The sequence below is a fragment of the Crotalus tigris genome, unplaced genomic scaffold (assembly GCF_016545835.1).
Source record: "Crotalus tigris isolate CLP2741 ecotype Arizona unplaced genomic scaffold, ASM1654583v1 scf7180000018525.42219311030:4301911, whole genome shotgun sequence".
In the NCBI taxonomy this organism is placed as follows: Eukaryota; Metazoa; Chordata; class Lepidosauria; order Squamata; family Viperidae; genus Crotalus; species Crotalus tigris.
In genome coordinates this window covers 3708430-4283955 of record NW_024097057.1, presented here as the reverse complement: position 1 = coordinate 4283955, position 575526 = coordinate 3708430, and the positions used below count along the sequence as shown (strand labels likewise).

General features: G+C 42.5%; 13 protein-coding genes, 2 long non-coding RNA genes and 1 pseudogene across 38 annotated transcripts in view; 5 read left to right on the top strand and 11 right to left on the bottom strand.

Annotated features, from left to right (window-relative positions):
- LOC120312722 overlaps window positions 1-6645 on the bottom strand; it is a 15906-nt gene extending 9261 nt beyond the window's left edge. Inside the window, exons 1-3 of one of the 3 annotated variants that reach the window (XR_005557945.1) lie at window positions 6584-6645; window positions 3782-3992; window positions 2961-3174 (exon numbers count right to left, since the gene is read on the bottom strand). This is a non-coding gene — a long non-coding RNA (uncharacterized LOC120312722). Of the gene's footprint in view, window positions 1-2960; window positions 3175-3781; window positions 4676-6041; window positions 6188-6583 lie in introns of those variants that run through there. The other 2 variants (XR_005557944.1, XR_005557943.1) reach the window with 2 other exon arrangements.
- A 4293-nt stretch (window positions 6646-10938) lies between these two features.
- On the bottom strand, window positions 10939-38897 carry LOC120312721 (Y+L amino acid transporter 2-like). 4 transcript variants are annotated; one of them, XM_039353848.1, is made up of 12 exons: window positions 38679-38897; window positions 37928-38054; window positions 31645-31713; window positions 29225-29795; window positions 26827-26952; window positions 23439-23583; window positions 21979-22102; window positions 17524-17627; window positions 16272-16368; window positions 15514-15663; window positions 14713-14896; window positions 10939-13621 (listed from the first exon to the last, which is right to left on the bottom strand). In XM_039353848.1, the coding sequence occupies exons 4-12, from the start codon at window positions 29751-29753 to the stop codon at window positions 13530-13532; spliced, it is 1551 nt and encodes a 516-aa protein (XP_039209782.1). In that variant the 5' UTR covers window positions 29754-29795; window positions 31645-31713; window positions 37928-38054; window positions 38679-38897; the 3' UTR covers window positions 10939-13529. The 4 variants fall into 4 exon arrangements, with proteins under 4 accessions (XP_039209782.1, XP_039209783.1, XP_039209784.1 ...); XM_039353849.1 differs by lacking the exon at window positions 31645-31713; XM_039353850.1 differs by lacking the exon at window positions 37928-38054.
- Window positions 38898-42619: 3722 nt separating this feature from the next.
- Window positions 42620-76248, bottom strand: LOC120312719 (receptor-interacting serine/threonine-protein kinase 2-like). Of its 4 annotated transcripts, XR_005557942.1 has the most exons (14): window positions 75114-75503; window positions 57888-58062; window positions 56226-56379; window positions 55365-55520; window positions 53733-53881; window positions 51987-52036; window positions 51235-51396; window positions 50812-50897; window positions 50325-50393; window positions 49262-49409; window positions 46364-46558; window positions 44399-45267; window positions 43239-43409; window positions 42620-43146 (listed from the first exon to the last, which is right to left on the bottom strand). XR_005557942.1 is itself a non-coding variant. In XM_039353844.1 (13 exons), the coding sequence occupies exons 3-13, from the start codon at window positions 58037-58039 to the stop codon at window positions 44969-44971; spliced, it is 1620 nt and encodes a 539-aa protein (XP_039209778.1). In that variant the 5' UTR covers window positions 58040-58062; window positions 75114-75215; window positions 75525-76248; the 3' UTR covers window positions 44115-44968. The 4 variants fall into 4 exon arrangements, 3 of the variants coding, with proteins under 3 accessions (XP_039209778.1, XP_039209776.1, XP_039209777.1); XM_039353844.1 differs by lacking the exons at window positions 42620-43146; window positions 43239-43409 and adding an exon at window positions 75525-76248 and having other exon boundaries at window positions 44115-45267; window positions 75114-75215; XM_039353842.1 differs by lacking the exons at window positions 42620-43146; window positions 43239-43409 and having other exon boundaries at window positions 44115-45267.
- A 750-nt stretch (window positions 76249-76998) lies between these two features.
- LOC120312720 (cytochrome P450 2J6-like) lies at window positions 76999-84539 on the bottom strand. The gene is made up of 9 exons (XM_039353845.1): window positions 83789-84539; window positions 82343-82505; window positions 81728-81880; window positions 81270-81430; window positions 80409-80582; window positions 79723-79861; window positions 79381-79568; window positions 78856-78997; window positions 76999-77286 (listed from the first exon to the last, which is right to left on the bottom strand). The coding sequence occupies exons 1-9, from the start codon at window positions 83945-83947 to the stop codon at window positions 77108-77110; spliced, it is 1458 nt and encodes a 485-aa protein (XP_039209779.1). The 5' UTR covers window positions 83948-84539; the 3' UTR covers window positions 76999-77107.
- Window positions 84540-85821: 1282 nt separating this feature from the next.
- LOC120312718 lies at window positions 85822-101854 on the bottom strand (annotated as a pseudogene).
- Window positions 101855-108295: 6441 nt separating this feature from the next.
- On the bottom strand, window positions 108296-134555 carry SLC12A3 (solute carrier family 12 member 3). 3 transcript variants are annotated; one of them, XM_039353838.1, is made up of 27 exons: window positions 133966-134555; window positions 133460-133871; window positions 132740-132886; window positions 131847-131922; window positions 131590-131685; window positions 130167-130306; window positions 129921-130031; window positions 128820-128931; window positions 128392-128522; window positions 127961-128045; window positions 127023-127177; window positions 126299-126406; window positions 125152-125275; window positions 124520-124621; window positions 123066-123221; window positions 122881-122980; window positions 122329-122440; window positions 119740-119880; window positions 118817-118923; window positions 117828-117910; window positions 116560-116628; window positions 115958-116059; window positions 115132-115243; window positions 114842-114928; window positions 113357-113492; window positions 112116-112183; window positions 108300-110083 (listed from the first exon to the last, which is right to left on the bottom strand). In XM_039353838.1, the coding sequence occupies exons 2-27, from the start codon at window positions 133778-133780 to the stop codon at window positions 109945-109947; spliced, it is 3120 nt and encodes a 1039-aa protein (XP_039209772.1). In that variant the 5' UTR covers window positions 133781-133871; window positions 133966-134555; the 3' UTR covers window positions 108300-109944. The 3 variants fall into 3 exon arrangements, with proteins under 3 accessions (XP_039209775.1, XP_039209772.1, XP_039209773.1); XM_039353839.1 differs by lacking the exon at window positions 124520-124621 and having other exon boundaries at window positions 133460-134555; XM_039353841.1 differs by lacking the exons at window positions 112116-112183; window positions 113357-113492 and having other exon boundaries at window positions 108296-110083; window positions 133460-134555.
- A 4545-nt stretch (window positions 134556-139100) lies between these two features.
- NUP93 (nucleoporin 93) lies at window positions 139101-221421 on the bottom strand. 4 transcript variants are annotated; one of them, XM_039353835.1, is made up of 24 exons: window positions 220989-221421; window positions 220730-220866; window positions 208305-208511; window positions 206609-206726; window positions 162564-162626; window positions 160588-160716; window positions 158846-158887; window positions 156087-156161; window positions 155088-155177; window positions 154736-154875; window positions 153929-154061; window positions 150969-151126; window positions 149910-150075; window positions 148575-148668; window positions 147231-147422; window positions 145425-145551; window positions 144768-144840; window positions 144552-144596; window positions 143895-144011; window positions 142761-142879; window positions 142027-142144; window positions 140472-140555; window positions 139548-139676; window positions 139101-139342 (listed from the first exon to the last, which is right to left on the bottom strand). In XM_039353835.1, the coding sequence occupies exons 3-24, from the start codon at window positions 208481-208483 to the stop codon at window positions 139232-139234; spliced, it is 2502 nt and encodes an 833-aa protein (XP_039209769.1). In that variant the 5' UTR covers window positions 208484-208511; window positions 220730-220866; window positions 220989-221421; the 3' UTR covers window positions 139101-139231. The 4 variants fall into 4 exon arrangements, with proteins under 4 accessions (XP_039209769.1, XP_039209768.1, XP_039209770.1 ...); XM_039353834.1 differs by lacking the exons at window positions 220730-220866; window positions 220989-221421 and adding an exon at window positions 220509-220612; XM_039353836.1 differs by lacking the exons at window positions 158846-158887; window positions 220730-220866; window positions 220989-221421 and adding an exon at window positions 220509-220612.
- Window positions 221422-221690: 269 nt separating this feature from the next.
- POLR2C (RNA polymerase II subunit C) lies at window positions 221691-228827 on the top strand. 2 transcript variants are annotated; one of them, XM_039353832.1, is made up of 9 exons: window positions 221691-221866; window positions 223361-223410; window positions 223513-223581; window positions 224154-224206; window positions 225151-225279; window positions 225929-225980; window positions 226761-226929; window positions 227063-227137; window positions 228044-228827. In XM_039353832.1, exons 1-9 carry the CDS (start codon window positions 221781-221783, stop codon window positions 228186-228188), a joined length of 828 nt encoding a protein of 275 aa, XP_039209766.1. In that variant the 5' UTR covers window positions 221691-221780; the 3' UTR covers window positions 228189-228827. The 2 variants fall into 2 exon arrangements, with proteins under 2 accessions (XP_039209766.1, XP_039209767.1); XM_039353833.1 differs by lacking the exon at window positions 221691-221866 and adding an exon at window positions 221875-222062.
- A 6140-nt stretch (window positions 228828-234967) lies between these two features.
- On the bottom strand, window positions 234968-237662 carry LOC120312714. The gene is made up of 3 exons (XR_005557941.1): window positions 237432-237662; window positions 236044-236109; window positions 234968-235042 (listed from the first exon to the last, which is right to left on the bottom strand). It is a non-coding gene; the product is annotated as an uncharacterized LOC120312714 (long non-coding RNA).
- Window positions 237663-243914: 6252 nt separating this feature from the next.
- On the bottom strand, window positions 243915-247386 carry LOC120312713 (metallothionein-1-like). The gene is made up of 3 exons (XM_039353830.1): window positions 247208-247386; window positions 246364-246429; window positions 243915-244363 (listed from the first exon to the last, which is right to left on the bottom strand). Exons 1-3 carry the CDS (start codon window positions 247236-247238, stop codon window positions 244269-244271), a joined length of 192 nt encoding a protein of 63 aa, XP_039209764.1. The 5' UTR covers window positions 247239-247386; the 3' UTR covers window positions 243915-244268.
- Window positions 247387-260134: 12748 nt separating this feature from the next.
- On the top strand, window positions 260135-279705 carry BBS2 (Bardet-Biedl syndrome 2). 3 transcript variants are annotated; one of them, XM_039353825.1, is made up of 17 exons: window positions 260135-260386; window positions 262086-262313; window positions 263154-263279; window positions 263907-263969; window positions 265409-265486; window positions 268390-268494; window positions 269382-269468; window positions 269893-270028; window positions 271752-271891; window positions 272310-272454; window positions 273847-274018; window positions 275256-275385; window positions 276229-276360; window positions 276877-277014; window positions 278337-278449; window positions 278610-278758; window positions 279257-279705. In XM_039353825.1, exons 1-17 carry the CDS (start codon window positions 260270-260272, stop codon window positions 279361-279363), a joined length of 2166 nt encoding a protein of 721 aa, XP_039209759.1. In that variant the 5' UTR covers window positions 260135-260269; the 3' UTR covers window positions 279364-279705. The 3 variants fall into 3 exon arrangements, with proteins under 3 accessions (XP_039209759.1, XP_039209758.1, XP_039209760.1); XM_039353824.1 differs by having other exon boundaries at window positions 260137-260386; window positions 272307-272454; XM_039353826.1 differs by having other exon boundaries at window positions 260358-260494; window positions 272307-272454.
- Window positions 279706-279873: 168 nt separating this feature from the next.
- OGFOD1 (2-oxoglutarate and iron dependent oxygenase domain containing 1) lies at window positions 279874-292104 on the bottom strand. 2 transcript variants are annotated; one of them, XM_039353827.1, is made up of 13 exons: window positions 291709-292104; window positions 291238-291383; window positions 290562-290608; window positions 290289-290389; window positions 288953-289069; window positions 287864-287955; window positions 287382-287510; window positions 286617-286730; window positions 285855-285934; window positions 284541-284815; window positions 282836-282952; window positions 282194-282252; window positions 279874-280716 (listed from the first exon to the last, which is right to left on the bottom strand). In XM_039353827.1, the coding sequence occupies exons 1-13, from the start codon at window positions 291893-291895 to the stop codon at window positions 280564-280566; spliced, it is 1617 nt and encodes a 538-aa protein (XP_039209761.1). In that variant the 5' UTR covers window positions 291896-292104; the 3' UTR covers window positions 279874-280563. The 2 variants fall into 2 exon arrangements, with proteins under 2 accessions (XP_039209761.1, XP_039209762.1); XM_039353828.1 differs by lacking the exon at window positions 287382-287510.
- A 204-nt stretch (window positions 292105-292308) lies between these two features.
- NUDT21 (nudix hydrolase 21) lies at window positions 292309-300086 on the top strand. The gene is made up of 7 exons (XM_039353829.1): window positions 292309-292571; window positions 294798-294998; window positions 295969-296032; window positions 297356-297445; window positions 297670-297745; window positions 298605-298719; window positions 299782-300086. The coding sequence occupies exons 1-7, from the start codon at window positions 292456-292458 to the stop codon at window positions 299801-299803; spliced, it is 684 nt and encodes a 227-aa protein (XP_039209763.1). The 5' UTR covers window positions 292309-292455; the 3' UTR covers window positions 299804-300086.
- A 3149-nt stretch (window positions 300087-303235) lies between these two features.
- Window positions 303236-328290, top strand: AMFR (autocrine motility factor receptor). Of its 2 annotated transcripts, XM_039353821.1 has the most exons (14): window positions 303237-303689; window positions 307531-307623; window positions 308051-308215; window positions 308725-308877; window positions 312775-312815; window positions 313496-313628; window positions 315083-315216; window positions 316377-316487; window positions 319786-319976; window positions 320399-320502; window positions 321207-321341; window positions 324454-324537; window positions 325524-325702; window positions 326797-328290. In XM_039353821.1, the coding sequence occupies exons 1-14, from the start codon at window positions 303426-303428 to the stop codon at window positions 326939-326941; spliced, it is 1932 nt and encodes a 643-aa protein (XP_039209755.1). In that variant the 5' UTR covers window positions 303237-303425; the 3' UTR covers window positions 326942-328290. The 2 variants fall into 2 exon arrangements, with proteins under 2 accessions (XP_039209757.1, XP_039209755.1); XM_039353823.1 differs by lacking the exons at window positions 312775-312815; window positions 313496-313628 and having other exon boundaries at window positions 303236-303689.
- Window positions 328291-331410: 3120 nt separating this feature from the next.
- GNAO1 (G protein subunit alpha o1) lies at window positions 331411-432063 on the bottom strand. 3 transcript variants are annotated; one of them, XR_005557939.1, is made up of 9 exons: window positions 431088-432059; window positions 430246-430288; window positions 376461-376602; window positions 356249-356409; window positions 351836-351964; window positions 351130-351259; window positions 346461-346614; window positions 338028-338181; window positions 334669-334805 (listed from the first exon to the last, which is right to left on the bottom strand). XR_005557939.1 is itself a non-coding variant. In XM_039353819.1 (8 exons), exons 1-8 carry the CDS (start codon window positions 431203-431205, stop codon window positions 334618-334620), a joined length of 1065 nt encoding a protein of 354 aa, XP_039209753.1. In that variant the 5' UTR covers window positions 431206-432051; the 3' UTR covers window positions 331411-334617. The 3 variants fall into 3 exon arrangements, 2 of the variants coding, with proteins under 2 accessions (XP_039209753.1, XP_039209754.1); XM_039353819.1 differs by lacking the exon at window positions 346461-346614 and having other exon boundaries at window positions 331411-334805; window positions 431088-432051; XM_039353820.1 differs by lacking the exons at window positions 334669-334805; window positions 338028-338181 and adding an exon at window positions 340434-345303 and having other exon boundaries at window positions 431088-432063.
- Window positions 432064-541837: 109774 nt separating this feature from the next.
- On the top strand, window positions 541838-574635 carry CBFB (core-binding factor subunit beta). Of its 4 annotated transcripts, none has more exons than XM_039353816.1 (6): window positions 541838-542185; window positions 546354-546440; window positions 550394-550510; window positions 563683-563799; window positions 566320-566412; window positions 571886-574635. In XM_039353816.1, the coding sequence occupies exons 1-6, from the start codon at window positions 542108-542110 to the stop codon at window positions 571952-571954; spliced, it is 561 nt and encodes a 186-aa protein (XP_039209750.1). In that variant the 5' UTR covers window positions 541838-542107; the 3' UTR covers window positions 571955-574635. The 4 variants fall into 4 exon arrangements, with proteins under 4 accessions (XP_039209750.1, XP_039209752.1, XP_039209749.1 ...); XM_039353818.1 differs by having other exon boundaries at window positions 541839-542185; window positions 566320-566443; XM_039353815.1 differs by having other exon boundaries at window positions 541841-542185; window positions 566317-566412.
- Window positions 574636-575526: the final 891 nt, after the last annotated feature.

Here is a 575526-nt window from a genome sequence, read left to right as displayed (position 1 = left end):
GAAGCCCCCTTGAGGTGCCCCTCCCTCCCTCCCTCGTTCCCCCAACACACTCTTGTCTGACTGCTCCCCCCAGTGGCCCCGGTGGCTGCTACTTCTGCTGCCAGTCCCCCTCCTTCCGATTCTGGGGTCAGAGCTGCAAGGCCCCAAAACATGCAGAGCAGCCACAGCACTTTAAAAAATCTTGCATCACAACTGCCCTCCCCAGCCCCTGGGATTGCTCATTGCACGCTGCCCCCGCAGCACCATGGCTCCTGCCTGCCACCCAGCTGGCTGTGGGCTATTTGTCCTGTACAGACAAAGACCCAGGACAAACGGTATCTGGGTGAATTGGCCGGGCCGAAGGGCGACAGGCAGAGGGCCAAGGGCCCACTGGCCGTGGAGAATGGCTGCGGGAGGGCAGCGGAGGAGGAAAGCTGGCTGTAAATGGGCACGGGTGAGTTGATGGGCTGCATTTCTTGGGCAAAAGGCTGCACTGCTGCTGAGGCCATCCTGACTCAGAGGTGATGCCAAGGCACTCCTGACAGGGGTCTTCCAGCCCCTGAGTTACTATTCTGTGAAACTCACACTGAATGAGTAGGCAGCCAGACGCTCCCAGGCTCGTCCAGCCTCTGAGCACACACTCTGTGAGACCCACCCTGGGAGGGCGACCCTTTCAGTACCTGAGTGAGCAGCCAGGGCGAGTCACACTGGAGGAGTCAACAGCGCTCAACTACAAGCCTCCTCCGGTGCCCTAGCTGAGTCTCAAACTGGAAGGGAATCCTTTTGAATCGCTTCCCTGAGAAATAATGTCAGCTGCAGCCAGATCTCTTGCAACCAAAAGTAAACCTGGTGACACACTTTAATACGAGGTATTGCCATCTCTACAAATTAATAACTAGTTTTTTGCTAGAGTGAAACATTATGTCCTTGAACTGGGAAAATAAATCTGTGTGACCCTTTTAAATTCTAGATGTGGCCATTGAAACCCTGAGTAGATTTCTTGCCTGGCTTAATTTAGGCACGATGGTCGTTCTTAGAACCAGAAAGCATCTCAATGGCCCTTTTTAACGCTTGGTGTGCCGGTGATTGATAATAGATTTTATAGTTTTCTGCCTGGCATAAATTTAGCCACAGCCATGGTTCTTAGAACCAGACAGAAAACCTCAACCGCTCTTGTTAATGTCTGGTGTGGCCAGTGATTGATAAAAGATTTCTATTTGGAATAATTTTATCCACGGCTGTTGTTTAAAATGTGTAAGTTATGTTTTGATTGATAAATATTAAACATGACACACAGTATGGCGGTCACCTCAAGAATTTTGATTTCTTTTGTCACACACATTTGTCTTTTTGTTCCTGAAATTTCGGTTTGACATTTATTTTTTGTAATACAACTGAGTTTTACTCCTGATTTACTGTTGTTAAGTAGTTGTGATGCTTATGGTAGACAAGTTTTATCTTTTACCTTTTTTTATGTATTCTTTCTTATCACCATCTCTTCACCAAGAGATACCTGTTGTGATATTTATGTATTTGAACACTGAAGTTGTGTTTTCTTTCTTCCGAGAAAAATCTTTTGATGACAACTATGGTTCCTTTTACACCTCACCTTTTGTCAAAAATGTCATTTTAAATTAGTGAACTATTTAACACATGGTATTTTATCATTGCTTTTGTAATTTTTGTGTGACTTTTTATCCTTAAAATATTGGATTATGCTTTTATGTATTTTATCTGTAAGACTGTATTATGTTTTGAATTGTTGTACAAACTGTTGCAACTGGGTAACGCTTGGAAGATATGATGCAGAACAATAAAGAATTTTTCGAGTCTTCCTTCACTATATTTGGGATCCTGTGCCGAAATCACCAAGGATCATCTTTTGTAAGGATTTGGGGGTTCTACCAAAATAAACTTCCAATGAAGTTTTTTGTGCTTTATATAACAAATGTTTTAGATTTCTCTCTCTCTCTCTCTCTCCCCCTCATCTATTATCTATCTCACCTATTAATCATCTATATCAGACATGTCAAGCACAATGCCCGGGGGCCGGATGCGGCCCGCAAAGTGGTTTCATGTGGCCCACGAAGCCATCCTGGAAACAGTGAGGGAGCCCGCTGTCTTGGCCCCAGCCGGCTGGGAGCGAATGTACAATTTTGTGGTGGCCATCTTGGTACTTGCCCCAGTGGACCATGCCTTGGCACTTGCCCCCGTCCCACCCCCTTCTGCCAGAGACCCTCAGATCTGTCCCATTCCTGCCCAGACCCCCACAGGCACCCTTGACGCGACTGGTGTAGAATTGGGCACGCCCACCCAGTAGGCCACACCCACTCTGGCCACACACCCCCAGCCCCCCCCCCAGCAACTGCAATGCTGATGCGGCCCTCAGTGAAATTGAGTTTGACACCCAATCTATATTGAATCTGTCCAGTAACCTTTTCTGCTGTACCTTGGGGAAAAAATGCCATGGACTTACCTGGCTACAGGAGGGCAGCATTCCCTGTTTTGCCCTCCTCAGTGCCCTATTAGAAATGAAATTTTAGCTTCTGCAATTATCTTTTGTATTCACAGCAGCCTCTTCTGTGGCTGCTTTGAGCTTCCATCAAAGGAAGGAAATGAAAGAATAAAAATAAGCCACTTCAGGGCTTCTTTGCTAAACGTTACAGCACACACTGGCCACAAGAGGGCAGACTTTGCTGCTTTGACTAAACTCAGTTTTATAGTTGTTTGCTTATTATGTATATTCCTTTATCAAAGGTGTACTCTGAGTGCCCCTAGGAGTCAGCAACCTGCAGCTCTGGAGCCGCATATGGCTCTTTGAGCCTTCCCCTGCGGCTCCCAGCCTCCTCTGCCATTTGCAGACAGAGAGAGAGGCACTTGTGCTTCCCCCCTCCTCTCTCTCTCTCTCTCTCTCTCTCTCTCTCTCTCTCTCTCTGTGTGTGTGTGTGTGTGTGTGTGTGTAAAAAAGAGAGTGGACTCACAGTGTTCTCCGACGAGCTAAAAAGCTTACTGGATGGCACTCCTCCTTTTGCTGCGTCTCTGCAGGAAGCAGGAAGGGCAGGAGAGAGCTAGCTAGCCCAGCTATGCTGACTCAGGAATTCTGGGAGTAGAAGTCCATGAGTCATAAAAGATGTTTTCGGTTGTAAATGGGTCCAAGTGGCTCTTCGAGTGTTTTGGGTTACCTACTCCTAGGGCCTAAGAAAAAAGCACTGAGTTGTAGGAATCATAACAAATCACCAGAATTCTTGATCGGTTTACGATGGAAGGTGTCCATGAGAAGGCAAACTTTCCTGCTTTTACCAGCTGGTCTTGGGGTGAAGAGAATCAAATCCTGCCACAAGACCTCCCAGTTGCTATTGGCACAGCCTCCTCAAAACAACACAACTCCATATTTTGAGCTGGAGCACAGGCTTGAACCAGAGGAGCCGGTCAAATTTCCCCCGAACCCTGAATTAACCACAAAACAACGGCTAAAAGGAGAATAATTTCTCCTTTCTGTTATGTTTTTCCTTCTAAACAGTGGAAGAAAATACAGTGAGCAATTGCTTTGGGAGATCAACAATAACAACAATAGAGTTGGAAGGTCTTGTAGTCCAGCAGGAAAGCCTATAGTACCATTTCAGACAAATGGTTGTCAAGTCTCTTCTTAAAAACCTCAGGCCCTACTCTTTCCTTGCCCAAAAGAGGGCAAAAAAGTCAGGCTTTCCCAAGATATGAAAGACTATGTTGTTATTTTAGGGGCAAAGTCATCAGAACGCAGCCTTAGGCAGGAATAGCAGCCACACAAGGAAATCAACCTTACCTGCCAACTTCCAGTCACACATGCGCAGTAGTCCTCCACTGTCTTACACACCGACCTCCCCGGGATGGCCAACTTCCTGTCCGTTTCTGTGGCCGTCCTTCCACTTCCATTCAGAACGACCTTCTCGGCATGGCCGACTTCCTGTCCCTAAGCAGGCGGCTGGATGCCGGTACGAGAGACTAGGAGGCTGGGTCTCTTTGTGCCCTTTCCACTTCAGAGGGAGAAAAACAAGAGGCCAAATTGGGAACATAGAGATACAGTTCATATGTTGGAAACATAAATTTCAGGGATTCTTTCTCAGGCTTAGTTGCCCCATCTGCATTTGTAAAATGGCCCCTGGGCCCCGTTTTACAGCCGGAGAGGGCAAGACAGGTTCAGGGAACAGAACAGTCGGGATTTTGAGGTTATTCTTTTGCATCTGTATTATTAGAAGCCTTGATATTAATAATTATAGAGCAGGGCTTTTCAACCAGTGGTATGTGTACCACTTGTGGTACTTTGCCACATGGCCTGTAGACCGTGATTGCAAGTCAAGTGTAGTAGGGGAGGGGAATGAGCCTATCGTGGCTTATTAATATTAATAAGGTTTTAATAATAAAGAATAATCATCATCTTAAAACGCCATTAAAGAGGTTTATTTATTTTTGTGGCTGCAGTATCTGATTTGACAGAGTTTTCTGTCCCTTGGCTATAGGATGGAGGCCATTAAAAAAAGCCTACCATGGACTCCAAGCTAAAGCTATGAGACGGGAAAGTGTGCCCTCTTCTGGTCAAAAACGGGTATTGTGGCCACCAAAAGAAATAAACCTTTTTAATGGCATTTTAAATTCTCTATCTTTATTAACAGTATTAACACCTTATTAATAGGGCCAGGGGAGGCCCGTTTGCTGCAACGCAGGCGCGGAAGAAGAAATCTGCTTCAAAAGCCTTAAATCTAGTTAAGGAGGACTATGATGCCCTATTAATATTAATAAGGTTTTAATAATAAAGAATAACCTTAAAATGCCATTGAAAAGTTTTTTTTTTAATTTTTATTTTTAACCAACAAAACAGAACAAAGCAAAACAGAACACACATACACATACAATATATACTCTTTTTTTACAGCAATTACGTAACAGTAATCTAATATTTACATTTCCCCCTTATTCTTCTTTAGAATATTTGTCCTTATAGCCCCATTATTTCTTATTTACATTTTTCTTCCTACATGTTCTACTTCTTACTAAGAATAATTCATATTATTATACATTATTATAGACATATTTTCACTTTTGACCTTTCCATATTTATTCTCCTCTATTGAAAAGTTTTTTAATGGCTCCTCTACCTGCTTCAACCACAGGATGGCACTGTTTTTTGACCCTTAATAGCATTCAATAACTTCAATAGATAAATAATAATAATCTTAAAATCATATTAAAAGGATTTATTTCCTTTTGTGACTGCTATTCCTTCTTTAACCGTAGGACTCAATTCTTCCCAGAGGGCTTGACCGCTTTAGTCTCAATAAATAACTTCCCCTCTCCCAGGAAACAGGCGATGGGAGCATAAGGGGGCCTCCTGTGGACTTTCCTCACTGTTTTTAAATATCCCTAGGCTACACCCAACCTAAGCAAAGCAGTTACCAACAGAATAAGAGACGTGGAGTTCCAGCTAGAACTTAACAGAATCTCTCTCTGCAGCAAGAAAATGGATTAAATGGGGTATGTGGGGACCAGCAAGGTATCTGAAAGACCTGAGCTTTCCTAAGAGAGGAACCCTACCTCCTGCTATTTCCCACCAAAACTGCAATATTTAGAGGAGCGGGGGTAATCGCAACCTCCCACCGTGTTTCCCACTGCCTCTTGCGCTTTTTACTGGGCTCCCAACCTTCCTCCAGTTCCATCCCCGTCTTTTTAAAAGGAAAAGCCTTAATCTCACTGAAGCTGGCAAAAAGGGGGGGGGGGGGAATCCTCAAGAACAACTTATCTGTTTTCCCCCAGTTCCTTCTTAACAGCCACAGAAAGGGGGGGGGGGTCACCCATTTGGCAGAGGGAGCGTGACCTCCTTTCTCCACTGCCTTTTCCAAAAAGGCTGAAGCTTTCAGCCGGCAGGCCTTTAGAGGATTGGTGTCCCCACCCTTCCTCCTGGCCCACATGGCTGCTACATCAGTCAATGCAGCTGTGACTGGGGGAGGTTAGCAAAATTGCAAGCCAGACTCTGCAAAGACCCGGGTCTCCTACTGCCCCCAGAGAGACCTGCTTTTCCTTTCTCGTACCTCTGGGCGATGGGTGGGTTGTTTACGGCAACCTGGAGAGGAAAGGAAGGAATCTCCTGCCCTTCCTAACCCTGACTTGCTTTGGACGAAGGTCTACAAAGTTAGATGGACGGCGAACAAAATAATAAAAGCCATTAGTTGCAACTTCTCACGTCTCATCCCTTTTAGCCATCCTTTAAATGATAAACCTATAAGGGAACGATAGGTTATATACATTTTCAAAATAAACTACATTTATTTTTATATTGATCGTTTCTTAATAAAAATGCACACAATTTCAAATAGAGATTTGATATTGCACCTATATTAATACATAGGTATCTCTAAGAAATATAGTTTAGAAACATCAAACCTAAATACAAACCTACATAAGTACGATCTCCTTAAAGAAATAGCAGGGCAGGACATCTTAGGGGAGAGGACCAAACGAGTGGCCGGAGTGGAGGCGGGGGAGGTGGAAGGTGGTGATCCCCCGCTAACTAGGTAACAGAGAAAACCGGTATCTTTCGGGAATCTGGAAATGCGGGGATGACTCGGCTCACCTGAGCCAGTAGCAGGCTTCCTTTTTTCCTTCCTGCGTGCGCTCCGTCAACGTAGTGCAGAATAGAGGACGGGAAAAAGCAGGGAACCGTGCTGCGAACGGACAGGAAGTTGGGGACGGCCTCGGCGAATGGACAGGAAGTCGGACGTACTGGGAACGTCGTCGTCGGTGGTCATGCTACGGGACGGAAAACTGTGCCCTCCTGTGGTCGAAAACGGGTATTGCGGTCGCCGAAAAAAATAAACCTTTTAAATGAGATTTTAAGGCTATTTATCCCCCCCGTTTTTATTATTAACCCCTTATTAATATTAATAGGGCGGCGGGAGGCCCTTTTGCCATTTTAACGGTTTATTTCTTTTGGTGGCTACTATACCCGGCATGGCCACGGGAGGGCACTGTTTTCCCTCCCTTAGCGATAGCGGCATTGAGGCCGTGGAAAAGGCCTACGATGGCCTCGATGGTAATGCTATGGGACGGGTATTGCGGCCGCCAAGAGAAAGAAGCCTTTTTAATGGGGTTTTAAAGGCTTACCTCGTTGATCCGACGTGGAGTCGGCCGTGCCCAGAAAGTCCGCGCAAAAGGAAGTTGAAGGATGACTAAGAAGGACGGACCGGAAGTCGGCCATATTGGGAAGGTCGCAATTCAAAGACCCTGGAGGACGGCGAAATTGAGCGGACAGGACGTCGGCCATGCTGAGGAGGTCTACCCGAAAGGAAATAGGGGGAAAGATTAAGAATGAAGGAACGGAAGTCGGCCATGATGGAAAGGTCCTTTTACCGCAGCACCTGGGGGACGGCCGATACCGACGGACAGGAAATCCACCCTGCAGAGAGGGCCTCTCGGACATTACTCGTGAAGAACCAGCCGGCGGACATGCGCAGAAGACCGAGGGAAGCGGCCCGTCCCTTTCGGAGGAGCATAGAGTGGCGACCCTTTGGCTGGCGCTCTGCGCTTTGGGGCTTATCTTCTCGGTGTCCCGATCCTGGGCAAGTGGCCTACGACGGCCTCCCTGGTAATGCTATGGGACGGGAAACACTGCCCTCCTGTGGTCAAAAACGGGTACTGCTGCCGCCCAAAGAAATAAATACTTTTTAATAGCATTTGAAGCTTATTCTTCTCTATTTTTATTCTTAACGCCTTATGATTAATATTAACGTGGCGACGGGGGGGGGGCCCGGTCGGTGCCACACGGGCGCAGAAGAAATCCTGGTTCCAATCTTAAACCGAGTTAAGGCCTATTGTGGCTTATTCATATGAATAAGCTTTTAATAATGAAGAATAATCATCTTAAAACGCTATTAAAGAGGTTTATTTATTTTTGTGGCTGCAGTATCTGATTTGACCAGTTTTTCGTCCCTTAGCAGGGCTGGCTCAGGAATTCTGGGAGTTGAAGTCCACCAGTCATCAAAGAGCCAAGGTTGCCTTACCCCTGCCTTAGCTATAGGATGGAGGCCATTAAAAAGGCCTAGGATGGACTCCCAGCCAAAGCTATGGGACAGAAAACTGTGCCCTCCTGTGGTCAAAAATGGGTATTGCGGCCACCCAAAGAAATAAACCTTTTTAATGGCATTTTAAAATGACGGTATCTTTATTAACGGTATTAACACCTTATTAATAGGGCCAGGGGAGGCCCGTTTACTGCAACGCAGGCGCGGAAGAAGAAATTGCTTCAAAAGCCTTAAATCTAGTTAAGAAAGCCTAGGATGGCCTAATATTAACAAGGGAGTTGAAGTCCACGAGTCATACAAAGAACATATGGACTGCTATCCAATTTGGAATTTATTTTATTCTTGGTTAGAGCAAAGAATGAAGGATTAGGAATTGAACATCTATGAGCTTAGCAAACTCCAGGCAACCTGTGGACTGGAAAAATTAACACATGTTGATGGAAAAAATTAATAAAAAAGATTGATACAGGAAGTCCACGAGTCATAAAAGAGCCAAGGTTGCCTACCCCTGCCCTAACCGTAACCCTAAAACCCTAACTCTAACCCTAAAGCCCTAACCCTTTGACCTGACCCCTTGATTTTTGACCTGACCCCTCAACCTTTGACCTTCTTGCCCCAAAAGAGGGAGAAAGACAAATGCAACACAGCTACTGAAGTTGCCCCTGTGCTCGGAAAAACAGTGCTGACTCGATAGGACCCAAAATGCTATCGGAACCACCCTGGGCTTCATCTGCCTCCCGCTTGCCGCAAAGCTACCCGCTTACCTGTCTCGCACCTCCTTTCCGTTTTGGATTCTGTTGCTAAGATGGCCCTGCAAGTCCTTTCTGACTAACACCACCACCACCCCGGCCACAAAGGAAAGCATTAGGCCCGTAGGAAAGGGCCTTGTCTGCACAGCTAACTGGACTGTGCGACGGGACCCTGGAAGAACAAGGTAATCTTGCATCTCTTTGACTGAGCTTCGACCTGAAACCTATCCTGATGCTTAATTTGAACTGATTTCAATGGCATAAGGTTACTCCCGTTTCCCCTTGATGATTTAAAAAACAAAAGTACCGCTGTTGCAAGCAGGCGCCGTTACAGTTACGCTTTTGTGTGTTTTATTTTAAAAGGGTGGACAGCAATTAACACTAACCATTTTCAAAATCTGGTTTACGGTTATGTTTATTCCTAGAGTTTAGTACGCTAAGGTTTAAGATGTAAACTATGTTTATAGTTATTTCTAACTTTACATTGGGTATGTTTGTTTCTAAGTTATTTTATATCTCGGCAGCTTTTGTTTCTTCTACCATTAAAGTGCTTCATAAAACGCTAACACTGTAATCTACAAACCACGTTAATGCAATTGAAATCGCTCTTAAAATTACACAAGAGGATTGCTCAGAAATCAAAAGCTCGGCCAAAGAGATGCATTCTTACCTTGTCTCTGAATGTTCCAGCTAGAACTTAACAGAATCTCTCTCTGCAGCAAGAAAATGGATTAAATGGGGTGTGTGGGGACCAGCAAGGTATCTGAAAGACCTGAGCTTTCCTAAGAGTAGAATAGACATTTTAATATCCTCTCCTTGGCACTCCTGCAGGGCAGGAATGATAAAACCCCAAGACTGAGTGAAGGTGTACTTGTGGCAGTGGGGAAGTTGAAGATCTCTCTCACACATGTGTCCTGTTAGTCCAAAGCCAAACATTAAAATCAAAAGCTGTTCTTTGGATCTGAAAAATATTTCCTTTAATTGTATGCATTGTACTGTGAGGAATTTGTGGGAATGAAGGGGGCAGGAGGCGGGGCTTAGAGTCTAATGTTTCTGCTCAGTTCTTGCCCTTTATGTCAAACGCCCAGAAATGTGAGAAGGGGCTTCAGAAAAGGCCGTCAGTCTGTGGGTTCTAGGACTGACTCACTCAGAGCCTAGATCCCAATAATGCTCAGTGCCGTGTTTCTTAAAATGCTCCCGTGCCATGTTTTCAGCAGCACACTGCTTGAACTTCATCTCGCCACAGCTCTGCTCCTTTGCCGTGCCCTAGAAGGACACAGAGAGAGGCAGGAGAGATTCTGAGCCAGCCTACGTATCGAGGGTTGCATTGCATGGATTGGAAGCTTGCGTAATGCAGACAATTCCTCTTTCCTTGCCCGTGGCTTACTGGTGAAGCCCTGCGGGTTGAAGTAACTCTTTAGAGTGAGTCCTGACATCTCCCACTTTTTGAATTAAAGAGGAGGGGTGCTCTGAAGGGACCATTGTACAGAGTACCCACAGTTCAGTTCCTGAAGGTGTTTCTCTGTCCTGTCACTAAGGGGGCATAATCAAAACCAGGACTTTCTTAGTGATGCTGGGAATCACCAAATGCCTCAGTTAGACCATAAATATTACTCACCTCCCAAACCAGGGAACATTTGTTGGTTTTTTTTCACAGATTCCTCATCATCTGCAAGAAAAATAAACTGCTTAGGGTGTAAGAATGGGGAAACAACTGAAGATGGATTTGTCTGTTCAAAAGTACACTCAAGATCGGTCAGATCGGAAACATCCTTTATTCAAACAGAAGGTGAGAATTCTGCCCTTCCTTTAGAAAAGGCAGGATATAGACCTCTGCAAGCTCAGTAGCTCATGAAAAGAAGCGAACCTCAGTAGCTCATGAAAAGAAGCGAACCTGGAGGTTTGTTTGGAATGGTATAGGCTTTCCTGCTTGAGCAATAGGTTGGACTAGAAGACCTCCAAGGTCCCTTCCAACTCTATTAATCTGTTCTGTGAGATACTCTACTACTCTCTTTCAGTTTCAGTTTGCCTTGGGTAACTTGGATACATCTATGCAATTTTCTTACAGGACTGCTTAAATTAGCTTCCAAATAAGGTCAGAATCTCACACAGAAAATCGTTAGTATTAATGAAACACAAGTTGTCCCTTCACAAACTGATTCATATTCTCGTTCTTTTATTTCCACATGGTGGAACTTTAATTTTTCCCTTTCAAAGTTCTTGTACACACAGGAACTACAGAAGTTGCGGTTGTGACAACTAATTGACCTGGTCAAGAGGTAAACAGTTCAGTTCTCCTATAAAATAAAATGCATTTTAACAGCAGAATGGAGTATAAAAATAATTCAGGGTAGAGTTTAAAATTTAATGCCACGTTGTTAAACTAAATAAAACATGCTTTAAGGATTTATTGGCAACAATTCTATTGCACTATGAAACCAAAACCTAATTAAAAAGCACCAAGATAAATGGATGTAGTACATTTTCAAGACATTTTTGATCTAATGCGGTCGATTCAAATCATTTGATTTCCATAAAGACTGAGAAACAAAGCTTCACAATGTTGCTTTCTGGGTTCTTCACCAATACAATAAATACCACACCTCTTTCTAAACAGGTGGTTGGAGTGGATTATAACTGGATTCAAATCCGAAAGCAAATCCAGTTCTTGATTGAATAAAAAAGGAATAATTACATGAATCGATCTATGTATTTCTTTTAACTCACTACCTTTCATTTATAATATTATGGAGTTAAGAACACAGTACCAATGATTTTGACAATTAAGCTCTGGAAACTTACACATGCACATAAAGTAGGTATTTAAATGTGAGCAAAACTCACAACTGATAAAGGAGCCTCTCCTAAACTGAATCCATCGTGTGAGTACTTAACGTTTTTAATTCTTTTAGCACCCATCAGTTTACCAGATTGCATACGAAAGAGAAGCAAAGGAACATTGCTACCATTTTGCCTCTTTGCCAGGTCTGTGCCTCTGGAAACAACAAAAAGCCACAGAAAGACGCAACATGATATACTTCTGAAGAGAGAGTCTGTTTGGGAGGTAAACGTAAGATGCATGTTCTGAATTGATGGTGCTTTTCCTAACAGGGCACAAGCAGCCTTTTCTAATACAAATTCATTTATCAATATTGGTTTGCAGATAATAAGGTGGAAATGTGATCCCAGAGTGAGAAGATGTAAATGGACAATCAAGATATTGATAAGTGGACTGTTGGACTACATTAGGCCTGAATTGCTGTCCTTAATCTTTGCCTTGTTTATACTAAAAATAAGTATAACGAAGTGAGAAACTGCATTTGCCACAGAAAACAGCTTAACCATTTTCTCCCTATATCACTTTACAGGAACTATTTTTTCCTATTTGCATTAAAGAAAGTGCCTTTAAAAAATGTGCATTTTTAACCCTATGAACTCAGTCATACAAGAAGACCTAAAACAGGGGGTCTCCAAACCTGGCCCTTTTATGACTTGTGGACTTCGACTCCCTCTCAGCCTGGCTGAGGATTTCTGGGAGTTGGAAGTCCACAAGTCATAAAAGGGCCAAGTTTGAAGACCCCTGACCTAAAAGAAAGTTTTGATAGCTCCCCAGGCTGAGTCCAACTATTGTGCTACCAAATGGTTCTGTATAAAATCTTTAAAATATCAGAGAGCTGAAGCAGCATGAATTTCACTTGTCCAATGCCCAAAGTTGAGAGAGAAAGCCAAATGAACAATTGCAGTGCTTATTATGCTCAACTGGTTAAAAATGTTGGCTTTGAAGTCCTAGATTTAATACCTACTGTGTTGATTCCAATTTGAACTACTCAAAATACATTTCCATCTAAACCTCTACTTTGATCACAGCGATTGAAGTGAGGAAGAGATGACCACCAGCTTCTGAATACTTGAGGATATATGCATGAACGAAGGGTAGAGTTAAATTATTTCTAAAGATCAGAAGGCAAATAACCTGTCAATATTTAATGATTTAACAGCTATGTAAAGATGTAATGTAAGGTGGTTGATGCAATAAAAGGATGATGCAATGATAGGAATGACTCAGCAGAATCTGTGTCTGTGTCCCTTTAAGAGTAAGCAGGGACTATATCCCTTTAAGAGCCTGAGTATAAAAGGGATTTTTTTTGCTGGAGTTTCTCTTCTCATCCATTTGACTGCTGTAATTGCTGTATATTGGAGTTTGCTGAATTATCACTACGTGTATGTATCTTATTTCTAGTGTGTATTTGTAGATAGTGTAATATAAACCACCATTTATACAAACAACTGTTTACTGTATTTACTCCTGGGTTACCTCAGTGCAATAAAACCGCATGCTCTGACTTCTTCCTAGCATATTCAATCACTTGGATGAAATAGCTGGTCACAATCAGTAGTGCAGGATTAAACAACTGATTGCTTGGTAGAGCCAATGGAGCGTTCTAATTGTAGTAAGTTGGACAAGATATTTTTTGTCACACTAACTGTCTAATGTCCATGCAGTCTCATCTTCGGGCACTTCGTTTAAAGACTTGATTTTGCTGCTTAAAAACGTCGAATTAAAAACCATGGTGAATTTATGCCTGAGAATCCTGGTGAGTTTTCTCATTTTTACAAAACTGAACAAGCAAAAGGCAACCAAATTATGTCAACCGGATAGAATCTCCAAATCCAGAAAGAAAATTTGGACTTCGCTGAAATATCCAGACTCTCATCCGGGCAGCTGGTTGACCGAATCCTTTCCCCGTCTTTAATTAGATTTGCTTTCTCCTTTTTCTTCAACAGCATCCATTTCTGTCAGAACACAGTAGCAAAGTAACTGAGTGGATCGGGTGACAGCACCTGAAGGAGGAGGAGGAAATTTGAGAGTGAATCATCTAATTATGAAAGATTACTTCAAAATCTAGTGGCTTGCTAAACCAAGATTGACTTTGGGACCTCTTAGAACAGAGGATGGTTCTGTTTGTATGGATCTTCTTCAAGTCCAATCATCCAATTTAATCTTTCCATAAGATGTGGATGCCGTATTTTTTTTCCTTTAGTGACAATGTCTGCTTATCTGTTGAGCAGATATTACAACAGCCAAACATTTAACTGCTTGCAAAAAGGACAGAATTTCTCTATATTCTACCACCAACACAAGTTCCCCTGAGATGAACATTATTGCTTCCTCTGCTGACAAACACTAAATTTAACAGCGGATGTGATCTTTCCATCTGCACAAAAATCTATGGACCCAACCATACTGTTTCTTGCTTTCTTCGCTTTGTCAAAATGCTGGGACATCTGCTGAAAGTCAAGGTCTAAACCTCCAACTTAACATCTCCAGGACAATTTAAATGCAGAGCATCTCATTTTAGTCAGATGAAGATTTGGGAAACGGCCAGTTACTCTGGAAGGAGAGGTCAAGCCGGGAACTAGCTTGGAATTGTTACACAGCTGCAGGTGTAATAAGCTTGACCTCCCCCAAGTTCCATGAAGGGATCTGGTCATTCCCAGCGGTAGGTAAGAAGTCTGGGGAGATTCTTGTAATAGAGGTAGAAAGCAATAAAGTTGATTACAGAGCTGTTTCTGATTGGCTCTGACTGTTTGCACCTGACATAAATGGCAAATTTAAGCTGAAGACCTTTACTAATAAGTGTAAATTTTCTTAAACCCAACTCATAACTACTCTTCTCCAAAGTTTTTCTATTGTTATAGTTGCGTAGAAGATAGGAAGAAGCTAAAACATCCTTATTCACATTTACTACTAAAACAAAAATAAACAGCCGTAAGGCATGGAATGGTATGGAAAGGATGGCCCATGGAAAATCCCATCATTCAGTGCAGTTCACTAAGACCTTAATAAAAGCTAATCAGCCGGGGGTTGGAATAGAAGACCTCCAAGGTCCCTTCCAGCCAATTATTCTAACCTCTATGGAAATGATCCTTACCTAAGATTTTGCTGACCAATGGTGGCCTTTTGGAAACAGGCAAGTAGACCCCCATGAAGTAGACTGGAATCCCAGAGAGTGCAATTCCAATGCCAATAAGAGAATTAACGGTGTCACTATAGAGTGGCACAACCACTAAAAAAATCGAGCACATACAGAAAACGATTGGGAAAAACAGGCTCAGCTGGAAAACAGAAAACACAGCACTGAATAAGGAGGAAGAAGTGTAAGAAGCCATTTTCCAAATTACAATTTTTCCCATAGTCATTAGAGGAAGTCCTCAACTTACTTTGAGTGCTTTGAAAGTCATTGAATTCAGTACTCAACACATTGTAATAGTAATAGCAATAGCATTTAGACTTATATATCACTTCATAGTGCTACACAGCCCTCTCGAAGCGGTTTACAGTATTTCGCCCCCAACAATTTGGCTCCTTGTTTGACTGACCTCGGAAGGATGGAAGGCTGAGTCAACTGTGAGCCAATGAGAATCGAACTGCCAAACTGCTGGCAGCCGGCAGTCAGCAGAAATAGCCTGCATTCTGCAATCTAACCACTGCGCCACCATGGATCATAATGTGCAAATTTTGTCCTGGTACTCCTTTGTTTGGTATTCAATGCACAAACTAGAACTTGTCAGACTCACTGCCCTTTCCAGTTTGGTTGGTACTAATCGTTTTTGTTTCTCCCAGAACCAATTAATGACGAGTAACGTGGTACCCCTCTAGTCCTAATCTCTTTGCAGAAAAATCAGTGATTGCTTTTATATAAATGATGGGTTTAATCTTGTGTCATTCCTACCTTGAGTGGTCGATACCGATCCGGTTGCTTCCAGCGGAGGTAGAGCTGTCCAGCAATGGACAACCCGACAAAGAACCAATAGCTGAAACTGAAGTAGTTAATAAGCAGAAAGACATCTTCTACAGTCAAATAGATGAGGGTCATAGTACACTGTTAGAGAAGATAAGAGAAAGGCATGAAAAATTCCAAGCACAACGTTTTCTGAATTCTACACAGCAGCAGCACTTTGGCTGACTTACTCTTTTGGCAGTCAGGTCACTTTGGGGCTAAAAACATTTCATGCAGGTGGTCCTCGACTTACAACCATAATGGTTGTAAGAGGCATTATGACTGCAGAGAAAACAAGCTTTGGCAGTTTTCTGGCATCAAACCCTGTCACTTAAAAGTCTTCTACAGTGTGAAATGAGTATAAGGGACTGAATTATTATTTCTTTTAATGACCCTGTAATCCAGGGGTCTTCAAACATGGCCGCTTTAAGACTTGTGGACTTCAATTCCCAGAATTCTGGGAATTGAAGTCCACAAGTCTTAAAGGGGCCAAGTTTGGAGACCCCTGCTGTAATCCCTTGCATTGGGGTGGAGTCGGGGTGACTGAAGAGAGCGTGAGAGTTTACTGGCCGGATGCCCTTCCTGAGGCCTACGTGGAGTTTGCATTGCGCCCAGAGAGAGAAAGATCTGCCGCTGCCTAGGATCGAACCCACAGCCTCCTGATTGTGAAGCGAGAGCTCCACCTGAATAATCGCGGTAAATTAGCTTACATTGAAAAGAAGAGCTGGGACGGGTGTAAACCTTCCAATATGGATCATGGATAGGAGGTCAGGCAGATGACCTTCCCGGGATCCTACAAAGAAGAGCCTGAATAAAAGAGACAGCATGCTTAATATCCTAGGCAGTATAAAACTAAGAACAGTCTGCAAATTCTCTCCCCATGCTTTCTATTAAACAAAGTGAAAGTTATCTGTCCCAACAGTCAGAAAATTCCATTTAGAGCATTGTTTCTCAACCTTAAAGATGTGTGGATCAACTCCCAGAATTCCTCGGCTAGCCTTATTTAAAATAATACATTTATGCTGGGTGGTGGCGAGGAGGGGAGGGAACCGAAACCGAGAGAAACGACATTGAGAATAGGGAATAGATACAAAGCACAGGTTGTGCCCCCAAACAGCTTTGTGGTTCTCAGCACAAGAGTCCTTTTATAGAGAGAAACAATAGACAACCACAAATGGCGACTCCAGCAGGCCTTAGGGATGGGGGATAGTTTCAATTATCTCCTTCTGCAATGGGATTAAGCAGGAGATAATTAAAGTCATTTGTTTGTCTCTTCACTTGTTTTATCACTAATTCTTATGGTTTTGATCCTGGATACATACAACTGATATAGCAGATGTTTAAAATCATCATTAATGAGAATGGGATATAAACTTAAGCGGATAAACAAATGGGAAATGATATGACGCATTTCTCATTTCAGATAAACAGAAACTGTGCTTGGAAAGTTTTAAAAATCAAATCGGAAACTAAATTACATGTAGTCCTCAACTTACATCCACAAGGCAGCCCAAAATTTCTCTTGCTAAGCAAACAGCGATTAAATGAATTTTGCCCCATTTTACAACTTGTCTTGCCACAGTTGCTAAGTGAATCACTGCAGTTGATAAGTTAGTCACATGGTTGTTAAATGAATCTCACTTCCCCATTGACTTTGCTTATCAGCAGCTCGCAAAAGGGGATCATGTGACCCCGGGATGCGGCAACCATCATAAATACAAGCAGTTGCCAATGGTCTGAATTTTGATCACGTGACCCTGGGGAATGCTGTAAAGGTCGTAAGTGTAAAAAATGGGCGTAAGTCATTTTTTCAATGCAGTTGTAACTTTAAATGGTCACTAAATGAACTGTTATAAGTTGAGGACTACTTGTATATCTTCAATAAGCTTAGACATAGGACGTCCTTGTGGTTAGGGGTACACAGCTTTAAGTATGCGAAGGCAAAATTAATTGTTCTTTTACCTGGATGAGGCTAAAATAGAGGCATTCAATCCTCCAAAACAGGACAAGGCAACCGCTATTGGAATGGTCCAGCTGAAAATCCCAAATACTTGGTCAGCAAAGGTCTAACAAGAGAGAAGAGAAAAGGGAGGAAAAATTAGAATGCATTTAACATGCACTGGAACAGAGATTTCAAAATGTTAAAAGGTTCAGGAAGTTTGCAGCCGGTCTCTGTCTGTCTGTGTCTGGCACTGAAGTTCAGCTGCAGTCCAACAATTTCAGAAACAAATTTCAGTCTGAATTTATTGTTGGGAACACCCGACGCATAGAAATCATTGCACACATTCTGTGCAGATTAGATTGCTATACTAGTCACCTTCTCTTTTCTCGTAAGCAATATTCCAAATTACCCATTTGCCCCTGAATAACGTTAAATTGAATAATATGTGAGAATAATTTTCTGATACCTTGCTTAGAGAGAGAGAAAACAGTTAATCTTTTTCCAAGAGATACACTCGGTATAAAACTCCCTTTTTATATATATTGTCCCTAATTACTTTAAAAATATGAATCCGGGTATGTTTATGCTTTCCTAATCCACTTTTTTATTTTGTTCTACTCTCTTAACCCTACATAAGATATATCTTGAACGTTTTTCCCATCATGATCAGCTGAAAAGTAAACTATTCAGTTTCTCACAAATGCATGTATTTACCACAGTAGCAGTATTTGGTATCAGTCTCTGCAGATCTGGTTTTTTTCATCTCACCCCTAGACCTAACGGACTTTAAATCCCAATTTAATGCAAATATAGTCATTCTGTGACTGCCATCCAACGTATACACCTTATCCATAACCCAATGACTAGCAAACTACCACAAGCAACTTTCTCACCATCAGTAATACTCAATAACTTTTTTTCCTGCAATTTCCAGAACACCCCAGCTGTCAAGCTCAGCGTCTTTAACCACTGAGCCATTGGGTTCTCACCCCCCCACATCTCAAAGTATGAATGGACAAATATGTACATACTGGAACTCACGAAACAAGAGGTATTTGGTGAGTTACTGAAACACATGGTTCTTGCTAAATTAAATGGAGAGAATCACAGAAAATACTGTCCTAGAATAGCAATGTACACAGAGAAAACTGCAGCCAGGACAGCTGGTTGCTTAGTAACTGCTTGAAGTTATGATGGATCTCCTCAAAAGGAACTTATAAGCTGGTTTCAAAATTCCCAATATCACCCTCCAACTATCTGGCGACCGTTTGCAGCTGGTTGCAGCACTTTGTGGTTATTTGGCCACAATTTAGGGTGTTTTGCCAGAAACACGGCCTTCGAGTTTCCGTCAAAAATCCAGCCCGTAGCAAACCATGGGCTCATTTAACAACTAGGGGGTTTACTTTAACTGCAGCGTTGACTTAATGACTGCTGGAAAAAAAAAAACATCGTACATTCGGGTCTAATCACGTGGGGACCCGTTTTAAAATTGTCACGGCTTACAACTGTAATTGCTAGGCTTCAATTCTGGTCACGTCATTATATTCGCTGAGCAAAGTTCAGAATTAGGAGTGGCAACAGGGTGGAGATAAATGCTGTTATCCTCAGTGATCTAAACATGTCTGAGCTCATGATAAGCACCTGAGCATCCCTTCCACAGATGTTCCACCCACTCAGTCTTTATTTATTTTTCCTGCAGACAGATGAATCCCTGATAACCGATGAAGAATTCCTAGGTGCAGTAAATAAGAAGTTGGTGCTGATCACAGGCCTGTCCGTTGGCAGTATGACAGATGGGTCTCCCTATCTGTAGGATCTGTACTCAACGATTCACATGTTTACGTTCACGGTGGTGACTGGAACCTAAGCCGTACGATGAACAGTTATGGGAACTGGGAGTATCTAAGCTAATGAAGAGAAAGACTAGGAGTCACATGATAGCACTCTTCCAGTACTTGAGACACTGTCAGAGAAAACATAAAGCAGTCCCTGCAGATTTTATTCTGCTAGTCATTGCTGATTATAGGGGGTGATGCTCATCTCCGTTTCAAGGCCATTGAGCCAAACACTGTCCAAAGACATTTCCATGGTCAAGTGACCAGCATGACATCATGGAGTGCTGTTATCTGATCACCGAAGTGGTATCTATGTATCTTCCTGCATCTGCATGCTTTTGAATTACTAGTTTGGCAGGAGCTGGGGTGATGATGGGAGCTCATCCCCTCACATGGCGCTCAGGTCTCAAACCGGACTGCCGGCTTTTCAGCCAATAAGCCCAGCATCTTAACCACAGAACCACCATGCTGTCCTATCATAGAAAAGAGGTGGTAGATTTAATTTCCAAAGCACCTGAGGACAGGGTAAGTATAATGGATAGAAAAACATCAAAGAGAGATTCAACCTGAAAATAAGGAGGACAGTGAGAATAATTAATCAGTGGAATAGCTTGCCTCCTGGAGTTGTGGGTGCTCCATTGCTGAGGGTTTTAAGAAAAGTTTGGACAGCCATTTAACTGGGGTGGTATAAGGCTCCTGCTTTGAGCAGGGGGTTGGATTAGAAGACCTTCAAGGTCCCTTCTAGTCCTATGATTCTACATCAGGGGTTCTCAACCTTGGCAACTTTAAGACTTGTGGACTTCAACTCCCAGAATTCTGGGAACTGAAGTCCACAAGTCTTAAAGTTGCCAAGGTTGAGAACCCCTGTTCTACATGCTACTTCCAACTTGGCTAACAGAAATGCAGAAATACTCCTCAAGAATTTCCTGCGAGTGACAACAATGTCTTGCCTCCAGAAGTTGTGGGTGCTCCATCACTGAATTTTTAAAGAGGAGACAGGACAGCCATTTATCTGGACTGTTAGAGGGTCTTCTGCTTGAGCAGGGGATTGGACTACAAGACCTCCAAAGTCTCTTCCTAACTCTGTTATTCTGTATTTATCATACTAAAAAAAATAGCTGCTCTTGCCTGCATTCACTCTGAGGCCGGGTGGCTTTTAACCTCTATCTTTTTTAGGAAACTTTTGCTCATCCAATGCATTTGAGCCGCCAAGTTTATTTATTTTATTCTGCCTGAGATGCATTTCATATCGAAATACAAATTCTAATTTCTGAGGGTTACCAAAGTATCTCTGCTCTTATTCAGAAGAAAAATGGGGACTCTTGAAACAGAAACGAATACTCTTAATACATTAATACCTCAACTAGAATTTAAAGGTGCAACTTAAAGGAAGTCACAACATTAAGGAACAGATTAAATAGAACCGTTATTGCAGAACCATAAATGTATTAATATATCACAACTACAGGCTTGCTCAATGAAGCAAACTTACATGATTAAGCACAGCAATTACTTGTTTATCAGATTGTAACTGATACACTGAAACTGTTTGCCTTATTTGATTCTGCTCTAGGCCTGGGCAAGGTTTCACAGCCAAATAAACACAACATAAGCAAGTGGAATCTTGCTCAAAATTCATCTCATTTCCGTTGGTTCCTTTTGTAATTTAACAGGGCAGGAAAAATCTTTATTTACATGCTTTTGAACAGAGATACAAGCCAGCCTCTAAGGGTTTTATCCTTAAAACGGAAGAAATTCAGAGGTTAAAACAAGACCAAGAAAATAAGTCCATTGGTAGAATGTATGGATGTGCAAAAAAACAACAACATGGAATCAAAATAGAAAATGACACATACTTTCTTCTAAAGATCCTCACTAAACTTCACTTAAACTGTCTCTGCTTTTTACAAATATGTGCCACTGAATGGAGAAGTACACTTGTTTTATAGGTAATCCTTGATTTACAACAGATATTCGCCACTATTGCAAATGTTCATTTTTTGCTCTGTACAAGGTCTCATCAGCAACAAACCCAGAGATACCATCTTCAACCTGCTAAAAGCAGAGGTACTCCTCATTTCACTGCAGTTTTAGTAAAATGTTTAGGTCCGTGGGTCTCTAAGCTACGCTGAGGTGTTATGAAACTAGGCCCAATTTGCCAGCCGGTGGAATCCCCCACAGGGAGGGACAGAATGCAAAACAACATTAATTGCATTTCCCTCCTTTTAAAATCAAAAGGGTTTTGCCTTAAAATCACAGCTGAGGGTAACTGATGATTTAATCCAATAAATCTTCACTTAGTTTTAGCACACATTTCAACTCAGCCTCCTGATTAAACGTCAAAATCAGAGGAAATGCAATTTCCCCAATTAGTCACCAGGTATATCCAGCTCCAGCAATGTTTCTAAACCCAAATGACTGCCAAATCACTCAGGGATAAAGCCATAACTCGGCCTTTTTTCTTTCAAGCGGAAAAGTTAAACAGTTATCAAGCTATTAACAACCGGAAAAAAAAAATAGAAATGAGGTCATTGCAATGACAGGAGAGCCACAACAGCCCAATATAATTTTGTTTTTCCAGGCAGATGCACAGACTCAAAAGCCAAATCCTAACAAAGCAAATAATAAGGACAGACTTACCACCGCGACCGCATCGCTAGAAAGTATAGCATTAATATCCAGCACTGTATAGTAAGCTATATTGGTCAAGATGTAGATAATGGTCACAATTGGCATAGAAATAGCAATAGCTAGAGGCAGATTCCTGGACAAATAAAACAAAAAGAAAGAAAATACTTCAGTATTAATCACTAGGCACCCTTTTTTCCTCCAACCAACAAGTGCTTGAAGCCTGGAATATCGTCTGCTCATATTTACAGTGATTATAGAACCATGTGAAAGTTTAAGAAATGCATTAAAGCACATTAGGTTTTTCAAAAAGTGCTTTATTTACATTATTCTGGGACCCATCTGTTCCGGAGGCTGTCAATGTGTACTGATTATAGCACACACCAGAGGCTCACATGATGGGAGGATCACATCAGAAACTCACATTCTGTATTCCTTCCCAGTCACTGTATATGAAAAGTCAACATATCGAAAAAGGAGAATATTTCACAGGGTTGAAATGTGGGGTCCTTGGTGTTTTCTGAGCTTAGTCATCTTCTTGCAGATGTTTCATTACCCAAGTAGTTAACATCATCAGTGCTGAGGAGGAGGAGGAGGAGGAGGAAGAGGACAACAACTATGGGTCCTTGGGGCTCTCATCTCTTCTTCCTGTTCCATAAAATTTCTTTCAGACCACAGCTCTTGGTATTGCCAGTCCAAATGCATGGCATAACTATTTTATCCTTCTTTGCTTAATGTTATTGGATTAAAAAAATGGAGAAGCAGGTAGTAATATACAAGAAAGTGATAATTTGGGAATAATATTTGCATAATCTAATACCATAGGTAAGACTGATTAACTAGGAATCTGTCTGTTTGGAATATTTTGTCAGGCATGAAAGAGGGGGTCCACACCTGAGGTGTAGTTAAACTGATTTATTGCTACTCATGCCTATGCACAGGAATATTCTGAATAAGAGTTAGCACCCACTCGGAATTAGATAAAGGTCAATGGAATTCAAGAGAAGTTGGATTTAATTCACTTGTGACTATGAAGGGATTCTAGGCTGATCCCTCTTTTAACTCTGTCCCCAGATTCTGCCACTCCTTCTCCTAAATATCTACAGTATAACATACACAGTACTTAGCACTCTATCCCACCTTGCAATTTTTAAATCAAACTGTACAAAACATTTACAGTTCAACCCTACTGTATTATAGAAATTTAAGCCATAAAAAGCGGGTATGCTCAACTATTATCAATTCAGCGAGCAATGTTCTGTCTTGCCTAACTTTGCTTTAATGAATCTCTTCAACTTCATAATTCTGTCCTTCTCCCCTTATATTTGCAGGATTCAGAGACACTGATCTTGATGCAAACTGTTTCCTTCATTTCTGGGATCAAACTCCTTGTCAGCTGAAAATTTGGCGAGGGTCTTTCAACTTTGTGAGTGTTTTATTTGTTAAAAATAAAAGTTCCAAGAAGCTCTTACCTTTCCGGATTTTTTATTTCTTCAGTTACAAAATTCAGTGTGTCCCAACCTGAGTATGAGAACAAGGCAGAATAAAGTGCAAGAGAAATCCCTCCGAGGTTCCAAGATGATCCCTCAAAAGAGTCCTGAAAATGTTCTGAGTATCCTGGATATAAAAGAAAAACAGAGAAATAAATGCAACCTTGGAACATACAAAACAAAGTGGTTGGCTTAAGCCAGGGGTAGGCAACCTTGGCTCTTTTATGACTCGTGGACTTCAAGTCCCAGAATTCCTGAGCCAGCCATGCTGAGGGTAAAGAGAGAGGCTTCCAAGCTGAGCCATGCTGGCTCGGGAATTCTGGGAGCTGAAGTCCACGAGTCATAAAAGACCCAAGGTTGCCTACCCCTGGCTTAGGACAACATAACAAGAAAAATGCCAACTCTACACAACCTGATAGCTATAATAGGACATAAGACAATACCTAATATGATCTCACAAGATTGCTGAATCTGTTGGGCAATACATTTAGAACAAGGCTCTCCAACCTTGGCAACTTTAAGACTTGTGGACTTCAACTTCCTATTTTCGTGTCCCAGTGTGTGACTGAAATTTCCAAACCAAACAGGAATAAAGAAGTGGTTTTTTTAAACTGAGTATGGTGATAAGCCTACAACAACAGCTCAGATACTGTAGCTCATAAGAAAAACAGTTTAGTAAGGCCAGGTGGCCGAAACTGAACAATAGACAAATAACAAAGGAAAAACACAAGTATGACTAAAGGAAAGGGATTCGCAGATCTTGGCTTCAAAATACAAGCAACCTTGTCAGCAATAAGCATACAAGGGTCACCAAAACAGCTTTTTAAGTCATTCCCATCATTGGTTTATAGGCCAAAGTTTGTTCAAACAGTAATATAATTTAAGTACCCTACACATTTCTGGATCAAACTAAATGTGGTATTAACTGGATGAGTTAATAACTGGCTCTCACCCATGCTGAACACCCACTGCAGAGAACTTTAAACAAGATATAATCTATATATTAAAACAAATCCGTAAATGATTCTACGAGATTTGAAAAGCCATGTAGAAGTCACGGCTTTATTATAAAGTTCCCAAAGTTGAAGGAAACTGATTGGTCGATCCAGATACAATGTGAAGCCTTCATTTAGACCCTGAGAAATGTAATAATCACTCACAGTTGCTTCATAGTGAGATAGGAAGGAAGGAAGGAAGGAAGGAAGGAAGGAAGGAAGGAAGGAAGGAAGGAAGGAGATAGAGACTGGCTTACAGACCTCTAATAAAATGCAGTATAAAACGTTAAAATAAAGGTCTTAAATTTAAAAAATTCAATTAAAATTAAACTAAGCAGGATCGATTCTATCTCTACTCCATCAGCCACTTCCAATGTGCCACATTCTCATTGGGAACTCAGGCTAGTTGGTGCAGCCATGTCTTCAAGGCCTTTTGGGAGCAGATCTGATCTTGAGGGGTGGGGGTGGGCAAGGGGTTCCAGAGGGCAGGAGCCACAGCAGAAAAGTCTCTTCTCCTTGTCCTCCCTAATCAAAATTCCTTGGCTGACAGGGTCCACCAAAGGCTCTTCTGCCGCGTAGGTGGGGTGGGCTAATCCCACTGGGGTGGGCTGACTTCTCAGAGAGCCTTTCGCCCTGAAAATTTCAGCTCAGATTACCATCTTCACAAGGATTTGTTTAAATATGTGCATCAAGAAGTTAGTGACCACATATAACTTGTTCCCAGATTCAAGTCAGGTTGTACACATATTCCAAAGGACTGGTCATTTGTATCTCCTGCAGGAAAACAAAGTTGTGCAGGTTCCTCTTTAAGGGATGACTGGTTGCTTAGCAACCATCCAAAGTTGTGATGGACCTCCCCAAAACAGCCCGGATTCAAAATTCTGTCAGCTATCCCTCTGGTCACAGGATCACATTTGGGGTGCTTAGCAAAGGACCGGCTTTACAGCTGTTTGCAGCATCCTTGGCTAGGATTAATGATGGGCGGGGCTTTTGTTTTTGTTTTTTTGCTGGAGACCAGCATTTACTTCCGGTTCCTGGCCCCCCAAAAAAGCCCATTATGGACTAGGGGTTTGCTTAACGAGCGCAGCATAAGTTTTATGATCCCCAGAAAAAAAATGTCATAAAATTGGATCTGTAACATGGGTGCATTAACTTACACAACCAACATGACATACAGCAGCGAGAACTAAAGGTAACCAACTTATTGTAGAATATTGTAAAGCTTTTGTGGATTAAGTTCCTTTTATCAGATGTAGGAAGCATTTTCTCAAAAGAACAGTACACACACCATTACAAAAATATTTAAAAGGGGTGGGGTAAAAGGAATATGATTTATGGAAGAGCTTGGCAGTGCCAAGTACAAATAAATAATGAATGTTTCTTAAAATATTTGTTGGGTATAGCATAAATCTATGCATTGCTAAACGGATTAATGCTGTAGCTCAGCCACAGTCTTTCTCTCTGTTAAATCCAGTGAAAATATTGCTAAACCTTTAATTCCAGCTCAGCTTATATCACAATTTCTCATTTACGCCTACCCAGAGATTCATTAAGATGAAAGACCTATTTTTCATAAAGAAAAATTGTTCACATTAAGGAACTCTTTTAACACAGGGGTCCCCAACCTCTGAGCCGCAAACTTATCATAGCTGGGCCGCGTATCGGACCAGTGCACACGCTCATATGCATGCAGCTCAACTCATGTGAGCATCGGCTGGCATGAGTGCGTACTCAGCTCAAATTGTGTAAGTTGAGCAGCACACGTGTGCACGCCAGCCTAATGCTCACGCCGCCCAGTTCCCCTCTCCTCAGCTTAGCTACTGAGGGGACCAACCAGTGTCATACCTTCTGATGAAAAATAACCCAAATAGGTGGTTCCTCAATGTATGGTTTTGCGGCTCAATTTTTATCTTTATTGTTTTGTGCTTCGTGCAGTGTTGACTCCTGGTGTTTGCCTAGACTAGTCCCTGCAGTTTTCTTGGCAAAGATTTTCAGAATAGTTTGCCATTGTCTACTTCTTAGGGCCGAGAGAGGAAGGACTAGCCCAGGGGTAGGCAACCTTGGCTCTTTTATGACTCGTGGACTTCAACGCCCAGAATTCCTGAGCCAGCATGGCTCAGCTTGGAAACTTCTCCCTTTCTCCTCAGCATGGCTGGCTCAGGAATTCTGGGAGTTGAAGTCCACAAGTCATAAAACAGCCAAGATTGCCTACCCCTGGACTAGCCCAAGGTCACCCAGCTGGCTTTGCACCTAAGGCAGAACTAGAATTCCCATTCTCCCAGTTTCTAACCTGGTGTCTTTGACCACGACACCCAACTAAATCTCAGTGCAAAACGATCGATACAAACCTCTGTATATTCAGCTATAAATCTTACCCTGGCATAGTTTAACAATTCCTGTCACGATGATGACAATTAGAGCAATGACTTTGGCATAGGTGAATGCATCCTGCACCCTTGTTCCCCACTTAACATAGGAACAATTTATAAATGTTAGAAGACCTACAAGACAAAAAAAAAAAAAAAGGGGGGGGGAAACAAGGAAGGCATTAGAAAGCGATGGTGATGCTGGTTGTTTTAAAGCAAGCCCTGGCGTGAAATTCTCTTCCATGCCAGGGTTAACAGTCACAATGCCATATTAGCAAACAGGTTTAGCAGGCTGTGTTAAGGTGGTTTAAAAAAAGGCACTTGCCAATTTGCTCTTTGACACTTCCAGGGGCAAAACAGGAAGGATCTCATAAGGCAAGTGTACCGAAAATTTGAAAATATTGTTCGTTTTCAGACTCTCGTTTGGGATCCACGCCTTTTAAATGAATACAAACGTTTCTTTTTAATGGACACATTTTTGTTGAAATAGGAATCTGTCATTTGGCAACAAAAACACTTGGAGGGTTTTGATTTTAAAGAAAAATTATGGTATCTGAAGGACAGGAAAAAAATAGAATTAGTTCCAACCTATTTCTGCATCGTTTTAGCAGGAACTATCCCTTTCTGATGATATGTTTCCTCAGCTGTAGGACTGTTTTTGAAAGTACAGATACAATTAGATGCATGGTTCACATCCAAAAATATACAGTAGCAATATATTTTTTTAAAAGTTGGTTTCCCCGTTAATGAAATCTCAAGGCCTTCAACGATGCCAGAGCTTCTGATGTCCTACCTTCACTTGAAAAGTTGGGATATATTCAGAGATGTCTCTGCTTTGAAAAGAGCCCGTACTGAACTGCAGAGCACAGTCAAACAACAGCACGGGGGATGTTTTATATGACATTTTATATTGTGTCATAAAGTACTGTGTGGTAATGTTTATGTCATAAAATGTTTTATTAAAACTTGCCAAATGTCAATCCCTATGGACCGGTAAGGACACTGACACCCACGGAATTATGGGACTTGGATTTTGAAACAATATATTGTTTCAAAAACTGTTGTCCTATGATGCACGGTTTTGCTCAGTTAATGGTTATGCGAATCAGACTTAGTACTTTATTGTCAGACTTGAGGAATCAAGACATGTTAAGTTCCAGTTAAGAAGATCTATTTCTCAATCGTTTGTACAAAAATCTAGTCAACTAATGGTCAGCACTAAATTGGCACTAGGTAAGACTTAATAGAATTTGGGGGGAGGGGGGCTGGACTTGGATCAACTGTGGGAACGTAACGACTCCAGACCGATTCCTCTCTTGACTCCGCACCCAGGTTCTGCCCCTTCTTCTCCTACATGTATAGATGGACTTCGACTCCCAGAATTCCCTAGCCCACATGCTTTTCAGTTTGCTTTTCAGCAGTTGGGACTCTTATCCGTTTCAAAGAGCATCCCAACTTCGTAAACTTTTTAAAAGCTACTTAACTACTATCCTTCCATAATGCAGAAGTTGTTTCTCTTCACTCATGGCAGCTCAACCCACCAAACTCAACTCTGTATCTTGTCAGAACCCAAGTAACTTATGAAATTGCTCAGTAAACACTAATGTGATGAAATCCTTTCTCCTCAATAGACTCACAGAGTATATGTCTGGTTGCCATTACGGAAGTTTACATTTATTGCAGCTGTAACCCAAGCTTCTGAGATCACTTATTACCCTGGAAGAAAAGATCTTTACACACCCAAGGAGTATCCACCCGTGATGATTAACATTCTGGCATATACTGTACCCATCTATGAGCAGTGGAACTCTTGACTCAACATAGTATTAAACAAGCTTTGCCTTCTCTCTAGAATGTCTCAATATTTTTTTAAGCTTCCAATTAGTAAGTCTCTTTTTATTTGGTCCCAATTGAGAAGCACCAGCTGAATTAATCCATTTCCATATGATTCTCATGAAGCTGAATTGTGGTTTAATAGAAACAACAGCTATTATCATGCAATCATGGAAACAATAAATCAAAACAATGTAAAAACACGTTCTTGGCTTAGGGGAGAGAGATGAAAATAGGGCAGAGCTGGACTAGAAAAAAAAAATATTTGTTAACAGATGCCTACAAGATTTGAAGCACTTCGGATTCCTGAGGAAATCCATAGACCAGTCTTTCTCAACCTTAACAACTTTAAGATGTGTGGATTTCACCTTCCAGAATTCCCCAGCCAACATGCTAGCCGGGGAATTCTGGGAGTTGAAGTCCACGAGTCATAAAAGAGCCAAGGTTGCCTACCCCTGCTCTAGGGCAAGGCAGACCAACAACACAGGAGATCCACTTCTGATTCTACTCCCCCCCCCCGCCCCAGCTCTGATGGAAGCAAATTCAGACCTGAGGACCTGTGTAGAATACTCACATACACAAGCAGCGGCAATGAGACGACAAGCAATGTACGGAGGCTGGCAAGAAGGGAAGACTGGCTGCACAATATAGTTGGCAAAGGTTATCGTGATGATAGCCTGGCTGGTTGGTTCAATGATCAACAGCGACGTCCACAGACGTATAAAAGCAATGAAGCTTCCAAAGGCCTCTAAGATATATGCATAACTGGCTCCTGACTTGGTGATCGTGGTGCCCAGTTCAGCATAGCAGAGGGCTCCGATCACGGAAAACATCCCCCCCAGGGCCCAGATGACGAGGGATAATCCATAGGACAAACTGTAGTTAAGTACTCCTTTGGGAGAAACAAATATCCCGGACCCAATCATATTTCCTACTATAAGGCAGATGCCGTTAAGGAGAGAGATTTCTTTTCTCAGCTGCATAGTTCTTTGGTCTTCACCATTCTTTTCAGCATTGCTGCTCGGATCCATTTTATCAGCTGTCCTGATTGGCTGGTACTCATTCAGGGAATTAAGAGGTGGAAAGTTCTCCCTCTTCTCCATGATGACATCCACAAGGTGTCTACTGCTAATGCCGATGCCAAACTAAAAGAAAAAGTAGGATTAAAATCTGATATTTTAAACATATGGGATCAGGCCAAGAAACTAGAGCCACTCGTGAATAGCTTGAGTCAGCAACTTTATTGACTTCTTCCTATATTACAAGAATCTCCCCAGACAGCTTTCCTTCTCCGGGAGCAAGCAGATAAAGCTTCATGAGGGAAGGATGAGAAACAATAGTTGGAAACTGATCAAAGAGAGAAGCAACCTGGAATTAAGGAGAAACTTCCTGACAGTGAGGCAATCAACCAGCTTACCCCAGAAATCGTGGACACTCCATCACTGGAGATTTTTAAGAAGAGACTGGACAGTCACCCGTCTGAGATGGTATAGTTCTCCTGCTTGAGCAGGGGGCTGGACTAGAACACCTCCAAGGTCCCTTCAAGCTCTATTCTATTCTATTCTATTCTATTCTATTCTATTCTATTCTGTTCTGTTCTGTTCTGTTCTGTTCTGTTCTGTTCTGTTCTATTCTATTCTATTCGACTCGACTCGACTCGACTCGACTCCCACCAAAGGTGATCTTGGACCAGTCACTTTCTCTCAGCCATAGGAGGGGGGCAATGGTCAACCAGTTCTGAAAAACCTTGTCAAGAAAACTGCAGGGATTTTTCCATGCAGTCTCTGAGAATTGGACATGATTGAACTGAATAAATTGTTTTAGTAGACTAACTTCTATGTTAAGCAAAAGTTGGCTTCAAGGTAAGACCTGGCCAGGACCACAGCTGATAGTTAGTTAGTTAGTTAGTTAGTTAGTTAGTTAGTTAGTTAGTTAGTTAGTAGGAAAGCTGCTATTTGGAATTCAATTCCTGTACTAGTTTCATTCAGAGATGTTTTGTTAAAGAATCCCAAGAATTCTAAAGCAGGGATTTGGAAAACTCACTGCTAATCAGAACAGACACTAATGGGGCATAAAGAACTTAGGAACACTATTTCACACAGTAGCATCTCAAGGAGCCATGAATTACATAACTCTTTCTGACATAGTCATCTCAGGGGGGAAAAATGTCATTGCCAATACATCCCGGTTAGAAAAAACATTTACTTAATCGTAGTAGCATGCATGCACAGAACAACAGGAGAGGAATTTAATTTATCTAGTCATATCTGCACAGTTGTTATATTCTGGAGTAGCAAAAGGCAGCAAAAAGAAGCACAACAAATCACCTATTTAATTACGTATATATCACAGATTTTAAAAAGGTTCCTTTGCAGTTTGACAGCACCGACTGCCGCTTACAGCTCTTCTGCAGTCTCTATTCATTTCAGACAACATTAAATAAATTTAAAACTATTTGCAGGGTCCAGCAATCACATGACTGCAATTTATGATGCTTTTTTTAGTTCTGGAAAACTTCCAGTTTCTGATAGAAACACCCATTAACGGTTCACTCGACAATATTGTCATTTACTTAAGAATCGCCGCGAAAAATGTTGTAAAATTGGGTCAATCACAAGACAACCTGTTTAACAAACAGCACAACCTAAATTTTAATTCTAGGCTCAATGATGGTCATAAGTTGAGAACTACCTATAAATAAACAGGCAGCAAGCCCCTCTCATGCACTGATGACGTTCCCTAGATGGGTCATAAAATATCTGCAAACAAACAACCAAAGCTCAGACAGCATCAAGGACTCTACAGGTCATGAATAGCCACCTGGGTTTTTTTTGCTGCGTTCCAGAGAACCAAGACACTGCTGACTACAAATACAATAAGTTCTACAGATTAATAAGCTGTCCTGGGGTGGTGGTCGTGAATATTTCTATTTATTGCAACAAAACAAGTTCATTAGAGCAAGTGGTCTACCTAGGTCTCAACAGGTAACCGTACCTGGCTGAGTTGAGTTGGGTTGCAAAGCTAATCAGGGCCAGGTTGGAACAGGCGCAGGTAAGCTCAGAGCTAAAGAGTAAACAAGGAAACCAAAGTTAAAAACAATAGGTCATCCCTCCCATACGGCTAAGGAAATTGCAGAGATCCAGGCGTGCAGTCACAAGCTGACTCCAAGATGTGTTTTTTGCTTTACCTTTAGCCCAGTTGGCACTCCAAACTTTTTTCCTATTTACATTTTAAGTAACCGAAACAGATGTATATGACTTACATATAATGTGTTAATTATATCAGTAAAAATGCTTATTTTATTAAGGACACAGTTAATGTATATATAACACAATGAAATCAAACAAGAAACTGCAGCCTTCTTCACTGTCAATCTTACTAAGAGCATAAACTTGTCAACATCTTCACCACCTCAATAGCAGGCACTACTGATTCCGTTTCCTAGCCTGGTTTTAGCTGACCAGAAAAATTCTCCTCCTGTAGATTGTTGCCATTTTCCATTAAAAAACTTAAAAAGCTAACGAAATCCTAAGCTGCATTAACAAAGGGATAGAATCGAGATCACGTAAAGTGTTAGTACTGCTTTATAAGCCCTTGGTAAGACCAACTTGGAATACGGCATCTGGTTTTGATCACCAGAATTCTAAAAAAAAGATGTTGAGACTCTGGAAAGAATGCAGAGAAGAGCAACTAAGATGATTAGGGAGCTGGAGAATAAAAGATGTGAAGAACGGTTGCAAGGATTGGGTTTGTCTAGTCCTAGTGAAAAGGACTCGGGGTGACACGATAGCAATGTTCCAATATTTGGGGGCTGCCTCAACCTAATTCTGCAAAGCACCAGAAGGCAAGACAAGAAGCAGTGGATGGAAACTCACTAAGGAAAGAAGCAACCTAGAACTAAGGAGAAATTTCCTGACCGTGAGAACAATTAACCAGTGGAATAGCTTGCCTTCAGAAGTTGTGAATGCTCCAACACCAGAGGTTTTTAAGAAAGGACTGGACAGCCACTTGTCTGGAATGGCATAGGGTCTCCTGTTTGAGCAGGGGGTTGGACTAGAAGACCTCTAAGATCCCTTCCAACTCTGTTATTAAATAGCAAAAACGTCTTCACTAGGAACAACCTGATTTAATTAAGCAGTAATAACAGTGGTTAAACCCCCTGCTAAATATAAATAAATAACTCCCTCACTCCATATTAAGTAATAGCCGGTTATAAGTTCATCTGTTTCTTGTTACAGTTTGTTTTATTTCTGGTTTCCTTCTTTTTTTTCAGACTTTAGCCATGAGATATTTTAATGGAGGAGTAGGAGTATACCTATATTAACCTGCAAATCTGAGTTTCAGAAACTAGGAGAAGAAAGGCAAATGTCTATTAAAATCTGTATTTCATTTGTGAATCAAATAATCATACTGGTTATTAGGTTGCTGAACAGAAATATAGAAGAAGAAAGAAGTATTTTCAAATAGCACTCCCTGCTTTTTTTATCCTGAATGATTACTCAGCAAATCTAAAAATTTATGTTGGTCATGTTTTTCCAAGGATTTTCATTGTTTTATAGCCAAATATTTTGTTGTTTACAAAAATTCAATCCTAAGCCAAAATTTTTCAGTGCTCAAACCATGTGTTTCTTTACAAGAATATGCTAAGGCACATTTCTCAGAACACTTGGGACTTGGTTCCCGGAAGTACCAACCTAATTCAGAAGGATCTTCATATACATCAATTATTTAAAACCAGCCTCTTTCTTGGGAATTCTTTCACTGAGTGCACTTTGCAATGAAACCGATTAGATGATTTTGAACAAGCAGTTCACTCTCGCCTTAGCCTATGCGGTGTCATTATATAAGTAAAACTATAAGAAAAACACAATATTCCATTTATAGCATCTTGAATTTCTTGGAAATGGGTCAGACCTCAACTTGACGTTTTTTTTTAAAAAAAGAAAGAAATCGTGAATTTAGCTACACAACATTTCAACTTGAAGCAATACATCAGATAAATCACAAACTATACTCTGACTTTTATGTATTACATAAATACTGTATCTTGTAAAAAAAATAGGTTACAGTTTAATGTGTGCAAATGCAGTCAAGTATAATTTAGCCCTAAAGCATGATTTGACAAAAACACAGAGGAGATTCTGTTAGGTTCAAAGATGCCAACAGATAGAGTAACTCGTATTCAGCAAATGCTGTAGTTGGATACATAAAGAGAAATCTATGATTTTAATGCCAGCAAATTCTGCAGCGTTTATTGTATAGTCAAGTCTATCACTGCCTGTTCTGATCTGGGCATGTTTTGGTATGAAAGATTGGTATCCAAACGTGGCAACTTCAAGACTTGTGGAAATCAACTCCCAGAATTCCTCAGCCAGCCATGCTCCCATTCGGGCAGCTGAATTTCACCAGTCTTAAAGTTGCCAAGTCTGGACATCCTAGTGTAAAACTTCCACTGGGCAAAGAGCTTAGGAAGGATGACAATGTTGTAATCCAACAGATCTGGAGATCACCAGGCTGGGGGAAATTATGCATCAAAGGGCCAACACAAGTTGCAACAACAGAAGTATTCCCATTAGTAAAGGAACTGGGTAGCTATTGGTTGGGATCCAACTGTTGTCTGGCCCTTTTCTTAAACAGTAGGAAATAATCAACTCTCAGTTAATCTCCAGGAAAGCAATTGCTTGGCAAAATATCATGCTAAGCTGGGATTTGCTTAATCATGATTTCCGAATATTGCTGGCTAAGTCCACTTCATGAATCGTAACTGCTGAGGTGCAAACCACACCGACACCGCTTAAAATTGAGGTCACGTGACTATGGGATGCTACAAACAGCCACGAATGTGAGCTGGACACAACCAGAAGGAAGGGCGTCTGTGAGAACTTCAAAACTGGTCATAAGTAGTTCTGGGAGGCCCGTTGTAACTCTGAATGGTCATTAAATGACTGGTTGTTATGCAAGGGCTACTAGCAGTATCTCAGGTGGCTAATTAAAGTGAGATGCTTCCAGAGGCAAACCAGTTCTTGGACTAGGGGAAAATAGGGGGGGGGGGAAATCTGGTTTTAAGCCATGCTGAAGCCTGTTGCTAGTTCATTGCTTATCTTTCCTTTATTACAGCCAAGGATGGTACTGTCTTTAATTTTAAGTGCATTCTATAAAGTTAGTTCTCCAGTTTCCCTGAAATGTTGCAAATAAGAATTTGGAAACAACTCAAGGAGCTTTTTCTGGGCCTAGCTTAACAAAAATTGTTTTTGACTGCTTGTTTAAAAAAAAACAGCTTTGTTAACAATAACAAACAGCAGTTCCAGACAAATAAGTTAATACCACATTGTTGTTGTTGTTTTAAAAAAAACAGTCATGCAAAAGGAAATGCTGGAGGGTAAGAAAGTGCTTTCTTTTTTAAGGAAGTGTTTGCTTTTTAAGGAACAAGAAGGCAGCCTGGTTTTACACCCTCACCTTCTATCGATCAATATAACTTTTCTCCAGAATTACAAGAATTCTCATATTCCTTTTGATTGAAAAAGAAAAATAGGCCACAAGAGAGTTAAGAGAGAGCAGGAACTAAAATCTGAAAGTAATGATCCTAGGAGAGCTTTAGAGAAACAGGCCCACTTGATACTGAATATACTAAGAGTGGGTTGTGACATTATACACACCTTCCTCTTCCATGAACTCAACACACTTCCCAACTGATCGAAATCATGTGCTTCCTTAGTAGAATTGGTAAACCTGTTCTAGAATCTGGTTACAAAGAGACTGTAGGTAAGCATTAGGCAAGCACTTGTAACATGGTTACAAAGACATTGTAGGTAAGATGACAGACAACAGAGACCAATTTTAATCTTGGCGGCTTTAAGGTATGAGGACTTCAACTCCCAGAATCCCCCTGACAAACTCATGCAGCTGAAAAAGCACCTATTGGCACTCAGCACTGCAACACTTGACTTAAAAAGGGGTAGATTTGGAATCATCAGTGTTTCTCAAACTTGGCAATATTTAATGATGTGTGAAATTCAACTCCCAGAATTCTCTTAATACTGTTTTTTTTTTGAGTGGAATGCAAAAAAAATTCATTTTAATACTAAAATGAATATATTCCTATATACATTAAAATAAACACATGTTGCTGATTAGTGTACATTTAAAGCGACAGTAAGGTTTTTATTCTGTTCTAATTATTGCAAAGGGTAGCTTTATTCAGAATAGCTTACATCTTGTGAGGATACCTCCAACACCATGAAACATCAACATCTGCCTATCCCAGGCCCTTGGGAAGAACTTGTGAGGTGGATAAAAATGTTACATCCAGTCTGAACATCTGGCTGACTATGCTATGAACCCTTAATAAGGGAATTATTAACAATGCTTAATAGGATATTTATTAATTGAAAGCCACCCAGAATCACCCAGAGTGAGTGGGCAGCCATATAAATTTTTCATAAATAAAATTAATTGTTTCAATAGGTTATGTGAGCCCAACCAGATGGGTTTTATTTTAACAACTTTGGTTAAGCAAACCGTGACACAGACTGGTGTTTCTTAACCTTGATTACTTTAAGATGCGTAGACTTCAACGCCCAGAACTCCCATTGGTGGAAAAGGAATTCTGGGAGTTGAAGTCCTCACATCTTAAAAGCTGCCAAGGTGTATAGAACACCAAAACACCCATCTAGACATCTTGCAAATGAAGGGTGCCAGGATCTTTAAATAGCTGAGAGAAAAAAAAAATCTCTTGTCCGTCATTCAGTACAGCAAGCATGATACATTCAATCAAGAGAGATTTAAATGTTGTTTTACTAAAAGGCAACTTTTTACTGGCTTTGAGTCATCGCTGATTCCTGGCAACTGTCTGCTCTTGGCAAGACTTCAGAAGAGCTTTGCCACTGCCATCTTCCTAGGGCTGAGAGAATGACTAGCCCAAGATCACCCAGTTGGCTTTGTGCCTAAAGCAGGACCAGAAAATAGAATAATAGGGTTGGAAGGGGAGATCTTCTAGTCCAGTGGTTCTCAACCTTTTTAATGCCACGACCCCCCAACCGGTCGTAAGTCGAGGACTACTCAACCGGTCGTAAGTCGAGGACTACTAAACTGGTGCAGCACCGTTTGCAGAATGGGACTTTTGGTGGGCTCAGCAGGGCAGAGACAGCCTGGACAATTCCTATTGGCTTTTGAAAGCCAATAGAATTAGACTCTATTCAAGAGAGTCTATTCTATTGGCTTTCAAAAGCCAATAGAATAAAAGGGAGTAGCACAGCTAAGGAAAAGGGGGAAAAAATGGCGGACTGCGTTGTTTGGCGACCCCCGTGAAATGGTCGTTCGACCCCAAATGGGGTCCCGACCCACAGGTTGAGAACCACTGTTCTAGTCCAACCCCTTACTTAAGCAGGAAATCCTATATTATTCGAGACAAATGGCTGTTTAGTCTCTTCTCTTGAGTGGGCGATGGAGCACCCACAACTTCTGAAGGCAAGCTGTTCCCCCGATTGTCTGTCAGGAAATGTCTCCTTAGTTCTAGGATGGTTCTCTCATTAATGAACTTCCACCCGTTGCTTCTTGTCCTGTCTTCAGGTGCCTTGGAGCAAGGGTCCCCAACCCCCGGTCTGTGCGGCATGCCAGCAACCGGTCCGCACAAACAAGCAAAGCCCCATCTGTGAGATGCAGGCAGCACACAAAACCACGCACACTCCGGTCCATGTAAAAACCTCTCTCCATGGGACGAGTCCATGGTGCCCAAAAGGTTGGGGACCTTTGCCTTGGAGAAAAGGCTAATCCCTTCCACTCTGTGGGGCAGTCCCTCAAATACTGCAAGACTAGGACTCACAACATCCTGGTTTCTACCTTAGCCACTAGACTAGACCAACCTGTTCCTAAGACAGTCGATTTCCACCACCATCCCATACAAAAGACTTTTCCCATATCCCTATCCATTAAAGGTATATAATGCAAGTCCTTAGTTGCAAACAAAGCCGCTAAAAATCCAAGGCTCCCAATTCTAGAACTGTCTTTCTCCTCTTACAGAGCAAAAAATGAAGCCCTTTTATTTATTACTAATATTTCCTACTGACTTCCTACTAAAAGGTTACCAAGGCAATGCACAACTTTAAAAAAAAACAAACACAGACATAAGCCAGCCATAAAACCACCTTTAAAAAGTTAAGAGTCATAGTAATCAAACACAGAGATGATTTCAAAGGGCAGGCTGGGGAAAAAAAAAAAATCCTCAAGCTTTTTTCCCCTCACAAACAACCCGGAACGCCGGTCGGTAAACAAGGATGACCTCTTCAAAGTTCTCAGCCTTCCTCCAAGTCCGGGAATCTTTGGTCTGGGCCGGCAGAGGAGGATGGGCGTTGTGGTGCAAAGACGTACGGCATCAGAACAGGAAAAGAAGGGGAAAATCTGCCCCCCTATAAAAAAAAAAATCAGGGTTTGCTCCCCCTTTGCAAGCCGAGGCTCTGGATTGTAACTGCAGGAACCCCCAATCAGGCACGGCTCGCCTGCTCCCCAATTCTTGATTTCCCAACTCACAGCGATTTGGGGGTGCCAGACCAAGGCGGGGGGGCGCCGCCTTTTAGACCGAAGACCCCAAAGGGCAGAAGCTGAAAGCCACTCCAGGCCCGGCGAGCCCCGGAGGCCCCGCCTTGCACGGAGACAACAGCCAGCCGTCCCGCCCACCGCCCGCTGCTTGCCGCGGGGACCCCCAAAACAGCCGCCGGGCCCCCTCTGTCCTGCCCAAGGCTGCCCTCCGCTCCCCGGGGCCACAGACTGAGCGCTGGCCCGCTTGGAACGAGGAAGGCGAGCCGGGAGGGAAGAGAGATCATTTGCTGTTGTTGGTCTCATTGCAAAGCACAGGTCCAGCCTGAACCCAGCCAGGCTGCGGCAGAAACCACCATTCAGGGCTTAAGGGAGCAGCCAGGTGGATTGCCCAAAGCAGCCCAAGGTGCATTAGCCCGGAATCCAGGCTCCCCGCTCCGCCAGCCAGCCAGCCAGCCACCCATCCGCCCAGCCCTGCACCTGGCCGGGGCTCTCACCTCCCCGCTCCCGAGGGACGCGGCTGCTGCTGCTGCTGCTGCTGCTGCTCCGGCTACAGCAGCTGCGTCTGCGCCTTCCTTCCTTCCGCCAGCCAGCCGCCCTCCAGGACGGCCGGCCGGCCAACCACCTCCGACCTGCCGCCACCGACGCCGGGCGGCAAAGTGGCGTCGGCGCCCCTGCCCGCCTGGCTTATTTTTCCCGCAGCCGGACAGCCGACAGCCCCGCCCCGGGGCGTGGACCCGCCGCCCCGCCCCGCCCCTTCTTGCGGCGGGGAAGCGCTTTGTCTCCGCCGGCCTCGCCGGGGTCTGGCCGCGGGTTAGCGAGCCGGCCATGACGGTGGGCTGAGCCCGCAAAGGGCTTTGAATGGTCCACCGTGCTTTTCAGGTGGCGCGGCGGGCGGAGGTGGCGGGTGGGCAGCCTGGATTCCGGGCGAGAAGAGAGAAGAGAAGAGAAGAGAAGAGAAGAGGGGATGGGGTGGGATGTGGTGGGATGGGATGGAAAGGAAAGGAATAACAAAGAATAGAATAGAATAGAATAGAATAGAATAGAATAGAATAGAATAGAATAGAATATGGAATGAAATATGGAATAGGATAGGGATAGGATAGGATAGGAATTGGAAGGGACCTTGGAGATCATCTAGTCCAACCACCCCACCCAAGCAGGAGACCCTACACCATTTCTGACAGACAGCAGTCCAGTCTCTTCTTGAAAACCTCCAGTGATGAAGCTCCCGCAACTTCTGAAGGCAACTTTCTCATTTCTAGATTGAATCTCTCCTTGATGAGTTTCCATCCATTATTGTCTGGCCTTCAGGTGCTTTGGAGAATAGGTGGACCCCCTCCTCTCTGACAGCCCCTCAAATACTGGAACCCTGCTATACTCCTCTTCATTAGACTAACCATGCCCAGTTCCTGCAACGGTTCTTCATATGTTTTAACCTCCAGTCCCCTCATCATCTTTGTTGCTCTTCTCTGCACTTTTTCTAGACTCTCAACCTCTTGTTTATAGTGCAGAGATTTGCTTAACCATGACAACATAGGTCATAAAATCAGACACAACTCACTTAAGAACTGACTTGCTAGCAATGCAAATTTTCGACCCAGTTCTGGATCTTGCTGTCTCATCTCATGATTGTTTTATGAATAGGCTGGAAATAATTTTGATTTCACAGACCTCTGAGATGGTCTCTGGACACTCCCAGAAATTCTTGGACCATATTTTAAGAAACAGTGGCTTAATGTATTCCATGCACCCAATCATTACAGTTTATTAACTATGGTGCCTAAATACATCTGATTGGTTTCTTCAGTACAGAATGAACAAACGTTATGGCTTAGCAAAAAGTGTGAATCCAAGCAGAATGCATGTGCAAATATTTATATGTGCTTGGAGACAGCAGAGATGAATTTAAAAAAAAAAAAACACCTTGTCCATCCAACAAAATCTGAATCTCAGAAAAGATCTTTCTAAATTAAAAAAAAACATTGAGAGAATGTTCCCGTAATAAAGGTCCAAATCTGCCCTGAATGTTTAATGAACTGGCCTTAATTATCTTGTGAAATGGATGGATGGAATTTGCACATGGTATGTTGAATTGCCTAAGGCAGGGATGTCAAACTCACAATGTCACGTGACGTGTTGTGACTTTTTTTCCATTGACGGCAATGGGGTGGGCGCGGTTTCGCCATGACTTGCAGTTTGACACTCCTGGCCCAAGGGAAACCAGCATCTAATAGCAACCAGCTATTGGCTTTATATATCACCCCAAACTAAGAAAGTTCAGATCACGGCAGTGACAGAGAAATAAAAAAAAAACTAGAATGGATTGAATACTTTTTTTCCACAAAACAAAATAACAGAATTACAGAATTGAATGGGACCTTGGAGGTCTTCTAGTCCAACCCCCTGCTCAAGCAGGAGACTCTATATCAATGATGGTGAGCCTTTTAGAGACCGAATATCCAAACTGCAACCCAAAACCCATTTATGTATCATTGGATGCCAGGTGGGCATGGCCATACGCGTGCCATAGGTTTGCCACCATGGACTTAGGGTTAGGGCTACATCACCATGAACTCATACAGCAAAATGGACATCGCCAACAAACTCGGAGTGCTTGGGTACGGTTAGGAGGGCACTGACTTTTCTAGGCTACCCTATCTATGTTTCCTGGTAAAATACATGGGAAAATCCCATTGGAGGAAAATTCCACTTAGGGCAGTGATGGCGAACCTTTTAGAGACTGAGTGCCCGAACTGCAACCCAAAACCCACTTATGTATTGTGAGGTGCTGAGTGGTCGTGGCCCATTGGGTTGGTGTGGCCCATTGGGTGGGTGTGGCTGCGGTGGTAATGGGACTAAATAGTGCAATCAATCAATTCCAACTTTGCGAGATCTTTTTTTCCCCCAAATTGATTGATTGATTGAACCCTTTTTTTTTTTTTTTTGCACACAGTGGCGGAGGCCTAAAGCGAAAAGGTTTTATAAAACCCAGCTGAAGGCCTAGGACTAGGGCGACGGCGCGGGTGCCCATAGAGAGAGCTCTGCGTGCCATCTGTGGCACACGTGCCATAGATTCGCCACCACGGCCCTATACCATTTCAGACAAATGGTTGTCCAGTCTCTTCTTAAAACCTCCAGTGATGGAGCACCTATAATTGTATTTGAAGAGATCAAAAGAACTTCAAATGAGGTCTTCTAACAAACATTCTTATCTTTCTCAAGATATATATGCAAACTGGCAAGGCAATTCTTTGCAAAAAGAAAAAAGAAAAAGAAAAAGAGGCCTTTTCACCTAAGTAAGAAATATATTTTTTTTGTTTTTGGAAAAAACAACTGTATCCTGATATGAACTTTGCATTATGATGCACCAACTTCAGTGGAGGGGAAAGGAAATGGAGAAATGGAAAAATACGTTTACTTTGGACTGAAGTGGAGATAACATTATTTATGTCTTTTTAAAAGTGTACCCCTGACCTTTTAAAATCATTTTTCTTATGCCATCCCACAGAACACAAATTACCACAGAGTAGCTTTGATTAAGCTCCTGAGAAAACCATACCCATCAAAAGTCTTATGGATTTCAGATATGGGAAGATTCTATATTTTAGGTTTCATAAAGATCCAATTCTTCTGAAATTCTTCTCAGGCTCGCTCTCAAAATCCAACAATGAACATGACTGATAAGATGCATTTCTCACTCTCCAAGCTCAAGATGTTCTGGGAATCACTGCTACAATATTTGACTTGCTCTGAAGCTGGAACTCACAAAACGCATAGATTTCATTAACACATTGCAAAGAAAATACACACTATCACCTTTGTCTTAGATAAAAGAGACCAGACACTCAACCCATCTACAATGGTGAATTCCAAATCTCACAATTCATGCTTGCAAATGTGGGGAACCAATGCAATTTAGGGATGAGAAAACTAAGGTCTTACACATTGGCAAGAAAAACCAAATGCACAGATATAGAATAGGCCAGTGATGGCGAACCTTTAAAAGACTGAGTGCCCAAACTGCAACCCAAAACCCACTTATGTATCGTCGAGTGCCGGGTGGGCGTGGCCCATTCGCTGGGTGTGGCCAATTGGGTGGGCATGGCCCATTGGGTGGGCGTGGCTGCAGTGATAACGGTGAGACTAGGAAAAGTTCAATCAATCAATTCCAACTTTGCAAGATCTTTTTTTTCCTGCAAGAAGTTGAAATTGACTGATTGAACCTTTTTTTTTTTTTTTTGCACATGGTGGCAGAGGCCTAAAGCGAAAAGGTTTTATAAAACCCAGCTGAAGGCCTAGGACTGGTGCGACGGTGCGCGTGCCCACAGAGAGGGCTCTGAGTGCCACTTTTGGCACCCATGCCATAGGTTTGCCACCACTGGAATAGGTGGTACCTGGCTGAATAGCCGTGTGAGGAATAAAAATTCAACTCCAAGGGTGTTGGAAAACAGAACATGTTTTATTAAAACTTCTACAAAAGCTGGTGGAACTCTTGGTAATGACAAATCCCAGAATCCACACCTGAATCAATTTTTGCATAGGTTTTTATACCCTGTCCCGTGCCCTGGAAGAATGCATTTTTCCCTTCCCCCATAGCTGTGGCAAGCCGAAAAAACAGAAGAAAGATGGCTGTAACCAAAAGTAGTTTTGTAGGCTTGACAGTAACAACATGTCCTTTGGTGAGTTGGCCACAGCAAGGTATCTCACAGCAAGTTGACCATGGCAAGTTGGCTGTGGCAAGTTGTCCAGTTCCAGTTTGAGAAAACCCAGCCAACGTGATTTGAGAATGAAGACAAGCTAGCTGCTAGGCTAAGTTCTTCATTCTTTATGCTTTCTTATAGTCAGCTGGAAAGAAGTTGGAGTTCTCTGCATATCATGTGGGTAATCACAAGCCAGGTTGAAAGGATCTGGGATGGCCAGATATACCAAGGGCGATTCCCCTTGGAAATGATCGCAGCATTCCTAAATCAAACCAGAGAATATCCGTGTTAAAAAATCTTTCCTTATATATTACTCCTTCCCTCCCTTGTGCAGCTGCTCAAAACACTACTGACCAGCTGGGGTATGGGTGGGTGTCAAAATCCGCTAGATGATGGGTTTGGTGTTGCAACTGAAGACCCATCTTTTTGCATATTGAAATCTTTGCTTGCAGCAGCTTAGGAAATTCCATCTTGACAGGAACAAGGAGATTTAAGGGAATTGGACACGACCCTTCCAGTGCTTACCTGCTCTTGCATGAAAACAAAAATTACACATCAGCACTCTGCTCACAATATTAATTCGGTAATATCTTTGCTGGCCTCCTCAGCCTGATCTCCTGTTAAGTATTTTTGCAGAGTTCAGTTCTACCTACAGGCAGAAAGGTGGGAATTGGAAATTCCACATCTGGAGGGCCCCAGTTGTGGCACAGCTGTTTTAGAAACACTATTTAACCAACTTGGATGCTCTGCTTATGCAAACATGGTTTCTCCTGTGCCAGCAATGTGTTTTTGTTTTCCCCTGCCAGCTATTTTTTTACTTCCAGACATCTGCCGATTTTATTCTGGAATTCAGTTAGTGAGGGAAAAAAAAATATTGCTGGGGTTTGATATTTTCATTGTTAATGATGTGAATAATGAGCAGGGTGGTGGCCTAGTGGTGAAAACGCTTGCCTCCCACTCAGGGGGTTGAGAGTTGGATCCTAGGTGGTGGCAGATGTTTCTCTCCTAGATGTTTCAGATCCAGTTGGCGTTTAATCTCATTTCAATCAGTGAGTTTCATTTTCAGCATGATTAACTTTCCTGGGGGGTTATAAAAGAATCTCAATGCAGTTAACCTAGTCTGGATCCACTTATTGGATCTGGTTCACAGAATGCATTATATTTGATATTATCATTTAATCAATAAACCATAAATTAAATTAAAACACAACATATTAGGACACGATGCAGTTGGTTTGGATTGTTTATGACGTCGGATTTTTGGCAAGCACAGTCTAAATCTAAAGCTAAATAGACATACTTTATTGTAGCTTATTCAGAAAGGATATGGTTAAGAAAGTTGGCTGAATAAAATGCATGAACGCAGCATAGAGTTTATTTTTTTAACTGTATGATTTTGCAAACGTAAAACAGATACTGTATTTACATCTGCATGTTTACATTTTCTGAAAGTGAACCCACAAATCTTCAATTAATTCCGATATAACTTTGCAGGAGATCTCCCAACACCAAACCTGCTTCATTACACAGTTGTGAGATGACCAACATAGTTTTCCATTATTCTCTGATCCTTTGCAGAGGAGTCATCCCAGCTGAGTATTGAGCATCCACGTTCCTCATTTGGGAAGAATCTGAACACTTGAATCTCTCTCGCTTCACACCACCTTGATTTCAGGTGCAGAGAACCAAAGGTGTAATGGGCTCCCGAAGGTGAACTGCCTTACTTCTTGCTTGACGCCATTAGCAACATTGCTTTTACTCCCTGTGGTTTACTGGGAAAGCCCTGTCCTTCAACAACTTTTTATTTCCCACAGCTCCACAATCCGCTTTCGCACAACGTGAAAATAAAAAGCTTGTGCTCTGCTGCCGTTAAGGAAAAAAACAGGAAAGTTGAGAGCCTCCTCAGGCCAATATCTTGCCCAAAATAGCAAATCGTGTTGCTTTTCCTCAGCGGGCAGCCCATTCTTTTCATCCAATCCAGGCATTTATGGACGTATTTAAAGAGGATGAACATCTCTGAAAAGTAACTCCAGGCATCCCTCGGACTGATAAGGCCACAGTGTAAACCGAACGGAGATTCAGGTTTAATTCACAAGGTTTACTTGGAGCCTTCTCAGCAAAAGGCAGCCTTTACTGCTGGATAATATAGTCACGACAGTCTCGGCAGCATTTTCCCCCAAACTCAGACAAGTGTCAATCAAAGCACGGGTCCGTCCCGTCAAAGTCGGGTATGAGGCGATCATTTCATAATCTGCCCTGGGTAAGAGCTGCTGGGCACGTAGGACATCCAGGAGGTGGTTCAAACGCCCTTCGGTCATTGAGCTCAAGATGGCTTCTCGCCCCAAAGTGAGAATGGAGCAGTTTTTTTCTTTGCTGGGAGGACCTGAAATACAGCGGAGCAAAGATTGTGAGAATGCAAGCATCGGACGTTTCCTGATTCCTTCATAAACCATTTGCAAGTGGAATTTGCAACTGGGAAGGACCATCTCTTCCCAGACAGTCCATCACTCAAAGACCCTTCTAAAATAAAGAGATGACGATAATGATATTTTAATCACACCTTTTTGTAACTATAAAGCAAGCATATCTAATATTCTTGCCTCCTACAGTATTTTGTATGAACACAACTCTTTCATATGGGATTCACACTTTATTCTAAGCCATGCTGTAATCAAAGGTTTGCTGAATAAAATGAGGACTCAGATCGTTGGGGACAATAGGCTGACTCTGTAAACTGCTTAGAGAGGGCTGTGAAGCACTGTAAAGGAGTATATACTTATAAGTGCTATTGCCCTTCCTTCCTTCCTTTCCTTCCTTCCTTTCATCCATCCATCCATCCATCCATCATGCACAGTAGTTAGAATGCAGTATTGCAGGCTGACTCTACCCATTGCCAGGAGTTCGATCCTGACCGGCTCACGGTTGACTCAGGCTTCTATCATTCCAAGGTCAGTAAAATGAGGACCCAGATTGTTGAGGACAATATGCTGATTCTGTAAACCGCTTAGAGAGGGCCATAAAGCACTGTGAAGCGGTATATAAGTCTAAGGGCTATTGCTATTGCACATATTAAGCTATAAATGTATGATTTATAAATCAAATGGAGTTGTGCAATATTGTCAAGAGTGCCTCTCTGTTTTCATCTTGCCATTGGAATAAGGGGGGGGGGGAGAATTGTTGCTTTTGAATGAGTTAGTTTAATGTCAACTTCCAACTCAAGTATCCAAATAAAAGTCCAAGATTATTTTCATTTCTGAAAAGCTTACTGCTTGTTGAATACCTCGCCTTTTGCAGGCCATGCATTCAATAAACAATAAGCTTTTCAGAAATGAAAATAATCCTGTTATTAAAACAACTGTTATGATTTAGCACACTGGAAAGCAAGCACAATATTACACTGCCAGTAATCCTCTTAATGAATGCATTAAAATGGAATGCATTGTTGCTACCCACAATCCTGGCTTAATTTTAATTCTCACCTATCAATGTGCCATTGGGCCAACTGTCTGGACAGTTCTTGGGATAGTCTGGTTCTCCCATTTTTTGTGGAAATAGAGGCTGATGACCTTTGGATTCATTGCTGCAGGGCCTAGTTTTATTGTTGCTCATCTTTGAATGGGGTGGAAGGACGATGGATGGAGGACTTGATCCACTGCTGGCACCCATAGATGGATCTGCAAGAAGGAAGTGTTGAGAGGGACACATGGATCATTTTATTAGCCATGTAAATGGCAGAACCTCCATTCTCTTTGGTTCACACCAAATAAGGAACACACTGCATAGTGTTTGTTTGTTTCTTAGATTTACAACTGATCAAAGATTCTTCGGGGCTTCCACTATGTAACAGACAAATTTAAACACTCATGGTATAACTAAAAGATCATAACATCACAATTACGACAACTGAGAAAACAAAAATCAAGAACGAAGGAATAGTGATAAAATGCAGGTGGTCCTCAACTTACGAACACAATGGAGCCCAATGTTTCTGTTGCTAAATGAGACATTTGTGACTTTGTCCCCATTTTACAATCTTGTCGCCGTTGTTAAGTGAATGAGTGCAGTTGTTAAAGTTGTCAAGTGAATTTGGCTTCCCCCTTGACTTTGTTTCTCAGAAGGTGGCAAAGGGGGATCATGTGACCCCGGGGCACTGTGACCATCATAAATACGAGTCCGTTGGCAAGCATCCGAATTTTGATCACATGATCATGGGGATGCCGCAATGGTTGTCAATGTAAAAATAGTCACAAGTCACTTTTTTCAGTGACTTGGTTTACCTGATGCTACTTCCAATCTTTGAATGTGTTGCTTACAAATGAAGATTATGGACAGATGATTATAATGAAATATGGTCATTTTTTACTGACATGGTTGTGTAAAACTGTATATGTATGTCAATGAAGGCTCAATCATCCAAGCCAAAAGTAGATTAAAATGTTAAATCATGACAACTGACCAATATTTGATAATCTGAGATGTTTTGTTCCTCATCTAAGTAACTTATGATGATGATGATGATAATGATCATCATCATCATCATCATCATCATCGCACAGTCAGCCAGATGTTCAGACTGGATTTGGCATTTTGTCTACCTATCGAGTCCTTACCTAGGACCTGGGATAGGCAGATGTGGATGTTTGATGGTATTACAGGTATTGTCGCAGGATGGAAGCAGTTCCTAGTAAGGCCGCCTTTTGCAATTGACTGATAGCGAATTTGTCAATGCCAATGGTGTTCAAGTGGTGCTCCAGTTGTTTTGGGATTGTACCCAAGGAGCCTATGACTATTGGTACTACCCTTGCTTGCTTTTGCCACAGTCTTTCTATTTCTATTTGTAGGTCTTTGTATTTTGTTATCTTCTCCAGTTCTTTCTCGTCTATTCTGCTGTCTCCAGGCACTGCCACGTCCACTATCCAGACTTTTTTTGTCTTTCTTATTGACAATTGTTAAGTCCGGGGTGTTATGTGGCAGGTGCTTGTTTGTTTGAATTCTGAAGTCCCAGAGCAGTTTAATTTTATCTTTTTCTATGACTTTCTCTCTGTTTCAGAAAACCCCACATACATACACAACGTAATTTTCATTTCTATTTCTCTTCTGTAAGTAACCTTGATGTTTCATATTAAGTTCTTCTTTGGACTTTTTTTTAATCAGATTTTCTAATGTGCTGGAAGAAGCAGTCCGATTCATACACGCAATGTGCTGTTTTATACCTACACATCAAAAAATGGTGTGTTCCTGATCTAAACTTAAAAACAGAGGGGAAGAGAAATCTGAGGGGAAGCAACTCCAAGATGACCTTCAAACTCCAGCTTTGTTTGTTCAGACTTGTTTTACATTCTGCTGACATGCCACAATCTTGCTAGAAAAATAACTTAAAGGACACGCAGACCAGGTTTGAGCTATCCACAGACCTTTCAGCTGCTCAGCCCAGAGACTCTGGTTGAACTCACTTGAGTTCAACAGTCAGCAACAGAGCCAACGAAAGAAAAAACATTAAGTATCTGAACACCCAAAGGAAGGATGTTGTAGATTATGATCATTCCTTGGCTAAAGGGAAACAATATATTTTGGGGGGATCTTGATTTCTGGGTATGAGACTCCATGTCTCTATGGAGTATCTCTATGGAGATTCTCAATCATCCAGGTCATGGTTGTCCCAAAGCTGTTTTTTTTTTCAAAAAGACAACAGGACTTTCTTAGTATTTTCTTTGAAACACACACACACACACACACACACACACACACACCAAGAAAGTCCAGTTGTCTTTTTGGGAAAAACACCTTTGGGACACTGGCTGCATGTCTTACAAATTCAAAATGGGTCTGTTTATAGATTTACCAGCAGGATTAGGGCGTAGAATAGAGATCTTCTGTTGGGCTTCTGCCAACGACATTTTGAAGGCAATTCTTTGATGACCAAGTCAAACCAGGATGGACATGGCCTAATCTTTGTGGTTGGATGCCATGTTCTTTAAAACTGGTTAGCCAAACCCCCTAACAACAGGGCTGGCTTTCCTTCCCATTCCGTTCATTTTTATGTTTTTAGATAATCTTCTATTTTAATTTCTGTTTCACACTTACACTTGGTTCACTGTTAACCCTATTTTCAGGGCCATTGCTAGTAACTCAATAAATATTTCTTTTCTATTTTCCATTAACTGTGAAAGTTAATCATGACATTCCGTCTGGTTGTATTTCACCACCAGGAGAATTCACACAAATATACACCCGCCGTGCTCTCTTCATATAATTGTCAATGTCTTGCTGAATTAGGACTGTACATTTCTTTGACATTTTTCCCTAATCTTTCTGCACCTTCATTTAGAATCAACATCTTCCACTTAAACTGATTTAAGACCTAACAGACCGATTACCTCTTTTGAAGGCTGCCTGTTGAGGAGTCTTACTGACAAGGATTGTCTGGTTCACTTTATTCCCTGGACTTCCTGTTTCACATGATAAACTCTGTGGTTTTAACACAATTTCCTTGTTGGGTACATTGTTATTCTGAGGACAGACGATCTAAACGAAGCAATGAGAAATGACATCATTTGCAATAACAATATTAACCAAACCTTTCACTTTCTACAGCTGCACATTTTTAGAAAGTTGAATAAATTCTAATGAAAACAAAATAAACAAAACAAATAAACATTAACCAGTGGAACAGCTTGCCTCCAGAAATTGTGGGTGCTCCATCACTGGAGAGTTTTAAGAAGAGATTGGACAGTCACTAGTCTAAGATGGTATAGGTTCTCCTGCTTGAGCAGGGGGCTGGACTAGAAGACCTCCAAGGTCCCTTCCAGATTCTATTCTATTCTATTCTATTCTATTCTATTCTATTCTATTCTATTCTATTCTATTCTATTCTATTGCATTGCATTGCATTGCATTGCATTGCATTGCATTGCATTGCAGGTGCCATCTTGATTTTTGACTCCTTAAGATGCCCCTCCTACAGGAAGTCTTCAAATTATGATCGGTTGTTTATCAACCTTGAAAGGTTATGACAAATATGAAAAAACAGACTTATGACCCAAATTCAAAATTCTGGTATTCAGGACCCTCTTGGGATTACATAATGGCATTTTGGGTGTTTGGCAACTGGCCCACATTTACGACTGTTGGGGGGTGTTTTCCTGTGGTCAGCTGACCACAATTTATGAAATTTCTTTTACTGGAAACCAGTGTTTACTTCTAGTTTCCACTAAAAAATTTCCCCAATGAGTCTGCTTAATGACCACAGTGCTCGCTTAATGACAGCTGCAAAAAAAATATATCATACGATCAGGCATGATCATGTGGCTTTATGACCTTCCTGACTTACAATCGAAATTGTGCGCTCAAGTTCTGGTTGCGTGTAAAGGGCTATCTGTAATCAAATATGAAGGACAATGGCTAACTTTAATACCAGTTTCCTAAGCCGTCTCTACTCACCTCTAAATTGCGCCTCCCTGTTTCAAGGTGGTGAGAAACTGGACCTTTGGCAGCATTAATTGCACATTCCTGAAAGACAAAGGGATGGCTGTGAAATCATGTTCCTTAGAAAAACATTTGCTCTGCCATTTCATCCCTTGCTTCCTTGCAAACAGGAGTTATTAAAATACTGCTTATATTTCTATTCTATTCCATTCCCTATTCCCTCTTCTATTCTCTATTCTTTTCTATTCTTCTCCATTCTTCTATTCTATTCTATTCTATTCTATTCTATTCTATTCATTTCTCTTGCTGAAAGAAAGAGGGAAAATGCCAATATTACTACAGCACGGTTGTTGCATGGTGTATTTCAAGCACAAAAGGAGACCATGATTATCCTAACCATAATTAGAGGATTTTGTAACCAAGCCTTTGTAAAATGGTGTTTTCTGAAAAGAAATGATCCACAGCTGAAGAACAGGGGGTCCCAAGCTCTCTTTTGATTCACCTTGGCATGAATCAGGTTGTAAACTGCATCAGAAATCCTCTCCTTCGGAAAGGTATCAAGGATATCCTTTAGAAATGCCGCACATTCTGTCAACAGAAAAATGCAGGAATTGTATTTCATTTGCTCCCATTTACAAAGCTTCCATCCCTCAGTCCTTTCCATGCAATCTTTGCTTGAGTGTGGCTTTTTCCAAGGTGATTCCATGCACATTGTGAAGTCCACAAGTCATAAAAGGACCAAGTTTGAAGACCCTTGCTCTAGAGCAGTGTTTCTCAACCTGGGTCACTTTAAGATGGATGGGCTTTAATTCCTAGAATTCCTCAGCCAGCCATCACTGTTTTTTTTAGCAGCAGGAAATCCCCACTTCTAATCAGGTAAAAAAAAAAAAGCCAACTCTTTTGCAGCAGTGGGGAAGACTATTACCTGCAGTGCTAGGTCTACAGTGGGGTTCTTGATGCCAGCAGAGAAGCATGAGCCGGACCAGCCTGTTCCGATGAGACAAGCCATTTGGGATGAATGCCGGTTCAATCCCTGGTCGCAGACCGTTGCAGACCCCAGTCACAGCTTGAAGCAAAGTCTTTTTTCCTATAGTAAGAAAAAAACAACAACACTGTACACAAGCTGCAGGAACTCTGCTACTAACAGCCTACACCAGGGATGTCCAACCTTGGCAACTTTTAAGACCTGCAGCCAGCCAGCCAGCACGGGGAATTCTGGGAGTTGAAATCCACAGGTCTTAAAAGTTGCCATAGTTAGATACCCCTGGCCTATACATTTATACTGGAGCACTGATATATAAACTACATGAAAAAAGCTTTAAAAAAAAACACAAGAGGGCAGCATTAAACCAAAAATCAGAATTTTTTTTTTAAAAAAAACAGTTCTTCACAGAACTTGTACAAAGTTGCAGCCACAGATAATATTTTTGCAATTTCCATATTAATAATTTGGCTGATTTCTGGTAGACAGACAAAACACAGAAATGCACAACTGAAGCAATTTAGGAGTAACTTGAAATGGTTACTAAGCCATTGATTATGAGTCAAGGAGTACCTGGACAGTATTTCCCATCATGCAACATCAAGACAAGGTGAGATTCCAGTCCAATTACATACAGGAAAGGAGCCAGTCCAAGGAAGATTATCTTAGATAGAGCGTTTTATTAGATAGCTTACCTGTCAGTGGCTTTTGTCGACTTAGGAGTTCCCAACACATCATCCCAAAACTAGGCAATGAAAAGGAAAACCAGGTGTTATTTGCTAACACCTCTCATCTAAACAGTTTCCCCAGCCCAACACACCTATTCTATTGGAAGTCCAAATTCAAATGACTCCTCAGCACCTCTTGACCTCAGAGAGCACCAAAGACCCCTCACTTCAACCCCAAATATTCTCCTTTATTGATAAATGTGGGTTCATTCTTTTGTCTGATGGTTTTATTCTCCCTCTTATCAAGATCATGTGAAGTATCAGTACCGCTTTATAATGCCTTAGTAAGGCCACACTTAGAATACAGAATTCAGTTTTCATCACTATATTATAAAAAAAAGATGCAGAGAATCTGGAAAGGGCACAGAGAAGAGCAACAAAGATGATTAGGGGGCTGGAGGCTAAAACATATAAGGAACAGTTGCAGGAACGGGCATGTCTAGTCTAGTGAAAAGAAGGACTAGGGGTGACGTGATAGCAGTCTTCCAGTATCTGAGGGGCTGCCACAAAAAAGAGGGGGTCAACCTGTTCTCCAAAGCACCAGAAGGCAGGGCAAGAAACAATGGATGGAAACTAATCAAGGAGAGAACCAACCTAGAACTAGGGAGAAATTTCCTAACGGTGAGAACAATCAACCAGTGGAATGGCTTGCCTTCAGAAGCTGTGGTGCTCTATCACTGGAGGCTTTTAAGAAGAGACTGGGCAGCCACTTGTCTTGAATGCTATAGAGTCTCCTGCTTGAGCAGGGTGTGGGATTAGAAGACCTCTAAGGTCTCTTCCAACTATGTCATTCTGCTATTATTTTCTGGATGGAAATTCCTCCCGTGCATCCTGAGTAAATAATAACTGCAGTGAGTGTTGATTACTGGGGTTTTTTTGGGTCTTGCACTTGATTCTACAATACTGGGATTGTTTCTTATATGTTTGACTGATCATAGTAATCATGCGGTTTCTGCACCTTTATCTGTATTCTTCAGATAGATAACATGATTTGCCTGTTATTTATGACTCGTGGACTTCAACTCCCTGAGTCAGCTATGCTGACTCAAGAATTCTGGGAGTTGAAGTCCACGAGTCATAAAAGAGCCAAGGTTGCCTGTCCCTGTACTAGGGGTTCACTCTTTGTTTTACAAAAATGAATTGGAAACTTGAGTTGGAAAAACTTAAGCTACAGTTTCCAAATGTTATAGACATTGACAATTCTTGGATTTAACAAGCTCTTATTTTGATTCAGAACTGAGGGTCCAATGCATTAAAAAAATCTGAAATAGGATCCCATCAAAGATTAAATTCCTGGCCTATCTGTTGCTTCTGATGAAGCCATCGATAGGATACAATAATAACTCTCCTACTTGCAGTTATTCCACAACTCATAATACCCTTCTTCTATATTCCTATCCTGCTAACACACTCCCAGTTTTCCTCACAGTTGGAACCCAGCAGTCAGTAACAGAATCATGATGAGGAAGAATCAGCTCCAAAAATACTGATTACTCCATTGCTAGAGGTTAGTGGGGAAATTTATGACTTCCTTTTCCCTCCAGTTTTGAAATCTAATACAAGCCTACTATGAAAAGTAAAGAAGCAACTTGGTTGGGCTCCTGGCCAGACGATCCAGAAGGCTCCAGGTTAGCTAACCCTGCCATACCATTGAACCATGGCCTCACCTTGACAAACAGTGCCCTGAGATCCTGTTTTAAAAGAAAGACTCACCTGTAAACATCTCCTTCAGGTGAGAATGGGCCTCCTTGCAGCATTTCAGGAGACAGGCAGAGCAAATCCCAGCAACTACTGTTGCTACAGTTTTCCAAAGCTGCCCTCAGCTGCTGTTTTCTCCAGGTGGGTTGGCCAAAATCAGAGATCTGCAAAATGGAAAGACAGCTTCTGAAACCAGGGCGGGCCAATCACTACAGGTAAATCCTCAAACTGCAGTCAGTCGTTGAGCAATTTGTCAGCTGCCAATCTTCGCTTTCTTTGAAGCTCGCTAGCAACTGCCATAATTGAGGGGGAGGGGGCGTTTGGGAGGGACAGAGCGCTGGAGGTATGAAAGAAGGCTGTGGGAATTTGAAGGAGGATGGAGACCGATAGGAACCAGAGGTGCCTAAACAAGCCATCGTCTTGCCTTTAAGGATGTCGGCCCTGGGAAAGGAATTTACACCAGCATCTGAGGCCCTGGGTTCCCAAAACATCAGAAGAGAGCCTGATTGGACTACTCTCCCAAGGGGGAGGGTTTTGGACATTGGGGATTGCTTTCAATATGCGATATTTGCAGGGTTTTCATTCAGAGCTTGCCTCGCTCACGCTGCACTCCGCACCTCTAGTAAAAGTACCTTTTCTCTAAGACCTAGGGCAGAATTCCCCAACCTTTCTGAGAGGGGAGGATTTTATGGGAGGGACAGGTCCACATATATATACCCGCACCCTGCGTGCTCAAGAGCACCTGTTGCTCACACCAGTGGGGCCAAGAGCACTCGCGACACTCGTGCAAGTGCGGCCCTGAGTGCCTGCAATGCTAGCGTGAGTGGGGCCATGAGGACCCACATTGCTCACATGAGAAGGGCTGAGAGCACTCGCAACGCTCACCTGAGTGGGGCCCTTGGCACCTGCGATGCACGCCCAAGTGGGGCCAACAGCATTTGTGATGCTTGCATGAGGCCCCGAGCGCCCATGACGCTCGCACGAGGCCCCGAGTGCTTGCAACGCTCACGCAAGTAGGACTCCGAGCACCTGCAATGCTTGCATGAGTGGGGCTGTGTGTGTGTGCACACCAGCCAGCCACTCACGCAACCCGGTTGCAAATAGGCCATGGCTCGTAGTGGGTCATAACCCACAGGTTGGGGACCCCTGACCTATGTAGTCAAGGGTCGTTCTTTCTTAGGGAGCAAGCTGTGGTCAGTCTGACACAACTGCCTTAAGTGGTAACAGCACTGGAAAAAAAACCACTTACGGCCAATCCTAACATTTATGATGGTTACAGCATCCCCACAGTCACATGATCTACGTTTGGGCGCTTGGCAACCGGCATGCATTTACAATGGCTGGTGTATCCTGGAGTCATGTGACCCCCATTGGTCACCTTCTCACAAAAAAAGTCAATGGGGAAGCTGGATTTGTTTAATGACCGAATGATTCACTTAATAACTGCGCTGATTTGCTTAACGACTCTGACACAAAAGGTAATAAAATCAGGCAAAACTCACTGGCTTAGCAATGGAGATTTTTGCTCTCAATTATGGTAGTTGAGGATTAGCTGGACTTCAGGAAAAGCTCTACGCCATTAAAGTGTTGTTCTGACAGCCAGTCAAAAGGAAGGGAGGGGGAAAAAGACATATTTGAAAAGCCTACCTTAGCTCGATATTCTAGATCTAACAACACATTGGAAGGTTTGAGATTGTGGTGAAGGACAGGAGGCTCCAAACTGTGAAGATAACTTAGACCGTTGGCAACATCTGACAGGATCCTTATGGCCAAAGGAACAGGCAGCTCTGGATAGAGTTCACGCTGAAGGAAAAAAAGTATGTATTTAATACACTGTTTTTCAAAGCATTAATATGTACCCCATATTTCTATATTAAAGGTATTAGAGATTTGCAGGCAGATCCTGAGCTCGTCTTGCTACTAATGAACATGGATAAATTAACCCGGAATGGTTTGCTTCGTGTGAGATGCTGGTTTGGTATGGCCTTTGCGAGCTAAGATGATAACCCAACTTTTGTTTTTGATTTAAGAATGGTAGCTTATTTGAAGGAACAAGCTGAAGTCCCCTTCTGGTGTGCCAAGAAACTGAATCTCTGCCTGTCCTATTTCAAGAGCTTCTCTTCTGGGCAATAGTGCCTTGTCTGGCCCTCATTTTCTTCATGCCATTGCTTCATTGTCAGGCTCCCCAAACCAAGATAGACATACAATGTTTCTTCCAAGTAATTTCTTTATTATTCCACTCCTTTAGACAGAATCTTGCCAAAATGAAGCATGCTGCTAACTACAACAAGCCTAGACTCTGGGAACTGTTACGGAGGAACGGTCTTCACCCTCTTTTTCTCACACAAACTATCTTCACCCTCTTTTTCTCACACAAACTATCTGAGCTAAGCTGCCTCCTACTTCTCTAAAAGGCAGCCCCTCCCTCCCGGGAATGCAGCTGCTTACTCCATTCCATCTACAGGAGAGACAGCCCAGGGAATTTTTATCCTGCCTTCTCTGACTTACATCATGAATGAGCAAACAGAGAGATCCATTGTGCATCCATGTTGTTGCAACCCCAAGGAAACCTTGGAACTGGCAAATACCCAAAAGAGGCAAGAGATGGTTGCATTGTAAATGTTGAATGTTTGTTGCTTCTTGAAGCAGGGCCTTGAAATCTCTGCAAGGGTAAAAAGAAGATCTGCATGTCACACTGTTTCAATAGAACAAGACAACATCATTTCTTACAGCAAAATGATTCATCAGTGTGCTTCCATTCCCCCCCCCCACCTTTTGATTATAAAGCTGTCGTGACAGGAGGGATGCTGTGACAGCTTCAACTTTGGGGATGAGTTCTAATTCTGCACAAGACCTTAAGAATAAATGCATACAAAGAGAGAATTGAGAAGACAGCAACAGATTAGCAAATGCTGCCTCCGTAAAGAAGCTGACGAAACAGTGGATCGCCTGTTTAACTGTTGCAAGAAGATCGCACAGACTGACTATAAACAACACCATGATTAGGTGGCAACAATCTTACACTGCAAGGAATGCCATTTGCCTGCAAGCAAGAACTGAGGGGACTAGAAATTAGTTACAGTAATAGAAAACAAAGAAGCTAAAGTGCTTAACACCCCAAACTTAACAACTGTCAATAAGAAAGAGAAGTCTAGATAATGGATGTGGCAGCAGAATAGAAGAAAGGAATTGGAGAAGATAACAAAATACAAAGACCTGCAAACAAAACTAGAACAACTGTGCCAAAAGAAAGCAAAGATAGTTCCAACAGTCATAAGTCCCTTGGGTGCAATCCCAAAATAACTGAAGCAATACCTGAACATCATTGGCATTTACAAATTCACCATTAGTCAACTTCAAAAGGCAGCTTTGCTCAGAACAGCTAACATCCTGCCATGATAACTCTTAACACTTAAAACTTCAACATCTGCCTATGTCAGGTCCTTGGGAAGGACTCGATAGGTCAGTGGTGGCGAACCTGTGGCACGGGTGCCAGAGGCGGCACTCAGAGCCCTCTCTGTGGGCACGCGCGCCATTGCTCCAGTCCTAGGCTTTCAGCTGGGTTTTTTTAAACCTTTTCGCTTTAGGCCTCCGCCGCCATGTGCAAAAAAAAAAAGGTTCAATCAATCAGTCAATTGTCAATGCTGCAAATACTGTATATTCTTGCTTTGACAATATGCAAAACTGTGAATATACAGTATTTGCAGCATTGACATCAATTTCAACTTCTTGCGGGAAAAAAAAAGATCTTGCAAAGTTGGAATTGATTGACTGAACTTTTTAGTCCCACCCAGTCTGCCGTTACCACCGCACCCACGCCCACCCAATGGGCCACACCCACCCAATTGGCCACACCCACCCAATGGGCTACACCCACCCGGCACTCAACGATGCATAAGTGTGTTTTGGGTTGCAGTTTGGGCACTCGGTCTCTAAAAGGTTCGCCATCACTGTGATAGGTGGATAAAAATGCCAAATTCAGTCTGAACATCTGGCTGGCTGTGCAATGAACCCAATGGTGGGATTCAAATAGGTTCTCTGTGTGGATGCCACTTCCAGAAGTCCATTCTGGGTTTGGGCAACAAAAACTTAGCTACCAGTTCTGCCAAAGTGGTGCGAACTGGCTGAATTCCACCACTGAATGAACCATAATAAAAGAAATAAGCTAACCTTTCTCCTGCTCTCTGGTTACTCAACAGCTTCACAGAGACATCTGTGCGCCAAGCCATGTGGAAAGCCTTCAGCGAGATGCCAAAGCCCGTCTGACTCAGGGAAATGTTCTCGAGATCTTTCTGGGAAATGATGGGCACCAGCTTGGCCATTTTAGGATGTTTATCCAGGGCAACTGAAAAAGAAGTGAAGCTGTTACAGAAAAGATAACAGAAGAGAACTGAACTGCCGATGAATGTATAGCCTTTATTGTGGACATCCCACCAGCAAAACCGACAGTTTTTCAATTAAATGATAAACCCCAAATATAAAATGTTAATGTAGTAAATGAAGTACAAAGTATATGGCAAGAATAGGAGGATAAGACGTTGGCACAGATAACAAAACAGGAACTGAAAATACTTATGCGGCATTAACTCAAGACACAGCAACAAAAACCACAAACAGGCACAAGATCTAAGCGTGACTGGCTGTTCAGATGGGAAATCTTCCTAATTTGCCACATCAAAAAAGGGCAGTAAAAGATATATTTTTAAACTCAAAACAATCAGAATTGTGATGTCTAATGATCATGTTGTATTACAGGACAATGAAAATAGAGAATCTTGATTTTCAAAATCGGAGTGCAGTCACAGAAGGTTGAAAAGTTCATTGAAAAAGCATCAAAACAGAACTAAAGGACCATTGAACTCCTTCCTTCCTTCCTTCCTTCCTTCCTTCCTTCCTTCCTTCCTTCCTTCCTTCCTTCCTTCCTTCCTTCCTTCCTGATTTTCTGATTTAGTTCTTTCAGAATTTGGCTTTTTCTTCTGGAGCTGTGGAGAAAGCTTTTTTTTTTTCCTTCAAGGAAGAAGCGTGCATCCTGTTTACTGAAAATCACCTCTCTAAGCAGTTTACAGAGTCAGCCTTTTGCCCCCCAACAATCTGGGTCCTCATTTTACCAACCTTGGAAGGATGGAAGGCTGAGTCAACCTTGAGCCAGTCAGGATCAAACTGCTGGCAGTCAGCAGAGTTAGCTTGCAATACTGCATTCTAACCACAGAGCAGGATGGATGGATGGATGGAAGGAAGGAAGGAAAAGAAGGAGGGAGGGGAGGGGAGGGGAGGGGAGGGAAGGAAGAAAGAAAGGAAGGAAGGAAGGGAGGGAGGCAGGAAGGGCAATAGCCATGACCTGGAGGACTGAGAATCTCCATAGACATTTTGCAGAACGTATTTCATTCTGGAATAGTTTCCAGCATGTTCCCAATTTTTCCTCATCCCTGAGCCATTGCAAAGGTCTTAGCAATAGTTGCAGCGATCCTGTGATTCTTTCAGGACCTAACACCCAGCAGGACATACACAACCAACAGAAATCATTTTCATCACTGTCTAGTTAGGTATATCAGTATGCTATGTCAAAGCATTCTGTCATGGAGAAGAAGGGGTTGATCTATTCTCCAAAGCACTTGAGGGCATGTCAAGAACTAATAGGTGGAAGCTTATCAAAGAGAGAGCCAACTTATCATTATGGAGAAATTTCCTGTCAGTGAGAACAATTAATCAGTGGACTGATTTGCTTTCAGAAGTTGTGGCTGCTCCATCACTGGAAGTTTTTAGGAAGAAATTGGACACCCATTTGTTCAGAATGTTATAGAGCAGAGGTCCCAAACCTTTTGGGCACCAGGGACCGGTTCCGTGGTGAGAAGTTTTTCTGGGACCGGAGGGGGTGTGGTTTTGTATGCTCCCTGCATCCCATGTATTTTACCAGGAAACATAGATAGGGCAGCCTAGTAAAGTCAGTGCCGTCCTAATCATACCCAAGCACTCCGAGTTCATTGGCGATGTCCATTTTGCTCTAGGAGTTCATGGTGACGTAACCCTAACCATAAGTGGAATTTTCCTCCAATGGGATTTTCCCATGTATTTTACCAGGAAACATACATAGGGCAGCCTAGAAAAGTCAGTGCCCTCCTAACCATACCCAAGCACTCCGAGTTTGTTGGCGATGTCCATTTTGCTCTAGGAGTTCAAGGTGACGTAACCCTAACCCTAAGTGGAATTTTCCTCCAATGGGATTTTCCCATGTATTTTACCAGGAAACATAGATAGGGCAGCCTAGAAAAGTCAGTGCCCTCCTAACCATACCCAAGCACTCCGAGTTTGTTGGCGATGTCCATTTTGCTCTAGGAGTTCAAGGTGATGTAACCCTAACCCTAAGTGGAATTTTCCTCCAATGGGATTTTCCCATGTATTTTACCAGGAAACATAGAAAGGGCAGCCTAGAAAAGTCAGTGCCCTCCTAACCAGACCCAAGCACTCCGAGTTTGTTGGCGATGTCCATTTTGCTCTAGGAGTTCACGGTGACGTAACCCTAACCCTAAGTGGAATTTTCCTCCAATGGGATTTTCCCATGTATTTTACCAGGAAACATAGATAGGGCAGCATAGAAAAGTCAGTGCCCTCCTAACCATACCCAAGCACTCCGAGTTTGTTGGCGATGTCCATTTTGCTCTAGGATTTCAAGGTGACGTAACCCTAACCCTAAATGGAACTTTCCTCCAATGGGATTTTCCCATGTATTTTACCAGGAAACATAGATAGGGCAGCCTAGAAAAGTCAGTGCCCTCCTAACCATACCCAAGCACTCCTAGTTTGTTGGCGATGTCCATTTTGCTCTAGGAGTTCACGGTGATGTAACCCTAACCCTAAGTCGAATTTTCCTCCAATGTGATTTTCCCATGTATTTTACCAGGAAACATAGATAAGGCAGCCTAGAAAAGTCAGTGCCTTCCTAACCATATCCAAGCACTCCCAATTTGTTGGCGAGGTCCATTTTGCTCTATGTGTTCATGGTGACCTAACCCTAACCCTAAGTGGAATTTTCCTCCAATGGGATTTTCCCATGTATTTTACCAGGAAACATACATAGGGAATCCTAGAAAAGTCAGTGCCCTCCTAACCCTACCCAAGCACTCCGAGTTCATTGGCGATGTCCATTTTGCTCTAGGAGTTCATGGTGACGTAACCCTAATCCTAAGTGGAATTTTCCTCCAATGGGATTTTCCCATGTATTTTACCAGGAAACATACATAGGGCAGCCTAGAAAAGTCAGTGCCCTCCTAACCACACCCCAAGCACTCCGAGTTTGTTGGCGATGTCCATTTTGCTCTAGGAGTTCATGGTGACCTAACCCTAACCCTAAGTGGAATTTTCCTCCAATGGGATTTTCCCATGTATTTTACCAGGAAACATAGATAGGGCAGCCTAGAAAAGTCAGTGCCCTCCTAACCATACCCAAGCACTCCGAGTTTGTTGGCGATGTCCATTTTGCTCTAGGAGTTCATGGTGACGTAACCCTAACCCTAAGTGGAATTTTCCTCCAATGGGATTTTCCCATGTATTTTACCAGGAAACATAGAAAGGGCAGCCTAGAAAAGTCAGTGCCCTCCTAACCATACCCAAGCACTCCGAGTTTGTTGGCGATGTCCATTTTGCTCTATGAGTTCATGGTGACCTAACCCTAACCCTAAGTGGAATTTTCCTCCAATGGGATTTTCCCATGTATTTTACCAGGAAACATAGATAGGGCAGCCTAGAAAAGTCAGTGCCCTCCTAACCATACCCAAGCACTCCGAGTTTGTTGGCGATGTCCATTTTGCTCTAGAGTTCATGGTGACCTAACCCTAACCCTAAGTGGAATTTTCCTCCAATGGGATTTTCCCATGTATTTTACCAGGAAACATAGATAGGGCAGCCTAGAAAAGTCAGTGCCCTCCTAACCATACCCAAGCACTCCGAGTTTGTTGGCGATGTCCATTTTGCTCTAGGAGTTCATGGTGACCTAACCCTAACCCTAAGTGGAATTTTCCTCCAATGGGATTTCCCATGTATTTTACCAGGAAACATAGATAGGGCAGCCTAGAAAAGTCAGTGCCCTCCTAACCATACCCAAGCACCGAGTTTGTTGGCGATGTCCATTTTGCTCTAGAGTTCATGGTGACCTAACCCTAACCCTAAGTGGAATTTTCCTCCAATGGGATTTTCCCATGTATTTTACCAGGAAACATAGATAGGGCAGCCTAGAAAAGTCAGTGCCCTCCTAACCATACCCAAGCACTCCGAGTTTGGCGATGTCCATTTTGCTCTATGAGTTCATGGTGACCTAACCCTAACCCTAAGTGGAATTTTCCTCCAATGGGATTTTCCCATGTATTTTACTAGAAAACATAGATAACAGAGCCTAGAAAAGTTACTGCCCTCCTAACCATACCCAAGCATTCTCAGATTGTTGGCAATGGCCATTTTGCTCTACGGGTTCATGGTGACCTAACCGTAACCCTAAGTGGAATTTTCCTCCAATGGATGTTTCCACATGTATTTTACCATGAAACATAGAAAGGGCAGCCTAGAATAAGTAACAGAATGAGTCCCTCCTAACCATACCCAAGCACTCCGAGTTCGTTGGCGATGTCCATTTTGCTCTAGGAGTTCATGGTGACGTAACCCTAACCCTAAGTGGAATTTTCCTCCAATGGGATTTTCCCATGTATTTTACCAAGAAACATAGATAGGGCAGCCTAGAAAGGGCAGCCTAGAAAAGTCAGTGCCCTCCTAACCATACCCAAGCACTCCGAGTTCGTTGGCGATGTCCATTTTGCTCTAGGAGTTCATGGTGACGTAACCCTAACCCTAAGTGGAATTTTCCTCCAATGGGATTTTCCCATGTATTTTACCAAGAAACATAGATAGGGCAGCCCAAGAAACATAGATAAGCGTCAGTTCCCTCCTAACCATACCCAAGCACTCTGAGTTCGTTGGCGATGTCCATTTTGCTCTAGGAGTTCATGGTGACGTAACCCTAACCCTAAGTGGAATTTTCCTCCAATGGGATTTTCCCATGTATTTTACCAAGAAACATAGATAGGGCAGCCTAGAAATGTCAGTTCCCTCCTAACCATACCCAAGCACTCTGAGTTCGTTGGCAATGTCCATTTTGCTCTAGGAGTTCATGGTGACGTAACTCTAACCCTAAGTGGAATTTTCCTCCAATGGGATTTTTCCATGTATTTTACCAGGAAACATAGATAGGGCAGCCTAGAAATGTCAGTGCTCTCCTAACCATACCCAAGCACTCTGAGTTCGTTGACGATGTCCATTTTGCTCTAGGAGTTCATGGTGACGTAACCCTAACCCTAAGTGGAATTTTCCTCCAATGGGATTTTCCCATGTATTTTACCAGGAAACATACATAGGGCAGCCTAGAAAAGTCAGTGCCCTCCTAACCATACCCAAGCACTCCGAGTTTGTTGGCGATGTCCATTTTGCTCTAGGAGTTCATGGTGACGTAACCCTAATCCTAAGTGGAATTTTCCTCCAATTTTTCCTCATCCCTGAGCCAAAGGACAGCTAGTTTTAATCTAGGAATGTACGTATCTAATGATTGGCTTAGCCTGTTGCATGAATCCAGCCTGACTGGTTAGTTTATGAGGTGCTGTAGAATGCCATTCCCCAAAATGGGTCAACTGAGTAACCAAATTAAGCCTGTTTACATAACACCACCATTAATAAGCACCTCAGATGAAGTCAGGATGGGAAGCTAGACGTTGTCTGCACCTAGAACACAGAATAACAGGGTTGGGAGGGACCTTGACGGTCTTCTCATCAATCCCCTGCTCTAGCAGGAGACTTTATACTCCATGTACCACCAATTTCCTTTGGCTGTTAGTAATTCAGGTTCTTGCAATAAATCCATTTACTCATTTGAACAGTTTGGACCTTCTGATTTGCCTTTGAACTTGAGAGGCAAGCCATTCCACTAATTCAGGTGCAGGCAACCTTGGCTCTTTGGGGCAGGCAACCTTGGCTCTTTTATGGTGGACTTCAACTCCCAGAATTATGGCTCAGCTTGGAAACCTCTCCCTTTCCCCTCAGCATGGCTGGCTCAGGAATTCTGGGAGTTGAAGTCCAGAGCCAAGGTTGCCTACCCCTGCACTAATGAATTGTTCTCAACTGTCAGGAAATTTCTCCTTAATTCAAGGTGGGACTTCATCCCTCTAAGATTTGATTTGATTTGATTTGCACGGATGCTTTATGGCGACTTCCTGAACTGAGAGGGATTTAAATCAATGGTCAACCTCCTTTCTTCCAACTACCGGTACATAATTTTGTGATTCTGTGATTTGAAACGACAATCTGAGTTTATACATTTATACATAACCAAAGAGTTTTGTGAAGGATCACAAAAGACACCAAAGAGCCAGTCCCACCGAATCCATGAAACAATTGCTCCTTTGTCTATTACATTTTGGAGTTGAACTTGATACCATGAATTGTTTCCTTGTTTATCTAGATAATGCGGGGAATTCAAAGCTCTTTTTATTCAGTTTAAGAAGGGAGGGGAATTAGCAAAGTAAATCAAAGTTAAGTATCTTAGGGTTTGTTTGTTTGTTTTTTAACTGTTTACTTTGGACTGGAGAACTGAAGGCTAGCATGGTTTACTGTTACCTTTTATCTCCTATCAGGAACCTAACCATGGTCTCTAGACCACAAAGCAATGCAAACAGAGTCAGTCTGTTTCACCCTTCCTGTTCAGAAATTATTTGCTTCAATGTTTGTTTTCTTCACCTCCACTTTCATTTTTCCTTTCCTGTCTCATTAATTAAGAACTGACTCTGCAGGCAAGAAGCTGGACTACAGTGGTACCTCAGTACTTATCGTTAATTGGTTCTGGGAAAGAAAGAAAGAAAGAAAGAAAGAAAGAAAGAAAGAAAGAAAGAAAGAAAGAAAGAAAGATAGATATATCTAGGTCCCAGCACAAACCTTGAAAATGTTGTTCCAACCACAAACACTGTTCTCCCAAGGTCAACGTAACATAACAATTAAAGCATGGAGTCAGGACAAAAAAGGTCCAGATTCAAACCCCACTCAGCCAAGATATCTCTGGGCCACTCCTGGCCGGCTTTGCAAACTTCACATAGCTAACTTTTAAGCAGAGTTTGTGAAAGAAGCCACAATGGGCACAACAGACCTAAAAATGAGGGGGAAACCTACACACGCAAAAAGAAAATCATAGAATCATAGAATTGGACGGGACCTTAGAGGTCCAAGCCCCTCCCCTAGATAGGAATCTTCATGCCATTTCAGATAAATGGCTGTCCATCTTTCTTGAAAACCTCCAGCTATGGAGCAATTTCAGAAACAGGGGAAATCCCTAGAAGATGTGGAAATTTCAAGAAAAAAATGTTGTCATCCCCACATCTCTTGCAACATCTAGCAGCAGAGTGAGCTGCAGAAATACTTGAAGGCACGGGGCGGGGGGCATACTGCAAGCCACAAGGAGCCCATCTCTTATTTACTTCATTTAGCCAGCATCCTCAGCAATAAACACCGAACCATTGAAGCAATGAAAAGTGTGCAGAGAAGAGCAACAAAGATGATAAAGGGACTGAAGGCTAAACTAGACAATGAACGGTTGAGGGAACTAGGTATATCCAGCCTATTGAAAAGAAGGACCAGGGGAGACACAATAACTTCCAGAACTTGAGGGGCTGTCACAGAGAACAGAGGGTTGACTTATTCTCCAAAGCACCAGAGGGCAAAACAAGAATGGATGGAAGCTTGTCAAAGAGAGATCCAAGCTAGAAGAAGGAGAATTTTTCTGACACTGAGAACAACTAACCAATGGAACAGCTTGCCTCCTGGAGTTGCAAGTTGCCTCCATCACTGAAGATGTTCAAAAATAGACAGGACAACCATTTTACTGGGATGGTGTAAGACTCCTGACTTGAGCAGGGGGCTGGACTAGAAGACCTCCAAGGTTCCTTCCAGCCCTAGGATTCTATCTTTTATGAAGCCTACATTGTGATAGATAGCACAATGCCTGCTTCATCCCTGGATCTTTGTTCCCCTAGCCATCTATGTTCTCAGCAAATCAGATTGGCAAAGGCTGTGTAGATGCACACTAAACATCTCATCTGCAGGTTCTTTCTGTCTCCAAAGGTGTCTATATAACACAATAATAATAATTAAAAAATGAAGATGGTGGCTGCAACCGTTCATATTTTTTTTATGTGCATTGCACTTGGGACACACAAATAATGAGTGGACCTTCCATTGCAACATCATGGCCAATGTCTTGAACTTGTTTTACCCTACTCTTCAGTCCTCTATTGCTGTCCTTGTGTTAAACGGGAGATTTTAAATTCCTGAAGGCAGAGTTACTCAGCAGTTCGACGATGGCTGACTAGCAATCATTAACATATTTTTTCAGGATCATCATCACTGAGGACATGACAAAACCACAACATTACAATGCATTAACAGTCACCCAACAAGCAATAGGAAGCTCAACCAATAAGTGAAACGAAAAGCAAAATCAAAATCAAAACCAACTAAAACCAAATCCTTTTCCTACCTCAAACAGGAACCAGGACCTTTTTTGCAGAACCTCTAAAACCAGGAAATCCTTCAACGTGTGACCTCAAAACCCACCATTCCTGACCAAAGGTGGTTTAAGATATCCAAACCATTGTCTAACTTTTCCAAACCATGAATTGGCAGTTTTTCTCAATAGGAAAGGAAATGTGTTTGTTGACTATTGTAAAAGGCAGTCGTGATTTTTCTTTTGTGCAAAAAACAGCTTTACACTACTAATCTCTAGATTCTAGAAAATTCTTCTCCGACACCACAGTGTCAACATGCCTACTTGTAAGTAAGACCACCCCATTCTATAGGACTTATTTTTAGTTGGTTTTCCAAACTTGTAAATGGCCATGAAATGGTTTCTTAAACCAATTTGGGATGAACCATTTGCGTTACTGTTATTTTGCAGAAATTGAAAAGATTACATTCCATTTCAATCTAACTGTAAACAAGAATTAGAAAAAAAAATCATTTAGGTAGGCAGTGTTTCCCAAACTTGACAATTTTAAGGCATGAGGACTTCAACTCCCAGAATTCTGGGAGCTGAACTCCACATGCCTTAAAATTGTCAAGTTTGGGAAACACTGAGGTAGGGGAATAAAAGGCAAACTTTAAAAGACCCCTTTTAATCAGCTGATTTATTTTTCCTGAACATAAGAAAAGGAATCCACAAAAAGTCACTCAGCAATACATGTCAAGGTAATAACCATAGAAGTGATTGGACCATGATTCAATCACTTTGAAACGAAGTAGCCCAGACATCTTGACAAGAAAGAAATAAAAATAAAAATTCCCCTAATACAGCAAGAATAAAGTTCCACATGTCATCCTTCACTGATCAAGCCAAGAAGTTATCCAGTTGCACGTCATTCTTTTGGCCGGTCATTTAAGTCCTAAAAGCGTTGCTTTGCCTTATCTCGAGTTTGCAAAATATTTACTTTTCTAAGCAGTAAAACACTCAAACGTATATTTTGCCATTTGCAATAGTGGGATGACTGCATAAGGCAGACCAAGCCACTTCTTGAATTGGGGAATGCGGAAGAAAGTCCCTCCCTGCAGGAAAAAATCTGGACTTACCTCCAAGAATCCAAACACAGGAATGAGCTTAACCAAAGCTTGCGGACAGAATTTCTAACAGCCGGACCAACAAAGCAGCCTCAAAATCAGATGGTAATGAGTCAACTGCTGTTGTAAAACTCCTCCTCCTTGTTCAGCTGACTGAGGCCAAAATTCCCCCAGGCCGTTCAAGATCTCATTGTAACTCTTTCATGCCTAATAATAATTTGCAGCTGATTTTCCACCAAGCTTGAAAAAGTCTTCAAAACACCAATGAAAAAAAAAAATATCCAGCAACATCACTACTTAGCTCAATTACTAGTTTCAGTAATTCCTGAAAATTTGGAGGCAGCTTAACATCTATAATTGTTCAAAAATTGGATAAAATCTAATCTAATCTAATCTAATCTAATCAGAATAGAGCTAGAAGGGACCTTGGAGGTCTTTTAGTCGAGAGTCACCCAATGTTTCTCTGTTTGCAGACCAGTGAGGGGAAGGGATGGTTCATGCAAGTGGCTGGCAATGTTGTGCATGCTCAGCTCCATTTGCCTAAGCAGTGTATACGTGCACATGCAGCTCAGGCAAATGGAGCATGCATACGCTTGCCTGTTGCTCGTGCAACTGAGGATGCATGCAAAGATGGCACACACTTGCCAACCGTTTCCACGTCCCAGTTGCAAATCTCTCAGAGCCCACTAGTGGGCTACAGCCCACAGATTGGGGGTCCCTGTTCTAGCCCCTACTCAAGCAGGAGATCCTAAACCATTCCAGACAAATGATTATCCACTCTCTTCTTTGAAAAAATCTGGTGATGGAACACCCACAACCTCTGGAGCAGGCTGTTCCACTGGTTAATTGTTCTCACTGTTAGGAAGTTCCTCCTTAATTCCTGGTTGTTTCTCTCCTTGATTAGTTTCCATCCATTGTTTCTTGTCTTGCCTTCTGATGCTTTGGAGAATAGGCTGACCCCCCCTTCTTTGTGGCAGCCCCTCAAATATTGGAACACTGCTATCATGTCCCCCCTAGTCCTTCTTTTCACTAGACTAGACATACCCAATTCCTACAACTGTTCTTACTGCAGCCAATTTTGTACTGCAGTACTGGAATACTGCAGCCAATTTTGGTCACAAAAAAAGATGTTGAGACTTGGAAAAAGTTCAGAGAAGAGCAACTAAGATGATCCAAGGCCTGGAGACTAAAACATATGAAGAACGGCTGCAGGACTCGGGTTTGGCTAGTCCAAAGAAAAGAAGAAATAGGGGAGACATAATAGCAGTATTCCCGTATTTGAGGGGTGGCTACAAAGAAGAGGGGAGTCACAGTATTCTCCAAAGCACAAATCAACAATTCAACTTTACTATTTACTAATAAAATAAAATAGTTAAAACGTTATTTTGATTTTTGTCATTCATATTTCATTTTGCCCCACCTTTGGCATCCTTTCTTTAATGATTCTATTCCACTATTTTTTCAATATTAGTGTAACTCTTGTCCAGCAATGAGTTGTCCCATGCTGAGTTGACCATGGCAAATTGGCCACAGTGAGTTGGCCACGGCGAGTTGTCGTAGACCTGTTTTGGAAATGCTCTTCGAAACACTCAAGAGGGATGGGCAAGCCCAGCCTTTATATGCTTTTAGAGACCCCCTTGAAGTCCATGTGAAAATGGGAATCCGAGGAAAGATTAATATTGTGTTTGGGACAGGTTAGGGACAGCCACACTGTGGGTGAATTTCTAGTTGCATTTCTTGCAACCTCATTAGTGAGTGGGAAACCCAACCACTGTTTATTTCCCTTGGATACACACGGTATGTGCATATCTGGGTGGTAAGTTTAGCCAGCTTTAAAGTGCTTAACTGGCATTTTGCCTGCCACTTAAAACTAACTTGTAGAGATGTCCTATGCTAGTGACTCAGGATATTTTGGAAGGTAAACTCTAGCATTGTTTTGGAAATATGCTAATTCATTGTCCAAATATAGCCCAGTTAGAGGAAGTGTGCTGGGTGAAGCAAGAGGGAATCCCCTGATGCTTCTCAACAACTCCTTGTGCTTCTCAACAACTCCTCCTCCATTCTACTGACCTAATACACTATTTTTGGACGTGGGTTGAGATCTCCCTCAGAAGCATGCTAGATGCATGTTAAAAGATAGAACACAGACTGTAGAATAATAGGGTTGGAAGGAACCTTGAAGGTCTTCCAGTCCCATCTCCTACTCAAGCAGCAGACCCTATACCATTCCAGAGAAACGGCTGTCCAATCTCCTCTTGAAAACCTCCAGTGGTGAAGCACCCATAACTTCCAGAGGCAAGCCGTTCCATTGATTAATAGTTCTTATTGACAGGAAATTTTTCCTTAGCTCTAGGCTGGGTCTCTGTTTAATGAGCTTCCATCCATTACTTCTTGTCCTACTCTCAGGTACTTTCGAGAATAAATTCACCAAGAAGATAATCTGGGTTGCTGGTCATTAACACTAGGCAGAGGTTGCGATGAACATTGAGGGGGCACTCCTTCCTACACTATGTCACTCACTGTCCCCTGGCCATGCCTGAAACAGGCAGAATTCCTATCAATTTCACTCTAACACAGGGGTCCTCAACCGTGGCAACTTTAAGACTTGTGGACTTCAACTCCCAGAATTCCTCAGCCAATTCTGGGAGTTGAAGTCCACAAGTCTTAAAGTTGCCAAGGCTGAGGACCCCTGCTCTAACATCTTCCAAACTGGTAACTCTCAAGCAGTTGGTAGGAATGGTGGAAAGCGGGCATAGTAGAAGTCTTTGGTGAAAGTGGCATAAAATGGCACCTGTGTTGAAGGTGGTGCGGCATGGTGCCAGAAACCATGATTTGCAAATGGCAGTATCTGGGATCACATCTGCACTGAGCGCAACGAAGCGTACCAAACGTAGGTCAACTAACATCACAAAAATGCTCGTGCACACTCAGTTAATGCTGCCTTATCCCAATCCTTCAAAAGTGAGGTATTGTGTGTGTGTGTGTGTGTGAGAGAGAGAGAGAGAGAGAGAGCAATGCACTTTAAGTAATAGCAATAACTGAGTCAGAGTATCAGATGGAAAAACCCTGCAAATAAAGGGCATGCTGGTTATCCACATACCACAACCATTACAGTACTTGGAAAGCAAGGCCTAGAATAGCGACTCGATGAACAACTGGGCCGCCAGTCTAGTTAATCAGGTTGGATATGTTTGTCTGGCAGCCTCCGACAAAGAGAGCAAACTACACAGCTTTGTTTCTTATTGCTTTGTGCCACACTCTGAGGAGACCAGCACCCTAACCCTTAAGTCAATGAGGAAAACTGTTTCCACTTGGGGAAAAAAATTCAGTGGTTAAGACAGGGGTCTTCAAACTTGGCCCTTTGATGACTTGTGGACTTCAACTCCCAGAATTCCTGAGCCACCTGTGCTGTGCTGGCTCAGGAATTCTGGGAGTTGAAGTCCCCAAGTCATCAAAGGGCCAAGTTTGAAGACCCCTGGATTATGGCATCAGGCTGGAAACTGGGAGACTGGGATCCCAAAGATGCTTTTTTTCATGAGGCAACTGGACTTTCTTGTTTTTCTCTGAAGACATTTCGCTTCTCATCCAAGAAGCTTCTTCAGAACTTCTTCTCGGACCAGAAGCAAAACATCTTCAGAGAAAAACAAGGAAGTCCAGTTGCCTCGTGAAAAAAGCATCTTTGGGATAACTATGACCTGGATGACTCAGAATCTCCATAGACACTGGGAGACTGGGATATCTCCCAGTTTCACCTTAGGCATGCAACAACTAGGTGACGTTGGGCCAGCTTCTCTCAGAAGATGGCAAGGACCAAACAGCTCCCCAAAACATTGGCAAGAATTACAGACTCCTGTAGCTGGTTGAACAACACCACCAGCATGCAGTTTCTACAGATGGCTGGCTTAGCACACTGTAGAAACTTGGCAACTGGGATGTCTAAATTATTTATGGCTTTGTGGTGTGTGTGTGAACCGCAAGTTACTTGTTAGAATTTGCAAAGCCAGCCTATGAATGAACTCTCAGAAGAGAATATCCCCAATTCAAAACATACCTTTATTTTAATATTAGAAGGGGAAAGTTTATACCATTCTTTCTGGGGTGCAATTTCCTCTTTTCAACCACAAGAGGAAAAGCAACAATAATCGTAATAATCGGGGAATGTCCATGAGGAGGATTTAAAAGTCCAAGCAACATCTGTGGCTATGTGCTGTCTCCTTTTCTTTCATTGCATCATCCATACAGTGCAGGCAAAAGAAGAAGAGCTTGGATCAAACCGTCACTGTCCTCTCTTTTGACTTTTTTTGTTTTGAACTGCCCCACCTCACCATATTTTCCTTCTCTATTCCTCTACCTCCTTTCTGTTACTTCTCCTCTTCAGCTCCACCAGCATCTTGTGACTGACCAAGCATGGTCAGGAGGAAGGTTTATCTGGGTTTTCCCCAATGTTATTATTCTGATTTCCCTTCTCTTCTTCTGTCCCGTCGCCCAGTTTCTTTCATTTTTTGGAAACACTGCTAGTGTAAGAGTACTGGAAAATCCCACGCTGGCTGAAAAAAGCTTTGGACGAGGACAATGGGCTTGTTCTTCCTATGTGGATTGTAAAAACAAATCCTTCTGGGTTTGTTGAACACAAATTGCAGTCCATGGCTTCTGACTTTCATTTTTGTACAGAACAGGGAAAGGCAAACCTCGATGTGAGTCACACCTGGCATTGCTATGGGAAAGTGTTACCAGTGGAAAAACGCAGGATGCAACATTTCACAGCTAGAGTAAAAATTGGTTCTCACACTAATTAAGTCTAATTATTCAGTCATGGGCTGAATAATCCACAGATGCAAATTGTCTCTCCTTTGCAGAGGTTTAGAACATCTCTTTTCCCCAAAAATGCCATAGTTATTTGGCTTCAGGGGCCTTCTTTGAACACTCTCCTGAGAGTTAGTTTTGATTTACAACCTGAACAAAACCTGCACATTGGGTCCATAAATCATAACAGTCTTAAAAATGGGTTGGTGACATGACCCATTGTATGTTGTTTTTTGCAGTGGTTGTTAAGTGAACACCACAGCTATGCAGTACACTACAAATATCCATAAATGCAGCTGTGTTGTTAAGCATCTGAAGTGTTGTCATAAGATTATGTTGGGGATTGCCAGAACTGCAGATAGCAACAGCACTTAGACTTAGGCATCGCTTCACAGTGCTTCTCAGCCCTCTCTAAGCGGTTTACAGAGTCAGCATAATTACCCCCCAACAATCTGGGTCCTCATTTGACCCACCTTGGAAGGACGGAAGGCTGAGTCAACCGGTCAGGATCGAACTGCTGACAGTGAGCAGTGAGTTAGCCTTCAATACTGCATTCTAACCGCTGCATATTATGGAAGGAAGGAAGGAAGGAAAGAAGGAAGGAAGGAAGGAAGGAAGGAAGGAAGGAAGGAAGGAAGGAAGGAAGGAAGGAAGGAAGGAAGGAAGGAAATAGCAATAGCACCTAGACTTATACACCACTTCACAGTACTTTACAGCCCTTTCCAAGCAGTTTACAGAGTCGGCATAATTGCCCCCAACAATCTGGGTCCTCATTTGACCAACCTCAGGATGGAAGGCTGAGTCAACCCTGAGCTAGTCAGGGTCGAACTGCCAAACTGCTGGCAGCCGGCAGTCAGCAGAAGTAGTCTGCAGTGCTGTGTTCTAACCTCTACACTACCAGAATTCTTGGTAGATGGCAGTAGATACTTTATACTGATCTTCACCAGTGAGTCATTGGGAGTAAATGCATTGCTTCTCAAGTCTTACAAAGGATCTTGCTCAAGATTCTTAGAAGGATCAGGATGAACTGTGTATCAAATGGGAAAGTGCAGGAATATTTACTATATTTACCCTTTTACTTTCTGTTGTTTAGAAAATAGTCTCTGCCTAATTTGTTAGCTTCTTCTTTTGTGCAATGTTTAGATTATGATTTGAAACGTTGGGAAGGAGTCTTGAAAATGCCTATTTTTTTTTAAAAAAAGAAGTCAATAAATCAATTGTTTACTGAGTCCTTGGTCCCCCCCAAAACGCGTGTGGCCTCTGTTTATAAGAGAAGGACTAGGATGACGATATAGCAATCTTCCAATATTTGAGGGGGTCATCACAGAGATGAGGAGGTCAACCTGTCTATGGAGATTCTCAGTCATCGGGTCATGGTTGTCCCAAAGGAGCTTTTTTAGGGTCAACCTATTCTTCAAAGCACCTGAAGGTAGGACAAAAAGTAGAGAGATATCCAACCTAGAACTAAGGAGAACTTTCCTTTCAATGAGAACAATCAGTGGAATGGCTTGCCTCTGGAAGTTGCGGGTCTACATCACTGGAGTTTTTAATAAGGGATTGGACAGCCATTTGTCCAGAATGATGTAGGGCAGTGGTTCTCAACCTTTTTAATGCCGCGACCCCCAACCGGTCGTAAGTTGAGGACTACTCAACCGGTCGTAAGTCGAGGACTACTCAACTGGTGCAGCACCGTTTGCAGAATGGGACTTTTGGTGGGCTCAGCAGGGCAGAGACAGCCTGGAAAATTCCTATTGGCTTTTGAAAGCCAATAGAATTAGACTTTATTCAAGAGAGTCTATTCTATTGGCTTTCAAAAGCCAATAGAATAAAAGGGAGTAGCACAGCTAAGGAAAAGGGGAAAAAAATGACGGACTGTGTTGTTTGGCGACCCCCATGAAATGGTCGTTCAACCCCAAATGGGGTCCCGACCCACAGGTTGAGAACCACTGATGTAGGATCTCCTGCTTGGGCTGTGGGTTGGACTACTAGAATACCTCAACAGTCCCTTCCAACTCTGTTACTCTGTATTTTATATTTTAACATATTTTTTAAAAAAAAAAAAGAGAGAGAGAATGCTGGAATATTGAGTGCTGTGTACAGCACAGCATGAAAACGAAAATATTACTGTTATACCTGCAGTGGTGATGAGCAGGACCTATAAAAATAGCACAAGATAAAATACATTATATGGCATACATTTAAAACAGTTCATCTTACCATCCTGCACGTCATAGTCTTGTTTTTTTGTTTTTTGTTTTTGGAATGGAGGGGATTTCAAATTCAGAATAAAATGGATCTGGTCCAAAGCAACTGACTTCTATTTATATTTTTAAAATGACCTCAGCTGATATGGGGAATTGGGACAGGGACTTTCCCGGCAATGCTAAATGCTTTGCCAAAATAGTTTACCATTTAATTCACTGCAGCTCTTAGCCAACTGTTTTTCAATAGACGAACTTCTCGAAGACCATTCTTAGCTAATTTTAGAATACAATGAAAACCTTTGAAAGGGGGAAAAAAGAGAGAAGCAGGAAAGGGTGTATACCATATTATAACAGAAAACATAGAAGGAAGACCTCTTAATACTCTAGTTCGTGCAGACAAACCACACCTTTCTTTAGCCATCTAAAATATCAAATTTTTCCAGTAATTTTTGGAAGGTGAGTGTTTTATTTGGAAACTTGGAAGGAGAACCAAATTCACTTTAAAGAGCTAATGAATTGTTCAGAAATAGTTTGATGTGATTGGGAACGAGGATTCCCCTGGATCGAATGACAGGCATTCTCATATCTCCACGAGATTCTAAATATTTTTCTCCAAATTCTGGATGAAACAAAAATTGGATCTCACGTAGAAAAGTTAACAAAAACACACACACCCTTTTTGTTGTTGCTGGAGCAGCAAAAATGTCGGCAGATTCACCCTGTGGAGCTTAATGGAAGAATGGTTAAAGAGCCTTACGTGATCCAACTCCTTCAGTGGGTCCCTCTTAATGAACTGAAGCAGATTCCCAAGCAGGGGCAGCCTCCGTGGTCCAGGGGGAAAACCTGCGGGACGTTGGTTCTTCCAGAAATAGAGGAAGAGGATGAAAAGAACAATCAGCCAGCCGAAAACAACCATGTTGAAACAAGAAAGTCTCATTCTGGCTTTCTTTTTTCTGGCTGTTGTACTCGGCAAACCAGCCACAGGTTAAATATTTAAATCAGGAGGAAGGGCACAAGGTGTTCAGATGCCAGCTGTATTTCATAAGCTGCACTTTGGCAAGCAGAAAAGTAATATCAGGAACATCAGGAACATTCCTGTGATCCCGGCAGCTGCGTCCAGGGAATCAGAGGAGGAGGAGGAGGGGGTCTGATGAGTTACAAAACTTACAAAGTGAGGAAGAACCTGGCCCCTCCACTCGTGATCAAGCTGTAAGCCAGCTGTGCTGGGAGGATGAGTCAAGACTCGGAGGAAGCACACCTGGAAGATCTCAGAGACACAGGTCACACGAGTAAATCAGAGGGAGGCAATGGGAGAAGGAAGAAGCAGTGAGAAGCCCTGCCTTGGGGGCTGCTTAACAAAAAGGGAATGTGTGGGCAGGGCTGATTGCTGGAGGTAACCATTTGCAAAGAACTTCAGTGTCAAGGGATCATGGTCTGTTTGTTTTGCCTGTGAATTATTTCTTGTTTTGACTCATGCTCTGTTTTGCTTTTGAACAAACTATCCGTTGGAAAAATGTTCTGCTGCTTTTGTTTTGTGGGGAAATGATCAGAACTGTATATCAAATAAAAAGGGTTGGTTTGTCCAGCCTACTGTTAAAAGAGGGGTTGCCTTGTGAAGTAACAAGGATGTAAGTAGGCTGGGACAGAACAAACATCAGGAAAAAATGTCAAAATACAGCACTACATACTTGTCTAAATGTCAGAAAACATTTCACCTCTGAATCTGGAGAACACTGTCCCACAAATCACCAAGCAAAAGGCAACACCGTATATTCAAAGTTGTAGTAGCTAGTATCAAATGCAATTAAGTTTTTGAGTTTGGCTAATCTAGAGAAAAGAAGGACTAGGGGTGACATGATAGCAGTATTCCAATATTTGAGGGGCTGCCCCAAAGAGGAGGAGGACAATTTGTTTTCCAAAGCACCAGAGGGCAGGACAAAAAGAATGGGTGGAAACTAATCAAGGAGAGAAGCAACCTGAATTAAGGAGAAACTTCCTAACAGTGAGAACAATTCTGGAACAGCTTCCCTTCAGAAACCTTCATCACTGGAGATTTTTTAAGAAGAGACTGGATAGGTTCTGGAATTCCTCTCCCTTTGACTGAAAGAAAGGTGGAGTTCTCTTAGATTCTGCTTCCATAATAATGGAGACCTTTTGGCCACATATAATGCAAGAAGGTACATGTTCAGTTTTAAAAATTTAGAAGCTGAAAAACAGTTGGAACAAAATCAACCATCGTCATCTCTGTCTGGACCTCTAACCACTGAAAGACAGATTGTAAACCCAACATTTAGGTGTGTAGAGACTCTGCCTATGGAAAAGGGACTCTGCTCATTGAACACAATTGAACACAATAAGATCTGTAGATTCTTGGACACCATCAGATCTCCTCGGATACAAGGTAAAGGATTTTAGTGCTGGCCTTGAGCAGGACCTAAGAGACACGAACCTCTGACATAGCCTAGGAAAGTAGAATGTGTGAGAACACCCAGGATCTGCCTTGCCTGTCCTTCAAAAGGGATAGGGAAGCATTTGGAGGGGCTGTAAATTCTCCAAAATTAAGTAACTTTCCTGCAATGTGATGGTTTCTGTCTTTTGACCTGGCCTTGCCTGTTGCGTTGAGGAGAAGGGGCCAAGGCAGATGGCATAAGAGAGCACTTTATTTATGTTTTAAAACATGATCTTGAGGTGAATTTGAAATTATCTTGAATCAGTTGCTTTGCAGTTCCTCGCTTTGATCTACACACTTGGCTAGCGACATTTCAGCAACACCTTAAACCGAGATGAGAATTGTGTAACCTCAAAGTGTGGTGTAAAATCTGGAGCTTGTGATTTATCTGGCCACAATAACTGGAAGTTCCTGAGAATGCTGGTGAAGAAGAGGAAGAGCTCCATCCGAGCCAGGTTTTCCCCTAAGCAGACTCTCGGTCCTGAAAGCAAAAGAGAAAGAGAGCAGCCATTCGGACAATGAACTTATCCAACCCCTCGATCCAGTTGTTTCTCCCTCAAAATGATCCCAAATCTCATGAGACTTCCAACGTTGATGAGATTACTTGTCTTCTTTCCTTCTCAATTTTTTTTTTTTTTACCATGTATGCTTCTGTACGGCACACCTTATGTTAATGAGAAGGATATTTCCAAGCCGATCTTCAACTTGACTCAACTTTTCTTGACAGGATCCACATTAAAGCTTAGGTTTGTTGTTTATTGTTCTTTCTGGGATGAAATGATCAAAGACTTCCTTGCTCAAAATAGTGAAAATTTTCCATGTCTGCAAGTCTTTCAATCGGATCCCTCTCTTTGCAGAAGAGGTAGTCCTCACTTGGGAACTACCATGTTTCTTCTTATTTTTTTTTTTGCCTCCAAAAGAGCCACCAGGTCTTATTTTGGGGGTAGGCTTTGGCACTGACAGTCCCACCCAGCCGGTCCACTTCTTCTGAGGCTGAAGTTTTGCAGCTGCATTCGGGCCTTCATTTTGCAGTCAGGCTTTTCCATAGCTTGGTGCTCAGCTGCTGAGGTCTTGCAGAACCGAGACACTGATTGAATCCATAGCTCAGTTCTTGGCTGAAGAGGCCTTCTGGAAAGCCCCGTAACTGAGAAATGCAGGCCTGGCTGCAAAAGAGGCCTCAGAGGAAGAAGTGGGCCGGCAAGGAGAGGCTTGGCTGCAAGGCGAGTGGGTGCAGGGTGGTGGGGCAGCTCTACACCCCCATCCCCACCCTAGCTTGATTTTAGGTATGTGCCTCGCCCCCAAACTAGGACTTGTTTTTGAGGTAGGGCTAATATTAGGCCCACCCCCCAAAATCAAACTAGGGCTTGTTGTTGGTGTAGTAGGTCTTACTTTCGGGGAAACATGGTAGCAACTCAGTCGTGTGTTTATGATCTCATTTCAGTTTTCCCTTTCTTTACAGATTTGAGAAAGTCATTAATGCAAGGACTGCCAACAAATTCAGTGTTGTAATTCTGAACGGTTGCTAAATGAGGACCATCTCTAAAAACTATTAGAGAAAACCTCCTCTGAGCATCTTATCTGGGAGAATCTGAGAGAGGTACTAAAAGGATTGTCTGAAGGTGGTTCAGGAATTCATCATGTCCTTTGCTTCATCTTGCCCAACCATCTCCAAAGAGAGTTTCACACAGAAAGCCTCCCACAAGGCTTTCACACACACAAGAGATGATGCCCCAAGAGTGAATTCTATGATCACAAGGAAATGTTTTTCAGCTGTTCTGCAATGACTGCATTCAATATGGTTATGCATCTTTCTTTTTAGCTTCATTTCCCTATGGGACACTAAAGTATAATCATAGCTCAGGAACTGACTTCCATAAATCTCTAAAGAAAGGTTTGGTAGCTTGAACTTTATTGCATGGTGTAAGAATTGTCACTAAGAGTGTGCATAACATACACAGAGAAGGAGACAATCAGAAAGACACACACACACAGAGAGAGAGAGAGAGAGAGAGAGAGAGAGAGAGAGAGAGAGAGAGAGTTAGTTATTCACCTGCTGAAAATGCCAAAAAGGCTTCCGGCTTCACAAACTCTCCCTCTTCATTCAGGAAGTTGGAGGGGTTGAACTCATTGGGGAACTTCCACTGAGATTCATCATGATGGGCAGACTGGATGTTGACAATAACCATGGTGTCCTGCACAAGCCAAGATAGGTAAGTCATGTTGATGAAAGTCATCATTGTCAGACATGGCTCTGGATGAGCTTTCAGATAGACCTCATTGAGATGTGGTTGAAGAACAGCAGATGAAGGTGAAAAGCAATAAGGGTGAACAAGTAGCGCTGAACTCAGAAGTAGCAAAAAGAGGAACATGGAACCAAGTTGAAGAAAGAAAGGAAGAAAGAAAGAAAGAAAGAAAGAAAGAAAGAAAGAAAGGAAGGAAGGAAGGAAAGAAGGAAGGAAGGAAAAAGAAAGAAACCAAACATCTTATTTTCTCAGGTCAGGAAGACACAGGTGATCACACGCAGATTCATCAACACTCCATTTCAGAAGAAACAATGAAACATTTCTGCTTTTACCTTTGGAATTTTATATCCAAAAATCTGTACATTTTCAATGGCGGCGTGAGGTAGTCCAAGAGGAGCAACGTTTGAAATGCGTTGGATTTCATGAATGACAGCATTTGTGTAGGGCAGCTTTTTTCGGTCTTCAACCTTCAAGGTTGCCTTGTTTCCCACAACTGTGTCTATTTCCTTCCAGCATTTCTCTGAGGAACAAATAGCTTAGTTACCTTCTGGAAAACATTTCACTGACTTTGAGTAGACAAGTCTGGTACAGTTCCCAACCAGGTGCCCACCAAAAGTGATGCGACTGAACGTATTACCATTACTAGTCAAAAACACTTTTTCACAATTCTGTACCTTGAACTTCTGGAAAGGCCACCAAATAGAGCAATCCCCACTGTAATGTTCCTGCTGTTGTCTCTGTTCCAGCCACAAATAAGTCAGACAGTATGGTTTGTAGTTGTCCTTCTTCAAAGCTTGAAACTTTTCTCTCTGGCTTTTATTAGTTAAGACAAAAAATGTTGCTAAAATCAAATGGAGAAAGTATCTTTTCCCAGTCATCTATCCTTTTTAATACAGTTGATAACATCCATCTAAAAATATTCTGAGAAATATGACTAAAGCATGAAGTTGGGAAAGGAAGAACAAGCAACTTCTTCCAGTGACAACCCATCATAATAGGAAAGTTGAGGGAGAGGGTGAGGCAAGGGGGGGTGTCTTTCTTCTCAGTCCTGCTTTTGCTACAACCTGACGGAAAGATCAAATCTACCTTCTGCATTTCTTCTAAATACGCATCGGTGAAACCCCAAGATTCTCCTAGAATTAAGGTCACCTTGGTTGGTTGGGGCTGCACAACATGCAAAGCATAGGGACATAGCTACATTCTCACAACGTGTCCCCCAGGGAGAAAGAGGACTAGGCCCAACATCTAGAAAAGTCCCTGTATCGATGTTTTTGTTATATTCTCGGGACCCATAATGTCAGGAAAACAATTCCAAGATGAAAGCATGGAAATTCAACCATCAGAGATTGAGGAAATTTACCTTCTGTATTTCTTCTAAATACGCATCAGTGAAATCTCGAGGTTCTCCTGGAGTCAAGGTCGCCCTGTGTTCTTCCACCTCTTTTTTTATAAAAACTTCTACTTCCTTTGCAGTTATTAGTATTGTCTGGTGAGGCAGGGGGAGATGTCTCACCAAAGGCACCTCATTGTAAAGCTGCCAGCAAATGAAAGAAAAAGTGAACTGAAGGAGTATATATTGAGCAGGAAAAACATCTTCTTTGTTGTTATTCTCAGTTTGATAGGCTGTGAAATATCCCAGTAGGCTAAATTTCAGTACAGAAAATGTCCTAATTAAATGGATAACTGCCGGGGGTCAACCAAATCACTCAGAAAGAGGTTTTACCCAGTTGTCCTTGCACTGATGATATGATTTTCTAATTCCTAGGAAAGCAAGAATTTGGAATAGATTATTTATAGCTTGGGGTTGAATTGTGGGTTCCTTGGTGCTGTTGTGGTCCGTCAGCTGTCAGCAGAGCTAGCAGCAGAGTCGGATGACGAGGAGGATGGGAGGGGGAGCCTGGGTCAACTTCGGAACTTTTGGAAGGCTCTGATGCCCACAGTAAAAAAATGACAATAAAGGTTATCTATCCATCTGTCTGTCTGTCTATCTATCTGTCTGTCTGTCTGTCCGTCCGTCCGTCCGTCCGTCCGTCCGTCCGTCCATCCATCCATCCATCCATCCATCCATCCATCCATCCATCCATCTATCTATCTATCTATCTATCTATCTATCTATCTATCTATCTATCTATCTATCTATCTATCTATCTAAAGCCTATGAGATATGGACATGTACATTCCCATTAATTATGAATTCATTTTGCATTCTTGTTAAGCATACCAAGGCCCAGGGGCTCACAGTCATTTTGGAACTGTGATGTATCATATGCAGGAGATTTCTGAGGAAGCTGTTGTCATATTCAAAACGTTTCCCAAATAATATAGTAGAAATTATGTTGGTGACCGCAGTGTCCATAAATTCATAAGGATCAAAAGGCACCCCTGTGAAATAAAATAAAATAAAATGAAATAGACCTTTAGGAATTCTTCCTCCTCATGGTTCTTTAGGGGAGTCACAATTTGTGGTCCCTTAAACAACTTTACTGGTTGCAGAGGCATCATCAGAAGAATACAAGGTAGATCAATTGTAGATTCCAGATTTCTGATCAGCTCACAATGAACTTCATGACAAAAGAATCAGGAAGTCAAATGGGAGCTGCTATTTTCAATCTTTTTCTAACAAAAACTTTCTGGGATGACAATTCCCCAAACCTCCCATCCTTTCTCGGGAAAGCTTACTTATGTTCTCTTTGAACGCTTGAATCAAACATGTGGCCTCTTCCAGGATCTTTGCTTCCATTGATTTTTTGCCCACTCCAAAGTTTCTGAGAAGCATCCCGGAAAACCTTTTTTGTTCCTTCCATACTTCACCATATCTTAAGGTCAATAAACCTGAGAAAGCATCCAACAGTAATTCGTTTGTATTTATCAGTAGTTACTAATTGATTTAGTTGTTTTTAAAGTAAAGATACATTTTCAGAAGTGATCACATAAGTAAACGAAGAAAGAATTCCTGAAGTTATCCAATCAATCTTCAATTAATAAAAGATAACCATGCCCAGAAAACTACATTGAGTAACTGTTTTATGGTATAAGAAAGAAGTCTGATTTCTTTCAGCTAAATAACAAAATCTTTACTGTATTGTTATTCATAAAGGTTACAATAGAAAAAAAGGACTAATTCTAACATTTCAAGACATTCTTCTTTCTTTTACTGAAAATGTTTGGTCTGTACTCCAGATTGCAAAGGAAAAGGGACATTTACCCATACCAGAATGGGTAACTTGGATTCTAATAGGCTTTTGGAAGAAGAATAAAATAGAAATAATAGAATCGGAAATCATATTCAATTACCTTTTTTGTTAGTGATGAAGTCTATTATTGGAATATCTGCCCTTCCAGCAAATTCTATGCCTTTCATCACAAGGATCTCCTTTGCTGGAGAAAACCCATGAGTGAAGACCACAGGTGTTCTTCCAAAATAAAGACTGAAGACAGGACCATATTTTTTTCCTAGCTGAAATGAAGTAGCCAGGAGTGTTAGCATAAAAGTATTAGGAAATTAGTTGGGACCAATTACTGCAATGTTGCAACGTTCAAACTCTATCCCCCAAAGTATTTGGTCAACGGTCCTCCTGATTTATGCAAAGGTATAACTGTAAACATTCTATCTGCAAAAGTTTAAGTACGTATAAGTTTTACTAGAATAGGTGCGATGTCTCATGGTTGCCACTTACAACTTCTTGCTGATTTCTCCCATTTACTTTGCTTCTGAGAAGCTGGCAGTGAAGGTCATAAATGGGAAACACATGGCTGCAGGACACAGTGACTGTCATAAGGGCTGGCTGGGGAACGCCCAAATGGTAATCTCATTGTCAGCCTCCAGTTTGAGTGTCCAAATAAAGTCCAGGATTTCTTTCATTTCTGAAGATCTTACTCTTTTATTGAATACAAGACATGGTACAGGCAAAGGAAAACTAACTCTAAAATCCCAAGACAATTAACCAAAGCATATAACAATGACATTGCCAGCTCAACCTCCCAGATGTCCACCTAGTTCTCGTTCTTTTGAGAACCTTCTGCTATCTGCTTCACACCGGTTAGAATGTCCTTGAAAAGTTTCCATACATCTTTGTATCAATAAACGTTTGCAGAATTAGAGAGGTTTCATTTCTCTAACTAACCCATTTGAACTCTCATCTCCCACCCCCCCTTACTCTAAAGACAAGATAAAAACAATAAGCCATGTAGGTGTCAAGTTTTCATTCTTGACACACGATGCAACTTCAAGGTCCGGTTCATTCAGCAAAGTTGTCATATCTTTGGACGGTCACCAAACAAACCTTCATGAACCAAAAACTATCTGAAATAGATTTTTCATCTACCAGTGCTTCCTTCTTTTGTTTTATAGTTTTTCAAAATATAAATGGAACTCAGCTGAATCAAAAACTCCTCATTCATAACTTAAACATCCTTTAGCCCACTAGAGCACCAAATTTCTCCAGTAGTTTCTGGAAGATAGGTATTTCATTTGGAAATATTTGAAGGGAACCAAATTCACCTCAAAGAGCTAATGAAATCTTTCAAAAGATATTGGATTCAATTAGGATTCCTCTGCCTCAAATGGTAGGTATTTTCACATCTCCAAAACACCGTCCAAATTTTGTGGCCAGCAAAAATTGGATCTCATGTGGAAAAGTTAATAGAGACAGCCATCCCTGTTCAGTTACTTCTGCAGCAGCAAAATGTCAGCAGATTCACCCTGTGGAATTTAATACGAGAGCAGAAAAGGAGATTTACCTGATCCAACTCCTTCAGTGGGTCCCTCTTACTGAACTGAAGCAGATTCCCAAGCAGGGGAAGCTTCCATGATCCAGGGGGAAAACCTGCGGGACGTTGGTTGTTCCAAAAACAGAGGAACAGGAGGGAAAGAAAAATCAGCCAGACGAGAATAATCATGTTGAATCAGGAAAGTCTCACTCTGGCTTTCTTTTTTCAGGCTATTGTACTTGGCAAGCCAGCCACGAGTTAAATATTTGAAATCAGGATGAAGGTGTTGAAATGCCAGATTTTATAAGCTGCACTTTGTCAAGCAGAAAATTAATATCAGGAACATCAGGAAGGAAAAAAAAATATCATAACGCAGCACTACATACTTGTCTAAATGTCAGAAAGTATTCCACCTCTGAATCTGGAGAACACTGTCCCACAATTCACTGAGCAAAAGACCACACTCTATATTCAAATGTGTAGTAGCTAGTGTCAGTGCTGCTAATATTGGATATTATTGCTTTGACAAGATATGCAGAACTGTCTGGTATTTTTAGAGTTAATTTAGATGAGGCTGGGAGGGGAGGAGTGGAAGTGAATCTTTGCCCTTCAGGCTAATTGAAAAATGTGATTTATGATCACAAAATGGGGGAGGGCAATAGCCTGGAATGTTATGTGCAAGGAAAGAAAATTCAGATCTTGTCATTCCTCCATGCCCTGCGGATACTCTGTCACACAAAGAATAAAGACTTTTTAGGATAAACAATGCCTGGAATTCTTTGAAGTGTTTCATTAGTCGGAACCTTGACAGTTAGTATCAAATGAAATTAAGTTTTTGGGTTTGGCTAATCTAGAGAAAAGAAGGACTAGGAATGACATGATAGCAGTATTCCAATATTTGAGGGGCTGCCCCAAAGAGGAGGGGGTCAATTTGTTTTCCAAAGCACCAGAGGGCAGGACAAAAAGAATGGGTGGAAACTAATCAAGGAGAGAAGCAACCTGAATTAAGGAGAAACTTCCTAACAGTGAGAACAATTCTGGAACAGCTTCCCTTCAGAAATCTTCATCACTGGAGATTTTTAAGAAGAGACTGGATAGGTTCTGGAATTCCTCTCCCTTTGACTGAAAGAAAGGTGGAGTTCTCTTAGATTCTGCTTCCATAATAATGGAGACCTTTTGGCCACATATAATGCAAGAAGGTACATGTTCAGTTTTAAAAATTTAGAAGCTGAGAAACAGTTGGAACAAAATCAACCATCGTCATCTCTGTCTGGACCTCTAACCACTGAAAGACAGACTGTAAACCCAACATTTAGGTGTGTAGAGATTCTGCTGGCCTTGAGCAGGACCTAAAAGACACGAACCTCTGACATAGCCTAGGAAAGTAGAATGTGTGAGAACACCCAGGATCTGCCTTGCCTGTCCTTCAAAAGGGATAGGGAAGCATTTGGAGGGGCTGTAAATTCTCCAGAATTAAGTAACTTTCCTGCAATGTTATGGTTTCTGTCTTTTGACCTGGCCTTCCCTGTTGGGTTGAGGAGAAGGGGCCAAGGCAGATGGCATAAGAGAGCACTTTATTTATGTTTTAAAACATGATCTTGAGGTGAATTTGAAGTAGAGACAGTCTATAGATGTTGAGAGAATGAGGTTGTCTTGAATCAGTTGCGTTGCAAATCCTCGCTTTGATCTACACACTTGGCTGGTGACATTTCAGCAATACCTTAAATCGAGATGAGAATTGTGTAACCTCAAAGTGTGGTGTAAACTCTGGAGCTTGTGATTTATTTGGCCATGATAATTGGAAGTTCCTGAGAATGCTGGTGAAGAAGAGGAAAAGCTCCATCCAAGCCAGGTTTTCCCCTAAGCAGACTCTCGGTCCTGAAAGCAGATGTCAGCAGATTCTCCCTGTGGAGTTTAATATGACAGCAGAAAAGGAGCTTTACCTGATCAAGGCCCTTCAGAAGGTCCCTCTTACTGAACTGAAGCAGATTCCCAAGCAGGGGCAGCCTCTGTGGTCCAGGGGGAAAAACTGCGGGACATTGGTTCTTCCAGAAACAGAGGAACAGAAGGGAAAGAACGATCAGCCAGCCGAGAATACCATGTCGGTAGCAGAAAAAATCTCATTCTGTTTCCTACCCTCCTGCTAATTCCCCGGCAAATTAGCTAAATATTAAATCTTTGAAGTTAGGATAAAAGGCACATGGTGTTCAGAAATCAGATTTCATAGGCTGCATTTTGGCAAGCAGAAAATTAACATCAAGAACCTCAGGGGAAAAAAGGTCAAAATATAGCATTACATCTAAAATGCCAGAAAAATTTCATCCATAAATCTGGAGAAGATGGCTCTGCAATTAACCAACAAAATGCCCCATTATTGAAAGAAAAATAAACCAAGGTGTCAGGGCCCACTTCAATACCTCATCCTAAGAAAGTAGAACTTGTGGAAGCAGTTTCTTCTAAAAGGATCTTTTATTAGGAGAAGTTGATAGCAGGTATAATAGACAGGATCTGAGGGTTTCCAGCTCAGATGATAGGTTAAAGTGTCCCAATCAAAACCCCACCCCATAATTCATCCGGTCAGTTCAGACAGGCCAATCCCCAGGTATTAAGTCTGTTGTGGGGAAAAAGGAAATAACATCAGGCCGTCTCCGGGCTGCAGTGATGTTTTGTCGGCTTTTCGCACCTTCCCTTGTGAATGCGGAGATAAATGAGTTGCTGGAGGTTGCATTCCTTTTGTCTCCCCTGCTTTACTAGCTGACAACATGGGGAGAGAAAGTTCGCAGAAGAAATATGCAGAAAGAGCAAAGTGTTGCATTGTAGCAATAGAGGAAGTCAAGGCAATAACCTGCAAGCATTCCCCCCTCCCCTCCAGAAGTATGGCAGAACCCAGGAAGAGAGTCAGCTGGGGTCAGGATGAAAGAAGAAAGGGACTGGATTAGGAATAAAGAAGGGGACCATTAAGATATGGGTTCTGACATCCTGCCTTCCTTAAAAAGAGAGAGAGATCCACCTGTGGAGAGATAGAGAGAAATGCATACAGGTTAATCGGAATCCATTCGTTTTGGGAAGCTGGGAGATGTTTCCATGCTACTAGGTATTGAGTTGAGCCATGGTATTTCCTGGAATCGAGGATTTATTTGATTTGAAAGACAGTGTGTAAATCTAACTCTTAGGTGTGTGGAGATACAGCATCCAGCAAAAGGACTGGATTCATTCTTCTCTAGTCCAAGGTAGAAGAATTTGACTCTGGCGTTGAGAAGGAGATAAAAGTCGTGAACCTGAGAAAGCAGAAAGTTTAGGAACAATACTTTGTTGTCCCTCAAAAGAGGCCATGAAGAGTTTGGAGAGACTTTCAAGAGCCTGTAAATACATCTTCCAAAATAAAGTAGCATTCCTGAAATCCCAGTGGGGTCTGCTTCTTGGCCTGGGCTTGCTTGTGTGGTTGACTGGCAAAGACCAAGGCAGATGGGTCCCCAGAAGCCACCTCACCTGAATACCTCCCCTACCCTGCACAGGCACCTCACCTGCGTACCTCCCCCACCCTGTACAGGCCCCAGATTCTCTTGCACGGAGGAGCCTTCTGATAAACAAGCTATGGACTCTGCTCTTTTCCATTCTTCATTCCGGTAAACTTGACGATAGAGAGAAGAGACCTGGAAAATGAAATTCATCTCCATCATAAACAAGACTGATCCTCCACTGGAAAATATGGCATAAGATAGCACTTTCTTTATGTTTCAAAAAATGATTTGGTGGTGAATTTGAAGTAGAGAAGGCTGGCTGTTGGAGAGAATGGGATGGCCTTGAATCGGTTGCCTTGCAGATCCTCACTTCAATCTAGGCATTTGGCTGGCGAAATTTCAGCAACACCTTAAAGCGAGATGGGGATTGTGTAATCCCAAAGTGTGGTGTAAAATCTGGAGCTTGAGATTTATTTGGCCATGATAACTGCAAGTTCCTGAGAATGCTGGTGAAAAAGAGGAAGAGCTCTATCCGAGCCAGGTTTTCTCCTAAGCAGACTCTCGACCCTGGAAAGGCAAAGTGGAGGAGAAAGAGAGAAGCCAGTCAGACAGATGAAGGCCGGCAACCAACTGCAACTGCCGGACCTGTTTGTTTCTCTACAATATGACCCCAAATCTCATGAGATTTCCAATGTTGGTAACAGTTTTTTGCATTCTTTCTTTCTCTAAATGGTCTTCTAGGCCTCTATGCAGCATGCCTCATGTTGCTTAGACTTAAAAAAGAGGTTGAGACTTTGGAAACAGTGTGGAATAGAGCTAGAAACATGATTAGGGCCTGGAGGCTAAAACATGTGAAGAAAGCATAGCAGGAATTGGGAATGTCTAGTCTAGAGAAAAGAAGCACTAGGGTGGACATGATAGCAGTGTCCCAAAATTTGAGGAGGTGCCACAAAGAAGGGGGGGTCAGCCTCTTCTCCAAAGCACCTGAAGGGCAGGACAAGAAGCAATGGATGGAAACTAATCAAGGAGAGAAGCAACCTAGAACTAAGGAAAATTATCCTGACAGTGAGAACAATTAACCAGTGGAACAGGTTGGCTTCAGAAGGTGTGGATGCTCCAAAACTGGAAGTTTTTAAGAAGAGATTGGACAACCACTTGTTTGGAATGTTACAGGATCTCCTTCTTGAGCACACCTTTTCTGGTCCAGGACCAGGTGTTGATTACACGATTAAAGGATCAACATGATTACCTGAGTTTGTTTTTACCCCCATTTTCCTGTAGGGTGCTGAACTATAAGCTGAGCCCAAGAGCTGACATCCACAAGTCTCTAAAGAAAGGTTTCCACTAAAAGGTTTTTTGTGTGTGTGTGTGTGTGTGTGTGTGTGTGTGTTTGTATTTGTGTTTGTGTGTGTGTGTGTGTGTGTGAGAGAGAGAGAGAGAGAGAGAGGGAGAGAGACAGAGACATAGAGAAGAATAATTGACCTGCTGAAAATGCCATGAAGGCTTCCAGCTTCACAAACTCTCCCTCTTCATTCAGGAAGTTGGAAGGGTTGAACTCATTGGGGAACTTCCAATGCAATTCATCATGATGGGCAGACTGGATATTGACAAAAACCATGGTGTCCTGCACAAGCCAAGACAAGCACACAACAAAGATATTGAACTATAAGCCCACGATGCTCCCATAAAATGAGCTTCAAAAGGAAGAACCCTCCCCCCAATGATCTCAATCTCTTGCTTTCTCTTGCTCTTACACACAAACACAAATGCCTCAGATGAGGAAGACACAGATGGACACTTACCGATTCACCAACACATCACTACACATAAAACAATTAAAGGTTTCTGGTTTGTTTGTTGTTTACCTTGGGAATTTTATATCCAAAAAGCTGCACATCTTTAATGGGGGCGTGAGGTAGTGCAAGAGGAACAACATTTGAAATGCGTTGGATTTCATGAATGACGGCATTTGTGTAGGGCAACTTTCCTCTGTCTTCGTACTTCAAGATTGCCTTGTTCCCCACAACCGTATCTATTTCCTTCCAGCATTTCTCTGAGGAACAAATAGCTTAGTTACCTTCTGGAAATCATTTCACTGACTTTAAGTAGACAAATGGTTTGTTTTCCAAGCAGGTGCCCACCAGAAGAGACGAGAGTGAAGCCATGATAATTCAAGACCCTTCCTCATTTTACATAATAAGTGAAGTTGTTACTACCTGTATTTCCACAAAAATAAAACAGGTCTTATATTAATTTTTGCTCCAAAAGACACTTTAGGGCTTATTTTCCAGTTAAGTCTTATTTTCAGGGAAATACAGTACTGAATACGTCCGTCTGTCTTGCTGGGCCTTATTTTTTGGGTAGGGCTTGTATTACAAGCATCCTGAAAAATCATGCTAGGGCTTAATTCCAGTTGGGTCTTATTTGGGGGGAAACAGGATATTATAGATGAAGAACGCTATTTTACAATTCTTTACCTTAGCTCAGTTACCTTCTGGAAAACATTTCATTGACTTTAAGTAGACATTAATTTGATATTCACCAGAAGTAATAAGAGTGCAGCTGTCTGAGTTCCCAGCTATGATAATGACCCCCAATTTAGGACCCTTCCTCATTTTACATAAGTGAAGTTGTTATTATTACAGGTCAAGACCCTATTTCAAACATGCTTTACCTTGGACCTCTGGAAAGGCCATCAAATAGAGCAATGTCCACTGCAGTGTTGTTGCCATTGTCTCTGTTCCAGCCAGAAACAGGTTAGATAGTAAGAGTAGCAGTTGCTTTTCCTCAAAACTTGAACCTTTCCTCTCAGGCTGGGGTTGAATTAAAAGAAAGAATATTGTTAAACTCAAATGGGAAAAGGATCCTCTCCCAGTCATGTATTCTCATCCATTCAGTTGACAACTCCAATTTAAAAGCAGGAATTCATTCCGAAAAATATGACTAAAAATAGACAGGAAGCAGTGAAAAGGGAAACAAGCAACTTCTGGTGACAACTCATCATAACAGAGTTTGGGGAGAGGATGAGGCTCCCTAGAGCAGTGGTTCTCAACTTTTTAATGCCGCTACCCCCAACCGGTCGTAAGTTGAGGACTACTCAACCGGTCGTAAGTCGAGGACTACTCAATTGGTGCAGCACAGTTTGCAGAATGGGACTTTTGGCGGGCTCAGCAGGGCAGAGACAGCCTGGACAATTCCTATTGGCTTTTGAAAGCCAATAGAATTAGACTCTATTCCAGAGAGTCTATTCTATTGGCTTTCAAAAGCCAATAGAATAAAAGGGAGCAGCACAGCTAAGGAAAAGGGGAAAAAATGGCGGACTGCATTGTTTGGCGACCCCCGTGAAATGGTCGTTCGACCCCAAATGGGGTCCCGATCCACAGGTTGAGAACCGCTGCCCTAGAGGGTCCCCTGAGCTGGCAAAAGATTCTTTTTGTCCGAGTCCTGATGGAAAGATCTACCCTAGCAGGTTGGGTCTGCACAAAGTGCAAAGCACAAGGACACTGCTGCACTCAGATAACGTGTCAACCAGGCAGAGAGATTTGGTACAATATCTAGAAAAGTCCATATATCAATATTTTTGTGATATTTTCAGGGTGATTTTTTGTGATATTTTCAGGGTGCGGTGGTGCAGTAGTTAGAACCCAGCACTGCAGGCTAACTCACTGCTCACTGCCAGGAGTTCGATCTTGACAGGACTCAAGATTGACTCAGCCTTCTATCCTTCTGAGGTTGGTAAAATGAGGACCCAGATTTTTGGGAGGAATAGGCTGACTCTGTAAATCGCTTAGAGAAGGCTGGAAAGCACTGTAAAGCAGTATATAGGTCTAAGTGCTATTGCTATGTGTAATTTCAAAAAAATAGATCCAAGAAGAGAGGAAAAGAAATCACTGTAAATTCAACAGGAAAAGATTGAGGAAATGTACCTTCTGTATTTCTTTTAAATACGCATCGGTGAAATCCAGAGGTTCTCCTGGAGTCATTGTTGCCTTGTGCTCGTCTATCTGTTTTTGAAAGAAAGCTTCTGTTTTCTTCGTAAGTGTGAATATTTCCTGATGGGGAAGGGGAAGATTTCTCACTAAGGGCACCTCGTTGTAAAGAGAAAAAAAGCCAACATCGATTAATTTGATCATGATCAATATATCCTTTTTTGTAGGATAAATTGGGCAGGAAAAGGAATCCCTTGTATTGTCTCTTATTCACAATCTGATAGGGAGTCAAATGCCCCAATAAGGTAACATTTCAAGAAATGCCCCAATATGATAAAAAAAAAAAATCCTGATTAAATTTTGATAACTGCAGTTTTTGACCATGTATAGAAGCTTTGAGATATTATTCTAATTGCAAGGAAAACCAGAGAGTGTCCAAACATGAAAACTCAGATTCCCACTACCTAATTGTGCCCTTATTTTGAATATTATGTTGGATTCTTGTTAAACGATACCAAGGCCCAGGGTCCTGCTAGCATTCGGGAATTTTGATGTATCATATCCAGCATAGTTTTGAGGAAGCTGTTATCATATTCAAAATGTTTTCCAAATAATATGGTAGACATTATGTTGGCAACTGCATTTCCAAAAATCCATTCGGATCAAAAGGCACGTCTGTCGAAGAAAAGAAATGAGATCCCTATCAATTCATCTGCCTTCATGTTCCTTTAGAGGAAAAGTCACAATGTCAGTGTAATAAATTCATTCCTATAACTATAAGGAAACTCTGTCTGATTGTCTGTCTCTCTGCCCACCTCCCTCTCTCTCCCTCTCCCTCTCCCCCCCTCTCTCTTTCTCTTTCCATCCATCCATCCATCCATCTAGCCTATCATCACCATCATTTAATTTATAAAGCTGTCCATCTTATAAGCCAATGACTCTGGACAGCGTACAACAATTTTGGACACTGTACAGCAAAAGCTACCCCATAAGCAGCTTTACTGGTTGCAGAGGCCTCATCAGAAGAACACAAAATCATGTCTCCACAAGAGATTTCAGTTCTCTGATCAGCTCACCATGAATTTTGGATTAAAAGAACCATGAAGGTCAAATGGCATCTGTTATTTTCAATCTTTTTCTAAGAAATAAAAATCTTACTGCAATCTAAAACAATGTACAACTCAAAGTGTTAGCCCTGCAAAGTAATGTAGATCATTAGCAGAACCGGGTATATGAACCCTGTCTAAGATACAGTTGAAAAGACTTCTTGGGGATTGTCAATGCAGAGAATATGTATGTGACATCATTTATGTATGTTTTAGGACAGCTACAAAAATTAGGGGACAGGCTCCAAACACAGAAGGAAGGGATGAATGAACAGTCACTAGAAGAGGTTTTTCCTAAGGAAAATGTTGGTGGTCTTCCGTGATTCAGAACCAGAGCAATCCTTGAGAATCCCGCTTTCCATCATGAAGTGCAAAATATTCCTAGTGTTCTTATCTCCATTACAAGCATATCTTCATAAACTTTGCCTCTAGGGGATGTTTGCCTTTTAATCCAAAACCTTTGGAGACCATCACATTGTAGAAGACTACCAGGACATCCCAGGGACAACATGAAACGTGATGGGAGGTAGACCTAGTTTGTGATGGCCAAGAATCTTTCAAGAAAATTTCAAGAGGTTGGCGATTAGTTATGTTTCCTAGGCTAGCCATTTTATATAGATGAATCTTCCCCCCTTCCCCACAATTCTTTATGAATATCCAATACCCAGAATTCTACTTTATAGCCGCCTACCAAGAATAGAATAACAGAATTACAGAATTGGAAGGAACCTTGGAGATCTTCTAATTCAACCCCCTGCTCAGGCGGGAAACCCTATATCACTTCAGACAAATGTTTCTCCAATCTCTTCTTAAAAATGTTCAGTGTTAGAACATTCACAACTTCTGGAGGCAGGTTGTTCCACTGATTGTTCTAACTGTAAGGAAATTTCTCCTTAGTTCTAGGTTGCTTCTCTTCTTGAGTAGTTTCCATCCGTTGCTTCTTGTGCTTTGGAGAATAGCTTGACTCCCTCTTCTTTGTGGCAGACTGTCAAATATTGGAACACTGCTATCATGTCACCCCAATAGTCCTTCTTTTCATTAAATGAAACATACCCAATTCCAGCATCCATTCTTTATATGTTTTAGCCTCCAGTCTAGCAATGATCTATGTTGTTCTTCTCTGCACTCTTTCTAGGGCCTAAGCATATTTTTTACATTGTGGTGACCAAAACATTGTAGGACTCCTGCTTTACATACATTACAAGCACAGAGACAAAATGAACAATATGTTTTAGGTTGGTCAATGGGACTTAGAATTTATGCAACCGGAATCCTAAGCTCTTCCCGCTCTGCTACAATACACACACTGAATGGTCAACCTTGAGGCCAATTCAATTGAGTTTTAGGAAACCAGAACCAACACTGGAATGACAATTCCCCAACCATCCCATCCTGTCCCAGGAGAACTTACTGATGTTTTCGGTGAATGCTTGAATCAAACAAGTTGCCTCCTCCAAGATCTTTGCTTCCATTGATTTTTTGCCCATTCCAAAGTTTCTGAGAAGCATCCCGGAAAACTTTCTTTGTTCCTTCCAAAATTCACCATATGTTATTGTCAGTAAACCTGGAAAAAAAAATCCCATCTTGGAGTTATCTGCCCTTATCTTGCTTATCAATAACTATCTGTTTATTAAAAGAAAGGTCTATTTTTAAAAACCGCAGTATAAGTAAATGAACAGAGATTTATGGAAATTACACAATTCATGCTCAACTAATAAAATATAACCATGCCAAGGAATAAAATTCATTGAATAGAGTTTTTTTTTGTAGTATAAGAAATAAATAGGATTTTTTTTTCAGCTAAATACCAAAATTTCTACTAGATTGTTATTCATAAATGTTGCAAAAGAAAAAAGAAGAAGGGAGCTAATTCTAACATTTAAAGAGACTTTCTTTTCTTACACGAAAATTTGAGTCTGAACTCTAGAATTCAAGGGAAAAGGATGATTGACAGTTAATGGATAACGAAATGAGAAACTGGGAGCCCTACCAAGAACAAACAGGCATTTGAAAAAGAAAAAAAATGAAATTATAGATAATTACCTTTATTCTTGGTGAGGGAATCCATTAGAGGAAATGCTGGCCTCCCAGCAAATTCTATGCCTTTTACCATGAGGGCTTCTTTTGCTAAAAGAAACCCATGAATGAAGACTGCAGGAGTTCCTCCAAGATAAAGGCTGAAGACAGGACCATATTTTTTTGTTAGCTGAAAGCAAGTAACAAAGCTCGTTAGCATAGCGGCATCAGAAGATCAGTTGGGACCAAACACTGCAATGTTGCAACAGAGTACTTCATCAAGGATGACATTGAGAAATTTACTTCAAGCTCCATGAAACTCCATTCCCCAAAGTTTTTTGGGCAATTCTCATAGTGTCATGGCTTGGAGAAGGAGGAAGAGTTGGAACGAGGGGGATGGTGCGGGAATCCATTGGGATCAAACACGGCAATGTTGCAACAGACTACTTCATCAAGGATGACACTGAGAAATTTACTTGAAGTTCCATCAAACTCCATTCCCCAGAGGTCAATGCTCCTTCCAATTCAGGCATACGCCTACATGTAAACATTCTTTATTGAAAAAATTAATGCAACCATTGAACAAGGAAGGGATTTTTATCCTGCCTGGCAGAAGGGCAGAAGGTTTTATTTGGCCAAGCACTTTTCTTAGAAGAAAATAAACATTGCAGTTGACACATCAAGAAAGGGACTCAGACTATTGATAGCTCTGCTCCGTCTAGAACTATAAGGATTATTCATTAAACTTGCACAAAAATTTTCCCCACACAGTGGCTTATGTGCCTGCAGAAAGGGAAGAGTTAGGAGATGACTGGTGAACCAGGATGCATTTTAGATGCAGAAAACATGTTATTTCCAGAGCTGCCAGGAGCAGGATTACTGAAAGACTCTTGAGCGAATTAATAGAAGATCATAGAAAAATGAAGACAGAGGAGAATATGGAAAGCAACATTTGCTGCAGATGGACTTAAGGGCATTATCTGAAGATGGGAACATTCTCCTAACATGAGAAATTTCCAGTCAGACATAACTAATACTCTTGTTTAATTCTAACTGCTACATATATAAGGAAGTTTAACAAAGTATTTTGATTTTAGAAAAGTCTTACTTTACAGACTTAGGGAGTTTAAATAGTAATTGTTGTTTTATTTCATTGATTTGCACTGCCCAGTGTCTCTTTCAGTGTCTCTATGTTCTTTTGGTGAAAAGATTGGGTATAATTTGATTAATTAATTAATCTGACTTACTTAATTAAAACTTTACTTTACAGCATTTGCCAAACAAGTAATGCTTGAAAACAATACATCAGGTTTTTTTGCTTTTCTTGCATGCTCATGGTTGAAGGTATTTATTCTGACACAAACTTAAAGTGATCTCTTTTAAATCCTGTCAGATAGTTAACTCAAAAGAAACGATCTTATAATAAACAAAATATATTTTAATGAGAAAGATTACTTGCATTCACGTTGTGATTGTTGTTGCTGGAAATACATCTTTGTTCATCTTTTAGATCCTTTCTTTAGGTAAGAAAGTGTTATTGCTCTTCACACCATCTTTATGTTTATAGGGAGACCTTCCATGGCCCATGCTTCTTACAGACAAAGAGATTCCCATGTGGCTTGTGTCCAGGAAGTCTCCCAAAGACCTTTGGAACTCCTCCCACTGACCCATCCACATACCTAGCATTTAACCCAATAACTGCCAGACCTTCCAACATAGAGCTGGGCCATAGAGCTATATGGGCCATAGAGCTATATGGGCCAGAACACTCCCCGCTTGGAAATTTATATTTCCACTACTAAAATAGTAAAAACGTAGCATCAAGGCATGCAATACTCATTGTGGTTAACTTGTGACTAAATAGGTAAAAACTTGGTATCAAACATGCATAACTATAAGGTAAACATAAAACATGCACAATTATGAAAAAGGCAAGTGTTACATCAAACAATGCATAAGACAATACATAATTTGAGGTTTAATCTTCTAGTTCAGTCTTCATCAGCGATGGACCAAATCGGTGATCAGCCTGGTACAAGTGTCTTTGAGTCACGACCTGACTCACGTGGCTTCATGATCTGGATCTCAGCTGGGTAAATTAGTTCATCAAGTGGGTGGGCCCAGTGCGCAGGAACCGTGGGCCAATAGTTTTGGTATACAGTCTTGTCTCCCAATGAGACAAGGTCTTCTTCCTGTGAAGGAAACTGGAACCAAATCTGGAACAGAAAAAACTGGAACCCAAGCTTCTCGGGAATGAGGGGAACTGGATTCACAGGATACTCAGGAACTGAAAAACCTGGAAAGACATAAACAGCTGGATCTGGAAACTCAGGAACAGCTGGGGCTGAAGAATCAAGGTCAGGAACATCAGGAAACTCAGGAACAGCTGGAGCTGGAAACTCAGGATCAGGAACATCTGGAAACTCAGGAACAGCCGGAGCTGAAGAATCAGGAACAACAGCTGGGACTGAAGGGTCAGGAACAGCAGCTGGAAGTGAAGAATCAGGAACAACAGCTTGGGCAGAAGACTCAGGATACTCAAGAACCGAAGGGTCTGGAGCCACTGGTGGAGTACTGAAGAGGGCTGCTACTGTTATCGTCAGGGTGAGGACTTCATGTGTGGGTGTCGCTGTATTTAATGACATGGAGTCCATGAAAGGCAGTAAGTCTTTGAAGGCTTCTACAAGGCTAATTCTTGGGATGCTGAGACAAGTGATCAAGAGGATCAAAACTATGCCTAACTTCAGTTGTCTCCGCTTAGACAGGGTTTTGAAGCGGATTGGTTGACGTTTACCGGGTGTCTGAGATTGAAGGTTGGCACTTTGATCTGAAGCTGGAAGTGCATAATGTTTTGGTCTATGTGGCATCTGTCTATTTGGACAGGCCAAGAGCTGAAGACTTTCTAGCCAGATCAGTTCTGTTATCTGTGTGGCAAGGTTGGGCCACTTTACTTGGTTGACAAAGTTCTTATTTGTTGGCACATGTTGCCATTGTTCAGGGCTTAAGGATGTTTCAATCCTTTTCTCTCTGTTGCTTACATGGACGTAGAAGTGTCCACTTTGTTTGCAGATGTAGCTTGACATCACCTTGCTGTCTGCGTAGAAGGTGGTGGACTGTAGTTCAAGGCACAATGTCTTTGCTGTCAAGTTGGTCAGCTTTACAGCCAAAGTGGTGCCATATAGCTGTAACCTTGGTACGGTGTGGCCTTGTTGCATTGTTAGTCTTGCTTTTCCAAAGAAGACACCAAGACTGCAGCACTCCCCGCTGTAGACTCTGATGCATCTTATGGTTGCAAACAAGATAACGTAAGTGTGGCTCTCCCCGCTGTAGAGTGAGACGTATCTTAAGGCTGCAGACACCTTCATAGGCACATCTAAGGAAGCGCACAACTCTTTCTTCTGCACTGGGGCAGGTGAGCTGGAGACATACATGTGCTGCACTTGCGTGCTTTGGAGACATTTTGGGAGTATGCTCCATGACTCCCAGTCTTGGGGGCGTTGTTTGTCTTGTTTGTCCTTTATGGACAAAGCAAAATTGTTGTAATTCTTGCTTATCTGGAACACGGTTGCTTCCAAAACAGGTTTGGTTGTTACAAGCGGGCGATGCTCTAGGTGTGGTTGGAGCACTGTTGCTACCAAAACAGGTTTGGTTGTCACAAGCATGCAGTGTTGTTCTAGGTGCGGTTGGAACACTGTTGCTACCAAAACAGGTTTGGTTGTCACAAGCATGCAGTGTTGTTCTAGGCGCGGTGGAAACACTGTTGCTACCAAAACAGGTTTGGTTGTCACAAGCGTGCAGTGTTGTTCTAGGCGCGGTTGGAACACTGTTGCTACCAAAACAGGTTTGGTTGTCACAAGCATGCAGTGTTGTAGGTGTGGTTTTATGGGGTTCAATGGGGTAACAACGGTGGAAAGATCTTGTGGCACTCCCCGCTGTGCAGTCATTCCCATTGCTGGTAATCCCATCAGGTTCGATGTGGCAGCAACGGCGGGAGGATCTCGTGACCTAGGTGTCGTGACATCAACTCTGCGGTTGACCAGCAAATCAGGTCGTTGAGATTCCTCTGTTCGTCTACTCGGTCTTGGGGGACTTGTGGCTGGCTGTGGTGCTCTCATCTGTGCATTCTGGAATGCGCTTTGGTTGTCCACATAGGCCTGTACACGGCTGTGAGAACTTTCCCTTCCTAGACTTTCCAAATTGGGCGTTGACATGGCATCTTCTAACTCTCTCTGCAGGATCGCTTCTATTGCGGCTGCCTCTTTTGCTCTCTGTTGTCGCTGGAAAATCTCAAAGTTGGCCTGAGCTTTGGCCAAGTCTTCTCTATGTAGCTTGTCGTCTACTGCTGCTTCTGCAGCAACGTTAGCCATTGCGGTATTGATCCGTGCTTCCCTGAGACGGGCGGCAATACTCTCTGCTCCTGAGGCTCGAGATGCATGGCTCTGGCGAGAAGATGCCTTTGAATGGTGGGAGGGTCCTGTGATATGCGAGTGTTGGGACACGCTGGAGTGTGCCTTGGACATGTGGCAAAAAGATGAGGCCTTTCCAGACACATGGGATGGATCTGCGTGCGACCATTGTGATGGTGCATGTGAATAGCGGGAAACTTCGGACTCGGCTCTGTCGACCGGTCTGCCTTTCTGGTGAGGTTCGGGCTGTGGGGAACCATGTGAGCTCACTAGAAACTTCTTACGTTCCTTGTTTAGTACCTTGAGGTTGTGCATCTTGCTATCGATTCTTGAGTCTCTTAATTGTTCCTGAATATCCTTTAGTTGCCGTTCAGAGTCCATCCATTGCACATAGGCGTCTTCCTTATCTCCTTCTACTGCGTGTGCGCGTTCTGGGGAGAGTTCCTCCTTCTGTTCATGGTAGAATTTGTACAATCTCTCCCAGCCTCTTTCATGGCGCTTGTAGATTGACTCCCATCTTTCCATCAGATGTGAGTGCATGGCTGCAGTGGGCTGGTTGGTGTATCTCAACTAGGCTGATAGGTTGAACCCCTTCTGCTAGATGCTCAGCTATGGCTAGGATAGGTTCAGTGTCCTTCTCAGCTATTTTGAAGAGAATTTGAAGAACTTCTCTCTTTGACCACTAGGGGTCGCTACTTGGAGATCAGCTTCTGAGGTGCTGTCTGTGGGTGGAGATGCCACTGGGTGCGTTCTCCTGTGTTTGTGGGTACTTCAGTGCAGTTCACCCCTTCACCACTAGGGGTCACTTGCTGTGGGTCAGCTACCAGGGTGCTCTGGCTTCGAGGTTCACCCTTTGTCCATTAGAGGGGCTTCTCTGGGTGCGGTTAAAGGCTTCCGTGTAGAGCTTCCTTTAACCACTAGGGGGCATCTGGAGAAAGGCTATCCAAATTCTTCCTATTGCCACGTTACTGCTATTGAGCCACTGAGAGAATGTAGAGGTACAAACTCCCACCTGGCATGTTGCAGGCTGGAACTCCAGGTCATCAGCTGTGATAATAGGCGAAGGCAATTGGCTCTTGCTTCCTTTCTCTCAAGCTGGAACAGCTTAGCCTTCAGCTTGAGTGAGTGAGTGAGTACTTTTGGTAAGTTCACTCTGTGCCCTCTAGGGGGTGTTAAAAAGGCTAGCCAAATTCTTCCTATTACCACGTTACTGCTAGTGAGCCACTGAGAGAATGTAGAGGTACAAACTCCCACCTGGCGAGTTGCAGGCTGGAACTCTGGGTCATCAGCTGTGATAATAAGCAAAGAGACTTGGCTTTGATTTCTTCTGCCTAAGTTCCCTCAAGCTGGAACAGCTTAGTGCTCAGCTTGGGTGAGTGAGTGAATGCTTCTGGTAAGATCACTCTGTGCCCTCTGGGGGTGTTGGTAGCTTGGGATAACTTTAAGTAGCTTGCACTTTAACTAACAGATTTGCTCTGTTGTGTGCTGAATTAATTGTGGCTGTTATGACTCAGCTAGAAAAAAAATTGCATGACCACCAGGGGGTGCTTCTGCGATGATTCCTCCTTATAACATTGGCTGAAATTCCGAGCATACTTAGGGCTGTCACTATGGCAACAGATGAGTTCATTGAAAGGCAATAAACTTTGCTTTTGTCTGAACTTTAGAGGCAGTCATTAACAGTTCTTTGTTTCAGGCTGTGTGATTCACTGGCAAAGAGGGGAGGGGGAAAAGCCCAAGCTCCTTTTGGTGTTAAAATTCAAACTTTTCATGCAAGGAACAAAAGTGTAGATTTTTTGTTTTTCTTTCTCCCCGCTATAAACATTAATTTGAGAACAGGTCCAAGGTACTTTTTACTTTGAGGATTAGCTAGCAAGCGAATTAGCATAACAAAACCTCTGAATCACTCCTTGAAAGCTGTTTTTTACACAGACACGCTGGCTTTGCTTTGCAGGCTTTTAAAGGCATCAAGAGAATCTTTACTTCCTTGAAGGTTAATGTAGAGAAAGGGCTAACCAATTTGATTCTCTTTCTTCAAACTGTTGCAGCTTTGAGAGGAGGATTAATCTTTGCCAATTTACTATTTGCTTTCAAAAGATGGCACAAATTATGAAAACACTTTCTTACTATACTGACACAAACTTAAAGTGATCTCTTTTAAATCCTGTCAGATAGTTAACTCAAAAGAAACGATCTTATAATAAACAAAATATATTTTAATGAGAAAGATTACTTGCATTCACGTTGTGATTGTTGTTGCTGGAAATACCTCTTTGTTCATCTTTTAGATCCTTTCTTTAGGTAAGAAAGTGTTATTGCTCTTCACACCATCTTTATGTTTATAGGGAGACCTTCCATGGCCCATGCTTCTTATAGACAAAGAGATTCCCATGTGGCTTGTGTCCAGGAAGTCTCCCAAAGACCTTTGGAACTCCTCCCACTGACCCATCCACATACCTAGCATTTAACCCAATAACTGCCAGACCTTCCAACATAGAGCTGGGCCATAGAGCTATATGGGCCATAGAGCTATATGGGCCAGAACAGTATTAAAAAGAGGGAGAATGGGGGGGGGGAAGGGAACCAGAGATAGATGCCTTAGCTGAGTGCTTTTTAATGAGTCTTGCACCGTTAAAAGCAGAACTGGACTTTGGATCATTCAGCACAATTAGGAATTAGGATTCTTCAGCATTAAATGGAAGGGATTTTCAAATCTCCATAAGATTCTAAATATTTTTCTCTAAATTCTGGAGGAAACAAAAATTGTGTGTCATGTATGTGTGTCATGTGTGTATCATGTATGCGTTTCACTTTGAGAGCGGGCAACTAAAGTTCATTTTTGATGTGTGCCATTGTGCCCACAGTAAAAAAAAAATGACAGTAAAGGTTATCTTATCTTATGTTGACAAGTTAACAGAAACACACAAACCCTTTTGGCTCTTTTTGCAGGAGCAAAAATGTTGGCAGATTCACTCGCTGAAGTTTAATATGAAAATGGATAAAAAAAACCTTACCTGATCAAGGCCCTTCAGAGGGTCCCTCTTAATGAAGTGAAGCAGATTCCCAAGCAGGGGCAGCCTCCATGGCCCAGGGGGAAAGCCTGTGGGACGTTTCCCTTTCCAAAACCAGAAGAATAGGAGGCAAAGAACAAGCAGCCAACTTAAAACAGCCATGCTAATAGCAGGAGCACCTCCTTCTGCGTTTCTCTCCTGCCGAATCCCTGGGAAATGAGCCAAAGATTAACTCTTTGAAGTCAAGATAAAAGGTGCATGGTGTTCAGAAGTCAGATTTCACAAGCTGCATGTTGGCAAGGAGAAAATTAACCACAAGAACCTCAGGGGAAAAAAATGTCAAAATACAGCATTACCTAAAATGTCAGAAAATATTTCATTCATGAATCTGGAGAAGATGGCCCTGCAGTTAGCCAATGAAACGCAACATTATATTTAAAAAAAGGGGGGGGGATAGGGATAGGGATAAGGCAGAGCAGAACAAAATAGAATAGAATGGAACGGAACAGAACAGAACAGAATAGAATATCTTTATTGGCTGAGTGTGATTAGACACACAAAGAATTTGTCTCCAGTATATAAGCTCTCAGTATAATATAATCAGGAAACATACAAATAAGATAATACAATCATAAGATATTAATAGAAGGTTATATAAAAGATGAGGATAATAATAATAATAATACAGCCATACTGGAATTGGTAAATGTCCTAAATGCTGTGGCAGTTAAGAGTTATCGTTAGAATTATAATATTCTAATTATAATATTATTCCTCCAGTGCTATTGAATACTAAATGTTCTGATGCTACCGAAGATGACATCAGATTTAGCCACATTGCAAATTTTTCCTAGTAGGGTTTTTTTGTGACGCAAAAACAAATTCTCGGGTTATTCTATCATTATTATGCTGTTATCCCTGCACTTCTATATTCTACTTTTCATTTTTATTTCTTGTTGTTTAACTTATATATGTACATACTTGTGAATATTGCATACCTGTGTGGCTGCGCACAAATATGCTTTTTAGGTTGTATATTTTTCTTGGCCCTATGGCTACAATACATTCTTTTGATTTGAACTGAAAGCAGTGCACTGTCTTCCGCTATCCATGCATACATGCCAATGCAGGAATGTCGAGAAAAATTCCTTCAAATAAGAGTGCACAGAAATATCAGAGAAGGAAAACCACCTAACCCTATTTTGGCAACATGGAAATTCCAGGTTCTTTTGACCTAGGATTCCTATGATTTAAAAAAAAAACCAGGATATTTTGCATACAGGAAAAATATAAGAGATCAGGAGTTGATGTCCATAATTCTCTAAAGAAAGGTTGGGAACTTTGGAGCTTTTAATGGTGCAAGAATTGCCACTAAATGCGTATGCATGGGTGTGTGAGTGTGTGCGTGTATGTGTGTGTGTGAGTGAGTGAGTGAGTGAGTGAGAGAGACAGACAGACAGAGTGCTATACCTCCGTCTGAGCCTGAATTGGAGGAGGAAATGGAGCCTTAACACAGTGGTTCTCAACCTTTTTAATCATGCAACCCCCAACCGGTCGTAAGTCGAGGACTACTCAACCGGTCGTAAGTCGGGGACTACTCAACTGGTGCAGCACCGTTTGCAGAATGGGACTTTTGGCGGGCTCAGCAGGGCAGAGACAGCCTGGACAATTCCTATTGGCTTTTGAAAGCCAATAGAATTAGACTCTATTCAAGAGCGTCTATTCTATTGGCTTTCAAAAGCCAATAGAATAAAAGGGAGGAGCACAGCTAAGGAAAAGGGGGGGAAAATGGCGGACTGCGTTGTTTGGCGACCCCCGAGAAATGGTCGTTCGACCCCAAATGGGGTCCCGACCCACAGGTTGAGAACCACTGCCTTAACAGATCCCGAGGCAGAGGTGTCTGTGGCTTCAGAGGACTGTGGGGAGGAGCAGGCTGAGGCAGGCCAGGGCCCTTCGGGTTTGGAACAGGGGAGACATTCAGGTGAGGAGCAAGGCCCACCGCCACCTGATCCTAGAGCTAGGAGAGTGGAAAGAACAATGCAGGCAAGCTCACTTGCTCGGGAGAAGAGTGTCCCGCCCCACCCCACAAGGCACATCTGGGGATTGAGATATAAGGAGCCGCTGTGGGGTGGGGACTTTGTCGGGAACAAACGTGGGATCTTGGATTATTGAAACACCCTTGAATGGATTCACAAGTTCATGTAAGAAGGTGGAGGAGATCGTGGAAAGAGACACGCCTATTCGTTGCAGTGGGCCTAAAAGCATCAGCTGAACATTTTGCTACCATGCAAGATTTCCAGCCAAGCATAATTAATACCCTTGTTTAATTATGCTCTTGTTTAATTAAACTTACCCAATTAGGTAAGTTTAAGTAACATTCTGATTTCTCCATAAGATTGAAAATGTTTTTCTCGCAATCCTGTACCAAGCAAAAAATATGCATTATGTAGAAGACACACCCATCTCCCTTCAGTTCTTTCTGTGGCAGCAAAAACACCGGCAGATTCACTCTCTGGAGTTTAATGCAAGGGCAGAGAAGGAGCTATACCTGATCCAAGTCATTCAAAGGGTTCCCAATATGAAATTCTAGCAGATTCCCAAGTATGGACAGCCTCCACGTCCAAGAGGAAACCTTTGGGTGATTGGCTCTTTTGGAAACAAAGGAATAAATGAAAAAAAAAAATGTTCAGTCAGCCAAAAGCAGTTATTTTCGTAACAGGAAAGTCTCGTGTTTCTCTGCTGCTGTGATTCTAGCAAATCAGCCAAAGATTAAATCTTTAAAGTTAGGATAAAGCATACCCAAGCGCTCAGAAACCAGATTTCATAAGATGCAGTTTGACAAGTAGAAGTTAGAACAATTAATCAGTGGAACAACCTGTCTCCAGAAGCAGTGAATGTGCCAACACTGGAAGTTTTTAAGAAGAAACTGGACAGCCATTTGTCTGAAATGGTATAGGGTTTCCTTCCTGAGCAGGGGGTTGCACTCGATGACCTCCAAGGTCCCTTCCAACTTTATCATCATCATCATCATCATTATTATTATAGATCAACATCAGGATCCTCATAGAAAAACGAGCACTAAGTACTCACCTCAACTGTCAGAAATCATTTCATCCGTGAATCTGGAGAAGCCAGCTGCACAATTCACCGAACGAAAAATTGGCGTTATTAAAAGAAAAAAATCCAAACAAACAAAGAAAATCCTGACCCCGATCATGACCCCAGTGGGATTGCCCCTCCCCCCCAAAAAACCCCACACACAAGGTGGGGAAACTGGACAAGTGAAGAGGTTTTCTCATCCCATTTGTAGACAAAATTTGCAAGATTTTTTTTTTTGTCTTAGCTTAAAATTTTGCACATTTTGCTTACAAATGGGATGAGAAAGCTTATTCATGGATCCAGCTTCTCCACCTCATGTGGGCTTTTGGGGAGGAAAAGCTAGAAAAAGAAGCTTAGCTAATTCTGGCAGCTTAAGTTATATTTGTGAGGTTTCATAGGAAGGCTTGGTATCTACAATGTCAGGATCCAAAGTTTTACATTATTGTTGTGTTTTCTTAAAAGTAAACCTGCCCCCAAAAGTAAGCCCCGGCTGATTTTTTGGGGGTGGGCCTAATATAAGCCCTCCCCTGAAAGCAAGCCCCACTTAACGGCCTGCCCAGGCGGCCTGCCTGTGATGAGGCGAAGCCAATGGGGGAGGAGGGATCTGACCCATGGTACTGGTATACCGGTTCCTTACCGCCGCCCGGCTTGTTCCAAGGCCTTATGGCACAGGCATTGGGCAGGGGGTGGCAAATGGCTGTTTTTGGCACGAGGCAGGTGTTTGCCCAATGCCAATGCCGCTGCCATGAGGCCTGGCGAATCCTCTCCCCTTCTGAGCTACGTGCCATTATACCGGTTCCCTACTGCTGCCTGGCTTGTTCCGCGGCCTCATGGCAGCAGCATTGGGTGGGAGGCGGCAAACCGCCGGTTTCGGTTTACAACATATGGCCCCCAACTATCTGGGTCCTCATTTGACCGACCTCAGAAGGATGGAAGGCTTAGTCAACCTTGAGCTGGTCAGGATTGAACTCCTGGCAATGGGCAGAATTAGCCTGCAATACTGCATTCTAACCACTGCACATCATGGATGAATGGATGGATAGATGGACGGATGGGCAATAGCAATAGCACTTATATAACGGTTCACAGTGCTTTACAGCCCTGTCTAAGCGGTTTACAGAGTCAGCCTAACAATCTGAGTCCTATCATTTGACCGACCTCGGAAGAATGGAAGGCTTAGTCAACCTTGAGCTAGTCAGGATCGAACTCCTGGCAGTGGGCAGAGTCAGCCTGCAATACTGCATTCCAACCACTGCACCACCATAGAAGGAAGGAAGGAAGGAAGGAAGGAAGGAAGGAAGGAAGGAAGGAAGGAAGGAAGGAAGGAAGGAAGGAAGGAAGGAGGAATAGCAATAGCACTTAGACTTATATACCGCTTCATAGTGCTTCACAGCCCTCTCTAAGCGGTTTACAGAGTCAGCCTGTTGCCCCCAACAATCTGGGTCCTCATTTGACCGATCTTGGAAGGATGGGAGGCTGAGTCAATCTTGAGCCGGTGAGAATCGAACTGCCAAATTGCTGGCAGCCAGCAGTCAGCAGAAGCAGACTGCAGTACTGCACTTTAACCCCTGTGCCAACAGGGCTCTTAACATAGACCCAGCTGGCAACAGAGTCATTTGAATGTGATATGAAAAGACCATACTGTTGTGTCCTGGGCCTGATGAGGCAGCTTAGCAGGCCCAGAAATGTTGCAAATGGTCCTGGGCAACCCAAAAGCTGCCCGGGACCAGACTGGTTGGTGCCGGCCTTACGCACAGGCGCAAGGCGTGAACAAAGGAGATTTATGATAGGCTGCTTGGGAAACTATAAAAGACCTGCGAGCCTGTTGGGTTACTGAATGGTAACGTGGAATGAATAAAGAAGAACTTGGTTACAACGTGATTGTGTGTCGCTTCAATGCCGCGAACCCCAAGACGTAAAACATACTATTAGAACTGACAATATGAACATGGTTTTCCAGCAACCTCCTCTTAATTCTTTGTTTACAGCATAAATAACCTTTCAGTTTTTGCTACTGGGTATACTTCATGCTAATCCATCGAACAGAAAGTAGAAATGTTTAAAGTTTAATTCCACTTCAAGAACTATGCCCAACAGACCTTTTTTTCCAAGAGGGCGGTGCCCTTGTCCTCATTTGTACAAACAACAAGCCAGAAACACACAGGAACAACAATTTTCCTTTTCTAACTTGTGCCATTTGTGAGCATTCACACCCCTCCTCAGGGCAAAGACAACGTGCCAACTCTAACAACTATTCCCTTATGCCCTTTTCTCCTCCTTTTTCTAAAGGATTTGGGGAGTTTTAAGATGATCTAGAAAGATTTCTGATTGTATCCTAGGAAATTCCAAACGTTTCTTGGGAAAGCAGCAGAGCTGACTCTTGGAATTCATAAACTCTCCTAACATTCATCAACTCTCCACGCAATGCAAATAAATTCTGAAAATTTTTTTGGAAGCAGCTCAATGCCCTCAGAGGTTAGGATTGCTACGAATCAAATGTACATCTCTGCCTAGCTGGAATTTCCACATCTGCATAACATTCTCAACATTTCTCCTAAATCGGCTGCAGAATACATTTTCAATTACATGCAGAAACATTTAGCAGGCCCAGCATCGGTCAGCCAGCCTCCCTAAAAAAAATGCAATCAAACTTCTTTCTTTTCAGCAAATGCACTCTGTGGAGTTTAATGTCAGAGCAACTTAAGGAGCCTTATCTGATCCAAGCCCTTCAGAGGGTCCCTTATATTGAACATAAGCAGATTCCCAAGCAGAGGCAGCCTCCATGGCCCAGTGGGAAAGCCTGTGGGACGTCTGCTCTTCCAGAACCAGAAGAATAGGAGGAAAAGAACAAGCAGCCAGCTGAAAAGAGTCATGGTGGAAGCAAGAAAGTCTCCCTCTGTGTGTCTCTGCAGCTGTATTTCTATGCTGGCAAAAAGCCAAAACAGAAGTTTATTCCCTCAATGCTGGGATAAGATTGATAAATTGCACATTAGAAGCTTGAGCAGGCACCATGCCTTTGCTGTTTTTAATGTTTTGAGCTGTTTAGTTCTGTGGTTGCAATATGATTTTGTATGTTTTAACTTTGATTGGGAGACCTCCCAGAGCTGGTTAGACGATGGGCAGCTATATAAATGTTTTAAAATAAATAAACAAAATATAAACTCAGGATGAAAAGTCAGCTTTGTACAGAAGCCAGGTTCCACATGTTGGAATTTAACCATCAAGAAACTTAACACCAACTGGTCACTTGCCGCTAAAAGCAACGTTTTTTTTGCCAACCTTTTCTTCCACCAACTGATAAGCTAACACAGTGATGGTGAGCCTTTTAGAGACCGAGTGCCCAAACTGCAGCCCAAACCCCACTTATTGTCGGGTGCTGGGTGGGCGTGGCCCACTGGGTGGGTGTGGCCATTGGGTGGGCATGGCCATGGTGGGCGTGGCCACCTCGATGTTGCACGTAGGGAAGAGAGGCCTGTGGGGGCCGGGCAGGGTTGGGGGAGATCCAGGGGTCTCTGGCGGATGGGACGATGGGCAGGAGGAGAAGGGTGCTCTGTGAGGGTTGGGTGGGGGCGGCAAGAGAACCTTTTGCACGGAGTCAATCACTGTACACACACCCACACATGTCAGTTGTGTAACGAAACATAATGGTCCCCGCCTTCAGTAAGCACTCAGCGCGCAATAACATGACTAATCACAAGCTGAGCAGTGCCACAAGCCAAGCAGCGCCATCACAACCAGTGCGGACGACGTACCCATGCATCGGACGTGACACACAAGCAGCCTGCATGCTCCATTTTAATAAAAGATGTGTGTCCTCCAAGATAAGAAAGCCTGGAACTGCACCCCAAGATATTTAGACCTGGTCTGTTGGGGTTCCATTAATTTGCTATGTATATTGTCTACTGCATATAGCAAGGCTGGAAATGCACCATCTGCTAACATTGGAGAGACACCTGAATTGCTGAATTCCTGGTCAAAATATATTAAACTTCTAGGACCTGCTGTCCCCTGCTGACTTATTCAGGAACTGCAACTAATGCAAAATAATAATAATAATAATAATAATAATAATAATAATAATAATAATAATAATATAAGCTACATTCAGTTGGGTTCTAGGACAGAGGCAATGCTTAATGTGTGAAAGAGATTGCTCCATCTACCAGAAATGTCGGAACTTGCTCGGTCCAATATGATGCAGTGGCTGGGTTCACACACTGCACTAGAAGTCTTCTGGTGTATTAGCGTAATGTAGAGGGGTGCTAACAGTGAGGACAATTAACCAGTGGAACAGCTTGTCTTCAGAAATTGTGGGCACTCCGTCACTGGAAGTTTTTAAGAAGAGACTAGACAGTCACCTGTCTGAAATGGTATAGGTTCTCCTGCTCGAGCAGGGCGCTGGACTAGATGACCTCCAAGATCCCTTCCAGCTCTATTCTGTTCTATTCTATTCTAATTGTGGAGGTTCAGAAACCCTGATTTGACCTCCTTTGATTTCTAAAAATTGGTATCAATAGTCATTTTTAAGCACCACGAACTTAAAAAGTCAGATCAAAAACTAACTGCTGTATGCATATAATAGGCTAACTTTGGTGAATTTCAATTTTTATTATTTCTTGGGTGGCTTACCAGGTGGGTTGAGCCCAGTTCATTCAATTAGTTTATGATTCAGTGTAGTACAAGAATCCAGGAAGTGGGTTAATGCAGAATTCAAGATGAATGTGCAGTGCTTGTGAACAGATATCAATGGGGTCTGAAATTCTTCACTAATATATTTAGTTTCCAGCTACTGTATGTTCAATTTCAATTAAGTGTCAATGCAAATGAAATTCACTCAAATGTAGCCATTGTCCTAGGTTGCTTGGGGACACTAGCAAATATACCATTCAGAATTGATGACATGGCACATTGTGTGAGCCCCCACCAATTGCGGCTTATTTTTCCAACCATGATTAAACAAATTATGATTCAGCACAAGGAACAAACCCAATATTACAACATTAACAGTTCTGAAGAAGAGGATTCTTACAATCCAACAAAATTTGTTTTCCAGTCTTTTATTCTTGGCCTTCATCCCTGCAATGGAGCCTCTTGATAGCTCATCAGCAAAACAGGATCAGTTCAGAATTTCCTTCTTCCGGCTGACAATAAAAAGGTCCTACTGACAGTAAAAAGTCAAGACATTTTCCTGGTTGCCTCTGATCAGGATCACGGGAGACCTCAGATCTTGCGAGAGAGTCTCCAGCCAAGCCATGTACAGGCTACTGGGACATCCCTTCCGGCCAACTGGCATAGTTCTGAAAAGGTGACAAGGAACAGGAGAAAAAGAAAACAAGTTTGTATTTGTCTACAACAACCTTGGCTGTTCTTTGGAAGGACAGATCCAGAAGCTGAAGCTTAAATGCTTTGGCCACCAAATGAGAAGAGAGAAGTCCTTGGAAAAGTCTCTGATGTTGGGAAAGATGGAAGGCAAAAGGAGAAGGGGCGGCAGAGGAGGAGATGGTTAGATAGTGTCACAGACACAATGAACGTGACTTTGGGTATTTAGAAACTATGTATATTGGTGCAGTCTTCCCTTGGTATTTTAGCAGCCATTTATTTTATTTATTTATTTATGAGACTTATATACCGCTTTAAGTGCAAGCACTCTCTAAGCGGTGTACACCAGTAAGCAATGTATATATATATTTACATTGCCCCCAACAATCTGGGTCCTCGTTTTACCTACCTCGGTAAAGATGGAAGGCTGAGTCAACCTTGAGCCAGTGAGATTTGAACCGCTGACCTGCTGAACACAGTCAGCTAAAGTGGCCTGCAGTACTGCACTCTAACTGCTACGCCATCTCTCTCTACTCACTCATCTTCAGCTTGTAATTAACTATAATTCTCAGATCCTACTCACATGTATTGCTTTTAGGCCTGATCTCCACATTGCATAGGTTTCTTCAAATTTCGTTTTCCCCAATGAAGGATTTTGCATATCCGGGCATTAATTGTCATTGCGTTTGCTTTCTGTGGCCACTTCTCTAATCTCTTATGATTCTTTTGAATGTTTATTCCATTTTCTTTGGAATTAATTATTCCAAGCAGTGCTGCTGTGACATCTGCAGAGCTTAAAAAATGGGATGTATGGGGCAGGGCAAGAGAGAGCCATAACGCCAGAGACTAAAGAAGAGAAAGCTAAGCCAACACATGTCAATGAAGGTCCTCAGTCATCCAGGTAGACTCATCTGGAAGTTGAATCATGGTGACTGGATTTATTGTTTGTAGGTTTGCGATGTTTCACTGCCCATCCAAGCAGCTTCTTCAGTCTGAACAAGTTGGTTGGAGGAATAGGCAAAGAGTCATTGGAATTTGCCAATTCCTAAAAATCTTAGGGGTATTTCTGCACCATAGAACACAGAACATGGAATAATAGAGTTGGAAAGGACCTTGGAGGTGTTCTAGTCCAACCCCCTGCTCAAGGCAGGAGACCCTATACCATTTTAGATAAATGATTGTCCAATCTCTTTTTGAAAGCCTCCAGTGATGGAGCACCCACAACGTCTGGAGGCAAGTCGTTCCATTGGTTGATTGCTCTCACCATTAGGAAATTTCTCCTTAGTTCTAGGTTGTTTCTCTCCTTGGTTAGTTTCCATCCATTGTTTCTCATCTTGCCTTTTGGTGCTTTGGAAAATAGTTTGGCCCCCTCATCTGTGTAGAAGCCCCTCAAATATTGGAACACTGCTATCGTGTCACCCCTACTCCTTCTTTTCATTAGACTAGACTATTATGACTCATAGACTTCAATTCCCAGAATTCCTGAGCCAGCCATGCTGAGGGGAAAGAGAGAGGTTTCCAAGCTGAGCCATGCTGGCTCAGGAATTCTGGGAGTTGAAGTCCACGAGTCATAAAAGAGCCAAGGTTGCCTACTCCTGGACTAGACATACCCAACTCCTGTCATCGTTCTTCGTATGTTTTAGATTCCAGTTTCCAAATCATCTTTGTTACTCTTCCCTGCACCCTTTCCAGAGTCTCAGGGTTTCTTCTCCAAAGTGCACGGCAATATGTCAGTGAAGATTCTCAGTCATCCTGGTAGAATTGTCTGGAAATTGAGTCATGGCGAATGGAATGGTTAACTTGTTCAGACTGAAGAAGCTGCTTGAATGGGCAGCGAAATATCTCAAACTCACTCTCACACACACACACACACACACACACACACACACACACACCCCAGTTGCATGACTCAACTTCCAGACTAAGCCAGCACACTCTTCCAACAGCTTTTTCTACAAAGATACCACCCCTAGCAACTCCTAATGATTGTTTATGACTGCTCTTACTTACATGAAAATAAGGGCAGCATCCCGAGAGTAATCCAGCAAAATTTCATTCATTCTCACTTGTCGAAGTGACTAAAATAGAAAGTAGAAAAAGTTCAGCACAAGTAGATATAAAGGGTCAGAGGCAAGCAATGAGAACAGCTCTGACAATGGATCAAGTAAATTTCTTTATTGTTGACTACCAGTTTAGAAGAATCTTTGTCAGATTGTCTTTCTTCTCTTGGGAAACAGCAGATATAGACTTAACGGTTTCATCTCAAAGTTTCCTCCTTTGAATGGACTCTAAGTTGGAATATCTTTCAAGCCACCTTATTGGGACATTATCTCCTTCAGTTGGTGGTTCCACCAGATAAATAAATATAAAGAAACCCAAAGGGTTTTTTTGGGAAACCCAGATAACAAGCCACTCCCTGCTATAGCCCCCAGCAAATGGCCCTGGAAAAAGTATGCTGCTAATGAGATGGGAGGTTCTCTATAAAATCTAAGAAGAACATGGCAAGATCAGACCAAAATTCAAATCTTGCATTCTGTGCACAGAGCAGCCAATTAGGTGCCTCCATAAAAATCACAAGAAGATTGAAACACAGCGGTTCCATCTTGAATTCCAACAATGCCAGGCCTGATTGACCAGGATCACAAGGACAAAGGCTTGTAGTATGCCCGGGCAGAGGTTCAGAGCCCACAGTGGTCCCAAGAGTTTGGGTCCATATGAATTAAGTCGCAGGGTTTGTATTCTGACCTCATGATGCCCATGCCCATCCCTTTTCCCAACCCCTCTGCTTCCACCAATAACCAGGAATACATTGGTGACTCTGATCCATTTCAAAAATCAAAGTCAATTCATAGTTTCAGCTTGATGCATCAAATCCAGCCCCTTTGATTCTTCAGTCTGATCCCAACAGACTTGAGAAAAGGGGGTCAATTTCAATCATTTGATCTGGATTTTCAGTTCCGTTTGGAAAGCTGATTCAGTTCAAATCTGGGGTAGAATGGCTGTTGAATTTCCAGAGCAACACTGGAATAGCACTCTTATTCTTCCCATAAGGGAGTAGGCTTGAAAACAACTTCAAGCAGAATGTAAAAGGAACTCTAAATTTCCCCGAGAAGTTAGCCAGGTTGACCCAAGGTGTCAGATTCAAAGACCTGGAGTTATAAACAGATGAAAGAGGGATGCCCTCCGTCTCCCTGCTTCCCCCTCTTCTTCTCCTGATGTCTGAAATCCACCCCAGGCTAGGTCATCCTAACCTTAGCTTTGTTTTTTGCAACCTCTTCATCGGAAATTTTCCATGGGCAGCCACGTCGCAGCTCGTTCACCACAGCGTCATCTTTGAAATCATCGTTCAGTCTGAACGGAGCAATTAAGTCATCAAATCTCTTCACGCTAGGAATAAAACCACCATGAATTTCCGTTAAGGAACCAAATTCTTCCGTGCCCTGGTCTTAGCCGAAAGGGGACACCTGCTTAGAGAAAGGAGCCTGGCCAATTTTAAGAACTAACCCTTAGCTACTGTATTGTGAGGCGTGAAAGACCAGATCCACACACGAAGCTTCAATGAAACGGATTCACTGCTAAAAGCCCACGCACAGGAATCTTCTCAAATAAAGGTCAATGTACCTGCTTAGATTTAGATAAGGGTTAATGGCACTCAAAGGGTGTTTCTCTTGTAGCTACGTAGGGATTCTAGGCTGATCCTCCTTTTTTCTCTACCCCCAAGTTCTGCCATCCTTTCTCCTACAGTCATACAGAAACACCAAAAACTATCAGGGGTTTGGTTTCTTCACTGGTTAATTTTCTGAATCTTTGCAACCAAGTCTAATAGCCCTAAGGCGGACCCTCTGGATAGCAAATGCTGGGGAGCACACCCTTTTCACAAATGGCCCCATAGATGTTAGCCTCACTTTGATTCACCCGCTGAAGAACCATGGGAAAGTTGGGAAGAATAAGAATTTTTTGCTGGTCTTTGGACTAATATGAGACGTGGACTAATATGAGAATGATTGAGGGGCTCCAGTGTTGACAATATTTTTTCATACTTCAGATCAAATTTATCTCCTCCTCCTCTATCTCCTACAATAGTACAGGTAGTCCTCTACTTACAGCCATACATTTAGCGATCATTCAAAATTTACAGCTACACTGAGAAAAGTGACTTACAACTGCTCCTCACACTTACAACAATCATAGCATGATCAGAATTCAGGCATTTGGCAACTGGCATTTTCTGACAGGACAATTAACCAGTGGAACCACCTGCCTCCAGAAGCTGTGATTGCTCCAACACTGGAAGTCTTTAAGAAGAGACTGGACAGCCATTTGTCTGAAATGATATAGGGTTTCCTGCCTGCGCAGGGGGTTGGACTAGATGACCTCCAAGGTCCCTTCCAACTGTATTATTATTATTATTATTATTATTATTATTATTATTATTATTATTATTATCATCATCATCAGTAGTAGTAGTAGTAGTAGTAGTAGATTTTACAACAGTTGCAGCATGCTGGGTTCATGTGAACCCCAACTGCAACCAATTTGCTTCAGACAAGCAAAATGTTAAAAGCTGGATTCATTTAATGACCAGATGATTCACTTAACAACTGTGTAATTTATATAAATGCATTTTTAGCCAGTATAATAAATGTTATATTTGGATGCTGTGGTATTGGTCAATAAATTAATGCATCATTAATCATTTTAATTGCAATAATAATAAGAGTGTAATATTGCTTTACTGTTCAGGTTGGGGCTTCTGATTAAGATCTGGAAGGACGTGAACCTCATTAAATCCAAGCCGAAACTTGCTTAATAAAGAGACAATCCTAAGAAAGAAAAAGAAGATTAAGAAGTGGAAAAAAGGAATTCCAATAGTCTTTGTCATATATTTTACTGTTTTGACGCTCCATTTCTCTATATAAATGGTGTATTATTATTATCATTATCATTATTATTATTATTATTATTGTTGTTGTTGTTGTTATTATTTTGGAACACAGCAGCCCTGAATCCTGCAGGTGGAACTTACGCCTTCCGCTCCTCGTCCATTCGGTTGATCTGCCCACTGACAAACACTCGGATCTTGCATGTCCCCCACCTCTTTTTGCGACCAAGGAGATAAGGGATGAGAAGAGTCAGCCCTGGGGGTGGAAAAACCACAGAGGAATCTGAAGAACCCACACCTCCTTCTTCTCACAATTGCATTTATAGCCTAGTCAGAACATAGGACACGGGATAAAAGCTGTGGTGGCGCAGAGGTTAGAACGCAGAACTGCAGGCTACGTCTGCTGATTGCCGGCTGCCAGCAGTTTGGCAGTTCGAGTCTCACCAGCTCCAGGTTGACTCAGCTTTCCATCCTTCCGAGGCTGGTAAAATGAGGAACCAGATTGTTGGGGGGGGGGGCAATAGGCTGACTCTATAAACCACTCAGAAAGGGCTGTAAAGTACTGTGGAGCGGTATATAAGTCTAAGTGCTATTGCTATTGCTAATGTAGATGGAAGGGACGTCAGAGGTCTTCTAGTCCAACCATTCCTTCCAAAAATTCAAGCCAACATAAGATGATGAGTTCTTGGAACCTCACATTAGCTTCAGTAAGGGGGCTGAATGATGGTTCTGAGACCACTTCCTGGAATAAAACAATGCCACTGCTAGCATTTTGGGAAGAGGAAATCAGAATTTAGGCTGTTGAAAATCAGTCGCCCGGATGATCCAAAACACTGGCTGGGTCCTTCTACTAAATTCCAACTTTTTGGAATCCCTGCTAAGACCTCCAGAGCTGAGAGAGACTCCATTTAGCAGCACCAAGCCTTGCTCCCTTCTCGAGCCCTGCGCGGGAAGGAGGAGCCAGCCTTACCTCCATCGTCAAACAGCCAGTAGATGTCAATAGTTTTCTTGCCTTGATCCATCTGGAAAATGGTACTCGCCTGTTGTTCTGCCACCAAGGCATCAGGATCCACTAGGAAGGGGGAAAGAAGGGGAAGGGGAAGGGGGAAGGGAATTAGGAGAGGAGGGGAGGAAGGGAGGGGGGAGGAGAGGAGAGGAGTAAGGACCTGCCTCAGCTATTCCCCCAGGAAAGCACAACTCAGGAAACAAGCTGTTTCAAAGAGGATTTTTTACTGAGAGGAAGTGATTGCAGAGTCAGAAGGCAGAATCTAAAGCTCCCACCTAAAAGCACCGAGCTAAAAGTCCCGTTTTGTCAGCCCCACCCCAGTGCCCTAGTCCATCAGGACCCAACCACCAGCGCGAAGATGTTATGAGAACTTTGAATCAAAAAGGTGATAAGCGACCGTTTTCCCAGGCATCGGTCAGCAGGAGTGAGCACAGATGGCCCTGGGGGCATTTCCCTTGTTCTAATTTCCCCCTTCCTAATTCCTGTGTGAATATATCAAAGCGAAAGCAGAAACCCAGAAAATGGATTTGATCAGTAACCCGGTCAAGAAGCTTCTTAGAACTGACATGTGTCCATTACGGCAGGTACTTCACTGTTCTTCTGAGGAATATCTGCTGGATCAAAAACTGGATTAACTGGGGACAGAAAGGAGACAATAAGCAAGATAAATCCGTGACATTCTGAACAATGAACAGTTGTCTGCATTTACGAGGTACATCAAGTCATAATGAGGGTTACTTTATCTAGGCATAAGGTACTGAGTGAATCTAGCCATTGTATTTATGTAAATTTGTGGCTCGGTGGGATGTGTAAACCCAGTCTACTGCAATTTTATCACTAAGTTAAACTAAGTGTCGTTTAGTTTACTGCAGTGTGGTGGAATGGAGTCTGGATTTCCAGGAGGGAGTGGCTATATTCCAGAGAGCAAAGAGGCAGCGGAGCTTGGAATGTCTGGTAGACAGGAAGAGGTTAAAACAGCTCCTCCCTATCCAGTCCAAAGTCTCCTCGGTGACATAGGCAACATAGACATTTAATAGACTGAGAGGAAGGCAGGCAGGCAGGCAGGCAGGCAGACATATAAAAATATCTATAGTGATGCAAGTAATTACTTCAATCTGGCAAGATTTTGTCTGTAGGTGACGAACAATAAAGGAAATCACTCTTAAGTAATTCTAAGTGTTGTTCCTAGGGCTCAACATGCAGTGTGCTAATCCAGCTACAAGCACCACTACACAGAGTTGACGAATGCATTTAGCAAACCTCAGCTTGTTTATCTGTGGTTTCCAAACAATCGCAGTGGCAGATTTACACAAAACATACGAACCACATGATGGCTTAATGTCAGGTTTCCCCCAAGGGCCGGGTGGTCAAGAACGCTTCCTTTCGTGCCCAGCAGGATTTCTGCCCCATACGACTTTTTACATTCAAAAGTAAAAAAGTAAAAACTGGCTATAAAGCAAAGCATCGTCTTCCTGCATTATCTTTATTTTCCAAATAGGACATTTACAAAAAAAGTCAGGATGGAGTCTGGGGCTTTGCAATTGACATTCTGCCTTAAAAAAAAACCAACCAACCAAACAAACAAACAAACAAACATGTGCGACACCGTTGCCTTTGCTCAAATTAGTATGCAAGGTACTCCGCTGGTTTGAAAAGAGAGTCATTTGACACAAGTCCTTTGAAAGCAATTTCTCTTATTAAAGCAGGATAAAAATGAAAACAAATAGAGTCGTAAAAGGGCCTCTTTCTAAGATATTTCCCTCCCCCTGCAACTGAATCAGCTCAAGCCTGTTTCCCTGCACAATCCCTGAAGAAGTGTGCTAGTGAAACTCACTGTGAGCCTGCATGATCCGAGAAATATTGAGTCCCTCCTTCACACGCATTACGCACACTCCGTATTTGAAGTCAAAAGCATTGCTGGAATGGGAACAAAAATGCATGCTCAATGTCAGCACGAGGGAGACTTTCAGAGGTTTACCCACCTAGGACAGCATGGAATGAGTGAGTATGTCTGTCCCTACATCTTTTCCTCTAAGGAAGGCACTCTTAAGCGCATCCTACTCCTTTTTTACTACAAGGGTGTGATTTTTTTTTTTTAAATACAGGTAGACCTCAACTTACAACAGTTCATTCAGTGACCGTTCAAAGTTACAACGGCACTGAAAAATGCGACTTATGACTGTACTGTGTTTCACACGTACAACTATTGCGGTGTCCCCATGGTCACTTGATCAAAATTCAGACGCTTGGCCACTGATTCATATTTACGACGGGTGCAGTGACCCCAGGGAGATGAGATTGACTTTGCTTGTCGGAAAGTTACAAAAGGTGATCCTATGACCCAGGGACACTGCAACCGTCATAAATATGAGTCGGTTTGCCAAGTGTCTGAATTTTGATCACGTGACCATGGTCATAAAAGTCACTTTTTTGGGAGTGCTGTAGTAACTTTGAATTTGTCACTAAGTTGTAAGTAGAGGACCACCTGCATTACTTCACCAAGTCATCAAGATAGGGAGAATGCAACTGAAGATAGCTGCAACTGATTAATAACATTTTCCTGAAGACCACTTTGCATTTCAAGATCTCTGAAGAAGACTGGATATGGGAACTATAGCTTAAAACAGAAGTCCCCAGCCTTTTGGGCACCAGGGACCGGTTCCGTGGAGAGAGGTTTTTCCGTGGACTGGAGGGTGCGTGGTTTTGTGTGCTGCCTGCATCCTGCGGATGGGATGCTTCGCTTGTAGGCAATGCCTAGTGCCGGACCACGGACCGGGGGTTGGGGACCCCTGGCTTAAAAGACAACAAGCCAGTGGTACTCACTGCAGGATTCCGATATATTCTTCCACTGTCTGGGGATGTGCTGCCTGCCAGTTCTTCTTATATCCAAGCACAAGAATGTTGGGTTTCATTCTGCCAAGACCTGAAGCCTTTGTCAAAGAAATAAGTGGATTTTTAGGGTAAAAATATTTTCCGCACTCATTGTTACCAACCCTTTCTGCTCACTTTACTCTCTATTCATAGGCTAGGAGAAAATTACGGTTTTCATTGGACCTCAATTGAAAAGGAGGAGGAGGAGGAGGAGGAAAACTGTGGGGTCCTTGGTGTTCTCTGAGTTTGCTTGTTTTCTTGCAGACGTTTCATTACCCTAACTAGGTAACATCATTAGTGCTAGTAAGGAGTGGGGTATGCAGAGAGAAGGAGGAGGAGGAGGAGGAGGAGGAGGAGGAGGAGGAGGAGGAGGAGGAGGAGGAGGAGGAGAACTATGGGGTCCTTGGTGATGTCTGCAAGAAAACAAGCAAGCTCAGAGAGCACCAAGGACCCCATAGTTCTCCTCCTTCTCCTCCTCCTCCTGGCAAACCCCACTCCTTACTAGCACTGATGATGTTACTAGGTAGGGTAATGAAATGTCTGCAAGAAAACGAGCAAGCTCAGAGAGCACCAAGGACCCCTCATTTCAACGCTGAGCTGCAAATATTCTCTTTCATTGGTATAATAACTTTAAACGAAGAACAAATAATAATAAGGTAGCTTAGCCGGTAGTGCAAAGCACGCAAGGAAGACCCAAGAATTAGTATAGATCAGGGGTGTCAAACTGACGGCCCACAGGCCGGATGCATCATGCCGAAACTGCGCCCACAATGTTTTTATCAAAAGCACATAAGAGTTTCCTCACGCAAAGAATCATTGCAGATCAGGGGGCCCTGGGTGTGATCAGCATCTCAAGACCCCAAGCTTGATTTTACCTGCATAAGGACTTGTGCTCCAGTTCTCAGGTCCTCTGCTGAGATGCCTGTGTAGAAAGCCTTGATTTTTCTCTTGATCAGCCACTTGATATGGCCTTTGGAAGCAAGTCCCACTTCAGCATTTGCCGGTCTGCAGGGCCCCTATCAGAAAGAAGCACAGGAAGGAGTCACAACTACAGGAAGGCTGGAAGAAATGTGGAATTCTCAGTGATCTCTCAGCTTGGTGGTTTTCTTGCAGACATTTCATTACCCAGCTAGGTAATATCATCAGTGCTACTATTGGTGGGGTTTTCAGAAAGGAGGAGGAGGAGGAGGAGGAGGAGGAGGAGGAGGAGGAGGAGGAGGAGGAGGAGGAGGAGAAGAAGAAGAAGAAGAAGAAGAAGAAGAAGAAGAAGAAGAAGAAGAAGAAGAAGAAGAAGAAGAAGAAGAAGAAGAAGAAGGAAGAAGAAGAAGAAGAAGAAGAAGAAGAAGAAGAAGAAGAAGAAGAAGAAGAAGAAGAAGAAGAAGAAGAAGAAGAAGAAGAAGAAGAAGAAGAAGAAGAAGAAGAAGAAAATAATAAAAGGACTGTGAGTCCTTGGTGCTCTACAAGCTTGGTGGTTTTCTTGCAGACATTTCATTACCCAGCTAGGTAACATCATCAGTGCTCTATATATTATTTTCTATTGAAATGTGATTTATACAGGACCCCCTGCAATTGCAGGGTCAAAAAGCCAAGATAGTGACTGCAAACACACAACTGACCCCTATTATTTATGTATATAGGTAGAGTTCGACTATTAATTTCATGGTTTCAAAACCCAGTTTAGTTGTCAGAAAACAGCCAAGGCTTGTTAGGGGCTACTACTAAGCTCAGCATTTAATGTAAAGCTGATGTGGTTTGAATTTGGTTTAGTGTTTTGCTTCAACCCAGTAATTCTAGTCTGTAAACCGCCAATTCAATCAGTAAGTTGTGACATAGGCAATAACTAATTAAACAAACCATGGCTTGATACAATCTACGAACCCTGAGCACTGAGGCCAAGAGCAAGAATCCATGTCTCATGGGCTTTGTTCATACAACATGCTTAAAAAGATAGTACAGCATGCTAAGCTTGTTTAATAGTTACCCATGATAGGTTTAGTGGTGGCTTAGTAGGTGTCTGCTTTTTTATTGCACAAGAAAGAGGGCCATATAATTCTGAAATTAAGCAAATTGGAGAAATATATTTTTCTTCTACAAAAAGGCAGCTTTTAATTTCTATCGCCCTAGAAAAGGAAGAGTTCCACGCTTAGATTATTTTTCCTGTGAAACTAAGATTTATAAGCCCCTCTTAGCTACTTGATTTTTTTTTTAAAAAAAGCCCTTTGTTGGCCTAATTATGTAAAGGAATCGAACGTTTACCTACTGAAATTGTCCTTTCCAAGAAGGAAAGAAAAGAGAGATTGATTAATGGTGGAACATCTCCAGAGCAGAATGTCCTATCAAAATTGTGTTTTCTCTTCTTCTATTTTTATCCTGGCAATTAAACGGCAGGTGAAATCCAATCTAGCAGTCATTCATTCATTTATTCTTGCTTAATTAGCTGGGGATTGTTCCAGAAGAACAAATGTTGAAAGCCAAGTGCCAGGCGTTATCCACACTTCACAGCAATCCCTGTGTGTTCCTCTTAACCTCTGCAGTAAACCTGGAAGCCAAAGGGAAGCACTTAGGGCTATATATTTGATGATATGGTAGAAGGACAGCTGTGTTAATCTATTGTTGCGCCAGATCTGAAGTTCTCATAGCACTTTCCCAGACAAACTTGGTTAAAAGGCAGACATTTTCACAGCCGGGCTCCTCTCGATTTTTGACATCTGAAGGTATAAATGCTGGAGGGGATGATTTAGTGTTGGCTAGCAAGCTGCCGTTTGGATAGCAAAAGATCTCACTTGGAGGTAAGCCACCGAAGCTGCTGACTCCTGCCAGCCTTTAGAAGCTGTTTTTTTGTTATTTAAAACCTGCTGGGCTGAAGGCTGCAGTTCCATTTCAGGTCCTTAGCAGAGGGAGCGTTGTGTCCCAGCTAAGGCTGAGGTTTCCTTTCCTCGTGAGTCAACATAGAGTTGGAGGAAAGCAAGGGCCATAACCCTTCCATCATGGGAGTCACTAGTTTGAGGCTTTGGCGGTGTTGGGGTCCCTCTAGTCTGGACTTCTCCAGATGAATTGGGAATCCAGCTAAAAAAAGGAGATGCTGTAGTGCTCTGTTTCTCTTACGATCTAGTGCAATCATCTTTAAGAATGGAGATCATTAAAATAGATGGACAGATGGACAGACAGACCTGCTGATTAACTGTCAGATTGGGTAATGAAACATATGCAAGAAAGCACCAAGGACTCCTCATTTTAATTCTGAGCTACAAATAATCTCCTTTATGAGAGAGAGAGAAAGAGAGAGAGAGAGAGAGAGAGAGAGAGAGAGAGAGAGAGAGAGAGAGAGAGAGAGAGAGAGAGAGAGAGAGAGAGAAGCAGACAGACAGACAGACAGACATAGGTGGGTAGACAATGGAAATTAGGTAGTTAAAGATAGCAGATGGCTGCAAATTCTTAGTTACATGGTAGGAACAAATACTCACGATCAACACATTCCCGCAGATCATCAAACTCAATTTTTTTGTAAAAGTGCCTACAAAATCGACTAGTGCTGGGCGGAAATTAGGAGGACCAGTCAGGACGAGGCATTGAGGCCTGAAGATAGAACAAGGAGACATCACTACTTCACTATTTGCCTGGAACCAGCCCACTCCTAAGACTTCTGTTGGATTCCAGAAAGGGCAAAAGAAGGACAATCACAACAAGCGGCTATCAAAGGTGCACAAATGCCCAGGTTTTCATGGCTAAAGCGCAGGGCAGAGATCCATCAAACCCCCCTTTGCTCTTCCTTTGTCCTCCTTTGCGTAGTTGCATCCGAACTTATCTGTTACGATGGATTGAACCATAGGCAAATCATACACACAAAATGGACGGGGGGAAATGGCGTTTGGAATTTCTGCCAAGCACGAAGATTCTTGGAGGAGAAATCTGATTTTGGTAAACTTTTGCTGATCAGGGGAGATACACCTACATGGCACCTGGACATTGCTCGGATAGAGTGTCCAACTGAAACCCAGTGGCTTACAAAATCTTACCTGTAATTTTTAATATGGTCATCCACCTCATTGAGACTCACAGAATAATTTAGGGCCATGTTGTAGGAACCAGCTTGAACAGAGGACCCCCAGTTTACTCCTGGAAAAAAAGTTACCTCAGTTCAATTCATTGTTTTATTGAGCAGTATTTTAATTTGTAAAAAAAAGAAATATGAGCTACGTACCAGGCTTCTTGTAGAGAACGTATCCGAGCAAGAACACCACAATCCCAATAGCAATGAGAGCAGCCCACCAAGTTAGCAGGAACATGATAACGACAGAAAAAATGGCCCCAAACAGGGCTGCCCACTTGCTATAATACCTGAAGGAGGGTCTCCAACCTGAAAGGGGAAAAAAATAACTAGATATGAGACCATTCATAATGCACTTTTGAACAACTCTTCAAATACTGTAAATAGCAATAGCACTTAGACCAGTGGTTCTCAACCTTTCTAATGCCGTGACCCCATAATACAGTTCCCCATGTTGTGGTGACCCCCAACCACTTATACATCACCGGGTGCCAGGGGCATGGCCAAAGAAAAGGGGGAAAAATGGCAGACAGCCTTGTTTGGCGACCCCCGTGAAATGGTCGTTCGACCCCAAATGGGGTCCCGACCCACAGGTTGAGAACCACTGACTTAGACTTATATACCACTTCATAGTGCTTTAAACCCCTCTTTAAGCGGTTTACAGAGTCAGCATATCATCCCCAACAATCGGGGTCCTCATTTTACCAACCTCAGAAGGATGGAAGGCTGAGTCAACTTTGAGCCGGTCAACATCAAACCCCTGGCAGTCAGCAGAATTAGCCTGCAATATTGCATTCTAACCATTGCATAGGATGGATGGATGGATGGATGGATGGGAAGGAAGGAAGGAAGGAAGGAAGGAAGGAAGGAAGGAAGGAAGGAAGGAAGGAAGGAAGGAAGGGCAATAGCAATAGCACTTAGATTTACATACCGCTTTTCAGCCCTCTCTAAGCAGTTTACAGAATCAGCATAATTGCCCCCAACAATCTGGGTCTTCATTTTACCTACCATGGAAGGATGGAAGACTGAGTCAACTTTGATCCAGTCAGGATTGAACTCCAGGCAGTGGGAAGAATTAGCCTGCAATACTGCATTCTAACCACTGTGCAGGATGGATGGATGGATGGATGGATGGACAGACAATAGCAACAGCACGTAGACTTACATACCACTTTATAGCCCTCTCTAAGCAGTTTACAGAGTCAGCCTATGGCTCTCAACAATCTGGGTCCTCATTTTACCGACCTCAGAAGGATGGAAGGCTGAGTCAACCTTGAGCCAGTCAGGATCCAACTCCAGGCAGTGGGCAAAGTCAACCTGCAATACTGCAATCTAACCACTGCGCCATCGCAACTCAATACAAACTCCTGTTGCAGGGGGATGATTGGTCAGCATGTGTCATGGTATGAGGGAAGGACTTCAGATGGTGGGGAAAGAATGATCAGATAAGAGAGGGCAGAGACCTCAGCATCACAACAGGCAGAGAGAAAAAAACTCAGGAAGGATCATCCCTGACTTTATGTTTCATGGAAGGAAACTTCTGAAATTCTCAAACCCAATTTGAGTGAGTTATCTTTGCTGCTAAGCCATGTGACAAAAGCCCTTACCTGGTGAGTTGGTAATGGAGGCATGGAAACAGCTGAAATTGATGAGCGCATAGGAGCACAGAAAGAAGTTGGAGATGATGGGAGCGATGGCATTCAGTTCCGCTACAGAGATGGTGGAAAGACTGTACATAAAGATCTAATCAACTAATGTGTCAATACTAAATTGGTGATATATAAGAATTAATGGAATTCAAGAGGGGCTGGACTTGGAGCATGTGTAGACACATAACGATTCTAGACTGAGTCCTCCCTTGACTCTGCCTACAGGCTCTGCCTGCTCTTTTCCTATATCAATGTTCTCGAACCGAATCAATAAACAACCATCTATAAGCTTCTGCATTATTAGTGAAATGATGCAATTCATGGGTTCAGTTTTAGAACAAAATAAAGAACTCTTTGCCCACTGTATTTTCAGATACGTTAGCTTTAGTGAAGCTATAATTCTTGGAACTCCATCCTTTTTTTCCCCCCTCAATAAATCTTGCTAAAGAGTACTATGAGAACTGTGCTTGAGGATGAAACATTTTATTTCAGGCAACTGTCAAAGGAACCAATATCTCTTCTTTGATTAGCAAAATCCCCCCAGAGCAAGACCAGATTCTTTGTATGAAGAAAATCTTTGCAAATTTTACCAATCAGAATGAAGCCCACTGCGATGAGGTACGTCAGCATGTAACCCCTGATGGGTTCGTTATTTCTTCCATAGCCCTTTCCAAAAAAGCCAATGGCCGGGTAGAGTTCATCCTTACAAAGACACTGTCGAGAGAACAGAGCAACAGTTCACGCCAACTTCTCAAGTGCACATGGATTCCCACAACAATTAAGACTTTTTTTGGAAGCCCTGAATCCACCCTTTCTTGCTGGCTGTCAACTGTTCAGGACTGCAACAATAAGCTTCCTAAAGGAGACACACATTCTAGAAATATTTATTTACAAAACCCCTGAGCAGAGCAATCTATTCCTAGAATAGAATAGAACAGAATAGAATAGAATAGAATAGAATAGAATAGAATAGAACAGACCCTTGGAGGTTTTCTATTCCAGCCCCCTGGAGAACCTATACCATCTCAGACAAGTGACTGTCTAATCTCTTAAAAATCTCCAGTGATGGAGCACCCACGATTTCTGGAGACAAGCAGTTCCACTGATTAATTAATCTAATGTGACGCTACATGTACATTGAACTGAAACTATTCTTTCCCTGTTGTTTTTTTCCTTGATGGCCCTGTATCAATTTTGTCGTATTCCTATGTCAAAATTCCAGGCACCAGATTTCTTGCTCTTCTGAGAAGGCACATCAGAAAACTACATCAACTACGATGATCATGGCTGATCTCAGAAGCTAAGTAAAGTCAACTGGAGTTAGTATTTGGATGGGTGAGTCTCAGAAGTCTAATGCTGCTGGGAAAAAGAATCCCGTCAAATCACTTCTGTACTGTTGCCAAGATCCTTCTTAGATGCAGTTATTGTAGTGGCTCTTCTACACACCAAGAGGTGAATCTGACTTGGAACCATTTTCACTTTTACTCTGGAAAACTTGGCTGCAGTGACCAGAAAGTTGTGTCCATCTTCTTCAAGTTCATGTCTCCCAAAAGATGGAACTGTACCTCCTATCATTATAGTCACCAAGACAAAGGTGGATAATTGAGGATGATAGAAACTTAGTGGCCTCATTCAACTCTTCCAGCTTTAGGATTCTCTGGCAAAATGGCAACCTGACACTGGACAAAGATGGGAGAGTTTTATTGTCTTCTTTGACAGATCAATAATGCATCTCACCTGGAAGACTTTGGGGGCTGAGACGAGGCATGCCAAAGCCGAAGAGAGGGTGGCCCCAAAAATTCCAGCTGTGATGAGAGGGGCGAAGCCAGAAACCATGCTCATGGTCTACAGGACAAGCAAAGGGTAGACAATTAGATCTGAAATATGGATTGTGCATGCAAATATAGAAGCTTCTTTCCCCCTATCATTGGAGAAGACAGAAACTAGTGCTTCAATAACCTTGCACGTCCCTACTGACTAAGGTGGTTTATTTTGTCTTCCTTCCATCAGCAAGTACACTATCTGTCAACTCTACAATGTGCGTGGCTACAGCCATTTTTCTTCTCATTCTAGGTTGCCACATAGAATGGGGGGGGGTTGCCCAGGTGCTTCACTAGTCAAAATAATGTTCTGTCCCATGGGAACCAAGATCATCTACTGCTCCCACAACGTTGTATAAAAAAGCCCGCCAAATGAACATATTGGGGAACATAGTTGCTTGCATAGTTTTGTGGGTGGGACATTATTTTTTGTAACTGGGTAATTGTTACTTGTATATTCAAACTGGGTTTCACTTTTGATCGTGCCGATACTTTGCACCTAATAAACATGTTCTTTGAGGAATTTCCAAGCCTCGGAATTCTGCTTTATTTGCCTCTGTCTGTTGGAACCATGACACTACCTTTGTGTATAATTATACAGGTAGTCCTTGACTTACACTCTACAATTTACAGTTCTATACCTGATAATAATTGATGAGTCCATGTTGACAGCTATGGGTCTGTGTACACTCTGTGAAGTTCCATCCATAGCCACAAGCAATGCCTTCACAACCCATGGAACCAGAGAGGACAGTATCATTAATGCTTCCAGAGGCATCACGGACAACACACGAACCTAGGAAGAGCCATCAAGGTTAATCTCCTATTTCTTTTCCATTCTGTGTTTCCAATGGAGGCCCTAACTCTTTTAGGAAGATCTCTGCAGCTTTGTGTATTGTGCTTTCGCATCAGCCAGCACTGAAAATCCAAAGAGGCAGAAGACACTGGAAGAAATATTTCTGGGATTTCCCATCATCTTCTCTGATTGCTCTCTGACCTTAGGCTGTGAAGCATTATTGGCTTTTTCAAAGACGTTTGTAGAACCAAAACCTCGGGAGATCATAACACGTGGGAGGGGAAGAGATGGGAATTAGAATTTTCACATCACCAATAATTAGACAACATTGAATGCAAGACACAGTTGTGCGTGGTGCAACAACTGGATTGAAATGTAAAAGTCCACACTTGTTCCATCGTTTTGAGAGTCTAGAACAGGGGTCCCCAACTCTGGCCACTTTATGACTTGTGGACTTCAACCATGCTGGCTGAGGAATTCTGGGAGTTGAAGTCCACAAGTCATAAAGTGATCAAGGTTGGGGACCTCTGGTCTAGAATTCAATCTGAAAACATCTCTCTGTATGTAAACACTTCTAGATTTTGCTCATGTTTCCTCTTAGGAGCATAACCAAAGGGAGACCCCCTTATAGCCTTACTCCCACCCTCTGTCTCTGGCCCCATCTTGCCTGCTGGTGAGCTTAAAAAAAATTACAAAATAATTTATGTGCTAAGTGGTGATGCTGAGTTCATGCCACACAAATTGTGTCCTAATGTGTGTAACTGTACCTATCTGTAAACATACCAATTGTAGCCGAAAGAACCAGATATGACACTGTTGTCCAAAAAATAGCCACGAGGGTTCCTTTAGGAATTGCCACAGCAGGATCCTGGCCAAGGGAAACAAATGACAATTTGACAACTCAGACTGATGGTTGGTCTGATATTAATTCTGGGGTTAATCCTAATTAATCCATAGATTGCAAATCCTTGGCAGGATGCAGTCAGGTATAGTCATTAAGCAAATTAGCCTTAATTCTCCTAAAATGAGACATCCCTAATTAATTAATGGGCTCCATTCATTCCTAGGAGACCCCCACCAGTTAGGGTGGCAGGGGATACTTGACATTTTCTAAGGGTTTTCATGCAAACATTGAGGTGCACAGATGACACCAGTTACTCCAAGAGGGCCAGCTACCCCTTCTCCTCCCTGTGGGCCCAGCCAACCCAACCTACCTTCAAGTCACCTGAAATGTTGGCTCCTGCCAAGATGCCAGTGGCTGATGGGAAGAAGATGGAAAACAAACCAAAAAAGTTGCCATCAGGCCCTCGCCAATTGGGAACAAAGTTCTGAGCAAAAATGTTGGCTGAAGGAGAAAAAAAAAATGGAGTGTCCAGGTTTATGAACTGATGCTTGAACTTAGGGTAGTGCAGGGAAGGAGAGGGGACAACCAAATCCATGCAATCAAAGTCTTGCTTCTTGAACACAAAAAATGAAGGGGCACAGCTTCCACCATTTATTTGGGACTGCCCTGTGTTGTGCCTGCTTGTACTCCTTTTAAAGGGGTGTTTCTCAGCCCTGGCTAGCACTGGAACGCTGGGAGGTGAGGTCCACGTGTCTTAAAGTTGCTATGGTTGAGAAGTAAATGTGGACTTCAACTCACCTTGGTAGCTGAAAAATCCTTTGGCCTGCTTCTCCTCACTAGGTGGAATAACTGTCCCCACCAGGTAGTTAATGAACGAAATCATGATCACCACGAAAAAGAGAACTTGAGCCTTGCAAAACCAAGCAAACAATAGTTTGAAGAGTTTAGAAGATCAATCTTCCCAGATCTGGTCTCCTTTATATAGCCAAGTCCATCATGACCAGTTTAGATGGGCAGCTGCCTTCCCCCAACTCAGTACTCCCTCTAGGTATTTGGACTACAAACCCCATCATGCCTAGCCTAAGTGACCATGTAGATATGTTTGATGAAAGCACTCATTCTCCCCATCCACTTGAGGATTCTTCAAAAATGTTGGCCATTCCCTTCCAATGTGACAACTTTTTTTTCCCCATCTTGATCTCTATTAATTTCTAAACATCCATCCTCCTCAGCCAGCATGACAAAAGGACTTTCTTATCTTGGGTTTATTTAACTCAGGATTCCACAAAATGGAAAAGAGCTGGTGGGGAGAGGGAACAGGTGCTCTAGTTTTGGACATGGGAATTTTGTTCTAAAATTAGAATGGGTGAAAGTCTCCATCAATTGCTCTTCTGTTACTAATCTTCTCCAATTTGTGAACATCTAGATCAGGGGTTCTCAACCTTGGCAACTTTAAAACTTGTGGACGTCAACTCCCAGAATTCCTCAGCCAACTTTGCTGAGGAATTCTGGGAGTTGAAGTCCACAAGTCTTAACATTGCCAAAGTTGAGAACCCCGATCTAGATGTTTGCCAGTTTTATCCAATACAACTGAAGAGCATGAAAACTGAGTCTGCAAATATTGCCCTCCACCAATTTTTAAAAAGCTTTCTGCAAGATCTCAGTTCAGACTTCTACTCAGAGTAAGCTCCTTCTCCCCAATTTGTAGCTGCAGTAGAAAAGAGAGACAGCAGGAGGTTCTAAAAGAGGTTGAACATCCATACATCCCATCCCATTTTAGTGGAGTTGACCTTCCTCATCACTCAGTCATGATGGCCAAGAGTTATGAGATGTGTAAACCATGGAAAGACACAATAATTCCTCTTCCATCTTCCCCATTTCCCACAATAACACACTTACCTTGGCTTCCCACTCCATCCCCGCCAAGGATACTCCAAGCAGTACTGTCACAGTGACAACCCCAATGATGCGGATGTCATTGGTAGGGTCTACCATGCTTGAGTGATATTCCTTTGGAGAGAAAAATCCCACCCTCAGTCACCTGCCAATCTCCTGGATCAATGGAAACATGCTCCAATCAAACAAAGCAAGCATCTCTCCATACCGCCCTTCCCACCAGTTCCTCTCACTGTGGTCACATCATACCTGCAAAAGATCTCGCACTGTTTCTGCAAAGCCCACGGTATGCATGGCCACGGCCACGGCATTGGCAAAAGCGAAGATGAGACCGATGGAGCCACCCAACTCTGGCCCAAGGCTTCTCGAAATGAGGAAATAAGTCCCCCCTAAGAAAGGGGAACAGTGCAATCAGCACAGTCACTTTTCAAATTTATTTATTTGGTGTATGGCATCTGCAGAGGTCATGCAATCACCAGTATGCAAGATCAAAGTTCTTGCCCTCTGGAACATCGTATCCCCTAATGTTTCGCAAGGGCCTTAAGATGTGGCTCTGCCAGATGGCTTGGAGACTCAACGGGGGTAGCTTCACATGAGGATGGTTGAGTAATTAAAATTTAATCTCACCTCCCCACCCCTTACCCTGATGTGTCTGGCTCCCTCCTTTCCCCATCTGTTGTCATTAGTTCCCTCAATGGAAGAGTGGATGCTAAAAGGTGACGGAGTTAGCAGAGAGGACAAAGCTGACTGTTTTAAATAACAGAACAGCAGAGTTGGAAGGAAGCCTGGGGGGTCTTCTAGTCCAACCCCCTGCTCAAGCAGGAGACCCTATACCAATCTGGACAAATGGCTGTCCAATCTTTTCTTGAAAACCTCCAGGGATGGAGCACCCACAACTTCTGGAGGCAAGCCGTTTCACTGATTTATTGTTCTATCCAGAAATCTCTCCTTATTTCTAGGCTGGATCTCTCTTTGATAAGCTTAGAATCAACTCAAGAACAGAACAGCAGAGTTGGAGGAACCATGGAGGTCTTCAACCCCCTGTCCAAGTAAGACCAGGGACCGGTTCCGTGGAGAAAGGGTTTTCCGTGGACCGGAGGGTGCGTGGTTTTACGTGCTACCTGCAACCCACAGATGGAGGCTTTGCTTGTCTGCACGGCTTGGTTGCTGGCATGCTGTGGACCGGTTCTGGTCCACGGACCGGGGCTTGGGACCTGTGCCCTATTCCATTCTGAATGTTCCATCACTGGAAGTTTTTAAGAAAAGCCTATCTAGCGTTGTTTCTACTTGGAAACCACTACTGGGTTATTATTTTTTTGCTCAAACCTGAACAAATGAAATTGTGATTTATGTTTTGATAATTAGAATGATTTTTTTATTATAGATATGGCTTAAAATGTTGTGAAATGTAAGGTAAAAAGTTGAGGTTGTAATTTTTTGGGGGGGAGGAGTATTTTACTGCCCTGAAGTCAGAAGTTACTACTCCCCCCCCCTTTCCCTCAGTTCTCTAACTTTTGTTTCTTTTTATCTTACAATGAAATACAAATTTAATTTAATAGATTTAATACAAATCTATCTTAAAAAAGAGGGGTGGTTCAAATATCTGGGAGTATATATTCTATGCACACCCGGATGGTTCCGCTTGCTCTTTGGCTGATGAGTAAATTGCTACCTGATTTGACTTTGCCGTTGGTGGAGATGGCAGAAATGGATAATCCTGTGATGGTGGTCACGGTCACAGACATCAGAATGATCACCCAAGTCAGTGCTGCAAAATGAAAAGAAGTTATTCCGGTTATCAACTGAGGTGCCCCAGCTTCCTCTTAGCAGGAGTTCTCCAAACTTAGCAAATTGAAGACACGTGGACTTTGTCTCCCAGAATCCCCCAGCCAGCCATGCCCAGCAGGAAATGAATTTGACAGGACTTACCGATGCCTGCTTGCGCAGTGATCCAAGGGAGCCGGAGATACAGGATCACTCCCCAGATGTTAAGCATGCAACGAATCTAAAAGGCAGAAGCAGCAACCGGTAATTGGGAAGGACCACGGAAGGAAGGCAGTTTGCTTGTGCCTCTCTGCGGATCTATTTTGTGGTTTTTCCTTTCTTTTTAGAAACTGATTGCGGTACAAATATTCTTTTTTTTTTAATAATTTTTTTTTTCCATTTATCCAACATATCCAACAAAATTCACTTTACAAAATAAAATAAATTCATAACCATAACCATAACCATAGGTGCCGCTTGCTCATTCCCCCCAAGCTGCATCCACCCTTTCTAATACCTTCCCTACTTCCCTCCTCTTTCTCTCCTCCCCTCACTACTCTCTTCCCCTCCCCTTCTCCTCTTACCATCCTACTTCCTCCCTTCACCTTCCTCCCCTCTCATCCCTCTCAAATACAGCGTAGGGGAAATGCCCAAGCAGCACCTCTCTCATAAATTACCATATCTATATTATCCTATTCTACCTATTTACCCACAAATATTCTTAACATTTATACAAATGAATGCGATATTTCTCCACTGTGCTGTTGTGCGTCTTTGGTTGTTTGGGTACTTGAGTTCCATTCTGCAGCAGGAGGTTTACGGCTTTAAGAAATGCTAATGTTGTGGCTTTGTAGATTTAAGCCTAACCTGTACCCCTGCTTTAGGCCTGTTAAAATTACATAATGAGAATTAGCAAGATTGCTGATCAGTACATGAACGTGTTGGTTGTCCTTTAGAGGAGACCAAGCTGGTCCAGGGTGGTGGAAACAATAGCCCAGATTTTGAGATGGTTGGAAAGCATCCTGTGAGTTTTAGCTAAGTCTGTGAAAGCTACTCACCATCACCCCTTTGACCCACCCAAATCGGACGGGCTCTCCTTGATTCTTCTCTTTCTCCTTAGCAGCCTCTTCTTCCACTGCTTCTTCTGAGAAGCTGTTGCTTCTGTGGGCTTCGTATCTCTGTGGGTACCGGTGGCTATTTTCTTGCTGGGAAAACATACGGACAGAGAGAATGGTTTCTAAGGGGGAAGGATATTAGGTTGATAGAACTTTGGAGAATGTGAGGGTGCCAAGCATCAGGAACAATAGGATAATTCTCTCGATGTTTCTGCCTTGGAAGGCTTCACTCTGAAACAGAAAGAGCACAACAGCAGGCTCAGGAGGAGACTGAAGATTAGTAGCATCGATTTTAGGAAGAGCTTCCACGGGGAAGAGACAACAGCAGCAGTCATGATCGTAAAGGATATCAAAGAAGTGGAAGGGAGAGAAGGGAAGGTAGAAGAAGGGGAAGGAAGGACGAAGAAGGGGAGGAAAGGAGAAGATAAAGAAGGGGAATAAAAGGATGAAGGAAAGGAGAGGATGAAGAAAGAAAAGGATGACGAATGGAAGGGAAAAGAAGGGGAAGGAAGGATGAAGAAGGGGAGGAAAGGAGAAGATAAAGAAGGGGAATAAAAGGATGAAGGAAAGGATGAAGAATGGAAGGGAAGAGAAGGGAAAGAGGGGAGGGGAGGGGAGGGAAGGGGAAGGGAGGATAAAGGCTCTGGATTAGTTGGAATATACCTTAAGAAAGGAGTGCAGATCTGCAAGTGTTGGTCTTGGATTCTTAATTTCACTAGATATCTTGGTGTTGGCATAGTTTTCATAATTGGGCACAACATCAACAGTGTTGTAGCCAAAGGTCTGCATGTAGAAGGTGCTGTTATGGGTACAGTGGCTGCTTTGGGAGATGTCGTAGGGAGCAGCACCCGTTGGACTGTAGTGGTTGGTGCCAGTGCCTTCAGGGCCGATCAAGGTGCTAATGGTGAAGCGGCCATTCAGACAGCCTTGGTCTTCTCGTTCGGTCCCTGGCAGCTCCACCATCTCATGCCTTCCCCTCTTCATCTCAACTCACCCTGAAATCACAGATCCCAGGGGAGTGTGTGCCGATTGGGGTCTGTAACGCCGTGGGTCAGACATGTGGGCTTTTTATAACCTATGAAACCAGAAAAAGCTGGCATAAAAGACTGGTTTGAGGGACTCCTGAGCTTGTGGCTGAAAATAGCAGCCTGGAGGAATATCACACTCACCAATTCCAGTTCTAGATCAGGGCGGTGATAACGGATTTGGTATTAAGTCCTAAGGAAAAAAAGCCAATGAAAACCCCACCTAAATCGAAGGCTGAAACAAGGCTTCCGCTGCGATTCATTTTGTTTGGGGACATTAAGCTTCCCTTATTTTCTAATTAGGTCAGACAATATCTGGACAGGAACTGGGGCACCGCTTCGTGGATTATTTTATGAGAACTAGTCTAATGTGCCTCTGACCTTCTCTAAACTCTATTTGTTCCCAGGCGAGCCCCAAATTTCCATTGCTAAGCAGGACAGTTGATAAGTGAGTTTTGCCCCATTGTAGGACCTGTCTGGCCACAGTTGTTAAGTGAATCACTGCAGCTGGTAAGTTAGTAACAGGGTTGTTAAAGGAATCCAGCTTCCCCACGGAGTTAGCTTGTCAGAGGGTTGCAAAAGATGATCCCTTGACCTGGGGACACCTCAACTCTTATAAGTACATGCCAGTTGCCAAGCTTCTTAATTTTGATCACGTGACCCATGGGGATGCTGCAGTGATCCTGAGAAAAATGGTCATTAGCAGGGCTTTTTTTTGTCATAGAATGCCCAGAACAGAGTTCTGGCACCTTTTTGGGATGGAACCTTGTAGGGTAGGCAAGGCAGGTTGTATGACGTGTGTGAGTTCCGGCACTTTTTTTTTTTTTTTTTTACTAAAAAAGCACTGGTTATAAGTGACTTTTTTCAGTGGCATTGTAGCTTTGAACTGCCACTAAATGAACGGTTGCAAGTCAAGAACGACATGTAGTAAAGGAAGTCACTGAAAGTCTATGGAAGTTCTCAGTCCTCCAGGTCAGGATTGTCCCAAAGGTGTTTTTTCAGCTTTTCATTTGAAGCTGAAGAAGCTTCTTGGATGACGTAGTAATTTTCAAAGTTTAGAGATGCTAGAGATTCTTGGTTTTGTGTGCTGCCTGCATCTCACAGACGGGGCTTTGCTTGTTTGTGTCTGGACTGGTTGCTGGCATGCCGCCGCCCGGTACTGGTTCACGGAGCAGGGGTTGGGGACCCCTGTCCTAGGCAACCTCACAAAATTCCGGGGAGGATAACACTGAGAGCCCCACTGGACCCTGGAAGGATGGCTATAAATGTCATCGTACAAATATTGGCTCAAAGTTGAAAAAACCTGCTGGAATAACTACTTCCAATATTCAAAATGCTGCATTGGGCTGATTGCTGCCGGGGTAGCTAGTGATTTGCCAAGTCACTTAGCGACATTCAAGCTTAGACAGATAATGAGCTGGAAAAAGCATTTGGAATCCAGCACTGACAATCTTTTTTTCACCAGCTAATGCAAAGCCGTGCCAGTTTTCTGTGGGACTGTAAAGAGTGACTGGGCGAGCGCAGAGTAATTTAAGATTTATTTTTAGCCGCTGCATTGTAGTGAGTTTGGGTTTTTGATTGGAATCCTTGGCTCCAAATACTGCTACTGATGGCACAGTTCTCTTCAACTCTTCAAATCGGGGGGGAAAACAACCCAGAACTTCCTCCTAAAAATTAAGTACTTCAAATTCTAACAATTCTGAAGGTTGTCCAGTTGATTAAAGCTATTCTAGATGTGCAAATTACAGCCAGTTTTTCCTCTCTCTCCAGAGCGTATTGTTGGCAGCCAAGAAAAGCCAATGGACCATTAAACGAATTAGCCCAGATGTCTACGGAGATTTTCAGTCATCCCATCACGGTTATCCCAAAGGTATTTTCTTAAAAGGCAACTGGACTTTGTTTTTCCTTGACAATGTTTTGCTTCTCATCCAAGCTGGATGAGAAAACAAGGAAGAAACAAAGTGGTTACTTTTTGAAAAAGTACCTTTGGGACACAATTAGTGCAAAATTTTCACTCAAGACTCAAATGTCCAAATTATCCTACTTTGGACATACTATGCAAAGACCCAACTTTTAAAGAGAAGACTCTAATGCTGGGAAAGGTGGAAGGAAAGAGAAGAAGACAACCAGCAGCAAAGTAGATGGACTGTGACAGAGGTGTTGAAGACACTATTGGAACATCTGAAGGACCAGGTTAGAGACAGACCATCATAAAGACAATCTACCTATGTGGCTGTTAAGAATTGACAATTACTTGATGGCATGCAGTCAATCACTCTCCTCTCTCTGAGGAGTAGCGCTGAGTTCCTGACCTCCTACCCCATTCCCAGTTTTCCCTCCTGTGCTTCCCATATGAGTCCCAACTCAAACCATCTTCAAGGGGAGCTACTTTGCCCATCCAAATCCGGTACCACTATCCCGTTCCAAGCTCCATTCTTGCAGGCAGCTGGAGAGTTGCAGAGAAGGAGGAAAGAGAGGAGGAAAGAATTCAAAATGGAATTCTGAGAATTGTGGTACATGTGTGTGTGGATTTGGTTTGGCAACCAAAGGCTGAATGTAATCCACAGTTTGCTCACCCTACATTATTCACCAGTTATTACAAAAAATCAAGGAACTCATCAATGAAAACCAAAGATATATAATGGCCCTCAACATGAACCCTACATTTGGCTGAGATAATAATTTTCAGTTAAAATATTTATTCAAACATAGAATGTTTTTTTAGATCACACATACATGGCAGAATATAAATATCCTTCTAGTTTTGTAGCTTTATTTTTTATGCAATTATAACATCACATATCCCATTTCCATTTTTCCTGCTAGTTTCCAAGCCATCGTCATATACTTCAAAACAACATGACCTACCACAAAAATTGAGTTTTTTAGAAAAACAACAACCGTGTAGCTTTTTGTCCAAACTCCATCACCAAATGGCCCAGATTCCATAAACCAATCATGCATTGTGAAGATCAGATCTTCAACAACCCTTTAACATAATTTTATCTGGATTGGGATTCTCATTTTTATTGTTTTAGAGATATTTACTTGTTTAGGATTTTAATATTTTAATGCTGTAAGCTGCCCAGAGTTTGTTTCATTACGAGATGGGCGACAAATAAATTTAATAAACAAACAAATATAATCAATGGAATCCCTCCATTTCTTTTTCACCAGTTCCCCACCCCAATTGTTTACGACGTAGAAAACAATCATTTCTGTGGACTTTATTCTAAATTAGAGATCCTCTGATTTGGGAGGTATTCTTCTGAATGAAGGGCGAAGCCATGGAGCTTTCTTGATGCCGGATGTTGTCCATCCATTCTGCAAAATGTGGACCGATCTAAAGCAGTCGACGTCTTCAGATTCAGAAGAGGAGGGAAGGAAAAGCCGTTCCATTTCCAGGACTTAGAGGTGACTTTGGAGCGAATCGGCCGCCTCTGGGTGTCGGGTTGTGCAAGTGGTATGATGCGACCCTGGTGTAGTGAAATAGCCGGATAGTAAGACGCACTTTTTGTCGGCCTGATTCACAACACCAGCTGCAGCAACAATACCGGAATGTCACCCTGGACCATCTAGCTTCTCCTCCGCTTTGAAGAACAGCTTCTTGAGGTTGTTTCGGAATAAATCACATTAAAAAGAAATACACCCTCAGCCCAATCAAGCATTTCCCTGGGATGGTTTTGTTTGTCGGCTGCACAAGCTCCCTACGCAAAGCTCGATTCCTCTCTGGGTCTTGGGCAAGACACAGCTACTCGTGGGGTTGGACTAGAGCAGCGGTGGAATAGAAGCGGCAGTGTGGAAGGGTTGGGAAATGGTTTCATGCATGCAACCTAATCCCGACCTGCACATATGCAGTTTTGTCTGCTCGCCCATCGCTTGTGCGATCCAGTTTCCAACGGGCCGTGGACTGGAACCGGACCATAGACTGGGGATTGGGTACCTCTGGATTAGAGAACCTCCAGCCTATGATTCTTGGGGGAACAGCAGAAAGGAATAGATAAACTGATACCTATCAGATCCTAAAGGCAGCAACCAACAAGTTCATTTCATTTGCAGATTGCTTACTTTGAACCAATTATTAATAAAATCCAATAGAAATACTCAAACTCTCAACATTTAAATTGCCAGATACTCAAAGAGACAATCTTGAACATTGTGTTTCCTTCCTTTTCTTAATGCAACAGAAATCCTTCAACATCCCTCCCCAACAAAGATCTCCAAATTACAGGGGTAGGCAACCTTGGCTCTTTTATGACTCATGGACTTCAACTCCCAGAATTCCTGAGCCAGCCATGCTGAGGGGAAAGGGAGAGGTTTCCAAGCTGAGCCATGCTGGCTCAGGAATTCTGGGAGTTGAAGTCCATGCGTCATGAAAGAGCCAAGGTTGCCTACCCCTGGGATAGACCATAGATGGAAGTACTCTTTAAGTTGGGGCTCCACACAGTTGGGGGGCAGCAGGCTAAAATAAGTGAGCGGGGGGGAGGGTATCGATGGGAGGGCTCCAAAAAGTCAGTTCATGGCTGTGCAATGTGTTCTTTCTTGCATTAACTTATGAATTACTTATTCCTGCAGATGAAAGTTTGCTCAATTCACAAAATTACAAGTTAACCTAGATATAATTCATCATACGAGCTACATCCTGTAGGGCTTACATCTTGGAATTAATAATGGCAATTAAAGGAAAGTAATACCTAGCATTACTTATATTTTTTTAAACACAGGTAGTCCATAATTGAGCCCCAAATTTCTGTTCTTAAGGGAGATATTCGTTCAGTGAATATCAGTACTCCCCCAAAACAGGTTGAAAGTTCTGTCTTCTTCAGACTGCCGGCCTTATCCAGGTACCCTAGGACTTTGAACCCTCCAGAGGAAAGATAAACGACCAAAACTTTTAAGAGACTGGTTGCCCTCAATATGCTAAGGCAATAGCTGAATTCCAAACCACACATTAATTCATAAATTACCCATTTCCACGTAGTCCAGAGAGTTGGGACAACCCAGCTATTTTGTGCACTACATTGGGCTGAATTTGACAACCAAGAGTCAACTCTCAATGACCTGTGAAAGGGGGAGGGACAAAATAGTCACGGGGGAGGGGGGGCTATTAATCTTCCAGGGAATAAAATAAGGACATAGTACCTGCTTCCTGTGGTCGTAACTTAAAGGATCTTTCTCGTTCTCCTTCAAAAGAAGAAAGAGTTTGGAAAGTAAAACAAACAAATGAGAGAATATAAGAAAACCGTGGAAAGTAAAATAAGGTATCGATAAAACAAATGTATAAATCCAAAGAAATTATTTATTGGGGTGGAGGGAAATGCGGACAAAAAAAGAAAACGAAAATTAAACAGGAGGCCCGTCACCATCACCCTTTCAACGTGCACACAAAAGAACCAACTTCCCTGCCTAGCTAGTTCATGAGAACCTCCATCTGGACTAGCCGAGCGTTGGTGTCCCCTGACGTTCTGTAGGGGATCATCCCGGCGAAGGTGATGAGTGCCCGAGCTTGAGATCGGAGTTGCTAAGGGGTATCAAAAGAAGAAGAAGAAAAATTAGCTGGATCTGGAGAGAGAAAGATAGCTTGGGATAGGCTCATTAGCTCAATTGCTTAATTTCAAAAGTCAGCTTTGTACAGCAGTGAAAAGTAGACCTTTATTATCACTACTGTGAATATAAGCTGAGCTGAAAGGATGACCTTGTCTATTATGGAAAAAAAAAAAACTTACTGAATCTCGGTCCTCTATGACCCGGGTGGGCCTAGCAGGCGTGGCTGGGCTGGCACATTTCAACCTCTTATACTGGGTAAACAAGATATTCATTGTGGCAAGCAGCACCTCTGACAAATTGTGCCTGATCTAAGAAAAGTAAGAGGGGAAGAAAAGACAAGTAGAATGAAAACAACAAAAAAAGGAGAGCTGAAGGTCATATTGGTTGATCCTAGAGATTACTGAGTGGACCTCATATTGTTCTCCAGGTTTTCTTTGGTGGCAGCTACTCCAGGAATGGGGGGGGGGATTCATATCTGGGAAGTTCTACTGAACATTGAGATCATGCCAATTCTGGCCTCCTACTTCCATTCGCCCCTTAACAGTGTCGCAATTTTCTGGGCCAATTTTAGTCTGTTAACGGGCTTTAAGAATTGGAATAGAAGCAGTATACATACATTCGCTTTTCCCCAAAAAAGTGAAAGAGAATAAAAGATGAAAAATTCAAACAAATTGTCCTCCAATGAGATCTCCAGCTTACCAGTAGGGCAGGGGTCTTCAAACTTAGCTCTTTTATGACTGGTGGACTTCAACTCCCAGAATTCCTGAGCCAGCCATGCTGAGGGGAAAGGGAGAGGCTTCCAAGCTAAGTCGTGCTGGTTCAGGAATTCTGGGAGTTGAAGTCCACGAGTCATAAAAGAGCCAAGGTTGCCTACCCCGGGCCTAGAATATTTTTGGAATTGCAATGGGACATAGCTGGTATGATCAGAACAACTTATCTGAAGTCTGGTGTGTTTCAGATTCAAAGTCTTTTGGAGGGGGGCAGGCTGTGAAGTACCAAAACCAGGCAGTAGCAGCGGTCATAGTTCCCACAGCACAAGAACTCTGATGTTATGCCTGATTTAGACAGAGAAAGGAAAGGGACAGAAAGAGCTCCTTGCTTACTTCATCGCTGAAATGCCTGAAGGCTGCGACTCGCTCTTCCACGTACTCTTGACTCAGTGGAACTAATTTTAGCTGTTCAATGATCTGCAGTGAAAGATGCATAGATAAGGTACAATCAATACAAGTGGAGAGAACGAGACATTGCTGGTATATCTGCTTCTCCATTCGCCTCCCTTTACTTATTTAACTTCTGCGCTGCCCATCTTGCCTATGGAGTTATCTTTAGGCGGCTTACAACCAATAAAAGCAGCAAGATAAAACATTTTAGAGACCGAGTAATATTCTATTCAGTAACTACGGATCCAGCTTAAGTTTAAAACAAAGACCGTTACCCCGGGAAGTTTCTTAAGATCCACCTGCTGTTTCTCCAGTTTACTGTTGCTGGGACTGGTCTTGCAGGAGGACGTGACTTGAGCGTGTCAGTTTCAACTGCAACCAGAATCAGCAGGAATTGGACATTGGAAAATTTGCTGTAAACAGGTCTCTCCAGACTGCAGACTGTTGCTCTCTGAGAGGTTGACTACCTCTTGGCCAGATCAGGAACGGGGCAATATGCAATCCTCTTCCCTGTGGCCTCTGTACCCCCAAATCATGCCAACGGGAACGTAATATAGCATTTGTTAGAGAGGGGGAAAGCCCCCGCATTGCAAACCTAACTACTCTGTGTGCTGAGTAGGAAATATATATATATATATATACACATACATACGTACGTACGTATGTACGTACGTACGTATGTATGTAGGTCTTTGGTTATTCGGGTTTTCTCCCGCGTAAAATTGGAAGTGTCTTGGCGACGTTTCGACGAAGTCCCATTTGTCATCTTCAGGCTGGTGTTTTCAGCTTCGTGCTCCTCGAAGCACAAAGCTGAAAACACCAGCCTGAAGATGACGCCAAGACACTTCGAATTTTATGCGGGAGAAAACCCGAACAACCAATACAATAATAATATTGGTTGTTATAATATAATAACATGGCATAATATTATGAATACTTCCAAGTCAGGCTTAAAGAGATGGAGTCTTGTATCTTAAAATTTTGCCATGGTCTTCTTGTTTGTTTGCTTGTTTTGATTTTTTTTATTTTTTGATTGCTGAATCCTATGCAATTTTTCCCCATTATTTTTCCTGAGCTTTCCATTCACCTGATTCCCCCTGTCCAATCTGTAGCTCAGTTTAAAAACTGAGAAATAACTAGGCAAAAAATCAGGACAACCCTGTCAATTATAGACTCTGATTAAAGCTAAAAAAAAATATTGCAATGCCATCCTACACAAATCAAGAATCTTAATCTTTACGGCTAACGTAAAAACAAATTACACCAAGGAATAGTCATGATTCTACCAACAGCCACCACCACCGGTGCCCAGTGTCCCTTAAGGCCATTTTATTGTTATTCAGCCAGTTTTCATGGGCTGCTTTAGTTGCCATCGAGACAAGAACAGTTAACCAGTGGCCACTTGTTCCAGTGTAAAATTCAACCCTTCCTATTTGGAGGCAGACTCAAAACCAGCTAAAGTTGAACAGTTTCAGAGACAAAGGTGAGGGAAGCTTACATCAAAGGCCCTGTCGATATGGCCAGCGTGATACTCATCAAAAAAGGTGATCAGGTCTAACAGGAGATAAAAGGTTGAGTCCATTGGCTTCTTGGAACTTATTCCTTGTGCTTTATACCTGCAACAAATTGAAAGAGGATGCGCCATTAAAGCTTTGGGAAGGCTTCGCAGCTTGCTATTTATTTAGTTGTATCCCGTCTTTTATTATTTTTACAAACAACCCAAAGGTGGAGGACATATTCAACACATCTTCCCCTTTCTATTTTCCCCAAAACAACAGCAACAACCCTATTGGTGGTTGGGCTGAGAAAAAGGGACTGGCCTAAAGTCACCCAGCTGGCTTTCATGGCTAAGGCAGGACTAGAACTCAAGATCTCCCGCTTTCTAAACTGGTGCCTGAACTGCTAGACCAAAGTGGCTCTCATGTTCTCTCAGCAATTCAGCAGTTAAGAAAAGAGGCAGGTTTCAGGCACAAATAGTCCTCAGCTTACGACCACAATTGGCATAAGAGTTTCTGTCACTAAGCAAGGCGATTGTTATGTGAGTTGTGCCCTAAAATGCAGCAGCAGCAGCAGCATACATGCTATTCTAGCTCAGTGCACGACCTCTGAATGCATAATCCAAGGCTTCTCCCCAAGCTTCGATGGAGAAGGTCAAAGTAACCTGGCTGTGCTGGCCTGGGCAGGATTTCCCAAGCCCCACCCCTCCCCCCCTGCCCCAGGCCAGTCTCTCACCTCTCCGCAACGGCATGTGCCATGTTCTTCAGCCTTTCCTTGTTAGATTGGGGAGCGCTGACCTGAGACACCACAGGGCTTAGCAACTTGTTCATCAGCTCAAGGACTTTGTCAGGGTTCTGAGGAAAGCAGAAACAGAGAAAGGAAGCATTGCAGGACTTAGTTAAAAAGGCCTTCCGGAAAGCCGGAAGCAGAGCAGCAATCACCGGGGGAGGAAGGGGGAGAAGGGAGGGCTAGGGGGCAGATCCTAGGGCAGGGGTAGGCAACCTTGGCTCTTTCATGACTCGTGGACTTCAACTCCCAGAATTCCCGAGCCAGCAGGGCTCAGCTTGGAAACCTCTCCCTTTCCCCTCAGCATGGCTGGCTCAGGAATTCTGGGAGTTGAAGTCCACGAGTCATAAAAGAGCCAAGGTGGCCCACCCCTGACCTAGGGACTCCCTGGATCAATTAAGGTGGGAGGCAGGGAGCAAAGTTGGTGAAAAAGCTAAGAAAGGCCTTGTACTTTATATCTGCAACAAATTAAAAGCAGATGTGCCATTAAACCTTCCAGAAGGCTTCACAACTGGATGTTTGCTTACAGGTACTCTTCGACTTACACCAGTTCGATTAGTAACCCTTTGAAGTTACAACGGCACCGTTTTTCATACTTACAACCATTGTGGCATCTCCAGGGTCACATGATCAAAATTCAGACGCTTGGCAAGTGACTTGTACTTATGACGGTTGCAGTGACCAGAGTCACGTGATCCCCTTTGGCAACCTTCTGACAACCAAAGTCAATGGGGGAAGCCGGTTTCACTTAACAACCGAGTTACTCACTTCACAACTTTGGCAAGAAAGTTTGGAAAGTGGGGGCAAAATTCACTTGACAAATGTTTCACTTAGCCACAGAAATTTTGAGCTCAATTGTGGTCGTAATTTGAGGACTGCCTGTATTTGAATCCCGCCTTTTGGGTAAAATGAGGACCCAGATCGTTGGAGCCAAAATGCTGACGCTGTAAACCACTTAGAGAGGGCTGTGAAGCACTGTGAGGCGGTGTGTAAGTCCGAGTGCTGTTGCTAAGTGCTATTTCCTTTTATTATTTCTACAAGTCACGCAAGGCATATCCAACACATCTTTCATCCTCCACTTACCTTGGCAAGGTCATACAGTTTGGCAGCTTCTTCAAACAATCCTTTGTTTTCTGCCACTGAAGCCACTTTATTAATAATTGGCTTGGTGTCTCTGGTAAACTTGTCAATAACTCCAGGCTGGTAAAAGATGACAAATTAAAAAAAAAAGGTGAGATAAAATAAATAAAAATAAAAAGACTTGAGGAAAACTGAATAGTGTCATCCCCAGCCCAAGAGTGACATAGAACAATCCAGCCAGTTCTTTATTAACTCACAGCGTATAGACCAGGGGTAGGCAACCTTGGCTCTTTTATGACTCGTGGACTTCAACTCCCAGAATTCCTGAGCCAGTATGGCTCAGTTCGGAAACCTCTCCCTTTCCCCTCAGCATGGCTGGCTCAGGAATTCTGGGAGTTGAAGTCCACAAGTCATAAAAGGGCCAAGTTTGAAGAGCCCTGTACTAAGGGAAATTCTAGCAGGACCCTACAAGCACCTGTAACTTAAATAAGAAAGCGGATGGGTTTCCCTTCAGATTAATTACAGGTAGTGCTCAACTTACAACCACTTGTTTAGTGACCATTCAAAGTTTCAGCGGCACAGAAAAAAGCGATTTATTATTCAGTTTCATTTGGCTATTCAAAACAAGAAGAGAAGAGAGAGCTGTATACTCAAGGTTACCTTCCTACTGCCATCGTTATCCAGTTTTCCAAGAATCATGTCAAACTATCCGTGCAAGAGAAAACAAGAACAAGAGTTAGGAAAGATATGCTGGTACTCCCATTATGAATGATCAAGATTTTAATGGATACAGGTCATCCTCAACTTGCTGACCAATTGCTGAGCAACTGTTTGAAGTTAAGACAGATCTCCCCCCCCCAAATTACGGCTGCTTACCTCTCGGCTCTCAATCACCAGCTCGCTCACACAACGCAGGAACATGTTTTCGCCCTGGCTGTCCTTCTCATTCCTAAAACAGGGATCACAAAAGTGGTCAAAAATACATTTACGGTTAGAGAAAATGACTAAAAAACATATAGATTTTAAGCCAGAATTATTTTTGTTAGGAATAATAGGAGCAAATTATGAGAAAGACTGTACATACTTAATTTTACATTGTATTAACTGCAGCTAGAATTCTATTTGCCCAATACTGGAAAAATGAAAATCTACCAATGGAGGAAGAATTAATTAAGAAAATCTACTTAGATTGTGCAGAAATGGACACATTGACATTGAAGATAAAAGAGAAAGAAGACTCAGTGTATTTTAGAACATGGGATAATTTTTACCAATGGCTAGGAAAGCGAGTTAGAGAGAAAGGACTGTGATATGTGACATTGAATATATATTAGTAAGAAGACAACTACTGAGCGATTAACATATCATTTATGTTAATTAACTATTATTCATTGTTTTTTAAATACATGAACCCAGACCACATTAAAAATGTTACTGTATTTTAAAAAATCCTAGCTCTAACCCCAACCCTAACCCTATTCCTAATCCTATAAAAATGAATAATCATTTGGCTTAAGTAGGGCAGGAACTAACCTGAGAAAATAGAAGTACTGCAAGGCTTCACGGGGGTCTGTGGACTCAAACTTGCGGGTATATAGCATCAGGAGTCGGACAAGATTCAGGCGCCGGGTGGCCGGAGGGTCACCAGCCTCATGGCTCACTGCAATGGAATGAGGCAAAGATTGTGCAACAGCACCATTTTGTCCAAAAAAGTAACCAAGGGTGTCCAGAAGGATAAAATCCACATTTAAGAGCAATCCTCTTCCAGTTCCCAGAGATTCAGAATTCAAAGACTGATATCACCATCATAAGCTACTTGAAAATCTTCCCAAAGATCTTAACACAACAACTTCCAATGAGAAAGGCTACTGGGAAGACAGTAAGATAAGAAATTCTGATGTTGTTGTGTGGATTTCTATCACCATGTTCTACACAACTGAGATCTCTCTCTCTCTCTCTCTCTCTCTCTCTCTCTCTCTCTCTCTCTCTCTCTCTCTCTCTATGTCCTTCTAGCTGAACTGCCAATCAAACCATGGTAACATGGATCACTTCCTTCCAGTTTATATTCCAGAAGGATGAAGAAAGAGGGATTTAGGAGTTACAGTTTGGAAAAACAGTTCTAAGACATCCGAGGGTCCTAGGCAAGCAGTGACTGACTGTGGAATTAAGTGAAGCTCTTTGGAAGCCGTTTTAAGTTAGCTAATAAATGTCAATTTGTTTCTTGTTTAAATGTTAATTAGGCGAGTGTCCTGTATTGTATCTTCTCCATGTTTCACCTAATTCTGGAAGTCACAAAGAGGAGAAAAAGATGTAATAGTGTTAGCAAGAAAAGCAGCTCCTGTAGGCATCTCCCAGACTTATTAGGATATTTGACGAGTTTTGTATCTTCTCCCGCCCAGGACAGCAGGACAATAAGCTTATTCTCCTGATGTTCATTTATTTTTCTCGGCTGTTGATCTGGCTGTCTGCCACCATGTGGTGACAGTCACCGGAACTGGTGACTTTGATAACTTGCAACAGCTGTTAATGGGATTAGCCAAGGAAACTGAAAACAAAACTTTCATTGACAGGCAATATACTGTGGTTACCAAGAGGCCACTGTATCGTAATTCTTAGGGCTGCTTTCAGCAAGCCCAAGAAAAGAACAAAATACTGATTTATGAATTGTTCCCTACTTTGAAAACCCAGGGTCGTGCTTCTTAAAAAAACAAACAAACCAAAAACAGAAAAGAAATGCTAATAAGAGCGGGATACCATTGGAAGAGATGTATCATCCCAAATTGTCCGACAATTATTTTATCTTTCCAAGAGGTACGGTAAGCCTAATCTTATTAAATTATCAAAATGAGGCAGGTTGAGCTTTGTTGTATTTAGGAAAAAATGAAAAAAAAAACTATGTAGTGAAAACTCAACACGGGGCCAAATGTTGACAGTGCAGTCCTGGGGAATTCTGGGTATGCAGTATGTCACCCATCAATTGCTCACCAGTGCAATATAAGATAATGAATTGGCCATTCCACACCCTTTGTGCAATTGTTGTGAGGTCATAACAACTCTCTTTAGGCCCCGGGTTGACAACTTGAAGATGAGTGGACTTCAGCTCCCACGATTCCTCAGCCAGAATCCCCCACCCATTCCCCTTGCTGGCTGGGAAATTTTGGGAGTTAAAGTTTACGTATCTTCCGGTTGCCAACACTGAGAAATGCTGGTCTAATTATTTAAAAGTGTCTCTCTGTTTCATGCTTCTCTTCATAGGACACTCTATGGTTCAAAATGGCTTCTCCCTCTATTCTCGGAAGGCTTCCAACGGCGCCATGGCCACAGTCCAACAAAACTTACGGAGTTGTGCAGTCTGCCCAGAAGATTTCAGCAGCAGCTTCAGTTCAAAGAGAACCAAGGCCACGTGCACCGCATGGCAACGCAAGCGTTCGGTGCGGAAAAGGAAAGCGATGGCAGCTTCAAATTGGGCGGTGAGGAACAAGACTTGGAAGTAGAGGAATGGCTGCTGGTTCATGGCAAAGTGCGACTCGCCTGAAGAAAAGCACAAGGGAAGAAGGTCTTACAGCTGATCCTCAAAAATGCAGATGTCAGTTGTCCCCCCCCCCCAAAAAAAGATCAGAAAGCAGAAATAATGATTTATTTTACTGGTACAGGAAGTCCTCGACTTACGACCACAATTGAGCCCCGCATTTCCATCACCAAGCAAGACAATTGTGAGGCGAGTTTTGCCTCATTTTACAACCTTCCTTGCCACTATTGTTTTAAGTCAGGAGTAGTCAACCTTGGCTCTTTTATGACTCGTGGACTTCAATTCCCAGAATTCCTGAGCCAGCTTAGCTTACCCCTGTTTTAAGTGAATCACTGCATTTGTTAAGTTGGTACTGATGGTTGTTAAAGTGAATCTGGCTTCCCCTGCTGACTTTGTTTGTCAGGTCGTAAAAGGGGATCGCAAGACCCCCGGGACACTGCAAGCGTCGTAAGTATGAGTCAGTTGCCAAGCGGCCGAATGTTGGATCACGTGACTGTGCGGATGCTGCAATGGTCGTAAGTCACTTTTTTTCTTATCGTTGTAACTTCAAATGGTCGCTAAATGAACTGTTGTAAGATGAGGACTGTCTGTATCCTGTTTTTCTACCCTGGGCATCACTCGGGCCGACGAACAGGAAAAGGAAAGGAAAAACTGCAGAATTGAAGAACTTTAAAGTTCAGGATAAAATTAACAGTGACCCCAAGTCCCAAACTCAACCATTTACATTTGAATGGAAGAGACATGGAATGGAAGAGAATGGAAGTGTTTTTTTTTTAAATTTGATTTAAAACTTTCACCATTTCCAGAAAGCCTGACAGGGCATCCTAAAAGACAGACTTAGCAGGAAAGCTGCAGAACAGGTGGCAAGGCAGATGGAATCATAAACATTTTTTAAATATCACTGCTAAGATAAGATAGTGGTATCAGTCTAGCTTTTTAAGAAAAGTCATAAATTGCTAGTTTCGGAGTCTTTACTATCTACTGAAGCCGAGATGCTCAGACAAGAATGCTTACTTGGATACGCCGTGTCGGTTTATTGGACAAACTCATTTTTAAAAGTCCCAGAACCAGATCTACTCAAGATCTTGGGATCACCTTTCTGCGTAGTAGTTTATTTTCAGAAATCTCCAGGTATTCTCCTTAGCTGAACTTACCATAATCTTCAAGCAGCTGTTTCTGGAATTGGGACAAAGTCAGCCTGTCTTGTGGCGCGCTAGAACCGTTCTCGTCAAAGCATACTTGATTCAGCTAGAAAAAGATGGGAAAAGTAGCTTGTGCATCACTCTTTCTTTTCCCAATGGATGCATGCAATAGGTTTTCCAAAAGCGGAATAGATCTATGAGAAGCTACAAAGAACCAACACTGGATGGAAGGAAGCAATGGAAGGGCTGGCACCTGGGTCTGGCGAAAACTGGGAAGTGTGGAAATCGTTGAATAAACTGTGCACGGGTTCAAGATCCAGAGACCCACTCTGAACAAATGGGGGCGATCTGGTGGCTTCTGCCCTTTGCAATTGTGGCGACATGCAGAAAACAACATATATGTATACCCTTTTGCGTCCTGATCCATGTACACTCATGGCAGTGTGTCAGAACACTATTTAATGTCGCTCGTTTCAGGCAGGATCCCTTTAACTTTTTTTAATCTTGTATTTTATATTTTAAAGCTTACATCGTGTTGTATGCCTTATTTTAATTGTGATGCTTCTCATGTGAATAAACAAACAAACTTTCCAAAAGCCAAGAATCATAGAAATATAAGCCTGGAAGGGACCTTGGAGGTCTTCTAGTCCAACTCACCTGCCCAAGGCAGAAGTCCTTATATTATCATGGATAAATAGTTTTCCAATCTTTTTTTTTTTTTAAAAAAAAACCTCCAGCAATGGAGCACTCACAACTCTGAGAGGCAAGCTGTTCCAGTGATTAATTGTTCTTACTGTGAGGAAGTTGATCTTTAGTTCTGACCCACTTCCACCCATTGTTTTTTGTCCTACCTCAGATGTTTTGGAGAATAGGTTGACTACCTTTTCTGTCTGGCAGTGCCCCAAGTTTTGGAAGACCACTGTTATCCCTAATCCTTTGATAAGCTAGATATGCCTAGTTCCATCAACCATTCATCATACACTTTTACCTCTGGACCTCTTATCAACTTCGTTGCTCTTCTCTGCACACTTTCAAGGGTCTCAAAATAATAATAATAATAATAATTATTATTATTATTATTGGTATCATGGTGCCAGAAATGGACACAGTATCCCCAGTGTGTCTTTACATATCATGGTCCTTGAGCTGGGATGAGGACGGGAGCTCACCCCTTTGTGTGGTGCTCAGGACTTGAACCTAAGTTGCCGCTTTCCAGTCGACAAGCCCAGCATCTTTAACCACTGAGCACCTGTGCCGCCCCTTAAGTTTATATGAAGAGGAAGAAAAAAATGAATACGGTCAAAAAGGTGGCAGCCACAACAATCCTTTTGAAGGGAAGCCGATTACCTTCAGCCAAAGATAATCTTCGGTTTTGTCCGCAACTTCGCCGTGGTTATCAGCAATATCACACCGGCCTATGATACAATACACAGCTCTTTTGTAAGGATCAGTGTTGTTTCTCAAAGCCCGTCTGTAGTGGAGGCGAACTTTGTTCTCAGTAGCAGGAGAAAGCCTACAATTTTAAAAGAGGAAGTTGAACCTTGAGCCAAAGTTGGGGGTTTGTTTTTTTCTCAAACCGCCTACCCATGCTGCAAAAAGTCGTCTTTTGAGCCGAGCAGCTTCCCTGTAACAGAAATACTTTTTTTTTGATGCTTTTTTGCTGATTGAACTCTGTTTCTCGTGGAGTTCACCGTACTTTATATTTCAGAAACCGTCCTAATAATATAACATCAGCAATCCAAATTCAGACTTGTCAGATGGATTGAAACAACAGATCCAAATTATTTCTTCCCACTAACATAATGTAGCTTCACACTCAGAAAGAGTGATTAATTTTAAAAATAGATATGTTCCACTTGAAGCAAAAACAAAAAACAAAATTAAGTGCATTTTTCAAACGGCTGCACCTTCTGCGAGGCCCAACTGCTTCAGAATCATTAATTTAAGGCAGTGTTTCTCAACCTTGGCCACTTGAAGACATTGTGGACTTCGATTCCCAGAATTCCCCAGCTAGGGAATTCTAGGAGCTGAAGTCCACATGTCTTCAAGGGGCCAAGATTGAGAAACACCGATTTAAGGCAGGGGTCTTCAAACTTGGCCCTTTTATGACTTGTGGACTTCAACTCCCAGAATTCCTCAGCCACTGAGGAATTCTGGGAGTTGAAGTCTACAAGTCATAAAAGAACCAAGTTTGAAGACCCCTGATTTAAGGTATCAAACATCTTGTGCGCAACTTAAAAACTTGAAGCCGTCTTTTCTTCAAGTTGATTTTGGAGATGAGCAGAAATGCCCAGCATTTGAAGTTCCAATCAGAATCATGACTTTCAGTGGAATTATTTCTTCTGCCTCCCGTCACCCCCAGACAGTCATATTTTTTCCTGGCTTCTTCCAGCAATATCCGAGTACCTTTTGTCTTTGCTGTGCATGTACTCCTGGAACCACGTTTTGAAATCTCCCAGCTGGTGCTGAGCCAGGTTAACCACTTGCATGGCGGCCATCAAATCCCCACATCGCATGCAATAGTAAATGATTGCCCAAACTGGGTGACCTTCCACTTCCCCGTCCTAAAACAACAGAAGTAGAAAAACATCCGGACATTTGACTTCTCCTAGGTAGCCCTTGACTTAACAATTGAGCCCCAAATTTAGGTTGCTAAGAGAGACAGCTGTTAAATGAGTTGCATGCTCCATTTTACAACCTTTCTTGCCCTCAGTTGTTAAATTAGTAACATGGTTGTTAAGTGAAGCTGGCTTCCCCATTGACTTTGCTTGTCAGAAGGGATCACACGATCCTGGGAGACTGCAACCGTCGTAAATAGGAGTCAGTTGCCAAGCATCCGAATTTTGACTGTGGGACCACGGGGAGGCTGCAACGGTTGTTAAGTGTCACCAGTCCCTTTTTTTCAGTGTCGTAATTTCAAACGGACACTAAAGGAATAGTTGTAAGTTGAAGACTGCCTGTATTGTAATGAAGACTTTGAATTTAGATGATGGGAAACATATGTCTAAACTGTAAGTGGCAAATACCATCGCCTGAAGCTTTCTCTGTATAAAAATAAGTCTGGCAGACCTTAAAAAACAAAAACACACGCTTAGTGAAATTCAAACCCTTGTTTGTCTTTTGAAAAAGGTGCTTTTCTATGTGTACATATTTTTAGACATTATATCTGCATATTCATGAATGCAAATTTCATCTATCAGTAGCCTCCAAAGATGCAGGGAGCCATTTTAGCAGATTTCCGCTTACACTGATGTCTTTGTGCTTCAGACAGTTGGGGAATTCTTCAAAATGGTGCAGAAGATGATACGGTCAGAGGGGAATTGGTGAGCGCTGTTTCTCCCGTCTTTCATTTGTGGAAAGCTTAGCTACAGAATATGCCTTTATGTGAATGAAAAGGCACCACCAGAGACCATCCATTATGTTTTCTTGATGCTGTTTTCCAACAACGAACCATCGAGCCGAGAAGAATCTTAGAGGTTATATCGCAGCAATTTCTACTCAATACAGCATCTTCCCTGCAAGTGTTTACATTCTGCCAGTGAAGAAAAACTCACCACCTTGCCAAGCCATTTACAGAATCCCACCGTCAAACTGATCTCAGTTTTAGGAAAGTTTGTCCAATGCTTAATCAACATCTGGTTCCTGGCAGTTTCTGCTCATTTGTTCTAGGATTTTCTCTGAATGTACCGAGGGGAGGGGGGGGGGAGAAATCCTGGTATCTTTTCAGGATAACATTTCATTGTATATGGGACCTATCAAATGCTCATTTTTCCCCTTGTCAGGTTAAATATACCAGGCTGCTTTTCTTTATGTCTCATAGGTGTTTAAAATATGGCATTTAGACCTGGAAATGCTATTCCCCAAGCAGCTTGTGGTGATCAAGACTTAGGAACTTTTGGGGGCCTTCTGCCCATAAATAAAATTGATGGGCTGATACTTATTCATTTAATTAAACAGTTTATAGAGCTGCCCATCTTGCAATAGTCTAAGCAGCGAACAAGGATTAAAACTAAAGCACACACAATATCGATAACAACCAAAAACAACACAGTGATGCGTTAAAAAACACACGCAAGATCTAAAACCAATCCATTTCTACGTTTTCGAATGATCTTGGAGAAAGAGCTTAAGATTGTAATTAATGTTTTCAGTGGTCTTTTTAAAAGAACTTTGGCCTTTGGCAATCTTTTTTTATTATTTTTTTTATAATCACAAATGCTTAATATTTTATCAGCAACATATTGTCTGGGTTTCCAACATTTAACTTACTAATTACATGTTAAATTCCTTTCTCTCTGCCTCGTTTTTCTAGCTATTGATAAAAGGTATCCCATGTTCTAAAATATACCGAATCTTCTTTCTCTTTCATTTTCAATGTCAATCTATCCATTTCTGCACAATCTAATTTTTTTTTACCTCTGTTGGTAAATCTTCATTTTTCCAATGTTGAGTGAATACAATTCTCGCTGCAGTTAATACATGTAAAATTAGATATATACACTCTTTCTCATAGTTTCCTACAATTATGCCTAACAAAAATAATTCTGACTTAAAATCCATGTGTTTTTTTAGTAATTTTCACTAACCATATGTATATTCTTGACCAGAATCTTTTGGCTTTGGGGCATGTCCACCAAAGAGGGTAATAGGTGCCTGGTTTTTGTCTACATTTCCAACAGTTGCTAACATGTTTTTAAACATTTTTGCTAACCTCACTGGTGTTTAAATGCCATCTGTAAAACATGTTTATAAATTTTCTTTGTACGCCACCGCTTTTATTATTTTAGAATTTCCCAAAGGCTTTGCCGGTTTTCTACTTCTATGTTATGCCCAAAACTCTTTGCCCATGTTATCACTGTTTATTTAACTTGTTCCTCTTCCATCTTTAAACTTAACATATATTCATAAAGTGTCTTAAGCAATCTTGATAAAGCTGATACGACATGCACCGTTTGCGCATACTATAAACTCTGTGTCAGTGCGCTTCTCTTGGTAAGGGCTTCAGGTATGGGTGTGTCAAGTGAGGGTCTTGTGATGAGTCATCAGATAGGCTTCTGATGGGTCTTGTGGTGGGAGGTTACTCAGGTCAGGTCACCCACACCTGAAGCCTTTATAAACAGAAGAACATGGACACTGACATCCCCTCAACTCCGCTGAAGATGTTGCCTAGCTTGGTAATGAAAGGTTCGGAAACCAACCCAGAAGCTTGGAGAACGAATCTTCACACTCATCCTACACCTGAGTACGGATATTCGCCACTATTGCAAAACTATAAACTCTCCACCCCGACAACTGCCATTTCTGCCTAGCTAAATGAATGAAGTAAACCAAGGTTGCTAGGACTGTGGTGCCCCAGATGCTCCTACCTGCAGCCCCGGAACAGACACTGGGAGTTTGATGTTCAAGAAACTGCGGACTAGCTGATAGGTTCCAGGTACTCCACCCAGCTGGGCTTGGTGCAAATTTCCAAAGACCGTCATCAAGGTGTAGTTCTTGTAGCTGCAAGGAATCAACCATGGCTGGTCAGTCCGGGTGGCTGAGCACCCGTTTACTGATTTCACACAAAGAATGTTCCAAGAGGGCTCAGACATAACAACAACAACAACAACAACAACAACAACAATTCTACAAGGGTTATTTCCTTTCCTTTCCTTTCCACAGTACGGGTGGTCTTTGACTTACAACCGCGATGGGAGCCAGAATTTCCATTGCTAAGCAAGGCGGCAGTTAGGTGAGCTGTGCCCAATTCTGTGACCTTTCTGCCACCGTTGGTAAGCGAATTGCTGCAGCTGTTAAGTGAATCGTGCAGTCATTAAGCAAATTTGGCTCCCCCCCCACATTGACCGCTTGCTGGAAGACAGCTGGGAAGGTCCCAAATGGGGATCACGCGACCCCAGGATGCTGCAACTATCATGAGTACACGCTGGTTGCCAAGCGCCCAAATTTTGACCACGTGATTGTGGGAATGTTGCAGAGGGAATCAATCATTCCAAGGCCCGAATCAGAGAAGAAGTCAGAAAGGATGGCAGATCTTCAAAAAGAACGGGTATCGCGCCTCCTGCCTTGAGCTGGGGATTGGACCAAAGATCTCCAAGGTTCCTACGATTCTATGCCACGGCAGAGAAATGGCAGCTTCCTGGGAGCTCCCCCCCCCTCTATCTAAGGACTTGTACCTTTGCTCAAGATATTGTAAGGCCTGCCTTACAAACTCCATCTGCACCTCCATGCTTGTCCGTATTTTCAACGTGTCGCTTGCAGGAACCAGTAGAACATCAGTCATTTGCTTCACCATGGCCCACAAGTCAGCAATGTTCTGCAACAAGTGTGAAGATGGCGTCAGAGCTAGCAACAAAAAACCTGTCATGGATTTTGATCTACTGAAGGTCTTAATAAACCGAATGCATTTACTTTGATCTAGGGTAGGTGCTTTGCAGATCTTTCTTTATATTTAAAAAGCAAGCAGTTTTGCTTCTAATCAAAACTAAATAATCAGGATAACTTCTGGGGCTAAATTATAAATAGTACCTTATCATCCAATTCTGCCACAGTAGCACAGAGGTCTACCAAATTAGGCTGAAGATGTCCATTCACAATCTTCTCATTGTACATATAAATCTGAAACAGAGTAACATGGACAGATATCCACCATAATGCAACTAAGTCCCTCCCTTTTCATGAGACCCTCCTCACTCACACATGCACTGCTTAAATGCAAGATACCTCCATCCAGGCTTGCACTGACATCCACTTTGAATGCATAATATAAGGGCAACAGAGAAGAAGCCACTGCCTAACAGTGAACCCAGTTCAAAGTGTCAAGTGGTTGTCTGAAGCCCAACAATAAAATGCATTTTATTTTATGGGGAAAAAACCCAACAACATGGGTTTTAGGTCCTTCAAGTAAGGTTTCCCAATTGTGCCAACTTTTAAGATGCATGAACTTCAACTCCCAGGATATCTGGCTGGGGAATTCTGGGAGTTGAAGTCCACAAGTCTTAAAGTTGCAACAGTTGGGAAATGTTGCCTTAAAGTGACTGGAATTCCACTTCAATGGATGGATATGGATCCGAATCCAACAATCCAAATACTCCTAAGCGCACAAGCATATCATTTTACAATGCCTGTTCATAGCTGATAATAATCCCCAATAACCGTAACTTCAAATAAAATGAGGTTCTAGAATGCCACAGCTCAGTCTGGCCGGCTGGAATTAAGACCAGCTGAACCTTTAAAACGATTGGAGATCTGTATGATTTCCCTTTTGCAAATCTACCAAATCTTTAAGGTATCACAGATGTTTTTTGTTATAATAAGGTGGGGGGGGGTGCACGGGGAAAGCTGCAGGGAGAAAGTTAAAACAAAATCAAGATGGTGTCCCCAATCCTGCAGCCAAAGCCTTTCCCTTTACTCACGTATAGTACAATTGACGCAAATCTATAACTGGCACAGGTTTTACAGATCTGCAGTTGGAGGAAAAGGCCCAGAACTTCCTAAAACTGCTTTTGATTAAAGTGGGGTACTCACCTGTCTGGCATATGCCATCTCTGTGTTATCCAGGGAACTGCGACCTGGTGGAGGCAACTCGCTGACATAACTAGGCTGTTGGGAGAAGACAAAAAGGCTGCTCAACCCTGGGTTTCAAAAGAAGAGAATCTGTGTAGCTCAGGGTTGAATTGTGGGGTCTGTAGTGTTCTCTGAGCTTGGTGGTTTTCTTGCAGACATTTTATTACCTAACTAGTTAACCTCATCAGTGCTAGAGAGAAGGAGGAGGAGGAGGAGGAGGACGACTGGGGGGTCCTAGGTGCTCTCTGAGTCTGGTGGTTTTCTTGCAGACGTTTGACGACCCAGCTAGGGAACAGCATCAGGGCTAGAAGGGAGAAAGAGGAGGAGGAGGAAAAGAAGAGGAGGAGAAAGGGGAGGGGGAGGAAAAGAGGAGGAGGAGGACGAAGAGGAGGAGGAAGAGGAAAAGAAGAGAAAGAGGAGGAGGAGGAGGAGAAGGAGGAGGAGGAGGAGGGGGAGGAGAATGACTGGGGGGTCCTAGGTGCTCTCTGAGTCTGGTAGTGTTCTTGCAGACGTTTCATGTCCAATCTAGGTTATGTCATCAGCGTATTAGGTAACATCACTGATGTCATAACATATTTTGGACCCTGACTACCTCGCTTACTTTTTTTCTCTAATCACCTCCAAACTTTTTTTTTTAAAAAAAGCAGAATTCTACAGCCAGTAAAATTATGCATTTGTTTTACCTTACATAATTTGGTGTTCAGTATTTACACAGTGGCCAGCCAGAAATCTTGCTTCTGAAATGCTTACTCTTTTATAATTTCTAAGATTTTAATTCTCTGCTCAAACAAACCCTACATATATGTCATCACGTTTAGAAATTTGTTCCTTTTAAAAAGAAAATCTATATAATCAGATTCAAAAAAAAGTATGCAAGTTTTAAAGGAAATAGGAGAGGGAAGGTTTGTTGGTTATATTTGCTCCCTCATTTATAAAAAGGAAAGGAAAGAGAACAGAAGAGAAGGGAAGGGAAGGGAGAAGGAGAAGGGGAAAGAGGAGAAGGAGAGGAAGAGGAAAAGATGCCTTGGCTGAATATAGGTATGTTTCTGAGAATGAAAAACAAACAAACATAAGGACTCATTAGTTAGAACAAAAAACAAAATACTGAGCAAGGCAAGGCAAAATGGTGCTTTGGGGCACATAGAGGAGTTGACACAGCACCCGTTTGCAGATCCTTAAAGCACCCGCTTCTTTTTCTAAGATCACACATGTGCCCTCCACAGCTGCAGCACGATCCTGGCAAAATACATGTTTGGTTTCAAGAGCTGCAGATTGACGCTAGGGGAAAACCGACTGAAAAGAATCCCAAAATTACAGAGGACTTTCCATTCCATTGAAAAAGCACCGGGCAGCTGCCTCTAATGAGTCAACCGGGGGTCTCCAGCCAGGTGCCCCTGTGTGTTTAAGCAAGGCGCCGTGATTGTGCACTACAAACTGGATGGAACCCGGAGAGCGAAAAGCTTGCAGCACGGTAAAAAAAAAAAATCTCCTCGCCGTTTGATTTTTGCCCGGGTAACGAGAATCGCGGCGTTCGTTAAATCATCGCAGCCGAAAGCCCAATGGGTTTAGCAACGAGAATTCTTTTTGTGACAAGCTCTGTTGCCTCCTGGCGAATTGAAGGAGAATTCCGCAGCAGGAAAAGCAGCCAGCCGGATTGCAGCTGCCTTTCCCTTATTAAGCTTCCCTTGTTGCAAATGGCAAAGCGCCAAAGAAGCGTGCATTATTCATGCAGGCACCCCACAGCCACAGCCATGCCAAGGGGCAGGGCGAGCCAGGCGGGGCAAGTTTTAGGACATGAGTGGAAATGACTCTTTCGCGCAGCCTCTTTGCTTGAGCACGCTCCAGAGGGGCGGGAAGACTGGAGAGAGCCTCTTCTGGGAAGCGCAGACGAAAGCCCTTGCTCCCTACCTGCCACTGAAACAAGATCAATCACAACTGGGCTTTAAAGATAGTCAGCGGCTTATCACAGTTCACTCAGTGGCCGTTTGAAATTATGACAGCACTGAAAAAAGTGACTGATGACCGTTTTTCAGACTTGCAACCAGTGGTGGGATTCAGCCGGTTCGCACCAATTCAGCGGAAGCGGTAGCTAATTTTTTGTTGCCCAGGCCCAGATTGGACTTCTGGAAGTGGCATCCACACAGAGGATTGATTGCTCACATATCTGAACTCCAGCACTGGAAGAAGGCGTAAGAGAGATAGTAAAAGAAGGGAGGGAGGGAGGGAGGGAGGGAGGGAGGGAGGGAGGGAAGGAAGGAAGGAAGGAAGGAAGGAAGGAAGGAAGGAAGGAAGGAAGGAAGGAAGGAAGGAAGGAAGAGTGGGATGGAGGCAGTGGTGGGATTCAGCTAGTTCGCTCCACTTCGAAACCAGTAGTTAATTTTTTGTTGCCCAGGCCCAGAATGGACTTCCGGAAGCGTCATCCCCACAGAGAACTGGTGGTTCACCTATTTGAATCCCACCACTGCTTGCAACCACTGCAGCCTCCCATGGTCATGTGATCAAAATTCAAAGGCTCGGCAACTGACTCGTATTAATGACGGTCGCAGTGTCTCCAGGGAGATGGGATCACTTTTGGCAATCTTCCGACGAGCAAAGTCAATGGGGAAGTCACATCCACTTGACAACCTGGTTACTAACCGAACGAGTGAAGGGATTCAGTTAACGACCGTGGCAAGGGAGGTCATGAAATAGGGCCAAATTTACTTCACCGTCTCGCTTACCGACAGAAATTCTGGGCTTGTGGTCGTACGTTGAGGACTTATCTGTATTACAAAAAAAAAAAAAAAAAAAGCAGAAGAGGCAAAACTAGGGAGGTGATTGGAGGAAAGTGAGACAAGCAGACCCAAGAAGTGGATTCTTGATTTGTGCATTATTAAGACTATACAGTTCAGCTAAAATAAGTCTTGGATATTTTTTGCTTTTAACCAGCTGGCATGCCTTTCCATTTAGTGGGCTGTGCAAACTTCAAAGGAGGCAGGATCTGTAGGTTGCTGTCTTTGAACTGCAAAGATTGTCTTGGTAATTGACTTTATTTAAGTGTAATGTGTCGGGTATTTTTTTTTTTTTTAAAAAAAAACCCAAAAAAGTCCAAAGCTTGGAAATTGGCTTTCTTGCTGACCTGTCTCTCCAGCTGCGTTTGGATCGGTGCTTTTCAGCCGATTCTCCAAATCCGAGGTATCAATTAAAGCCCTATTATATCTGAAGGATAAGAACCTGCAGGCAGGGATTTTTTTTGTCGCAAAAAGAGTAGAAGTGCAATCTGCAACGGAGAAATTAAACAACTGGCTTTTAACACAGCAGATGCACTCCCAACCTCCTGGGCCTTTGACTCTGAAGCCGAGAACAAAACAAACCTTATCAAGGCTTCCTAATGCTTTCACAGCGACACACTAAATATCATAGCAGGCAGCAGCAGAAGAGAAGGAAAGCTATGCGTTTCAATCTTTTTAACCATTTGGGGAGTCGAATTGAGCCGGCTTCCTTGATAGATATTCCCCCACCCACCCTTCTCCTTTCTCTGAGATTCAGAAACGCCTTCCAACATGGCCAGGACCTTTGAATATGTGGTCATCAAAGACAAGCGACAAGTTGGCCAGCTGAGAAGGAAGATCAGAATTGTAAATTGAAAGGGGGAAAGTTAAACTTCCCAGAAGTAGCTGAAACCTTTCCAAAATAGCTTGGCAAATCCACTAGGCTCAACAACCGCAGAGCAGCAAGTGAGCCTACCTACTTTATTGGGGGGAAAAAACGTGGACGCTTGCTACGGCTGTACACTGCGTTGTCAGCACAACAATTTCCAAGCGAGAAAGGCTTCTAGGAACCCAAAGAAAATGTTCCAATGATTCAAAAAGACTTGAATGAAGAGGACAAAAATACGGCAACTGGCTGAGACATTCAGTTGTTACTATCTGGAAGACTCTCTGCCAATTCGCACATGCAAACAGAAAAGGAACTAAACGTTTTTCACAAAGAGCGTTTTAAATAGGAAGTGGAAGTAGGGGAAATATATAGCTTGAAATGGGATATGTATGTTGTGATTCTGGGCAAGCCAGAGGATGAATACTATTTTTTTAAAAAAATAATAATAATAAATTTCTAGGAGCAATGGATATAAAGATTTTTTTTTTAAAAACTGCAGAGGCAGAGAAGTAAGAGAGAATAAGAGATTCAGAAGCTGGGAAGCAGTTACTGGCTTCTCTGGAGCTGAGTCCTAGGCCCCACAAAAATAAAGAAAACTGCAGAATAAATCATGGAAAAAATACACTCCGTGTTAGCTGTGGCAGGATTCAGCTTTTCTCAATGTAAAGTTCTGAGTTGCTCAGAGAACGAGTAATTTAAAGTTTTATTACAGGAAGGGTAACAAAGCTTGCCAATCTTAAAACTGCTAAAAAACAAACCATCCTGAAGCCAAACAAATAGTTTGGCCAATCGTTTTAGGAATGCAGCTACTCCCCCAAAATACCTCAGTTTCCTGGGTGAAATCCAGAGTGTCTTCTCCAGAAGCCAGCAGCGTATGGAGGATCCGTTGCTTCACCTGTTCCCACTCGACCAGCATTGACTCCCGGTGATATTCCTCTGCCAAAGCAAAGGTCTGGGAAGAAATTGATAGAGAAAAAAGACAAGGCATCATCCACTTCAATGAAAGCCTGGTAGTTGGAAAGAAGCTATAAAACGCTTCTGTTGTCATCCGCCAAAAGAACTCAAAGATTCATCTGGCAACTGGGTATCCATGCAGCTTCTCATTCCATCCAGTTAAAGACTGTCCCAAAGGTAATAAATAAAATCATCATTTTTATGTACAATTGCTGTTATCAGATCCGTCCAATGTAGTTTCTTGAACGTAGCTAAATGTTGTTACACTGTCTGAAAAATTAGGCAGACTTTGACCGCCCACTGACAATCCACCACCAATTGTTAAACATGATCTTTTTTGTTTCATTTTTTTTAATGCTTCTAATTTGTAATGCTGCTCTGTGGCTGTCATAAAATTACTGCTTTGCTTTTGTTTTAAAGGCAACTGGACTTTCTGATTTATTTTTTAAAAAGGACATTTTGCTTCTTATCCAAGAAACCTCTTCAATTCTAACTAACTGGTGAAGGATGAAATGAAATTCCCCACCAGTTAGCTAGAACTGAAGATGTTTCTTGGATCAAAAATATCCTAAAGAGAAATCAAATGCCCAGTTGCTTTTAGAATAAAAGCACCTTTGGGACCAGCTGCTGGAGACTAAGGTCCCAATCCAGTTTCCCAAATGTGCTTATCTTCTCCCTAATTCAGAGTCTCGCTGCCCATCAACTCCAACGCAGCATAAAGTACATTCCCTACATCTCCATCACGCTTACAAAATTATTGCCTTGGACTCCACCCTCCGTCTCATCCTCAATTTCTCCTTAAATTAGAACTGCAGAAGAGTCTAAATGCATTTTCCCCTCAAGCTTTCATGGATTAAGATCATTTCCAGTAACTGAGGTTCTTGGGCTCCGATGCTTTCAAACCGCAGAAAGTAGAATTACGCTAAATGTGGTTGTTTTTTTTTTTAAAAAAACTCATAATTTATTCATTTTCTTAAAAATCACATTGGATTCAGTAAGTCCAAAGTGGGAGGACAATTTTGGGAGCTTAATGGGATGGAAAGAAAAAGAGAGATTGAAGAGGTTCTGCATGGTGAAAAAAATATACCACCCTCTCAAGTATGGAGAATTGAGCCCCGTTTTTAAATTCTGCCAGAAGTCTAGGCTCCTTGATTTACATCACTCATCACTCTTGAGAGACAGCAGCTCCTGAGGGACTCCGTGGTCTTTCTCATTACTGGCTGCCTAATCTTTTATGCTGAAAAAGGCAGGCTGAACCCTCGCTCATTTCATATAATGCAAGTCAACTAAATGAAACCAATATTACAGGATGCAGAAGAACAAGAGTTGGAAGAGACACTGGAGGTCTTCTAGTCCAACCCCCTGCTCAAGCAGGAAATCCCTGTCTCTTCTGGTGATTTCACCTCCCTGAAGGCCTCTTACAGATCTCCAGCAGGTTGGGAGGCTCAATTGTGGTCCAAACCATCTTAGGAGATACTGGCCCCTGCTGCAGAGGAAGAGCAGGAAGACTTTCAGCTTGCGAGATGAAGGCTTACTAGAACATGCAATTGTACAGATAGTTCTCAACATGCAACCATGCATTTAATGACCGTTCAAAGTTACAACGGCACCAAAAAAAGTGATTTATGACCATTTTTCACACTTACGACCGTTGCAGCCTCCCCGTGGTCACGTTAGGTTTTCAATTTCTTATTGTACACTACACTCATTCTCCGTGAGAGAGAGGGGTGGTTCCAAAATGAGATAGATAGATAGATAGATAGATAGATAGATAGATAGATAGATAGATAGATAGATAGATAGATAGATGGACACACGTTATTTTACATTACTTTCAATACTCACCCGTTTCCTGGACTCTTCAATGGCGGACAGCAAAGCATTATCCTTTTCATTTTTTAGGAATCCCTGTAAGGAAAAGGACAATTTCCATTAAAAACCAGTTTAGCTTGGAAAGGACGTTTGGCACTTCTCCCAGAGATGGTGTAAACTCTGCTGTAAGGTCAAACAACTTTCGGCTTTCATTGCTTCAAAGACAATGCTCTTTAATTTGAGGGGGGGGGAGGGAAAATGCCAATAAAGCGAATGTGTGCACTGAAATGTATTAGTCTCCTTTCAGTAAAGTACAAAACTAAACCCTATGAACTCTTGGCCGTTGAATCCTGATTTCATTTTCTCTTATTTCTGGATTTGGATCCGGCTTCCTTGCTCCATCAACTTACAAGAACCCTGATGAAAAGCAGGAGGGAGGCTGATGAACAGAGATAATAAGTCTGGCTAACCCCATTAAATTAATTTTTAAAAATGGAAGAGAATGGTTCACCCAAGGAACAGGCTGCTCCCTTAGATGTATGGATATTTGCAAAACATATAATATATAAAATATAACCTATAAAAATGCACAGGAGACAATACTTGCACAATAAAGTATTCTATTCTATTCTATTCTATTCTATTCTATTCTATTCTATTCTATTCTATTCTATTCTATTCTATTCTATTCTATTCCATTCCATTCCATTCCATTCCATTCCATTCATTCTAGCTCGCAAAGAGATGGACTATATTGCTGAAGCTAGAAACAATCCTAATCAAAATTTTGCCTAGCTAAATTCCCAAGATGGTTTATTTTCCTTTCCTTTCCTCTGTATTATTATTTCCTCACATTTTGGGGGAAGAATTTAATAAAAATTGAGCTCTCAAACCAATTCTATGGGATGTTCTTCTATAGGAGCCTTCCAAACTCTGTCATTCTGTATTCTGACATGCTTGTTGTTTACCTTTTTCATTTTATTTATAAGGGAAGATACCAAATAAGCAGGCAGCCCTCACCTTAGAGAATAATAAAATTGATTTTTTTAATAAATAAATAAATAAATCTTGGATTGAAAAAGCCCTATTACACAGTAGGGAACAAATACTTAAAAACAAAAGCCACTTCTGACCCAGCTGTACTGCTGTACTGAATTCAGATGCAACAAACCAAGATGCAAACTCAAGGAGAGTTGAGGCAAAGACTACAGTAGGAGGCTTACGGTCAGTTCTGAGCTAAGCTGTTTCCAGTGGCTGCCTTTGTTCCATTCCCCACGTGCGAGTCTCATTAAAGCAGACCAACCAAGGTGCCGATACAGGGAGTCCTTGACTTAACAACTACAACGGAGCCCAACCTCTCACTGCTAAGCAAGACAGTTGTTAAGTGACTTTTGCTGCATTGTACCACCTTTTATTCACCTATGAAGTGAATCACTGCAGATGTTAGCTTAGTAACAACGGTGGTTAAGTGAATTTGGCTTCCCTATTGACCTAGCTGGCCGCAAAAGGTGATCACGCGACCCTGGGACACTGCAACTATCATAAGTATATGCCAGTTGCCAAGCATCTGAATTTTGATCACGTGACCATAGGGGAGGCTGCAATGGTCATAAGTGAAAAACGATCACAGGTCACTTTTTTCAGTGTTGTTGTAACTTCGAACAGTCACTAAATGAATGGGTGTAAGTCAAGGATTACCTGTATTCTTTTCAGAAGCAGATTTAGGAGAGATGTTGACTGAAGTATTTCCTGTACAACTTCCTGGTGGGAAGCATGGCCCTTTGTGGCCACTGACAAGTCATTAACTCTCTGTTGAGCTACTCCCAGATGTGATAATGTGCCTGCAGATGTGATAATGTGCCTATCGATATGTTCCTAGGCACATAGCCAGGTTCCTGCCAGGCCAAATTTCATTCTTAATTTTTTAAAAAATGAATGGGAATCTGCCTCAGCTTAACTTGCATGGTTAACAATGCCTCTGAGGCAGGCAGGCTCCCTTTCCATCTCTGCTTTGAGGTACACTGGAATTCTTCAACAGCTTCTTAAAGAAACTATAATATGGAGAGACTCATCATAACGTAATCTCCTGGAGGATGAGCAGTTTGAGCTGGAGGGTGAGGTTAAATACATCATCAGTTTGGAATCATTATGCCGCCACAAGAGACCTAAGTCCAGTCCCCCCATGAATTCCATTGACCCTTTTCTAGCGCCAATTTAGCTTGGACTGCTAGTTGCTCAGATTTACATTAGATGCAAATAACCAGGAACAGAAGTTGAGTTCAAGGCACTAAGAATGTATTCTTACCACCTATACATACGAATCTGGGCAACTAACGGTTCAAGGTAAAATGGCGCTAGATGTGGGTCAATGGAATTCAGTGTGTGTGTGTGTGTGTGTGTGTGTGTGTGTGTGTGTGTATGGGTCTCTTGTGGCTATGCAAGGATTCCACACCGATGGCGCATTTACCCCTGCCCTCCATCTCAGCCTGATCATCTCCTGTATCTTCTCTGCAATGTGCAGCTACAGACAGCTGCTGACTGGACAGTCTATCCGTTCCTAGGAAGAAGCACAAAATGGAATATTCACTGAAGGGACAAAAATGGCCATCCGGTTCCAAAACCTGGGGGGGGGGGTAGCCTCTGGGTGTCATCCAGAAGCTTAAATGCAAGCATTCAAACACACCCTACATCCCAATGCCCGTGAATGCTGGTAATTCACAAAGATTCACTTCCCATTTATCTACTTTAAGTAGCATGCTTATATCATTTAGGGACAAGTTTCCTACATTCCTCATGACTGAAATCCTAATGTTATGGCACTCTGTAATCTGATTATTTAAATCCAGCAACTCAAGTGTTTTACAAAGCAATAGGTCACTGGAATTTGAGGGCAGCGCCCACCAAGTTCCTGTGTTCAATGGTAAATGTCTTTTTTCCTTACAGTCCTTAGCTCTCTCTTTTAACCACTTAGGATCACATTCTCCTTTTTCGTATCCCTCTTATGAATTCATCTACTACCTGCTTTAAGTCTCCTTCCATTCCGCCACTGATTTGGAGTGAAGCGTGCAGCCTAAAGATACTAATTTACTGCAGCAGCGCAAGGATTTTCTTGGCAATCCTATTCATAGCCCTTTAAAGTGTCAGAAGACAGCCAATTAACGCTCCACATGACAGAGACATTATCAGTTTCTTTGCAATGGATATAGTAAAGCAAAGGAAAGAATTCACATCTCCCAACACTTTGGAGAAGCTAAATTTAGCTTGCCACATCCACTATTAGATGGCTTTTGGGGGGGGGGTCAGAAAAATTCAAAACCACGTTAAAGCTGGGCAATTCAGATGTGGATTGTTTTCCAATCTCCACTTCCACACATGCAAAATACAAACACAGCAAGCCTCAGTATGGTTTGCTGAGAGTTCACATGTTCCAAAAGGCAGAATCCATAAAAATAGCAAAAATGATCTCATGAGGACTTTTTGCCCTTCCCGTGCATCTGATGGAAGAATACAGGTAACCCTTGACTTACAACGATTTGTTTAGTGACCCGTCTGAAGTTACAACGGCGCTGAAAAAGATGACTTACGACTGTTTTTCACTCTTACAATCCTTGCGGCATCCCCTAGGGCATGGGTTTGCAACCTTGGCAACTTTAAGACTTGTGGACTTCAGTTCCCAGCTACGCTGGCTGAGGAATTCTGGGAGCTGAAGTCCACAAGTCTTAAAGTGGTCAAGGTTGCAGACCCCCTAAAGTTGCCAAGTGCTGTTGCTATTGCTATTTGATTTGGTTTTAATAGAATACATAGCACTACACACGATTGTACTGCATTTTTAACATAAATGAATATATAAAGAACAGTTTCTCCTTTCTGGCGGGGGGAGGGGAGGGCGATGAGATGCCGGCAGAGTCAAAGGCAGGCATGTTCTGAATTTTTGACATGCTTAATAAAAAAATGTTTGCCATCACTCTAATAGGATGACCCAGAGCAAATGAACAGGACCGTGGTGGAGCGGAGAAGGGCCCCGTGGGTTTCTTTTTACAAAAGACAGGTGTCTATCCAGAAAGCAAAGCCTTTAAAACACCCCGGTCAACAACACGCAGACACACCAGTCACCAGACTGCAATTTTCCCATTATAGCAAGATTTATGCCTTTTTTTTTTAGAGCAATTGCTGCAATTATCTTTCAATCGGCATGGATACGTGATTTCTCCAAACAAACACTTCCCTTTGTTTTCCTTGCTGTTGATGCATTTCCTCTTTAGAGGTATCCACGGTGTTTAGAAAAAAGGCAAAGCCATCCAAACTAACTGGGTTTAAATTTTAGATCACAGGGTGAGTATGATCATCTCTGCTTCGCTTCCAAGGGGCTTTTAAGTCCTGAGCAGAGCGCATCTCTCTGGAAAATTAGCAGCATTCTTCTTTCTGTGCGTATCTGAATGCTAATTCAACCATATGCAGCCAGCTAGTGTAGTAAGAGCTGCTTCCCCTGGTTACATTTTTCATCTAATTATGCTTGTACTCTGTAAGATGCATGCAAACAAAATGAGAGCCATATAAGGTATTTGTTCCTTATACATTGGTCTGCTTGGCTGCCAAATCTTGAGGAAAAACAAAAACAAAAGATTGCCAAGAGATTGAAATGTTTTGTTGGATGGACATCCTGAAAGGTCATTCTCAAAAGGTCAGCGAGATCTGATGTGGGGGGAAGCAGCCTCTTTGGAAAAGAAATGCCCAATTTTAACTTGACAATGCTTCTCTTTCGGGTTTATTAAAATGCAGATGAGTTGCTTGCCTTCTTTAATAACATCTGAAAATGTTCTGAAGAGGCCATGGACAATCACTCAGACAATAAAGGGACCCTCAGTTACAATTAGACAGTAAATATGCTTTTGTACCCAATTTTTGAAAGGAAAAAAATGGGTCAGATACTAATTGTCTACTGATATGCACTGTCGAGTCATATCTGTTGAATAAGTGAAATAATTCCTAGGAAAAGCTTTTAAACCAAGATTCTATACTGTAAAGAGAAATGTGAAGTCAAATTGGGCTCCAAATTTGATTAGGATCCTTATCTATCTATCTATCTATCTATCTATCTATCTATCTATCTATCTATCTATCTATCTATCCATCCATCCAATTTATATGCCACCCATTTTGCCAAAAAGTGACTTTTGTTGGCTTACAAGATAAAAACACCAACGTAAGACATTCAAATATTAAAATGATGGATATTAACATTTAAATTCACAAAGATGGCAAAGGAAGCAAGCAAAATTCAAATGAGGTGGAGGTAGAATCTTTTTTCAGTCCGTAACCATCTCCAATATGGAATGGTTCCATCGGGACCCCAGGTCAATCAGCAAAGTTAGGCTTTAAGACCCTCCTGGAAAGGATATTTTTCTTTAGCATCACTAGATTTTTACGTTAAAAAAACACCCACAACTCGCTTCAGCCTGTTACAGTGCAGAAAATCAGGCTGAACAATCGATCCGTGGAGTTTTTAGGATGTTACTTGCACCGCTGAAAATGCAGGCCATGCATGCGAGATGCTGATCTATGTCAATTCAAAAAAGAAGACCTGTCTCCATATCAGGGGCATTCAGAAGCAAAGCCCCTGCAGGGCAGGACAATGAGTTTGGAACTGACTACTTGTTACATCTGCAGGATAATAGTCTGGATTGCAGACTTGGCCAACAACCTCCTAATTCTTTTAGCATTTGGACTCCCTGGGCCAGTGGTAGGCATCCTTGGCCCTTTTATGACTCGTGGACTTCAACTCCCTGAATTCCTGAGCCAGCATGGCTCAGCTTGGAAGCCTCTCCCTTTCCGCTCAGCCTGGCTGCCTCAGGAATTCTGGGAGTTGAAGTCCACCAGTCATAAAAGAGCCAAGGTTGCCTACCCCTGGTTTATACCAATAGCATTCTGATTTTTGTGGCTGTATAGGAGATTATTTTAAATGGAAGGAAGAACATGGTGGAGCAACAGCAGGCAGGATCTCAGTGTGCAGAGCCAACCCACAAGCCACTCTTGGCTTACATATTCTGAAAAGCTGCTGACTACAGAGAGGCAGAAGCTATTAGGAATCCACGTGTGCTCTCCGCGGGCCTTTTAGCAAAGCTTTTAGTAAGACCTGAGGTGCTTCCAGGTGAATCTCTTTGTTGTGCCTTGTTGTGATTTTGCCTCGCAGCATTTACAAAGGATCCAGCCATTTTTAAGCCCCTGACAAATGATCCATGTTTCCCAACTTGCTGCATCGGGCTCTAACCCTAACCATGAAAGCACCCATTAAGGAAGAAAAAGGGAGGAGGAGACGGCGCCAATTTTTCAGAAAGCCTGAACAAGGCACTCTGCAACTAAGACACTGCACAAGAAATGACTCCCTGGTTGGGTGGATGATGGGTAGGGATCATCTCACCTACCTCATTTCCAGATACTGAGCCACTCCATATCTTGGAATGGGTCTACTAGTGAACAGATCATTGGGAGAGGTAGATGGAATAGAGTAGAGTAGAGTAGAGTAGAGTAGAGTAGAGTAGAGTAGAGTAGAGTAGAATAGAAATCTTTATTGAGAATAGAATAGAATAGAATAGAATAGAATAGAATAGAATAGAATAGAATAGAATAGAATAGAATGCAGAATAGGAATAAGAATAGAATAGAATATTGTCACTTTAAATGTACATCAATCAGCACACATTAAAATGAAATTCCATTGCATTCCACTCTCAAAGGGTAACCACCTCCAATATACACTACATGAACATAACAAAAGATTATGTATATACCTACATACACACACATATATGACACAAACAACACAGTCAAAGAGGATGGACCCCCCCCCTTAAACTAGCCCTCTGCAAATCCCATGAAAAGGCAGGTCTACCTATAGACCTTAGCTATACAGGTACACCTTCAATTTATGTCCGATATTGAGAGCAGAATTTTCACATGTTAAGCAAGAGAGTTGTTAATTGTGTCACGCCCAATTTTACGATGAATCACCGCAATTAAGTGAATTTGCACAGTCATTAAGCAAATCCAGCTTCCCCTACTGATTTTGCTTGTCCCAAGCTGGCTGGAAAGGTCACAAATGGTGATTGTATGACCCTGGGATGCTTGCAACCATTGTACCTACAGGCCAGTTGCCCAGCGCCCGAATTATGATCACATGACCCTGAGGATGCTGTGAATAGTCGTGAGTGCGAGGGTGGTTGCAAGTCGCTTTTTTCCTATGACACTGTAACTTTGAACAGTCACTAAACAAATGGTTGTAAGTTGAGGACTATCTATATAGATCAGGGGTCTCCAACCTTGGCAACTTTAAGACTTGTGGACTTTAACTCCCAGAATTCCTCAGCCAGCTTTGCTTGATCTAGATGACAAATTTAGCCACAACCTAAGAAGACTCCTTGGTTTAATCCTGCTACTGTATAAGCCAGCGATGTCAAACCTATGACATGCACATCGAAAGAGACACCTCGTGAAGATTTGGGACTGGGGGGGGGGGCACAGCAGCATTTACCAACACCCAACAATGACCGCACTCAAAAGCGCACCCCGTCCTTGCGCAATTTGGGGAGGTCCCCTGTGAAAACGGGCGTATGCTCTTGCGCAGCATCCAAAAATGAAATTATTTCGCTCACATTTCATTTTCGTTCATTATTTCACATTTCGGTGCATCGTATGGAGTGCCACACAGGACTGGACTGTATTTTTCCCCCCAAATAAATATGTAAAAAAAAATGTGTTTCTCTTTTGTTTGGGGGGGCAAGAGTGGGCGTGCATGACACGCCAGCAGAATTGAGTTGGGCGTTTTCTGAAATTTTGGACAGGCAGAGCCCGAAAGGTTGGCTATATAAGGTCCAAATTCAACCGGCTTGGGACTGTTCGGAACAAGAGGACCGGCCACTCCGAATTGGTGGGGCATACAAGATAATCCTTTTGCAGGACATTCGCTGCAGGAAAGGTACAGCCAAAAAAAGAGGAAGCAGGCGCTAAATTGTCAGCATTCTCATCGGGCAACATTCTTGGAGGGTGCTTGAAGCCATCTTAACCATTATTTCCTTTACTTTATTCACTGATTTTATCTAAGTTGCCCTGGGAGCTCTTTTGGGGGTGGGTGGGTGGTAGGATCAGAACGCTTAAAATAGATTTATTTTATTGGCTAATTAAAATCAATAAAACCAATAAATAAACGTTCACAGTGCATGAGTGAGGTATACAAATGCCTGCTAAGGGTTTATTTAGACACCTTTGTTTTACTCTCCTCCGTGCGTTCAGTTTTGCATTAATACTAGAATAATGTTATTTATTTGTTAAGATTTGTTGGTTTGTGAAATTCGGCTGGCAGACATTACTGCTGCCTTCTCCATTTTCTCCCACAAAAACACCCTTATGAGGAAGGAAGCTCTGGGCTGAGACATTACAATTCTAAACGAAAGGAATGCTGTTCCAAAGAAGGGGCTGTGTAAACATTTTAAAAGACAAAACATAAATACATTTAAACAAAGTTCCCAATTTCTGCTTTTCTCGGTCCTTGAGGACTACAGTAACCACTTTAAAACTTCATTTATGTTTGCTGCTTGGAATTCAGAAAAAAAAAGGAAAACTAAAGAATGGATCTACTACAGAATAACAAAATAACAGAGCTGGAAGGGACCTTGGAGGTCATCTAGTCCAACCCCCTGCTCAAGCAGGAGACCCTATACCATTTCAGACAGTCCAGTCTCTTTTTAAAAAGCTCCCATGATGGAACATCCACAATTAGGTTGGAAAGCTATAGATTTGGAGTCCCATTCTTAAATTCTAATTCATGGTCCAGATCTGAATTTGGGGTTAATATGAAACTAAATTTGGGAGAAATCCATATGAGACAATATTATCAGAACAAAGTAAATTATTCGCCAAAGTTCCACTGCTGCTTTTCAGCTGGCTCAGAAATTTCTGAAATAAACTTCTCTCAGGTGAGATATTAAATGTTTTTAGTATTAGCTTTGTCCAGTGGGGATAAACACAGAATTTTGAGTTTTAAAGGTTGTGAAATGTCTCATAACACCATGCTTTGTATACAGGAAAATGCCCAGTGATAACGAACAATGCTTCATATCTTCTGAACTAGCCATCCTGGAATTCATATCATACTTTCAACCAAAGACATGTTTTTATGAATGGCCACAAAATATAATCCTTGGGCAAATGCCCAGGCATCATTAGCGCTCCCTCAGGTTTCTCCAGCCAAACAATAAATAGTGATAGAAGCGATAGCCATTTGATTTATAAGACTGCTAATCAAAATTAAGGCAAGGAAATCTAACCAATTCAAATCACGTTAATCAATGCACCTTCTTAGAACTGAGACATGCCAGAACTAGACTAATCATTTCAAGCTGTCTCCCCAGAATTATAGCTCACCAACAAGATTCAAAAGTTTTTTTTTCTTTCTTTCTTTTTCTTTCTTTCTTTCTTTCTTTCTTTCTTTCTTTCTTTCTTTCTTTCTTTCTTTCTTTCTTTTTTAAAAGGAATTCTTTTTTGAATCTGGAGCAAACGTGATCTAAACTAGCAAGAGCATCTTTCTCGAAATGAGCAGGGGAACGCCCTACACCAGCTTAAGTCGTTGTGATGCCATTTTATGGCGTTGTGCTGCCATTTTAGTGGTACAGTTACCCGGGTGCCTTGGGGGGGAGAGGTGGGGGAAAGAAAGAAGAAAAACTGAAAGAAATCATCTCCTTTGCAAGCTTCTCCAGTTTATTTAGTTCCTGCTGGTATGTTGAGTTCTGCCCTTAAGTTTGTAGGGCAGAAAGTCAGTGGCTGTGATCTACAAGGACCCCGCCTTAATTCTCTGCAGTCAAAGATAGTTTAGACTGAGGCATGTGGAAATATCCTTTATGCAGGTATACAGAAAGTGGAGGGACCTCTCTCCGCCCCCACCCCACCCCATTCCACCATTAAAAGCAGATCCTATTTCTTGAAAAGGAAGAAAAAGGAAAGATTGACTGGATTTCTCATTCCTTGCTTCCCAATTTTATTATGGCCGTTTGTTTCTTTTGTTTCTTTGTTCATAGTATAGATGCCAACAAGTTAGCCATGAAGGAAATCTTGGATGTTCTTCCATTGAAGCCAAGGGATCAAAGCCTGACTTTGCCCTTACGTTGTGGGTAGGCTTGTCCCGAGAGGTAGTAACGCCCTACTATTTGATTTTATTTATTAGGAAGCCCATCCAGCAATTAACGCTGCAGCAGACCCTCCACTCAATTTCTGAAATTTAAAATGCAATCCTTCTCTGCCATGTCACTCCCACTATTTAAGACCCAGCTCTTTGGGTTTCTCTGTAAAGACGACTTTGCAGCTTTTTTAAAAAATAAAAATAAACCACTTCTGTAGACTGATTTTTAGCACACCCGTGTTCTTGCATGGGTACAAGGTTCAGAACTTCGCATAACACCCCCCCCCTTAAACATATCACACGTAGGTGCTCAAAACTCTTTTTTTTTTTCCTTGTCCATCCTACCCACTCTTTTACCAAGAGATGCTGGGTTCCTTTAAGCTTCAAGGCTTATGGATGCTGCTTCCCTCGGAATCCAGGGGGTCTGCTTGCTGTTCTCTTGTCTGGAAGCATTCGAGGTAGAAGGGACTGTGGTCTCCCACACACACCCCCTTAATTCTCTGCAGTCAAAGATAGTTTAGACTGAGGCATGTGGAAATATCCTTTATGCAGGTATACAGAAAGTGGAGGGACCTCTCTCCGCCCCCACCCCACCCCATTCCACCATTAAAAGCAGATCCTATTTCTTGAAAAGGAAGAAAAAGGAAAGATTGACTGGATTTCTCATTCCTTGCTTCCCAATTTTATTATGGCCGTTTGTTTCTTTTGTTTCTTTGTTCATAGTATAGATGCCAACAAGTTAGCCATGAAGGAAATCTTGGATGTTCTTCCATTGAAGCCAAGGGATCAAAGCCTGACTTTGCCCTTACGTTGTGGGTAGGCTTGTCCCGAGAGGTAGTAACGCCCTACTATTTGATTTTATTTATTAGGAAGCCCATCCAGCAATTAACGCTGCAGCAGACCCTCCACTCAATTTCTGAAATTTAAAATGCAATCCTTCTCTGCCATGTCACTCCCACTATTTAAGACCCAGCTCTTTGGGTTTCTCTGTAAAGACGACTTTGCAGCTTTTTTAAAAAATAAAAATAAACCACTTCTGTAGACTGATTTTTAGCACACCCGTGTTCTTGCATGGGTACAAGGTTCAGAACTTCGCATAACACCCCCCCCCTTAAACATATCACACGTAGGTGCTCAAAACTCTTTTTTTTTTTCCTTGTCCATCCTACCCACTCTTTTACCAAGAGATGCTGGGTTCCTTTAAGCTTCAAGGCTTATGGATGCTGCTTCCCTCGGAATCCAGGGAGTCTGCTTGCAGTTCTCTTGTTGGAAGCATTCGAGATTTTTGTAAAAGGGAAGACTGGCATGGTCTCCCTCACACACACCCCACCCACCCCCCATCACCAACATCACCACCACCCCTTTGCTCATCTCAAGTGCTCAGCATCTGCACACATCAACGCCCACTGACTGGGCAACGCCTGATTCCGTGAAGCCTCCTTCGCCGGCTGCCAGCATCGAAATAGGATAACTAAGTTAAATGAAAATGGCCAAATCCAGGATCCAGACAGACTCACTGCAGCACTTTTGACAATCTGTGGAGTGTTCTTTTGAGGAAAGGAAGGGACTGGGGGGATTCTTGCAAATCATCAAACTTTTTGAGGTCCTAAAGATTTATTTTAATAGGCTGCTATATAATAAAGGCACAACAAAGAGGCAGCCAGAACAAAAGCATTAATTACACTAGTTAAGCTTGTAGACAAGGTGTTTAGAAAAATAAGCTATGCAGGATCTTTTAGGCTATCTTACGTGTTGCAGGAAAGCCATCTCTGAAAAGTCTGAATTCAAATGATTGTAGATTGCAAGAACATTGCTGAAAATGAATAGTTCATCTGTTAGACTGACTTGAATAGCTTGTAAAATAAATATTGCTTCCACTGAGCAGGAAAATCACTCTTGGCTAAAAAAAAAAAAAGTTTTAAAAAGATGGTGGTCAGTTTAGGTTTTGTTTTAAACCCAAACCAATAATACTAATTCCAAAACTAGAACATATACTTTCACTGATGTTTCTTAAACATGCTATTTTTTCCCCAAAAGGATAAACTGCTACATGAACAGAGAAATGTAATATACTGCAGCGCTGTTTAAAATGCTCTGCAATGCTTAAATTACCAGTAATGCTCACATTTTAACAATTCCTATTTTGAAAAGATTTATACAAGCAAACCAAGATATAAAAGATGATATACATCTATTAAATACTCAATTCTTTAAGGAAAGAAATGCGATTTCCAGAATGCAATAGCAGATTTATAAAGTTTTACCACTTAAGATGAATATGGGAAAAGCTTATCAAAGACAAAAGGTTTCCATTTTTCTCCCTTAAGTGTGTGCATCTCCACACCCCTCTATGTATGTGTTTCTTAAAAAAATAAAAAAAAACTCCTTCCTCCATAATGTGCAAAAGATAAATTACAAATATAAACAGAAATAGGTTAAGTACAAACAAAATGACACTTGTGACCTTCAGTTAAGGCTGTATAATAACTAGCAAGGATTCTAAAAGAGAAGATGTGGATTTTCCTAGCATATATTCGTTTCTGTAGCTTATTCGGTTGCCCACCCTCATCAAACAAAGGAAAATAATTCAGAAAAAGACAGCAGGAATAACGGAGACATCTCCCATGGAAGGGACAGTGGCAATGAGTCCTTCCATCTTTGCATGTGCATTTCATTGTCTTTTTTCTTTGGCGATGCTGAGAAAGTCCTTTTTGGAAATGCCCTTTTTCAACCAGGCTAAACACACCTACACAACTGTTGGATCACCCCAGCACCTGTTTGTCAAACCAGCTGTCACTTTCTTTTTTCTCAGAACAAGGAAAAGTGCTGTGGAAGGTGATAAAGCAAATATTCAAGTCTGCCCCCTTTCCTGTCTCTCCATCTCCAAAGTTAACCTAAATCTGTCTTTTCTTTCACCAGGAGTGGTCTAAAATGGAAACACTTCCTTCGGTCCGGTTTATTCATCAGGATAAAATATGTTAAGAAGGAAGGAAAGAAAATTATCTATGTTCCCTTTGATCGAACAGCAGTCATAAACTTGGGTCTATATATACATCAACCAATCACAGCCCTTATCATATATTTCTTGGGTCATTTTAAATGGCTCGGAATAAATGGCTCAGAAATCTACAGCTAAAAGTACTGATTTATCCCCTGCATCCAATACTATTAAAGATCACTACGCATCACATCCATTTGTTTCCATAGTTTTCACTTAACAGAAGATAAGAAAAAGAGAATTTGACTGTTCTCGGAAACCCAAGAACAATTCCAGAAGATCAGGTATGAACTTGGTATTTTAAAATTAAAGACTTTTATCACATTTCCAAGAAAACCTTTGAAAATATAAAGCAAGATTATCTAAAAAAAGAAAAATGAGGCATGGTGCATATCTGACCACAACTCGTGTTGTAAACCCATTTTACGCACACACAAAAATGTCTTTTCTATACCTTTCAGCCAATGATAGGAGTATCTTTAATAAAGCCAGCAAGTTATCACCCAGAAACTTGATACTTCTGACTCCTGCTAGATTTTCAAGAACATTAGCAGCAGATATTTTTAAAAAAGCAAGTCCAGTGGAGGTCTTTTTAAAAGCAGACAACAGATGCCCCACCCTGCAGCTATTAAAAAGAAGAAAAATAAACGCAAAAAAAAAAAAAAATCATGCTCGCTTAAATACATCATTGGCTATCCTCCTATATTAATTTCCCATTTCTTTCTAAACATTCTAAATTGGTTTTTTTTTGTAACTAGAATAAGGAAGATGCTGAACTGTTAAGACCGGGTCTTTTTTAAAACACACACACACACACACACACACACACACACACACACACACATATATATATATATATATACACACACACACACACACACACACACACACACATACATACATTAGGAAAATAAATTTCCTAACCTGAGGATGATTACAGAATTGAAACAATAACCAACCTTTTAAGGGTCAGCCGCAGCTGCAATAGTCTAAATGCCTGCTATTGGGTTCTTCAACTCCTCTGCTACGAATGCTCAGTTTTCCTTCTTAAGGGAGGGAAAGGAGGAAAAAAAAAAGCCTCTTCAAGCTCTGATATAGCTGAGACAGCAAAGAGGGCAGCCAAACAATAAGGAGGCAGCTGCTGTCACAGATGAGCACCGCTGGCAGGCAAGCATCTATGGCATTTGCTGGGGGGGGCGTTCTAGACCAAGGACAGGACTGGTGTGAAACCAGTTATGGAGTAGAGCGTCTATAGGTTAGAGAAGGATATTTTATTGTCAGCGGAATGTACCATGTAAGATTTAAGAGTAGGGAGGGGGGGAGGAAGGCAAGGAGATGCCAGGCAAGCAAAGAGGAAGATCTGGCTTACGTTTCCTCCCAAGTACCCCCCCCCCCAGTCACTGCAATTACTCTGATGTGAATTTTTGATGACTTCCGACATCTTGCATGCTTAATAACCATTTCAGCTGTCATGTTTGGTTAATGTGGGAAATGTGCCTGCTGCACCGGAGGTGCAGGGCTGTGGCCACAGACTGTAACACCACAATCTGAAGCTATTCTCTTTTTAACGGGGCACCCGTGAATTTGCACAGTGCTGGAAGCTGGGCTTGGAGGTAGCTCGTTGGTCTTAACCGAGCAGAGGCACCCCAGCCATTTTATGAAACGTCGCAGGAGCCCCTGAAACAATGTGCACGCTCACCCGGCGATGGCCGGGGTGCAGATTGGCACCTTTGTTCGTTAAAACAAGGCGCCTGGGCTGTGTTCTGGGTGGCGTGGGTGCCATGTTGGTCAATGCACGATCAAATGGAGGAGCTGCCGAACAACGCCGAATAATAAATACGGCACCGTGCGTGCCTGCCTTTTAACAATGTACACACACACATGCGTGCCAGGTAGACATAAAGGAATAAGGGTAAAGAGACACGACGATCTTTGCAAAACATGGAGGCGATAATGCTGCATGAAATGCAAAAAGTATGTGCGACGTATGCCATGGTCACAGAACGTACGGACAGGGGGAGATTTATACCCCTGTAAAGATCACAATAAAATTGAGTTCTATAGATAATTAACAAATGGAAGGTGGGGGGGAAATACACTCTCTGGATTTAGCGTCGTTATTAGGAGGAAACTCTATTCGGGAGGAAGGACATGGATACAAGGGTGCGTAAGAAAGGGGGGGTGGAAGAGGACCAAGGAAGAGGCTGAGATGGCCAGTCACCCCATGATTCAAGTCAGGCCAGGCTGTACCAAAAAGTCAGGTGATGGCACCATCATGACAATGCAGAAATCCAGAGAACAATCGAGAAGTGGGTGTCCCCCCCCCTCTTTCTTCCATCCTGCCTCACCCTTGCTCCAAGGAGCATCAGAGTGTTAACAGATGCAACTGCAAAGATGCCGGATGCACGGCGGGGGGGGGGGGAAGCATTTTACAAAGCACAGCTAATGGCTCTCTGCCCTCCATTAATGCATTACACTCATAATTGATGCAGCTCTTTTCACCTGCCCTGAAGATCGGCTTCTATTGTCTTTTGTTTTGTTTCGTGTCGACAGGCAGGGAACAAGTTGGCTGATCGGTGGCAAGGAGGCCATTTCCAATAAAGCCATTAGGATGGGGGGGGGGGCAGGCTGAATTTATGCTAAAAGACACACCTCAAGATGAGTGTATATTCTTCCGTTGAAAATACCTCTACGAGACTTTGCTTTGGGGTGGGTCTTAAAAGACTTGGGTGGCTTATTACGTTAAATTGATTGTTAAAGCAGGTATAATACGTTAGGATCGAGACGGATTCGAGCTTAGTAGGTCCAAAGTAGCATTTTAAGTAGTTTGCAAAGAATTAAATAAAGGTATTGGAGATATGGGGGGGGGGAGAAGAGTCCTAATACGCTTATGTTTAAGCAATCTCTATTGGGGGCACGTGGACATGTATCTGCTAAACTGAATATTCCCATGTAGGCATAAGATTAACCTCTTTGAGAGTCTGCACTATAATAATATATAATTATCTCAATTTACTAAGGCAAAAATGGGAGGTAAAATATTTGGTGGTGGAACAAGACGATCTTCCGTAAACTTATGATTTTGACAACCTTCTAACACATATAGCATAAGCCAGAATCTCTCAGGCTTAACTCAACAAACGACTGTTTCTGTACAATACGGATGTGGATCCTATTTTGAAAAAAGCTGACTTGGAACCTGCAGGAATGAAAAGGCAGCCCTTATCTGCAACTGGCTAAAGCTACAAAAAGACAGTCGCTTTAAAGAAATGGAGTTAGGTACAAAAGTTCCCACCCTTCGTGCTCTGAAGGAGCTTGAATCTCTGAAACATCTACAGACCTAATGGAAGTACCCCCCCCCAAAAGACCAACAGGATGCCAGTTCTCCCCCACTCCTTTATGGAATATCAAAGCTCCTTCCTTTTCCCTCTCTTGAATTCCCACAGGAATTTCAAAACACTTTCAATTCCAAGGTGCTTCTAGACTGAAATCCCTTTTTTGGAAACCGCTTTTGGACTTTGTGCTTGAGGTGGGGGAAAAAAAAATGAAACGTTGATTTGGGGTTTTGCTGATTAGATAGATCTGTAGTTATGGAAATGGCTAATATGTACTATTATATAAAAGTAAAAGGTCAAGGTTTCACGTTACTTCCTTATTCTACTGCACCAAAAGGAGTTGGGAGTCAATGCTTTCCCTTCCCCCCCCCCCACCTCTCCACTCTGCCCTTTTCTCTTTCCCTCCCCTCGTTTTTATTTTTTCTTGTATGCTTACATTTTGTATTTTGATAAACCAGTAAAATAGGAGACTGCAATCACCTTTAATGTTTAGAGAATCCTGTGATGCAAATAGTATAAATATGATAAACAAGCTAACAAAGGCAGAAGGCTGTGGGTGGGTTTTAGCATTCATATGGACAGCATAAAGGCCCATCAGCAGAAAAAGAGAGAACTGGATAGGCTAGAATTCTACATTCAGAAAGTATAGAGACAAAGATCCAGGAAGAAATTGCATAAATGTTAAGGGAAATTAATGTCCACGGGGAAACAAAGAGATTTCCCTAGATCTACCAAGCAACAGGGAGAAAGCAGAACTATTTAACTCATTTTTTGCATCTGTCTTTACACAAAGGGAAAAAACAGACCAACCTATCAAAAATAGTGCCACAAAAAACAAAACAGAAACACAAGTTAAGATAGGCAAGAAAATCGTTAGTGAGCACCTGTCCAGCCTAGATGAGTTCAAATCGCCAGGACCAGACGGATTACACCCCAGAGTTCTCAAGGAACTGGCAGATGTGATATCGGAGCACTGAACTATATTTTTCAAAGATCCTGGAACACAGGGGAACTACCAGAGGACTGGAAAAGAGCTGATGTAGTTCCCATCCTCAAAAAAGGAAAAAAAATGGATCCAGGAAATTACAGACCTATCAGCCTGACCTCAATACCTGGGAAGATCCTGGAAAAGATAATCAAACAACGAATCAACGAACACCTAGAGGCAAACAAAGTCATTACTAAAAGCCAACATGGGTTTGTCAAAAATAGATCATGCCAGACAAATCTTATTGCATTCTTTGACCAAGTGACAAAATTAGTGGATCAGAGGAATGCTGTGGACATAATTTACTTGGACTTCAGTAAGGCATTTGATAAAGTAGATCACAACCTACTACTTGACAAGATAGAAAAATGTGGGGTAGACAGAACCACCACCAGATGGATCCGTAGCTGGCTGACCGGCCGTACTCAGCGAGTGGTCCTCAATGGAACTGCATCTATATGGAGGGAAGTGTGTAGTGGGGTGCCCCAGGGCTCTGTTCTGGGCCCAGTACTCTTCAACATCTTCATCAACGATTTGGATGAAGGGATAGATGGGGAACTCATCAAATTTGCAGATGACACCAAGCTGGCAGGAATAGCCAACACTCCAGAAGACAGGCTTCAGGTACAGAAGGATCTGGACAGACTTGAACACTGGGCACTAACTAACAAAATGAAATTCAATGGTGAAAAAGCAAGGTTCTACATTTAGGCAAGAAAAACCAAATGCACAAGTACAGCATAGGTGGCACCATGCTCAATAGTAGTAACTGTGAGAGGGACCTCGGAGTCCTAGTAGACAATCACTTAAATATGAGCCAGCAGTGTGCTGCAGCTGCCAAAAAGGCCAACACAGTGCTAGGCTGCATTAACAGAGGGATAGAATCAAGATCACATGAAGTATTAATACCACTCTTCAATGCCTTGGTAAGGCCACACTTGGAATACTGCATCCAGTTTTGGTCACCACGATGTAAAAAGATGTTGAGACTCTAGAAAGAGTACAGAGAAGAGCAACAAAGATGATTAGGGGACTGGAGGCTAAAACATATAAGGAACGGTTGCGAGAATTGGGTATGTCTAGTTTAACGAAGAGAAGGACAATGGGGGACATGATAGCAGTATTCCAATATCTCAGGGGCTGCCAAAAGAAGAGGGAATTAAGCTATTTTCCAAAGCACCTGAAGGCAGGACAAGAAGCAACGGGTGGAAACTAATCAAGGAGAGAAGCAACCTAGAACTAAGGGAGAAACTTCCTGACAGTGAGAACAATTAATCAGTGGAACATCTTGCCTCCAGAAGCAGTAAATGCTCCAACACTGGAAGTTTTTAAGAAGAGACTGGACAGCCATTTGTCCGAAATGGTGTAGGGTTTCCTGCCCGAGCAGGGAGTTGGACTAGATGACCTCCAAGGTCCCTTCCAACTTTACTACTATTACTATTACTACCAAATATATCCTACACTTAACCTTTTTTGTTAGTTGATTACTTTCAGTGCATTTATACAACTGGTAGATAGGAAATAAGCAGCTATTCTGTTAACACTCCTGGACCTCTGAAAGGTTTCGCTAATATGCATTATCTCGGGTAATGTTGTGCTAGCTTATATTTGTGAAAACACTGCAATCATTTTGCAAATTGGAAATGCATTCTATAAAAGCTTTCCAGATTTTTGGAAACAGGAAACTGGAATACAGACACAACGACATGAAGTATAACAGAAATTATAGATAATGGCTTGTTTCTGGTTTTATGCCCCAATGCCAATGTAAGGGTCAAGCAAAAACAAAAAACAAAAACTCCCTGATAGACTGGAACTCTATTTTATAAGGGAAAAAATGGTGCCTTAGCTTAATAAATTGGTAGTTAGGCAGGCAGGCAGGCAGGCAGGCAGGCAGGCAGAATGCTAATGCCAAAAATCCTGATTACAATTTCAAATTCAATATAGGCTCACAATCAAGTCTTGAGCATCTGATTATATCTCAGTTGCAATTTCTTAACTGTAAATTTGGGGGATGGAGGATAAAAAAGATAAGACACTGGGAGAGAAATGCAACACAAAAAAGAACCATCTCAAATTTGATTTGGTAACTAATCGTTTACCTTTTACTTTGCCAATACGTTGTAAGGTGTAACTGTGCATTAATAACTTTTTATTTATGACATGCGTTGTAAACTATCTGTAAATTAAAAATATGGAGTGTTCAAAGCATGCAATTCCTTTGTCACAGAGTAATAGCTTGCTTTTGGTAACATACAACATTTCTTCCATATGAAGAAAGGAAGGCATCACCAGCTAGAGAGATTGGCTCTTGAATCATAGTGGCAGGTTAGCATGTTATTCCTTTCAAATTAGCAAAACTTATTTTGAAATTAAATAAATCCTGAAGAGGCTTCTTTATCGGCCACTTGGGATTTTACGTCAAACAAATATGCTCAGAAGCCAGGACTTATTTTTACAATCTCAAGGATGAATAGTGGATCTTTTACACAGATCTTTGTAAAAAGAAAATCTTCCTAGGTACCAAAAACAACAACAACAACAACAACACAATAACCCTGCCCTGTTACATATAATAAAATCCCCTATAATAAAATCCAATCTAGGTTTTTCTTATTCTGATGGATTTAATTAGTAACCTACAGTAACAAAGGTTTATCAACCCATGCTCAAAAGTTGGCAATAGATTCAAATCATTTTAAAACACGCACAAAACAATCCATTTTCTGTCTCAAGGGCAACTGGATTCTAGGCAATTTGATAACCGAATCAATTATGCAAACAAAGCAAAATGTCCATGTTGCATTTCTGCATGATTTATTCCTATTCTTCCCAAGACTACCGGTCCAATATATGACAGGAAGCAGAAGGCACAAAATTCAAGCAAAAAAGATGTATCATGAAGAGAGTGGTATTTACTGGGTAAAGAAATTGAGCACATACACATACACACCAAATACCACAGAAGAGAGAAAGAGAAGGAAGGGGTTTTTTGGGGGGGGGGGGTTGTTTTTGTAAAAAGGAATAGACTCGATCAATTATGCTGGAAGAGTTTCAGAGTTGAATGTCAGGACTTCTGCCGCAGAAAAAACAGATTCAAAACTCAGTTCAGCAGTTGGCGTTGAGGAAAATTCCCAGCTGCCAGAAAGGATATTCCAGATTGCTCAAACTGTGGAAATGTCAACCCTTCACAGCCAGGGGTCCCCAAACCCCGGTCCGTGAACCTGTACCAACAACCGGTCCAAGCGAACAAGCAAAGCCCCATCCGTGGGATGCAGGCAGCACACAAAACCACACACTCTCCGGTCCGCGGAAAAACCTTTCTCCATGGAACCGGTCCCTGGTGCCCCAAAGGTTGGGGACCTCTGTTCAAAGTGGTCCAGACAAGCGCCACCGACCAAGAGTACTACCACTAACTTTATGGATAGGTTCCTATATCAGAATCTTACGATATAAAAACAATGTTGAGACTTTGGAGAGAGTGCAGAGAAGAGCAACAAATATGACTAGGGGGCCTGGAGGCTAAAACATATGAAGAACAGTTGCTGGAATTGGGTGTGTCTAGTTTAATGAAGAGAAGGACTAGGGGTGACAGGATAGCAGTCTTCCAAATATCCCAGGGGCTGCCCCAAAGAAGAGGGAGTCAAGCGATTCTCCAAAGCCCCTGAAGGCAGGACAAGAAGCAACGGATGGAAACTAATCAAGGACAGAACCAAGGCAGAACTAAGGAGAAATTTCCTGACAGTGAGAACAATTAGCCAGTGGAACAGCTTCAGAACTTGTAGGTACTCCATCATTGGAGATTCTTAAGAAGTGATTTGTCTGAAATGGTACAGAGTCTCCTGCTTGAGCAGAGGGTTGGATATCCCTGTCAAATTGTTATTCTATTATTTACTTTTAGTCTCCAGGAAAAACTAGATAGGGACCCTTTTAATGTATTTCCCATGTCCCAAATGTCTATCGAATTCTCAGTCATCCAGGTCATAATTATCCCAAAGACGCTTTTTTTCACGAGGCAACTGGTCTGACTTATTTTTCTTTAAAGATGTTTTGCTTCTCATCCAAGAAGCTTCTTCGGCTCAGACTGGATGGTGGGGAATGGAAGGATTTATACGCCTTGAAGACAACTTGCAGAATGCCAATGACCAGCTGCAAGGAGTATAAATCCTTCCATTCCCCACCATCCAGTCTGAGCTGAAGAAGCTTCTTGGAGTTGGAGTTGAAGTCCACAAGTATTAAAGTTGCCAAGGTTGAGGACCCCTGATATAGAGTGTTCTCTAGTCCACTATGGCAACTTTACGACCTGAGGACTCCAACTCCCAGAATTCTTGAGCATGGCTGGCTCAGGAATTCTGGGATTTGAAGTGCACAGTTCATAAAGTTACCATACTGGCCCATCGCTGCTCTAGTCAATTTCGTAGATCAGAGGTCTCCAACCTTTTCCAAGCTCAAGAACCGGAGGGAAGGAGACCAGCTTCAAAATTGGTGTGCGTGCATGCGCGCATACGGGGCCATGTACTCTAGCAGCCCCATTCGCACATATGGTTGTAGAGAACAATATGAGCTGGTCTAGATGGGGTTGAGTTACCGAATGAAGTAGCTTAACTCAATTTCATATGTTCATTGCCAGGCTAGGAATATGCAAGGAAGCTCCAATTTTCAAATTATTTTAATTGAGTTATCTCAGAGGCCCTTGATTGCTCGTTATGGAGAAGGGCAATGGCATGTGACCTTGGGAGACAGGAGGGAAAGCAGCAGACTGGTGTGGAATCTGGACTACCTTTGTTTAGAGGAAAAAGCAGATCAATTAAAAAAAATGTATCTCCAAATTAAAAAAAAATGGAGCCAAAACTACGGGTAGTCTTCAACTTACAACAGTTCATTTAGTGACCGTTTGAAGTCACAACTTATGATCATTTTTCACAGTTATGACCACTGCAGCATCCTCACTGTCATGTGATTTTTACATCTGGATGCTTGACGACTGACTCACATTTATGACGGTTGCAGTGTCCCAGGGTCGTGTGATCAGCTTTTGCGACCTTCTGACATGCAAAGTCAACGGGGAGGCCAGATTCCCCATGCCCCATTAGTAACAATTGTGTTACTAATTTAACAACTTCAGTGATTGATTCAACAAACATGGCAGGAAATTGTTGTAAAAGGGGGCAAAACTCACTTAGCAAATTTCTCACTTCACAAGGTAAATTTTGGGCTCGTCTGGGGTTGTAAGTTGAGGACTACCTGTTCCGAAGAACAATAAACAATTGCCACGTATACACGTCAAACGACAGCAAACTATCACAGGAGTTAAGTCTAATAAGCCACAGGAACACATGCCCAGCTCAGAAAGACCGTATCATCCAGCAAGCTCATAAACACACAGATGCAGAACAGCAAGAATCCACCCACATCCTATACAGCTATTGTAAGCAATGTGTTCTGGGAATGCGGAACGCTAACCCAAACACGTTTCTGCTCAAGCCGCTGTAAATCCAAACAAATTAATCAAATTCATCAAATTTCATTTGGACTGAAAATGTAAAGATGCTCCAATGCGACGTTTCAAAGGTGAGGAATAAGCAAAATTATGAGAGCGAGGGGGAAAGAAGTAATCTAGTTAACTTCAATATCAGCACTTGGAGCCTTTGGGGTTGTTTCCCCCCCCCCCCTTGCAAACTTAAGTCTATTGCTGCATAATCAGAAGGGAGAGCCTTCCCTCTAGCAAAACACACAAGACACGATGACTGGGCCTAAAAGGCAATGACAATGCTGGAAACTAACTGTTTTCTAGGATTGCTGCGCAGGGGACTGCAGTGTAAACAAGGAGGCAGCTCTCCCCTTTTGTGGGCCACGGGGGATCGTGGGAAAGCCTCTGAAAAGGCTGGCACCGGCTTGGGCTCGGCTCGCCAATTAATGGTATCATTTCCCAGGCTGAATGGGACTTGCTCACAGTTCAGCAGTCTCACAGAATGCCTGCTTTTATAAGCGCAAGGCGAAAGCTAGGGCCGGTTTTAATTAGGAGCCTTTTAACCAACGACCCGGGGTATTAACTGTGCTCTTGCAATCAAGTCATAATTGAGATGTAATCAAACAAAGAGTAACAAGTGTCCATTATGCAAAGGGCATTGTTCTTAAAAGATCAGTCTTACTGGAAAAATTGTCAGTTTCCAGAGGGGGGGTCCCAAATTAAAAGGAGCTGTGAATATGCAACTCCCCCACCCTTTTTTTTTTCCTGCTACAAGCAGAAGCAAAGCAAAGATGGATCGTTTTTTAAAAACATCAGCTCTGGACCAAATGGCCGGCTTGCAGGAAATTATGGGAGGGTTTAACATGCAACCCAGAGTGAACCTGTGAGACAACAAATTTTACAAATAAAAAACAAGAAGTACTGTAGACTTTATCATTTTTGTTGATCTTCCCTGCACTCTTTCGAGGGTCTCAACCTATTTTTTTGTACTGTGATGACCAGAACTGGATGCAAGTATTCCAAGCGTGGTCTCACCACTGCGGTGTAGAGCGATACTCAAAGCTTCACCTGATCCTGAAACTATCTTTCTCTTGGTGCCACCTAGGACTGCATTAGCTTTTTTGGCCGCTGCTGAGACGTTCCTCAACGCTCTTCTGCCCTCCAAAATTAACCTGTCGATTTTGTCACTCGGATATCTGCACTCGAGTGTCCAAGATTTTAGACACAAGTCTAATGAGCCATCGGAGGCTGAACGGTAGAGGAATCGGCCAGGCCTGGCATACGCTCTAGCATTTTGGCTTTCTGCCCTGGCTGGTTCACAAACCAGCAGTGTCTACCTGATGTCTTTCAGGCTTTTTTATTTTCCATGCTTAAGCCACCAACTTTGGCAAACCCGAGCTAGAAAGGGCATGTCCCAGTTCCAATAAGGAAGCATGGACTGCATACAGCCTGGGAAAAAAGGGCCTATCCTGGTAATAAAAATCCATTTCAGTCACAAAAAGGGGTTGAGGAATGCAATCAAATCCTTGTCCTTCTGAGGTCTACAACATACCTATTAATCCACCCTCCTATCGTTGGTTTATTATCCCTTACAACAGCAAACAGCTAAAAAAAGTAGAGCAGAGTGACCCAAATTGGCACAGTAATTATTCAAGACTATAAATAATCACGGTCACCGAATAAATTAAAATGCTGTATGATAAGGTCCCCTTTATGCCGCTCCTAAAAATCTAAACCACCCTGCTGAAATATGTTGGCATGTCGTACGTTATGACAACATCAGCCAATGCCCTCCAAATATTGGACATTAATCCCTGCAATTCTCAGCCAAAAATGCTTTTAGGCCATGCCATCTGGGAGTGAGGAGAGGGGAAATGCAACTAAAGGACCTGGGGAAGGCTGAGATGCTATATAATTAACACTGGAAGAGAGCAATTGCCATTGATGGATCTTATAGCAGCCTATCCAGAAACACTTAATACCGACTCTAAAATCTACTCTGTCATTCTAGCAATGGAAAAAGCCAAGCTGAATTAAGCCAAAGACTTTATGAGACTAGCACCTTGTATCACACAGTGTCCAAACAGATGCATTTAGGAAGCTTGCAAACAAGATTTGAGAGAAAGAAGACACTGGATAGCCATTGGTCTGAAATGGTGTAGGGTTCCTGCCTGAGCAGGGGGTTGGACCTGATGACCTCCAAGGTCTCTTCCAACTTTATTATTATTATTATCGATCATCGCACAGTCAGCCAGATGTTCAGACTGGATTTGGCATTTTGTCTACCTATCGAGTCCTTACCCAGGACCTGGGATAGGCAGATGTGGATGTTTGATGGTATTACAGATATCGTCGCAGGATGGAAGCAGTTCCTAATAAGGCCGCCTTTTGCAATTGACTAATAGCGAATTTGTCAATGCCAATGGTGTTCAAGTGGTGCTCCAGTTGTTTTGGGATTGCACCCAAGGAGCCTATGACTATTGGTACTACCCTTGCTTGCTTTTGCCACAGTCTTTCTATTTCTATTTGTAGGTCTTTGTATTTTGTTATCTTCTCCAGTTCTTTCTCTTCTATTCTGCTGTCTCCAGGCACTGCCACGTCCACTATCCAGACTTTTTTGTCTTTCTTATCGACAATTGTTAAGTCTGGGGTGTTATGTTGCAGGTGCTTGTCTGTTTGAATTCTGAAGTCCCAGAGCAGTTTAATTTTATCATTTTCTATGACTTTCTCTATTTTATGATCCCACCAGTTTTTGCTTACAGGCAAATGATATTTTTTGCAGATCTTCCAATGCACCATTGTTGCTACTTTGTCATGCCGCTGCTTGTAATCAGTCTGTGCAATCTTCTTGCAACAGCTTACCAAGTGGTCCACTGTTTCTTCAGCTTCTTTGCATAGGCGGCACTTACTGTCTGTTGCTGTCTTCTCAATTTTGACTTTGTATGCATTTGTCCTTAAGGCTTGGTCTTGTGCAGCCAGAATTAGTCCCTCGGTCTCTTTCTTCAATTTTCCTGCTCTTAGCCATTGCCAGGTTTTATTATTATCTGCTTTCCCAGCTATTTTTTTCATGTATTGGCCATGTAGTGCTTTGTCTTCCCATGCCTCTATTCTGTTCTTCATTTGGTCTTTCTTGTAGGCCAGTTTGGTCTCTCCAGTAGTTAGTAAGCCTTCCTGATATACTAATTTCAGTGCATCTTCATCATTGTTCTTCAGATATTCTTCCAAAGCCATTTTTTCTTCTTCAACCATCTGATGTACTTGTAGCATTCCACGCCCACCTATTTGCCTTGGTAGATAAAGTCTATCAATGTCACTGCGTGGATGAAGGGCATGATTCATTGTCATTATTTTTCTGGTCTGCCTATCCATTGCTTTTAGTTCTGCTTGAGTCCAGTCCACTATTCCAGCTGTGTACCTAATGACTGGGATTGCCCAGGTGTTGATTGCCTTTATGGTATTTCCTCCATTGAGTTTGGATTTTAAGATCTTCTTCACTCTCTTGATGTATTCACCTCTAATCTTTTTCTTGACTTCAGTGTGCTTGATGTTGTCAGCTTGAAGGATACCCAAGTATTTGTAGTACTCTTCCTCATCCAGACTCTTAATGTTATTTTCGTGGGGCATCTTGATTCCTTCAGTTTTCACTATTTTTCCTTGTTTGATAGTAAGTGTGGCACATTTGTCCAAGCCAAACTCCATTACAATATCTTGGCTATATATACGGACAGTGTTGAGCAGCGATTCTATTTCAGATGATGTTTTTCCATACAGCTTCAGATCATCCATGTAAAGGAGGTGGGATAGTCTGGCAGATGTTTTTGATGTTTGATAGCCATGTCCTGAGTTATTCAGTATTGTTGACAGAGGAAACAGTGCAATAACAAATAGTAATGGTGATAATGAATCTCCTTGAAATATTCCTCTCTTGATATTAACCTCTCCCAGCCTCTCACCATTGATCTGCAACTGTGTCTTCCATTGTGCCATCGATCTTTGCACAAATTTTCTGATGTTTCTACTGACTCCTGTTATTTCTAGGCACTTGATTATCCAATCATGTGGCAGAGAGTCAAATGCCTTTTTGTAGTCAATCCATGCCACATTCAGGTTGGTCTTCCTTCTCTTGCAGTTTTCCAAGATCATTTTGTCTATTAGGAGTTGATCTTTTGTTCCTCTGCTATTGGGGCGGTTTCCTTTCTGCTCAGGTGGAAAGAGATTGTTTTCAACTAGATGCTGTTGCACTGCATCAGCTACTACACCAGTTAGTAATTTGAAAGTTGTTGGTAAGCAGGTAATTGGCCTGTAGTTACCTGGTGTTGCCCCTTTTGCTGGATTTTTCATTATTAGGTAGGTTTTCCCAGTTGTTAGCCACTTTTCAATTTCTCCTCCTTGTAGTATATTGTTGAACTGCTTGGCAATGAGTGGGTGTATAACAGTTAGATGTTTCAACCAAAACCCATGCAGTTCATCTTCACCTGGTGCTGACCAATTTTTGATTTTCTTTGCTCTTTTTTCTACCATTTTTGTTGTTATTGCTAGTTCTTTCATTTCAACTTCTGTTTTATTTGCATCCACCTCTTTTAACCAAGCCGCATCCTTATTGTATTTCTTTGGGTTATCCCATATCTGCTTCCAGAACTGTACTGTTTCTTCCTTGTCAGGTACTGACTGATTCCTTGCAGTTTCTCCATTGATGGATTGGTAGAAACGTTTCTGATTGGATTGAAATTGGAGGTTCTGCCTATAGTTTGCAATTCGAGCTTCATATCTACTGATTTTCCTGGCTATAGCTGTTATTTGTTGCTTTATTATTTCCAGTGCTTCCTTGATCTTCCTTGTTTCTAAGTGGTATTTCTTGATTAGGTATTCTTTGGTCTTCTTGTTCTTCAGCTTCTTTTCTTTCATCTGTTCTAGCTTGCTTGCATGTGATCTTAATTGCTGATCTTATTTTCTAGTCTAACCTTCCATTTTTCTGGTGCACTGTTTGTTTGTTTTTCTTCTTTGTTGATTTTGCATCCCAGGTATTCTGTTATAACTGCAGCTGTGCTGTACATTAGTTGGTTTGTTTCTTGCAGTGAATTGGTGCTTATACTTGATATTGCAATATTTGCATCTTTTAATGCTTGTGCTAGCTGTTTCTTTGGAACAAGCTTCAATGCAGGTAGCCTTATTCTGTTGTTTTTGTGCTGTTCTAGATGCTCAGTTATTCTTTGTTTCAATTCTTTTATTTCTTTAGTTAGAGGGTTTTGTTCTTCCTGAGGTAGAGGTGCCTGATTTCCAAATGAGAACAGTTGTATATCTCTGCTAGATTCCTTCACTGCCAACTCCCCCTGGTTTGCCTCTACATTCTGAATTACTTCTGGTAAGGCTTTGATTTCTTTGCCCTGGGTAAACCTTTGCAGTTCGTCCAATTCTGTTTCTGTGAAATTTTATTTCGTGTTATAAATCGGCGTTGATCTGCTAGTCTCTGTTCTGTTATTTCTGATTCTGGATGTTGTTCTTTCCAGAACTGGTGCATTCGTTTTAGATATCCTCTTCTTGTTGGACTTGATCTGTAGTAACAGATCATTATTTCTTTGTTTTCCATCACTGTGTATCATTATTATTATTATTATTATTATTATTGAGGATCATCGCACAGTCAGCCAGATGTTCAGACTGGATTTGGCATTTCGTCTACCTATCGAGTCCTTACTCAGGACCTGGGATAGGCAGATGTGGATGTTTGATGGTATTACAGATATTGTCGGAGGATGGAAGCAGTTCCCAGTAAGGCTGCCTTGTGCAATTGACTAATGGCGAATGTGTCAATGCTGATGATGGGTGTCCAAGTGGTGCTCCAGTTGTTTTGGTGTTGCACCCAAGGGGCCTATTACTATTGGTAATACCCTTGCTTTTGCTATCACTATTGCTTTTGCTATCACTATTGCTACTACCATTATTATTATTTATTATTATTATTATTATTATTATTATTATTATTATTATTAATATTATTATTAAAGACCCTTTGTTGCTCTTTAACAATTGATATGTGAAGTACGCTGTGAGGAGTCCTTGGTGCTCTCTGAGCTTGGGTTGTTTTCTTGCAGACGTTTCATTGCCCAAACTAGGCAACATCATCAGTGATATATATCATTTTCTACAGAAAGGTGATCTATGCAAGACCATTTACAAGTGTAGGGTCAAAAAATCAAGACAGTGACCACAAACACACAGTTGAGCCCTGTTCCCTCAACTTAACCATAATTCATTTAGTGAGCATTCAAAGTTACAATGGCACTGAAAAAAGTGATTTACAACCATTTTCTCACTTACAACCATTGCAGCATCCTCATGGTCAAGTCATCAAAATTCAGACACTTGACAACTGACTCATATTTACGACGGTTGCAGTGTCCCTGGCAGTCACGGGATCCCCTTCTGCAACTTCCTGACAAGCAAAGTCAATGAGGGAAGCCAGATTCACTTAACAACCATGTTATTCACTTAACAACTGCAGCGGGGATTAAAAAGGAGGCTTGACTTGCAATTTTATCTGGGAAGGGAAGGTGCTGGAAGAGAGTCAGAGAAGAATTGGGATGAAGGTAGAAATTTGGGGAAAGACGGGTCTGCCAAAAATTGTGGCTGATTCCTGTAACATACTTAAGCAGATTAAAGATGCAACAGTCCCTACACAAATACCACAATGTAACTGTTACCAAATAAATATATAAACATGCTAAGCTTGATAAGCACTGTCCTTGGTTCCTTTTTGTGGCTTAACGTATTGCACATACCAGGGCCATTTAGGTTACTCTACGGTTGAATATATGGTCGGGATCCTGAAAGTGGGTCAATTCAGAGTCCCTCTGGGAGGAAGAGCAGTATATAAATAAAATTAATAACAATCACTAAATTAAGCACATTGTGCACTCACAGCGTGTAAGTAGGTTAATTGTAGAAAATCCCACGTTGCTTTTGTGAAAGAGAGTGACATTTTGCATGGTGTGCAGTCTATTGTGTATTAAGAGGTTTTTCTTCTATTTAGTTCCAATTTGGGGCTAAGAAAATATATATATCATTTAAATCAATGTTGCACTGATTCGCTTTTTAATTATCGTCAGTGGGGTTATTTTTAAGAGAAGCTGTCTTTTCTGGATTGTTATCTTTAGTGCTGCCCAGCTGATATGCTATCATCACGATGACAAAATTATATTCTAATCTTTATTCAAGAGATATCACAAGTAACCAGCAGTTTCCCCCCACCCCAAAAAAATTCAGCAATACAACATTGCTGTTTTTCACTTAAATATTTACTGCACACAGAGCTTAATCATCAAAAGTGATCATTGCTCAGAGTTTGTTAATCCTTTTTTTAAAAGTACAAGAATCTCATTTTTAAAAACGCTTTTAATCATATTCCAGGAAGCTCAACAACATAGCACCCACGGGGACAAGGTAAAGAAATGCAGGGTCAGAAAATTAAGTGCCAGTTTTTAAAAAATTCTCATTCAGATTTGCATATTTTTCTGTAGATTCTACAAGGTTTTAGGCAGAATGCTAATAAATATAATCATATTCCTGATAAAATAAGAAAGTTGAAAATGGATGGAAAATCACCCTAGATCTTGGAGGTTACGGTCACAATTTTTATTTATTTCATTCTTATGCCACTGAGTAGGCATAAGTAACTGAAAATGCTATCAATCCTTCGCACAGTAGAATATTGAGTAAGAATGCTTTCCTGGAAATAAAAGGGGAATGTCATCCATTTCAGGGCTATGAGAAAAAATAAGGAAAAAAGCACAATCCACCAAGCTTCCTGCGCTGTGCAAGTGGAGAATGTAATGAAATAACCTAGATAAGTGTGGCTGGTGAAAAATATAAATTGCCATAAGACTATAACTTTCTTTCTTAGTTAGGTATTGGTGATGTTCATTTAATTTAGCAGCTAAACAACTTCCCAAGAAGAAACATAAAGGATTGTTTTAGGCCCAGCTGAAAATAAATACACAAAGATTATTAACTTCCTTTCAAAGTGAGAGACCTTCTTACAAACTCTTGAAATTTAAAGAATCAAGATAAGCCTTGGAATATTATAACATTTTATAAAAAGAAATCCCATAACTTTGAGACTCTTGGCAAAATTGTAACAACACCAACATTATTTTTTTTTTAGTATTTGAAGATCTTCACTACTATTTGCCAGTCATACTGAAAAACCAGCATGAAGGCAACTAATCATTAGTCAAGGAAATACATAATGTATTATTGCAATTCAAATACATTTAGGGCTACAGCTTTTATCAAAATGGAAAATGTTTCATCGTATCAACATCCTCATGAGAAAATGGCCACAATGATTTGCATTTTATAGACAAGAAAAGTGGTCAACTGGCCAAGGCAGATGTTACTCTCCCAATCCCTTAAATTACATTAGAAGTGTCCACATTTCATTCACCTCTTCCATTCAAAATCTAAATTAAGGTTAAAATCAGAGTTCAACTTCTAATTAAGAATGAATAAGGTTCTCCGTGAACTATTCTTTAGTGTTGACAGAACCCTTCACGGTGATGAAGATCTGTAGAATGTGGAGATTCATTTATATAAGGCATTTTCAGGTGGAGAGAGCACAGAAAAGTGATTGGGCTGTCTTGATGCCTAAGAAGGCATACAAAATTAAAACTGCTTAGAAAATGGTTTCAAATTTGTAATTTAAGTCTATTCATATAAATCCACAGCAAAAGAGCAAACATAAACTTACAAGTGTAATTGAGTTTGTAATGAAAGATTGAGGGGAACTGTGAAGGAGATATGAAGGCCATTTTGGGGGACAGAGTTCAGAGTGGACTTGTGGGAAAAAATGGATATATTAAAAAAAGTAAAGAAATGAAAGAAACAAGAATAAAAGACAACTGACTGCAGGAAGAGAAAATGAGTCATCTATGAAAAATAGCAGAAGGCAGATTAATCTTCCAAAGTAATAAATGGAAAGTGAATCTAGAAGTCCTTGGTTGAAAGTGGAAAAAAAAATAACATTAGAGAATGCAACACAAGTGTGCAGTCACTGCCAGATAAGTAGATCTTTATCTCACTGCATTAATACTGATGTGGCACTCTCTGATTGATAAAAAGCAAAATTCTGCAATTAAATAGCTACGCCTAGGGTTTCTGTCTGCAAAGAGATGTTTTATATGTAATATCCATCTGTTTTGCCAGGCTATTTTTTAAATAAAGTTTGGAGTAGCTTAGCACGCAGACCTAAATTTACACTGTAAAAAAAAAACCATACTTTAATGACTCAGTTCCTCCTGATAGATATGGACATCGTCCTAAGAAATATGAAAAAGGACGATTGGTGAATTCACCATGTGATAGGGCCTGCGGATGAGGGAAACTCATCTTTGAGAATTATTGCTGCAAAAAATGATAAAAAGACCTATGAAAAGACAACTGCAAAGAATGTAATCAAATCGTCAAGATGAAAGAAACAGAAACTGCAGAGCTATTTAGATGGAAATTAAAAAAAATATATTTCGAACGTGGGCGGAGAGGCTAAAATAAGGAGCCTCCGGTAAGAGTGAATGGAACTAAAAATAAACCATTTGGGGTGAAAATGAAGTAAGGGAACGCTTGAAGAGGTATTTGCCAGATGAATAGTGGAATACAGGTAGTTCTCAAATTGAGCCCAAAATGTATGTTGCTAAGGGCAACATTTGTTAAGTGAATTTTGCCACAGTTGCAGAGTGAATCACTGCAATTGTTAAGTTAGCAATGCGGTTGCTAAGTGAATCAAACATCCCCATTGCCTGACTTTGCTTGTCAGAGGATCGCAAAGGGCGAGCACGGACTCCGGGACCACTGCAATTGTCATAAATATGAGTGTCCGGATTTTGATCACACGATCAAATGCTCGTAAGTAAAAAATGCTCATAAAGTCACTTTTTTTTAGTGCCATTATAACTTCGAATAATCGCTAAATGAACGGTTGTAAGTCAAGGGCTCTCTGTATTCAGTGGTCCTGGATAAAAATCGACAGCCAAGCTGTCAAAGTCAAAGAAAAAAAATACAGGAAATGTAAGTGGATTGAAAAATGCTAAGGCTGCAGATGTCCATGGTCAGAAGAGTTAAAATATGGATGGGGGGGGTTGCCCCCAATTTGTTGGAGATGGTGCGGAGAATTAGAAGATTGCTGTTATTATTCTCCTAATCAGCATTTCTCAACCTGGACAACTTGAAGGTGTGTGGACTTCAACTCCCAGTCAGCAACTCCCAGAATTAGTCAGGCTGGCTGGGGAATTTTCAAGTCCACACATCTTCAAGAATCGCTGATCCTAAAAATCAGAATGCTACTGGTATAAACCAGGGGTAGGCAACCTTGGCTCTTTTATGACTGGTGGACTTCAACTCCCAGAATCCCTGAGCCAGCCACGCTGAGGGGAAAGGGAGAAGTTTCCAAGCTGAGCCATGCTGGCTCAGGAATTCTGGGAGTTGAAGTCCACGAGTCATAAAAGAGCCAAGGTTGCCTACCCCTGGTATAAACTAAATTTACAGTAGATAACTTTCCTTCTTATTTCACCCTTTTAATATCTTTTGTTTGCTTTTTATTTCACCCTTCCTCAACTCTGCCTGACGATGCTTAATCAAGGAAAAAATATATATGCAGGCAATCCTCGACTTTCAACCGTTTGTTTAGCGACGGTTTTTCCACACTGATGGCCATTGCAATATCCTCACGGTCACGTGATCAACCTTTGGACCCTTGGCCACTGGCTCGAATTTACAATGGTCGCATGTCCCGGTGTCACATGATCACTTTTTGCGACCTTCTGACAAGCAAAGTCAATGGGGAAGCCGGATTCACTTAACAACTGTGTTACTAAACAACTGTTTAGTGATTCGCTTAACGACTGTGACAAGAATGGCTGTAAAATAGAACAAAATTCATTTAACAACCATCTTGCTTACCAACAGAAATGTGGGGCTCAATTGTGGCTGTAAGTCAAGGACTCCCTGCATTTTCAATTCTGCCTAATGTAGGAAAATATATGTACAGTACATAGCTGGGAGCGCCAGGTTGGGGAAGTCTGCCCCACGTTGAATATGATGCTTCGATCTTCCACTTGATATTCTATTTCCACAGGACAAACCTGAGCAAAGTACATTAAAGAGCCCTCTTTCTCTATATTGGCAGAGCAATAAATATTAAAACAAAAGAAACTGCAGGCTTCATCTACTTTTAAAATTAAACCTGCATTAGTACTCTGGGATAGATAGCCAATGCACAATATCAACTATAAAACTGCAACTTAGACTGGCCCAGAGCCAAACCCTTAATGGATGCTCAAGGCACCAACTAAGGAAATAGTTTTGTATTAATGCCTACGAGTAAAGCAACAATCAATGCTTTAGTATTACTGTAAGACATGATTCACCCGTTGAAGCTTGCTCTCCATTAAAACCCCACCTCAGTTTCAAACAAAGCAATAGAAATACTACGGAAAGCTGAAATTCAACTTATTTTCATAGCCATCCAGACAGATTTATTTCCCTAGTCCACAAAATGCTTTAATTGCCGCAAAAGACATTTTTTATCAAAGGCCCTCTGGATGCTACAAGCAACACAACAGTATTTTTAAAAAAGCAAAACAATGTGGCAGCTCAGCAAATAGACAAAAGTAGGTAGTTCAAGAAGCGTTTTTCAAAAAAAAGATTCTTGAATTAAAATGGTAAAACACATTGTTTCTGTGCTGTTTTCAAATCCGAGAAGTGTGAAAATGTTTTTTTTTTTAAGTGATATGTACCAATTCAATGAAGAACACAACTCTGTTTACATTTGGACACTTCTGTATAGGGACTCTACACAAGATCTGAAACAGACTTGGTGTTTCCACAGCTTTGGCTGAGATTGGCAATGAGTCACTTCCAGTTTAGATACAATATACAGTAAATGAAATTGCAAAGGGGATCTTATGGCAAGAGTGAAGCTCTGAAGATGTTCTTGGTTTAGATGTTCCTTCTACCCTGGAGGAAACTCTTGACTCTTCCCAGTTTTAGCTGCCCTACAAGGTCCTTCAAGGGGAATGCTGGAAGGAGAGCTTGCAGCTCTTCCTCACTAGCCATAAAAAGAAAGCAGAGATCAGAACTGAATCAGAATACAGCTGGTAGGGACCTTGGAGGTCTTCTAGTCCAGCCCCCTGCTCAAGCAGGAGAGCCTATATCTTTTCAGACAAGTGGCTGTCCAGTCTCTTCTTAAAAACCTCCAGGGATGGAGCACCCACAACGTCTGAAGGGAAGCCGTTCCACTAGTTAAGTGTCCTCACTGTTAGGAAGTTTCTCCTTAATTCCAGGTTGCTTCTCTCCTTGATTAGTTTCCATCCATTGTTTCCTGTCTTGGACTCATGCTTTGGAGACTAATTTGACCCCCTCCTCCTTGTGGCCGTCTCTCAAATACTGGACTACTGCTATCATGTCCCCCTCTAGTCCTTTTCTCTAGACTGGCCATTCCCAAATCCTGCAACCGTTCTTCATATGTTTTAGACACCCTGTACTTCGTCTGGGTCTGACCGGTGAAACAGTAGTATAGCGCAGGGCAGAAAGGTTAAAAAGGAATTTCTGTAAAGAATGACATATAAATCTATGGGAGAGACTGTCATTACAATAAGGAGCTCTGCCTTTTTTTTTTTTGGAAGGAGGAGGCGGCGGCCTGGAGAAAAATGCCCGGTTGCAAAAACTGACCACAGGATATCACGTGATCTTCATGGCTCCCACAGGAATGTCCAAGGCAGGAGAAACGATCGCTCCGTCCCACATAAAGCACTCAAGATTTCTGTGTGTGTAAGCAACCGAACAAATGAACTCCCGCAAATCCGGAAAACGTTTGTTAAAAGGAGGCCGAGTGTGTGACAATTTATTTGGCTTGCTTGCTTTATTTATTTATTTATTTTGCAGAGAGAAGATGGTAGGTCTTTTGACAGGTCCTGCCACCGGCGGGAGGTTTATGCACAACATTCATCTGAATAAATAGAGTATGTATTTCTATTCGTCGACAGCTGAAGGGAGGAAAATGACTGGCCCTAATGTTTTCATCATTTTAGAGTCAAGAAGGGCCTTCAAAACTACTCGGGAGAACTAGAAAGAGTACGGAGAAGAGCAACAAAGATGATTAGGGGAGTGGAGCCTAAAACGCATAAAGAACGCGGCAGGGATTGGGTATGTCTTGTCTAATGAAAAGGACTAGGGGTGACGTGATAGATAGCAGTCTTCCAATATTTGAGGGCTGCCACAAAGGGGGGGGGTCCACCTATTCTCCAAAGCACCTGAAGGCAAGACAAGAAGAAATGGATGGAATCAAGGAGAGAAGCAACCTAGAACTAAGGAGAATTAGAACAATTAACCAGTGGAACGACTTGCCTTCAGAAGTTGAGAGTGCTCCAACCCTGGAGGTTTTTAAAGAGAGACTGGAAAACCAGTTGTCTGAAATGGTATAAGCTTTCCTGCCTCAGCAAGAGGGTCGGACTAGAAGACCTTCAAGGGCCCTTCCAACTCTGTTATTGTTACTCTGTTAAGAATGGAAAGTACGCTGTGTGGAAGAGCCTTCCCTGAACAAGATTAAGAAAGAAGACTTAATTATTCCCAACTATGAACGTGCAGCTTCTAATCGTAATGATAGCATGGCTGGCTGGGGAATTCTGGGAAATCCACAAGTCTTAAAGTGGCCAAGTACGGGACCTGTTTTTGAAAAACCGAAACATCTTTGCAGGTTTCATCCAAGGCTATCCTGTATTAACTAGATTCTGGCAGCACAACTAGAACTAGATTGTTTGCTGTACACAAACACACAACAGCCCATTTATTCTGCTTCCATAGCGGCGACAGGCTGTACTACCTTATACAATTTGTTCAGGAATGAGCATCAGATCACTGATCCATCCATACTGATAATAAAAGTGCAAAGTTTCAAGCAGAAATTCTCTGCAGATGCCGACCACTGAATCAGATCTCCTACAGTCAAAAGGATGCTTCTAGGTTCAGCGAGATGTAGTTCTTCCTTTGTCTAAAATAAGACAGCTAGCTATTTTGGGTAAAAGCTCTATTTCCATTCATTATAATAGTACCATTCAGATCGCCCTGGCTATCGTTTCATCCTGATAAATGTGTCCTATTAGAAGCTATGGTTTTAGATGCTTTTTTGTTTTTCCACATGAACTAATATAGCTGGTATTGAGTTTCTGAAACAATATATAGTATATTCTTTGTTTTTTAATTCTCCATAAATGTCACTCAGTAGGTAAGAAGGCCTAGCTTATAAGTCATATTAAATTGTATGAACATGACTCAGGTTTCTTGGCTCCTCTATTCTTCTAGAAGAAAAACAAGGAGACTAAAAGCTTCCATTTCCCATTTTCAGTAATTACATCGCAACGTATAAATCCAGATAAATTATAGTTCATACACCTGACGTATACATCATATCTGATGCAATTCCGCATAAATGCAAGTGTGCTGCTTTTGGCTCTCTCTGCTACTAACTTTTTTTGTTATTAATCACATAGGACATTCTTTAACTTCCTCAGGTCTCATAAGCTGCAAACTTATATTCTTTTACATAGTAGTAGTAGTAGTAGTAATAATAATAATAATAATAATAATAATAATAATAATAATAATAATAAAAAGGTTGGAAGGGACCTTGGAGGCCATCTAGTCCAACCCACTGCTCAGGCAGGAAACCTTATATCATTACGGACAAATCGCTGTCCAGTCTCTTCTTAAAAACTTCCAGTGTTGGAGCATTCACCGCTTCTGCAGGCAGGCTGTTCCACTGGTTAATTGTTCTCACTGTCAGGAAGTTTCTCCTTAGATCTAGGTTGCTTCTCTTCTTGATTAGTTTCCATCTATTTTGCTTCTTGTCCTGCCTTCAAGCGCTTTGGAGAATAGCTTGACTCCCTCCTCTTTGGGGCAGCCCCTGAGAGATTGGAACACTGCTATCATGTCTCCCCTTGTCCTTCTCTTCGTTAAACTAGACATACCCAATTCCAGCAACCGTTCCTCATACGTTTTAGCCTCCAGTCCCCTGATCATCTTTGTTGCTCTTCTCTGTACTCTTTCTAGAGTCTACATATACAGTTAGTCCTTACTTACAGATTGCAAGAGGGACCAACAAGTCTGTCATTATGTGGCCCAATCATTAAACACGTCACAGGACAACAGTACGATGTTCCTGGCTGCCATCGTTAAATGAACCACTGCAGGTTGTTAAACACAATGTCACATGACCGCAACTTGTGACTCCCACTGGCTTCCCCAATGACTTTGCTCGTATGAAGACGGCAGCGAAAGTCACATACGGTGATCAGGTGACTGTAGGATACTAGGACTATCATAAATCTAAGATGGTTGTCAAGCACCCACATTTTAATCATATGACCAGAGGGACAGTGTGACCGTCATAACTGGGAGGACCGGTCATTAGTTTCCTTTTTCAGGCATCACTGTAGTAGCTTCAAACGGTTACTGAATTAGCGATTGTGAGACAAGGTCTATCTGTAATAAACTAATTCAGAAGAGTTAAAATGAATCCAGACGACTCTACAGTTCCATCTTAAAATGTATAAATTAGAAATATAGCAAAATAATCATGGACTTTTTTCATAGATAACAGTCTTGGAGCAAAGGGATCAAAGAACTAAAATGGCTTCATCCATTCAAAATATTCAGAAGCAGAGAACTGGCTGGAGAACAAACAGAAGCCCTTTTATAAAACAGATAAAGTTTCAAGGTGAAGAAACTTGAGACATCTTACTCTGAAAACCAGTTGTCTCCTCAGCCAAGAACATGACATAAAATGCTAATGAAGTACATCAGTGTGCAAAAGTCTGCTTTTGGGACAAACGCTGAGTCTTATGCCTATCTTGCATTTCAAAAAGCTGTCAGACTGGCTCTGCTTTAAAAAAAAAAAAACAGGGGGGAAAAAAACCAAAACATCACCATAAAACACGGTTCTGGCCAAACCAAACCACTATGTCAGGGGTAGGCAACCTTGGCTCTTTTATGACTCATGGACTTCAACTCCCAGAATTCCTGAGTCATAAAAGAGCCAAGGTTGCCTACCCCTGCACTATGTGAATGTGGAGATGATCTCCTAGTATACATGACGAGAGTTATCAGATTATCTGAACAGGCAGACAGCTGGGAAGGAGGATACTGTTAATGGATGGAAACTCATCAAGGAGAGAAGCAACCTAGAACTAAGGAGAAACTTCCTGACAGTTAGAACAATTAACCAGTGGAACTACCTGCCTCCAGAAGCGGTGAATGCTCCAACACTGGAAGTTTTTAAGAAGAGACTGGACAGCCATTTGTCCAAAATGGTATAGGGTTTCCTGCCTGAGCAGGGGGTTGGACTAGATGACCTCCAACGTCCCTTCCAACTTTATTATTATTGTTGTTGTTGTTGTTGTTTTGTTATAAAACATATCTAAGTCACGAATCTGCTCACCATTTTGTTTGAAACCTAGGGTTCCCCCACCAGAAGCAATCTTTCTACTGAATGAGGATAAATACTGTAGAAAGCATGTTTAAAATAATACTTCAGAATTCTGTAGTTCAGAGATTCTTTCTAAGCAGCTGAATAACAGAATGGTTTCCTTGCAAATTTAATTACAGAGAAATAACCCCCAAAGGTGTAGATCAGTGTATCCAATTTTACATAATGCCGTTACGAACTGTCATCTTTTAAGCAATAAGACTTCAAAGTAGAAAAAAAATTGCTGATTGGCTGTAGCACTTTGGCAGCTCCAGACAACATCTTTGTTCTCATTATTAAAGCTACAGTCACAATTCATGGGAGGCATCATCGTGAATTCTAGGAAGATTAAGTGAGAACGGTTTCCAGTACAGATTAATACCCCAACTTTAGCTGAGATAACAGTACGTAATCAAGTTAACATTGAAAGAAAAAAATGTTAGCATGTGAAAGCTAAGTCTTCTTTGTTCCATTATTTGGAACGTGTTTCCACACCCAAATTCTGTAGTATAAATAATAAGTTTTAGAAACGCTCTTGGAAAAAAAAACCAAGATGCAAGATTACACCAGCCTCCTGGAAGCTGCAAACCAATATTCAACTTTGGTGGAGATTCTTAGTCATCCAGGTTCCTAGTTGTCTCAAAGGTGCTTTTTTCAAAAGCAACTGGATTTTTTTTTTCATCCAAGAAGCTCCATCAGCTGTGAAGCTTCTTGGATGAGAAGCAAAACGTTTTTTTTCTTCTTCCTCAAGGAAAAAACAGTCCAGCTGCCTTTTGAAAAAACACCTTTGAGCTACTCAACTTCAACTGAAGCTTTTTAAAGGCAGCTCTAAAGAAGTCCACCTTAGGTGTAAGTATTTAGGACAGGGGTAGGCAACCTTGGCTCTTTCATGACGCGTGGACTTCAACTCCCAGAATTCCTGAGCCAGCATGGCTTAGCTCGGAAACCTCTCCCTTTCCCCTCAGCATGGCTGGCTCGGGAATTCTGGGAGTTGAAGTCCACCAGTCATAAAAGAGCCAAGGTTGCCTACCCTTGGTTTAGGAGAAGTGTGTTATTCTCAAAGACATCCTCCAGACTTTTCCAAACGTTGACGTATTCTATCCCTGGAGATTGTCGTTCTTGGCATTTGCCTTGCGAAGTTGCAAGTTCTTCTTTTGCATTACGCTTACCTAATTCTTACAGAAAAACCTGGTGAGGATTTTCACTTTTTAGCCATTTTGTCATAGAATCTGAGGAATGCTGAATTAGGAATGATCTACACGGAAGCAGAGCATCCAAATCATTTCAACTCTTTGCTTCCATCTTAGATCAGCCTCAGTTTAACACAGCATCCAAGGCCTAAATTACAGTTTGCTCAGTCTAATCGTCATAAGCTACACTTTAAAGCCACCTTGTTTCTGCAAAATATAGATCAAGTTTAACGTCTTTTGTTTGGGTTTGGATCTTGAAATAAAAGTTTCTCCACTCCTTACAATGGTAGTGGAAGTGAAGAAGCAAACCGGCTTCCCAAAACAGAGCTGTATTTCCGTGTTTCACTCGGAATAGATCACCCTTTCCCAATCCAAAGGGTTTACACTACAAATTCCACGGTTCCGGAGTGTCTCTAGATTTCACCTGGTAGCATCCTAGTAATAGCAAAATCAGTTCTATCACCGGGGAGCATATGAAGCTGCTCTAGGGCAATCAGCACAAAGTGATGGAAGAGTCTCTCAGCCTGGCCCGCTTCTAGCTGCTCTCAAACATCTTGTACCAATCCACCAGAGCAAAATGGATCTCAGATATAATGCACACAACAAAAATACTTAATGTACTCCCTTAGCCAGTGCATGAAACCCAAAGCAAGCAAAAACCAATTACTGTGGGAAGGCTAAGAGATAATATGCAGCCAACAACTGCAGTATTTTTCTTCATTAATCATTACCGCATTCAGACACATCAGAAGGAGGAGCAAGCTAGAGGCTTAAAATCTGAAATATAAAAAACTTGATTCGGCTCTATGCTTTTTCTCCCTTTTCTGTCTTTGTTTAGGAAGGCTTCGAAACAAAATTCAGAGCCTCCAAAGACTGGAATATCTCTGGAGAAATTGTGGGTTCTATTTGCATTATCGCGGGTCCTCTACCTTATGAGAATCTACAGAATTTTTTAAAAAAGGAGAGGTGTACTATACAAAAATTCAGGTAATCCCATGATTTATGACAACAGAGCCGCAACCTTCCAGTGCTAAGGGAGACCGTTGTTAAATGAATCTCGCTTCCTCATTCATTTTGCTTGTCAGAGGGGCACAAAATGACACTGCAAATGTCATAAATATCAATCATTTGCCAAGGGTCTGAATTTTGACCAGGTGGATGCTGCAACGGCCATTAAATGTGAAAAAAAGGCGTAAGTCCACTTTTTTCAGAGCTGTTGTAACTGACAAGCTATCAATGGAGAAGCCAGATTCGCTTAACCACCCTGTTGCTAACTTAACAACTGCAGCGATTCACTTCACAACCGCATCAAAAAGGTTGTAAAACGAGGCACAACCATTGTCTTGCTTAATAATGGAAAATTTGGGGCTCAGCTGCAGTCGTAAGTGAAAGATCACCTGTAGTATCACTATTTACCGAGTCCCTCTAATGTCCTTAAGAAATTAAAAAATAAAAAAAGGATGAGTGGTTTTGTTCCAGCTTTTTGGAAGCATTTCCAGTTGGAAAAAAAAAAGTCAGAGCTAAGCTGGGAGGGGTGGAAGAGGGAACATCTAAAGGGCAGCGAGGAGAGAGAGTGAAAACCAATCTGGTCTTCTGATAAATGAAATAATTGTGTCTGCTGTAGCAGCCATTTTATGAGAGGATGCTACATATGCTCACAAAATCCCAAAAGAAGTTCTCAAAAAAACCCATCCTTATGTTTGCAGAGAAGACCTCCGCAGAGGAAGATCCCTGTCTTCCGTGTGACTCTCCCGGAAGGCTGTCTGTTGAGGATGCAATGAGTCCCTAATCTAATCTAACAAGGCATTATTCCCTTTTCCAAACATAACGGGAATCGCTCGCCCCAGGCCCCAGAATCAATTACAAGATCCAAGGGGAGACATCTCCGCAATATTTCCTCTTCTCCTATCAGTCACCTAAGTGTTATTACTGCTAAATAATTCACAAAATTAAGACGTAAATTGGCATGGCCCCTTCATCAGCACTAAAATCTAAAGCCTAAAAAACTGTTCCAGAGAAAAAGACACCCAACTAATTATTGCAACAGCAATGAGGTTGAAAGAACGGGGAGGTATCGTCTGTGGGTTCGAATTCTCCTTCGGCTAGCAAAAATACACATAGTGCAGCCGACAAAGCAGAGCGTGCAGACTCCCAGAGGCCCACCAAAATTGTGTCAATTCCTACCGTGCAGAAACTCTAAACACAATTGAAGGTGAAATAATTAAACACATTGGGAAAGATGCAATGCAACTGTACTGATTTTTTAAAGACACGGATCTGCGCTCCTGCTAGGTAGGAAAGCAAAAATAAGCAAAGATATCCCGGATATGATACAGGTGGTCCTCAACTTACAACTGTTCATTTACTGACCGTTCAAAGTCACGTCGGCACTGAAAAAAGGGACTTATGACTGATTTTCACACAACCGTTACAGCATCCCCCCCCATGGTCACGTGATCAAAAATCAGATGCTTTTGCAAGAAAAGTTGCAAAATGGGGCAAAACAGCTCACTTAGCAACAGAAATTTTAGGGTCAATTGTGGCCATACGTCGAGGCTCGTCTTCCATTGAAAGGTGAAAGAACACCAGCTGATAAAACCTACTATTATACAGCATTGAGACAGACCGGAAAAGAAAAGGGGGGGGGAGAGTCGGAGTCAGCAAAGCAAAGAACATCACGTTACAAGCAGAACAGGCTGTGGTTTTTAATCATATTGAAAAGTCAGTCTACGAAATACTCAGGTTTTTGTACTGAAAATTAGGGATTGTCACAGCAGAACAAAGAAATATTAGATACTGCCTTAGATCAAGTCAAATCAATCGTCCCTTAGGTTCAGGGCAGGTGGGAGGTGGTCATTGCACCATAGAAATAACATTTCCCCACCCTCCTTAACATGTAGATTACAAAACACGAGAGCTGGAAGCCAGTTGCTAAATGGCAGCAAATTTACTGGGTCGCAATCAGAATTCTGACTGCAACCCAGTAAATTCTGGGATCAAACTCGGAAGATGTTATAAGGAAATATGCAGTTTGTTACTGAGATGCAGCCTTCCCCTTAAAATTCAGCTAGAGGAAACCCAAAAAAGTAAACACGGGAAAGTCTATAAATTGAGACTACTGCAGTGTTGTCCTTCAAAGATATACCGGCTCTTTCAGTAAGTAAACAAGCCAAGTCTTTCAACAGCGCCTCCACAATGACATGCAGAGAAGAGGGTTCTAATAACTGGAACATCAAGGCACTTAAGCATTAAATGCAGAAGGCCAGCCTTTCCTCTTTGAACAGTCACGAGCAAAGACAGGCCTTTCTCTGAACAAGAAAATGCGAATGTTTAGTAGCGCGTGCACGCATAAAGCATTGCAAAAATACACGGGCTTCTTTTGAGGAAGAAAGTGTATTTTTGTCACGTGTGGCCCTGACCTGTATATCTGTGTCTTTTACAGGCTCTAGAGGTTCGAATGTTGTCGCGGCGCTCAAGCTCTCCAGGCGTTGAGATATGTGGGATATATCAAGTCCTCTGGATCCGAGAAGCACCGATCTGGAAGACAGATGAAAACAGAGGATGGGAGGCACAGAGAGAGAGTAAAACGAGGCAATGGTGTCATTTCTCCCAAAACAAAATTTAATTCCAGAGGCCTGATTAGCGTACTGCAAGTAGTCCTTGACTTACAGCTGTTCAAAGTTACGTGACATTGAAAAAAAGTGACTTACGACCGGTCCTCGTCTTTATGACCACTGCAGCATCCCCATGGTCACATGATCAAAATTGGAGCACATGTATTTAGGATGGCTGCAGCATCCCGGGATCATGTGATCCAATGTGAGACCTTCCCAGACATCTTCCAACTAGCAGAATCAATAGAGGATGCCGGATTCGCTTAACAACTGCACGAATCATTTAACAACCGTAGTGATTCATTTAACCACCTTGGCAAAAAGTCTGTAAAATTGGGTGTGACTCACTTTAACAACCACTTTGCTTAGCAACCAAAACTCGGGCCCCCAATTGTGGTCCTAAGTAAAAGCTATATGTACTCATTTTTGTTCTTAGAACTGCTACAAAACTTGGGTCGAAATAAACACGGCACAACTTTTGCTTGAAGGACCATTAAGCAACAAAACCCTCAACTGAGGAGCACAGTGTTGATAGGCTCCTAAAATATTTCTTAACATCTGCTGATTGACAGCCTGCACATGTTCCCAAAAAATATCACCGCACTGGAGTCTGGCACCACATGTCTGCCAATGTTTGAACAGCCATTTTTTTTTTCTGGCATTTTTCTTCTCCTGATTCTCGTTCGATCTGATGAAAGAAAATCTGCTTTAGAAATTATTTCCATCAGGAGAAAACTTCCAAGAAATTTCCCTGAGAGAAATTTGGTGGCTCTTTCTCCAATGAATGCCAACCAAGGCAGAAAGGATATAAACTGAGATAAATAGTGAGGATGATGTAGAAGGGAGACTTGGGGACAATGGGAGAAAAGATAGAAGTTGGAACATGGCAGAAATGGTATACTTAGGAAACAAGTGTGGTAAGACAAGGACAGATGGATGGGTGATGGATTGAATGCACAAGGAAGTTGCGCAGTTGTGGCTGTGCAAGGACTCAAGACTAATTCTCTGCTTGACGCCTCCTCCCTGCATAGCTGGGAGTTTCCCAACAGAGCTCTCTGCATCATAACTCAATCAGAGTATATTCACTGGCGGAATGGGACAATTCACCCCGGCCATCTCACTGCGCATGGCCATCTCGTCACAGAAATAGTGGCAGATAACATCTATCGCACTGAGTTATGCTGCATGGAATTGTCCGTGGCGAATGGTCCCACGGCGAGTTTGCCGTGGCGAATTGTCCTAGACCAGGGGGAGGCAACCTTGGCTCTTTTATGACTCATGGACTTCAACTCCCAGAATTCCTGAGCCAGCCATGCTGAGGGGAAAGAGAGAGGTTTCCAAGCTGAGCCCTGCTGGCTCAGGAATTCTGGGAGTTGAAGTCCACCAGTCATAAAAGAGCCAAGGTTGCCTACCCCTGTCCTAGACCCTTCACCGAGGTTTGCTCTCCAGCAATGCAATCTAGCAGCCACCGACAGTGCTTTTAAACAACCCAGGGACTTACGCTTTGACATCTGCTGTTTCTTGTGACGTGCGGGTCAGGGTCCGGGAACGCAAACGCTCCCCTGCCTGTTGGATCTCCTGGAGATTGCGTTCGACGTGAGGCAGCTCCGCGATGCCTTCTGTCTCTGCGGCCAGCTGCTCTGCCTGCTGCAGCAGCTCGCCAAATCCTTCGGCATCCATCTGCACTCCTGGACGCTACGTGGAAAGCCTAGAGAAGCAAGCAGGAGGAACAGAAGTTATAATCAAGCCAGACCAGTGTGAAAAACAGTCATAAGTCACTTTTTTCAGTGATGTTGCAACTCTGAATGGTCACTAAATGAACTGTTGTTAAGTTGAGGACTCCCTGTACATGCTGGTTACAGTGAATTCATTGGTCTATCCTACATTGTTGTATCTTACCAAGAAGCAGGCTGTGGTCTACTCTATCAAATTCCTTACTGTAACCTAAGCATACAAATATCCACAGCATTTTCTGGATCCACTAATTTAGCCACTTGATCAAAGAAGGCAATAAGGTTTGTTTGGCTTGATCTGCTTTTAACAAACCCAAAGAATGGAACAGAAATGATGGAGACCATGGCCAGCTTCACCAAACAAACCATCTGCTAGACTGCAAAGAATTTTATCTGCAAGTCTGCTTGCTGGCATGCAGCCATATCTCAATGAACGGCACTCCTAGAAATTTAGCATCAATAAAGGATCAATGGAAGGATAACTACAAGCTAAATAATGGAAATGTTCAGGTCTGGATGCAAAGATAAAGCCATCTTATTATGCTTTTGGAAATTTAGGGTTTTATTTCTCTCTTTAATTTCCTCAAAACAGCAGTAGAACTTAGATTAATGTACGCGTCTTAATGTTTTGCAGCTCTGTGGAGTGGTATATAAATAACATACAAATATATTAAATATACGACTCAAAAGCAAACGAGGATATAGTGGCATGTTATTAAACGGCACAAATTCACAAAGTCAGCCAAGATTAAAGGCAAATATGACACAACATATGGTCCTTCCTCTTTTTCTAGGGTCCAGGTCTAAGGGCTATTGAGCTTGCTCTACACAAGGGGACGTGGTTCTAGGTAAGACTGATAGATTTTTTCATACAATAGTCCTCAACTTACAGTCATTCATTTAGCAACCGTTCAAAGTTATAACAGCAGTAGAAAAAGTGACATATGACCGTTTTTCACACTTACAACCACTGTACCCTCCCCGTGATCACCAATCAAAATTCAGACTCCTGGCAACTGATTCGCATTTATGACGGGGACTCACAGGAGTCCCCTTCTTCTCTTGCCCTCCATCTTTCCCAGCATCAGGCTCTTCTCCAGCAAGTCCTTCCTTCTCATTAAGTACTTGAGTTTCAACTTCAGGATCTGGCCTTCTAAAGAGCGGTCAGGGTTGATCTCCTCTAGGACTGACCGGTTTGATCACCTTGCAGTCCAGGGGACTCGCAGGAGTCTTCTCCAGCACCATAGTTCAAAGGCCTCAATTCTTTGGCAGTAACTTAATAATGGCAGTGATTCACTTACCAAGTGGCAAGGAAGGTCATAAAATGAAGCAAAACCTGCTTAACAACTGCCGGTTTAACAACAGAAATTCTGGTTGTAAGTTGAGGACTACCTGTATTTGCCTCTAGGCCAGAGGTCCCCAACCTTTTGGGCACCAGGGACCGTTATGTGGAGAGATGTTTTTCCGTGGACCGGAAGATACGTGGTTTTGGGTGCTGCCTGCATCCCGCGGATGGGGTTTTGCTTATTTGCACAGACCGGCTGCTGGCATGCCGTGGCCCAGTGCCAGTCCACGGACCGGGGTTTGGGGACCCCTGCTCTAGGCATCCATATCTGATCCAGAAAGGTCAGAAATGTTGCAGACTATTTGGTTTCTCTTTCTAAAGCTCCAAATCTCAGTTAAAAGGTAGTTCAGCCACGCTTGAAATTCTTAATGATATTTGAGGAATATCACCAGACACGGTTTGGCCAGAAATTTAGTAACCTAATCACAATTTCTTCTAGAAAATCCAGCAGGGGTTTCCATTCCAATGTTAACACTTTTCACATCTATTCCTGTGTAGGAGTCATTTCAAAGTACTCTCAGGGAAGGAGACGCTGTGCCAAAACAGGCAGCAATCTGCTAAGTGCTTTAAAAGCCAAATTTACGAGGCTTTTATTTTCACCAAGCCAGCCTCCTACAGCAGCGGTAGATTTACTTTTCCCTCCCCGATTCCCCCGCTGTCTTCTCGGTGATGCTTTATTGTCATGTGAAGTTGGTCTAATTTGACAGCCTTGAAGAATTCCCAAGACATTTCAGCCAACCTCTCCCCCATTGTGTTACAGAAAACATTTCACAGATTAGAATGGGGGAACAGCAAGCATATTTGACAAGTCAGACAAAATGGTAAGCAATTCGTATAGAACTCCCTTTACCAAGATTCCTTTGTATTCGGAAATGAATTTCTGTGGTGGAATCCGGCAGCCCAGTTGCAGGAAAAAGACCAAGGAGGGATCCTCCCTAAATCTTCACAGTATTTATCTGATAGTTATGCAGAGTGTGCTTTAGTCTGGCAAGATTCCTGTCTATGGATGAACAGCAATAAACTTCTCTGAACAATTCATTGTGTTGTTCTTGGTTTCTTGTGCCTATAATGGTATTTTTTTTTGAGAGAGAGAGCTGAATGCCACAAAATTTCATTTTAATGCATGCTGATTATGTACATTTAAAGTGACAATACAAATTCTATTCTATTTCTATTTCATTCCATTCTATATTCTATGTTATTGCCTCTCCTATTCTATTGCCTATCCTATTGCCTATCCTATCCTATCCTATCCTATCCTATCCTACCCTATTCTATTCTATTCCTCAAATATTGGAAGACTGCTATCCTAGGCGTTCTTTTCATTAGACTAGACATTCTCAATTCCTGTAACCATTCTTGGTATGTTTTAACCTCCAGCCCCCTGATCATCCTTGTTGCTCTTCTCTGCATTCTTTCCAGAGCATCTTTTCTATAGTGTGGTGGACAGATCTGGATGCCGCATTCCAAGTGTGCTCTTACTAAGGCTTTGTAAAGCGGTACTTCATAAAGTACTGCTTTAGGACTCCGTGAGAATGTACACGGCCTCTGTTATACAAACAGCCCTCTGTTCTCCGTGATAGATACTTTGTTAGGGAAAGGCAAAAGGTAGTATTTATTCCCAGAATGTCAGGCAGACATCCGACTGCAAAGATCAGGCCGGCACCAAATAACAAGAGATCGCATGAATCTTCCCTCGGTGCAAGCCAGCATACTTTTAGCTTTAACCAGCAGCAGCCTTAGATAAGCCAATAAACAGCATGTGCAACGGAGACAGAAGCCAGGGAGGGGAGCCCAGCCATGGAGAAAAAAAGCATTTTTAAGCTCTGCAATGCAGCAAGGATCGGCATCTCCGTACAAGCTGTTGTTTCCCCCCTCTGGCAAAGAGCAACAGCCTCTGCTGGCAGACAGGGTCCAAAGCAGTGATATTCTCCCTCCGATAAGGCTGTGCCTGCCAATTTCGGAAGCAGCAGCAGCAGCAGCATTGTGTCTGCCTAGAACGGCAAATGCTGCTTTGATTTGATTCACTCCCCTTTATTTTATTTTACTTATTTTTTTCATTAACTACCACGCGGGAACAGCAGCAGCACCACAGCAGCAAACTTCCCATCGAGCAACAGAGGCGACGACAACAAAGAAGGCACAGCATAGCACACTCTTCGGGATTGTTTCCGCCAGGGCACTTCCTCGCTCACGTCCCTGGAAAGCGGCTACAAATGGGCTAAACGTACAAATTCCTGTTGAAGCTAGAACAAGAAGATGAAGGGGAAGTGGGGAGGTGCAGAGTGGTTGCTACTCAGTTATCCAAGTGCAGGTATTCCTTGACTTACAACCGTCTGTTTAGTAACCATTCAAAGCTAGAACAGCCACGGATGTTCCCATGAAGTTCTAAAGCGGCATTTTGTAAAGTACCGCTTTACAAAGCCTTACTTGGAATACAGCATCCAGTTCTGGTCACAATATAAAAAAAAAGATGTTGAGACTCTGGAAAGCTATAAAGTGACTTATGACCGTTTTTCACACTTATGACCGTTGCAGCATCCCCACAGTCACGCGATTAAAATTCAGATGCTGGCAACTGGCTCTTATTTATGACTGTCGCAGGTTCCCGCTGCCGTATGATCTGCTTCTGTGACCTTCTGACAAGCAAAGTCAGTGGGGTGAACCCAGATTCAACTTAACAACCGTGTTACTACTAACTTAACAACTGCAATGATTCATTTAACAACTGTGGCAAAAAAAGTTATAAAATGGCGCAAAAAATCAGAAATGTTTTGTTTAGCAACAGAAGTTTTGGGCTGAACCGCGATCACAACTCAAGGTCTGCCTGTATTTATAAAAAAAAAATAGTAAAGGCAGGATGACAAACAAACAGAAATCAATGAAAACTTTATTTTTTTACTGTGGGCTTTTAATCATAAAAATAAACTCATCGAACTTGTACGCTGCCCAACTTGCAATGCTGCAAGACATAAAAAATAACAGTTGGCAAACACAACGCTGTGGGTCGTTTAGCAGTGGATTATTATTATACTGTATACCACCTTCGATCAATAATATATTCATTGAACATAAGTGTAACGAACAAGCAAATTGCAGGAGATTTCAATCAAGCACATATGGCACAGGATACATTGAACTAAATTTAAAAAAAAAAAAAGCATTGTGTTCCAAGCAAGCAAGGTCAGTTTTGTAAATACACAAATATAAATTAACTCAAAGGCTCATCAAGTTCTGAGCTGGAGTCAAGATTTTTTTTTAAAAAAAAAAGTTCTAGCAGAGAATAATTTAAGGGGTGGATCAATGTTGGCTCCCCCCCCCCCCATGTCTGTTTAACTGGCTATTCTCCAACTCTTCTAACTTCATTGGGCCAATCTAAAAGCTTTCTGTCAACATACAGGTTAGGTTGTTATTTTGTTGTCTGTTGAAAAGTAGCAAGAAATTCTCTTGTCACTATTTGGTACTTTGTTACCAACTTTCAGCACAATCATCTCGAGCAGCTTGAAAAGGCAGAATCAATCGCTTATGATATAAATTAATATTTTAGAATGGCCCTCGGCCCTCAGGTATATCTGAAAGCAAAATTAAAACGGATAAAGCAATACAATCAACATCCTATGATAGAACATTTTATGCACATCCGACAATTATGCCACTTTCTGCTTTACTGGTAGAATGGAAACATGATTCAGTGAGAAAAAGTAATAAAATTAATCTGTTAGTATAGATGAAATGAAAAACCTGATTGTGGTCACATTAACCAGCACAAGAAAATCGGTATGGCAAATATTCAAATGTCAGCGTAGCAAGGAAGAATACATTCAAACAATTTTGGATATGGGAAAGTGATTATGTTACTATAAATAAAAAATTGGTTTGGAGATTGCTTGCTTCCAAAGTAGATCGATCTCATATTTTAAGATAACAGAGCTCATAACTGTGCATTATGGAGTCTCCAAGAGTCTCAAAAGAGAGATTCAGTAAATATACTTAACTTTTGCATGAATTAGGAGGGATGCACAAGCTATTTCTCACATAAATTCTGAAATCAGAATCCCAAGACCCAATGTTAATTTCCAGCTTTGCAACTTTACTCCAAATATAAATTATAGGGAAACAGTGAGGGAAGGAGGGTGTGTATCTTGATTTGATGCGTGCAAGCTTCAAATTGGCTGGTCATGTGAGAAATAAAATGCTGATCTAAGATGGTTTTCGATCTGATCCAGTAGGACTGTCATAACGTGGAGGGGGAGGGGCTGTACCACATTCTGAACTGATTCTTTGATGTTAAGGTAACTTACTATCTTCCATGAGGCTAAACAATAAACCTATGCACGGATTGGTGAACATATTCCTGGAACTGCAAATACAATTACAACTAGCTAAGGTGTTAGATGTGAGTGTGAATAAGAAGACAAATTTAGCAGGAGCTACCCAAATCAGTGTAGACTCATTCAAGCATCTGATCCAACAAAAGCCACTGGAAGAAACATAGAACAGAATAAGGAATAATAAAGTGGGAAGGGACCTTGGAGGTCTTCTAGTCCAACCCCCTGCTCAAGCAGTAGATCCAATACCACTCTGGCCAAATGGCTGTCCAGTCTCTTCTTAAAAGCCTCCACTAATGGAGCACCCACAACTTCTGGAGGCAAGTCATTCCACTGATTAATTGTTCTGTCTGGAAATTTCTCCTTAGTTCTAGATTGGATCTCTCTGTAATGATCTTCCATCCATTACTTCTTGTCCAACCCTCAGTTGCCTTGGAGAATAGGTCACGCCCTTCTTTTCTGTGACAGGTCATCAAATACCGGAAGATTGTTATCATATCAGCTCTAGTTCATTCCTTTTGCTAGACATACCTAGTTCCCTTAACCCAGTGCTTCTCAATTATTTTCTGTCATGCCCCCCTAGGAAAAAGAAAACATTTCACGCCCCCCCCCGCGCGACTGTAAATAGTATCATTTCCGGGTCTAAAAGTCACACGGGCAGGTTTGGCCAATCAGGATAGAGCATCATGTCTATCCAATCGGCTGCTACTGGGGCTGCGCTGGGACAATCAATGCCGTGTGGGACGCCGCTTGCGAGTGAGTCGGATGATCCGATCTAGAAATCCAATATGACAGTATTTGCCGAAGTCAAACGAGCCCCCCTTTACGGAGCCTCGCGCCCCCCCACTATTTGAGAAGCATTGCCTTAACCCAGGGATCTTCAAACTTGGCCCTTTTATGACTTATGGACTTCAACTCCCAGAATTCCTCAGCCAGAGGAGAGTTGAAGTCCACAAGTCATAAAAGGGCCACGTCTGAAGACCCCTGCCTTAACCGTTCATCATACAATTTAGTCTCTAGAACCTTCATCGTCTTTATTGTTCTTCTCTGCGCTCTTTCTAGGGACTCAGCATTTTTTTTCTTTTTTTTTTTTTGTATCACGGTGATCAGAATTGGATGCAGTATTCCAAATGTGGTTTCACCAAGGCATGGTGGAAACAAAATGTTGGAACACAAGATAAAGAATGGATCTGGATATCAGCTACCTGGGTATAGGCAGCCTACATCATTATTAGTTTCCAACCGGCAGAAATGGGAATGCTATTACTCTTTAAAAGGTAACAATCACTGCCCTAGCCTGCATGACAGTACGAGAAATGCTATTAACTATCTGAAAATGTCTCGGTTCCCCATCAAAGACCAGAAGACATTTCCTAGCATGGCTCCAAAGAGCCAGTTATTTTTAATGAGATTTTTTCTCCCCTAAATATGAAGTTATGAAGGGGCCATAATTCCCCCATGCTGGCTCAGGAACTCTGGGAGTTGAAGTTCACGAGTCATAAAAGAGCCAAGGTTGCCTCCCCCTGCCCTGGGGGATGCTGCAACCATCCTGTGAAAAGTCACTTTTTTCAGTGCTGTTTTAACTTCAAATGGTCACTAAACAAATACCAATATACAGTATATACAGCATTTTGGATTTCATGCCGACTTAAAAAAGACAGGAGTGAATTGGGGAAGGAGGGCGTGGCAGTGATGAAGAAGTCTCCGATTCCGTTTCCATTGTTTCCAATGAACACGCGTCTGTTGTCTAATGGCTGCTTCCCCCCCCCCCAACTGATCGAGAAACATAGCCTTTCTTTGAAAACGACAGCTTTTAAATATTTTCCAGACCATCTACAGTGTGTGGGGGGGGAGAGTTTACTGCATTCAGGAGACTGCAGACGAGACTCTTGATGTGACTGTTCAGCACAGGAAGATTAGCAGAGTCATGAGCCCAGGAAATTTGAGGAAACAGCTGCAGCAGCACAGATGGGGGAGAGAGAAAGAATTGGAATTCCAAACCAATACTGATCCAAAATCTAAGTAAGGCAAGGTTGCTTTTTTTTTTTAAATGATCTATCACTAATTGTTGCTGCAGCCACAAATTACACTCTAGCACAAAATTATTCATTGTAAGCTCTCCCAAAAACAAAAATTTAAAAAAAAGGAAAAAAATAGCTGGCTTTTATTTAACGATTAGCCCTTCTGGAAATATAAGCTTAAAACAAATGGATCGGCTAAAAAAAATTTCTTATTAGGCCGGGGAAGGATGTATAAAATCAAACAGTGGAGAGACCACACAATCTATTGCACAGGTAGTCCTTGATTTACAACTGGTTACTTAGCAACCGCTTGAAATACCTCCCCAGAGCTACTTACCGTACGACTCGGTTTCGAATTCTGACAGCCGCCCCCTCCATGGTTATGCGTTAACATTTTGAGCAGCTGCCAACCGGCCCACATTTACGACCGTTTGCATCATCCACAGTGCCATCTGCAAGAGTCGTGACGGGTTTCCCCCCCCCCCAGAAACTGGTATTTCCTTCTAGCTTAATGACGGGCACAACTTATGACCTAATTTCATTAATTACAGTTGTAAGTTGAGGACAACCTGGCACTTTCAATTCTAGTAAAGTTTTCGGTGCTCAAAAGGACAGAAAGTGAGAAAGAAAAAGGCACCCAGGAGTATGGCCAATGGACATGTCATTGCTGGGGGGGGGACATCAAAAATAAATAGAAAAGAGACACATGAATAAGCGGAGTATGGGGAAAGCATGAGAGAGTCCAGCTCTGCAGAAGTGTCTCATACTCAAACCCCCCCAAAAATGGGAGAAAGTAATTAAGATAAGGCCATGGCATGTTTATCCTTACTGCAGATTAAATAAAAACATATGAAGAACAGTTGCAGGAATTGGGTATGTCTAGTGCAGTGAAAAAGAAGGACGAGGGGTGACATGATAGCAGCGTTCCAGTATCTCAGGGGCTGCCACAAAGAAGAGGGAGTCAAGCGAGTCTCCAAAGCACCTGAATGAAGGCAGGTCAAGAAGCAACGGGTGGAAACTAATCAAGGAGAGAAGCAACCTAGAACTAAGGAAGAATTTCCTGACAGTGAGAACAGCCCAATCCAACTCAGTTGTTGTAGGGGAAAATGGGAGGAGGAAGTGCGATGTTCAATGCCTTGAGCAACCATAAAATGAATTTTGCCTATCATTCATAAAAGGTTATGTTAGTTATACAATGCCACAGGTCTTACAAAATCGTATTTGGGAAGTGGGTTGCACATGAAATACCAAACCTCTCAACTTAAAGAGCTGTCGCAGAAGATGCACACCAGCCAGCCAGTCTGCCGTGATGAAAAAGGAAGGTGTGCATTCTATTAAGCACTATGCATTGCCCGCACAACTTAGGATTCATCAGAATTCAACTCTGCAATGCAGGCCTACCTGGTGAACACGTATAATTGCCAGGGGTCGATGCCTATTTGAAATGCAAACAAGCCCAAGTAGCTTTAAAAAAAAATGGCCCTTTGTAACTCGAATGCATAGCCCTGTGCCCAGGAAGAAGAAAGATGGTCCATTGGTCCTATGTACTATTTTCTGAAGCTGCACATCTCCTAATCACAGAGAACTTCATGAATTATAAGAGCAAATCTATATTCCTTATAGTCCAAGGAAATTCAAAGTGTGCCCTAAAAATGTTAAAAGCTTCCTAATTAATAATGTGGGCTTCAAAGAGACACCAAAGGCATGCGAGCTGAAACAAACAAGCTCTTGCAGAGACGACTCCTCTCAAAATATTGGAATAAGGACTGTTTATTCCAGCTATCCGAAATTCATCACAATGTACAATGCTTTATGAAGTTCTTCTGCCATAGAAAAAAGCAGAAGGAAAAGGGGGGGGGGAACAACTATCATTTTAGCAATGTAATATAAATGCAAACAGAATAGAATTAGTGGCTTAGCATAATTTGAGATATTCCCATAAAGGGGAATATGCAACACTGAAGCCATTTCAGATAAGATAAAGTAGACGCTGATTGATATATGCTTAAAGTGCCACCATATTGCAAAGGCAATTATGTTTTATTAGCATTTTCTATAGGCTACCCTCAGGTTTATTTTTCTGACAGACTACCTTTTTGGTTTTTCAGGTTTAAGGGGATGGTTTGAGCAAGTGGCTGGCAAGCATGCACAGCTCTATTTCCACAAGCGGCGTGCATGTGCCCCTGCCGCTCACATAAATGGAGTGCACACACGTTTGCCTACTGCTCACAAGTGAAGATGTGCATGTGCATGCATGCTCACCAGCCATTTCCACAGCCCAGTTGCAAACCTCTCATGGGGATTCCTATTTTAAAGGAAAAGCAAAAAATGCTAATAAATTTAAAACAATGGACTATTCTAAAGAAAGGATATTAAAGAATGCCAAAGAAGCAGAAACACCAACCAAAAATACTAAAATATACATGGGAGAGAAAACAAAATACTGTGAAGATAATCTTTATTAGTTCATTTTCTATCACATATTTCCTTGAAATGGTAATATGACATATTGTACATTGTATGAGTGCCTTGATTTCCCCACCCACCCATCCTCAAACTCCCCCCCCCCAAATTCTGAACTTGGTTAAAATGAACAATGACTAGCTCAAAATCACATTCAGAAACTTCAGCTTATAAGGAGGGACTTTTTACTTATCTCCCGAGGCCTATTTTGAAAACTGTAGCAACATTCAGCATACTGTATTCTCTCACAACACACAGAACCATAAGTTAGCCAAACACATTTAAGGCTAATCACTCTACAAATCCAATCTGCATAGTTCATTTATGGATTATTTTACTGTGTTAACCCACAAAACTGGAGTAATTCCATCAGTTATGACTACATTTGTCATGTATCGTATACAGAAATTCTGGCTCTAGAGACTCCACTTCTCCATTATGGGAAAAGAATGCCAAGATGGAAAGGCTTAGCCCAGATCCAGCCTCTTTAATGTTCTTTGAAAAGTGAACATTAAGTAAGTTTATAGGGGCTTGTAGTGTAGCCCTATTCACTAGTCGGATGCTTAGGACTGAAACCTAAGTGAAATCATACACACATTTAGCCAGGAGGAATGATGTCTAACTAGAAAAATTATAAATTCAAAGAATAGTAATTCTTCTATTCTCCCACCTCATTCATGCTTATCCTGAATGAATCGTGCTCTTCAGAATCTCCAGCGAGATCAGTTATCTGATCATTTTAAATTGGAAAAGCCAGATATTAAATTTGGCACCTTCTGCATGTAGAATTACTGTACTGTGGTGCAATAATTAAGGTGCTGGACTAGGAAACCATGATTTTTAGTCCTCCTTTAGGTTTGAAGCTGATGGGTTGACCTTGGGCCAATTTTTCATTCTCAGCCCAACCCATTTCACATGATTTGTTATTGTAGGGAAAAGGAAGTGGGAGCAGGATATACAGTGTCCTGATTTGTTTGTACAAATCAAGGCAACATATAAGCAGAGGTAGCAACAAATAAGAAATTGTTGAAATCCAAGGAGCAGAGGTCTATCAATTACCATATACCTAAAGGTTCTACAACACAAGCCTATGGAGGTCTGCTCAGAAAAGGTTTACTGAATTTAATGGGACCTGCCCCCAGTATAATACTATAATAATCAACAAGAGCAGAACGGCCCTTCCAAGTGGGGGTCCTTTTCTTCGAAATCAGTGCTTCTTAAACTTGGCAACTTTAAGACACGTGGTCTTCAACTCCCAGAATTCCCTAGCTATGCTAGGATGGCTGGGAAATTCTGGAAACTGACATTCACATGTCTTAAAACTTGCCAACTTTGAGAAACGATGTTTTAAACGCTAGTTAGCCAGATGACAAAAGTCAGGGGAAATATTGGTCCAAATAAAACCTCCATTTCCGGGCACCAGGAAGGCCCCCTTCTTGCTTCTGGGTCTCTTAATGGAGACAAGCCTGCGGGGGTCTCAGGCCCCTGCTGGTGGGGTCCCAGCGAAGTTAAAAAGCGAAGCTGCTTGTTCACCAGGCAGGCAAAATCTAACCCACGCCATCTTTTTCCTCCATATGCCTTTCGGACGTCAACTCCCAGAATTCCCTGCACCACTCAGCCATTGGCTTTACCGCATATGGAATTCTGGAAGTTGAAGTCCAAAAGGCTAAAGGAAGCTGCTTGCAGAAAGGGGAAAAATGCACCCCTGGGGGCGCCTGGAGCTACGGCACCGCCTTCCGGGAAAGGCCGGGGGAAGATTATCCAACAAGCTCGCAAAAGAAGCCGCGTGTTCTACCCCGTCACGGCCACACTTACCGTCCCCGCTCGTTTCGCCGGCGGCGCTCTTACGTCGACGGCGCGCCGCTGCCCGTCCCCCGCCACGATTGGTGGAGAGTCCGGCTTCTCCCATCAGCCCTTGCGACGGCGCGCAAAGCTGGCCCCACCCACGCCCTTATGACGCTTGAGAGGGAGGGATGTTGGGGGTGGGGAGAAATGGAGCGCACGAATAATACCAAATAAAAACGAGTCTGGCTTACGTGAGAAATGCTTGCTTTTCTTTCGTCCTTTCTTTCCTTTGTGTGGATCCGCGTTCTTTCCCGGCGTGTGGGCAGAATGAAATCTGGGTGGCGTTCACGGGACGCCTCCCTAAATCACGACCAGCGAGGCTTCGTTGCTATGGAAACAGAAGGCCCTACAGCTTTCATTCGGTGGCCATGAAAAATCTAGGGGGGGGGAGGGAGCGGGGTGATAACTCATCTCTAACCCATCTGCAAAAAAAGGAAGAATAAAACTCACCATAAAGTCAGGCCATGAAGGCAATCACTGATTTATAGGTAGCCTTCGACATGACAATAATTGGGACCGGCATTTCCATTGCTAAGCGAAGCCATGACCTTTCTTTGGCCATGATTCATGGGTGAATTGTGCAGCCGCGAAGTGAATCACATGGGCTCTTAAGTGCACCCAGCTTCTCTCCTGGGCTTTTGCTTGTTGGAAAGCAGCTGGGAAGGTTGCAAATGGCAACTGCATGACCCTGGGATGTTGCCGCCATCATAAATACATCCCGGTGGACAAGTGCCTGAAAGAATGGGGAAAAAGCCCGATCTTCATAGCAGTATCTAAACAAGACCCAACGAAGGGGTTAGACTAGAAGACCTCCATGATCCCCTTCCTGCCCTATGATTCTTCCCGTTTTCTAACCCCCAGCTGGGGAGGTTGGGGAGAACCTAGGAGAACCCATAAAGACCTAAATGCGCTTTCTTGCTAAGGATGGGCAACTATTTTTGACTTCACTACCTGTGGACTTCAACTCCCAGAATTCCTGAGCTCAGGAATTCTGGGAGTTGAAGTCCACAAGGTCTTCAATCAGGCTCCCAGGTTGGCCAGCCCTAGCGGAGCGCAGCGAGCCCCGCAGACAGGCGGCAAGAGGGCGCCCCAGGGCCGGGCCTAGAAGGCGAGGCGAAGCGAGGCGGGGCGTCGTGCACCGGGTCCTCCCGGGTCGCTGGGAGGCAGGCGAGCGCCCGCCCGCCCGGCCCCGCAGAAGGAAGCGGCGAGGCGCCAAGGCGCAGTCCGACCGCCGGCTCCGCCATGCCCTACGCCAACCAGCCCACGGTGCGCATCACGGAGCTGAGCGACGACAACGTCAAGTTCATCATCGAGAACACCGACCTGGCGTGAGCTGCGGCAACCGGGCGCCCACCTCCCCCTGCCCAGAGCTGGCCCGGGCCCGGGGAGGGGGGGTCTCTGCACGGCCAAGCGGCCCTGGACACGCGGGGCTGTCCCTGCGTGGGGAGATCCAGCCACGGCCAGGGACACGCAGGACTTTCCTTGCCCCATTCCTGCGTGGGGAGATCCAGCCATGGCCAGCAGGTCTGGACAGGAGGATCTTTCCTTCCCCCATCCCTGCATGGGGAGATCCAGCCACGGCCAGCAAGTCTGGACACGAGGATCTTAATAGTAGTAGTAGTAGTAAAGTTGGAAGGGATTTTGGAGGTCATCTAGTCCAACCCCCTGCTCAGACAGGAAACCCTACAGCATTTTGGACAAATGGCTGTCCAGTCTCTTCTTAAAAACTTCCAGTGTTGGAGCATTTACCACTTCTGGAGGCAGGTTGTTCCACTGATTAATTGCTCTCACTGTCAGGAAGTTTCTCCTTAGTTCTAGGTTGCTTCTCTCCTTGATTAAATTTCCACCTGTTGCTTCTTATCCTGCCTTCAGGCGCTTTGGAAAATATTTCCCTTCTCCCCACCCCTGTGGGGAGATTCAGCCAGGGACAAGCTGGTCTGGACATGCAGGTCTTTCGCCCCCAACACCCCTGCGTGGGTATATACAGCCACGGGCAGTTGGTCTGGACACATGGGTCTTTCCCCCCCCCCGTCCCTGCGTGGGGAGATCCAGCCACCGCCAGTTGGTTTGGACCCATGGGTCTTTCCCCACCTGCATGTGGGGAGATCCAGCCACGGCAGCCATGGGGGATGTTGGGCAGTTTGCCAATAGCCCTGAAAAGAGGGACTTACGACTGTTTTTCATACTTATGACCGTTGCAGCATCCCCATGGATAACATGATCAAAATTCAGATGTTTGGCAACTGGCCTGTATTTATGACGGTCGCAGCGTCCCGGGGGGGGTCACTTGCTCCCCTTTCGCGACCTTTTGGCAAGCAAAGTCAACGGGGAAGCCGGATTCTCTTAACAACCCAGTTACTAACTTCACAGCTGCAGCGATTCACTTAGCAACTGTGTCAGGAAAGGTCGTAAAATGGGGCAAAACTCTTAACAACTGGCTTGCTTAGCAATGGAAACCTTGGCCTCGATTATGGTCGTAAGGCGAGGACTACCTATACTGCACTGGGGTCTTGATGGGGCTGCCCTTGAAGGTCAAGCTGCAAGTGGTTTGACATGGGGGGGGGTTGGGGGAGGGGGCAGGGCTCACTTCAGCAGGCCCACTGCTTTCTCAAACTGGGCAACTTTAAATCAGAGTGACTTCAACGCCCAGAATTCCCCCGACAGCAGGGGAAAATATGGTTCATCGCCCAGTCAGCCAGATATTCAGACTGGATTTGGAATTCTTACCCACCTATCAAGTCTTTCCTAGAACTGGGATAATGATTACAAACTATTGTAATTTAGATGTTGTGAATATTGTAGTGTGTATTTTTTTATTCCAGAGTCGCAAATTCCATCAGGAGAGTATTCATAGCAGAAGTTCCTATTATAGGTAATGTCCCCGACATTTGTCACGTTCTCTCATTCGTTCACTTTCTCTTGGTATTAATTCGGGAAGAAAATTGTGTTTACTTCGCTCTTATTTTGTGTTCAGCTATAGACTGGGTTCAGATTGACGCCAATTCGTCAGTGCTGCACGATGAGTTCATTGCACACAGGTTGGGTGAGTACTCATGAAACAGAAGGAAAAAGCTTGTTTGTCTTATAAATTTTCATTTTATTTCATTCAGAAAATGAAAAATACAAGGAAAAGAAATTACAAAAAAAACAAAAACAAAGGGAAAAAGCATCTCTAGGAATTCTCTAGATCAGTGTTTCTCAACTGTGCCAATTTTAAGATAGGTGGACTGCAACTCCCAGAATTCCCCAGCCAGCTATGCTAATTCTGGGAGTTGAAGTCCACATACTTTAAAGCAGAAGTCCCCAACCTTTTGGGCACCAGGAACCGGTTTTGTGGAGAGAGGTTTTTCCGTGGACCGGAGGAGGTGTGGTTTTGTTCTGCCTGCAGCCCACAGATGGGGTCTCACTTGTTTGTGTGGCCCGGTTGCTGGCATGCCGTAGCCCTGATCCACGGACCGAGGGTTGGGGACCCCTGCCTTAAAGTTAGCAAGGGTGAGAAACACTGATCTAGATTAAATTAGAATTATTGCTATTTACACGTACTCTGCCAGATAGTTCTGACTGGATTGGAACTTTTGACTATTTTTCATCATCAATTAATTTCTCTCCCCTTAGGTCTGATCCCACTTACCAGCGACGGTGTGGTTGATAAACTGCAATATTCCAGGGTGAGTCCAAACCAGCGATAAACTATATTTCTGGAGGATCACTATCAGCAGAGAGATAAAGATGGAGGATCAAAATTCCTTTTTCAATTTTTCTCCCAAGGCACCCTTGCTGCAGAATGCTAAATTAATAATAGAAGTAGTAATAATAAATTAAATTTACATGCTGTCCAACTCCCTGTGACTTCTTGTCCTAGATTGCACTTTTGTTATGGTAATTATTTATTAAATTTCTCTTCCGCCAGCTTTGCTGGACTTAGGTTGGGCTTACAATACAATGCATTTTTTGTTATAAAATGTCCACAATGCAAACTTCCAACACAATGCGGTGCCATTAAATCACAATATAAAAACAACCAAAACAATTAACCAATAATGAACAGTCTGGCTTTCTAGACTTTCAGAAGACCAGGCCTGTAATTCGCATGTCTTTAGTTTCTAGGTTCGGCCTGCTTTATTTATTTGTCCGGTGGCACATTCACATCATATGTCAGTAAAAAGGAACACGGGGTAAAATACAAAGCATAGAATATAAAATCTGAAATCTTAACAGGAAGATTACAAAACTAAGTCGCCCCGCCGTCACCGTTCAGGGATGGCATTTTGCTCCGCTTATAGAGGGCATCTGCCCATCTGCCATGGCCAGGATCAGTTCGGCCCACTGTTTGGCCTCATTTAGAGCCGAGGTCCCCAACCCCCAGTCCGTGGACCGGTACCAGCCCATGGTATACCAACAACTGGTCCGCACAAACAAGCAAAGCCCCATCCATGAGATGCAGGCAGCACACAAAGTCACGCACGCTCTCCGATCCGTGGAAAAACCTCTCTCCACGGAACCCTGGTGCCCAAAAGGTGGAGGACCTCTGCTTTAGAGGACTGACATTCCCTGGGTGAGTTGAGCTCCAGAAGTATCCCTCATCTTTCCCATCTCCCCTTTTTTTAATCAGGACTGCAACTGTGATGAGTTTTGTCCCGATTGTTCGGTGGAGTTCTCTCTCGATGTCCGGTGCAACGAAGACCAGACTCGGCATGTCACATCTCGGGATTTGATCTCCAACAACTCCCAAGTTATACCGGTCAGTGTCCTGTTCTCTCTCTCTCTCCACATGGCAGTCCTCGAAGGAGGTTGGGTCAAGAGATGAGCAGGGCCGAGATTCCAAGAAAGCAAGTTGATGGTTGCAGACTGTTTGCAGATTTTAGAAAGCTTGGGCAGAAATGCTTGCTCCCTTCAAAGGACAACCCATGTTATTTGTTGTTATTTATTATGGTTCTTAGTCCATAACTCTATTCAAGCTTCACGAGTTGAACTGTCGGACCTGCTTCAACTTGGGCTTCTAAGTAAAAACGATCCCTTCCTCCATTTGTTGAGAAAGGCATGGTTTACTAGAAGTGAAGTGAATTAACAGCAGTTCAAAGTCATAACGGAGAGCCTGTGTGTAAAATTTTCCCAGTTAATTTTCCTTCCTTGCTCCCTTCCCATTGCTTGTCTCCCATTGTCCAAACGATTTTAAAAGAGATGTTTTGGAAACAGTCACTCTACATGTGGCATTCTTCTCCAGGGAAACAACCTTGGAAACTTCATAGGTTCTCACAGAGAAATCTTCTCACAGTTCAGCTTCATTTTACCCCAAGGCCTTGCCTTCCTTCCAGCCTTCTCCCCAAGGGTTTATGGCCGACTGGCATTGTTCTGCATTCCTTGTTTTAACTTTCCTTTCTTCCCTGCAGGTGACATCCCGGAGAAGGGACAATGATCCCAATGACTACGTTGAACCAGATGGTACGTTCCCAAGCGTGGCTGGCTGGGGAATTCTGGGAGAATTGAATTCCACAAGTCTTAAAAGTTGCCAAGTTTGGAAACCCCTGCTTTAGGAAGAAGGAGCATTCTGGCTGATCTATGAGCCGTCACTTGAGTAGTGGATACAAACCGCTGTAGTTGGTAATAAGAGCCCATTGCCATTTGAGAGCTATAACCTTCGGCAGATGATGGTGGTGATGATTAAGGAAAGTATCGGGGTGGAAAAGACTTTTCTGAGCAAGACATCCCACATCTTACTTTATAGCAATAGCTCTTAGACTTCTATACCGCTTCACAGTGCTTTACAGCCCTCTCTAAGCGGCTTACAGAGTCAGCCTTTTGCCCCCAACAATCTGGGTCCTCATTTTACGGACCTCGGAAGGATGGAAAGCTGAGTCAACCTTGAGCTAGTCGGGATCGAACTCCTGGCAGTGGGCGGAGTCTGCCTGCAGTACCGCCTTTTAAACCCTGCGCATCATGGAGGGAGGGAGAGAGGAATAGAAGGAAGGGCAATAGCAATAACAGTTAGACTATATAAACTTAAACACCGCTTCACAGCATATTTGTCCCCAACAATCTGAGTCGTCATTTTACTGACCTCAGAAGGATAGAAGGCTGAGTCAACCTTGAGCCGGTCAGGATCGAACTCCTGGCAGTGGGCAGTGAGTAGCCTGCAATACTGCATTCTTCATTTATGGGCACCCATCATGATTCTGATAAGCCTCCAGTCCAACAAGATGCACCGTTTTTTGTTTTTTTTAGACATCTTGATTGTCAAGCTACGCAAAGGCCAAGAGCTAAGGCTCCGGGCCTATGCTACGAAGGGCTTTGGTAAGGAGCATGCCAAGTGGAACCCCACAGCAGGTGTGGCCTTTGAGTATGATCCAGACAACGCCCTGCGTCATACAGTCTACCCCAAGCCTGAGGAATGGTAGGTTTCCGTAAACCTTGTATTGTTAGGTTCTTGTTTGGGCAATCTTGTTTGATCTTTTTCAAGGGTCTTCTCTAGGGCTGTTTACCTTTGCCCCTGGCCCCATCAACTCTGTGTTTCTGTCTCCTTCCAGGCCAAAGAGCGAATATTCTGAAATTGATGAAGATGAAGCCCAGGCTGCCTATGACCCCAACGGGAAGCCGGAAAGGTGAGGGATCGGATACCTGAACTAGATTTTCTCCAACTGGAACTCAGCTGGTTGGGCAAGACTACAGGTACCGTGTTTCCACGAAAATAAGACCGGGTCTTATATTAAATTTGGCTCCAAAAGATGCATTAGGGCTTATTTTCCGACTGGGTCTTATTTTCAGGGAGATATGGTAATCCTTGACTTAGTAGTCCTTACAACCAGTCACTTAGGGATCGTGGAAAGATACCATGGACTTCCCTGGCCTGGATTTGAAGTGACAGTGGTTTCCCTCCCCCCTGCAGTCAGATGACCACACTTTGGACACGGCAACTGGGCTGCATTTACAGATGTTTGCAGTGTCCTATGGACATGTCACCCCATTGTCCAATGTTTTTTCCAAAAACCAGCATTTACTTCCAGTTTTTGTAAAAATGTCTCCCCAGCAAACCATTGGTTTGCTTAATGGCCAGGATTCGCTTAAGAACTGCAGTAATTTGCTTAACAACCATCACAATAAAGTCATAAAATCAGGTCAGTAATGTGGGTGACCCAGTTCCCGACACAAATGAGTTATAACTGGTGATGGGCATGTTCCATTGCAGTCGTAACTCAAGGATTACCTGTGGTCTAAACAGCTCATTAGGGCGATGGCATTCTCTTACCTCCCCTGAAACCAATACAGTGCTTTCTTCACACTTCAGTTTAACCCATGTTTTGTTCTAATCCTGGCTTGTTGAACACCATAAATAATGGTGCTGAAAACCAACGATAATGGGATTGAATGCCAGGAACCCAGGGAATTGTCAATTCAGGGGCCTATCAGTGCAATAATTAAATTAATAAAACTGCAGATTACAAACCCCAAATGCTGGGTTTGAATCGTGGGTTAAATTAAGGCCCTCCAACCTTTTTATCCCTGCTCAGGTTTTACTACAATGTGGAGTCTTGTGGTTCTCTGCGTCCTGAGACTATTGTGCTCTCGGCCTTATCAGGCCTGAAGAAGAAGTTGAGCGATCTCCAAACTCAGTTGAGTCAAGTGATCCAGAATGAAGTGTTGACCATAAACTGATGTTAGTTAACTGCTTGGAACAACCCTGGTTTCTGGGAATGATAAAAGCAGCTGAGATTAGAGGCGGGCCTAATTTGAACTCTGCCTCCAAATCTGATACCCGTTGGTGTTTTTCTCTTGCTAACTTTGGGTCAAAACAGTGTGTTGTTTGTTCTGAATCAGTGTTTGTCAACCTCAGCCATTTTAAAATATGTGGACTTCGAATTCCAGAATTTCCTGGCCACCATAATGCATAGACTTTAACTCCCATGTTGGCTGAGGAATGCTGGGAGTTGAGGTCCATACATCTTAAAGTTGGTGAAGTTGAGAAACACTCTTTCTAAATCGCACTCAGCATTCTCTAACAAAATATTGGCCGTAGATCAGAGATGTCCAGCCTTGGCATATTTAAGGCTTGTGGATTTCAACTCCCAGAATTCTCCAGCCAGCCATGCTGATTGGGAATTCTGGGAGTTGAGGTCCACAGGTCTTAAAGTAGCCAAGGTTGGACACCCCCTTGAGAATAAAACCACCAACCTTATCTTGTTCTCATCTCTTCTGAGGTCTTGAGTGAAAAATCTCCAGTTTGAGGAAGGTCCATGTTATCCAACAGATGTTTGTTCATACGTAATAAAAATAAATTCTCTTTTGAGAAAGCGACGCCTGCGTTTTTATTTTTCCTTCCAGCTCAGAACATGCTCCAGAGTTTGACAGTATCTGTGCAAGGATGTGGAATTTCTTCCCTATCAATTACTCTTTTTTTTAAAAAAAAAAATATGGATTCCTTTCCTCAGCCTGTTTGTTTTGTGGATCAGGTAAAACCATAGGTTTATGAAGCTAGTATAGGCAGTCCTCAATTTATAACCATTCATTTAGTGACTATTCGAAGTTACAATGGCACTGAAAAAAATGACATGGCTGTTTTTCACACTTACGACCTTTGCATCATCCCCAATGCGATCAAAATTCAGACGCTTGGCAACTGGCGTGTACTTACGACGGTTCCAGTGTCCCGGGGTCGCGTGATCGCCTTTTGTAACCTGACAAGCAAAGTCAATGGGGAAGCCAGATTCACTTAACAACTGTGTTACTAACTTAACAACAGCAGTGATTCACTTAACAACTTAAGTGCAGTTGTGCATCCAGTTTTGGTCACATTACAAAAAAGTTGTTGAGGCTTTGGAAAAAGCGCAAAGAAGAGCAACTAAGACGATTAAAGGCCTGGAGACAAAAACCTGAAGAACGGTTGCAGGAATTAGATATGGCCAGTCTAGAGAAAAGGAGGACTAGGGGTGACATAATATTCTAGTATTTGAGGGGGTCAACTTATTTTCCAACGCACCAGAAGGCAGGACAAGAAGCAAGGGATGGAAACTAATCAAGGAGAGAAGCAACCTGGAACTAAGGAGAAACTTCCTAACAGTGAGGACAATTAACCAGTGGAACAGCTTGCTTCCAGAAATTGTGAGCGCTCCACCTCTGGAGGTTTTTAAGAAAGACTGGACAGCCATTTGTCTGAAATGGTATAGGGTCTCCTGCTTGAGCAGGGGGTTGGACTAGACAACCTCCAAGGTCCCTTCCACCTATTTTGATTGATTGAACTGTAGCAAGATTCGCTTAACAAACATGTTACTTAACAACTGCAGTGATACAGTGATCAAAGTTCAGTAAGACTTTCTGATTAGTGTTTTGAAATAATGAAGAAGAAAGTCTGGGCAGCACTGCCGTAGCCCGTCTTTGTTGGTGGTACGCACAAAGGTTTAAAATAGCAATGTACACAAACCTGCCATACTAAACGTAACCACTCGGTGGCCCCAGGCACTTGTGGATGGAAATAATGTCTTTTTTTTTTTATTGAAAATTTTTAAAATTTTACAAAAAAGTTCCCTTCCCCAAACCCTCCCAACCCACCCCAACCCTCCCCCAACCTTCCCAGAGCTGAATACAGGCTTAATTAAAATTTAAAATAAAAAATTTTAAACACAAATAAACCATATACAAATTTGATTACAATAATTAAACAAATTATAAAATACTTTAACACCAATATTTAAAAAGCAGAAAGAGAAAAAAAAGAAACAAGAAAAAGAAGAAAAAAGAAAAGAAAAATTAGAAAAAAAAGAATATCTAAAAAATATCTTAAACTTTGAATATAAATTATTCGAAAGCTAAATAATATTTTTTTATATCATACTTGTATTGTATAAAATTTATCCATCTTTTCCATACCAAAAGGTACTTCTCTTGCGATTGATCTTTCAGGAAAGCCGAAATCTTTGCCATTTCCGCTAAGTAAGAAACTTTAAGAAACCATTCTTGCAAAGTAGGCAAAGATTCCTTCTTCCAACATTGCCCTACTAACAACCTAGCCGCTGTAATTAAATTTAACATTAATATAGTTTCTTTACTGTCACAATCGGAAACAATACCCAGCAAAAACAATTGTGGAGTAAATTTTATCCTTCTTTTAAAAATTCTTTGAATATTCCACCATATCTTAATCCAAAAAGCTTTTATATTTTTGCATAACCACCAAATATGATAATAAGTGGCGTCCGAGCAACCACATCTCCAACATTTAGGCTGCAAGTTTGAATACCTACGAGACATTTTTTGTGGATCAAAGTGCCATCTGTAAAACATTTTATAAAAGTTTTCCTGTAAGTTTTGGGCTTGTGTAAATTTGACATTCCTCACCCAAATAATCTCCCAAGTATCTAATGGAACCGATTCATCAAAATTTTGTGCCCATTTAATCATACAATCTTTAACTAGTTCTGCTTCTGAATCCAATTCCACTAACACCCCATAAATTCTTTTAATATGGGTTCGTCTTTGATCTTTTGTTTTAACAAATTCTCATCCTCTCTGAGCAAACCCACCTTGCAATCTATCTTCCACCTTTCCAATAATTGTCTATACTGAAACCATGAATAAATAATGTTTTCTTGTATTAAATCTTCCATGGAGTTTAATTGCCAATTTTTACCATCCCATCTAAGTAATTGTGTATAAGAAATACTATCCATCTTAACTCCTCTCCTTATCCCTTCTATCGCATGCCATGGGATAGCCCATAATGGAATTCTAGAGTCACTTCTATAATATTTCTTCCAAACCCAAAGTAAAGAAGTTCTTAAAATATGAGATGGAAATAATGTCTTGAGTTTGAAGCGAACAGCACAAACTACTGTAGTAAGACTACAAACTACTGTAGTAGGACTGCCACGCTTACCAGCAAACAATCTGTAAAAGAGCCAAGGTTGCCTACCCCTGGTATAGGGCCTCCTGCCATGGGCAGGAGTTGAACTAGAAGACCTCTAAAGTCCCTTCCGACCCTATTATTCTGTTTTAAAAGGCACCACTTGGGACTCCGTCTATGCCAGGGGTAGGCAACCTCGGCTATTTTATGACTCGTGGACTTCAACTCCCAGAATTCCTGAGTCAGCTATGCTGGTCTATGCCATCTGGAGGGAGCTAGGAACACCCTAACCCTGATAACCGATTAGCTCAGATTCTGCAGGCGTTTTGTATAGCGTTGAAAAGAGGGCTGTTTTCCCAAGGATGAAAGCTAAGGAGACGGTGAGTTCTAGTCATGCTTTAGACATGAAGGCCGGCTGCGTGACATTGGGCCTATCACTAGGAGACTGAGCTCTAGTCCCGCCTTAGGCAGGAAAGCCAGGTAGGGGGTAACTTCAAGCTAATCAGCAGGAGTTTGTGAGTTTGGGTCCCACCTTAGGCAGGAAAGCCAGCTGGGTGACTTTGAGCCAATCACTGTGAGAATTGTAGGTTCTAGTCCCGCCTTAGGCATGAAAGCCAGCTGCATGTCTTTGGACCAGTCCCTCTGCTTCAACCCGACCTACCTCGTAGGGTTGTTGTTATTGGGAAACTAGGAGGATGGAGCAGGACTAGGCTTGTTCACAACTTGAGTAACTCATAAAGTAATAAAGCTGGGATAAAAGTTTGATAAACAAAAAAATGCCTCTTGGTAAGGATTTCTTCTTTATTCTTCCCCCCAGCGTGGAGTGGAAAGCGTAAGAAGGCAGGGAGGCCGCCCACTGTCAAAAGAAAATAATAGTGCCAGACAAAGACAGGTTATTCATACACACACAAACACACACACACACTCACACCCCTTAGCCCCTTAAGAACTGAACAAAGGATGGAATACCACCTGGGGAAATGCATGAAAAAAAAATATCTTCTCTCTTTTGAAAAGATGTTCAAAGCTTCCTCCCTTTCATGGAATTCCAGGTGAACTTCTAGGGAAATGCAGCATTCTTGCTGTGCAAATTTCTCTACACACACCAGCTCCCTCCCTTTTGCCCTGGGCCTCCAAAGACTTCAGTCCTGCTGGAGCATTACCCCCCTACAACTGTAAGTTGCTGATGGCAGCAATACAGCTAACACTGAGAAACATATTTCAGCCCTAAGCCATGTCCCTCATAATCTTGGCAAAAGGATGTCAGCACGTTTCCCTCCTGTGGGCCCTGCCTGGGCACGGCTGGTAAATAAGGGCCTTATTGTCTTTGAGCTCCAGGAATGAGGAGAGCATGCAGAAATGTATGTTGGAGAGGCTACTATCAATATTTGAAGGTGGGCCTATCTTCTTGAGAAGGAATACATATTCTAAGCAGATGCTTTTAATGGTTTGCACATTGTTTCAAATAAAGGGGGGGGGAACCCCTGCAGTGTGATTTTATTGTTATGGGCAGTAATCAAAGTTAAATCTACATATTACTAAAATGACAGAATAATAGATTTAGAAGGGATCTTGGAGGTCTTCTAGTCCAACCCCTTGCTCAAGCAGGAGACTCTATACCAGGGGTAGGCCACCTTGGCTCTTTTATGACTCATGGACTTCAACTCCCAGAATTCCTGAGCCAGCCATGCTGAGGGGAAAGGGAGAGGTTTCCAAGCTGAGCCATGCTGGCTGAGGAATTCTGGGAGTTGAAGTCCACGAGTCATAAAAGGGCCAAGTTTGAAGACCCCTGAGGTAGGGACTCCACAACCTTTCCCCTCAAATTGGCACCTTCAAGGATCCTGTTGCTCAATCTCTGCAACCAGGGAATCCTGGGAGTTGAACTCCATACATTGTCAGAGTGGTTGGGGCTGAGAAACGCTGAGCTATAGGAACAAGCTTCTACTTGTAGCTTGTATCATCTCAGCTTAGGATCCACACAGGGCCATCCCTGCCCCCAAGAGAAAACGTGTCTGCCTTCTCCGGTTTTTCAGCCACCTCGTCTCTGAAAGATTCCTTCTTTCCTTCCCACTCCTGCAGTTCCTCTCGTTTTGCCTCCAGTTCCAATTCGTTTTTTGGAACAAGTTTCTAATTAGGTTGATGAGACTAAGGTGAGGCATCCTGTGCTCTTTGGGTTTCTATCTGTTCACCTGAGAACAGGTGCTGCCTTTTCTCAAGAAGCAGGGAGGGAAGAAAGGACTCAGCAATGCAGGAATGAATACAGGTGGTTTGGCTTACAACAGGTATGTCCTCACTGAAAAAAGTGATGATTTTTCACATGACTATTGCAGTATCCCCCAAGGGATACTTGGCAAATGGCTCATATTTACGACGGTCACAGTGTCCCAGAGGGTCATGTGATCCCCTTTTGTGACCTGACAAGCAAAGTCAATGGGGAAGCCAGATTCATTTAATAACCATGTTACTACTTTAACAACTGCAGGGATTAACAAAAGCAACAAGAAAAGCTGTAAAATGGGGCAAAACTCAACCATTTCTCACAATTTTGGGCTCAATTGTGGTTGTAAGGCAAGGACTATCTACAAAGGTTTAAGTCCCAGGTAGATCAACTTGCATTTGAAACTGTTGACAAACTCTTGCCTTCCCCAATGTATGGTCTACATCAGGTAGGCCTGGACCACAGCTCCCATCATCCCCAATCAAGGCCAGATGATTTCCACAGATCTATAGCAACACAATTGTTATTCATGGCCACTTTTAAGACCTATGGACTTCAACTCCCAGAATTCTAGATGACCTCCAAGGTCCCTTCCAACTTTATTATTGTTACTATTATTACTATTATTATTATTATTATTATTCCCCAGCCAGCTTGCTGAGAATTGCAGTTCAGGCCCACAGCAACCAATTCTCATTTACAACCCATTTGCAGCATCCTGTAATCACAGGATTGTAATTTGTTAGATTTTTTGGCAAATCTCATCAAACAATCCTTTGGGGAAAGGTTTGCTTAACAATTGATTTGCTTAAAGACCACAGTGGAAATAATGGTCAGAAATTCAGGTCCGGTAATGTGATAAAACTCATTTTATAACTGCCTGGACTTATGATGGAAATTCCTGTCCCAATATGGGTCAACCTATTTTCCAAAGCACCTGAAGGCAGGACATGGATGGGAACCTATCAAGGAGAGAAGCAACCTGGAACTGAGGAGAACATATACATATACATATATATATATACAAAATCTAGGTCCATTTGCAATGTGGTTTGCTTGCTTTTGGATACACAGAATGTGTGGATTATATATAGATCACAATGTTTAACAAACCAAGATATATTCAGAAGGACTCTCCCAGAGTTCTATTGTAGGGGATGACCATTAAAACCAGGTTTGTAACTTGAAGAAACCCACTCCCACAATCAAAACCCAAAGAGACCGTGTTTGTCTGAAGTCAGCTTTATTTTCATGCTCTCCAGCTAGAAGCAATGACAACACGCATTGCTGTAGCCTGAAAAATCATATTTACAGCACAACAGATTTAACCTAGTTACAGGGGGGAAAAGTGCCTGAGGGTTCAGGGGCAGCAGCTGCATTTGTTCAGAGAAGGGTCTTTGCAGACACAGCCCTTTGCACAGTTGTCACAGCTGGCTGGGCAGCAGGAACAGCAGCCTGGAAGGAGTTAGGAAAAACAGGAGGTTAAATAATGTGAGAAAGGGGGTACAAGTAATCAATAAATCAACTTGGATGCTTGTTGAAGGCATAGAATTGGTTTTCTAGATCAGACGGAAAGTCTACGCTAAACTGGCTCAATTCCCACATTCAATCTCCATTTGACTCAGTTTCGAAATGGACCAGCTGTATTTTACCCAATTTACACGGCCCAATAAAAATGTTCAAAACCAGGAAATTTATTGTAGCTTCAACTATCCATAAAACTTATTAGGTTGATCCAATAAGAACATCCTTCTTGCTCAGAATAAAATTCTCTAGAACGCACAGGATTAAACCTCAGCTACATAGCAATTGCATATTCCTGAGAATAAGAGCCGGAAGGGACCTTGGAGGTCATCTAGTCCACACCTTGCTCAAGGAGGAGACCCTATACCATTTCGGACAAGTAGCTGTCCAGTTCTCTTCTTAAAAGCCTCCAGTGATGGAGCACCCACAACTTCTGAAGGCAAGCTGCTCTACTAGTTGATTGTTCTGTTAGGAACGTTCTCCTTAGTTCCAGATTGCTTCTCTCCCTGATTAGTTTCCATCCGTTGCTTCTTGCCCTGCCTTCTGGTGCTTTGGAAAATAGGTTGACCCCCTCTTCTTTGTGGCAGCCCCTCAAATATGGGAACACTAATCCTTTTTTCTAGACTAGACATACCCAATTCCTGCAACTGTTCTTCCAATGTTTTAATCTCCATTCTAACAGCTACTTCATAGCGCAATTACATGAACTGAAACTTTAATAACTTTGAAACTTTAATATCTTTCTAGAGTGTTCAGTCTGTCCAAACCCATGGACCCTTGTTCAGGAGCGTTCCAATGACACCATGGAACTGGTTAGGCTTATATTGCAAGTCTTGTGTCAAATCAAATGACTTGCGACGTCCCCTCTTCTTTTTTTAAAAAAAAACGGGATCTTTTAACTCCCAACTGATTTTCTAGAAAATAAGACTTACTTTTTTTACACGAAGTACACTTGCAGTTTTTGCATTTGCAGGATCCATCGCATGAGCAAGAACCACCTGAGAACGGGAAAGGGAAAGAATAAATGTCACTGGCCGAAAAGATCACAAACTACACCTGTGAGTCAACCCCTTTTACTAAGAACTGGGTTATGGGATACATCAGGGGTCTTCAAACTTGGCCCTTTTATGACTTGTGGACTTCAACTCCCAGAATTCCACAAGTTATAAAAGGGCCAAGTTTGAAGACCCCAGTGATACAGAAATGGTTCACAACTCTCTTCCCAGTTGAGCTTTTTTGCCCACTTTCCAGGACAATTAAAATTTGTGCAGGGCCTTAAGCAATTAAAACTGTAATAGCTCAAGTTTGCCATTAAGATGTAGCATCTGGACAATTTGAATTGCTCTGGGCTTATTGGGGCTTGCTAGCGTCATACCAAGGACCCCCAGGCGAAGTTTCTACGGAAACCCCATTTCTCCCAGCCTTCAGGAAATGATCAAGTAGAGAAATGGATAGATTTGTAGAAAATCAAGTTATTCCTTCAAAGGAACTAGTAGGAAAGAGAATAGGCAGGTTCGTGGCACTTCTCTTCAGTTGCCCAGCCAGTTTTATTCCCACGTTTGCGGAAGAAAAGCAAGTCGGGAATAAATTAGCAACAGGAAAATAAATTCCCCTTTGAGAACAGAGGCAAAGAATCTAGGGGAAAAAACTGCCTTGTTTTATCCTGCATGAACTTTAAAAAAATTGAAAACTTGAGCCCAGTATCCCTAAGATGCAAAAAGCGCTTAAAAAAAGAGTTTGAGTCTTAAGATGATGATAAAAGGCTGTAAAAGGTTTAGAAGCAAATGTTTCTGCAAAAACTAGGTCACCTTTTCAGCGTCCTTAAGTAGCAGTTTAAAAAAACGTAATTAGTCATGTAGTGTGGAGAAAATAAATTTGTGGGCACAGTAGTACCTTAAACCAGGATGTGGGAGATTTTTTCCTATCTGGAGTTTAGGCACCCAAAGAGCTTTTAAATTAAAAGTTAAAGTTGGGTGCCCACCCTATCCCAGAGGCAGAGAAAATCCTTCAGGTCAAGCTATGCCTTAACCATGGTTTAACAAACCTAGTTTAATTCACCTTAAACCATGATTTAACCGTGCTTTTAAACGCTACCCAAGGCTGGATTCGCATATGCTAAACCAGAACTAAAGCTATAGTTTACAGCATTGCATTGCCCGCTTAAGTGTCAGGCAGCTGCCCGGAACAGCGTGTGTGTGTGGGGGGGGGGAGATGGGGCTAAGACCCCCAATTAGAGACCTGGCAGAAACACCCAAAAAGAGTTCGCGGGACCCGGGCAGAAGAAAAGGGTCTCTTGGGAGCCTGAAGGAGGCGGACCAACCTCACTTGCTTCCCGACTCCTGGAGGTCTGGCAAGGCTCATCAAAGGCAGGAGAAACAGGTTTCTTTCCGCGCCATCTCCTGCGCTGAATCCTGGCTTACTGGTTTCGCACAGCAGCTGCCTGGCTTAAGCCAGCCGGTTCGGCAGCAAAGCCCGGTTTCTCAAAAGGGAGGGGAGCCGTTTTAGCAATGCAACCCCCGCAGGCAACACGCAGCGATCGTGGGAAAGCAAGACTTACCGGTGGCGCAGCCGCAATTCTGGGGATCCATCGCAACGGGAGAGAGACAGATGCACGAACGGCCCAAAGCCAACGAAAGAGGAACGAATGCTGGAGGGCTGCCCCCCGGCGGCCTTTTATACCGGCCGCGAGGTCAGCGAGCCGTGTGCAAAGCGCCCATCCCTCCCTCCCTCCCTGCCCGCCCTGCGCACGGGCCGCAACGGGCGAGGGGGGGGGACGGCGGCGGTGAGGATGGGCGCAAAGGAGCCGCTTCGGCGCCGCGCGCAAAGCCCCGAGCTCGCCTCCGTTTTGCAAGTGGGTGCCCGCGGGCACCGGCTGCCCTCTGGAAAGCGGCGGCGGCGGCGGTCAGGGGGCTCCGTAGCCGAAGAGGGTGAAGCAGAAACGGGCTACCTTCGGTTGCCCGCCCGCCCGCGCGAAGCCACCCCGAAACTTGACACTGGTTTACCCCGTGGAGGGAATGTAGGCGCCGGGAGGGGGAGGGCAATCATTGGTTCGAAGCGGGGTCTCGGGACCCCGATCTGATGGATCTCCTGGCAGCTGTTGAGGGATCTCCCCCCCCCTTTCCTGGGTCCTCACTCTGCAGTAGAAGCAACAGGTGGGGGATCCAGGTTGGATCTCTGTGACGTTGATTGGGGAGGGGGGAGATCTCTCGGATTTTGACCTTTGGAAAAAGTGCAGAGAAGAGCAACTAAGATAGTTACCCCCAATGAGGCCCCACCTGGAAGACTGCAGCCAGTTTTGGTCACCATACTACAAAAAGGATGTTGAGACCTTGGGGGGGGGGGGGAGTTCAAAGAAGAGCAACTAAGATGATCCAAGGCCTGGAGACTAAAACGTGAAGAAGGGTTGCGGGAATTGGGTATGGCCAGTCTAAAGAAAAGAAGGACTAGGAGTGACATGATAGCAGTCTTCTAGTATTTGAGGGTCTGCCACAAAGAAGAGGGGGTCAAACTATTCTCCAAAGCACCTGAAGGTAGGACAAGAAGCAAGGGATGGAAATTAACCAAGGAGAGAAGCAACCTAGAACTAAGGAGAAACTTCCTAACAGTGAGGACAATTAACCAGTGGAACAGCTTGCCACCAAAAATTGTGGGCGCTGCATCGCTGAAGGTTTTTAAGAAGAGACTAGACAGCCACTTTTCTGAAATGTTATAGGTTCTCCTGCTTCAGCAGGGGGTTGGACTAGAAGACCTCCAAGGTCCTTCCAGCTCTATTCTGATTGATTTGCAAACACCCACGTGAGGATTCCCTCCGATGTGGCCTCCTATTCTGTGGAATGGGGCTTTCTCCCACATGGGGGGGAAGAGTCCTGCGTTCCCCTCCCTCACCAAACTGGGAATGTCCATCTCGTCCAGATGTTTATGGCAGGATCCAGGCAGTGGGGCTTCTTTTGTTAGACCAGAGTAATATTTAATTTTTTATGCATTTGTGATCAATGGCTTTGCTTTGAGGTTTCTGATTGTTTTTTTTCCTTGTGCACAACAAGCTTGCAAGGTCGGAAATATTCCAGGGAGCTTCCATAGCTGAGCATGGATGAACCTCACACGGGCTAAATCATCAACCTACTGGTTCCCAATTAAAATTAAATCAAACAAGGTTTCTCGTAGATTTAATCCTTTCCCCCCAGTGCTTCATCTTAACTAATCAGCCTTTGAGCTCAGCAAATTTGGACTTAATGAGGACTTAAATGTAAAAACATCAGGTTTTTTTAAAAAAAATAATTTTAAATAATTTTAAAAATCCCAGAAGAAAACAGGGCCTGTATGGTTTCTATGTATTTATTTTACCATGCTTTTTAAAAAGATATACGCAAAATAGAAAAAAAACGAACAAAAAGCCTTAAAATACCAAAATGAAGCAATCATCAAACTAAATGAAAAGAAGGGAAAACATGACAAACTATTGGTGCCTTTCACATCTCTCCAACGTTAATCATTAAACTTTCTAAATCAAAGAGCGTAAATAAGACTCTTGTTGTAAAATGCCATGGAGCTGTGCCAAGCACACTAGGCCAGTTTTTGATGATTAGGTAAAGTTGCCTTGTCAAAAAAAATCACAAATATTCACCACTATTGCATAAATTACACGTCTTTCAAATCCAATCACTATCAGATATACTACTACTTTTGTAGTTTGAGAAATTAAACTACGGTGATTCTCTTAGCCCATATCCCAAGGTATTTTATATGCCTAAAAGTTGGAATCTGATTAAGTTTGAGGAATTGGCCCTGGAAAAAAGGAGAGAGAATAACAGAATTGGAAAGGACGATTTATATTAGTGTCTTGGGATGAATTAGTCTTGGGATGGATGGATGGATAGAAGATACAGATGGATGATAGGTGATAAGACAGACAGGCAGATAGATATGGTGGCAGACATCACACACACACACACACACAGAGAGAGAGAGAGAGAGTCTTGATGGCCCAAAACACAGTGAAGCCATTTCCACTTTCCTGGTCGAACTATGGCTTTACAACAGTGTGCAAACTTTCCTCTCCTCATTCAGATGGGTTGCGGCAACCACTAGAGTGGTGTGCAGCTTTTAAGCCCACCTCTTTTTGCACATGACAATACAAACAACACTGCTCCCCTCCCGAAAGTGGAGTGCAGTGCGCAAAAGAGACACGTGGGTTGATGCTGAGTCAAGCGTGAGTCAGCAGATAAAGCTTTAGTTAGTTAGCAAACAATGACAGCACCCACCGCCTGTTTTAATAAATTTGGGCTTCCTTGAATTTTCCAGGTTGGATACTCTTGGTTTTTAATTGATTTATTTAAGTATCCCTCTTCCCTGGAAAAGTCCCTGTGTGGAAGAAATCACACAGTTTCATAGGGCATTGAAACAATACCCAATAGTTAAAAACACTATTCAGATGGTGCAGTTGGGGCTGTATTTGCATAGCTCACTTGGTTACTGAGTTATCCCCTTTCTGGGTTTGGGCAATAATTAGTGAAAGCAGGCTGGGTTCTCACAATCTGCTAATTAGTAAAGTTATTGATCAATGTTACAACTAATCAATCATGAATATAGGTACTCCTCGACTTAACAACAGTTTGTTTGGTGACCGTTCAAAGTTACAACGGCACTGGAAAAAGTGACATGGCCATTTTTCACAGTTAACAGCCTTTGTAGCATCCCCGTGATCGTGTGAACAAAATTCAGATCAATCAGAATAGAGCTGGAAGGGACCTTGGAGGTCTTCTAGTCCAGCCCCCTGCTCAAGCAGGAGTCCCTATCCAGGGATAGGCAGCCTTGGCTCTTTTATGACTTCAACTCCCAGAATTGATTCCCATTTCCATTTTGTGTGTCCTGAATACGTTCCATGTGATGACAAGGGTGATAAATCATGTTTTAGGAAGAATTTGGGTTTGGGGTTTTGGTACAGCTGTACCCCAGCTTGCAGAGGAAAGAGAATGGCTGTTAAATGTGGACGTCCTGCCCTGAAATCAAGACTGACCCTGTTTAGCACAGCTTTTGCTGCATAGCTCTGGGAATAAGTGTGAAGATCCTTGGCAGCATCAACCAACACACAACGTAAACCTGTGGCTTGAGGGGAGTGTTTGGAGATTAACTACTAGGAATTTGATTGGATAATGGTTAGATAGCATTTTTGGCATGCACCTCTCCAGAAGATACAGAAAGTTCTTGCAAACCGATCCAAAACTTGCTCAAGGAGAAGGCGAGAACAAGGAGGGGGAAAAGACTTGATTTTCTTATCAGGAGAGGCCCATCAGCCACCTTACAGAAAACTCTGGTTTATCTGCTCCACAAGGGTGAGATTCTCTCTTAAAAGTTCAGACTCTCCTTGGCAAACAAGAAAAGGAGGAAGATAGTTGTGGAATGAATGAAAACCCAAACAAATCCCCTAAGACGGCACCGTCTTAGGCCTAAAGAAGCTTCTGTCTGAATCTGGATGTTCTGCTTCGGATACTACGAAGCCCCCTCCTCCCAGAAGGTAACAAGGAAAACAGGTCGTGAAGAGGATGTGTAGTGTCCCAGATAATCTTACGGAGCCTGCTCAAGCAACACTTCTGTGCTATGTCCTGGATGGGAGGGAGGGAACTGCCAATAATCTGCTCAGCCGTCCTCACCACTCTGCACAGCCTTCCTGTCTGAAGCAGGGATGCTTCCAAACCAGACTGATGCTGTATGACAGGATGCTCTCGGTCGTCCCCCTGTAGAAAGCGGTCAGGACAGGGGAAGGACGATGTGCTTTTCTCATGTGGCGCAGAAAATGCAGGCGCTGCTGTGCCCGCTTCACCAGTTTCTCACTGTTGAGCGACCAAGTCAGCCTACTCGTTAGCTGCACACCCAGGAATTTGACACTGGTAACCCTCTCCACAGGTGAATCATTAATGCCCAGAGAAGTGTGGCTGTGCCTGCCTTTTCTGAAATCAACAATGATCTCTTTGGTTTTTCCAGTATTTAAAACTAGGCTGTTTTCCTTACACCAGTTCACCAACCCTTCAAATATTGTACTCTAGTAGTGGGCAACCAGTGTGTTTAATTTATAATTGGAGTGCATAATTCATTTAATCAAATTAAAGAATTAGCTAAAGTTGTACGACATCTTGGTTAGCTTTTAGTTTTTAAATGTTTATTGTCTGTCAAGTCAGTATTGACTTTTTGTGACTGCCTGGACCTGTTCCTTCACTTTTTATGCCAAGATTTCTGGAAGTGGTTGATCCTGGTTGCCGTCTTGTTAACTCTGAGTGGGAGTGACTGGCCCGTAATCATTCATCTGGTTTCATGCCTACAGGAGGATTAGAATTCGCCACCTCCTGCTTTCCAGACTAGTGCCTTAACTACCGCTACACCAAACTGGCTCTCAAATTATGCAAAGGCATCCTGACAAAAAGATAAGCTCAGAAGTGCGAATCCAGCATAATCCTAGTAGGTGGCCTTCTTTCTTTCTCACAGGATACTCAAAGTAGGCCACCTCAGCATCCCAGTTAGGTCTGATTGGAACCAGAAAGAGCAACAAATTTGCTTGAAAAGTCAGAATCTTGTCAGGTTTTCGTGTTGTCGTTTGCTGTAGAAAATATTGCTTTTTTTTTTTCCAAAGGGAAATTGCCATGCTAGAAAATAAAATGGAATCTTCTCACTTCTTTTCCCATGGAACCTCTGAGCCCACCTATAATTGACAGGCATTTATAGGAGACCAAGAACGGGATATAGAAGAGCAGCCTGCCTAAGGGAGAAGACTAAGATGATGTTCTGGGCTTCAAGAGGTATCTTGGAATCCATTCACTATGATTCACCTTCTGGTAAATTTGATTTGTAATGGGCATCCCTGACATAAACAGGACCCGTAGGGAGGTGGGTCAAAACAAGTCAAGATGGTGGCCACCACTGTGCTTGAAGCCTCTTCCCTTCACGTGCATCCCAACACACATAAAAAAGGGGCTGAGCTCCAATCTCATGGTTGTGCCCGCTATCTTGACTTTTTTGACCTCAACAGATCCCCCTTGACTGACATCCAGCAGCCCAGTCCAGTTCCACCCTCCTGCCATCCTATTGTCAAAATTCCAGGTGTGCCATTAATTGAATAAGTATTGCTTTCATGTTCCAAAAACCAAAAAAGACACACTGAGTTACATCAGTTTCCTTTATGGTTCCTCACTTATGGACAGAAATCTTGTCAAATTGAAGAATTGATGCTTTCAATTAATGGTGTTGAAGAAGATTCTTGCGAACCCCTTGGACTGCAAGGAGATCAAATCAGTTCAATCTTGAAGGAAATCAACCCTGACTGTTCTTTGGAAGGACAGATCCAGAAGCTGAAAGTCAAATACTTTGGCTACCAAATGAGAAGACTCCTTGGAAAATACCCTGATATTGGGGAAGATGGAAAGCAAAAGGAGAAGGGGATGGCACAGGATGAGATGGTTAGATGGTGTCGTCAACACAAGGAAAATGAATTTGGGCAAACTTCGGGAGACAGTGGAAGACCGGGGTGGGGTGGGGGGCTGGCATGCTACGGTCCATGGGATCACGAAGGGCTGGACATGACTTAGTAACTGAACAACAACAACAACAAATGGAGAAGTAAGAGCTCCATCCTACACTTTGGAAATTATTAGTCTTATATTTTTGGTAACAACTCTTTCAATGCATCCCCCATCAGTATTTCTATCCATGAAGGCATCTAATCTAGAACAGAGAACGTAGAATAATAGGATTGGAAAAAGACCTTTCTACCAATGCACCATGTTGCTTACTCGAAATAAAGCCAGTGGACACATTTTAGCTATTTAAAATCATTTTATTTTTAAACTGGAGTTAGTACCTTGCAATCGGTTGCCAAAAATTCTGATATCTGAAATTTAGCCGTAATAGAACTTCACTGAAGAGCAGATTCCTAACGAATACAGCATCTTGCACCTATTAATGCCTCCTGCAGGTCCCTTGGCAAAGGCAAATGCCAAAACACCACAAACATTCCTTATATACACACATGGCTTTATTACTGTCAGCGTCGTTTACGTTCGCAACTAACGGTGAGAGAGCACGCAATAGCAAAAATATAACCGGACAGGAACATTACATTTCTGCAGGCAAATATACAGATTTCAAGACTGCCGGAGCCAGCCTCTCTTTACTTGCAGCAGCTGCATTTAGTGGCAGGGGGGCCTTTGCAAATACAGCCCTGGGCACACTTGGCACAGCCCACCGGGCAACAGGAACAGCAGCCTGAAAAGAGAATGGGAAAACTTTAGCCTCTTTTAAACACAAGAGAATTCTTAAACCGAACATTCAGTTTAATTCAGAGACTTTTCTCTGAGGTTGGAAGAACAAAGAGATTTTTTGAAAATAAAAAATAAAAAATTGAACTTCGTTTTTATATGTGACAACAGCAGTGAGGCTTCTGTATGCACAGAGGTAGAAGACCATAGAATAATAGGCCTGGAAGGGATCTTGGAGGTCTTCTATCTAAACCTGGGTAGGCAATCTTGGCTCTTTTATGACTCGTGGACTTCAACTCCCATGCTGGCTCAGGAATTCTGGGAGTTGAAGTCCACGAGTCATAAAAGAGCCAAGGTTGCCTACCCCTGATCTAAACCAACGTCCTGCACAAGCAAGAGTTCTTACACAAGGATGGAGCATCCACAACTCCTGAAGGCAATCTGTTCCACTGGTTAATTGTCCTAACTGTCAGAAAATTTCTCCTTAGTTCCAGGTTGCTTCTCTCCCTGATTAGTTTCCATCCGTTGCTTCTTCTCCTGCCCTCTGGTGCTTTGGGGAATAGGTTGACCCCCTCTTCTCTGTGGCAGCCCCTCAAATATTGGAAGATTGCTATCATTGTTCTTTTCTTTGTTGAACTAGACATATCTTTCACATATATCCACAAGGGGAGATTGAACAGTGAAAAGGAGTTGTCGGAGATGACAAAATTGACTGCTCTGATTTAAAAGAAAGACTTTATCCGGCTTCATTTCTACTTGGAAACCACTTTTAGATTATTATTTTTTGTTTGTTTGACACTGAAATGCAATTTTAACCTTGCTTTTTTGATGGTTAGATTTGCTCACAGCCAAGTCCTGCTTGTTGTGATTTATTCTAGTTCAAAGGGTTATTGAGTTTTAGATTTTTTTATTTGTATCAAAGAAGGCCAAAAGTTTATTTTTTCTATAGCTTTTATATCTTTGTAACCTTTTTTTAGCAGTGTAGCTTTTAAAGCACTAAGCTTTAGCTTTTTCTACAGTTCCCCGATATTGCTTTTCCCCTACTCCTTTCTCCCTCTTTTTAATTCTTTTTTTTCTTAAAAATATTTTCTACTTTTTTTGAAATTTAATAACATTTTGAAGAAAAAAAGAGAGGAAAGTATCAACCTCCTATCCCAGCTCAAGTGGAAAAAGATATCTGAACGAAGAGGTAGAGATGCTGGATTTACAGACGTTAAGCCCAAACCATATGATGTTTGAACCAACATTGTACCGTTTAGGTTTGACGGTCTGTGAATCTGGGCATCATGAAAAAAGCACATTCCACATAGGAACTTTTTTACCTCTTATTACAGGGGTAGGCAACCTTGGCTCTTTGGCTGGCTCAGGAATTCTGGGTGTTGAAGTCCACGAGTCATAAAAGAGCCAAGGTTGCCTTCCCCTGCTCTATTACGATATATAGCTCAGGGTCTCCAAATCTGACTTGTAGACTTGTAGACTTCAGCTCCCAGAATTCCCCAGTCAGGATGTAATTGGATCCTATCCATTCACAGGACATTTAATCAGGAAGGAAACAGTGTCCACATTTGTGCAATGTGCTAATAGGTCTGGCATTAACCTTAGTTAAGTATTTAGCAGTAAAGACCACACATACTCCATTGGGTTAGTTTATGATTCATCCTATCTAAAATAATTTCATTCAGCAATTAAATTAAGCAGCATAATTTAATAACCAGCAATGAAAAGTTGACAGTTTGCCTTTTTTTGTTTAAGTAACAGGTTATTCACAATGTGGGTATTTGAATTAGATAATTTTGGAACATACATAATGCAAAAAGTCTTGGTATGTTGTTGGAACAGTTGGGTGCCCCGTACAATGCAGATTCGGTTAAAGTTAAACTGAATAAATGATGGTTACTGGCAAGGATGTCATGTGAATGCAACCTGTAGGCATCGTAAAGAAACACAGAGGCCACCCGTTGAAAGGAGAGAAGATGAAACACTTAGGAAGCGAAACACAGTACTCACTTTTCCTGCAAGATTTGCATTTACAATTTTTACACTGACAGTTGTTGCCGCAGGAGCAGACCCCACCTGCAAAAAGAGGAAGACAAGCGATCACCTTCGGAGGCACAACAAAACAAAAGGTCCCTTTCAAGCCCAAACCCAGCCTTGGCAAGGAACCCCCGCCAAGTCAACCCAAGGAGGATTGGAAGGGAGGCTCTCCTTTGCCCAAGCAAGGATGCCCTTGGCGGCTTCTTCACAGGCTCCTAGCTGGCCCTTGGCTATAGCACCCCAAAGTCTGAAAAGAGACAGAGGAAGCAGCAAAGGGAACTTCTGGTTGAGTCCCTGGGCTAAGAGTGCCCGAGCTCCCCCATTGCCCCGTTGGACCCATGAGGAAGAGGCAGCCCCCAGAAAGGGGTGCCCGCATCTCTCTCTCTCTCTCTCTCTCTCTCCCTTTTTTCTTTCTTTTTCTCTTTTTCTTTTTCTTTCTCTTTCTCTTTCTTTCTCTTTCTCTTTCTCTTTTCTCTCTTTCTCTCTCTTTTTCTTTTTCTTTCTTTCTTTGTCCTCCTTTTTCTTTCTCTTTTTCTTTCTCTTTCTCTCTCCTTTCTCTTTTCTCTTTCTTTCCCTCTTTCTTTTTCTTTTCTCCTTTTTCTCTCCTTTTCTCCCTCTTTCTCTTTCTCTTGTTCTTTCTTTCTCTCTTTCTTTCTCTCTTTCTCTTTCTCTTTTTTCTCTCTCCTTTTTTCTCTTTCTCTCCTTTTCTCCCTCTTTCTGTTTCTTTCACTCGTTCTTTCTCTCTCTCTCCCTCTCCCCCCTCTTTCTCTCCAAGCCAGGGCAGAAGGGGTGGCGGGGAGGACAGGCGGAGCCGCACCGATGGAGCAGGAGCAGTCTTCGGAATCCATGCGGGCGCTTTGGGGTCTCCGGGCTCCGGTTGACGCAAAGAGAGAGAGAGAGAGAGAGACAGACTCAGGCGAAGATGCGCATCCAGTGAAGGCGGAGAGCCACGCACGGCCGCTATTTATTCCCCGCGGGGCAGCGGGTGCAAAAGCTACCCCGCCCGGTGCGCACGGAGCCCGGAGCCCGCCCCAAAAGCCCAGCCGCCGCGGCTCCCCCGGCTGGGAAGCGGAGCGCCTTGCCCTCGGGCCACGGATGCACCTGCCGCGCACGGGCGCCGGGCACGGGCTCCGCGCTTCCCCCAGGGAGGACCCCAACCCGGACGGACAGACGGACAGCCCTGGGGGTGGGAGAGGGAGGGAGGGGGTAAAGCAGCGTCTCTGCCCACCCCAGACCCCCCCCGCCTCCAGACGCTTCTGGACCCTCGCAAAAGGGCCCGGAGGGGGCCCCGGGCGATGCCACAACACCACGAAGCCTTGAATGAGCCGGGATCTGGCTAATTAGGGAGTTTATTGAAGCTTGGAAGTTGGGGAGAATAGTGTCTGGGCGCGTGCAGAGCGCTGCTGAAGTTAGACAAGCGGGTGGCACGAGGGAGACCCGGGCTCTCCGTTCTTTGGCGCTCCCCCAGCTTTCCAGATCGGCTTTTAATGTTATTGATCTGTTTCACACACACACCCCCAAAATCAAAAGTCTACAGGACGAGACGCGTTTGAATATTAATAGCTCGGTGGTTGGGCTGTTGGTTTGATCCCCGAGCTTGGCGTCTGCAGCCAAATCGCCCAGCTCGTAGACCAAACCAAGAGCCCAACTAACTATACCAGGGGTCTTCCAACTTGGCAACTTTAAGACTTGTGGACTTCAACTCCCAGAATTCCTCAGCCAGGCCTGGGAGTTGAAATCCACAAGTCTTAAAGTTGCCAAGTTTGAAGACCCCTGAACTATACAGTATATTTCATAGGATTTTAGCGCAACGAGTGACTTCAACTTGGCCACTTTAAGACTTGTGGACTTCAACTCCCAGAATTCCTGGGAGTTGATCATTTTTCCAGATACATGAATATAAGGTTGCAGGAATGTCATCCATTGCTATTAAATTATCTTAACGGTTCAAAGAGGCCACAGCCCTAATCCTAAGAGGTGCTAAGATAAGATTTCCCTAACAATTATTCCTTTCTCTGTCTACTCAACCACTTATCTGGTCTCCAGGAACTGACTGGGACGCTGCACATCCTCTCCATGACCTGTTTTCCTTGTTACCTTCTGGGGGGTGGGGCTCAGACCAGATGCTTGGACCCCCAAGAAAGCTGGTGCCATCGAGATGTCATGTTATCACACAAATTATGTAGTTTGCATCATCGATGGAATGTGCTCTTATGACACACTTCATTCATCTGTTTGATTTTTTTTTATTCTGCCTTTATTACTATAGTTCAGGATGGCGGACATGCCTAATCTTCCTTCTCCTGTTTTCCCCACAACAGGGCTGGGCTGAGAGAGATGGATTGGCCCAAATTTACCCAGCTGGCTTTCATGCCTAAGGGAGGACTAGAACTCACTGCCTCCTGATTTCTAGACCAGCACCTTAACCCGTGGACCAAACGCCATCATGGCTACTGATACAAGTCTTTTCTTTGTGTGAGCTGCCCTGTAACCGTCATTCTCTCGGTTAGATAGATTGCAAGCATAAGCTACAAGTAAAAAGGTTGAGGGATGCTGATTCAAGCTGAAAGAAATAGAACCACTTCTATGTTTCCAGCAGAAAAGTTGGAAAAAGTTAGAGGCAAATCCAAGGGTGTCTGCAGGATATGGTCAAAAAAGGAAAAGATAGCAGCCCCAACGGTATCTTGGAAAGCTTTTGGACCAATTCTATATTGCCACAAAAAAGAAAAAAAAGTCATACAGTGTCCCTTATCAGGAAGTGAACACGAGAGGATATTTATTTATCCATCACATCTAGAGAGCACCGTTGGGAAAGATGTTGGAAGAAGAGCCTGATGAATCTGCATTTCTGGTTCGTTATTAACCATGAGAACTACAGGCTATTAATTATCTCCTTGACTGCATAGTAATTAATAGTTAATTGTCACTGGCGCATCTCAGCACCTGCTTTGGACTTGTCTTAGCTAGGAGAGAAGGAATTTCTGAAAATACGGTGTAGAAAGAACAAAGGAAAGGAGTTTGGAGTGTAACCATAGCTAAAATACGAGGGCAATTCGTAAATAAACCTCCCCTTGGTTATCAATGACAGACACTCTCAGATACAGAACTTCTATTATACACGTTAGAAAACTACAACATGACATGACTTTTGATATCATCGCCATTTCAGTTGAGGCCCTTGTCATAACGTCTTACATTGGGTCTGAAATTCCTTAGTAGTTGTCGCTTGGTGCCAAATCTGGGCTATAGGGGTGTGTGTGATCAAAAACATCCCAACAGAACTGCTTCAAAAGTTCTTGGGTGCGTCTAGCGGTGTGCGGGCGAGCGTTATCGTGAACCAACACCACACTGGAAGTGGTGCCATAGAAAATCTCACCAAATGTGAAGATGCCAAAGGAGTAACTCCTAGTGGAGTTCATGGAGTGTGGTTTGACCAGCAGTTCAGAAGTCTACTGTGAAACGTTACGAAAACTCAGACGAGCAATCTGTAACAAGCGTTGGGGCAGGCTGACTTCCGGTGCGATGTTGGTTCATGATAATGCTCGCCCGCACACTGCTAGACGCACCCAAGAATACCCAAGACTAAATTCTTCCCTTCCCTTCCCTTGGCAGGTGGAAACATTTCTATGCAAAGCATTATGTTTTAACCAGTCACCCTTCATATTTTCTAAAATACCAATGAGACATCATTCTAAATTTGAGCTAAAACCTTGTTTTGAAGAATAACAGCCTTTTTTGTATATTAATAATAAAAAACAGCCTTAGGGTTTCAAGGAGAAACATCATGAACCATGATTTTTCTTGTCTGATCTGCCAATGAAGTTTATTAAGTAATTAAAACCGCATTGGCAAATCTTCATACCAAAAATCAATTTTCTGATTGAAGTTTACATTCTGTAAACAGATCCAATGGATGACTCACTTATTTGGGGCATGAAAACAATACTCCTTATATCTGGATCCCATCCTAATCTAGAGGTTATGGGATCCAGAAGAAGAAAAATCAGGGTTGTCTTCATTCTCAAAAGGTACCAACTAAATACCCTATGATCAGTGATGTCGAGACTTTGGAAAGAGTTCAAAGAAAAGCAACAAAAATGATTAGGGACCTAGAAGCTAAAACATACAAAATGATTGCAGGAATTGGGTATACCAAATCTAGTGAAAAGAAGGACCAAGGCTGACATGATAGCAGTCTTTCAATACTTGAAGGGCTATCACAAAGAAGAGGGGGGTCAACCTATTCTCCAAAGCACCAGAGAGCAGGACAAGAAACAATGGATGGAGACTAACCAAGGAGAAAAACAACCTAGAACTAAGGAGAAATTTCCTAACAGTGAGAACAATTAATCAGGGAACAACTCGCCTTCAGAAGTTGTGGGTGCCCCATCATTGGAGGCTTTTAAGAAGAGACTAGACAGCCATTTATCAGAAATAGTACAGGTCTCCTGCGACAGCAGGGGGTTGGACTAGATGACCTCCAAGATCCCTTCCAACTCTGTTACTGTTATTGTTACAGTGTCAGTTTTGACTATTGAGTGCAATAGAAGCAACATACATCTATACTTAAATAATGACCCCAATCTACAGATCTAAGACATTTCGCTTCTCATTCAAGAAGCTTCTTTAGAATTCTGGGAATGGAAGTCCACATATCTTAAATTGCCAAGGTTGAAAAACACTGCTATAGGGATTGTGCTGTGCATTAAGAAATGTTTGATCTGAATCTTGCCCCACTATGAACTTTTTCGCAGGCTTCAAGGAGCAGATCTGTATAATTTGGGCTGTAAAACCAGACAGTCCCTAAACAGCCCCAAAGAGGTCCTGTTTTTTCCTCTGTTGCCATCTCACAATCATCCTGAGTCCTTGTCAAGCAAGCTCTTTTCTTTCGGCCTCCACCTATCCATCTACAAAAATAGTGACTTCCTTTGTATAGTCCTATGTGCAAGATGTTGGTATAAACACCTTTTCTAGGTGTTGTGCAATGACTCAAAGGCAACACAATAAAAACACAGAGATCTAGAAACATGATAGTACAAAAGAGAGAATGACAAATGCCAATGCTTTCATTTAAGACACAGCTTTATTTGAAAGGCTGGGTTAACCTCAGGAAACGTGCCAGGAACTGGGCACCAAAGAGGAAAGGGTTTAACAGCAATATCACTTAGACTTATATACCACTTCATAGTGCTTTTCAGCACTCTCTGGGCCATTTACAACGTCAGCCTATTGTCCCCAACAATCTGGGTCCTCATTTTACCGACCTCGGAAGGATGGAAGGCTGAGTCAGACATGAGCCAGTCAGGATCAAACTTCTGGCAGTGGGCAGAATTAGCCTGCAGTATTGCATTCCTGATTGGATTTGGACATCAAGTAAACTGCAATAAGATCCAGTTCAGGTGTAACGGGCTTTCTCAAACATCCAGATCTATTGGACTTCAGTTCCCAGAATTAGCTCCGAGGAAGCACAGATTGGGGAAGGTTGATGTGAAGTCTAAGATACATAATAAATATGCTGGCTGGGGAATTCTGGGAGGTGAAGTCCCCATATCTTAAAGTTGCCATAGTTGAGAAACAATGCTTCAGAAGACGTCACCATGAACCACGCTAAAAAAGACTGCACGGGAACATCTGACAGCTAGAAGCTTCCGCCCCTGAACAGGTGGCGGAACAGCAACAACTTGGAGTGTCTTTCTTCTGGATAATGAGATGAGAGAACTTGGGGACTTCCAGAGCAGACATGGTCAAGATGTCTGAAGTTATCTCCTTGATGTTACAGTCAGGGCGTTTCACTTTAGAAAGCCGTTCCACCTCAAGTCATAGCTTGGAGGCATCTATAGATCTTTCGTCTTCTCACCAAGGTCATCAACCAGCAGAAGAAAGTTTGGCTAGGGCCTCCAGTAACGATCAGAACTGTAATAAGCAACTCTGTGTTTGGGCCTGTCTGAAAGATCAAAGGGCCTTTTTTCCCTTTGATCTCAGCCGGTAACTCTCGTGAATGGGAATAGAAAGTACATCAATAGAACAAGACCTGGGAAGCGAAATTCTCATGTCACGAAATAGAAGCCAGAGTGATATCTGAAGACACCTTCCAACCAAATGTTTATACCTTAGTCAGGATACCAAATAATTTTTTTTTTTTAAAAATGCAATTTACAGTTGAACACAGAAAAACAGGACAATTATGAAAGAACTGGCTAAAGTCAAGGACAGCAGTGAATGAGTTAATCAGAATAGAGCTGGAAGGGGCCTTGGAGGTCCTCTAGTCCAACCCCCTGCTCAAGCAGGAGACCCTATACCCTTCCAAATAGGTGGCTGTCCAATTTTTTTTCTTAAAAAGCTGCAGTGATGGAGCACCCACAACGGGTTCCACGGGTTAATTGTCTTCACTGTTAGGAAGTTTCTCCTTAATTCCAGATTGCTTCTCTCCTCGATTAGTTTTCATCCATTATCTCACCTTCTGATGCTTTGGAAAATAAGTTGTCCCCCTTTTCTTTGTGGCAGCCCCTCAAATACAGGAATACTGCTATCACCTCACCCCTAGTCCTTCTTTTCTCTAGACTGGCCATACCCAATTCCTGCAACCGTTCTTCATATGTTTTTGTCTCCAGGCCAAGGATTGTATTAGCTTTTTTGGCTGCTGCCGCACACTGCTGGCTCATGTTTAAGAGATGGTCCACCAGGACTCCAAGTTCCCTCTAACAGTTACTATTTTTCAGCCAGGTGTAAAAACGTGCTTTTCTCCACATTAAATTTCCTGTTGTTGGACAGGGCCCGTTGTTCAAGTCTGTCAAGAGCTTTTTGGATCCTGAGCTTGTCTTCTGGGATGTTGGCTATTCCTGCCAGCTTAATATCATCCTCATATTTGATGAATTCCCCTTCTAGTCCCTCATCTAAGTCATTTATGAAGATATTGAAGAGTACTGGGCCTAAGACAGAACTTTACCCCACTGAATTAGGGCATGTTATTTAGGAGAGAAAAAAATATAGTGCCCTTTCCCTTGATGTGCTGAACATTTTGCTTAATGGTTAATCCAGGGCTGGCTGAAAGGAGTCTAGTTGACAAAAAGGAAGCCAGATTTAATCAAATGTTTCATCTTGGGGCCACCGTGTCCTTAATCCTGAAGGCATATGGCAGGTGATGCCAAGGAAACCCTCTCAAGAATATAGAAAATAAGTTGAGATTCGGAAGCCATTGTTGAAAGATTTAATGACTTGAGGAACAAGGCAGGTCAAACTATGTCACCGTATCCTTTTGGGTCAAGGACAAAGAGTAGTGGTGACTAATCCATTTAGTAGTCCTCATTCCAAAAGGATCCTCAGTTGGACTTGTAACCGGATCAGAAGGATGCTGTTCCATAGCTGGGTAAATTTCAGGCTTATTCATCAGTTGTTTTGGGCATCCTAGGATCTGGATATAAAAATTAGGCTGCATTTATGCAATGAGTTAAGTGAGGCTTTTCTGGATTTCTTGTGCTTGTGCAATGCAATGAATTATAAATTTACTCTGCTGATGGATTTCATGCAAAAAAGGGAACTAGATCACCACATTTGAGTCTAACAGGTTAGAATAATCCCCCCTCTGTGGGCTCCTTGGTGCTCTCTGAGCTGGGTGGTTTTCTTGCAGATGTTTCATTACCCAACTAGGTAACATCATCAGTGCTAGTAAGGAGTGGGGTTTGCAGAGAGGAGGAAGAGGAGGAGGAGGGGGGGAGGAGGAGGGGGAGGAGGAAAACTGTGGAGTCCTTAGTGTTCTCTGAGCTGGGTGGTTCTCTTGCAGATGTTTCATTACCCAACTAGGTAACATCATCAGTGCTAGTAAGATGTGGGGTTTGCTCTCTATTTATGCTAGTGGCTTGCCTTGTCAGTGTTGGGGGGGTGGTGTTATTTTCTTCTTGGTAGTTCCTTGCTTAGGCTCTTATTTGCTGTTCGATTGTTAGCCTGAGTTGGTCGATCCCTGATTGGCGTATTGTTTACTTCTTGATTGTTGGCCTAATATAAATCTTGATGTTTATCTCTGCTTATCTGGATGCTATAGTTCCTAATTCCTCTTTTCTTCTTTCATCCTGGGGTACGCCCTAGCCTAAATGAACTGAATTTCACATAAATTCCAGTGTGTATTGACAGCACATCAAGGTGAGAAGGGGAATCCCTGAATCTCCCTGAAGCACAATGTACCGCTCAGACAGAGAACCTTGCAGTAAAAAGATTAAATTGTTGCTACGTGAAGTTTTTATTTTTATTTTTATATTGCATGATGTTTAATGAACAATGGTCTTTGGAGGCTGTTGTCCTATAAAAAATGTCAATCGAATTTTTATTTAGGTCGTAGACCAGCAGAAGGAGAATGGCACAAACAAAAAGTGCAGAGGAGAGCAGCAAAGATGATCAAAGGACATATAAAGAACGATTGCTGGAATTGGGTCTGTCTAGTTTAACGAAGAGAAGGACGAGGGGGGACATGATAGCAGCCTTCCAGTATCTCAGGGGCTGCCCCAAAGAAGAGGGAGTCAAGCTATTCTCCAAAGCACCAGAATGCAGGACAAGAAGCAACGGATAGAAACTAACCAAAGAGAGAAGTCACCTGGAACTAAGGAGAAATTTCCTGACAGTTAGAACAATTAATCAGTAGAACAACCTGCCTCCAGAAGTTGTGAATGCTCCAACAATGGAAGTTTTAAAGAACAGATTGGACAATACCATTTGTCTGAAATGGTATAGGGTTTCCTGCCTGAGCTGGGAGTTGGACTAGAAGACCTCCAAAGTCCCTTCCAACTCTGTTATTGTATTCTGTTCTAATTACTGTTGTCCTCAACTTACAACCATTAGTTTAGTTTGAAGCTACGGCACTGAAAAAGATGATTTATGGCAATGGTTCTCAACCTTTTTATACGGCGACCCCCGGTCACACGGACGCGTGGCGCATGCGCAGTGCGCATGCGCGGCGGCGCCCCCTGAGGGGGAAAAATGGTGGATCGCGTTGTTTGGCGACCCCCGTAAAATGGTCGTTCGACCCCAAATGGGGTCGCGACCCGTAGGTTGAGAACCGCTGATTTATGGTCAGTCCTTGCACTTATGACAATCGCAGCCTCCCCCACGATCATGTGATCAAAATTTGGACACTTGGCCACCACTTGTATTTACAATGGCTGCAGAATCTTGGGATCACGTAATTGTTTTTTGTAAGCTTTGCATCTGGCTTTAGACAAGCTAAGTCAACGGGGGAAGCCAAATTCGCTTAATATTCAAATAACAAATAATGAATATCAATTGAATTAGAACTCATTCAGACAGGGCAAGAACTGGCAGCGTGGGCTCCTGAGCACCAGTGAATCAGTGGACACCTCCTTTGGTGCCTCGTGGGCTCCATGTTTTACCTTGTTATTGTTTGATTCTTATAATTAATTAAAAAAAAACCACATAGTACTAGCCTCCAATTATCCTCCCTTTTCACAAAGACCTCTGGCCCTATGTGGTCCTATAATTAGGCAATAAAACTGGCAAATTGCTCCAACACAGAGGATTGCTTGGAAGTGTGCCTAGAAGACCAAATTCTTGAGAAGCTGTTGAGAAGCAGCTTCAACATTTTGCCTCTTGGAAATGGGTGCTGTTGGCCTCAAAAAGAGGACAGTCCTTCTCACGACAGCACAACACAGCACAACAATTCTGAGAGAGCACCTCAAACATCTTCCAAATTTGCTCAATGGGCCCCAACATTGGAAGGTTCCTAAGTAGAGTTTAATCAATCAAAGTTTTATCAAAAGGAATAGCTTACCTCCCAGAATTGTGGGTGCTGTGTCACTGGAGGTTTTAAACAATGGATTGAACAACCATTTGACTGTGATGATATAAAACTCCTGCCTTGAGCGGGGGGGGGGGCAAGAGGGGGGCTGGCTAAGAAGACCTCAAAGGTCCTTTCCAACCCTATCATTCTATGTTTGGCCATTGTTTACTCAGGATAATAGAGGTGGAAGGGACTTTGGAGGTCTTCTAGTCTAACCCCCTGCATATCAGACAAATAGCTATCCAACTGCTTTGTGAAAACTTCCAGTGAGGGAGTACCCACAACCTCTGGAAGCAAGCCATGCCACTGATTAATTGTTCTCACTGTCAGGAAATTTCTCCTTAATTCTAAGTTGGATATTTCCTTGATAAGTTTCCATCCATTGTTTCTTGTCTTGCTTCTTCTTTGTGGCAGCCCCTTAAATATTGGAACACTGCTGTCTGTCACCCCTAATCCTTCTTTTCATTAGAGTAGACATACCCAATTCCTGCAACTGCTCTTCATGTGTTTTAGCTCCTGGGAAGAATTTTACTCCTGGGAAGAGATTGGGAACCAACACTCAGCCCTGGCAGAACTTCCTTGTTGGTGTTAAGGTCCTTGTGATTTTATAAGCCATTTCTTTAGGATTATGCTTTCTGTCAGGTGAGGAGAACCGAAACCCATAAAAATTTCCTTCTTCTGACTAATATCTGCCCTGAGGTTGCCAAACCTTGCAGAACAGGAGATGGATATTAATTTTTTTTGCTGGTTGGTAATTTTCTGAATTAGAGACAAGCTTTTGAGAGCCAACAAAATAAAAAGCTCATAGTACTAAGCAGATGCTTGTCTGTACCTGTAAGATCCAGACATTTGAATCAAGAAGAAGAAAAAAAATCCCTCAAGATAGTGTGGGATAGGGGTCACCCTTTCAGAACACATGGAACTTGGTTACTGCATCAATTGCCTCATTTTGTATCTTCCTACAAGTCATGGAAACATAAAATAACCAAACAAGTGGAAATTACCCACCATGCTATATCATGGTAGTCTTAACTGAGATTAAAAGTAATCAAGCTGAGCTTGTTGTGTGCAGTCAGGCAGATCTTTAACTAACCAGGTTAAACACGTTGGGCCACTCCATGGCGAAGGTTTTGACACAGAATAATCATTTCACAAAACACCAACTGAAGCAGAGTTTATTATTTCACAATTAGTCCATATTTTTTCTTTTAAAGAGTTCGGAAAGAGAAATGATCTTTTTAAACCAGAGTTTCCTGATCTTGGCAACTTCTATCATGGTGGCCTTCAACTCCCAATTTTTTTCAGTAGGTGCTTCCTGGCTGGGGAATTCTGGGAATTGAACTTGGTGTAACTGGAGGTGGCCCTGTTTGGGATAACACTACTTTAGTCAATTCTATACATGTGCAGTGACACCAAGGTGAATTCCAGTGTGGGTCCGCCATATTTGCACATCTCTAATTTTGCACCATTAGCTGTAACCAATTCAGAGACTGAATGATAGGATGTGCCTGTCTTACTCCCAACATCTTTGCAAGTGGTTCGGTTTTCTGGATCTGTACAAGACATGGAGGCACATATTAAATCAGTGTGTGTGTGTATGTATGTGAGAGTCTGAGAGACAGATTAAAGCACTAAAGGAAATTAATGAAGTTTAGCATCTAATATGAATGCAACCACAAGCTTTGTAACTTACCTGGCTAAGCATGGTATATGATCACGTAGCCAATAGTCACTCCCTATTTGCAACATTGGCACTGTGCTTTGTGTAAGAATTAAGCCTATCACACCTGAGGATGCTTGCCAAGATACCAGATTCTCATGTCAGTTTGTCAGTCCATCCTGCTCTACCTGTTGTCCCCCCCCCCACTTCACTGAGGATTGATGTCTGATGACTGGAAGATAAATGGTTGGTGAGGCTACAGTTTTATAAGCATCTGCAAATGCAGCTCTGTTCAAGTCTCCATCTTGCCTTTTATGTGTGCAGTCTCTTCTTCCAAGAGGGGATTGAAAGGAAAAACATGATATTTCTGCTTTGTGCACAGTGATTTTTATTTCCTAAGATGGCAACTCTGCACTCCTGCAGTACAGAGACCAATCCTCTATCTTGGGGAACAAGCATCAGGATATTGCCAGAACTCAGATTTTCATAGGGAGTGAAAATCTCAACGACAATCCTAAGTGCCAGAAGCATCTCGTCTGGTGTCTCTATACAGCGGTGGTGGTGGTGAATTATTTGATCCCCTGCTGATTCTGTACATTTGCCCACTGAGAAAAGAAATGATCAGTCTATAATTTTAATGGTAGGTTTATTTTAACAGTGAGAGACAGAATAACAACAAACAAATGCTGGCTCGGGAATTCTGGGAGTTGAAGTCCACGAATCATAAAAGAGCCAAGGTTGCCTACCCCTGCCCTACATCATTCCAGACAAATGGCTGTCCAGTCTCTTCTTAAAAGCCTCTAGTGATGGAGCACCCACAACTTCTGAAGGGAAGCCATTCCACTGGTTAATTGTTCTCACTGTCAGGAAATTTCTCCTTATTTCCAGAGTGGATCTCTTGCTAAGTTTCCATCCATTGTTTCTTATCTTGCGTTCTGGTCATTCTATGCTTATAGTTTTAATTTAACAATACATTGTATTGTTACTCCATTTTAGCTTTCAGGAGACCTCATATTCTTTGATTGCTCTTGAAAAGTGGGTCAGCTTTATACTTTTTAATTCTGATATACGTTCATGGGTTTATGTGTGAAAAGACATAGACATTTAATACATACATATATGCTGTAAAACCAAAATATTGACAATCACGACAATAATTACGGATTACGGAGCCCAGAGAAAGCATATTGTATTATTACACAATATGTAATAAGTTTTATTATGGTCACAGATCGGCATTTACAACAACATGACTATAAAAAGGCATATATTTTTTTGGCAGAGGAATGGAATATTTTATCACTGTGGGAGGGAAGGAACCCTTGTAGGTATATTACTGTACTTTCCGGAGGAATTGTTGCAGACAAGCAGAACAAGAAACGTGACTATACCAAAGCTAGTGAAACTAGCTGTTCTATTGTTTGGTTTCCTGAGAAATCTCTATCATCTGGAAAAAAAAAAAAGATGATAAAGAGGCTTTTCCAAAGGAATCAAACTGAATTAAGCACAACAATTGTTCCTTTAATTGTCACGTGCCCAGAGTCATTTTCAGTGATATGGGCGGCTATATAAATCTGATTAACAAATAAATAATAAATCCCCTTCTCCACCCCCCTCTAGACTAAAGCAATGTTTCTCAACCACAGCAATTTTAAGAAGTGTGGCCTTCAACTCCCAGAATTCTAAAGAAGCTTCTTGAATGAAAAGCGAAATGTCTTCAAAGAAAAACAAGAAAGTCCAGTTGCCTAGTGAAAAATAGCATCTTTGGGTTTGCCATTGTCTTCTTCTGGCAGGTTTCTCCCAGTGCATCCTAGACTTGTAGGATTTCCTGGTGGTGCTCGATCCGGGCCCTATTGAAATCTAGTCCTGCTCAGCCATTTCAAGCTCAGCTGCAGGCTGCCCTTGTGCCTCTCCTGAGGACAGCACAAAAAATCTGCCTTGGTCCTGCCTCATTTTTGGATAGGATTTTTGCGTGGCCTCCCATCCCAGCGGCTCCCAGGATGGGTCCTGCCAATCACGACGTTGCTCCCTGCAGAGAAACCCCCGCAATCGGTGCTTTCCAAAACAGCGAGTCCAAACCAGGCCCGATAGCCTCCCCGCCCTAGAATCCTAAATCTTTCAAACGTGGGAAGGCGGAAGGGGCTGAATCCACCTCCATCTTCCCCGAGCCGCGATGTGGGCGCTGCCCTGGCCGCTCCCAGACTACAACTCCCATCCTCCTCGGCCGGCGGGGGGGGGGTTAATGGGAGTAGAATTTCGGGAGGGGACGGGGCGGGAAAGGGGGAGTATTACTTTAGCGCCCGCAAGCGAGGCTGCTTTCCTCCTCCCAGGCCCGGCTTGCGGCCTGCTGCGGTTTCCATAGCAACGACTCCTTCCTTCGCCTAGCGGGCAGCCCGGAAAGGCCCAGGCCGGCATCCGCCGACTCTGCCGCCGCCATGCTCGTGCCGGTCTTCAGCCTGAAGCTCAGCCACAAAATCCTGCCCCGCGGCGTGGCGCTGGGCAGGTACGACGGAACCCACCCGTGCCTGACGGCGGCCACGCAGGCCGGCAAGGTAGCCCAACTCCGCCCGGGGAGCTGGGGCGCATGGGAGGGGGAGTCCCCCGCCTTGGACGCCCGCCCCACTTTGTAGCCTCGCCGACGCTTCCTGGGGCGTATCGAGGTGGGGGCAATTTTATATCGGGGGTAATTCCCCCGCCTGTGTTTGTATTGACCTATTTATTTCTGACTCAATAAATATAAATCCTAGGTGTATGCAGATTACAGTGCACGTTTTATAAAAGACATATTTGCGTTTTATAATTTGCACGCCAAAACCACCAGACACAAAGACAGTTCCCCCCCCCCCATGCCATCACTCTGCTAAACGACTAATTCCCACAACGCTGTTTATGCCCTGGAATGTGAAACTACTTAGTAGGGCTGTTTACCTAGGTATTATCCTTCTCATCTTTTCATCTTTCCTATTGCTTGCTTCCTTAGTTTCTTATGACTATAACTTTGTTGTTCATATCTCATGATCTATGTTGATTGCCTTTATTTAGTATCCTATTATGATTTGGGCTGTTTGCTTATTTAGTATCCTGTGACTGAGTTTTTTCTTATGATTTATGATTGTTGTATTTTATGATGAAGATCATAGTTTATCAGTTGTTTCTTGTATTACACTGAGAGCTTATGCACTGGACACAAATTCCTTGTGAATGTCCAATCACAATTGGCCAATAAAAATATTCTATTCTATTCTATTCTATTCTATTCTATTCTATTCTATTCTATTCTATTCTATTCTATTCTATTCTATTCTATTCTATTCTATTCTATTCCATTCCATTCCATTCCATTCCATTCCTACCCTTACCCCTACCCCTAAAAACGGATGGAAGATGTGGGTTGTATTTAGCATTTTCCAATTTCAACCAGTTTCAGTCAATTTCACCCAGGCGTTGCTGCTTGAAGAATTCTGGGAAATGAAGTCCATACATCTGGCAGGTGTCCATGTTGGCCAAGGCTGCTGCTTTGTTTTATGTCCATTAAACAGGTCTGTGGACATGGTTAACAATGACGAGAGAGGGTCAGTGAGCAAGGCACCTTCTGACCTTTTTCCATGCAACACACATTTGAAAGGGGCAAAGTTTTGACTGGTTGCACCTTCATTTTGACCTGTTGCTGGCAGAAGACCCTGGTCCTCATATCACCTGCATATTGATCATATATATTGACAAATGATGATATATGCCATCTACGACAATGAGAACAATCAATCAGTGGATCAGCTTGCCTCCAGAAGTTGTGGGTGTTCCATCTCTGGAGGTTTTCGAGAAAAGATTGAACAGCCATTTGTCTAAGATGATGCATTGTAGGGTCTCCTGCTTGATCAGGAGGTTGAACTAGAAGACCTCCAAGATCCGTTCCAATTCTGGTATTCTGTGTCCTGTATCTGCTATGGAGCTGATGCCCATAGAGGTGGACACTATTCCTCAAAGAGAAGTTATCTACTGAATTCTCCTTTGACCTGCAACCGAATCCTTCATCCCACTGGATGAAGCCTAGGGCCTCTGACTATCCTCCTCCAGAGGACGTCTCCTATCATTCAAGGATAAGCAGATTGCTACCCAGACACTATCAGCTGGGGATACCTGGTATATGTAGGAATACATTGGAGTCTACATTATTTTGGAATTATTGTGACTTGTGGAACTCACCATGAAAGCAACTTGTATTGCTGCCAATGCTTTGTTTAATATCAACAGGTTTTTATTCACAATCCTCATGGACGTGGACAGCACACGAATGCAAACCGCTTAGCACTAAGTAGCCAGGAGGCTGATATTTCTTTGCTGAACATCAATGAAGCTGTCAGTTGTTTGACTGCAGGGATGTTGAACCCTGATCTTGGCTGTGATTCCCTCCTAGTTGGCACACGGACCAGTTTGTTGGCATACGACGTACACAACAATGCTGATTTGTTTTATGCTGGGGTAAGTTCATCCCCTTCCCAGGATTACACGTCAATGGTGCTCGAATACACCGTTTGTATTCAGGAAAAAAAATGGATAAACTTCACAGAAAATGTGGAGGCTTCATAGACAAAATCCAAAGTGAAATGATATGGTCCCAAGTTTTTAGGATGCATATTTTATGTCCCAAAAGGCATTCCAAATTACTTTGGTTGGAATCGGTGAAGTTAGAATTTGTTTTTTGTCCTTTCAATACATAATTTAATAGTACACACCAGCTGGCTTTTAGCATCATGATTAGTGAACGACAACTTTAGATCAATGTGGAGTAAGTCCCCGGAAGACTTTTTTCTGTTTTGTGATTTAGGCTTTGCCTTGCTCAAAGAGTCATTAAGCATTTGATCCAGGATTGTCTCTTCAAAGGGACCACTGTAATTATCTAGCCCCTTCTATGAAAGAAGCATTAATGATAGTTTTGTTCTTGTTGATTTCCTCTCCATATGACAATGGCAAAATACCTTTGAGCATTTATTTTAGCCTGACTAAATGCCTTACCATCATCCTTGCTAATAGGCAATTATCAAACTTTTGACCAGTTTTGTAAGATGGTGAGGGTAGAAATGAAGGTCCAACTTTCCTAGTGTAGCCAATACACTATGTTACATTTTGGCTAAACCTAACACAGTGTAGCAAATGTATTTACTACACCACCTTATGTTTATTTTTAAAACCAATCTCTCAAGTGTTCTGCTCTAGAAATTGTGGGGAAACGTCTGAATGCTCCAATTTATCTCACATGTTTTCTGGGTATCTTTATTTGCAGGTGAAGAATTCATTGATTTCTCTGCTGTTTCCCCGTAGGTTCCCGATGGAGCAAACTCTATAGCCGTAGGAACGTTGGGAGACATTTCCTGCCCCTTAGCAATTATTGGCGGAAACTGTTCTCTGCAGGGCTTTAATTATGAAGGAAAAGATCTGTTCTGGACGGTGAGTGTGCCTATATTATAGGGTGCTTTGGGTGCCTATAGCTTTATTTATCTTCATAACAAAAGCTATTATTATTATTTCAGTTTTTAGAAAGGGAGCCCACCGATCCTTTCAAGATTACACGTGGAGCGTTGAGGCTAAAGTAACTTGCTGAGGCTTGAGGGATTTTATAGCGAGCAGAGGGTGGCATTGAGAGCTCAACCAAAGACCCTCTAAGACCACCCCCACCAACATTGTGAGGGAAAGACACTAGAATATAAAGTGAGAGCAAACCTCACTCCCTACCAGCACTGATGATGTTACCTACAGTAGTTGGGTAATGAAACGCCTACAAGAAAACCCCCAAGCTCAGAGAGCACCTAGGACCCCACAGTCCTTTTACTTCCTCCTCTTCCTCCTCCTCCTCCTCCTCCCTGCAAACCCCACTCCTTACTAACACTGATGATGTTACCTAGTTGGGTAAAGAAACGTCTGCAAGAAAACCCCCAAGCTTGGAGAGCACCAGTGATCCCACAGATCTTGATGCTTTATGTCCAAATAACTAGCATCATTAATTTTTTTTCTGACGTTACTTCTTTTTTTGTCAAGTTGAAACTAAGAAATACTTTTTTAAAAATACAATTACAGGTCACTGGTGACAATGTTCGTGCTCTCGCCTTTTGTGACTTTGACGGTGATGGGAAAAAAGAGGTAGGTTTGTGGCAAGTGGTGTGTGCATGGACTTACACTTTCATTGTACGACAGGTAGTCCTCAACATACGCCCAAAATTGAGCCCAAGATTTCTGTTGCTAAGTAAGACCTTTGTTAAGTGAATCTGGCTTCCCCCATTGACTTTGCTTGTCAGAAGGTCGCAAAAACTGATCATGTGATGCCAGGATACGGCAATCGTCATACGAGTCAAGGGCCAAGCGTCTAAATTTTGATCACGTGACCATGGGGCTTTTGCAACAAGACATAACTGTCAAAAATGGTCATAAGTCACCTTTCTCAGTGCCGTTGGAACTTTGAACAGTCACTAAACACACTGTAAGTTGAGGACTACTTATAGTTCATATTGCATTTGTTGTATTTTAGACATTTGAGGGATTACTGTACTGAGGGAACGGTTTGGGGTTGAAGACGGGCACCCATATTGGAGCAGATGAATTTTTGAAGAATATCTCGACTAATGCTTTCATGTTTTCAATTGAAGAAAATACCCAAGTCGCTAGTCATTAGGAAAAGATCCCTGAAGGGAAATCCACAAGGTCTTGTAAGTTCAGTCCAAGCACACAGCTTCCTTGGCTGCAGCGCGTGCATTACACCCCTCTTTTCTTTTCAGAATCAGAGCCAATTCTCCAGTTCCCCTTTCATGTACGTCCTATGTCTGGCTACTTGGGATGACATGTCCTAAGGGCTTTCCCAGCCCAGCCTCCTCCCAAAGCAGGAATGCCAGACGATTTGCTGGAAGGAGGGTCATGCGTGTAAGGACGAAGAACTGCTCTCGTGTGCCCCTAGGCGAGGGGAGTCGGTCCTTTTAATCCATATTTTGCGTGCCCTAAGTCGGTGTTTCTCAACTACAAGATGCGTGGACTTGATCTCCCCGAATTCCCCAGCTAGCGTGCTGACTAGGCAATTCTGAGAGTTGAAGTCCACAGATCTTTAAATTGCGAGGGTTGAGAAACACTGCCCTAAGTTATATTTGCTCTTGGGATGTGCACCTTAGCGGCTGAAGCTGAAGTTTGATCTAGAATCTATTTCAGCAATCATTGTGGGACTTGAAGGAGAGTTCAGCCAAGACCGTTTTTCCTGGTTCCCTGCCTACATCATAAATCGGACCATTCATCTAATCAGGAGATAACGTGACCTTACCTGCAGCACTTTCTAGAATATATTTTAATGTGTTGTATTGAAGCTCTGTGTTAGGCACCCGTTCCTGTGCTGGTGCTCTCAAGTGGTTTTTTTGGCTTCAGCTGCCATCATTCCTAACCATAAAATATCAGGATGTCTAGAAATCAACAAGCCAGATCATGTTAAGGTTTCTCCTGTTTTGGCAGCTGGAAGAGCAAATTAATGAAAATAAAATGTGGTCTGTTAAATGCTTGATGGTTTCTCTCTCTCTCTCTCTCCCTCGCCCCCCCCCCAATAGCTTATTGTTGGATCTGAGGATTTTGATATTAGGGTTTTTAAAGAAGACGAGATTGTGGCGGAAATGTCTGAGACTGAGGTAAGGGGAGAGAAATTAAATACTAAAACTATCTTTATGTGGTTATTCTGTTTGGTGCGGGGATCCAATTTAGACAGAACGATTGGAGAAATGTGAAGTTCTGACATTTTGGAATCTTTTTTGCCGTGCAGCAGTCTTCAAATAGATGAAAACCGCATTTTATCACTCAGCATATTCAAAAGTTTTCCTCTAGGCCTGCTTTGCTGTTCTCTTTTTTAGCTGAGCTCTTTTTTGACAGGTTACTAGAAATTGGACCTGAATCAAATAATTTCATTCAATACCAAATGAAAGACGTGGAAAAATAGATTTAGGAGAAAGAGATGATAATGGTAGCAGTAATTTTATTATTATTATTATACATTGGAGTGCAGCGATGTTGCCTTTTTCAGAAGATCCTCTGCCTTCCTCCAGTCTGTTAAGGCTCCTTGAAAAGAGAATACAGGTAATCCTCCATTTACAATGCTTCGTTTAGTGACTGTTCCAAGTTACAACAGCACTGGAAAAAAAAAGACTTATGACTGTTTTTCACACGACTGTTGCAGCATCCCCATAGTCATGTGATCAAAATTGGCAACTGACTCATATTTATGACGGTTGCAGCATCCCAGGGTCCTGCCCCCCCCCGCCAACTCTTGCCAGGCAGCATTCTTCGCATCTGCAACAGAAAACATCTTGGCGACCAGAAGTTGGAGAATAAACAGAGTTTAATATTTTTGGGGGGTTGAGGGCTATGCTAAGCTTTCTGTAGCAAGATCAGAAGCACACTCCAAAGAGAGGCAAGGCCAGGTCGACCATTAATTCACATTTAATTTAATTGCATTAAGTTTAATGAAAACTAATAGAGATGAATTATGACTGCCAGCATGATTATTCATTTCATTGGTCTGTGACAGTCAGATTTAGTTGGGTAGCTACTTTGGAGGGCCTCTGAGGGCTGCACTAAGGGCTGTGTGTAACCTGAGGCCTCGGGTTGTGCATCCTAGGGTTAGGGACACAACAGGGTATTCATATTCTGCAGGCTTATGAAGTCAGACAGCGATGTAGCAACACAACATGCTATTTATTCCTGCTGCCAAAAAAGCTATGCAGTCCTGGGCTGCATCCACAGAGAGGGATCGTTTCAAGATCATGCAAAGTACCATTTGGCATTGCCCTGGTGGGCCCACGTTTGAAATACTGTGTCCAGTTTTGGTCACCGTGGTACAAAAAAAGGATGTTGAGATTCTAGAAAGAGTACAGAGAAGAGCAACCAAGAGAACAAAGAGTTTGAAGGCTAAATCATATGATGAATAACAAAGGGACTGTTATTCCTTTGCAATTCACCAGAATACTCCAAGTGAGAAATGATCAGAATGTGGAGAACTGCAGCTTCCCCCCCCCCCAGCTAGGATCGCAGCGGCTCACTTACTCTAATGCAGGGGTCTTCAAACTTGGCAACTTTAAGACTTGTGGACTTCAACTCCCAGAATTCCTCAGCCAGCCAGGTGACTGAAGTAGAGATGAGAACACACACTGTTCGTGGATGGAATTTTGGCGTTAAACACAGCAAGACACAAATAGTTTCTCTCCCCCCCCCCCTTTCTGGAAATAATTTGGCTCTGTTGTTAACATTTAATGACATGGAATATTGTTCCTGCCCCAACAAGCTCTTTTGATGCTAACTCCAGTAAAATACCACTTTGCCAGAGGTATTTTTTCCACTGGGAAAAAATCTTTTTTTTGGGGGGGGGGTGTTTGTATGTATTTCCCACGATTTCTTTCATTGGTTCCGTTTTAGTTCCTGAGAAACGGTTTGGGTTCATTTAGTAATTCTCGTAATATTCTTTCTTACATCTTAAAGAGGGCTCGGCACAATTGCTTTATTTTGCTTTTTACTGGCTTTCTGAGATCCAGCCATTGGTGCCTTGTGCAAAAGGCATATTCCCAAGAATGTGGCTTCCCCTTGACTTTGAATGTCAGAAGGTCACAAAAGTGATCACATGACCCCGGAACAATGCAACTGTCACAAATATATGCCAGTTGCCCAGCGTCTTGATTTTTTTTTATCACACGACCACAGAGATGCTGCAACAGTCGTAAGTGTGAAAAACAGTCATAAGTCTTCTCAGTGCCGTTGTAACTTTGAATGATCTCTAAACAAACTGTTGAAAGTCAAGGATTACCTGTGTTGTATTTTCTTACCAGGAAAATCATATAACTCAGAAGCAATATAGTTTTGTTTTTGAAAATGAAAAGAGATCTCGGACTTCTTTGTGTTTCATAACAGGCAGGCAGAGGGCTGGATTTGGCCCAGTGCTTACCTCTGCCTCGAAGAAATTACCCCTCTCCTGGGCTGCCCCTTCTCAGCTGCTCTCCGTTGCCTTGGTTTTAGGACGGCAACTTCAAGCCAATTTGAAATGTGGAAGAAAAACTTTGGCTGCTTCCAGACTAAGGGCTTTTAGTGCTAACAGAAATGATTAGGGAATATTCTGACTTCTCCATCCACCTATCCTCCTCTTTCCATGGAGTTTTGACAGTAAGAACAAACAGGGAAGAAGGCAGTGGGGGGGGGGAACCTTGGTGCATAACAGATGTAAATCATGACCTCTGGAGCCCTTGTAAAGTTTTACGAATGATGTCAAATGAATAAAATATTAAATAAAATAAATCACAACAAAACATCTCGGAGCCTTCCGCATTACAGCTGGATACAGCGCTAGCCAAATCTTCGGTGCAGGTGTGGGTACTGGGAAGGTGAATATCACTGAGACTGGGATCATGCCAAACCATTCTTAATTTAATGGGCCCGAATACTGTAACTGCCAATATTGCTCTGATTTCGCTGAAGGCAGTTTTATTCCATAGAAATAGTTGGCTTAATTATTTAGTTTAACAACAGCTGTTGACCTTCCTTTCTTTTCTAGATTGTCACGGCCCTAACTACGATGAGCCCCGCTCGCTTTGGCTATGCGCTGGCTAATGGCACGGTGGGCATTTACAACCAGGCCGCGCGCTACTGGAGGATTAAAGTTAGTATGATCAAATTGGAGACGTCAGAACAGCTGGAATATCCAGCACTGAAAAATGTACATTTGCCTTCACCGGGAGTCTGCAGAGGAGGTTAAAAAGGTCCAGATGGCAGCCACTAGTGTGGAATTTTGATGCGTTTTTATGTGCATTGAGGACTTTCATCCTATGGTTATAGTTGCCATCTTCTTTTTGCCACAACATGGAAGATCTTCTCCCTCTTCCTCCTCTTCCATTCAGTTTGGACACTGTCCAGTTCTGATGGGGTGACGTAAACAAACGCAGGGGCCTAGAACGTGCGAGCTAGAAAGGATGTTTTAGTTCATCTGTCACAACATTTTACTCAAAGTTAACATTAATCATGTGCTATTGCTATTCTAAACTTGGTTTGTTGAGAATTTCGCATTCTTGACCGATACGTAACCGGTAGCTATAAGCAAGTTGAAGATCGAACTCCGGTGGTATGATACATCACTTTGAGGCAAAAACTTCATCTGTTCGGGGAAAATAATAGCCAAGGTCCTTGAACTCTTGTTTAGAGTCAAGACTGAATCCAGAGTCAGAACAGTGTCTTATCTTGATTAGTTTCCTGCATCAGTATCTCTCCACTAGATGTGTGAAAATGTTAGGGTTAATACCTAGAAGTATTAATGCAGCAACCCACGATCTTTTGGGCGCCAGGAACCAGTTCGGAGCTTTGCTTGTTTGCGGCTCAGTTTCTGGCATGCTGCAGCCTGGTGCCGGTCCACAGACTGGGGATTTGGGACCCCTGTATTGCTGATAGGATTGATTGGAAGAAGCTGGCTGCCCTAGGCACTTCGCGCGAAAGGGACCAGTAATGGTGATGATACCAAGAAGTGACCTGCTTGCTCCCCATTTTTCTCCCCAGTCTAAAAATCAGGCGATGTGCATCAGTGCCTTTGACATTAATTCCGACGGCGTCTGCGAATTGATAACTGGCTGGTCCAGCGGGAAGGTAAGTATAAAGAAGATTGTATATTTAACTTTCTTCCCTGCTTCTTTCCTAAAGATTAAACTGCTGGTCTGGTTTAGAATTCTACTGGCGTTGCAGAATATTATCAATGGCTGCCACCAGAACAGTGGACCGTATTAGAGCAGATATGAAGAAGCAATGTTTAGTTTAGCTATTTTTTTGAAAATTGTTTTGCCCCTTTTCAAGGTGTGTGCGCTGCAGATCGTGGAATAACTGCAACGGAACTAAATGTACAGAAAGCAAAAGAAAGATTAGGTTGTTGAACCAGGGGTTGTTCTGGATTTCTACCAACTCGGTTTGACTGAGACGTTTTACAGAAAATGTATATTCTTTTAATTTTTGTTAAAAAAATTGATCTGTGGTCTTTCCCACTTTTAATGCTGTCTGGGGAATGTCTGTGTTGCAGATCGACGCACGCAGCGATCGAACCGGAGAAGTCATTTTCAAGGACAACTTTGCTTCTTCCATTGCGGGAATTGTGCAGGGAGATTACAGAATGGATGGAAGTACACAGCTGATCTGCTGCTCAGTTGACGGTGAAGGTAAATTCCTTCGCCATTTCAAGGCTTTTTTCATTTACAAGGAGTGGGAACAATGCTAGTGGCTGTACTAAAGCAGAAATGCTGCCCCAAGAACAATCTGGATCTTTCAAGCCCTGTCTAAGACCAGCATGTGGTGTGTGTGTGTGTGTGTGTGTGTGAGAGAGAGAGAGAGAGAGAGAGAGAGAAGGGGAGAGAGAGAGAAAGAAATGATTTCACTCAGATCTAAATTCAGATAATGTTGTCCCTCCCAACGTGCCGAAGTTGGCAAGCGTTTCAAATAAAACACCAAGTTGAGGGTACAGGTAGTCCTTGACTTATGACCACAACTGAGCCAAAATCTATGTTGCTAAGAGAGACACTTGCCAAGTGAGTTTTACCCCATTTTACGACCTTGCTTGCTCCAGTTGTTAGGTGAATCACTGCCCTTGTTAAGTTCGTAACAAGGTTGTTAAACGTGGATCTGGCTTCCCCATCCTCAGGAGGTCGCAAAAGGGGATCACATGATCCCGCATGCTGCAGCTGTCATAAATACATTGTTGTTGTTGTTAATTGCGAAGTCGTGTCCGACCCATTGCGACCCCATGGACAACGTTCCTCCAGGCCTTCCTGTCCTCTACCATCTTCTGGAGTCCATTGAAGCTCACGCCTACTGCTTCAGGGACTCCATCCAGCCATCTCATTCTCTGTCGTCCCCTTCTTCTCTTGCCCTCAATCTTTCCCAGCATTAGGCGCTTCTCCGGGGAGTCCTTCCTTCTTATCAGGTGGCCAAAGTATTTGAGTTTCAACTTCAGGATCTGGCCTTCTAAAGAGCAGTCAGGGCTGATCTCCTCTAGGACTGACCGGTTTGAACGCCTTGCAGTCCAAGGGACTCACAGGAGTCTTCTCCAGCACCATAGTTCAAAGGCCTCAATTCTTTGGCGCTCAGCCTTTCTTATGGTCCAACTTTCACAGCCATACATTGCAACTGGGAAAACCATGGCCTGGACTATACGCATTTTTGTTGGCAGGGTGATGTCTCTGCTTTTTAGTATGCTGTCTAGATTTGCCATAGCTTTCCTCCCCATGAGCAAGCGTCTTTTAATTTCTTGGCTGCAGTCCCCACCTGAGGTGATCTTGGAGCCCAGAAAAATAAAATCTGTCACTACCTCCATTTCTTCCCCATCTATTTGCCAGGAATTGAGATGGCCGGATGCCATGATTTTGGTTTTCTTAATGTTGAGTTGCCCGTTGGCAACGGGCATGTATTTATGCCCGTTGGCAACGGGCATAAATACATGCCCGTTGCCAACGCCTCTGAATTTGGATCATGGCGACCTCAACAATTGTTAAGTGTGAAAAATTTTTCAGCGCTGTTGTAACTTCGAATTAAGCGATTGTAAGTCAAGGACTACCTATAATTGATTTGCATTTTGTCTTTTAATTAGGATCTTTCTGTCTCTCTGTGTGTGTTGGGTGCGCATGGTTGTTGATTATATGTTAGTAGAGTTTTTGTGGAATTTCAGCAGGATGAATAAGAAGCCGGAAGTCAAAGTGTAGAGATGCCCTTTTAATCTCATAAAGCCAACCTTTTCCTTTTTGTTGGTTTGAATTGGACAGGTTTATCCTACAGACCTTTATTAGGCTGGACTAAATATGGTCCGTTTCTTCTCCCTGATTTATGAACCACTGTTGTGCAATGACAACTTTTCTCCATCAAGAACTTCTTGACTTTGTTTTTACACAGTGCGAGGATACCTGCCCGGGGCCCAGGAGGTGAAAGGAAGGCTGATGGACACCAGCGTGGAGCAAGATCTGATTCGAGGGCTTAGTCAGAAGAAGCAAAACCTGCTCCTTGAGCTACGAAACTATGAAGAAAATTCAAAGGTAATTTATGTCCAGATGGGAAATCCAGACTCGATCTTGACCGTTAGGGAAGCAAGCAAGTACAACTTCAGGAGTTGGATATTAGAAGTTCAGGAATGAAAGAAAACTCTACTTCTTACTTTATTTTATCCTTATTCTATTTTGTGGAAGAATTATGATTGAACAACAACAGAGATAAATTTGTAAATTAGGAATATTGGCAGAAAGGAGCAATTGGCATTATGTCATAAGAAATTTGAGTGTGTTTGGTAAGTAACATTTGGGCTAGGTTTTGGAGCTTCCTGTCTCAGTGAGAGCAAAGTATAAAACTGTTTTACCAGTGCTAATGGCAAGCTGTTGCAATTAGTGGACCTGATTTTATGTATTTCTGTACATTGTCCAACGTTTTGAATAAGGCCTACATGTTGTTTTGAAGCAGGTGGAACTAAACACTCAGGTAAATGAGATGGATGGCCAAAGAGGTGTGATCCCGGCAAACACACAGCTCCAGACTGCATTGTCCATCAATCTGGGATCGGAAACTGAATCCGCTCATATAGAACTCTGCATATCCACATCCAATGGTATATCAAGATTAGCAGCCAAAGTTCGTTGGTACAGGCGCAGTATGTGTAATTTCTTAGCTGTGAGCACCTGAGGAAGATGCTTCTTCGATCTGACTTGGGCATTTGCATCTTTCACTGACCTTAAGAATCTGAGCATCCCACTGGGCCAGAGGAATACCTGTTATGGGTTATCATGTATGAAGAATATAATGGACTAGACTAGACTAGAAAATGTAATGTAATATAATGTAATAATAGAATAAAAACTGGAATAGAATAGAAACTGGAATAGAATGGAATAGAATAGAATAGAAACTGGAGTAGAAGTAGAAGTAGAATAGAATAGAATAGAATAGAACAGAGTTACAGAATAGAATAGAATAGAATAGAACAGAGTTACAGAATAGAATAGAATAGAATAGAATAGAATAGAATAGAATAGAATAGAATAGAATAGAATAGAATAGAATTGGAAGGAACCTTGGAGGTCTTCTAGTCCAGCCCCCTGCTCAAGCAGGAGAACCTATACCATTTCAGATAAGTGACTGTCTAGTCTCTTAAAAAAAACCTCCAGTGATGGAGCAGCCGTGATTTCTGAAGGCAAACTGTTCCACTGGTTAATAGTCGACACTTAAAACTTAAGGAACAGCATCTAAAGGCAGGAGATTAACCTGAGCGGGTCCATGGGGTCTGAGACCCTAGAAAATGTGGAGAGAAGAGCAACAAAAGATAATAAAGGGTTTGGAGGCTAAATTGCATGAAGAACGGTTTGGGGAACTGATATGTCTAGCTAGCCTATTGAAGAGAAGGATTAGGGGGGACATCATAGCAGTCTTCCAGGACTTGAGAGGCTGTCACAGAGAAGAGGGGATTGACTTAGTCTCCAAAGCACCTGAGCGCAGGACAAGAAGTAATGGGTACAAGTTCATCAAGAAGAGATCCAACTTAGAACTAAGGTGGAATTTCCTGACAGTGAGAAGGATTAAGCAATGGAACGGCTTGCCTTTGGGAGCTGTGCGTGTTCCAGCACTGGAGGTTTTCAAGAACAGACTGAACAACCATTTGACCTGGATGATATAAGGTCTCCTTCCTTGAGCAGATGGGTGGGACTCAGCCCTATGATTCTGTGTTGTAAGTTCATAGTAAACTTGAGGCTACAAGTGACAGGTCTTGTTGATTGCTTTTGGTGATGGCAGCCGTGATGATCTTGACTTCTTTTCTGCCCTGTCTGCCGTCCTGGAGAACAGTTTTTAAACCGAATAAATATCTTAATATTTTGTAACCTTGCTCAACAACCGCCAGGGCCTGCGGACGTAACGGGCAGACTCCATGACGGCCGTAGGTGTAGGACTACTTCTGTTAGACCCTTAAAACTCAACCAAGAGAGAAATGTCTTTGTTTTCACTTCAGACACAATTATCCGAGCGGTGCTGATCTTTGCTGAAGGCATCTTTGAAAATGAGAGCCACGTAATCCACCCCACTCCTCAGACTCTCTCGAGCCACATAAAAGTCCCGCTCGCTCCGCCGAAAGACGTCCCGGTGGAGCTAAACATCAAAGCCCTGGTTGGATACAAGAAGAGGTGAGTGAGGGCTTGGCAGGTTTTCCATAAACTGCCTCTTCCCAGTCCTTTTGAAGGGCTGAGCTGTTTTTGCTGTTGGGCTTTATGAGAGAAACAGGGACCCTGAATTATGTGGGAGAAGTCAGGAGAGCCCGAACGCCTAGAGAAATATGATAACCTCTAAGCCCTCAGGCAGGTTTTTGAGTCAGTAAGTGCCAGCATTTTGCATTCAGCAAGTTTTTAAAAAAAATATTTTGAAGGAACAAATGCTATATATCGGTTTATCGATTTTTTTTCCCTTCTGTTCAATCATGTCTGACACTCAGAGACTGCTTGGGTAGGTCCCTGCAGTTTTCTCGGCAAGGTTTTTCAGAATGGCAAGGTTTTTGCCATTGCCTCCTTCCTAGGGCTGAATGAAAGTGACTGGCCCATGGTGCCAGAGCTGACTTTGTGCCTACGGCTGGACTAGAACTCACAGTCTACTTCAGTTGAGGCTGCTCAACTCATTTTCCTTTCTCTTCCCCATCTGTCACTTCCCCCAAAAATTTGAATTCTGGAGAATCCAGGTAAGTACATTTAAAAGCCCGTGAAAACAATAGTTTCTTTTCAAATCCTGTCTTTCAATGAAAACCTAATTTGCACTTAATAGCCTTCCATGCAGAGGCATAAAGTGTTTTCGTTTTTCCATTTGCACGTGGGGTGCGTTTTTTTTAGCCCAGTCTTGGCAGTAACAGGAAGAACGAGGCATGCAGAATATTGGGGAATTTGTAGGAGTTGGAATAACTCCTAATTCTTAGGCAGCTAGAAGAGAAGGCAGATGAAGAGCTGCAAAAGTCATGAAACTACATTCCCTCATTTGCATCCAGAAATTTATAGCTATGCTTGGGCCTTGAATGTATACATCCCTTGTTCTTTTAAGCATCACTCATGAGAGCCAGAAACTTTTAAAGCTCATAGTCCCAGTGACACCATATATTCCAGAAAATTACTCGATTGCATCCTTAAGCTCTCTAGGGCAGTGGGCACATGAGAGATGTTTTACATAATAACACAAAGAGGGACAGAACAGCAAAAAAAGAGAGAAAATATAATCGAGGTGATCCTTGGCTTTTTTGTGAATGTGAAATGAATGTCAGGATCAGGGCATCCTCAAAGAAAGAGCCATGGTTTGCTGAGATGGCCTTCTCCTGAAGGAAGGCGAAGGATTACACGTGCATTTGTTAAGCCACCTTGATTGTTTTGTTTCATGCTTTCCCAGCACGCAGTTCCATGTTTTTGAGCTGTCCCGGCAACTCCCTCGCTTCTCGATGTATTCGCTCTGCAGCCCAGACTCTGCGACCAGGCCTGTGAGCTTTGTAAAATTCACTCTGGGGGAGAAGGTGCAGATGGTAAGTCTTCTCTCTTTTTTTTCTTCTGGGTTGTAGTAAATGCTTTTCTATAGTCACTCAGTTCAGCAAATGTCGTGTTTTATACTTGGGGAAATCATGCAGCTGAAGGGAATTGTGTGCTTGTTAAATTAATCTGGCTTTCCCCATTGACTTCGCCTGTCAGAAGCTGTCTAGGAAGGCCAGCAAGGCAGTCACGTGATCCATGTATGTTACAACCCCCGTAAATATCCATGGGGATGCCGCAACAATTGTAATTGTGAGGATTGGTCATCAGTCATTTTTTTCAGTGCTATTGTAACTGAACTGTGACGAAACAAATGGTTGTAGCATCTCCTGTGGCTGAGACTTCTTGAACTTGGGATAATTGCAGGTGTGTTCCTTGTATGTCTAGGGCAGAAGTAGGCCATCTCGGCTCTTTTATAACTTGTGGACTTCAACTCCCAGCATTCCTGAGCCAGCATGGTTCAGCTTGGAAACCTCTCCCTTTCCCTCAGCGTGGCTGGCTCAGGAATTCTGAGTTGAAGTCCACGAGTCATAAAGCGGCCTAGTCCTAGTCCAGGGGTAGTCAACTTTGGCTCTTTTACGACTCGTGGACTTCAACTGCCAGAATTCCTGAGCCAGCATGGCTCAGCTTGGGAACCTTTCCCTTTCCCCTCAGCGTGGCTGGCTCAGGAATTCTGGGAGTTGAAGTCCACGAGTCGTAAAAGAGACAAGATTGCCTACCCCTGCTCTAGGGCATAAGCTGCAAATCCGCAGAAACTTATCAGGATGTTGCAACCTGCTCCCCCCCCCACCTCCCACTCTTCTTCTCAAAATTCACATGTGGGCATTTATGCTTTCAAGGGCATCACATGGATAAAACAGAATTTCCTGTTACCCGAGGATGTGAAGATGCAAAACGAGTTGCTGGAGGTCTGCTTTACCTCCCTCCGTGATACAGGACAGTTGTGTATCCGACTGAATCTCAGTGGAGAGGTACCCTTGTGCTTGTCTCATTTATGTTGCAATTAGCCTGGGAAATAAGTCCCTCCCTGGTCTCTTGGGGGAAGCAGAATTCATCCAGGGGAACCGGCCACGACAAGCCCCCCCCCCTTCTATTTGTGTTTCTTCAGAAACAAAGTATGATTCCCTTAGAGCAGGGCTGTCCAACTTTGGACTTACGGACTGGCTGGGGAATTCTGGGAGCTGAAGTCCACAAGTCCAAGGTTGGACACGCCTGTCTTAGAGTAAGGAAGTGGTTCTCCATCACCCTCAATGGCGTGGTTATTAGTAATGAACAGTCTCTGTGTCTCATCAGCTTGGTAGATCCAGGGTGGCTGTTGTAAGCTACTTCATGTTAGTTCCCTCATAAACTATTTGCACTGAAGGTTAGCACTTGGGCTATCCTAATTTAGCTTCCCATGTGATAAGGCTCTTTAAGCATCAACTTCTGCCATTGTAATGAGCGTGTCTAGGGTAAATTTGAGTTATTTTTCTTCTTCTGGTTATTAGATCTCCATTCACACCGATAACATTGACCTGGCTGGTGACCTCATCCAATCAATGGCCTCCTTTTGGGCAATTGAGGACTTGCAGGTGGAAGCAGATTTCCCCATGTATTTTGAGGAGGTGCACAAAGCTTTTGTTGGGGTAAGTGAGTGAGGCGTCTTAAACATACCTGGGGTACCAATAGAAGAGAATATCTGTAGTTCAATGTTGAGCCATGGGGTCCTTGGTGCTCCCTGACCTTAGTTGTTTTCTTACAGACATTTGATGACCCAACTGGGTAACACTATCAGTGTTGGAAGGGAATGGGGTTTGTGAAGTGGTGGTGGAGGAGGAGGAGGAGGAGGAGGAGGAAAAGAACTGTAGGGTCCTTGGTGCTCTGGGTTTGGTTATTTTCTTGCAGACATTTCATTACCAATGTAGGTAACATCATCAGTGCTAGTAAGGAGTGGGGTATGCAGAGAGGAGGAGGAGGAGGAGGGGGGGGGAGGAGGAGGAGGTGGTGGAGGAGGAGGAGGACTATAGGGTCCTTGGTGCTCTCTGAGCTTGGTTGTTTCCTTGCAGACATTTCATTACCCAACTAGGTAATATCATCAGTGCCAGAAGGGAGTGGAGTTTGCAGAGGAGAAGAAGGGAAGGAGGACAACTGTGGGGTCCTTAGTACTCTGTGAACTTGATTGCTTGCAGATGTTTATATACTGTACAGTCAGCAAACCCCACGTTCACTCACGCTGACGATGTTGCCTCTTTGGGCAGTGGAATGTCTTGCATGCAGTCAAAGAGCCCAGAAAGCACCAAGAACTCCATATCTGAGGTACCTCATCGTGATGGATTGGCATTGCTGAAATAAATTGGAATGGGCAGGAGCTAAGGAAGCCCATGGATTTGGTGGGCCACAAGCAAGAGATGTTCTCAAGGGCTTTGAAATAGCGAGCACCACTAACTGCTCTCTTTAGAACTGTCCTAAAGCAGCACCAGACTCTTAATTATTTATCTTCCAGCAGATCAGACCATTTTGTCTTGGAAGCGATTACTTCTTTCATGGCGGCACAGGCCGCCTCGTTCTTGTTCTTTTTTCTTCTGCTGATGGAATTTATGCTCCATTTCAGACAAAACTTGCAACGGGAGAATTGAATTGTCAACAACTTTGCTTTTAGGCTGGAGATTCCTTCCGCAAAATTACTTGCTTTGTCTGAATCTGAATTAGCCATCTGTGAGGTTGGGAACGCTAATGATTTTGCAAGCAGATGTCTGTGGTGGCAGGTGGAGTCCCAGAACCCTAAAATCTCCAGGAAGGATCAGACCAGGAGGTGCTTTGAATGCCTGCCTGAAGGAAGTGGCTCCATAACATTAAGACTTCAGGGATCGTAGGCAGGGGAGGGACTCTCATTTCCCAGGAGAGAAGTCTCCGGCCTGCCAAGCACATACTACGGGCGTCTTAAATTGTGGATGGTTCTCCTCCACAGGTGGACAGTTCCCATACAGTTTGTCAGAAGCTCACAGCCAACATGGCTGAGAGCTCCAATTGCATCCGCAGCAAGCTGGTTCGAGCAGAAGATTCCCGCCTCATGGGAGACTGGTGAGTGAATAACCCCGATTGAAGTTCGCAAGTCTTAAAAGTTGCTAAGGTTGAGGGCCCCTACTCTAATGGATCAATCGGGATTCATTGCATCTCAAATCCCAACAAATAAATAGCTTTCAACGTCGTTTGCTTATGCTGTTTTCGTTTACCCTCGCAGGAGAAACATGAAGAAACGGTATGTGGAACTGTATGACCTCAACAAGGATTTATTGTCTCAGTACAAGATTCGCTGCAGCAATCACTCGGAGCTTTTAAATAATCTCAAAGCAGTCAATCAAGCCATCCAACGAGCGGGACACCTCCGAGGTAGGTTCCGGAGAAGGACCTGGAGAATTATTTCTCATTTTACATGTCCTGTCACTTTGGGACTTGAAAAGAAAAGCGTGTGCCTAAATGAATGATAACTTGGAAAGACATGGCTCGAAGCTTCATTTTTGTATAATTCCAGCCTCAGATCCCCAATCTGTTTTTCTCTCGCAGTTCCCAGAGAGCTCCCGAGTCTTTTTCTTAAGACTGCTTGGCTAAGAGATGCCGGCACATAACTGCTAGCATGTCATACCTAGAGACTTAAAATGGACCATGGAGGTCCCTCAACCTTCCGAGTAAATTCAAAATACGTAAACACTGAGCAGAAAGAATAGTTGTGTCCTGCACAAGCTGTCCCCTCTGAGCCCTCAGCTGATTTGAGAGTGTGTGTGTGTGGGGGGGGAAGAGAACACTTTCCCCTTCTGAACTGTAAAGAAGCTGGACAAGAACAGACTCTGCTAACTCTTTTGTTTTTCTTCTTTTTTTCTTCTTCTCCAGTTGGTAAACACAAAATGCAAGTGATTGCTGCCTGCCGGGATGCTATTAAGAACAACAGTGTTAATATGCTGATCAAAATCATGCGCCTGGGGACAACTTGCTCTTGATCCAGAGTGAAGGCTGGAGGCGAAAACTAGCCTAGGTTGGCAGCCCAGAGAGACGAGCAGAAAGATCTAGCAGCAGATAGACAGTAGGTAATTCTGCCCGTTTAGTGGCCGGTAAAGTGCAGTATGAAGACCTTACTAGGGCTGATCGTTCGACCGCTTGTGGCAGGGAAGAGAAGGCCAGTATCTTGGTTCTTTCTAAATATCATGCTTGCGGAGAGATGGCCAAGCTTTTGCGGACATTACAGACCAAATCTGGGAATTTCAGAAGCCAAAACCGCCCTGGAGGCTGTTTATTTAAAATAGCAGTTTTTGATTCAATAAAACTTGACAGACCTCAGTCTATCTGTATGGTTTAGTCCGTTTAGTCCAATTTAGTCCGATTCCCAGAATTCTCCAGCCAGCCACAATTGGAGTTGAAGTCCACGAGTCTTAAAAGTTGCCAAGGTTGGTGGACAATGTGGAGAAACACTAATCTGGCTTAGTATGAAGCAAGAAAAGGAAAGCTTAAAGTCACGCCAAGCTTTTTTTATTATTATAAATTAGTGTGAGGTCTCGATTGAGAATAAAGTTTAAAAAGGGTCACTGCCTTTTTAAAATTTAACCATTTCTGGTTCAGAATTTTGTCTTGATTTTTAAGCTGGTTGCAACTATTATAACTGAATTAGGATTCTCTCTTTGGTGCAGCCGCCAGCAAGCCATTTAGGTTTACCCATTTCAAAGGCTGCTTGATTTACGGTTTAACAAGCTCCGTGAATCCAACCAGTAGAGACTTACTCAACAAACCATAATAACCTTCCCCGATTATTAACTCAACCTACAAAATACCACACAATTAGATCAATAGAAAACACCCTTCTTTTTTGTCTGTGAGAAATAAGTGGTGAGTTTTGGAAAACATAGCAAATATTGGCTTTGTCCATGCTACCTTGTTTTCTGAGGCTGTTTAGGCTGAACCATAACCAAAGTCCTGCCTCAGCCCAAATAAAGTGGTATTTACATTGCTAATGTGGAAGCTTTGTGGGCCCCCCACAGCAGCTCAGACCACGTCATTTCCAAAAGGGCCCCCAGAAAAGGAGTGTTCACTTTTGCAGGAACATCAGAGTAAAGCAGATTGTACAACAGAATCTTTGTTTGTAAAAAAAAATGGTCCTTTTGAGTATTTAGGAGAAACGGTTTGCCGTCACTTGCTGGCACCATCTCTCATTCGTAGTAAACAAAGGAGAAATCCCAGAATTCTTTTTCATCCGGCGTCTGCTCCAGACTACGGTGGTTAATGTACTTCACAAATTTCTGTGTCTCTCGATCTCTGTAAACTAAAGCCAGGCAATTGGCCTCTGGATTAACCGTCAGCAGCTTGAAAAGAGAATAAAACAAGAACAGTTAAGAAAACAACCTGCATTTACTTCAAAGGACTGTGCAGGAAAACCTTACTTTCATGAATGCAAATTATGGATTTCAATAAAATCCTAGTTCCTCTTCTAGAAACGTGCAGGCTGCATGCGCAGAATGATAGAACACAAGTAACTATAATTTCCCATAAAATAAACATTAAGGTAGCTTCAGTGGAAAACAGGATTGTCAATGGCTACTCATTATGAGATGCTGCATTCATTAGGCTTATGTTCAAATTCACAGAAGCCTCTAAGTGGCTACTGTGGGAACAGAATGTTCCTCTATTCAGCCAGCTCCAGTCCTTTTGAAACGGCACAAAAAAGGCAAATTCTTTGCCTAAAACAATTAGGGAAATTGAAAGTAGAACTTGGCAGTAACATAATAGCATTAACAATACTCTGTGACGGAGTATTCTGTTCACTTTTGTCAATGCACCTTAAAAAAAGATGCCATGGAGTTTAAAAAAAAAAAAAGGGAGGATACCAAAGTGATTACTGGATTGAATCAGATCCCTTACAGGGTGAAACAAACAACTGGGGTATATGATGGTGGAATAAAGTAGGGCAAGGGAAGAAATAATATAAGAACATGCAGACTGGTCATTCTCAACTTACAACGAATCATTTAGTGGCCAAAGTTACACTGGCATTCAAAAAAGTGACATCGCCAGTCCGCACAATTACTGTTGCAGCATTCCCAGTCACATGATAAAAATGTGTGCACTTGGCAACCAGTGTGCACTTCCAAAGGTTGCAGCAACCTAAAGTCCTGTGATTGCCATTTACCAGTTTGACTTTCCCAGCTGGCTTCCAACGGAGTCAACGGGAAGCGGATTCACTTAATGAAGTGAGTCAATCCTTTAACTTCAGTGATTCACTTAACAAGTGTGATTAAAAAGGTGAGACTGGACACAGCTCACTTAACAATACCTTGTTTAGCAACATAAATTCTGGTCCCACTTGGAGTTGTAAGTTGGGGACCACCTCTAGAATACTTAGATCAGTGTTTCTCAACCTTGACAATTTTAAGGCATGTGGACTTCAACTCCCAGAATTCCATAGCCAGCAATGCTGGCTGTGGAATACTGGGAGTTGAAGTCCACATGCCTTAAAATTGTTAAGGTTGAGAAACACTGACTTAGATGGTTTCGCCCCGTGCTCCCAATTTTGCATAATTTTCCTGATTCAACACAATGCTGGGCACAGATTCCTTTTAATACTTCACTGTCCCTTGCATGATAATGAGGCTAAGGTCACCAGGGAACCCTGCTTTTCAAGTGGCATGCAATGTTTTGTCGCATGCAGGTAAAGCAGTTCCCTGGAATTTTAAGAAGAAGCCGTGAGCTATTTCCCAAGGCTTGGACATCTGGGAAGGGACACCTGTGGTCTCTGAGCAAGTTCACCTGTGCCCCTGAAAATGGGGGGAAAAATATGTTTACCTCTTCGTCTTCGCCTTTTGCAATGTATGAAGTGAAGCCTCCCGATTCGACGTTCCAGTCTTAAAAAAGGAATGAACATCATGTTTAAATTTTAAAGAGAGCAGCCACAAACAAATCCACTTACTCAAACACAACAGTGAACGTTTATTTTTATTGATTTATGTGCCGCCCATCTCGGCTAGAGACTGGGAGGCTGAGCAAAATCGGTGCTAAGAAGATTTTAAAATTTGTTTTTAATTGAGATTGGCCAACTCAATTCAAAAAAATCTAGTGATAGCTTTTTGGATTGTGAAGACAGGTATACAACACCTGCAAGGGAAAAATATAGGCAGTTTCCAGGGAGATAATTATATTTAATCATTTAGGTATAAAGGATTTTTCCCCTTCCGTGGATAACTCAGAATTATCTTCTTGCATTAATGGATAAAACAAGCGGCTGAAAAATGAAGAGACTTCAAAACTAGCCAGTGTTGGGTGCCTTTGAAGATTGGAAACTGATCAAAGAGAGAAGCAACCTAGAATTAAGGAGAAACTTCCTGACAGTGAGGACAATTAAACAGTGGAACAGCTTGCTTCCAGAAATAGTGGGTGCTCCATTAATGAAGATTTTTAAGAGGCTAGACAGCTTAAACCGAAACCAACCTTCACACCCACAGAACAGCAGCAGATCCAAGGCAAACTCTGCTCTTTGGGCATCGTGGATCAGAGTGTAGCATCCTTTCCTCCAGTGTCTCAGTTCTCCAGTGCAAAGAGGGACACCTAAGGGAGAAAAGACCAGATGTTCTTGGCTTTCATGATGGCTACGTACCATTTTAAAGAATTGGGTGAGGGAGAGAGAAAAAGAGCCTGCCCTTAGTTTTCCCCAGAGTAAGTTCTCTTAGGGGGAGCCTGGAATCCCCACAGAGCGTGTCCCGGGTGGTGGATTGGGGGGCCCTACCCATTATGGCTTTTATACTGTAATGGCGGGTTGTAGGGAATCAAATACCTCCCGTGGACCAACAGGCCTGGTGAATGGCAGCTGGCTCCCCAGTATCGACTGAAGGTGGAGACCATATTGGTTGGAACGGATTTAGAAGAACAGCACACGGTGTGGTGGCAGCCACTTGAACAGCGTGTGCACAGCAGTGTAGAAAGCAAGGGGAAGACTACTACACTATATATTTCCCAGGAAAATCATGTTAATGGCGGCAAAACCTAACAATGGCCCCGAGTACGGGTGCCCCTTAAATGGGGCAGGGGTGCTAAGAATCTCTTGGTCCACTAGAAGCATGATAAACCCAAAATTATGTGGAATCTGAGAAGCCTATATGACACTGGGGAAAAAAACTCAGCAGCACTTTTTCGTGCGGCTGCTGATAAAAACAGGATCGCCAACGTCCGATAACGGATATGGCACAAGAAGAAGAAGAAGAGTAAGTTCTAATCCTCTGAAATTTCACTTAATGGTGATGGGCTCAGCATCTTCCGAGCTGATACGGTTTTTCAATATGGACAGGAAGAAGGTCACCATTAGACAAGAATCTCCTTAATGGTGCCTCTCAGCTGTTAAGACACCCCACCCCGCAAGAAAAGGCTTTGGAGAAGTAGGAAGAGCTGGTGCCCCAAGATCTGTTGATGTTTACTCCTGAGCGAGGGATGAAAAGCTTTGGATTGTGTCCACCTCAATTTGTGTCGGAGGGACAGAACCGAAAGAAACACAATTTGTATATAGGAAGCCAGATCAACAAACGAACACAGCGACGGGAGAACAAGAGACCCGGGTCTCTCTGTCTGACAGTCAACAGTGCTGATGTTGTGTCCTGGCAGGGCAAGTGGGTAACTAAGGAGAGTGGAATTCCTCAACATCCTGAAAATGGGCCCGTTTAGACATGCCCCGTTGCTCTCATTCAGCACCGTTCTGGATGGAATTAAATGGGACTTTGGGGTGTTTTTTGGATTTGAAAGATTTCCTTTTCAAGTTCCATTCACGCAGGCATGAAAGCAAAAAACAACAAGGGCATGGAAAAAAAATGAAACTCTCAATACATCCTTCTGTGCTCCCAAGGAATTTACGGCAAATGCACAGCAGTAATCATTTGGAAAAAAAAATCTCTTATTTACTTCAAAATAAAAGAGTTTATTTTAACGTTCTGCCCAATTTCTACTGATCAACCTACAAACTTGATTTGGCCGCGATCAAGTGTTTTGGTCAAACAGTAATAAAATCGATCTTGTGAGCTCTCAAAATACCCACGTCAAAGCGGAGCTGAAGAGTTGTAATGGATATAAACCTCTACAGTTTGGGCAACCCTGTAATTTGGGTTGGGCTGACAGATAGACTGCAACTGGATCCGGACGCTCAATATACCATTCTCTTGGTTGTCCTCATTTTCGGAGACGCTCCCTGATGCCTCTGTACAGTCTGTATTGCCAGCTTCCTCTTGACTGCTGGGTCGTTGTGAGCTTTCAGAAGACTCTCCTCCTCCTCCTCCTCCTCCTTCCTCTTCCTCTTCTGGGGCTAGAAAATGTAGCTTCAGGCCCGTGAAATTGGAAAGCAGCAGGAACAAGGCCTCGGAGCGGAAGAGTTCGAAACACCCTTTTAAAATGGCCGGCAAGCTCTTCTCCTCTGCTTTCTCGTAATGCCTAAAAAGACAGTAAGCTTCATGAACGAGGACTTTTCCCCTGCACCTCCTTTCTTCAGAACACTTGGATGAAAGGCGCTGCTAGCAGAGCACAACCGATACAGGTGGTCCTCAGCTTACGAACACAACTGGGTGCAAAATTTCTGTTGCTAAGCAAGTGAGTTTCGCACCATTTTTTACCACCTTTTCTTGTTAACAGCTGCTAAGCGAATTGCCGCTGTTGTTAAATTAGTCACCAGGTCGTTAAGTGTTAACTGGCTTCCCCATCGACTTTGCTCGTCAAAAGGGGATCACGTGTCCCCCGGGCCTCTGGAATACCTGCCAGTTGCCAAGCATCCCAACTCTGATCGTGGGACCATGGGGATGCTACAGTGGTTGTGTGAAAACCAGCAATAAGTCAAGTTTTCCCAGTGCCACTGTAACTTCGGTCACCAAATGGCTGTCTGGTTCCAAGCCGCGGATTGTATACACAGGGAAGAGGGAAACACGCAGACGGTGGCGGATGTGTAAAACCGCACACTGCGTTTTGATTCCATTCTGGTTTCTTTCCATAGCAGATTTTTTGAAATAGACTAGCGTCAGCGTCGTGACTGGAATACAAGACAAGCAGAGACCGTCCTTTAGAACGGTTCGCTCCGGCAAACCGGGTTTTGCGTGGGATCTAAAATAGGGGGTGGGTTGTGAAAAACCACACCCGTATTTGGTGTTTTGTCTCTGAGAGGCCAGAAACTTTCTTTTAAAAGGCTGGGAAAAATAAAATCCTCTCGCCAGCCACACGAAAGGTCTGTAAACAAGCCCAAGAGGTCAGACTCTTAGGAAGTTCTGTTCTTTGGAATTTCATCTCCTCCTTTCCCTACTAGCATGTAAGACGACAAAGCCGGATTAGCTGAAATTCTCAAGAGGATCCAGTTTCGCACGAGAGCCTCACGTTACGCTCACGGGCGTCTTTGAGGAAAAGCCAAACCCGGCTGGCAGAGCTCCGTGGCTGGAAAGGAACACGACTGCTCAGGTGGGAGTGAGGCAGCCTGGAGCAGCTTTACCTGTGGTTGGGTGGCCCTTTAGTGCTCCAGCCGAGTCCTTCCGTCTTCAGAGCTTTGCAAACCCGCTGATACTTGTCTCTCTAGGAACCAAGCAGAAGGAAAGCATGTCGGAAGCAAGCTCCTGGAAGCAAGGAGTTCGCCAAAGCGTTTATGGGCGAGCCTGATGGAATTAATCCCTTGGTCCCATTTAAGCTAAGTGGCTTTTGCCCTCTTTTACGTCCTTTTTTCCCATGCTTGCTAAGTGAATCACTGCAGTTATTAAGTTAGTAACACGGTTGTTAAAGGAATCTGGCTCCATTGACTCCACTTGTCAAAAGGTTGCGAAGGAGGATCACGTGACCCCGGGACATGGCAACCGTCATAAGTACGAACCTGTTGCCAAACATCTGAATTTTGAACACGGGATCATAAGGATGGCGCAATGGTCTTTAAGTGTGAAAAATGGTCATAAGCAGTGGTGGGATTCAAATAGGTGAACCATCGGTTCTCTGCGTGGATGCTGCTTCTGGACGTCCGTTCTAGGCCTGGGCAACAAAAAATTAGCTACCGGTTCTGCCGAAGAGGTGCGAACTGGCTGAGTCCCACCACTGGCCGTAAGTCACTTATTTCAGTGCCGTTGTGACTTTGAACAGTCACTAAATGTCGTAAGTCAAGGACTATCTATGCTCATCACTTCTCAACCTGCCACGTGAAGCTGAAAGAAATATGAGAACGGAGATTACACCGGTTGCCTTATCCTCTTATAACCAAGAATGGACTCACCTTGAGAAAGTCTTTCAGCAAGATCTCTGATCGATCTTCAAACTCTTCCTGGATCTGTTCTTGGGAATCCATGTCCAAATAAACGGGATTGATCCAATCATACAAGATTTCATGCTGAAAAAATGGGGAGGAACGGAAGAGAAGGCCGAAATTTACATTAGGGCATCGAAAGTCAACTTGTAACTTTACCTCTGTCATTATTTCCAGAAATGTTGGTAGGTGCTTGTCATACATAATCCAGGACAGTGTTTCTCAACCTGGTCAACTTTTAAGACGCGTGGACTTCAACTCCCAGAATTCCCCAGCCAGTCCAAGCCTCTCAAAGTTGACCAGGGTTGAGAAATTCCAGCCCAGCATGTACACCACAGGCGCAGCACAAACTCAACAAAGTGCAGCTTCTGTTGGGGAGAAACAACAGACGCTAGGCCAGGGGTTCCCAGCTGGGGTGTGCTCAACCCCTGGGGATGCGAGATGATATTCCAGGGGGTGCGAAAACTCGTGTTTTCAAAATTATAGTGTATATGCATTATTCCTTGCCATTATTTTGAACTTCTGTAAGGGATGTGAGAATAGATCAGAAGCGTTCTAGGGGTGCGGGGTGTAGAAAAGGTTGGGAACCCACTGCATTAGGGTAAAGATGAAACATGAAAGCAAAAGCAGAAACGGCCTTTCCAGAAAAACCATGACTACTCCTTGGTAGTCCAGACCAAGGATCAAAAGTATTGTAGAACAATGCCACAATACTGCAGGTAGCAAGCAGCTTACATCACGAGGGATGTGGGGGCTTTGTGGAATCTGTGGCTCCACAGGACGTGGTGGTCTTGGAAGCGAGGGGCCGTGAAACCAGCCGCTCACTGACAAGCGGCATTTCTCTTTGGAAATGACTTCAGACACCTGGGACAGAGGAAAACGACAAAAGAACACATAAACACTGAGTTCTCAGACGAAGATGCTGCCAGGAAATTACTCCTTATTTCTAGGCTCTCTCCTTGCTTAGCTTCCATCCGTTGCTTCTTGTTCTGCCTTCAGGTGCTTTGGAGAATAGCTTGACCCCTTCTTCTTTGGGGCAGCCCCTGAGATATTGGCACACTGCTATCATGTCCCCCCTCGTCCATTGAAGTAGACATACCCAATTCCAGCAACAGTTCTTCGTATGTTTTAGCCTGCAGCCCCCTGATCATCTTTGTTGCCCTTCTCTGCACTTTCTAGACTAGAGTCTCAACATAGGAGAAGTAATAATTGCTTACCTGGTGGAAGGAGACTGGTGACACTTCAAAGAAAGTGAGTGAATTCCAGGAAGGAACCAAAGACTTGACAATCTGCAAAGGCTGGAAATGATCTGCCAAAGACAAGGACACATACAAGGCACATACCAGCAAGCATGACAATCTGGAATTCTCCCACTGTCTTACATTTCACAACCTTCTGGCTTTGTCTGGCTTCTGAATAAAGAGAGGAAAAGTGAACCTTGGAGACAGGTGAAACAGAAGAATCTAGTTTACAAATAAGATTCAGCTTACAAACTAGGAGGATCCAAGTCTCAGCCTGGCTCTAATACCAGAAGTATCATACTGTATACCACAGTGTACATAGCAGCCCACTGTGGTAGTAAGAGAGCACATTTCTAAAGAGGAGGAACTTGCAGTATGAAAAAACGGAACAAAAGAAAACAAAAAACCCCACTAATGCATAAAGAGGATTTCTGTGGTTTCGAACATTTGAAATTGCACACTGGATTGGCAAGTGCAGTAGGACTGTGACTGAACCTGACTCACCTACAATTCCGTTAGGCCTCTCTCACCTTTGCCACTAAAAAGCCTTAAATGTGAAAATGTCAGAGATTCAAATGTAGTAGTTTATGAATGCAGTCGTTAGTTTCATTCCCAACGAATGCTTCCTCCCTCATCCAGATAACAGAAATAAGTTTTGGCCAAAACCGAAGTTGGAATATGCAGGGGTGGGCAACCTTGGCTCTTTGATGACGCGTGGACTTCAACTCCCAGAATTCCTGAGCCAGCCATGGCTCAGCTTGGAAGCCTCTCCCTTTCCCCTCAGCATGGCTGGCTCAGGAATTCTTGGAGTTGAAGTCCACGAGTCACAAAAGAGCCAAGGCTGCCTAGCCCTCGAATATAGGAACAGTCAATGCAAGGGACCACCGTACAGGCAGCTTGACAGCAATCAGCACTCAAAACGTCCGAGTCATGTTATGGGCGGTGTCAATCCAAGAGAGATGGAGGTGGGGAGGAATGGAAGGATGGAATGACTGAATTGCTGCCCTGAGCTCCTGAAGGACAGGTGTGATATAAAACCAAGCAGGCAAAATAAGTAAATCCTACCATCTGTAGAGAAGAGGTCCAAAGTGCCCCCATCGTGCTTATCCCAGGGGGGTACAAGGTAAAGGATGAATGCGATTCGCCGCCCCTCCAGCTCATCGTCGTGGCACAGCAGGGTATCTGGAGCAATGCAGGAATTTGGTTATGTTAGGTAACGTGACTAAAATGAGGCGGGGTGTGTGTGTGTGTCAAGTTGCCAGTGCTGATTCTTCACACCCAAGTCCCAATCTATTGCTTGCATTCCAATTCAACAGCTTCTTTCCCAAGTTTCATAGAATCAAAAGTTTTCTAGTCCAACCCTCAACCCAAGATAGGAGTCCTTATTGCATCCCAGACAAATTGAAAATCTCCAGCAAAATGGAGCACTCACAGCTCCGGGAGGCAAGTTATTCAACTGACTAGTTATTCTCACTGTCGGGAAAGTCCTCCTTATTTCCAGGTTGAGTCTCCCTCTGACGAGTGCCTCCCCACTGCTTCTTGTTCTGCCCACAGGTGCTTTGGAGAATAAGCCGAGCCCCTCTTCTCTGCAATAGCCCCTCAAGTACCGGAAGACAGCTGTCATGATCACCCCTAATCCTTCTCTCCATTAGACCAGGTCCCTTAACCGTTCGTTGTACAATTTACCTTCCAGATCCCTTATAATCTTTGTTCTTCTTCTCTGCACTCTTTCTAGAGTCTCAGCAATTTTTTTTTTAATATTGGGGTGATCAGAACTAAATGCAGTAACTCCATCTGCCCAGTGCTCAAGTCTGTCAAGATCCTTCTGAATCTTCAGCCTGTCTTCTAAAGTGTTAGAAATCTTCCCCAGCTTGGTACTGTATGGGGTTCTCCTTCTGTCTCCTCATCTAGATTATTTATGAAGATGTTGAAGAGTACTGGGCCTCAGACAGAATCTTGGGGGACCCCACTGCGTGCTTCCCACCATGTAGTTGCAATTCCACTGAGAACCACACACGGAGTGCCATTGGAGTGCCATTCGTCAGTCAACAACTCCATCTGGGGGTGATGCTGTCTCTCCCCCATTGTTCCATCTTACCAAGCTGTAGGCTGTGGTCTACTTTGTCAAATGCCTTATTGAAGTGTAACTAAACTATGTCTACAGCATTTCTCTGATCCACCAACTTAGTCACTTTGTCAAAGGCAAAAAGGTTTGTCCGACATGATTTGTTTTTAATGAACGCACGCTGGCTTCTAGCAATTGTCATTCATTTCTAGGTGCTCCCAAACCTGCCGAGCGATGATCTTTTCTGGATTTTCTAGATTTTTCAGGATCACACCGTTTCTTCTATCAATTCAATCAATTCCTAGCTTCAGAGTTCTTTTTCATTTTTTGGCTTACCTGTATATTCATATTTAGCGCAGGACAGATCAATGGTTGGTTCCAGCTCTACCTGGATCACGTCAGAAAGCCAAGACCGGAATTCTTCAAAAAGAACTTTTCTAACAGATGAGAGAGAAGACAAGTGAGCTTGCAGCATCTCAGCTCTGCAAGGAGGCATTCTGGCATTTGCTTCCACAGGACGGGAAAGCAATAGAATAGAAATAGGAATAGGAACAGAAATGAAAATGGAATAGAATAGATGGCCAAATCAAAACAATAGGGCTAATTTACCTTAATGCCGCAATGTGGGGCCATCCTCTCCTCTTTAGGTCATCTGACTTTGCAACAAGAAAGACACATTAGATTATTCAGAGATGGAAGCTTTTGCAGAAGAAAATCATACAGGTAGCTCTTGTGTAGTGACCACAATTGGGGCCAACTACTCTGTCATTAAACAAAGTGGACACTAAGTGGAAAATCAATGTGCTCTCCTTTTCTGCTACTCCCCTATCCTTTGGAATGCTCACCCCAGCACTTTGATAATTAGCAAGAGAATTCATGTTTGCATTTACATCCATTGAAGAGGAAGTGTTAACAAAAGAGTAAACAGGCCACAATGGGGAATGCACCTCAAAAACAATAGTGGTGCTGGCAGCCCCCGTGTGTTCCGTAAACAGCCCGTGTATTCCCCATTGCATGCCTGCTTACTCTCTTGTAAAGGAATCCCTTTCTCTCCAAACTCTCCACTTTGCAAGAGAGGAAGAATAAAAAAAACAAACAAACAGGAAACAAGAACTGGCTGTAATGATCACATACCCAAGGGATGTGATGAATGTTGTAATGGGCACCTATCGTAAAGATATTTTTTTCAGCACTGTCATAACTTCAGTCACCCAACAAGGCAGTCAGTTAAGTGAGTATTTAGGATACCAGTGACCTAGAATTGGTGTTAGTTTGGAGCACTCACCTGTTTGAACTTGTACAGATCATTACACTTTTCGTGGAAATCTAGAGTCAGGAGTTCCCTCCGCAGCTCCTCCAGGAAGTCCCGGCTGGGGATGAAATCTGGGATAACACAGTGGGGGAAAGGAGCAGGATCCAGAGTGACTGCCTCTAGAGGAAAAACAATCCACACGGCAGCTTTTACAGCAGGAGAGCATCATCATTATTATTATCATCAGCAGCAGCAGCAATTGTATATGTTTATGTGTGTGTGTGTATACATATATGTTTATATATACGTATGCATGTATATCTGTAATATATATAAAAATACGGGCAAGATGAGAACACCACCAATTGCACTTTACAACGCATCTGCAAAATATCGGTGGGTTAAAGCCAAGCTGCACCCCCTACCGGTCAATGCCAGCCACGATTGCCCCATCCCTCAGTGAGGACTAGCCCCTTGGAACCCGCAGCGCTTCCTGCCCCCTACCATGCTCCAGCGGCTCCTGGCGGGCCCAAGCCGCGGCCACTTTCTCCTTCAAGGCCGGCTCCCTCAAGGCGGCAGAGAAGTCCACGCAGATCTGCCGCTTCACGCGCTTCTTGGCGGTTTTTCCCGGCGGCGGCGGCGGAGACGAAGCCCCCGCCCGGGGCGGCCACCGCTTCGGCCTCCCGCTCATGCTTCCCCCGGCACGTGTGTTCCAACGGAGAACTACGACTTCCGACAGGCCCCGCGGGATGACGCCATTTCGAGAGGCGGGTCTACAGATTGAACGGTCCAATCATCGCGACGGAAGCAGGAAAAGGTTCGGAGCCGCCTGGAGGAGACTTTTTCTCTTTTCTTTAACGAGGTTCTGCAGTGATAGTCTATGGTCCACTAGTGGCATTTAGAACCGCTGAGGGGCGGGACCTCAGGACAGCCAATGAGCATGCGCAGGCGGCTTCTGAATGCCCAACAGGCCCAGCTCGTCACTTCGCTCCTATTGGCCAAAACCCTCCACTGCCATTAACGACACAGGGACGCTTCTTTGACCCCGCCTGTCTATGGCAGTCTGCGCTCACTGAGGAGCGAAGCCGCTCAGCGCCCTCCGCGGACTCTATGGCTCCCGGAAGTGCGGCCTGCTGGTTCCGGTGGGCCTTTTGGCGGGTGTGAGAGTAGCGCGGCTTGAGGGGACGGCGCCTTGGAGCATCTGCGCGGCCGGGGAATGCTGGTGGCCTTGTGAGCCGGCCCGCTTCCGCCATGTCCGTCGTGCCGCCCAACCGCTCCCAGACCGGCTGGCCCCGCGGGGTCAACCAGTTCGGGAACAAATACATCCAGCAAAGCAAGCCCCTCACCCTCGAGCGGACCATCAACCTGTGAGTAGGCACAGCAGGAGGGGCGCTCGGCCCGCCCTCGCTTCCTTCTCGGGGGTTGAGCCCGTTGCGTCAATCGAAGGCCCGGCGTATTGTGTGAAACCAGAACACGGGTCGAGTCGGGGTCCTAACGGGGCGTAAATAGCCTGGCAGCCGCGCTCGACTCCCTCGTGAGCGAGGGCGGCCTTTTTCCCGCCTGCCTGGATGCGAATTGATCCCTGACGATCCAGGCACGATCCCTTGATCCCACCTCGTGATGGTCCTTTGAGGGACCCGCGTCCCTGTCGCTTCCTTGACCTTCCGGGGGGCTTTATCCCCGCCACCCAGGCTGACAGCCTTGCTGTTTCCTGGTGGTCTCCCATCCAGGAAGATGAAACTACCTTCAGGAGGATCGAAGTTTGTGATCCCGGGATCTCCTGGTGGTCTCCCATCCAAGTTCTTTACAGAGGGATCTTAGTTCATAGAATAGACTAGGAAAGAATAGGAATAGAACAGAATAATAATAAGATATAATAATATCTTATATATTAATATTAATAATAATTTATTTCTTTAATATTTTTCTCGTCTTTCTGCTCCATGAACCGGGCAGAATAGAGATTCCCTTCTCCTGAGTTTGACTTGGGCATGGATATAGCAAGGGGTGTTTTTTGGTAAGAGCATGGAAATAGTTTGCCATTCTTATTCCAGGAGTTTTAGCTTCCTGGTCTGCTCTGTGCTCACAAACTACCAGGTGGCCTCTTTAAATAAGGCATGATCCAGTGTATTGTGGAGATGCTCAGTCATCCAGGTCATCCTTGTCTCAAAGGTGCTTTTTTCAAAAAGGCAACTGTAAAAGCTGTCTTTTTGAGGAATTGAAAAAGTTGCCATTTGAAAAAGCACCTTTGAGATAACTTATGTAATATGAGACCCCCCCCCGTCTCCCCAAGTGGTTATTTTAATAATCAGGTTAGGGGCTTGTGTGAATGCAACTGTTAACTAGCTGCCCTGGGACTGTCTGGGTGAGGAACAGACCATGCAAATTGAAATTCTGGTTCTGAGGATGCCTGTTGCTTTTGACTGTGGGATTTACTCTCTTCTATGCATGATGTAAAAAAAGACGAAGGCTTGTCCACACATGGGCTGCTAATTTCTTTTGCATGCTTGCACCCTGTTCATTCATTGGGCGCTTGTTGGAGAAGACATTTACCTAATCCATGTGTGTAATTTTTTTGTGCTTAGACTCCTGACCAGTGGTGGGATTCAAATAGGTGAACAACCAGTTCTCTGTGTGGATGCCGCTTCCGTAAGTCCGTTCTGGGCCTGGGCAACAAAAAATTAACTACCAGTTCTGCTGAAGTGGTGCGAACTGGCTGAATCCCACCACTGCTCCTGACCCAAACCTACAAGCGTGCCTCGTTGTTTTACATTGATTTATGAGAAGTATGTGTGCACCATAGTGTATTTGGTTTGCATTAATAGTTTGTGCTATAGTTTGACAGTGTATGAATTGACTATTAAAGTGAAGCTGAAGATGATGTGAAAATTTTCTGAAGCGCTGAGGCCTAATAATTTTATTGCAAAGCGGAAGATTAAACACAATAAAAGCACGATCTTTGATTTGTTTTTTATTAAGTGCTGGAATGGTACAGCTATGATATAGATCAGTGTTTCTCAATTTTAGCAACTTTAAGATGTGTGGATTTCAATTCCTGCTGGCTGGGATATTCTGGGATTTGAAGTACATGCAACTTAAAGTTGCTAAGTTTGCTAACTTTGAGAAACACTAATATAGATCTTTTGGTGAACAGGCTTTTGAAACTAGTCACGAAACCGATTTTCCTAAATCAGCTGACCCTTATCATTAATAACTTCCAGTTTTTAAGACTTTTTTTTTGATAGTCTTATAACTGAAAGTAAATTTCCTTCTTCAACTTGACGTTTCCTAATGTGTCCCACACAGCTCAATATAGCTTTAAGTGGATTATCAGCTTTAAGGCTTGGGTATTTTATTTCATATTTTTCTCCATCCTCCAGATTAGGGAAAATGTGCTAAAGATGCATTTTGAGATTGGCATAGAGTGGGCAATGAATTTACAGCTATCCTCATCAGAAATCCAGGGGTATCTCCTTTTTGGAAATATACAGTACTAACGAGGTACAATTTATATTATCTTGCGGGCTGCGGATAAAATCCTGTGATAGTTTACATGAAATTGTGTGCTTCAAGATGCCCTCCCTTCCTTCCAGGTACCCACTGACAAATTATACCTTTGGGACCAAGGAACCCCTCTACGAGAAGGACAGTTCGGTAGCCGCCCGATTCCAGCGCATGAGGGAAGAATTTGACAAGATTGGGATGAGGCGGACCGTCGAGGGGGTCCTCATTGTGCACGAGCATAGATTGCCTCACGTGCTGCTCTTGCAGTTGGGCACAACCTTCTTCAAACTGTAAGTAAAAGGGGTTTTCTTAAGCCGAGGCTGCACAGCTATTTGTCAAGGACAGTTTTCAACATCTTGTGTGGCCAACTGGCATTTCTTCCCGGATTCCAGAAAAAAGCTGCCCCTTGACAAATAGTGGGTTCTCTTAGCGACCGGTGTTGCTTTAATAACATCCTGTTCATTTAACAACTGGCTGGCTGGGGAATTCTCAGAGTTGGAAGTCCACATATCTTAAAGTTGTCAAGGTTGGGAAACACTGCAGAAATTTTTCATGGAGATTTCAAGCTCTAGAAGAGTTGAAAATAATTGACCTGGGCAGATCATCTGCCTGCCACAATTCTGGGTTCTGTTCTGGATTTAGCTGAAAACTATTAGTCCATATCCAATCCATTTATCTGCTCAGGTACTGATTCAGGATATTGGCTGCCTGAACTAGATAAAATGGAAAGTGGGTGCATTTTTAAATCAATGACATTCTCCCCACCATTCTCAGATATTTTAAATGCCAGATGTTCAGTCATTCAGGGAAAAAAGTTAGGGCCTAAAAAATGAGTCATGTAGTTATTATGGCTGTAAAGCAGAACAATTATTGTTCAGCCTCCCTTTTTGGAAAACTCTAGGAAAGATATCACTTTAAAATAACGTTAAGTGAAGACTTCTGAGGCATAAAGAGACCTTAATTTGTTGAATTGAAAGACCTTTGGAGTAGAGCTTTGGAGAGCTTTGTACTTCAAAAGAAGTACAAAAACTGAGTTTAAAGCTGAATAATTAACTTTGTCCAAGATTGTTCGTAGATGGCTGGTCATTATTTAAAAGGTATGCAATATAGACAATATTAATTGTCCTGCTTAAAGTGCCTCTGCCTCATAGCTTAATGTAAACATCTGATTTCTTTATAATTTAAGGTTGCGTGCTAATTTTACATTTTTGCCTCTATAAAATGACAATATTTAAAACACGTATTTTATGTTTTCAACAGGCCAGGTGGTGAACTTAATCCAGGAGAAGATGAGGTAGAAGGTCTTAAACGTTTAATGACAGAAGTAAGTACTACATTTATTAAAACAATTATTCTGAGAAGTGATCATTTAGAGAAGGGGCAGCCTGAAACAATGTTCTCCCTTTTTCTCTTGAAGACATTTTGTAATCTCCCCCCCCCCCCATATAGCAAAAAAATGAATACATGTTTTCCTTAGAATTTTGAATAAATTGTTTAAAATAAGACATTCCTCTGCCTCAGGTCTTTACTTTCTCAGAATGACTTAAAAACTGCATCGTGACATTATGTACAGTGATGTTTAATATTAGTTTATTACCCCTCCTGAAGACAAGCTGTATAGTCCAATTCTCAAATATGAGACCAGGAATAATCTATTTCCACTGGGCAGTGTTAGAAGACATTCAAAAGAGCAGGTGCTCGGTTCACAGATGACTCCACATGTCCTCATGGCCAGTTTTGCCACTGATGGTAACAGTTTTTAACATAAACTGTTCATAAACTGTTCATAAACCTGTTTCTGCTCAACCACACAGGCCTGTGTCTGCTGGATATTATGAAGCGTTCAAATATATATATTTATTGGCTTTATTTTAGTATTGTGAATGTCTTGTGTTTTTAATTTTAATTATTTGCCTGGCTCTCAGGCAGTAATTCACAACGTTAATGTTTGGAAGCTATAGCCCATTTGAAACAAATTCATCAAAAACATTTACAGAAACATTATCTTGATAAATTTGAATTCAGTTGTCTAGCTCTTCAAAAGGCTTTTAAAGGTAATGTAAGAATATTATTTATGTGCAAATAAACGTATGCACAACACATTACGTTCCTAAAGTAATAAAGTAATTTTGAATCCAAAGATACCGAATAAAATTGGATTTTTTATTCCCCCCCCCCAGTATATCAATTTTCCTGGGGTGGGGAAGGAAAATCTAAAGCACCCCATTTCATTTCAGATTCAGAGTTTTGTATGTATATGTTTGAAGTTACATTATTACATGGGTTTTAAAAAGTGGTTTAGAGCTAATAAAATCATTCTCAGAAATATGCTTCAGGAAAATCCAGTGGATATGTGGTTCTGGGCTGTTTCAGTTATTCTTATAAGGATTTACTTGGAAGCTGCTGAAAAGTTTTGGGGGAAATACATCTTGTGTAGCAGTGAAAAATAACTGTCGGATCAGATGGTAGATGCACTGTGGGTTCTTAATCAACTAGGCTGCAACTCTTGGCAAGCCCCTGAATGCTTTAATTAACAGTTGATATAAAAGGTGCTGGCTGTTGGCCTTAATGCTGAGCCCATCATATTTTGTCTCGGTGAAATGCCTGGAACTGCATCAAGATTTTACTTGCATCTGTATTTTGACAGATACTAGGTCGTCAAGATGGCGTCCTTCAAGACTGGGTCATTGATGACTGCATTGGTAACTGGTGGCGACCGAATTTTGAGCCCCCCCAGGTGAGAATTGAAGCCAACTCTTTAATTTAAACCAGAGATTTTCGAACGTGACCAGTTTAAGAAGTGGGGAATTCTGGGAGTTGCAATCCACACATCTGAAGAGTGGCCAAGTTTGAGAAACCCTGATTTAAATGATGCTTACATGGCTCATTCTGTTCCCAAAGTGGGTAAATTAACTGATCCCAAGATGCCAAGTCAATAACCCTTTTTATTTTTCCCTGCAGTACCCTTATATTCCAGCTCATATTACAAAGCCAAAAGAGCACAAGAAGCTCTTCTTGGTTCAGCTCCAAGAAAAAGGTAAGCAGCGGTTTCGTGCGGCTTTATTCCCTTGAGACAGGAGAGTAAAGTTCAAGGTAAATTTCAAGATGACCAGGACCCTGTAGCCCAGCCTGTATCTGGTTAATTCATTCGTGTTACACTACTTTTGCTTAACTATAGCAGTTTTACGTATCAGTACTGGTGGTCCTTGAGTTACCACCACAACTGAGCCCAAAATTTTTGTTGCTCAGGGAGACATTTGTTAAGTGAGTTTTGCCCCATTTTACGTCCTTTCTTGCCACAGTTGTTAAGTGAATCACTGCAATTGATAAGTTAGTCACAGGGTTGTTAAGTGAATCTGACTTCCCCCATTGACTTTGCTTGTCAGAAGGTCGCAAAAGGGGATCACACGATGCTGCGGCCGTCATAAGTATGAACCAGTTGCCAAGTGTCCGAATTTTGATCACGTGACCCTGGGGAGGCTGCAATGGTGGTGTGAAAAATGGTCCTAAGTCATTTTTTTCCCAGTGCCGTTGTAACTTCGAACGGTCACTAAATGAACTGTTGTAACTCAAGGACTATCTGTATTGCTCCAGGAGGTACATTTAGCTATGCGACAAAGCGTTCCTTTTGAATTTAGCGTTTAGCTAACTTGCTGCTTTTCCGAAGACCAATCCAGGCAGTGTTAATGTCTCCTACGTTGAGCATCTTTCTAAACGTTCTGCAATGAATGCAACGGGCTTGAACCTATTCAGCCTCATTGAGACCCTTTGATTGTCCTTTCTAATGTGCTTACTGGTCGTGATGGGTAGAGTGGAAAGCAAAATCATTTTACTCTGCATGCGCTATGGACCCGAAGAAAGAGAACTTAAATGTTTTTCACTTGAATTTGTTCCAGCTTTGTTTGCGGTCCCCAAAAACTACAAGCTAGTCGCTGCTCCTTTATTTGAGCTTTATGACAACGCGCCAGGCTACGGTCCTATCATTTCCAGCCTTCCGCAACTTTTGAGCAGGTAGAGTACGTGTGTTTCATGGGAAATAGAGGCCCTTTCTTGAACCCCCATCTTTTACTTTGGGGGGGCTGGCTGATCCTTTTAAAGAAGGGCAGGTTGTATGTGGACAGTGGCTTGGATCAAGTTAACTTACGAAGGAAAGGTTATTTCTTCTCTGTCTAACTATTTGGGATTGTGAGAAAAAAAGGAATTTTCCTCTCTGACTATATCTTATCCCTAGTACTATATAAGTCTGGCAGTATTACTGTTGGATGATGCTGTTTATGATTCAATCTGAGGTTCTGGAATTTTGTTGTTACACAATTTATTGAGTTTCTACATCATGCTGAAGAAGAGAGAGCTGAAGGAGCTTCTTGGACGAGAAGCGAAACGTCTTCAAAAGAAAAAGTCCAGTTGCCTTGTGATTCTAGATCACACCTTTGGCATTCTACATCACCCATCTCACCTAAGTGGCTCTGGAAAGTTGTACAACAGCATTCAACGTAACAAAATCCTATACATATACAAATAAAAGCAGAGCTGAAAGACAAAGTTAAAACAAGTTAAAATGTACAAGTAAAAACAAATTGGGTTAAAATTCAAAGGCTAGGAGGGTAACCAGGCACTTCTAGTCCTTTGGCTGATAAAGCTCCAATTTATATTAGAGTTATGCAGATTGTCCAATCTTCATCATCTTCAGGGGGTTTTGAAACCTGGAACTTTTTCAGGAGTTGTCATGAATGGACAAACCAACAGGAGCTGCAAATGGTGGCAACAATGCTGGAGAGCTGAACAGTAAAACGTCTTGCCATCCAAAATTTGCAATTTGCTTCCAGATTTTGAAAGTGCCGTCTTCCAGGCCTCAAGGGGCCAGAAGCATCAACCAAGGGCTACTTGTGTCTTTGGTATGGGACAAGGCAAAAGTCCCAGTTGCTGTGAACCAAGTACACTGCCTAAATTGTGCTCCAGATTTTTTTTTGAAGTGCAGAGAGTCGGCATGCAATTGCCCAGAAATTAAAAAAAAAGAAAGAAACCCACCTTTCTAACTGAGCATGTAATATGTTTTCTCCCTCTCTTTGGCAGGTTCAATTTTATTTACAACTGAATTTCCTGAAGTGTGAGTAGAAGCCGTCTCTGTGAGAACAGCTTTAAAATGTAGAAGAGAAAATGTGACGCAAGGATTTTTTTTATGTTTCTCTCTCTCACTCTCTCTCTCTCTCTCTCCCCCTTTGAGTTTTCCCCCTCCCCAACTTTCTACTCTCTGAATAGGAAAGTGAATCTTGACTGTTTAGACAGTGGAATAAGAACTGTAATTGCATTTTAACCACTTATGTTGTGATAGTCACCTGATTTTTTTTTTAAAATAACATTAAACAAAAATGGACTCAGTTGTGCGTTCATGGGTGGCTCTTTTTCAATACTTGTAAGAGAGATTTCTATCCATCGGCTGATTGGCACCCTAGTGTTCTGCGGGGGGCTTAACGGAGGTGGTCTTCAGTGTTTTAACCATATATTGGGAAATTAAAAAAAAAACCGTTGAAAACCAGTAATGTGGGTATCACTTGGGGACTTCTGAAAAATTGCACGGCTGAAATTTGAGGTATAGCTTTTCGCCAGCAGATATGCTTCAGTAGTTTTGTCTAGAAAAGCTGGCAAAAAGGTGGAATAGATACCAGTTGGTTTGGTTTAGTGGTTAAGGCATTGGTAGAAACCAGGAGGAGTTGAGTTCTAGTCCTGCCTTAGGCCCAAAACCAACTGAATGACCTTGGGCCAGTCACACTCTGTCAGCCTTAGGAAGGAGACAATGGCTTCTGAAAAAACTTTGCCGAGAAAACTGCAGGGACTAGTCCAGCTACTTATCAAGAGACAAAAGGGAGGGAGGGAGGTGAGGGAGGGCGAGGAAAAATGGGAAGAAGGAAGGAAAGTAAGAAGAAAAGAAAGAGGGAGGAAGGGGTATCTCATTGCATCAAACTTAGCTCTCGCCATGCCATTTTTTCTCTCTGCTTTTTATAGAACTAAAGAGGAAGCAAACTAAAGAAGTAAATTAAATATACAGGGCCACTCATATTGGAGCTATTGAAAACACCGAGAAAGTCACCCCCCCCCCAAGTTTCAAATTGTGTCATGCCTCTTATCAGCTGAGGCCAGCAAATTCATTTCTACAGGAAATGCTGATTTCTGGCTCGTATATTTTTGGTGCACTGTAGACAAGTAATTTTCACATTTAGTATTTGTATGCAAATGTTCACAAGTAGCTTAGCCAGTTTGGATTCCAGGGGCCGTGTAATTGTCTTGTTTAAAGGCTGTCAAAATAAGTCTGAATAATAGGGATTCCCTTTCATGTTTGAATTGCGTTTTGGTTTATCCACTTAAACCAAAGTTACTAACAACTGCAGCAATGCACTTAACTGTGGCACGGAAGGTCGTAAAACGGCAACATTCACTTAACAAATGTCTCAATTAGCAACAGAAATTTTGGGCTCAACTGTGGTTGTGCATCAAGAACTACCCGTGTATACAGAGATAGATAACAGATACAGAGATATAGGGGTAGGTAGATACATCGATATAAAGATATGTATAGATATAAATATAGATAAAGATAAATGAAAACAAATTCAGTTGCTGGACTGTCAGTCTTCTCTAGTCAGAAATGATGGAGGTTGTCATCTTAACAACAACAACAGCAGCAGCAGCAAAAAAAATTCTGGAAGTCCACAGCTGCTGTAAGGTGCTTCATTTCCCAGCGCTTAAAAGTAAATCGGCCCAGGCAGGCTGACATTTTTATAGGCCCGAAGCAGCACTTGACAGCCCTGCAAGAGAGGTGTTGTGCGAAGGACACCTGATCAAAGTCTAGCGGCCACATGGGGCAGTGTGTGTGTGACGTTTGGTGGCCCTGAACAAAGGGCTAGAAGGATGAATCATCAGGACAGGATGTGACTCTTTAAGGCAGGGCTCAATGGCCTGCTGAGGAAAGTATTTTGGTTATATTTTTATATTCCAGGAGTTCAAAGCTGCTTAGGGTGCCCTTCTACTGCAGGGGTCCCCAAATGTGTCCACTTGAAGACTTGTGGACTTCAACTCCCAGAATTCCCCAGCCACGCTGGCTGGGGAATTCTGGGAGTTGAAGTCCACAAGTCTCCAAGTGGACACGTTTGGAGACCCCTGCTCTACTGTGTCATCCCACAACAATCTGAGTAGGATGTGCTGGGAGGGAGTAGTCTAAAATCCCCCAGAGAACTTGGGGGACTGGTCCAAAACTTGGGGGGACTGGTTCACAATCCCCCAGGCCAGGGGAACTTGATTGGTGTGTGGGGGGGGGGCGGCCTTGAAGGGACCGTTGCCGTTTTCCTTTCCATCTCCTGAACTACCACATCACAGTGCCTGGACTCACAACCCCCTCCTCCCAATTTTCTGGCCTCTACAGACTTGGAAATCCCCCCTCCCTTACATATCTGCAAAGTATTTCAGGGCTGTGTCATCCTTCCCCCCCCCTGCTAATTTTAAAAAATTTAATGGGAAGTTTTAATAACCAAAGATGATACAGAAGAATAAAGAGAATAAAAGATGTACAGAAAGGAAAAGAAAAAAGATAAGGAAGGAAAAAGGCCTACAGGTAGGTAGTCTTCGACTTGCAACAGTTTGTTTAGTGACTATTCCAAGTTACAACGGCACTGGAAAAAGGGACTTAACAACCGTTTTTCACGCTTACGACCGCTGCACCATCCTCCCCACGGTCCTGTGTTCAAAATTCGGACGCTTGGCCCTCGGTTTATATTGACGGTCGCGGTGTGACCTGTCTTGACAACCGGGGAAGCCAGGTTAATTTTGCAACCTTGACCCCTGCAGCGATTCCCTTAACAACGGTGGCAAGGCAGGTCGCAACACGGGACAAACCTGCCTTAACCTGTCTCGCTTAGCGACAGACCTGTTGAGCTCCGTTGTGGCCGTGGGGAAGAAAGACCCTGCCGGTCTCCTTCACGTGTACAAACAGACTTCAGAATCGCCCCCTCCCCAATACCGTGAGGCGCAAGGATCTCCCCACAACCCACTCCTCTTAGTCAGAGCCCAGAGACCCATAACTCGGGTCTCTTTGCTCCCTCCACCAAGGGGGGGGCACTGTGTGTGTGTGAGAGGGAGACAACCCCGGCCCCTTTTGCCCCCCATTCTCCCTGCGCCTCCCCCCCGTATACCCACCCATCCTCTTTCCCCGGCGGGGCTGCCTCCCCCCTGGCCAGTCCCCCGGAGCATCTCCCATGATCCCCGGCTGTATCCCCCAAGGGCCGGCCGGCCGCCCAGCGCTGACAGGCACGCAGCCCCTTCCCGGACCTGCAGCTCCGCCGGCAACACTGTAGCGAGGTCCGGCGGGCTATCCCAGCCCCAGGTCCGGCCAGCAGAGCGGAAGGTTCGCCGCCGCGTCGTCCGGTCCCCGCCGGCCCTGCGGCTCCCGGGCCGCCTGCCCTGCCCTGCCCTGCCGGCTCCGGCTGAGGGAGCCCCGCGGGCGGGCGGGCGGGCGGGCGGCCAGGCGGGCCCGGCTCCTCCTCCCCCGCCTCCGCCGCCTCCTGGCCAGGCAGGCGAGCAAGGAGGCAGGCAGGCAAGCAAGCAGCCCCTCGGCCCGGCCCGGCCCTGCTCGGCTTCGGCGGCCGGTGAGCGCGGGCGACGAACGAGCGACCCAGCGAGCGAGCGACCCCCGCTGTTGCTGGGAGACCCGCCGGGCAGCCCCCGCCATGCCGCTGCTCTTCCTGGAGCGCTTCCCCTGGCCCAGCCTGCGCGTCTACGCGGCGCTCAGCGCCCTGGCCCTGCTGGGCTGCCTGCTCAGCGCCTACAGCGCCCTTCGCCAGGCCGAGCCCCCCGGCCCCGGCCGGCCCCCGCCCAACCCTGACGGGGACGCCCCGGCCCTTGAGCCGCCGCCGCTCGCGCCGGGCCCCGGCCCCGGCCCCGCCGCGCTGGACGTCACCTACTACCTGCTCTCCGACGGCCTCTGCGTCTGGGTGAGCCCCGGGGGCTGGGGAGGAGGGCGGACTCTGGGTCCCATGATCCCCAGCTGGGGGAGAGGTATAGGAGCCCAGGGGGATGGACTCTGGGTCCCCTAATCCCCAGCTGATGGGGAACGGGTATAACAGCCTAGGGGATGGACTCCAGGGCCCCTAATCCCCACCTGGTGGGGGGAGAGGTATAGGAGCCTAGGGGGATGGACTCCAGGGCCCGTAATCCCCAGCTGGTGGGGGGGCAGAGGTATAGGAGCCTAGGGGGATGGACTCCGGGTTCTCTAATCCCCAGCTGGTGGGGGGGGCAGAGGTATAGGAGTCTAGGGGGATGGATACTGGGTCCCCTAATCCCCAGCTGGTGGGGGGGAGAGGTATAGGAGCCTAGGGAGATGGACTCCAAGTCCATAATCCCCAGCTGGCAGGGGGGAGTATAGGAGCCTGGGGAGGCAGGGAGGGTGCGCCTTCCGGAGATTGGCCTGCCCTCCTAGCACAACTGGGCACTCCTGGAGAGGATTGAGTGGAGTCTGATTCCCATGGTCCCCAGCTGGGAGGACTGGGTGATAGGAGGGGTGATTTGAGAGCTCAGAAGCAGATTCTCAATGCCATGTTCCCCAGCTAGCAGGAGGGGGGCATGGGTAGGATGGTCTCTGGCGGTGTCAGTAGGGAGCATCTTCTGGGGGTGACCCTCATTATGCCTAGATAGCAGGACTGGGTGCTCTGGGTTCCTTGGGACTCCAGCTCCCGTGATCCCCAGCTGGAAATATTGAACAATAAGAGGGGTGATTCGAAAGCCTTAGGCATGGACTCTGACTCCCATGTTCCCTAGCTGCTAGGAGAGGGCAATGGCAGGGATAGTTCATCAACTTTGGGGGACCTCTTTGCCCCCCTGCGTGGGAGTGTCCCAATTCTAGTTTCTTCTACCCTGGCCAGCGTCTTCAGGGAAGATGGGCACTATAGTCCCATCCTTAGCCAACTCGGCTGGCAGAAGAGGCAGCTGCTGAAGGACTCCCTCCTCATCAATGGGATTGGGGGATGGGCCTTCAGAGAACATTGTTTGGCACCAGCATTTGGAGAGCTCCATCCTCCTCTGCTGTCCAATTTTTGGGGAATTGTAGTCAAAAGCATTGGATGGACTTACCTCGCTGTCAAAGGACCCATGCCTACTCTTCTTTCCCATCTGTACAACAAACAGAGAGAGTGATGACAGTTGTGGGTCAGTCTCATTTGGAGAAGCCCTGTCATCCGAGGCCAGCATAGACCGGGAGGATGGCATTTGTCCAAAGAGGCCCTTATCTCCTAGCCATGTTGGGAAAATTGGGCCAATAGCACAATTGTGGGGCCAGTGTGTCAGTCAGGAAGTAAAATTAGGACAGGGAGGGGAAATGTGAGCTGGTCAGACAACACATGAAAGCAACCCTGTGTAGGTTGGATTGAGTGGGAGGGATCTCCAGAAAGCTCTGGGCGAGAAGAATAGGAAGCTTCCCAGGTCTAGGTGGGCTTTGGGTGATGTGTGGGTAGAAGATGTTTTCTGGGGTCCGTGTAGTATGATAAAGAAAATTGTGGAAGATGTTGTTGTTGTTAGTTGCGAAGTCGTGTCCGACCCATCGCGACTCCATGGACAATGTTCCTCCAGGCTTTCCTGTCCTCTACCATCTTCTGGAGTCCCTTTAAGCTCATGCCTCCTGCTTCAGTGACTCCATCCACCATCTCATTTTCTGTCGTCCCATTCTTCTCTTGCCCTCAATCTTTCCCAGCATAGGGCTCTTCTCCAGTGAGTCCTTCCTTCTCATTAGGTGGCCAAAGTACTTGAGGTTCAACTTCAGGATCTGGCCTTCTAAAGAGCAGTCGGGGTTGATCTCGTCTAGGACTGACCAGTTTGATCACCTTGCAGTCCAGGAAAAGATATAAGGGCCTAAAGAACTGGGGGAGAGGGGGCATTGGAGTTGCTTTGAAGTCAATGTGAAGAAGAGTTGGGGTGCAGGCATAATTCTTAACCTGGGATGAACAGCTGGATGCCCTCCAGGGGTTTTTGGATTGCAGCTCCCATCACCTTACGGTGGCGAAGTGGCTGGGATTTGGGTAAGTTACAGTTTTTAAACCTGAGGTTATCCTTGGCATGAACGCCATTCAGGTGTGATGGACAAATCCTTGAGTTTGCTTAGAACACGGGTGTCCAACTCGCCACGTCACGTGACGTGTCGCGACGTATCGCGACTCTTTGCATTGCTGGCAATGGGGTGGACATGGTTTCGGTATAATGAAACCGGCCTGCGGACCGGCAGTTTGACACCCCTGGCTTAGAAAGAGATCTTGGTTTCCAAGACAGATCATTCTGGGGTTTCTGCCTCTCAACAGGTTGCTTTAAAAAGGCCTTGATGGGTTCTGCATAATTTAGAAAGGCTAGAGCAGGGCTCTTCAAACTTGGCCCTTTTATTACTTGTGGACTTCAACTCCCAGCTTGAGAAACATACTGTGTTAGAGATTAGTATTAGTGCAGTACTAGAATTCTTGAATGATATTTTAGCCGATCCTGCTCTGTAAAGTCTGTGGCCAACTGCAGAATCATCAAATGTTTTTGAAGAAATAAGGTGATACTTCATTTGATTTCATGTTCTTGTCTTGCATATCTTGCCAATATGTAAGAATTAGGGGATTTATGGACGAGGATTGTGAACAGAAGTCCCTCTATTTGCAGAATCATTTTCTTTAGGATGGTTTTGGGATCCTTTGGTAAATGTCAGCTATTGTTTTTGAACTTCACTCTGCAAGGTTTTGTGTGAAGGGTTCTCAGGTTGCAAGAAATAATGGTTAGGATGAATGACTTGCTTATGTGTAGCTGAATTAGTCAGATCTACTTAAAAATCTATTTTGGCTTGTATCAGATTTTTTCATTATGTGACTTCTGTTGTTTTACATGTACGTGGAGTGAAAACATTAAGCCATGTCATATTTTTAACTCCAGAATAAACCACTGAATATGTAATTAAAACCTAGATGGTGACTCGGGTGTTACGGATAAATGCCATAAAAATGACAGACAAGAAGGTGTATGTCTACAGTGTGCAATCAGAATTACAGCTTCTTATTAATTACTTGATTCTCATAACTACGGATTAGCCTTTGTTTGAAATCTTTTGACTTTAAATAATGAAGTGTGTGTTAATGTGTCTTTGTTCTTTGCTTTGTTTGCTACACATCATTTTGATTACAAATTTTGAAGAGATGTTATATTAATGTTAGTAGTTGTGGGTTCCCATCTTCCACAGCCTGCATATGCGGCTGTTGGCTGTCCTAAGTGGGTGTTACATTTTGTCCCAAGTAAATCTGAGTTTTAGGACACTTTGGTACTCTTGTTCTTTTTGAGATTCAGTTTACAGATGAGCTGTTCTGTTCTGTTCTGTTCCATTCCATGTTCTGTTCCATTCTGCTCCGCTCCAAACAGAATAACAGAACTGGAAGGGACCTTGGAGGTTTTCTAATCCAACATCATCATCATCATCATCATAATAATAATAATGATGATGATGATGATAAAGTTGGAAGGGACCTTTGAGGTCATCTAGTCCAACACCCTGCTCAGGCAGAAAACCCTATACCATTTAAGACAAATGACTGTCCAATCGCTTCTTAAAAACCTCCAGTGATGGATTCTATTCTATTCTATTCTATTCTATTCTATTCTATTCTATTCTATTCTATTCTATTCTATTCTATTCTATTCTATTCTATTCTATTCATAGTGAGATTCTGTTGTATTCAAAGTTGCTTGATAGTGAAATGGGTGGGACATAAAATTAATACATAACAATTCTAATTCTAGTTCTTTTATTTTATTTCCCCCCAGGTGTTGGTGAATACAGCCTGTTGCATTCTGATGTTGATTGCAAAGCTAATACAGACCACTGTTTTTGGTCCCCTCCGTGTTAGTGAAAGGCAGGTAAGGAATGATGGTTTGGCATGACCATTAAGTTTAATGAATGTTGAATGATGGGTGAATTATATTCATTAAATTCATGTTCTTTAATGTGCATCACCTATTTTTATTATCTGAGCCCATGAGAGCAAAATTTTTAATTTTTAGGTGCAATTCCACCCCCCCTGAAAATTATTCAAAAACAGCTACTCAGTATGTTTTATCTTTTTTTAAAATGTATTATATGTTCAGAAAGAAAGTAGTATGCTTCAATTTTAGAATAAACCTTAAGTGAATTACGCATGACTATCCCTCTGCAGTTTAATTAAACATCCATTCACCAATTAGTGACCCAATTATAGCTTATCCTTTTGCATAATAGTTCACACTGTGTGGGGTGCCCTTTGAATAATTCAAGAATAATGACTATCTGTGCAAATCTCTTTTTCAGCATCTCAAGGACAAGTTTTGGAACTTTATCTTCTACAAGTTTATTTTTATTTTTGGGGTGTTAAATGTCCAAACCGTAGACGAAGTGGTCATGTGGTGTCTCTGGTTTTCTGGACTTGTCTTCTTACATCTCATGGTCCAGCTGTGCAAAGACAGGTTTGAATATGTAAGTTTATTTCTCTACATATCTGGGCAAGCAATAGGGGATCTCCAATTTGTCACTTTGATATTTGAGGTGCAAGAATCACTTTTCTTTTGTGCATGAAATGGGCCACAAATTTGGGTGCCCTGCCAAAAAGCTAGAATAGAGTAATGGAGCTGGGTCTTTAGTGCAAACCCTACTTTGATCTCCTGTTCTGGTTGTGAAAGTTGATTCTTTGCAGGGGATACAGACTGTGTCACATCTAGGCTCAGAACCCTTGTTACCCATTGGTGGCTTTTAAAGAGACAGAGGATTACTCAATGTGTTGAGATGCCATAATAATGAATAATACATCTAGAGCTGCCCAGAGTAAATTGCAATATTTCTCAAACCCTGGAAACTTTCAGATTGAAACTAACTTGAAACTATTCACCAGATCTCCTTAAAGGCAAACTATGGGGGGTGTTGTTCTGAATCTTCTGAATAGTCTCAGCTGATGGCCATTTTCTAACTCATTTGCTGGTATTTTCCAGCTGTCTTTTTCGCCCACCACGCCGTTGAACAGCCACATTCGAGTCCTGACGCTGCTGGTTGTCATGTTGCTTTCCTGCTGTGGCCTCGCGGTGGTGTGTGGCGTCATCGGCTATACCCACGGCATGCACACGCTCTCCTTCATGACTGCGGAGGTGAGATTCCTGGTTAAATCATGTATCTTTTAGGCTTTCTGGTTTATCAGGCGTCGTCATGCACGCGGTGTGTGTGTGTGTGTGTGTGTTACATTTATTTTTGTGTCTTTAGCCAGTACAGGTAGTCCTCGACGTAACGACCACAGTTGAGCCCAAAATATCTGTGGTTAAGTGAGACATTTCTTAAGTGAGTTTTGCCCCATTTTACAGTTGTTAAGCGAATCACTGCAGTTGATAATCTAGTAACCCGGTTGTTAAGTGAAGCTGGCCTTCCCATTGACTTAGCTTGTCAGATGGTCGCAAAAGGGGATCACATAACCCTGAGACACTGCGACCGTCGTAAATGTGAGTCAGTTGCCAAACGTCCAAATTTTGATCACGTGATCATGGGGCTGCTGCAATGGTCGTAAGTGTGAAAAACGATCATAAGTCACATTTTTCAGTGCCGTTGTAACTTTGAACAGTCAGTAAACAAACTGTGGTAAGGCAAGGACTTCTTGTATATGCTGGAAATTGGTTTTTTCATATGGTTAAGTAGCCAGCATAGATAATTTGTGACTTAACAACCATTCGTATTGCACCCATTCAAAATTACAACCGGACTGAAGTGACTTACAACCATTCCTTGTACTTATGACTCTTACGGCTTTCCCCGTGGTCATGTGATCACGGTTCGGCCACTGGGCAGCTGGCATGTGTTTAGCGTGTTTGCAGCATCCCACGGTCACATGATTGCCAGTTGCGACGTTCCCAGCCAGCTTCCAACAAGCCAAGTCCACAAGGGAAGCCAGATTTGTTGAACAACTGTGCAATTTGCTTAATGACCAGGGCCAAAAAAGGTTATAAAATTGGGTGTGTTTCGCTTAATTCAGGCCCTAATAGTGGACTACCTGTGAATCCCTCTCGTTACTGTATTTTGCTCCATGCTTGAGTGAATTTAGTCATGGTCTGTTGAGCGGAGCTCAAACAGCAGGGATCGGAATCATATCGGAAGACCTAGGCTAGGATTAGACCACCTTGGCTCTTTTATGACTCGTGGAGTTCAACTCCCAGAATTCCTGAGCCAGCCATGCTGAGGGAAAAGGGAGAGGTTTCCAAGCTGAGCCAGGCTGGCTCAGGAATTCTGGGAGTTGAAGTCCACCACTCATGAGGGGGCCATAGTTCCCCCATGCTGGTTCAGGGATTCTGGGAGTTGAAGTCGGCAAATCATGAAGGAGCCAAGCTAGCTCGTTTTCAAGAACAAATTTGTCTGCCTTTCTTAACCTTGTTTTTAATATAATCAGTTCAGGATTGCAGCATTCGCAAGCTAGGAATGTTCTCCTCCCAAACCTTTTCCCATAATCACAGGAGGCCTACACTTCAACGTTTAAACTCTCACCCTTATAATTATGTAATTATAATTAAAATTAATACCCAACATTCCTTGGCCTATCGTTCTTTGAATAGCCGCCACATTTGACCTACCAAGGTTAAAAGGTTTCAATAGATTTATAGGCTATTTATTAGCGTGGCCTCCCTTTCTACAAGCTACTATAGTCCTTTGATTCTTTATTTGACACATACCCCCAAAAATCTATAAAGAGTTTGGATTGTCTGCATTGGGATTGGCAATTTCCAGCTTCCTGGTTATGAAGTTGGTTATGATGCAGACGGTTCTCCAGCTCGGCTTTACCAGTCAACCGGAGACCTTGTCTATTTTGGCCCCTCGGCTTGATTGACAGGACCCGTTAAATACCTGCGTCCTTTTCCAGTGGCATCACATTCCTTTCTTGTGTTCAGTGTGTCATTGTGATGACCCTCAGGCCTTTTTTGGGCATCAGGATAGGCCTGGCAGAGATTCTGAGTAGCAATGGATTGTTCTGAACGGCATGTTATTCAATTTAAAAGGGTTAAAAAAAAAAAAAAAAGATATAGAGGTCATCCTTGATTTACAACAATTCATTTAGTGGCCAAAACTACAACTACACTGAAAAAAAGTGACTTATGACTGTTTTTTTCACACCTACAACCGTTACAGTGTCTCCATGGTCCCATGATCGAAATTCAGATGCCTGGCAACTGATTCGTATTTATGACGGTTGCCGTGTCCCTGGATAATGTGAAGGCCATAAATGGGGCAACATTCACTTAACAAATGTCTCACTTAGCAACGTAAATTTTGGGCCCAATTGTGGTCGTAAGTTGAGAACTACCTGTGGTTCTGCAGTTTGTATTTTGAGCCTGTCTTTCAAAGGATTTGCAAGCTTTTCCTGTTTAGCAGAGTTAACAAATATTCAGTTTCCTCTTTCAAGTTACTTAATACAACAATCATTTTCTGTTACCCATTACTCATCCATTTTACCTATTTACTTTCCTCTTGTAACTCGTCCATGGATCCAGCATTAAGTTTCTCTCTAAAACACACTGAATTAAAAAAAAAAAAAACATTCTGCAAACTGTCCTGCGGCTGTAAACTAATAAAATCTTGAACTGGTATTGCTTATCATAACTTAAGCAGGCTTTTGTGAGCAGAGTTGAAGTTTTCCTTTGAAGCAACTTCAGGTAATCCTTGACTTACAACCATTTGTTTAGCAACCATTCAAAGTTGTAAGGGCCCTGGAAAAAGAGACTTAGGATTAGGGGACCGGAGGCCAAAACAACCTGCCTCCAGAAGCAGTGAGTGCTCCAACACTGGATGTTTTTAAGAAGAGACTGGACAGCTATTTGTCTGAAATGGTATAGGGTTTCTTGCCTGAGCAGGGGGTTGGACTAGATGACCTCCAAGGTCCCTTCCAACTCATCATCATCATCATCATTATTTAAAAAACGGTTGCTGGAATTAAGTATGTCTAGTCTAAAGAAAAGAAACAGGGGTGACATGATAGCAGTGTTCCAATATCTCAGGGGTTGCCCCAAAGAAGAGGGAGTCAAGCTGTTCTCCAAAGTGTCTGAAGGTAGGACAAGAAGCAACAGATGGAAACTAATCAAGGAGAGAAGCAACCTAGAACTAAGGAGAAATTTGCTGACAATTAAAACAATTAACCAGTGGAACAACCTACCTCCAGAAGCGGTGAATGCTCCAACACTGGAAGTTTTTAAGAAGAGACTGGACAACCATTTGTCTGAAATGGTATAGGGTTTCCTGCCTGAGCAGGGGGTTGGACTAGATGACCTCTAAGGTCCCTTCCAACTCTGTTATTCTAGTCTTTTGACTGGGTCTTCGCATGTAGGACCAGCATAGAACCTCATGTTCATGTGATCAAAATTCGGGCATTTAGCAACTGGTATTTACAATAATTACAGCATTCCGGGATTACGTGATCACCTTTTGTGACCTCCTCAGCTGGCTTCCTGACAAGCAAAGCCAATGGGGGAAGCTGGGTTCATTTAATGACCACACAATTCATTTAACAAATGCAGTGGTTCACTTAACAATTGTGGTAAACAGGTTGGACATGACTCCGCCTTGCTGAGCAACATAATTTTTTTTTCATCTCGTCTTATATCTCTGTTCAATACTTCCAAGAACTAAAATAAACAATGCTTGCCTTGTCTGTTTTTGGTATCTCACAGGGCTTTGTCAGTTCCCCATTAACAACTATTTGTGCTTCCTGCGAGGTAGAACTCAATCTTGCCCATTTAATAAAATTGTCTCCAAAAATTTTTTCTTACAAAAACAAAGCTACTCTGATATTTTGGGCTGGTTTTTTTGTTCAGAAGAAAACTGCAAGTGTCCAAGATCAGGGAGACATGTATATAATTTCTGTAACTTAATCTTTTTGTGATCTTGGCCACTGCCAATTGTGGAATGTGGAAAGAATATTTAAACTCGTAGGACAGGAAAAACCATGTGCTTGTTTTTGTGGCAACTGCTCAAGCTTCAGAGTATGATCAGTGAATTTTTTTTGTCCCCTCCAGTCCCTGCTTGTTACCGTAAGAACCGTGCACGTGATTTTACGGTAAGTACGATATCCACGTTGAACCGGTTGTGTAGGATTTCCTTCACAACATGGGCGTGACCCCAATATCAGACTGTCATTCGTTTGGCCTAAGGATGAGGGCGGTTATTTTGTCCTCGTCGTTTTGTTCTGGTTAACTTTCCCTTTGTGAGCTTGCAAGTAATTATCAACACCTTCCAGAAATGCAATAAAAGTGAGTTTTGCAACGTAAAAAGGAGTCATTCAAATGTAAAATGTGAAAAATAGGACTAGTGGCGTTCAGCATACCTGCTGGGGAATTGTGGGGGTTGAAGCCCATGTATCTTAAAATTGCTAAGATTGGGAAACGCTGGTTCAGCGTATTGTGGAAATCCAAGAACTTTCTTATTTGGTAACTAGGTTAAGTTTCTTGTAGAGATAACGCCAATGGGGCGTAGCTGAAAATGGATATAATACAGGTCATCCTCAACTTACAAACATTTGTTTAGTGACCAGCACTGAAAAAAGTGACTTATGACCGTTTTTCTCACTTACGGTCCTCACGGTCACCTGATCAAATTCAGAGAGCACCCAGGACCCCCCCCCATTTCAACTCAGAGCTACAAATATTCTCCTTTATTGATATTAGCCGATTTCTGCTGTTGCTCTCTTCCACATGGAACTGACAGGGGAAATCAATTCAGGATTTCTCTTTCACCCAGTTACATCATTCATCTCTGGGATCTGAATCACGAAGGCACCTGGGAGACCAAAGGCACCTATGTTTATTACACCGATTTCATCATGGAGCTGATGCTGCTGTCCCTGGATTTGATGCATCACATTCATATGCTGGTATAAAAGTTTAATAAATTGTTTCGTGCGTCCCACATCAGGCAGATGTGATGCGGGGCCAGCCTTTAGAGAATGCAGAGCGTCTACGGCAGCTCATCTCGGCCAAGTCGCCACAGGACAGCTAACGGTGGGACAAGAGTGAGGTTAATATTGAAGAAGTAGTGGAACAGAATCATTAAAGGATGCCAAAGGAGGGAGAAAATGAAATGTGAATGACAAAAATTAAAATAATGTTTTAATTATTTTAAATAATTGAATTGTTGAATTGCCCCACAGCAAATTGTCCCGTGGTCAGTTGCCCATGGCGATGTGTCCCCAGCAAATTGGCCATAGTGAGTTGGCTGTGGCAAGTTAGGATAGAATAGGATAGGATAGGATAATTAGGATAGGATAGGATAGGATAATAGAATAGAATAGAATAGAATAGAATTAGAGTAGAATAGCATAGCATAGCATAGAATAGAATAGAATAATAGAATAGAATAGTATAGAATAGAATAGAATAGAATAGAATAGAAATATAGAATAGCATAGCATAGAATAGAATAGAATAGAATAGAATAATAGAATAGAATAGAATAGAAATAGAGTAGAATAGCATATCATATCATAGCATAGAATAAAATAGAATAGAATAGAATAATAGAATAGAATAGAATAGAAGAATAGAGTAGAGTAGAGTAGAGTAGAGTAGAGTAGAGTAGAGTAGAATAGAAATAGAGTAGAATAGAATAGAAATAGAGCAGAATAGAGCTGGAAGGGACCTTGGAGGTCTTCTAGTCCAGCCCCCTGCTCAAGCAGGAGACCCTATACCATCTCAGACAAGTGATCGTCTAGTCTCTTCTTAAAAATCTCCAGTATGGAGCGCCCACGATTTCTGGAGGCAAGCTGTTCCACTGGTTAATTGTCCTCACCATCAGGCAGTTTCTCCTTAATTCCAGGTTGCTTCTCTCCTTGATCAGTTTCCAACGGTTGTTTCTCGTCCTGCCCTCTGGTGCTCTGGTGAGCAACCTGAACCCCTCTGCCTTGTGGAAGCCCCTCAGATACGGAAACACTGCTATCATGTTTCCCCTATTTCTTCTTTTCTTTAGACTAGCCAAGCCCAAGTCCTGCAGCTGTTCTTTGTATGTTTTAGTCTCCAGGCCTTTGATCATCTTAGTTGCTCTTCTCTGAATTTTTTTCCAAACTCTCAACATCTTTTTTGTGATATGGTGACCAAAATTGATTGCTTCTTTTCTTTAATCAGAGCAATCAATTTAGCCATCTCGGCTAACTCCCCTCAACCTCTGCAACCATTCATCCATTTCCTTTTATTTTGGGGCATAAAGTATCTGTGTCCTTGAAGAAGGTTTGACTGGGCATCGTCAAATAATTTTCTTTTCTGTATTTGTGTTCTTTCTCTTGCAACGGCGATTTGCTTTCCTGCTCTTCTTGGGAAAAAATATATTTGGAAGCTGTTTGGCAACATCTGGTTGTCGATGGCCAGTCTGGTGATCTTTATGCAGCTGCGCTACCTGTTCCATGAAGTTCAGCGCAGACTGCGGCGCCATAAGAATTACCTGCGGGTGGTTGGAAACATGGAAGCAAGGTGAGTCTGTTCCTTGAATTCTAGAGCGAGAAGCCTGGAACCCCCCAGCTTGGGGCCTTGCATGTCTTATATTCATGCTTTTGGGGGGAATTGGGATGACCTTCATCATAACTGCAAAATAATTATAATACAACACAATATTCTTTATCAGCCAAGTGTAACTAGCCACACAAGGAGCTTGTCTCTGGTGCATCAGCTGTCAGCGGGCATACAAGCAACAAAGTGATAAATCATAAGATACCAATAGGAGAAGGTGATAGCAAAGATGAGGATGTCCCAAAGATGCTTTTTCACGAGGCAACTGGACTTTCTTGTTTTTCTTTGAAGATCGTTTGCACCTCAATAACTCAATAATCATCCAAGAAGCTTCTTTATCTCTGAGCTGAAGAAGCTTGTTGGATGAGAAGCAAAATATCTTCAAAGAAAAACAAGAAAGTTCAGTTGCCTCATGGAAAAGCATCTTTGGGACAACTATGACCTGGATGACTGAGAATCTCCATAGGCAGGAAAGATGAGAAGGATAGTAATAATAATAATAATAATAATAATAATAATAATAATAATAATAATAATAATAATAATAATAATAATAATAAAAAAACATCCACGCAGTGACATTGATAGACTTTATCTACCAAGGCAAATAGGTGGGCGTGGAATGCTACAAGTACATCAGATGGTTTGTCTTACTACAGCATGCCTTTATTTAGTGAATTACAGGTAGGCCTTGACTGACAACCTTTTGTTTAGTGATCACTCAAAGTTATAATGGCTGGGGACCAGTCCTCACCCTTGCGATCATCGCAGCATCCCCATGGTCATGTGATCAAAATTTGGGCACATGGCAGCTGGCCGGCACTGACAATCATTGCAGCATTCTGGGATTTCTTGATCGCCCTTTGCAATCTTCCCAGCCAGTTACCGACAAGCAAAGTCAACGGGGGGAAGTTGGATTCGCTTAAGGACTGCACGATTTGCTTAACGACTGCAGCAATTTGCTTAATTAACTATGGCAAAAATGGTGATATCATCTGGTGTAACTCACCCAAAAACCTGCCTTGCTTAGCAAGTGAAATTTTTTTCCCAACTGTGGTCGTAAGTCGAAAACTGCCCGTAGCTGACAGTCCAGCTCACCCTGGTGTCACGTCTCTCTTTCCTAGGTTTGCGGTGGCAACTCCTGAAGAATTGGCCTCCAACAACGATGACTGTGCTATTTGCTGGGATTCCATGCAGGCCGCCCGGAAGCTCCCTTGCGGCCACCTCTTCCATAAGTAAGTCCTGGGGGGGGGGGGAACACAAGGCAGGATAGAATAAGTTGCCTGCTCTCCTCACGAAATGCCGATTGGCTGCCATTTCATCCATGGCAATAAAACTTCAGCTGAACTTCTCAGCACTGTTGTGAGTCTTGATAAGCTTAACGGCATACACCGAATATAAATAAATCAGGATGACGATTTATTTGCATGATTACATTGGTCGTCCTAAGTATCTCCAAAATCAGATTGGGGTACCCTGTAAACCTGATATCTGAACGTTGTTTCTTTGTATTTACCAAATATGTACGTATTTTATTACTGTATTTTCTTTTATCTCTTGCCCTAGAGTTAGATCCTGTATTTTATTTTTTATTTTTTTTGATAACGTTCATAAGACTAATCGATATATCATCTGTTTTGTCTGTTTGTCCATCCATTCAAAAATCATTTATTGTATTATGTACTTTCACCAAATTTTCAGCATTCTCGCCTCCAAACCTTGGAAGATTTCCCTATTCTCAACTGAAATCTTACAGAACATTGATAATTTTGGACTAAAATGTTGCAAGGTTTTGTTGTTTTTTAATCTGAAATATTTTGGAAGTTTGGGCAGGAACATTGAGATATGAGATTTGGCCACTTAATATTATGTGTTTTAATGGGTCTCCTGTCACCAGTGAAAGTCTGAGTTTTTGGGAAGGTTTTGTGTGACTTGGCCGAAATTGCCATTCCTGTGTGTTGTGTAAACCCAACCTTAGTATTTGAAGTCAGCAAGATTGTGTGATTTTGATGGATGCTTCTCCTGCTTTTCCCATTCTGGTCTCAAGGCCACTTTGTTGTCATTCATTGCAAGCTGCGCCACAAATATTTGCCGGTGTTTTAAGCAGGATCTAATAAGATAATTACTCTCTACTTGCCAGCATTTGCGTTCCCTTGAGTAGCCTGCCCCCGCCCCTTCAGCCTTGTTTTTCCGTGTACCTTGAAAGGAATTATTTCTTTCCTTGGGAGATAAACTTAATTTAGGAGAAGAGCAGGCAGAGCCGAGGGTGGAGTTAAACAAGTCATGAGCCTAGAGTCATTACGTTCCCACAAATGGTCCAAGTCCAACCCTTCTTGAATTCCATGGACCTATATCTGGTGCCAGTTTAGTACTAAACTTATTCTTGTGTGTAGGCTTGAGCAATAAATCTCAACTGAAACTCAACATATGGTCCTGATCCTTTGCCCCTGATACTTAGGGCATCATTTCTATCTTTGTCATAATGAATCAAGTGTGATGTTTAGCTTTATTAAATCTCTCGGTCTCCATAGAGTTGAGGGTGGAGAATACAGATTGTCCTTGATATACAACTGCAATTGACCCCAAAATTACGGTTGTAAGTTGTTGCGATGGTAAGTTGAGTCTGTCAAGCCTCGAAGAACACGTATGCTGTTTCAGCCACGGTTGCTTCTTAGCTTGCCTACGAACTTGGGGGGAGATGAGGGGAGAATGGTATGCAGACTTCTGATATCAAGAGTCCATGAGAACCAAGGACTTTCAAGATTTGTTTACTGAGAACTAAAAACTTTATCTCATAATAATTATCTGGCTTCATTATTCATAAGCCGGAGTTTGAAACTCATAACTGACTTTCTCATCTCTATAGCTACAGCTATAGATTGGTTTCCAATTAAAAAAAAAAAGATTTTGACCATCTACAACAGAATATCCACAGCAGAACTGGACAAGCTTTGATCATAGAAGGAAAAAAGTCATGCATAATGTGATGACGATAGTGTTGGTGATGAGGATGATGGATCATTTACATGTTTGATTGCTTCCTTGGTGATGACAAAAACAAACCTAGAACATTAGGACTGGAAGGGACCTTGGGGGTCTTCCAGTCCAACCCCCTGCTCAAGGCAGAAGACCTTATACCATCCCAGTCAAATGGTTGTCCAGTCTTTTTTAAAAACTTCAGCAAATTTCAGGAAATTTCTCCTCACTTCAAGGTTGCATCTCTCTTTGACAAGCTTCCACCCATTACTTCATTGTCCTGCCCTCTGGCACTGTGGAGAACAAGTTAATCCTGTCTTCTTTGTATATAATATTTTATTAATTTTCTGCTATTACAATTCCTTAGTGCTTAATGAACAACGTGTTGTCTGGGTTAATTTATTATGTTTAGTAATACCAATTAAGTTCTTACTCTCTGTCCCATTTTTCCAACTGTTGATAAAATAGGTCCCATGTTTGATAATACTTTTTATATTCTTGTTCATTAATTCTCAGTGTAAGTCTATCCATTTCCGCACAGTCCAGCATTTTCTTAATTATCTCTTCCTCCCATGGTGTTTTTTTTCATTTTTCCAGTGCTATGCAAATACAATCCTCACTGCCAATCCCCTTTTCTTTGTGACAGCTGCTCAAATACATGGTAGTCCTCGACCTAACAACCTAAGAATTGACCCCAGAATTTATGTTACCAGGCGAGAAATTCGTTAAGTGAGTTGTGCCCCATTTTACAACATTTCTTGCCACATTTGTTAAGCGAATCACGGCAGTTGTGAAATTAGTAACACGGTTGTTAAGTGAATCTGGCTTCTCCGTTGACTTTGCTTGTCAGAAGGTCACAAAAGGGGATCATGTGACCCCGGGGAGGCTGTGACCATCATAAATATGAGTCAGTTGCCAAGTGTCTGACTGTGACTGTAGGGATGTTGTAATGGTCAGAAGTGTTAAAAATGCTCAAAAGTCACTTTTTTCACTGGTGTTGTGACTTAGAATGCTCACAAAATGAACTGTTTTAAGTGGGGGATTATCTGTACTGGAAGACAGTTATTGTGTCTGCTCTGATCCTTCTCTTCGATAAACTAGAGCAGGGGTAGGCAACCTTGGCTCTCTTATGACTTCTGGACTTCAACTCCCAGAATTCCTGAGCCAGCCATGCTGAGGTTTCCAAGCTGAGCCATGCTGGCTCAGGAATTCTGGGAGTTGAAGTCCACGAGTCATAAAAGAGCCACGGTTGTCTACCCCTGAACTAGACATTTCCACCGTGGCTCCCTCAACCGTTCATCACAGAAACATTTCTTTCATTACGAACAAAGACACATATACAGATATTAGTAAACCAAAGAATCTTTAATACCCCACAGACAGGCAAGACACCAGAATATAAACTGACAGCAAGTGGCTCTCCTTACTACGTAGCACTGATGATGTTACCTAGTTAGGGTCATGAAACCTCTGCAAGAAAACCAGCAAGCTCTTACAAACATTCCTTTCATTCTCTAGTCTAAGGAAATCCATGTAGGTTTTTCTCTTCCTTCTTAGCTCATGCCTGCGCTCCTGGCTCGAGCAGGACACCTCTTGCCCGACCTGTAGGATGTCCCTGCACATTGCAGACCACCAACAGGCTCCAGAGGATCACCAGAGGGAGAACCTGGATGAAAACCTGCCCCCTGTGGCAGCAGCCGAAGGAAGGCCTCACCTCAACCAGCACAATCACTTCTTCCACTTCGATGGTGAGTTCACGTCCTCCGGTATCTTCACTGGCCTGAAATATCTGGGCGGTTGAGAAGATTCGGCAGCTTAACTTAACGTGCATCTGGTGAAGAGTTGTGGGGCATTGACTCACAAATATTTGGTCTGACGGGAAAATATTCCAGAAGGGGGGACCATTTATGATATAAGCATTCTTAGGATGGTTTCATACATGCAATACTCCATGACCTAAAGGTCTAGGGAAATGGCCAGACCTTGATAGACTTCCTAAAGCTCAGCAGAGTTGGGAACAACCCTTTGTTTTACATTAAGTTTCTTGAACATTGACTGATCTTTAGCTAAATAAGTGTTGGCATGCCGTACGTGAACCTGTGTGGAAAACCACAGAGAGGACAAGGAAGGGGAAGGGTCCTTCACAGATCTTCTGGTTTCTCTTCTCCAGGGTCTCGCATTGCTAGCTGGCTCCCAAGCTTTTCGGTCGAGGTGATGCACACCACAAACATCCTTGGGATCGCTCAGGCCAGCAACTCTCAGCTCAACGCCATGGTGAGCCCTCCCCCCCCCCCAGTTTATATTTTGTTGCTGTAAAGAAATCCTGTCTGTAGCGTCATCCATTTGGGGGGCCTCCAAAAGTTAGCCCCTCTCTTATAGCCTAAACGTTTACAAACTATCGTCCATTGCTGTGGAATAAATGATGGAGAGAAAAAGATTTACCTCGCGACTGGGGAATTCCACACACCTGAAAGTGACTGAGATTGAGAAATATTGGGCCAAATACAGGTAGTCCTTGAACTTAACGATCACAATGGAGCCCGGAATTTCTGTGGCTAAGTGAGACAGTTTTAAAGTGAGTTTTGCCCACTTTTACGATCTTTTTTTTTTTTGCAACAATTATTAACTGAATCACTGCAGTTGTTAAGTTAGCAGCATGGTTGTTAAGTGAAACTGGCTTCCCCATTGACTTTGCTCGTCAGAAGGTCGCAAAAGCTGATCACTTGACTCTGGGATGCTGCAACCGTCATAAGTACAAGTCAGTGGCCAAGTGTCCGAATTTTGATCACATGACCGTGGGGTTGCTGCACTGGTCATAAGTGTGAAAAATGTTCACAAATCCCCCTTTTTTTTCAGTTGTAACTTTGAATAGTCACTAAACGGACTGTTGTAAAGTCATAAAAAAATGCCGATCTGGATGGTTGGAGATTTTTGTCAGCTGATGTAATTCCTGAGCAATTTTGGCGTGGTTTTCCTAGGCCCATCAAATCCAGGAGATGTTCCCCCAGGTTCCTTACCACCTCATTCTCCAGGACCTGCAGCTGACCCGCTCGGTAGAAATAACAACCGACAATATTTTAGAGGGACGCATCCAGGTGCCTTTCCCAACACAGGTGGGTCCAACACAACAGACTATGAACTGGGCAAGATACTTGGGCGGGGGGAGTTCAAGGGCACTGCACTTTTCTGGACATGGAGCTCCGACGGCATTCCCGGGATCTCTTGGAGTGCCTCTCCCTGCTTAAGGGGTCCCAGCTGTGAGTTGCTCCTACACCCCGGGGCCTTTCCTTTCCAAATCCTCTCCAAGTCCTCCTTCAAGCCCTGGAACGTCTCTGGCTTCTCCTGCCCCTTCTCCCTGGTGCGGCTTTCACTTGGCGCTGCTACATCTGTCACCACTGTCTTGTGATCCTTGTCGTTGTCTACTATCTATATGGTCTTCTGTCAGTCTTTCTATCATCTCTCTCTCTCTCTCTCTCTCTCTCTCTCTCTCTCTCTCTCTCTCTCTCTCTTTCTCATTTATTTGTTTATTTATTATGAAATTTCTTTTCTGCCCATCTCATATTCAATGTCTCTGGGCAGCTTATAGCAGACAACATTGAAACGTTAAAAACCATTACAATCAAAAATCATAGAACACACTGGATAAAATCATTAACAAATAAAATCATTTAGCACCATCTATCATTTCTCTCTCTCTCTCTCCCTCTCTCTCTCCTATCGTCTCTCTGTCTCTCCATCCATCCATCCATCCATCCATCCATCCATCCATCCATCCAACCAACCAACCATCTCTCTCTCTCTCTCTCTCTCTCTCTCTCTCTCTCTCTCTCTCTCTCTCTCTCTCCCTACCTACCTACCTACCTACCTACTTTTATCATCTATCTAATCTACCTACCTACCTACCTAATCTATCTAATCCATTCCCCCCCCTCAAAATACAGTATATATAATTCAGGAATACTGTGTGCATTCTGCACCACAGATATTTTGAAAGATTAGCTGGATTAAAACTGCACCCTCTGAATTCCCAGTTCCTTTGTTAGGATGGTTCACAAGCACGTGGAAGGTCTTTAAAAGTCTGTGTGGTTTACTCCATCCATTTGGAATTGTTTTGTGTGGTGGCGTATTGTCAAACCTGGTTGGGATGAGCTGTGTGGAGTCTTTTCTATTCTACCTAGTCAACTCACCTAGTCAATCCTGAATGTTGTTGGGTTTGATTAAAAGAACAAAGTGTTTTTGGAGTAGGGTGAAAATTACTTTTCATATTATTCCATAGTCATAGGCCTTGGCAAAAAAAAAAAAAACCCTCTGAATTTCCTATTGTCAGGGATATGAAATTGAACATATAACGCTGAAGCTTTAAGACAATACAATTGTTGTCCAAAAGATATAGGGAACAAAATCATCAAATAACTGCCAGATATTCTTTTCAAAGGAAGATGATTTTGTGGATTGATTTCTTCAAGCTGTGGTGTGTCCATGTGTCTTATTTGTGTTATCTTGTTTAACTGGTAGATAGATGTGTGTAATAACCATGTAAGAAGCTACCATAGAGTTGTGACATAATGTAATGGTATGCGAGAAAGAGGTTATGGAGGTGGGGAAAGAGATGCTGGCTAGGAAATGATCAGATAAGAGAGGGCATAGCCCGCAGCTCTAGAGTGGATGGAGCAAGAGGCTCAGAAGGGACCTTTGCCAGTTTCTCAGGCTCTAAAAGAGACAGTAGCAGATTTGTACTTTCAAACTTGCACAATTCTGTTAATGTAGCCTTACAACAAAGTAGAATTAACTCATCTGGTTTCCTGTCTGGTCTACTTGGTAACAGTGAGTATTTACAGTTGTAAAGACCACACAAGCTTTTAAAGACCTTCCATGGGTTTGTGAACCATCCTTACAAAAGGAACTGGGAATTCAGAGGGTGCAGTTTCAATTCAGCTAATTCTTCAAAATGTCTATGGTGCAGAATGCACACAGTATTTCCTGAATTATACATTAGACCAGTGGTGGCGAACCTATGGCATGTGTGCCAGAGGCGGCACTCAGAGCCGTCTCTGAGGGCACACGTGCCGTCACCCCAGCCCCGCCTCCCCCCGTGGCCCTTCCTCACCAGCAGCCCCCCTAGAGGAAAGTTGCCCCCCCTGGGCAGTGTAGCCAAGAACATAGCTGGGAAGCAGGGACAAGACTCCGGCCTTGTGCCCCATAGCGTGCAGATGATGCTGCGGAGTGTGGGCTGCCATGGCGCTGCAGGGTTGCCTGGGCAATCTGCAGCAGGCCATGGAGGCAGTGTGTGGCCCTGAGGGTGGGCAGGGCAGGGGGTGGACAGGGGCGGAACAGGTAGGGCGGGAGGTGGAGTGGGGGCGGGGCGGGTTTTGGGCACTCGGTCTCTAAGAGGTTTGCCATCACTGCATTAGACAGACAGATGATAGATAGATAGATAGATAGATAGATAGATAGATAGATAGATAGATAGATAGATGAGAGATAGATGAGAAACAGGTAGCTAGATGAGAGAGATGAAGAGGGAGAAGGAGGAGATAGATAGATAGATAGATAGATAGATAGATAGATAGATAGATAGATAGATAGATAGAAGTCTTTATAGCCTTGCAAGTCTGATAAATGACTTATTAATCTTTATGAACTATAAACTTTATAGTTTATAAAGATGAATGTGCAAATACAAATATATATTACTTCCCACAAGGAAAAAAAGTAGAGATGGTTGAATTCCCTCTTTATTTAAAATAAAGAATATATCTAATATTGTTTCCACTTGGAAACCACTTCTAGATTTTGTGCTTGAAATGGAAAAAAAATGAAATTTTGGGTTTTGCTGATTAAATAGGTTTGTTGTTATAGAAATGGCTCGTACATATTAGATAAAAGCAAAAATTTGAGGCTGTAATGTTATTATCTTTTACTCTGCTAAAAAGAGTCAGAAGTCAATGTTTTTCTTTTCTTTTTTCCCTTTTTTCCTACCTACACTTCTTTTTTTCCACCCCTAGTTCCCCATTATTTTCATTTTTCTTTTGTGTTTTCTATTCTGATAAACTAATAAAATTTGAACAAAAAAAATAATAATCAGTCCGTGTTCTCCATGGCCTTGGGATGGGAGCTTCAGCAGGATCCATTATGCAACTTTAAGTGCTTACAAAAAAGGAAGTTTTCATGTTTTCCATATCAGTTAATTATGTTTTTTTTTTTAAAAAAAAAAACGATGCACAGCGTTCTGACAGTATCCGACCAGCTTTGAACAGTCCTGCAGAAAGGCAGAGTACCGATCAAGAAGAAGCTGAGGAGGACATGGAGGTAATGTGGGAAAAAAAGGATGTAATAAAGAGCTGTGGTGGCGCAGTGGTTAGAATGTAGTATTGCAGGCTAATTCTGCCCACTGCCAGCAGTTCGATCCTGACCGGCTCAAGATTGACTCAGCCTTCCATCCTTCTGAGGTCGGTAAAATGAGGACCCAGATTGTTGGGGGGCAAAAGGCTGACTCTGTAAACCATTTGGAGAGGGCTGTAAAACACTGTGAAGCAGTATATAAGTCTAAGTCAGGGGTGGGCAACCTTGGCTCTTTTATGATTCGTGGACTTCAATTCCCAGAATTCCTGAGCCAGCCATGCTGAGGAGAAAGGAAGAGGTTTCCAAGCTGAGCCATGCTGGCTCAGGAATTCTGGGAGTTGAGTCATAAAAGAGCCAAGGTTGCCTACCCCTGGTCTAAGTGCTAGTGCTGTTGCCCTTCCTTCTATCCATCCATTCATCCTTAGAGGGCTAAGATAGGGCTGTAAAGCACCGTGAAATGGTATATAAGTCTAAGTGCTATTGCCCATCCATCCATGATGTGCAGTGGTTAGAATGCAGTAGTGCAGGCTGACTCTGCCCACCGTCAAGGAGTTCAATCCTGACCAGCACCAGGTTGACTCAGAATTTCCATCCTTCCGAGATTGGTAAAATGAGGACCCAGATTGTTGGGGGGCAAAAGGCTGACTCTGTAAACTGCTTAGACAGGGCATCAAAGTACAATGTGCTTTGATGCGGTATATAAGTCTAAGTGCTATTACAATTGCTATCTGTACAGAGAGAGTTTTCTCTGTAGCGAATTGGCTGAACCAATTCCTTCAGGACAGGGATGCACACTTTTTACAGCTTTTTACAATGTTCCCCCCCCCCCCCGTGTGTGCATTTTGTTACCAACTGCCAATTTCCGTCCGTAAGAAACGTGTTGACCGAATTCATAAACGAACAAATGCAAACGGCCCTTGGTTTTCTTTTCTCCCTTTCGCCCTGCCTGGCAGATGGCAAGGATCCTGCTTGAGCTCAGTTCAAGGCTGGAAGACACGGCGGCATTTAATGAAGCGGAAGCTGCTGAGACGGAGGACTTCGAGGTGAGAGGCAGCCGTTTCTCCAAGTCGGCTGATGAGAGGCAGAGGATGCTGCTTCAAAGGAAGGAGGAGCTGTTGCAACAAGCACGCAGGTTTGTGTCTGGAGGAGGCTCTGGGAAAGTTGGGATATTTTCTCCCCCGTGGTTCCCCCAACCACAGGCCATACACAACATTTACAGAGCCTTCCTTTCCTGAAAGATCCATTGAGAAGATTTAGCAAAAAAGAACTAGAGGCACGTTTGGATATTTTGATACTACTGTGTGATTGTTTGATTCTGCTGTCACTAGTCTAGACCTTCCAACTCGGTTGTGCTGTAATTCTGTAAGGGTCTCCTGCTCGAGCAGGGGGCTGGACTAGATGACCTCCAAGGTCCTTTCCAACTCTATGATTCTGTAATTCTGGACTCTGCAGATGTCCTGTGTGTGTGTGTGTGTGTCTGAAGACCCTGTGCGCATCTCTCTCTTTGCCTATGGGAATTTGCCTGAGTGCTGAGCACAAGATGACAAGTAGTTCTTAATTTACAAGCATTCGTTTGGGTGACCGTTTAAAGTTACAACAGCACTGCAAAAAATAGTGCCAAATTTATATTGTTTAGCGAGAATTTGTTACGTGAGTTTTGTGTCCCCTTTTACGACCTTTCTTGCCACTGCAGTTGATAAGTTGGTAACCTGTTTGCTTAGTGCAAGGGTAGGCAACCTTGGCTCTTTTATGACTCGTGGACTTCAACTCCCAGAATTCCTGAGCCAGCCTGGCTCACCTTGGAAACCTCTCCCTTTCCCCTCAGCGTGGCTGGCTCAGGGATTCTGGGAGTTGAAGTCCACCAGTCATAAAAGAGCCAAGGTTGCCTACCCCTGGCTTAGTGAATCTGGCTTCCTCATTGACTTTGCTTGTCAGACACTATGACACTGCGACCGTCATAAAGACGAACTTTTTGCCAAGCATCTGAATTTTGATCACATAGCCATAGAGGAGGCTAGAAAGGCTGTAACTGTGAAAAACGGTCATAAGTCACTTCTTCCAGTGCCGTTGTTACTTTGAACGGTCACTAAAGTCGAGCACTTCCTGTAGTTGCTGATGTGTTGATTGAGCGCAGCCGAAAGACACTTTGTTCAACAAAGCGAAGTGGCAGGCAAGCCCAAGAGCGATCCCTGTAATGGCCACAAAAATCTCTTCCTGTTTTTCCAGGCGCTACCTTGACAAAAGCTCTGACGGTCCCATCCCGGATTTCTCCTCCCAGGCGGAAGGAGCAGCCTCCGACTCCCTCATTTTGCGACGCAGGATGTTGGCCGCCGCCGCCGAGCGGAGATTACAAAAACAGCATCCGTCCTAACGCCTCCGGCCCGCTGTTCCTTCCCCATCGGTAGCCTAGATAGTCATCCCTCGCTCTTCTTGCTGGGATCTCGTCCCGAGCTCAGCAAACCATGGGCGGCGCTGGGGACCAGGGATCAGGTTGGCTGTGCCTCCCAACTCTTGAAAAAAAAAAAAGCGCATGCGATCGCTCCTAAGTGTTTGGACGGCTGACCCCTTTCGCTTTTTTCTCGGGTTTCTTGATTTCTTTGAGGTTGGGTTTTTCTCTCTTTTTCTTTTTCAGGGGGCGCCTATCCCTACGTCCACCCTTGAGCAACTTTTCAAGCTTACTGTTGCAGGAAGGGGAGAGGAAAGAGGGGGGCACGCGTGTTTGTGGACTGTGTGAGTGACAGTCCCTTGCCAATATGACGTCCCCGTGAAGCTCTTTTGAGAAGTAGTGGAATAAGTGAGAAGTGAAGGGTTATATATTTTTAAAAGAAATGGTCGTCTCCTCCTCTTCCTCCTCCTCCTCCTCCCCCCCCTCCATGGCTGCTGGCTTTTTTCATCCCCAACCTATGCAGCATCATTTTGGTAAAGGAGACATTTCTGCAGGTTGGGAAGCAAAGCGTGCTAATGTGCAGCATCAGAGCAAACATTTTGCTTCTGTTTCAAAAAGACTCGAAGCATGATGTTCAGATTCCCTCCCCTCCTAGCCATGGAAAGTTTGATCACCTCTGGGTTGCTTTTCCCGAGAGGCAGGCAAGAAGATTCAGTTTAACTGTGGCTAGCATTCAACATTCAACGTGGAGGTAAATTGCAGAGAACCCCCTGCTGACTTTCAGAAGATGGCATTTCCTTACGACAGGCGGGGCAGCCTGCAGAATTTATTATTTTTTTTTAAGTGTACATTTCACAATAACGTTAGCTTGGTAAGATGTACAGGCTCAAAAGACTGGAGGGCTATTTGATACGTAGTTAGGTATGTTGCAGCAGTTCTCCAATCCTTAAATTGCTAGTAAGTATGTCGGAAGCCTTTTAGGTTTTGGGCTTCGTAAATATGTTTACAGTGCAAGGCAAGTCATTTTTAAGTGTTTCAGGAGAATCCCCTGTATCCAGAAAAAGCTCCAGTATTAATGAAAAAAAAAAGGAATTTCTTTCACTGCTAGATTTTTAGGACATTTAAAGGTGAATACCGTATAAGAAAACTGGACAGTGTTTAAGTGAGGATAATTTATTTCGATATACCCTTTGCAAAGCCTTATTTTTCAATGCTGTTTAAACTTTGGAAGGGGAAAAAATACAGACTCTTTTGTGGCTCAGTTTTTGCTCAGAACTCAGCTCTTCGTTTTTATTGTTTTAAAAAAGGAAAATAAAAACTCTTTGATCAGTGTTTGGAAAGGTTTCAGTTGTCTTTTTCTGCCCCTTTCGCTTCACACTTGCTTCCTACCGGTCAGTTTCACCTCAGGAAATCTTCTGAGCTCTACAGGTGAGTGTGTGTGAACATTCAGTGGCAAAGCTTGTGCAGTTGTCCCTGCAGAGAGTTGAGTTCTTTGCTGAAAGCAAAGCGTATTTCTGAATTTCCTACTGTGATGTGTTGACATTTTCATGTGAAGCGGCTTAACACTTCAGCACAAATTATGTTGGTTTTTTTTTTTTTTAATCTTGATGTAGCATTGTCCCACCACTGTGGGGGTATCAGCCCATCTTTTGTGACCTTTGCCCTCCTAAAACTAGGATTTCTTCTCATCATGGAGAGCTTGTCCATCTCTTAGTGATATAGTTTGTCAGACCTGCAACGAACTTAAACCTCTAAGTATGGCTCCATTTGTTGAGAAAGATATATTTTTATTAGAGATAAAGTGTATTGCAGTAATGCATAGCCATAACTGTGTGGCAAAATCCCTGTTATGCTTTCCCTTCCTTAATTGTCTTTCCTTTCCCACCTCAAGGTAACCAATTAAAATCTTGCAAGCTGTTCTCCTAGCGGTCAATTCAGGCATGCTCTGGTATGCTATTCCCTCCTTATTCCAACTGGGTGACCTTGAAGCAGCTTCTCAGAATGACACAGGACTTACTTTTGATTTCCCAATCATGCCCCCTTCCCCGTAACTAATTTCCTGTCAGAGAGAACAATTAAATCAGTGGAGCGACTTATCTCCAGAAGTTATGAATGCTCTAACACTGGAAGTTTTTAAGAAGAGATTGGACAGCCATTTGTCTGGAATGGTATAGGATCTCCTGACTGAGTAGGAGGTTGGACTAGAAGACCTCCAAGATCCCTTCTAACCCTATTATTCTATGTTCTGGTCCCACTTTAGGCACAAAGCAAACTGGGTGATGGATGAAGTTTGGACCAAAAGACTTCCAACGTTTCTTCCAACACTACTATTCTGTGTTCTGTTTTCTAGCTGCCTGGCCATTAAATTTATGGAATGGCCTCCGGGAATCCCTGGATAAAATCTGGCTTCCAAGAGGTTTTCTCTCTCTCTTAACAACATCATAGTCTGAAATATACCCCAGCACAGAGATTCAGGCCAGGGTAATGCGGCGTTTACTAATTTAAAAGCTTTGAAAAAAGTAGAGAGAGAAGGAGAGGACCTTGCAAGATTATAGGTAGCTTCATTACTCTGTTATTCTGACTTTGCTGCTCATCGGTTGACTGGTCTGAGCAGCTTTAAAATGTTCTTCACACCGTGATCTTTTAGCAACAGGCTTATTTCCCCTCACTGTCTCTGCACTGCCTGTTGGACACATGGAAAGAGGCAGTGGTGCAGAAAGGAGGGAAAAAAAGCTTTGCATTAGCCACGCTCTGAAGATAAGAGCTGAACCGGAGAAGCTGATTTTGTACACTTCCTGGTTCCTCTTCCCGCATTGCCTGAAAACCAGCTGTCCGTGGCCAAAAATTGCAGCCATGACTTTGCAAAGAGGTCTTGGAAGGAACACTGCCCGGAGTATCTGTCAAGCACCATTTTCTGTCACAATCAGCTGAGGGCTCTGATCCAAGTTGAGCCTGGGTCATGAGCCCTCTAGGGCAGTGATGGCGAACCTTTTAGAGACCGAGTGCCCAAACTGCAACCCAAAACCCACTTATGCATCGTCGGGTGCCGGGTGGGTGTGGCCCATTGGGTGGGCGTGGCCCATTGGGTGGGCATGGCTGTGGTGGTAACACCAGACTGGATGGGACTAAAAAGTTCAATCAATCAATTCCAACTTTGCAAGATCTTTTTTTTTTCCATGAAAAGTTGAAATTGACTGATTGAACTTTTTTTTTTTTTTTTTTGCAGATGGCGGATGAGGCCTAAAGCGAAAAGGTTTTATGAAACCCAGCTGAAGGCCTAGGACTGGGGCGACGGCGTGCGTGCCCACAGATAGGTTTCTGAGTGCCGCCTCTGGCACCCGTGCCATAGGTTCGCCACTACTGTCCTAGGACAACAGAAGGGGAAATGTCCCTTGCCATTTAGGGACAGGGCTGCAACTGTTCAGAACTGGAAGGGCTTTGAGGGTGGAGAATGGATCTGCTAGTTGAGCTTTGGCTGTGGTGAGTTGACCATGGTGAATTGGCTGCGGCGAGTTGTCCCATTCCCTCTAGGTCAGGGGTCTTCAAACTTGGCCCTTTTATGACTTGTGGACTTCAACTCCTAGAATTCCTCAGCCAGGCACGTGAGGGCCAAGTATGAAGACCCCTGCTCTAGGTGATGGTACAGCAGGTCACACACTTCTAAATTACTCAATATCTCGGCTGCCAGCTTCTTCTTATCATACTTCCATCCCTGAGAATCATAGAATCCTAGTGCTGGAAAGGACCTTGACCTTCTAGTCCAATCCCCTGCCCAAAGCAGGAGACTTTATACCATCTTAGACAAAACACTTATCCAATCTTGAAAATCTCCAGCGATGGAGCATCTACAACTCCAGGAGGCAAGTTGTTCCATTGCTTAATTGTTCTCACCGTGGAAGTTCCTCCTTAGTGTTAGATTGCATCTCTCTTTAATGATCTTTCACTGTTTACTTCTTGTCCTACCCTCTGGTGTTTTGGAGAATAAATCGGCACCCTCTTCCCTGTGGCAGCCCCTCAAGTATTGGAAGATGCTATGATGTTTCCCCTATGTGTTCTCTTCATTAGGCTAAACACAGTTAATTCTCTCCCAAGAGTTTCTTTATCTGAAAATGCCAACTGGACAGTTGACAGTGACCAACTTGGCAACCCAACCAATTTTCCCTTGCCCCCAAATACATGAAACCAGAGCAGTGCATGGTAGTAGCTTAAATACATTTGTGAGATAATTATAGTTCTAGGGCTTAGAATCATAGAATTGAAAGGGAGCACAGAAGTCTTCTAGATCAACTCCTGCCCAAGGTGGTCCTCTCTTTAATTTGGCCTACTAACAAGAGATTAAAGAAAGATAAGAGGACTGTCAACAAACCCTTAGGACATGCCTTCACACTCATGTCTTCTCCAAAAGAAAACCACAGCTAAACAATAATCAGAAGGAGAAAGAGGAAGACTCTTGGTGATACAGACAAACATTCTCTTTATTAAGCTACACATGAATTTTTCCATTAGTCAGAGAAAGAAATTGGCAGTGTCTAATAGATCACAGAAACCTCACCAATTGGTAATAGAAAGGCTTAGAAAGATCTGGCATTTTTTTTAGAGATGTGTTTAGGTTTTGTTTTTTTGTGTGTGTGTTTGTGTGTATATATACGTTTAGTTTTCTTCTGTATTTTTTTTCCAGATTTTAATCAAAAAGGGTGCAATTGGCTTTTTTCCAGCAAAGGTACTTCTGACAGGTGAAATGTGAAGATCTCTGATTGCTTAATCAGAGTAGAAATGACAAAACATTGGTCATGAAAATGGTGGCTTTTAAAATAATAGAAACACTACATTCGGTTTTGTTTTTCATATTTTTTTTTTCATTTTTTGTTGCTTTTTATGTCTGTTTTTAATTTTTATATCTTTTTTCCTAGTTTTTTTGTCTTTTTTGTTTGTTTTTGCAGCACAAACAACCCCACGAGAGAGAGAGAGAGAGAGAGAGAGAGAGAGAGAGAGAGAGAGAGAGGGATACCACCACAAAACGAAAGGATTGGCAGAGAGGAAAAAGGGAATGAAAAGCAAGATGAAAAAATCGATTCACAGGGAGCATGGAAACTTTAAAAAAATAAAATGAAATCAGATTCAGAGAGTGGAATTAAAAACAAAAAAAGAGATCCTCCCAGCTCAATTAACCTGTTTCTACAAAAAAGGACTGAAAACGGGTGTTTGGTACAAAGTGGCCTTTGAAGCAGAACAAACATCAAAACAAGATCACAGAGAGAATCTCGGCCCCTTGGACCAGTGACAGCTGTGCTTCTTTAGAAATGAAATACAAAACCAGAGAATCAACGAGACAAGCAGAACAATCATTATTAACCCTCCCCCCCCAAAGAAAACGTACCCCGTTTTGTTGGCCGGTCCTAAAATGATGGTTGTGCCCATGGGGGCCTTGAGAGGACTTCCATGGAGGATCAAGGGGTAGGAGAGGGTTGCAAATATGTATAGCAATGACTGTGACTATGAAAATAAACCTGGATATTGCCCATTGGTATCTCCTGGCCATCTTGGTGCATCTAAATCTATCTCGTGTTGGTTTCAAACCTAAGGTGTGGGAAATGTATTGGTCGTAGTGCCTCCCTTTCTCCGTGTCTTGTGGACAAAAAACAGCACCTGTTATGATAGGGAGGAAGGATTGGGAGGCAAGACCAAAATTCCCATAACTTCTGGATCCTTTGCTCTATTGCCTATTACGAGGTGGGCAACTCTGCAGCTCCTCTGGCTAATTTCCAAAAAACATTCACTAAAGCAAAACAAAGACGCCCCTTTTAACCATCAAGGCTCTGATGGGGCCATCGTAACCATCTCGGATGGAAGCTGCCTTCCTCAGAAATGGTCCACCCCATTGGTGTGTTTTTTGTGTGTGTGGAGAGAGGGAGCGAGCAAAAGGTGGCATGTAGGTAAGTCTGTGTGTAGATATGAAGGTGTGGTTGGGTGCTTGCATGTGTCAGCAGGAAGGACCTGAGGACTCCTTCTGTTTTTCCCCAGCACTTATGTCGAGCAAATTTTTTGATTATTCTCATGTTCTCTTTTGGAGTTGGCTTGTTTGCCTCCCAAATAGCAAGAGTTGGGCAAAGACTCCCTTACATTGCATCTCACAAAACTAGCCACGATTCTAACACAGCAGGACACATCAAGGCAATGCAAAAAAGCTTGGGTCACCTTGAGGCTGGAGTTTGGGAGCAGAAGGTCTACTCTAGAAAGACAGACAAGGTCAGAAGATGGTTTGGGCCCTGAACACAAATGCGGGGTTGCATGCATGGATGGGGATACCCCAAAGAAGCACTAAAAGGAACCCCTCTCCTAATTACAGCCAAATAATAAATGTTATTGGTTCTAGGTTGGTTCTAGGTAGTCCTGCCTGCCCATCTAGCACTTCGAAAGCATGCAGATGTGAGTAGATAAATAGGTAACCCTTCGGTGGGAAGGTAACAGCGCTCCGTGATGTCATGCTGGCCACATGACCGGGGAAATGTCTTCGGATAACGCTGGCTCTCTTGGCCAAGACATGGAGATGAGCATCGTGCCCTAGAGTCGGACAGGGAAACCGTTTATCTTTAATAAATGTTGTAATAATTTTGTGGCGCATTTCTCCTTGATAAGAACTTGTCCTTGCCAGCCAAGGAAGAATATCCTCTCCTCACTTGATAGGGCCAATGTTGTAGTTCCAACTTTCAAATGGATGGAACTTTTCTCTTTCTTGGTCTCTCCTTGTGAATGTTAACCCATACAGGAAAAAGAAAGGTGCAAATTATCAACTTTAGCTTGGGAAGAAGGAAGGGATTCCTAACAGGCTAAGGGTAGGGTGAGGTGGCTTTCCGGTGTGGAGAGAGAGACTGTGAGACGAAGGGGAGGCCTGTGTTTCGTGCACGTTTTTCAATTTTCCCTTTGCCTTCCTTTGCTTTTAACCCTTCCAAAGCTGATGGGACCAACAAACGGGGAACTCTTGGTAACGTACTTTGAAGGAATTTTTTTCCATAGATAACGGTATCTTTAAGAATCCTTTAGAGCTAAGGGGAGGGGGGAGAAAGCCTTTCCTTAAAGCACCCTATGCATAAATGCCTTAAAAAAATAACGTTGCTACTTTTTTATTTTTATTTTCGTTAAAAGAAAACGGATTCCTTTTTAAACTTGCAGAAGAATACATTCTTAAAGATGCAGCTAGACACTTTAGAAAAATCAACTGGTTTATCATTCTGTTATTCATTATTATTTTTCTCTATGTTTCCTGAAGAAAGGAAGGAAGGAAGGAAAAAAAAGAGGCTGAATTATCTGCGATCATGTTACCTAAATAGAAAAGAACTAAGTTCCTGGTAGGGATATTGGAATCCTTTGAGGCAAACTTAAAAATAAAACTTGCTTCTCCATGTGCATCTGTCTGTATCATCATGATGCCTTTTTAGTTACCGACTTGCATGGTTCATTTTTACTGTGTGTGTGTGTGTGTGTGTGTGTGTGTGTGTGTGTGTGTGTGTGTGTGAGAGAGAGACTCGCACTTTGTTTTGCCTTTTTTCCCCAAATATTTTATTATATGTTATTATTATTTTCCTCTCGTTGTGATTGTTTCCAAATATGCTGCTTGCTATACAGGATGGGATGGGAGAAAGAGGAGAGGGACGGGGGAGGGGTCAGTATAAGCCGCAGCCTCGTAGGTTGTTGGCAATGATGATGTCGGTTACGGCATCAAATACGACCTGGATGTTGCCTGTGTCTGTTGCGCAGGTCATGTGACAATAAATCTCCTTGTTCGGCGAACGGTTTTTGCTTTCAAATTGTGCTTGGATATACGCTGCAGCATCTTCGTACGTGTTGGGTCCTGCGGAGAGGGAAGAGTTCATGTCGGGGTCATTAGGAAGGGTGATTCAACTTTGACGGCAAAATTTGGTGTAGTGGGGAGGCATCAGGCTAAAAGCTAGGCCGTTCTGAGTTCTAGTCCTGCCTTAGCCAGCTGGGTGACCTTGGGCCAGTCATTCTCTCTCAGCCCTAGGAAGGAGGTGCTGGCAGATGGCTTGTGTGCCCAAATCTATTTGAACAAGCCTAACCCAGGTTTGAGAGTCAGGTGTGATGGTGAAGGCATAGGCTAGATACCGGGAGATTAGGATTTCTAGTTTTGCCTTACGCACAAAGCCAGCTGGGTGACCATAGGCCAGTCACTCTCTCAAGTGTTGTAAAGCCTAATCACGTTCACACGTCATTTCAGAAATAATAATCAGGATAGGAGTTTCTGCTAAACGCGGTCACCTTGTTCTAGGGCAGTTTGTGCAAAGAGGTTTATTTTTTGCACAGATTCTCTGCAGTATAAAGAACCCCATCCCCCCCCCCCTCCACCTCCCCTGCATGCATTCTCCGAAAGGCCTCTGGGATATGGACTCCATTCAAGACACGATGCAGAGCCAACTGTATTCACTTCATTGAAGTGGAGCCATGATGTCATCTGACCCACTCAAACTCACTCCGACAGCCCCCTCTGAGACCATCAGAAGCCTGAAATTGCTTTTCACTCTGGAGGAGACTGTCAAATCAACCCAAAGTGAAGCAACTGCGTGTTGTTCTCTAGAAGACCAGGGCTTTGTTACTTCACAAAGTTTAACTACAGGCGTCTTTGGTTTGAAGCATCACTCGAACATTCCCCCTGGAATCTTTGCAGAGTTCCAAACTCCAGTATGTTAACACAAGACTGAAACCCTTTTTCCTGGTATCCTGGATATTTCTTAATTGCACTAGTGATGCTTCTTAGTGATTATGACAGAGGAGGGAAGACATTTTAAACAACCAGAAGCCAACTCTGGTGCATTTATGTACAAAGAAGGTAGTGCCCCCCCAAAACAACCTAGTTCTTTAAAAGGTTATATCCATGCTTCAAATTTCACTTCAGACCATAAAGATCCTGCAAGGTCTGGCTATCCCTGTGACCTGTGGCTATTTTAAATTATATTTTTAAAATTCTGGAACCTTATCCAGGTAAGACAACGCCCATATCAGAACATGTTAGCATTCCACGGAACCACTGCACCTCTGCCAACAGCTGGATAGAAGAGTGAAAACTCCCTAGACTGGTGTTTCTCAACCTCAGCAAGCTTAAGATGCATAAACTTCAACTCCCAGAATTCCCTAGCCAGGCGGGCTGGAGAATGCTGGGAATTGAAGTCTGCTTCTTAAAGATTGCTGAGGCTGAGAAACACTGGTCTAAGGCTAAGATAGAATAGAATCTGGAAGGGACCTTGGAGGTCTTCTAGTCCAGCTCCCTGCTCAAGCAGGAGAACCTATACCAGACAAGTGACTGCCCAGTCTCTTCTTAAAAACCTCCAGTGATGGAACACTCACGATTTCTGGAGGCAAGCTGTTCCACTGGTTAATTGTCCTCATTGTTAGACAAGCATTCGTGTTACTCTTCATTCATCCTTCTGAATCAAATCTTTGAATTATTAAATGAAATTAAAGTAGATGCCTTCAGAATGATTTAAAAAAAAAATTGGCTGCATTTTAGAGACTGAAGGGAATTTAGCAGTTATGCAAACAGGCTATTTCTGATTGGAGCCCAAAGAATTGCAAATCCCAGCTGACTTTTTTTAAAAAAACAACAACCCCAATCTGTACAGATGAATTGGATTGAATTGGATTGATTTGACTTTGAATCTGCACATTCAAAAGGGATGAAAGAGAGAAGCAACCTAGAACTAAGGAGAAACTTCCTGACAGTTGGAACAATTAACCACTGAAACAACCTGCCTCCAGAAGCGATGAATGCTCCAACACTGGAAGTTTTTAAGAAGAGATTGGACAGCCATTTGTCCGAAATGGTATAGGGTTACCTGCCTGAGCAGGGAGTTGGACTTGATGACCTCCAAAGTCCCTTCCAACTTTATTATTCTTATTATTAAGGTTGTGTTCCACAATTTTAGAAGACAACAAGAAATGTCTTGGAAACAGGGCTGAATTAAGAGCAATAGCAAGAGCACTTAGACTTATATACCACTTCATAGTGCTTTGCAGCCCTCTCTGGGCGGATTACAATGTCGGCATATTGCTCCCAACCATCTGGGTCCTCATTTTATCGACCTTAGAAGGATGGAAGGCTGAGTCAACCTTGAGCCGGTCAGGATCAAACTCCTGGCAGTAGCCAAAGTTAGCCTGCAATAAAGCCTTCTAACCATGCACCACCACCAAGGACCTTCATGCTAGAATGTTCTCTAATGTTTCAAGAGACTCTGCTTGAACTGTGAGGTCCAACATTTCTAGATGTCTGGTACAAGCCACAATGATATCCTTCATTGTCACAGTGTCTGAAATGTCAGTTCCCCTCCCATATGGATGCTTGGGTTGTTTAGCCTTTGCAAATCTAGAGCTGTATTTTTCAACCTGGACAACTTTAAGAGGTGTGGACGTCAACTCCCAGAATTCCCCAGCCAGCACAGTTGTCCAAGTTGAAAATCTAGAGCAGGGGTGTCAAACTCAATTTCACTGAGGGCCACATCAGCATTGCGGTTGCCCTTGGGGGGCCGGGTGGGTGTGGCCAGAGTGGGTGTGGCCTACTGGGTGGGCATGGACAGAGTGGGTGTGGCCTACTGGGTGGGCATGGACAGCTCTACATTGTTTGCGTCAAGGGTACCTGGGCAGGAGTGGGACAGATCTGAGGGTCTCTGGCAGAAGGGGATGAGACCAGGGCAAGTGCCAAGGCATGGTCCACTGGAGGAGCCTCACTGTTCCTCTCAGGCCATGCGGGGGGGCTGGATGGTGGCGTGGGCTGCCCGGAGCCCTGGGCAGCAGAGGTCAAATGCCCAGCCTGGCCCTCAAGCACCTGCGGCACCAACCTGTTTCCAGACTGCCTTGTGGAGCTAAGACTGAATACTTTTCAGCATAGATGGCCACCACAAAATTGTACATTGGCTCCCGGCCGGCCTGGGCCAGGGCCAAGGCAGCGGGGGCCGTTCCCTCACTGTTTCCAGGATGGCTTCGCAGGCCACATGAAACCGCATCCGGCCCCGGGCCTTGTGTTTGATACGTTTGATCTAGAGAATCCCAGATAGAGCCCTCCTACCTGTGTATTCAGGAAAGCAGATGGTGAGAGGTGATTTTTTGATCTTCTCACCAAACAGGTCCTTCTTGTTGAGGAAGAGAATGATGGAGGTATCAATGAAGAATTTGTTGTTACAGATGGAGTCGAAGAGCATTAAAGACTCGTGCATGCGGTTCTGCATCGGAAGGGAGGAAGGAGATGGCAGAAGAGGAGAAAAAAGGGGGTTGGAGAGGGACAGAGAGAGAGAGAAAGAAAAACCAAGTTAAGCTTAAGAGAAAAGAACAATTGTCAAGGAAACAAAAGTTAAAGAATCCCGTTGACGAGAGTTGGATGAATGATCATTTTAGGATGCAGAAGAAGTAGGAAAATTGGAGGTTAATTTCATTCGCCTGAAGGACCTGGGTTTTGTCCCCAGCTTCAAGCGTCTCTCCTTTTTTTACGTTATCTAGAGCACGAGATACAAGTTAAAAAAAAAACAGTACGAGGTCACGGCTGCCATTTTCGCTTTTGGGAAGTCCTGATGCTTTCTTCCTGGTTTTCTTTCTGTTTCAAATCATCCAGAAAATTCACCTCACACAATAACGTTGGTGAGAATCAGGAAAAGGCTACACCTGATTGAGGAACTGAAAAAAGTCAGAAGTCGCTGCTTTCTTTTCTTTTCCTTTCTATCTTCTCTTGCATGTCCATGCATTTGCAAGTTTTCAAACGGCTAGCTTGGCAGGAGTGGGGAAAGTAATGGGAGCTCACTCCCTTGCATGACGCTTGGGTCTCAATCCTGGGCTGTCACTTTTCCAGCCGACAAGCCCAACGTCTTAACCGCGAGCAACCACACCACCCTGTCTTTGTATAGGAAAGCTCAATAAACCGTCTCGCACACTAGAAAAGAGCTGGCACTTTATTAACATTTGGTAACTAATAAATACATGACAGCCAATAAATTATTACAATAAGAATCAAAAGAACTCTAGGATTGGACTGAGGCTCATTCACACACAGCATGCAAAATGATCATTTAATACCGTTGTGGTCGATCAAACACACCAACAGAAAAATCGGAATAAAAAGATTCTGCAGCTGATTTGCAGAATTAGCAAACTCCTGTCTCTTTCAGAACTGTTCTCTCTGTAAAGCATTTTAAGAAGCCAGCAGGGAAAAAAGAAAGAAAGAAGAGATATGATGGGGGGGGGGGGGGAGGAAAAAAAGGAAATCGGCAAACATCAAGAAGATAATATATTACAGGGTTGCATAGGACTCTCCAGATTGGCTCCAGACCCATTATTATTTTTTACTGAGACAGAATGGGAAAATCATTAAATACCTGTAGAGGCAAAGATGCCATTGTGTTGAGCTCAACTCCCTGGAAAGTCATGGACACATCCATGCAATTTCCTTGGCAGCCATATATTTTATTTATTTATCTAGCGATGCTCATAACCCACTCCATTTCCAGGGAACTCTGGGCAGTAGAGGATAACAATGCACTGCAATACACACGCTTTGCCATTGATTTCTACCTGCATCCTTTTCACTTCCTATCCTAAGTTGCAGCCCTGAAATTCTCTTCAGGTCTCCCATCAAAGACCCAACTGGCCCAATCCTATTTAGCTTCCAAGCTCAGAAAAGGTTGCTCAGATGCTTCCCCCTGTTGAAGCACCAAGTGATAAGCCCAATAAAACAATTTCCGGTGTATTTATCTCGGAAAGCTCTGATCGAACAACTTGGGATGGCCAGTGCTGGAATCCCAACGATTTATTCAATATTGGCAAAATGCTGCCAAAAATCAGGAATGAGATTTTATGCCCTGTTGAGGTGGAAAACAGAGTAAAAGTGTAACACAGGGCTTCTGCCAGATCAAATGTTTTTTTTAAATAAAATTACAAAAGCAGCCTTGGGCCGATGCATCTTGAGGCATGCAGAAAAGGGTGGAAAGCTGTGGCATGCAGCATGAGGCTCCTTGAGTCACATGCCCCCTTCTGCCATGCCTCCCCTATAGCATAATCCCAAACTAGGTTTAAGGCAGTCAAATGGTGAAGCTCCCCTGATCCTGATCCAAACTAGGAAATGTAAGAGATTATAGCAGGGGTCCCCAACCCCTGCTCTGTGGACCGGCACCGGTCTGTGGCATGCCAGAAACCGGGCCGCTGGATTACAGGGTCATTAAAAGAAAAAAAAATACACAAAGCACAACTTGCTGACTTCACACACCACGCAAACCTATAAACTAGAGTTTGTGGACCATAAGTGTGGAATCTAGACTAAAAGGAAGGAAATTACGTTATGGCTTACTGTGATGGGTTAAGGCAGCCTTCATCTAGCGTATCAATTATATCTTAGTGCTGAAGAAAAATTGAAAACAGATTCCTAAGGTACGCAGAGGCCAAAAGTCATTTGTTGTACACCCCACCCTACCCCACCCTTACAAGGGGCTACAACATGTTATACAGACACAGAGAGTAAAATCTCTTTTGGAAAGTTCAAACCTTTTTAGCAAAACTCCCTCTTTGGACAATCATTATTAAATAGGATTGCAGGATACATTATCTGCCGCGAGCGTTGAGTTACTTAGTAAGCTTTTAACCGTTAACACAAAACATCTTCCAGACAGCACTTCTCCGCAGTGCCTAGATAAAAAAAAACCAGCAATTTACGGCTTTGAGGTTCAGTCTGGTGTCATGGGTATTTGTTACAAGCCACAGTGTTACCAAAATGACAGGCGCACCATGACATCATCCAGTGATGTCAGTATGCAATTCAGGTCGGTTGAGTCACGAGGCGAGCTGATGATATTACAGCACAAACAGCATTGCCCCCTTTTCAACATGGGACAATGAACAATTCTAATGGACCTCAAATACCACCACCATTAAGACATTGGGGGGATCTGAAGGCAATGTAAGATGGTTACGTTGATCAGTTACTGCAACACTGCAGCTCACCTCACCACAACAGCTCTCAAAACTTCACAACCTCACCTAAAACCACATTATAAAGCTCACATCTCACCTAACCATCAGAATTCAAAGTTGTAGGGCTGCCGAAGTCAAGCAGGGGTACATACGTGTAGTAGGGGTATCAATGATGCATTTCTACAATAGCTGTTTCACACTTTTTATGGCAAACACGTTTGTCCACATTCACAGAGTCGAGTCCAGAACAAGCATTTCCATCCCCTTATATTTTGGCACGGATTTCAGTACAACATTTCTTTTGCTAAGTGAGACATTTGTTAAGATCAGGGGACTGGCAGCTAACTGCTCTCTGAGCAGTTTATGGAGCCAGCCTTTTGTCCCCAACAATCTGGGTCCTTATTTTACCAACCTCGGAAGGATGGAAGGCTGAGTCAATCTTGAGCTGGTGAGAATCGAATTGCTGGCAGTCGGCAGAATTAGCCTGCAATACTGCAATCTAACCACTGCACCACCACAGCTCTTTGAGAAACACCGCCCTAGAGATACAATTGAATTCCAAATCTTTCAATTTGGGTCTTCATTCAGGGAAGTATCAGATGTGAATTTGCATCAAAGCACAAGCAAACGAACAGATTTCTTTACAGCTCTGAAAATATTTGATAGGAACATTATCAAAATATTAGCCGGCTATACGACTAGTTAGGCAATGTTTTCCATTCAGCTTCCAAATATGACAGTCGATTTACACGAATGCTTAGTCCATTGTATATTTTGGATTAAGTTAGAAAAAAAGAAATAAAGAAATAAAATTAAACATGAAACCCATAAGTTCAGCCCTGCTCTTCAACAGTTAAGCCCCTGATACCCAGATACATGTTCCAATAACACGCCGATTCCATTGTTCACGTTCAGTTGCAGTAATTGTAAGTTCCCAACCAAGTTTTTATTTTATTTCTATTTATTTAAGTGTTTAAAGAACGTATATTGCCGCCCATCTCCCATAGTGGCTCAAAAACAGAATAAAAACAAAACACCCCTTCTCATCCGGTGCCACAACAACCGGCTATCAAATGCCTAGCTCAACCCCATCAGAACCCCAGTTTTAATTGAATAAAAGGAGAAGTTGTTATTCTAAATTCTGAATTTAAGACTTAGTTTCAGATTTAGATTTCCAACAAGACAGCATTTAAATTCAACTCCGCTCCAGCTGAAGCCTGTTTTTGCCATTTCTGAATGCGTTTCCTTCTCTTTTCCTCTACTTCAGTCCCCATCTTTTCTTATTTACTTTTTTAGAACAGAACAGAACAGAACAGAATAGAATAGAATATGGAAGAGTAGAGTAGAGTAGAGTAGAGTAGAGTAGAGTAGAGTAGAGTAGAATAGAATAGAATAGAATAGAATAGAATAGAATAGAATAGAGCTGGAAGGGACCTTGGAGGTCTTCTAGTCCAGCCTCCTGCTCAACCAGAGAACCTATACTGTCTCAAGGTCAATCTCCAGTCATGCGATCACGTGATCAAAATTCAGACGCTTGGCAACAGCTTCATATTTATGGCCATCACTGTGTCCCAGAGTCACGTGATCCCTTTTCGTAACCTTTTGACAAGCGAATGGGGACTGGGGAAGCCAGATTTACTTACCAGCTGTGTTACCAAGTTAACAGCTGCAATGATTTCCTTAACAACTTCGGCAAGAAAGGTGGTCAAATGGGGCAAAAAGAACTTAACTATCTAGCTTAGCAAGATAGCAATTCTGAGTTCAATTGTGGTTGTAAGTCGAGGATGACCTGTAACATTTTAACAGGGCTTTGTTGAGGACTCAAAAAGTGAACACTTCTAGAAAAACCTTGCCGAACATCCACAACAGATTCCTGAGGTCAAGCTCATATCTCAGATCTTATCTCTTCATGATTTCTGCTCTCATCCGTTCCCCTGAATTCCATTAGCTGAAACAACTTTATATTATCTTGTTTCTCTAGGGCAATCTGATGCCTTCAGCATATCTCTTGAACCTCTCTCCCATAACCCCAATTAGCAGAGCTAACGGTGAGGATGGTGGATTATAAGGAAATGGAGCCCGGTACAATAAGAAGATCTTTGTTTTTCTACCTGATATTTCTGATTCAGTTTATCCACCCACCTTCCACAGATGCATACAAAACTAACATTCTTCTACGGTTTCAAAAAAGTCCTACTGGGTGGCCAAAAAGCCATAACCATCTAAAAGACTAACAGAAAAACAGAATTGGAAGGGACTTTGGAGGTCTTCTATTCCAGCCCCCTGCTCAGGCAGGAAACCCAAAACCAGTTCAGACAAACGGTTATCCAATCTCTTCTTTAAAAATCTCCAGTGATGGAGCACCCACAACCTCTGAAGAACCTAATCCAAGTAGGTTTTACAAACAATGCTCCAACACTGGAAGTTTTTAAGAAGAGACTGGACAGCCATTTGTCCGAAATGGTGTAGGGTTTCCTGCCTGAGCAGGGGGTTGGACTAGATGACTCCAAGGTCCCTTCCAACTTTACTACTATTACTATTACTAAACATTTCCTCCTGGCCTCTGAATGTGTCTCTTGCTACTTTTCCCATTCCAAAATCAACTTCCTTGGACTTTCTACTTGCCTTTGTTCAAACTGAGGAATCTTCTGCATAATGCTTAGCTTCATTATCTGTCTTGCTTGGTATTTCCTTCATCTATTTACTCCCTTATTTCCTGCAGTCATTTGCCCTCTGCTCTATTCACCTGGCGCTTTTGACACGCTTTGTCATCTCCAACCAGATTCCCATCTCCACTGTCTCTTCTTCACTCTGACCATCATGATACCTGATGAATCTATCTATGAGCCAGGAACACTGCCTTGGACCATAAGGAGGAATTCTGTTGGACACGGTGGTGGACCATCCTACGTATTTAGTGGTTTGTACCCTGCCTTTATGATGCAACACTCATCAATAAACGATGGCTGGCAAAGCATCCAAAGTTTGATCACCTGACCCTGGGAATGCTGCAACTGTTGTAAGTGTGAGGACCAGTCGTCATTTTTTTTAAAAAGCTGTTGGAACTATCACTGAACAAATGGGGAAAAAGCTTTAAATATATACTAATTACAGGAAAAGAGCTTGTTTATCAACTCATTCTTAATACTCTTGTTCTCTTTCAGATCCTGCCCAGGGGTTCATAACTGCTAATAGTTTAAATGCACAGGATATCTTATTTACAGTTTTTGCCAAGCTGAGGAACTCCCAATGTGTGCAATTCAGCTCCCAGGATCCTGTCAGAGGTACCCATAGGATGTGTTTTAAAACGCTGTTACAAGCTCCACCCCTTTTGTTTGCAGGTGTGACCTCAGGAAAATCTCCGCCCCTTTTGGGTGCAGGTATGACCTTATACAGACATAGGAAAGGAACTTGCACTGCAGTGGGTTTTTTGTAATTTTGATGAAAACAATGAATCCTGCAGACACCTCTGATTCTGGGAATTAAAACTGGCTGCTCTTTTATCAGTTTTAAGAATTGGCCACTGATTGCCTACTCCTTGAATGTGTGGATTGTGTAGGTTTGCTTGCATGGCAAAATCAACACACGGAATTCTTGCTCTTGAAATTCATCATTCAGGTGCTTAAATCTATTTCAGAAATGGAAAAGCAGTAAAATTTGAAGACGTGAAAGTCCAGGTTGGATGGAGGGGAAAAGATTGGAGGGGGGGGGAGAGTGAGAAACAATGGAATTTTTTTTAAAAAAAAATCAGCCAAAACAACAATAATAATAATAATATCTATTTTTTTATCGTCTTAATTTTTTTGTGAAAAAAAAAAAGAAATCAGAGAATTTAAAGGCAGAGGAGGAGATATGGAAAAATGGAAATAAGAGTGGCAAGTTTGAGCAAAATTTGCAGAATCAGCAACAGGAATTTTTATGAAAATTTCTTCAGGGCATTTCCAGAGCTGATTATTTGCTCTTTTATCCCTTGACGTGTACGCGGTGAAGAAAAACTCAGTGAATGCGGGCACAGAGAGCAATTTGCAAGATCTTTTCCCCCACCACAAGACACCAAAGTGGAGTGCACAACCCATGCTCCCTGACCCTTACATCGGAAACAAACTGATGGGTCTTAGGGCTACATACGAAGAGTAAGGAGACCGAATCAAACAACGCAATGAATTGAGATTCTTCTAGAGGTGGGGGGGGGAGGAAGGGGTTTTAATATAGTCCACATCCACGCAAATTATTGGCAATTATGACATCAGTTACAGCATCAAAAACAAACTGGATGTTGTTGGTGTCTGTGGCACAGGTGATGTGTGTGTATATCTCCTTGTTGAATGACTTATTCTTGCTCTCGTACTGCGTCTGGATGTAAGTCACTGCGTCCACAAAATTGCTGGGTCCTGCAAGGGAGAGAAACACAGCCAAAAAAAAGTATGTTTTGACCCCCCCCCCCCATTTCCCAGAAGTGGCTGTTAATGTTGGCTCCCCTTGGCAGACGGGGGGGGGGGGAACCAACCAGTCAAGGAGAGGAATGATGAGGAAAGAGAAGGGTTTGAAGTTTCAGGGTCCTCTAATACAGGGTCCTCAACCATGTCAACTTTAAGACTTGTGGACTTCAACTCCCAGAATTCCTCAGCCAGCAAGGCTGAGGTGAGGAATTCTGGGAGTTGAAGTCCACAAGTCTTAAAGTTGACAAGGTTGAGGACCCCTGCGTCTAATGGACTGATGCAATTCCTTTAGTCCAATGTTGCTGGTGATGATAGCAAAATGCTTAATAAATTTTCTTGTTCTGCAACCAAAGCAGGGACTTTAGGCTAGAATGAAGAAAAAAAAACCTTCTACTTAGCTAATGCTTGTTTTCAGAGAAAAGTATTAACTAGCAACGGCATCCATATTATGCCCATGTTGGATTTAGGGCAAGTTCCTGTTTGTAATTCTAAGCCTCTTCAAATCCCCCTCCGAGTCTGTTATCCAAATATGATTTAATCAGCTATGGGGCCATATTTAGTCTTGATTTTTCCCTAGCCCTTTCAGATACAATTGAGATACAACATCTGCTCTCTTTGTGGATCATAGTTTGGGAATTTTTGCCTTAACCAAGGGCAAAAGTGGCAAGTCGCAAAATACTCTTTTGTCAGACCTGCCGCTACTCAAATGCCTAAATAGAAATGATCCTTGGTTCCATTTGTTGAGAAAGGTGTAGTTTTATTAGAGATCAAATGTATCTACGTTTCCCTCCCTTAATTGTCTCTCATTGCCCATCCCAGTATCAGCAATCAGGTTTCAGGCAAGATGTTTTCATGACTGTCAGTCCAAGCATACTTTGGTATGCAGCTCGCTCCTTCTTCCAGCTGGGTGACCTTGAGGCAGCATCTTGAGGAGATTCAGCACTTACTTTCATTTCCCCAAGCATTCCCTCCTTCATTTCCCCTCCCCACAGTTCATGGCAGTCTGTCACCGCATAGCAGCGAAGCACAAGCAAACATAAGGTGGCGGCTGACACTCTTCCTGCATATATTTCTTCTTGAAAAAAAATGAAAGGAGGTGCTTTATTTACCTGTGTAATCTGGAAAGCAGATAATTAATGGGGATTTCTTAATCTTCTCTTCAAAGATGTCCTTCTTATTGAGGAACAGGATGATGGAGGTATCTGTGAACCATTTATTGTTACAGATACTATCAAACAGCTTCAGTGATTCGTGCATGCGATTCTGTAACATAAAAGAGATAATGTGTCAGGCCAGGGTGCTTGCAAAGCCAACTTAACATGTAGCGAAGCATCTAAAATTAAGAAAGAAAAAAACTCAAAAGGAAGCAGACCACAATGGGTGCAATATGGCCCATATTTACATACAAAAAAAATGTGTACATATATGACAACTGGGTTTTTACAACACACTTAAACACCATGTTTAGAAGATGCTCAGTTGGATCAATTTTAACCCTGGTCAGTTTCTTTTAATGGCTTCGCATGTTGAATTCACCAAATCTGTTTGACCTGGGTAGACTTTAATTCATTGTGTGAACCCAGGAAGTGGGTCTACTCAATAACAGTTAAGTGTGTTGCAGGAACACAAGCCAAAGAGACGCAGTTGGTATAGATGTGAGCTTCAGTTAGCAGCACTGAAGCGCGTGGCTTTCTTTCCTTTTAACGGAGCTAAATATTTTGAATAATAACTTCTGGAAAAAAAATAAACAGGATTCCATCTCAGATAACTCACCATGCACATGCATCTGGATGGCTGAGAGGAGGAATTGTTTCTGCCCTTACAGGCTGCAAATTGAAGCTGAAGTGCAAATCATGCAGGTTTGTTAGAACAGATCAGTGAAAATGTTGACCGTATCATCATTGATTGCGTGGGACGGTATTTGACGGTAGACATTAACCAAGGATGGCTGCATGACACCCTCGAATTAATCCAGAGTTGAAAGCAGGCTAAGAGGAGAAGACTCTTCAGGACAATAATCTTGCTGTGAGATTTGGCCTTTTGTTATTTCATTTAACATTTGTTAGTTCGTTGGTTTAATATTAATGTCCTTAAGCTGATACTTTTTGGAAGGGGGTCTGCTCAAAATCATATCCCAAAAGAAACAAAGGACAAAAGAAAAAAAAGAAGAGGAAAGGGAAGGACAAGGGACTAGGAAGACAATACCTAAGAATAATGCTAATATTTATCGATTAATTAAGTTTATAGTTCATGCCTCAAGCGGAAAGATTAGATTAGACTGTAATTTGGTGTTTTCCAATAATGCCACAAGTTCAAATGCAAGAAGGAGAGGAATGTGGTTTTAGTTGGAATGCATGCATGAAATATCAATATGTGGATATGTGAATAAAGTGATCACATGATTATTAACAAGAACAGAATCAATGCATCAGTTAAGTAGCAACAAGGTACATGGCATACGGTGGTAGGTCTAGTTCACAGCAAAATCAGCCTGGGGGATGTCCTGTCCTTCAGTTGCTTTCAACTCTATGGTTTTTCTCAGTTCAAGAGAAGCTTCATACCTGCCAAATTGGGAGGGTCTCTCAAAACCTCATTATTTTTGCCTTTGTTCTGTTAGATAAGATCAGTCCAAGGAAAGTGATGGTGAAGAAGCCTGCTGGAGTTGGAAGCGAGAGGCTGAAGGTGGAAATGGAATAGCAGAAAGGAGCAGCCATAACGGAGGTTGAAGCCAACCCAGAGAGTCATAGGGGTTATCGAGAAGCAAAGCAGATATTAGACCAGAGAGGTATCTTTTTTTTTTTTGTCTTGGGTCTTGGTCAAATGCTGTAGTTCCTGCTGAATGCGGCTGGTACAAATTGCAATTGTAATTAACCAGACAAAGAGGACAGACACGAAAAGACAGAACTTTTTTCAGGTGATGGGAAGATCTGCTGAAGGTTCCCGAGGTAGCACCAACCCCTGTCCCCTCTAAAAAAAACCTAAAACCCAACCAGAGCTTTTCAACGCAGCCATCAAAGCACTGATTTTCAAATCAAGTTTCAACAAATATGAGGTAACCTTGGAAGCCCACTAAAGGCTCATCAAAATGTGAAGGACTTAAAGTGATGGTGAAAATGGGGGCATTTTCCCTACGCAAGAAAGCAAGGGAAACTCATTGTCTGCTTCAAAGAGTCAATGGTGAAAACCAGAAGACTAGGTTAATGTGAATTAATTACATGTTGTGGGAAATGTACTAGAATCTTCAGTGAAACCAGGGGTCTTTAAACTTGGCAACTGGGAGTTGAAGTCCACAGGTCTTCAAGTTGCTAAGTTTGAAGACCCTTGAGTTAAACATTGGAATGATAAAGAGATTCTGGAAGTACTATAGAATGTTAAAAAAAACACGATTGTATAAAACTTTTCATCTCTTCCACTGAATTTTTTATAGCCACAGGTAAAGTAGGGTAGAGGGAAAATAATAAGCTCTGTGTCAAAACCACAAGATCCTTTTAAAAGCTCCTGGATGACCATTTAGATAATTTTAATTTAGGTTGATGCGTCATTCTTAGTTCGTCCCACGCCTGGGCAAATTGACCCCCCATTAATTAGTAAATACCAATTCTTTCAGAGCTTGAGTCCACCGCAAATTTAACTTCTGGAGAACATTCTCATAGGACAAAAATAGCTTAAACCTTGTTTGCTTTTGACTAGCCCAACTTGGCATTTTCAGATGGGCAGAGCACAGGAAGAGAAGTCATGTTTATCATGACACAAATCACACAATCTATGTCATTGGCACATTGACATCATCACCCATTCAATATCCCGAATGAATTCTACAAGGCGCCCATGTCTAAACTCACAACATCACACTCTGCAATGTATGGTTTTATAGACACACAATATTTGCACAATATGTTATGCTTGGTTATTTTTCAACTTGGTTAATTTTTTTGATGGTTTAGCATATTGAGTTAATCATTCATTTATTAATTTATTCATTCATTCATTCATTCTTTTCTTCATTCAGTATAGATCTTTGTCACTTTGCCACATCTATAAAGCAGGTTACCTGCCTCTTGATCTAATCCATTTAATTATAAGATCCAAAGACTTTAAATCAATCATGCTCTTAAACCATAGAACAAGCTTGATGCACCCAATTTTGTTCTCTCCCAACTTAGAAACAGTTAGCTGAATCTTGAATCTCCTTCAGTTAGAAGCAAAGGGGGCTGTTGACATTTTAAATCCACACACCACAAGGAACATCCAAAATTCACTGTCTAGGTTCTAGGTAAGTATTTGTTTTCTACTTGCAGTATCAAATCCACAAAGCCTACAGTCACGCGGTAGAGATTTACGATATGAGGAAGCAGAATTTGAAAGAAGAATCATAAAAGCTTCATTTGATAACTTTTTTCCTCTCTGTCCTGTTTGCTGCTTGTTTCAGTCTGCTTTTTATCATTTTAAACTTCTAGAATTGTCCGAAAGCTTCCTAAATCTCATGACGGGATGATTCAAGATAACAACATTTTTATATACACGAAAGAAGGATCAATGTGCTGAAGATTTGCAACCTCAATATTTCTGGGAGATATTGTACATCACCTGGAAAATGTTGGACTTGCCAATATGCACTTTATAAAATAAGCAATGAGTTGGAAGTTTAAGTTCTGTACATGCTTAGGAATTGTGATTGAGAAAAAAAGACAACAGATCTATAAAAGCTAAGCAAAGCTTAGGATTTTCAAGCTTCACTCTGCCCCCAACCCATATTTATTCGTTTTGGCTGAAAGCATAAAAAAGTATGAAAGAAAGAATCAGAAGAGTTAGGTTTTCACCAGTTCACAATTTCTTGTCACCCCTCTACACAGTTGTTCAGAGAAACAGCATACAGTAATCCATAATCTGAATAATATTAATCTTGCCGTCTGATATGAACCAGTTTTTACAAAGATACTGCCATTTCTCTCTGCAAAATCTGGGTATTTCCAGACCAAGATTTGATGGCCCAACCACCTTGCTCCAAATGTTGCATTTCACAGGGATTAAATACATATTTTATAAATTGAATAAATAAAATAACAAGAGGTTCAGTTGATGACATCCTTCACGTGTAACTCTCCCACTTTTCTATTTAACGTCCCTTGCCCTCCATACAGCGCATTAAGGAAAGAAAAAATGGAATCATTGTTCAACATATTTTCCTTAGTATCACATAGCCTTCTGCTCAGAAACACTCTCCAACTTGGTGTTGATTTTCAGGTATGCGCATAAGGGAGAAAAACACGATCCGATGATTGATAAAAAGCCACTACCTGGCCTTTGTTCATATTAGTTTGTTTTTAAATATTTTCTTTTCTACCTGTTCTGTTCTTTCATTTTCTTCCTGTCAGCACCCTGGACAGCAGCATATCTCTCGGGTCTTCCTCCCTTCCCTCTCTCAGCAGAATAAGAATCAAAATTAAAACTCTTTAGAGTCCCCCCCCCTTTCTTTCTTTGAAAAAATAAAACCTGTTGTTCATCAGGATACCTGGTCAGATATAACCAATGAGAAAGGATAAGAGTTCTGGATAAATTCTGGAGTTACCTGGGCTAAGACCATCCCGCTGAATGGAGAGGCTTAAATCCAACTATGGATTAATAGATAAGGGATCTCTGTTGCATCAAAGGAAGACATGTGAGCAATCAAGAATATTGTTAGATCCTTTGGGTTTAAGAAAGGACCTTGTTGGTGTGGTGGCTACGAACAAAATACAGTACACCGAAGAGGATTATTTTAGCCAGGGAATTACTCACCGTTGTTTCATCTTCATGGAGTACCTGGTCATACCCACTCAGTGCAACACAGAAAATGATTGCCGTGACATCCTCAAAACAGTGGATCCACTTCTTACGCTCCGATCTCTGACCACCAACATCAAACAGTCTTAAGGAGAAACAAAGAAAAATCTTCATTACTTTTTCCTAGCACATAAGAGTCACCCTTGTCCTCTGAGTGACAGGTCAAGAGCAGCGCTCTCAAGAAGAGGCAGGAAGGAGAAAGATACGGATAAGACATGGATCAAAATGAAGGTTCACAGAATTAATATGCTTACTCCATATACATCATTTTGCCTTCGGCTATTCTTGCCTTTTTCCTCCAGTTGGTTTTATTGGAATTTCTTTACTTCGATTATTATATTGGGAGCCGTTGGGAGCTTAACGGGCAGCTCACAAGCCTGGTAAATTATTGTTGTGTTGTCAGATTAAACATGGAAAAGCCATTTTTGGAGACCAAATCAAAGACTTCGGGATTTTATTTGGATTTCAAGTTGTCATCTTTAGTTTAGGTCAAAAACATTTTAAGGCTAACTCCGTAAGCTATGGACAACTTCATTTCTTAGGAAACGTTTCATAAAACCCATAGGAAATAATTTTCCAAACTAGAAGAGGATTCCAAAGCTTTTTGCAAGGTGGTGGAAGGCAGAGAGACTCAGGATAGTTCTTTCATGCGTCATCTCACCTGAAATGGAGGTTTTTGAATGTGAAATGGGTTTCTACAATGCCGGTTGTTTTGACCCTGGTTCTCAGGATATCTTGCTCTGTGGGCTGATAATCCGGAGCTCCAATTCGATCTAAGCAGTCTAGATAGCTATAAAACAAAAAGGAGAAGGGAAGGGATCAGGATAAAAACATGGCTTCTATCTCTAGCAATGCTGAAAGAAGACAGAACGAAATGAATAAATACCAAAACCAAGCGATTTATGACAAATTATTATTTATGTTTTATATCTTACGAGCTTTTCCTTTGTAGTCTTTCTTAAACTGAAAACCTTATGATTTTAAGATTTCTTTTTTTGGTAAGATTAAAGATGGTTTTATTAAAAATAAAGATATTAAATTATTTTTTTTTTAAAAAAATGTTGCTTCAGCTATGGAAGAATTTCTTGAAATGCCCAAGGAAGAATATTATTCTCCTCCATGGATAAAAGGAAGTGATTTCTTCTTTTTCTTTTCAGGTCTCTTCACAAAACCCTTCTAGGAGGTTTTTAGAACAATCCGATAATCTTTATTCATTCTTTTCCAAAATAAGATGGAAACTCTCTTACGTTATGGCTCTGGACTGAATTTTTGAATGTAACCAGCTTGCAATAGGAGCTTGTCTTTTTATTGCTAATCTGTAAAATGCTATATTGCATATTCCTAATATCTCAAACACACAAGAAATGTGCAAAGTAAAATAAATGCCTGGAAGTTCTTTGAAGTGTTTCATTAGCCGGAACCATAACATTACATTTGCATCCAAGTCAACACAACGGCTATCACATTTCCTCCCCTTGCTCTCTGTTTACTTCATCTCTATTTTACATTTTATAATTCACCACAAACCCATAATTTAGTGACTGAACTGACCCACTTCTGATCTTTTCAATTACTGCATTATATTTGGACACAATATATTATTTTATTATACATCATGTTAACTGCCTCCAGTGGCTGAGTTGAGTACTGCAGGGTGAATCGTAAAATAAGGCAAGATCTTTCATTACCTAGTGCCTGATGATGTTACTTAGTTGGGTAGTGAAATGTCCGCAAAAAAACTACCAAGCTCAGAGAGCACCAAGGAGTTCATAGTCCTCCTCTCCGCAAACCCAACTCCCTTCTGGTACTGATGATGTTACCTAGCTGGGTCATGAAACATATGCAAGAAAACCCTACAATCTTCCTCCTCCTCCTCCTCTCTGCAAACACCACTTCTTTCTAGCACTGATGATGTTACCTAGTTGGGTAGTGAAACATCTGCAAGAAAACAACCAAGCTCAGAGAGCACCAAGCACCCCACAGTTCAACCCTGAGCTAGATATGTTTTCTTCTATAAGGCAAAACAATCAAAATAAACTTGCCAGATCTGAAATTTGTTCTGTTCTTTCTTTAAACTGGAACAAAAAGACTATGTTTGAAAAGTTAAATATCACAGTCACAAAATAATAATAATAATAATAATAAGAACAACAACAACAACAATAATTCTAACTGTTTACTGATTTCCAACAGTAGCAGTAGGAGAAGTAGAGCTTCAGGTTGTTGAGCTAGGTCAAACATATCCTAAAAATTGAGTTCTGGGCAAACTCTCCATCATTCCAAACAAATGAATCAAAACTCAAACTAAATCTCCGGACCTGCCTGATTGGCAATTGTGATCCATTGAATCAGAGAGCTGATGAAGCCAAGAGCTTTTAAAAGCTTCATCAACCAATTCCCCAACTAGCGTGCATCCATTGCTGCAGAATGCACCCCCCCCCTTGCTGGCTGAGGGGTTCTGGGAGTTGAAGTCCACACTTTTTAAAGTGGGCCAGGTTGGGAACCCCTGCTCTAGGATCCCCATCCTTTCTTCCATGATTTGACAACTCTTGGCAAGTGCTAGGAACTTTTGTAAAATGTGGTGATCCAAATACATTTCTGAGACCAGTGACCTGTTCTGAATGGAGGAGGACCTTACTGCTAGGTCAAGGGGTCTACAAGACACCCACAGCTCCGAGAAATGCTGATTGAGCCAGAGGGTTATCAGCATTTTAATTATTGCCTTTTAAAAAGATAGATCTTATTTTAAGAACAAGCCAAACAGCAATGTATAAATACTTCTACTAAGTAAAAAAATAAAATAAAATTGGAACATGCCCAGATTTCAGCAGAACAAGTTTCCTCTTTGATCATGTCCATCATGGTCCATCCTTTCTTCCTTTTTCTCTTTACTCGCTGTTGCTTTCTCCCACAATTTCATGCTGCTTATTATGTTTAAAGCATTTCTTTCTCTTTCCCCCTTTCCTTCTTTTTTTTCTTCTCTCCTTGCCTTTTCTTCTTGCAATTTCCCTCTTCCATTGCTGGGAAGAGAAAGCACCCCTGGCAACCATCTACCTAAAAATGAAGGTTTTCCCCCCTCTTTCTCTTACAGAAGACTTGTGCTCATTAGCAGCTTTCTGCAGAAGAAAAGATCTGAATGGGTTTCCCCTGCTAGAGAGGGGGGGGGGGGAAACCAGCCAGATAACTCCATTGGTTTATTCCAGCTTTCTAAAAGGAAAAAAGAGGACATGGTATTTTTGCAAGGCTGGACCTGCTTAGGCTTCTCTAAAGGCTGGAAGTAACAAGAATAAGAGGTCTTTGAAGGTATCTGGATCTACATAAAGATGAGGGGTTTTTAAAGCCCAAAGTTGGCAAGCGTTGGAGAGGGGAGGACCATCCCTTGTCAAGCTGCAAGTTGAGAGAAGCTGCGTTGTGCTACTTAGAGAGGGCTTTAAAGCATTTTGAAGCAGTATATAAGTCAAATTGTATTGCTATTGCCCATCCATCCATCTATCCATGATGCACAGTGATTAGAATGCAGTATTGCAGGCTGTCTCTGCTCACTGCCAGGAGTTCAATCCTGACTAGCTCAATTCTGGGAGTTGAGACTTCCACAATTCATAAAAGGGCCAACTTTGAAGACCCCTGCTTTAAGGCTTTATTAAGAAGGAAGGGGGAAGTGAAGAGATGAGAGGGGGATGCGGTCTGGGGGGAAATGGGTGAGCAATGTCAGAATTTGTGTGTTGTATTTTAACTTCTTATGTATCTGAATTTTTTTTCTTATGATTGTAATGAAAATAAAATAATAAAAATTGGAAAAAAAGGCTTTATTAATTGCTGTTTTTTTTTCTTTTTCGTTATTTCTGCATCAATATCATGAGATCCCTGGCAGAAACACAGCCCAGATCTCCTGCAGATCTTATCCCAATGTGGTATGTGAGCTATCGGTGGTAGATCGGCAAACGTGCAGTCATTACAATCACACAGTGATATAGTAATAGCCACTATTATTGATTTTTCCCTCCCCCCCTCAGCGGTATACCCTGCTTTATTGCACTCGTTCTGCTTCTTTTTACTCAGGTGCAATTTAGCCCCAAAAGAACATTGAATAGCAGAGTGCTGTGTAGAGGTTTATTTCACAAATTACCCATAATAATAAAATGCCTGGCCTCCTTGAACCCACTTTGCTGGAGAAAAATGGAATGGCTGTCTGGAGAATGGAGAGAATTTTGAAATATTTCAAAATTAAAAGCTTAATCACAGAAGGGTCAAAGTATCGTACTTTCCGGCGTATAAGACAACTTTTGAAAGCGTTGAAATCTGCGCCAAAGTCGGGGGTCATCTTATACGCCGAGTCATCTTATATACCGGAAATAACGGTAGTTTCCGGCGTATAAGATGACTTTCTAGGCATGTGACTCAGCGCCGAAGTCGGGGGTCGTCTTATACGCCGGGTCGCCTTATACGCTGGAAAATACAGTATCTATCTATCTATCTATCTATCTATCTATCTATCTATCTATCTATCTATCTATCTATCTATCTATCTATATCCATCTATATCTACCCATCCCTTATCTCTCTATCCATCATCTACCTGTCTGTCGGGAAGGATGGAAGGCTGAGTCAACCTTGAGCAGTCAGGATTGAACTGCTGGAAGTCGGCAGAATTAGCCTGCAATACTGCATTCTAACCACTGCACCATCATGGCTCCTTCCTTCCTTCCTTCCTTCCTTCCTTCCTTCCTTCCTTCCTTCCTTCCTTCCTTCCTTCCTTCTCAAATCACAATCAGACTCTCCCTAGTTTCTTAACCTGTCAAGGTGAGGGGGAAAGAGATGCATTTTCAAATGTGCAAGATCTTTTTACTGGAGGACTTTTCAAAGTTGTCAACTTTAAGACTTGTGGACTTCAACTCCCAGAATTCCCCAGCCACCCATGGCTGGCTGGAGAATTCTGGGAGTTGAAGTCCACAAGTCTTAAAGTTGACAAGTTCAGAGACCTCTGTTTTAATGTATCTTCACAGTAGTGGTAAGGCTATTGTTCCTGGTTGGTGCTTTTTGCGGAAACAATCTCAAAAGGCTGAGCAAAACTCACTATTGAGCAGAGTCATTAAGCTGATATTCTCGGGACCGGTTGAAACACTCCTGGAGGCCAGAATCGGACCAGAGCCGTATCATTGCCGAAAGCAGCTCAGGAGAGAATGGCTCCGTGTCTTCCATCCGACTCACGACATCACAGACCATCTTGGCATCAGCCTAGGAAGAAAAAAAGCAGACGTTGGGACAAACGCGGAAATGGAGGGAGGGAGGCATCCCCCAAACCTTCCGACTTGTCTGCAGAACGTCATTGAAATGGACTTTGCTTTGGGAAGGGATTTCACCAACTTTGGTCATCTCCAGCCACTGGCCTTTCTCCCTGATAGACCGAAGACCATCAGTTCCTACTAGCTACTTCATCCATCCAAATCTTTGTGGTATTTTATCAAACTGCCAAGATATTAGATAAAACAGAAGAAGAAGGAAGGAGGAAGGAGGAAGAAGGAGGAGGAGGAGGAAGAAAAGAAAAGGAGGAGGAGGAGGAGAAGGAGGAGGAGGAGGAGGAGGAGAAGAAGAAGAAGATGATGAAGAAGAAGAGTTATTAGGAAGTGACTCCCAGTTTTCTTTTACTGCAGTTATAACCATAAATACAAATCTATGAATTGTGATCAAAACCATATACACCATAACTTCATTTTTTTCCTGTTCCTTACAAAAAAGTCAGTCAGGGCTTTCCAATGATCATTGAACTTCAGAAGTACTGAAGTTGCAAGAAATAAATATAAAGTCATTGTGTTTTACCTTTATGAGAACCAACCAAGCCCATTTCCACATTTTAAACTTCCATTCTGGAGAGCCATTTAAAATATCAAAATAATTATAACCAGCAAATGGCAGCATAAAAAATATACTAAAAATATTTACTTTTCAAGAAATGTTCCATGCGCACATCTGATTGCTAACTGCAGTCTTGTCCACCTCCTCTTTTCTCTCTTTCTCTCTCTCTCTTCCTTTCCTCATGGTATCACTTCCCTCTTTTTGGCAAGGCGTGTCTCTCTATCGTTCTGCTAAGAAAGCTCTTTTCTAGAATGCGTTTGTTCATTTTCTTGGAATAAGAGAAACACACCAGGAGTGTGGGACCTTGGAGGTCATCTAGCCCAACTCCTCCCACCCAAGCAGGAGAGCCTACACCATTTCTGACAGAGGGCAGTGTTGAAAGCCTCCAGTGATGAAGCTCCCACAACATCTGAAGGCAACTTCCGTTCCATCCATCAATTGTTCTCGCTGTCAGAAAAATTCTCCTTATTTCCAGGTTGAATCTCTCCTCGATCCGTTTCCATCCGTTATTCCTTGTCTGGCCCTCAGGTGCTTTGGAAAATAGGTGGACCCCCTCCTCTCTGTCACAGCCCCTCAAATACTGGAGCCCTGCTATCATGTCTCCCCCTGCTCCTTCTCTTCACTACAAGAACTTCATGTTTGAAGGCCCTCCACTTTTCAGAAAGAAAGATGAATAGCCTGCCATAATAAAAGGAACTTCACATTCCACTCAAAGGGCACCGAGCCTGGTTCTTCATTATATACATTTGTTCGTTGAGTTAATAAGCAATTAACAGCCCAAGCAAAGATGTTCTCCCTTTCTACTGGTCACTCCGGGATGTCTCTCAAACTGTGAGTGACCTTAACAGCCTTTCTTCCCCTCTCACTGAGCCCAGCAGGTGAGATTTCGAAATATGGCCTGGCTGGATGTTTCTTCTTTTCACTTTTCCCTCCAGCATCCTTGGAGGGGGGGTGGAGGGGGGGGTTGTCTCCTCCCAAGCCTGCCCAGGTGGTGGTTGAATTCAAATCTCCTACCATGCTTTGCCATCTGTATAAAAGTGCACCATTAAATAAAACAAAACAGTGGGAAGGGGGGAGGGAGAGAGGAAGAGTATTTTAGCAGCTCCACTCTCTCTGGGGTTTACTTTAATGAACACCGAATTGGTATTTTAGAGTTAAACGTAGAGAAGGTGACCCCTGAGGCAAGGCTGGAACACAAAGTTTGCTGAATAGCCTGGTTGTGATCCAATCTTTCCTCCCTGATTTACTTTCTTCCTTCCTTCCTTCCTTCCTTCCTTCCTTCCTTCCTTCCTTCCTTCCTTCCTTCCTTCCTTCCTTCCTTCCTTCCTTTCTTTCTTTCTTTCTTTCTTTCGCCTCTTTTTCTCATTTTCCTGTCTTTGCAGATGCTGCCACTGCATAATCCACTCTGATTGATAGGTCCACCACACAGGATCTTTAGTGCACTGATTTATTTCTAGCAAAATTGCGAACTCCGTGGAAGGAACATGAGCAACGGAGTCTCCAGAGGCAGGGTAAGGAAGAAATGTATGTCCTTTGCCCCGGAAAGCTGCTTTATTTTCCTCTGTCTTTGGTTTTTTGTTTTTGTTTTTTGGAGACAAGGGATTTGTCAAGTCACTGCATTTCCGAAATGAGGAATTCTGCATGTTGCACACAGTAATGAAGCATTCATTTGTGGAGGCCTGTAGATCTATATCTATGCATAGGATGCATAGATTTGCTCCATTTCAGTGTGCTGAAGCAGCAAAGCACCCTGATTTGATTTGGCCAGCTGCCTCGCTTCAAAAAAAAAAAAAAACAATAACAATTTAATTTCAATCAGAATAGAGCTGGAAGGGACCTTGGAGGTCTTCTAGTCCAACCCCCTGCTCAAGCAGGAGACCCTGTACCATTTCAGACAAGTGATTGTCCAGTTTCTTCTTAAAAACCTCCAGTGATGGAGCACCCACAACTTCTGAAGGCAAAGCTGTTCCACTAGTTAATTGTTCTCACTGTCAGGAGATTTCTCCTTAGTTCCAGGTTGTTTCTCTCCTTGATTTGTTTCCATTCATTGTTTCTTATCCTGTCCCCTGGTGCTCTGGAAAATAAGTTGGCCCCCTCTTCTTTGGGGCAGCCCCTCAAATACTGGAATACCGCTATCATGTCTCCCCTAGTCTTTCTTTTCTCTAGACTAACCAGACCCAGTTCCGTTCTTCATATGTTTTTGTCTTCAGGCCCTTAATCATCTTAGTTGCTTTCCTTTGCAATTTTTCCAAAGTCTAAACATCTTTTTTGTAATGTGGTGATCAAAACAGGATGCAGTATTCCAGGCGTTGTCTTAATAAGGGTTTATAAAGAGGTACTAACCACAATAACAACAACAAAACTCAGGGTTTTTGCTCATTTGCCTTCATACGCCAAAATTCTTTCTGATCTCTGGATTAAAGTAGCAGGTCGCAAAAGGGGATCACATGATCCCGGAACGCTGCGACTGTCATAAATGTGAATCAGTTGCTAAATGTCTGAATTTTGATCACATGACCGTGGAGATAAGTCAAGGACCAACTGTATCTTTATTTGATGAGTTTCTTTGGAGAGAAGCACGTGCTGAAGATGACAGCTCATCTCCTTCCCTGGGGCAGCCCATGCAGCCTACAGACCACGTCCAGGGCCCCACTGCACACTGACAAATCCCCTACCTTAATTGCAGAGTGGAAACGCGTCTCCACCTTCTGACATCAGCCTCTAAACGGGCAACTAATTATTAGTTGCAGCACTGCGCAGCTCACCAGCCTTTCCCTCACCCTGCCTAAGCTGTATTTAACCACAGATGTGTGGCTGGCTAGCTGTATTTGAAGACAGCGTAGACACGCCACTGATGTCTTTCCTCAAATTTGCATTTTCTTGGACTCTTTTATTCTAGTCAACAGCAAAAAGGAGCTTTTCCCAAAAACAATTGGACTTTTCAAGGAACAAAACCAAGAAAGTCCAGTTGCCTTTTGGAAAAGCATCTTTGGGACAACCATGACCTGGATGATGGGGGACTCCACTCACATTCTAGCACCATTAGCCATGCTGGCTGGGCTCCTAGGAGCCAGTGTTCTTCTTCTTCTTCTTCTTCTTCTTCTTCTTCTTCTTCTTCTTCTTCTTCTTCTTCTTCTTCTTCTTCTTCTTCTTCTTCTTCTTCTTCTTCTTCTTCTTCTTCTTCTTCTTCTTCTTCTTCTTCTTCTTCTTCTTCTTCTTCTTCTTCTTCTTCTTCTTCTTCTTCTTCTTCTTTTCTTCTTCTTCTTCTTCTTCTTCTTCTTCTTCTTCTTCTTCTTCTTCTTCTTCTTCTTCTTCTTCTTCTTCTTCTTCTTCTTCTTCTTCTTCTTCTTCTTCTTCTTCTTCTTCTTCTTCTTCTTCTTCTTCTTCTCCTCCTCTTCCTCCTCCTCCTCCTCCTCCTCCTCCCCATTCTTACTCTTACTCTTACTCTTACTCTCACTCTCACTCTCACTCTCACTCTCACTCTCACTCTCACTCTCTCTTATTCCCATTCTTATTCCTCTGTATGGATCATGCTTTCTCCAGAATTTGCATTCTGTCTCCTCCGGGGACGTGCTCACTAAAAAACAAACATCCAGAACCTCCTCTGGTGAGACCTAAGATGCTCCTGGAATATCATCATTGTCCTGATCTCTCCTGGAGTGATGATAGCAACAGCCCAATGATTGCAACAGAGGTTTCGGTTGACTTGTCACAGCAAACCGCCTTCCCAGATCTGACGCACAGCAAGCCCAGTTAGTGGGTTCTTCATCTCTGCCCCTGCAGTGGAAGCTCTCAAGATGCCTTCAAGTAAGGTTTAAACCCCTGGTGATTGGACACCTGCGGCAATGATAGATGCTGCGTTATTGCTTCCAAAACTGGTTTTGACTTTTGAAGCCAGATTCCTTACTATTACCTCAATTTACGATCATAGTTGGACACGAATTTCCATTGCAAAGCCAAGCCATTGTTCTGTGAGTCTTGCCCAATTTTATGACTATTTTTGTCACAGTTGTTAAGTGAATCACTGCAGTTGTGAGGTGAAGCCTGCAGTCCTTAAGCAAACCCAGCTTCCCCCATTCGCTTTGTTTGTCGGAAGCTGGTTAGGAAGATTGCAAATGGCAATAATGCAAACCCCAGGATGCTGCAACCGTCATAAATCAAGGAGAGAAGCAACCTAGAACTAAGGAGAAACTTTCTGACAGTGAGAACAATTAATCAGTGGAACAACCTGCCTCCAGAAGCAGTAAATGCTCCAACACTGGAAGTTTTTAAGAAGAGACTGGACAGCCATTTGTCTGAAATGGTGTAGGGTTTCTTGCCTGAGCAGGGGGTTGGACTAGATGACCTCCAAGGTCCCTTCCAACTTTACTGTTATTATTATTATTATAAATATGTACACATTGCGAAGCACTTGATCTTTTATCACAACTGTGGGGATGCTGTGATGGTCGTAAGTGGGAAGATCTGCAGGGACCTATCCAGACCATCACCAGGAGTCAAGGCTGACTGAAAGACACACAAGGCTGACACTTGCACAACAAAGACTCAAACTGGGTAAGGCTGAGAATCACTTAACAGAAAGGTTCATTCTAACAGAATAACAGAGTAAAAGAAATGGAAGGGACCTTGGAGGTCATCTAGTGCAACCCCCTGCTCAGGCAGGAAACCCTATACAGTTTCAGAAAAAAGGGTTGTCCAGTCTCTTCTTGAAAACTTCCAGTGGTGGAGCATCCACAACTTCTGAAGGCAGGTTGCTCCACTGTTTGATTGTTCTAACTGTCAGGAAATTCCTCCTTAGTTCTAGGTTGCTTCTCTCCTTGCTTAGCTTTCATCCGTTGCTTCTTGTCCTGCCTTCAGGTGCTTTGGAGAATAGCTTGACTCCCTCTTCTTTGGGGCATCCCCCGAGATACTGGAAGGCTGCTATCCTGTCCCCCCCAATCCTTCTCTTCATTAAATTAGATATACCCAATTCCAGCAGCCTTTCCTTATATGCTTTGGCCTCCAGTCCCCTAATCATCTTTGTTGCTCTTCTCTGCACTCTTTCTAGAGTCTCAGCATCTTTTTTATATCGTGGCATCCAAAACTGGATTCTAGGCTCAGTGGGTTTTATTTTGATCCATTCATTTAGGCTCAGATCATTCAGGGAAATTAAGTAGCATAGCCAGTGAGAAGAAGGCCAGGAATAAGCAGGGGGGGGGCAGCAGGTCCTGAGAGCTGTCAAGTTAAACATTCCTCAACTGATCAAAATGTAGATTCATTTTGACATATCAACTTGAAATTGCTGGTCCAATTAATCTTTCAATTTCTTTTGCACACACAAACATGATAGGTCTATAATAATACCTTTCCTCCCCCAGCTCTTCGTTCATTAAGGCATTTTTCCTTTCCTTGGATAAAAGAAGGTGTAGCTTGGTATAACATCCACACAAGAAGCTTAACCATGTCAGGAAAAGCTGTCTTTCTACACCTTGGTTAAACTTGGATAGTATAAACCTTGGGTTGTTGGTTGAGTTACTTTAGTGGCTTAGTGTATTGCTTGAACTAAGCTCATTTCTTTAGTTGATGATTCAGGGTCTTGCGGGAATCCAGAAAATGTCCCATTCTCTTGAAGTATTAGTACCACTTTATAAAACCCTAGTGAGACCACACCTGGAATACTGCAACCAATTTTGGTCACCATACTACAAGAAAGATGTTAAGACTTTGGGAAAAGTTCAGAGAAGAGCAATTAAAACGATCCAAGGCCTGGAGACTAAAACATACGAAGAACGGCTGCAGGACTTGGGTTTGGCTAGTCTAAAGAAAAGAAGAAATGGGTGACATGATAGCAGTATTCCAGTATTTGAGGGGCTGACACAAAGAAGAGGGGATCAAAGCACCAGAGAGCAAGACAAGAAACAATGGTTCTAGCTGACGTGTTGAGTACTAAACAAATGACGAGTATCGGGACAAAATTTTCACACCAAAATGCATCTAGTACCAAATTCAACGAGTTTTGAAGAAGTCGAGTACCGTGATATGACTGTACAGAAAGCAGAGGTGGCCAAGACATGTTTGGGTCCACTATTGCATGATCCTAAAGAGCAGTCCTTTCCTCCATTCTGCTTAAATAGAATGGCCTCCAACTTCTTCTTTTTGAAAAAAATCTCCCTGGTAATCCCAATTTCCTGGAAGATATTTTGCCAGTGATACACCACAAAGGGAAAGGTAGGGAAGAACATCTGGATGAAAGAACCTAGCACTAGAGAAGTGCAGACTCAGTTCCTCTCCGGTGGCCACCTTCTCCAGCAGCGACCAGAGTTCTGGATCTTTGTCTGAATAATAAAAATAGCATCGTTTCCCCCTCCCCATCCATGCTGAGTGGTCCTTGGCCTCCAAACATCTAAAGGGCTTTGTTGCCAAGGCAACCGCTTGTCTCCTAGCTGCAAAAAAGGCCACCAGATGAAAGCAGCCTATAGAAAATGAACGAAAGGACAAGGAACCGACAACAATGACAGGAAAAAAAAATCTACCAAGCAATGGGAGAGAGGGAGGGAAGCAATTTCTTGTGCAAGAATAAACTGAAAAAATAAGACAAATTAGCTGATGAGATCCAGAACGAGGACTTATTCTATTCTATTCTATTCTATTCTATTCTATTCATTTTTCTCAGCACCGTTGTACCTTTGAACGGTCACTAAATGAACGGTTGTAAGTTGAGGACTTCCTGTAATTGGTTTCAGCTCAGCCTTGCCAGAGAGAAGCCTGCTTTTGTTAGTAACCTGGGGTCAATGTTACTGATTCTTTGATTTCCCACCTGCTGGCTGTGTGATGCCAGGGATCACCAAGCTTTGCTTTCTCCTCGGCTTCCATTAGGCGCCAAGGGCTGGGTGCCCTCCTCCTTTTTTGCTCCAAGGCCACTCGGCAAGGCCAGGCAGGGGCATCCCTGGGTTCCTGCCAGCTCCCACTTGTCTCCACTCATCACTTTCAGACGGGAAGTGTTTGCCCTGCCAAGGACCTGCCATGTTGCCTGCCAGAGGGAAGCGGAGCCGTTGGGATGAATGAAAGGGGAAAGAAAAGCAGAAGTGCCAACTGGATTTCCAGCTGAAAGGGGAGAAAGGGCTGCTCTCCCTCACCCTGGATTTGGTCCTTTGGGACAGGCAGAGAGGCTGGCAGGATGCCCAGTGGCTTTTGTCGTTCCCGGTTTCTTAGAGCTTCACTCAGGGCATGGCGATAAAAGCTCTTCGTAAAAAAAATGCAAACATGGAGAGATGATCCTAGCAGAGTAGATTCAAGGAGGAGGCCTGGATAGACCCGCGTCTTTTATTACAGAGCATCTTCTTGCAATGGGGGAGGTTTTCTACAGAAGAATAGGAATCTGGTCAGAATTATCTTTAGGCACTCCATGGGGACTTTTTCTCTCATTTTTATGGAGTGCCCGCTCCTCAGTTAGCTACTGCAATCTGTTCCAACAACCTGGACACTAAGTGAACATGTGAGAGAGAGGGAGAGGGAGGGAGAGAGAGAGAGAGAGAGAGAGAGAGAGAGAGAGAGAGAGAGAGAGAGAGAGAGAGAGAGAGAGAGAGATAAGAAAAGAAGGAGGAGGAAGAGAAGGGAGGGAGGGAAGGAAGGAAGGAAGGAAGGAAGGAAGAGAGAGAGAGAAAGAAAGGAGGAGAGAGGGAGGGAGGGAAGGAAGGAAGGAAGGAAAGAAGGAGAGAAGGAGAGAAGAAGGGACGGAGACCTGAAGATCACTGGTTGCTGCTGTCTCATTCAGATAAAGTCCTCTATACAGTATCCTATACCTCGAAGGCTTTTTGCTGTCAGGCACATAAAATGAGTTGTAAACACTACATGATTTTTTTCTTCTTTTTAAAATTACTATTGTATTTGAGGGGTCCCCAGTGCTCTCTGAGCTTGGCTGTTTTCTTGCAGACGTTTCATTACCCAAAATAGCTAACATTATCCTTGCACTGATAATGTTACCTAGTTGGGCAACGAAATGTCTGCAAGGAAACCACCAAGCTCAGAGAACACCCGAGACCCCTCATTTCAACCCTGAGTTGCAAATAATCTCCTTTATCAGTACTGTTGTATTTGTAAACAGTTGCTAAACAAGGAGTGGTTGTAATTTTTTTTTGTCTGTTCCTCAGGTTTGGAAGTTGAGAGAACTGACATAAGATTTTGGTAACAGTCTTGCTTGATTTTTGAGTACATGCAACCTTGTGGGTTTCTGCCCTCACATCCCTGAGAGGCCTACAAGCCTAGAGCGCAGAGCAGATGTGTCTTGCGCACGAAACAACTGCATATTATTTTTGTGGTGGTGCAGGAAAACCAAAGCAATTAGAGGAGAAAGGTCCCTCCGTGGTTGTTAGCGATTCACAGGACAGTTCAGAAGACAATCTGAATTCCAGGTGCAGGTTTTAAAAATAACATTATAGGTGTTTAAACTGCATCTTTCACATGAGAGAGGGAAGGGAATGGTGTAAAAACGTAAGCGGGGTACTCTGGAGCTGTCTTTATTTCCAAGAATGCTTCTGGGTCTCACCCAGCTCGTAGAAAATAAACACATGAGGTGGATTGTCTGTTTTTTTTTTCCTTTAGAAATGTGTCTGCATGTACAGGAATGCAAGAAAGTAGAAATAGAACAGAAATAGAGCAGAAATTAATTCAAAATGTATCCAGTAAAGGAGTTTCTTGATTTTTCTGGGAGTTGAAGTCCACAGGTCTTAAAGCTGTCAAGGTTGGACTGGCCAAGGTTGAGATTTTTAAGAAGAGATTGGATAGCCGTTTCTCTGGAATGGTATTAAGCAGTGGGTTAGACTAGAAGACCTCCAAGGTCCCTTCTAACTCTATTATATTTACGTTTTTTTGCAGATTTTTTCCAAAGTACTGGGGACGGTTATTTCTGCCTGCCCTACCATCAACCTGGACATTTATTTGTATTGCTCTCTCGTTACGATGAAGATTTCCGCCCTGATGTACCATACAAATTTAATCATGATTGGCATGTTTTTGTTCTACACAATATAAATATATATTTTTTTCATCTGTGAGGGATCCATTAACAGAGATGAATCCTTAAATCATTCAGAAGGTAATTACTTGGAGTGTTCACAGCAAGAAAAGGTGGAGGAGCAGAAGACACACACACACACACACACACACACACACACACACACGACAAGACATCCAGTTTGCGTCTCCTGGATTACATCACTCAAGAATTTGGGAGGAGAAGAGTAGTGAAACTCGGGTGGGCTGTGAAGTCCATAGGCCTGGTGCTGGGGATCCACCAGGGATGATTAGAGCCTCTCACGGCTTCAGCAAATTGAACTGAGAATTGATTTGATCTGTTAAATTCATTTGGATGATTTGGACCAGTCTGGAATGTTTCCTTGTAAATAGACCAAATTGGTCCAAATTAAATTGAGTATAGTTTGTACGTTCAGGCCAACTCTATTTGGTTGGCTGAATCAAAATAGCTTGACTCCCTTTTCTTTGTGGCAGCCCCTGAGATATTGGAACAACTGCTATCATGTCCCTCCTCGTCCTTCTCTTCATCTATCTATCTATCTATCTATCTATCTATCTATCTATCTATCTATCTATCTATCTATCTATCATAGTTGCCAAGTGCCCAAATTCTGATCATGTAACTATGGGGATGCTGCCGTGTGAGAGCCGCTGTAATTTTGAAATGGTTGTAAGTCAATGACTATCTGTATGTGTTCAAAAGTCTACCTTTTTCTTCTGGACTTCTTGAGTTTACGCAAAGTTTGGAAATAAATCCCGTTAGTTCCTCAGCTACCCATAAGAGCTACCTGGAATCAGGTGATAACATTTTTGGACTCTTTGGGTGCATGGCAACCAGCTCATCTTTATGGCCATTTGCATGTCACGTGATCATGTGTTTTCTCGCTGAATAGAGGAATTCAAAAGAAAAGTTTGGGGTGTGTTTGTGTGTGTGTGTGTGTGCATGCGCACATAGCCCGTTATCCTCTGTTTTGTGCTCCTTTTGCCTATTAGGAAGGTTGGGATCAAATTTGTGTTCTCATTTTGTAGAAGATCCGTTTAAATAGCATTCAAACACTGACAGATATCATTTCAAGTGCTATTTGTCTGGATTTGCCAGCTTTTCTGCAAAACTCACTACAGTAAATAAATAACAGGGAACAAATGGATAAAAAAAATTAGAAAGCGCTCAGGCTTTGCCTTCAAAATGACTCCTTGCTCTTTTCTAAAGATGGATCTCTTTAAACACCCAAGTGGGCATTTAATGTTTGACTTGCCGTGGGTGACATATAATCAATGTGTCTGTTGGTGAAATAGTTTTTTTGTAACTTCCCACTTCTCGGGAAATAAGGAAAGGGTGGAAGACACAGTGAAAGTGGAAAAAATGGGGATGAGTCACAAATAGATGAATGCACCATCTTATTGGCACTGACTTGGGGGAGGGGAGTTGAAACTGGGCATTTCTATATTTTAAAAAAATATATTTTCTTTTTGACAAAAACATAAAAATTAACACAAATTAATAAAAAGCAAAAGAAGGAAGGAAGGAAGGAAGGAAGGAAGGAAGGAAGGAAGGAAGGAAGGAAGGAAGGATAAAACTGCAGAAGGACTGAAAATGTATATAAAAAAAGGTCTTCCAATTTCTCCGGCTACAAATATAACTACCTTAACTCTTAATTCATGATTGCAAAGAAAGACCTCACTTTTTTCTTTTATCTGTTTTTTTTCTAATTAAAACCACAGGTCATGAGTGTATTGTTCTTTGTTTCTTGCAAAATGTTTATAAAGACTTTCCAGTAAACCATTGACATAGATATTGTTTGTTCTCTAATCAAAGAGGTTAATTTAGCATCCCTCCAAGTTCCAACATCTTCTCCAGCCATTTCTCCATTATGGATGGTGTTGAACCTTTCCAATTTTCACCATAGGAGTGGCAACAAGGATTGGGCACATCTGCAGAGAAATCGTTTGCTTTCTTGGATACTTTTGTGAAAAGCTCATCTGGATCTAGTCATCTTCAGTTAAATGTCTGCAAAATTCTTGCCAATGACCATTGGCAACATGAATTTTATATGGATCCTGGAAATGGCTTACTTGACACGACAGGCTATTAATGCTGCCCTTAGTGACTTGGTATGCCAGCAACGAGTAGTAACAATAGTTTTCCACAAGGGAGCACTGTGGCCTTAGCAAGTCACTGGTGACAAGTACCACCCAACTTGTGATTCCTGCAAAATACAAACATATCCATATCTCACAAGCTCATATCTCCCAAACTCACAAGCTTAGATCAACTAGGTTGTGGAATGCATTCTTGAAAATCCAAGCTAATTCTCATATTGCTTTGAAGTAAGTGGCAATTTTCTTTGACCAAGGTTGAAAGGTAGCCCCCAGCAGCCTTCAGAAGACCCAAGAAAGTCCTGGCTTATGGCTATGACAACATGACACCCTATCAACACCTGTTAAAGAATGCTGTCCATGGTCCTGTTGGATGTAACTGTGTTTACATTCTGTTAGCTGTAATAGCCTTCTGTGATTTAAGACAGCTATGCAGGTAGTCCTCAACTTACGACCGCAATAGAGCCCCAAAATTTCTGTTGCCAAATGAGACAGATGTTAAGTGAATTTTGCCCCATTTTATGGACTTTCTCACCACAGTTGTCAAGTGAATCGCTGCAGCTGTTAAGATCGTAAAACAGTTGTTAAGTGTTTTGGCTCCCCATTAACGTTGGCTTGTCAGAAGAGTCGTAAAAGGAGATGACCTGATTCTGGGATAATGCAACTGCCATAAGTATGAGTTAGATGCCAATTTTGTTCACATGACCCTGGGTCATGCAATGGTCATAAAAACAGACATAAGTCACTTTTCAGGGCTGTTGTAACTTTGAATGACTACTAAATGAACTGTTGTACATTGAGGACTACCTGTATTGGCCTTCCAGTAACGAATAATTTGGAATTCCTGCACCAAGCTGGACTAAGGCAACTGATTGCCCGAACGGCTGTTCTGTTGCACTCCGGGATCTCATAAGCACTGCCCTGAATTACACGACGGAAAAGAGGCAGGATATCAAATATTCATGATCTGCGCTGCACAGAAATGTCATCTAGCTTTGGAGTTTCTCTCCTGACACCTGAAATCTATTCTTGGCTCCACTTCCTAGTAATTAGAGCTTGGCTTTATGGGGCACATAGAAAACTGCCTGGGCATGTTCTTTGGACTCAGAGGCCACCTGTCATGGCCCCACCGGATCCCGGTTCAGAGGAGGAGTTGTTGAAACCAGGATGGTCCAAGAGGGATGGCACATCTCCCCTGGAATGGTTGGGGAGGCCAGGGGCCATGGACGATGCTATCCTGGGTCCCTCCGGCATGGGGGGAGATGCCTGTCCTCACAGACATAGGAATAGTTGTCTTTGTCAGTAACAATTGTTTGCTTTGACATGCATTCCCCCAGCCTTGGGGAAAACTCAGCCTTGACTTGTGTTTCTGCCTGTGAGTGACTGCCTTCAGGTGAGCTTGGAGGTGGAGACTTACTGGCTGTGGTAGGGCCAGTTGTGGAATTTAACTAAACAATGAAGGACCTGGGTCACAACACCATCATCCTACCCTATCTCTTGGGCAACCTGGTTGCACAACTGTTGGGCAACCTTGAGGGTTGAACATGTGGACTGCAAGGGACCATGGACCCTTTTCTTATTGGTTCCCTTTAGGAGAGATAACGAATCGTGTTGCAGCATTAGTAGAAACTGTGAGTTACAGCCCCACAGGGAGTGAACAGGATGGAGCTGGAGAAACCGAGCTGGCTGCAGAAAGCACCCAAATGTTTGGTCCAGGCAGAACATCTAATCCCTGTGGAGCAGATGCAATTGGCTGTGGCTTTACTGAGTTGTCTGTGTATGTTTTTTTTAAAAAATGCCAACTCTTGAGAGGATTTTAATGCTTTAGATTAAGAAAAGAAAAAGTATTCCACTGGGCAGGAGTTGCTGAAGCTGCAAGAATTCAGCAATCCTTGTGGGAAGGATGACGCGCTCAGGAACTAACATGGGTCTGCTGGCCAATCCATCTGCATGTTTACAGCTTAATGGCTGAGCCACAAGGTTAAATGTAGATGTATTCCAAGATACGGCAAAAAGGGAAAAAGTGGGAGATAGAAATCAGAGAGCAATCCACTGTGGACTGAATGATTTTGCCCAAAGATTCCCAGGCAATGTGGGTTCAGCAGTTCAATCCTGACCGGCTCAAGGTTGACTCAGCCTTCCATCCTTCTGAGGTCAGTAAAATTAGGACTCAGGTTGTTGGGAGCAATAGCTGACTCTGTAAACCACTTAGAGAGGGCTGTAAAACAGTGTGAAGCGGTATATAAGTCTAAGTGCTACTGCTCTTGTCCTTCCTTCCTTCCTTCCTTCCTTCCTTCCTTCCTTCCTTCCTTCCTTCCTTCCTTCCTTCCTTCCTTCCTTCCTTCCTTCCTTCCTTCCTTCCTTCCTGTTCTTTTTAGGGTATGGGTTTTCTTTTGCAAAAAACAAAAACAAAAAAAAAACCCCTACCCTTGATAAAATTGAATTTGTGGACCTTCTCTATGGAAAGTCTGTGCTTGCTAGATTTTGATAATAATAGAACCACCTGTAATTAATAAATTGAGGATATAGATCTCCACGCTAGTTTAAGTAACGCGTCACATCCCAATCTTTACCATTTGCTTCCAAAAGGGTTCACTCCTGTTCCCTATTTGTCATCTATTCCGATTTTGAAATTTTGCAAGGTCTTTATTTTAGTTAACTTGGATACTTTGCTCACAGCAGTCCTTGGACATTTTAAGAGTACTCCTACGCGCCTTTGGTTATGTCCATGTGGTGATCACTCAATAGAAAGTCTAAGCCTTATCCTTAGATATACTGTTGCTTTTCTTTGGTATTTAATAAAACAACCACCTTGCTTAGTAACAGAAATTTAGGTCCCAATTATTGGCGTAAGTCAAGGACTACCAGTAATAGATTCACGCGTTCAGCTCTACAATTCCTAGAATTAAAAAAAAGGCCAAGAGCTTTCATAGAACAGAATTTCTGGAAAGATGGAAGCTGCCAGTTAAAACCTGCCAAACTGGTCTCAGAAATCCATTCAAGGATGCTTATGGGACAATAAGAGTTGGAGTTGCGCACAAATTGGGATGACTCAACGGAATGAGTGAGTCAGCAGCCATTTTAAAAGTCCGGCCCATGCAGAGAGAAAGTAGTGCTATTCTTTTAAGAGCCATTTTAAAAAGGTTCACTGCAGGCCAACGGTGGTCGCCTGGAAAGCAGAATGACATTGCAGTGGGCCCAAGCAACCCAACCCAAAGGGAAGCAGGACACGCATAATGAATGACGAACAAACCTATCTGGTAAATCTCTTGCAGATTCCTTTTAACAGGAAGTAGCATGGAATGTTTGAAACAAATTACTACAAATTAAAACGTGATCAGCAAGAGATCCATTTCTCCAGATGACCTGATGGGTCTCGTCTGAGGGAGTAACTCTTCTCTTGTCCTCTGCAAATTTTCTTTGGGTTCATTTTGGTCTCTAAGACTAAAGGAACTTCTTGAAAACTTCTCAAGAATCGTAGCACATTAACAATGCTCTCTGGCATCTAAATAAAAAGCCTTTTTTTTATCAATCGTAAAGAGGCTGAATTCACTTAAAACATCCTGGCTAGTGAATAAACCTATTTTATGCATTTGCATAATACCCTGGTTCTGGAAGGAACCAGGCTGGGCTAGGTGGGTGGGTGGGTAAACCCAAGAAAGTGAATGACAAAAAAGATAGAGTTGAAACTAACCCAGCTTAGCGGATTGTGGGAATGCAGTTACGTTTACTTGGCCTGTTAAGGGTCTTGTGTGAATATATGTGCAGTGAAGGTCAACAAAGATGATAAAGGGACTGGAGGCTAAATTGTATGCTGAATTGTTGGGGAAACTAGGTACTGTATGTCTAGCCTGTTGGGGAGAAGGACTAAGGGTGACAGTACTGTCTTCCAGTATTGAGGGATTGTCGCAGAGAAGAAGGGGTTGACTTATTCTCCAAAGCACCAGAGGACAGGACAAGAAGAAATGGGTAGAAGCTTGTTAGAGATTCAACTCAGAAGTAAGAAGAAATTTTCAGACAGTGAGAACAATTAATAGAATAGCTTGTCTCCTGGAGTTGTGGGTGCTCCATCATTGGAAGTTTTGAAAAATAGACTGGGCAACCATTTGACTGAGATGGTATAAGATCTCCTGTCTTGAGCAGGGGGTTGGACTAGAAGACCTCCAAGATCCCTTCCAGCCCTATGGTTCTATGTTCTATAGCTGGGGTGCTGGGGTGGAGGAGCTGCATCAAAATTGAAATAATTCAGTATTTTAATTCCACTCCCCTCTCCAAATAATCCTGCCACCCATATTTCCATTGAAGGCATTCCATTCCAGGTTGTTGGTGGAGAGCTCCTAAAGTTTCTTATCAGAGGAGGCCAATGGCTTGCTTTGTCAGTAATTCTGCAGTGTGCAGCATTTGGACAAAAGCCCAGAGATGTTTTCAATACTTTCAGAGCTCTGGAGAGTGGAAAAGAACTCCATCGAACGAGCATCCAATCACAGTTTGCAGGGAGAACATTGCCACGAGGTAACTTCGGGACCGCAAGATGTGATAATTGGAAGAGATCCAAAGCCATATTTCTCACTGACATAGGCATTCTCTAACTGATTGGCAGAGAAGGCCAGGCTGAATAATCTTCCAAGAAAAACACAGCCTCGTAGATAGTGAAGTGACACCTTCACTCCAAAGCAGATAAGCTGTTCCCGGGCCCATCTCTGCACATTTCAGCTTAGAATAGCACAATTGCCCAGCCTCAATTTCCACAATCTTGGAATCTCCAGAAGGCTTTGTTGGAGAACAGTTGCATCCAGCTGCTTTCCATGAAGACCTGAACATTGTGCTGGTCCAAAGGAGGGCTGAGAAGACCTCTGTAGACCCTCACATCCTGGGCAGAAACTGTCTCGTCTCCTCCCCTTAAGGTCCCTTCCAGCCTCATGATTGTATGTCTCTATATTCTAAAGTAGGTGCTTCTCCGTGGGCTCCTAGTGCAAGAAACCCTTTCGTGAAATTAATTAATCATTTTGGAGCCTGTCAGATCCTGTTTCTCTTGCTCTCTCTGTTTTTCTTTTAAATCAATTTTTGGCAGTTACTCTTATAAAGGGTTTAAAATTAGAAAGGGGAATATGGAACGTTTAGTTTTTCAAAGCAAAATTTAATTAGGAAGTAATACACACCTGTCTACCTGGAAACTAATTAAAAATAATTGAGTTGCAAAGATGTGCTTCACCACCATAGTCCTTTGATGAATAGTGTCTCCCTAAATTTACAAATGGAGCTTTCTTTCATGAAAGGGACACTTCCTATTCTGACCTGGAAGAGGTCCCTTCCGTGCTGTGTCCTTGGCGGCATCAACAGTGGGATAGTATCAAGATCACATAAGATAATAGTATCTCTTTATACTGCACTGGTGAGATCACAGTTGGAATACTGCATCCAACTTTGGTTGCCATGACACAAAAAAGATGCTGAGACCCTGAAAGTGTGCACAAAAGAGCAACAAAGATGATAAGGGGTCTAGAGACCAAATCATATGATGAACAGTTGAGTTAGTTCTAGGTTGTTTTTTTGATCAGATTTTTGTATTTGCGTTGAAAATTACTTAACTGTCCAACATCTACAGTTTCTTCAACCTGATGCTCTTTTGATGGCAGCTTCCCGATTTCCTGTCTGGTTGTTGTTGTTAGTTGTGAAGTCATGTCCGACCCATTGCGACCCCATGGACAACGTTCCTCCAGGCCTTCCTGTCCTCCACCATATTCTGGAGTCCATTGAAGCTCACGCCTCCTGCTTCAGTGACTCCATCCAGCCACCTCCTTCTCTGTCGTCCCCTTCTTCTCTTGCCCTCCATCTTTCCCAGCATTGGGCTCTTCTCCAGTGAGTCCTTCCTTCTCATTAGGTGACCAAAGGACTTGAGTTTCCACTTCAGGATCTGGCCTTCTAAGGAGCAGTCAGGGTTGATCTCCTCTGGGACTGACCTCTAGGGGACTCGCAGGAGTCTTCTCCAGCACTAGAGTTCAAAGGCCTCATATAACATGAGGAAGTTGCCTTTTACTGGCTGATTTTGCACAAAGACAGTTAAAGACCCAGCACATAGCCCACTATTTGGAATTCGTCACTTACAGTAGTGACCAAAGTTACAATGACTCCCGCCTCATGTGACTATGATTTATGATACTTTTGCCTAAAACCAGCATATAAGTGCTATTGCTGTTGCTATTCTCCTTTGCCCTTCCAATCACAGAATATCCAGTGCCAATTTTCCCTAAGGCTGCTTTAACCTCATGCTTCTCCATGACATGTCATGTGTGTGCAAGCCGACAGCAGAGATTCAGAGAGCATGAGTGAGCCACACTCATTATTTTTCTGAGGCTGATAAACCAATTCCCAGGGGACAGTCCACCTGTTCTGCCAGGAGCCATTCAAGCCTGCTGGATGAGAAACCCCGTGATTTATGAGCAGGTGCGAACCAAAGCTTTGGTAGGACCACAAAGCTCAAATCCCCCCCCCTCCCCGGAGATAGCAGGGAAGAATGGCTGTTTCTCAGCACAACGTTGCACGCCAAACTGCAGTGGAATAATAAAGAAACAGAGGATCGAGACGAGGATAATTGTTGGTGCTTCCAGGAATAAGTTCACAGCTAAACAGCCCCCATAATTAGCGAACACAGCTGAGGCATCTGAAGGGGATGGAACTGTGTCAGCAAATCAGCTAAGAATTGTACAGCACTTGTAGGCATCTACTTGGAAGTAAATCTCTTTCAGCCTGATAACAGAGAGGGTAGCATTTCTGTACAGCTACAGTTAATAAATCGGGTTTTTCTACCCAGATAAATATGCATTCCTCTTTAGGTGCAGGATTCAACGCTAGTTAATGCCAATGTTGATCCAATGCTAAACGGCCATCTTAGGAGTCTTCCCCTCCTTTTTTGATGTCTGTCATTATTTTATCATTTTGATTTGTTTTAACGTTCATTTAATTTTTATTTTCTAATGTTTTAGGTTTTGTGCATTGTTTTATTTATTGGTTCTATTATATTGGACAGTGCCCAGAGCCCCTCTTTGAGGTAAATGGGTGGTTTAGAAATATGAATTATAAATAAACAAATCCATGTTTATGTCCAGCTAAATGCTGGCGGAAAATTTAAATGCGTATTTTCACACAGTGTCAGGCATGAAACACCTGGTTCACATACAAAGGCTCAGTTAAGCTGTGATTTATTGCTAAAGGCCTGAGCACAGGAATCGTCAATACCTACTTAGAATTACATAAAAGTTAACAGCAGTCAAGGGGAGTGGGGCCTAGTTTTCTTGTGGCTACATAGAGATTCTAGGCTGATCTCTCCTTTCACTCTGCCCTAGGTTCTGCCATCCTTTTTCCTACACACTTTCCCCCTTCTCTAGAGTAATGCAGAAATTCGCTCAAACAAACCAAGAAATAAATCCTGACAGTGATGAAACAAACAAGGGCCGTTTTTAATTTGGAAAATCCCTCCCATTAATATATTTGTCTGCTGCTATAGGGAAGTTTGAAAGAGAAGGTGGGGGAAAGTCATCACTTGGCTAGGGAATAATATCCTGGATATTATGATTCTCCTGGTTTGAATGTACACCAAATATCACTTTCTATTTTTGGACATTCCCATGGAAAGCTAAACCTTTAGAGTAAGGGCGGGCAACTATGGCAACTTTACGACCTGTGGACTTCAAGTCCCAGAATTCCTGAGTCAGTATAGCGCAGAGGCCACCAAGGACCCCTCATTTCAGCCCTGAGCTACAAAGAAGAGGGAGTCAAGTTATTCTCCAAGGCATCTGAAGGCAGGACAAGGAGCAATGGATGGAAACTAACAAAGGAGAGAAGCAACCTAGAACTAAGGAGAAACTTCCTGACAGTTAGAACAATTAACCAGTGGAACAACCTGCCTCCAGAAGTGGTGAATGTTCCAACACTGGAAGTTTTTAAGAAGAGACTGGACAGCCATTTGTCTGCAATGGTGTAGGGTTTCCTGCCGGAGCAGGGGGTTGGACTAGATGACCTCCAAGGTCCCTTCCAACTTATTATTATTATTATTATTATTATTATTATTATTGTTGTTGTTGTTGTTGTTATTATTATTATTATATTAAATATTCTCTTTATCAAAACTGCAGTATCCAATAAATAGTGTAAGATGCATCCATTAGAAATACATTTGCTGGGCAAAATTCAGCTGGACAGGCCAAGTGAAATAAGTTCTCAAGCTGTTCCCATGAAAATTCTCAATATATCATTGAGGACCACGAGGCAGGTGAGATTTTTTACACTGAAACCATTTCTTCACTGCTATCTAGACTGTGACTCACCCGTCTTTCTTTATCCCCGTATTCTATGCCCAGTGTGTCCATGGCACGGACAATAGCTGCCAAGGATTGAATAGTGTTGCTATAGATCACAGGCTTGTACTGCTTCACGTCTTCTCCAGAAAAGCCATCTTCATGGATGATCCTTGGTAGGGAGAAAACAAAAGGCTTGGTTATAAATAAAATGGTTTTCCTGGGTGTCTTATATGAATGCCATGCAGAAACAGCCCCTCTGGTGTATATGGGGGTTCATAAATAAAATTATTTCATTATGAAGCAGCTAAGGGATGTGTGTGAATGTCCTGACTTTGCTAACATCCTCCTCCTCCACCACCTCATGCTCTACAGCACAGTTCCCCAACCTTTTGGGCACCAGGGACCGGTTCCATGGAGAGAGGTTTTTCCACGGACCGGAGGGTGCGAGGTTTTATGTATTGCCTGCATCCCATGGATGGGGCTTCGCTTGTTTGCGTGAACCGGTTGCTGGCATCCCACGGCCGGTGCCAGTCCACGGACTGGGGGTTGGGGAGCCCTACTCTACAGCTTCTCTTGCTTCTCTTGATTTTCCTGAAGCCAAGGGAGATACTACAAGGGAAGATCTATAGTGGGTATTTTTGAAAATAAATAAATAAATAAAAGAAGTATGAACAGCCACACACATTGCAGAAAACACAAATGCTACAGTTGCCCCATCCACCATTTGCAATGATCCACTGGGGAAAAAATTCAGAAGCAACCCTTAAGCCCTCGTCACCCGAAGAGATTGGTGGTTCCCTTTTAGTCAGGTTGTTTATTTATTTACAGGATGTATATGGCTCCCTAGGAGCATGGCGACTTGGGTGGGTGGAACGCTGGGCAGGAGGTGAGCAAGCCCACGTTGAGAACGAGAGCTGCTGTGGGGCGGGATTGAGCTCCTATCCTTCACTCCAGCTCCTGCTGGGGACATGAAAGGAGCCCCCAGCTGGGCATCCCTAGGGCGACGGTGACACCACCAGCTAATCCTTTCAACCCGGAAGCGCTGCCTATCTCATAAAACAAACATGTCAAACAAGGCCTGGGGGCCGGATGCGGCCTGGGAAGTGGTTCCATGTGGCCCACAAAGCCATCCTGGAAACAGTGAGGGAACAGACACCACTGCCTTGGCCCTGGCCCAGGCCAGCCGGGAGCCAATGTACAATTTTGTGGTGGCCATCTATACTGAAACGTATTCAGTCTTAGCTCCACAAGGCTGTCTGGAAACAGCTTGGTGCTGCAGGTGCTTGAGGGCCAGGCTGGGCATTTGACCTCTGCTGCCCAGGGCTCCGGGCAGCCCACGCCACCATCCAGCCCCCTCCGCATGGCCTGAGAGGAACAGTGAGGCTCCTCCAGTGGACCATGCCTTGGCACTTGCCCTGGTCTCATCCCCTTCTGCCAGAGACCCTCAGATCTGTCCCACTCCTGCCCAGGTACCCTTGACGCGAACAATGTAGAGCTGGCCATGCCCACCCAGTAGGCCACACCCACTCTGTCCATGCCCACCAGTAGGCTGCACCCACCCTGGCCACCACCCCCCCGAGGGCAACCGCAATAGTGATACGGCCCTCAATGAAATTGAGTTTGACACCCCTGTCATAAACAATAACTCTGGTACATCGTAGGATTCGGGCTAGCTCCATGAGAGCAACCTTCTCTAAGACTTTTATTTTTTATTATTAAAAAAAATTTATTTTCCATTTATCCAACATAGTTATACAACAAAATTCACTTTACAAAATAAAATAAATTCATAATCATAACCATAACCATAGATGCCGCTTGCTCGTTCCCCCCAAGCTGCATCCACCCTCCCTAATCACCTTCTCTAAGACTTGTGCCAACTGCAGACCCCCAATTTCTCAACCATCGGGATTCCCCAGCTGGCTGCAGAAACATCTGCACTGCCCTCATTAGGGATGCTCTCCCCTGGACATTCGGAAAGGCCAACTGGCCAACTGTGGAGAAAGTGGGCAGGGACAATTATGCCCCGTCTCTGCTCTTTCTTGCTGTGTTGTTTATCTCTCTTTCTCCTGCTTCTCCTTGCCTCCTCAGGGCTTCTGCTCCTCCTCTGCCCAACCCTTAGGGGAAATTAGCAGCTAAAGGAGAGAGGTAATAAGCATCGATAAACAATCAGTGGGCTTCAAATCTCCGGAAATGTTTGCCAACTTTTCTCCAGAGGATCTCTGAGAATTCATAACAGTGGAAGATGGACAGAAAGCAGAGTTGGCATCAAAGGCGTCCAATATAGAAGTAAAAACAAAGGCTGAGCTCCTGGTTAGGAATTCCTTGGAAAAAAATGCCCATAAATGATTAAGAGGTATTATCTCTCCCCTTTGGTACATAAAACTAGGAACAAAAAAAAAAAAAAAAAGAGGGAGGGGGAAGAAAGGGAGAAAACAGAGGAAGAGGAAGGAAGAGGAGGAGGTGGAAAGGAAGGAAAGGAAGGAAAAGAAGGAGGGAGATGAGAAGAAGGAGGAAAGAAAGAAAGAAAGAAAGAAAGAAAGAAAGAAAGAAAGAGAAGGAAGGAAGGAAGGAAGGAAGGAAGGAAGGAAGGAAGGAAGGAAGGAAGGAAGGAAGGAAGGAAGAAGGAAATGGGAAGAAAAAGGAAGAAAGGAGATGGGAAGAAGAAGGAGAAGGAGAAGGAGAAGAAGAGGAGGAGGAGGAGGAGGAGGAGGAGGAGGAGGAAAGGAAGGAAGGAAGGAAGGAAGGAAGGAAGGAAGGAAGGAAGGAAGGAAGGAAATCTTACAGTTGTTCCAGAAAGGAATTTTTTAAAGGCAAAAGCCCTTTGGACTTTCACTAATCTATTTAAGTGTGCTGTGGGAATCCAGCTATGAATTCAGCATGGTTTCTTGCTAGTGAGAGGAATAAGACTGCCAGTGACGCAACTCTCTCTTAGCCGTGAGCAGATTGTCATACACTGTAACAGCTTTGGATGGCAATAGACCTATTTATTATTAGCATTGTCCAGAAAAGATCTCAAATGTATGATTCCCAAAAACACGACTATCCACTTTCTAGTCCTTGGACACCAAGATCTGCAAGAAATGCACATTTTGAAGAGGCCATTCTGTTGGATATATGAAAGAAAGACACATTTTTATTACTCACAAATTCTGGAAGAAATATTTGCTTTTTAGAAAAGCAGAGAAATGCCCCTTTGAGTTTTCTGAACTGTCTTAAAATGCTTCTATCCTTCATGCACATATCATGACAAAATTGTTGACTTACTCCCTCCCTCCCTTCCTTCCTTCCTTGTAAGCAGGGTACTCAATCATATGGTTTAATTAATTTGTTTTATCAGTTATTCAGTTCTGTATGTATTGTGTTTACATCAATTTGCACTTTAAAAAAGTAATTCAATTCTGCATTAGCTATAATCTGTATATGTATGTGTGTCTTTATAATGCACAAATGCACATACTTCTAACAGGCTTTTTGCTGTGTATGTTTGCCATCCAAATCATTTCTTCCAATTCTTTAGCCCAATTTTTAATTTCCCGTGTGACGTCTGAGTGAAGGCGGGAAACATTGGGCAGAGCTGATTAACTCAGGGGTATTTACAAAACCGAAAACAGAGCAAAGATCCTCTTTCTACCCTCATGCCAACCTTGCAAAAATGAGAAAAAAAACATGGTGCTGAGCAGAAAAGTGTGATTGTCCCTTGCGATAAACCAGGCAAACACTTGTGTTCCTTTTTACGGCTTGCAAACACCCTAAGAGGGTCCAGTCCAGAAGTTTGCTTTGGCTTGGGGGCAAATTGTGTTGTTAAATCGCACTTCAGCTTCTTCGGCCTTATTTTCCATTTTGTTTTAAAACAAAACAAAACAGCAAAAAAAGCCACCGGATTTGGTCAGGTGAAGTGAGTAGTAACAGCCAGTGGGAATTGTGCCACTAAAACTGATCCACAATTCTCATTTAGAGGAGTAAACAGATGGATTGCAGGAGGCAATCACATGCTGGTACAAACACAGGGTGGTGTCTGGGCCTGCAACCGTTCCAGGGGGAATGAAGCAAAACAAATCAATGCTCAGGCGTTGGGGAGAGGAGAAGAAGGAGGAGACAGGGGCACCCAAGTCTGTGAGGTTTGACCATGAAGTGCATATTAAAGTATGTGGGGTCCTTGGTGCTCTCTGAGCTTGGTGGTTTTCTTGCAGGTTTCATTATCAAACAAGGTAACATCATCAGTGCTAGAAGGGAATTGGGTTTACAGAGAGGAGGAGGAGGAGGAGGAGACGGAGAAGGAGGAGACTGTATGGTCCTTGGTGCTCTCTTGATTGTTTTCTTGCAGATGTTTCATTACCAAACTAGGTAACATGATCAGTGCTAGAATGGAGTGGAGAGGAGGGGGAGGGGAAGGAGGAGGAGAAGGAGAAGAAGGAGGAAGAGGAGGAGAATGAGGAGGAGGAGAGTGTGGGTTCCTTGGTGCTCTCTTGGTGGTTTTCTTGCAGATATTTCATTACCAAACTAGGTAACATCATCAGAGTTCACCCTGAGCTCCAAATATTCTCTTCTATCAATGTTAAGATTTACTTGACAATGTTCCCTTTCAATGAGTCTGCCATTTCCCTGGTTGGTCCCTTCCAGCTCCCATCATCCCCACCTCGTCTGTCACTTTGGAAGGAAACTGACCAACAGATCTCACTTCTCTTGGAGGCACCAAGGTTATTGAACAGGGTTTCGAATCTAACTCTCCAACTGTAGAGACAAAGATCTAATTTCCTGGATCTTCTGGCTTCTTCTCTTACTGAGCTCTTCCCTTTTCCTTTCTCCCTTTTCCGCTCCCTTTGTTTGTTTATATGCTTATTTAGTTGATGATGGACAAGTCTCTGCAGTCTTCTTGGGAAGGCTTTTTGGAAATGGTTTGCCATCGTCTTCATCACAATCTCTTTCTTTCCCAGCGTCATGAATAAAAGTGCCAGGGTGGTGTGGTGGTTAAGGTTAAGGTGGTGGTTAAGGCACCAAGCTAGAAACCAGGAGACCGTGAGTTCTAGCCCTACTTTAGGCCCCAAGCCAGCTGGATGACCTTGGCCCGGTCCCTCTCTCTCAGCTCTGGAAAGCAAACAGTGGCAACCCATTTCTTAAAAACCTTGTCAAGAAAACTTCAAGGTCTTGCCCTGGCAGTCTCCAGGACTCAACCCTTCCTTGAAGACACCAAACAAACAAAAGATATATATTTAATCATTTTCGCTTTCCATTGCACGAAAAAAAAGCCCAGAAATAATGTTTGGAAAAGCCCTAAGAGGCTTACTCAAGACTTTTATAGATGGTAAATCTTAGACTGCAGGTTGCTGCTATCAAATCTATGAGACCATTCTCTGATGGGAGTAATGTGTGAATTTATCTATTGCTTCAACTGCAAAGCCATTCCAGATGGTAGCCCTTTTATTTAATATCTTAGAGCCTGGAGGATAGCTGGATTGCAGTGATACAATCTCTTGACCTGTGAGGACAAATAAATGATTTTGCAAGGGAGCAAGGCGATATCGAGGCTTTCAGGCTGTGACATATTACACTATCGGGGATTTGGGAAAAGAGGAAAATCATAAACCAAAGGTTGCTATACTTCTCTTGTTTGTTTGATCAAACTCTCCCTCCACCATCATTGTTTCCACCTCAGCCCCTTCCCAGCTGCCTTGAGCCTCTGCAACGCCATATGTCAGGTGATGCTGCCTCAAGATGATCCAGCTGGGAAAAGAAGGCAGCTGACCGTTTTTGAAAACATATTGCTTGAACCTGTTCATGGTGTGTGCGTGTGTGTCAGTGATGGGAGGCAGTGTTGAACTGGGGGATTTTGGCATGCGATTCTCAGTTCTGGCTATGCATTACTGTGATACACTTAACTTTTAATAAAATTATACCTCTGTCAGCAAATGGAGCCAAAGATCATTTCTGTTTAGAGGTTGAAGTGGTGGCTGGTCTGACAGCCATGCAATATTCATTAATATTCTGCCTAATCCGGCTGCAGAAAGAGGAACAGTCACATCATATTGACATGAGTCCAATATCTAATCTTCCAATATCTGAGGGGTTGCCTCAAAGAAGAGGGGGTCAACCTCTTCTCCAAAGCACCAGAAGGCAGAACAAGAAACAAGGGATGGAAACTAATCGAGGAGAGAAGCAACCTGGAACTAAGGAGAAGCTTCCTAACTGTGAGGACAATTAACCAGAGGAACAGAAGTTGTGGGTGCTCCATCACTGGAGGTTTTAAAGAAGAGATCGGACAACTATTTGTCTGAAATCGTATAGGGTTTCCAGCCTGAGCAGGGGGTTGGACTAGAACAGTGATGGTGAACCTTTTAGAGACCGAGTGCCCAAACTGCAACCCAAAACCCACTTAGTATCGCCGGGTGTCGGGTGGGTGTGGCCCACTTGGCGGGTGCAGCTACAGTGGGCTTGGCAGACTGGGTGAGCATGGCCACTAGATGGGTGTGTCTGCAGTAGTCATGGCAGATTGGGTGGGCATGGCCGGGGTGGGCATGGGTGTTGCTTATGGGGAGGGACACCTGTGAGAGCCGGGCAGGGTTGGGGGAGATCCAGGGGGTTTCTGGCAGGTGGGATGGTAGGCTCCCCAATGGCAGCTCCAGGCTGGCTGGCCTTAGGTCAGTGATGGAGAACTTTTAGAGACCACATGTGCTGAGGCGATGGCGCGTGCCCACAGAGAGGGCTCCACGTGCCACCTCTGGCACCCATGCCATAGGTTCGCCACCACTGGACTAGAACAAAGGTCCCCAACTTTTCTTGATTGGCATCCTGAAAGGAAAGGGAAGGGCAGGCAACTGTACGTGAACGGGGCCATGAGCTGGCACGTGACACAAATGGGGCTGTGACACGTGTGTGATGCTTGCAGTGACGCTAGCATCTAGTGCAACCCTCGGGGTGATGCTAGCGTGAGTGTGGGGGTGAGCCTGCAGGCACCTGCCCTTCCCTTTCCTTCCAACCCCTCATGTGGCCCAGTGGACAACAGGCCACAGACTGGTTTGTGGGCCACAGCCCACAGGTTGGGGATTTCTGGACCAGGAGTCCTTCCAACTCTGTTACTCTGAGTCCACATTTCTGGAAGGCTTGTGTAGCAGGCCTCAAAGAGAGAAGGAAATTGGAGAAAGGAGATGCCACGTACCAGGGGAAGCCTGGAGGTCTTCTCAGATTTGAAAGCTGATCAGATCAAGGTGGGGGATGATGCCTTCAAAGCAAGCAAATATTAAAATACAGACAGCTGTTCCAGCCATGCTTTGCATGAATGTGGAAAGGGTTGCTGTCATAACAGAAATCAAAAGTCCTGATGTGCTCATTTGCATTCACGGTGTGCATGGCCAGACTGCCACAAGTGTTAAGAGCAGCCAGTACCAGTCTCTGCTCATTATTAGCTAATGGAGTAGAATATCTGAAGACTGGGGTGGGGGAAGACCCAGCTGGATCCTATTGTCTCTCAATACGCATTTTCCAAAAGAGAAACAAAGGAAGACCACATTCATTTGAGCAAGCAATGTTCTGATCAGAGAGTCTTTGTTAATGACTGGGCTATAAATGGCAAAAAAGGGCCCAGCTGCCTCTTCCAAAGCTCATAGGGTTGATCCCCTAAAAAGGTGGAAGAGATTCGGATAAATCAAGAACAGATTTAAAATACACTAAAGGATGAGATGCCCAACAGAAAAAAAAAAATAGAAGCCTTTTTAGCAATAGAACAGGGGAATCATTTTGACTTTGGTTGGAAACTGACCAAGGAGAGAAGCAACCTAGAACTAAGGAGAAATTTCCTCACTGTGGGAACAATTAACCAGTGGGACAGCTTGCCTCCAGAGGTTGTGCGTGCTTTCTCATTAGAGGTTTTCAAGAGAAGACTTGAACTATTGCTTAGCCCAGAAAATATAGATGATGGATTTGAGACAATAAAGGTTACTCTATTAGTAAGCTGTGATGTACTAGCATGAGAAATAGAACATGTTTAGGAAATAAAATAAGAATATATTTCAGTAAATAATATGTATATTTTAGATATCATAACCTTTGTGTAGTGAAATAAAGGAAATTTGGGTTACCAGAAATTTGAATATTATAGATATTAAAGGTTAAAATTGGAATACTGTAATTAAAAATTAAGAATTAGGTAAAACTTAAAAACAGGATATGGATATGTAGAAGCAAAAAAATAGATAGACAAATGCTTTAATTGAACTTGTTATGGTTAGAAATTTACTAGTTTAAGTATGTTATATCAAATGTTAAGGGAAATAGAGAAGGAATCTTTGATAACGTAATCTGAGATACGTACTAAACATTTGTTACTGAACTATTGATTACCCAGTCACCACGTTGCTTTCTAAATACTTGGATGTTAAACTGGAAAACTAATAAAATTTGTTATATATATAAAAAGAAGAGACTGGGCAGCCACTTGTCTGGAATAGTACAGGGTTTCTGCTTGAGCAGGAGGGGTGGTGGACTAGAAGACATCCAAGGTCCCTTCCAATTCTGTTGTTCTGTTCTGTTGACTTTGCTGAATAACCAAGCAATTGCTTTGATTCTGCCCAGCATCCTATTATCAGCCTTTGGATCGTGCCCTGGATGGTTCACCAGAGGCCAGAGGAGAAAGCTAATTCAGGATGGGTTGCAACCAAGGAGATCTGTGGCAACTTTTGTTAACTTTTCATACTCTCCAAAGATGTAGCAGTGTAAACAGTGGGAGTGCCACACCAACATATTTGGAGGGCCACAAGTTGGAGAAAGCTAGCCTTGAATATTATGAGTTGAGAACACCAGGAAAGCTCTGAAGCTGTTTAAAAGCTAGAAGCCCATCATTCTGACCCCACAAGGCAAAATTCCCCATCCCAAAATGCTGGATGCCATGAGGTTTAGTACAAATCCAGAACTTCATTTGCAACACACATTAATTATGATGTGTGGGGACAGAACTCACAATCGTGTCCTTTCCTGATGATGGACATATAAGGAACTGATGCATATGGAAGCCCATATATGCAGTTACTTTTCAATTTCTGACAGAAGTTGTGTGGACTGATCATGAAACAGCCATTAAATGAGAACAGCAGCTCACAGCAAAATACAAACATTGGTTAAACCCTTAACCAAGCCTTCTTCTGATTTTGACCGAGGACGCCATCCAGTAGATGTTCTCCAACTAAGTGTCAGTTGGAGAATGAAATACAGGAAATTTTCTTGGCACTATTACAGATGTGGTTTCCTACTGCCATCTGTCAGGATGTTATTTTTTTACTTCCTAATCTAGCTTAGAAGTCTGGTATTTTCAGCAGTGTTTCATCCAAGTACAAATCAGATTTAGCTACACTTATTTCTGGGGATCAGTCAATCTTCGTTTGATGCTGCCACCTAGCTTGGCTTGGAATGTCCCTAAAGTAAATTAATGCATGACTAGTGTGTCTAGTTTAATGAAAAGAAGGACTTGGGGGTGACATTACAGCAGTCTTCCAATAACTGAGGGGCTAAAAGAGAAGATGGGGTCAACCTATTCTCCAAAGCACTTGAAGGCAGGACAAGAAACAATGGATGGAAACTAATCAAGGAGAGAAACAACCTAGAACTAAGGAGAAAGTTCCTGAGAGTTAGAACAATCCATCAGTGGAACGGCTTGTCTCCAAAAATTGTGGGTGCTCCATCCCTGGAGGTTTTTAAAAAGAGACTAGACAGCCATTTGTCTGGAATGGTTTAGGGTCTCCTGCTTGAGGGGGTTGGAGTAGAAGACATCCAAGATCCCTTCCAGCTCTGTTATTTTGTTAAACATGAGCTATGTGGCACTCGAGGTCTTTGTAACTACTTGCTTTATACAGGTTGTAACATCAGGAGCTCTTTCATTTTCTTGGTTACATGTCTTCCAACAGCCATATTCCCTGGGGAGGAAATGGGAACTGAAAGATAAGCTATCTGGAGGTCTGCAGATTGGGAGAAGTTCACTGTAGACCTTCAAAGAAGAAGACAAGGTGGCATCACGTATTTACCAGCGTATCATATTTACCACCAGTCATTTTGTGTTACATCAGGTTTCTGATGCAACGTCAGCAGCAATCAAAGCTGTTTTGAACACCAAGCAGCCTCATCTGTTTTTCTCTTAGAATATCCTCTGAACTCATCAGAATCTTCCGTTCTCAGAGGGTGGAGAGAATTGTTCAACCAGGAGGAAAAAAAGGACAGGGTCTGCATGCCAAACAGCCACTTAGCACAGGGGTCCCCATCCCCTGGTTCGCCACGGCATGCCAGAAACTGGGTCGCATAAACAAGCAAAGCTCCACCCACGCAATGCAGGCAGCATGTGAAACCACGCCCCCACCGGTCCACGGGAAAAACTCCACGGACCCGGTCCCTGGTGCCCAAAAGATTGGGGGGGAGAGGCACTGACTTAGCAAACACTATATTAATGTTTGGATTGGTTTGCATTGTTTATGCTGCTCTCATGATTCCGATTAGTGGTTCAAAATTTTATTAGTTTTTTCAAAGCATAAAATTAAAAAATATATAAAGAAAAATGAAAATAAGGGAGGAAATGGGGAAGAGAGAAAAGTGTAGGGGGGGGGGGAAAGGAAAAAAAAACACCATTGCTTTTCGACCCCTTTTGGTGCAGTAGAATTAGGTAATAACATGAAACCTCAACTTTTTACTTTTATATAATAATAATAATATATACCAGACATGTTTATAATTCCGATTAAAAAAGGTTTGGGCTGGGCTCAAGAAAACAAAAGAGAGAAAAGAAAATCTTGACTCAAGTTGAAATTTCTCCAGAGATTCTTTTTTTAAAAAAATCTATTTTTTAAAAAAAAATTAGACAAAGGTATTAATTTAAGGACAGTTTGGGAAGCAAGTTGTCAGGCGTGGAAAACCAGACCAAATTAACTACTTTAATGCTCAATGTCTCTTTCACAGGAAGGTTCCCAGAGTGGCTGCTTGCCCGTGGGAAAGACCAGATGCTTACAGGTATTCAAAAAGGGTTCAGACCTTGCCCTCTTATGCTTACGTAATGACTCCAGACTAATTCCCCGTTTGACCCCTCCTCCCAACTAGGATGGTTACTCTCCAACACAAATAAAGCTTTTATCAGAGGTGATTTTATATAGCGTAATAGAAAACTCTAAAGGAAACTGCAAACACAAGCTATTTTGGATGAATTAAAGAGAAAAGAAGAATGAAAGAAACTTCCAGAGAAGGTAAGTATTTCTGAACAAATTAAGCTTTTATAACAACAGTTATCTGTGTTAACAATAAGAGAAATGGAAACAAAAATGATCTATGTGAGGCCGAAACCCTTTTGTGTTTGCAAACAAACCGGGGAAGTGGTTGGCATATAAATTACAAAAGGAGAGAAAAAAAGAAAGAAAATGATATTAATACTGCATAACAAAGCGACGTTATGAATGGATAGTATGGCTGTGCAAAAAGCACTTCATTAATATTCCAACTTATACAAAGGAAATGACATCTCTATGGAGAAAATAGGTGAACACCTAAAGAAACAAAATTTACTCAGGATTATACAGGAACAGAAACAGATTATGAATAGACTTAAAACAATGTGGTGCTATAAATAAGGTATTTCTGAAGCTATAAAAAGGATTTAACCAGGAAAAGTGCCTGGACTAGACACTTACCAGATTCTTATTATAAATATTTTGAGGATGAACTTTGACATCCTTTACAAAATAGGATGAATTCTATTTTACAGGGAGGAAAGACACCATACAGTTGGATAGGGGCCACAGATAGATAGATAGATAGATAGATAGATAGATAGATAGATAGATAGATAGATAGATAGATAGATAGATAAGCCTCTATTGCCATTTTTACTGTGGGCACAATGGCACACATAAAAAATGAAATTTAGTTTCTTGCTCTCAAACACAACACCCATTTAAACATACTATATACAACATATGTATAGACCTACACCCTTACATATAAGTAACATATAAATATTAATCACTGTCCATCATGAATACATAATGGAAGGAGGAAGTTTTAGAGTTCACAAGGTTAATACTGTATGGAACAAAAATTGTGACTGAATCTGGATGTTCTGCTACAGATACCACTAATAGTGGTATTAGTATTAATAGTACTAATAGGTAAAGAGGAATGAGATTTGACTTTAATAAGGAACTATAGGCAAATATCATTATTAAACAATGACTACAAGTTGTTTACAATGATTCTGGCTGATTGACTATTATTTTGCAAGAATTCATTTATGAGGATGTGGGTATTTGTAGTAGAAGGACAGACAGAGCCTGGGGAAAGAGTAAAGAGAGGACTCAGCCTGTAGTATTACATTGCCACAAGCGATTTATGTCAAACTCCTCTTGAATTTCATTGACTCTTATCTAGCATCAATTTAGTGCTGACAAGATTCTTATGTATAGGCACGAGCAATAAATCAGTTTCACTGGAACTTGTAGTGTGGTCCTAATTCTTTACACCTGACCTTATTTGCTGAAAATGTGGGGAAAAAATGGGAAATTGGTACATTGGCAGGTTTTCAGATCAATACTCAAAAGATGTTAACAAAAACACGAAGATAGAAGATCAGAACTGATGAGTAAAACAGATTTTAAGATTGAAAAGCAAGTAAAACATCTGGATATCACTACGAGAAATATGAATTGTATCTCATTTCAAAACAACTATGTTAAGGCATGGAATGAAGATTTTTTTTAAAAAAAAACATGTTAAGATGGGAGAAACTACAAACACCACTGCTGGGAGATAAAAACGAATGTCCAGCCTAGAATGATATTTTTGTTCTGGACAACACCTGTTTTGACAACCGATGCTCCATTTAAAGAGTGGCAAAAGGATATATTTATATTTATGCAAGTGAGGGAAAACAATGAATTAAATATAAAGCTTTACAAGATACAAAGGAAAGAGAAGGATTGGGTTTACCTGATTTGAAATTGTGTTTTGCAGCTTGCTGTTTGGTTTGGATGAAAGAGAGAGTATGGAAGGCTTTGGGAGATAGAAGGCTTTGGGAGATAGAAGGACATGACCTGACATTTGGGTGGCATGGATATTTGTGGTACGATAAAGTCAAGGTTAATGTGGATTTTAAAAACCATTATGTTAGACGTGCCATACTGAGACTATGGAATAGATACAAGTCAGGTTGTGCCCCAAAACATCTCTGTGGCTCTTAGCCAAAGAAACATTTTATTTTCAACTTATATACAACTTCTTTTGTATATCCTTTAGGAAATCCTTATCTGGGTCATTCTCTTGGCTTGTCATTTGTGTCTCTGCTTTAGCTGCTTTCTCTGCCTTATAATCCACCCCTTTTTGCATTATCCAGTATTTCTGCTTCTAATATTTTCTGCATCAGGCAAAATTTGTTTCACATCTGTCATTCCTTCATGAACATGCTGGGAAAGGTAGAAGGAAAAAGGGGAAGAAGATGTCCAGAGTTGGATTCAATCCAGAGATGGATTCAGTTACAGTGGCAATGAGTGGACCATTGGATTCCTTGAAAGAACAAGTTAGGGACTGTTCACCATGGAGATAATCTATCTAGCTGGCTGATAGGAATTGAAAACAACTTCATGGCACATAATTCATCAATTTGTTGAGAAGAATAAAGAAGTGGTTTGTGATTGTCTTTTCCCTTTCCTCCTTGCTCCCAACTTCTCAATCTAGGCCAGTGGTTCTCAACCTGTGGGCCGGGACCCCATTTGGGGTCAAACGACCATTTCACAGGGGTTGCCAAACGCAGTCCTCCATTTTTTTCCCTTTTTCCTTAGCTGTGCTACTCCCTTTTATTCTATTGGCTTTTGAAAGCCAATAGAATAGACTCTCTTGAATAGAGTCTAATTCTATTGGCTTTCAAAAGCCAATAGGAATTGTCCAGGCTGTCTCTGCCCTGCTGAGCCCGCCAAAAGTCCCATTCTGCAAACGGTGCTGCACCAGTTGAGTAGTCCTTGACTGACTACCGGTTGAGTAGTCCTCGACTTACGACCGGTTGGGGGTCGCGGCATTAAAAAGGTTGAGAACCACTGATCTAGGCCTTAGTTCTGCCTGACCTCCCTAACCACCCCCCCATTAAAACATTAACCAAATCTCACTCTGTTTAGCTTTTTGAGATAAGCCAAGATCAGTCAAGTGCTCTCACCAAGTGTCCACCGAAATAGAATTGAGCAAATTCACCTAGTACGAGAATTTGTCTTTTTCAGCAGAAATTAGTCACGGGGTCTGCCCTTGGAATGATCCCCTTCTCAGTGACAATCAATGGGGATATTTTCTTGCAGTGATGGATCTTTGTCCCTCCAACATAGTAAATATAAACAAAACTCTTCTCTTTAGTTACAGGAAGACTTCCGTAAAGGAATTAGTGTGGGAAAATTTAGGCACTAAGTGTCCAATCTGAAGAGCAATTGCTACATTTTTTTTTTACCAGTGAGGAAACCTCCCAGTTATTAACCTTGAGAATTGCATATGAAAAACATCACTTTTTAAAGTCAATCTCTCTGTTTAATCCGTTCAATAAGGGCCTGAACCCTTGAAAGCACAAACAGTGTTAAAAATAGGATCATAGTTGGGACTGAAAGGAAAAAGGTAATTCAGAGCATTGTGGATGTGACTGTTGAAATTCTTTAAACCAAAGGCATGTTTTCTCAGGATTGCACTGTATTGTACAATAGAGACAGTTTGGGCTAGTGGTGAAGGCTAGAAACCAGGAGACTGGGAATTTCAGTCCCACTTTAGGCATGAAAGCTGCCTAGGTGACTTTGGACCAATCACCAAGAGACAGAAATTCTAGTCCCCCCTTAGGCTTAAAAGCCTGATGGAGGATTTGGGGCCAATCACCAGGAGATGGTGAGTTCTAGTCCTGCCTTAGGCATGAAAGCCGGCCGGGTGACTTGGGGTCAACCACTTTCCTTCAACTCAGTTCATCTCAGAGAGTTGTTGTTGCAGGGAAAATACAAGGAGGTAGGAATATTAGGGATGTTTGCTGCCTTGAATTATTTATAAAAATAATAATGGCAGGATTTAAAAAAATCTGAAATCAAATAAATTGCACCATGGCTGCATGAATACAGGATCTAAAAACAGCTGCTTTGAGGAATTGCTGGAAGCTACCACTGGAGTATCTCCATGCAATTTGAAATACCCTTTTCTTTTCAAGTATGAATCACTTCATGAACTTACTAAAATACAGGCCTACCCTGGCCTTCTAAGAGGAAGAGGTCTTGGGCTATAACTGAACTTTTATAAATTGCCCTTGACAAATGTCTTCAAAAAGATCAGGAGGACTCTTCTAGACTCAGGGATTAAGCCTGAGCTAATCGCCACTCAAATATCTTTTTCACATGCTACTCAACTTCATTGCTTTAGCCTCCATGATATTAAGAAGGAAGGTGAAAGAACATCTCCACCTTGAAGTGAATAGGTCCATGTGAAGTTCAAGTTTCAACCAAGTCTCCAGACCACAGACAGGTAGTCCTTGACTTACAACAGTTCAGTTAGGGACCATTCAAAGTTATACAACGACATAGAAAAAAGTGACTGATGATAGTTTTTCAAAGTTATGACAATTGCAGCATCCCGGGGGTCCCATGATCAAAATTTAGAGGCTTAAAGGTCATAGAATGGGGCAAAATTTACTTAACAAACCCCTCACTTAGCAACAGAAATATTGGGCTCAGTTGTGATTGTGAGCCGAGGACAACTTGCACTTCCACGTTACCCTTTCTGTAACATTCCACACTCTAACGTCGTAATTCCCCCCCCCCTTTTAAAGACTTGATAGATCAAAGCAGGATTGTACTACACTCTCGTTGTAATCCTCTCTCAGAGTGCCCAAAGGAAGTCACATTTTTAAGGCTTGCTATTATATTGTGCCCAAACCTATTTGAACAAGCGTAACCTATGTTAGAGAGGCAGTAGTGGTGTAGTGGTGAAGACTACTACAAGCTAGAAACTGGGAGAGCCTGAGTTCTAGTCCTACCTTAGGCACAAAATCAGCTGGGTGACTGTGGGCCAATCCCTGTCTCTCAGTCCTAGGAAGGAAGCAACGACAAACCACTTTTGAAAAACTTTGCCCAGAAAATTTGCGGAGACTTGAGAATTGGACTCAGTTGAAAGGACTGTACTTTTTAAACTTGCGTTTTCTTTCTATATCCGTTGATTTTTTGTGCAAAATGAAGAGCAATCCTGAAGAGCAAGTGGGTCTTTATGGAACTGTCCAAGGTCCTGTAGAGTCCACCTGCTTGAATACTATTGATCCTTGGGTATTCATTCATTTGGATGTTTTTGGTCAAGACTCAGGATTCTATTTAGAAATGGAACTTAGCAGGGATGAATTTGGAAGTCCTGCTGCTATGGATACGTTGAGGCTGATTCCTCTTTTAACTCCTCCCCCAGTCTCTGCCAATCCTTATTTTACACTGGATGACTAACCAAGTTACACTAAAATAAAACATCCAAGTAATATAAATAAGATATCCAGAAATAGTAACAACCCAACACACACAGACACTCCCCCCCCATTGATTTATTTGCCAAGTGCCAAAGGACAGGACAAGACGTAACTTATCAGAGAGGTCCAGCCTAGAACTAAAGAGAAAACATGGCTGGCTGGGGAATTCTGGGAGTTGCAGTCCGCAAGTTGCCAAGGTTGAACACCCCTGGTGCAAAGTCTGGGTCATACTTGATGCAAAGTGGGGCCTCCTATCCCAATTTACACATCAATGGGGCAGGCACAAGGCTCAGCCTTCCGCTCTGTTTCCTTCCTGGCATTAAATTCCACGTTTTAAGCTCGGGCTGAAAACCCCAAAGATTTAACCACAAATTACCTACCCGCTGTGATTTTGAATACATACTGAATGTCTCCTCTGATTGGCCAGGACTAAATCAATGAGCCCAAGCATTTTGGAAGGCAGCACAGCCTGCAGGTTAATTGGGCAGAGACACAGTAAGTTTTCCTCCTCCTCCTCCTCCTCTTCCTCCTCCCTTGATTCTGCTGAAGCCTTTATTTACTTTCATTGATTCCTTTCCAGCAGCTGGTAAATTCTCTTTTGGGCTCATTCAGAAATCCCCACCAAGCACACCAGTGGAACCGTAAGATAGGATGCGGATGCTAGCGTAGTTCTTAAGTGGGAGGGAAAGGTTATCCCTTTCTAAGTGCTTAGTCTGCCTGATGCATCCTTGGTTCTTCTCACCCCGGAGAAGCTCCTGACCAGCCAACCTCTCTTTCTATGGGAGGAAGTGATTTCCAACTTCCCTCTACCGCCTTATGGACTAGCAACTTACCCCAGAGAATTCAAAACCAGTTATCAAAGTTAGATGGGTAAAATGCAGGGATGTCCTTAATAACACAATGACAGAGTTGAAAGGCAGAGAACTGTTGCCGAGGGAGGCCTTGTGTCTTCTGCTCATCTCATTTGTTTTACCCTTGAGGAGGTCAGGAAACAATACCTCAAGGTGCTTTCCGTGCGATTTGAAAATTCTGCAGCAATAAGAGAATCTATTTTCAAATCGTCTCCTTTTCTCCTTCATTCTCATCTCACTTTGATGCACAGCCTATAAAGGCACTAGGGGAACATCGGTTAACCCATCTGATCTTTTCTTTACTGTGAACAAATAAATAAATAAAAACCATGTCGCACACAACCTTTAATATTTGTAAAAAATAGTTCTTCTCTTCTCCTCTCTCTCTCTCTCTCTCTCTCTCTCTCTCTCTCTCTCTCTCTCTCTCTCTCTCTCTCTCTCTCTCTTTCTCCTTAAGTAATACATTCAGGCTCCACACCGAAAAGTAGATCTTTGATGAAAACATGGAGGGAAAACGTTGCTTAGTCTCATGGGTGTCTGTAGAGCACCCCAAAACATCAAGATGGCAGCCATAAGTGCAATCAAAGCTCCACCCCTTTTTCATGCATAGAACACATGGAAAAAAGACACAGGAACTTGAAGTCTTAGGGGAAAAAAAAAGAAACTGGCAACTTCATGATAACCACTCAACTTGTAAAATGAAACAAATTCCTCCAAAACACTTATTAGCATTTTTTTTGCTTCTTTGAAATCACCAAAATTAGGGTTTTACAGCATTCTAGGCCAGGCTAAAATGGGGTTGATTGGTTGGTGGGTCAAAGAGTGGTGGGAATTCAGCCACTTTCTTAACATAGTAAACAAGGTCATTGTGCTAAGGTGTGATTTATGTGTTTAGGAAGTGCATATTATGCTAACACTGAACCTGTAGTAGTCACTAAATATATATATATATATATATATATATATATATATATATATATATATATATATATATATATATATATGTAGGTCTTTGGTTGTTCGGGTTTTCTCCCGCGTAAAATTGGAAGTGTCTTGGCGACGTTTCGACGAAGTCCCATTCGTCATCTTCAGGCTGGTGTTTTCAGCTTCGTGCTTCGAGCAGCAATGTGTGGTCTTAGCTGTTTCTTCCTTTTAACTGCCAGTGGGGGTATGAACTGATTGGGTGGGAGCTTGGCTGTGTTCTGATTGGGTGGAGGTGTGTTCTGATTGGTTAGGGGCTTGGCTGTGCTCTGATTGGCTGGGGGGTTGGCTGTGCTCTGATTGGCTGGGGGGTTGGCTGTGCTCTGATTGGCTGGGGGAGTGTTCTGTTTGGTTGTGCTCAGGTTAGTCTGAGTTGCAGAGGGGTTTAAGATTTTGGGCTGCCTTGCTATTTTTTGGCTTCGCGTTCGTGGTCGTGCCTCCTCTTCATGGAGGGTGTCAGTTTGCTTCATGTTTGGATTGGAGGGGTTTAAAGTGGCTAATGATGCAGCTGTGGTCTGGCTTCTGGTTTGTGGTCGTGCCTCATCATCGGTGTGGCTTTGGGTTTGTTTTTTGCGTGGATGTGTGGTGGTGACATCCTGTGTGGTTTTTGTGAGTGTGGGTGCTTCGTGCTCGAAGCTGCTTTGTGCTCGAAGCACACACACACACATATATATATATATATATATATATATATATATATATATATATATGTATGTATGTATATGTATATCACATCCACGATATCAGGTTATAAAAATAAAATCAAATAATGAAATAAGCAGGAGAAGTTACAAATATATCCTTACTAGAAATTGTATTTGCAAGCCACATAATGTATATATTTCTGCCTCAAGACAGCTGCAAACCAGGAAGTTCTGGCCATGAAAAATAATTTGCATGGCCTTTTCTATGCTGGCTCCAATGTGCTAAAATCCTGGAGAACTGGAGAAAATAATATTATTATTATAAAGTTGGCTAGATATCAGGACCTAGAAAATTCTCCATTCCTGCTCTAAACTTTTAATGACAACTTACTTATTTGTGGTATTTCTCTGTGCCAAGAGTCAACCAACCATCCCCCACAGCTATCACTACTCATTTCCCCAACCAATAAATCAGGGATGATGGGAATTGTTATCCTACTTCCCTTGTAAAGGCTGAGTGGTTTGCCAGAGTTCATCACAACAAACCGGATTGGATATATCAGAGATGTTTTTGTTGTTTTTTTAAAAAAACAATTTTTCAAAGCCACTTTGAAAGCAAAAACCTGGCTTCAAAGGCTGGATGTTGTTATATTGAATGAATTTCAGGACATGAAAGAAGTAATTTGGAGACAATGTACCTCCGGTCTGTTTGCACACTACAAGGGTCCCTGAGAAGCAGATGAGTCAAAAGAAGATGTAATCTGGGACCATTGACACGCTATTTCATCATTGAATGCATATCCTGGCCTTTATGTTCTGGATATGCAAAAAATAAGCCTGGTTCAAAGATCGGTGCTAGCAATTTGCGGAGAACAGTGCAAGAGAGCTAACGAGGGAATGGAGTGAATTTATAGAAGAAATTCAAGATAATTCAGGGAGTCCTTGACTCACTCCCTCAACTGAGCCTTAGATTTCTTTTGACTCCTTTTGTACACTGTTGTTAACTGAATCACTGCACTTCTGAAGTTAGTGACACCATTGTTAAGTGGATCCGGCTTCCCCAGTGGCTACAGGGAGTCCTCGACATACAACAGTTCAATTAGCGACTGTTCAAAGTTACAGGGGCACTGGAAAAGCGACTGATGACCATTTTTCATACTTACGACCATTGCAGCATTCCCCCATGGTCACGTGATCAAAATGGCAACTGACTGCTTGGCAACTGACTCCTATTTATGACGGTTACAGTGTCCTGAGCTCATGCGATCCTCTTTCGCAACTTCCTGAACAGCGAAGTCGGCGGGGGAAACCAGATTCACGCAACTTAACAACGGCTGTTTCGCTAACTTAACAACGGCCGCGATTCACTTAACTAGTGTGACGAGAAACATCATAAAATGAGGCAAAGCTCACTTAACAGATGTTTCATGCAGCAACATTGCGGTCACGTCGGAGACAGCCTGCACCCGCACATCAAATCTTGTTAAGCCCATAGCATTGTTAAGCCTTCACTGATTCAAATCCAACACAATGTAGAGTTTTAACCTTTAATTCTAACAAGCCGAAGTGAGGTATGTGGGCAGACAGGCTATCTGTGCCTAAATTCTGCATCCCAGCTATTCCTGCTCTGGTTGAGGGTACCGCCGTGGGCCCAATCCTTCAGCATCCTCTTTCTGCTTCAAAATGGGTCACTGTTAGAGGCATCAGATCATCTGCAGCCTGCAGTAAATCTGGGTGAAAGGACTGTTTAGTTTGCATCAGAAAGCAAGCATTGATGCCTGCTTAAATTAATGCCCAGACCAAGAATGTTGTACAGGTACTTCTCAACGTATCAACACCATTGAGCCCCAACATTTCTGTTGCTAAGCAAGATACTTTGTGAAGTGAACTTTGAGGCCTTTTTATGACTTTCCTTGACACGGTTAAATAAATTCATGCAGAGGTTAAGTTAGTAGCATAGTAGTGAAGTGAATATGGCTTCCCCCGTTGACTTTGCTGGATAGAACATCATAAAAAGGGGACACTGCGACCGTCATAAGTATGAGTCAGTTGCCAAGCCTCCGAATTTTGATCATGTGACCGTGGCGATGCTGCAGAGGCCGTCACTTTTTTTCAGTCTCTTTTTTCAGTGCCGTGGTAACTTCGAACGGCCACTAATTGAGCTGGTGTAAATTGAGGACCACCTGTACTGTAGTCTTAGCAGTTTGCAGTTATTTCAGTTTGGTGTGTTTAGGTGCCTCACATCTTAAAATAAGGCGAAAGGTTTTTGGTGCGCCTCCAAAATGGTAACAATGGTGGCAAGACAGGGGTATCCTCCAGGGTGACCCCGAAACATCAAGTTGATGGCTATGATCATGTGATCAAAGCCCCGCCCTTTTTAATGTGTGACACTTTTTCATGTCGATGCTATCTTAATGTAGATGACCTCTTTGACCCCCTCTTTCAACCCAGTGGTCCTCAGTCCACATTCTGGACACAGAGGATGGCTGGTTTGAAAGAGGGGTCAAAGAGACCATCAACACAGTGGTGGGATTCAGCCGGTTCGCACCACTTTGGCAGAACCGGTAGCTAATTTTGTGTTGCCCAGACCCAGAATGGACTTCCGGAAGCGTCGTCCACACAGAGAACCAGTTGTTCACATATTTGAATCCCACCACTGCATCTACATTAAGATTGAACAGCCCTCTCTCAACAGAGGGGGAGGGATACGACACCACCGATCTCCTGTTTACAACATGATCCTTTCAGCAGTTCCAAGAAGTCTCCACACCCATTTGCACTATTTAGGTGACCCTGAGGACCCTAATAAACCTCCAGGTGGCCTCAACAACTCTCAGAAAGATCACCAATGACCAGATGACTGCAAGGACTAGAAATCCTTCCATTCTTCCACCATTCAGTCAGAACCGAAGAAGCTTCATGGATGAGAAGCAAAATCTCTTTAAACTCCAGTTGCCTTTTGAAAAAGCATCCTGAAAGCTTTTCATTCTAAAATACAGGTAGTCCTCAACGTACGGCCACAACTGAACCCAAACTTTTCTACTGCTAAGTGAGACATTTGTTAAGCGGGCTTTGCCGCATGTAATGATCTTTCTTGCCACAGTTGTTAAGTTGCACACTGGGCGGGAAGTTGGACTAGATATCCTCCAGTTTTTGATATTCTACACTTCAAGAAATTAGAACAGTTTGCCATTTGGTATGCCTCTGCTATAATAATAATAATAATAATAATAATAATAATAATAATACTCGATAGGTAGACAAAATGCCAAATCCAATCTGAACATCTGGCTGACTGTGCGATAATCCATAATAATAATAATAAAGTTGGAAGGGACCTTGGAGGTCTTCTAGTCCAACCCCCTGCTCAGGCAGGAAACCCTATATCATTTCAGACAAATGGCTGTCCAGTCTCCTCTTAAAAACTTCCAGTGTTTGAGCATTCACTGCTTCTGGAGGCAGCTTGTTCTACTGGTTAATTGTTCTAACTGTCAGGAAGTTTCTCCTTAGTTCTAGGTTGCTTCTCTTCTTTGGCCCCAATGGACTGAAAATCAGCAGGATTCTGATTTTGAAGGTCAGATGCCTCTTCCAAAAGAGTCTGCCTCTTCCCCCCACACACACACACACACAGGGGGAGGGGGCTTCAACCAAGCCACAGATCATATCTCTCCTTAGGCTGATCGTGAGCGAGGCTGTCTTAGTCTGGACCAGGGATGTTACAGAGCGAAAACAGATCCTTCCAGCGAGAAAGTGCCAACTGACAAAAGGGCTATAAATAATCACTTCCGCCCAAGAGGAATGGCTGTCACAACTGCATGTCGGAGTGCTGCTATCACACTCAGAAATCAAAATCCTCGTTTGCTAACGTTACCCGTGCCCTTCCTCATTTGGAATGCAATTCATCAGGCCTTTTGGCCCTTGGAAATTCATAGGCAGCAAAGCAGGGCCTCTTCTTCTCCCCCCCCCCCCCCCAGCCAATTCCCTTCTCCTTGCTGGATGGACAATAAAGCACAGCCAGAGCTTTTGCAAAGGCTCATAATAAACCAGGCTGTTTTCTTGCAGCACAGCCTGCTGCCTGATAAACAGGCTCTGGCCAATGGGAATGCGTCGCCATTGGAGAAGGAAGGTATGTTGGATATGTTCACCCCCTCGAGTTATTTGTCTAAATAACAAAGGTGAAATACAAATCAATTCAATTAAAATACTTCTGCTAATATGGGTGTCTACGAATTAATCATTGCTCCTTAGATGCCCAGGGGGTTATGCTGGGGGCAGGACAGGGTTTGTTTTGACCCTTTTAAGCCATCCAGAGTCAGTTGTGTGAGAATAGTGGCTATATAAAGGATATACATGAATAAACAACCATTCAGTGCCCATATGAGGTGGGCTGTTCTGCGCTATTTGCAACTGTGCAAAAGGCATTTGGATGTTCCTCTCAGCTGGAGCTGCCTGGCTCAAAGCCGTCACAATCAGAATTGCTGACCTCAAGGTGCTTAGAGAGATATGGATGACAAGCAGCTCTCCCCAAAATATGCTGGTGCGGAACAGTTTCTTGCCAGCTACCATAAAGAGTCAGGAAAACTCCACAGAGAGGAAGGAAGATTAAAAAGATATTCAGGGGTTTAAAATGGCGTGGGGACTGCATTTTGCACTAATGCACAACGGCACTCTGGGGCTGAGAAAGAATGGCTGGCCCAAGGACACCCAGCTGGCTTTAATGACTAAGACAGGACTAGAACTCACAGTCTCCCAATTTCTAACCTGGCACCCTAACCATTAGGTCAGACTGGTTCTCTGTATACCTTTGAGGTGAGCAACCTGTGTCTTGAAGTCCACACGCAATCCCAAATCCTTTGAGTGGCCCCAGAGCATGCTGGTCAATATATCAGTCTCCTATAATTTTCAGGTGAAAAGCACAAGGAAATCTTAACATCTGCCTAAATTGGATAGGATGCCCAAGATTCAGTCTCTCTCACTTTCTCATGTTGGCCAGGCCTTAAAACAGCCTAAATCCCACCCCCACTTCTCTACAAATAAAAGCTAGTGTCCAAGCAAGTGAGAAATTCAACAACTGCAATTAAATAATCAGCCTGAACCGGTTTCTCCCTTTTATGGCTCCTTAAATACAACAAAATGAAAGATTTATACATGTGATGATAACTGTAAATGCTTTATCCTAAATTAGCCTTTTTGCATAACAAACCCAAGGTTGTTTTTTTAACTGATTGATGGCATAGACAAGGTTTCTGTTTCCAAAAAGATGCCTTAACTTCTGTAAACACATTGTTTTTATCCATTTTGCTCCGATTTTTACCTGCCTCTTAAAATACAATTTTAGGTTCCTGTAAACTTTAGTTTTTTCCAAAGCACTTGAAGGTGGGACAAGAAGCAGTGGATGGGAATTAATCAAGGAGAGAACTGAGCTAGAAATAAGGAGAAATTTTCTGACAATTAGAACAATTAAGCAGTGGAATGCGTTGCCTTCAGAAGTTGTGGGTGCTCCGACACAGGGGAGTTTTAAGAAAATTGACCTGAAATATTATAAGGTTTCCTTTTGAACAAAGGGGTTGGACTAGAAGACCTCCAAAGCCCCTTCCCACTTTGTTGTTCTGTTACTTTGCAACCTAATAAAATAACTTTTCCCCCCTAGAAACAGCCTTCATCCCCAATATTACAATTGTCCAATGAATAGGAAACAAAAATAGATTTCAAACAAACCTAAAGGTACACACAGCAAAATGCATTTTTTTTCTACACAGATTCTGAAAACTAATCAAACTGCTATCATGTCACCCTTGTCCTTCTGAATGGGTGTGGGTGTTCTGGAGCAAAAACAGAGTAGAAGCATATTATTTCATTTATTTCAGACAACTCGGCTGGAAAATGAATCCGAGGAAAGTTCTCATCTGCCAGCGAGGCTGAATCCAGTTAACTGTCTGTTAATCTGACAATTGAATGGGGGGTGGGGTGGATCAGGAAAGCTTCCAAGAGTAACAATTCGCCCAGAGTGGATGTTGCTGAAATGTCCCAGTTGCCTTTGGCAAGTTCAACGCACAAGGACTCGCTTACAAAATAAAGAGGGGGAAAAAAAATCAGGAACCAGGCAGAACCAGGAGATGGACGGAGCACCAGTAAAAAGGAGAATTGCTTCGGCTGCTAAACTCGGCAACATTTTTAACGGCGGTACAAAAATATCTCAGTGCTTCTCAATTCTATACCCCATTTATAGAATTTTCCATTTTCTGCCCAGGTTTTCATTCAGATTTTCAACTCAACCTCCCGGTGGACTGTGCTCTTTTTCCTCAATGACTCGCTTTGGAAATTTTCCTTGCTGGAGGAAAAAAACACACACACATCCAGCAACAAAAGGTTGCAGGGAGAATATAAATGTAAGGGGGCACACTGTGACTGAGTTGCAGGGGTTGCTGGGAGGAAATGGGATACCAAGGCAGTACAGGTAGTCCTTGACTTACGGCCACAATTGAGCCCAACCTTTCTGTTGCTAAGTGAGACATTTCTAAGTGAATTTTGTCCCGTTTGACGAATTTACTTGTCACAGTTGTTAAGTGAATAGCGGCAGCCCTTAAATGGGTTGTTAAGGGAATCTGACTTCTCCATTGACTTTGCTGGTTTAGAAGGTCACAAAACGTGATCCTATAATCCTGGGAGAAAACAACGGTCATAAATAGGAACCAGTTGCCAAGCATCTGAATTCTGATCATGTGATTGTGGAGAGGCTGCAATGGTCGTGTGAAAAACAGACATAAGCCCTTTTTTTCAGGGCCGTTGTAACTTTGAACAGTCACTAAATGAACTGTTGTAAGTCAAGGATCACCTGTAATATTGTAGGAGACAACCAGGCTGATTCTGAGGGGTCAAACACATCATAGGTTTGGACTATGTAAAACCCCATAAAAAACTATGTCCAACCCCCCCCCCTTGAAGTTCGTGGACTCCTATCTGGCATCAATTTGCCAGAGACAGCCAAGAAAATAAGCAAGTGGATCATTGAGGAATCAATCCAGAGTTTTCACTCAAGGCACCAAATGACCAGGCTCAAATTACAAGTAGTCCTCAACTTATGACCATGGATGGTGCCACGGTCATAGGTGTGAAAAATGATTGTCACTTTTTTCAGTGCCGTTGTAACTTCAAACGGTCACTAAATGAACTGTTGTTAAGTCAAGGATTACCTGTATCCTACTTAATCAGATTCATTTAATTAATTGATTGATTAATTAAGTGAATACATTAATATTAATTAATTAAATGAATAAACTTCACAGACATGATGCAAAGATCCCGTCTCTGGAGAGGGCTCTGATGCTGGAAAAGGTAGAAGGAAAGAGAGGAAGAGGAGAAGGAGCAGTTGCCAGGTGGACGAACTGAGTGATGACGCACAGTTGGAAGACCTGGAGGACGAGATTAGGAACTGATCATCATGAGAAGAATCTTCCTATGTGGTCACCAGGAGCTGAAAACTATTTAATGGCACATAATCAACTGAACAAATCAAGCCTCAGTTGCACACATCAAATAGGTTGCCAGGAAAGCACGTGGTCCCCTCAAACCACCTTTTTCGTACCTGAAAACAACATGAGTTTTCAGCGTAAACTATTAAGGCTTGCACACCCAGGAAAAGCACTAGGTGTGATTCACTCCTTTGTCCTGGCTCTCACCACTTCAGGGTGGAAGTGATGAAATGCAGGTGCCAGGCTTCATCTTGTGAAATGTTGCAGGAGGGAATGAAGACGTTGAGTTGCAAGGACGTGAAGTTGCAGAAATGTATTTTTTATGATTTACACTGTTTCAAGTTTTGTAGAGCCACCCACTCATCGTGTCACTCTGCAATGAAGTGCCCACGAAGCTAAGAAACCCAATTAATGGGAGCTTTGAAATAAGCGTCCCTTTGTCTTGTCTTTCATCTCATCAGAGGTTCTGCAGGCATGCGTTCAGATCTCCACTTCAGCCTCGCTGCAATGGGATGTGAGAACCAATTTGGAAGAGAGGAGGAAGAAGTGAAGCTGACTAGGGAATGATCAGATAAAAGGGAGAGGACTCCACAACGGACTAATCGACTAATCGGCAGAGAAAGAAAACTAGGAAGGATTTGCCCTAATTTATCAGGCCGTAAAAACAGACAATGGAGGATTTGTACTTTCAAACAGGCAAGATTCTGTTAATGTAGCTTTACAATAAAGTAGAATTAGCTCCTCTTAATATGTTACCTGCCTCATCTAATTGGGAGGTTATTACATCAGTCAGATGATCTGCAAATATATTGAAATCCAGTTCCCATAATACCTGGGCAATTAAATTTCATTTTTGATGTGTGCCATTGTGCCCACGGTATAAAAATGACAATAAAGGTTATCTTATCTATCTTATCTATTTCAACACATCTCTCTCTCTCTGTGTGTGTGTGTGTGTGTGTGTGCAGGCAAAGAGAGGAATATGAAGGAGGAAAGGAATCCAACATTTGGGATGTACATATCCTAAAAGAAAAAGAGATGGACAGTCTACAGGCAATTACAAACATCCTGTAAACACAAATAGAATTAATTAAATTAGATCTCCCAGTGGAACTGCATGTTCACAAGAATAAATGTCATAAATGACATACCTACACACAAACACACACAAAAGCCCCTCAAGTGTCACCCTAGAATCAGTTTGTGGATATTTTTCATACCTGGACAAGCTCTCCTATAAAATCTATTACTATACCCCATTTCTCTGCAGTTGCCCCTAAAGGCAAACTCTTTGTTTTTGGATCTCGTTTTTATTTGTTCCTGTGCAACCCCAGCTCAAGTTGGAACCCCAAATTATTCTTCTGACACAACTTAATAGGTTTGCATCCACTGGAGAGGCAGACACTCTAAAGAAATCCGCCCGGTTGCCTCAAGGGACAGGGGCAGCAACATGGTCTGTTGTGCATGCTGGAGGGAAAGTTTGAGGCAGAGTTGCTGCGTGCTCTTTTCAGCCAGCTTTATGGCTGAGAAAGTGCAGGCATTGCGCAACAGCATGGAGGCCTGGACTCCCCAGCCAATCAGAAGTTTACAAAATTTTATAAATAGCACAGGAGAAGGCTGTGTAAACGAGCAGGAGTGAATCTAAATATTTAAAGTGTTAAACAAACGGTGCTCCAACACATTTTCAAAATCCATTAGGCGTCCCACTCCGTGGCCTGTGTCAGCTTGTATAAATACTGCAAAGGCAAAAAAGAGGAAAGATGTTAGCTCTCGCGGCTCCAGGAGACACCAGGCTGTGTCGACTTTCTTCCCCAACTGCCATCAAGCCTGGGCCACTCTGGTGGCTTGGAAGAGCAGGTTGATTTCCCGCCAAAGCATCCCAGACTTGACCATTACACTTAGACCTTGGCTTACGGTCGCAAATGGAGCCCAAAATTTCCCTTACTAAGCAAGGACAGTCGTTAAGTGAGGTCTTATGACCTTTCTTGCCACAATTGTTAAGTGAATCACTGCAGCTGTTAAGTTAATAACACGGCTGTTAAGTGAATCTGTTGTCAACCCTGCGACAACTGAGAAACTGTAGCATTTTACCTTTTGCTTTCATTGTGTTTTTTTGTTGTTGTTGTGTGGGAAGTCAGCCCCCCAGAGAAGAAATATTAAAAGAGGCAGAAAAGCATGCCCAGTTTTTTCTTAATAGCCCCAAGTCTCCCTCCCCCAAACAGAAACCACTCTGTAGAAATGCAGATGTAAACCGTTCAGGAAGGTTGAAGCTGGAAGATTAAGAAGACAAAGACACTGTCATGGTTCTGACTAATGAAACACTAAAATCTACATATCCCACCCAAACTCTAAGACAGAACATAATAGGATTAACCCGCAGATGCCAAAGGGCACACCCAGACTTAGGTCAAAGTTCATGCCACAGGAACAACTCCAAACAAAAGGCTCCAGAGGGTATCGAAACCCACTCCCTACATATGCTTGCTCTTTTTTTCTTCCAGAGCCATCTTTCTGTCTGGCTCTCCTCTTCAAAAAACTGCAACCTTCTTGGATCTATGGATCTGAAGGACACTGGATCATACCAACAGTCTCTCTGGCCCAGCATCTCAGTTGCTCTTATTTTTGGAAGTGACACCGGGTGCCACTTTCCAAAGCCAAGAGGTGGCCATAAACTTGATCACATTCGCTTGGCACCGTTTTCCAGGAACTGGTACTCAGAGGGAACCCGCTAAAATTAGATTTTGTTGTATTGATTTCGGTAGGGTCTATTTTGAGCACAAATGAGTCAGGATCCAAGTCACTTGTTAAATTAAATATTCCTTTCAAAATCTTTGATTTAGCACAATATCTCACAGAAGACCTGAAAATCTCTCTTCTGTTCAAATCATCTCGGAAATAATGTCTCTGTAATACAACGAGAAGTATTAAGGCAGGGGTCTTCAAACTTGGCCCTCTTATGACTTGTGGACTTCAACTTCCAGTATTCTGGGAGTTGAAGTCCACAAGTCATAAAAGGGCCAAGTTTGAAGACCCCTGTATTAAGGTCCTGCAAGCCTAATGGGTTAACCTGAATGTATGAGTTAACATAATGAATCAATATGGACTTTTGTCTACTTTTTTTTTTTTAAAGGCACCCCCAGAATCACTTTTGAGGATATAAACTTTATAAAGAGGAGATGGCTTTGTGGTTTACATTTGTCAGGCAGGCCTGTAAGTCGAAGCTGTCCAGACTGAACTCCTTACTCAGAACTTGGCAAAAGCAGATATTTTTAATGCTGACTTGAGTGAAGCCATTTACAATAGAAAACCTATCTCCCAGAGATAATTAAAACGTCTCTCGTTTTTCTCTCTCCCTCACTTTGGGTTTGACTCTTAGACTGTTCTCAACTTTTCCAAGCCAATCGAACATTACAAATCTCCTGAACCTGGGAATCACTGCTTACTATCTCATCAAATGGGTTCCTAACAATATGGCACTGATTATACCAGGATTTTTCAATTTCAACAACTTTAGGTTTGTGGAATTCAGCTCCCAGAATTCCCCAATCAGCATGCTGGGCAGGAAACTATGGGAGCTGAAGTACACCCATCTAAAATGTTGCTGAGAATGAAAAACATGGAACCGGGCTATCGTGCAAAAGCACATTTCTTTTGGCACTGTAAGAACCAGCCATCTTCACTTGGGGGATCTTCAGTGCATTGAAATTCACAAGGAATTCTTAGTCTGTCCATGAATGTGTGTGTGTTTGTTTCTGTCTGTCTGACTGTGTCTGTCTGTCTGTCTGTCTGTCTGTCTGTCTGTCTGTCTGTCTGTCTGTCTGTCTGTCTATCTATCTATCTATCTCATTCCTTAAATGAGAGGTCCTTGGTACTTTCTGAAGTTGGTTGGTTTCTGGCAGATGTTTCATTATCCAACTAGGTAAGATCATCTGTCCTTAAAGGGAGTCTTAAGAACAACAGCCCAACCAAGGAATCACCAAGACCTCTCCCACCAGCGACTCAGAGAGCACCAAGGACCCCCTCATTTCAACCCTGGGCTATAAATATTCTTCTTTATTCAAAGCTTAAGTGTTTCAAGCTTCCAGGAGGAGCCAGTTGGCATTCCTCCTTTTTCAGGAAATATATGAATGAACCCAGAAATCTCGTTTAAATCAATGAGCTCAATGGTCTTTCAAAACTGGCAACATTAAACTGATGAAAGGTGAGAACTGTAGAAAGCTGAAACTTGAAAGCCGAGTCCCATTCCGTGGTGTGTGAATTGCTTCTTCTATTAAACCTGGCATGTGCACCCAGCTGTGCCTTTCTTGCCTTCTTTTGTGTGAGGGTACTGCTGCCAAGATTTAGCCTTGAACATGAGGGACAGACCCTGAGCTGCTTGTCCCCTCGGTAATTGGGCTGATATGCCAAGAACTCTGCCTGGCAATCACTACAGAATGCTTGAAGGAAGGGCGGGCTACCAAAGTGGTACCCAAAAACCCTGGCAAGCAAAATTGGCTCGTGAATTAAAATGATGTGGACCAATGATTCAAATCTCTGTGCAGATTAGTAACCAGAAACTACGGGCAATATGCTGCATGAGGAAGCGGACGAGCCAGTTATCAAATCTTCAAGGTTGACTGGATATATTTAAGTCTCTTTTCCTTCTAACGTATTCCAAAGCAACTTAAGGAAGAGAGAAATTGGGGGGGGGGGGAAATAAGAGGGCAATTCAGAAATAAAACTCTGTTCAGATACTTGGGCAACTGGCGTGCATTTAGGATGACTGCAGCATTTCAAGATCATGCAACCCACAACTGTGTCCTTCCCAGCCTGCTTCTGACAAGCCAAGTCAATCCAGGGAAGCTGGATTCACTTAATGATGCATGATTCATTTAACAACTGCAGTGACTGGCTTAACAATTGGACATGCCTCACTTGAGTTCTGCCTTGCTTAGAAACAGAAATGCTGATTTCAATTGTGGCTGTAAATTGAGGGTTACTTGCCCAATGCTCCTGAGCTGTGGGTGGCAGGTCATAAGGACATCAATCAATCAGAATAGAGCTGGAAGGGATCTTGGAGGTCTTTTGGTCCAGCCCCCTGTACCATTTCAGACAAGGGGCTGTCCAGTCTCTTCTTAAAAACCTCCAGTGATGAAGGACCCACAACTTCTGGAAGCAAGCTGTTCCACTGGTTAATTGTCCTCGCTGTTAGGAAGTTTCTCCTTAGTTCTAGGTTGCTTCTCTCCCTTATGAGTTTCCATCTGTTGCTTCTTCTCCTGCCTTCTGGTGCTTTGGAAAATAAGTTGACCCCCTCTTCTTTGGAGCAGCCCCTCAAATACTAGAATACTGCTATCATGTCCCTCTTAGTCCTTCTTTTCCCAATTCCTGCAACCGTTCTTCATATGTTTTAGTCTCCAGGCCCTTAATCATCGTAGTTGCTCTTCTCTGCACTTTCTTTCAAAGTCTCAACATCTTTTTTGCAACTGGATGCAGTATTCCAGGTGTGGTCTTGATTGATCCCCTTGCCTTGCCTTGCAACTCAAAGCAGTTGCTCTATGTGCCTAATGAGAAGGCCAGCCTTAGATGACCCCTATGTCCTATATCCCATGTGAGATTTCCATTCATTTTCTCAAGTCAGTTTATGTAATTAATGGGACATTCCTTCCATGTCATTGACCTGCCAACTGAGGCATCGCAGGAGAGTGACTGTGTGCCAGGACAAATGTGAGTTTATCCCACGCACTCTTTTGAACCTAGAATGCCATTCAGACAATCACAGCCAGGAACCCTTCTGGACTAGCATATGCATTGTAACCCTTGCTTTTTAAGAATGTAGATCCTGTTTATTTTCTCCAGCTGCCTTTCTTTGGACCATGGACGGAAGCCAGGCAACTCTTTATGACAGCCAAACAGAACTTTATAAGTGACCGTAATAGAACGGTACAATCCTGATTTATCTCTTGAAAGGGAAACAAACTGTAAAGTGGGCCATATGCCTGGTTTTACTGCCTTTGAAATGGGCACAAGAGATGTCAAAGGTTGCAATCTCAACCAGGTCTACTTGGAAGCTGGGCAACAATTCCTGAAGTGTCCTTTTCTCCATCTTCTCCCAAACACCCAGCCTAATTTTGTTCCCTAATTTCTAGTTTCTTGCCTGGGCATGGGACCTTCTTTCTGTTGTATTCTTTTAGGATATCTTTTACAAAAAGCAAAGAAAGGGGATTTTCCACCTCAGTCACACTTTCCTTTGCTTCCTGGGATGTTTCTCAGATGGAAGCAAGCATCTCATAAAAGAAGAATGACTCGCACGGGGCAGCTAGGGAGCATCCTGATCTCCTGTGCTTCCTTCAACATCTCCCCTTTTAAGGGCAGCCTCCAAAAAAAAAAAAAAAAGAATATTTGTAGCCCAGGATTGAAATGGGGAATCCTTGCTCCTCTTTGAGTTTGGTTGCTTTCTTGCAGATATTTCATTACCCAAGTAGGTAACATCATCAGTGTGATGGGTCAGTTCAGTAAGAAGTGAAGCAGGTCAACACAACAGTGCAACTTGTGGACCAAGATAGGGGGTGAATGTGGACAAGGGATGCATATAATTCATCTCCTGATCTCCCAGATTCATACTATGGAGTTCATTTCATGCTAATTCAGATCCAGATAGAAACAGGGGTACCCTACTTTATCCAACAATCGACACAGGTGTAGTTGCCAACTTCTCACCTCTTTCCTTACATTTCGTTTTTGGCTCATCCTTGTCAATAGCTTTAGTTCAAAAGAGGACAAAGTCTCCTCCAGAGAGAAAAGACCCACAACATGTTTATGTGTCACAAGTTTGCCAATGAAAACACAACTGCTTCATTCCTTTCCCAATGATGAAGAATTTATTCTTCCCCACTTGAAAATAAAAACAAGGGGGGGAAAGGATCTCTCTCTCTCTCTCTCTCTCTCTCTCTCTCTCTCTCTGTGTGTGTGTGTGTGTGTGTATATGCGTGAAGACCAGTGGGACCTTTGATTTAGAGAGGCAACACAATGTCCCAGCTCTCAATGACACAGATTAGCTTTGTGCCAGCTGGGGCCAGGCACAGAAGTGTGCTTGGCCATGCAACACAACTATTACTAATGTGAAGACACACACCCCTGTTGAGAAAGGAACCGCAGCAAAAGCAGCGGAGGAATTTTTATGGAAAAACAATCAGTTGTGCCACAAATACTTTATCATCCATCAGATGTGCTGATCAACCACATTCTTTGCCTTGTGGTTTAGCAACCCATTCTAACCAGTCCAGAGAAAATGCAACAGCGTTTCTTGTATTTGGATCTGTTGGAAAAGTCTCCTTAAAAGGCTGCAGGGTTAATCTGAGCTTTGGTCAGTCAAATCTCTTTTTATGCAAGGTTTTCAAAAACAGACCAGACGAACATTTGACCGGGATGGTATAAGGACCCCTGAGATGGGCGGGGGTTGGACTAGAAGACCTCGCAGGTCCTTTCTATGATTTCTATGATTTTCCCAAGAGGTTTGATTCCCAACCTTGATGTGGAAATATTCAGGGCCACTGGAAACAAGTGTGCAAGTTATGAGCTGCACAAAGGCACCCTGATGTGGGTGTTGTGTATATACGTGCCAAAATTATGTTTTAAAAATCAATTCTCCATTCCAAGACAATTTGCACGGAACAGAAAAAAGGAACTGATTTATGGTTTTGATTATTATGCAGGTTAGATTATAGAAAGAAGGGAATTATGATACACATAATTGTGTGTGTGTGTGTGTGTGTGTGTTGAGTGTTTTTTGATGCACCCTGTTGGCCCAAATATGGGAGGAAGAAATCTTTTGCCTGTATCTTTCTTTAACTCTTTGTTAGCAATCAAAAATTTTTTAGCGCATATGTATATGTACATGTATATATACTGCTCAAAAAAATAAAGGGAACACATCCTATAAGAAATCCTATAGGATGTGTTCCCTTTATTTTTTTGAGCAGTATATATATGTATGTATGTATGTATGTATGTATGTATGTATGTATGTATGTACCATATTTTCCGGCGTATAAGATGACTTTCTAAACCATGCAAATCGTCTCCGAAGTTGGGGGTCGTCTTATACGCCGAGTTGTCTTATACGCCAGAAAATACGGTATGTGTGTATGTGTTCTTTCTTTACTAATTTTCTTTTACTTTTCCCCCCTTTCTGGCCTTTTTAGCTTTCTCTTCGATTTCTTCCTTGGTCTTTTCTTTTTTTCATCTTCTATTAGTTTGTATTACTTTTTAATTTTCTTTCAAAAAAAACTTTAATAAAATTCTCTGCTCCGAACACCAATTGCATGAGTTCGCTTCCATTAGATTTCACTTTTTCGGAAACTAGAGCGTACTACAGATCAATTCAGAAAAACCATACATATCATACGATCTGAAACCATCAGAGCTGCTAATGTTTCCTGGTGTACACATTATTGCAATTCAGGAATCTCAACTTCATAAAGATGAGTTATGTGAAGAAAAATATTAAGGGGAGGGGCAGCAAAAAAAACCCCTTTTTTGCACCAGAGCATGCTAGTTCTCGACTTACAACAGCTCATTTAGTGACAGCATTGCAAACAGTGACTTCTGACTGTTTTTCACACTGACGACCGTTGGGGCATCCCATGCATAACAACTGCATGAATAATTTAAGAACTGCTGTGATTCACTTAAGAACCGTGGAGAGCAAGGTCATGATGTGGGGCAAAATTCACTTAAAAACTGTCACGCTCAGTCCCAGAAATTTTGGGCTCCCTTGTGTTCGTAACTCAAGGACTACCTGTATGAGCAGTTCCGGTTTTTAAGAAATAGTAAAGGCGAATTTAGCAAACTGCCAAGCGAGACCCATTTCAAACATCTGCAGGATTTCTTCTTCCTAGCTCTGCATTGTCAGGAAATTAAAAAAATAAATAAAGCTGTAACTTAAGGGTCCCTTTGGAAATACATCCATCTTTCTGAAGGAAAAAAGAAAATATTAGGAATTTAAGATGGTAGAAATTATCCTAGGGTGTTTGAAGAGGTGGGCCATGAGCCGTTGACGGTTCTGAATTTTTCATGTCCATTTCAGTCAGTTCCCCTTGCCTTTTCCACCCCTCCTTGTTCTCCAAAATCTTTTTGGTCTCGTCTTTCTCCACTACTCTTCGCCCTGTTCCCCTGATGCTGTGCACCAGCTGCAGATATTAAAAATTCACAGTGACAAAAGCAGCAAGCAGCCGAACGTCACCAACGACTGCTGGGGAAGAACTGAGGCTTAAGTAGAACGAAGAGTCCCCCCCCTTCAACAGAAGCAAGACATCCCAGAACGCAATTCTTTTCTCCAAACCCACTTCATGCAACCACACAATCATGAAAAAGACAACGACTTGCTATCAAAGCTTGATTTAGCTCTAATGAGGATTTTACAGCTAGAACGTCTAGCTATAGCTAGATTCCGGTCTGTTTGGTCGACAAAACTTTCTCTGTACTAAATCATCTGCTTTTACTGCATGATTGAAGAGGTGGCAAGGAACCATGCCAGGTCTGGTGGTCATGTGGTTAGCATGTTTATAGGCCAAAAGAGTACTGAATGCTGTAACTTTCCACCCAAGTGGTATCTATTTATCTACTCGCATTTGCAGGTTTTTGCTTGCTAGGTGGGCAGGAGCTGAGGCAAGGGGCGGGAGCTCACTCCATTGCAGGCCATCTGATCTCGAACCCGGGCTGTCGGCTAGCTCAGTGTCTTTGACTGCAGAGCCATCATGCCCCCCTTCGGGGGAAGGCTAACCTGTGCTAAATTATGACTTCTTTCGAGACTAACATCGGAGAATTTGTTATCACCCCTTGCTCTGTGGCAGAGTTCTCAAGATATCAGTCTAATCCAGTGGGCTATCAGCATCTGATAAGACCCAACAAAGGAGAGGACACGTGAAAGAGAGTAATTAGTTATTTAATGGAACTTCCCAACTGCCGGTAAAAGCCAGGTGTTGTGCTTCTGTGCCCTTGTCCAAGCAATTAAACTTGGTCACCAGAAGAAAGGAAAATGCCAACAGGGAACATGGTTCAAATTCCCAGCATTGTTGCAGCACAGAGATATGGAAGGATGTCCACATCTGGCTCGCTTCTTACATCTCTCCATTGAAATAAATGCTGGGAAATGTGATGAGCGCATGTTATGGATCAGTCTCCAGCTGACACATCTGGACTGGTTTTAGGTGTTTTATCCAGATTCATTTATTTAGAACACAGAACAATATATTGGAAGGGAACTTGGAGGTCATCTAATCCAAACAGGAAACCCGATACCATTTCAGATAATTAATGGTGTCCAGTGTCTTTTTGGAAACCTCCAGTGATGGAGCATCCACAACTTCTGAAGGAAAGCTATTGATTGCTCTTAAGGTTAGGAATTTTCTCCTTAGTTCTAGGTTGCTTCTCTCCTTGGTTAGTTTCCATCCATTGTTTCTTGTCTTGCCTTCTGGTCCTTTGGAAAATAGTTTGACCTCCTTGTCTTTGTAGGAGCCCTTCAAATATTGAACACTGCTACCATGTCACCCCTGGTCCTTCTTTTCACTCAACTAGACATACCCAGGGGTATGTTCAGTCTAATGGACAGGGATCTCCATACTTGGATGCTTTAAGACTTGTGGCCTATATTTGTTTAAGGTTGAAAAAGAATACAAATGGGAGAAGGGAAGCTCAAAGAAATATATCATTAATTAATATACTAATTATGGAATTATCAAATTTAATCATTATTGACAATTAATTATTATTGCCTTTTCCCCCCTTTCTCAAATGTATAAACCAAGACAACATGCGGTACACCAGGCACTGGAGATGGTTATTGTTAAAAACCAATAAAATATTTACCCCCCCCCCCACAAAAAAAGACTTATGGCCTTCAAATTCCCCAGCCAGCAACTTTTAAGTTCACAAGTCTTAAAGTTGCAACTTTGATTGATACCCCTGATTTAAAACACTCTACATTCCTTAAAAAAAAATGTCTTTGCTGGATTCAGCCCACAGTTCTTTGGAGCCCAATTTTGCTCAAACGATGGATTGACAGCATCAGTTTTGGAGGAAGGCTCTGCTCGGAGAACTTGAGGATCGAAACCAAAATTCTGTATGGGAAAATAGGAGTGGTTGCCCTGCTCTCACAATTCCTCTAGTGCCCTCTGAATAGCATTGTGAACTTTTTTTTTAAAAAAAAAGAATAATAAACAGGTAAGAGGCACGCATTAATGTGCAGTGAAGCGTGAAGTGAAGGTGTGAATTCCATTATCGCCTATATATTAAAGGTAGTACAACAGAGTAGGCTTCATTCCTGGGTTTCTGTAGATCAAGCTCACATTGAAAGCACCAGCTTCAGAGATGACATTTTTCTCAGCCATTCAGTTTAAAAAGCTTTCCAGATCTTCCTGTGGGAAATGTTGTGTTCTTGTACTTCTTTGGAGAGCAGCAGTGATCTTGAGATAGGATTGAACGTTGGAGTGGTCTACAGCTTGCCCAGCACGTCACACGGACGTCTGAAAACCCAGGAGGAGACATCAAGTAAGAACCCACCAAACAGAGCTTGTTCTGATTGGGGACATGAGAGTCACCAGGGATGCCGATAAAAGATGGGAGGCTCAGCCACAAAATACCAGCAAATGCTCTAAAAGTACCCCAAAGAGAAATGGGGCAGAAATCCAAGTATTCAAATACAAGCGATTAAAATAAGCCTCTTTCAAAGGGAAAGAAACCTTTTGAGCAAAGGCCCAGCAAAAACTCAAAGACAAAGAGGTAAGCAAGATGATCTTCCTTTGGGAAAAATCCTACCAGATTTTGCAACTTTTGCAACTGTCTCCAAAAAAAAAAGGCCACCAACTTACTCACCCTCTTAGCTTTGGTTGTGGTTCACAGGTATCTAGGTTTCCATCTGAATATGCCTGTATGTGCATCCTGGTATATACACACACCCAGTCCTACTTACACAATCACACCATAAATTCAAACCAATCTGCATCAAGACAGAAGGATGGGGCAGAGCCAGGGAAAGAAGGAAGGAAGGAAGGAAGGAAGGAAGGAAGGAAGGAAGGAAGGAAGGAAGGAAGGAAGGAAGGAAGGAAGGAAGGAAGGAAGGAAGGAAGGAGGGAGAAGAAATATAGCTATACAGAGGAAGGAAGGAAAGAAAGAAGGGTGGAGGAAGGGAGGGGGAAGGGAGGGAGGGAAGAAAGAAGATAACTGAAAATTGGATTCCTCTTTCTTTTCTTGCCATAGATTAGGTTGCTGAGTTGATTTAAAGGCATGATTTAAAAACTGTAATGCACTCAGGGAAGGAGAAAAAAATTCCTTTCACGCTCACAATAGGATTAAGACAGGAACAATCTCCAACAATTGCACTCTCTGCAGTTTCTACTTAATGGAGACAAGAGACTCAGCTGACAACTGCGAGGTCTTTTCAGGAGCAACACCCCCCCCCCTCATCCTCTCTCTCTCCTCCATTTTCAGCTGACCTGAGGCAACTCCCCTCTCCAAAAAACCCCCCAATAACAAACCACTAGGGCAGATGACTCAGGCCCAGAATCAAAGGATGCCTGAACTCTGCAGCCTGCTCTCGTAACCAACCATTTGTTCCTGCATTTAATAAGCCGTATCTGATAAATATCAATGAACCGTTGACGTGTTTGTAGGGTTGCTAAGGAGACTCTCTGCTCCTGCATTTGCTCACTGGGCTGCAAAATAAACACTGCATCTAGGAGGGGCCCAATTGCTGACTTGACCAGGGGAGGAAGGTGTTTGTACCCAGAGCTGGTCTTCATGGAACAGAGGATATAGAATAATAAAGTTGGAAGGGTTCTTGGTGGTCTCCTATTCCAACCCCTTGCCTATGGCAGGAGATCCTATATCATTCCAGATAAATTGCTGTCCAATCTCTCCTTAAAAACCTCCAGTGATGGAGCTCCCATAACTGCTGGAGGCAAGCCGTTCCACTGGTTAATTGTCCTCACTGTTAGGAAATTTCTCCTTAGATCTAGGTTGGATCTCTCCTTGATGAGTTTCCATCCATTGCTTCTTGTCCTACCATAGGTGCTTTGGAGAATAGGTTGACTCCCTCTTCTCTGTGACAGCCCCCAAATATTGGAAGACTGCTATCATGTCACCCCTGGTTCTTCGTTTTCTCTAAACTAGTGAATTCCTTCATATGTTTTAGCTTTCAGCCCCCTAATCATTTTGGTTGCTCTTCTCTGAAATTAGGGCAGCTTAAAGAATGGATACGCTTCCCCAGGCTTTCTTGATCAAATCAAACTTCTTTTATTTGCCATCGAAAGAATGATGAAAAAGAGCGAAAAGTAGCCCCCCCCCGAGAGATGGCAATTTTTCCCCTCTTTCAGCATATTTCATCTTTAGCTAGATGAAGCATAGTTATTGCCAGCACTGATGAACTATTATTGGATTTATGCACCTTTAGGAGATCAGTCACAACTTGGGAAGAGGAGAGATAAGCGAATCGGGCAATTTCAGCTCCTCATCTTGCTAACATCGCAAGTCCCATTCCTTTTGAAAAGGAGAATTCCTTTACAAAAAAATAAATAAATTGCTCTGTTTCTCCCAACTTATGCATTTCACTCTGCAATCCTCCCCACCCCACCCCCCAAATGTATACTGTAGCTGCAAAGAGATTTCCCCCAACAGAATGCATTTTGCTGCAGCATTTTCAAGAATGGAAATATTTTTTCCCTTAATATGCTTTCTTATTGCCTGCACGCCATATTGCCAAGCACAAACAAAGACATAAAATGGATGAATTTCATGTAATAACTTTTGGGGCCGTATCTCACGGCAGAAATGTAGCGTTAGATAAGTTGGCATTCATATATGAAGGAAATAAATTTTTGCCAACTCCTTTTTTTTTTTAAGTTTGCTTATAATTCCTGAGATTAAGGTTTTGGTCCTTCTGCTCGGAAACAGTGTGCGGTAAAGCCTTAATTACGTCAAGCCCTTTGCTGTGCAACTTTGCTTTGGTATGTGACGAAGGCTGGCTTGGCTGGCTGAGGAATTCTGGGAGTTGAAGTCCATGAGTCATAAAAGGGCCGAGCTTGAGGAACCCTGCTCCAAGACACAGTTTTTCAACCTTGGCAAGATGTCCAGATGTCAACTCCCAGATGTGGAATTCTGGAAGTTCAGTTCAATTCGGAATAGAGCTGGAAGAGACCTTGGAGGTCTTCTAGTCCAACCCCCTGCTCAAGCTGGAGACCCTATATCAGGGGTCCTCAACCTTGGCAACTTTAAGACTTGTGGACTTCAATTTTGATAGATAGATAGATAGATAGATAGATAGATAGATAGATAGATAGATAGATAGATAGATAGATAGATAGATGATAGCTTAGCTGACTGAGGAATTCTGGGAGCTGAAGTCCACAAGTCTTAAAGTTGCTACGGTTGAGGACCTCTGGACTACAGAACCAAATTTTAGCCTCTTTTTACTAATATCACAAATCCCATTCCTTTCATTTCAGAACTCTTTTTTAAAAGGCTTGCCCTAACACTGGCCTGCTTCTCCACATATGTACATTTCATTCTGTGATTTTCCCCATTTACTGACAGTCCTCAACTTTCAACAGTCCATTTAGTGACTGTTTGAAGTTACAACGGCATTGAAAAAAACGACACAGGGCCATTTTTAACACCTACAACCATTGCAGCCCCCTCCCACAGTCACGTGTTCAAAATTCAGGCACTTAGCAACTGGTTTGTATTTATGATGGTTTGCAGTGTCTGCAAGCTTTTTGTTTTTCTTCTTAGGTAGAAAGTCGTAACATTTCTGATGGCCTTGCTCAGAGAAATGTGGTGATTTCAAATTCACAGCCCAGTTTCACAAATATGATAGTTAGGAGTTGCTATGAATGTTAATTCTGGCAGCCGGTAAGACAATCATTAGTGTGAAACAATACAGGACACACACACACACACACACACACACACACACACACACACAGAAGGAAACCAGCAGCCCATCAAGAGAAAAAAAAATGTTTACCATTTAGATAAGCACCAGTTCCTAATATAGCAAAGCTCGTATATATCTTTTTCTTTCCTCATTTATGGAGAACTTAACATAATTTTTTGACATAGTTTTCTGATGCGGATTTCCTTCTGTTTATTCTTTAGCATCTGTATTCTCTCAGGTGGACTTTTCTGAAACTTCCCGCCCCCCAGTAGGAGCTCTTTATTAATCGGGCGTTAATAAGTCACCGTTAATTATGCAGCATCATCTAAGCTGTAATTTCAGTGGCTCTTTTCTGCAGAGAAGGTGGACAGGAGCAGAGCTTGGCTGGATAAAGGGAGTCAGGACTGGAGGACCGAGATTGTCCCCAGAGGACCTTCTTTTAAATCAATAGGTTCACCGTCAGCATCAATAAAAGGGGAGCTACCAGCTTCAAAGCGGTTTTCAAACTGTTGACCTTTTCAATGGGAGATGTTGCTGGATCGAGATTAGCTTAAAGAAAAGATATCCGAAGAAGAGAGAACCAGCCGGGGGTTTGAAAGAGATGTCAGCAACAAGCTTCCCCAACAGAATAGCCTGAACAAGGAACCTAACATTCATTAGCTGGTCTTCAGATGAACGATGAGATTACAGATAAGCCTCAATTTACAACATTCATTTAGCTGGACCACGGGAAGTTACAACAGCACTGGAAAAAAATGACCTAGGACTAATCGTTGCACTGTTAAATGGCTGGGAAACTGGAAGATTCAGGCAGTTGAAATGAGTATAAAGTTTTATAGCAAGTTTAAGCTCTCGTCAAGAATCGGACTAACTAACAGTCAAGGGAAATGAGCAGGAGATAAGAAAGGCGTTCAAGGTCGGCTTAGATTTCTTGTGGGTGCACAGGGACTCGTGACTTATGATGCATTTGACCCCCCTCCTTTGGGCTCAGCCTGGTCACTCTGCAAGGATACTATAATGGTTGTAAGTGTGAAAAACTGTCATAACTCACTGTTTTCAGTGCTGTTGTAGCTTGGAATGGTCACTAAATGAACTGTGATAAGTCAAGGATGACCTGTATGCATTTATGACAGTTACAGCATCCTAGGGGTCATGTGATCGCAATCTGTAACCTTTTCTGTCCTTACCACTCTCCACAGAGGGACGATCGAGACAGGAAGGCGGTGCAGAGAGTGGTGAGGACAGCTGAACAGATTATTAGCAGTTCCCTCCCTTCCATCCAGGAAATAGCACATAAGTGTTGCTTGAGCAGGCTCCATAAGATTATCTGGGACACTACACATTCTCTTCACGACCTGTTTTCCTTGTTACCTTCTAGGAGGAGGGGGCTTCATGGTATCCGAAGCAGAACATTCAGATTCAGTCACAGTTTTGTTCCATACAGTGTTAATCTTGTGAACTCTCAAGCTTCCTCCTTCTATTATGTATTCAAGATGGACAGTGATTAATATTTGTATGTTACTTATATGTAAGAGTGTAGATCTATACATATGTTGTATATAGGATGTTTAAATGTGTGTTATGTATGTGTACACTTTGAGGGTAAGCATCTAAATTTCATTTTTAATGTGTGTCATTGTGCCCACAGTAAAAAATGACAATAAAGGTTATCTATGTCTGTCTGTCTGTCTGTCTGTCTGTCTGTCTGTCTGTCTATCTATCTATCTATCTATCTATCTATCCATCATCTATCTATCTAGCTAGCTAGCTAGCTAGCTATCTCTATCTCTATCTATTTCTATCATCTATCTATCAATCATCTATCTATCATCTATCTATCTATTTATCTATTTATTATCTATCATCTATCTATTTATTATCTATCTATCTATCTATCTATCTATCATCTATCATCTATCTATCTCAGACATCAGATAAGCAAAATGAATGAGGGAAGCTGAATTAACTTCACTGCAAGGATTCACTTCCCAATTGTGGCAAAGCAGACATGGCACACTTAACAATCACCTTGCTTAAGAATGGAAATTCCAGTCCCGACTACCTGCATTATTACTTCTAGTTCAGAAATGCAGCCATTTCTTCTCAATGTACATCCCAAACCCAGATACCAATGGTGTTAATCTGGGCTTTCTTTTTTTAGGAACGTGAAATCTGGCTTCCCAAAGGACACATTCTGTGCTACAAATGCTGGCTCCAGCCTTCAAAGCTAGCACGGCTGGACGTTTGCTTCACTAAAATAGAAAATAAATCATTTTAAGCATTGCCTTCTGGTGCAGCCCAGCTCCAGTCCTTCTGCTAGATTTGCCCATAAACACACACACACACACACACACACACACACACACACACACACACACACACACACGGAAGAGCCCCTCGCTCTGTTTGCAAGGAACAGCCTCTTTCCAGATTAATCCAGCTGTTCAGATGATAAGCAAAGAGCTAAGCTGCTTGACCAGCTGCTCATTCTTACCACCGTGCTCCTATTCCGTTCTCTACCTCTCCTCCACCTCAACACCCTCTTTCCTGACCCAAATCTGTGGTAGGCGGGGATGATGGGTGATGCGGTACGCCACAGCAAGCATTTCGCCTCTAAATCTGCTTGCCCGCAAAACTGGTCCAGAGAACAGAACAAAACATCTGGCATCCACCCCACCGGTCAGCTGGATGACAACCATTTTGCAGAGGAGAAAGGCAAGCGAGCCCAGCAACAGGTGATTTGCCGAGAACCGTTTTGCAGATACAACGCCCAGGTGTAAGTTGTAGTCCCGCCTTAGGCACAAAAGCAGGCTGGCTGACTTTGGGCCAATCCTTCTCTCTCAGCCCAAGATTGTTGTTGTGGGGAAACTGGGAGGAGGAAGGAGCCATAGGTAGGTTCACCGCCTCGAGTTATTGATAAAAGTAAGACAGGTGGAATAAAAAAATGAAATAAATAAATGAAATGAAACTATATGATAAAAGCAACAACAGAAGACAGAGCCTACCCTTTGATTAGCCCAAACATTCAGATGACCCTCCACTTAATCTTGATTTAGCCAATCAAAAAAAATCGGTGATTGCATTCAGAATAATGCCTTGATTGAACTGCCCTTAGATCAGAGCTTCTCAGCGCCCTATTATCTACATCAGACATGTCAAACACAAGGCCTGGGGGCCGGATGAGGCCCGTGAAGTGGTTTCATGTGGCCCGCGAAGCCATCCTGGAAACAGTGAGGGAACCACCCAGAACAGGTCCCCTCTGCCTTGGCCCTGGCCCAGGCTGGCCTGGAGCCAATGTACAATTTTGTGGTGGCCATCTACACTGAAACGCATTCAGTCTTAGCTCCATAAGCCACCCCTCTGCATGGTCTGAGAGGAACAGTGAGGCTCCTCCAGTGGACCATGCCTTGGCACTTGCCCTGGTCCCACCCCCTTCTGCCAGAGACCCTCAGATCTGTCCCACTCCTGCCCTGGCCCCCACAGGCACCCTTGATGCAAACGATGTAGAGCTGGCCACACCCACCCAGTAGACCACACCCACCCTGGCCACACCTACCGACCCCCTGAGGGCAACCACAATGCTGATACAGCCTTCAATAAAATTGAGTTTGACACTCCTGATCTACATTAAGGGAAAAATTTAGAGTCACAACACACGCTTACTCAAACCTAAGGCAACATCTGAGTTCATGCAACATATTAAGCCTGCAATGCCATATCATTTCATGGCTTAACATGCTTGTTCTGGTAGCCTGAAATCAAGGCACCCAGGCTTCCGGTAACATGTTCAATTTGCGTCTTGTATAGGTGGTCCTCTTTAACTTACAACATTTAGTGACTCTTCAAAGTTACAACAGCACTGAAAAAAAGTGACTTATGACCATTTTTCATCTTACAACCTTTGTAGCATCCCTACAATCATGGGATCAAAATTCAGATGCTTGGCAACTGGTTCATACTTACGACGGTTGCCATGTCCCAAGATGACGGGATCCCCTTTTGCAACCTTTTGACAAGCAACACCAATGAGAAAGCCAGTTTCACTTAACAACCCTGTCACTAACTTATCAACTGCAGTGACTTGCTTAACAACTTGGCAAGAAAGGTCATAAAATGGGGCAAAAACTCACTTAACAAATGTCTCACTTAAAATCAAAATATTGAGCTCAATTGTGGTCGTACATCGAGGACTGCCTGTACAAAGCTAACTACAACCTCTCTCAAATATCTTCCCCAGATCAACTCTTAAGACGCTAAATGATGGACCAAAACTGGGCTGAAAATAAAATATGGACTTATTTCCTTTCTCTGATAGCTGAAAACGATGAGAATATGAATTCCTCCCTCTGGTTCCAGGAGGAAACATTATTGTGAATTGTGCACTCTGTCTTTCTATCACCAGAGTTGTGAAATTGAAGGACCAACTGGGTCCTCAGACAAGGTATTCAGCAAGAATATTTCTGGGTACCCAGAAGTTGACTGTCTGCAAAGCAGGGCATCAACGTTCACATGCTTCCCAATTTCCAAGAATGATTCCGGCTCATCCCTAACTCCACAGACCATTCATACAAAATTTGAACCCTGGAACACTCTGTGTGTGTGTGTGTGTGTGTGTGTGTGTGTGTGTGTGTGTGTCTGTCTGTCTGTCTATCTATCTATTTATCTATCATTTCTCTATATATCTCTCTATCATCTCTCTATCATGTATCAATCATTTTTTTCTCTCTCTCTCATCTCTCTTGATCCATCCATCCATCCATCCATCCATCCATCCATCCATCCATCTATCCATCTATCCATCCATTATTTCTCTATCCATCATTTGTCTATCTATCTATCTATCTATCTATCTATCTATCACAGTCATCTCACAAGCGAGTGACTTTGGGTGGTGCCCAACAAAAGTAATTATCTAAGACCATTATCCATAACAAATATTACAAAATATTAAAATGTATAAGGTAATATAATATTTATAATATAAAGTATTATCAATATAATATTTATAATATAAGCAGGGATACAGGAATTAAAGCATCATTCACTGATATAAGTTCATTACAGCAATTAATGTTTCATATTTTCCTCTGAAACATTAATCTGATGGCCAATGAGACTTGTCAGGCCAATCTACCAACTGGCTGCTGGGGAAAATGAGAGAAGGCAACCCTATGCTGGAGCCTTTTGCTCCTGAACAAAAAGCAAAATATAAATTTAGCCCAGAGAGAAATGCATAGTTCCCAAGAATCAATCTGCAATTATGACAGCATATACAATAGCTGAATAAAATAAATAGGTACAATTTATTTATTTGGCAACATTATTCGTCGGCTACTCTATTCAGCAGACTTTTAGGGTGGTTATTGTAGGGAAAATTTAAGGAAGGAATGATCTAAAAACCTGTATGCAGTAAACCCAGTTAACACAATAAAAGCAGAAAGGCTACATTCTTTGAAAAGTCAGAATGGGTGAGCAGGGAAGGTGTTCACTTGGCAGACACCAAATTGTAGGCCTCCCTCTCAGCCCCAGAGCAAGTGTGGTGTAGTGGTGAAGGGGCTGGACTAGGAGCAAAGAGACTCAGGTTCCAAAATTAGTCCTCAACTTACAAGCCTTAGGGAGCATTCCGGTCATAAAGCGGGTATCCATCTGAGCCACCTGGATTTTTTGCAACAGTCGTTATGAGAAGGCATCCTAGCAGAATCTCATCCCTAAAACAACTTTGGAAACAAGTTCTGTAGAGAATAGCCTGATGAACGTGGGTCTCTAATCTTGAAGACAACCCACAAGAGCTATTTTTGGCCCCTGGAACTGGTATGTGAGGAATGCATTTCCTGACACAAACATGATAGGATAAATTGCTATCCTGTTAATGGGCGTGCCAGACCAGCTGAGTTTATGATTTTCCAAGCCCGGCCTTGTGCTTGTAAACGTGACTGGATTTTACAAATATTATCTCTGACACTATGGAAGGCAGAAACTGAAATGTTTCTCTAGATCAAAAGCAAATCAACAAGACCCTCTAATTTTCCCCGATTCGAAAGATGAAGTGGACAAAAGAGTCGATCAATCAGTTTATTTATTGTTTCGGTCACTGGTCGTAACAAGATAAAACCTTCACCAAAGTGGACAGCCATTAATAGAAGATATTTTAATAATTGTGTATATTTTAACCTGCGTAATTATTAAAATATCTTCTATTAATGGTTGTCCACTTTGGGGCAGGTTTCATCTTGTTACAACCGGTGACCAAAAGAATAAAAGCCTTTTAATATACAAAATTCAGTAAAATATTAAATAGCGTTATTATAGGAAATCCAAAAATAGAAAAAAACGAAACTTTCAATAAAATTTTCCTTCTAAATTCTTAATCACTTTAATTTCTCTGGCCCTCTTGGAGAAAGTAAGAATATTCATTCATCCAGTTTTGTCCTGCTTTAACCTCACTGATCTATTTGTGACTTTATAACAGATGAGGGGAAAGAGAGGAAACTGCACTGGGGTGATGTTGGGGAAACACTTGGGATATAAATGTAAAACACAAGCATGCTATCCTATCTATTGAGGAATTAAGATTAGCCAGAAGAGACTTGTTGGTGATATCTTTAAAGGCCTAGCTATTGAACACATGAAAATTGATTATTTGTTTGTTTATTTAACTTATGGACAAATGTTAAAAAGCACCTCACAATTGCATTCTGTGTGAGCAAATACGAAACGATTCAATCTATTTACAAATTCAAAGGTCGACTATTTATATAGTACTAGTATCGCTCTACAAAGCTTTGCTGAGACCCACATTCAGAACACTGCATCCAGTTTTGGCCAGTCCAGTACAAAAAAGATGTGGAGACTTTGGAAAGAGTTCAGAGAAGAGCAAGACAAATGATCTAAGAATTAAAACATGCCAAAAACGATTGCAGGAATTGAGTATACCTAATCTAGTGAAAAGAAGGACCAGGGGTGACATGATAGCAGTCTTACAATACTTAAGGACTGTCACAAGGAAGAGGGGGGCAATTTATTTAACAAAGCACCTATAGGCAGGATAAGAGACAATGGATGGAAACTAACCAAGGAGAGAAGCAACCTAGAACTAAGGAGAACTAAGGAGAAAATTCTTAACAGTAAGAACAATTAATCAGTGGAACATTCAGAAGTTGTGGATGCACCATCACCAGGGGAGCCCTGGTTAGCATGCAAGGCTGCAGCGGTGAGAATCTGCTCTTCTCTTCTCCTGTCTCTTGGCCCTGTAACTCTTGGAGGGGCCTCCTCCATAGTTCCTCTAGCCATTATTGGACCATAACAAGAATCTTTATTTAGCTTCTTACACAATAGGTTTCTTCTGCTACTTTTTTTTTTTAAGTAGCCTCTCTGCTTGTGGTCAGAAGGAAGCGTTTCCAGCTTCATGCTCTTCAGCTCCATTGTTCTGGGAACATGAAGACCTTTGGGGGGGGGGGAATACAATCTCAGAGACCAGCCTGAAGAGTTCCAAATATGGAGATTCTGCATCATCAAGCCAAACAAAGCCCAACTTTCATGCCAAAAAAACCCGGCTGTCTCCTTTCATTTAAACATCACTGCATGACAACAAAAAGTATCTAGAGATACTATCTGTGCATCTCCACCAACTGAAAGAGAAATTGTAACACAGACCATCTGCTTGGAATTCACCTCCAGTCTTACTTTTCCCCTTTCTTCCATTTCAATCAAGGAAAACTCTTCCCAGATCACTGGGCAGATTCCATGCTTGGGCTGCCTTGAAGGGAGGGAAAATGTTCAGACGAATATCATATCTCCGACATAGGACTGATGCTCTTGTCTGCCAGGCACAGCCCATAGTGCAAAATCAAGAGATTCTGCAAGGCTTTCATCTAGTGCCATATGCACGTTTTGGTTTGAACTGTGCATATCACACCCAAATGCATCAACTTCAGTTTAGTTCTAATTTCAGAGCAAGTCAGAGCATCAATTCAGGGCATGTGTTTTGTCTACAAAGCCCAACAAGAGAAGCTTGTCCTCCGACTGACTTCATATCATTCATATGCATGAAAACTGTATAAAACTGTATGACACCCTAAAAATAAGATTCCTTTGAGATAATCAGAAAGATGGAAAATACATTCAGTAATTCAATATGTTTTGGATTGGGGTGGACCTCAACTCTCCGAAAATCAACCATCAACACTAGATATGAAAATGGCCAAAAACAGTCATTGTGAGCTACCTAGGGATAGATAGATAGATAGATAGATAGATAGATAGATAGATAGATAGATAGATAGATAGATAGATAAACAGACAGACAGACAGACAGACAAATAGATGATAGATAGATGATAGATAGATAGATAGATAGATGATAGATAGATAGATAGATAGATAGATAGATAGATAGAGTTGATAGACAGATAGATGGCTGCTAGATAGATAGATGTAATATTCTCAAAGAGAAGGATTAACATGGGAATCCTTTGAGAGATACATTATTCCTGTTTCCACTCACCTCACCCCAACCTGGCTATTTCTTTCCCCAATTTGGGTAGCATTTTGGACCATTTCCAGAGATCTTGAATTCCCACCCTAAAGCCTTGAAAAAGTGGAAGAGCAAAAACAATTTTAAAAAATCCATCTCTGCCCCTCAGTAATATCTTCAACTAAGGTTTAGACAACTAAGCCATGAACCTCGGCAGCCGAAAGTTTATTTATTCCTGTTTCTCTCCTTCATTTAATAGGAAAGCAAACATTTTCAGGTTAAACCATGTCTGATTTTCATAGCAACAAGCCTGCCAGGAAACATGCATCCATTTATGCCTTAGCCTGGTCCATAAAAGACCAAGTCTCTGTTTATTTTTCCAGAGTGTGAGTAAACAAGGCATCATCAGTTCAAGCCTAAAGAGGTGGCTGCTTATCTTAGCTTATCTCAGGCCAGAAATGAGATCCCAGGGTAGCCTTGATCTGGGAGGAGGGGAGGACAACACTATTCTAGAGGTTAGGGAAATTATCTGGGAAAAAGAAAATCAGGGAAATAATATCTCATTTGAGAAGATGTCAAGAAATGTTTTGCCTAAAGAAAGGACTCTATGTTTTTTTTATAGTTTGTAAGTCGAGTTCTAAGAATACCTTAAACTAAGTTAAAATGAGGTTGGGCAGCCTGTAATGCATGTGTTGTGGGAACCCAACCATCCTCTTAGCTGCTCAGACAATGAAGTTGGTCCTCAGATCAATATAGTTTACTGGTTTGGGCATAACATGTACTGTGAATTCTGCTACTTTCTGTAACAGAACAAGGTGTGCAAACTCAGCCATGGATAATAGTGAACAACAGTTCTGTGATTCTGTCACACCTCCCTGTTTCGAAAAAGAGTTCTCTCTTTGGCATGTACTGTATATTTACCTATCGGACTATTTATGACATCAGAACTCAAGAGTTGTGTTCTTACAACCAGGTCAGTGAAAGACCTAGAATACAGTATACATTTGTAATATTTGATGTGTTTTTAACTTTGGTGGTTTCTTGTTGTTGTTGTGATTGTTAGTGACTTACAAAGCCAGGCTGTTTGATTAATGGCTTAGTATAATGAGGCTTTTTGTTGTGTTGTGTGAGCAAAACTAGAGTTGGGCTACAGAGTTGGAGGACTCCAGGAGAATCTTCATAGGATCTACAGCCAGAGCATTAGAAGCGAGCAAAGGAAAGTTATGGGTGCTCCATCACTGGAGGTTTTGAAGAAGAGACTAGACAGACAATTATCCAGAAAGTCTTGGGCAAGGGGTTGGACTAGAAGACCCCCAAGGTCCCTTCCAACCCTATTATTCTATGTCCAGTGAAATATGACGCTGAACTTAAAAGCCACAAGGGCACTAGATCAGCTACTGAGGACTGAGAGGGATCAAGTGAGTCCATCCCCTTTGAAATGACACAGTTCCAATAAACGACCTCAAGCACACGATTGTGAAAATACTCTCTCTCCCTTCCTCCTCTCAGTATAAATCAGGGATAGTCAACCTTGGCTCTTTTATGATTCGTGGACTTCAACTCCCAGAATTCCTGAGCCAGCTAAGCTGGAATTCTGGGAATTGAAGTCCACGAGTCATAAAAGAGCCAAGGTTGACTACCCCTGGTATAAATCAAGGAAGGAGAAATAGCCAGAATCAGTATAAGAAATTTGACAGGTTGCAATTAAGTATGAGGTTAGGGCTACAAGATCCAGGCTGAGGAATTCTGGGAGTTAAAGTCCACAAGTCTTAAAGTTGCCCAGGTTGGAGACTTAAGCGCAGGCCTAAATTAACTATAGCAGGGCTGGGCAACTGTGGCAACCTTACAACCTATGAACTTCAATATGTAGACTTCAAATGCTGGCTCAAGAATTCTGGGAGTCGTAAACCCTGTGTTAAAGCAAGCTAAACTTAGGAAAGGCTCCCATGTGTTGTCATTGTGACTGCATGCCTTAGCACAGTCCATCACACCAAGCCAGTTTATGGTTAGGCATCGCCTTGGAAAAAACAGGGCATGTGTGTCTCTTGGTTTATCTTGACTTCTACATCCATTCCTCGTTCGTCCGAGCGGAGCCGAACCTTTTCCGCCTCTTGCCGAAGCGGCTGCCTTCGCCACCGAATGCCTCCGAAGGCCAGGCCAGGCCCACGCCCGAGCAGAGCCGAGCCAAGCCGAAGCTTACCGAGCTCCCTAGAGCCCATCGCGTCTTCCAGGCTCCGCCGGGCGCTGTCCACCGCCTGCGCCGCCTGAAAGCTCCGCTTATTTTATCAGCCCCACCAGGCTACAGAAAAGCCACCCGGGACACGGGCATGCACAGGCAGGCAGGTAGGCAGGTAGGGCTAGCCACCGGCAGGCACCCAGGATCGGTGTTTGTGTGTGTGTGTGTACAGGTGTGGCTTGCGTGCAACTCTCTCTCTCTTTTCCCCACCAGGCGCCTTTCTCTCTTAGCAACCTGCAAGCTATCCGAAGGCTGCAGAAAAGGCCATTTTGCAACCGGGGGGGGGGGAGAGACTCTGCCCTTCCGCATTGACTGCCGCTTCTCCCTTCGTCATCTCCTAACCATCCGGCCCCTCGCTCCCCTTCGCCGGGACATCCAGCCAAGAGGCACCTGGAAGAGGAGCTGCCAACTCAGTAGGGAGCGTGTGCACGCGTGAGTGCACACAGGCACCCCTGTGCTACATCTAGTGTATCTGCCTCCCGCGCCCCGCCCCACAAGCCTCTCGGGAGCTCAGATCGACGTCACGGATTGCTCGCGGGGGAAGGGTGGGGGGGGGAGAGAGAAACAGGTTCCCTGCAGGAAACTCCTCCCTCCCCCTTTTTACGACCCGCAGGGGTTAGGAATCTGCCACACTCACACGCTCCGCAATACACGGGTGTCAGCGGGGAGGGGGACAGAGAAGCGGAGGGCCTTGCCGTGGCGTCGGTCCCCTGCCCTGGCTTAATTTGAAGTGGCAGCCAAATTCTGTCCTGATTAATTAAAGGGCAGGGAAGGGCTCCAAGCGAGAAAGCTGTGGAATGGTGAGAGGGAGGGAGGGAGGGAAGAGGGCAGATGGAAACTAGTTTCAGATCTGTATGATTAGATGCCTTTCCACGGATCCACGTGCCTGGATCCAGGCCGAAACCCAGCCCTAATTAGTCCTGTAACAAGGCCAAAAGACTGGAAATGCGGGAAAAGGGAGGCCCAGTTTGGGAAGCAGGTTGGGGGGGGGGGAGAGAGAGACCACAGAGTAATTTAGTGCCAGTGCACAAATGCCTAGGCCAAGGCTAAATTTCTCTCTTTCTTTCCGACCCCACCCCACCCCTCCCAGGAGGGAGGGAGGGAGGGACGAAGGAAGACAGGAATTCCTATTTCAGCACCACGGCGGTGAACAGCACCCCATACCTGGCGCGGCGGGCCACCCAGACCTCAGCAAAGGCACAGAAGCCTTGGGGGGGGGGGGAAGAGGGGGTCTCCTCCGCTCTTCTGCCCACCTGCGCCTCATGCTTTTGCAGCAGCTGCTCCAGATGTTGGGCCTGGCCAAGCCGGCCCCTTCACGACAGAGCGAGAGCACCATCTCCTCCCCATCCTTGCTTTTCCCGCTTCAAACATGGCGGAGACACCTTCATTGAGGCCAAAACCGGGAGTCTTTTCTTCCCACCGACCAATTTTATTAGAAGGGCATATGAAAAGGCGTAAACTCACCCCAGAGCGGATGCTCTTTTAATAAAATCGGTAGTCGGAAAAAGCGTTGCCAAGATTGCTGATTTTTTTTGGGGGGGGAGGGGGGCTAACCATCGACCAACGGCAAATTCATGGAACCAAGGAGCGGGTTGCCTTCCTCTCCAGCCAATTGTCTCCCATCCCCCAAAATCCAAGAAACCGACTAAGCGGAGAACAGGTGCTACCCCCCCACACACAAACACCTTAAGAAAAATAAAAAAATGGAATCAGTTACAATGCAAATATTTCAATTCTCTCACTATGCTACTGTACGTAAGATGAGCTGAGACTTACTTCATCTGCTTCACAATTGTGCTTTTTCCGGATTCCCCAGCCCCTGTTGGGACAAAATAGAAGAAAAAGGAGAGGGGAGGACATTAAAACCTTCATAAAAGCAAAATCTGGCCAGTGTGAGAATATAAGAAGATAAAACAAATAACACGAAAGGAGGGAGGGAGGGAGGGAGGGAGGGAGGGGGAGAGAGAGAGAGAGAGGAGTGGTAGTACTAATGGTTCTGCCTGATGGAGGTGGGAAAAGGGGAGCCAGCTGTTTGTGCAATTGAGTTTTCCGTGCAAAAAAACCGGGGGGGTGAGATGAAGGAGAAACATTTAATAAAAAAAAGCAGGGGGGGAGGTAAGCAAGACCCTACCTGTTGGGGGGAGGCGGAGAATTGGGGAGGGGCTGAGATGGGGTTACATTTGAGCCAGTCCATCCAAAGGTGCGGCAGGATGGAGCGTGAAAAACACACACACACACACACACACACACACACACCTAGTTGGTGGAAGGCAGTGATTTACTGGGGGGGGGAGGGAAACACAGATAAAAGGTTCTGGGGAAACGGCCTTCAGACCAGGCGGGGAGGTGAACTGCAGCCATAAAGGGACCAAAGGGGGCTGCAGCGCAAATCGTGCAAAGGGGCAGAGCGGGTCGGTGGGCGCCGAACCACACCTGAGAGGGAGCAGACGGAGGGGGGGGGAGAGGCGGGCGAGAAGAGACGTGAGTGTGCAAATCTATCTGTGTGTGTATGTGTGTGTGTGTGTGTGTGTGTGTGTAGGGAGAGGAAGGGGGGGGAGAAGGAAGGTAGGAAAGGGCGGTGGGGGGCGACGGGGAAGCAAGCCCGGCCTTTGCCTTACCGAGCAGGAGTAATTTCACATCTTTGGCCGCGCTGATGCCGTCTTCCTTGAGGTTCTTCTCGATCGCTTTGCTCCTTTCCAAGGCGGCTCTTTCCTCGGCGCTCAGCGTACATCCCATGGTGGCCCCAACTCGGGAAGGCTGCCGGGCTGGCGGACCCTGCTCTCCTTCGCTTCTCCCCCCCCACCCTTTCACGGACGATCCAAAAGGGGGGGAAAGCCGGCCCGGGGAGGGGAGAGCTCGGATTGCGACGCCAAAGGCCAAGGAGGGGGGGTCCCCTCTCTCTCTCTCTCTCTCCCTCCCTCTGGCCCCTCTCCCTTCTCCCCCTGCTTCCCAGCCCTGCTCTCGCTCGCCCCGGCGAATCAAGGCATCCAAAAGGGAACCAGCCGAGCTTGCCCGAGCTGCAGGAGCTGGTCGGGAGGGGGGGGTGGGCAGGTGGGTGGGGGGCGCTGGGAGAAGGGAGGTGGCTCGCCCGCCGGAGGAGTCGAAGGAATGGGTCGGAGGAGGAAGCCGAGCGCTCGCCTCTTCTGCCCCCGGCTTAGAGACGGAGCTGGCCCGGCTGCTGCGCTCCGGCTCCGGCAGCCTTTGCAGAACGAGAGAAACGGCTCAGATTTGGCTTTTTTTTCCGCCCCTCCTTGGTCGGCCAGAAATGTCTTGCCTTCGGATTGCCTTTGCTTTGCTTCGCTTTGCTTCTCTCTCTCTCTCCCTCTCTTTCTCCTCTTTTCCCCGGGCGGTGGGCTACTGTCGGGTTGAGGGGTGTTTTTTTCCTTCTCCCCCCTTCCTCTCCCCTCCCCCTAATCTGGGGGTCTCTAATGGGCGGCGGCGGCGATGGCTGCGAGCGATCGCATCGTTCAGCCCGTCCGAATGGAGAGAAATGCAGAAAGGGTGGGGGGAGAGCGCCCGTCCGCGCGCGCGTCCGCGAGCCAGCCGGAGGAGAGAGAGAGGAGAGAGAGGAGGAGGAGGAGTTGGGGGGGGCTCTGCGCTGCTGACTTCAAGGGGCGAGGCGAGGCCGGCTGGGCTGGTGACGTCTGTGGCTCCCCGCCCGCGCATGCGCGCCGCCAGGCAGTTCAGCCCGTGAGGTGGGGTGGGGTGGGGTGGGGCTGGGGGGGGGTGAGAAGATGGATAGGAGAGTGTCTGTCCTGCCAACCTCGGAGAGCCGGGTGGGATCAGCGATCCCCAACAGTTGCTGCTGTTGAGACTTAGTTCCCCCCCCCCCGGGCTTTTACTGGGTAGGGAAAGCGGCCGGGGGGGGGCCGCCGGTGGAGAGAAAGTGAATGCGCCAGATGCAACCGAGGAGGCTCGCCTGCCCCCTTCTGCTTTGATTTACTCACTTTTTTTTAATTAAGATGCAGGTTTTTTTAATGCCATGTCAAAGTAGGTGCGGTTTTCCCTAGCTGTTTTTTAAAAAAAAATAGACGATTTTAAAAAAAAAATAGATTGTTTTTTCCACCCTTGTTTGCAGGTTGGCGAGTCGGTTCGTTCGAGGCAGTTTTAAGATCGCCCTTCGTTTTATTTTTATTTTTTGGGGGGACGCGAAAATAACTGGGGAATCCAAAGAAAGGTTGGGGTCTTCTTCCGCAGAGAAAAAGAGCACCCCATGATTGGAGCAAAGATTTAACTGTTCTTAACGAAGTCCTTTTGCTCCGGATAGATTCATCTAAGGGCATCAGGATCCTAAGGGCATCACGGTCGCTTAAACTGGTCGCAAAGCCTTCACACCCCGTTTGATCGCCGTCATGGCTGGGAAGAGGGATTGGTGAACTTTCTAGAGTCTCTCTTTAACCAATCCTGGCTTATTCAGTAAACCATACTTTAAGCCATGGCTTGGTGTGATGAACGAATCAAGGGAGAACTTGTTCTCAGCTCTTGGTATCCAGATGGCTTTGCTCAGCTAAAGAAGGATGTGCAGATCCATCATGGATAATTTGTGTTCTGATCAATTGATCCTTCTCCATCTCCCTGGGCCAAAAGACACAAAGCAAATTGTTTGTCATTGACTGCTGGTGTTGTTAGAAAGTGTCTACCTAGGCAGTAACTAAAAGCTGGTCTAGACAGCCTAATGCTTGGATGTGTGATGATGGGGAAATCTCAAGCTGGAAGATTAGATGGAGAAATTGAAAATCATTAATGGGGGGGAAGGGCAATTCATCTTCCTATGATGCCAAAAATCCTGCATGGATGTGTCCATAAAACTCATCCATTTTGAACAGCTGAATTCCATGGTGTCCTCTTTAAAATCAGGAAGACACTGAAGTTCGGACAAGATTATCGGTCATTGTTGCAGGAGAATCAGGTTGATCTCTGGAAGAATCAGGTTGAATCAGAAAGAAAGAATCAGAAAGGCTCCCAAAAAGAGAAGCTACCTTCTGGTAGGTGATTCAATTATAAGGGATGTAAATTTAGGAAAGGACACAGAGGCTTTGAAAGAGGTCAGGTGTCTTCCAGGTGCTACGGCCAGTAGGGACAAGAAGCGTATTTCTAAAATAATCAAGAATGGCAGCAAGGACTGTGATGTGGAGGCTATTGTACATCTTGGCACTAATGATCTGTCCCAAAAAGATGTACTTTCTGTGCAGAATGATTTCCAGAGCTTGGGGAAGGAACTTAGCAGAATAGGCTGTAGGCTTACTTTCTCAGAGGTTTTACCAGTGTATAAGGAGCAAAACGGAAAAGGCCAGCGCATAGCACAATTCAATATGTGGCTAAAGGAGGGGTGTAAAGGGGAAGGCTTCGGATATATTAGTCACGATGTCAGTAGCTGGTCCAATCAAAAGATGTACAAAAGAGATGGTTTGCATCCATCAAAAAAAGGTACTGAGTTACTTGGCTATAAATTCACAGATTTTCTGGAGGGAAATTTAAACTAAACAGCGGGGACAGGGAGTTAATTGATACGGAACAACCCTGTCCCGGCAATTTAAAAACTATAGGGCTATCAGTGCATGTAGCATAGATGTGTGTGTGGACAAGAATACCAACCTTGCTACCAATCAAAATGAAGCCTCTAATAGCGAGTGCCATATAAAGTGCACTAACCAAATAGGTGGTAAGACAATAGGGGAACTCAGGCACCACACAGGTTAAGTAGAAAGGAAACACAGGGCCACCCACAAAGGACTCAAATGTTTATACACCAATGCACAGAGTATGAACAGCAAACAGGGTGAACTAGAAATTCAGGTTAACGAGGGCAGATACGATATTGTTGCCATTACGGAAACATGGTGGGATGAAACTCACACATGGAACACACAGCGAGAGGGATTTAAATTATTTAAAAGAAACAGACCAAAGAAAAGAGGAGGTGGAGTTGCTCTCTATATAAGAAATAACTACATCTCCACAGAAATAGAGTACAACAATGATAAAAACTCTCTTGAATGCATTTGGGTCAATATACAAGGGGGGGGGAAATGACATTGCCATAGGTGTATACTACAGACCACCCAACCAAACAGAGGAAATAGATGAACTTTTTGCTAGTCAGCTAAGTAAGGTATGTAGGAAGCACACCACAATAGTAATGGGGGACTTTAACTACCCTGACATCAACTGGGAGACAAACTCCGCACCAAGTGGAAGATCAAACAGGTTCCTGGCAAACCTAGCAGACAACTTTGTCTCCCAAAAAGTAGAGAAGGGAACTAGGGGATTAGCCATTTTGGATCTAATTATCACTAACAGAGATGAAATGATAGACGGTGTTGAAGCCATAGGAACCCTGGGAGGAAGTGATCATGCAATATTAGAATTCAACATTATAGAAGCACAACCAATAGAACACAGTCAAACTAGAGTCTTGGACTTCAAGAGAGCTAATTTCAATAAACTTAGAGAGGGTTTGGGAAGGATTCCATGGATGAGAATCCTCAAGGGGAAAACAACTCAAGAAGCTTGGGAAATTTTGAAAAAATGAGATAATAAAAGCACAGTCTCGCACAATACCAACAAAGAGGAAAAACAACAGCTCTCAAAAGAAACCAGCATGGCTGCATAAAGAACTCTCTGACAAATTGAAAGATAAAAAGGACAAGTACAGAAAGTGGAAAGAGGGGAACATAACTAAGTCAGAATATCAGCAAATAGCCCGAGCCTGCAAAGAGGAAGTGAAGAAAGCCAAGGCTCAAAATGAACTAAGGCTTGCGACCAAAGTCAAAAATAACAAAAAAAGCTTCTTTCAACATGTAAAAAACAAGAAAAAAGTGAAGGAACTGATTGGTCCATTAGTGGGTGGAAGTGGCAAGAAGGTGACAAGCAACAGGGAGAAAGCAGAACTATTTAACTCATTTTTGCATCTGTCTTTACACAAAGGGAAAAAACAGACAAACCTATCAAAAATAGTGCCATAAAAAACAAAACAGAAACACAAGTTAAGATAGGCAAGAAAATGGTTAGGGAGCACCTGTCCAGCATAGATGAGTTCAAATCGCCAGGACCAGATGGATTACACCCCAGAGTTCTCAAGGAACTGGCAGATGTGATATCGGAGCCACTGAACTATATTTTTCAAAGATCCTGGAACACAGGGGAACTACCAGAGGACTGGAAAAGAGCGGATGTAGTTCCCATCCTCAAAAAAGGAAAAAAAAATGGATCCAGGAAGTTACAGACCTATCAGCCGGACCTCAATACCTGGGAAGATCCTGGAAAAGATAATCAAACAACGAATCAACGAACACCTAGAGGCAAACAAAATCATTACTAAAAGCCAACATGGGTTTTTAAAAAATAGATCATGCCAGACAAATCTTATTGCATTCTTTGACCAAGTGACAAAATTAGTGGATCAGAGGAAAGCTGTGGACATAATTTACTTGGACTTCAGTAAGGCATTTGATAAAGTAGATCACAACCTACTACTTGACAAGATAGAAAAATGTGGGGTAGACAGAACCACCACCAGATGGATCCGTAGATGGCTGACCGGCCGTACTCAGCGAGTGGTCCTCAATGGAACTGCATCTATATGGAGGGAAGTGTGTAGTGGGGTGCCCCAGGGCTCTGTTCTGGGCCCAGTACTCTTCAACATCTTCATCAACGATTTGGATGAAGGGATAGATGGGGAAGTCATCAAATTTGCAGACGACACCAAGCTGGCAGGAATAGCCAACACTCCAGAAGACAGGCTTAGGATACAGGAGGATCTGGACAGACTTGAACACTGGGCACTAACTAACAAAATGAAATTCAATGGTGAAAAAAGCAAGGTTCTACATTTAGGCAAGAAAAACCAAATGCACAAGTACAGCATAGGTGGCACCATGATCAATAGTAGTAACTGTGAGAGGGACCTCGGAGTCCTAGTAGACAATCAGTTAAATATGAGCCAGCAGTGTGCGGCAGCTGCCAAAAAGGCCAACACAGGACTAGGCTGCATTAACAGAGGGATAGAATCAAGATCACGCGAAGTATTAATACCACTCTTCAATGCCTTGGTAAGGCCACATTTGGAATACTGCATCCAGTTTTGGTCACCACGATGTAAAAAAGATGTTGAGACTCTAGAAAGAGTACAGAGAAGAGCAACAAAGATGATTAGGGGACTGGAGGCTAAAAGATATGAAGAATGGTTGCAGGAATTGGATATGTCTAGTCTAGTGAAAAAAAAGACTAGGGATGGGATGATACCCTAGCAGTCTTTCAATATTTAAGGGGCTCCCACAAAGAAGGGGGGGTCAACCTATTCTCCAAAGGCCCTGAAGGCTTAAGTTGAGGACTACCTGTATTCTATATCCATCTGGATAACATAAACCACAAATCTCGATTAAAGCAAAGCAACCAAAGCGGGTTTTGAGTTAGCACATTTTATATAGATATAGCTGCACTTAGATCTCCTTTACAACAGCAGACCCCAACTTTCTGGCTTCGTGGATTGGCAGTGGCAGTGGCAGTGGCAATGGGGAGAGGAGACAGGATGGTTTTGCACACACACCTGCTGCTTGTGCAAATGGAGCTTCACGCGCTCACATGCTTGCACTCTGCTTGCATGGCCTGATTCCCAATGGACCACAGGTCCGGGCTACAGATGGGGGATTGGGGACCCCTGCTTTACAAGCTTTGTAGTTAAAGGGAGTAGGGAGCTTTTCAAACTGGAGCCTTATTTTTGAACACACACACACAGACAGGGAGAGGGAGGGAGACAGAGGGGGAGAGGGGGAGGGAGAGAGAGAAAGGCAGAGAGAAGGGGAGGGAGAGAGGGAGAGGTGGAGAGAGGGAGAAGGAGGGAGAGAGGGGGAGGGAGAAGGAGAGAGAGAGGGAGAAGGAGAGAGAGAAAGGGAGGGAGGGAGGGGAGAGAGAGAGAGAGAGAGAGAGAGAGAGAGAGAATGTGCAGCAGAGGCAGGTCTCTACCCAACCCAGATGGTGAAGCATCAATTTGATTTCCAGACATCTTTGCAGAGCCCTGGGATGCATCTTTTTGTGAGGTCTTGAGTAGTTCTTTATTTAATTAGCCATGCAAATTCAATCCAAGAATTATGTGTATGGAAATCATTATTCTAAGAATTAGAAAGCAGCTCGAGAGGCAATCATCCTGCCTGGTGGGTCATGTGGAGGGGCTCCATCAACTCTAGGTTGGATATTGTCATCTTCTCAACATTAATTGGGCTGCTCTAGTCTCATTAGCTTCCAAACCCAATTTAAGGGCTGCCGCAAATCCACAGCCAGGTGGACAGGCCTGCTCTGGACTAGATTGAATTTGATTTTTAAAACATTGGGGGAGGAAAGGCATGTAAAGCAAACTGTTGGCAGTCCTTTTACTTTTCTGGTTTCCTAGGAACTGTCAGACAGTTCCTGAGACAGGCGAGTGGCAGCCAGCCCCCTTTAAAAGACCAAAAGGATTGGAATTTGTTAGATTTTCCCAATAAGTGGTTTGCTGAAGTTTTTGCTCTTCTCTCTTTTAATCTCTTTTAATAGGGCGGAGGGCAGATTGAAATTAAAAGGAGAAGGAAATCAGCGAGGAAGGTTAGAATATCTTAAATGGAGAGGGACAAAAGATAGCAGAAGTACGTGAGAAATTGTTTCAGCTGCTTGAAAGAAGAAGCATCTTCCTTTTATGAAACGCATCCTTTCAGTGTGAAAGTTTCACACATGTTCACTCAGGTTATCCACTTTTCTATTGCTTTTGTCATCAGAGGAGCCCCAAGAACTGCAGCTAGAAGAACTAAGGGTAGTCTTGATAATAAAGACAACTTCTGAAGGCAACTATTATTTTGATGAGAACGTCATAAAGAGAAGTAAACTTGTGTGACTAGTGACATTAAAAGAAAATGAGATAAAATATGGAGATTTGAACCTTAAATTGTCCATAGTTGTCTAACACAATACAAATCATTAACCCAGCTAGGAATAATGCATTAAATCAACTCCAGAAATTCTAGATCAAATAGAAATATGATTCTTTGAAAAAAACAACACCACCCAAATCTTGGATTTGGCACAAAACTGTCTACTCATTAACATTATCATCCAGGAATGATTTCCAATTAGAATTAATTTCTGCATCAGGTTTACTCTACTCAAATTTATTCTTGACACTGAATCATACTCCCACAGTTTAATTAAACATTCTTCTAAAGAAAGAATCAGATCTTTTCCAGGGAAACACATATAAAATCCTTGCAGCTATTAGCCTGTGCTACTGACTACTGAAACATACTACCCACAGTTATAAAATCTTAATATGAAATAAAAGGCCTCTAGGCACAAATGCTTATTATGTATAATAAACTCAACAACTATACATTTAAATCAAGAAGGGTGTTTTTTTTTTTTCCAGTGTTTTGACAGATTCGCGGAGGCCCAGGAAAAAGAGATGGGGTGGGTTTGGTTTTTTTTTACTTTTTAAACTTCAAAAATTCTGACTCTGAATACAGGTAGACTCCAACTTACAACAGTTCATTTAGTGACTGTTCCAAGTTACAACGGCACTGAAAAAAGTGACTTGTGACCATTTTTCACACCTACAACCATTGCAGCATCCTCATGGTCACGTGATCAAAATTCAAGTGTTCGGCAACTGGCATGTACTTATGACTGTTGTAATGTTCCGGAATCATGTGATCCCCTTTTGCGACCTTCTCACAAGCAAAGTCAGTGGGAAAGCCAGATCCACTTAGCAACTGTGTTACTAACTTAACAACTGCAGTGAGTCACAGTGACAAAAACAGTCATAAAATTCTGTTTGCTTAGCAACAGAAATGGGCTCAACTGTGGTCATAAATCAAGGACTACCTATGTAGAACAACAGCATACTTGCACATAAACCTCACTAAGAGATGAGATGCATTTCAGTTCTACTTAAATTACAAGAGGCAAAAAGCAGGCACTGAAAAATCAAACAAGGATCTCAAGTACCAACACTAAATCACTTCTGGTCCAAAATGCCCTTATGTGTCATAAAATATTTTCTACCTGTTTTGAGATTCATTTTCCTCTGTTTAAATTAGAGCAATTATTACTCCATTGAAAACAGCCACTCTTTCTCTTGTCCTCTTTTTCTGAATGCTGTCTTTCCTCTTTTTTAAAAATCAATCAATCAATCAATCAATCAATCAATCAGTAAGCATGAGTGATCAAAGTAGAAGAAATGTATAAGAAAGGAAGGCAAGAGCCAACAGTTCCCAAGCTAAGGAGAATCACTGGAGATTTTTAAGAAGAGGCTAGACAGTCACTTGTCTAAGATGGTACAGATTTTCCTGCTTAAGTAGGGGGCTGGACTAGAAGACCTCCAAGGTCCCTTCCAGCTCCTATTCTATTCTATTCTATTCTATTCTATTCTATTCTATTCTATTCTACTCTCTCTTCTCTTCTCCCAATCTACTCTGCTCTACTCTACTCTACTCTCTATTCTATTCTAGTATCCTGTCAACAGAGCTCAGGTGCCTCCAAGGGTGGAATGTATATTTTTCTTTTGTTTCATTTTGTTTGTTTGTTTTATTCTGTGTTTTATTTTCTACGATAAAACAATAAACTGATAAAAAAAATTCGGAGGCTTGGCAACTGGCATGTACTTATGACGGTCACAGCGTCCCGTGGTCATGTGATCTCCTTTTGTGACTTTCTGATGAGCAAAGTGCGTGAGAGCCAGATTCGCTTAACAACCGTGTTAAACTAACTTAACAACTGTGGCGAGAAAGGTCGTAAAAGGAGGCAAAATTCGCCGAACTTGGCAGCAGAAACTTTGGGCTCAACTAGGGCTGTACATTGAGGACCACAACCCGCATCTTTTCTCGGTTCCAGCCTCGCTCTTGAAATTCACCGCCACCGTTTGCCCGTGGTCAAATTTTATTTATAAAATGACAACACTGTGCAAGAATCAGAACAGCATCCTAATGAGATTTACACTTCTTTCCTGGAAGGGTTTTCCTTTCTTTGTGCTTTTTTTTTAAAAAAACAGGAGAAAATTAATCATCAGCCGCACCACCACGCTCAAGGTTAAGCAGCTATTAATAGCCGCTGGACTTCATCGGGCAGTTGGAAAAAGTTGGAGAGGAATTTATGCCACATCGGTAGTACTTCTGGGGGAGTTGAAATCAGGCAAAGGGTTTTTCTCTTCCCCTTTCTCCTTCCCAAGGGAAGGCTAAGAAGGGTTCTGAATTCAAGGCTGGGCTCTCCAAGGACATATAAGAAAGCCCACCAGCCTAAGCCTTGATGAGCAATTACTAGTTACTAGTTACTAGGAATATTCCCCAGTTTATTGTCCCAGGTACATGGAAGCTATAGTTGCTGGAATTTCAGCTAGCATAGCGTGGCTAGGAATTCTAGTTTCTGATCATCTGGAAGAACCAGAGAATTTGATCATCCAGAAGAAGAGGTAATTTGAGATTCCGGAAGCATCAAATCATCAGCGTCAGGCTGGGGAATTCTAGTGTAGGTTATAAATAAATGAGTTCTACCCAAATGGTGTTTGGAAGTTCTCTTCCGTGTGTATGGACAGGATGAACAGAAATGAGATTTCCTTGTGTAAAAGAACGTAGAGACCACCTTGGAGAAGGAATGAAAGAGCCATTAAAAATGCAGGAGACTTGCAAAAAAGGTTACACAATCCTTAGAAGGGTGAGAAGAAATCTCAAAATCTCACTGTCATTCTGGAGAGATTCTGTTGTTCTACCTTCCTACAATAAAGGATATTCCCGAAATCCCTGATAAGCCTGCTTCTTGACCTGGCTCGCTTTGAATGACCGCCCTCTATCTTGAAAGCCTGTCCGGGTTTCTCTCTGTCCCGTCTGATATTCAATAGAATGAGATTATTCTGAGTTTCTGTCTCCAAGGGCAGCTCCATAATCCTTTACACCTCAGCACTGACAATCAAGAACACCTCTAATGCCTTTTCGTGGATTTATACAAGCATGAGAAGCTGGGAAAGTGTGCAAAGTAAGGCTCTTTGCCACCATGTCACTCAAGTGTATATATATATATATATATATATATATATATATATATATATATATGTGTGTGTGTGTGTGTGTGTGTGTGTGTGTGTGTGTGTGTGTGTGTGTTGTGGGTTTTCTGAGGTTTCGCGGTATTTGTATGTAGGTCTTTGGTTGTTCGGGTTTTTCTCCCACGTAAAATTGGAAGTGTCTTGGCGACGTTTCGACGAAGTCCCATTCGTCATCTTCAGGCTGGTGCTTTCAGCTTCGTGCCTTGAGCAGCAGAGGCACGAAGCTGAAAGCACCAGCCTGAAGATGACGAATGGGACTTCGTCGAAACGTCGCCAAGACACTTCCAATTTTACGTGGGAGAAAACCCGAACAACCAAAGACCTACATATATATATATATATATATATATATATATATATATTAGAAATAAAAACAAAATGCGATCTTGGGAATATTCATATTGTCCAAATAATAACGATCACCAAGAGAATATCTATAAAAATAGAAATTTAATCCACCAAGCTTTCGTCAAATACATTTGACATCGTCAGGGTTAAAAGGCAAACTACGGGGGAGTCTTATATACCGTTGTTTAATGCCTGTTTCGGCTCCAGGAGCCGGAAACAGGCATTAAACAACGGTATATAAGACTCCCCGTAGTTTGCCTTTTAACCCTGACGATGTCAAATGTATTTGACGAAAGCTTGGTGGATTAAATTTCTATTTTTATAGATATTCTCTTGGTGATCGTTATTATTTGGACAATATATATATATATATATATATATATATATATATGTGTGGGTGTAGGTCTTTGGTGTTCGGGTTTTCTCCCGCGTAAAATTGGAAGTGTCTTACGCGGGAGAAAACCCGAACAACCAAAGACCTACATACAAATACCCGCGAAAACCTCAGAAAACAGAGAGAGAGAGAGAGAGAGAGAGAGAGAGAGAGAGAGAGAGAGAGAGAGAGAATAGCTAAAATGACAATGAGGAGGAGGAGGAGGATATATTATATAGCAATATAAGAAACTCATATTCCACCCAGGAGACACAGCACCAGACTGGTATCCCTTCTTAGGAAGATCAGACCCTTCCCCTGCAGCATTACTGTTGTCAGACTGAAACCCAACATATATAAGGAAGACTGCCAAATATTGTACCAAGTACCATAATTATAAGAGTTCAGATGGTTTCATTAAGCAGATGTTGTTATTAAGTTCTATGCTGATTTATAATTGGTCTACTGTATTTGGATTGTTTTCTGGGTATCCAGTTAATTTTTTTGTGGGTCGCCCACCTGCTTGTGGGAAGCTCTGCCAGTTAAATAAAGCAGCTAAGTAAATAAGCCCAGGACCAAAAGAAATACACAGCCCGACCCATTGCTTCAACCAGCTTCTCCCTTTGTCTGGGATGCACAGATTCCTTCTTTGCAAGAACAGACAAAAGTAGGGTAGCCACAAGGTGGGATCCAAAAAGTCCAGGCGGTAGGCCCACGTGGAAATTCAAGCTTAATCCACATAACTAATAGCATTGTTCTATATTAAGAATGTTCTCCATGCTGGCAATTACAGATATATTACTGAGCCATGTATATGTATTTCAGAGATTCCTGGGCATTAAAAGTTCCTGTCCAATGGGACAGGAGCAATGAAATCCCACCAGTTCCTGGAACAAGGTGACCTATCAGACCAAATAATTACTTCATTCTTAAAATCATTTCAATCTTCCTTCCACATCTCCATAAATTCAAGTGAGATACAGCAAAGTCAGGAAAAAAAAAACCAGGAGTAACTGGTTTTTTATATATACTTCTCCTTTCCATTTTGATTATCCTGACTTCACCTCAATTTTTTTCATGGCTGGATGGTTATATCTCAAGTACCAATAGAAGAGAATACTTGTAGCTCAAGATTAAACTGTGATATCTCTGATGCTGTCTGAGCTGGGTTGTTTTCTGGCATAGTTTTCATTACCCAACAAAATAAACTCCACTCCCTACTAGCACTGATGATGTTACCTGGTTGGGTAATGAAACGTCTGCAAGAAAACCACCCAGCTCGGAGAGCACCAAGGACCCCATAGTCCTTCTCTTCCTCTTCCTCTTCCTCTTCCTCCTCCTCCTCTCTGAAAACCCTACTCCTTACTAGCACTGATGATGTTGCCTGGTTGGGTAATGAAATGTCTGCAAGAAAACCCCCAACTCGGAGAGCATTAAGGATATCCCCCTGTATCTCAAGAGCTTGAGATCAAACTTGAGATCAATGTAGGGCACTCAATCATTTCTCTCTTGCCTTTTAACTTCCAGAGTAATGCAGACTCCAAACAAGAGTTTCATGGAATTTATGCAACACCCTTTGGACTGTAACTGCAGCCCCGTCGTGTCACCAGAGAGGCTGTTGCAAATGTCCTAGCAGCAGTGATAATTTGGGGGAAAGAAGTTGTGTAGGGAGGTAGGACTTCAATGCTAGCTGTAGTTTTCATCTGAATCGAGACACAATTTGTCTTTTCACCTGCTCCCATCACAACCCAAATCAACTGGACTGCCATTGTCAGAAATGGTGTAGGGGCCTGGGGCGGGGGGGTTGGACTAGATGACCTACAAGGTCCCTTCCAACTCTGTAATTCTAATAATTCTAATTCTAATTCACTTGGAAGACTGCATATTTCCAATTCCGTTTCTCGGCAAAGAGGTTTGCTGCTGTTTTCAAAGTGAGGCAAATTGTTTATCTGCTCAGGATATTTGTGAAATGTTGCATTGCGCTCTTCCAGTCAGCCAACCCAAGTGGGACTATTATTTCCCCAGGGTACATAGCAGAGCTGAGCACTCCCAATTTTCATCAAAAATATTTATGGGCCATGTAAGTTCAAGTCAAGAGGCAAATGTTTTGAGAAGGGCAATTCTTCACCCTCAGCCAGGAACCAATTTATCTATTAAAAGAATTATTTTGAAGTCAGTTGATGTAGAATGAAGGAAGCTCAGCAATGAAGGAGGTTCAATTTTTTTCAGACTTCCAGATAAATAACTCACTTCTGGGCCCAATGACTTCTTAAATTTGCACCATGTGCCACAATGAGGAAGAATACTAAACTTACGGATATCTTTCTATTGATGCCCGCGCTGCTCCTAAGAAAAATGGACGAAATTGTCCTGGGAGCCCAGGCTTTTCAGGAGAAAAAGCTCCACTTGCTAATTCAGTTTGAAGTTATTTGCCAGAAGCAACAGGTTCAAAGCCTCTTTGCTTCCCCATCAGCCACTAAATAACTTAGCTATCAGAGGCTCACTTGGGTTGCTTCATAGGCTTTATTTATTTATTTGTTTATTTATTTATTTAATAAGTCTATATGCCTCCAACATCACCCTCTCACCAATAAGGAGGCTTTAGCCAAGGTCGGCTTTGGTTCCACCCATTTCAGCTGCCATTCTGACGTTACAGCTAGTCCTCAAATTACAACCATAATTGGAGGGGAGGGGAGGCAAGGGGAAGGAGAGGAGAGGGGAGAAGGGAAGGGGAAGAGAAGGGGAGAAGAAGAGGAGGGAAGGGAACGGAAGGGAAGGGGAGGGAAGAGGAGAGAAGGGGAGGAAAGAGAAGGGGAGGAAAGAGGAAGGGAGGGAAGGGAAGGAGAGGAAAGGAAAAGGAAAAGGGAAAGGAAAGGAGATGGGAGGAGAAGGGGAGAAGAAGAGGAGGGAAGAAGAAAGGGAATTGGAGGGGAGGGGAGAGGAGAGGGAGGATAGAAGAGAAGGGAAGAGAAGAGAAGAGAAGAGAAGAGAAGAGAAGAGAAGAGAAGAGAAGCTTCAAAAACAGCAAGCAATGGGAATGGACATCGGTCAAGAGACCTCCTCCATCTCTCCATCCTCACATGCAGCTCATTCCCTTTGAATGGCTTGTTTACACATGATGCAAGTTGAATTAGAGCCAACATGACTGGTTTAAATTGACGAGCCAGCGCAGAGATATGCCAGCCTTCTGGGCGAGCCCTTCTCCGATTAGGAACGGACCAGAATAGCAGTTGTCCACAGAGCGCACCCACCCACACCCCAGAATTGGATTTCCACCCGAGGCCTGGAAAGCAAATAGCCCAGAGTTTCAGCAACTCCTTGTACACTCTTCAGTTGCCATGGTAACCCAGCCCTGGAAATTCTTCAAAAACAAGCTTGGACTTTTGGGGTTGGGTTTTTTTTTTTTTTTTTTTTTTTGACAACTCTGTGTTTGTGTGTGTGCGAGAATGAATTGTGCCATCGCCTGGTAATCAGAAAACTAGGCATGAAATTGTGTTCTTTTCCATTAAAGAAGCACCTTTCCTGGGGAAAAAAAATAAAATAAAATAAAAAGAAGAATGGAGAAGCATTCTTTACCACAGCCGTGCTTTGGTTGGCACACATTTTTTATTGTAATTGTTTATTAAATTATTAAATGCTGTCAGCTGCCCAGAGTCGCCTCGTAGCAAGATGGGCAATGGACAAATTTAATAAATAAAAATAACATAAACAATGTGTGGCATCCAAAGAATGACTGTAATAAAGAGTGCTTCTCCGTTTTTCATTTTTCTTTTTCAGAAAAGGTGCATCATGCCGAGGTTTCTGATTGCCAGGCAATGGCACAATTGATTCCCCATACACACACAACACACAACCTTGGCAAAGCCGACACAGTGCTAGGCTGCATTAACAGAGGGATAGAATCAAGATCACGTGAAGGTTAATAGCACTTTACAAGGCCTTGGTAAGGCCACTCTGGGAATACTGCATCCAGTTTTGGTCACCACGATGTAAAAAAGATGTTGAGCCTCTAGAAAGAGTATAGAGAAGAGCAACAAAGATGATCAGGGGACTGGAGGCTAAAACATATAAGGAACGGTTGCTGGAACTGAGTATGTCTGGTTTAACGAAGAGAAGGACGAGGGGGGACATGATAGCAGTGTTCCAATCTCTCAGGGGCTGCCCCAAAGAAGAGGGAGTCAAGCTATTCTCCAAAGCACCTGAAGGCAGGACAAGAAGCAACAGATGGAAATTAATCAAGGAGAGAAGCAACCTAGAACTAAGGAGAAATTTTCTGACAGTTGGAACAATTAATCAGTGGGACAATCTGCCTCCAGAAGTTGTGAATGCTCCAACACTGGAAGCTTTAAAGAAGAGATTGGAAAACCATTTGTCTGAAATGGTATAGGATATCCTGCCTAAGCATGGGGTTGGACTAGAAGACCTCCAAGGTCCCTTCCAACTCTGCTATTCTATTCTATTCTATTCTATTCTATTCTATTCTATTCCCCAGCCAGGGGAATTCTGGGAGTTTGTCCACAAACCTGCCAAGATTGGATCCCCCTGTTTTACATGAAGATCTTGCTATAATTTGCAATGCCCCCCACATCCTAGGCAAAGGGTCTCTGTCTTGTGGGTACATCTGGCTGGTGGCTAAGTAGATCCGTGGCTTCTGATTCTGCAACACCTGGCCTGCTCCAAGTCAGAAATCACAAGGAAGCTAGGAAACCAGGAGCCAGAATGGTTTTACCGCGAATTGGCTGGGAAGCCATTCTTTACATTTGCCTGCTCGTGTCTTCTGAAATCGCTCTCTCTGTCTCCCTCCCACAGCCCAGAGCTCTATTTTTAGCCCTGCGCAGAGGAACAGTTAAGGCAGACGCATATAAAAGGACAGCCTAGTATATAAATGCCAACAAGTCTTGGAATCAAAAACAGCCTGTCTGCAAATCCTGCAGGGTGTGTGTGCACAGGTATGTTGGGGGAGATCGCAGAAGCAGAGGTAGTGAAGCTGGGGTAGTTATAACAGGTGCTTGGAATCCACCCAGATCGGTAATAAAGTCCGTTATGGTCATTTGGCAGGGATGGTCAGGAGACACAAGGAGGCAAAGAAAAGTTGCGATGAGGTTGGGCCTCCGATTATTATCCTCAAGGTGCTGACCCAACCCATAGTCAAACCTTGCTGTGAGTGGACCCTTCTGGTGAAGAGGTCAGGTGGATCCCAGCAAGTCCAAGGACATACTGGCAATCTTTCTTGGTGGTGGTGGTGGGGGAGACAGGAATATACATGTGCCCATAGACATACACAATGCATGCATGCACACCCAGAGAGAAAGGTTGCTAGGAGACTGCTCTCTGCCTGCTTACTTTCCCAGGCCTGAAACAGATCTTAGGCAGAATTCGCCATTTCTGAAAGAGGAGGAGCCTCCCTTTCGCAGGACGGCTTCGGCAAGGAATGTGGGGAGACCACGTGTCATCCTGGAACCACGAGTATTTGCCCCTTCCCTCCATCCTCCTGGCTCTCCTGGAGTCTTCTCCCTGTTCTGCAAACTCTCCCTCGCTGCCTTAGGGTGCTGATGCTGAGGATAATTCCTTATTTCTACTTTATTGCCTTCATTCATGTACAAGGCTCTCAGAGAAGCCAGCCATCAGCAACACTTTCTCAACAATAAAACTTAAAAAGAAATCACCCAGGCAGAAACAGGGCAGAGAAAGTACATTATAGAACAAGGATTCTGGACTCCTTTCTGCCCCATTTTATTGGCAGTGGGGTGTGTGTCTGTGTGTGAGAGAGAGAGAGGGAGAGAGAAGGAGGGAGGAAGGGAGGGAGGGAGAAAAATCTTTTTGTATCCTGGTGTGTTTGCTGATTAGTACTGGGAAGCACAGAGTGGGCTGCAAAAAATCCACCTTGCATCATATAAATGGGGAAGAAGGAGCATCTAACAATGGAGCAACCATCAATATCCTGATCCATTGCCTAACTCCCTGCCCAGACAGTAGGGGAAATATGGGGGGGGGGGTTCTTTGTAGCCTCAACCTCCTGGGGCTCAAATTTAATCTGACTATCTTTCTCTCTTTCTCCCTCCCTCCCTCTCTTTCTCTCTCCCTTCCTATATATCTGTCTGGGTGTATAATTTTTTTAATAGAATGGGAATATGGAAGAGGAGGAGGAGGACTGTGGGGTTCTTGGTGCTCTCTGAGCTTGGTTGTTTTCTTGCAGATATTTCATTATGCATGGAAGTGAGCTTTCCTTTCTTCATTGCAAAGCGTTTGTTTCCCGAAGATGTGCTGGGCCAGGCTGAAACCCCTTCCACCACATGAAAATCCATCCGTAGGTTGGCCTAAATCGAGTGTAGAATCATTAGCAAAAAAAAAACAAAAAAACACCATTCCTTAGAAATGTAACTTTGGCACCTTCCCAGTAAAAGTAGCCCTAAAATAGAACTTTTTTTCCCCTTTGTTCAATCATGAAGATTGATTGATTCAATCATAAGGAGAAATTTTCTGACAAGGAAAATAATCAGTGGAACGGCTTGCCTCTAGAAGTTGTGGATGCTTTCAAGAAGAGGCTGGGTAGCCGTTTGACCAAGATGGTAAAAGGTCTCCTGCTTGAGCAGTGGGTTGGACTAGAAGACCTCCAAAGTCCCTTCCATCCATGTTATTCTATGTCCGATTCTTGGAGAATCCCTGGACAAATCCCTGCAGTTTTCTTGGCAAGGTTTTTCAGATTGATGTTGTCATCTTCTTCCAGGGATTAGAGAGAGGGACTGGCCCAAGATCACCCAGCGGCTTTGTTCCTAAGGCGGGACTAGAACTGACGGTCTCTTGGTTTTTATCCTGAAGCCTTCACCACCAGACCAAATGGGCTCGCTCAAAATAGACTTCATGTCCTGTTATAAATAAGCAATTTCTAAAAATACTTTCCCCCTCCAAAATCCCGATAAAAAAATCCCCGTCCTTGCCAAAGTGCATGATATGGTCTCACCTACTTTGCAGTATCTTCCTGCTGCTCTCTTAATCTAATGCAGGGACACCTTCGTTCAAGATATGGGTTGGGTTTTTTTTTTTTTTCCCTAGAGGCTAAAAATCTGTAAAGTCTTTGTGGTCTCCCATCTGATCAAATCAGTTGAAATCTGTTTGGATTTACTAAGATCGGTCAACATTCCGGGTTCAGTTCAAGGGTTGGTTTTCACTTTTGAAACCCATCATGGCATGAATCCAGCTTACCTGAGGTACCATCTCACTAAACCTACATTGGCAGGGGGGCCGTGCTGCAGACCCTGTCAGTGAAGGAATTCTGGCTGTCAGGGTCCAGGAGCAGAGTCTTTTCTGCCATGGCTCCCATTATTATTGTTGTTGTTGTTGATATTGTTGTTGTTGTTGTTGTTGTTGTTGTTGTTGTTGTTGCTGGAAGGGACCTTGGAGGTCTTCTAGTCCAACCCCTTGCTCAGGCAGAAAACCCTACACCATTTCAGACAAATGGTTGTCCAATCTCTTCTTTAAAACTTTTAGTGTTGAAGCATTTACAACAGAGGTCTTCAAACTTGGCCCTTTTTTGACTTGTGGACTTCAACTCCCAGAATTCCTCAGCCAAGCATGCTGGCTGAGGAATTCTGGGAGTTGAAGTCCACAAGTCATAAAAGGGCCAAGTTTGAAGACCCCTGCAGTATGGTGTAGTAGTTAAGGCATCAGGCTAGAAACTGGGAAACTGGGAGTTCTAGTCCTGCCCTAGCTCAAAACCAGCTAGGTGACCTTGGACCAGTCACTTTCTCTGGGCCCTAAGAAGGAAGCAATGGCAAACCGCTTCCAAAAAACAGCAAAGCTGTAGAGACATGTCCAGGAAGTTGCTAGGAGTTTGCATTGACTCAAAGGCACACGCAGCAATATCAAATAAAAATAGATCTCGCTAGTACATCACCCTCAAGTATTTTACAACTTTCCCCCTTTAGATGCATAAGAAATTATAATTCGGTGGAGCAGTGTACAGAGGCACTGAAGAGGACAGAAAGAACATTCTTATTATGGTCACTGGCCAGAATAATATATAGTTATGTAAGGGTTTACAGAGCACCAATGGAAATAACATTAAAAATCTGATATAGCAATCAATATAAGTACTAGTGTACTAAAAGGATACAAGAATACTGAAGACCAAATTACTAAGTCATTAAAAAAAACCTTTGCAAAGACATGCAAGAAAAACATATTAGCTATAAAATAAGATAACGCAAAATAGCCTTATTACAAAAAAATAATTTGCCCAGTAACCTCATTTGTTTCTCATAATTGTGATACATCGCAATCTGTTTGCTAATGACACAAAGTCTAAAACAATGCTGGCAACTGTAAAAATGTCAGCAGTACACAGTTGCATACAAGCAATATTTATGAATCTATCCAGTGTGTAATAAAAGCCAAAGGAGTGTGGAAGAATTCAGATCTGCATTTTGTTTATATGTCTTAACAAAGCAGAATTTTTTTATTAGAGAACAATTGCTGGTGAGGATCAAGAACATGTCAGATTCTGCAATGTCATACAGTCCCAAATATTCAATACAGCATAAATTTATTCAATATTCATTCAAACTTCTGGAGACATCGACAAACACTGAACATGATTTTATTGATGTAGTCCCTTCCTTATAAGCTCTATTTCAGCTTCTTGGCTGCATCCTATTAACTTGCAAACTTGCTTCATCATGTAGAGACATAGAATAATAGAGCTGGAAGGGAACTTGGAGGTCTTCCTAGACCAGGGGTCCTCAACCTTGGCAACTTCGAGACTTGTGGACTTCAAGTTCCTCAGCCAGGAATTCTGAGAGTTGAAGTCCACAAGTCTTAAAGTTGCCAAGGTTGGAGACCCCTGTAATCTAGACCAACCCCTTGCTTGAGCAGGAGACCCTATACCATTTCAGATAAATGATTGTCCACTTTCTTTTTTGTAAGCCCCCAGTGATGGGGCACCCACAACTTCTGAAGGCAAGCTGTTCCACTGATTAATTGTTCTCATTGTCAGGAAATTTCTCCTTGCTTCTAGGTTGGTTTTCTCTTTAATGATCTTCCACCCATTGCTTCTCATCCTGCCCTCAAGCACTTTGGAGGCCAGCCTCTTTTCCCTTTGACTGCCTTTCAAGACTGCTACCGTATCATGCTGGTCTTTCTCTTTGTTAGCTAGACATATCTAGTTCCCTCAGTCATTCCTTGTATAGTTTAGCCTCCAATCCCCTTATCATCTTTGTTGCTCTTCATATATTCCCCAAGTTTAAGGCTTCCTTTGAATACAGGAGGGGCTTCAGTTTGGTTCATTCACAAATCAGTTCTACATTTTACTTCCCCAGGGAATTCAGACGGAAACCACCCACGTGGAAAAAGGTCTTGCTGGTGTCACTCATTTAGGAGAACTTCAGACTACCTGGAATTTGTCAGATTCCAACACTGTTTTAGCCACAGAAGACCTGATTTTATTTTACCAGATTGTCTCTTCCTATGGGTGTCTTTATTTACTCCTTCTTCTAACTGTTCATGCTTTCCTGACTGATCCATAGTTTAAATGTTATAGTAATTTTATTTCTTTCTCTATGTGTCAACTTCGCATACCGCCACGTAATTACATTGTAGACTCCCAGTGGTTAATGTTAAAAGATATAAAAGCATTCTTTTAAATATAGGTTGTATTTTTAAGACTGGTTATTTTTAATTATCTGCTGCATGGCTGCTCTGTTAATAGAAAAGTGGGAGAAGATGATCATAAAATAAAGACACGGGCAAGGAGGAGAGTGGGTCAATGCCAATAAAGTTAATACTTTTTTTAAAAAAAACAATATTAAAATTAGGGAAATTGACCCCACGAAATGAACAACAGCCAAAAGGCTTAGCCTAAAAGGAAGAGAAAAGCTACTGCATTGCCATGGTCCCAAGCGTTTTCATCATCTAGATCAGGGGTCCTCAACCTTGACAACTTTAAGACTTGTGGACTTCAATTCCCAGTGGTCCAACTATTCATGTTCTGGTATGACAATCCAAGTCCCACCCCCTTTTCTTAATAAATCTTGTTAAACACCACCTATGAAATTGTGCTCGAAAAAGAACCACTTTCAATTTAGGCAGTGGCTAATGGACCTCATGTTGGATTTAATCTCAACCTACAGAAAATTAAGCAGGATTAATTATGTAACAATATTATGATTATGCCCCTGGGTGCTTGACAATTTTCCACTTCTGTTACATAAAAAAAAAATAACAACAGCAACTTTCAAAGGGTCTGTGAGAGGGAGAGGTTAAGAGATTTATTAATGTTCCATATAAATGGCACCTAATTGGCAGAAAAAAGAAGAAAGGAAGGAAGGAAGGAAGGAAGGAAGGAAGGAAGGAAGGAAGGAAGGAAGGAAGGGAGGGTGGGAGGGAGGGAGGAAGGAAGGAAGGAAGATGAGAGATAGAAGGAAGGGAGGAAGGAAGGAAGGAAGGAAGGAAGGAAGGAAGGAAGGAAGGAAGGAAGGAAGGAAGGAAGGGAAGGGGAGGGAGGGATAAGAGAGATGGAAGGAAGGGAGATGGATGGAAGGAAGGAAAGAGGGAGGGAGGGAGAGAGGAAGGAAGGAAGGAAGGAAGGAAAGGTGGGAGGGAGGGAGGGAGGAAGATGAGAGATGGAAGGAAGGGAGATGGATGGAAGGAAGGAAAGAGGGAGGGAGGGAGGAAGATGAGAGATGGAAGGAAGGGAGGAAGGAAGGGGATGGATGGATAAGAGAGATGGAAGGAAGGAAGGGAGATGAGGGAGGGAAGGAGGAAGGGGAGGGATAAGAGGTGGAAGGAAGGAAAGTAGGAAGGAAGAGAGAAGGAAGGAAGGAAGGAAGGAAGGAAGGAAGGGGAGGGATAAGAGAGACAGAAGGAAGGGAGGGGGGAGGGAGGGAGGGAGGGAAAGGAAGGAAGTTCTCTTGGTGATTGCCATTGCAAAAAAGCAAACAAAACCATTTTTTCCCCTGAAAAGAGTTCACTAACCCCATCCCTTCCTCCCTCCCTCCCTCTATTTATGACCCAACTAACTTTGGCAAGCTGCTTCCAACTTCAATTAAATGTGGTCCGTTTTTGGTAATGGTAGGAAATTATCTCCTCTGATAGATTGCTGGTCTGTGAAAATAATGACTTCCCTCCACAATTTAATGAAGCCCTCTGACCATTCCTGGCATCCGCAGAAGCACCAGACAAGAAGTGGGGGGACCAGGGGTTTGGAGCTGATACAAAAACAGCCCATTTTCATTCCTCCCACCCACCCCCTCCCCACCTCTTGAAAATCTGATGAGGCAGTAAAGAGCCCCAACTTTCCAACTTCTTCTTTTGGCCTCTTCCTCCCTGTGCTGATTGATGGATTGATTTCTTAAATGGAATGTCCTGTTAAAAAAAAATAGGGCTGAGGACAAGAGGTTGGCATCCAATATTAATAGAAAGTAGCACAGGAAACACAGCGACGGTCTCTCTCTCCCCTCCCCCCGCTCTCCCCTCTTCTGCCTCAATATAAAAATAGAGACTCCATTTGCTAAATGCTGGCAGCATCTGGCACAACTGTCTCTTCCAGAAAAATATTGCTGCCGGGCTGAGCAGCGCAAAGAAGGCTAAACAACTAGGCACACGTAACTAGCTTAAAGGGATGAAGAAGATCAACATGATTAAAAGGCTGGTGAAAACATTTTATGCACCAGGCAGAAGTGGGGTTGAATGGCAGGGTGTGTGTGTGTGTGAAGAAATCCTTTTTAAGGATCATTTGTTGAAAGCATGTCATTGGATGCAAAGAAATTCGTAGCTTTAGCCAGCAGGTTCAAATGGACATCCTTCGTTCAAATGAGCATCCTAAGGCCCAAATGCATGACTTTGAATAACAGAATATCAGGCTTGGAAGGGATCTTGACGGTCTCCTAGTGGTCCAATTCCCTGCTCAAGCAGGAAACAGTATACCATTTCAGACAAATGGTTGTCTACTCTCTTCTTAAAAGCCTCCAGTGTTGCAGCACCCACAACTTCTGGAGGCAAGCCATTCCACTGATTAATTGTCCTCACTGTCAGGAAATTTCTAGGTTACTTCCTTCCTTCCAGCTGATGTTGAATCCTGGTGATTTAATAGCCAGGGCCATCCTTAGGGAAGTGATTTGCCTTGGTCTTCGAGCACAGGATCACCTGCATCTGCCAGAACGTTCCTTGACCAAGAGAGAGAGAGAAAAATATGACCCTCACGGAAATTGCAAGAATTGTTATCCAGGCAAAGTGGCTGAAAGATTTGTTGAGCTCTGAGGAAGCAGATAGCATTTGGAAGAAGCTCAGCCAGACCGCCATGATTACTGGAGAGTAGAGGTCTTCAAACTTGGCCCTTTTGTGACTTGTGGACTTCAACTCCCAGAATTCCTCAGCCAGCATCATGTGACATCGCGAGTTTGACATGTAAGCAGGAGATTCACAGACATTTTGGCCATCTGTCCACTGGTTATGGGCACAAGCCTCACTTTTCACCCTTTCGAAGTTGCTCCAAAGTTCTTCTCGGTAACCATTGGAAAAGCAAAATCTCCTTCATCAAATCTACTCCTAATGGTTAGAAACAGATGCCAGAGAGATCTTCTGCAAGAGTCTAATATAAACAAATGTCCAAGGCTCCTCTGGAGGACGTGACTGACTGGCCTCAAGGGTGAGGTTGGGGGAACGTAGCTTGTTTCCCTAATCTGGTTGACTGGAAGTTTGATTCCTTTGTTCTGCGTGACATTTGGTGCATCGCTTTGGAAGGGGGCTATGATGAATATTGGACATGCTAAAGGATCAAAGAGTTATGCATAAAGGAACGTTTTACGGAGGTCTCCTAAACTGAAACGAGGCCTTGCTGGATCCTCAGAAATAACCATTCTGACTATCTCTGCTGCCATCTCAAAACAAAGCAGTAAACAAGGCTATCTTAGGCAAGGCACATGCCCAGGCATGTCTATCCACCACAAAGAGGACAAGACTGGCCTACAGGGACCTCCTTCCACAGATCCCAGGGGGTTAGCGGACCTGTGCCAGGAACTGCTGCAAGGAATCTTGTAGACTGCTGAGTGTGGTGGGTAGAACGGACCGTGCATGGATTTTAAAGGTCTCGGATGTCTTTGGAGGTGGAGGAGATTGTTTGGTGCTTGATCTTTCCACATTTCCACAGTTGGGAGATATTGGGTGGTAAATTTAGCAAAAGAGGCCTCCTGAAAAAAGTGGTCCAAGGCAGGGAAGTTCCACCTAGCAGAGAATTTGGCAGAAGGTGAACTAGGGGCCAGATGTGTCCCCTTGAGGTTGCGTTGTGTGGTTCTTAGAGCTTCTTTCCAGTACACTGCCAAAATCCGTGACTCGTTTTCCAGATAGAAATCAATAATGCAGCCTAGAATAAAGAAGCTGGAAGAAACCTGGCAAGATACAATCAGAGTTTTAGTCTAAATATGCTTTCTTTCAAAGACATGTGAGAAGATTCCAGCTACTTTGCTCCACTGGACCACTGACAGCTGGAGTCTCTCATTTTAATTCTGTTGCATTTAAAATATTTTCAACATTGCAGCTTTATAGTTTTGCCTTTCTGTGGTCAGAGTGAAGTTCCAACTACTACCAACCCTCTCAAATCCTTTTCTTCCTTCCTTTGCTCACACACTCATTCATTCACTCACTCCTTCTTTACTTCTTCACTCCTTTCTTTAGTTTCTTCCCTCTCTCCTCCACCTTTTCTTCTTCCCTTCCTTCTTTCCTTCCCTCTCTCCTCTTCCTTCTTTCCTCCCTCCCTCCCTTTTTTCGTTCTTTCCTTCCCTCTCTCCTCCTCCTTCCTTCACTATCATGTACCGTGCCCTAAAATGATTCACAATTCAAGAATAGCAACAGAAGAGATGCTGACATCAAACTGAAATTACAGATTATGTTTTTTTTATCAATTTAGGTTGAAATTTTGCCAGCGCTGAAATCTGAAGAATCGAAGACAAACATATACTTAAAGTACACATGAAGCAAATAGGCACACAATGATTCATTACATTAACAGAAATGCTTCCAAGAATGTGTCAAAATGGATATGAATATGTGGCTTGTGAAATAACATTGAGAAAAGATACAGAAATGAGATAGAATGAAGTTAAGCACAGCAAAAGAAGAAGACAACAATCCCGCCTGTGGGATTTGCCCTTCCTTAACCAACAGGTTCTCATGACCACAGACTCTTCTCTACCACTGCTTATCAAATGTCCGTTTAAAAATATTTTAATTAGGCTTTGAATATGAATGCAACCGAAGTAGAAATTACACGTTTATCAAGGGTGGTTAGCATTTAGCTCTGTAAACATTTTGTTTCACTTGAGAAAAAGAGTACGGAGAAGAGCAATAAAGGTGATTAGGGGGCTGAGGCTAAAACATAGGAAGAACGGTTGCGGGAATTAGCAGTGTCTAGTTTAATGAAAAGGAGAGCTAGGGGTGACATGATAGCAGCGTTCCAATATGTAAAGGGTTGCCACAAAAAAGAGGGAGTCAACCTATTTCTCCAAAGCACCCGAAGGCAGAACAAGAAGCAACGGATGGAAACTAATCAAGGAGAGAAGCAACTAGAGCTAAGAAGAAATTTCCTGACAGAACAATTAATCAGTGGAACAACCTGCCTCCAGAAGTTGTGAATGCTCCAACACTGGAGGTTTTTTTTTTTATTTGAATGCCTGAGCAGGTGGTTGGACTAGAAGACCTCCAAGGTCCCTTCCAACTTTTCTCTTCTCTTCTCTTCTCTTCTCTTCTCTTCTCTTCTCTTCTCTTCTCTTCTCTTCTATTCTATTCTATTCTATTCTATATATTATATTCTAATTCTATTCTATTCTATTCTTATTTTATTCTCATTCTATCTTCTCTTCTCTTCTCTTCTCTTCTCTTCTACTCTACTCTATTCTATTCTATTCTATCTATTCTATTCACTTCCCATAATCTCTTTTTGCTGTTTTTACCACTCTCTGTACAACCTTCTTATCTGAAACAGTAATACTTCCAAACCACACAGTAATAAAATGCGACAGGATGCTTTCAATCGTCCCTCTCTTGAAAGTTGTAAGGACATCTAGTTCCAAGTTAAGATGGAGAGGGGGGGAAACACCAGCCTTCCATATCATCTGTTGTCTTTCATCTACGTTAGATGTTAGGATGGTGAGATGGATAAAGAATACATTGGAGGGCATCAAATTAAGGAAGGTCGTGCTAGTTTATAAACTATGTTTCTTTATGTGGGTCAGTAAGCTGGGATTATAATAGCCTTAACATATCCCGGCTAGATCAGACTATAGTTCAGCATCCCGTTTCCTACAGTAACCAGCCATGCCCTTCCAAAAAGGCTAAATCTAGCAAGAGTTATTTTTTATGCAAAAAAAAAAGAACTATACGATTTATTTTCTTACATCAGTGAAACCAGGACAATGCAAATGAAGAATGTGCGAACATGCTGTTTGAGAATCTTTGATGACTCAAATTCCTGACCCCCTTCTCTTCCTCTACCCTGCTTTACGCTACCCTTACCCCCAGGATAGTAAGCCAGCCATCCAAATGATCAGATAGGTAGCATATATGTTAAGCTTTTGCAAATCACCCAAAGAGAAAAATAGGTCAAAAATCAAGCAAGACTCTTCTGCTCATATGAGTCATCTCACTTCAGAAGAATATTTTTGACAATTTCAGTCCTAAATCAAAGGCCAGACTGAAAACCCCATTGCACAAAAAGGACCTAAACTCAACTGCAGAGAAAGGCAGGTTGGAAAAAAGACAAGTGGCAGATTTGAAAGGAAAAAATAACACAAAGTGGTTTCACAGCTGCAATTGTAATGACTGAGGGAAGGCATCGATGGTCGTTATCCACCCTAATGATCAATGGCTGGAGAAGGGGTGATGGATTCAATTACTAGTGAGTTTATATTCTGATTATGTCAATATCTTCCTTGTTGCAATGGCATTGTGTTGAATTAATTAACACAAGAGAAGCATGCCCACATGCGTGCAACAATGTGAATTAAATACAGATAGTTCTCAACTTACAACAATTCATTTAGTGACCTGCTGGCCCAGGAATTCTGGGAGTTGACGTCCACAAGTCATAAAAGAGCCAAGCTTCCCCACCCCTGGTTCAGAGGAATCTCAACTGGTCCCTGTTTCTGACATCTCACCAATTTCTGAAGCTAGTTTACAAGATGAGAATAGATATTATTATTATTATATATAAGAAAACCGGACCATTCCAACTGCCAATCAACAAGAGAACCAATCACCTGCTCGCAATTTAAGTATAGCTCCAAAGAAACAACCAATCACATGACTAACTGACCACACTGGCACACAAGACATTTATAAACTAAGGAGACCAGGACAAGAAAATCCTGCTGCTGATGTGACCTAGTTGGGTAACGAAACGTTCAGAAACTATATTGAAGCAAGCCTGGAGAGCAAACCACGACCAAAATACCAGATGAGATCTTTAAAAGTTGTATCCTTTGATGTCCTCCTCAGCTGTTTCCATCTTAAGAGAGAGGAGGTCCCAGAGAGGACCTTTTATGACTCATGGACTTCAGTTCCCAGAATTCCTGAGCCAACGTGCCGAGGGCTGAGTTTGAAGACCCCTGGACTACATGGCTGATCTCTTCTTTCCTTCAACAAACTGGGCTATTTTTCAAGTGACAATGATGAGGACTGAAAAGACAGCGAGAGGGTGAAACTGCTGAGGTAACTCATATTATTTGTAAGAGTAGGAAACACACAAGGATGAATCGCATTAGTTTAGGAAGGTCAGTGTGTCAAGTGAAGGGAAGCTTTGAAGCTGATGTCAAAGAGCTCCATTAAGCCTTGAAAGAGAGTCCTTTGAGGTTATGGAAGTCAGTCAGTTGAGATGCTAAAACCCCCAAGAGGACAGGAAACCAATACTTGAAGAATCAGAAACTCAATGATATTGAGTTGACCTAAACAGGCTTTTTAATTTTGTGATCTGATCTTCTAAGAGTTTTCACCAATACTCCTGGCTCAAACTTGATTTTTGGGTGACAGTTCAAAGGCTGGGATCATAATGCAAAGCCTCATTTTTACACCAGTCATTCAGAAGTCTTGTTGACTTAGGATTTAGAATTGACTTCTAATATGTAAGTCTTGTCCACTAATCTCTAAGATTCTTCCATATTTTGCCTTATTATTGGTTTATAAATGCAGAAGAATTATGCTTGCTTTGATAATTACCACAATAATTATCGGCTATTGTCCAAATGTCTTAGAATGTCAATAATAAACTGAAGTGAGCAGAAATTGTCATTTCAAAACAAGGATGGTCTTATTTCTCACCTTCACACTTACTTTTACACACATATATACACCTGCAGTGAGGCTTTATCCACCCAAAGGCCCATCATTGGTTTTGCAGCCTTGGGATCCTTTTTTTATTTCTTATTTTTAAAGCCTACACAAAGTTCTTTTTGAGAGCCCACCCCATTATCCTTCAAAGACTCAGCTTCAAAGGCTTCTGGACTAGCTATCATTAATTTCTACATAACAAGGAAAAAGGGAAACAATAGTAGAACCTTTGAAATTTATTGCTTCCATTTAGATTAAATGATGGCTCTTCCTCCAGAAAAGCTTTTATAAATCCAGCACAAAATTGGGAGAGTGCAGAAACTTAAAATGGGCAGCATTATTATTTATCCATCTGCAGGTAAAACAGAAGAGTCATTAATTTTGGCCCAGAACTGCTCTTAAGAACCCAGGTGTACTTGCCTTGCTTTCTGTTGTTTTTAGGGTCTCTTCTGGAACTAGAAGATGCTTCGACTCCTCTGGAGTTAAAGAGAAAATTCCTCACAGTGAGAACAATTAACCAGTGGAATGACTTGCCTTCAGAAGTTGTGGGTGCTCCATCACTGGAGGCTTTCAAGAAGAGACTGGACAGCCACTTGTCCGAAATGGCATAGGGTCTAGAAGACCTCCAAAGTCTCTTCCAACTCTGTTATTCTGTTTTCTATTCTGTAAGAGTGGACAGGGAAAAGATTCAGGGCATGATATGTATCAGATTATTATTTTTACTAAGGAGAAATGTCCTGTATTTTCAAACTACTCCGGTCTCCAGACTCCAAAATATTTCCTTAATCTCATTGTGGAATCAAGTTTGAGGACCTCATTCTTGGTTACCTAGCAACCTAGTTTGTTCCAAATGGCATTAGATTGCAATGGAGCATCAGTGCTCAGGATCAAAGGCAAGTCATACTAGATTCACATAAATTAAGGGTAAGATAAATGTCTGTGGAGCCTTAGAAAGGAAAATAATGCCTTTCTCTTAGGAAGTGTGGACCAATTTCTCCTGGCAATGCCAGCAGATGTTCTTACTGATTTCAGTCCCCTCCATTTTATTTCTTGCCAGCAGGTTGTGGATTCTGCTTGAGCTGAGAAGTGAAGCAGTTGGGGGGCTAGGGAATTCTTAGGTGGGAGAACCTCAGGAAGTCTAGAAAGGCAAGGAAGGTGGGAGAAAAATCAACCTATGCTGCAAATGAAAACAAGGTATTTCTACATTACTGCCAAGAAAGCTACATAGATGAGCCCCTCTATGAGAGGAGAGAAGAGAAGAGAAGAGAAGAGAAGAGAAGAGAAGAGAAGAGAAGAGAAGGAAGGGAAGGGTAATAGATGAAGACAATGAAAAGAGAAAAGAAAATTAAGAATTAGAATGGCTTGGTTGCATTGACTTGAGAGAAGGGAAGGGGAGGGAAGGAGAGAAGAGAAGAGAAGAGAAGAGAAGAGAAGAGAAGAGAAGAGAAGAGAAGAGAAGAGAAGAGAAGAGAAGAGAAGAGAAGAGAAGAGATGCTGTTATTATTGCAATTCCATCAATCATGTTCACTGCAACATTCATTAGTTTTCTCCTTTACAATTTGAGCCTGACCCTTTAGCATTATAAAAAAAAAGATAGCTTTCATTATTTTTGTTACATAGAACTATAAGCCAATCATTTCACGTATACACCAGTATTTCACAAAGAAATGTTTTTTTTTTACCTAAGGCTACTGATTCTGTAGGCCACCTTGGGAAAATGGCATCTCCCAGGGCCTGCTGGAGATATGGTGTCTTCAATCTAAGCACTGCACATGCCCCAAGCCCTGGAAGGATTATGAGATCATCCTGTAGCGAGAACTGTTTTTAGGGCCCCTTTTCAGGATGATACCATCCAGCTTTGTATTCCTAGCCATACCCAGCCTGGAACAACTGATGCAATTTTTATTGGCAAAAGATCTAAGAGCAATCTTGGGCAGGAGATACAGATAAATATCCCAAAGGGGTTGGAGAGCAGACTAAGTGGCCCCAGAATGCCGACCAAATTGGAGGCTGGCATGGAGGAAAGCAGCTGGAAGCCAAGCCTACTCAATGAGGCCATTTTCTATACCTGCCCTATTTACAATAGTCTGATCAGGTGTCCTGATGCTTTCCTGGAAGGAAAACAGGATCGGTGTTTACACTTAACTTTTTTTTTCCTAATAAGTGAGGCCATATTTGGAAAACTGCATCCAATTCTGGTTGCCAAAATACAAAAAAAAGATGCTGAGCCCTTAGAAAGAGTGCAGAGAACAACAACAAAGACAATAAGGAGTCTGGAGGCTAAACTATATGATGAATGATTGGGGGGAATGTGATACAGGAGGTCCTCAACTTATCAACAGAATTGACCCCCAAAATCTTTATTGCTGCGTGAGACTAATATTTACATGTATTCATATGTAAGGGACTAGGTATATGCATATGTGTGTTATGTATGTGTACACTTTTGAGAGCTGGCAACAGAATTTCATTTTTAATGTGTGCCAGTGTGCCCACGGCAGTATACTAAAAAGCAGAGACATCACCCTGCCAACAAAAGTGTGTATACTCAAGGCCATGGTTTTCCCAGTTGCAATGTATGGCTGTGAAAGTTGGACCATAAGAAAGGCTGAGCGCCAAAGAATTGAGGCCTTTGAACTATGGTGCTGGAGAAGACTCCTGTGAGTCCCTTGGACTGCAAGGCGTTCAAATCGGTCAGTCCTAGAAGAGATCAACCCCGACTGCTCTTTAGAAGGCCAGATCCTGAAGTTAAAACTCAAATACTTTGGCCACCTAGAGAAGGAAGGACTCACTGGAGAAAAGCCTAATGCTGGGAGATTGACAGAGAACGAGGTGGCTGAATGGAGTCACTGAAGCAGTAGGCATGAGCTTAAAGGGACTCCAGAAGATGGTAGAGGACAGGAAGGCCTGGAGGAACGTTGTCTATGGGGTCGCAACGGGTCAGACATGACTTCGCAACTAACAACAACACTGTGCCCACAGTAAAAAAAAATGACAATAAAGATTATCTTATCTTGTGGGAACCGAGCATTCAAGAGCTGAAGCTCTCTATTGTCTGTTAATCTATCAATCATCTGTCTGTCTTTGGTCTCTATCCATCCTCTGGCTGTTCTATCTATCAAGGACAGGACTCTAACCAGTATTTATTCATTCACCTAAGTAGCACCTCTGAAACCAAGAGTGAGCCCCCACCACAGGTTTGGTAGTCCTTTTTCCAAAGACAAGTGCCAGACAATTCTGGACATTCCTAGAATATTAGAAGACTTGGGATGTGATGCCCTTTGGCACCTAGCTCAGTCATTTTCTATTCTGTCCGGGTACTCATCTCCCACAGCACTCTCTAAAGGGGATGGATGATAGCTTGGCAACAAATGCCCAAGGAAAGGGATCAGTTGATCTCCCACGAGGCCCCAGAGATGGGCCAGAGCTTTCCCATCACATTTTGTGCTGAGTTGGTGGAATTATACCATTACGTTGCAAGAAGGCAGAGTCCAATTAAGGCTTAGGAAATGCTTCCTATCAATAAGAGCTCTTAGACAACAGGACCAAATCTATGGGGGGGGGAGGGGAACAGTGGGTTTCCACTCATGGGATTTTTCCAAGCAGAGGTGGGCAGTGGATGTGTCCTTGCATCACGCTGGATGTTGCTCGAAATGGTGTAAAATAGCTCATCTCTAAGGCCAACCTGGAGCTGTTGTGGCATGCTGGATAAAAGGCCACTGAATAGAATAGAATAGAATAGAATAGAATAGAATAGAATAGAATAGAATAGAATAGAATAGAATAGAATAGAATAGAATAGAATAGAATAGAATAGAATACAGAATAGGAATAGGAATAGGAATTAGAATGGAATTGAATGGAATGGAATGGAATGGAATAGAATAGAATAGAATAGAATAGAATAGAATAGAATAGAATAGAATAGAATAGAATAGAAGCTGGAAGGGACCTTGGAGGTCTTCTAGTCCAGCCCCCTGCTCAAGCAGGAGAACCTACAGCATTTCAGATAAGTGACTGTCTAGTAGTCTCTTAAAAACCTCCAGTGATTTTTAAGAGGAGACTAGACTGCCACTTATCTGAATTTTTTATTACCTGGATTTTTATTCTTTCTGTTTTTTTAAGGGGGGTTTTCTTTTATTGTTGTTCTTTTCCTGTTCTTGGTTGCTGTGGTCTATGGGAAAACAGCATCAGCCATCCACCCACTCACCCACCCATCCAGATAAACCAATAACTTGCAGGTTTTCTTTCTTCCTAGGACCTAGGTAGAGGCATTGTTTAAAGGCTCTTGCTCCCTCTTCTGATTATAAAAAACCTTGCAGCCTATTTATTATTTTTTTTTTTAAATAACTTTTTAGCAGGCAGAAGAACAAGTGAGAGAAGGAAGAAAGCCACAAAGCAGAAGGGTAGAAAGCTTTTCTTTCGCATTTGGGAGTGGTGTTAAAGCATAACGTCCACGCCTGAAACTTTGTGGGATGTTCTCCTTGGCCCTTAAAAAAGAAGCAAAGGTGGAGACTTTGCTCATCTTACTTCTTGGTATCCCCAAAATGCAAGAGGCCCCCCCAAATCTGAGCCGTGATTCACTTGGAGAAGTTCTCTTGCCATATTTTAAATTTACAACTTTGTGACAACTTTTTAAAGAGTTGGGGGCAAGGATAGGTATCAGGCTTATGTCTCTTGTGACTACTCAAGGATTCAAGGTTAATTCCCCATTTGACTTCCTCCTTTCAGCCTGGCTGGCAGTGTCCCAATAGTTTATGATGGATTAATACAGGAGGAGAGAGTGACAACATCTTTCCTTTTCTTTGTGGATTCTGCTTCATTTGATGTCAGACTCCAAAACAACCAAGGAAGACACGTTGAGGTTTTTCTAAGGCAGTTTCCTTGATTGTTCCTCACCTGTAGATAGAAATCTTGTCAAATTAAAGCAGACTATTTGCACCATAAAACACTCTGGGAATGATTAGGGAGGAGCTGTCTTCACTCTCTTTCTCACACACAAACAATCTGAACTGTGCTGTCTCTTGCTCCTCCGGAATGCAGCCCCTCCCTCCTGGGAATCCGGTCTACATTTCATCACAGTAGATGGTTGCATTCCTTTGCAAGATACTTTGGATTAGTGATTGAAGGCTGTCGGATGCATTCTAAGTGATAGATCATCTTTTTATGAAGCTCAGTAAGTGTCCTAAGCAACAATCGTAATAAATATGTACTGGTGCGGTCACGTTTGCACACAGTGTGTGTCAATGTCCACACTTTCAGAAGAAGTGCCTCTTCTTCACAGTTTACCAACATGCCATTCTGTCTAGTACAATCCTTGAATCATTCTGATGGGGGTGATTAAATTTATTGTGAATAATGGATCATTACGCTGCTTCGATGGTAATGGATGATTGCAAATGGACTGAAGGATTTATTAAATAAACTGAGCATGAATGCCTAAGAAGTGCATTTTAAAAGGCATGTAATTTGGTTTGGTTAACATGTGCATTTTTTTACAATGATTGAAGGAAAATCAGTTTGGGCAAATTATTTAGCACGTTAAAGTGTTTTTGGTTTTCATTTTACAGTAGTTTTAGGGGACTGGAAGCTAAAACATATAAAGAACTGTTGCTGGAATTGTGTATGTCTAATTTAATAAAAAGAAGGAGTAGATGTGACATGATAGCAGTGTTCCAATATCTCAGGGGCTGCCCCAAAGAAGAGGGAGTCAAGCTATTCTCCAAAGCCCTTGAAGGCAGGACAAGAAGCAACAGATGGAAACTAAGCAAGGAGAGAAGCAACCTAGAACTAAGGAGAAATTTCCTGACAGTTAGCACAATCAATCAGTGGAGCAACCTGCCTCCAGAAGCGGTGAATCCTCCAACACTGAAAGTTTTTAAGAAGAGACTGGACAGCCATTTGTCTGAAATGGTATAGGGTTTCCTTCCTAAGCAGGGGTTTTTAACTAGAAGATCTCTAAGATCCCTTCCAATTTGTTATTCTATTCTATTCCGTTCCGTTCCATACCGTTCCATTCTATTCTATTCTATTCTATTCTGTTCTGTTCTGTTCTGTTCCACTCAGAAAACAAATGTTAGCAGAATATGGCCAGGGTAGTTTGTTGAATAAGTAGAGATAGTTTCAACATTTATGGTCACTGTTTTATGGTGACAATATTATGTCTTGTTCTAGGGGTTGTCTTTTAAGGAAGACAAATTGGAAACTGACTAAAAGAGGCATTTAGGAGCAAATGTCTACATTTTTCTTTCAATGGTTGGACAGGGGGTTGGACTAGAAGACCCCCAAGGTCTCTTTCAACTCTGTTATTCGTTATTCTCCTCAGAAGCTAAACTTTATTTCTATAGTTAGTCATTTGCAGCAACAGCAGGGACTTAATCTCTTTCAGCTAGAAGTTTGGATTGGCACAAGGTTTCTCGGGTGTCTAAAGCCGTTGAAATGTTCACACATGGTCTTGGAAGCCATATGGCCCAGGTCCTATCTTTGAGCTTGGTGATGTCAGAGGCGGAGGAGCAGTAGGCTGAGTGTCGTTTGGCAACCTGTCACAAACTGAACAAGCAAATACTCCCTTAGGAGACCCGGCACTCTTAATCAGGGTGTTCGGAACACTGAAATATACCTCAGGCTGGACTCCCTAGGACAGGGGTAGGCCACCTTGGCTCTTTTATGACTCGTGGACTTCAACTCTCAGAATTCCTGAGCCAGCCATGCTGAGGGGAAAGGGAGAGGTTTCCAAGCTGAGCCAGGCTGGCGCACACACACACACAGGCATATTATTTGCCATACCTGGCTTGCGGCTCTGATGCTCTTGAATGCATCCTTCCTATGGGGCTACACTATTCCTTCCATAACAAGCTTTCAACACTTATAAAGAAACGGCCTTGGGATCTGTTCAGTAAGATACTCAGTAAGGTTTATTAAAGCAGCTTTGTTTTTTTTGTTTTTGTTTTTGTTTTTACAATGTTAGCCCCGAAATGTAATTTTATCGTGGGGAGGGGAGGATGCTCTCATTTTTGATCTTTGTTCAAAATAAATCCAATTGATTGGTTTATTGGAAGTATAGAACTGCTTCTTATAAACCCACCCGTGTCATTTAATTCACAAGTGTCGCCTTTGGTGAAATGGGCAGCATACGAATTGGATAAATAAATGAATAAACAAATCAAACAAACAAACCAATAGATACATTGCTTTTAATTGGTATAAATTTAACATGGTTCTTAAACAACAATATCTCCCATAAAGAAGAATATTTGCAGCTTAGGGTTAAAATGAGAGGTCCTTAGTGAGCTTGCTTATTTTTTTGCAGAATTTTCATTATCCAAACTAGGTAACATCATCAGGAAAGGGAAGGAGGGAGGAGGAGGAGGAGGAGGAGGAGGAGGAGGAGGAGGAGGAGGAGGAGGAGGAGGAGAACTGTGGGGTCCTTGGTGCTCTCTGAGCTTGGTGGTTTTCTTGCAGATGTTTCATTACCCAAACTAGGAAACATATGTTAAAACACGTTATCTAGTTTGGGTAATGAAACATCTGCAAAAAAACAACCAAGCTCAAAGAGCACCAAGGACTCTTCAGTATCTCCCATCTTTAATTTAATGGAAAATCACACTAACGGTTGTGCCCACTGGCCATCTTTTCCAACCACATTTGCCTTTGTTCCTGGTCACTGTAATCTCCTAACTCTTCTCTGAAGCAATGGATGGAAAAACTAATAGTTTTTATACACTTTGAGGCTTTCCTTGGAAGGCATTGGAAAAAAGGGAGAATACAACTTTAACCTGTCTTATGCATAGGCTTAAATACAGAACAAAAGGTAACATCAGGAGGGACATGGAAAAAAAAAGTTTGAGTTTGAGGAAGGAAGGAAGGAAGGAAGGAAGGAAGGAAGGAAGGAAGGAAGGAAGGAAGGATGTCTAAGCAGAAACAATCATTGCTTCAGGTGCAAAGAATCAGGACCATACGTTAAGTTGCATTTCAAAGATTTATTGCTCAAGCCTATATCCAAGAATTTAGTTAACTAAAGGGTCAACTGAATTTAAGTGGGGTTGGGCTTAAACCATTTGTGGGAATGTAAGGACTCTAGGCTGATGACGCTCTTAACTCCGCCCCCAGGCTCTCCTTGCTCTTCTATATAATGGATGGCATTCCCATTAGAGGTTTATCAAATAAATGGACTCAATCCATCAAGAAACATTCTGGATAGAAAGAAAGGAGAAAAAAGATTCAACAGCTTCAGAGAGGCCACAGCTTAGTGAACTATGGAAGATGGACGGTTCCTATCTCAATTTTCAAGCTTCTGTTCTCCAATCCCTAATTCGTGGCACTGAAGTTTAAGAAAGGCTGTTTCTTTGATGGTTCGCTCCAGTGAAGGGCCTTGAGAACCTGATAAGCTTTTAGTTCATCATTTTCCAAAGTTTGGTTCCTACCTTTGAAGGAAATGGGGCAAAACTCACTTAACAAATGACTTGCTTAGCAACAGACATTTTGGGCTCAATTGCGGTCTTAATTCAGGGACTCCTTGTACTTTCATTGCCAACAAGTAAGGTAAAAGCAACAACAGCAGTGTGAGCTTCCCCCTCACACTCACTCTACACATACACCCAATTGTACTAAGTCACAAATAATTAGGACATTGGTATTTGCTCCCCAACTGGCCTCAGCTAAGCTTTTATGATTTAAACCATAAATCCAGGCTTTGTTAGCAAGTGTAATTAGTTAAATACTTGGAAATTATTTTTAGTAATCTGGAATTGACTTCCTGTCATTTCTGAACCAAGCCAGGTCAATAGAAAGGCTTGGCCAAGGCTGTAGGAGGGAGAAGATGCCAAGTAAGGAAGCCTTCAAAGAAAACATCAGGAAAAGCTCAGCTCTATTCATTAAAAAAAAAAAATAGAAAATGTGTTTAATTATTGGGTATTTTGGGATTTCTGAATCCCAGAATATACAACTCCTGTTCCTTCTTGTTTTCTTCGGGAGTCACTGTTCCAGCTGTTTAATATTTGTGAAGAGAAGGATGCTACTGGGATCATGTTGAAATGGGAATGAGGCTGAAGATTATCTTGGTTTCCCCGCCTCCCTGCCCATATTTTTCCATCCTTAAAAGAATAGAAGAGGGATGTTGTGATGTCTCAGAAGGAGAAGAAGCTTAAATGTTGCATTCGGGGCTTAAGTGGAATTAAGGCAAAGTAGATGCATATAACGCAACAGAAGGATTGTGCCTTCGTTTTAGCTTTTGTTTCGTTGTTGTTTTTTAATGGACATATTAACTGAATCTGTCTTTGCAAGTGGCAGGTGTGCATGAATCTGTTTGGGGTTTTACATATCCGCCAAGGGTTACCCATCGAATATAATCTTTCTTAATTTTTTATGAATGTGTGAAACAACAATCAGTCCTGTGGGGGGGGGGGAAGTGACAGGAAGGCAAAGGAGACACCTTTCCTGGAAAGAAGGTATAGCAACTGAGCAGGTAAACAAACTTTGCAGATCACAAACGAATGAAAGGAGGCAAGATAGTTTCAGCTTCCAGGTTGTTCCCCTGATAAAGATTTTGAAGGAAGCAGGGGCAAGAAATAGACAGAAGGATTTATGGGGAAAGAATCCACCAAGAGCTAATTAAATACAGAAGGCAGAATATCAAATTTGGAAGTGACCTTGGAGGTCTTCTAATCTAATCCACCTTGGCAACTTTAAGACTCGTGGACTTCAACTCCCAGAATTCCCCAGCCAGCAGACACCTGTTGGAGACACCTGTTCTAAATCCAACCCCTGCTTGAGCAGGAGATTTAGTTTATACCAGGGGTAGTCAACCTTGGCTCTTTTATGACTTGTGGACTTCAACTCCCAGAATTCCTGAGCCAGCAGGAATTGAATTGGGAGTTGAAGTCCACGAGTCATAAAAGAGCCAAGGTTGACTACCCCTGATTTATACCATTCCAGACAAATAGCTATCCAGTCTTTTCTTGAAAATGTCCAATGATGGAGCACCAAGAACTTCTGGAGATAAGCCCTTCCACTGATTAATTGTTCTTATTGTCAGAAAAAGTTCGCCTTAGTTCTAGGTTGGGTCTTTGTTTTATAAGCTTCCAGGTGTTACTTCTTGTCCTATCCTCAGTTGCGCTGGAGAATAGATCGACCCATTTCAGATCTTGAATTCTTGGATCAGAAAAAGGACTTTACAAGCCTCACGATTTCTAGATTTCATTTTCTAGATACTATTTCTGTGTGAACATCTAGGGTAGTGGTTCTCAACCTTTCTAATGCCGTGACCCCATAATACAGTTCCCCATGTTGTGGTGACCCCCAAGTGGGTGTGGCCACCAATAAGAGGGAGTAGGACGGCTGGGGAAAAGGGGGAAAGATGGCAGACAGCGTGGTTTGGCGACCCCCGTGAAATGGTCGTTCGACCCCAAATGGGGTCCCGACCCACAGGTTGAGAACCACTGGTCTAGGGCACTGCTGCTCAGCTTTTAGCAACTTTTAGATGTGTGGACTTCAAATTCCTCTAAGGCTGAAGAACACGGATCTAGACTAACCATATTTTCCAACAACTGTTCTCCAAAATGTTTGCTTAGCAGTTGAACTCTGGAGGGTGCAGAGTCCTGACCAGTGTCACTATAAGTACCTTACCTTAAAAAAATGAAACTGGCCCTTGCAACTCGTCAAGAAAAAGTGGACCCCAGAGGACTCTAATGTTGCTATAGCCACATTTTAAATAAATAAATAAACATTAATCTCACGCAGATGGTGGAAATGCTTGGAAGAATCACACTTCACCTCTTCCAACACTTCTATAGCTGTTTTTGCTTCTTTCGTGGGTGCTAAAAACGAAGATGGTAAAAGAAAATTCACACCATCTCTGAACTGTGCACGGCATACAAAATTCATCCCGGTTGGTTTTACATTTGTAAGTCCTTCCTGTTTTCCCAGAGTGCTACACCAACAGAGGATATTCTCTCCTGGGACAAATAATTTCTCTGCAGCGACCTTTCTCTTTAGAATTCCATTGTTTATCAAGGGGTTGAGTGCAGCTACCCATATCAGAAGCTCTTCACTTTTTTGCCATCGCTCCCTTCCTCCCTTCCTTCCTTTGTCCCTCCTTTCTACTCTCCATCCTTTCCTTCCTTCCTTCCTTCCTTCCTTCCTTCCTTCCTTCCTTCCTTCCTTCCTTCCTTCCTTCTTTCCTTCCTCCCTTTTTTCCTTCCTTCCTTCCTTCTTTCCTTCCTTCCTTCTTTCCTTCCTTCTTTCCTTCCTTCCTTCCTTCCTTCCTTCCTTCCTTCCTTCCTTCCTTCCTTCCTTCCTTCCTTCCTTCTTCCCTCCCAACATGTGGTCAGGTGAGTTTGCCTCTGGTCAAGAAAGAAAGCAGTCAGGAGCACATAACAAAGCCAAAGAAATTCTCCACCTTTAGAGCTGTTTTAAATTTAAGCGAACCTCCTGTAATGGTTGAGGTATGCATTTCATGCCTTAAAACCTCCCCCAGGCCCCTCCCAAGTGCAAAGGAAAAGACATCCACTCCTTAAAGTTACAATGGCCCTGCAAACAGTGACTTATGAACTGTTTTCACGCGTGCAACCATTGCGGCATCCCTCACAGTCCCGTGATCAAAATCCAGGCCGTGTCCTGGTGGTCATGTGATCGCCATTGGTAACCTTCCCAGCACGCTTCTGACGAGCAAAGTCAGCAGAGGGAATCCAGATTCGCTTAAGGACCGCATGTTTCACTGAACAACTTTGGCAAAAAGAAAAAAGAAAAGAGGTCCCAAAATGGGCCCAAACTCACTTAACAACTGCCTGGTTCAGCCATGGAAAAATTGGGTTGGGCTGTCCTCATAAATTGAGGACTCCCTGTATTTGCAGAATTCTGCTCCCCCTGAAAATCCTGCAGACCATGAAAATTTCTCTCCGCTGAGTTCCCTTACACCCCTCTCTCCCCCCCCCCCCAATAAGTTGGCACAATAAGTGACTGGCCTGGGGATTACTGATGACAACTCCAAAGTCTTTTATTTTTATTCCTCTCCCCTTTTATCATAATTGCATTTTATCTGAGTCATATTTAATCAATCACCCTGAGTCTACCTTCTGCTTGTTCTGAATGGACCTTTTGCCCAGCTGAGGGACATCCCTTCTCCCACCCCACAGAGTCACCAAATCTCAGCCTTTGTGCTGTGCCCAGTTTAAGCCAAACCACCAGCAAGGCTGTTTTCTGTCTGAAATAATCCCCCCTCCCATCCACCCCCAATCCCGTTGCTTCTACCCTGGCTTTTTTCCACCCAAATCCAAGGTTATAAAGTTCCTCCAACTCTCCCTTCCAAGATCACAATCCCACTAATAGCAGAATAATCCCCTTAGAGGGGTCAGTTCAGGGCAGCGAAAGCAATTTGTATAAATTTGCACATTGACAGAAATTACAGCTCCAGCCCTCCCCCTCTTTCCCTCCCTAACACCCAATCTCTACTTAAGGATAGATTGTTTTGGTCATTTATAGTCCAGCTGAGAAGCATTTTTGGAAAGTGGTTTTCATTCCAGTGGGACAGTTATTACGATTGTTACAGATAGTCCTCAATTGGGTATATATGGAATTGGGTATGTCTAGTTTAATGAAGAGAAGGACGAGGGGGGACATGATAGCAGTGTTCCAATATCTCAGGGGTTGCCCCAAAGAAGAGGGAGTCAAGCTGTTCTCCAAAGCGCCTGAAGGCAGGACAAGAAGCAACGGATGGAAACTAATCAAGGAGAGAAGCAACCTAGTACTAAGAAGAAACTTCGTGACGGTGAGAACAATCAACCAGTGGAACAACCTGCCTCCAGAAGCGGTGAATGCTCCAACCCTGGAAGTTTTTAAGAAGAGACTGGACAGCCATTTGTCCGAAATGATACTATAGGATTTCCTGCCTGAGCAGGGGGTTGGACTAGATGACCTCTAAGGTCCCTTCCAACTCTGTTATTCTGTTATGCTGTTAGTCCAGGGGTGTCCAACCTTGGCAACTTTAAGACTTGTAGAAAAGGGGTTGGACAACGTCACTTCCAACATCATCATCATCATCATCATCATCATCATCATCATCATTATTATTATTATTATTATTATTTTACAACAATTCTTTTAGTGGCCGTTCAAAGTTATCACAGCCCTGAAAAAAGGGACTTAAGATTGTTTCCCCCCTCTTATGACCGTTGCAGCATCCCCATGGTCATGTGATTAAAATCCAGGCCCATATTTACGACGGTCACAGCATCCCGGGGGTCACGTGATCCCCTCATGCGTCCTTCTGAGAAGCCAAGTCCATGGGGAATGCCAGATTCATTTAATCACCACGCTACTAACTTAAAACTGCAGGGATTCACTTCACAGCTGTGGAAAGAGAAGCGGTAAAGCTCACTTAACAAACGCCTCACTTAGCAACATCAATTTTGGGCTCCATTGTGCTCATACGTCGAGGAGTCTCTGTATTTGTTACCGTTTTTTCTCTCTCTTTCTGCTTCTCCCCCCGTGGAGTAGCTACGGCATTTACAAAGTTCCGCATTTTGGGGAAAATAAAAAGTAAGGAACTCCATCCAGATTTGGTTCAAGGCACACCTTATATGGATTAGGGGGAGACCTATAACTGTCTTCCAATAAACAAGCAAACAAACAAATAAATAAATGCATCAGAGAGCAACATGTTTTGAACCAAGGAACCTCAGTTGGGCTAGGTTACAGAATGCGTCCAAAATCCATCACCCAGGACACCTGTCGTCTTGAAAGTTGATATTTTCTAAAACATTTTTATATAAATAAAAAAAATAAAAATGATCGTAATGCATTGTATGACATAATAATAATAATAAAAATGTCATGAAACATTTCCCGTGGTCCGCTCTTAAGCTTTAACTGTAGTAGTCCGTCCAAGATGGGCGGCTTTCCAAGCAGGCAGCGTCTCTCAGGATCCCCCCTGAATTTTTCAGAACTTTTCAAGTACATTAGAAGCTCTGCCTGTGCTGAGTTGTTGCAAGGCATCTGTACTCGTTGGAATAATGTTCCTGCTCAGCGCCACTTGTGGGAGATTAAGTTCTTACTTTGATGATGAAGTGGAGGGGGGGGGGAGAGAGAGAGAGATTCCTCTTTTGGCGTGCAAAACCACAAGCTATTTTGCTGATGTAATCTTAGGAGTATCTTTGTAGAAAGCTTTCTGATCTGAGCCTTCTCTGTATTTCCGGTAAGAACAAAGTAAAAACGGCCTGGTTGCAACTGCTTATTGTGCTGCTCAGAGTAGAAATAACTATTGGCTCATTATAACATGCGGATGTCCTACCTTTTGAATAGCAAAAACGGGGTGGGGGAAGGTTTTCTTCTGCCTCCCCTGCTGCATTTTAGTGTTATGATAAATCAGTGAAACTCAGATTAGAAGAAAGAAAGGGCTAAGCAGGTCACCAGTCCTGAACGAAGCATTATTATGCTTCCCTCTGCCTTTGAAATCATTGATGGGTCATCAAAAGAAAGAGCTGAGTACAATCAGGCTGAAGAGACTGATCTATTGCAGACTGGGACTCTTCCAAAAATATCAGAAGACCTTCCTCCAGGTAGAATAGAATATTATTATTATTATTATTATTATTATTATTATTATTATTATTACTACTACTACTACTACTACTTAGGGTTAGGAAGCCATGAACTCATAGAGCAAAATGGGCAACGCCAATAAACTCGGAGTGCTTGGGTATGGTTAGGAGGGCACTGACATTTCAAGCTTGCCCTATCTATGTTTCCTGGTAAAATACATGGGAAAATCCCATTGGAGGAAAATTCCACTTAGGGTTAGGGTTAGGTCACCATGAACTCATACAGCAAAATGGACAGCACCAACAAATAGAATAGAATAGAATAGAATAGAATAGAATAGAATAGAATAGAATAGAATAGAATAGAATAGAATGCAATGCAACAGAACAGAAGAGTATAAATAGAGGAATGAATAATCGCATCGAATAGAATCGAATAGAGTAGAGTAGAGTAGAATGTGATTGGACACACAAGGAATTTATGTTCAGTGCATAAGCTCTCAGTGTAAATACAAGCAATGTGATAAATCATGATCATAATCGTCTTGAGGGAAGAAATTGAAACAGTTTATATGCAGGATGTGAGGGATCTGTAGATATTTTCACAGCCCTCTTTCTGGCCTGTGCAGTAAACAGATCCTCAATGGAAGGCAGGCTGGTTGCAATTGTTTTTTCTGCAGTGCTAGTTATCCGTTGAAGTCTGCCTCTGTCTAATTTGATTGCTGTGCCAAACCAGACACTTATAGAGATACAAATGAATCTGCCCATGTGGGCTTCTTTCAAGTCTTCTACCTATATGAGGTGCAGCAGGAGGGGACCTCAAGTCAAATGGCGTTCTCTGAGCTTAGTTGTTTGCTTGCAAACATTTCACTACCAAACTAGGTAACATCATCAGTGCTAGAAGGGAGTGGAGTTTGTGGAGAGGAGGAGGAGGAGGAGGAGGAGGAGGAGGAGGAGGAGGAGGAGGAGGAGGAAGACTGTGGAGTGTTTGGTGCTCTCTGAGCTTGTTGTTTTCTTGGAGATATTTCATGAGCCACACTAGATAACATCATCAGTACTAGAAGGGTGAAGGACTGATGATGTTACCTACTTTGGTTAGTGAAGCATCTGCAAGAAAACAATCAAGGAGGCTCACTTCAAAACAAGCCAGACATCCTCACACCCACCGTTCCCCCAAAACAGTTATTTGTAGAAAGAAAAAAAAGCAGAGTGTCTTCATTATTTATATTAAAAAAACTGATAAAACCTTAGCTTTAAATGGGCAGTCGATCCTTTGGGACCGAGCATGTAATAAATAGATACCTCAGAAGTGTGTGACATATTTATTGTGGTTTTAGGAAGATTAGAGCTTGTGGATGATTGAATTACAGTTTAATTTATGTTAGGACACTATTTACCTTAGGTTTACAGTTACATGCTTTATTTTGCTTAATCTGCTTAACGGAGGCAGCATAGATACTCTGGCAAGAAAGGCATACATAAAATGCACTTTAGAAATATAAATAAAATAAATAGCCAAACTGGTCAAAATATATGGTTTTTCAGTGGGCTAACATCAAGCTAAGGGTCAGCCCTTTGAAGTAGCCCAGACACGAAACCAAAACCATGATCGCTATGACTCCCTTCATTGTAAGGTTATTGTAAGTCTTTTGGAATCTTGCATATCTGAAAAGGCCCCCTTCCCCTGCCCTTACTTCCCAGAAAATAGGAGGGTCTCTTGTGAGATGCTTTCTGCCCCCCTCCATTCCTTCTGTGGGCTGAGATATTGCTTTTCTCTCCATTATCAAGGCTGCAGCTCCTCCTTCTGTCTCCCAAGGTTATTCTCACAGCCGATTACTCAAGTGAGATCTTTCTCCAAAATGCCCAAATGTCATTGGATTTAGAACAGGAATATGAAAATCCTCAGATTACAGGGTTATCTCAGTGAAAGCTCAGTAGGGATCTCTCCTCTCCAGCTGTTCCCCAGAAGACCCATTATGACAGCAGTGAGGGATCTCTATTGAGCAACGAATTGTGTAACAGTATCTTTAGAAATTGGAGAGAAACTTCCTAAGCCAGCCAGCTGATTATGGAAGAGAACAGCCTCACCCAGTTTACACAACCATGAATAAGAGGCTGAAAATGGTACTAGGAAGTACAAAGGGAAAACACTACGGTTGCTAAAGATTGCAACTGTAGTAGAAGAGCAAGCTGAGCGGAGTTAAACATGTCATCAGCTTGGAGACACTGTGTTGCCACAAGAGACCTAAGTTCAAACACACACACACAAAGACACACGTGAATTTCTTTGACCCTCATCTAGCACCGAATTAGCTTTAATCATTGGTTGAGTAATGATCTTGCATTTACAAACTCTTCTGGGCTTTGAACTCAAGAATGCCCCTGATTGTATTTGTGGCTAAGAGCAATACACATTTTCCAATAAACCTTAGTTTATTGTAAGGGAACCTCAGTAAGGGAACTCTGAAAAATGTTTGCTCTATTGATAGCACACCAGTCAAAAATGTGCTTGTTTCACTGGATATTTTCCATGGGAATGGAAGGTGTTCATGGGTGGTAACCAAATGAGATGTGTGGCTATTTGGAAATGGAGGGCATGGGGCAAAATTCGCTTAACAAATGTTTTGCTTAGCAACATACATTTTGAGCTCAATTGTGTTCGTAAATTGAGGACTTTGTGGACTTCAGCTGCCAGAATTCTGCCTCGCCATTGCCTGATAAAGCTTAACAAGGATGCAAAGTGAAAAAAAAGGGTTCTGTTTAGCTTGAATTCCCAATATTTGTCTGTCTCTAGTCAGCACCATTGGTTTCCCACACTAAGAAGGGGTCAGACGGAGCATAAAACATAGATAATAAGGTTGGAAGGGGCCTTGGAGATCTTCTAGTCCAACCTCCTGCTCAAGAAGGAGACCCTATATCATTTTGGATGAATGGGCTGTCCAATCCCCACTGTTGTAGCACCTATAACTTCCAGAGGTAAGCAAGCCCTCCATCTCATTCAACCATGTTTTTCTTTGAACTTGATGTTCTGCCTTAATTGAGCCTTTCAACCTTCATTATAAACCTCTGGCAGCAATGTTTATTTCAGGAGAAATGATTCACTCGTGAGGAATACACTGTGGTCCATTATCTGTTGTCAGTCTCTAATTATACCTTACCCCAGGCATTTTACACGAGGAGGATTTCGCATTCGTGTTTCCAGGCACATGTTTCTCGTCATCGACACACAGCAGCTGGCCTCTGGGCCGCCTGGATCCTTCTGCCCCACGGAGGTGTGGCTCGGACCAGGACTGAGCAGCCTCAACTGGAGGACGGAAAACCCCAGTCTTATGAGCAAGGGGAGCCTCATATGTAAAGATGTGGCTTCGGGTGAACCAAAGTTAAGGAGTAATTAGAAACGACGGAAGGGATTCTAACACTCACGTTACAGAAATGGATGTCAAAATTACTGAAAGGGCATGTTCAAAAAAAGAATAGAACAATAATAGAACATAGAATCTTAGGGCTGGAAGGGACCTAGCTGAGCAATTCTGGGAGTTGAAGTCCACAAGTCATAAAAGGGCCACGTTTGAAGACCCCTGCCTTATACCATCCAGGTCAAATGTTTTTTCCAGTCTATTTTTGAAAACCTCCAGTGATGGAGTACCCTCTACTCTGGGAGGCAAGCTGTTCCGTAGATTACTCATTCTCATTGTCAGGAAGTTTCTCCTTAGTTCTGGATCTCTCTTTAACTAGCTTCTATGTGTTATTTCTTATCCTGCCCTCTGGTGCTTTGGAGAAATCCCTCTGCAATTATTAAACCACAATTATGAATCTATGGTTTTCCATGGTTTTCCCAGTTGAAATGTATGGCTGTGAAAGTTGGACCATAAGAAAGGCTGAGCGCCAAAGAATTGAGGCCTTTGAACTATGGTGTTGGAGAAGACTTCTGCGAGTCCCTTGGACTGCAAGGCGTTCAAACCAGTCAGTCCTAGGAGAGATCAACCCCAACTGCCCTTTAGAAGGCCAGATCCTGAAGTTGAAACACAAATACTTTGGCCACCTAATGAGAAGGAAGGACTCACTGGAGAAGGGCCTAATGCTGGGAAAGATTGAGGGCAATAGAAGAATGGGACGACAGAGACTGAGATGGCTGGATGGAGTCACTGAAGCAGTAAGTGTGAACTTAAATGGACTCCAGAAGATGGTAGAGGACAGGAAGACCTGGAGGAACGTTGTCCATGGGGTCGCGATGGGTCGGACACGACTTCGCAATTAACAACAACAACAAATGAATCTATAGCACAAGGGTGTCCAACCCTGGCAATTTTAAGATTTGTGGACTTCAATTCCCAGAATTCCCCAGCCAGCCATGCTGGGGAAGAAGCTTAACTAGCTGGGGAATTCTGGGAATTGAAGTCCACAAATCTTAAAATTGCCAGGGTTGGACACCAGTGCTGTAGCTGTTTTCCCAACCTGCTTCCTCCAATTAAATGGGGACTAAATTCCTCAGATTCAAATATTTGTCAATTTGAGGAGTTACAGTCCTATAGATATCTTGAAGGCATCAATTTGGAGAAGGCTGTTCCACGGCACCTCTTTCTTTCATGAGAGTGATTACTAACCAAATGTAGTTATTTCAGATCTGCTAATTCGAGCTTGTTAGCAAACCCCTTACATGATTATAACAATGTTGGATATGCCACAGGCTAAAATTAAATTCATTCCCTCCTAATTTGAAGTGGAGTGATCCCACTATCTATCTTTTTTAATTAAAGTGCTCTTGCACAACTAATGGGTTGTGTTAAATGCAAGTAACTAAATAAACAAGTTTATCTGAGAAATAAAGTAGCTTTCTTTGCTTTTTAGCAGTATAAAACTCTTTAGCTGTTGAAGACTTTAAAAAAATCACTCTTACAGTGAAAATAGCACTCTGTTTTTTTACTTTTCCACACTAACACTGGAACACTAAATAACTGCAATTTTTCTTATTAAGGAAGGACACTTAAGCTTGTGAATAAATCTAGCATTGAACAGATTGACATAAGTATGTTCTAATGAGTTACATTTTCACTAAATACTTTTAAAAACCAATTTAATAACTTCAAAAGCAATCATAAACATCCTAATCATTATGACATAATGAATTATAAATCTTGGCCATCTTTAGTCCAGCCATTTATGAAGACCTGTCTGGATAAAAACAATGGAACAGTTGAAGCCTGAAAGATTGATTCCTAATTTTAAATGCTAATAACATTGGGCCTGTCCAGTCTCTTCTTAAAACTCTTCAGTGATGGAGCACCCACAACTTCTGGAGGCAAGCCGTTTAATTGTTCTCACTGTCAGGAAAGTTCTCCTTAGAACTAAGTTGGATCTCTCCTTGGTAAGTTTCTATCTGTTACTTCTTGTCCTGTCCTCAGATGCTTTGGAGAATAGGTTGACTCCCTCTTCTTTGTGGCAGCCTCTTAAATACTGGAATACTATTATCATGTGTTCCCTATTTCTTCATTTCTTTAGATTAGCCAAACCCAAGTCCTGCAGCCGTTCTTCTTATGTTTTAGCCTCCAGGCCTTTGATCATCTTTAGTTGCTCTTCTCTGATTTTTTTCCAAACTCTCAACATCTTTTTTGTGATATGGTGACCAGAATTGGCTGCAGTGTTCCAATATTTGAGGGGCTGCCACAAGAAGAGGGGGTCAAATTATTCTCCAAAGCACCAAAGGACAAAAAACAATGGTTGGAAACTGATCAAAAAGAGAAGGAGCTTGGAATTAAGGAGAAACTTATTAACAATGAGGACAATTAACCACAGCTTGTCTTCAGAAATCATGGGTGCTCCATCACTGGAAGTTTTTTTAAGAAGAGACTAGACAGATGGAAAAAAACAACATTTCAGTTCATTCAAAGAGAAGTTAGGAGCTTAATTTTAGGAACTTGCTAATCAATGAGAGCTGGAATTCCTTGTGCTGTTTTCAATCTGCCTGAATGTTATACAGTATTCCAACATTTTTTCAATTAAGGTAACTTCCATATATATATGTGTGTGTGTATATATATATATATATATTGTAAGTAGAGGCATCAGGTGACCGGATTTAATTTTTGACCTTTTTTTGTGGCATTTGTTGAACAAATATGGGGTGTGTTTTTTGCTAAACACCTGGAAGTAAATGCTGGAAACTGGCAAAAATGCTGTAAATCTATTTATGTAATTGATTTATATCACAGCCCTTCTCAAAAAAGGGGCTCTGGATGGTTTACAACCAATTATTTATTATTCATATAGAAAACTTTCTACTTTCATTTTTGATTTATTGGCAGCTCAAAAATAAAGTTAGAATCTGGAATCAAGCTCATAGATCTAGATCTAGATCTAGATCATATACCTAGATACTGGCTCAACCTCACATATTTAGATCCTTCTCTTCCTCCTCCTCCTCTTCTTCTTCTTGACATATTTTATGTTACTTTAGTTGTTTTTCTGATGAAAAAGTTTGGACAGGATTTCTTTTCTCTGTCAGACTGAGTTTAAAAAGAATATGTGGCAGGAAGTTTTGGCGCACTACTCATAATTCGTGTTCCCCAGTGGTCCAGTGAGACTTGTACAGCCACTGTCTCACCTTAAATGTGACTTCTTCCATCATTCAGGGCAAAACTGAAATGTCTCTTTTGAAGGAGGACACCGAGATTACCATAAGGCCTCTTGTCCTTTTAAAGAGAAAGAGACGCCTTTGAGACCAGCTTCCACAAAATCAATTGTTCCTGGCCTTGTTTCTTGTGAAGACAGGCACGCCATAAATCTATTTTAGAGGGATCTCTGGAGTATTTCAGATTTCACTGTGCACATGAGTGAGTACACACAGACAGTTGGCACTACAGATGAAAATCACTCAGCATTCATATTTAATACTCTTCTTCCCTTTTAACAAGCTCTGCCAACTTTGCTGTGACATACCTACCAACTACCTATTTACTTATTTTACTCAAATCCGCTATAATCAACAGAGAGTCTCAGTGACATACAATATGTCCATAAAAATACAGTGAAATGTTGATTGTATAGCACAGGGGTAGGCAACCTTGGCTCTTTTATGACTTGTGGACTTCAACTCCCAGAATTCCTGAGCCAGCACAGCTGGCTCAGGAATTCTGGGAATTGAAGTCCATTGCCGGCTCAGGAATTCTGGGTGTTGAAGTCCACGAGTCATAAAAGAGCCAAGGTTGCCTATCCCTGGTATAACATTAAAACCAAACTCTAAATTACATACAAATTAATACAAATCAGATGGCATCCATTCATGCCACAAAGAATCTTCAGAATAACTCGGTTTTTTAGTAACTCGCTGAAAGTCTAGAGTGAAACATCTGGGGAGAAGCTGTTCCCCAAAATGAGGTGCACTAACCGTGACGTGAATATCTGTCAGTCTCCACTATGCTCATTTAGGATAGAGAATCCATTCTATTTGCTATAATATAAAGAACATGCTGAGAATAAGTGCAGAGAAGAGCAACAAAGATGATTAGGGGACTGGAGCCTAAAACACATAAAGAACGGTTGCAGGAATTAGGTATGTCTAGTCTAGTGAAAACAAGGATTAGAGTGACATAATAGCAGCGTTTCAATCTTTCGGTCCCTTCTATTCCTTCTATCATTTCATCTCTGTTAGTGATAATTAAGTCCAGTGTTAGATCCAAATTAACTGTAAGAAAACTGTACTTTGAAGTCAACTGTGTCACAACACACAGACTTCCATGATCATGGAAACTGTGCAATAGAAGAGGCGATAACTCAACTTTTCCTCATCAATATTTGAAGGGCTGCCACAAAGAAGAGTGTGGTCTTAGCAAAGCAGTATAAAGCAGTACTATCACTCCTTGTGATCTGATGCTATCCCTCTGTTGATGCAACCTAGGCCTGCACTGGCGTTTTTTTGCACCTGTAACTTCTATGGACTTGTGTCTGAATGTATGTTACATTAAGCCATGGCTTCTGCACCATGAAGTCAAGACACGTCCTGTCGCTTGCCCTTCCCGTGGCCAGGTCCTCTATAGGTGATATTAGCTTCTCTTTGTTATCGTATTTTGTTTGATTTTTAAATGGTTTTACGTTACTTTTGTAAATCTGTAGAGAATATTGTTCCTCCTCACCTTTGGCATTGTGAGTGTGTGTGGTTTTTTTTTTTTTTTCGACTGGATCAGAAAACAGAAGAGGCAAATAATTTCGTTTCAGAGGAGGGGAAGACACGTCAATTGAAATTCATAAACCATCTCCAGTCTCTTCTACCGGGAGGAAATCACAGTTCTACGTCCCTAGCAGCTGGATGACTTATGGCGAGGCAGTAGCTGCTTTGAATTTCCCAACAGGGCCAGCAATTAGGAGTATTAATTGCTTTTGCAAATCATCTGCCAGGTCGAGGGCAGGCGTAATGTGCCTCTCCATCACCCTCGCTGTTTTCCCATTAAGGGGCATTCCTCGCCATGCTCATTTCCATAACATGGCACTAATTTTCTCCGTGAAATGACAGCTGAGATTCACAGCAGGGCCCTCGCCTGGTGAAAGGAGACGACTAATCTGGGAAGCAACCGGTGGGCAAATTAGAGGGAAGGGGGGTGGGGGTGGGATTCATTTATTACACGTCAACTGCACTGATGGATTAATGTGTAAGGGAGGGGCGAATCCGTCTTTACAAGTAAAAGCAGCGTTATTGAGTTGGCGTGCTTATTTTTCTAGTTAACATCCTTCCTGGTTTTTTTCAGATCAGTAGCCATAGGAAAGGATTTCTTCTCCTCCCTTTTTTAGAGCATGCAAAACCATCAGCAACCGGAGGATAAGATAATGCCTTTAAAAGTTGAATACAGATAGTCCTTGACCTACAACAGCTTGTTTAGCAACCATTCAAAGTTACAACAGCACTGTAAACAGTGACTTATGAGCATTTTTCACACTTACGGCCGTTGCAGCATCCGCACGGTCACATGATTTATATTCAGATGCTTGACAACTGGTTCATATCTATGACACTTGCATCCAAGCAACATTGTCAGTCACTCCAAGGGTCAGAGTTTCTGGGTTTCCAAGCATAAATCACAACACAGAACAAGAAATCAGCAACAACATACAAAACTCCAAGGAATCAGCATTTGGTCTCCAGGTGTGCCTTGTGGAGAGGGGCAGGATGCTCTCCTCCCAAGTAGTTGAGCCTACCTGTGTTGTTCCCTCCTTCTCTCCACTCCACTCCATTTTCCTTTCCTTTGCCTTCACCAGTGAAAGATTACCACTCTGTTTTTCTGCTTGGGTGGATGGATGAAAGAAAATGGAGGAGAAACATAGAAAACAGTGAAGAGAAGGAGAGAGTTTATTCCACTTCCACTAGAGTTCCCTTGGGGCAACCACCTGCAATCCATTATACTGTCACTTCCATCTGGCCTGACACAGCAAGGAACTACTAATAAACCGATAACAGATGTTGCTTGTCAGGAGGATCGAGTTAGAGGAAATATATTGCTTGAACAAAGGCAGGTGAAGGGATCCTCAAGTGCCTGTTTCCTCCCAAACGCAGCCCTTAAAAAGATAGAGGCCAGCCAGACTGCGGTTCGGTTTCCATAAAAGGATCTTGAACAAATCTTTTGGCTGTCTAGCAAGGAAACTGAGTTCCCAGGTGATTCAAAAGTCACTGATCAATATCTTTTGTAACTCTTCTGCTCCTTCACCCCCCAATTTCCACCTTTTTCCTTCAGTTGTGACTCTAGCAAAGATGCTGGCAAGTCTTCTCTGTGTTTAGGGACCCAGGGCAGAAATACAGTACTAAATGCGTCCGTCTGGCTGACGATCTTAACTGGGATTTATTTTGGAGTTGGGCTTATATTATGAGCACCCAACAGATAATATCTATCTATCTATCTATCTATCTATCTATCTATCTATCTATCTTGCTCCTCGAAGCACGAAGCTGAAAGCACCAGCCTGAAGATGACGAATGGGACTTTGTCGAAACGTCGCCAAGACACTTCCAATTTTACGTGGGAGAAAACCCGAACAACCAAAGACCTACATACAAACACCCGCGAAAACCTCAGAAAACAACTATCTATCGATCTATCTATCTATCTATCTATATTACAGTTAAACATAAAAAGTTAAATATAAAAATTAAAAACGTATTTTATACCTGTATTTAAAAAATATAAAATGTTATATATAAAAATTTCAGGGCAAGGCTCTGTTCAGACATGCAAGGCTTTGCAGAACTGGCTTCGGAATTCCTGAAAATGCTGCAGATTTTGGTTTCTCCATTAGAGGGCAGTCTCCCCCAGGATGTCTAACCTGCAGTGCCATTCATGGATTTTTACTGCCAGTTGATTTCACCGCACTTTTTCAAACCGACATGCCAACTTGGTGTCCTTCCAAATCCACTGTGTTCCAAATTTTCTTGTGCAGCTCTTAGGTTTTTGTTTTTTGTTTTGTCTTAAAAAGGGGGTGCAGAATTGCCTATTTGGGAAAACACTGCACAAAGCAATACTCTAGGTATGCGCACAAATAACGCCACATTTAATTCTTCTTTTTAAGGTAAATAAATGGTGCATGGGGCAGATCTTGCTTATTCGACTGAGGAGTCCCCAGGTATCTGCCACCAAGTCCTATCTGGATAACAATAGCATTTAGACTTATATATCGCTCTATAGCCCTTTATAGCAGTTTACAATGTTAGCATTATGTGCATATTGCCCCCAACAATCTGGGTCCTCGTTTTGCCAACCTCAGAAGGATGGCTGGCTGAGTCCCTTCAGGATCAAACTCCAGGCTGTGGGGCAGAGTTTGCCTGCAATACTGGAGTTAAGCCCTGGGGACCCTGAAGCATGTTGAGTTAGCAGTTAGCTCTCTTTTAAGTAAGAGAAGCAATCAGCCTCTCGTTGCCAAAAGTCAGCCTTGAAATGTCGAAACCCGAAACCCGAATGAATGGGTTTACACCTACCTTTTGTGGTTCAAACATTTAAACCAAATATTAAAGATTACACCTACCTTTTGTGGTTTTAAACCTGTAAGGTTTTCTCTGTCTGCTTGTTTCTCTCTGTTCTTGAGAAACTTTATTCCCCACCCCAACCTTTATTCTTTTCTAAATTAAAAATAATAATTAAAAGACTCATTTTCTCACACGGTGCTTAAATGCTTTGCTAAGACAGCTTATCTGCCTTTGGATTTGGACCTCTCCATTCCCAGCCTTCATTCCCATGGTACATTCATTTAACTGTAATAATTTTAAAAGCCCCCCCCCTTTCTTAATAAACCAGCTGCCTTCCACAAAATAATTTTCCCACTCAGATATTGCTGATAAGAGGATAAAAAGGCAAGATTTTTGAGATAATGCTTGCAAATATTTATCTTTGACTTTCTTATCAAGTTGACGTTCACCCATCTTAAAGTGGCCGAGGCTGAGAAATGCAGCCCTAGACAAATAGAATGTTGATCCCTTAAAATCATATTGATCAGTCCTTTTTTTTGTAGGTAGTCCTTGAGTTATGACTGTAATAGAGTGTAGGAGAAAAGCAGGCGGAGCTCGAGGGCAGAGTTAAAGGTGTCATCAGTCTGGAATCCTTGCGTTGCCACAAGAGACCCAAGTTTTAAATTGTGTTGACCCTTATCTAGTGCCAATTTAACATTGGCCATTAGTTGAGCAGATTCCTGTGTAAAGGCAGTCCTCGACTTACAACAGTTCATTTAGCGACCATTCTAGGTTACAACATCACTGAAAAAAGTGACTTGTGACCGTTTTCCACAGCTACAACCACTATAGCACCCCATGGTCACATGATCAAAATCTGGACACTTGGCAACTGACTCATATTTATGACGTTTGCAGTGCCCCAGGGTCATGTGATCCTCTTTTGTGACCTTCTGTTGTAAGTTGAGGACTGCCTGTATATTTATGTGCACAAAGAACCAGCTCACAGGTTGAAAATGAACATACGTCTTCAAGATGGGTTGGGTGGAGCTGGGGACTCTTCCTGACACACCCCAAGCTGGGTTTAGTCTTAAGCTAAGCAAGCTGCAACTTAGGCCCTCCTAGTCTGAAGTCTGAGTCTCTCAAAATTTCATATTTTTTTCCCTTTCCTGTGTTAGTTTTAAAGTTGTTTCATTTATGAGAGCCTGCATAAATTACACCCTCCTGCACGGCCCATGTGACTCCAGGAAGACATTCTTTGCTTCTGAACACATTCCCAGCTTCCTCTCAAGGAGAGCCCTTCCCCACGCAATGCCTGCCTCGTTCCTGCCAAGTTGACTTGGGACGCAGCCTTCTGCTCTGTTAGCCTTGCCAAGCAGGGCCTCTAGAGCAGAGCTTCTCCACCTTCGCAGCGTGGAAATGTGTGGCGTAGCCGGTATGCTGGGTTAGAGAATTCTGGAAGTTGAAGTCCATCCATCTTCAAGTTGCCAAATGTCCAGGGAGGTTCTCAGTCCTCCAGGTCTTGGTTGTCCCAAAGGTGCTTTTTCGAGAGGCAACTGGACCTTCTTTGTTTTTCTCGGAAGACGTTTCGCTTCTCATCTAGCTGAAGAAGCTTCCTGGATGAGCAGCAAAACGCCGTCAAAGAAACACAAGAAAGTCCAGTTACCTGTTGAAAAAAAGCACCTTTGGATCAAGTTGTCACGGTTTAGGAGCACCAATCAAGGAGAGAAGCAATCTAGAATGAGGGAGAAATTTCCTAACGATGAGAGCAATCAAACAATGGAACAACTTGCCTTCAACAGTTGTGGGTGCTCCATCACTGAAGGGACTGGACAACGATTTGTCTGAAATGGTTGAGCAAGGGGTTGGACTAGAAGATCTCCAAGGTCCCTTCCAATCTATGTTCTAAATCCACACTGGGTGGGTCAAAGTTCCTTCAGCGTGATAGGATCTTCAACGCAACACAAATGGATAACCAGCATTTTGTGAACATCTTCAGGGATAAGCAGCAAACATAAGAAATAATTTTGTAATGGGGGTTGGAGATTAAATAATCCCTCATTAAAACTTGGAGAGGAAATTAACCCCCTTCCCCCCCTTTTTTTCAGTATTATAGCTGATCCTACTATAGCCACTAGATGTCTCCTTCTGATTAACCACCCAGGAGAAGAACCTCACAGTTCACAGGCCCATTCCTGCTGCCAAGATAAGCTGCTCTCCACCCATCCTTAAATCAACAGAAAACTATATGGGCATAAAATTGGCTGCCAGTCCGTAATTCTGATCCATAAGGTAGGTCAGCACTGTCCATCAAAGCAGAGGAAATTCTGTTCCCTTCTGCTCCCACTCAAAACTCTGGCTCTTGGTACTCAGCCGAAGAAAGGGAAGGATTGGTAGAGGCAGAAACTGACTCTGCTTGCAGGCACGTTGCAAGAAGTCTGAAAAACAGCTGATGGTGATTGTGAGAATTTGGGCAGAAAAGACCCCAGTTTACGGTATGCTTCCCGTAGTATGTTTTTCAGACGATAGATAGCTAGATAGATAGATAGATAGATAGATGGATGGATGGATGGATGGATGGATGGATGGATGGATGGATGGACAGGCAGAGACAGGCAGAGATAGATAGATAGATATAGATAGATAGATAGATAGATAGATAGATAGATAGATAGATAGATAGATAGATAGATAGACAGACAGACAGACAGACACAGGCCGAGATAGCTAGCTAGCTAGCTAGATAGGAGAGAGAGAGAGAGAGAGAGAGAGAGAGAGAGGGAGAGAGAGAGAGAGGGAGAGGGAGAGAGAGAGGGAGAGGGAGAGGGAGAGAGAGAGATTCTGCAGGGACCACCTCATTAAGAAAAATATGTTTGTTTCAATTGCTCGAGGCCAGACCCTCCTGGAGGACAGTCCGGAGAGACTAGAGGGAATGAGACCCCACCATCCTAATATGGCCAACATTTTCTTGTCTAATTACTTTGGTCAGGAGGAAGAGGGTTAAAACAGCAGCTCCTCCCTATAGAGTCAGTCTGTAGCGATGCAGATAGCTTGGCAAGATTTCGGCAAGATATAAGTGATGACTGAGAATCACCACAGATATTTCAGTGGGAGTTTTCTGCCAAGCATTCAATTCCAGATAAATAGTAGGGTGACTTTTGAGGGCAAAAATCAATGGATTTCAGGGGCAAAGTGGAGAAAATAGCCCCAGATTTAAAGGTCATGTCGTCCTGCCTGAAAATGGCTTAATAAAATTCTGGACAAGTGAGTGATTTCCAATGCCAAATCAGAAATTATCCTGCTATTCACAGGAAAGGACTATGACTTGTTCACCACTTGAGGGTTTGCATGGACTCCTTAATGTTTAACCACTTTAAGATGCCTTCTGCTTTTATGGAGAAATCAATTCCACAAGAAACGCTTAATGGGTTTTTGTTGTTATTTTCCAATCTGGGCCTCTCCCTGCCTCCCTTGCTGCTATATTGGATATTTGTTTTCCCTCTGTTAAGGCGTCTAGGCACTAGAAAATGCTTTTACTTGGGAATCACTCACGCCATCCTGTTCCACTTCTTTTTCTGTAAAACAGCCTGAATCAAAGAGAGGCTTAAACTAGGAAATTTCACAAGGAAAGTCCTGGATCTTATAGAAAAGAACTGTTGTAAGTCGAGAACTACCCGCAGAGAAAGGTAACGTTGTATGTCTTGCATAAAGCTATAAAAGCATCTTCTCTCCAAACATTCCCTGAGTGCATGAAAGAAAATATTGTATGTTCTGGTTTATGACCTTTTTTCTCCCAATCTTCCAATTATTCTGACTTTGCAAGAGAAAACCCAATTAGGGCAGCTTTAAACTGCCAGCCTCTTAACAATCCCAGGAAGGTAAATGTGATCAGAGCTTCACATTAAGTCCAGTCCAGTCTCTTTTAAAATCATTTTCGATTCCAGCTTCGTCTGTGCCATGGGGGCAGATGCATTTAATGAGATGTTTCAGGAATGAGTCACGCGCTCCCAAGAAGATACTAAACGGAGATTTGGCTGCACCAGTGCAGATTATCTGAAGGACCGTCTCTTTCTGGTTACATCCACCTGACCCACAAGAGCAGGAAGGCAGGGAATATTGGGGTCCCATCCCCTAAGGAGGTACATCTGGCGGGACCCAGAAGAAGGGCCTTCTCTGTGGTGGTTCCCTCCCTTTCAAACATCATCCCCATGAACATTAGTGTCAAGGTTCTGACTGACGAACCCAACCAAGCAACATGTTCCAATCTCTTAATGTTAAACTTTATTGAGTAAATTTGGTGTGTATGAAAGCAAAACCAGCTCTGGCAAATATTGTTATAAGAAAGTGTCTCTCAACCAGCCAGACACCTGATGAATTGTCCTTGGTTCTCACGGGCTATCCTCTTAATCATGGTCTGTCCTCTTAATCTTAGGAGCCGGCATTCCGTTGCCCTTCCCTCCCCCCCCCCAAGTTCAATGGCAAGCTGAGAAGCAAGAATTTGTGGCAACAGCAAAATCACCCATTGAACCTTGACAATTAGACCGACCTCCACTTTTTTACCTTGAAGACCTTTGCCAACAGACCTGAGGAACCCAGAGTGGGATGGAGCCCATCAAGTGGCTTCTTTGATTAATTGTTGTATGTCACCCCTAGGCCTTCTTTTCATTAAACTAGACATACCCAACTCCTGCAACCATATGTTTTAACTTCCATGTCTCTGATCATGTGAGGGGTTGATATGATCATCTTTGCTGCTCTTCTCTGCACTCTTTCTAGAGTTTCAACATCTTTTTAATATTGTGGTGACCAAAACTGGATGCAGTGTTCCAAGTGTGGCCTTACCAAGGCTTTATGAAGTGGTCCTAACACTTCACATGATCTTAATTCTATCCCTCTATTAACACAGCCTAGGACTGAGGGAGAAATCACCATCTAAATCCCAAGGACTATAAGAGAGGATCATTTTGGAGATAGTTGTTTGCAGACTCTAACCAAATGAGAGAACTGATCTCCAACTTCAATTCTCCTGCAGAAAAGTTGGGATAATCCAGGACTGAGTTTTGCAATATGCTAAATCCTAAACCTGAGTCAACAAAACCCGATTCCTGCAGTTGTGTAAAATGCTGCGCCAAGGATATCATATTATGCCTTGGTGTGACGGCTAAGTTCACGCCACATGCCAAGCCACAAAATATCCAACTGCATTTCAGTCCCATGAATGTTCTGCTGTGTTCAGACTTCTGTTCTTTGCCATTTGCTACTAATTCGGGCACTAGTTGCCAGGGCTGTCTTCAAATTAGAGACTTTGAGTCATTTCAACCGAATCTTCCCATAATCTTTCCATATCAAATTGGAAAATTGAGTGGAATCTTCTAATCAAAATCTGATGCCTCCGCTTTTGCATGGCTCCCTGCAAAACCTAGGTGGGTGAGAGGGGCAATTTAGAAAGTCAGCCCCTCAATCTGAAGCATCAAGCAACTTCAGTGTTGTTTTCATAAACAATCTGAAGCGCTGAATCAAACTATCTTTCTGAAATCAATTGAATCAGAAGTGGTTTGCAGAATTCCATTTATGTAAGCGGACAAAAATCTACTGTGTTCAACTTCCCCTTATCATATTTATTGTTTGTCGCACAGGCAGGTGTTTAAACAGGATCCGGCACTTTTATACGCCTATTGAGTCCCCAAGAACATAAGGCAGGCAGATATTGTTGTTTAATAACAGTCAAGGTCTTGTTGTAGGATGTAAGCTGTTCTGAATAAAACTGCCTTTTGCAATTGACTGGTATTGAATTTGTCAATGCCGATAGTGTTCAAGTGGTGCTCCAGATGTTTGGGGATCATACCAAAGGTGCCTATTGAAACTGTCTTTGCTTTCTTTTGCCACAGCTGTTCTATTTCTATTAGCAAGTCTTTATAGTTTGTGATTTTTTTTCCAGTTCTTTTTTTTTCTGTTTTGCTGTCTCCGGATACTGTCCACTATCCAGACTGTTTTTTGGTGTGTATTTCTTATCAGCAAGTGTTAAGTCTGGGAGGTTATGTGGCAGAATTCTAAAGTCCCAGAGCCCTTTAGCTTTTTAATTTCCTATTACTTTGTTTATTTTGTGTCCCACCAGTTCTTGCTTGCAAGCAAATGGTATGCACTATTATTGCTACTTTGTCATGCCATTGTTTGTAATCAGTCTGTGACAGTGGTGGGATTCAAATTGGTGAACTACCGGTTCTCTGTGTGGATGCCGCTTCTGGAAGTCCATTCTGGGCCTGGGCAACAAAAATTTAGCTACCGGTTCTGCCGAAGTGATGTGAACCAGCTGAATCCCGCCACTGGTCTGTGATCTTCTTGTTACTATTATTTATTAGATTTATATGCTGTCTGATTCCCAGCGATAGAGGGCAGTTTTGTCAACTTTTACAGGTTTTCCAGAAATATTTTAACATTCAATAAATCAGGTATTTGCATAGACAGACTTGCCTTTCAAAGATGTGTAAGCTAATCAAGCGATCTCTCCTAGCTTTGTTTAAGCACAATAAATGCTATGGATGATGTTACTTTGGTAATGAAACATCTGCAAGAGAACCACCAACCTCAGAGAGCATCAAGGACTCCACAGTTGTCGTCCTCCTCCTCTCCTCCTCCTCCTCCCCTCTAGCACTGATGATGTTACCTAGTTTAGCAATGAAACATCTGCAAGAAAACCGCCAAGCTCAGAGAGCATCAAGGACCTACATAGCTACAAATATCCTCTTCTATCAATAGTGCTGATGTATTTGAAATAAGCAGTTCCTGGAGCAACAAAATCAGATTATTTCCAGAACTTGCCACAGCCAAGTAAGAAATGAAACCCCTCTTTCTTTCCAACATTTCCTATTTGGGCAAACCATTCTGGGCAAGCTGTTATCCTGGTGAGGATAAACGCATCATCTTCTGCTGTAGTTAATATCTTCAGCACTCAGCAGCACATAAGCCTGTTTTTAATTAGACTTTCCAGCCTTGTTTGCGATGTAAGTTGAGATTTTCCTCTCGGCCAGCCAGAATGTTTCATGGCACTGACGTAGCTCTGAAGTTGAATCACCAAGTCTGCATCTGCACATTTACGGGGCAAAGTCAGACAAATAGACGAACAAAAGTTGCTGGCGCCCGACACCACAATTTCAAGGTTCCCAGCTTCCTATTTTTTTTTTTTAAAAAAGTGATGTGGCTGTCATAGAAACAGGATATGATCCTGTCAAATCTTTTTGCAGGCTGACTTTTTTGAGACAGCCAAAGGATGTCACGGAAGCAGGGTGTAAACTAGTTTTTTTCCCCCAACTTTGGCAACTTTAAGACAGATAGACTTCAACTCCCAGAATTCCCCAGACAACCATGCTGTCAGAGGGTTTCTGGGAGTTGAAGTCCACCCGTCTTAAGTTTACCAGCGTTGGGAAGTCTTGATGTGAACAAAACCAAGATGATAGCCGCAATGGGCAATTAAAGCACTCACCCACACATACACATACTTTCTAGATGTGTTGATGTACACTGTGTTGATGCTGCCATTCATTGGGGAATGAAGATCCATTAATGAGCAGCTAGAAAGACTGAGGGGTTCTTGCACTGAAGCTGTCTGTCGCAATGTTTCTCAACTCTGGCAACTTTAAGATGGGTGGACGTCAACTCCCAGGACTTCCTAAGCAGCATATACTGCTGGGGGAATTCCGGTAGCTGAAATCCATCCATGTTAAAGTTGCCAAGGTTGATGAAACATTCCCAGTGCATTGATGATGTTATTAGTTGGGTAATGAAAAGTCTGCCAGCAAGCAACCAAGTTCAGATGACATCATGGACCACAGAGTCCTCCTCTTCCTCCTCCTTTGCTCCTTCACTCCTTCACTCCTTCACTCCTCAAACCCCACTCCATTCTAGCACTGATGATGTTCCCTGGTTGAGTAATGAAAAGTCCGCAAGCAAACATACATCCTTGGAGAACACCAAGGACTCCACCATCCAACCCTGAGCTACAAATATTCCCTTATATGGATTTATGGATTTATTCCATTTTTATCTTCCTGGAATCTAAAACAGTCCCTTGATTTTAAGCGACCGCCCTACACCATAACAATAGAATTTGTAGTTCTATTAATGTCCTTCTAGCTATGTCTGCAAGTTTGCACATATATGTTTGTATCGAGGACCCCACAGTTCAGTCCTGAGCTACAAATATTCTCCACTATTAATATGTGCTTTGCGCATAAAAACAGAATGAGCTTTGAATGCATGAGTGCAGAGTAGGTGTCATTTTTACTTTTTTTTGTTGACCTGTTCAGAGGTGATTTGGATGCAGGTTGGAAGCTCCCAATACTCAGCAGAAACACAGCAGTTGAACAAAATAGTGACTGGTGTTTTTTTCTTCTTTTATTTTCTCTTTTTCATAAAAATGTCCCATTGTTCTTCATTTTTATTAGCGTCAAGCATGGCATCCCTGTCCTTTTGACTTGGATAAGTGCATAATTGGTAGAATGTACGCAAGGCCAGGCCTCTTGGGATGAGGGCACACAATCGCTAGAGACAGGGTGAAAAAGTAACTTTTCCAGCTTAATTAGGTGTTCTCAGAAACCAACCACAGATATTGCATTACTTCAACTGAACTCATCTTTCTACATAGACTATTAACTCTTCCTGACATGTTTTTTAGTACTTGTTTTTTTCCTGCATCTTCTGTAATGGCACAAGAGAGGAAGCCAAAAGTTTCTTTGCTGGAGTATCCTTCCAAACCTTCCATAGCTTTGCTGTCTTTATCTCTCCATTTACAAGTTCCCATGGCACTTCTAGACACAAACTTCATTTGTCAATTTCTATCAAGCCTGAAAGATCAGCTCCACATGTGAAGGTCCTAGTCAGCTGATTTATTGCTACTCATGCCTATACACAGGGATCTTCTCAACTAATGGCTGACAACCTGCTTGGGGTTAGATAAGGGTCAAGAGAATTCAAGGGAGATTGGACTTTGTTTGTGACTATGTAGGGATATTTATGTTGATCCCTCTTTTGACTCCATCCCCAGGTTCTACCTCTCCTCTACAATTTCAACAGAGTCCAGAACATTAAGTTCTTTTTTCTTCTACTCTCCACAGCTGGTACAATTCTTGGACTTGCCATCCCATCATCTTTGGAGTGCATGAGATCTTCTCCAGTTGGTGAAGTTGACCTTCACTCTCTGGAGCATTACCATCAGCAGGAGTAGAGATCTGTACAGGGTATGGTCCAAAAAAGTCAAGATGGTGCAATCAAAGCTTAATCTATTTCTTATGTCTGTCATGCACCTTTTTGACCATAATCTGTGTAGAATCCTGGTCAGACTTCATCTTCTTATCCGGAATGCCTTGATTAAAATACACGATTTTAACAGGCATGTGTTCTGCTGATATTACCTAGTTTTTAAAAATGCAACAGGTGTCAGCACTACGGTTTCTGTTTTCTAAATATTTAAAGCAATGAGTTATGAACTCCGGGTTGGAAAGTCATTCATTGCAAGCCCACGAAGTATGAAGTATTGTTAATTAGGAATGTGAAAAATTAATCAAAGTCAGCCAGCGTTCACGATGACTTTCCAAAAGTGCAAGTATTAATTCCTGGAACTGTGTATGATTCATAAAATTGGCAGGCACAACTTCTAGCCTTTTTTTTTCAATTATATTGCAATCAGGATAGAAAATTAATTAATAAACAATGAGTGTGAACAGGACTGGGTGGCAGCTCATCAACTTATTTGTTTATAATAAAACAATTAAATGTCAGATGTGCCTGTTTCTGGGACAAAATAAACTACTTTCATTACCATTAGTTTATTTTAAAATGACACTGGATATCCACTTATAGTTCTCCATTATGTCAATATTACTAATTTTATTTTTACATCAATTCAACTGCTTTCTTTTCTTGATCTTCGTTCAGATCCCGGAATATAACAATGTAACCTAGTGATTATATATTTCTTTTTAAAACAAAAAAATCAGAACCAAAACCTCTTTTACTTGACTTTTCCAGCTTATTTCAAGACTGATTCAAACTGTTATAACTTCAATATTTCTCTTAGTGGTACATAAAGAAATAGAAAGAAGACACTTTTATTTATCTTTTTTATCTTTTTTTCTCTGTACTTTCTTTTTACTTTTTATATATGTACTTTTAGTTCGTACTAGCTTTTTATCTTTGTGTTTTTAAACTTTAACAAAAAGTATTATTAAAGGGAGAATATTACTTTTAATGATAGGGTTTAATCTAGGCTTTGCATAAGTTAACAAATGGGGGAGAATGTGTGACGCATGTTTAAGGTCATAATGATCCAACTTCCAATTAAATTAATATTTATTATTATTTCCCTGCTTATTAGGGCTGTGCAAAGCATCTCAAAATGCACCAAGCTTGTGGCCCAAGCACTGGCTCTCTCTTAGACCCACTGTAGCTTAAAATGTGTACAGTTTTCTAGCTAAAACCTTGTCTTAGGGTGCAGAATGAAAAATTTCATCTTCTAACTGCTAATCATATCCAATCATTTTCTGCCTCTTTGCCCTAAATAGTGGGTTTCACAATTTCACAATTCTCACACTATATCTGGTAAATCAGTGGCTCCCAACCTTTTGGGTGCCAGGGACCACTTCCGTCGAGGGCGGCTTTTCCGTGAAGGGGGGGGGGACATGGTTTCACACGCTGCCTGGATGCATGAATGAGACCTTGACCACTTGTGTGGCCCAGTTCCTAGCGGTCTGTGGACCTGTGCTAGTCCACAGCCCGGGGGCTGGGACCCCTGTGGTAAATGTCCCCAGTTTTGTCTTCTTTGGCTACTGCATTTTTTACTTTCCTTGGAGAGACTTGTGAGTTTATGGGCTATAGAGATGCCACTAGGCTGGAGTAATCTCTTGTTAGTTTCTAAGATGTTTTCATGCATGGCAGAGTTATCCTTCCCATGGGCTATAATAGTAGTGCTGTGACTGTTTGTGTGAGTAGATATTTCTTTATTAAACTGTGGGGGTGTGATGGGGTCATGTCTAGATTTCCAGGAAGGAGACAGTGCATTCCAGAGAGCAAGAGACAAGGTAGTTTAGATTTAATCACTCCATCAGAATGATTCAACGGCTGTGCTAGACACATTGGTATGTTTATGAACTGTGAAGAAGAGGACCTTCTCCTGAAGGTATGGACGTAGACACACTCACATAGTATGCTAACATGACCACACCATATTGATCTGGATGCTCTTTGGAACACCTAGTGAGCTTCATCAAAAGATGATCCTTCACCTAGATTGCCCTAATAACCTTTAATCACAGATTCAAAGTATCTTGAAAAGTAATAGGACCATCTAGTGTGATGAATGTAGTCTGGATTACCAAAAGGGAGGGGCTGCATTCCACTGCAGTTTAGATAGTTAATGTGGGAGAAAGAGGGTGAAGACAACTCCTCACTAATAGCTCCCAGAATGTATGTTTTATGGTACAAGTACTCGGCTTTAGTTTGGCACAATTTTTGTCTATAGGTGAGGAATAATTTTTAAAAATCTGTTTTAAAGAATTGCAACATGCTGTCTTGATTTCTTCAGCCCGTTATCAGGTTACACTCCACTGAAAATATTATAAAGTCTATTTCTGCTTTCTGGAATTCTAGATTACTAGAAGGTATTTTTGTTCATCTCAGAAATGTTCTTCTATAGTGTCTTTTGTGTGCTATTGTGTTGTTTCTGTAATAGTTGAGTTCTAGGTTTGTTAGGGCTGCTTTCCCATGGATTTGAGTGTGGTATTTGCCATTGTTTTTTCTCCTGATGAGAATGTCTGGGAAGAGAAGATGGTTCTTCTTCACTTGTCAATTTGATTCCAGCAAACTTGTTGATTTTTTCTCTGTAGTTCTCTAGTTATTCTTTTTTAATTATGCCAAACGTCATCTATGTAATGTAGCTTTCAAGTGTTGCATCATAGTCCCCATTATGAACTGTTTAATTTCATAAATGCTCCTCTGATTTGTTTATTTATTTGTGCATCAAAGTAGAAGTAAGAGATGAGGTAAATTGTGTGAAACAGCTTGGAATTTCAGTGTTCTTATGCTCTGCTGGGTTTTAGCGATCTGTACAGAAATTCCTCAATTTACAGTGGTACCTCGGTACTCATCCTTAATTGGTTCCGGGAGGCATGACAAGTACCAAAAATGATGAGTATCAAACAATTTTTTCCCATGGGGAATAATGTAGTGAGTCACAAGGCAGCCAACACTGAAAAGGTCTAGTTTGTGCATTGAGTACCAAACAAATGAAGAGTACCAGGACAAAATTTTCATGTCAAAATGTGTGGAGTACCAAATTTGCTGTGTTTCAAAGCAGCTGAGAACTGAGGTACCACTATATTCCCTGGCACCTATGGGTGGTGACGAATGCACGAACTTCAAATGAAACTATAATTTACATCTTCCTCAACATTTAGACCTTTGCTTTTCTTGAGGCCTTGCAGTGGAGAATTGAAGGTGTCCAAAGTTTTTGTTGAGTCCCTTAATTAAACAATATGGTTTAATGAGCAACATAGTTGGATGAAGGTATACATCAGGTTGGAATGTTTTACAGGATCCATAGACACTTGGCAGGACTGCTCCAAAGCTTTTCATACACCATTGTTCTTTTTGATTTGTCCTTTTTTGTTAGATCACTGAGCATGTCCTTGATATAAGGAAGGCCCACAGGGTTTTGATACTTATGGATTAGTTGTTCCACCTTTGTAGAGGCATTTGTTGCTGGCATATTCTGTGGGGGGTTTTTTGACCCCACCACCTGGACAACTACTAATTGTAGGGCCCTTGGTGCTCTCTGAGTTTGGTTGTTTTCTTGTAGATGTTTCATGACCCAACTAGGTAACAACATGCGTGCTAGCCATGCTAGTTGGGTGATGAAACATCTGCAAGAAAACAACCAAACTCAGAGAGCACCAAGGACCCCAGTGAAGTACAAATATTCTCTTCTATTGAGTTTACTAATTGGATGACAGGGTATCCACAGTAGGGGAGAGAGAGAGAGTGAGAGAGAGAGAGAGAGAGAGAGAGAGAGAGAGAGAGAGAGAGAGAGAAAAGAAGAAGAAGAAGAAGAAGAAGAAGAAGAAGAAGAAGAAGAAGAAGAAGAAGAAGAAGAAGAAGAAGAAGAAGAAGAAGAAGAAGAAGAAGAAGAAGAAGAAGAAGAAGAAGAAGAAGAAGAAGAAGAAGAAGAAGAAGTCTGAAGCTTAAGGATGGGGACAAGTCAGGCTGATGGTACCAGTCCACAGCCTCTTGGGAACTGGGCCACGAAAGTGGTGGGCAAGTGTGCAAAGCTTCATTTGTGCATGCGCAGGATCTAGGTTACATGCATAAAACAATCCCCTCCTGCAGCCTCCGCTGCCGGTCCATGGAACCAGAAAGGTTGGGGACTGCTGCTTTAGTTCATCTTGATTAAAATAAAATTTAAAAGATTTTGAGGCCCGTGGATGCAAGGGAGAAGGAGGAGGGGAGGCATTCTTAATAATATCCCAAAGGAGCCGTTTTCTAAGAATCTCATTAGAGCCTGTTCATGAAGCTTCAAGTCTCCCATGAATTTCCTCCTGGTTGAGGTGAAGTGGCATCCAGGCCTGGCTAGCTAGAAGTAAGGAGAAATTTCCTGACAGTGAGAACAATTAATCAATGGAATAGCTTGCCTTTCAGGGCTAGGGGGGGTTTCATCACTGGAGGTTTTCAAAAACAGACTGGACAACTGTTTGACTTGGACAGCATAAGGGTCCTGCTCTTGAATAGGGGGTTGGACTAGAAGACCTATTAATTAAGGGCTTGGAGATAAAAAAAACATATGAAGAACGGTTGCAGGAATTGAGTATGGCCAGTCTAGAGAAAAGAAGGACTAGGAGAAATATGATAGCAGTGTTCCAGTATTTGAAGGGCTGTCACAAAGAGGAGGTGGGTCAAGCTATTTTCCAAAGCACCAGAAGGCAGGACAAGAAGCAACAGATGGAAACTCATCAAGGAGAGAAGCAACCTAGAACTAAGGAGGAATTTCCTACTGGTGAGAACAATCAGCCAGTGGAACGGCTTGCCTTCAGAAGTTGTGGGTGCTCCAACACTGGAGGCTTTCAAGAAAAGACTGGGCAGCCACTTGTCTGACTCTCCTGCTGTGCAGGGAGTCGGACTAGATGGCCTCCAAGGTCCCTCTGTTGTTCAGTATTGTATCTAGGTTACCTCCGAGGTCCCTTCCAGCACTATGATTGTTCAAAGTAGCAAGCAACAGCTCAGAGGTGGTCAGACCACACACGGCAGAAAGAGCTGGAAGGCTTCTCTCAGCCAGCTCCTCACTAGAGAAAGGAACAGGAAGTGGGGCAGGGGAAAGACGGCTGAGTCTCCAGCCCCAGCTCCAGCATATGCCGCAAATTATATGGGAGAATTTTTAAAGACAGCTGTAACCAGAAAGTGCCCATTGGATTTTTTGATCTTTAAATATTTGGAGTGACGATCACTAACATACTTTGTAGCTGACGCCCACGTGAAGAAATACTTTCTTTGGCATCCAGCTGTTGCCCCCAATGATATATGTCTGTAAAAAGCTGTAGGGAATATTTCCCACAATAAACAGCTAATTAGAGGATCCTAAATTCTCATCTGAGCACATTTTTAGATATCCCTATCAAAGGGAAAAAAGCTGGCATTGCCTCCTCTTGGTTCGGCTCTCCAACTGCTGTAATTAAAATGTTATGCTTATCAACCCACTCACCCCATGTTCAAAAGCTGGAGAGCCAGTTAAAAGTTGGGATATGGGGGCAAAGCTTTGCAAATGCATACCATTCTGACAGACTGAAAGGTCTTCTATAATGGCTGGAAAAAATAATATATGATATTGGAAGTTCTGGTCTTTCCAATATCAAAGGGGTTGCCACAAAGAAGAGGGAGTCAAGCTATTCTCCAAAGTCCCTGAAGGCAGGACAAGAAGCAACGGATGGAAACTAATCAAGGAGAGAAGCAACCTGGAACTAAGGAGAAACTTCCTGACCATTAGAACAATTAACCAGTGGAACAACCTGCCTCCAGAAGTTGTGAATGCTCCAATTCTGGAAGTTTTTAAGAAGAGACTGGACAGCCACTTGTCTGAAATGGTATAGGGTTTCCTGCCTGAGCAGGGGGTTGGACTAGATGACCTCCAAGATCCCTTCTGACTCTCTTATTCTGTTATGCTGTTGGTCCAGGGGTGTCCAACTTGGCAACTTTAAGACTTGGAGACTTCAACTCCCAGAATTCCCCAGCCAACCATGCTGTTTTCTTCTTCCTCCTCAAGGAAAAAACTGTCCAGTTGCCTTTTAAAGAAAAAAAAAAGCAGCTTTGAGACAAGTATGACCTGGATGACTGAGAATCTCCACAGATATCAGAGTTGAATTGTGGGATCCTTGGTGTTCTCTGAATTTTGCTAGCTTCGGTTTGGACCCACTGTCAAGCTGGGAAACATTGATGTAGCATCATCTAACCAACACCTCTCATCAAATCTCATTTTGGGGAAGACGAATTTGCTATTTAATTGATTTGTAGACTGGCCTCACCTTCTGTGTCATAAGTGAGATCTCCAGAATCAAATGTGACAACTCTAGGAGGACCTTTGACTGAGGGATTGGTATCTTTGTGCCATATTGCACAAATAGCTCATGAGTCAAAGTCAGGCATAATTGAACTTTGGGTCCTTTTTCTAGTTTGTGTGTTCCTTTGCTAAGCGTTCAGATGATGAATGTGACCAGCATGATAAGTACAAATGGAAAGGGGAGGTTGAGAAGGGCAAGTTAATTAGAAATGTCTTAAGAAAAGATAAATTGATTTGTTAGGACAGTTGTGTTTCTCTTTTGCTAGAGTTTGTTTGACATCTGTTCCAAAAGTGCCTCTGGATTGCCCAGCAATTGCATTGGGAAATCAACGTTTCCAATTTTGGATGGTAGACAAGGTTTTGTTTTGTTTTTTAAGGAAAAAAAAGAAGACTGTTTGTATTGAAATACTGGGAGAGCCAAATCAACATGCCGTAGGGGATGAAATTTCAATAGCGCTTGAAAACCATTCACCTCTAATAGGAGGCTTGGTTGATTTGGGAGCCAAAATCCAAATGGTTCAAGGTAATATTAGGAAACAAGGAAGAGGGTGGGGTGTTAAGGAGCTGGATCGTGGCTTATTTGAAGTGGAGCATTCTTGGAGTGATAACACAAACCAATTTTAGGGAACTTCAAACATGAAGGAAGGAAGGAAAACTTTTTTGCAGTCAATATCCAACAATGCCCTAATACCCCTAAGGTTTTTCTCATGCAAGGGAAAAATACAAGAGCACCTTAGGTCAGCAGTCCCCGATGTTTTGATATCAGGGACCAGTTCTATGGAAAATAATTTTCCATGGACTGGCGAGGGATGGTTTCATTGCTTCCAGATCCTGTGCATGCGCAGATGAAGCCATGGACTAGTCCCAGACTCCACACTAGGGATTGCGGAATCCTGTTCTATAAGGCTCTTATTTTAATGCAGAACATTCTTAAAGTGAATATAGAAATTAAACCAGGAATATTCCTTCTGGGTGCAATGGAAAAAGCTTTGGGGGGAAAAAAGTGGAACTCTGATTTTATACATGGGGACAGCAGCAAGACTGCTCTATGCACAAAAATGGAAGGATATTTCAATTCCCACCTGGGGAGGAAAGCTATGCCAAATCTAGACAGGATACTAAAAAGGAGAGACATCACCCTGCCAACAAAAGTGCGTATAGTCCAGGCCATGGTTTTCCCAGTTGCAATGTATGACTAAGAAAGTTGGACCATAAAAAAGGCTGAACGCCAAAGAATTGAGGCCTTTGAACTATGCTGGAGAAGACTCCGGCGAGTCCCCTGGACTGCAAGGCGATCCAACTGGTCAGTCCTAGAGGAGATCAACCCTGACTGCTCTTTAGGAGGCCAGATCCTAAGTCGAAACTCAGGTACTTTGGCCACCTAATGAGAAGGAAGGACTCACTGGAGAAGAGCCTAATGCTGGGAAAGATTGAAGGCAAGAGAAGGGGACAAGAGAATGGACTCCAGAAGATGGTAGAGAACAGGAAGGCCTGGAGGAATGTTGTCCATGGGGTTGTGATGGGTCGGACACGACTTCGCAACTAACAACAACAACTTTTGTTTCTATTTGGAAGCCACTTCTGGACTTAGTGTTTGAGGTGGAAAAAAAATGATACTGTGATTTTGGGTTAGACTGATTTGTTGATACAGAAATGGCTAGTTCATACTACTACTATAGAAATGTAAAAAGTTGAGATTCGATGTTAATGCCTTATTTTATTGCAGCAGAGGGACTTGGAATGCCTTTTTTTTTCTTTCCTCTCCCTTTCCACACTTGTCTTTTTTCCCTTTCCCCTACCGTTGTCCCTTACTGTTTACTTTTGTATTTTTGTATTTTATCTTATAAGTGAATAAAATTATTTCAGTGGGAAACCCTGTTCTATGTGATTCTTAAAAGCCTCTTTTCTATGAGGCATTGGAGACAAGTTGCTACTGGTATATATGTTGTATCAAGTTATCTCACGGGGGAATTTTGCTTGGAAACCTGATTGTATTGTCCTGCACTGGTTTGTATTATTTTTATTCTGTTTCATTTGATTTGATATTTTCCGCATGGTTAGCTGTGCAGACTCACTAAGTGAAGCTGGCTCGCCTTATAAATTCTATAAATGATTAAATAAACAGCTTCAAATTTTTCCCCGCAATTGGTGCCCTTCCTTGGTCTTCCGCCACTCAAAAAAATCACAAGGTTCAAGGTTGAATATCAAGATTGTTGGATTTATTTAGCTGACGTTCATTTATTTTCTACCAAGCATTTAGAAAGCATGGTCCAATTTCACCATTTCTCATCTGAACTGACTTCCTTTAAGAGGGATGAAGTGTTCACACTCACGAGAGCACTGATTTTACCATTTTATGAGGCACTGTACTTTTCTGTGAAGGAAGAGGAGACAGATCAGGGTGCTCAAGATTGTGAGTGTCAATTCTCCAACTGAGAAAGGGACCAGCAATTATTGAAACAATCAACAGATACAATTGCCTTAGGAAGGCACCAGAAACAGAAACAGACGTGGAAGGGATCTTGGAGGTCTTCTAGTCCACCCCTTGCTCAAACAAGAGACACTATACCACTCCAGTCAAGTGGCTGTCCAATCTTCTTGAAAACCTCCAGCAATGGAGCACCCAGAACTTCTGGAGGCAAGCCGTTCCACTAGTTGATTGTTCTCACTATCAGGAAATTTCTCTTTAGTTCTAGATTGCTTCTCTTCTTGATTAGTTTCCATCCATTTGGGTCCAATAAGATCTTAGGTGTCATTTCTTGATGAGGACAAAGTTACAAAGTCATAGACTGAGTTCACACCCCAGGCTGATTCCCAAATCCCAGATAAATGGCTGTGTTTGCATCACATGTGATGCCCAAATAAATTCACAACATTCTGGCTTATTGCAATGACCAGGTTATCCAGGCTGCTGAAACAAGGGCCCCAATACTGCTCCAGAAATGTCCAGTGCAATTTTAGTCCAGCTAATGCTTTGTACAAACCTAGCAATTGTGTCAATGAATTGCCTTGGGCTGGGCTTTTTTTTCCCCTATTCCAATAACAAGGAAATATTTTTATTGCTCCTACCAGCCTTTGGGATTTGAATTCTCTTTTTACAAAAACATTGAGACTTGAAAGCCTGGCTTTCATGCCGGGTGTCTGGAGAACTGACCTTGCTGCAAAGAAGTCCTCAGGCAACAATCTGCCCAGTTGGGCCTCCGCAAGGACAAAATATCAGGTTGGGTGAGAAGTGAAAATATTGTCCTCCAAGTCAGAAAGAAAAGGGTTTCCCCACCATGAGAGATGCTTGAAGGGCTGCCAGGAGGTTTGGCCTTCACTTCAAAGAGATACAATCCAAAATATTATTCAGCTACAGAGAAGAACATGAAACGCACACATTCAAGGAGCCTAAAGCAACTGTCTTGGTTTCCAGCATATGCCGTCCCATGACTGGGTGGAAAAGGCAATGTCCCCTTCCACTTGCCCATCTCCTTGGGGGCCAGTCTAACTACTGACCTTTTCTCATAGCTATTCCACTTGAATCACAAACAGAGAGTAATTTCTCCAGATCATAGCTGGATTGGCAAACCCAGTCAATGTAAAAGAATAACAGACTTGAAGGGACCTTGGAGGTCTTCTAGTCCAACCCCCTGCTCAAACAGGAAACCCTATACCATTGCAGACAAATGGCTGTCCAGTCTCTTCTTGAAAATCTCCAGAGATGAAGCACCCATAACTTCTGAAGGCAAGCCGCTCCACTGGTTGATTGTTCTCACTCTCAGGAAACTTCTCCTTGGTTCTAGATTGGTGCTCTCCTTGAACAGTCCCCATCTGCTACTTCTTGTTGCACTTTCAGGTGCTTTGGGGAATAGGTCGACCCCCTCTTCTTTGTGGCAGCCCTTCAAATACTGGAACACTTCTATCCTATCACCCCTAGTCCTTCTTCCTTAGACTAGGCACTCCCAGTTCCTGCCATCATTCTTCATATGTTTTAGCCTCCAACCCCCAAATCATCTTTGTTGCTCTTTTCTGCACCCTTTCTAGTGTCTCAGCATCTTTCTGTCCCTTCTGTTCCCTCTATCATTTCATCTGTGTTAGTGATAATTAAGTCCAGCATTAGATCCAAATTAACCAGAAAGCAAGAAAACGGTACTTTGAAGTCAACTGTGTCGCAACACACAGATTTCCATGATAAGAGATCAAAGGGAGCTCTGCAATAGAAGAGGAGATAGCTCAACTTTTGCTCATCAACTTCAAAGCTATTCCTTATCAGAGGACCCTCCCTAGTTTTCTTCTCTTCATGGAAGGAGAAAAGTCAGTAAAAATTACCCTCAAGGTATCATCCACCCAATAGTGAATCTCCTCTATGATCTCCAATGTACATGAAGACTGAGTGTGTGCCAATGGCATGCAGTAACCAGTCCACGTTTGGTACATGGCCAGGTATTGCACAAGATCTTCCATCTTCTCCCTTCTCAGTAAAGGAGACTGGCATAACAGCAGCACATTTGTTCTGTAATCTCACTGCTGAAGTTCAGAAACGTGGATACCAGAGATTGTTATTTTCTGATTCATAAAGGATTTGAGCAGTCATAGACAATGTTTAGGTTGATGGGAACCTTGGTGGGCAAAGGTATGATCTAGGTTAGGGGTATCCAATCTTGGCAGCTTTAAGACTTGTGGACTTCAACTCCCAGAATTCCCTGGCTAGCATCATCTAGATTGGAGAAAACACAAGACCAGAGGGCCAAGGATAAGTGTGGGGGGGGGGGTTCAAAATGGTTGAGGGACCTCATGGAGACCTGAAGCTTGCATTGTATCGCCTTGGTCCTTATTTTCATTTGCAGGGTTTAATATGGGCTACCAAATCTGCATTTCCAAAGTCAGGACCATCACTAGATGGCAATAAAGAAAAACTAAAGTGTCTGACTTTGATGCCATTGAAGCTTTTTCTAGCTGAGATGAAAGAGCCATAAGGTAGGAAAGCTGGGTGAAGAACATGCCTAGGACATCTAATCTTTCTTAAGATGACTATATTACAACATTGCTTTTCTTTTTGGAACTTTTTCTTTCTTACTCCTAAAAAGATCTTGAAAAATCCAGGATCCAGGGTACAAGTCGTTTGGCCTTCTCCTACCCCTCTTCCCTCCCTCCTCTTCTTCCTCCTCCTCCTCCTCCTCCTCTTTCTTCTTCTCCTCCTCCCCCTCCCTCTCCTCTTTCTCCTCCTCCTCCTTCTGTAATACTACTAAATGGTCCTTGTTTCCCACCAATCTCTCATCTTCCACTGCATGAGGTTCTTGCATCAAAGTGGTCAAGTAATCTGATTCTGGAGGACAGTCAAGAACTGATCAAGAATCGTCCAATGACTAAGGAGAATAGGACTTGCACGTCTAACCTGGTTACCAAAGACCATCCAAGCTGGTCGGCTTGTCCTCTTCCTCCTCACCCTTTTTAAAATCAGCCTGCCAATCAATTGGCACCTGATGGCCTGGCTGCTACAGCCTCCCTGCTGTGTTTTTTTGGGTGGCTTGGCCTTGGTCAAATGAATAGCCCCTTGTTGGAGCCGAGTTTGCTTGCGTATCACTGTCAGCCAACTTGGCTTTGATTCCCCTGCTTTATTTTCATTCGGAAAAGCGATGGCAAGGAGGGAGGGAAGGAGGGGTGGAAAGAGCTTGGGGGGAGAAATTAAATAGGCCTTTTTATCAATGCGGTCAACTAGATGTGGCATTACAGGGCTCTTTGTATATAACACTATGCATTTTAGCATCCCGGTTCCCATAAGAGATTGCTTTCCTGGAATGAAATAATAGCTCCCATATTTTTAATTTATGGCACCATAAATAAGGTGGCATACAACCTAGCTAAGAACAGCACTGACATTTTTTTCTCCTTCTGAATGTCTCCCTTGAGTTTCAGATTACCCAGGCTTGTTCTTCTGGGGGCTGATGGATTTTTTTTCCATTCTTCCCTCCCCACCCCAATTTTCTATGAAGCCCCGTTCAGATGGTAATGGTTTCAATGGCCCCCCGTCTTCCTTCTCCTCTCTTCTTATGTGTGCAAAACAGCAGCCTCGGTGTGACGTCTCAGGTGACAGACCCGGCCATCAAGTGCAAGATGGAAGAGGCTGAGCAGTTCAGCCAGACAGCAGTTGGTGAAACACAATAGAAGTGCAAGCAAAAAAAGTCTTGAAAAAGCACCTTTGCGTTTGCAGGGGAAGGGAACTTTGGAGAAATAGAAAGGCAGATTTCAACTTGGCATTAACAGGAAGATGCTTGATACAGGGTACCAATGGAGCTCTGTTGGCTTCTTCTAGTCCTCACACAAAGATAGCCATCTTAAAGAGAAGGTGCCTCCTTTCATTAGAAAATAACACCACCTATTAAGGAACCCGTCCATTCTTCCCTTTTGAATCTTACCAGTATTGCTTTTCTAACATTCCTGCCTGTCTTAACTCTTTTATTTTGCTTCTTTAGGTCAAATCATTCTTGCCAGGATAATTTGCTGCTTTTTTGTGTGTGTGTGTGGGCTTTTGAAACTGGGCTGAGATGCAATTCAGACAAGGGTCAAATGTGGCTTTACGGCAGCAGCTTGCCAATCTTAATCCCAGAACCAACCCCAAATCTCCTTGGATCAGTTCCTTTGGCAAACTTTATGAAAGCATTGAGTATCCCCAACATTTCTTTTGAAAAGTAGAGGGTTTGGTGAACAAAAACAGCCTGGTTTTAAACCTAAGAAAAAGTAGGGATCGTTGTCAAGTTCAGAAAAGGCAGGCGCAGCCCCACACCTCTGTGTATTAATGACTCGCCTGTGGAGGTGGTTAGCAGCCTCAAATTTCTGGGTGTGCAGCTAATGAGTAGGCTAGCTTGGTCGTTCTACCTCTGTTTGCAGGATTTTGTGCAGGTAGTCCTTCACTTACAACAGCTTGTTTTACAACAGCACTGGAAAAAATGATTTATGACCATTCTTCACAGATATGACCGCTGCAGCACTCCCACGGTCCCGTGATTTATATTCAGATGTTTGACAATTATTTCATATTTAGGATGGTCACAGTTTCCCAGGGTTGTTTGACCACCTTTTGCAGCAAAGGTGATTGATGTGAGGCTCAAGGACCAAGAATGACCTGTGGAGTTATTTCTGAGTAATTTCCTTTATTGTTGCTCGCCTACAGACAGAATCTTGCCAGACTAAAGCAGCTATTTGAATAACTTAAAGAATAGAATAGAACTGGAAGGGACCTTGGAGGTCTTCTAGTCCAGCCCCCTACTCAAGCAGGAGAACTTTAAATATAAGTAGCCCTCAACTTACAACCGTACATTCAGTGACCATTCAAAGTTACAACGGCAGTGGAAAAAAAGTGACATATGACAGTTTTACACACACATGATCATTACAGCATCCCCGTGGTCACCTGATCAAAATTCGGATGCTTGACAGCTGGTTCATATTTATGACGATTGCAATGATCCCCTTTTGTGACCTTCCAATAAGCAAAGTCAATGGGGAAGCCAGATTCACTTAACAACCGTGTTACTAATTTAACAATTGCAGTGATTTGCTTAACAAACATGGCGAGAAATATCATAAAATGGGGCAGAACTCACTTAACCAATTTCTTACTTAGCAACATAAATTTTCAGCTGAATTGTTGTTGAAATTTGAGGACCACCTGCATTTTGTTCTCTTCTCCAGTTCTTTCTCTTCTCTTCTGCTGTCTCCAGATATTGCTGTGTCCACTGTACATTATTATTTTTGCTTCCGACTGCTGATATGCTGATTTTTTTTTTTTAAAAACAACTAACCCAGATCTGTTTCTGCTGCCCTCATGGGAAACTAGACTTTCTGCTGAGGTTTTGGAGGCGGAGAAGTGAGCCAAAAGCATCAAACAGACTGTTTTCTGTTTAAATATATATATTGGAGAGAGACTATTGTAGTTAATTCTTCAGCAGGACCAAAAACGTCTGGCACAGCTTATGCCAGTGATTCTCAACCTCAGCAACTTTAAGATGGCCGGACTTCAGCTCCCAGAATTTCCCAGCCAGCCATGGAATTCTGGGAGCTGAAGTGCACGCCTCTTGAGAAACATAACGTTATACAATTGTAGGGGAAAAAAAACTGAGCAGAATGTTTATTTGTAACCGGACATAAAGAGTTGGAGGAAAGGAAAAATATGATTTTCAGAGTTGATTCTCCTTTCTTTCTTCTTTTTTCTTAGAAAGTGGTGTGGAAGAGGTACCTGGTTCCCAAACGCACATCTGTGTGTCAATGTTAGTATCACAGGAATGCCTTCAAGCTGAGTATGCTAAGTTAACTTTTAATAATCATCTTTGCTTGTTTTGGTTAAATAGATATCAAACAAGCAAATCCAAACCCAAATCCAGCTAGAATTAAGAAGAAATTTCCTGGCAGGGAGAACAATTAATCAGCTGTGGGTGCTCCAACACTGGAGATTTTCAAAAATAGACGGGACAGCCAATTGTCCGCAATGGTATACGGACTCCACCAGCATAAAGGATAAAAGAAAAAATCAATTTAAAAAATCAATCAATCAATTTCATATTCTCGTGGCTTAGATTTCTGTGTATTTTTTGGCCATGGGCCTGGCTAAATTAAGATTTAGGCAAAGCTCCAAGGAACCTGATTTGCAATAGATTGCACTGCATTGTGGTGTTTATCAATAGTAACAGACTAAGAGAGTTGGAAGGGACCTCGGAGGTCTTCTAGCCCAACCCCCTATTCAAGCAAGGAACCCTATACTATTTCAGACAAATGGTTGTCCAATCTCTTCTTAAAAACCTCCAGTGTTGGAGCATCCACAACTTCTGAAGGCAAATTGTTCCACTGGTTAATTTTTCTCACTGTCAGGAAGTTTCTTCTTAGTTCCAGGTTGCTTCTCTCCTTGATTAGTTTCCATCCTTTGCTTCTTGTCCTGCCTTCAGTACTTTGAAGAGTAGCTTGGCTCCCTTTTCTTTGGGGCAGCCCCTGAGATATTGCTATCATGTCTCCCCTAATCCTTTTCACTAGACTAGACATACCCAATTCCTGCAACCGTTCTTTATGTGCTTTAGTCTCCTAATCATCTTTGTTGCTCTTCTCTGCCCTCTTTCCAGAGTCTCACCAATATTGTTATTGGCATGAGTAGTTGATTTTTGTTGTTGCTTTGTTGTTGTTATTTTGCAAGTGGTCAAGAAATTTTGTGCATTTGTGCCCAAATGCTGATGGTTTGGTGTTTTTAAAAATTATGGCTACTTTTCAGGTTATGTTACCGTAATCCTGGTGCGTGTGTGTGTGTGTGTGTGTGTGTGTGTGTGTGTGTGTGTTTGTAGAAATCGCTTTTTTCCTTTCCTTCTTTTAAATTGGATTGATTTTTTTTTTAAAAAAAATACATTTCGCCTGAAAATTGGCCTCTGCTCTGCCTCCCACCCTCAACATCAACCACAACTGCCTGAACAGCAATGCTCTTCTCCTTTATTTTCCAAAAAGCAAACAAACAAACTGAATTATGTTTTGGAGAGATCTTGAAACGATTTGAAACCCGTATCCCATGGCAAAGAGAGAGAGAGAAAGAAATCGCAGCAAAGCAGAAGGAAAGGATGATCCTAGCAGATTTAGGGGAAATTGCTGTTTCTGAATGAAGGACTTTGATCTGCTGCTGCTGCTGCAGAAATTTAGGAGATGACTCTGAGAATGAAATAAATAAGCGGGAATTATCAGGACATCTCAGATCTTTGATGAGGAATGGCATGCCACAATCCTTCTAGAGAAGCAGCTGTTTAATTCTCTCCTTCCTTTTCATCTGGGAAGGCTGCAGTTCATCTTTCCTTTGTTTGATCCCAAATAGGTATTTTTGTTCTGTCCCAGAATTTTGGGCTTTTGGCCACAGAGCCATTGCAAATCAAAGACAGCCATATATTTTTTAGCATTAATTAAAGGGAGCAACTGACTTTTCCCCAGATTAAACACAAAATATAACTGTGCTTGCCATCTCCACTCAACTGTCAGCCAAAGACTTATCTAAAATGATGGAAGACAACTCTTTAAAAAGCTTGTTTAAGCAACTATTAAAACAGGGAGATTGGTTACACGTAGTATGTACACTGAGAGCTTATGCACCGGAGACAAATTCCTTGTCTGTCCAACCACACTTGGCCAATAAATAATTCTATTCTATTCTATTCTATTCTATTCTATTCTATTCTATTCTATTCTATTCTACTCTACTCTATTCTATCCCTATATTCTATTCTATTCTATTTTAATCTATTCTGTTCTGTTCTGTTCTATTCTATGTACTCCATTACAACGGCACTGAAAAAAGTAAATTATGACCATTTTTCACACTTATGACCACTACAGCATCCCCATGATTGTGCAATTTACATTCAGATGCTTGGCAACTGGTTCCTACTTATGACTGTCTGTACTTTGTACCAAAATCCTAAAGGTGCTTTTTTTCTAAAAGGCAACTAGAATTTGCTTGGTTTCAGCTTAATTCTTGTTTATTTATTTATTTTAAAATTGTCACATTGCCCATCGTGCCTCGAGGCAAGTCTAGCCGGCTTTCAACAGAGTATGGTTTAATGCACGGTTTATGGTTTGGCACCTTCTGCAAACCTAGCCATGGTTAAAATGATGGCTTAGTGTAAAGCAGCGAACCTGTTTCAGTACTTGGGGAAATCTAGATGCTAATCTGCACAAGCCGGGAGCCATAGAGAGACAACAGGAAGATCAAAGAAGAAGGAATGTAATTTCTGATTGAACTGCAAGTAAGCTAGCTTAAGTGCCCGTCTTCAAGGGGGCTGAGTCTAAGCCTAGGAGATTCCTTACAAAGGAATCCTTGCCTGCTTACTATGCAGAAATAAGCCCTACTATTTAGAGCTTACTGCTTTGGTAAGATTACTACTCTAGTGAGCTGGCATATTACTGCGGTGTTAACAAAGGTAGCCCCCCAAAAAAATCTGTCATGGAGAAAATCCAGAGCTTCCACAGACACACCCTTTCTCCACTGATAGCTGAGCCGTTTCCTGCCCTACAACTGGACGGTCTCCAGAGATGCTTTGAGGGAGTCTGCAGAGTAGCTCAGGATCCCTGGACACCTTTTTGGAAGAGCAGGTGTCAAGTGGGGAGTAGGGGTGGGCTTGCCCAAGTTTTCCCCCATCCCAGCTGGAAGCCCAAAATGGCTGCTTCATTCCACCCAAAGATAGGGCTGGCCCAGAACCTTCATTTGCTTACACCCAAGAGCTCATCCCAAAGGTCAAAGCCTTTACATGTCATGTGCTGGCTGGGGAATTCTGGGAGTTAAAGTCCATCCATCTCAGAAAGAGCGATAGGACAAGGAAATCGATTTGATTCCGCCATATCTAAATCAGTATTTCTCAGCCTCAGCAACTTTATGATGGGGAGATCTCAACTCCCGCAATTCCCCAGCCCAACTCAGCTGAGTTGACTGGGATGGGCAGCTATGAAAGTTCAATGAATGAGTGAATGAATGAATGAATGAATGAATGAATGAATGAATGAATGAATGAATGAATGAATTTGTTTGCTTGTTTGTTTCTGGGAGTTGAAGTCCACCCATCTTAAAGTTAAGATCCATAAGTCAGATTCTAGTTAAAACTTCGAAAAAGTCTTTCTAACAGCAAGAACAGTAGGACAAGGAAACTGATTATCAAAGAAGAAAGTAGCTCTTTTTTCCTGCAACAATTCAAATAAAGGTTGGAGAACCATCTATCTGTTCAGCCTTGAGTCTGCCCTAGTCTAAATCAGTATTTGTCAACCTTGGGGCAACTTTAAGATGGGTGGCCTTCAGCTCCTGGAATTCCCTAGCCAGTTTAGCTAAAAGTTTTAAGAGTTGAAGCCCATCCATCTTAAGGTTCCTGAGCTTGAGAAACGCTGGATTCCATAACTGAACTTAGTTGTTTCTAAGTAATCTATGGCAGTGGTTCTCAACCTGTGGGTCAGGACCCCATTTGGGGTCGAACGACCATTTCACGGGGGTCGCCAAACAACGCAGTCCACCATTTTTTTCCCCTTTTCCTTAGCTGTGCTACTCCCTTTTATTCTATTGGCTTTTGAAAGCCAATAGAATAGACTCTCTTGAATAGAGTCTAATTCTATTGGCTTTCAAAAGCCAATAGGAATTGTCCAGGCTGTCTCTGCCCTGCTGAGCCCGCCAAAAGTCCCATTCTGCAAACGGTGCTGCACCAGTTGAGTAGTCCTCAACTTACGACCGGTTGAGTAGTCCTTGACTTACGACCGGTTGGGGGTTGCGGCATTAAAAAGGTTGAGAACCACTGATCTATGGGGAAGGGGCTTAACATCTGGATCTGTTCTATAGACGGGTGACTAGGATTAAATCTGAGACACAGTACTCAGCTAGGGTAAAGTGGGAATCTCAGGCAACTGGTTGGATCTGACTCACAATAAACAATCTGTTGTAACTGAAAATGTTCTTGCCAAACGATGAGTCTTTTTTATTTATTCATGCATTTCCAGAAAAAGAAGAAGGAGAGAGAAGGGGGTGGGGGAGAGAGAGAGCTTGTGCCTCTCCTTGTTTTGAAAATAAAGGCTGGGAAAAGAAACCTTTAGCAAGCCCTTCCAGTATTTAGACACGTCTGCTTTTCTCTGAACAGAGTTGAAATTATGCACTCTTCTGCAGCCAAAGAGTGTAATTTAATACTGGCCTTGCCCTCTTCTCCCAGCGTAATTGCCATGCTCTTTAGATTGATTGTGAAATAATAGCAGCAGTGTGAAAAAGCCGCTCCTGTTTCCAATCACTAAATGCTTCACAGCAACCATAAGAATAACATAAAAAATTGAGCACATAAAAAAAAAATCCCACAAACTAATGATGGGAAGCTAGGAGAAAGTCCTAGACTGCCCCTTTAGATAAACTGGTTTGCTTTCTCCGAAGGGACCTGTTTTGTGCACAAGATCCAAGCAAACCACAAGATTAGGAGTGTAATAAAGATAATAGTCCCTGAGCCTTTGGGTCCCTCTTCTTAACCAAAAGTTTTCCGCAGCCTTCCTTATTCTCATGCTAAACCTGGATGAATTGATTTTATCCTTTCGATGCGTTGGCAGGCCAGAAACTCCTGATTACAGGAATTTTAGCCACCACAATGGGACCGTCAATTTGGTTGGTGGTTTTTTTTTTTTTTTAATTTGCGTGTGTTCAAAATTTGTATTAGTTTATCAAAATATAGTATAAATGCAAAATGCGATAGAAAATATTGGGAAACTAAGGAAAGAAAAAGGGAAGAGAAAAGTGTAGGGCAAGAAGGAAAAAGAAAGAAAAAAGCATTGACTTCCAACTCCTTTTGGTGCAGCAGAATAAGATAATACCACCAAACCTCAACTTTTACTTTTATGTAATAATACAAGCTAGCCATTTCTAAAACAACAAACCTATCTGATAGGCAGATTTTCCAGAGAATATTGGAACATGGCTATCATGTCACCCCTGGTCCTTCTTTCCACTAGAAATACCCAATTCCTGCAACTGTTCTTCATATGTTTTAGCCTCCAGTCCCCTGATCATCTTTGTTGCTCTTCTCTACACTCTTTCTAGAGTCTCAACATCTTTTTTACATCCTGATGACCAAAACTGGATGCAGTATTCCGAGGATTCTTGCTCGAATGCTAACAGGAAATCCCACTGCCCCATGTGAAAGTCATAATCAAGAAATGTGGTGAAAGAGATGAAGGAAAGAAGGTGAATCAACACTGCTATCAGCAAAACAACAACAATGCAAGCCAAAAAAAGAATAGATGATGGTGAAATTTTTAGATCAAAGCATTAAGAACCATCTTGATGTGCTCGGCATCTGGGTGGGGGATCCTGTCATGGTCGATGCTAGAAAATATTATGTCTTTCTTGTTTAAATGGGAACCGTGTCTTTTGCTACTAATTTCTTCAGTTAGGGAGGCAGCCTAACAGTTCTACAATCAGATGCAGAAGTAGCCTGAAAGCCATTTAGCTCTCTTAATGCTCCTTTTCAGGAGTGCTGAAAAGCGCCCTTATTGCAAACACATGGGCATGGCGCGGAGGCATGTCTTTTGCTGTGTCTTCTCTTCTTCCTTTGACTCAGTTCTGGTTTTATTTCTCAACCGGTCTTTTCTTTCGAGACATTTCATACCGTTAACTGAATCTGGCTTCCCCATTTACTTTGCTTGTCTTGCAAAAGGGGATCACATGACCCCTGGACACTACAACGGTCATAAAGGTTCCATTGCCAAGCGTCTGAATTTTGATCACGTGACTGTGGGGATGCTGCCAAGATGGTAACCGTGAAAAATGATCACAGGTTACTTTTTTCAGTGCTGTAACTTTGAACTGTTGTAACTGGAGGATTAGCTGTATCTATCGTTCTGTTGGAAAGCTTTCCTCCTTGCCAGAAAGAAGAGGAAGATAAACTGTGTTGATAGGCCTTATCTTTGGGGGTTGAAGAGGTGTGTGGATTCGGGGACAGAGATACTGAACCTCAGTGTCCACATCTGGTGGACAGTTGGACAACCATTTGAAGGGTGTAAGCAAGCTCCCTGACTGAAGACCTGGAAGCAAAACTTTCCTGACCGCTTCCTTCCCATAATCCACTGACCAGATGGGCTGGACAGAAGGTTTGGGGTGTGTGAGAAGTCAGCCCCCCCCCCCCAGAGAAAGAAATATTTTTGGAAATATTTAAAAGGCAGAATATATTTCCTTAAAGGATTTTAAAAGCAGAAACCAACCCTGCCCCCAAGTCTCAAGCAGAAACTGAGTCTGCAGAATTACAGATGTGTTAATCTTGTCAGAAAGACTGGAGTCAGGAAACTGGGATTAGGAAGAAAGATCCCTAGAATCAACACCAAAAATCTAAGAGTCATCAGCCACAGCCCCAGGGAAGCAGGATATGACCCTTGGGACATAATAGGATTAACTCGCCATCAGAATACCAGAAAGGCACACCCAGACTCAGGTCAGAATACGTGACACAGGAAATACAAAGCCTCAAACAGGAACAGGAAACAACTCCAAACAAAAGGCTCCAGAGGGTATAAAAACCCACTCCCTACATGTGCTCATTCTGTCTTTTCTTCCAGAGCCATCTTTCTGTCTGGCTCTCCTTTTCAATAAACTGCAACCTTCTTTCAAAAGCAGTCGCCATGTTGTTTATCCCCGGCTTGGATTGAACCATGATGAAGACTTTCCTTTCAACAGGTGGAACACCCTATCACCTAAAGACACCAGAATAAGGCTGGATCGCTCTTGCTGCTGGACTCAAGGTTGAGAAAAAAGCACAACTATCCACACCCCTTAAACAAATGTGATTAGGTTGACTAGGCAGAACCTCCAGGCAAATACCTCTAACAATGCGGTGGCTGGAAAACCAGTTTGGAGAATAGGGAGGAGCTGCTGCTGCGGGAGCACCAAAAATAAAAGAATATTGTCTACAAGGGTGACGTCTTTAAAGACACACACCATGCACCTTGCATAAGAAGCCAACATCGAGACATACACCAAGCATGCTCAGAGGGGGAGGAGAGATCCTCACCTTTCATGCATGCCCTCAGCTTTTCAGAGGAGAAATGTAAGGGGATGGGGTTGCAAAACTGTGGGCCAAATCCTGCCCCAAATAAGGGTTTAGGAGATGCTGCAGTAGAATCCTTTGAGGTTCAACAACTGAAACCCCATCAAAGGCTGGAACTTTCCCGGGCTTCCATTTCTTCATCTCATTTGCAGAAAGGCCTTGGAAATCAGATTGCCCGACTTCAAAGCAAGATAATCCGTCCCTTGAAAAAGTGGGGAGGTGCCCCAATTCAAGGCAGAGTGCCTGTCTTTAAAAAACACCCACATTTGACCTTGTTTGGCTTTTCTTTCTTCCAAGTAGAGGATCTCTGGGAAAATGAGGCGGGGGGGGGGTCCTGCAGTTTTGCTGGGAGAGAAGGAGGGAAGGAAGGAAGGAAGTGGGAAGAATCCAGAGAAAGAAATATTTTGGGAAATATTAAAAAGGCAGAATATATTTATCCAAAGGAATAACGGAGAAGATCTTAAATGCAGAAAAGCAAGCCCAGTTTTCTTAAGAGCCCCAAGCAGAAACTAAGGCAGAGGCCAGCTTTTAGAAATGCAAATTCAATAATCCATTCAGAAAGGTAGGGGCCAGGAAGCTAGAAGCTATGAGATTAGGAAGACAAAGACCTCTACAATCTACATACCCCATTCAAACTCTAAAAGACATGATCTTTGGGGACATAATAGGATTAACCCACCAATACCAAAAGGGCACACTCAGACTTAAGTCAAAGTACATGACACAGGAAATACAAAGTCTCAAACAGGAACAGGAAACACCTCAAAAGCCCAAGAAGGTATAAAAACTACTCCCAGCAACATGTGGTCAGCTTTCCCAGAACCACATTTCTGTCTGGCTCTGCTCTTTAATAAACCACAACCTTCTTTCTAAAGCAATCTCCATTTTGTTTATTCCCAGCTTGGACTGGATCCTGATGAAGATTTTTCTTTCGAAGGAAGGAAGGAACGAAGGAAAGTGATAGGAAGAGCAGTGACGAATGCCTATTGAATCCCCAGAGCCCAAAATGTCACAGGGGGCTTATCCCCTCCCCAAGACTTTAAGGCAGTTTTTCTCATCCTTGGTAACTTAAGCAAGCTGGCTGGGGAATTCTGGGAGTGGAAGTTGTCACGGTTGAAAAACACCGTTCTGGGAAGGTAAGTATATCTCTTCCAAAGCCACCAGACTCGAATCCAATTTATAATCCTGAATTGATCAGTGGTGTGGTTGCCACTGAAAACTGTTTCCACGTGTCAGGGCTGCATGTTATCTGCCCAAATTTTTGGCCTACTCAGAGACTGACCTCTGGGATCAAGTTACTCGGATCTCACTTGTACTTCTGGAATGTGCTTTCTGCACCCCACAATTAACTAGGAACACCCTCTAAAGAACCACCTCCTACCCCAGCTTTATTTCTTCCCCTGCCCCTTGGCTTCCCGGCTGCTAACTAGAACCACATTTTTTTTCTTTGTTGCTCTCCCCGAAACATCTCCTCTCCTGCCCAAAGGGCAAGATTCAGCCACAGCAGACAGGGAGACAGACCCATTTCCTTGCCTAGATTTAGCCAGTTAGGCTGGAGTTACTTCCTTGAGTCACAAAAACCTTCTCCTCTCCCCCTTCCTCTTTCTTTTCCTTTCTTTCCCCTTCCCTTCCCTTCTTCATCTATTTACTTCCTTCCCCTTCCCTTCTTCTCTGTTCCCTTTCCTTCCCTTGTTTCCCCTTCCCCTCCTTTCATCTTTGCCTTTCCTTTTCTTTCCTTCTTCTCTAATTCTTTCCCTTCACTGCCCTTCCCTTTCCTTCTTCTCTATTCCCTTTCCTTCCCTTGTTTCCCCTTCTCCTCTTTTCACCTTTTCCCTTCCCTTCCTTCCTTTCCCTTCCCTTCCCTTCCCTTCTTCTCTGTTCCCTTTCCTTCCCTTGTTTCCCCTTCCCCTTTTCACTTTTTCCCTTTCCTTTCCTTTCCTTTCCCTTCCCTTCCCTTCCCTTCCCTTCTTCTCTGTTCCCTTCTCTTCCTTCCCCCTTGCCTTTGCTTCTCCTCTATTCCCTTTCCTTTCCCTGACTTCCAGCCAGCACTTTAGCAGAAGCTCAAACTGTGTGGAGTTTCTCAACTGGTGACCACAAAGCTTCTGTCTGGAAGCCTTAAAAGCAGCAAGGAAAGATAATATTGACAACAGCCTTGAGGTGGTGAGTCACGGCATTCTCTCCCGCCAGCCTAGCATCCTTGCCTGCCTGATTTGCAGCTGCAGAGGAAGAGTGTGAAGCATCTCAAGACATTGCTTTCCATGCCAAGAGAAGGCCCGGCATCGGAAATCTTTGTCCTCAGTCAAATTTGGCTGGAAAGCCTATTGAGTGATGCCAGATTGTGAGCTTTAAAAAGCGAAAGGCTTCGGAGTGTGCGGGCGCATCGACAAAGCACCTATCTGTGACTCTTTAAACCAACGTGTGTCTCCTGAGAAGGCAACTGGACAAGTCTGGGGAATAACTCAATGGCTTTAGCAATGTCTCTGAAGCTTTTTCCTTCGTTGATTTGTGGATTTCAACTCCCAGAACTCCTCAGCCAGCCCAGTCTTCAATTTGCCAAGGTTGGACACTCCAGCTGTAGGCATTGTTCTGTGTGTAACAGATAATGTCCAGGGCGGGAATGGGAATGCAGTGCCAAGGACATCAAAGGGGAATGCATGAAAATAAGGTTAATGTGACATTTGAAGAAGGTGCGTGGGGGGGAAAGAGACAATTATTTAAGAAAACAGTGGCACACTCAGTTCTTCCTCCCATGTAAGCCAGATGGGGATGTGGGTTCCAGTAACTCTACTTTAGATTCCTCCACCTGCTTTAATAACTCAGCTGCCAACTGCATCTTCTCTGTAGCTCTATTATAATCTTTTTTCCCCTCCCGCAGTATTTTGTTATGCATCAAGTCAAAGCACAGACAAAGAGGCACCACGCGCATTAAAAAAAAAGAGAGAAGAGAGAGAGAGAGAAGGAAAATATCTTGCCGCATCTTGCCCAGAGGAAGCAAATATTTTAAAAGAAAACAGTTCTATCCTTTGCCAGTCGGGGGTTCGCTGGTTATACAGGTAGTCCTTGACTTATGACCACAATTTCCATTACTAATCGCGGCAGGTGAATGTTGCCCCATTTCATGAGCTTTCTTGCCGCATTGGTTGAGCAATCGCTGCAGTTGTTAAGTTAGCGACACGGTTGTTAAGTGACTCTAGCTTCCCCATTGACTCTGCTTGTCAGAAGGTCCCAAAAGGGGATCACGTGACCCGGGGACACAGCAACCTCGGAAGAATGGAAGGTTGAGTCAACCATGAGCTGGTCAGGATCAAACTGTTGGCAGTGGGCAGAATTTTGCCTGCAATATTGTATTCTAACCTTGTGCCACAACAGCTCTTTATTCGATTCTGTTCTGTTCTGTTCTGTCCCTTCCCATCCCTCCCATCCCATCCCATCCCATCCCATATTTTCTGTTCTGTTCTGTTCTCTTCCGTTCTGTTCCGTTCCGTTCCGCTCCGTTCCGTTCCGTTCCTTTCCGTCCCGTCCCATCCCATCCCATCCCATCCCATCCCTCCCATCCCATCCTATCCCATCCTATTCAATATTCTATTCTATTCTATTCTGTTCTGTTCTGTTCTGTTCTGTTCTGTTCCGTTCCGTTCCATTCTGTCCCATATATTCTATTCTATTCTATTCTATTCTATTCTATTCTATTCTATTCTATTCTATTCTATTCTATTGAATTTTCTATTCTATTCTATTTTCTATTCTATTCTGTTCTGTTCTGTTCTATTTTATTCTAATGCCATTGGGATGAGTTGTCTCAATAAAGACAGAGCTAGCACTTCTTGTCCGGGCTACCTTACAGGCTAAGAGAATGCAAATAAAGCATCTCCTTTAAAAGCTTTTAACCAAACAAATTAGTGACAGGTTGCCAGTTTTCTATATGCAAGCGTGTTATGGGACCTCTTGCAAAGAAATAATGGGTTGTGCTTTCCTCAAGTGCCATTCTCGGCACGGAAGCTCACAGCTGCTGGAAGAGAGGCCCAGATGTTTCCCATGCAGATCAAATGCTTCTTTCTTGTCCCTGAAATCTGCCTTGACAAGCAGTTCTCCATTCCAGGAAAAGCATATTGATATGTCAATTATTGTTTGCTTAATGGCCAAAGGCCGCTGCTGAACGTCTGGCAGCGCTCCAGAAATTCAGAGATGAACTCAAGTTTTTAAGGAACAAGACTGCAATGGCTTGCCACATCTCTGGCACTTTGGAACCCCGTCAGATGCCTTCATGCATTGATGTGCCACCCTCAAGGCACAATTTTTGCAGGACACCCGGCATGTACCTCCAAAAAGGTACAGCCGAAAATTTTAACCAAACAGCACTTGAAATGCAAAACACAAGATATGATGATCAATAATTACCATAATGTCTGCAGCCAGGAAGAAAAGAAAGCAATGGAAAGGACAGGTTAATTAAAAGTGCCCTTTCCGATATATATTAGTAGGTTCTCAAATTCTGTACGCCTAACATACACATTAATGAGGCTTTTTAGGTAAAACATATTAAGGATTTCTAGCAATGCTTATGGGAAAAATGTTTTTAAAACCCCCAACCTCACTAAATCCTTTGCTTGCCAGGGTGACCCAGCTCCACGCAGGTAGTCCTCAACTTACAACAGTTAGTGACAGTTCAAAGTTACAACAGCAGTGAAAAAAGTGATTTTTTTCACACTTATGACCGTTGCAGCGTCCCCATGGTCCCGATCAAAATTTGAACACTTGGCAACTGGCTCATATTTACGACGGTCACAGTATCCCAGCATCATGTGATCTGCTTTTTCAACAAGCAGACAAGCAAATTCAATGGGGAAGCCAGGTTCACTTAACAACTACGTTACTAACTGAACTACCGCAAGTTTTCGCAGAACAACTATGGCGAGAAAAGTCGTAAAACGGGGCCAAACTCACGTAAGAAATGTTTCGCTTAGCAACGTAAATTTGGGGCTCAGTCATGGTCCTAAGCCAAAGACTACCTGTAAATGCTTTCTGAGAAAGCGAGAGAGAAGGGCGAAGCTGAGTAAGCCCACGGCATTCACTGTGTCTGGTGAAAATTATAGTTGTTGCGTTATTAGACTAGCCTGCCTAAGCAAGGCATCCCGTTCGGATAGGCTACTGGGAGAGAGAAGATTGTTCAAATCGGAGGCCTGCAATTATTAAGGCAAGTTGATTCTTGCACTTAGCCTAAAGCAATGTCTTAGAACTTCATGGTCTAACTCAGGGGTGTCCAATCTTGGCAACTTTAAGACCTGTGGACTTAAAAAAAAAAACCCCTCCCCCCAAATTCCCCAGCCAGCCACGCTGGGGTTGAAATCCACAAATCTTAAAGTTGCCAAGTTTGGACACCCCTGATCTAATTCCAGGCTCCACTTTGCAGCAATCCAGATGAAGACGCACACCTGATCCCCTTCCTTTAGGCCCACACACACCTCTACAAGAGATAGGACCAGCAAAAAAACCACAAGCTGTTGCACCCCCATGTGAGGCACACCAGAAATGTACATGTTCCAATTTTCCATTTCTGCCAAAGTGGTGGCAATTAGTGAACCTTCGTAACCATTATAAACACGGAGAATTCCCATCTCCAGATGCTTTTGACCTCAACTGAAAAAGAGCTTGTTCTGGATTCCTTCAAAAGTTGTCTATCGAGACTTTTTCATCTGAGTTGACATTGTGGCCACAGGAACGTCATCCACTTTTTCCCCCCAGTCAGTAGCTCAGCTCTAGATTTATTTATTCTGACTTTTTTTTTTAAAAAAAAAAAAACTAATTATGTTGGTAGGTGATTAAAGGATCCTCCATTGCTAATCTCCCTGATTCTCTCTCTAAAACACAACGGATTCTGCCACTAGATTCACAGCTTGCCCTAAACAATCCTGTGGTTAGTTTGGCTTGGGATATTGTTGTGAACACAGGCTTTGTGGTTTGTATTAAGGCTGGGCACACTTTCACAATGATTCGGAAGATAGTAGGATAGTGCCAGCGCTTCTCTGCTACTTATTAAGAGTCAACACAATAGGACCTAATTAGAGAAGCTGGTCATTTGCATCACAACCATCACAAACTGCATGTTGCCTTTTTGATATTGGCATGGCTTGATATAAACACCTAGGAAGGGTGAAATATTGGAAGGGCAGAGCGTATGTACCATTTGCTGCCCTGCAGGGATGTCCAGCTGGGAAAAACTGAGTGTTATGGTATGTGAGAAGGACCTTGGCAGATGGGCGAAGAGATGCTGCTGAGGGAATGGCCAAATAAGAGAGGTATTGTGTGTGGGGGGGGGTTAATGGAGTCAGAAAAGACCCTCCCCAGTTTCTCAGGTCATAAAGGAGACAGGAAGAGATGACACTTTCAGATTTGCAAGTAGAATTTGATTCTCTGCTCGTATTTTCTGTCTCACGTACTTGACACAGCCTTGTTGGCTGAGGAATTCTGGGAGTTGAAGTCCCCACATCTTAAAGTTACCAACCTTGAGAAACACTGGATGAAATGCTGCTTCTTCTGCCTTATGTTGACTTGGTTATTCCCTCACACAATGTCTGTGGAGATTCTCAGTCATCCAGGTCATAGTTGCCTCAAAGGTGTTTTTTCTTCCAAAGACTGTGTAAAACAGTCCAGTTGTCTTTGGAAGAAAAAAAGCACCTTTGAGATACCCCTACACAATATGCTACCCTAACCATTCATTCACTCAGGGACACAAAGGGTCCCCCGCAAGGGTAGGTCAAGTCATGCCTTGGGATACAGAAATAGAAACCCAGATTATTCCCCCCTCCCCCCAAAAAAGAATCTGCAAATAAGCAGAGATTTTCAAAGCGGAGGGAGCCATGAGCCTACACTTCCAAGGAATACTCCTTCTCATCCGTGTCAACTCTGCAAAATAAAATAAAAATAAAAATGCTCTTTCCCCCAAAATGGGTTTGGGCTTCTGCCAACGGGAAGTAAGGTGTATCACCATCACCCTAAACCTCCAGGGATCACAGCAGGCTTCCACCACACCCAAATTCCGCCACTACAATAATTGTGGAGAATATTTGACTGGTTGTTAGGTTTTGTGTCCTTTTTTGACAGTTTTGACAGGTAATCCTTGACTTGAGTCCAAAATGTCTATTGCTAACCAAGAAAGTTGTTAAGTGAGCTTGGCCTACATTTTATGATCTTTTTTTAACTACAGTTGTTAAATTAATAACATAGTTGTAATGTGAACCTGGCTTGCCTCACTGACTTTGGTTGACAGAAGATCCCAAAAGGGGATCATGAGACCCCAGAACACTGCAACCGTCATAAATATGAAACTGTTACCAAGCATCCAAATTTTGATCACGTGACCGTGGTGATGCCGCAACAGTCTTATGTCAGAAAAACGGTTATAAGTCCCTTTTTTTCCAGTGCCATTGTAATTTTGAATGGTCACTAAATGAATAATGGTGAGTGGAGGATTACCTGTACTAAGAAGCGACAAAGGTGCTTGATGGGACCAAACATCCTTTTGTAATCTGACTTTCCAACCTGATCATTTTCAGTCTGACTTTTAGATCCAGTGGCCACCCAACCACTCTGACTTCCTTGAAGACATTTACAAAGACAAACAAGCAAATACAAATTTCAAAAAACGAATGTCAAGAACTTTTTTGTAATTATTATTATTTAGGAATCTCCAACTCCTGCTTTTAGATATCCGATACCGAAACTCCTACGAGAGTTGCTGTATTATTGTGAAGTCCAATGAACAGCTCAGAAGTGGTAGCTGGGGTGATGCTCCCCAAAGGAGGTCACACTTGAGCTCTTCTGGGTGGACAGATGGTCTAGCAGTTAGGAATGACTTAGGCCACCATGTCCAAACTCAGGCAGCATGAGAAGATTTGTGTCCGAATCTTGGAAAGAACTGTTGGTGCTCTGGAAGATCTTCTCAGCTATGGAGGCATGGAAAGGCGGATTAGATTTGGAAGCCAGGTTGAAATTGGACAGTGCCTGCTGGAACCCAGCAGCGTACTTTTGAAGGTCATTGCTGAGCCAACTCACAATGTTGGCTTCTTCCGAGGAGCCTTGCTTGAAAAGGCAGACTGTGTTGATGGCATTGGTCCGTTCGTTATCCTTGATCACGATGACATTTTTCTCTTCCAAGTTCTCCAGGGCCAGATCAAAGTCGTTGGAGGACATTGAAACAATGCTGGACTCGCTTGTGGTCTTCTTGGCTTTGAACTGGTCCTTGTCCTTTAAACTCAGGGTGGCTACATCGATGAAGCAAACCATCTCACAGTTCTCATCCCTGGGAAGGTCGTGTCTGTATAAGTCCACCGGACACAGTCCTGCCTGGCTATTGAGCCAATCAATTTCCTGAGCCATCTTTGTGACTTTGAGAAATGAAACTGTAGAGGATCTGAGGTCTTTGAAGGGTTCTGTTTTCAGTTGACTGGCCTGGATGACTCTGCCAGGTTTAAGATGCTCCTTCTTCTCTCTACTTTTTTCTGCTACTTGAGAGCAGAAAGTCTTGTCCTTAGATAAGAACTCCTAGTTTCTACAGCAGCGGTGACATCACAAACCATCAGTGTCCACCACCCACCAGAGACATACATATTGCATTTCAACAAGAGGCATGCTCAACTGCTCTCTGGAAGGACTCAAAGAAAGAATGGGATCCCGTAGGTCTTTGAGCTGTAACTCCAAGCAGCACTATCACTGCTGACACTGTCAGTGAAGTGGGCACAATACTTCAACTGGTTTAAATTACCTTAAAGTATTTACCTGGGGGGGGGGAATTCCTAGCAGGTGCCTTATCCAGAATGTCTTAGTATAATAGCACCAAGAAGGAGATGGTAGACACTGTCCTCCCCTCCTATCCAACAGCAACATCGGTCATCACCGAGCCCAGCACAAGAGGCTGCAATACCCTTGACCTCCAATAAAGCTATATCTTTCCCATCATACTGCATCCAGCTTTGGTCAACACACTATAAAAAAAAGTGTTGAGACGCCAGAAAAAGTGCAGAGAAGAGCAACAAAGATGATGAGAGGACTGGAGGCTAAAACGTGTGAAGAAGGGTTACAGGAACTGGGCATGGCTAGTCTAGTGAAGAGAAGAACCAGGGGAGACATGATAGCAGGGTTCCGATGTCTGAGGGGGTCTCACAGAGAGGAGGGGATCAACCTACTCCCCAAAGCACCTGAAGGCCAGACAAGGCATAACGGATGGAAACTGATCAAGGAGAGTCATGCACAGGGTTAAGCTAACTCCGCCCAGTGAGTCATATCTTGGGAATAATTGAGCCCAATTAAGTTGACCCATTTTCTGTCTTTAGGTCTCTGCCAAAAAAAAAAAAAGGCAAGAGAGAAAGAAGAGGTGAAAACGCAAGCCTCATTTTATGACCTCTCTTGCCACATTTGTTAAGTGAATCACTGCAGTTGTTAAATTAGTAACATTTAATACATGGTGTTAAGTGTCTTAATACATGGTGTTTCTCTTTAAACTGGACAGTCTGCAATTGACAATAGATCAGCATCTGCGCTGTCTCCTTCTTAAAGTCTTATTTGCTTTTTAACTATTTTGAAAACATCCTGTTTTTGTTTTGGAAGAGCTAGCCCTTCCGTCCAAAGACTGTCCTTGTAAAACAGTGCCAAGACAGAGTGAGCCATTGCTAAATTTATGGGCAAAGCACCTTTCCTTTCCCAGAGAGAAGAAAAGGTCTCTAAAATATAAAAATAGTTCTTGGGATTGAAAGGGGTAGGGGAAAAAGGGGTATCAGAAGAAGAGGTGGTGAGGATTTTCTTCAGAGAAGTACCAGAGAGAAATGATTCCAATCGGGTTAAAAACAAAACGCAGACAGGCTAAGAGCCAACATTTTTAGAATGTTTAAAGAAGTCTTTTTTAAAAAAGTACAAAGCTTCTCTCAAGACAGGCTTGGAGAGAAAAATGCAGACAGTGCATCAAATTAATTGCACTGCAAGAGCCGGTAGGGTTTCCAAGCTAAACTACCTGAATGAGGAGGCAATTAAATATGAGAGAGTCACTTTGCATATTTTCAAATACATGCATTTTTAATAGTTCACTTTCCAAGAGAGATCTAACTTTTGAAAACACTAAGGAAAGTACTTGTGCCATGTTGGCTTGGTAGCAAGATAATTTAATTACTCAGAGGAATGAGTGACTTTGCTTAAATCATTAAGTCCTTCCACTGGTTAATTGTCCTCACTGTTAGGAAGTTTCTCCTTAATTCCAGGTTGCTTCTCTCCTTGATTAGTTTCCAACTATTGCTTCTTGTCTTGATTTCTGGTGCTTTGGAGAATAATTTGACCCCCTCTTCTTTGTGGCAGTCCCTCAAATACTGGAATACTGCTATCATGTCACCCATTTTTTCTTTCTTTTAGACTAGCCAAACCCAATTCCTGCAGCCTTTCTTCATGTTTTAGTTTCCAGCCTTTGATCATCTTTGTTGCTCTTCTCTGCACTCTTTCTAGAGTCTCAACATCTTTTTTACTTCTGGTTTCCATGGGTTCGCTTTAACAATTGCAGAGTCCAATTTACAACCATGGTTTTTGTTTTATGGCCATCCCCTCCAAACATTGTAAAACAGGATCGATCAGGTGGGTGACCCGTTTTATGACTATCGTGCCTTACGACTGCACGGGCAGCCTCCATTACAGGGGTTAAGTCGAAGAATATTTTTAGTTCATGTCAATATTAGTGCACAGATTCTTTACCATCCCTTCCTGAGTTGAAGGGCTGAAATCTGAGGATTTGCAGAGGATTTCACTTGCCTGATTTCTACCTCCCTTAGGAACAAGAAGAAGTAAATCAAATGCGCTTTCCAAAACTGTGCAGTAATGAATGAGTTATTACAAAGTGCACACGCTAAGCACAACTCACATAAATCCTGAGTAAAGAACTCGAGCATTTATCAACATGCACCTACATATATATGCACGCCCACATAAAACAAGACAATCTAAAACAAGAAGGACCAAAAAAAAAAAAAAACAATTATGTTGTGATAAGCTGATGATGAAATACTTAATTCAGAAAGGTAGGCAATGGAGTTGTTTTTGTCTGACACCTTACAGGGAAACATAAAACTGCTCTGAATGACTCAGCCTAACATGCTCCATCTCTGCAAAGATTTTGCCCTACCATAATGCATTTCCCTATATTAGGTTATCGAATCACTTCTTTCAACACACTGCAATACCAGGACAAATAGAATAATAGCCAAGTTGGTTCATATGTTGGTCTCAAACCTATTTGGGTGCCGTGAAGCCCTGAGCATTGAATTCATTTCATCCTGGCTTCATGTTACATAGGAATGAGCAATGACAGCGTGTTTAACAAACCACGGTTTAATGAAATTATGACACGGTGCTTTGTATGAACACAGTCCAGGGTGATTTTTGCAGAAATTGGTTGGGTTGGTTCCATCACATCTGCTCCATCTTGCCTATCTGAATGACAAAAAAAAAGATTTTTTGGGCTCCAAAAATGTCACAAGGAACATCTTGTGTAGGAATCCCCAGACTTCTATACTATTCCAGGGGAGGACAACTATGGCCCTTTTTACGACCTGTGGACTTCAACCCCCAGAATTCCTGACCCACCTATGCTGGCTTGGGAATTCTGGGAGTTGAAGTCCACAGGTCGTAAAGAGGACATTGTCCATCCCTGCCCTTCTCCGTGTGGCTGAGATGGGGGAAATCCACAGAAATTTGTGATTTCCTCATACACATTTTCTCTCTCTCTCGCCTCTACCTCTTGGCTACCACCCACAAGTTTAGTTTGGATCCAGGACCTCAAACCAAGGCGTATTTTTAGACATTAATGCTCTGCAGATATTTGCAAAAGCAAAGCAACGTATATAAAAAAAAAGAGAGAGAGGCACCAGTATAAAAACAGACAAGCCTTACTTGTTTTCCAAACCATTTAGGTAAATAACTGTGAACAAGCAGCCCAGATTATTTAGCACTATATTTAGAGAAAGCAGAAGTTCACGGTGGTTTTATCAGGCTGGCAGGCTCCCCACCCGGGTGATAAATGTAGGCCTTCTGCGTTGATTGGAAGCCATCCAGCCCTCTGAATTTAGGGTAGGCCAGTGACCACCTCTTCCTTGGCACGCCGGAGAGGGAAAATGGACCTTTCTTCCCTTCGTTGCGTTGGCTGGATTTTCAAATATAGGAGTTGGGAAAGAAAAGTGTTGGGGTACAGGGCCTGAGCCACATTCCCCAGCACCTGAACAGCAAATACAATTTGTGAGAAAAATCTCGTGGAATGGATTTTCACGGAGCGTCTGATCCGTCGCCCTCTGCCGCTGAGGGACCACAGCTCCCATCATCCTCAGCCAGCCCAATCAATGGTGAGACAAGCTAGAACAGCAATGGTGAACCTTTTAGAGACTGAGTGCCCAAACTGCAACCCAAAACCCACTTATGTATCACCGGGAATTTCCTGACAGTGAGAACAATTAATCAGCGGAATAGCTTGCCTCTCTGAATTGTGGGTGGTCCATCACTGGAGGTTTTCTAGAATGGACTGGACAGTCATTTGGCTGGAATGGTTTAAAGTCTCCTGCATGGAGCAAGGGGGGGTTGGACTAGAAGACCTCCAATGTCCCTAACAGCTCTAGGATGCTAAAATAAGCTGCTCTGTTTAGGATCCTATTAGCATACAGCCATTCTTTTAGCCCTATCTGCCCATCAGGTGCTGTTGTTATAGAGAAAACTCAAAGAAAAGAGTGCTGCGTTCATTGGTTTCAAATCCAAAATAAAAAGCAGATAGAAATCTAAAAAAATAAGCATAAAAATAAATGCTGTAACCCAGACAATCACTTGTTTTAAACCAGAAAATGCTGTCTTTCTTTTTTTAAAATCCATTTATAACATGGTCACGGAAAATTGCAGCTAAAGCCAGAACAAGTGTGTTTGCATATTTCTGAGCCTGGCCCTGGCTTTTTGAAATGCAAATGGGCACACCAAATTATGAAAAAACGAGACCCTTTTGTAGTCTTTGGCTGCACTCATGCAACAGATGGGACTTAGGCCCTGAATTTTCCACAAGACAATGAACTCTAAAGCAGGGGTCCTCAACCTTGGCAACTTGACGACTTGTGGACTTCAATTCTGGGAGTTGAAGTCCACAAGTCTTCAAGTTGCCAAGGTTGCGGACCCCTGCGTCTAGAGCAACAAGGACCAAATACACGAAGTAGAACTATTGAGTACAGATGATTCAAATCTTTGTGTTTTCTGTTGGAAAGGAAAGGAAAGGAAAGGAAAGGAAAAGGAAAAGGAAAGGAGAGGAGAGGAGAGGAGAGGAGAGGAAAGGAAAGGAAAGGAAAGGAAAGGAAAGGAAAGGAAAGGAAAGGAAAGGAAAGGAAAGGAAAGGAGGAAGGGAGGAGAAAGAGGAGGAGGAGGAGAGGAAGAGGAAAGGAAACACTACATTTCATCAGATTTATTAAGGATTCTATGGCACGTTTATTTCTTCTATTTGACATTAATGCCAGTCCTCCAGGCGGCAAAGGGGTGCTCCATCACATCTCCTGGACTTCAAGCCTTGCTAAGGGACCAAGGGCTGATCTGAAGCTGTGCCCCTCATCCTCAGTGCAGTCGTTGACTCTGGCTCAAGCTAGTTACAAAGCTGATGCAAGAATCCCAGGAATTTCTCTCTCCCTGCTGGTAGCCTGCATTTGCAGGTGCTCCATTGCTGGAGGTTTTCAAAAAGGACTCTTGCCTTGAGCAGACCAGCTCTAAAATTCTATCTTCTATAGCTGGTCCTGTCCTAACAGTAGGTCATCCAAGTCCTCAACCCAATCATCCTTTTTAAAGATGCAATTCGATCTGCAAAAATAAAACCAAGCGGGGATATGACATAATTCTGTGTATCCGTTGTTTGTGTATGTGTGTGTTTTCAATGGGATTATTTTTTTTAAAGGCATTTGCTGGAAATAGGGGGGAAAAAAACAACGGCTGTACTCTCTTGCCAACATACACATAGTTAGCACTGAATCACGCTCACAACTTGTTATTTACCCTTTGGGCGATTTCCAGAAATGAAGGAAATCATCAAGCTATAGGTTGGGAACATCTGTTGACCTACAGTAGCATTCTCTCCCCTGTTGCATCATCAGGAATGAATAGCCAATTCTGACATGCTCAAGCTTGACAAGCTTCCATGGATGGATGGATGGGGAGGATTAACTGAGACTACCTTTAAATGCAGCTTTTTCAAAGCAGAACAGTTGCTCCACTATTCTTCTGCCAAGTCACTGCTTGGTCCCTGAAGGACCAAGCGACAGCAATTTAAAAATAGCAGAGAGAAACATCCCAGAACTAAGGAGAATTTTTCCTGATAGTTAGAACAATTAATCAGTAGAACGGCTTGACTTCAGAAGTTGTGAGTGCTCCAACACTGGCGTTTTTTAAGAAGAGACAACCATTTGTCTGAAATGGTGCAGGGTCTGCTTCTTGAGCTGGGGGTTGGACTAGAAGACCTCCAAGGTGCCATCTCTGTCATTCTATGTTCTGTCCTTGAAGCAGCTTCAGAGAATGTTCTTCCTTCGTCTCCGCAGCCTCTGAAAACGGCACAAAAGCACGTCCCATTGCCACTTGATTTTCAGAGACTCTGGAGGCCACACAACAGCACACTCCATTGTCATGCAGCCTTCCCAGTATCCAAAAATCTCATGAAAGCACACTCTATTCTTGCATGATTTGGGGGGGGGGAACGGGAACCTCTGGAGCCCATGCAGGAACCCACTCTGTTCTTCCACATCCTCTGCAAATCACATAAAAACAGGACATGCTTTCAAGAATCTCTGTTGTCGGGTACGGAAGAAAGCTGTCCTTTCACCTTGGACACACCTGTCACAGGTTCATCCTCACAGTACAAAATGCATCCTCATGTCTTTATCCCAAGGACCACTTTTTCATTGCCCCCAAAAATGCTAGAACAGGGCGCACAATTGCATCGTTGAGATAGATGCACATCAACGCTTCCCTTGGAAGTTTCAAGACTCTTCTGCTTCTTTTAAAAAAAAAAAAAAAGTTTGTTTACCCTCGTAAAAGCCATGGTGCCAGATAAAAAGGAAAAAGAGCTCATTGTTATCTTTTTTTTTCCCTCAAGGAGCATTGAGTTTATCCCAGTCCTCAGTGCTCCCAGAATAGGTTTGGAGCCAAGCCCCATCCGTGCCTTGCAAGGCTGACATACAGGTGAGATAAAGCAAGAAGGGAGAAATGTCACTGATAGGTGAAGACGAAGTCAGCAATTCAGCTTTTGTGCGGTCCAGTCTAAATGGGCAGGTTTTCCGTGGGAGGAGCAGATTTCGTGCCCGCTCTGTCTAATCGCTTGTAAGCAGCCATTGTTTATTTTGACTTGATTGGGGAGTTGCTTGTGGGTACTTGCCCCTGTTCCCCGATCACATCAGGGGCTTGGTTTCCCCGGCTTTGCTTTCGCTTTAATCTGTGTAATCCTTGGTATGTAAATAAGACATGACTCTACCTGCAGCAGGTATTTCAAATAACGTCATTGGAAATTGCTGCAAGGAATCCATGGTCTTCTCTTGGACTCCACACAGTTTGCGGAAATGAAGTGGAGGGAGGGAGGGAGGGAGGGAGGAAGGAAGGAAGGAAGGAAGGAAGGAAGGAACGAACGAAAATGAGGGAGGAGGGAGGGAGGAAAATGAGGGAGGGAAGCAAGGAATCAGCCTAGAATCCTTAAGTCCTCACAAATGGTACATGTTCACCCCCCCCCCCTTGAATTCCTTTGATTAATTTAGTGCTGACCATCAGACTCTTGTGAACTAGGTATATAGGCTGAGCATTCTTCCATTGGAAGGATTTTCAAGGAAGAAATCAAGAAAGTCCAGTGGCCTTTTTGGAAAAAAGCATCTTTGGGACAACCGTGACAACATCCATAGACACAGGCATGAGCAATAAATCATCTTAACTGGAACTTCGGGGTGGTCCCGATTCTTCATGCCTGAATTAAGCAACTTTGGAAAAAAAAGGCAGGAGGAAAGTCCAATAAATAAATACTGAGGACCCTAATGATGGAAATTGAGGTTTTCTGTAGGCAAAGAAAGCATTCTGCAAAATAGGATTGTTTGAGCCTGCTAATTTGTGCCACAAACAAGAACTCTGGGTTGATTTGTTTGAACACTCATTGATTTGTTTTCTTTCTCTCTTCTCTGCAGCATTCTCAGGAGTCTGCTCCAACACTAAAATGTGTCAATACTCTCCTTTCCTAATTCTTCAAAGTCCAACTTTCGCTTTCACAGAGTGCCCCAGGGAATAGCAATAGCACTTAGATTTATATACTGCTTCACAGTGCTTTTAAAGCTGTCTCTAAGCAATTTACAGAGTCAGTGTCTTGCCCTCAACAATCTGGGTCCTCATTTTACTGACCTCAGAAGGAGGAAGACCGAGTCACCCTTGAGCTGGTGAGGATCGAACTCCTGGCAGTGGGCATAATCAGCCTGCAATACTGCATCCTAACCACTGTGCATCATGGATGGATGGATAGAAGAAAGAGCAATAATGATAGCACTTAGACTTATATACCGCTTCACACTACTTTAGAGCCCTCTCTAAGCGGTTTACAGAGTCAGCCTATTGCCTCGAACAATCTGGGTCCTCATTTAACCGACCTCGGAAGGATGGAAGGCTGAGTCCACCTTCAGCCGGTCAGGATCGAACTGCTGGCAGTGGGCAGAATTAGCTTGCAATACTGCATTCTAACTACTGGGCCACCACGGCTCTTACTTGGCTAGACCTATAGCCTTTATGAATCCAAGGAGGAAAATTTTTCAGTCTAACACTACAGGTAGTCCTCGACTTACAACAGTTCATTTAGTGACTGTTCAAAATTACAACAGAACTCAAAAAAGTGACTTAGGACCGTGTTTCACACTCGCAACCACTGCAGCATCCCCGTGGTCCCGTGATCAAAATTCAGATGCTTGGCAACTGGCGTGTATTTATGATGGTTGCACTTTACAACTGTGTAACTAACTTAACAATTACAGAGATTCACTCAACAACTGTGGCAGGAAAGGTCATAAAATGGGGAAAAACTCATTTAACGACAATCTCGCATAACAACCGAAATTTTGGGCTTTATTGTGGTCGTAGGTTGAGGACTACTTGTATTATGGGCCACAGTCAGAGGCTCATAGACGCTAAACAATGCCTATGGCAAGCCTTCTCAAGACCTTGATTTGATTGGATGCCTGAAATCTTCGGGGAAGGCGTCTAGTTCCAAACCATTTGGAAAGATTTCTATAAAAGCTTTTGCCCAACTTGGGGGAAAAAAACTAATAGAAGATGAAATAGCAGATCCCAAAGATCAAAATCAGTTACAGGAAAGATTATTTTTACTCTGCCCAATGGTAGGAGCAGCCTTGCACAATGCTGGTTTGTGTATGCTTCCCTTTTGAAAATACAATAAAAATCAGGAAATCCCAAAACAGAAATAAGGAAATCATAGAACACTGCCACCTAGTGGTAATTCCCACAAGATGACTCCCACCCCTTTATGGACGGCCTGGACCGGCGTTCACACAACATGCTTAATTCTAGACCAGGGTTAACAAGTAGCAAATCCTGTACTCATCAAGCACGCTCTGCTTAAGCCAAATGCCCCGTTATGCCGTCGTGCGATGGTTTGGGGTTTACACAACTGCAAAGAGAGAGCTTCCTGGGACGACAGCATTCCCCAGCTCAATTTTAATTCGAGGTTCAAGGTCTAGGGAGATACTGTCCTCCAGGCCACAGTTATCCGAAAGGTGCTTTTTCAGGAGGCAACTCTCTTTGAAGACTTTTTTCTGAGACTGAGATGGAGAGCTGCTAAAAATAAAACAAAACACCTGCACTTTGAAGAAAGATAGGAACAGCACTGACAGCTTTAAACTCTGATGCTGGAGAAGATATCTGAGGATTCCAGAGAGGCGAGAAAGCAAACCAATGAATCGGGGGGGGGGGGAGAGAAATCAATCCAATGTTCTCATTCCAGGCACAAACAGTCAGGCTTAAATTTATTCTACTTTGTACATATTCTGTGAAGATCTGGTCTCCTGCTTGAGCAGGGGGTTGGACTAGAGGACCTCTAAGGCCCCTTCCAGCTCTTATTCTGATTGACTGATTGACTGATTGACCGGCCTCTTTGAAAAAAGGCTGTAATGCTACCAAAAGCGGAGGGAAAGAGAAAGAAGCGGACAAACAGCAGCAATATCCGTAGACTCAGTGACAGCAGCGATGGGCTTATCTTGGGAAGACCTGAAAGACCACATTATGGACAGACTGCCATGGAGAATTAAAGAGTACCGATCAATCTAGAAATATTATCTCTTATTATCGTCCAAGTTTCCCACCCACCCTGAAACTAGAGCAGAAACAAGTGGAGATGGATGGCTGTTGCAATCCCAATCCGGGAATATTTTGTTCTTGTTTACTTTTTACCCCCAGCAACAACAAAGAAAACGGAAGCGAGAGAGAGGAAGTAACAACTTCCTTCCTGCCAGCTATGCAAAGAAAGGGCGAGTGTATGAGAAACCCAGCGATGCTGGCTTGTAAGCTGCCAGCATTCAGAGGTGAGCTAAACAGTCAGAAGAAGGAATTGCAAAGAAGGAATTACCACGTAGGGAGTCGAGAACTTCATATTTTTGATACAGATAGTCCACGTAGTGACTGTTTGAACTGAAAAAAGTGACTTATGATTTTTTACACATTTCATACCGTTGCAGCCTCCCCAGGGTCACATGATCAAAATTCAGATGTTTGGGCAACCGACTCATATTTATGACGGTCGCAGTGTCCCGGGTCATGTGATCCCCTTTTTGCAACTGTTGAAAGAAAAGTCTTCATCCTGGTTCATCCAAGCCAGGGATAAATAAACAACATGGCGACTGCTTTAGAAAGAAGTTTCCAGTTTATTGAAGAGGCAGAAAGATGGTTCTTGCAGGAAAGACCAGAGGGAAAAAAGGGCTGAGCACATGCGTACTAGGTTTTTATAGTCTCTGAAAGCCTTTTGTTTGGAATAGTTTCCTGTTCCTGTGGCATGAAGTTTGAGGCTATTTCCTGCGTCATGTATTCTGACCTGAGTTTAGGTGTGCCTCTCTGGTATTCTTGATGGTGATGGGTTAGTCCTATTATGTCCCATCTCAGGTCCTAGCTGGGGCCTTTCTGATGGTTTACATCTGCATTGTATAGGGCTGGCTTCTGCTTGGGACAGAGAGATTTGGGGCATGGTTGGTTTCTGCTTTTTAAAATCCTTCTGAGGAAAAATTTTGGGCTCAAGCTGTATTGGCATCAAGACGGCGGACCTGATGGAGGAACAATGTTACGTTTTAATAGATGTTGTAAACAGGCTGGAATCACACAGACTGATGAAGGATTACTGGCAGTAAAGACCTGGCTGCATTGCCAGAATGATGGATGACTTGGCAGGTCTCCGGTAAATGCTTTTCACAGATCAAAGTTCAACGTGTCTGTATTCGTCGTCGTTCAAAATAACCTAATTGCTTCCACTAAATGGGATGCAGTATCTTGACTACAATGGAAGTGGAGGCTGGGAAGCAGGTTGCCAAATGCTGCCCCCTCCCATCCCCGTAGTTCTAAGGCAGGAGCCACTGATGGGAGACTTAGACATCACAAAAGCCGATTCCGTGTGTGTCCGACAACGATGCAAGGATGACAAAAGGAGATATTCCCTCGGAGAACCAAGAGGCAGAAAGAAATTTTCGCATTTCTCTGATCCAGAGCTTCCCCCCACCCACCGAATTTCTCCCAGCTAGCAGATGGAGACCAATCAATCAGAATAGAGTGGAAGGGACCTTGGAGGTCTTCTACTCCAACCCCCTGCTCAAGCAGGAGACCCTATACCATTCTAGACAAGTGGCTGTCTTCTCTCTTCCTGAAAGTCTCCGGTGATGAAGCACCCACAACTTCCGAAGTTGTGAATGCTTCATTACTGGAGGTCCTCAAGAAGAGACTGGACAACCACTTGCCTGACACGGTAGAACATTTTTAATTAAGATGGAGGTTTTTTTAGCCAGGACAACCCCATGCGTCTCTGACCACAGAAGATGAAGTTTCTCATTTCAGACCTACCATCTGGTGGCATCTCGCCTGCCAAGGGAGAATGCCGGATGAGTGCGTCCTTGCCAGGCTCTCCTTCAGCCAAATGACCACCAAGGTCAGTGGCGAGAAGACGAAGGCCAGCACCACCACAGACCTGGTCCGCCGAGACCCATTTCTTCCTCCTTTTTCACATTCCACAAAGGTGCCACGGAGATGAAGTTCCTGAACGCTTGGATGTACTGAAGGGCTCCTTAGATCTTGTCCAACTTTGGCAGATTGACCAATCCATCAGTTGGAGCTATTAGGAAGTCAACCTAGCTTCTTAGACTCCTTGGTGCTCTCTGAGCTTGGCTATTTTCAGGCAGATGTTTGAGGGCCAACTACATAATGTAGTCAGTGATGTTACCTACAGTAGTTGGGTAATGAAATGTCTGCATGAAAACAATCAAATTCAGAGAACACAAAAGGCATCACAGTTCAATCCTGGGTTACAACTATTCTAACCCAGCGGTGCCCAACCTTTTCTATACCCCTCACCCCTGGAACGCTTCGGATATATTCTCACACCCTTAAAAAAGTTCGAAATAACAGCAACGGATTATGCATATACACTATAATTTTGAAAAGCCAAGTTTTCACGCCCCCTGGAATATTGTCTTGCACCCCCAGTTGGGAACCCCTGTTCTAACCAAACTAGATAACACCATCAATTTGAGGAGGAGGAGTATGGGGTCCATGTTGGTTTCTGATCTTGCTTGTTTCCTTGAAGACATTTCATGACCCAAACTAGATAACATCATCAGTGCAACAATCCAGGTAAAGTGGTACCACTCAACATGTTGGGTTTGACGATGTTCCCTAGTTGGGTCATGAAACGTCTGCAAGAAAACAACCAAGTTCAGAGAGCACCAAGGACCCCCCCCCCAATCCTCCTCCTCTCTGCAAAAACCACTCCTTCTAGCACTGATGTTGTTTCATAGTTTGGTAATGAAACATCTGCAAGAAAACAACGAAGCTCAGGACACCTCATTTTAACCGAGCTATATTCTCCTTTGCTGCTGATTCTGTTCTATTCTTGGGATTCTTGGGAGTTAATTGGATAAGTCAGTTTGCATTTAGCCAGGAAACCGATGTGTTGGGTGAAGAAAGCCAACACGGTCCCTGCTTATCTTGGTTTGTTTTCCTTTCATTATAATCCCGAGACCCTTAATCATCCCTCCCATTTTATTTTAACTGTTTCAAAATCTCTATGGATGACAAGTAAAAGTTGTTTTCCCTGGAATTGAACCCATGTCTTTTGTTGAATTTTCTGGCTATTTGGAAGTGTTTTACCAGAAGATCCAGGATACGGTCAGTTTTAAACTATAAAAATGTTTATAAAGTTTAAACTTTTTAAACTTTAATTTAAAAATCTTCACAGGGGCCATTTTTGTTTTGCTTTGGAAAGACTTTCCCCAATTCTGACTCTGAAGCCGGTATTATAAATAGGAGTACAAAAATTAAAAATAGTACAGTGGCAGAATTATTGGGCTACATAGCTGAATTGTAAGAATACAGGAAATGGCTGCATTTTAGGCTATTTGTTCAATTACCAGTGCTGCAGAATAAGATCATCTTTCCTGCAAAGGACTTTGGCATGTATACTTGGTTAAATGAAAAATGTACACATTTTTTTAATATTTTTTTTTAATGAATTAGCCTTTGGTGGTGACTCTTTGGCAGAAGATCTTTCCCAATTGCTCCTACTGAATCTTTTAACTGGATATGCTGAAGGCTAGGAAAGTGTGAGAATTTTATTGTTCGTTTTTCTACAGGAAAGTGCCGTCACCTTCCATAAAAGGGAGGGATGCTGAGATGGAGGAGAAAGGAGAACACAGGATCAATTTATCTCTCCAAACAGAAGCGTTCACAAAATGTTCGCTTTAAAGTGATGGCTGCTGTTTCTTCCTTTTGACAAAATCTGGTTGTGTTTAGTGTAGAATAACCTCCACTCAAACACATTCAGGAACATTTACAATCGGAGCAGACAGTTAAAAAAAAGATGAATCAGAAAGCAGTGGGGGTACTAGCATTCTGAAGTCAAAATGCATTAGATCTCCATTTCAAATTTAATTCTAAAAAACAGGCCTGACTTTTCCAGACAGACAGGATGGAAATGTATTCCCTCCCCAAGGAAAGAGCTAATACAGGGTTTGTCCACAGCAAGGAAGATGGGTTTCAACCTCTCCTGATCCTTTTACATTGCAATTTTTAATTCTTCTTCCTCAAAAAAATCCGTCCAGTTGCCTTTTTTAAAAAAAATAACTTTTGATACAACTATGACCTGGATGACTGAGAACCTTCATAGACACTAAAACTGCCATCTTCAAATGCATCTCTGGATAATTGCAACGATTACAACTCTTCTCAGATTCATCTTTAGCATATTTAACCATCCTAATTAGGTTTTCTATTATATTTTCCATTTTCTTCCGGACGGGTAAAATCACCTTAGTTAATAACTCAGTGAATAAGTTTGATCAGTAATTGTTGAGATTTTGTGAGGCTCCAATTTAACATTTACTCACTTCCTGAAAAGCCTTCAGAACCTCTGAGGAGTAAATACCGATATTCTCCTAATTATCCATCATTTCTCTGATCTTCTCAACTAAACAGGCAGATTCTTGCCTAGGAAAGCTCATGCTAGAATACACAAAATGTTTTTTTTTTGTTTTTCTGGATGTGATTTCCTACACAAGTGCAATTGAGCTGCGGCGACATTTGAGTTGGGATATTCAGGATAGCCATGCCCAAGTTAGGAAAAAAATGGAGCTTCTTTGTTTAGAAGCAACCTATTCTTCATCCATTCCTGAGATTCAAGAAGTTTTAAGATTTATTTATGTTTTCTCACTTCTTGCAAAGCCTCCAGAACTTCTGGACAGTCACTTGTCTGAGACGGTATAGGTTCTCCTGCTTCAGCGGGGGGCTAGACTAGAAGACCTCCAAGGTCCCTTCCAACTCTATTCTATTCTGTTCTATTCTAAAAATGAAGGGTAAAATGCACATATTCTCCTGTCAACCCATCTGGGTTGATCAAGACTGAAATCATGAATTGACTCCCTTTCCTGCGCAAAATTTAGAATCCCGGCCGTCCTCAAAGGGGTAAACCAGGTCTCTTAAGAACCCAGCAGCGTCTGCACATTAATCTTAGTTAGTTTAACAACCAGTAAACTCCAGGCATTTCGTTGGCTTAGTGTTCAGTGGCTTGTGTGTACCTAGACAATGGGTAATTCAGCAATCAAGCATGTCGTACGAACACAGCCATGTTTGCCAACTTTCAGAGGGATAACTGTGGTCTGTTGAGGCAAACATAAGAGACAGTGGAGGCTTTGTTCACACAAGACAATTATCCAGGCAGAGCCGAACTGCAGTTTGATCCCATCGCCCAACTTGAGGGGGATTGTATGACACTCTGAACCTCAAGTAAAGTTCAGAGGCTGGGCTTGCACAACTCACGAGGCTGCAATGAGGTTTGTTCGTCCTTGGCTATGTGGGACCCCATTTGCAGCGCCTGACGAACTAACCTTGGTTTTCTGCAAATACACAACTTACAATCACTTGTTCAGTGACCAAAGTTACAATGGCACTAAAAAAAGGGTGTGGACTTACAGCAAGCCCTCACATTTACGAGCCCCGCAGTATCCCCAATCACGTGATCAAAACTTGAGCGCTCGGCAACCGGCGTGTATTTATGACAGATGAATCCCGGGGTCACATGATCACCACTGGCAAGCTTCCCAGCCGGCTTCCAGCAAAGTCAATGGAGGAAGTTGGTTTTGCTTAACGACCAGGTGACTCATTTAACAAACGTGGCCAAAGTCATAAAATCAGGTGCAACTCACTTAAGGACTGCCTTGCTTAGCGACGGAAATTCTGAACCTGTCATGGACCTAAGTAGAGGACTATCTGTACCCTCCACATTCAACGATAGTCCCAAATCTTGTGGCTTAAGCAACGACCAGGGGATTCACTTATCGTACAGGTCCAAAAGGTCATAAAATCAGGTGCAACTCACTTGACTGCCCTGCTTAGCGGCGGAAAGTCTGATCCTGTCGTGGTCATAAGTCGAGGACTATTTTTACCCTCTGCGTTCAAGGGTACCCCCAAACCTTGTGGCTTAAGCCGCAGGACCTGTTGAATGTGCCCCAAAATACCCCTTCGGCCTGATCCTGCACAACATTTCCCACTTCAGAGAAGCCCAGGTGTCTGCCTCTTTGCTCCTGCTCCGCTTTGCACGCTGCTATGTTCCCACAACCAGGGCACCCGAGGCAATCCCTACAAAGGGCAGCCAACCCCCCCCCCTCCCAGAAATCAGCAGAAGCAGGAGGCGAATTGCTCGCTGGCTGAAAAAGCAGGAAACAGGAAATCCATCAGACAAGGCGAGTGAGTGTGCTCGCGTGTGCGCGCGTGCAAGAGGCAGAAAGGGAGCAAGCAGGATGCGCAGGGTTGTGCGCGGGATCGGGCGCAAGAGCGAGGCGCAGAGGGGTTCGGACGATCCCTCTCCGCTTTCTGTTTGCTTTTCCCCGCTTTTGCAACAAGCGGGCCAGCTCAGGACCCCCCCCACCTCCGCGGCCGTCTGCAAACTCGATCCTCTACCTCCGTTCCCCCCCTTCCTCCCATCACCCCCCCCGTGGAGTTAGGATCGCTCCCACGCGAGCAGACCCGCCCCAGCGTGGATCCGATCGCCTCTCCGCCCCCTCCCCCCAGGCTCGGCCCCTTTTCTCAAAGCAGCCCCACCGATCCGAAGGGGGAGATGCGAGGGGCCACGCCGCGCAGCAAAGGGCAGTTCCTTCCCAGGGGCTCTCTCGTTCGTTTTTAGCTTTAGTGGATCCGGCCCCCGCGAGGCTGACAAAAGGCGCCCCTTTCCCCACGCGAGAAAATCCCGGATCGGGTTCCCGACGGTCGTAGCTTTCCCTCCGCAGCCAGGCCCTTTTTCAGACCGAGAAAGGGCCCCTGCAATTAGTTTCGCTCCCAAAGGCGAGGTGCACGCTAGTCACGCGTAGCACGTGTGAATGCCTTCCCAAGACACTTTCACCGATCTGCTTAAGGACGTTTAACTCCCGTCCGAGCGATGCTACCTTCGCCCAGTAACTTCAACCCGCCCCCGCCCTTTCTCGACTCCCACAACACGTCCTCGAACGAACCCAAACAAACTCAGCCAAAGTTTTTAGCACGTTGCACAACCTACACAAGCGGCCACCCATCCGGTTGACTCGCTTGGTGCGAACATGCCGACCGAAAGTCTTGGGAACTCAAGAAGACTGGGCTCCCCGCTCCCCCCCCCCAGCTCGAAAAGATCCCTTCTAAACCCGCGGGATCCCGAAAGAAGTCGTTCCCGCCCCCCGGAGAAAGGAGACCACGCCGAGATGCGCCTCCCGCACTGCGCTCCGAGCGCTCGCCCCTCCGCCGCAGCGCATGCGCGCCGCCCCTCCCCGCGGGCAGCCCTTCGGCGCGGCTCGCTCGGCCGCGTCCTGTACCTTTTCTTCCCCTTCCTTAATGGGAGGCGTGGGGTGGGGAGGGGAGGGGAGGGGGGGAAAAAGGCGGGTGGGCGGCGCCGCGCACGCGCAGCGGGGAGAGCTGGCTGGTTCTCTCGCTCCTCTGGCGCGCGGCGCCTCCGCCCCCTCGGCTCCCCTCGGAGGCTCCGAGACGCCTCGGCGGCGGCGGCGGCAGTGGCGACCGTTGGCCGGCCGGGCGGGCTCCTCCTTCTCCCGCGCTCTCCGGCTACCTGTCTGGCCGCCAGCCGGCGCGTCCCGGGCGCTCAGGGAGCCGGCGGCGGGGCGCGTTTGGTAGTCGCCGGCCGGCTGGCTGGCTGGCCGCGGCGCCTCCCGCGCACCATGCCGCGCGTCGTCCCGGACCAGCGGAGCAAGTTCGAGAACGAGGAGTTCTTCAGGAAGCTGAGCCGGGAGTGCGAGGTGAGGCGGCGGGGCGGAAGTGGGGCGGCGGCGCTGCCTTCCCCGCGCCCATCATCCCCGGCCAGGTTTCCCGCCGGGTCCGCGGGAGCCCACTGGGTTCGGAGTCCCCATCATCCCCAGCCAGCCTTCCCTCTGAGCGCCGGATCCCTTCTCCCTCCAGTTTCTGGGTTCGGGATTCCCATCATCCCCAGCCAGCCTTCCTCCTGTGGTCCTTCTATCTCTGTCCCCGTCGTGGAGTTCGGAATCCCCATCATCCCCAGCCAGCCTTCCCCCTGTGTGCCGGATCCCTCTTCCCTCCAGAGTCTGGGTTTGGGATCCCCATCAGTCTTGGGTGATCCTTCGTTCTGTCTCTCCCCTAGTCGTTGGGTTTTCGTTCCCATCATCCCCGGCTAGCTTTCTCTAGCCCCGGACCCCACTCCCCCCAGTCCCTAAGTTTGGAATCCCATCATCCCCCGCCAGCCTTTCCTTTGTAACCCAGAACCCCCCTTTCGCTGGATTCGGAATCCCATCATCCCCAGCCAACCTTCCCTCTGTGGTCATTCATTCCACCCATCTCTGCTTGGAATCCCATCATCCCAGGCCAGCCTTCCCTCTGTAGTCCCAGACCCCACTTTGCTGGATTTGGAATCCCATCATCCCCAGCTCAACGATCCCTCTGGCCATTCATTCCACCCATCTCTGCTTCAATCGCTGGTTTGGAATCCCCAATTTGCAGAGCTACCAATGGATTTTATTTGGATTCCCATCATCCCCAGCCAGCCTTCCTTCTTTGCCCCTGGATCCCACTTCCCTGATTCAGTTTGACTTCTGTCTTTCCTAGCCAGTTTTTCTTTGACACACCAACTAACCCCCTCTCCCCCCCCTTGCAGGTTTTTGGTTTTTCATGCTCTCATCATGTCCAGCCAGATTTCCGGTGCTTCTCCTGGCCCCCAGCTTCTCCTTTCCCTCCCCAAACTGGTGCTCTCTAGACTCCCATTATCCTCAGCCAGGTACCTTTTTTGCAGCCATCTCATCTTCCCCCCCTTGATGATTTGCAGACAAATAAGATCTTCATCACCATCATCCCCAGCCAGTCTTCCTCTTGTCTTCTCTTCCCTCCTCCCAAGTTGGCCCTCTCCTCTCCAGCTATGTTGGGCTTCTGCTCCCATCATTCCCAGCCCATCTTCATTTTGTGATCTAAACATCTCCCCTTTCATCCCAAACCAGTCTTCAATTTTTAGCCCTGTAACCCAGCCAGCCAGCCTCAAGCTGTGGGGTTGGGTTGGGTTTGATTGGGATTGAACTCCCATCATCCACAGCTGCCAACAAGCTCTGCTCCTGGATACCTGCCTTGCCTTAGTCTTTCCCTAAACTGGCGCCTTCCCGATTTGCAAAGCTAACACATTCGAGGGATGATCCATATGCAGAGAGCGGCAGGGGAATGTCATGCCTTTGGAGGCACCCACCTCTGACTACATGAGTTCCAGAGACTGGAAAAACCCCTTTTCCCCCAAGCGTTGATTTGGAAGTAAGCCTTCCTTCCCTAGGCAGGCAGCTGTCCAACTGAAGTTGTGTTCTCATCTGCAGGGTAAAGATGGAACTGAGTTTCAGCCCTCATCCTGTAAGGGTTATCAGTTTAGGTCCTTGTGGATCAAAGTCCACTCCATCAGATAGTAAAGGGCTTGACCTGTGAAGTGCAGAAGTGTGCTTTTTTTGTTGCTGAAAAAGAGCTAGTAATGGCTACCCTTCTGGAAGTGAACTAAGGGCAGGAAGCCTTTGGTCTCCCTTTGCATTTTGCAGGGGCAAAAGCTGTGTGCAAGTGTCTACCTAGTTTTTTAAAAAGGTATTTTTATCCTATTCAAGTTGAGGAAGCTTTGGGTGCTTTTGAATGAACAGGTTGCCATTCCGTATCTGTGCAGGAAGAAAGCCCCCATCATCTCTCAGAAGCTACAGCCCGTCTCATTCATTTGTACTCCAGGGAATTGATGCCCTCCAGATGTGTACTGCTTCAATTCCCATCATCCCCAGTCAGTCTAGCCAATCCTGGGCAGCCTGTAAATGATAGTATTTGGTGCTGAAGTTAGGGAAGGTTTAAATTATAAACTGAAATAAAACCCATCATGTATAAGATTTCAGCCTTGTTTCCAAGTATTCTTTACTTGGAAGTAACCCCACTCTCCTCCCTGCTCCCATGCCGGAGAATTCTTAAAGTTGCAGTTACATGATAGCATGAGCCTCAAGAGTAAAAAAAATAAAGGGGATCCTTACTGAATTTAGGGATGTGAAGCTTCTTCCTGTTCCTGTTTTGTACATACAACTGATCTGGCCCGGTTCAGAAAGAAAAAAATTACTTCTCCCCCTCCCCCATTCCATTAAAAAAAAATCTGCATTGCTGTTGATTAGTTGGAAAGTTGAGGAATGGTCACCTTTGTCTTCTGTACTGATTACTTTTCATGGATAATGATGTTGAAAAAAAGATCTGCTTTACAGTCAGGTTGGTTATGACTCAGTATAATTGATGAGACAACTATTTTATAAGATGGTAACAGTACACTTCTACAAATGTTAACTTGAAAGCAAGCTCTGCTGTTTTCATTGAGTTTTACTCTATTCTAAATAGGTGTGCAATTGTAATTTCAATGAATATGATTATAACAACGCACAATGGAAGAATGGCGTAAAATCCACCTTAATTCTCTTGATATTATATGTACTAGAGCTATGGTTGAGTGCAAGGATTAAGAGTTAAGTGCCCGTGTTTTGGTTGCGTTTCTGATATTAGCACAGGAAATTATGCTTTTGGAATCCTTTTGTATCATTCAAGGAATAGATAAGAATGATTCCTGGAGAAAGATAAAAAGGGATCCAGTGGTTGTGTCCTGGTATACATCTAACCACTTTTTTATATAACTTTGGTGTATTTTAAGTAAGACAAAACTCTGTAGTGTTAGCATGTTTCCTGCCTGTATATCGTCCAAACAGCTAACATTTATTCCAGATAAAAGCTCAGTTGAAGATGATCCTATATATAATCGGGGTAATCAGCACTAGTAAGCACCATATATTTCAGAAATTTTTATTCCTATATTCCTATGTTAAAAGTGAAAATTGACAGTTTAAAATATATCAAATGCTGAAGTTGTTAAATTTAAATTAACTAGAATTAGTCAAAATTCACTTTCTAGCACAAGAGAGCTGGATATTATTTTAACGTTTATAACAACAAAAATATATCATGTTGTTATAACTTTCCTACAATGTTTCTTAAGGTGTCATGTTATGAATATGCCCCAACTTCCATATGGACACATTTTTCTCTAGCGTGTTCATGATTTTATGCACCCATGCAGCTCCTGTTTCTCTTTTTCCATTTTCTATTCATAACATCCCACTCATCTCTGGCATTTATTGCCTCACATCCTACCAACACCATTAAAACAGTTACACTCTTCATTTCTGCTACTGGAGACTTCTCACTTCTTTCTTCCTTGCTGTTCCCCAGTTGAATGGTGGACACATGGAATATTCCCTTTGCCTTAGACACCACATGCAGTTCAAGTTGCACATTATTGAAATATAAGCTTTATGTGGATGTGCTTTTGCTCTAATCTTATATATAAAATATGGAATCGGTAATCTATCACCTGTTAGGTTACTGCGAAGAATATTTATTTTAAATGGACTGATTAACTGAAAAAAAGTTTAGTATATCTCTTCATTTATGTCTGAGGTTCTGCTGTCAGTTATGTTTATGCTTTATGATCTTCCTACAAAGATGGCTGGAATTTTGTTTTTTATGGCCATAATCCCATCCACTGACTGCAAAATTCTGTAACTTTAGAAGGGCAGGCCTCTCTCTCTCCATGTATTTCTTTGCTTCTTAGGCAACCATGTTGATATTTTTCCTCCCGACTCTTTGCCTTTTCCAGTTTGCTGCAGCACTTGAATACAAAAGTGGTAAAATAAAAAGTTGGGAATTCTGTAAAAAAAATAAAAATTGTGTTAATTTAAAGTTGGGAATGGGTGGTGGCATACTGTATTGATATTTCAGAGCGTTGTCCTTGCTTGGCTTCCACAAAAGTGCATATCCACATTCTAACCATCATCTCTGCAGGCTTGCCCTTATCTCTTGGTTGGTACTGTAAAACAGGCATGATTCAGTTTTTGATTTAGTTCCTGCTCTTTGCAGATTAAATATACTGGCTTCAGGGATAGACCGCATGAAGAAAGACAGGCCAGGTTTCAGAATGCATGCCGGGATGGACGATCTGAGATAGTAAGTTTATGCATTTATATTTTTATTTAAGGTACTTGTGTCTTCAATTTGAACTGCTTGGTGGCTCAGGATAAACTGCACAATTTTTAGGAATCTAGCCCATTGCTTATGCTAGTTCTGAGCTGTTAGCATTATTCTCTCTCTCTCTCTCTCTCTCTCTCTCTCTCTCTCTCTCTCTCTCTCTCTCTCTCTCTCTCTCTCTCTCTCTCTCTGCCTTTCAGCTTTTGCTTGCTGCACCTCATGAGGGAATTAAGGTACAGTTTAGATAAACTAAACCTTATTTGAAATAATATAGATTGTGAACTAATTAACTCCAAATTTATAATTTAAACCGCATACTACACAGTACCAAGTTAATCAACATGTTACCTCTTCTTAAGAGTTTTTTTATAATACCGGTAGTTGTTACATATAAAACAGAAAAATATCCTTCAATTTTCCTTCCAGTTCACATAAACTAGAAAAACACTGACCATTTGCATTTTTTTTTCTTCTGTGTCATTCATTTATTTCAGCAAGGCATGGTGTTACTGTTTATCTGTTTACTCATACTTTACTCTAGGCATTTGAGGTGGTTTAGAAAAGCATGTGCTTAATTGGCACTTTTTAACAGTTTAAAAAAAAACCTTGAATCTCTGTCTAGATTCAGTTACAATAGAGTAAAAATTGTAGAAGTCTAAACTAAGTAAAAGTTCATATGCTATCAAAAATGGTGAAAATGTTTTAGGAGGAAAACCCCTCATCATTAACTATTGCTAAAGAAGAAAGTCTGAAAAGGGGCTTTCAAAGAGATAAATTCAAACTTGGTTACAGGAAAAGAGATTCCTCAAGGCTCAGGACTATTGGATGCTAAAAGGTACATTGTTCAGCCATGTAATTGGACATAATGTTGATTCTTTGAAAGAACTGCATGGAATTCATTGCTTGATTTTAGCTTCTGCTTCTTAATTGTGATCTATTTTATTATATAGTAACATGATGTGTAATATTTAGTTACGTGGATTTTTTGTATCCATTGTGATCTTCAGGTATACTTTTAAAACAGCAAAGAGGATAATCGTATATTTTATGTTGAAGGCTGACATAGATGCTTGTAAGTGAAACTCTTGAACATCCTGACAGCATATACTTTAATGAAAGTTTTTATCTTTCACAAATCATAATTAAACTAACTTTTGCTGAATTGTTATTCAGTAAATAGCATGAGACTTGTTCAGTTTAATGATATTTTCCCATTGCAGATTGGCCTCCTCATAAGGTCTGTCTTATATAACAATAAACTATATAAGCTTAAATAGCAATTATGTTCAACTATTAAGGCAAACAATATACCTAGAATTTTATGATAGTGTAAAAATTAGTCCTATCTATCAGAATAAAATCTGTTTAATCACACACATTGTATCATATGAAGTATCTAAGAAGATTGCTCATTGGCTATTGTCAAGAAAGTTTTATGATACACTGTTTGAATTCTTTTAATTGAACTGAGTTTGAATGTGGGTAGTTTTTCAAACCATATTAGCACAAAAAGACAAGTTCCCAACAACTAGTTTACTATTTTTGTTATTAATAAAAATGACTGATTGGTTCCTGTTTAAATGCTATCTCTCCCAGCAGTCACATTCTCAAATTTTCTTAAACAATTGTTTTGATAAGATAATCTGGAAGAATGCCATCTGTCTGAATGGTTAGGGAATATTTTAATTTATGTTATGGACAAATCTCAAGACCACGTGTGGTTACTTATATTCATTTAGCAGCTCATTCATGTGTTTTTAATGCAAAATTGGTAGTAAAGATAGTTTGCTTACTATAAACCTTGTGTCTAAAAAATTCACGTCAACGAATACGCTGATAACCTTTGTAGGTTGCAAGAAAGTAACATTTGAATCTCACTTCACAATCTACACTGCAGACAAATTTAAATATATTGTTTCTGAGGCATTATTTCACTCGTGACCTTCCTCCATTTTTAACAGAGATCATAAGGAGATTCATCTTTATTCCACATGTCTTACAAATGTAGTTTTCTGAACACAGTGGGATTCTCTAAACTGTATTTTGATTCTGTCGTTATGTACCTGTAATAAAAGGATGGGGTATAAATTCAGCTCTAAGTAGGAAATTCCAGTTCCAGGGGGGGGGGAAGAACTTCCCATTTCAGGCTTTATCAGCCTGAACCATGAGGCTTGTACTGTCTGTGACCCTTTTTCTTCTCACACACCCAAAACCTTTGTGTACCATATTACATAATGCCAAAAGTTCAGTTTTGAAACTTTAAGTTAGCTTTGGACATTATCATTTAATTACCATACAGTTTAAAGCATGGAAGAATTACATGTAGTTTACGAGCTCTAGGAAATACGCCATACGCTCCCCAGGCTCTTTTTTTGCAATACCTGGAGCTCCTGTCATTTCCTACTGTAATTTGGCAAGAGATGTATGAAAACTGCAATGTATTCCTTAAAATAGAATTACCATCATTTTTTTAAAAGTCCCTCACAAAACTTTCTACATTCATGAAAATGGCCATTTATCTCATGCCCACTGTTCGTTGTTTATTTATTTATTTCCTGCCCACTGTTGTCCTGAATCTCCCCATCCTAGTTACTTGTAGCCCCTGCCCATCAAAGTGGTGCTTTTTCCTCATGCAAGAACTTTAGTTAAATCCCCCGTCATTGCTATATTCACCTGAGCATAGACATACTTCTGCAGTGCACGGCTTGACTGTGTTGTCCTTTGCTACAGTTAACACAAACTGAATTATTTCTGGCCCTTGCTCCCACATTTCCAGAAATTCAAAAATGAAAAATACAATTCAGATTGGAAACAAATCTTTAAAAAAAAACGGCAAAGAGGAGGAGATCTGACTTAATGATCAATTCAAATGATGTAAAATTCTCTCTAGCTTTCTGTTTTCTGCATGTGCGATATATTTTGTACATTTTGGAAAAAAACACGAATGGGATTTGTTCTTTTTCTTCTCATCTATGATATTAATACCCAAAGTACCCCTTAAGGAAATATTGTATCTCTAGGGAGGTGACTGATCTGTTGCCTTATTTCCTGGAATCATGTTGATTTAATACAGATACACAATCGCCTGACTTTGCTGTTAGAAGAGTTATTCTGGCAATTGGTTTGCTCCCTTACAAAGTCTGTTTTATTCTTGAATGGATTCCTAAAGCATCATTATATACATTTTGAGACTCTTTGCATTTGCTTGGTTTCCTTTGCCACATAGTTTGCTTTGATCCAAGCTTTCAGTTTTTTGAAGAGATACATACAGTTAAATTCACATACACATATACAAATTCTTGACTTCAGTAGAAAGGGGTTAATTAATATTTCTGCAGCATATTTGAAGTAAGGTTTCAATGAAAACGTTACTTTCAATATCTGCATTCGTTTTCCTTCTTGCTGTTCTTCTAGTCAGCTTGTGCAATATATACACCAGTCTTGTGTTCCTCTATTTGGGTGAGTGATGGAAAGCATTTGAAATTGACAAAGTTTCAGTAAAGAACGCTCAGCCTTCTGCTTGCTGTACTATACTAAGTTCCCCACACGATTCTAAGTAGTAAAGCAAAGTTAAATAACTAAAACTGAAAGCGCTTTTTTATAAAATTACCAGGAGAAGGGAAATGTACCTTGAAAACTCATGCAGGAGTTTGAGACGGTACTTTGAATTGTAATGTCTTCAAGAACAATTTATAATAAAAGTATTGATTCCATAGAAGTATCTTATTTTTCCAGCAACCTGTAGCAAATATTGTCAAAATGAAATCAGATGTTAGTACTTAAGAAAAATGATGAGTCCATGTTTTGGACTGTTGAGTATCCTCTATGCAGTTCAGCTTTAAGACATAAACTGATGTAAAAATAAATGAGTGCTTGCATAATTTATGTAACGTCTTACGCCTTGATCCTGTTTGTATTGATTTTTCTAAAAGGCTTTTGTGGCCACAGGAACCAATCTGTCTCTCCAGTTTTTTCCGGCCAGCTGGCAGGGGGAGCAGCGGCAAACACCAACCCGAGAATATGTTGACTTTGAAAGAGAGGGAGGCAAGGTAAGGACAAAAGGGATAGATGGCAGCCCTCTAGATCTGTCCTCTAGAGGTTTTAAAACAAACTTTAAAGCATTACGTGGAATGAATGTGCTACTGTCATACACATACCCATTTTTATGGAGATTACCGTAGTTGCCTGAAACTCTGCTATTTCCAGCAAATTGTCCGTGCTGTCTGCAAAATATTCTGAAGCCCCAAATTGCTGTTTCAGTAACAGGACTGTAGATAAATTTCTGCCTGTTTATAAAGAATATTTTTCTGCTTGTTAGAAGTGTGTTATATTTTTGTTGTATATAGCAACAAAAATAGCTATTTTCTTATGCACAGTGTTCCATCATTTAACATTTCAGCCTGTTCCTTGTATTCTGAAAATGGTCCGTTCTTATAAATGCACTTGAATGATTGGAACAGGTCAGAATGTTTTGCACACCCTTCCAGTTTAAAAAAGGTGTTCCTTTTTCTTCAAGCTTCTCATTTTAACTTCACCTCTAAACAAGTATAATTATTGGTCATAAAAAAAATCTTAAGTGGGGGAGGGGCATCCAGCGACATATTTCTCATGATGTTTAATTTGTTGCAAACACACATAATTAAATTTGCTGGTTTTTCTATGCAATCCTTTGCAGCGCACCCAAATCCCATGGAGCCTTGTGTTGCTATTTTCATGCCGTTTTCCATAATTTGGGTCTGTCACGGTCAGGGGACCAAAATACTATAGTGGCAAGTAGAAATTGACCATCACTTCTACTTTCGCTTTTCCCTGGTATATTCAATTTGGATTGAATTTTACATGGAAAACCGCCCCTTCATTTTTTTAGCCCCAAATTCTGCTTTGGTTGCTGGCAAAGCACAACTAACAGGCTTTGGTTTGGTGGGGGATTGCATTTTTAGGATTCTGGAGCCAAACTGCATATTATGGATTGTATTTCTGAGAAATCCTTATGTATTTGTATAAGTAACTACTGATTTTTGTGATTGTAGTTAATATTTTTAAGAACGTTTTGTTGAATCGAAGTTTTCTTTAAAGAACCAGTCTTAAGAGTACCACTTTTGAAATAAACGTTGAAATTGGCCATGTTAAAGTTTGGAGATACATTACTTGTAATCCCACTGTAACTGAACTGACTTTGCAATTGTTCTTTTTCATTTTCAGTGTATTCATTTAATTGGTTGTGGGATTTTTTTTTACTTTGTTTTAATCTCATTCTCAGAAGAGAATGAACTACAAAGAAGCTCTGATTACTATTACTTTTCTTCCATGGTTTGACAAAGTACAGTAATGAAATATTAAGCCATATTATTCTTAATCAATATATTGGAACAATCATAGTGTCATATCTGTTATTCATATTTTGATGTTATTATTTATACAATATTATTTGCTTTGTGAAAGAAGAAAGCAGCTAAAAACATGCATTACAGTATAACTGCCCTTTCGATATTCACCTCTGGTTTATGTGATTTCCAACTGACATTAAGATGTTACTTATTTGAATTAATAGTGGATATCAGCAGGTTTTATAAAAACAGTATAGTAATTATGCATTGCACTCATAGAACATTAAGTATGTCTCCTGCAGATTCCTTTATGTTTCTTTCATAGTGTGTTTCTTTTACTATCTGACAATGGAATTCTCAGAAGTTACCTTACCTTCTTTTACATGTCAAAGCTTAAAGGTGTTCCTTATGGTGTGTATGTGTGCATGCGTGTGAGAAATCATTCAGTGAATACAATTTTCCTATTTTTGTGCACTGTGCCCTTAGTATGGATCAAGCAACAAGCAATTATTCTAGCATAAAGAACCATAAAGACTTAACTGTTTGCTATATATATATTATATGTAGTTCATTTAGCTCTGTGCAGCAGGCTTTCTAAACTTGACACATAGCTTAATGAATGGAATTGTTTATTTTAACAAAAGTGGTACATTAAAGCACTTTGTGCTGGAATTGTTAATTTTGTTCTATAGATAGAATTTATGTATATAAATTTGAAATGTTCACCTGTCTGCTTCAGAAAAGAATTCCTTCTTAATTAAAAAAATTAGCTTGCAATTGCAGATGCACAATTGATACATTCTAAGTATTTTGTCATAAAATAATGTAGGAAACACTTCAATGTGTCTCTGTATTCAAGCTTTCAATCCAGCAGTTCCTCATCCACTTTTGGCAAAAACATTTGCGGCAGCTAAACTATTGCATTAGATACGTTAAGTGGTGAAATTTCTAAATGTTTAGATGGTGTGAATTGGAGTAGATTCATTATTATTTTTTCTGTTGATAAGTACAGTATATGAAAATTGCTGCTATGGCTGCTACAAGGTACCTAAGATAAATACATACACATGAGATAAAGAATTATTTTTCTTCTGACTCATCGTGGCCTGAAGCTTTACTTTGTGTGATATGATCCTGCCTTAGTTTCACTAAGTGTTCAGGTACCAAAGATAACATCAAGGCTAACTGATGGCTTCCTGTGGCAGGTTGTCTGTACTAAAAGGGAAACAGCTGGTGAGAGAAAGGTGACTAGGACAGCAACGGCCTTCAAACATCAATACTTCCTTTTGCTTTTTACAGTTTATCCTGTAAAATTGCCATCTTGTTCATAGCTGCTTGTTACTTGGGAGAAGTAACAGCTCTGAGAATTAAGAGCTATTCTATCGGATAAAAAGCCTGTAAGAAGGACATGTTATAAATATTCATTTTCTGGGGCTATGCTGTTTATATCAGGGTTCTCCAGCCTTGGCTGAGGAATTCTGGGAGTTGAAGTCCACAAGTCGTAAAATTGCCAAGGTTGGAGAACCCTGGTTGATATGATCTTTGGTAATACCGGGTACTCCTCACCTAATGATTTGTTACTTAGTAACTGTTCAGAGTTACAACCGACCTGAAAAAGGGGGACTTACAACCCAGATTCAAAATTGTGATGGTGGGGCCCCCTCTGCAGGCATGTGATCAATTTACAGTCCTTTGTAGCATCCCGTGTTCACATGACGGCATTTTGTGATGGTTTTGCTCAAAACCGGCACTTCCAATTTTCAGCAAAACTGCACCCATAGCAAACTATTGACTTAATTACCGTGTTTAATATCCACTGCCAAAAAAGATTGTAGAATCGGTTTTACAACTCTTGCAACATACACGGTAGCGAACCCTTTCCATTATATTGTCACATTGTCATTCTGTTATGGCAGGATCATATTATACAAAGTCAAGCTTCAGGCCACGATGAGTCAGAAGAAAAATAATTATTTATCTCGTGTTCATGTATTTGTTTTGGGTAGCTTGTTGAGGACATATAGCACCATGGCAAGTAGGCGCAGCATCAATGACAGCAGTGGCTGCAAGTGAGAAGGTAGTCCCCAACATATGACCATAATTAAACCCCAAATTTCCATTGCTAAGCAAGCCAGTTAAGTGAGTTTGGCCCCATTTTATGACCTTTCTTGCCACCGTTGCTAAGTAAGTCACAGCAGTTGTTAAGTCAGTAACACAGTTGTGAAATGAATCTGGCTTCCCCACGGACCTTGCTTGTCAGAAGGTTGCAAATGGTGATCACGCGAACCCGGGATGCTGCAGCCGTCATACGTATGAGCCAGTTGACACGTGGCCAGATTTTGATCATGTAGCCATGACCCTGGGGATGTTGCAATGGTTGTAAGTGTGAAAAATGATCTTTTTTCAGTGGTGTTGCAACTTTGAACCATCGCTAAACGAATGGTTTTAAGTCGAGAACTACCCAATTTGGAAAGCAGGAATGGCCGTAAGTTGTGGTAAACCTCTCTGGAAAGTAGAGACTATTGTGTGTGGAATGAAGCTTCTGTGGCTTACCCATGGGAGGAGTGGTGCATTGGACCAGGTTAGCCCACTTGAAATGCTAGCAAAGGACACTTGATTCACCTGTCTTTTTGGAGAGTTGGGAGCAAGGTGAGACTGGGCAGCGAGTCAAATCCTGGGATGAGTCCTACAAGTAGGATCAATCCTGACCCTCCTCAGCAACTTTTCACTACCAGTGATCGTGAGATTCAGGACTGTTTCTAAGAGTTGTTCAGGCACTGTGTCATCATGTTTTCCTTCCATCGGCTCCAGCCAGAATTGAGGTGTGGAGAGAGGGAGCCGAAAACTCCTTGGTCTTGACCCAAGGATAGCCGTCGTCTAAAACTCTCCCGACATTTTAAAAGATCTGAGTTTTATCTAGCTTCTGTTCTGTTTAGTCCGTATGTGGGGAATCCAGATAAATAAACAAGAGTTTGGCAAGTTTCTGCCTACATATGTTTGCATCCAAATGTGCGCGCTGGGATGAAGTATTTTGTGATTAGGCTTCTGTGTGCCTCAGATTGGAATAAGTGCTGTGTAGGGGCACAGATGTAGGATCTATATGTGACTCATTAAAGCAACTGCACCGTTTCCATGAGGGGGCGGCTGCCGTGAAAGCCTCCCAGCAGTAACTCTGCAAATCTGGAAACAGATGTGGCTGCTGCAATGAATCAGAGACAGGTGCTGCTTTTATTCTCTCCACATTCTGAAGCCCCTTTTTCCCCCATTGAACTGGAATATCGCACAGCTCTGTTGAGATTTAATACTATTGTTGGAAGCCTCTTGGGCGCTTAGAGTGAAATTGAGTAACATAATCCAAAACGAGTAGGCAGTTGTAGCCTAATAGCTGTAGTTGGTCTTTCCTAATTTCATCCCAGCGGGAGAAAAGGGATATTAATTCAGCAAGAGCAGTCTGTTTCTTGCGTTTGTTACGCAGGAGGAAAGAGCGATGTGAGAAAAATGTCAGCGGCTTCATCCTCCGTTGCCATTACAGGTCCCTACTCTTCTGGTAGGAAAAAAACTCTCCTCTTGTTGCAACAACTTCATCGTAATTGTTTTTAAGCCTTACTGTCTTTGTAAACAATCGTTCTCAAAATGACAAGACCAGGACCGCATCTGCTGCCTCTTCAGACCGTAGAATAAAAGTTGGTCTTTTACTTTTTGTAAATTGCTGTCACTTGAGTGACATTGTTCCAAAGTTGAGCAGTCTATTGGTTATTCCTGTGAGGTTTGTTGTCCAGATGTATGGCAGAATGCCAGTTGGCAATCATGGTGGTCTTACCATGAATAAGTGCTTAAGGGAAAACACTGCAATTCATTTGTAGACTTTTATTCATTCATCCCCCCCTCCTCATTTCATTGGGTTGTAGAGTATCATTTATTTACAGATAAAGGAAGTAATTTTAATAGGGTTTAATTACATTGCTGTGTTAAACCATTCATAGAAACTGATGTTTCTTTGCCGGTTGCCATATTATAATAATTTGCTGTGAAGATCAGCATAATGCTACATCTTCAATTTTCAGCCTTCTTCCATCAGTTTTACATACACATTCAAAAATAAGTTGTACATTGTAATAATTATGATTACAGGACATGATAGTAAGAACCTTTGAATTAAATTTTGCTTCCCTTATGAAGATAAAAAAAAAGACCTTGCTGTGGTGGTCCAGCTTCTTTTGGTGCTTTTCTGCGTATGTATTTTGAAATAAAACGTTGAAATAAAATGCCAGCTTCACATAAGTGGACATGATTCTCCAATTTGATGTATTTATATTTTTTATAAAAGCCTGAGTTTGCCATCAACACTGCTGGCACTTCCAGCCCACATATAATGACTCAACTTTATTGCATTATACCAATATTTATCATATATACTGTATATTATTTTCCATCAAATTGGAAGCAAATCCATTTGTGGACATTATATTTGTATCCGCCTAATTTTTATGAAGTTACCCAAATTCCTAATTTTAAATCTTGAGCCTAATTCAAAATGTCCGATGAATAGAAATGAATGAAAATTGAACCTAACTTCCACTTAATTTCTTTTTATTGTTCCTGCTAAACTACTTCGAACATAGACTTCCTACTTTGAGCTTGCTTTGGCTCAAGAGGAACCAAACTGTGTTTAATTTTTTGTTAATGATCCATAATTAGTGATGGCCAAATTTCCCTCATCTCATTCTAGATTGTGATTCATCTTACAGTAGTGACCCCTCTACTGATGCACTAATGATGTTACCCAGTATGGTAATGAAACGTCTGCAAGAAAACAACCAAGCTCAGAGAGCACCAAGGGCCCCACTGATTCCTCTATGCTGATGTGTGCATATGTACTTAATTGTCTTTATATTTCACTTCAAAAGTCATATCTTTGGGCCACCTCTAAAAGAGATCAAAGAGCAGAAAATTAGATGCCGCAAAAATACGTAATCTTACCTAATACGAGGCAGAATAAATTGTATTACAAGTATGAATTCGTATGAAACAGTGTGGTTTAAGGGGGAGTGGGCAAGCAGCAGCTTCAGACAGAATATGGCAAGTGAGCTTTTCCTATTGGAGTATAGCATAGGACTGGGCTCTTTGAGGGACTGCTTTTCCCTGGTTACCTTTACCTATGCCATTAGGACTGGCAGGAGAGGCATGCTACGGGTGCCATATCTACAAAAAAATGGCAACTGGTGGGGCCCAGAAAGAAGGTCTTTTCTGCCGTGGCACCCATGCTATGGATTATCATCATAGGTATATATTATACCTAAGTTATAGCTCTGGATTTCCACCTTGGAAGCAACAAAGTTATGGACAAGGTAAGGTATTTGGTTTTGCTCAACCAGCAAGATAGTTCTTACGTTTTCGTGCTGAGTGAAGGGACTACCAGAGCAGAGGTCCCCAACCTTTTGGGCACCAGGGACCAGTTCCATCGAGAGAGGTTTTTCCACAGATTGGAGTGTGTGTGGTTTTGTGTGCTGCCTGCATCCTGCAGATGGGGCTTTGCTTGTTTGTGCAGACCAGTTGCTGGCATGCCGTGGCCCAGTACCGGTCCACGAACCTGGGGTTGGGGACCCCTGTACTAGAACATAATTAAACCTCAGTTTCATTCATGGTTTCATTGGTGGAAACTGGAGCACCAGTCCTGCCACACTGAACTAGTCAGGCAAATGCTATGGGAGACAGGTAGTCAAGCTAGACAGTTTCGTTTCCTATCATGGATACATACACACACGCACTAATTCTTCGAACACTTGACCCGGGTTAAGTTTAATATGTTAAACTGAATACCAACGTATTCTGAGAAGTGTGTTTGAGAGCTACTTTACTGTGTAAGTCAACAGACAGGAGCTCAGTAATTAGCACCCTATTCTTTTTAGGCATTTTATCAACTCAATTGCAGTGTTTATATTTTAAAATCTAGACAGCTTTAGAAAGGAGCGTTTGTAATTAGAGACCTAGTAAGGTTATGTCTGTCCCTTTTAAAACAGTGATGGCAAGTTGCCCTGCTGAATAATGGATGTGGAGTTTTGCTTTGGAATGTTTGTGATGTAAATAGTAGAGAACACGGTTTGGCCTGTCACAAATCAAAGTGATCCAATGTGCTCTTGCTTGGCAAAGATTTCAGGGTGTGACTTTTAGCTAGACATCGAATATATATTATCGTCAACGCTGCTGCTGTTGTAATTATAACGATCAACATTATTTTTCTAAAGTGGCTGTTTATTATCACAAAGAATACTTGTCAGCCATTTGAAAGATTTCTTCTAAGTATGTTTGTCAGATTGCAGCAAAGGTTTTCAGAGAAGCTGATAAAAACAAGCCACTGTCCCTGCAACACTATTTTGTCCTATTAATGGTGCTTAGTAAAACTACAACATGAGAGTGCCGTTCCATTTGTCTTGTTAGTAAGATGATTCAGAGTCAGTTGAGATAAACATTCAGGCTTCCTTGCCGTATCTAATAAGCAGACAGACTGTTAACTGTAGTCCTGTGAATAGAGAAGCTGTATATGATGATATTTGAGCAGTGACTCACCTGAGTGTGTTCTGAAAGAATGCATGATAGATATAGTTGCTGGGAATATGACTGAAAACAAATTCCAACACAGTGGGATGTTCTTACTATTCTATTTCCATGTGGTGACTGTGACAATGCTGACTCACTAACTGATGGCTGGTGGTTGGTGAATTACATGCATTCAGTTGAGTTAGAAATGATTCAGTTGTCTTTTTAAAAAGAAAAAAAAAGATTTTTGACAACTTTAGAATATATAGAGTCTGAACTGGCTTTCTATAGAAGCTTACATTATTAACAGTAGCTTAGTAATACTGGGCCCGAGTGCTAAATTAGATACCAGGATGTAAATGTTCTTTTCTTGTGCATGTGTGTGTAAACATCATACCATAAAATGCAGTTGATAGAGTGTCATATAGGATATGTGTTTCATGGATTATGAGAGTCCATTGGTGGTGGGCAGCTCAAAGATAGAAAGTTGCCATCTGAGAAACATCGGGAGGCTTTTGTGACACTAAAATGTGCTTGTTTCAATCAGAAATCAGGAGCATCAATATCGATATAATTCATTTTCTTGGATATTGTTATAATCATCATTGGAGTTAAAACCTCTGTAACCCATAAGATTTTCTTTATACGTTTTTTATCTTACCACCCAAAATAGGCTCCAGCAGATAGTTAGCGAAATTGATGTGTAATCCAAGGTGCTGCAATTTCAAATTGCTGACTTGGCTTGCAGTAGATTTTTACTTCTGTTCAAAGCAACTGCTTGTTAAAGCATAAGCTTCTAACCATCACTATTGACTGCTTACTGTTGGGTATAGACTTTTGTAAAGAGTCTCATTTTTACACCACTGAACAGTTGTGTATTAAACTCGCACGTCTAAAATTTGTGTCTGTGCTAGTATATGTAAATTTGCATTAATGATGGAAAACAAGTTGACAAACAACAAGGTTTTTTTTATGTCATCTTAAAACTAAAATAGCTTTCCCTCTTAACAATTTGAATACTAGAAAAAAAGATCAGCTATTGTATATTTGAATGCCAGGCTTCCAGAAAAGAATAATTTGCTGTAGCCCATTCTACCTCCCTTTTACCTGGGAAGAGACAGAGAGAAGATTGTGTAAGCCCATGTCCTATATTTCTACTCTAGCTCTCCAGTACACATGCATTGGATATTACACAGATTTGTAGTCGTGTTAACCTAAAGTAAGGCAAGTGTAAATCTTGACTAAAGGTGCAACAACTGAAATTTGGATTTCAGATTTTATGTACATACTAAGCTCATTTTAAGCAATTTCGTATGTGAAGTTTCTTTGTATTTTGCTAGAAAAAATGTATATGTGTGTATATAATAGTTCCTGTTTTTAAAACAGATACAGCTTGAAATATAAACATTATTTCTGTATATAGGACAGAGTTAATAAAGTTCCCAAGAGTAATTTTCATGAGATAACATTTCAGCTGCTACTTTACTTGACTGTGAAATAACATAGGTTGTTTATACATAGACTTAACCAGAGTTCTTTGGAATTCTGAGCTATCAAAGACATGAGCAATTTGACCTTGGATCTTCCTTCCAGCTGGTGTAGATTTGTTTAGCATCTCCTCCACTGGGATCCAAGACTTCAAGCAATTTAGGAGAGAAGAAAACAAATGTCATTATTAGGGCGTAAAGTAACAACTCGGTAAATAGAGGCATCTTTGTTTCATGGTGCCACTTGCAGGTGGCTTGAGTGAAAAGCAGCATATTCCTTGATCAGGATTCCTGGCTCAAGTGTTGAAATCATTCAAAAGACTTTGGTCTCCACTTAGGTCATTTTACTTGGTTACTGGTTTATTTTAAAAGTTGGAACTGACTGTAAAGAGGATGTGACAGCTATAAAACCCAAATAGAGCTAGCAATGAAGAGGAAACGAGCTTTATCTTTAAAAAGGAAATGTGGTCAAACGGTTTCAGCAATAGCAGCAGTTTCTTCTAAGCTGCAGACTTAGGCTTCTTTCTCTGACAGGGGGGAATATTCATTTACATAGTTTAAAGAAAAATGTCAGAAGACGGGGCTGTAGGACTTGCCTGTACATTGGGAAACAGTTCAGTTGGAAGGGAATTTTTAAAAAGACTATTCAAAAATAAATTCAGGATATAGCAGGGAGCCAGATACCACCAGCATTAATGGAACAGCTTCCATTTGGGTATTAAATACACCCTCACTGTGGTAGCTTCTGGAAAATATTGGAAACATAATTATTTTAGAAGCATTTTAGGAGTTGAAGATTGTCTATTGCTACCTTGTAAACTGATCAGCAGGATATGGTATAACCGCCATCAAATTGTGTAATAGAGATTATTAGTGTGTGATGATAGTAAGGTGTTACTCTGCTTGTTACATTATTCTGTAGGTGTTTCATGATTTACTCTTGATTGTTCGAAGTTTTATATTTGTGTGGGATGCTTTACTGTTTACAGTGCTGCATGTGCTAGGGATATTTCCATTGCTCTAATGCTTTGTGATCTCAGTGAAATTGGTCACGTATGAATTTGGTAAATAAATAACGTATAATGCCTAACTGCTGGAGTACCAAGCATATTTGCAGGCTTTTTTTATCATTGTAATTCAGCTTGCCAGCCTGGATTATGTTGAAAAGTGAGATAAACTCTCATTTAATAGTGTAAATCCCACAAAAAATGTGTAAAAAGTATTACAGGTAATGGTTATTTGTACCAAGCTTCCTTGGCTTATAGACATGAGTGGAATGTACATGAAATAGGGGGAAAGTAATTTGTTTTGAGCGAAAGCAACTTCAGAAATGTCTTTTACAGCATTGCTTTTCATCATGCAGTCACAAAAGTAGTGTGGGAGTCCTTAAAATGAGGTAAGCCCTCATTTTAAAAATGAACAGAATTGAACCTGGAATTGCTGTTGCTAAACTGCAGTGATAACCGTTTTTATGACAGTCAAAACATTATAAGGTTGGGATCATTTTGTGACTCCTACTTTTAAAAAGCCACTGTTGTCCCAGAAGCATTATCATTTTGCTACTTCACTGTTCCTTCGTTCCTCCACCCCTTTCCCCTTAAAAAGCCTTGCTGATACTGAATGTAAACGTTCTTTAGTCACAGTATCATCTTCAGCTTTCTTTAATAAACTCCCTCTGGAGAGAGGCATTTTTAAAATGGAAAACTGTACTAAAATCTCATTATTGAAGACAGAAGCTCCCATTAGTAGGTTTAGCTTCAAACAAAAAAAAAAAAACAAGCACAATTCATTCTGCAAAATGTTTGTTTGCAACTGTTGGGAAACAACTTAATAGGAAACAGGGATTTTATTTCCACCCACAATAAATAAGCTGTAATCAGTGCAATACCATACCACTCTTAATTCAGATCTGTGCAATAATGTGCTGTTTCAAAGTCATTAATGGGTTAAAGGAGGACTTCAGAAACAAGCTAGACTTGGGTTTGTTAATCTGATTTTGATGGGTGTCTCTGACAGAGCTCCTTTGAGCCCTGCATCCTGTCTAAGATAACCTGTTTGCAATTTCCGGATTTTCATCATGTTTTTTTCCACGATAAAACTCTAGTTATTGGTAGTGCAGTTGCTATCACAGGGATGGATCTGATATGACACCCACACGTTTTAGATAAGATACTCTTGAATTTTTTTTTGCTGGGGGCAGTCAAAAAAAAATTCTGAAGAAAGAAATGTGAGCCACCTAGATTGTTTTTGGAAAAACAAGCATTTAAATGGAATTAAGTAAAACCGAGCAGATATCTAGCTTCTATAGCTCTTTGCTCAGTTTCTCCCTAAATGTTGGCAATCATAAAATGAGTTGCAGGGGTGGGGGATAAGAGTTAGCACTGGGTTATTTTCATTCTGGATCAGCCAAATGAAATACAACTTGTAAAAAGGAATCTCCTTGCGTCACCAAGCCCTGAGGAAGTATGCTTCTATCCAATGAATTATAAAAAAGAACTTTGATTGAAAATTACCTAAACGAAAGATCAAAAAAATCTTTCATGATTCTTGCTTGGTAATTAGGACCAGAATTTATGCCTTTAAGTAATGCATTTTAAAGCGCGACATCACACGACCATACTACTTAGTGACAGCAGCTCCAGTAATCCCTGGTTGCTGTCTTTAAGCAAGGAACTCACATGATTTCCTGCTGGCTTCCCCATTGACCTTGTTTGTGCGAAGCTGGCAAGAATCACAATCACATGACTACAGGACACTGCTACAGCCAAACCTGTTGTAACTCCCACTCATTCAACACTATTGAAGTGGTGGTTATTAAACAAGGGGCACCTACATTCCGTGACTCAGAATTTTCTTCTCAAATAAAACCTGGAGTAATTTAATTCAGTTCCAGAATGGTCTCAATCCTCTGCGTGGTGACGAGCTCTTAACAACTTTTTTTTTTTTTTTTTTTTTTTTACAAAACTGTTTCCAGGAACAATATTTATTGTGCCAGCACTTTTGAAAGGATACATGTTTTCTCAATACAATTGTTACACTTCGTAAAAGCTGTCACTGCTATAAACTCTGACCAGCCTATGCTTATTTAATGGTTTTTCGTTCTTGGTGAGTTTTTTTTTAATTAAGCGTATTATGCAAAATAATACGTTTTTTTTGTTTTTTTATGTAGGACGTAAGATTTGGGAAAAATACAGATCACAAAATATATTTGAATGTCTGTTTTTCCTGTTACCATATTGTACATAATTGAAAGTAAACTTGTAGCTTGGATATTTTAAAGGTTGATCTTTATTTTTATTTTTTGCCTGTGTCCTGCTATTATTCTAATTAATATACCGGTAGTAGTTGAAGTTTTGTTTGTGTTATCAGTCTAATCGCTGTGGTGGTCTGCACAAAAGGAGAGGCAGTTCAAAACAGCTGAAAAACACCTTGTTCCAACTTTAAAACAAAACTCAGAATACTGTTGATTATGTTTCTTGTTGTCTTGAGGTAATTTCCTATTATCCGAGAACTTAGTACCAATACTGCTTCAACTTTGGCTGGCTGAGGAATTCTAGGCAGGGGATGAAGTCCACAGGTCTTAAAGTTGTCAAGGTTGGAGAACCCTGGTGTTGAAAAGATTCTGTGTGTGTTTGAATTTATATTATATTTTGCCCATTTTTGTAGGATTTACCCTAATGACTTTTAGTGTTAAACGTTGGAATCTGGCCTTTTATTTTTTGAGAAACAGATGTTGTAAGCCCATTGCAGAGCCATTACAATTAAAGATACAGAAAGAGATAATAACATGACATGTTTAATATCTCTGCCTAGATGCATCTTCCTAGACATCATCCTCACTATCGGCATTTGTTTTTTCTCACTTTCCAGGTCTACTTAAAAGCACCCATGATCCTTAATGGGGTTTGTGTTATTTGGAAAGGCTGGATAGATCTCCAAAGATTGGACGGCATGGGCTGCCTAGAATTCGATGAGGAACGGGCACAGGTAAAGGAGACAACCACGGGCTGCTCGTGTGCTATTTTGTGATTTCGAAACTTCATGCATTTTGATACACCTTTATAACTTGAGGTTGAAGGAGTCATATAATAAAGGGGTCTCCCAACTTGGCCAATTTAAGACTTGGGGATTTCAGCTGCAGAATTCCTCAGCCACCCGTGCTGGCTGGGGAATTCTGGGAGTTGAAGTCCACAAGTCTTTAACACTGGGCAGGTTGGGAGACCTCTGATAAAATGCATTGAAAACATCAGCGGAGTCATGGTAAAGAAGTAAGCTCACGATCTTTGGATCTGCCTGGTTCTTTTTTCTTTTGAGTTTAGGTTGTTGTTTTCACTTCTTTCTTTAGCAGTCATTGCTCATAATTAAATGTCCACGGTTTCCTGGTTCATGTGTCGTTCATAGAATGGAATAGAATAAGGAATAGGATAGAATAGAATTATAATAGGAATAGAATAGAATAGAATAGAATAGAATAGAATAGAATAGAATAGAATAGAATAGAATAGGAACAAGACAGAACCTTGGAGGTCTTCTAGTCCAGCCCCCTGCTCAAGCAGGAGAACCTAGACCATTTCAGACAGGTGGTTTATATACTTACTTCGTAGCTCAAGAAAAGACAAGCAGAAGTTTGCTCTTATCTGTTTGGATGATACTAATTTTATTTGGGTTTGGGCTGGTGAATATTGCTTGATCGTTACAGTGTCCGCTTTACTGGATGTTAAGTATATTTCCTGTGGTAAGTGACACTTTGTAAAAAGACTAAGAATTCTTATTTGTAAAACTGAATACTGGGATCTGCATGGCTACGGAGAGCTTTGGGGCCTCTGTACAACATTGGTCCTCTCTCCATCCCTTTTAACATCATGAAAATGGTAGCTGGTGAGACAATGGCCAGGAACAAGATTCCCAGATGGCAGTTGGTGTTATGTTCCATCTTGGCACGTTGAAAAGGGATTGTGTTGTTTTGTACCCAGATAAAAAAATTGACCAAAAGCGCCTGACCTACATGAGAGTAGAATCTAGTATCGAGTGTGTATGTTGCCTTTCGGTCCAGATTGCCAAGGCCTTCGCTGATGTTTGTTGATTAATAGAAGCTGGTATTAAATTAGGCAAAGCCCCGCAGATGCTCTTTTACATCATTTCTGAAAATAGCTTAAGGGCTCAGAAAATGCCTTAGGCATAAAAGGCAATTTAATGTGGGGTTTTTTGGGTATAGTCATTTAAATTTTAAGATTTAAATTTTAATGTACTCAGAGCATATTAAAATACAGTTAGATTTTCTGGAGCCAAAGCAATTATCAGCTGTAAATGTTTGGAAAATCTGATTACTAATGGACTATGAGCAAATGTAATATGTTTATATTAACAATTATACATGCAGCTTTTGATTAATAGCAGGGTAATACTAAAAAGAAAAGATAAATATATATTTTAAAAATAGTGTCAGAACTACATGTTGTCGTGTATGCAGTTTCTCAGCATAGAATAGTTAATTGAGAAATGTTAGCAGAAACCTCATAATATTTTTTAAAAATAAATATACTACACTTACGCAACAAAAAGCTTTCCAGATTATAAAACTTACGGTGGAAGATTCTCATGTTTGGTTTGAAAAGGTCAGACTGAAATTATAGACACTGATAATCAATAAAGCCTCTGGCAATTGAATAATATCAAGAATTTTACCCAGCCATACTGCATTTTTCTTCTAATAACAGCCATGTTTATTACTGTGTTATCTGGTGCAATACACAAGAGTTAGCATTATAAAGAGATGATGCCAAGATTAACACCTTGTAAACTGTCATATCAACACTTAGAGCAAGCATATTTCTTAATTTTGCTAAGATGCAGATTGCAGTGATGCCTTCACATACAGGTTGCAAACCATTTCTATTCTTCATTGCCTGCATGGCAGGGACAAGCACACTGTGAGAATCCACACAAGGCCACGATAACAGTAGAGGAATTAAGCTGTCGTGAATGAAGGCAAATATACATGTCCCAGGATAACGTTGCAGCCACCGATGTGAGTTGGTCACCAGCTTGTTCTTCCAAGCTTTTGGACTCATTCTGGGGCCCATCCTCAAGGAACTTCTCACTGTCCAGGATGTGTTCACTGGGCAGTTCTGTATCGAGAAGTTCTGAGAATGGGCTTGGAAGAAAGCAACCTCTGGTCCCAGTGACCGACTCAGATTGAATTGAGCTGTGCCCAGACCATTGGAGAAACACCCAGTTTGAACTTGAGAAGAAATAGAATGATTAAAGGCGAGGCTGAGGGGGAGCACACCATCTTAAAATGCCTCATTTGTTCATCAAGACAACAGGGGGGCAGACCTGCATTAACAGTATCTCACTATCAGTTGCATGCTCTGCTTCATGATGCATCGTGCATTTCTCCCACAAAGGGTAGAGTTAGGCCAGGGGACGGCTTCAATCCAGCATACGTTGGAGTCCAAGGCAAGTAAGACCGTTTTTCTTCTGACTCTGCTTTCTGATTGGTAGCAGGAAGACGCATTAGCACAGCAGGCTTTCGAAGAAGCCCGGAGAAGAACTCGGGAATTTGAAGACAGAGACAGGTCCCATCGAGAGGAAATGGAGGTGAGAGTCTCACAGCTGCTGTCAGTTACTGGTTAGTACTTTACCAAACATCTAGATTACTATTTATTATTATTATTATTATTATTATTATTATTATTATTATTATTATTATTATTATTATTATTATTATTACAGTATTTGATATTTCAATTTTGTGATTTTGAGAACTCTTGTTTAAGATTAGTGCATGTGTTTATAAAAAAAACATTAATCCTTCTATTAAAGCAAGTTTTTTTTAACGTGGAATATTGCTGGTCTCATAGTCCCTAGCTTAGTTAATGGTTTGAATTCATCTACTCTGAATGAATTGTTGCATGATTAACTTCTGTTGTCTGCTAAGATGGTGTGCTGGAAAATACTCTGTGACGCACAAGGGGCAGCATCCAAACCAAGATCCTTTCCTAAAACCAGCTCAGAGGTTTTGATTCCTGAGCCCCACCAATTTTTCCATAGTTAATGTCATAAAACACCATTTTTTGTTGCAAATATATTTTAAGAAAAAAAAAAGTGTTACTGTCCTCCAAGACGTAGATCTGATTGTCCTCCAAACAAATCTACTCTCCAAAAAAGTAGAAGAGAACTGATTGTTCTCCCCCACCGAGAACAAAAAAGCTTAAATCTAGAAGTTTATAGGATTTGGTTTCAGAAACCATAAGCCACCACTCCTTTCTTGCTGCAATGAAAGACGGGAACTGGATGGAGACACACAGTGGAATAATTCTACTTGGCTTTGATGGGGAACTTAGTGATTCAGCGCAGTGGTAAAAATGTTTGCAGAATGAATGGAAGATCTGTGTAGAATTCACCAGCCCCAACATTTTTTGCTAAGCCATTTAAAAATCCCTCCAAATAATAGTTCAGTTCAATCTTTTTTTATATATATATACACACGCATGTATGCATCACCAGCCTGTCCTGTCAGCTAAACCCCACTGTGCCTTCTGGTGTCTTGTGGCTAGCGACTCCCAGCCCATCCCTTTCCCTCCAGCCAAGACGCATGGGACATAGCATGGAACACTTTTTTGTTTTCTTTCTTTTTTTATAATATTTTATTAATTTTCCAATTTTACATCTCAGCATTTAAAAAGCAACGTGGTGACTGGGTTAATCAAGCATTCGATAACAAAATCGTTAGTGCAAATCTCAGGTTGCAACGTCAGATATCCCTTCACATTGACTTCTTTCTCATCCCTCCTGCCCACTCTGATGCGGCTGCATCCAGTCTGTCAGCCTTTCAGGGTAAACCAAACTTTGAAACCAAAGGCACAGAAACTAATACAGGTAGTCCTCGACTTATCACCACAATCGAGTCCCAAATGTTCTGTTGCTAAGTGAAACATTTGTTAAGTGAATTTTGCTCCACTTTACGACCTTTCTCGCCACAGTTGTTAAGTGACTCACAGGTAGTCCTCAATTTACAGCCAGTCACTTAATGATTGTTCAAAGTTACGATGGACCTCCGTGGGGTACTTAGGATCTGGATAAAATAACCTTTATTGTCATTTTTTTTTATTGTGGGCACACATCAAGAATGAAATTTAGTTGCCCGCTCTCAAAGTGAACACGTACATGACACAACCTAAACATAACTATATACAAGATATGTATAGACCCACACCCCTACATATACATAATAAATAAATGTTAAACACTGTCCATCTTGAATATATAACGGAAGGAGGAAGCTTGAGAGTTCACAAAGTTAATGCTGTATGGAATGAAACTATGGCTGAAACTGGATGTTCTGGATGGATGTTATCTATCATCTTGCTTGCAGCTCTTCCTTCTGTTCCTCCAGATTATTCCCTCTGCCCCCTCACACAGTCTTAGGGATCTCCCCCATATCTGAGTTATTTTTTTGGTGAAGGCTTTGCTCGTCTTTCTGATTTTCTTTTGGGTATGCTGATTTAAAGAAGGGAGACGCATCTTGGCAAAGGCCATCTGTCCACCACAAGTGGAAGCTCTACACTAGATACCATTTTGTTTGTTCCAGGATTAAAACCCATCATTTAGGAAGTAAGACTGATTAGCAGTTTTATTATTTTCATTTTCCTTGGCTTATACATTTCCAAATTCCACCATTCTAGAATATTTGAAAAGGTTCAAATTGCTGCCTTGAATTTTAGCTCTGTTCTCAAGGATAATGGAGAAAATTGGGCTGTTGTATAAAACTAAATGAAGTTGAAGCTGATTCCTTTTCAGATGGCGAGGTTACGGAACACGTACTGTTAGAAGAATGTTTAAAGATTAAAAGTCTCGTTGTTACAAATGGACATATAGGATTGCTGCGAAGTCTGCATAAAAGTTTCTTTTATAAAAAAAAATCATGCGTCGTTTAAATTACTTTAATAGATACCACATTTGAGCTCAATAAAGAGGGAAATCCCTGTACTCCTTGGTCTGCCACTCCTCAAAAGAGGCGCCAGCTCTTCGGAAGTATTCATCCAACTGCTAGCAGCATATGAAAATGATCACAGATTGTATTTTTTATTTATACAATTCCTTTCCCATAAAGGATTTTTATTTGCTTTAGTCTTCTGCATGTGCAAAAACTTAAAGAACTCTTCTTTCCTAAAACATCCACAGGGTTCTTACTTTAGATTAGCCTCTGACCGTTTTGAAGGCCAGGCATGAATATCGTTCTTAGACACGTCGTAGCGACACTTGCTTAAATGGAAGACTTCATTAATATTCCCATGAACAACATTTGTATGCATCCAGTGCATCTTTTTGGCAAAGTCAAGTTAGGGAAGACGGTGCAAAATACAGAATGAGAATATTTCCCCACTTTAAACATAATATGAAAAAAAAACCCTTTTCTAATTTTGGCTCAGCAATTAAAACAGTTTTATCAGACAGTTAAATGATCTCCATCTTATGGAAACCTCAATAACATTTTTGGGAGGTGCTGTTTTTTAGCACAAGAACTTGCAATTAAACGTACCACAGAATTTTAAGAAAAGCCATCTCCTGGAAATAACTCTTAATCAGTCAGAGTTGCAGTGATATTTAAAGCAAATGAGAGAAAGTTTTAAAACTACAACACAAGCAGTAGCAGATTTTGAAATGAAAAGGACGGCAGCAATGGGAAGTCAGGACCTAGACTTGCAGTCACAGCCAGGAGACAAAAGATTCATGTGGATTGATGCTGCATACCATGTGGCAACATCTGGAAAATATTAGTTACAAAATTTCTTTTTATGTATGGAAAGTAAAGTGTATCTTCCTGTCTGACTATTTTAAAGTCTTGATGATGTTTCAGAGGAAAGAAGTGCATGCAATGTAACGTTTAATAAAGGCCTTTTACGGGATTATCGCCTTAATTTTCATGCAACTTGGAACCTAACATTATTATTATACTCTAAAGAATGCTCCCCTTAGTTTATTGCTCTTTCTTATTGACCAGAGAAGACAAAGCAGGCGTATATCTTCTTAATGCCAGTCCTTGTACTTTGTGTTGTTATCTTCTCTTGGGCAGCGGGAGCTGCAGGAGCTAAGATAGATAGGCCAAGCTAGTTGCTTTGCTTACCCCTTTTGTACAGTGTAACATGATATATAAATCAGTTCAAACAAGAACATTGCAAGGGTTTTGTTTGCTGGATACACTTTAATGCCACAGAGAGGAGATTGCCAGTGTGCTGCCGTTGCTGCTATTCTTGTGGTAGCTTTGTCTCACCACAAGCCCCACCACATGATGGGGATTTTACAAAAGATGCTGTTTCGCCTTGTGGGAAGACAGCAAATATACTTGCATTAAACTTCCAAAGGATACATGTATCTTTATGTAATTATATATAACCCTTTTACTGCACTGTAGAAATTAGAATTCAGCGTAGTTCAAGCAGTTCTGTATCGAAGCAAGATCCTCTGTATGGCAAGCTTTTAAATTGTGTAGTCTAGAGGCAAGAAAAACGTTGCCTTGAATATAAATATAAGAAAATTATTATGTCTTACCCTTTGGTTGATGGGTTTCTATAGAAAACAGAGAAGGGGAAGTGACATTTAATATCAGGCTATATGGTCATGGAAAAATTGCTTTGCATGTTTTGAAATGCTGAACTCAACTCATTTAATTGAGGCTGTGATAGCCTTTGTTTATTTAAGAGATGTTTAGCCTGTTTTTCAGGACACACAAGTCTTACCAAAGAAGCTTGTAAGATTATAAAACGTAAGAAAATACAATTACAGTAAAAACCAAAAGCTTTTCCTTGAAAAAGTAACATGAAACTGTAAGCTATGGGCAATTTCTCAACTGAAAACTGAATCCTTGGCACATTAATTCATTTTTCTCAGCTGGACCAATCTTTATATGCCTTTTGAAAGTCCATTGCAAGTCTTATCTTCTTCGGTATTTTTTCCATTAGGGGGAAAAAGTGCTTTTATTTGAAAAAGAACTTTCACGTTAATAGTGATGCTATAAATATATAATTATTATTGATCACTGTCGGTCAGCGTTTCACTATTGCTCAGCCCTTTTTAGCCAGTATTGACTGAAAGATAAGCATATATTACAGGATTGCTTGACTTGCAAAGATTATCTGCTCTGCACTACATTCAGTGCAAATTCTAAGCAAAAAGAAAGCTGGCATTTTTACACAGCAGTCCAGCCTCTTGTTCAGAAAGAAGCCAGACATATTTCTGTGGACATTAAACAACCTTCAGGTTGTTGTGTTCTTTTCCCTCTTTGAAACTCACAAATCAGAATATAATTCTGAAATATAAGGGAGAAGGCACTTCCAACAGCCAATATTGAGAATGTGTAGATGTGCAGAAGGTACATCTAATTTAGGTTATCTTGCCTTCCGTTTGGAAAGGCGGAAAAAGATTGATGGGCTTGGCTAATTTTTCACATACTATCAAAGGAGCCAGTTGCCAAGCATCTCGAATTTTGATCACGTGACCACGGGAATGGCTGCCACGGTTGCGTGAAAAACAGTCGTAAGTCACTTTTTTCAATGTCGCTGTCACTTCGAAGAGTCACTAAATGAACGGTTGTAAGAATGTCATTAAACATCCTTTTTTCAAAGGTGGTAATCAAACAAGATGATTTTAGCTTTTTGTAACGGTAACGCCAAAAGATGGAAGCTGTGAAATGGAAAATTCCAATGTTTAGGGAAAACTGGAATTAATGGAGACTAAATCAGGGTGAAAGTGAAAAAGCAGAACTCTGGCACTAAAGTTTTCTTGCCTGGGGCATCTAACTCTGTAAAAATATAGGAACACCCTCTGCAAAAGAAGAGAAGAGATGCCTAGATAAACATCTAAATCTAAAACTGGATATTTTAAAACCTTCCAATTTGGGCACCAACACAGCGTTATGAGTCCAAGGCCATCTATCATTCCATTTTCAGTGTGTTAGTTGCCCTGGTGGTGGTTTCCAATGTCACCTAAAACATTTTGATTTGATTTGCAACATTCTATCATCTCTAATTTGTGTTCCATCCCCTCTTTCTGTCCTTTTTGTCTCATCTAGGCAAGAAGACAACAAGACCCTAGTCCTGGATCAAATCTGGGAAGTGGCGATGATCTCAAATTGCGTTGAGAAGCAGTGCTGTGCTTTTTAAACTTGGCAAATTATGGAATTAAAAGACCAGAAACTGTGATGACTGGATATATATATATAAGGATATATAATCTTTTCCCTGATCTGCAGCAGCCAAACGATCATGTCCTGCCATGGTTTGCACTATGTTTGCGTTGCATTACCTGTATTTCTGTTCTTTAAGCATGTCGCCAATGGGAATTTGAGATTCTTGTTTTTCTATGCAAGCTTATGATTTCTTGGCACTATTTCAGCAAAGAGAGAATTTTACGCAGCCATAAAAATGTTCCTCAGCCGACACGTGTTCATTTCAGGATGGGTCCAAATAAATTTTTGTGAGTTCTTAAGAAACCAAAACTTTCTAAGCTAATTTTATATGAGATGTTGGAAGTTTGTCGTAGTGTTCTTGCTTTTGACACACACTCTTTGTGGTTGTCTCTTTTTGCACTTTTTTATCAACTTGCAAAATACTTTTACCTTTTACATTATGCAACCTGAACCAAGTAACATGAGTGTTGTCTATTGATTTACTGAATTACATGGTTTTATTTTCAAAAGTACCATGGTGTCCTGTTATTTTAGTTTACATTTCCAGTGGCAAAATGTTTAAAGGAATCTTAACTTGTCAGCACATTCTGCTGTAAATTGAATTCTGAAATTGTTCTTCTGAAACTTAATTTTTCTCTAACTGAAATCGAGACATTGAAATAACGGTTCAGCATGCACAAAATCTCATACTGGTTACAAGATTTGTGTGTGTGTGTGTGTGTGTGTGTGCGCGCGCGCGCGCGCTTACTTCGCATTGATTCAATATTTTCCAATAGGGTTAAGATTTTGGGTAACAATAATCAATATTCACCTCACCCTGTTTGTTTTCTTCCATTTATTATTCAAGAAGTATTCTGTGCTTTGTGTTGCCTCTAGTAGTTTTGCTCTGATTATCTAAGCAATCCACTTGAAATACCTGCCTGCAATATTCATTTAGATATTTAGAATGAGTAGATAACGGTCATTGGCAAAAGAGTGGATACTCCTTTTAGGTTGAATCACAGTTGTCTGAATTTTCAGGTTTTTTCAGTTTTAAAATAGTCTGCCATCCCTGTAAAACCCAAGGCAAGAGGCAAAATGCCAGGGCAGGATTCGGTCTGCCCTATATTTTGCAAAATTAATGTAGCTCCTTGGTCCTCCACTATTTTTAGTCAACAAATAAAGGGCTTGTTTGTTGATAATTGGGTAATGCAGCAGCTGACCGTCAAACACCACCGAGGACTTTAGCGTGAGGATGAGTTGGAAAGAAGGTGGCTAGCCAAGATGAGCACTGGCAGCAAACCAGGAATGTGAGGTTTTCCTACTTCAGGTCGCCAGGCTTTTTAAAAATGGACATGGCACCATTCCAAATCATGTATGTTGGTGTGGCAGATGAAAGCGATGACCAGCTATGGGTTAAACAAACCAGTAAGCCAGCATACGAATACCACTCTTACTGGGGAAAGTCAAGGAGAGACCTTAAAGCTGGTAATTAAGGCTACACATCATTTGAACCTCAGGATTTTAAACTTCTGCGTACTAACTTTGAGGATGTAATAATGGTATAACTGCAATCATCTCATCTAATTGTTTCCTACCAGTTATTTTTTGCATTTATATTTCTACTGTTTTGTATATACTCCTCTTCCCCAAAATATTCTGCTGATCCAAGTAGAATAACTATGATGCATTATTTTTTTAATAATGGGAGCTGAATTAGAAACAACTACGGATTTATGTTAATAGCTGTTGAAATTTCCCGTATGTGACAACCCTGGATTTTATCTTTACTGTAAACAGTTGATTGTTGGTACTATTCTCAGACAGATCTCTAAACAGAGAGTTATCACTGTCACACTTCATTTTATTAATTTTGATACTCTTTTTTTCCAGTGTATTTTTTAAATTTTCCTTAAGAAATAATGCTTCAAAGAATTACTAGCTGCTGTTATCATCCATAATGTTCTGTTCCCTTTTACTCGCAAATAGCAAGATGTTATCCGGTTGTTTCCAATATGATTTGAGGAAGGAAAAAACCTTAAGTATGCAAACTATATTATTGCGTATTGACCTTTGAGTGTAAATATTTTTATCCTATTCCTTAAAACTATGCTACTTATGGTCAACTCCATTGATCACAGCTTGGTTTAATAAGGTGGGATACAAAGGGGCTTTGCCCATATTTTCAGGCAGTTCACAGTAGAATCAATTAAATCAAAATTGATTTAAAACCCAAAATTCAATTTCCAATTATTTGGAGAATAAAGTGGATTATGAAAGACATCACAATTTTGCAGTCTAGTTTCCCCTTGACCGGAAGTTCATTTTTTGGTTTGGATTACACATGAAACTATGGTTAATTAGGAATTTCCTGATTTAATGGCTTGTGATGCAAGATATGATTGTCAGAAGAGGCCACTATATCTTAATGCTGGCATTAAGATCAACAAGTGTTTTCCTTCACTATTTAGTGCAAACCTGTTCAACTTAAACATTAAGTTATTGATGCAATTTGATATTTTCATAATTTCTATTTAAACAGAAGTTGCATCATCTTCATAGAACATCTTTTTAGAAGTTGCCTTAAAGCATCAACATTGCTTTTGCTGTCTTTTTTCTCTGTCATGTTCATAATAAACTTCTGTATAGTGAAACCAAGTGGCTGTTTATTTCTTTGTAACGATATTCTGAAGCAGTGCTGGCAAATCATAACATTTAGGATCAGAAGTGCTGACGTTTTAAAAAAAAGATTTGGCAAATTATTGACCTTCTCTAAGCTATATTCCTGAAGTGTAACGTAATAGATTCTCAGTATGCAGTTGAAAAATTAGAAATTTCAGGTTTTTGTAACACCTTACATATTTTTCATTGGCTTCTGGAATATAGAGAATTTAGTTCTGAAATTTATTTTCAGAACTAAACATCAGTTCACTGAAACTTTTCCAGTGCCTGCTCTCCCAAAAAAAGTTTGCAATGCCTACTATTTAAAATTTTGAAATGTAATGCCGTTTAAACTAATTCGGTCTCTTAAGTTTAATTAAATGGCTTCTTTAGCAACCTCAATAAAAAGCTATTGTTAAAACAGACAGGAGAATGCAAACAGTGGGTGTTTTCCAGAGCTGTGACACACAAGCTACTGAAAAAGCCCACTTCCAGCTGTTCTGTCTTGGCACAGGAGATGCAAAATCGCAAACAGAAGAGGTTCCAACTTTGTCCAAATCTTTCCAGAGCGGGTTCAAAGGCTACCTAATGAATTCCCGGCTAAACTAACAATGATGGAACTGCTAAACGGTCTGGTTTCGTCAAATGTTAATTGCAGCTGTGGTTCACGCCAAGAGCAGACCACAGATACACCTGTAATTTTCCTCTGGGTTGTGACCCAGCACTAGATGCATCCGTTCTACCACACAGCAAACGATGCGCTGGTTTTTTTACCATTTGGGATTTGAATGATTTCAACGTCTTTGGCTTTCAAGCAGGTCCCGTTGACACCCTTCCATCCCAAAATGGCTGGGTAGGGGCCGGGCTGGGAAGTCTGTGATACG

Excerpts from the sequence above, each read along its gene's own strand:
- CBFB (XM_039353815.1), top strand. The coding sequence starts at position 542,108 with ATGCCGCGCGTCGTCCCGGACCAGCGGAGCAAGTTCGAGAACGAGGAG. Across the intron at positions 563,800-566,316 it reads TCGATGAGGAACGGGCACAG|CAGGAAGACGCATTAGCACA; the intron begins GTAAAGGAGACA and ends TCTGATTGGTAG. Across the intron at positions 566,413-571,885 it reads CCCATCGAGAGGAAATGGAG|GCAAGAAGACAACAAGACCC; the intron begins GTGAGAGTCTCA and ends TGTCTCATCTAG.
- POLR2C (XM_039353832.1), top strand. The coding sequence starts at position 221,781 with ATGCCCTACGCCAACCAGCCCACGGTGCGCATCACGGAGCTGAGCGAC. Across the intron at positions 223,582-224,153 it reads GTTCATTGCACACAGGTTGG|GTCTGATCCCACTTACCAGC; the intron begins GTGAGTACTCAT and ends CTCTCCCCTTAG. Across the intron at positions 225,280-225,928 it reads ACAACTCCCAAGTTATACCG|GTGACATCCCGGAGAAGGGA; the intron begins GTCAGTGTCCTG and ends TCTTCCCTGCAG.
- LOC120312713 (XM_039353830.1), bottom strand. The coding sequence starts at position 247,238 with ATGGATTCCGAAGACTGCTCCTGCTCCATCG. Across the intron at positions 246,430-247,207 it reads AGACTGCTCCTGCTCCATCG|GTGGGGTCTGCTCCTGCGGC; the intron begins GTGCGGCTCCGC and ends CTCTTTTTGCAG. Across the intron at positions 244,364-246,363 it reads ATGCAAATCTTGCAGGAAAA|GCTGCTGTTCCTGTTGCCCG; the intron begins GTGAGTACTGTG and ends TTCTCTTTTCAG.
- SLC12A3 (XM_039353838.1), bottom strand. The coding sequence starts at position 133,780 with ATGAAGAGGGGAAGGCATGAGATGGTGGAGCTGCCAGGGACCGAACGA. Across the intron at positions 132,887-133,459 it reads ATCTGCACTCCTTTCTTAAG|CAAGAAAATAGCCACCGGTA; the intron begins GTATATTCCAAC and ends ATGTTTTCCCAG. Across the intron at positions 112,184-113,356 it reads TTGCAAAAAACAAAGCTAAG|TCACTTCGACAAGTGAGAAT; the intron begins GTTAGGATGACC and ends TTTCTATTTTAG.
- LOC120312719 (XM_039353844.1), bottom strand. The coding sequence starts at position 58,039 with ATGGCCAAGCTGGTGCCCATCATTTCCCAGAAAGATCTCGAGAACATT. Across the intron at positions 55,521-56,225 it reads TCTGTTTGCTCATTCATGAT|CGTGAACTCTATCCAGAGCT; the intron begins GTAAGTCAGAGA and ends TTTTTCCTTCAG. Across the intron at positions 50,394-50,811 it reads ACAACCTGATTCATGCCAAG|GAATGTGCAATTAATGCTGC; the intron begins GTGAATCAAAAG and ends TTTGTCTTTCAG.
- OGFOD1 (XM_039353827.1), bottom strand. The coding sequence starts at position 291,895 with ATGAGCGGGAGGCCGAAGCGGTGGCCGCCCCGGGCGGGGGCTTCGTCT. Across the intron at positions 290,609-291,237 it reads ATCTGTACAAGTTCAAACAG|TCAGATGACCTAAAGAGGAG; the intron begins GTGAGTGCTCCA and ends CTTGTTGCAAAG. Across the intron at positions 282,253-282,835 it reads GCTGTTCTGTGGGTGTGAAG|ACTGGAACGTCGAATCGGGA; the intron begins GTTGGTTTCGGT and ends TCCTTTTTTAAG.
- NUDT21 (XM_039353829.1), top strand. The coding sequence starts at position 292,456 with ATGTCCGTCGTGCCGCCCAACCGCTCCCAGACCGGCTGGCCCCGCGGG. Across the intron at positions 294,999-295,968 it reads GGCACAACCTTCTTCAAACT|GCCAGGTGGTGAACTTAATC; the intron begins GTAAGTAAAAGG and ends TGTTTTCAACAG. Across the intron at positions 297,446-297,669 it reads CGAATTTTGAGCCCCCCCAG|TACCCTTATATTCCAGCTCA; the intron begins GTGAGAATTGAA and ends TTTTCCCTGCAG.
- LOC120312720 (XM_039353845.1), bottom strand. The coding sequence starts at position 83,947 with ATGATTATTCTCGTCTGGCTGATTTTTCTTTCCCTCCTGTTCCTCTGT. Across the intron at positions 78,998-79,380 it reads TTGGATATAAAATTCCAAAG|GACACCATGGTTATTGTCAA; the intron begins GTAAAAGCAGAA and ends TGGCTTGTGCAG. Across the intron at positions 77,287-78,855 it reads CTTTTTGGCATTTTCAGCAG|GACCGAGAGTCTGCTTAGGG; the intron begins GTGAATAACTAA and ends TTTTGCTTTCAG.
- AMFR (XM_039353821.1), top strand. The coding sequence starts at position 303,426 with ATGCCGCTGCTCTTCCTGGAGCGCTTCCCCTGGCCCAGCCTGCGCGTC. Across the intron at positions 307,624-308,050 it reads TCCGTGTTAGTGAAAGGCAG|CATCTCAAGGACAAGTTTTG; the intron begins GTAAGGAATGAT and ends TCTCTTTTTCAG. Across the intron at positions 308,878-312,774 it reads TCTCCTTCATGACTGCGGAG|TCCCTGCTTGTTACCGTAAG; the intron begins GTGAGATTCCTG and ends TGTCCCCTCCAG.
- GNAO1 (XM_039353820.1), bottom strand. The coding sequence starts at position 431,205 with ATGGGATGTACGCTGAGCGCCGAGGAAAGAGCCGCCTTGGAAAGGAGC. Across the intron at positions 356,410-376,460 it reads ACGGGGATAAAGAAAGACGG|GCTGATGCCAAGATGGTCTG; the intron begins GTGAGTCACAGT and ends TTTTCTTCCTAG. Across the intron at positions 351,260-351,835 it reads TTCAAAAACCTCCATTTCAG|ACTGTTTGATGTTGGTGGTC; the intron begins GTGAGATGACGC and ends TTTCTCCTTAAG.
- NUP93 (XM_039353835.1), bottom strand. The coding sequence starts at position 208,483 with ATGGATGCCGAAGGATTTGGCGAGCTGCTGCAGCAGGCAGAGCAGCTG. Across the intron at positions 206,727-208,304 it reads GAAACAGCAGATGTCAAAGC|ATCGGTGCTTCTCGGATCCA; the intron begins GTAAGTCCCTGG and ends TCTGTCTTCCAG. Across the intron at positions 151,127-153,928 it reads TGTCTGTTCCGGGGCTGCAG|GACGGGGAAGTGGAAGGTCA; the intron begins GTAGGAGCATCT and ends CTGTTGTTTTAG.
- BBS2 (XM_039353824.1), top strand. The coding sequence starts at position 260,270 with ATGCTCGTGCCGGTCTTCAGCCTGAAGCTCAGCCACAAAATCCTGCCC. Across the intron at positions 263,280-263,906 it reads GAAAAGATCTGTTCTGGACG|GTCACTGGTGACAATGTTCG; the intron begins GTGAGTGTGCCT and ends ATACAATTACAG. Across the intron at positions 268,495-269,381 it reads CGCGCTACTGGAGGATTAAA|TCTAAAAATCAGGCGATGTG; the intron begins GTTAGTATGATC and ends TTTTCTCCCCAG.
- LOC120312721 (XM_039353848.1), bottom strand. The coding sequence starts at position 29,753 with ATGGAGAAGAGGGAGAACTTTCCACCTCTTAATTCCCTGAATGAGTAC. Across the intron at positions 26,953-29,224 it reads CATTGCCGCTGCTTGTGTAT|GTCTTCTAACATTTATAAAT; the intron begins GTGAGTATTCTA and ends TTTGTCTTGTAG. Across the intron at positions 13,622-14,712 it reads ATTGGTCAGCAAAATCTTAG|GTGCTGTCACCCGATCCACT; the intron begins GTAAGGATCATT and ends CTCCTCCTTCAG.